The 576,716-nt window shown below is 36.3% G+C and overlaps 2 pseudogenes; one reads left to right on the plus strand and one right to left on the minus strand.

The window, feature by feature from the left end:
• The first annotated feature begins 124,527 nt into the window (after positions 1-124,527).
• Positions 124,528-126,908, plus strand: LOC110291802 (heterogeneous nuclear ribonucleoprotein F-like; annotated as a pseudogene).
• A 133,582-nt stretch (positions 126,909-260,490) lies between these two features.
• On the minus strand, positions 260,491-260,949 carry LOC110291955 (low molecular weight phosphotyrosine protein phosphatase pseudogene; annotated as a pseudogene).
• Positions 260,950-576,716: the final 315,767 nt, after the last annotated feature.

A 576,716-nucleotide genomic window follows, 5' to 3' on the forward strand; every position in this document is an offset into this window, starting at 1 on the left:
CATGAATTCATCATTTTTAATAGCAAAGTAGTACTCCATTTTGTGAATGTACCACAGTATCTGTATCCATTCCTCTGTTGAGGGACATCTGGGTTCTTTACAGCTTCTGGCTATTATAAATAAGACTTCTATGAACATAGTGGAGCATGTGTCCTTGTTATATGTTGGAATACCTTGTGCGTATATGCCCAGGAGAATTCTTCCTGTCAAAAGGAAATGCAGGGACAAGAATATATTAAAAAGTTTGAGCAGGTAATCAATTGCAGAAATTGCAGAAACAATTCTCAGAAATCACAGTTCAAATCTCTTTGTTTTCAAACTGCTAGTGTTGGAAAGAATTCTCTAGAAAAAGAGCTAAAATGATGTGCTCAGTGACAGTATTTTCCTTTAAGGAAATAAGTTGTGCTATTCTGGAGTGTACCAAAACTATAATCTACAAAACAATCTATGGGAACTAAAAAGGGTCTGGGGAAGAGGGAGGAGGGAGGATAGCCTATGGCAGGCCAGAGTTCCTCCTATGCTCTGGGCAGGCAGATATGAGAGGGCTATCAGATGTTTTCCACTCTGCCCTGGGTGGGCATCTAAGCCACTGACCCCACTCGACAGAGGGTGGACAAGGGGCAGCCTCCAAATCCAGGGGGCCCTGGAGCGACACTCTGTAGCCCCAGGCTTATGGGAGAGAGGGCTGAGGGAGAAAGGCTTTCTCACAGGTGAGATTAAGTGCAGCAGGCCTTGATGAACAAAGACAGTCTATGGTTTTAGAACTTTATTGTAGAAAGGCAGGGAGAAAGGAGAGAAGGTAAAAGAGAGAGAGACCGACCATGGCCAAGAGGAGAGAAAGTGGAAAGAGAAAAAGAAAAGAAAGGCTAGAGTAAGAGAGAGAGAGCAAGTGGGAGAGAGAGAGAAAGACAGTAAGAGGAGAGGAAAGAGGAGAGGACGAGGAAAGTGTAAGAGTAAGGGGAATAAGAGTAAGAGATTGAGGAGGGGCCAAACAGCTCTTCTTATGGTGTGCTGTTATCTTTACTGTTGCTAGGTAACTGGGGAGGAATTTAGCCTAAAGGTCAGAAGCTTGGGACATTGCCTAAGGGACTACTAACCACACTTCTCCTGTGTGGGCTGTGGGTGTGGTAACTTCACCAGGAGCCTTGAGTCCAGGAGATATGAGAGAACTCCTTCCATCCCATGTAGGTGAATTATCACCACCAAATCCTGGGGTTCAACATCTCAGCTCAACTGGAGACTAGACTGTCTGTGTATAGCCCAATGCCCAACAATAATCCAGGGAACAATTATTTCTACAGGCCAAACTCAGATGTTCTCCTGCCTAATTCTTACTTTGGAGAAATTTTGTTTATGTGTTTGTTTAATTTGATGTTAACTTCTGAGAATTATAATTATAATTCAAGCTACATCTACATCTGTAATGATCACCAATTATTTTTTATTATTAAGAACTATATAATTTTAGTAGAGAATACAGATTCAGAAAGCAACTCAATATGGTTAGATTTACTCTTCAAATTATCAATAGATGTAGCTCTATTTTGTGGTTAATACAATTTTAAAATATTACTTAATTTTTGAGAAATTTTACTAATACAATAAGACAGTTGTTTGAATAATAATAATTAATAATAATAATAATAAATGACGTTTTATACATCATTAAAAAATAGAGCCTCTTTAACTACTCCTAGGCAAGCAAAACTTCTCGGATAAACCACTTGAAAATGTCTATAAATCTGTGCTGCTTGTTCATTTTTAAACATATATTAGATTTCTCTGCAGCAAGAGTAACCACATGGTGTTCTCTTTTTTTTTGAAATGGCTTAAGCTGAGGATCACCAATTATTGATTACTAATCTTCTGTTCTTACTTCACCATTTTTGCTATTCATTGAGGTTTTGTTTTATTTTGTTAAAATAAAATGCCCTACAGCACAAAGTCAAGTAATCTCAGAGAAATGTGTTTCCCAATCCACATTTTTTTTTTAATTTTGAGAGTTGGTTAATTCTTTGACTGGCAATATGATTACAGACATGAGGTCATTTTGTTTTCTGGCAGACTGTCCTTCAATATTTCCTCTGCAGCAGCTACACAATGCAGAAAATGCACTACTGTATTCTGATCTCAGGCATTCATTATTGATGCTCACTGTGCAGAGAGCATGATTTCTGTCTTTATTGATCATCTGAATAATCAAGACTCACAAGATTTTTTATTATGAAAACATCTGAGAGTCTGAAGAGATCGTTGACATTTCAAAAGTGATTTCGGTCTTCTACACCACAAAGGTACAGTTCTCAGCACTTATGAGTGCTTACAAAAACCTGAAATTAGATCTCTAAACAATGTACAACTCTCTCTGGCACATGCATATATACCTGATATTTATGGAAGGAAATGAAAGTAAACGAATGATTTTATACATTATGGAATCATTTTTCTTTGTTGTTTTTAATATGCCAAGTAAAATCTGTTTATATTCCAAATACTACATACAGTTAATTCAATAAATCATTAGAAATCATATTAAAATATGGATTTCTAAACATATATTTGGGATTTTAATTTGTTATTTATTTTAAAGTTAGTAAGCAAAGAATTCAAAATTTTATTTAGACATTACATTTTATTTTGCTTTTAATTTTTTTCAGTATAAAGAAGAGTCAATTAGTCCTCTTATATTCTAATAACCAGTCATGTCTTTTATACATGGTATGAAATCTGCATCATCAGACTAATGAATCACAACCAAACAGAAAGCTATTTTGTTTCTGGGGTAGTGTGTTTATGAATAAAGTAAGGCTTGCAAGCACAAACACCTGAGTTCAATTCCCAAAGATTATTCTTATAATTGCAGGGTTCTGGCAATGAAGATACCAAGGGATTGGAGCTTGATATCAAGCCATTCTAGCATATTTCATGAGTTCTTGTTTACTGATAGCTACACCTATTATCTACATACATACACACAAACACACACACACACACACACACACACACACACACACACTCAGGCAAACACACATACTTGTAATACCATAAATGACTAAAATTAAAAGACCCATTATGCTAAGTATTCTCACAATTTAAGATGCTAATAATATTGTTCATTTATATAATATCTCATATGTCAATGGATAAGACACTGGCCTTTAGTGTATCCCATCTGCTATTCTAAAACAATTAATAAGGACCTGTGGGGAAATGAAGCACTATAATAAATATAACTGATGCTGATTCCTCCAAATCTATACATTGTATTCATTATTCCTTATAGTAAGATTTGCCAGAAGATTCAAAACAGCTCATTTATTAATATTTCTCTAAATAACAGTTTTGTTTGGAAAGAATAAAATAATTATGTTTGTATCTGTCATTTGATTGGAAAATTGTAAAAGACTGTCTCATAAAATTAGTTCAGTCTCACTGGATGGTACTTTCCAGAGTGCACAGTGACATGCATTGGCTCTATAATTACCTAATTGGATTTAATAGGGTTTATGTTGTTGTTGTAGTTGTTGCTGCTTGTTTGTTTTTTGTTTGTGGCTTTATTTTTTATCATTTCAACTGCATTTTAATAGAATAACAATAATTGTTCACACAAATGTTTCATTGGTCACCTACCTAAATCTTCACTAAAAATTTCTCAGTAATTTTAGTTCATTATCATCCAGCCTAAGAGTATTCGGTTTCATGTTATATTTAAGAATCAGAAAGAGAGCCTCCATGATTTCACTTCAAGATTTAGCTGCAGGGTAATAGTATCTTCTATAGCACTGAATTCATAACTACAGAAATGTAGTATGAGAAACAAGAATTTTAATGTATTAGCTAAAAATTGTAAAAATTGTAGAGATCATCCAATAATATAGGCATAAATAATATTTTTACAGACAAAGAAACCATAAAGAGGAAATTACAATCTAAGGCAGAGCAAATACTTTGATAAGCTGTCAATATAAATTATTATATTTTTGTTGAAGCCATCCATAATATTTTTGTCTCATTATTTTTTTTATGTTCAGTCAGTGTAGAAAATATGATATAATGCATTGTGATCGCCACAGTTTCTCTTCAGTGTGAGAGTTCTGGGAGTTCAGCAACAGAAGCTGGTCATGGACTATGCTTCATGTTTTTCCACCTCACAGGACAATGAGAGTTGTATTTTTCAAGGCACTCATATGCATGAAGGAAGTCAGTGTTCTTCCTTGGCCATTATGGAAAGGTCAAACTATACAACATTCTAACTATATTCAACCTGTATATAACTCAATATACTAGTCATCATAAGGCTCCCACGTGATTCTCATCTCCTTGTTCTTAGTCATTCCTTTTTATGGGCACAACAGTGACTGTGTTTGTATGATACTAACACACATGAGGTACCCACAGCAATGATGCCAAGACATTGCACGGGGTTGTCACTGATCAAAGGAAGTACTTTTTTTTTTTTAATTTCCACAATGACAAGTGTCCCATACAGGCATATGATATGGCTCAGCAACTGACTGAAATGAAAAAAGGCATAAAGAACAAGTTACATAAATAGGAGAGTGTTTGAAAGCAGTAACTGTGTGAGTTTCACATGAGAAAGAGATCTCTATATAAGATTGAACCTACCATTGATAGAAATACATAAATCAAAAATCAGAGATTCTAATCTCTGTGTCCTCTCTCACATGTGTATCTCTAGATATCTCAAGATGTAGAAGGAAGAACCCAAGATGAGACCCTTGGCATCAAGTGTTCCCACTCTCCTGGGATAGCAATTTCAGAGGTTTGCTAATATATGAATTACAACATAAAAAAATGTTAATGTTTTAAACATTGGACCTTAAAGTGTATGTGCATGGTTGCTTTGAGTGCTGTGGTAGTTTGAATAAGAATGCCCACAATAAGTATTATATATTTGAATGTTTGGTCATCAGAGAGTGGCTCTACTTGAAAGAGATTAGAGTATGGCTTTTTTTTGGAGTAGGTATGACCCTGTTAGGGGAAATGGAGGTGGGCCTAGGGGTTTGCAAAAGACCAAGTCAGTTCCGCTATTTCTCCCTTCCTGCTGCTTGATGATTCAGATGTGGAACTCTCAGCTCCTTCTCCAGTCCCATGTCTAACTGCCTACCATCGTGTTTCTTGCTTTGATAATAATAAACTAAACTTCTGAAATTATAAGCTAGTTTTAATAGAATACTTTCCCTTTATAAGAATTATCATCGTCATTGGGTCTCTTTTCAGCATTAGAATTCTCACAAAGATCCTGCATAGGAGTGTGTGTGTGTGTGTGTGTGTGTGTGTGTGTGTGTGTGTGTGTGATATGTGTCTACTGTCCACATAATATAGAAGATTATGTTGGATTCCCTAAACTTGAAGTTATGGGGGATTGTGAGTTGCTGTATGGGTACAGGTATCTGAACCCAGATTCTTTACAAGAACAATGGGTGAATGGCTCAGTTATCTATTTAGCCACTGGATCTTATGTAAAGTTTTCATTCTTCAGAATTCAGCTTGGAGCCTACAACTATGGATACAATTATATTTTTTGTAACTAGACATTTTTATTAATCCATACCTTACTATTAAAAAAATAAATCACTAAAATGATGACATGAAAGCCTGTGGGTTTTATCACTAAAGCAAATTTATTTTCTTGTTTGTGTACTTATAATCATATTATAAACACAAATAAAGGCAAAAAGGCAAGTTATTAGATCTAGGACAGCCAGAAGGGCCAGAATCCTTACCTGAGGAGACAATTCTTTTGTATCCAAGTTGTCTTATAAGGTTCATTCTACATTTGTAGTTTAATTGCATTTGTATAAGAATTTCTAAATGATCTCCATTTCTACAAGGAGAAGATAATTAGATAAGTTAGACAAATCAATAAAACTGTGAAAGGTGTTCCTTGACAGTCTATAAACTAAACAAAGAGATGCTCATCTTTCAAGTCAGTGGAGTGTTACCGATGTAATTAATGCATTCCTTATATGTGATAAGCTATTGCTAGTCATTTTTCCAAGCAAAAACTAGAAATTTGCCATATACAAGAATGACACGGGAATCTAAAAGGTATCAAGTTATGCTATAGCAGTATCTTCTAGTTTAAAGAACAGTAAAGTTATAATCTAACACATCTCAAGAGATACAGCTCATGTTTCCCCTGACCAATTTCTGCATTTTACAGTTATTTTACTTTTGCTCTCTAAATAATTTTAACCATGAATATTGACAAATAATTTATTTCATACAGTATAATATTGGTAAATATCAACCTCCAACTTCCTTTCTTTGAAATCATCAATATCATCTTTCTCATTGTCTTCCTCTTCATCATTATAATCAGAACTAGGAGTAACTGAAGACCCCTTGAGTAGTTGTTAGAAAATATAATTGGTGGTACACACCTTTGAGGAACATGTGTTTTAAATAAGGAATGCAAGGCTAAGCCACCACATGGAAAATTTTGTCTACCTTGTTATTATCCAGTAACTATAACTAATATTTCTCCTATTTACTGAACTTGCATCAATTGCTTCATGTCACCATACAAACTAAACTTTAAAAACTATGCTTTGCACTCAGCTTCCTTGAATATGTTTACAACTGAAAGCATGTCCTTTTCTCTAGGTTGGGTATGCTCTGTGCAACACTGTTCTGCTTTAGTTTGTTGAGAACATTTTAAAAACTGGCAAAGAAAATGGATAAATGGAATGACATGATTGTGAACTAAAATAAGTGGACTCTTTCAACCAATTTAAATCAATAAAGAAAAATAAACAGTTAGAGTGGGAAGTTCTTGGTAATTAAATATGGCCCTTAAAAATAGATATATTTCCATAGGATCAAATGATGCAGAGGTATAAGAAAGGCTCTTTATGTCTTGTTTGCATATTGTGTGGGATTTTTAGAACCTATCATATTTTATTGCACTATATTTATTTCCTTTTACTTTTGTGATTACTGAAAATACTTGAGCCTGAAGTTAAAACTAGTACATGTATATTGAGGGGAAACTTCTATGAGCTCAAACTTCTCAATTATTATGTGGAAGCTGGAAACTGATATCTTAAATTGCTTTCCGTAGTTATATTGGTTCTTATATTTTCAATTCTCTTCCCTGGAATGAGTGGGTGTGGTAGGTGGAGAGGTCAGCATTCCCAGATCTGGTTGATCAGATTTTCAATTTTGCTGTGTAGTCGTGGACCCTGTTATAAACAACAGAAATTGCATCCCCTCCTCCCTTCGGGTCACCCTATTTCCCCCTGGAGTTTTGACAAAGTGAGTCTGTCTCTTTTCAGCTTATGGAAGAAACATATTCTATTTCCCTGAATATGCTTTAAGAATAAAATTGGGTTTCAACGAAATGAAAAGAGAATAAAATCCTTAATATTCACACTTACTTTGTTACTTTGTCTCATTTGGTATCTCTATCCTCATTCCCCACCCCCTATAGCCATAACCAAACATGGTGTCCTTGCTAACTCTGTCCTTCTGTCAATCTGTATCTTCACAGCCACTGCATTTATCAAAGTAAGGAAGATGATTAAAGTTGATAAGAAATAATATACCTCACCATTTGTGACACAATAAGAAGAATCTGTTACTAAAACAATGCAAGTGGCAAATACTGTTTTATTCCACATAATTATATCACAGAATATCCTAAAATAATTATTTTATCAATTAAATATGTTAATTATAACATAATGTGCTTTTTATGATTAATATTTTGTCTTGAAGACATACTTTGTTTTTGTTTTATTTTATGAGGTTGTTTTTGGAGGGGTGGTATTTCAAATTATCAATGTATTTATTTACTCATTCATTCATTCATTTATATCTCAATGACTGTTGCCTTCTTCTCCCAGTCAGTCGACTCTCCTCCTCACATATCTTTCCCCTGTCCTCTTCCCCTTCTCCTCTGATTAGGGGGAAGTTACCTCTGGGTGCAAACCTACCCTGAAGCATCTAACTGTATAACTAAGAACATCATCTCCCACTAAGACTCTATAAGTAAGTCCAGTTAGTGGAACAAGATACAAAGTCAGGCAACAGAGTCAGTGGAAGCCGCTGCTCTAGCTGTTGGGGACCCACATGAAGCCCAATATGCAGGTCTGCTGTATATATGTGGGGTACTTAAATCTATTCCATGTATGCTCTTTGCTTGGTGGTTCAGTCTCTGGGAGCATTCAGGCTCTCTTGGTCTGCTTGTGGAGTCCCTATCCCCCCACCCTCAAGTTCCTCAATCCTCGTCAAAACTCTTCCATAAGACTTCCTCAATTCTTTCTAATGTTTGACTGTGGATCTCTGCATTTGTTTCAGACAGCTGCTGGGTGGAGCCTCTTGGAGGACAGTTATGCTAGGTCCAATCTGCAAGTATTTCACGGTAGCATTAATAGTTTCAGGAATTGGTACTTGCCAATGGGATGGGTCATATATTGTTACAGTCACTGTTTGGTCATGCCATAGTGTCTGATCCATCTTTATCCATGCACTCCTAATAGGATGGAAAATTCTTAGTGGAAGGATTTATGGGTGGGTTCGTGAATTTAACCTTCCACTGGGAGTCCTGCCTGACCTGAAGAAGCAGCCACTTCAGGCTCCATATCCTTCACTACTAGAAGTGTCAGCTAGAGCCACCCTGATAGACTTCCTTTAGCCTCCCACATCCCAGGTCTCTGGCATGTACTAGAGATGCTGCCTTCCAATCAAGTGCCTTGCACTATCTCAGACCTCTCTAACACACCATATACCTGATCCCCAACAATTACCTTTCCCATCCCTTCTTCCACCCAGTACCATCTCTCCATCCAACTCTGATTTTATTTCCTTTTCTGAGTGAGATTCAAGCATCCTCCTTTTGGTCCTCCCTGTTATTTAACTTCCTTTTATCTGTGACTTATAGCATGGATATCCTGTACTTTATGGCTAATATTTACTTACAGGTGAGTACATACCATGCATGTATACTTTTGAGCCTGTGTTACCCTACTCAGGATAATATTTTCTATTCATTTGTCTTCACATTTTATGATGTCCTTATTTTTAATAGCTGAGTTCCATTGTGTAAATGAACAGTATTTTCTTCATCTAGTCGTCAGGTGAAGGACGTCTGGGTTCTTTCAAGTTTCTGGCTATTACAGATAAAGCTGCAGATAAAATGCATATAAAATAATTGAGCAACCGCACTTGTGGTATAGTGGAAAATCTTTTGTATATATGCCCAGGAGTTGTACAGTTGCATCTTTAGTTGGAACTGTTCCAAATTTTCTGCCAACCAATTCTGCCAGACTAATTTCCAAAGTAGTTGTACAAGTTTGCACTCCACCAACAATGGAGGAGTGTCCTTTTTTCCCCATATCCTCTCCAGCATGTGTTGTCAATGAGTTAGTGATATTAGCCATTCTGATCTGTGTTAAGTAGAAACTCAGAATCATTTTGATTTGCATTTTCCTAATGACTAAGAATGTTTAAAATTTCTTAATGTATTTCTCATACATTAGCGACTCCTGTGTTAAAATTTCTGTTTATCTCTGTACTAGATTCAAATTAATTAATTAACTAACTAATTAATTATTTTATTTATTTCTATCCCAGTGTTAGCCCTCCTAACCAGTACCCCCTCACAGAGCTCTTCTATCCACCCCTTTTCCCTTCACTAATGAGAGGGTAGCACCCTTGCATATCACTCTACCTGGTGTATCAAGTCTCTACAGGATTGGGTGCATCCTTTTCCACTGAGGCCACGCAAGACAGCCTTTGGCCCTCATATGTGCCTGGGCCCTCAGAGCAGCCTGTGTAGGCTATTCGGTTGGTGACACAGTCTCTGGAATCCTCAACTAGACTGGGTTAATTTACACTGTTGTTCTGCCTATGGGGTTGCTGTCCCCTTAGTTCCTTCAATTCTTCCCTTTACTTATTTGAGTGATTTGGGTTGTTGGTGTCTAACTTTTAGAATTCTTTACATATATTTGATATTAACCCTCTGTTGGGTGTAGGGTTGGTGAAGATCTTTTCCCAATCTGTAGGCTGCCATTTTGTCTTATAGATATGTTTCCTTTGCCTTACATAATCTTTTAATTTTCAGAAGGTCCCATTCAATGTTAATCTTAGTTTGTGAGGTATTGGTTATCTATTTTGGAAGTTGTCTCTCATACCAATGCCTTCAATACTATTCCTTGCTTTCTCTTCTGTTAGATTTAGGGTTTCTAGTTGTACAGATTTAGTGTATCTGGTTAAGTTCTTTGATCCACTTGGACCTGAGTTTTGTGGAGAGTGATAAATATGGATTGATTTGCATTATACTACACGTAGACACCCAGTTAAATCAGCACCATTTGTTAAAGATGTTTCTTTTTTTCTATTTTACTGTTGTGGATTTTTTGTCAAAATTCAAGTGTTGATAGACATGTGGGTTTAATTCCATGTCTTCAATTAGACTTTATTATTCAAACTTTCGCTATTTATAACAATACTGTGTAAACAATGCTCTGTAGTACAGCCTGAGATTAGAAATGGTGTCACCTCCATTGTACAGGATTGTTTTAGCTATCCCTGTTTGTTTGTTTGTGTGTTTGTTTGTTTGTTTGTTTGTTTTATAAGAAATTTTTCTGTCAAAGTCTATAAGTAACTGGGTTGGAATTTTGATGGGAATTACACTGAATGTGAAGATTGTTCTTGTAAGATGGCATTTTTACTATGTAATCCATACCTCTCTATGAGCATGGGATATCTTACTATTCGCTGGTATCACTTCAATTTCACTCATCAGGGACTTGAAGTTCTTTCAAGTGCTTAACTAGAATTACAACAAGATATTTCATATTATTTGTGGCTGTTGTAAAAAGTGGTTTTACACTATTTTTTTTCCTCAGCCAATCTAACAATTGTTTAAAGGACAGCTACCAATTTCTGTGAGTTAATTTTGTATCCAACCACTTTGCCAAGTGTTTATAATTTTTAGAAGTTATCTGGTAGAATTTTGCAGTTCACTTACATATACTATCAAATCTTCCTTAAAGAACAATAGATTGAATTCTTCCTCTCTAATTTGTATTCCCTTGTTCTCCATTAATTAACTTATATACAGAGAATAGACAGCTTTGTCTTGTTTCTGATTTTAGTGTACTTGATGTACATTTATTTTCAATTAATTTTACATTTGCTATTGACTTGCTGTATATTGACTTTAATGTATTTATGCATACACCTTCCATTCATAATCTCCCCAAGACTTTTAACATGAAGGGTGATGAGTTTTATCAATTGCTTTGAAACATTTAATGGGATGATCATTTTTGTTTATTTCTTTCTATTGTTTATATGTTGGGATATATTGATAGATTTTCATTTATTGAGTCATCCATGCATCTCTGGGATGAGGTCTACTTGTTCATGGTAGATGATGATTTTAAAGTATTCTTGGATTTGTTTTTTTGAGTATTTTACCCAGTATTTTTGCACCAATGTCCATAAGGAGAATTAATCTGAAACTCTCTCTCTCTCTCTCTCTCTCTCTCTCTCTCTCTCTCTCTCTCTCTCTCTCTCTCTCTCTCTCTTGTCTTTGTGTGGTTTAGTGAGAAGAAAATATATTAATTTTTATTAAATATTTTCTTTATTTACATTTCAAATGTTAGCCCATTTCCTAGTTTCCTCTTCAAAACTCCCCTATCTGCTCCCCCTTCCCCTGCTCCCCAACCCATCCACTCCCATTTGTGGTCCTGGCATTTAGTAAAGGAGCTAGAGAAAGTTCCCAGGGAGCTGAAGGGGTCTGAATCCCCGTAGAAGGAACATCAATGTGAACTAACCAGTACCCCTAGAGCTCCTTGGAACTATACCACCAATCAAAGAAACTTGTGAATCTAGCTCTATATGTATCAAAGGATGGCCTAGTAGGTCATCAATGGGAGGAGAGGACCTTGTTCCTGTGAAGCTCTATGCCCTAGTGTATTATTTTCTGTAAATATCTGTTAGGTCAATATGATTCATAATGATGGTTAGTTTCATTTCTCTGTTTAGCTTGTTATGATAACCCATCCTTTCAAAAGAGTGGGATGTTGAAGTCCATCTCTACTAATGTGTGGGGATTGATGCATAATTTAAGTTTTAGTAAGTTTCTTTTACAAATGAGTGTGTCACTGCATTTGTGGCATAGATGTTTAGGATTGAGATGACATCTTTTGGATTTCCTCCACCTTTGGTGACTACGAAGTGTCTTTCCCCATTTCTTGAATTAATTTTGGTTAATGTTCTATTTACAATATAGTAGATTATTTGCTCCAGCTTGTTTCTGGATTCAATTGCTTGGGAAATGTTTTCCAACCTATCTCTCTGAAATAATGTCTACCTTTTTTCATGAGGTGTGTTTCTTTATACAGAAGAATTATGAATATTATTTATGTATCTATTCTGTTAGCACTTTTAACTATTCTGTGACTTTTTATTGCTTATTTGTGTTCATTAGTGTCAAGAGATGTTAATGACGAATAATTGGTAATTCTTATCACCTGTTTGTATTATCTTTATTTCTTTATATTTATTCATTTCCTTTTTAAAGATTTCCAGAACCCACACACCTATGGTCACTTGATCTTTGACAAGGGAGCTAAAACCATCCAGTGGAAAAAAGCATTTTCAACAAATGGTGCTGGCACAGCTGGCAGTTATCATGTAGAAGAATGTGAATTGATCCATTCTTATCTCTTTGTACTAAGGTAAAAACTAAAAGGATCAAGGAACCACACATAAAACCAGAGACACTAAAACTTATAGAGGAGAAACTGGGGAAAAGCCTTAAAGATATGGGCACAGGGGAAAAATTCTTGAATAGAACAGCAATGACTTGTGCTGTAAGATCAAGAATCCACAAATGGGGCCTCATGAAATTACAAAGATTCTGTGAGGCAAAAGACACCGTCAATAAGCCAAAAAGGCCAGCAACAGATTGGGAAAGGATCTTTACAAATCCTAAATCAGATAGGGGACTAATATCCAACATATATAAAGAACTCAAGAAGGTGGACTCCAGAAAATCAAATAATCCCATTAAAAATGGGGTTCAGAGCTAAACAAAGAATTCTCACCAGAGGAATACTGAATGGCTGAGAAGCACCTGAAAAAATGTTCAACATACTTAGTCATCAGGCAAATGCAAATCAAAACAACCCTGAGATTATACCTCACACTCGTCAGAATAGCTAAGACCAAAAGTTCAGGTTATAGCAGATGCTGGCGAGGATGTGGAGAAAGAAGAACACTCCTCCATTGGTGGGATTGCAAAATTGTACAACCACTCTGGAAATCAGTCTGTCGGTTCCTCAGAAAATTGGATATAGTACTTCTGGAGGATCCCGCAATACCTCTCCTGGGCATATATCCAGAAGATGTTACAACTGGTACACTATGTTCATAGCAGCCTTATTTATAATATCCAGAAGCTAGAAAGAACCCAGATGTTCCTCAACAGAGGAATGGAAACAGAAAATGTGGTACATTTACACAATGGAGTACTACTCATGTATTAAAAAGAATGAGTTTATGAAATTCCTAGGCAAATGGATGGACCTGGAGGGTATCATCCTGAGTGAGGTAACCCAATCACAAAGGAACTCACACAATATGTACTCACTGATAAGTGGATATTAGCCCTGAAACTTAGAATACCTAAGATACAAGATACAATTTTCAAATCACATGAAATTCAAGAAGAATGAAGAACAAAGTGTGGGCACCTTGCCCCTTCTTAGAATTGGTAACAAAACACCCATGAATGGAGTTACAGAGACAAAGTTTGGAGCTGAGATAAAAGGATGGACAATCTAAAGATTGCCATACCCGGGGATCCATCCCACAATCAGCCTCCAAATGCTGACACCATTGCATATGCCAGCAAGATTTTGCTGAAAGGACCCTGATATTGCTGTCTCTTGTGAGTCTATGCTGGTGCCTGGCAAACACAGAAGTGAATGCTCACAGTCAGCTATTGGATGGAATACAGGGCCCCCAATGGAGGAGCTAGAGAAAGTACCCAAAGAGCTAAAGCGGTCTGCAACCCTATAGGTGGAACAACAATATGAACTAACCAGTAACCCCAGAGCTTGTGTCTCTAGCTTCATATGTATCAGAAGATGGCCTAGTTTGCTATTATTGGCAAGAGAGGCCCCTTGGTCTTACAAACTTTATATGCCTCAGTTCAGGGGAATGCCAGGACCAAGAATTGGGAGTGGGTGGGTTGGGGAGTTGGGGGGGTGGTGAGGGTATGGGGGACTTTTGGGATAGCATTTGAAATGTAAATGAAGAAAACACCTAATTTTAAAAAAAGATTAGATTTAAGGGTACAAGTTTATATGGCACAAGATTCTTGTGTTTCTAGTTTGTTATAATGTCCAGGGCTCAATGTAGTAGGATAGCTAGGTTCCAAGGCTGCCATATTGCCCTTGCTTTTGTTTACTGTGTTCTTATACTGTGCTTTAGACAACTGATTGTCACTTCTGTTGGAAGACATGGTAGTCCTGTATGGCAGGAGACCTCTGCTGGAAGAGCTGGTAGTCATGGCTTGCAGTAGGGTACTGGAACTACAGATAGAGCTGGTTATCCCAGGTGGCTTCCTGCTTCCTGGGATATAGGCAGAAATGGTAATCTCTGTGAGTTTCAGGACTCTGTTTTTTTTTTTTTGTTTGTTTGTTTGTTTGTTTTTCTGGGTGGCAGCAGGCTTGCAGGGATGCAGTCAGACCTGGGATGGCTGTAGGCCCACAGGATTTCAGGTAGTGGTATGGGTCTGAAGGTGGAGCACAGAGAAGACTGGGCAAAACTGATGTCTGCAGAGCTTGCCAGGGGAACCAGTAAGCAAGTGATTGGGATGTAGGGATCTCATTTGGTTGTCCTGGGTTGCAAATGGCCTTCATTGATCTAGGTAGAGCTGTCCCTATGGAATAGAGTGCACACAGGGCAAGGAAGAACTTGCCTTTTCAGCCACTGGATTTGCCAGGAGAGTACACTGGAGACATATTTTGTATACTGAACTGTAACTATAGAAAATTCATATAAATATCCACAGCTTCTAAATTGGTTGACTATTTTTATATGCAATGTCTCTTTTATTTAGACAGTATTAATTACAGCATGTGATTTATTTGTGAATTGCTGAGTTCATGAATCATGTATATTTGTACTTCTAATGAAAAATTAATTTTTGAACTTTAATAAAAATGATCATTGAAGCTTTCTTGTGCTCTTTTCCAGTCCAAGGAAGCTAAGGATTTCAGGGTTATTGTGAAGACATAGCCAAGTCCAAGAAGCAGACTACATATAATCAATCCATATTATGCCACTGGAATGACATTAAAAAATATTTAGCAAACAGATAGGAATCTTGTAGGTAGTCATTTCCAAGTGGAGGATGAATGCATCTTGCCAAAAAGCTCAACTTAAAGGCCTTGAAGAAGAGGCAGAGAAAAACTTCAGAACAAATATGTGTCAAGGTTGATACCATCAGAATCATGATGAATGTTAAAGTGTTCTGATCACAATGAAAGCTCTGTAAATGTGCACTCCTTTTCACTTCGCCCTTTTGAACCAGACATGTGCCTACATAGCCAAGAGTCACAAACTTTCTCAATCAGCCAGGCGTGGTGGCACACACCTTTAATCCCAGCACTCGGGAGACAGAGGCAAGCAGATTTCTAAGTTTGAGGCCAGCCTGGTCTACAAAGTGAGTTCCAGGACAGCCAGGGTTACACAGAGAAACCCTGTCTCAAAAAAAAAAAAAAAAAAAAAAAATCAGTCAAAAGTTATATCCAAACTAAGGTGTAGGCCATAGGTTCAGCTCAAATCAAGGCTTCAGTTTCTGCTTATGTTTCCAAAGTTCCCTGACCACTTTGAAGGTGTGGTAGAAATGACCTCAATGTGTCAACATAAAGAGACGTAAAATGGCATGGTCTTTACCCCACATAGTTTGCAGATTGCTGCTGTCCTGTACTGTTTTAGATATAATCTTAAGGCAAGATCTAGGTGATTGCTAGTTTGTTCTAAATAATAAAGAGTTTGTAGGAGACTTGTCCTCTTTAAATGTGGTCTTTTTATAGTCTTATCACAATGATAACAATTTCAAACTATGTATAATTTTGGTAACTAAGGACACGGCTCAGCAGATACAGGTACTTGCTGCTAAGCTTAACAGCCTGAGTTTAATCCCTATAACACATTCATGCTACAGAGAAAAGAAGCTTGTATACCCACACTTACACCTCCCCCCCCCACACACACAAACACATAAAGCAGCATATACCATATCTAAAAAGGAGGATGCCCAAACACATATATACACACACAGGAATAAGTTCATGCACACCCACACACCCACACATGCACACACGTACACACAAACACACACACAAGAATGCATGCTCAAACACTCATACTTAAAAAGCACACGCACAAAATGTGATGAAAATTTAAAAATAAAATCAAATAATAACGAAAGTAATTATAAACTACAGAGCAGCTTTGAATCTCTCAAACATTATCACATTTATGTTCACTCATAAGATTTGCTCATTCTTTCTTTTCTTAGTTTTCCTGACAGACAATTGAAAACAACTAAAATGATATCTGCATGAAGTTACAAATATAAGTATATAAAAAGCAGTAAACTTCCATAGATCAAGATCTGACTCTAATAAGGTATGTATTTGATGCATTCCAACTAAATAAAAACAATGTTTTATGATTAATAATTTATTATCTTATCTATTATTTTTACAACTATATATAATTGTATATACATATTTACATATATATAATTGTATATATCTAAATTTGTATATATAAATAATTTAGCTAAGATTTTATTGCTGTTAACTAAAACAAGGTAAGAAATACCTAGTTATCTATCTGTCATGTTTGGTAGAGGACATGATTCTCTATACAATCCTGTGGCTATAAAATTATGAACAAAAATAATCAAACAAGAAAAAAATTGAATGAACAAAGCAAAACCAAAAAAAGACAACAGGTAAAAAATGAAGTATAATTGAGTCATTCAAGAGAATGCAAAATAAAAAACATGGCTCAGTACTTACATCCACTTTCTATTCTTACAGAAGTCTTGGGTTTGCTTCCTTACACCAATAAAGTGGTTCACCAATGCCTCTAACTTTGACTTCATGTGATCTGAAAACTTTTAATGTCTCCAGTGGGAACCAGTCATGCATTTGGTGGAAATACATTCATCCAGGTTAAATGTGTATTTCTTTCTTTTAATTATTTTCCTCATTTACATTTCAAATGCTATCCCAAAAGTCCTCCATACCCTCACCCCGAACTCCCTACCCACCCATTCCCACTTTTTGGCCCTGGCATTCCCCTGTCATGGGGCATATAAAGTTTGCAAGTCCAATGGGCCTCTCTTTCCAGTGATGGCCAACTACACCATTTTTGATACATATGCAGCTAGAGTCAAGAGCTCCGGGGTACTGGTTAGTTGATAATGTTGTTCCACCTATAGGGTTGCAGATACTTTTAGCTCCTTGGTTATTTTCTATAGCTCCACCATTGGGGACCCTGTGTTCTGTACAATAGCTGACTGTGAGCATCTACTTATGTGTTTGCTAGGCCCCGACTTAGTCTCACTAGAAACTACTATATAAAGGTCCTATCAGCAGAATATTGCTAGTGTATGCAATGGTGTCAGCGTTTGGAGGCTGATTATGGGATGGATCCCTGGATATGGCAGTCTCTAGATGGTCCATCCTATTGTCTCAGCTCCAAACTTTGTCTCTGTTACTCCTTCCATGGGTGTTTTATTCCCAATTTTAAGAAGGGGCAAAGTGTCAACTCTTGGGTCTTCCTTCTTCTTAAGTTTCATGTGCTTTGCAAATTGTATCTTATATCTTGGGTATTCTAAGTTTCTTGGCTAATATCCACTTATCAGTGAGTACATATCATGTGAGTTCTTTTGTGAATGGGTTACCTCACTCAGGATAATACCCCCCAGGTCAAACCATTTTCCTAGGAATTTAATAAATTCATTCTTTTTAATAGCTGAGTAGTACTCCAATGTGTAAATGTACCACATTTTTTGTATCCATTCCTCTGTTGAGGGGCATCTGGGTTCTTTCCAGCTTCTGGCTATTATAAATAAGGCTGCTATGAACATAGTGGAGCATGTTTCTTTCTTACTAGTTGGAAAATCTTCTGGATATATGCCCAGCAGAGGTATTGCGGGACCCTCTATTAGTACTATGTCCAATTTTCTGAGAAACTGTCAGACTGATTTCCAGAGTGGTTTTACAAGCTTGCAATCCCACCAAGAGTGGAGGAGTGTACCTCTTTCTCCACATCCTTGCCAGCATCTGCTCTCACCTCAATTTTTGATCTTAGCCATTCTGACTGGTGTGAGATGGAATCTCAGGGTTGTTTTGATTTGCATTTCCCAGATGATTAAGGATGTTGAATATTTTTAAGGTGTTTCTCAGCCATTCGGTATTCCTCAGGTGAGAATTCTTTGTTTAGCTCTGAGCCCCATTTTTTAATGGGGTTATTTGATTTTTCTGTAGTCCACATTCTTGAGTTCTTTATATATATTGGATATTAGTCCCCTATCTGATTTAGTATAGAAAGATCCTATCCCAATCTGTTGGTGGCCTTTTTGTCTTATTGAGGGTGTCTTTTGCCTTACAGAAGCTTTGCAGTTTCATGATGTCCCAGTTGTTAATTCTAGATCTTACAGCACAAGCCATTGCTGTTCTATTCAGGAAATTTCCCCTGTGCCAATATCTTCGAGACTTCTCCCCACTTTCTCCTCTATAATGTCAGTGTCTCTGGTTTTATGTGGAGCTCCTTGATCCACTTAGATTTGACCTTAGTACAAGGGGATAGGACTGAGTCAATTCACATTCTTCTACATGATAACCACCAGTTTTGCCAGCACCATTTGTTGAAAATTCTGTCTTTTTTACACAAGATGGTTTTAGCTTCCTTGTCAAAGATCAAGTGACCATAGATGTGTGCGTTTATTTCTGGGTCTTCAATTCTATTCCATTGGTCTACTTTTCCATCTTTACCAGTACCATGCCGTTTTTATCACAATTGCTCTGTAGTAAAGCTTTAGGTCCCTCATGGTGATTCCACCAGAGGTTCTTTTATCCTTGAGAAGAGTTTTTGCTGTCTTGGTTTTTTGTTATTCCAGATGAATTTGCAGATTGTTCTTTCTAATTCGTTGAAGAATTGAGTTGGAATTTTGATGGGGATTGCATTGAATCTGTAGATTGCTTTTGGCAAGATAGTCATTTTTACAAAGTTGATCCTGCCAATCCATGAGCATGGGAGATCTTTCCATCTTCTGAGATCTTCTTCAATTTCTTTCTTCTGAGACTAGAAGTTGTTATCATACAGATCTTTCACTTCCTCAGTTAGAGTCATGCCAAGGTATTTTATATTATTTGTTACTACTGAGAAGGGTGTTGTTTCCCTAATTTCTTTCTCAGCCTGTTTATTCTTTGGGTAGACAAAGGCCATTGACTTGTTTGAGTTAATTTTATATCCAGCTACTTCATGGAAGCTCTTTATCAGGTTTAGGAGTTCTCTGGTGGAATTTTTAGGGTCACTTATATATACTAAAATATCATCTGCAAAAAGTGATATTTTGACTTCTTCTTTTCCAATTTGTATCCCCTTGATCTCCTTTTGTTGTCGAATTGCTCTGGCTAGGACTTCAAGTACAATGTTTAATAGGTAGGGAGAAAGTGGGCAGCCTTGTCTAGTCCCTGATTTTAGTGGGATTGCTTCCAGCTTCTCACCATTTACTTTGATGTTGGCTACTGGTTTGCTGTAGATTGCTTTTATTATGTTTAGGTATGGGCCTTGAATTGCTGATTTTTCCAAGACTTTTACCATGAATGGGTGTTGGATTTTGTCAAATGCTTTCTCTGCATCTAAGGAGATGATCATGTGTTTTTTGTCTTTGAGTTTGTTTATATACTGGATTACATTGATGGATTTTCATATATTGAACCATCCCTGAGATGAAACCTACTTGGTCAGGATGGATAACTGTTTTGATGTGTTCTTGGATTCGGTTAGTGAGAATTTTATTTACTATTTTTGTATCAATATTCATAAGTGAAATTGGTCTGAATTTCTCTATCTTTGTTGGATCTTTCTGTGGTTTAGGTATCAGAATAATTGTGGCTTCATAGACTGAGTTGGGTAGAGGACCTTCTACTTCTATTTTGTGGAATAGTTTGTGCAGAACTGGAATTAGATCTTCTTTGAAGGTCTGATAGAACTCTGCACTAAACCAATATGGTACTGAGCTTTTTTTGTTGGGAGACCATTAATGACTGCTTCTATTTTTTTAGGGGTTATAGAACTGTTTAGATCGATAACGTGATCCTGGTTTAACTTTGGTACCTGGTATCTGTCTAGAAATTTTTCCATTTAGTCCAGGTTTTCCAGTTTTTTTGATTATAGCCTTTTGTAGAAGGATCTGATGGTGTTTTGGATTTCTTCAGGGTTTGTTGTTATGTCTCTCTTTTCATTTCTGATTTTGTTAATTAGGATCCTGTCCCTGTGCCCTCTAGTGAGTCTGGGTAAGGGTTTGTCTATCTTTTTGATTTTCTCAAAGAACCAGCTGCTCATTTGGTTGATTCTTTGAATAGTTCTTGTTTCCACTTGGTTGATTTCGCCCCTTAGTTTGATTATTTCCTGATCTTTAATCCTCTTGGATGAATTTGCTTCCTTTTTTTTCTAGAGCTTTTAGGTGTGTTATCAAGCTGCTAGTATGTACTCTCACTTGTTTCTTTTTGGAGGCACTCAGAGCTATGAGTTTCCCTCTTAGAACTGCATACATATTGTCCCATAAGTTTGGGTATGTTGTGGCTTCATTTTCATTGAACTCTTAAAAGTTTTTAATTTCTTTCTTTATTCCTTCTTTGACCAAGGTATCATTGAGAAGAGTGTTGTTCATTTTGCATATCAATGTTGGCTTTCCATTATTCATGTTGTTATTGAAGATCAGCCTTAGTCCATGGTGGTCTGATAGGATGCATGGGACAATTTCACTATTTTTGTTTCTGTTGAGGCTTGTTTTGTGACCTATTATATGGTCAATTTTGGAGATGGTACCATGAGGTGCTGAGAAGAAGGTATATCCTTTGGTTTTAGGATAAAATGTTCTATAGATATCTGTTAAGTCCATTTGTCTCATCACTTCGGTTAGTTTCTCTGTGTCCCTGTTTAGTTTCTGTTTCCATGATCTGTCCATTGGTGAAAGTGGTGTGTTGAAGTTTCCCACTATTATTGTGTGAAGTTCAATATATGATTTGACTTTTACTAAAGTTTCTTTAATGAATGTGGCTGCCCTTGTATTTGGAGCATAGATATTCAGAATTGAGAGTTTGTCTTGGAGGATTTTACCTTTGATGAGTATGAAGTGTCCCTCCTTGTCTTTTTTGATAACTTTGGGTTGGAGGTTGATTTTATTCGATATTAGAATGGCTACTCCAGCTTGTTTCTTCATAACATTTGCTTGGAAAATTGTTTTCCAGCCTTTCACTCTGAGGTAGTGTCTGTCTTTTTCCATGAGATGGGTTTCCTGTAAGCAGCAGAATGTTGAGTCCTGTTTATGTAGCTAGTCTGTTAGTCCATGTCTTTTTATTGGGGAATTGAGTCCATTGATATTAAGAGATATTAAGTAAAAGTAATTGTTGCTTCCTATTATTTTTGTTTTTAGAGTTGACATTTTGTTTTTGTGTCTGTCTTCTTTTTGGTTTGTTGAGGGATTATTTTCTTGCTTTTTCTAGGGCATGGTTTCTGTCCTTGTATTTTTTTTTTCTGTTATTATCCTTTAAAGGGCTGGATTTGTGGAAATATAATGTGTGAATTTGGTTTTGTCGTGGAAAACTTTGGTTTCTCCATCTATGGTAATTGAGAGTTTGTCTGGGTATAGTAGCCTGGGCTGGCATTTGTGTTCTCTTAGGGTCTGTATAATGTCTGTCCAGGATCTTCTGGCTTTCATAGTCTCTGGTGAAAAGTCTGGTGTAATTCTCAGAGGCTTGCCTTTATATGTTACTTGACCTTTTTCCCTTACTGCTTTTAATATTCTATCTTTATTTAGTGCATTTGTTGTTCTGATTATTATGTGTCAGGAGGAATTTCTTTTCTGGTCCCTTCTATTTGGATTCCTGTAGGCTTCTTGTATGTTCATGGGCATCCCTTTCTTTAGGTTTGGGAAGTTTTCTTCTATAATTTTGTTGAAGATATTGCTGGCCCTTTTAAGTTGAAAATCTTCATTCTCATCTACTCCCATTATCTGTAGGTTTGGTCTTCTCATTGTGTCCTGGATTTCCTGGATGTTTTGATTTAGGATCTTTTTGCATTTTATATTTTCTTTGATTGTTGTGCAGATGTTCTCTATGGAATCTTCTGCACCTGAGATCTTCTGCACTTCTCTTCCATCTCTTGTATTCTGTTGCTGATGTTTGCATCTATAGTTCCAGATTTCTTTCCTAGGTTTTCTATCTCCAGCGTTGCCTCACTTTTTTTTATTTTTTTTTTATAGTGTCTACTTCCCTTTTTAGGTCTTGGATGGCTTTATTCAATTCCATCACCTGTTTGGTTGTGTTTTCTTGCAATACTTTAAGGGATTTTTGTGCTTCCTCTTTAAGGTCTTCTACCTGTTTAGCCATGTTCTCCTGTATTTCTTTAAGTGAGTTACTAAAGTCCTTCTTGATGTCCTCTACTATCAGCATGAGATATGCTTTTAAATCCGGGTCTAGTTTTTTGGGTTTGCTGATGTGCTTAGGACTGGGTGGGGTGGAAGTGTTACATTCTGATGTTTGTGAGTGGTCTTGGTTTCTGTTAGTAAGATTCTTACATTTGCCTTTCGCCATCTGGTAATCTCTGGAGTTAGTTGTTGTAGTTGTCTCTGGTTAGATCTTGTTGCTCAGGTGTTTATGTTAGCCTCTATCAGCAGACCTGGGAGACTAGCTCTCTCCTGAGTTTCAGTGCTCAGAGTACTCTCTGCATGTAGGCTCTCCTCTTGCAAGGAAGGTGCCCAGAAATCTGGTGTTAGAACCTGCTTCCTGGCAGAAGTTGTGATCCACTCACAGAGGTCTTTAGATTCCATGGAGGGTCCTTTGTATACCTTATGGGTGTTCACAGACCCCTGTGCTGGCATGGACCAGAAGGGACTTTTGCCCCTGATCAGGATGGGTTTTCTGCTTCTGTAACTAATGCAGTCTCAGGTCCCATGTGATTGAATCAGAGCAGATGCTGTGTTCCACTCATCAGAGGTCTTAAGATCCCGTGGTGGGTCTTGTGGGTAGCTGGCAGTGTCAGCTGACTCTGTGCCCTAGCTACCCCGGCGCTGGTTGGACTGGAAGGGACTTGTGCCCCTGATCATTCCGGGTTTTCTGCTTCCCTAATTAATGCAGTCTCAATTCCCGAGCCATGTTTATTTCTATAATGCAAAAAATAAATAATTACAAAAATATAATAGACTTATGGCATTTATAATAACGTTGAAGAAATTTGAGTTCAGTTTAAGTTTAAACAAAATAAAAGAGAGAAAGAGAGAGAGAGAGAGAGAGAGAGGAGAGAGAGAGAGAGAGGAAGAAAGAAAGAAAGAAAAAAAGAAAGAAAGAAAGAAAGAAAGAAAGAAAGAAAGAAAGAAAGACTCACTGATGTGAATACCATTTTGTTTTTCTCATTTGTGACTTCATAGAGGAACTAAAAGAAACAATACTTAAAAGAGGGTACATCCATTTGGTCACAAAAAGTGCCAAGCAGGAGAGAAAAGATGCAGAAGTGGAAGGTAATAATGAAAGCACCTGAAATACATCAGTGAACATTTAAAGTGAAATAAATATATTTGCATAGTCAATATACACTAGTAAAATAATGAGATATGTAAAAGTAAATTAACATTTTAATACTTTAATGTCTAAAATATACCTTGTTTCTAAGAATTAATATATATATATATTGAAGATTTTTGTTCCTGTATTTTGTTTTATCTTGTCCAACATGCTTAAGAGGTATTTCATTCTCACTGTGTGACTAGGGATGTAAATATTGACATATTTCACTAGAGATGTCATAATACCTCCTCCTGCTCAGTTACCCAAAATGCCACACCAAAATCACACTAAAAATGTTTACTGTAGTATTAGCCACCAGTTATTATGACCTGAAACAGAAATTGCAAATTATTAAATGACTTTCATTATTTATGAAAGCAAATGTATTTTCTCACTGGATTGTTTAGTTGTTGTTGGTTTTTCACTTAGAAATATTCAGTTTTTTGATCAGTATGAAACTCATCCAATAATACTGGCTTCAATGTGACTTTCAAGTCAAACTTTAAATCCTATCCCTGTGAACCATGCACTTGCCATTTGAATATGACACCAGTCATTTTTGACCCTCACTTCAACTCAAATGTATGTATCATTTTTATTAGTTCTTAAATCATGTTCTTTATTCTCTTGACATGTGTGCTTTCAAGCACTTGGGAATAATATTTCTCATATGAAATTTTTATGCTACCTGCTTTATCTATCGCATTCCTCAGATATCATACATTCACTTATTCTCTTGGGGGTTAAGTGCAGAGCAAGTACTAAACACAGTTTTCAGCAAAGTTAAATAACACATGCACATTTCTTCATTATCAGAAATGTTTTGGTAGAAACAAACTAGGAACAGCATAAATAAAGGCAGTTTAAAATGTACTGAAAGAAATACATATGGAACTTTTTTTTTGAGATGATAGAATAATCAGATCTAAAAGTGGTGATTTCAAGAATTGCTTCAAAGGGTACTATTACATTGATGGGATTTTAGCAAATTTCTAGGTAAGAAATAAAGACAGTGCAGGCATAGTCAATAGCAAATGTAAACAAGGCACGTGAGAATTTCTGAGGCTAGAGAGTAAGTTGTGAGGTTAGTAACTCATCAGAAAGACAAAGTATACAAGTTGTACATTTAAACAAAATTCTATAAGGCTTTAAAACAGAGGTTCTAAACCTGTGGGCCATGAACCCTTTCGTGATAATGAAATCACAGATCTCCTGCAGATCAGATATTTACATTAATATTCATACTGGTAGCAAAATTATATTTATGGGATAGCAATAATAATAATAAATAATAATTAATAACTTTATGTTGAGCCTGGCAGTAATGGTGTATGCATTTAATCCCAGCACTTAGGAGGCAGAGGCATGCAAATTTCTGAGTTCAAGGCCAGCCTGGTTTAGAGACTGTATGCCAAGACAGTCAGGGATACACAGAGAAACCCTGTCTCAAACAAAACAAAACAAAACAAACAAACAAACAAACACTTTATGTTTGGAAGTAACCAAAACAGATGGAACTGTATTAAAGTGCCTCTGCATTAAGAAGGCTGAGAAACCAAGGCATTTAAATACATTGCATTTCCTAAAATGTGTCATATAAATAATTTAAAGATTTTTAATAGACAAAACACAAGGAACAATGAAGATGAGGAAAAGTCATTAACAACAAATAGAATCATACAGAATGGAAACTACAAAGGTTGAATAGCCTTTGGTCCATGGATAGTATATTTGGAAGAATGTAAGGGTCACTGAGTGAAAATTTAGTGTCTAGTTTTAATTAGTAACTGATTTATTTTGATCTGGTGTTATAAAAGAGAAATTGATTAAGTAAATAAATATTCTTTCAAAGAAAAATAATCAAACTTTATCGTTAGAGTAGAGCATTAATTTATTACGGGAAATTCAGTACCTCATAAAATTGTCCTTCCCCTAGTGAGAGTTGTATCTATCTCACTAGATCAGTTTTGAAAGCAACGATTTTGCACATATTGGAGTCATTTTAATTTGCTTGAAAAATGTGAATTTCCCACACATATTGGGGTGATTTTGGAGACATGCACTTAAACCTTTATTTCTTTATATATAGTTGGAATAGTACTCACCTCATGCTGGTCTTGTATTTTGTTTAGTAGTAAACATCTGCACTCTGTTCTTTTGTAGTACTAATTCTACATTTGGAAATGCTCAGAAATGAACAAAGAAATGACTGAGGAGAGTTCAGACATGAAACATATATCTATGCAAACAAAAAAGTTCAATTCAGTGATGTTACAAGAAAGATGTGTCAATAAAAGGATGAGTTTGCTTTTGTAGAAGAGTTATGAGAACAATTCAAGATGTCAAAGATGATGGGACACATCTGAAAAGAATCAAGCAAAAGTGGAAATAATTTTTGCGGCAACAAGAGAAAAAAAATCACAGAATGTATTAAAGGAGATTGGACTGATTTTCTATTTTATGAGCAGGTGCCTTACCTCATTACTTTAAGGAACAGATGAGTTTCAGTTACTATGTAGAGGAATGAATTCATGTAGTTGAATGAATTCATAACACATCAGAGAATGAAGGAAAACATAACTTATAGGGCAATTGGGCCAGTAGGACTGTAATAGGTGCCCAGAGTATGGGGTACTCAGAACCATGTGTTGTCATGCTTATGAAGAATAACAACTAAAAATACTAATATTACATATACTTTAAGCATGAGAGTATGGAAGCTCCCTTTGGAGTTAGGAAATTTCTGCCTAGGGAGTAAAGATTGAGGCATCAAAAACTATTTCCACTAGCTGACAGTAATAATTTTTATAGCTTTAAAGTTAGGGCTTACTTTCAGCAAACGCTTGCTAGTATATGCAATGGTGTCATCATTTTGAGGCTAATTATGGGATGGATCCCCGGATATGGCACTCTCTAGATGGTCCATCTTTTTGTCTCAGCTCCAAACTTTGTCTCTGTAAGTCCTTCCATGGGTGAATTTTTCCAATTCTAAGAAGGGGCAAAGTGTCCACACTTTGATCTTCGATCTTCTTCAGTTTCATGTGTTTTACAAATTGTATCTTATATCTCTGCTATACTAAGTTTCTGGGCTAATATCCACTTATCAGTGAGTACATATAATATGAGTTCTTTTGTGATTGTGTTACCTCACTCAGGATGGTGCCCTCCAGGTTCAACCATTTGCCTAGGAATTTCATGAATTTATTCCTTTTAATAGCTGAGTAGTACTCCATTGTGTAAATGTACCACAATTTTTTTCATCCATTCCTCTGTTGAGGGGCATCTGGGCTCTTTCCAGCTTCTGGCTATTATAAATAAGGCTTCTATGAACATAGTGGAGCATGTGTCCTTCTTACCAGTTGGGACATCTTCTGGATATATGCCCAGCTGTCTCTTGTGAGACTAGACCGGGACCTAGCAAACACATAAGTGGATGCTCACAGTCAGCTATTGGATGGATCACAGGGCCCCCAATGGAGGAGCTAGAGAAAGTATCCAAGGAGCTAAAGAGATCTGCAACCGTGTACTTGCAACAACATTATGAACTAACCAGTACCCCAGAGCGCTTGACTCTAGCTGCATATGAATCAACAGATGGCCTAGTCGGCCATCACTGGAAAGAGAGGCCCATTGGACATGCAAATTTTATATGCCCCAGTACAGGGAAACGCCAGGGCCAAAAAGTGGGAATGGGTGGGTAGGGGAGTGGGGGGGGGTATGGAGGACTTTTGAGATAGCATTGGAAATGTAATTGAGGAAAATACGTAATAAAATATTTCAAAAAAAGTCTTCACCATTAAGAAAGCAGCTTAAATAATAAACATTAAATAAAATTAACATAAATACATAAAAAGGGAAGGCTTCCAATGTAACCATATTGAATTTTGATCCTCAGTTGATGGTAGAAATTTAAGAGAACTAAGAATCTTTCTGAGGTAAGGCCTTCCAAAATAAGTATCTAGGAGTGGGATTTCCCCAGCTAAATGTCTCTATATCCTAACTTGAATCTTTATGTTTTCTTCTTCCTGATTCATCGTAATTTTCATAACTCTATCACATGCTTTAGCCTCCATAAAGTAAGCGTCTCCAGGATGGACTGAAACTCTTTAAAAACACAAGTTACATTTTCCCTTTAATTGTTCTATTCAGGTGTGGTTTTATACAGTAAAACAGAATGATACATCAAGCAGTGTGACACACAAGGACGCAGGCAAGAACTCTGCTATGAACAGGATGTGATAATTGATAGAATGAAAGTCTATGCATATCATTTGGGACATTGTTCCTATTTTTATTTATAGTTTTGGAATATATTCTTGGCTATTATAGGTATTAATTTAAGAAATAGTAGATGTACAATATAGATGATGAATGACAGTTGACATCTCAGAGCTGTCTTGGCATAGGATAACAAAAGCAAAATGTCAAAGCTTACAAGACACTAAAAATAATTAAGCTGAAAACGCTCAATGACAGTATAAAGCCAAGAAAGCTAATGTTAGAACTCCAGAGGATCACATAACTTTAAATACAAGAAAAGAAATAATATATAAAAAAAATATATATATATATATAACAGTATACCAAGTTACAATCTCTAATAAGACAGGGTAGAATCACTAAGGACAGGAGACAAGCAGAATATATTAGATGCTTAGTGTTTCACCACAGGTAAATCGAAACAGAATAAGCTAAGTTTTGTCACCTGTTGACAACTGTTATGGCATTTCCACCTGTGGAATCGGGTATTCATACCTTGAGAGAAGACAGGAAGTAAGGACAGAGTAAAAATGATTACTTTCTTATTGGTTACTATGTTATGATTACTAATAATAAGAAATATGGACTCACTACAGAATGAAATTTTTATTTTGTAATTTTTTCAGTAGAATTTAAGAAGGAATAATTGAACATTTGTAATGATGTAGAAAGGATGATATAATGTGACAATTAGAAATAAAAGTAATTTATAGTATTTTGGCTAGTGAGTTTCATAAATATAAGTGCTCTCATGGAAATGTAAACCTGGACATAGCCAAATATACGCAGAAAGAAAAAGATAACTCAGAATACAAAGAGGTGCTAAAATTAAGGACAGGGATGAGAATTTTGAATATTCTCATGAAAACTAGCCTTGATTAAGCATGTGTGAAAATGGAAGGACTGCAGTGTGAAAAGTATGTCAGGTTTGTCCAAATTCCTTACAGTCATGAAGTAAAGAGGAAAAAAATGGAGAAAATACTACAAAAGGATTATTTCATCTAACTTAGAATACTAGCTTTCAAATACATTGATGTGGACATTGAGTATGATGTTAGATATTTTACGCTGAGATTTTTCCATAAAACATCTTCATAAAATAGCCAGCATCAAGCTGGTACAATATATAATATATATCTGAAGAAATCGCATAAGCCAGAAAGCAGCAAAACATGCCTTCATGTAAGTAAGCTATACTAGTTATTACTAAAATATTTAAGAAAAGTAAAATGTCATTCACATTTTTCAATCTTTGTTTTACTGCCTCACTTTTCCTGCTTCTTATAAAAAAAATACTAAACTTTGGTGTTCTGTTGTCACAATATATATAAACAAGATAGGACATGATCACTTCTCTATGTAAATTTACTGGTGTTGTTTCCTCAGTCACTGCATAATTTTTCTGGTATTTAGAATAAATTGTATGTTTAATATCTGCTTACTAGACTTAGAGTAGCCTAGCTGATTCATAAAATAGAATTATAACTTAATATTTTCTACATTCCATTTAAATGCCTGGGAGTTTACTTATAATGAGAGCTATGAACTCATTGTAGAATGACATTTTTATTTTGTAATATTTTAGTAGAATGATTTTTCCTTAGGCATAAAGCATATTGAGATACTGTATCGTAAATTATTACAAACATAATAGTTAACTTTTTAAAAAATCAGGAACAAATGTTAGAAACTGAATCCATCTGCTTCCATGTAAGCTTTGGTGAGCTATTAAGGAGTAATGGAAAACATACTCTGAGACTTCCAATAAATTCTGAAATTAGAAAATAATTCTCACTGTACAATGTACAACATGGAGGCTTATTACATAAGAATCTCGATTATCAAATATAAATTAGTGTTACAACAAGCAAAAGTGTCAGAAAGACTATTCACAAAATCTATTTTGGAAATTATAATAGAGATAATAAGTTGCAATTTGGTTTAATGAGTTGCAATTAAGAAACTGTTCCAAGAGGTACATGTGATTTCTTTTAATTATTAGTTATTAGTTTCTCTTGGAAAAGTATACTTGAAACCACATTATTTCACCATGTTAAATGATAAAATCCTCTTCAAAATATTAGTAGTTGCATATTATAGGTCAGTAAAACTTTAAAGGAAAGATAGTATGAATGTCTCTAAAAAATCTTCCATAAATCTGGAAAATGCAAATCATTTTCATTCGTCCCGCTCTTTGTGTATAGTAATAGCTAATATCTATGGATGTTATTTTTGGCATATCTGAAAAATACATCTAAAACACTGTGGTCAGTATTTTTGTCCATGCAGAATGGTAACTGTATGTCTCAGCTCAAAATTCAAGATAATAAAATCATTAACTGTTCTTTTGTGTTCAGAATACTATAGAACTTGCACAGACCAGATGGCTTAAAATGAATATTTTCAGAGTCGTAGCAACTAGATCAAGGGAATAGTAAATGTGTATCCTGGATTATTATTTTCTTTTGCATTGCTGTGATAAAACACCCTGAACATACAATTCTATAAAGTATACAACATACTTTGGTTTATGAATCCAGGGTGCTAGAATCCATCTTGGGAGCCAGGGCAGCAAGAGGAGGCATGGCTATAGGAACAAGGAGCTGTGATATATCTTCAACCAGAAGTATGAGGTAAGGAGAATGAGCTGTGGTGCTGCTTACACAACCTAAAGCACATGTGGTGCTGCTTACACAAACAGAAGATCAAATGTTAAAATGCCTGAGCCCATTTAGACTATTTGTTATTCAGACCAATACTACTGGTAAGATCTCTCTTGGCTTATTATTACCTAGATCGCTGTTCATTGCATATTTTCTTGGTTTTGGATTGTTGGAGTTTTTTGTTTTATGTTTTTCAGATTGTTTATTTTGTTTTTTTTTTTTTGTTGTTGTTGTTTCTTCAGCTGTGTCAGAGGTTTCCCACAGAAAGCCATACAGTTAATGGAGACATGCTTCGTACCATTTTCTCTTTTTGTGAATAAAACTGGCTCATCAGAGTAGTGTCACTATCATAAGTAAGTATTTCAAATTCATTTCCTCCATAAACCACTATCTCCACATGGAAGTATTTCAAGAGCTAAGACATCAAACAAAAAATTGCCGGGGAACAAAGCTTCTTTGTTTTTTTTTGTTTGTTTGTTTTTTGTTTTTGGTTTTTTGTCTTTTTGTTTGTTTGTTTGTTTTTATATGTATATGTAATATGCCTTGATAGGGTGAAATATATTTTCAATGTATTTCTTTCTTTTCCTTTTTTAAATTATTATTGGTTATTTATTTCATTTACATTTCCAATGCTATCCCAAAAGTCACCCACACCCTCCCACACCCAATACCCTACCCACCCACTCCCACCTCTTGGACCTGGCATTCCCCTGTACTGAGGCATATAATGTCTGCACAACCAATGGGCCTCTCTTTCCACTAATGGCTGATCAGTCCATCTTCTGATACATATGCAGTTAGAGATATGAGTTCGGGGGTGTGTGGGGGTACTGGCTAGTTCATATTTTTATTCCACCTAAAGGGTTGCGGATCCACACAGCTCCCTGGGCACTATCTCCAGCTCCACCAATAGCTGACTATGAGCTTCCACTTATGTGTTTGCTAGGCTGCGGCTTAGTCTCACATGAGACAGCTATATCAGGGTCCTTTCAGAAAAATCTTGCTAGTGTATGCAATGGTGTCAGCCTTTGGAGGCTGATTATAGGATGGATCTCCAGGTATGGCAGCCTCTAGATGGTCCATCCTTCCGTTTCAGCTCCAAATTCTGTCTCTGTGGGTCCTTTTATGGGTGCCTTGCTCCCAATTCCAAGAAGGGGGAAACTATCCACACTTTGGTCATCATTCTTCCCGAGCTTCATGTGTTTCACAAATTGTATCTTATATCTTGGGCATTCTAAGATTCTGGGCTAATATCCACTTATCAGTAAGTACCTATCATGTGAGTTCTTTTGTGATTGAGTAACCTCACTCAGGATGATGCCCTCCAGGTCCATCCATTTGCTTAGGAATTTCATAAATTCATTCTTTTTAATAGCTGAGCAGTACTCCATTGTGTAAATGTACCACATTTTCTGTATACATTCCTCTGTTGAGGGACATCAGAGTGATTTCCAGCTTCTGGCTATTTATAAATAAGGCTGCTATGAACATAGTGGAGCATGTGTCCTTCTTACCAGTTGGAACATCTTCTGGATATATGCCCAGCAGAGGTATTGAGGAATCCTTCACTAGTACTATGTCCAATTTTTTGAGGAACTGCCAGACTGATTTCCAGAGTGTTTTTACAAGCTTGTAATACCACCAACAATGCAGGAGTGTTCCTCTTTCTCCAGATCCTCCCCAGCATCTGCTGTCACCTGAAATTTTTATCTTAGCCATTCTGACTGGTGTAATATGGAATCTCAGGGTTGTTTTGATTTGCATATCCCTGATGATTTAGGAATCTGAACATTTTTTCAGGTGCTTCTCATCCATTCAATATCCCTCAGGTGAGAATTCTTTGTTTAGTTCTGAGCACCATATTTAATAGGGTTACTTGAATTTCCGTAGTCCACCTTCTTGAGTTCATTATATTTATTGGGCATTAGTCCCTTATCTGATTTAGGATAGGTAAAGATCCTTTCCAATCTGTTGGTGGCCTTTTTGTCTTACTGACAGTGTCTTTTGCCTTACAGAAGATTTGCAATTTTATGAGGTCCCATTTATCCATTCTCGAACTTACCGCACAAGCCATTGATGTTATATTCAGCAATTTTTCCCCTGTGCACATATCTTCGAAGCTCATCCCCACCTTCTCCTCTATAAGTTTCAGTGTTTCTGGTTTTATGTAGACTTCATTAATCCACTTAGATTTGACCTTAGTACAAGGAGATAGGAATGGATCAATTCGCAGTCTTCTATATGATAACTGGAGTTTTGTCAGCACCATTTGTTGAAAATGCTGTCTTTTTTCCACTGGATGGTTTTAGTTCCCTTGTTGAAGATCAAGTGACCATAGGTGTGTGGGTTCATTTCTTGGTCTTCAGTTCCATTCCATTGGTCTACTTGTCTGTCGCTATACCAGTACCATGCAGTTTTGATCACAATTGCTTTGTTGTACAGCTTTAGGTCAGGCATGGTGATACCACCAGAGTTCTTTTATCATTGAGAAGAGTTTTTGATATCCTAGGTTTTTTGTTATTCCAGATGAATTTGGAGATTGCCCTTTTCTAATTCTTTGAAGAATTGAGTTGGAATTTTGATGGGGATTGCATTGAATCTGTAGATTGCTTTTGGCAAGACAGCCATTTTTATTATATTGATTCTGCCAATCCATGAGCATGGGAGATCTTTACATCTCATGAAATCTTCTTTAATTTCTTTCTTTAGAGACTTGAAGTTCTTATCATACACATCTTTCACTTCCTTAGTTACAGTCATGCCAAGGTATAGTATATTGTTTGTGACTATTGAGAAGGGTGGTGCTTCCCTAATTTTTTTCTAAGCCTGTTTATCCTTTGTGTAGAAAAATACATTTACTTCTTTGAGTTAATTTTATATTCAGATTCTTCATTGAACCTGTTTATCAGGTTTAGGAGATCTCTGGTGGAATTTTTAGGGTCCCTTATATATATTATAAAAAGAAGTCAAAAGTGATATTTTGACTTCTTCCTTTCCAATTTGTATCCCCTTGATCTCCTTTTGTTTTCAAATTGCTCTGTCTAGGACTTCAAGTACAATGTTGAATAAGTAGGGAGAAAGTGGGTAGCCTTGTTTAGTCCCTGATTTTAGTGGGATTGCTTTCACCTTCTCACCATTTACTTTGATGTTGGCTAATGGTTTGTTGTAGATTGCTTTTATTATGTTTAGATATGGACCTTGAATTCCTGAACTTTCCAAGACTTTAATCATGAATGGGTGTTGGATTTTGTCAAATGCTTTCTCAGCATCTAACGAGATGATCATGTGGTTTTTGTCATTGAGTTTGTTTATATAATGGATTACATTGATGGATTTCTGTGTATTAAACCATCCCTGCATCCCTGGAATGACACCTACTTGGTCAGGATGGATGATTGTTTTGATCTGTTCTTGGATTCAGTTAGCAAGAACTTTATTGAGGATTTCTGCATCAATATTCATAACAGAAATTGGTCTGAAGTTCTCTATCTTTGTTAGGTCTTTCCGTGGTTTAGGTATCAGAGTAATAGTGGCTTCATAGAATGAGTTGGATAGAGTACATTCTGCTACTATTTTGTGAAATAGTTTGTGAAGAACTGAAATTCGATCTTCTTTGAGGGTCTGATAGAACTCTGCACTAAACCCATCTGGTCCTGGGCTTTTATTGGTTGGGAGACTATTAATGAATGCTTCTATTTCTTAGAGGATATAGGACTGTTTAGGTCATTAACCTGATCGTGATTTAACTTTGGTTTCTGGTATCTGTCTAGAAATTTGTCCATTTCATCCAGGTTCTCCAGTTTTGTTGAGTATAGCCTTTAGTAGAAGGATCTGATGGTGTTTTGAATTTCTTCAGGATCTGTTATGTCTCCCATTTCATTTCTGATTTTGTTAATTAGGATGTTGTCACTGTGGCCTTTAGTGAGTCTGGCTAAGGGTTTATCTATCTTGTTGATTTTCTCAAAGAACCAGCTCCTCATTTGGTTGATTCTTTGAATAATTCTTCTTGTTTCCACTTGGTTAATTTCGCCCCTGAGTTTGATTATTTCCTGCAGTCTACTACTCTTGGGTGAATTTGCTTCCTTTTGTTCTAGAGCTTTTAGGTGTGTTGTCAAGTTGCTAGTGTGTGCTCTCTCTAGTTTCTTTTTGGAGGCACTCAGTGCTATGAGTTTTCCTCTTAGAAATGCTATCATTGTGTCCCATAATTTTGGGTATGTTGTGGCTTGATTTTCAGTAAACTCTAAAATGTCCTTAATTTCTTTCTTTATTCCTTCCTTGACCAAGGTATCATTGAGAAGAGTGTTGTTCAGTTTCCACGTGAATGTTGGCTTTCCATTATTAATGTTGTTATTGAAGATCAGCCTCAGTCCATGGTGATCTGATAGGATGCATGGGACAATTTCAATATTTTTGTATCTGTTGAGGCCTGTTTTGTGACCAATTATATGGTCAATTTTGGAGAAAGTACCATGAGGTGCTGAGAAGAAGGTATATGCTTTTCTTTTAGGATAAAAAGTTCTGTAGATATCTGTTAGATCCATTTGTTTCATAACTTCGGTTAGTTTCTCTGTGTCCCTGTTTAGTTTCTGTTTCCATGATCTGTACATTGATGAAAGTCCTGTGTTGAAGTCTCCCACTATTATTGTGTGAGGTGCAAAGTGTGCATTGAGCTTTACTAAAGTTTCTTTAATGAATGTGGCTGCCCTTGTATTTGGAGCATAGATATTCAGAACTGAGAGTTCCTCTTGGAAGATTTTAACTTTGATAAGTATGAAGTGTTCCTCCTTGTCTTTTTGATGACTTTGGGTTGGAAGACGGTTTTATTAGATATTAGAATGGCTACTCCAGCTTGTTTCTTCAGACCAATTGCTTGGAAAATTATTTTCTAGACATTCACTCTGAGGTAGTGTCTCTCTTTTTCCCTGAGATGTTTTTCCTGTAAGCAGCAGAATGTTGGGTCTTGTTTGTTTAGCCAGTCTGCTAATCTATATCTTTTTATTGGGGAGTTGAGTCCATTGATATTAAGAGATATTAAGGAAAAGTTATTGTTGTTTCCTATTATTTTTGTTGTTAAAGTTGACATTCTGTTCTTGTGGCTGTCTTTTTTTTAGGTTTGTTGAAGGATTACTTTCTTGCTTTCTCTAGGAAGTGGTTACCATCGTTGTATTGGTTTTTTTTGTTTTTTTTTTTGTTTTTTTTTTCTGTTATTATCCTTTGAAGGGCTGGATTTGTGGAAAGATAGTGTGTGAAATAGGTTTTGTCGTGGAATACTTTCTTTTCTCCTTCTATGGTAATTGAAAGTTTGGCTGGGTATAGTAGCCTGGGCTGGCATTTGTGCTCTCTTAGTGTCTGTATAACATATGTCCAGGATCTTCTGGCTTTCATAGTCTCTGGTGAAAAATCTGGTGTAATTCTGATAGGCTTGCCTTTATATGTTACTTGACCTTTTTCCCTTACTGCTTTTAGTATTCTATCTTTATTTAGTGCATTTGTTGTTGTGATTATTATGTGTCGGGAGGAATTTCTTTTCTGGTCTAGTCTATTTGGAGTTCTGTAGGCTTCTTGTATGTTCATGGTCATCTCTTTATATTTGGGAAATTTTCTTCAGTAATTTTGTTGAAGATGTTTTCTGGTCCTTTGAGTTGAAAATCTTCATTCTCATCCACTCCTATTATCTGTAGGTTTGGACTTCTCATTGTGTCCTGGATTTCCTGGATGTTTTGAATTAGGATCTTTTTGCATTTTCCATTTTCTTTGATTGTTGTGCCGATGTTCTCTATGGAATCTTCTGCACCTGAGATTCTCTCTTCCATTTCTTGTGTTCTGTTGCTGATGCTCGCATCTATGGTTCCAGATTTCTTTCCTAGGGTTTCTATCTCCAGCGTTGCCTCACTTTGGGTTTTCTTTATTGTGTCCACTTCCCTTTTTTGGTCTAGTATGGTTTTGTTCATTTCCATCACCTGTTTGGATGTGTTTTCCTCTTTTTCTTTAAGGACTTTTAACTCTTTAGCAGTGTTCTCCTGTATTTCTTTTAGTGAGTTTTTAAAGTCGGTCTTGATGTCCTCTACCATCATCATGAAATATGCCTTTAAATCTAGGTCTAGCTTTTTGGGTGTGTTGGGGTACCCAGGACTGGATGAGTTGGAAGTGCTGGGTTCTGATGATGAGTGGTTGTGGTTTCTGTTAGTAAGATTCTTATGTCTGCCTTTTTGCCATCTGGTAATCTCTGGCGTCAGCTGTTATAGTTGTCTCTGGTTAGTGCTTTTTCCTTTAGTGATTCTGTTAGCCTCTACCAGCAGACCTGGGAGACTAGCTCTCTCCTGTGTTTCAGTGGTTAGAGCACTCTCTGCAGGCAAGCTCTCCTCTTGCAGAGAAGCTGTACAGATATCTGTTGTTTGTATTTGCCTCCTGGCTGAAGATGAAGGCCTGAAACAGGGCCTGTCCCAGAAGCTATGAGCTTCTGTAGTCCACACTCTCACCTGTGCAGACTAGGCTTGTCGGGATCCAGGAAGGAAGATGGCTCCCATGGATGCTCCAGCAAAGTCCTCCCGGGTGGGGTGGACACCTCTCCTCTGGCAGGGAAGGTGCCCGGATGTCTAGAGCCAGAAAAGGACCCTGCCTTAGAAGCTCTGTGGCTCCTGCCTGACCCAGAAGCTGTTAGCTTCTGTAGTATACACTCTGACCTGTGCAGACTACTCTTTGCAGGATCATGGAACCCAGATGTTTCCAGCAGATGTTCAGACAATGGTCTCCTCTGCTGAGCAGACACCTCTCTGGCAGGGAAGTGCCCAGATGTCAGGAGCATGAAACAGGGTCTGCCACAGAAGCTCTGTGGCTCCTGCCTGTCCCAGAAGCTGTTACATTCTGTAGTCCACACTCTCACCTATACAGACTAGTCTTGGCAGGATCCAGGAACCAAGATATCTCCAGCAGATGTTCTGGCAATGGCCTCTACAGCTCTTTTTATCACATGCATTTACACCATAGTTTTTCACCTTTTTAGACTGAGAAAATGGAGTTCAAGATGCCACAACATTTGGAATAAATGCTTCTTGATTATGACATAACAAAATGATAAACACTGAAATTAATTTTAACAATATATTTTAAAAATAGAATTGTCTCCTTTTATATTAAAGGACATAGAGAATTGCTTTCAAATGTTTTTAAGAATATAAAAATATAATATTTGTATATAAAATAACTGTTTGGACTCTTTTTACCAAGTTCACTTATGATAATATTACAAAATCAGGACAGGGTCCCAGAACTGTCATAAAAGTTTACATTACCTAAACACTAAACCCTATTCCATGTAATTCCACATTGTCACTGCCCCTAATAGCTTTTTTTGTACCTCACAAATTATGGTATAAAAAAGTACATGTGAGTAATTGCAGGTCTATAACAGCACCAATCCCTTTTTCTGAATTACAGTAGTTAGAAGATGAGTATCTAATGAAAATAATATGATGTTACTAAAATATACCTCTTAAAAACACAACATCAATTTCTTCAAAGCAACCCTTTCCAAATTGCTCTGTAGGCTACAGAAAGATGCAGAGTAGTCAAATGATTTTACCTCGGAAATGAGTAAAAAATGGAGGAACTTGTTGAAGAAAAAAGTGTCATAGTTTTTCTAATCAATTATTTATTATTTGGATATAGGTTTTTTTTAAGCCACATAAAATATTTGAAGGCATACACAGTTTGAAGTAGAAAATACTGATATATATATATATATATATATATATATAAACTTTATATTGAATGAGATATTCATGCTTGTAAATATATCAGATGATCCACTGAATTGTTAACAAATTAAAATAAAACACATCTATGCATAGTTTGATTACTCTATTTGTCTGAGTACTCTATTTTAGGATTTTAACGATTCAATTTTTAGCCACTGAGCTAATAAATAATCATAACATAGCTGTGTGAAAACTGGAATCATACATTTTGATAGGAAGCAGTTGTCCACGGGAGATATAATGTTGGCTTGTATAAGAAAGCAAGGGCTAGGTTTAAAAGGGAAGGAGAACAATTGAGAATGCATGATATGAACAGTCTATGTTGAGAGTTACATAGATTAATTTTCAATTATGTGGTTGAATTATAAAAATGGAAGATGAATACTGATATGCCCATTGTTATTCCCATGGTATTAATAGTTATCTTAAAAGCATGAAGAAAATAAGAAAGAAAACTTGAGTGAAGACTGAGGATTCAAAACAAATTCACATTAAGAACTGGTGAAGGGAAGGAACTTTCAGATGAATGAAGCTTTGTATCAAAGAAGAATCCTATTTTCTTTTGCATTTTTTCTTTTCTTCTTTATTTATTTTAATTTTTTGATAAAACTATTTATTTATTTATCCTCCAGATTTAATCCCCCCACCTACTCTCTGACTGTTCCATATCCCATTCTCCTCCTCATCTCCCTGACTCCATGAGGATGTCTCCATCATCCACCCCCTACCCAACCAGACCTCTAAACTCCCTGGGGCCTCCAGTCTCTTAAGGGTTAGGTGCATCTTCTCTGACTGAACCCAGATACAAAAGTCATCTGCTGTATATGTATTGAGGTCCTTATATCAGCTGGTGTATGCTGCCTGGTTGGTGGCCCAATGGTTGAGAGAACTCCTGGGTCCATGTTGAGACTGCTGGTCCTCCTATAGGGACACCCTCCTTCTCAGCTTTTTCTAGCCATTCCCTAATTCAACAACAGGTTATCAGCAGTTTCTGTCCCTTGGTTGGGTGCAAATATCCTCATCTGACTCTTTCAGCTGCTTGATGGAACTTCTGGAATGCTCTCATGCTAGGTCCCTTTTTGTGAGTGCTCCATAGCCTCAGTAATAGTGTCAAGCCTTGGGACCTCTCCTTGAGCTGGATCCCAAATTGAGCCTGTCACTGGATCTTCTTTTCCTCAGGCTCCTCACCTTTATCAACCCTGCAGGTCTTTCAGAAAGAAACAATTATGGGTCAGAGCTTTTACTGTGGGATGGCAGTCCTCTCCTTCACTTGATGTCCTATCTTTCTGCTGGAGGTGGGATCATCTTTTTATTAGTTCTTTGTGAGTTTCTCATCATGGACACCAATCCCACTCATCAAACTATCACTTTGTATCTGTTGCTCTTGAGACTATTTCCCCAAAAGAAAATTTAATTTTCTTAAAAACAAACTAAACAAAACATAGAGAACATCTCATCATAGAATCTGTAGTGTATTACAATGGCTGCCAATTTTGTCTACATCATCTTTACTTGCAAATACTCATTGAAATGAATAACTGACCTGGTTTGAAGACTCTCGTTTCTGCTACACTATCAATACTGGATCCTAGCCAAGACTTCTCTTGGCTATCTCCTTGTTGCCCTGTGGCATGGAAATCTTGCAGCTTTGAATCTGCAGGACTGACCCTTTCTCATGTCCCAGGAGTTCATAGATTAGGTATCAATTTTGGGGTAGACTAACACCAAGCCCTAGATCTCGGCATGAGTGTATCTGAATTGGCCAGCCTGCCAGTTCTGCTGCACCCAAACTACTAAAGTCATCTCTTCAGCACTGTTATATATTGCTCACCCAATATTTCATCCAGATTATGGTTGATCCAGCTCTCACAATATCACATCCTCAAGGCTGGCTCACTCATGTATTTGCCATCAGAACCAACTCTACTATGTTTCCAGGAAGGTGAAGGGTCAACCCTCACAGCTGCATCTGGTGACATATGGAACACCTTTCCACATAAGGAAAATGAGCCTTAGCTTTTAAGTAGGAATTGTCCATCACCTTCATTATATAGGAGAATATGGACATATTCTCTCATATAACATGATTATGGTGATGGTGATGGTGATGGTGATGGTGATGAATATATATATATATCTACAGTTGCATGTGACCATGCATGCAAAGAAACCATATATCTAGGTTGACTGTGCATTTACTTCCTTTCTATCTAAAATTTTGAGACATCATCTCTTCACCGAAGTGGTCTCTTACTGATTCAAGTAGCCTATTGAAACAGACAGACACAGACATCCTCCTATCTCTGAGTACTCAGCACTAGGATTAAAGGTTTTTCCCTAGATATTTTGGATCAGACTCAAAGCCTCATGCTAGTAAAACAAGTGCTTTCACCACTGAGCGAATTCCCATCCTAATAAAACAGCTTATAGCCAGAAAATGGTGGTGCATGTCTTTAATCCCAGCACTTATGAGGCAGAGGCAGGCAGATTTCTGAGTTCAAGGACATCCTGGTCTACAGAGGGAGTTCCAGGACAGCCAGGGCTACACAGAGAAACCTTGTCTCGAAAAACAAAAACCTAACCAAACCAAACCAACCAACCAACCAACCAACCAAACAAACAAACAAACAAAAACAAAAACAAAAAAAGAAAAAGAAAAACGAAAGAAAGAAAATGGCTTATAACAATTTTTTTGTTTTTTGTTTTTTTTTAATTTTTAATATTTTTATTACATATTTTCCTCAGTTACATTTCCAATGCTATCCCAAAAGTCCCCCATACCGCCCCCCACTTCCCTACCCACCCATTCCCATTCTTTTGGCCCTGGCATTCCCCTATATTGGGGCATATAAAGTTTGCAAGTCCAATGGGCCTCTCTTTCCAGTGATGGCCAACAAGGCCATCTTTTGATACATATGCAGCTAGAGACAAGAGCTCCGGGGTTCTGGTTAGTACACCATGTTGTTCCAACAATAGGGTTGCAGATCCCTTTAGGTCCTTGGGTACTTTCTCTAGCTTCTCCATTGGGAGCCCTGTGATACATCCAATAGCTGACTGTGAACATCCACTCCTGTGTTTGCTAGGCCCCGGCATCGTCACACAAGAGACAGCTATATTTGGGTCCTTTCAGCAAAATCTTGCTAGTGTATGCAATGGTGTCAGCGTTTAGAAGCTGATTATGGGATGGATCCCTGGATACGGCAGTCTCTAAATGGTCCATCCTTTCATCACAGCTACGAACTTTGTCTCTGTAACTCCTTCCCTGGGTGTTTTGTTCCCAATTCTAAGAAGGGGCACAGTGTCCACACTTTGGTCTTCATTCTTCTTGAGTTTCATGCGTTTAACAAATTGTATCTTATATCTTGGGTATCCTTAGTTTTGGGCTAATATCCACTTATCAGTGAATACATATTGTGTGAGTTCTTTTGTGATTGTGTTACTTCACTCAAGATGATGCCCTCCAGGTCCATCCATTTGGCTAGGAATTTCATAAATTCATTCTTTTTAAGAGCTGAGTAGTACTCCATTGTGTAAATGTACCATAATTTCTGTATCCATTCCTCTGTTGAGGGACATCTGGGTTATTTCCAGTTTCTGGCTATTATAAATAGGGCTGCTATGAACATAAAGGAGCATGTGTCCTTTTTACCAGTTGGGACATCTTCTGGATATATGCCCAGGAGAGGTATTGCTGGATCCTCTGGTAGTACTATGTCCAATTTTCTGAGGAACCGCCAGACTGATTTCCAGAGTGGTTGTACAAGCTTGCAATCCCACCAACAATGGAGGAGTGTTCCTCTTTCTCCACATCCTAGCCAGCATCTGCTGTCACCTGAATTTTTGATCTTAGCCATTCTGACTGGTGTGAGGTGGAATCTCAGGGTTGTTTTGATTTGCATTTCCCTGATGATTAAGGATGTTGAACATTTTTTCAGGTGCTTCTCTGCCATTCAGTATTCCTCAGGTGAGAATTCTTTGTTCAGTTCTGAGCCCCATTTTTAATGGGGTTATTTGATTTTCTGGAGTCCACCTTCTTGAGTTCTTTATATATATTGGATATTAGTCCCTTATATGATTTAGGATAGGTGAAAATCCTTTCCCAATCTGTTGGTGTTTTTTTTTTTTTTTTTTTTTTTGTCTTATTGATGGTGTCTTTTGCCTTGCAGAAGCTTTGCAGTTTCATGAGGTCCCACTTGTCAATTCTCGATCTTACAGCACAAGCCATTACTGTTCTATTCAAGAATTTTCCCCCTGTGCCCATATCTTCAAGGCTTTTCCCCACTTTCTCCTCTATAAGTTTCAGTGTCTCTGGTTTTATGTGAAGTTCCTTGATCCACTTAGACTTGACCTTAGTACAGGGAGATAGGAATGGATTGATTTGCATTCTTCTACATGTTAACAACCAGTTGTGCCAGCACCATTTGTTGAAAATGCTGTCTTTCTTCCACTGGATGGTTTTAGCTCCCTTGTCGAAGATCAAGTGACCTTAGGTGTGTGGGTTCATTTCTGGGTCTTCAATTCTATTCCATTGGTCCATTTGTCTGTCACTATACCAGTACCATGCAGTTTTTTATCACAATTGCTCTGTAGTAAAGCTTTAGGTCCGGCATGGTGATTCCACCAGAGGTTCTTTTATCCTTGAGAAGAGTTTTTGCTATCCTAGGTTTTTTGTTATTCCAGATGAATTTGCAGATTGCACTTTCTAATTCGTTGAAGAATTGAGTTGGAATTTTTGATGGGGATTGCATTGAATCTGTAGATTGCTTTTGGCAAGATAGCCATTTTTACAATGTTGATCCTGCCAATCCATGAGCATGGGAGATCTTTCCATCTTCTGAGATCTTCTATAATTTCTTTCTTCACAGACTTGAAGTTTTTATTATACAGATCTTTCACTTCCTTAGTTAGAGTCACGCCAAGATATTTTATATTATTTGTGACTATTGAGAAGGGTTTCGTTTCCCTAATTTCTTTCTCAGCCTGTTTATTCTTTGTGTAGAGAAAGGCCATTGATTTGTTTGAGTTAATTTTATATCCAGCTACTTCACCGAAGCTGTTTATCAGGCTTAGGAGTTCTCTGGTGGAATTTTTAGGGTCACTTATATATACTATCATATCATCAGCAAAAAGTGATATTTTGACTTCAAATTTTCCAATTTGTATCCCTTTGATCTCCTTTTGTTGTCCAATTGCTCTGGCTAGGACTTCAAGTACAATGTTGAACAGGTATGGAGAAAGTGGACAGCCTTGTCTAGTCCCTGATTTTAGAGGGATTGCTTCAAGCTTTTCACCATTTTCTTTGATGTTGGCTACCGGTTTGCTGTAGATTGCTTTTATCATGTTTAGGTATGGGCCTTGAATTCCTGATCTTTACAAGCCTTTTATCATGAATGGGTGTTGGATCTTGTCAAATGCTTTTTCCGCATCTAACGAGATGACCATGTGGATTTTGTCTTTGAGTTTGTTTATATACTGGATTACGTTGATGGATTTCCGTATATTGAACCATCCCTGCATCCCTGGGATGAAACCTACTTGGTCAGGATGGATGATTGTTTGGATGTGTTCTTGGATTCGGTTAGCAAGAACTTTATTGAGGATTTTTGCATCAATATTCATAAGGGATATTGGTCTGAAGTCTTCTAACATTGTTGGGTCTTTTTGTGGTTTAGGTATCAGAGTAATTGTGGCTTCATAGAATGAGTTTGGTAGAGTACCTTCTGTTTCTATTTTGTGGAATAGTTTGTGAAGAACTGGGATTAGATCTTCTTTGAAGGTCTGATAGAACTCTGCACTAAACCCATCTGGTCCTGGGCTTTTTTTAGTTGGGAGACTATTAATGACTGCTTCTATTTCTTTGGGGGATATAGGGCTGTTTAGATCATTAACCTGATCTTGATTCAACTTTGGTACCTGGTATCTGTCTAGGAACCTTACCATTTCATCCAGGTTCTCCAGTTTTGTTGAGTATAGCCTTTGGTAGAAGGATCTGATGGTGTTTTGGATGTCTTCAGGATCTGTTGTTATGTCTACTTTTTCATTTCTGATTTTGTTAATTAGGATGCTTTCCCTGTGCCCTCTAGTTAGTCTGGCTAATGGTTTATCTATCTCGTTGATTTTCTCAAAGAACCAGCTCCTTGATTGGTTGATTCTCTGAATAGTTCTTCTTGTTTCAACTTGGTTGATTTCACCCCTGAGTTTGATTATTTCCTGCCGTCTACTCCTATTGGGTGAATTTGCTAACTTTTGTTCTAGTGCTTTTAGGTATGTTGTCAAGCTGCTAATCTGTGCTCTCTCTAGTTTCCTTTTGGAGGCACTCAGAGCTATGAGTTTTCCTCTTAGAAATGCTTTCATTGCGTCCCATAAGTTTGGGTATGTTGTGGCTTCATTTTCATTGAATTCTAAAAAGTCCTTAATTTCTTTCTTTATTCCTTCCTTGACCAAGGTATCATTGAGAAGAGTGTTGTTCAGTTTCCACGTGAAGGTTGGCTTTCTATTGTTTATTTTGTTATTGAAGATCAGATTTAGTCCATGGTGATCTGATAGGATGCATGGGACAATTTCAATATTTTTGTATCTGTTGAGGCCTGTTTTTTGACCAATTATGTGGTCAATTTTGGAGAAGGTACCATGGGGTGCTAAAAAGAAGGTATATCCTTTTGTTTTAGAATAGAATGTTCTGTAGATATCTGCCAGATCCATTTGATTCATAATTTCTGTTAGTTTCACTGTGTCCCTGTTTAGTTTCTGTTTCCATGATCTGTCCATTGGTGAAAGTGGTGTGTTGAAGTCTCCCACTATTATTGTATGAGGTGCAATGTGTGCTTTGAGATTTACTAAAGTTTCTTTAATGAATGTGGCTGCCTTTGTATTTGGAGCATAGATATTCAGGATTGATAGTTCCTCTTGGAGGATTTTACCTTTGATGAGTATGAAGTGTCCCTCCCTGTCTTTTTTAATGACTTTGGTTTGGAAGTCAATCTTATCAGATATTAGAATGGCTACTCCAGCTTGTTTCTTCATACCATTTGCTTGGAAAATTGTTTTCCAGCCTTTCATTCTGAGGTAGTGTCTATCTTTTTCTCTGAGATGAGTTTCCTGTAAGCAGCAAAATGTTGGGTCTTGTTTGTGTAGCCAGGTTGTTAGTCTATGTCTTTTTATCGTGGAGTTGAGTCCATTGATATTAAGAGATATTAAGGAAAAGTAATTGTTGTTTCCTGTTATTTTTGTTGTTAAAGGTGGCATTCTGTTCTTGTGGCTGTCTTCTTTTAGGTTTGTTGAGGGATTACCTTCTTTTTGTTTCTAGGGCGTGGTTCCTGTCCTTGTATTGGTTTTTTTCTGTTATTATCCTTTGAAGGGCTGGATTCGTGGAGAGATAATGTGTGAATTTGGTTTTGTCGTGGAATACTTTGGTTTCTCCATCTATGTTAATTGAGAGTTTGGCTGGGTATAGTAGCCTGGGCTGGAATTTGTGTTCTTTTAGTGTCTGTATAACATCCGTCCAGGATCTTCTGGCTTTCATAGTCTCTGGTGAAAAATCTGGTGTAATTCTGATAGGCTTGCCTTTATATTTTACTTGGCCTTTTTCTCTTAGTGCTTTTAGTATTCTATCTTTATTTAGAGCATTTGTTGTTCTGATTATTATGTGTCGGGAGGTATTTCTTTTCTGGTCCAGTCTATTTGGAGTTCTGTAGGCTTCTTGTATGTTCATGGGCATCTCTTTCTTTAGATTTGGGAAGTTTTCTTCTATAATTTTGTTGAAGATGTTTGCTGATCCTTTGAGTTGAAAATCTTCATTCTCATCCACTCCTATTATCCGTAGGTTTGGTCTTCTCATTGTGTCCTGTATTTCTTGGATGTTTTGAGTTAGGATCTTTTTGCATTTTACATTTTCCTTGATTGTTGTGCCGATGTTCTCTATGGAATCTTCTGCACCTGAGATTCTCTCTTCCATCTCTTGTATTCTGTTGCTGATGCTCGTATCTATGGTTCCAGATTTCTTTCCTAGGGTTTCTATCTCCAGTGTTGCCTCATTTTGGGTTTTCTTTATTGTGTCTACTTCCCATTTTAGGTCTAGTATGGTTTTGTTCATTTCCATCATCTGTTTGGATGTGTTTTCCTGTTTTTCTGTAAGGACTTCTACCTGTTTGATTATGTTATCCTGTTTTTCTTTAAGGATTTGTAACTCTTTAGCAGTGTTCTCTTGCAATTCTTTAAGGGATTTTTGTGCTTCCTCTTTACTGTCTTCTACCTGTTTACCAGTGTTCCTTTGTATTTCTTTAAGTGTGTTATTAAAGTCCTTCTTGAAGTCCTCTACCATCATCATGAGATATGCTTTTAGATCCGTGTCTAGCTTTTCCGGTGTGTTGGGGTGCCCTGGACTGGACAAAGTGGGAGTGCTGGGTTCTGATGATGGTGAGTGGTCTTGGTTTCTGTTAGTAAGATTAATACGTTTACCTTTCGCCATCTGGTAATCTCTGGGGTTAGTTGTTGTCGTTGTCACTGTTTAAAGATTGGAGCAGAAGCTGTGTTCCACTCACCAGCAGTCTCAAAATCCTGTGGCGGGGGTCGTGGGTAGCTGGCGGGTGTCAGCTGACCCTGTGCTTTAGCTACCCAGGTGCTGGTCCGGCGGGAAGAGGCCTGTGGTCCTACTCAGGCAGGGTTTTCTGCTTCCCTAACTAATGCAGTCTCAGGTCCCGTGCACAATTGAATTGGAGCAGAAGCTGTGTTCCACTCACCAGAAGTCTTAAGATCCTGTGGCGGGTGTTGTGGGTAGCTGGCGAGTGTCAGCTGACCCTGCGCCCTAGCTACCCCAGTGCTTTTCTGACCGGAAGAGGCCTGTGGCCCTACTCAGGCCGGATTTCTGCCTCCCCAACCAAAGCAGTCTCAGGTCCCGCGTGATTGGACTGGAGCAGAAGCTGTGTTCCACTCACCAGCAGTCTCAAAATCCTGTGGTGGGGGTCGTGGGTAGCTGGCGGGTGTCAGCCGACCCTGCGCTCTGGCTACCTCAGTGCTGGTCTGGCCGGAAGAGTTATAACAATTTTTAATGAATTACATGGTGATTATTCATATATGGAAAGAGTGAAAGAAATCTTGTGATCATTTTAAATGAAATTTCTCATAAATAAGAATTTAAATATTGTTTTAAATAACAGTGACATGGAACTATGTGGGAGATGGCAATAAAACAACATTTTGTTGTGAAATATGAATTTCCTATTTTCTATATTGTGTTAGTGGCAGGATGATATACAGAGTGTCAAGAATTGGAACAGAGGTTTGTAGCAATGTGGGATGGGGAGCTGGGTGTAGCTATTAGAACATCACAGATTCTAAGAAAGCAAGAGGCCCTGAGATCCCAGTGGGGATGAGATAAGCTGAAATGTTCAACAAAGGGGAGGAAAAACCTGTATAGATCATATTCAGAGGTTAGGCAAAGCCCCCTGGTTGAGAGATGGAGCCACTCACTCATATCCAAAGTTTTAACCCAGAATTGCTCCCGTCTAAGGGAAGTACAGAGACAAAGTGTGGATTAGATACTGAAGGAAAGGCCATCCAGAGGCTGTCCCTCCTGGGGATCCATCCTATATACAATCCCCAAACCCAGACACTCTTGTGGATGCCAAGAAGTACATGTTGGCAGGAGCCTGATAGAGCTGTCTCCTGAGAGGCTCTATCACAGCCTGACAAATACAGTGGTGAACACTTGCAGCCAAATATTGGACTAATCACCAGGACCTCAATGGAAGAGTTAGTGAAAGGACTGAGGAGCTGAAGGGGTTTGCAACCCCATAAGAAGAACAGCAATATCAACCAACCAGACACCTCAGAGCTCCCAGGAACTGAACTACCAACCAAAGAGTGCACATGGAGGGACCCATGACTCCAGCTGCATATGTGACAGAGGATGGCCTTGTCTGGCACCAATGAGAGGAGAGGCCCTTGGTCCTGTGAAGGTTCAATGTCCCAGTGTAGTGAAATGTCTGGGTGTGAAGGTGGGTGTGTTTGGATGTGTAGGCAAGGACCCTCATAGAAGCATAGAGTGGGGGGATGAGATAGGGGGATTCTGAAGGGGAAACTGGGAAAGGGGATAACATTTGAAATCTAAATAAGTAAAATATCCAATAAAAGTAATTTTTAGTCATTCAAATATTGGACAATATAAGTGAAATTGTTGAAGGACTTCCTTATTAGCTCTTGAAATTTAGTGATAAAGCCAAATACTCTATTCATCAATTGAAAGTATTTATAATTCCATAAGAATCAATAATACTGAGCATATTTCTTTCTTGTATAAAATAATGAGGCTTTTCTAGGGGAGTCAGAGAATTTTGTACTGGAGAAAGAGGAGAAATCTATCTTGGGAAAATATCACAGTCCAAAGTGGGAGTTTTGCATCATTTACAGAATGTCTGTGCATAGATATACTATTTCTACATACTGAAGAGAGGCTAAGTTTATCACATGTTAAGTATTGTGCAAGTCTAATGTATTAAAGAACATTGACAAAATATTTGGAAGTGATTCCACAGGAGAGGAAAATGCTATATATAATGTAAGCAGAAAGACTGTTGCTGCAATTTTGCATGAGGTATAACTTACTCCTTATTTCTTTATGGGAAAAAATGTAATGCTTGTCTTAGTGTTCTTTGTGGAGCCAAAAAAAAAAAAATGAAGAAAGTGTCCCTTAATATTTCTTAATATAAGTGAACTCCTTGGTCTTAAAATGTAGCAATAAAATTACTAATTAATATTTGGCAAGAAATTTAGAAAGGTGTGTATTCCCAGACATGCCATAAAGCATCCAGGTTAGATTGTAAAATCAAGGCTAGAGTACACCCATTAAAAGGATTTATAACTATGTTTTAACTTAGAGTGTAGATGGAAAGAACACCAGATAATAGTTAAGAGTTTGAAATTAGAAAATACATTCTGCTATTCATCAAAAAAAAAAAAAAAGGCACTAGGGACATAGAATTTATTTTAAAATGCTGAAAGATTTTGAAGAATTATTATAAGCATGAAATTGATATTTAGAATTTTAGTGACTCAGTGGATAATCTACTATGATGAAACTGTGGATGTTTGCAATAGAGACATGTATTTATGAAAATAATGGTAATATTATGTTTCAGATTTTGTATTAAGAAGGAGTTTAAAAATTTAGAGAGTAAAACCACTTGGAATTACATACTAAAATACACAACTTGAAACTATGAAACAACCAGAAAAAAATGAGAAAATAATTTAAAATGTTGCTTGGGGTAAATATCATTTACGTTGACCTTGATTTAACTGTGAAACAAAAATAAAAATTGGAAGCCGAGCAGTGGTGGCACATGCCTTTAATCCAAGCACTTGTGAGGCAAAGGCAGGCAGTTTTTTGAGTTCAAGGCCAGCCTGGTCTACAGAGTGAGTTCCAGGACAGTCAGAGCTACAGAGAGAAATCCTGTCTCAACAAACCAAAAGATAAAATAAAAAATAGAAACAAATAAAAATAAAAATAAAATTTGGCAATATGTACTTCATAAAACTGAAAAGATTTTGCAGATCAAAATAATCAATCTAAGAGTGAAGAGACAATTTGGAGATTGGAAAAAATATTTGTAAACTAAAAATCTGAGAGGATATTATTATTTAAAAAAGCACAATACATTAGAAAGTTTAGTAAATGCTGAGTGAAAAGTTTGTTTTGTTATTGTTGTTGATGATGGTATCATTTGAGTAATCTGTCTTACATATAATAGCCTATAACTCTATAATTAAATTCATTTTTAAAGACAACTTAAATTGATACATTTGTGGATGAATCTCAGCTTAAATTTTGGATGATAAAATGAGGACACACAACTTGTATTATATAAGTCTTGATAATATCTTTGTCCAGACAGAGACTGAAAAGTTGGTGTATAGGACATCACAGATGCATGGCATAGAGAAAAATGTATATTAAAGTTTATGATTTCCACGAATTTCCTTTATGCCAATTGGCCAAGGAGGGTAGCATTATTATTTTATATACCTCATCTTAATATAATTTCTTGGTATATGAGCTTGTAGTACTGTGATTTTTTTTGGGGGGGAGGGGGTGAGACTACTTGATTTTAATGTCAACAATCACACAAAATCTTTGCAGTCTAGACTAGTTATTCAAAATGCATTGTAATTTTCCAAAATCATTATATATAACATTCCTCCCTTAATACACGTGCCAGAACAAAACTATATGAAATTCATGCTGAATATTGTATCAGGTTTTCAATGATTTTTGCAACACATTAGTAATTTTGACAAGAAAAAGCAACACAAAATTATTCTATAATTTCTGGAATGTAAAAGTACAAAATGAGTATGGGCTGAAATCAATGTTTTGTTAATGTGTTTTAATCCTTAGTCCTTCTGAGCCAATCTTAGACTTTAAGATCCTCATTTTAAGTGTGTGTGTGTGTGTGTGTGTGTGTGTGTGTGTGTCCAGGAGAACTTAGACTGTTTTCTTTCAAGCAATAATGGAAACTTCTTTTTACACTATATAATGAGGCTGCTAGTTGCTTATGTTATAACGTCTATGCATAGTATCCTTAGGAAGTGTAAAACTATTATGCGTTTTGTGGACTTGTATAGTTAACTACTCATGTTATATAGTCCTTGGCAAAATGATTACCAAAATGAATTTGTGTTGTATAAGATCAGGGACAAACTTACAAAATTAAAATTATTTAGATTACTAATAACCTTGGATATATCTCTGATTGTCTCTGAGGTTACTGGATTTAAATGAACTGAAACTTATTATGTAGTTAGCAATGTAGGTCTGCGTCTTATATAACAAATCTAGTACTATGAGGTGGATAACTACCCTAGCATCATTTGAAGGACAATTAGCTTATTGCCCTGTAAAGGATAATTAACTGAGTACCATGAGAGGGTAGTTAACTTAGTAGCATATGAAGGTTAAATAACCTAGGGCAACATATAGGAACTTCTAGGGTTTAGTGAATATTTCTACTGGCTGGTATCATATGAATCTGGTGCGTAATTAACTTTGTACTCTGTGAAGGAGAATTAACCTAGTAGTAAGTAAAGGATAATTAAGCTAGTACTATGTAAGCATAATTACCCTAGTAGCATGTGAGGGGTAATTAGCCTAGTACCATGTGGAAGGCAATTAACCTGCGTGTATTAATGCAATGGCAATTAACCTAAGTACCATGTGGACAATAATTAGCATAGTAGCATATGGAGGGTAATTAACCTAGACCAAGTGAAGACCCATGAGACTCTACCTGGCACCCACCCCAGAGGATCAGCAGGTTTATAGAAAATGCCCAAAACATACACAAATAATTTCATGAGCATCTGTTTTCTCATATTTTCTGTCACTCCTTTTGGTCGCCTAACCTGTCCATGGCTAAGAATGAACTTTTTGATTTTTCCCTACCATCATGGCAAATTTTCTGTCCCAATGCCATGCTGTAATTGCTCCCTACATAAACCCATGGAGTCCTGCATTTACTGTGTAAAACAAACACATCATTTCAATAATTTAAAAAGATCAAAGAACAAACTGTAGAAGACATTCTCTGCATTAGTTTCTTTTGATGGTTTTATCCCTTTGTAGGCCATCTAAAATGAAAATTCTCAGAAGGTCTTTAAGCCAAAGCTTTTATTTTAAAGTTAGTGGTGTTTGTTTGTTTGTTTGTTTGTTTTTGTTGTTGTTAGTTTTTTTAGATATTTTCTTTATATACATTTCAAATGCTATCCCGAAATTTCCCTGTACCCTCCCCCAACCCCCGCCCTGGTCCCCTACCCACCCGCTCCCACTTCTCGGGCCTGGCATTCTCCTGTACTGGAGCATATAAAGTTTGCAATACCAAGGGGCCTCTCTTCCCAGTGATGGCCAACTAGGCTATAAACCCTAGTTACTAAATACCTTTTGAAAAAAAAATCTCTTTACCTACTTCCTTTTCTCACCATTTTCTTTGTTGTCCATAGTATCCACTAAACATGACTGACCTCAGGACACTCTCACTGCCTATTTCTTCTGCCTAAAATGTCTGCACATAATTTCTGCAAATGTCTGCACATAATTTCTCCATCACTTTTTATGAATCTTTGTTCAATCATCACACTCAGATGGATTGTGACCAATTTAGTGATTTAAAATTGTCATCCTTTTAATAATTTGGTTGCTTTATCAGACTCATGGCTTTTAAGATGAGACATTTAAATAATCTATTATAACTGCAATTTTGTCCTTTTTTTTGTAAAACTTTAAGAATAGGAGTATTCTGTTTTCATATTAAATTTTATGCCTGTACATCTTATGGCATTAAAATTGTAGTTTCTCCATTCTTATTCATCATAACTATTTCTATTTGTGATAAATTTTGCAAAATGTCTGTAAGTCTTTCTTTGAAAATTTACTTGCTCATCAACATAAAACTTTTGATTTCCAGATGCAAATATGCATGTTACATGTTTAGTCAGATTATTAATTCCAAGCAGTATATCAGAGCATCATTGTAAACAATAAATACATATTTTCTAGTCTAAGTTTATATCAAATTATTCACAGTTTTTATGATTAATATAAAATATTTATTGTGTTTTGTATTTTTATTGTTTTCTCTAAGTTGCTTTTCCTTTCACCCCTTTTGGCTCTCTAATCATATTTTGTTTGAAAGGATTTTTGAACCATTTGTCTCACCTATATATTTTGTAAACATGAGAGTTCTTTAGAAATTATTATAAAAATTCCCTGTTGTCATTATTAGACAAAATACATTTTCATTTTATTTAAAATTATACAAAAAATTTTATAAATTCACTGACATTAAAACATGATTTTGAATTGATTTACATGTAGTGAATTTATTAATCAACACTTCCACACTGATTATTCTTAACTTTCATTTAATTTTATTCAGAATTACTTTCTTTCAATTATGAACTTGGTTACCTTACTTAAGGTTTAAATTTAAAACTTCATGTTGCATATTACATTTGATTTCTTTTCTCCATCACTGTGTTTATGTCCTATCTCTTTGGGTCAAATATGCTTCTTTGATTCCTCCTAAGTCTGGATGCACATAAATTCTTTATGACACCTAGTCATATTGTAATTTATATTACGATAATGGATATATTCAATTCAAATACACAAATGTAGATCTTTTTAGCTCAGGTTTTCTTATACCTAAGATCATTGGACAAGCATTTGTAATAAAACAACATCTAATAGCAGTTGTCTGAAGTTTTCCATGACCATTATATGAGAGTACAGAATAAATTGCATACTGATTTTTTATTGTGGGCTAGGCTATTAGTGCTCTAAATATTTAATAAGACAAACTTTTACTCTGTATCTACCTTTTGTCACATACACATGGCTTTAGTCTACAGTTTAACATTGCATTTCCATTCCATAAACATCATTTCTTACTTTAGGTATTTGTTCTTTCTTTGATTAAAAGTAGTTTCCATTCCAAAGTCTTAATCCGATTTCATTAAAAATTACCCATCACGGAGAATCGCCAATGAGTTTATGAATTTTGTGTCCCCTGGTTTAATGTGTTTCTGTGCATATGAAGAAAAAAATCTATATTCAAATTTGAAAATATTCCCAATTAGCTGTACTGTCTCGATTATCCTGCCTGGCAATGCATTAAATAAGATTAGTAAGTACTGCATCTTCTGTTCAAAGGAAGTGTAATCCACTATTTGGAATTCGATAAAAACAAACTAATGTAGAAGAGAGGCACATGACTGTGGCAAACAAACGTTGAAGATAAGCTTTAGATTGATTAGGAGCCAGGCTGGACAAAGCATCAACCATGAATGTGGAAGAAATAGTAATTCCCATGCATGCACTAAACAGAAACCAAGTGAAAAGTATGTATGATAAGCCTTCAAGTCAAGAGACAGGTCAGACAGACACAACAATTCAGATGTTTGTACATTCAGGTATAAGGCTGAGAGACAAACCCTGAAAAAAAAATTAATGGTGTAATTAGATGTGTTTGACATAACAAAAACAAACTTTATATGGATAAGAATTCACTGGAAGTAGCTGAAAACATCAGAAGATATCACTATTAATGCAAACTTAAGCTTGCCATGTTGGGAAATATCTTTGCCACTTGAAAATTGTAATAATAAGAAATATTTATGATGTTTAAGGTTTTTGTCTAAAGTCTTAATAGGGTAAGATACTATAAAATAAACCAACTGAATATATTTTCTATAAATTTCTTTAACTAGTATTTAAGAAAGCTTATAAATTGTACTATTGAATACAAAATACAGAAAATACAGATAGGTAAGAGAGGTTCTAAAGTTTTTACAACTAAAGCTTAAGCAACCATTAGTTTAGGGTCATTGGGTGGTATTGCATCCCTGACACACCTTCACCAGGCACATTCAGTAACATTTGGGCATATTTAAAGTTCCATTGTTTGCCTGTGTTATTTTTACTTTTTATTGGTAATGTTTTATCACTTGCTTTGAAATAATGAGAATTTCTTTCCTAGTAATTATACTAAATATATGAATAAATATAAATATTTAATAATTATGTTTAATTAGTTGGCTCTTGGTAGAAAAATTTCCAGTGAACTATGAGTCAAAATTATTCTTCAGACTTATTAGTATGGATACGTAGAATAGAGTAATAATGAAACCATAGTGGAAGATATCGAGCTATAATTGAGATGATTCTTACTCCATTGTCCCTCAGGTTAATTTGTTAGATTAGTTCTCCAGAAGTGGCTTTTCTAGTGGACAGTGAATAAGGTACAAAAGCTATATTCACTTTAGTGATACTGCTTGATATTTTCGTATTAAAGATATATTTTTTTCATCTTATCTTATGTAATTTTGCATAATTAAATGATGTTTAAAGAATGAAGCAAACTCTAGCACATATATTTTCATGTATGTTTCTGTGCAGTATCATTCTTTTTAAAATGAATCCCAATTAGAGATTAATACAGTGCCCATTTTATTCTTTCACTCTCGCATGGTTCTCTAATCTCTAAAATATAAATTATATGTCATGAATTTTCCCTAATCCAAAACTGTCATTATACATTGAAGTCATGATATTTTAATCTAAAGAAGAGAACTCATTATGTATACATATAAGTGGAGATTAGCATTAGTTCAATCACAACAAAGCCATAATCCATACCACTACAAAATAGAGGTATAGAAAAGGTACTAGAAGGAACAGATATAGCTAGGAATGGGAAGTAATAGATAGCCATTTGGATGAATGAGGGGAGCTGGAATGGAAGAATCAGGTGGGGAATTGAGAAGAGGTTGAAGGAAGGAATACAGTAAAAGACTGTGAGACAATGGGTTATGTACAGAGAGTTTGGTCTCCAGTTGAGCTGAGGTCAGAACTCCAGTAGAACCTGATGGGTGATAATTCACCTACATGGGATGGTAGGCATTCCCTCATGCCTCCTGGACTCCTAGATCGTGTCCAAGTCACCCCTACAGCCCCCTCAAGAGAAGCATGTGGCTAGTAGATATGTACACAATGTCCCAAGCTTCTGACCTTAAGGTTAGTCTCCTCCCTGTTACCTAGCAACAGCAAGATAGCCCACCATTAAGAGGGGCTGCTTGGACCCACCTCACTCTCTCCCTCTTACTCTCTTTCCTCTCACTCTTTTATTCTCTCACTTCTCACTCTCTAACTCTCTCTCACTCTTACCCTCTCTTTCTTACTGTCTAGCCTTTCTTCTCTCCTTTTCCTCCTCTCCTCTGGCCATGGCTGGTCTTTCTCTCTCTTTCTCTCTTTTGCCTTCTATCTTTCCCCCTCCCTTTCTACAATAAAGCTCTAAAACCATAGACTGTTTCTGTTCATCAAGGCCTCCTGTGCTTGGACTATGGGATAGGCTTTTCTCTAATGCACCGTTTCTAGTCTCCCAATGGAAGGTCTTCTTATGCTCCAGTCAAGGCCCGGACTAAGAACTTTTGCCTGCATGGGAACCTTGTTCCCTCTGCCCTCTCTACTGTATCCCCAGGCTGAGGATGTCGTCCTGGGATCCCTGGTATTGGGGGCTGCCCCTTGTCCATTCCCTGTCTAGTGGGGGTCCAGTGCCTTCACAAAGCCAGATGCCCACCCAGGGCAGAGTGGAAAGCATCCTACAGTCCTCCTGTGTCTGCCTGCCCAGAGCACAGGAACTCTGGCCAGATGTGAGCTCTTTCCCTCCCAACTCTTCCCCTACCTCAATAGCCTACAAAAGACAAGTGAAATCAAGAGGCATTTGAGTGGGAATATAGGAACCAAGTACACTCGAAACTTTAAAAATATAGACATTTATGAAGTTGGTATAAATGAAATCACCAAATAATTAAGGAGACAGCGCCACAACTTGTCATCTCTTGTCACTAAATGAACCTTTCTCTACCAGAATTGGGTTGCATGTAATTTAGTTATTATCCAGAGGACTTCTGTAGACTCCTCAAACAACCCAAATTGTTTCCAATATTATAGGTTGTTCTCCACAAACTGACAGCATGGCTCCATTGGTGAAGACAATACATAAATAAGTCACTTCAGAAGATAGACCATATAACCAATACTGCTTGGATAATAAAGAATCACAAACTAGATAACCTATGGATTCTAGTATACAAAAGAGAGAACAAATATAGTTATAAAGTGAATCTTAATGATATCTTTCTATATTTATAGAGCAACCCTGTGTTTAGGCATTATCAGAGAAGTTTCCTCCCACAAGAGAGGGGAAAGAGATACACAGATTTACAGACACATAGAGATGGGAACACTCAGCCTTAATGGGTTATTTCCATCAAATACATCCCTCAGAGCTCAGGATATCCCACAGATTAGGAGCCTTAAAGAGTATAAGAGACAGAGAAGATGGAGGAAAACAAGCAAACAAGATCCTATAAATCAACATGATTAGTATCCATTTATAAGTGAGTATATGCCGAGCATGGATATCAGCCATAAAATATAGGCACCATGCTACATTGCACAGACCCTAAAAAGCTAAACAAGAAGGAATGCCCAGGTGAAGAAGCTTGAATCTCACTTATAAGGGGGAATAAAATAGTCATAAGAGACAGATGGAGGAAGGGAACTGGGAAGGAGGAGGGGTTCAGGATAAGGTATGGGGAAGGACAGGAGAGAGGTGAAAATCTGTTTAGTACCTCATTATAAAACAGCAGGGGGTGAAATATAGTAGCCTGTCTTCTATCTCTGGGGCTCTAACTTCCAGCCTGCTAGTTGAAGACCCAGGAAGAAAACGGGATACTTTGAAATTTTATTTTAGCCCTTACGTCTAAGTTCTCTCTATAAAGTTTCCTATGAAAATGGGGAAGGAGGCTTAAGAAAAAGGTGGATATGGACTCAAAAAAGGGGGATAAGGGCTTCTCAGAATAAATGGGAATAAGAACTGTCTCTTATCTTGGTCCTCAGCACTTATACCTCTTTCAGAATACATGATCACATAATAAAAAGTGCATCACAAATTTACACACAAATTTAAACCATAAATCAAACTAGAAGTTTAAAAGACAATGTATACATGCATACCCATTAGTAGGCATTATCTTGTTACCAGCTCTGCAGGTTCGGGAGAGATAAAAATCATAACTAGTTGACCAGATTATTAGTGCAGTTTTTATAGATAATCCAACTAAACATTTTATCTTCTGTTCTCACACCTATATTAAATCACTAGTCCCTTTATTATGACCTTGGTTAATGGTTTTGCAACCTCTTGGAATGTGCTCTAAGTAGTAACTTGCTTGCTGTTTCAGCAGTAAGTTACTTAACTCATGACACTTGAAGGGGGGTAGAATTTTCATTGCAGTTTTCACTACCTGAAAATAGCTTAATAAGTATTATAACTCTAGGAATTCTTATAGAATCATCATTAAGAAATAAGAGTGCTCTAGAACAAAAAGAAGCAAACATACCCAAGTGTGGGACGCCCGACTCGCCAGCAAGTAAGACGCCACAGCAGGATCCTTCTGCAACACGTTTATTGGGCTGTGCATTGACTGCTTAGGCGAAAGACCCAGAGCCCTGGGCCTCTCACTCTTATATACTATCAGTTCTCATCCACGCACAGCAGGCCACATTGCCTCACCAGGTACACAGCTTCAGCTAATCAGGGCAGCAGGGGCATATCTCTATCAGAATGGCTTCACCAGTAACCTGGTACACCTGTGCAGCTCTCACGATGTTTGTGGTTTATATGAGGAAGTCAGGTGCAAGTCATATGACTTAGCTGCAGTCCCTGGCGCCTTTGGGACTGCTGCCACACCCGCTCCCCACACCCAAGAAGTGTAGAAGAGAGGATATAGAAAAACTCAAGGCTAAAATCAACAAAATAGAAACAAAGAGTACAATACAAAGAATCAACCACAACCAAAAGCTGGATCTTTGCAAGAATCAACAAGAAAGATAAACCCCTAGACAAACTAACAAAAGGGCCCAGAGGCAGTATCCAAATTATCAATATCAGAAAAGAAAAGAGAAACATAACAACAGAAATCAAGGAATTTCAAAAAATCATCAGCTCCTAATACAAAAGCTTATACTCAACAAAACTGGAAAATGTAGATGAAATGGATGATTTTCTAGACAGCCTGGAGGTAAGACATTGCAGGAATGGGGGGAGCTCCAAATATACCAGGGACATGGGAGGTGAGAGACTCTCAGGACTCAAACAGACAGACCTTAGATAAACTGCCCTATATTGGAGAGATGGAAATTGCAGCCCACCTCCAGCAGAAAACAGGGCATCAAGTGAGGGATGGGGTTGCCATTCCACAGTCAAAACTCTGATCCATAATGCTCCTTTTTAAAAAAAAACAAAAAAAAACAAAATCCTGCAGGGATGTAAATGGAGAGAAGCCTGAGGAAGAGAAGCTCCAGCAACAGGCCTAAAGTGGGATCCAGCTCAAGAGTAGGTCCCAAGACCTGACACCATTACTGAATTGATTACTATGGAGACCTCAGAAAAAGGGACCAATCATGACTGCCCTCCGAAAGACCCAACAAGGAACTGAAAGCGTCATTTGAAGATATTTGCACTCAAACAATGGACAGAAACTGCTGACCCCTGTGGTTGAATTAGGGTAAAGCTGGAAGAAGCTGAGGAAGAAGGTCACCCTGTAGGAGGAGGACCAACTGTCTCAATTCACATGGACCCCTGAGATCTTTCAGATACTGGAACACCAACCAGACAGCATACACCAGCTGACATGAGACCACCAACACATATACTGCAGAGGACTGTCAGAACTGAGTTCAGTCAGAGAAGATGCACCTAACCCTCAAGAGCCTGGAAGCCCCAGGGAATTTCAAGGTCTGGTGGGTTGACGTTGTGGAGTTGAGACTTCCTATCATGGAGACAGGGGGCTGGAGAGGAGTTGTGGGATGTAGAATAGTCAGAGGGTGGACCGGGAAGGAAATTATATATATATATCATTTCTTTCATATATTCATTTCTTTCATATATTCATTTCATATATTCATTCATTTATTTATATATATATTCAGTTATTTGTCTATATAGCATCAATAGAAGACAATATATCTTTATTATTGCTATGCAGAGATCTTCTTAAAATGGTGACCTAATATCAATTTTGTGTATCATATCAATATCTGAAATATTTCCTAAAATTCTCCTGGGCCTTGTCCTCAGGACCAAATCGGTGGTAGATTTTAATCTAAGGTAAACCCATTTTGGGAAGATCACCTGCTAGAAATTAGCTTCTCCCTGATGTCACTTGACACTATAGAAGCCAACTTCTATGGACAGAAAGGAACCCCAATGGAACTATAAAGAAACCCACTAACCCATAGAACTTTCAACCCAACATTTATTTTGTCTACAGGAAACCCAGGCATAAGGAATGGTGCAGAGACTGAGGAAACGCCAATCAGCAACAGGCCCAACTTGAGAACCATCCCTTGGGCAAGCACAAATCCCTGACACTAATAATGATACTCTTATTTTTGAAGACAGGACCATGCTGTCCTCTGAGAGGTTCCACCAAGCATCTGACTCAGATACATATAGACACACGCAGTCAGTGGATAAAGCTCAGGGATTCTTACAGAAGAATAGGGGGAAGGATTGTTGGTCCTGATGGGGATGGTCCAACAGCCTCAACTATCCATGTACTTTTGGGCTCTCAGAGTCTGAATTATCAACTAAATATCATACAAGTGCTGGACCCAGGCTTCTCCACTCATATGTAGCAGATATGTAGCTTGACCTTCATGTGGGTCCTGAACAATTGGAGTGGGAGCTTTCCAGAAAGTTCATGTCTGTACCTGGGATATGTTCTACTCTCTGAGTGGCCTTGTCTAGCCTCAGTGGGAGAATAAGTATCTAGCCTCTCAGAGACTTGAAGTTCCAGGGTGGAGGAGATACCCAGGGTGACCCCTATCTGACCAGAACTGAAGAGGAATTAGTTGAAGAAGAGGAAATGTTGAAGAATTATGGGTTTGGATGACTATGACTGGGAGGGAGGGCAGTGAGCAGGATGTAAAGTAAATAATTAAAAATAACAAAATAAAATTAAAATAAATATATTAAATTAATTTTGTTTTAAATATCATAAAAACAAATCATTTAACAAAAATAAGTAGGAAGATCTGGGTGAAGAAAGCAAGTCACTGGACTATAACTAGGAAGAACATATCATTGACCTACCACCTACTTGTCTTTCTCTTCACAGGTATGCACTGAAGTGTGCACACAGTTGCATCATCAGGAGCTATATACCATAGTGTTTGAACTCACTTCAGGCTCAAAATATTAAAACCACTGACCACGGGTAAAATCTTTTAAAACTGAGTACAATATATTTTCTTCCTTGAAAATGTCATGATCTAATATTTTTCTAAAGTGAATAAAAAGTTGGCTGATGCACCTTCTGTTCCATAAGGAATTACTATTTATTGAAGAAATTAGACAACATTTAAACACTTTTAATCACCTTTTCTTAATCAAAATCACCTCCAAAATGAATCTCATTGTCCACAAGACATTGTGATCATTAAATTTTCCAATAGTTTGAATTATTTCATTCACAAAATTAGAACAGACAATAGTCAGGTGGAAATTTAATACCTATAAGATATTCATTTAGGTAAAATTTTATTTGAAGCCAAACTATCCTATTGCTTATTAAACTGTTTTTGTTTATTATATTTTATATATTCTTTGGGAATTTCATAGAGTATATTTTATTATAGTATTTTCCATACCCCAAGTCTTCTCAGAGCTATTATACTCTTTTCTATCCCCCTTCCTACCCATGTACTCAACTTCAAGCTTTTTGTTTCTCTTAGGAAAAAAATAGGAAAAAAAGGCACTAAGAGTCTATTTTGTGTTGGTTATCTAATCTTGAGCATGTAGGCTGTTTTGGATAGTGATTGCCAAAGATAATGTCACTCCAATAAAGTAACTATTTTTTCATCTATCAACAGCTATAATTTGTAAAGTTACATGGCTAGAAGTGGGACTTTATGTCAACTTCTTTCTCTGTCCTGGAATTTTATCTGTCATGAATGTGTTTAGAGGTTTTATTCATGCTGCTAAAAAAAAAAAAAAAGTTTCCTTAAATATCAGCTACTGTCTCTGGCTCTTACAATGGTTCACTTTCTATGTGTACAATGAATCCTCAGCTTGGAAAGAACAAGTTTGATAAAGATATTCCATTGGTGGCCCAGCAATACAGAGATTCTCAGTCTGTGTACTGTGACCAGTTTGGTATCTCTGTTATCTTCTACCTTAAGAAGTTTCTGAACAGAGGATTTGCTGATGTACTGACTTATGAGCCATTACAAGTTTTTTTTTTTGTTTTTTTTTGTTTTTATTTTGTTTTGTTTTTTTATTACTGTCTTCATTTATCAGAATTAGTATATGCCCTGTGCGTATTACCTGTCTATCTGTAGATTTTTTTCTTCATTGACAATGTCAGGGGTGGGTTTCATCTCATGAACCAGATCATAATTCCGGTCAAAGAGTGGTTGATTACTACCTAAAAATATAAGCCGCCAGTGTACATATCTGACATATAAGTCATTATTACATCTCTCAATTTCATAGCTAGGTAAAATCAATGATTTCTTTTCTCTTCTGGTACCATGTATAGCACTTTCAATAACTATGAATGCTATCCACTATAGTTAGTGCTTCTCCTTGAATACTAGCTAGATTTCTCCATATTGTATGTTATAAAACTGTTGAATCTTTGGTAACTGGATCTTATTGCTAAGTTCATAGAAGAGCATGGCAAATAGCATTGGCAATAGCATTTTGGACTTCTGTCATCTTACTGTAGAATTTTCTGTTATGTGAGAATACCCCTGAGAAGAATGAACAAGCACCTACTCGCCTCAGATAAAAATTTAATGACAGACAGAACTAATGAGTTTAATTGACATTACCATCAGAAATATAGATAAAGACATTCTTAATAGAAGCAGAAGTTTCTCAAAGACAGTTTCATCAACAAAGCTCATAACACCACAGCAGACAAATAACCAAAGATGAAACCTAGGCAATAATGAGCAGCCTGCAGAAAACTCAACAACTTGGATAGTGAAGCCTCGCAATCCTTGACCTGGCCCTTCCCAGCCTTGAGCAGGCCCTCCCCAGCCTTCAGCAGGCTGAAGAAACCTTGAATGCTTACCATAATGGACCTTATTGATCTCAGTGGAGTCACCTACCTTGGATGCATGTGGAACTTCCCACAAGAACTTAGAAGAGTAGACTGCCCTCTGAGCTTGCTTTGCATCATAATCCAGCTGAAACAAATGATGAGGTCTGTGGACTTTCCCTATGTAAATATAGTGCTGGATATTAAACTTGGAGCCTTAATCAGAACCTTGTCTTGGTGTCATTCTTCTCTCTCCCCCCAAACTCCCATCTCTTTTTACTTTCCAGCCCCCCTTTCAAGTAAACCCAGTTCATTCATGGCTGCTAGATGGCTATAGGATAGTGTCCTTTCAGTTGATTCAAATGCCTGGGTGTCTTTCAGATAGTTCAGCTGGTCTCTGCTTTTTCCAGGCTACTTGGTTCATCAAAAAGTGAACTTCAGCCAATATCACTGTTTATTTACACTTGGAGAGGGAGGATTTGCTGAGTTTCAGGGATTCCTTCAAGTTGTTACTCTGTTATCACTTCATCTCATAATGATTTACAAGGTAAGATGGAGTAGTTCACCTTCTTTTACACTATCTTTTTTTTTTTTTTTTCGACTTGTAAGATTCCTGTTCTAAAATATACTGTGCGGTTTATTTGCTTCAATTTTATATCCAATGTCTTTAGAACTTTCCCTACAAAATGAAAGGCTTTAATTTTAGATGAGACTGCTGTTCTGTGTGTATATGTGTGTGTTTGTGTGTGTGTGCGTGTGTGTGTGTGTGTGTGTATGCATGTGTATATTTGTGTATGTGCATATGTGTGTAAGTGTGTGTGTGTGTATGTATATATATATATGTATATCTATATCTAAATATATATTTTAAATGCAGTCATCATTTAATGGGACAATAATAACTCAACCAGTCATCATATGCTACCAAATAAAGTTCATAGTACTAGAATATGCTACATATCTGAAGTCACTGGACAAAGGATTCCCATAAACTATTTGATTCTTCTTTATTAGACCTTAACAGCCACAACTATAGTTGAAAATATAAAATAATTAACTTGGCTTATAATAAGAGGAACTTAAGAAAATTATCAAATGGACTGTAACATGTGGGCATATATTAATTGTACTCAGACAGAAAGAGATAGTTAGTGAGAGTGAACATTTTACTTATGTATTAGGTACATTTGTATATTTTTTGGTTCTTGACTGAGAAAACATTTAGGGATACAAGAATGAAAACCTCATATACTTTGTACTTTAAAAACTAAGATTCATTCCACAAACATGCACTTTGTCATAATAAAATTTAATTAGTACAATGAACTATGTATCATAATTACCATAAGAATGTGAGAAAAATTCTGTTAACTAAGGCTGCTAAGGGAAAACATGAAGAATATCTTGGAATAAATAGAATTCCATGGAATTTAAAACAATGTGCTCACAGAGTTTCAACAAGGATAAAGAGTTTGAAGAAATATCTATGGATTTTTAAATGTAACTGTCTTGGATATCAAATTGAGAAGACATGTATTTAAGTATGAATACAGCTTAATGGTAAAATGATTGCCAATCACTTTCAAGATGTTCTGTTAAATTCATAGTGATATACAAACAGAGTATTCAGTGAATCATTCAGAACAAAGCTTATCATGTTATTGTATTAAACATATTTTATACATATGTTCTTTGTACATAAAATATTATGTAAGTCATACAAAGTGCATTCATGAGAAATATTAATTATTTTCCAATTTATTTTTTGATTCAGATATGATCTATTTAATAGCTAGTCTCCTTGGATCATTTTGTGTAGTGTGAGGAATTCAGAATGTACAGAGCTGAGCATTTCCTTGAGATGGGAAACTTCATATCTATATTTGGAAATAAAGAAGGTAAGAAATTTTAAATGAATAAAGTAGAAAACTATGAATGCTTCTAATAGAGCAATCAGAAGAATTAGAAATTTACAAGATACTTACATTTAAATAAGGTCATGAGAATCATCCTCACTGAAAATATAGTATTTGAAGAAAAACAGAGATGTTTAGACATCTGGAAGATAGTCCAGACAAAGATAGAGTCAATGAAGAACCTTAAAGAATAGGGTGGACTAGGGAATCCCTGCTATTAAGATCGAAGTTTGACAGCAGCAGAAAGCCCTCAGCTTGGTATAAAAATGACTGACTCCCTTTGTCAATAGGGCTTCCTCTTCTCTACTTGGGGGAATCCAGGACCCCACAATGCCTAGCTGAGGGACTTCACATAACCCTGTACTTGAGATTCCTGGAATGCCTGAACATGCTAATGAGTCCTTAGTCTTCAGCCAGTGAACTTTACCTATCCTGGATATTATATAACCCTTTGTTTACCCAGAATAAAGTATATCTACAGAAGCTTATTCTTGAAATAATGTCTGTGGGAGTTGTTTCATTGAACTTCGTCTAAAAGATCTGTAAAACTGAAGAGCTGTGATACTGAGATCAGCAGAGGAATTCTCCTTCCACTCTGGCATTCACTGTCAGACTTGGGTCCTGCTGACCCATCTGTTCTGAAGTTTGCTTTATCCTTTCCTGCTTGATGTGTTTTTGAGTCTGGACACACAAAGGAAAGATATGGACCTTGGAACTTAGTTCACTATATCCTCCTCCATTCTGTGCATAATAGCACGTGGCCACTACAGAGAAGAAACAGAGAAATGAAACTGAAGTTGAAGTGGAAATTTGTGGTTTGTTTTGAAAGACAGTTAAGTCAAATTTTTTTTTGTTTTTTTTTTGTTTTTGTTTTTGTTTTTGGTGTTTTTTTTTTTGTTTTTGTTTTTGTTTTTGTTTTTTTCTGGAGCACATGAATAAAAGGATGTTTTGCTGGGGCAGAAACAGGTGAAAGGATGTTTTGATATAGAAGACACATGAAAGGATGCTTGATGGAAGAGATATAAATATGACTCCACTAATAGTGAGAGAAGAGCAGAGAGCATCAGTTTAATTTGCTCTGCCTAGCAATTCAAATATAATGACACACATGTTATCATTCTCCTTACATACCATTCTTGAGCTCAACTTTCGGGAAATGCTGATATTGAGAGAAACTCACCAAAGAATTGCTCTTGAGGTACCTGTGGCAGCTTGCTACTTCTGTGGCCTCTTGTTAGACTGGTTGGTGAGTCTTCAGGATTCCTCAGGACTGAACTACTGATGCTGTTTCACGATGTATGCCTGCTGAGAGAACTGTCCTGTACCTTGTGAATCATATTTAGTTTTTGCTACAGGACCGAACTGCTGACAATGGAAGGCATAACCAGGAGATACCACCAATAAAATAAAAATAAAATAAAATAAAATAAAATAAAATAAAATAAAATAAAATAAAATAAAATAAAAAAATCAAAAGAGACCAAAACCAGATGAAAGATTTGGAGGATCAATGCAACTTCCTGGCTTCTTACTGGATTTACTAAGGGGGCAGTTTAGGAGTCATCAAAAGAGGAGTGTTGATTAGATTATTACTCTAAACAGAAGACCTTGCAACTACATGAAAATAGAATGAAGCTACACTTTGGGAAACAGGTATCATTGTGTTCATGTTCAAATAAAGAAATAATTTAGTTGGTAAAAAGATGAGAACTAGAGAAGGGTTATCAGTGAAGGTGACTGATGGCTAGTATATAGATTTTTTTTTTAAGAAAAGATATTCAGAGATTAAAGCTTGGTGGAGGAAAGAGAGAATTATTAGCTTACCAAAACTGCATTGTACACTCTTGATGGTCAAGGTAAATGCTTTTAGCTTTGTGTTGCTTAAATTAATATAAGAAAATGGTTCCCATTGAAAATAAAAAGATGTTCTCTTTACTAGAACATTTAGTTTATAAAACATGCTTATGTTCTTTTCTTCCAAAATACTCATTAATCTCTTTAAAGGGTAAATAAGCCTCTTGCTGGTTTCCTGAATGAAGATTACTTCTCTTAAGGAATAGAGAACTACTGCTTTGAGATGTAATCATCAAGAATAATGTGCTTCTGTCTCTCCTTTTTTGTTAGTTGCTGGAATTCTCATTTCAACTTTGAAAACTACTTTTTGTCATAATGATAATTTATTAGCTTTTCTTTAATGAAAGTCTATTAGATAACACAAAATTTCACCCCAGTAACTTGAAGACACACAAGCAGTGCTGCCTCATGCTATGTTCACTTACTTGAGCACCAATGTTAACATGAGAATGTGTCTGCAACATTCTGTAGCTCAATGATATGACTCCACACCTCTGTATTCTCCTGGTATATAGCTCAGCTATATGAAATGGACAGGTTTTATTTGTCTTGAATCCATTGGTAAACTGCTCAAGTCTGTGAAAGGGTAGAATTTTATCGGTAAGCTCAGAGTAGAGTACTCAGCAGTTTGAAAGTGCTATATTCCTTCTGTGATATCTTAGTTGATTTCTGTACTATGAGAAATGATAGCAATTTATCAACTCATGATATCTTAGTGGACTGCCACACAAGTTCAATCCACTCTATTTTTCACAGTTCTTAGATAACCAGAGAGTGGAGAAAAGGATATTAATGAAAGATTTTTAGAATGGAGATGGTTTTGACTATGGGTGTTCAAAAGCTTGGTAGTACACTCAAAAACTGCTGGCAATAAATACATGCCTGTGAGGGCATCAAAGTGCCTTGTGACAAATCCCACAAATTTACTTCAGTCTACCATGAATGACTGTTTTGCATGACTGTCATTTTCATGATTTTCATTTGAATGGCATTCATTTGCATGGTAGATATTTCACAACTCTAAAGAAAAAAACAAAAACAAAAGTACCCAAAAACCAGAGTACACAGGTTCTCAGGGTAACAATTGAGAACTGCATGCCAGACAACCAGAAGTTTATTTCTTCACATAGAAGAAAATATGTGCCAGAAAGATACACAGCAAAAAAGTCAACCTAGTCATGAAGTACTTCTCTCAATTAGAGGACCTGGGACCCACTGGTACATGTTGTAGTTCAATGTTTCTCAACTTAATGCTGTAATTTTTCCGTATACTTCCTCATGCTGCTACACCAAAAATAACATCATTTTCCTGTTAGTTAGTAACTAATTTTGCTACTGTTATAAATTGTAATGTAAACATCTGATTTGCAGGATTCTGACATGTGGCAATCAGAGTGGTCATGAACTATAGGTTGAGAGCAACTGTTTTAGATGGTACTCTAGTTATTCCAAAGCCCACTGATTTCTTCCATGGAATTCAGCCTATTGCTTTACCCATCATAGTCTTGTTGGAATCCATTATCTTTGGCACTGCCTTTACAGTAGACACCAGTCCAATAAAATGAGAAGGTAAAGCAAACTAGGGAAACCTGAGCAGAGTATACCAGCTGCAACTCTTAGGTAACAGACCTGGAACGACTTAGTTTTCAGATTATGTAGTTCTCAGTTTTGAATATCAGCTGAGGGGATGAGCACTGGCAGATTCAAATGCTATTCTCCAAGGTCCTTATGTCATTACACAAAATGGAAACCAGAATTTATTCCTGGTATTTGTGTTTTAGCACTCATTAAATTTTCTTCACATAAAGAAATAACAGAGAGGAAAATGCTAATCACTCAGCTCCCATTTGTGCATCTTGTACACATGTGTTAAAATGTCACTGGGTATGCTAGTAATGTGTATCATTATTGCAAGTTAATTTAAAATTGTTTTAAATTATTAATCCACTTCTGTGTCTGTGTTTCAAAATCCTGTCTAAATTAGCATGTAGTTAGAAAATAATTCAGGAATTTTGCCTTTATCCTACCACTTTTTGGCTAATAATTCCTTCTCAATTTAGAATAAACAAATGAAAACAAAATCTTTTCATGATCCAATGATGCTTTGGGGTTTTACCATTAGATTGAACATAGGAACCCCAATGGAGGAGTTGGAGGGGGACTGAAAAAGCTGAAGGGGTAGGCAATCTCATAGGAAGAACAACAATATAAACCAAACCAGACCCCCCAATGCTCCCAAGGACTAAACCACCAACCAAATAGTACACATTGACAGACTCATGCTCTAGCCACATATGTAGCAGAGGATTCCCTTGTCTGGCATCAATAGGAGAGAGGGATTTGGTCCTGTTAAGGCTTGATGCCCCATTGTAGAGTAATACCTGGGCAGGGAGGTGAAAGTGGGTGGGTTTTGGGGAAGCATCCTCATAGAAGCAGGGGGAAGTGGGATGGAATACAGGGTTTCTGGAAGGAAAACCGGTAAAAGGGATAACATTTGAAATGTAAAGAAATAAACTATCCAATCAATCAATCAATCAATATTATATTTGGTGAATATATGTGCACTGGCTAATCTTTCAAATACAATGAATAAAGAAAGAAAGACAGGAAAGGACTTAAGGGGAATGAAGATAAGGAAGTTGTGAGGAAAGAAAGAAGGAAGAGATGGACAGGAGGAAGGAAGGAAGGAAGGAAGGAAGGAAGGAAGGAAGGAAGGAAGGAAGGAAGGAAGGAAGGAAGGAAGAATGGATGGGTGGAAAGAAGGGGACTGAACAGAAGGGAGGGCAGACTAACATTATCAAAAGAAACCAAAATGATGGAAGATTGTTTTAGAAGAAGATTCTGGAAGATACCTTAGTTGGGGGATAAGGAATAGAATGCTCAGAAAAAAAATTGTCTTGCCTATAAAATGTGATAAAGCTGGCAAAATTGAAAGAATATCAAAGTTGGAAATAGGTAACTATGTCAATCATGTTTCCTTTATTCAATCTATTATCATTTCTTTATTAGATATTTCTTTATTTACATTTCAAATCTTATCCCCTTTCCTAGTTACCCCTCTAAAAATTCCATATCCTTCCTCCCCCTACTCGCTAACTCACCCACTCCCATTCCTGGTCCTGGCATTCCCCTATACTGGGGCATAGAAACTTCCATGACCTAGGGCCTCTCCTCCCATTGATGACCAATTAGGTCATCCTCTGCTACATATATAGCTAGAGCCAAAAGTTCCATCACGTGTTTTCTTTGATTGGTGGTATAGTTCCAAGAAGTTCTGGGGGTACTGGTTAGTTCATATTGAAGTTCCTCCTATGGGGCTTCAGACCCCTTTAGCTCCCTGGGTACTTCCTTTAGCTCCTTCATTGGGGACCTTGTGCTTTGTCCAATGGATGATTGTGAGCATCCACTTCTGTATTTTCCAGGCACTGGCAGAGCCTCTCAGGAGACAGCTATATCAGGCTCCTGTCGGCAAGCTCTTGTTGGCATCTGCCATAGAGTCTGGGTTTGGTGGTTGTTCATGGGATGACTCCACAAGTGGGGCAGTCTCTGAATGGCTGTTCCTTCAGTCTTTTCTATTCTCATTTCTTAAAGAGACACGTCAATCCTATTAATTCTGTAAATCTATCAGCACTGTTTCTATTTGCATTTGATGACGGATCAATGCAGGATGGTGATGTTTTGCATCATCATCCTATGTATTCTTTTTTCATTCCACTACAAATTGAGTCAATGTCTAAAGATAGAATGTTTTATTTCCCTTTGAATATACTATGAATAAATTAGAAATGGCAAGCTGTGAATTAAAAACCTGTCATATTTGTCCTTCAGACAGAATGCCTCTTCCTCCTGGGCCTCATGTAGACACACAATTTACTGATATTGCATGTGTCTTCTGAGAGACAAAGGATTTGGCAGTAAGATTAAAATTCCATGATGGAAAAGTACCTGATTGAAATAAATTGATGCATTGCTTCAATACAGGGAAATTTATACTGGTTAAAATAGATGTAGAATCAATAAAAATATAACAGATGACAAACAACCCATGGCCAGATAGGAAGCAATATGCTTAATGGGAAACCCCATTGTACCTGAAGTCCTCTGTTAGTACCCCCATAGAAACCTACAGCTATAGATGCTTCCTAAAATATACATTTATATAAAATAGTTTAAACAAAATTAACATCTAACAGGGGTCAATACCGCTTTTAGGCATCATTTATTATGAATAAAATATTCTCAACTTGGGAATGGGATGTCTTTTTTGAAATTCTGACCAATGAAATCTCCCAAATATTGTTGCTTATTGCCATTGCTCTTGGAATCCCTCCAGAAATTATTAGTGAAAATCACACATTGTTAAATTGTGGAACATATATAAATCTATCTACTGATTAAATTGAAATCTCATCTCTACTGAATAACATCCATAATACTGGAAGATATGATGCATGTTAACAGGGATGAAATATACTAACATGCTGTTAAGCATGTGAGATACAATAATTATTGTTTAGAAATATATACCTGATTGAACAGTAGTGGCAGGAATGTCCTTAGAGGAAAAAAAAAAAAACACATTTTGATTGGTTTAAGGCTTGTTCCACAAGACTGAACCTATGTCTGACATAATTATTGATTTCAAGAACCTGTGCCTAGACTGGTCATTATCCCTGTGGGAGAATCTACTACTAATATTCTGTTAAAAAGACAGTATTAAACCAACTGAAAAAGACATCTTGGTATACATATATATTAATTAGTCCACCTTTCACTTATCAGCAGAGAAGCTTATTTCATAGAAGTTGACGATTTACACAAAGATCTGTAATCAATCAATCACATCTCTCTGTCACAAGCTCAAGAATTCATTTAAGAACAGGGAGTGAAAAGTTAGTTTGGGCTACATTAAAAGTGTTTTCTGAATAAACAGTGCCCCATCAAAATGAACTTATCACAGCTATGAGAATATTCACAAAATTGGCCAGAAAAATATTCACCATGTATCAAAGTATGGACTCATAAAAATCCCACCCCTAAGAGAGTAGATATTTGCAATTGATGGTCACAGTAGAAGACATAGTCTCCTTTTAATGATGTGGTCTCCAAGAGACTACATGTCCTGGTTATATTTTGTCAACTTGATGCAAACCTAAATGTATCTGGGAAGAGGGAAACCTATTGAGATAAAGTTTCTATTAGATTGCAATGCAGGCAAGGTTGTTTTTGTTTTGTTTTGTTTGTTGTTGTTGTTATTGTTGTTGTTGTTTTTCGACAGAAGGTTTCTCTGTATAGCCCTGGCTGTCCTGTAAATCACTCTGTAGACCATGCTGGTCTTGATCTCAGAAATTCACCAGCCTCTGCCTCCCAAGTGCTGGGATTAAAGGCATGTACCACCACTGCCAGGCCACAGGCAAGATTTGTTTGCCTTTTCTTGATTAATATTTGATATGGAAGCCCTCAGTTCACTAGAGGTCCTAGGAATGTGATCTTTGGTTGCACAAGGGGAAAAAACAGCCCAATTACCAGTTTTCATTCATAGTTTCTACCTCGATTCCTCCCTCCATATTCCTGTCTTGAATTTCTGGACTGACTTCATTCAGGATGGAGTGTAACCTCAGAATTGTAAGATGAAATTAATCCTATCATCCTACTTTGCTTTTGGTCAAAATATTTTGTTACAATATAATTCTTATATTAAGACAGTACCTGTCTTAGTTAGGGTTTTACTGCTGTGAACAGACACCATGACCAAGGCAAGTCTTGTAAAAAACAACATTTAATTGGGGCTGGCTTACAGGTTCAGAGGTTCAATCCATTATCATCAAGGTGAGAGCATGGTAGTATCCAGGCAGGCATGGCGCAGGAGGAGCTGAGAGTTCTATTTGTCCAAAGGCTGTTAGTGGAAGACTGACTTCCAGGCAACTAGGGTGAGGATCTTATATCCACACCCACAGTGATACACCCATTCCAATCAGGTCACACCTATTCCAACAAGGCCATACCTTCAGATGGTGCCACTCCCTGGTCCAAGGATATACAAACCATCACAGTACCTATGCCCCAGTAGAAGACCCTATACCTATATATCCTAAGAAGGTACAGGCAATATTATGTGACTTCATTAAGTTTTAAAAACTGAGAATATATTTGGGAGAAAATAATGATGGTGTACTGAGAGAATTTTATCATATACATGAATCAAATTATATATATATATATATATATATATATATATATATATATATATATTTCTAAAAGTAGGTAAACAAATAAACAAATTACTTCACCCAAGATCACCTTAATGGATAAATGAAAGTATTGGTGTTACTTACAGAAATTCCTGTGACAGTTTACTCATGAGAGCATTGATGTCTCAGAGATCATGTCACAGTCAACAAGAATACCTGGCATGGGCAAAAGTTCAGGAAACTTATATATCTGGACCTTCCTGCAAAACTTATAGGCATATAAACTGGTTGAAAATTCCTGTTTTCCCAGCGTTTAGAATTTCTTTTATAAAAATGTTGATGGGGCTTGTGAACTTTTAAGCTTTGGAGACTTCTTGAATGTCTTTGTTTTTATTCGTTTACTTCCTGAGGAAATAATCTACCCCAAAGCCTGTATAGGAATTTTAATCCAGCAACATGCCTGTTCTGGCAAGGCATCTTATCCAAAGAACTGAGTATGGGTGAATTAGCTGGAATGGAGACATATCACACACATTTAATCACTCTGGCTAGAATACAAACATGCCCATAGAATGCACCTTTTAGGTAAAATTAGTTTCTAGAAGAAAGCAGCTGTTTGTGACAGTGAAATCTAAATGAGGGGCAGACAAAATGATGAATCAGAGAAATATTAATAGAATATGTGTTAGAGAGGATACACCCAACTGTCATGAGAACAGACAGGAAAGTAAGACTATTTAAATAAGTACACAGTTGTTTAGGTACATTAAATTAAGTAGTATGATACTCTAATGGGAAACACTTCATAATCCTATACGATGTACAACTCCAAAACCCCCAAATTATGATAACAACAATTTCTCACAATCTCTGGTCATTGAATATAATCAATGATTTATTGTGGTGTCAGAATTTGAGACTGGAAAGTTATGTGTATTTGGAGGAACAGAGGTGTATTTGCATTTAATTTTTGTTGAAGTTAAGACTACTTGAAATCAAAGGCGATTTTAAAAAAATATACCTCGAATGATGAAGTAAGCTATAATGTTAATATGCTCCTAACGATTTACTACCACATTTCCTAGTAATTTTGTTCTTAAAAGTACCAAATTTATTGTGTATAAATAAAAATCAGTCACCTTCACTTTGATATAAGAAGTCCATGAGTCTAACTCAATAACCCTGTCCTTTTATAACTGAATTAATTTATAATCAGACACATTCAGTCCTTGCAGAAACAGATCTGAATCTCCTAAAAATCCAGAGTTATCTTCATGAAAACATAGATAGGTGCCCTAGAAGAAATCTGGCACACCTAACTGATGCCATATATTTTGTGATTTGAAAGATGAGTTGTCACTCTGAATGTCTCAATGTAATATCTACAAAAATATAAACAAACCTCAACCAACCAACTACTACCCAAAACACACAAAACTGACAGATTACAAGTCCTTTAGTGTAGTGAGCCTTTTGGGAAGATTCCTCTATAGTTCCCAAAGGTGACTTCTTTACAGACTCAGAAGAAAAAGAGGGACTCTGTAAAGTATATTACTTGTCTCATCAACTAATTTGCTATCCTTTCCACAGAATAATAAATTCAGTTATTAAAGGACTGTATTTTACTAGGAGACATGTAGGCTATTCGTCAAACAGGTTCTAGAGCTATAAACCCCAACATCTTTGAAAGAAAGTGGGTCATCTTCATCAGTAGTTTTGGATAATAAATGGAATCATTAATATGTATCTAGATAATCAAGTGCTAAATATTCTACATGAATATCTAATGAATTTATTAGTTAGAAAGATTATTTGGAAGAGAAAATTTTCTAATCTATGCACAAATAAATACCTGAGAGTTCAAGTAGGAACTGCAGGATTGATTCAATATTACTGAATTAACTTAAGGATGGCTATATTGTCAAGTCCAAATACATCACTTCTCATTCATACATATGTGTGTGTGTGTGTGTGTTTGTGTGTGTGTTCATGTGTATGTGTGCTTGTGTGACTTCTAAAGAAGTACAGCTATTGACGTAACTTCAATATAAATGATAAGGAGAAGGTTGAGGAAGATGATGGTGAGAAGGGTGATAAATTACAACTTGAATTCCCAACTATTGGCACATTCAAAGTCTGATTCGTAATAATACTTTAGTAACAAAATTAAAGTTCAGGTATGTTTAACCAATAAAACTGAGAAGACTTTTGAAGAAAGATTTAATGTGCGTGTGTGTGTGTGAGTTTCAATAATCAATCATTTGATGCTTATAGGACAACTATTCATAAGGAGAAGTTAACTTGTAAACACTTGATATTGAAAGTGAATAAAATATCATAAAATTGTAATAGTAAATATAGTACTAAGAAGAATGTTTTTAGGCTAGAAATCAATTATATGTTTAAGCCATTTGATATACACATGCTATTTTAAAAGTTCATTCTCCCAAATCAAATTGACTTAAACATTTTGGATTATATTATTGTAATTTTGGTAATGAAATTTTATTTACTTTGCATTTGTAAGGATTTATTGAGATATCTAAATAGCTGCAATAGAGAGAGGAAAACTAGCAAAAAAAATAAAATGTTTCAATGCTATCTCAGAGAATCTCAGCCAGGTTTTAAGAAAAACAATAACAACAACAACAAAACCAAGAAACACTCACCCTTGTCAAAAATACAATAAGTAACCTCCATTTCCTGACCCTGAAACAATTCAAAGGAAAAAATTTTAAATGCATCCTAGTCTTTTTCATAACTAAAAAAGCCTCCTAGCATAAACCTAACCTAGAAGTGCTTCTCTGAAGGATCGGGGAATAACCTCAAGAGATAATTCATGAAAATAACACCTGAGTCTTCTTTTTTTAAATTGGATATTTTCTTTATTTGCATTTCAAATGTTATCCCCTTTCCCATGCCCCCCCCCGCCCCAAACCCCTATCCCATCCCCTTCCCCCTGCTTCTATGATGATGTTTATGGACTCACCCAGGGATTCTCACTTCCCTGCCCTGGAATTCCCCTACACTGAGGCATCAAGCATTCTCTGGAACAAGGGCCTCTCCTCCCATTGATGCCCAATCAGGCTACATATGTACCTGGAGCCATGGTTCCTTCCATGTGTACTGGTCTGTGCTAGAGTATGGTTAGGAGACTACAATTGTCAGCATCTCAATTAAAATTGCAGCCCACCCTCTCAGTCCTAATAGGAAGCAGTGCTTTGTTGTCCTTAATGTGAGGCCAAGTAGCTTTAATAAATTACCATCTTTTTTTTTTTTTTTTGAGGTGATGCTATGAAGAATTTTGTTAAGTTGAACAACCAAGTTTTATTACTTGATACCATTTATATTTTCTTTTATCTGAAGCTATGAATAGAAATGTTTACTATAGATCTATAGTAGTTCCTATAGTCCTTATTAGTCTCAATTGCAATAGTAACAATGGCAATAATTCTTTCCCATCTAGTATAACTCAAGGAACTTTTATGATTGGACTTTAATTCTGTTTGTAATTCTATTTCCCATGAAAGAAGTACAGTGAGCAGTTATATAAGTTGAAGTGTTTGGATTGATTGACACATTTGCATGTCAATAAAGAAATACTGTTTGTAGAGTCACATATACGCTGAGGCACTGATACATTGCCATTCTATGATGGTGCTTAATACTAAAAGTTTGGCTGAGATTCCAAATGTACTATTGTAATCTTTCTAATGGACAACAAATGCTGACTGTGGACCACAGAAATGTTGAGAGCATAGAGAACTCAGCAGAGAGGAAAAATCTACCAGGAGTTCTGGAGTCAGTTAGGAAAATGGAAGTTAGGGAAGCCAAATGAGGAGAATGCTTAAACGACTAAGATGTACTCAGTTGTGTGAAATAGTAATGTTAGATGGAACACGAAGTTGCTGGAAATAAAATATTTTGTTTAGCAACTGTAGACCATTAATTATACAGTCAATGCTGTATAAAGCCTTCGACGGAAATCACTATAAAACAAAAAGGTAATACAGGTCCTGGCACTGTATTTAAGAGAGCCATGTTAGTGTGGTGAGCACGTGTGAAGGTGGGAATGCTGAACTTGACTTCCAAATATAAATAAATAAAACACATTAATGTTGCCAATGGAATATATCACATCTGAACACCGCAGGGGGTAACTGAAATAATCATTCCACACCAGAGCCCTGTTCTTCATAGAACATATGCCAGCCTGTTGTTGAGTGAAAATCAGATAGGGATGAGTTTAAAAGATGGGCAGAGCAGACAACGTTGAAGCCTAATGAAATAAAAATAAATGGGGTTATGAGAACTTTGTGCTTACTGTTTGACATGTTCATTCAAATTATTACAACCATGTGCAACAGCATTAATACATTCACCCTGTAAATGAGGAATATTGATTACAGGAGAAATAATGTTTTCTACATTTATCTATTATGTGTATGCGATTACACATGTGCATACTTGCAAAAATGTACATGTGGAGGCCAGAAGACAACTTTAGAGAATCAATTCTCTTTCCCTACCATGTGGACTGATGAATTGGATGCAATTTATTAGGCTCAAAGGTAAGTGCTTTTACCAAGTTAACCACTACATAGGAGATTTTTTTTTTTTTTAATTTTAGTTTTGTCTGGGTCTGTAAGAAGATAGAAGCTGGTATAATAAACTGTAGTAATGTAACAGGCTGGTATCAGACAAATACCTTTGCACTCATTTACTCACTGATCCCAGGGCATCTCAGAACACCTGCAGACTGATGAAGACACATAAAGAATCTCATCTCTAATAGGAGCAACCCAGTGCCGAAGATACCCCGTTAATTATAATGTAGAAAAGTAACAGGCAGCTATAGATCAATTTAAATGTCCCAAGATGAATAGAGTTCCTAATTACATTAACTGTATAAATATCCAAGAAAGAAGAAAATATATTTTATACCAACAACTAGATAAATGTTTGTCAAGACAAGAGAAAGTATAATAGACAAAAGGTGAGAGTTCACTATGAACAGATCTTCCTTAGACAGCTGTCTGGTCTACACCAGTCTACCTGATATTTGTCAGTGTTTTTCATTTATCTTAGCATATTGTTGAATTGTTCCCAACAACTGCTAAGAAATAAGAGGCTCCAAAGTAATGTGATTTGTGCCCATTTCAAGTCTTCTCATAAGGCCTTCTAAGAAAAATAAAAACCAAATTTTCAGTCTCCTAACTCAAACATATGTGTTAAATCAGATATTGAAATATTGGTCTCGTCTCTTATATGTTCGAGTAGATAGACGCTACTACTTCACTAATTATCTCATATAATGAACTAGTGGAAGGGCCATATAACATGGCTTTTGTCTAAACTTCTGAAGAGTTCTGATCTACACTAGCCAAGACCAAATGTGATACGTTCTCCCTCATATGCAGTTATAATTTTGAATATTTAGATTTTTTTGTGCTGAACTTAGAGTATATATAGAAGCCAGGAATCAAAATGGTCCATTGAAGGAGGCTACCTGAAGGAAGGAGATGACAGTAAAAAATCGGTAATATGTGTGTAGCAATGGGAAATAATGGCAATAGAAACAATCAAGCAGAGATGAAATTAGAGCACATGCATAATGAGAGGAAGACTAGGAATTGGCTGTTCATCAAAAACAAAGGGTGCATATCGTTCCACCTATAGGGTTGCAGACCCATTCATCTCCTTGGGTGCTTTCTCTAGCTTCTCCATTGGGGGCCCTCTGTTCCATCTTATATATGACTGTGAACATCCGCTTCTGTATTTGCTAGGCATTGGCCTCATATGAGGCAGCTATAACAGGGTCCCTTCAGCAAAATCTTTCTGGCATTCTGCAGTAGTGTCTGGGTTTGTTGGCTGATTATGGGATGGATCCCCGGGTGGGGTAGTCTCTGGATGGTCCATCCTTTCGTCTTAGCTCCAAACTTTGTCTCTGTAACTCCTTTCGTGGGTGTTTTGTTCCCTATTCTAAGGAGGAATGAAGTATCCACCAATTGGTCTTCCCTCTTGATTTTCTTGTGTTTTGCAAACTGTATCTTGGTTGTTCTATGTTTCTGGGCTAACCAGTACCCTCAGAGCTCATATCTCTAGCTGCATATGTAGCAGAAGATAGCCTAGTCGGCCATCACTGGGAAGAGAGGTCCCTTGGTATTGCAAACTTTATATGCCCCAATACAGGGGAATGCCAGGGCCAAGAAGTGGAAGTCGGTTGGTAGGGGAGCAGGGAGGAGGGAGGGTATAGGGAACATCCAGGATAGCATTTGAAATGCATATAAAGAAAATATCTAATAAAAAATAAATTTAAAAAATAAGAAAAAGGGGGGGCTCATAACAAAGCCACATAGAACCCAGGTATTTGGTAAACAATTAAATGTTTAAAATAAGCAAAAGTTCTTAATACATAATAATGTTGCTTTTAGAAGCTATGGGTTATAAAAGAAAAGAACAACAACAGCAAAAAAAAAAAAATGACAGCAACAACAACAACAAACAACAACCCCTCAGTGCAAGTTACAGGATAACCTGTTAGAAGCTATTAGGCAGACGGGTCCGGGAGGCCCCTATAACAAGGAGGCTCCAAGTGTACTGCTGCCTGTTTGGAAGTAGCTTTTCATACTCTGATGCTGAAGATAGCACATACCATGGTTGCAGTAAATGGAGAAGTCAAGCTGAAACATACCTAGAAAGTTCCTACTTACAGGTCTTTTCACAGAGCTGAAACATACTATACAGGCTGCCATGGAAGCAAAAATATCAAGCCTAATGCAGATTTGAAATTTTTAAATAAATAATGATCCTTATTTAATGAAAAGCAAGCATATTAAGTGCATAATGATGAATCTGAAATTTTTTTACCCTTCTGACGGAGCTGATTGTTTTGGGTTGAAGCTTAAATTTATTTTCTCTCTCAGTGTTGCCTTGTTTGCTTGTGTTATTGAAAATAGATTTTTTGTCATATAATATATTCTGATTACTGTTTCCTCTCTGTCTGTTTCTCTAAGCTCATCTTCATATTCCTTCCTGTATGGACACAACCCATGTCTGTCTCATTTTAGAAAATAAAGAAGCTCAAAATAATAATTATTTAAGAAGTAATAAAATAAAATATAATAAGATGAAACAAAAACTAACACATCAGAAATGGATAAAACATAAAGAAGGGAAAGAGCCCAATAGTAGACCCAAGGTAAAATTTAAACTATGATAATAATAACAATAATAGAAATAATAATTACTATTATTATTATTAATATTAATTAATACAAGAAGGAACTTGACATCACATTATGAGACAAGAAACCTCTCACAATCCAACTCAGCTCATTTCTGTGGGATGAAGCCCACTGTCTCCTCTTCTACTGGGTTCCCTGATCTCTGAGGGGAGACATATGATGAAGACATCCTGTTGAGCATGAGTGTTCCAAGATTTCTCACTCCCTGCATAAGGTCTGGCTGTGGGTCTCTGTATTCTTTCCCATATGCTACAGGAGGAAGCTTATCTAATGATGGCTGTGCAAGAAACTCATAGAGCATAGTAGAATCCACCTAGAAGTCATTTTATTGCTACTTTTTAAACAGTAATATTTTTTTTTTTACTCTAGTCCTTGAGCTCTCTGGTCCTAGGTTTTGGTTGCACAGGTTTCATCTTCTGCAGTGGGATTTCAGTCTAGTCACATATTGGTTAGTTACTTTCACAAACTATACTATCACTCCATCTCCATAACTTGGAGGCAGGACACAACTGTAGAATAAGGGGTTTGTGACTGTTTTGGTGTTTACATTTATCCTTTGGTAGCCTGCAAAGTATCTTCCTGTTTATTAGCTTGTAAGGATGAAGGCATTATGTAGACAGCTCAACTTATCCATGTCCAATTACTTGTCTAAGTATTGTCTTCAACAATAAGGCTCTTCTGTCAGCTTGTAATTACAGACCTATAGTCTTGGTGACAGCCTACTCTGTTTTCAGGTCCTATGTGATCTCATTGACAATGACACAGTTAGATATAAACCATTCCCAATATTAGAAGCTTTATTTGGTGACAAGAGATGAAAAATTGAAACTTTGTCTCCCCATTATTTAGAAAGTTCATTTAAATCTCCATCAGATTTGTATACACTTTAGGAAGCTTCTCTATTTTGATTTCATACTGCCCCTAAAATGTACTTTAATTTTATCAGTTTCTCTCCATTATCCCTCCCTGCATTTTTCGGCACTGTCCATCAGTCTAGTAGATCCTTCTGTTATAGTCCCTCCTCCAATCCATCTATATCTATCTATTCTATTTTCCTTTATTAGAAAGATTATCTGTCCCCACTTTGCACTTACTCTATACCTAACAGCCGAGGTTCTTTGGGTCAACTAAACATCTAATATCTTCATACAAATGGATACATAACACAGTTGTCCTTCAGGATTTGCTTGCTTTACGATGGATGATTTTTTTCTACTTCCATGCATTTCCCTGCAAATTTAATATCAATTCATTTCTCTTCCTTCCTTCCTTCCCTCCTTCCTTCCTTCCTTCCTTTCTCTTTCTTTCTGTCTTTCTTTCTTTCTTTCTTTCTTTCTTTCTTTCTTTCTTTCTTTCTTTCTTTCTTTCTTTCTTTCATTCATTCTTTCCTTCCTCCTTCCTTCCTTTTTTCCTTCCTTCCTTCATTCATTCCTTATTTCTTCCTTCCTTCTTCCTTCCTTCTTTTCTTTCTTTCTTTCTTTCTTTCTTTCTTTCTTTCTTTCTTTCTTTCTTTCTTTCTTTCTTTCTTTCTATTGTAAATGGCTGAATAATACTCCACTATGTTGATAACATGTTTTCTTTATCCATTCTTCTTATAAGAGATATCTAGGTTATTTCCAAATTTAGGTATTATAAATAGAGCAGAAATAAAAATGTCATGTCTCAGGGCTAGAGAGATGGATTAGTGGTTAGGAACAGTGACTGTTCTTCCAGAGGTCCTGAGTTCATTTCCCAGCAACCAAATGGTGGCTCACAACCATCTTGTAAAGTGATCAGATGCCCTCTTCTGGTGTGTCAGAAGACAGCTACAATGAACTCATATACATAAAAATATTTTTTTAAAAAATAGAATATAGTGTGCCTCTGTGGTAAGATAAAGTTTCCCTTGGGTATATGTCCAAAAACGGTATAGATAGATCTTGCAGTAGATTGGTTCTTATCTTCCTGAGGAACAGACACACTGATTTCTATAATGGCTGTGCAAGTTTGTACTCTGTGAATTATTTCCTTGCTACATAGCCTCAACAGCATGAAATGTCACTTTTTTATTGATCTTGGCCATTCTGTCTACTGTTAAAGGAAATCTCAAAGTAGTTTTTTTTTTTAATTTCTCTGATAACTAATGCTTAACATTTCCTTAAGTGTTTCTCATCTACTTCAATTTCCTACTTTGAGATTTCCTTTATATGTAGACCCCAATTTTTTAATCAGGGTATTTATTTTCTTGATATCTAGGGTTTTTGTGTGTGTGTGTGTGTGTGTGTGTGTGTGTGAGTGTGTGTGTGTGTGTATGTGAGTGAGTGTGTGTGTGTGTTGTTTATATATTTTGGATATTTCTTCACTTTTGGATGTACAGTTGCCAAAAATCTTTTCCTATTCTTTGCCTGACATTTTTTTTTCTAAATGACAGTGCCATGCAGAAGCTTTTACATTTCATGTGGTCTGATTTATTAACGTTTATCTTAGTGTTCTGCTCAGAAAGTCTTTCCCTATGGAGAGCTGTTCAGGCTTAATAACCACTTTCTTTTTTATCAGGATCAGTGTATATCTGGTTTATGTTGAAGTCTTTTATCCATTTGAAGTTATGTTTTGTTTAGAGTGATAAGTGTTGGTTTATTTGGATTCTTCTAAATGATGCTGTTCAGTTTGACAAGCATAAATTATTGAAGATAATTATTTTTCCAGTTTGTATTTCTGGACTCTTCATTAAAAATTCTATGTCCATAGGTATGTGGATTTATGTCTGGATCTTCAGTTGGATTCTGTTGATCAACAAAATTGTTTTATGCCTACTGTGAATTCTATAAGTAACAATATTAAACTACCAAGCAATATGCACCCATTGATTCCATGATAATGAAGCTCTTCTAGAAGTAGCAGAGTTCTCTGATTACCTCTGAAGACTTTCCACAGAAGGAAATTCATCCCCCCCCCCCAATGAACCTCATCAAATTTCCTAAGGAGAACTGTTGCTTAACTAATTTGACATTAACTAATCTGACTTCTGAATACTTATGTTTATACTTATTTACAAAGGCTACTCTTAGCCTTAATCAGTGATATATGTATCCTCAGTGAATGGTGGTAAACCCAGAGAGTCATGAATGTTCAAGGTGCTGAGAATAATGAAAACTGAGTATGATAATTATTATGCCCTTCTAGGGGTCAGAGACCATAATGGAAGATGGGATGTAAAGAATATATGAGATCTGGGAGAGAGGGAGAAGTTCTGCTTAGTGTCATCTTGTAGGCCTAAGCTAGCTGATTTCACCAAAAATTCACAGGGCTGAGACCTCCAAGATGATCCCTGCACAAGATATGCAGAACTGAAGGTATCAACTGAAACAGTAGCTACTGAAGGATCTTTAGGAAGGAACATACTTTTTCTTCATTGGGTACTTATCTCTGAGCCCAACAATAAGTTCTGGACAAATCCAAACTAATGGAAATACTGAAGGCTCTGGCTAAATTAAGTGAATGAAAAGTCAACCAACCAATAACAAGGCAAACAAATTGTGGGAAGGAGGGAGGATTGACAAGGGTGAGAAGGACACATTGTCAGTAGGACAAGAGAAATATAATGAATAAGTATTATTTGTATGTATGAAAATGTCAATACCAAATTTGATTAGTAAAAACATGTAAAAAAGAAGATGGAAATGAAAGAGAAAAGAAGAAAGTGGCATTAATTAATATCTAAAAACCTACCAATGACCTTTAAGGAAGGGCATGCTTTTGTTTATTTGCCATCAGTGATTGCTTTTCTAAATATTTTATTTGTTAAGGTTATGAAATGATTATTGTCAAATTAGGCATCACTTGAAAGCAGAATTTTTCTCACTTAATATGTACCATATATAATTATGAACAAGAATATATGTATATGTATGTATATATACATACACATACATACATGCATAATATATATGTAATATATATAATATATATGTATATATGCATTTATCTAATACACATTAACTGCCTCTTAGATGAATTTTACTCATTTTGTTGAGTAAAATTCCATTACTAATCCACTCAATAGAATGGTAAGCTACATATTTGTTTGATGATATAACCTGCAAATAGTGATTGAATGTTTTCAGGATAATTTAGATCCTAAGTGATACTTTTACAGTAAATCTCTTTTCTTTAATGAAAATCATTCTGTGTGTAGATATATACAATTTATTTAGTAGACAGGGATAACTTTAAGCTCTGTCACATCCTCATATCTATTCAGTAAGTCCACAGAGTCAAAAGGGGAAGAACAAACAGCTGTTATTGTCACCATCTATCCAAACACCTCAATAATATCCCATCTAACTGACAGAGTGACAAGCCCAGCATCTTTATCTTATCCTTATAATTTAATTTGCAAACAGTGAGCTTCATGCCCTGCCCCTCCAGGCCCAGTGTCAGTCTTATTGAATGAAAATTCAATTCTCACCAATAGCCCTCAAGGGTAATTACTGGTCTTCAGTGAGCAGTTTTGCAGGCAGAACTCTGGTTGAAATCTAAACAATGTCTCTTTGTAATGATTGAAACCCTTTCTTCCTGAATTTTACATCCACTCTGGCAGACCAGCTTAATGATATGTTTACTTTCCTTACTATTGCACAAGCAGATGATATTCTTATTTACTTATTAAATTTTAAGGATTTATTTTGTGTATATAAATGTGACTCAGTGTGTGTGTGTGTGTTTGTGTGTGTGTGTGAATGTGTGTGAAGAGAGAGGGGGGTGAGGGAGAGGGAGAGGAAGAGAAACACAGACAAACAGACACAGAGACATTGAGAAGATAGGGACACAGGGAGAAAGAAGCAAAGAGAGATGGAAATGGACTAAGCATGGGATGCTTCCACAGAACACATCTACATGTTACAGGACAACGTTTTGGAAACTTCTGAGACAGTCTTAATTTAATGATTGTGGCTACATTACATGCTGCATATTACAGCCTTAGGCCAATTTTTCTGTCATCTTCCATCTCTTGCGATTAGAGAAAGAAACTATGTCATACTGATTGTTATGTGAATTTTGGGGACTGAATTCAGGACTTCTGTCTCAATAGCAAGCTTGGTAAGCAGTTTTACCTCCGAAAATTCTTGTTGGTTTCAGTTATTCTTAATCTTTTAGGTGGCCACTGTATGGCACATTCTAGTTTTAGAATTTTTGTTTTGCTATTTCCAATTATAGAATGAGCTAGATATTTATGTGGCTTTTTTGTGTGTTCACAAGTTAAACTTCCTGATATCTCATATGGAATTAGTGAATTTGAGTCTTTTTAACAACAGAAGCAATGGATTAGCAAACATATTTATTAGATATATTGCTAACTGTGAAATCCACAGGTTAAAGTTGTCTGAGCAAATACACACCAGGTATCTCTGTGATTACTTTCAATCACACATTTTGTCTGTGAGCCTGCAGGTCCCTTAAAGTTAAGGAAAACAACCCTGCTAGGTCTTTGAATCAACCAATCCTAGCAGACTCTATGCAGCAGATTTCACACATCAGTCACTTTACACTTTTTCAAGTTTTCTTTCCAGCTGTATGTCTACTTAAGTAACTAAGTGTTCAAAGGGAACCACAGTGGATCTGTGCTAATGGAAACGTGCTAATATTTTTAAAAATGCAGTCTACTGGACTATTCCTTTACAGCCATCAACAATTACCTCAGTATCCGTACTAAAGCACTGAGAAAGAGGCCACTGTATTTTCTGAATTAATTGAGTGTCAGCTATTGTCTACTGGCATTATTCATGAAACTGTCTGGTGATATAAAAATGTCTGTGCCCTTCTACCAAAGTAGATGGGAAATGCATTTATTACCAAAATCTGAAGGGAAAGATAAAATAACAGTAATGTTTTTGAATAACATCCTTTTTTTTCAGAATTAAATAACATACTAGAAGACTTTGACGGGACTGTGAAAGTGATAAGACCAGTAAATCTTTGTTAGATGCTTAAGAAAGGGTCCACTGAAGTGGATGGACATGAAATATGGACTTAGCACTCAAGAAGGTTGTAATAAAAGGAGCCCATCCCTTAGGAGGTGGGCAATGCTATAAAGATACCCTATACAAAAACCTTCCTGTCCCTTCAGCTCTGTCCTGTTACCAGGCATGCTGCTACTTATTAGGGAGTAAGAAACGAATAAGAAAACAGTTTGTCACTCCAGCAAGTATGGTTTAAATGTAAATAATGAAAGGTTCAAATGTTTCTAATCACTTTTAACAAATCTACAAATGTAAAGGATATCTCTGCATACATTAGCTCTATAGACCAACCCTCTCCCAGACTCCAGGCTCTACCTTTATGTAGACAACATGAGTTCACAGGTCTGCTTGCAGTGTCTCCTCCCTCTCTTTATTTTCTTGAAGCTATACTTGAGTGGATGACTGTTGTGTTGTCCAATGGATAAAGATTACCTCCTGCCTGGCCAATCATAGAACTCTCTGCTATTTGTAGAAGTGCAGTGGAATTTATACAATGATTTCTGTTTGCTGAAATTCTCAGGAAGGAACTTCACCCATATTGAACATCATACTAGGCTGCTTAACTAAAGAGAGCTTCGGTGGTTGTGAAGAGGATAGAATTTGCTGGTTCAAACCCCATTAAATAGTTATGTATTGTCCACCTCTATTTGAAGGCATACCTTTGTATATATTAGAAAAATTCTTTTGGATACCCACTTCTATCTTTTCCCAACCCAAAAGATAAGAATTTTGTGACTTTAAGCTGATATTTCTCTGATGTAGTATAACCCATTTGCCAGATGCACACAAGTTTCTTGATTTATTGCTTTCTTTATTATGTTGCTATAAACATTTTTTGAAACCGTACCCATGTTTTTGGGCATAGTATTTGGGGTTGCCTGAATCTGTGTCTAATGGCTATATTGTTCATAACTTGTTTTAAAATACTCTTTCTAATTATTTTTGATGAGACCAGTGGTGGCTTTGTTCATTTTGTTTTGCAAATTCTGGTCTTAATTCTTCTAAGTATATCCTAATTTGGGCACTTTCTCTTAGTTTTAGGCTAACACACATGTTTATTTTTGTAATCATAACTTATTAATAATTATTTTATTAAAACAAATAAATTGTTTGTAAGCTAGTATGCAGTGACTGCCTCACCTGACCTAGCAGGTACAGGTATTTACTGATTTATTCTATGTTCATGCCTTCATCCTGCTTCTTTGAGTCTTGGTTCCACGAAGATGACCTCTGGCCTCCAGATTCAATTTTCATGCCTTTACAATAAGAATATTAATATTAAACTCAGCCTTGTGGCTTGGTATAATAACAGAGAGTCAAAATTAAGATTACAGACCCTGCCTGAAAACATTGGGCATATTTTCTCACTAGTCCAAGTGAAGAAGCATGTGAGTGAACAAACAGGAACTTACTGTCAAGGTCTTTGTGGTAGGAGCAAACTAAGGTATGGACACATAGCAGTAGTCATACATGCAGTAAATACCAGTCTAAGATCAAAGGAGAACTATTATTATTCTCAAGTTCATTAGCACAGGGAGCAGGGATGTACTGTCTTGTGGTGATAGAAGGCCAAGCATCACAAAGAGACATTCCCTGATAGATTACTACTACTTCTAAAACTATTTGCAAATAAAGTTACTCTGAGAGAATAAAAACTTTTAGAGAAGTGAGTCTGTTGTGTTTCTCCTAGTACCAGGAAAATTTTTATAGACAACCTAACCACTGCACTTATTTTCAAAAATTAAAGAAAACAAAATCTTGCCTATTGTTTATTACTTAAAACATCATTCCTATAAATGTTCTGAGATTAAAATTGATTTTTATTTTTACCTTACTTTTAAAGACAATCCCCTTCTCTTAATGGATTGTTGAATTTATTTACTCAATTCCTGTTCTCTCCCTCTGTTACCTTCACAGACAGTCTCAAGGGCATTGGTTTGTGGATGGCCCCGTGATCACTGGACTGGGATGGCTTTGCGGCACAATTCTATTTTTCATCCTTGTCTCATTTGCCAGCCACATTAGGGCTAAGTGTGCAATAGGAAGGCTCCTTATGGATTGCTCAGAAACTATGTCAGCAGGCAGCCTGTCTTGCCTCCAGAAAAGAAACCTTCTCTTATCAATGCCATGATTGCCAGCCCAGTCAATACCAACTAATTGAAATACCCATGATTAATGATCTCCCCTTTCAATGAGTTTTCTTATCTCACTGGGCTTTGAAACCATGCCAATGAGGTCTATATTATTTTTTCCATTTCCCCTTTTCTTTTAATTTTCCTGTCTTTCATCTTCATCAGAACTGTCCCTATCCAGGTGTCTAAGCCACATGTGTCATTTATTTCTTTTGTCACAGTCTCCTTCATCCTTCATATCACCATATGTCTTTCTGTCCTGTGGCATCTATCCTTTTAATACTGCATATTTATCATAGTATTTTATCCCTTCCTTCTTCCTAAATATAGTTATAGAATGGGTACAAAGAAAACAGAAGTCTGATTACCTAGTGACAGTTATAATTGACTGACTGCTAGATATTCATGGTACTAAAAAAGGTGGCTTTATCAAAGAACCTCAACATACCCCACTTTACAGACAGGCAAAAAAATACAAGGAGAGTGATCATATACTACATGTTGAAGCACAAGTGTCTACTCCTTTATTGTATATTAAATTTTACTTTATTTGTTATTATTTATGGTGGTAGTATAGCTGCATCTGTTTTGAACTGTGAAAAGTCTAAGACAGTAGTTTAACAAAATACAACTTCTTCAAGTCTTAACATTTAAATAAATACATCTCTATAGCATTGTCTGCCACTACATGGGTAATCTTTATGATTAATAAATACTGAAGAATTAGCATTCTTTTCAGGAGGAGTGCTAAGAACAGCATGTAGTTACAAAATAGAAATCTGAAAATTAAGAGAATGGATTTAAAAGAGAGAGAAACTTGAATATATGATATGGAATGGCGTGAAGGAAGGGAAGACTGAAGTAATATAACCTAAAAGAAACAACTTTAAAGGAAAATTGTCCCATTATTATTTGAGCCCATATGTCATTCTTGTTAAGAATTCCAGTTATTCACACTATGTGACCTTGGGCAGGAAACATGGCTGTTTTGATCCCATTTTATATCAGCAAATGCTGACAGATGCAGTGACAAGATCCATGATCTGGTGACAGGCAGAAAAAAACCTAACAACATTACAGAAGCAAACAAGTTAAATTCCCAAAATATAGTCTTTAAATGCTTTATTTCTATTTTATTGTTGAGAAAAAGTTAACGAAAATTAGAGAAACTCAAAATTAACATCCACCAGTTATGTGTGTTTGTATATTATATAACTTGTAAAACTGTTTTTGGGGTTGTTGTGGTTTTTTTTTTGTTTTAGGTTCATACAGCTACAATACAGAGTTTCTTTTTGTTTGTGTGTTTGTTTTTAATTGGGTATTTTATTTATTTACATATCACATATTATTTACATATGTCATCCCCTTTCCCAGTTCCCCCTCAGGAACCCCCCTATCCCACCCTCCTTCTCCCTAATTCTATGAGGGTACTTCCTCACCCACCCACCTACTCTCGCCTCCTTGACCTGGTATTCCCCTACACTGTGGCATCGATCATTCACAGGATGAAGGGCCTTTCCTTCCACTGATGTCCAAGAAAGCCATCCTCGGCTACATATGCTGCTGGAGTAATGTGTACCCTTTGATTGGTGGTAGTCCCTGGAATCTCTGGGGAGGGGGGTCTGGGAGGTTCTGGTTGGTTGATATTGTTTTTCTTATGGTTTGCAAACCTCTTCAGCTCTTTCAGTCCTTTCTCTAACTCCTTCACTGGGGACCCCATGCTCAGCCCAAAGGTTGGCTGCAAGCATCTTTAAATAGTAACATAGTCATGACCATTACCATTTAAACCATTGCTCAAATTTTAGACTTAGATTCTTTAACATTAAAATCATTGTGAAGTAAAAACAGATCCATTAGAATAGTATTGGAAATCAATGTGAAAATATAGTGACATTTGATCACTTGAGAAATTTTCAAAGAAAACTTTTATATAGCTTTTTGTAAAATATTTTCAGATATTTTAAAACTACTGCAAACTTTCAAAATTCTAAAAGGGAAGTTTTATAAATAGAAAGACAATTTTTGTTTATAATTTATTACTTCTAGTAAATTGGAATGATTTAATATGTATCTAGTTATCCAGTTGGTTTGCTATATAATCTTCTTAGTAATCCATACATTATGAGACACATTGACGTTTTCATTGCTGTTTATTGTCATTTAAACATGGCCAAGTTAGAATGTATATGCCATAAATTCAACCACAGTGATCATACATTCGAATGATTTTAACAATATTGTACAGCTAATACATCACTACAATCCAACTTAGCACATTTATCAATTCAACTTCACCATGATTCTGGGATTCACCTCATTGTAATACTGAACTTTCCACTTCACCAGAGACACTCCACTCTGCGGCAAATAATCGATATTGATAAGCATGTGTGACCCTTCAACTTTTTTCCAAATCACCACCTCTTCCTCCTTTTCTTCTCTCTCTCTCTTTTTTTTTTTTTTGTTTTGTTTTGTTTTGTTTTGTTTTGTTTTGTTTTGTTTTGTTTTGTTTTGTTTTGTTTTGTTTCGAGACAGGGTTTCTCTGTGTAGCCCTGGCTGTCCTGGAACTCACTTTGTAGACCAGGCTGGCCTCGAACTCAGAAATCCGCCTGCCTCTGCCTCCTGAGTGCTGGGATTAAAGGCGTGCGCCACCACGCCCAGCTCTTCTCTCTTTCCTTATCCTCCTCAGCTTTCTTTCTTTTCTTCTATCCTTCTCAACAAATTACAGATACATGGATTCCTTTGATGATATCATTTAAACAATTCATTGTGGAGAGCCTAGCCATGAGCAATCGCCATTATAAGATGGCGCTGGCTTCCGTTGTGCCTAAGTAATAAACAAGCCTTGTGCACAAGTGGGAGAGTGAACTCACGCCTAGTCAACTGCTCATCTCGGGGCATAGTAATGAGGTGATGGTCGAGCAACAAATCAGGAGCTGACAGGCCACATCAGGTGCTGAAAAGCCACACTGAGGGCTATACGAGCAGCACCATTTTCCGGGTCGGGGTCTTCCCTCCTTAAGAAGCAATAAAGCTTGCCGCAGAAGAATCCAGTTGTCAGAGTGTGTTCTTGCTGGCGAGAACTATAGATCGAGACAATTCATAGTGTATTAAGAAAAGATATGATTACATTTTCCTTTCAGACAGCTCAACCAGCTTGGGAATATTATTGTCCTCTGTTTTTATTGTTGTTGTTGTTGGTGGTGGTGGTAGTGGTGTGTGTGTGTGTGTGTGTGTGTGTGTGTGTGTGTGTGTGTGTGTACGTGCGCATGCACACATGCATTTTTTTTTTGGCAGTTTTCTTTGTTTCTTCCTTTATTCACAGAGCAATGTAATTAGACAGAGATCATCTTCATGTATCAGGTGGACTGCCCCATCTCCTGAAATTTGCTAAAAGAGCCCTGGGATTAAGGTTTGAGGAGTGTGTTTATAGGTCAGGCAACAGAAGTTACATGGAGTACTGATGGGCCATGCTTAGAGAATATAGTGGAATGCTTTATACTTCAAAGCATGTGATGCTATGTTGAAGAATATAGGATTCTGTAACATTAAAATCATTGTGAAAAAAAGAAAGCTAGTGTCAATGATATTAAAGTTGAGATAATGTGAGAAATGGAGCAGTGCAACACACTGGAATGAGGAATCACTTTCTTAATGAATGAAGCTTGTACTCTACAAGACATGGACATCCTGCTCTGCCAAGCACTGTGCCATACAACACTGGCTTCTGTTCACCATGTAGGACTATGATAGTTTTTTCTTTATCTAGTAAAAGTAGACATGTAGAAATATACAGTTAATTTTCAATAGTTACAAGTATTTGAACTATCTTCAGTGCATTTTTTTTTTCATACTCAAACCAAAGTAAAGCATCCTTGTGCCACTTTAAGACAAATAGTGTTATATCCTCCAGGTGTCTACAATTTAACACACTCCAAAGACTTGTGAAAGGAACCTACAAGAATAACATTAAGAGCATCAACTGTTAGGGATGAAAACCAATGGAAAACAACAGTCTTCCTAGAGAAGCACAAGCCATCCTGAACTACATGTGGTTCTGCTTCCTGTAAGTATGGAAGGAACAATCTGTTACATGAGGCCAAAGGTTTACATTCAGACTCATGTCTAGTTAATCTGTATTATTTGCCTGATATAAGAATAACTTTGTCCTTCGGAAACTTTCAATTTCTCATTATTAAGGTAGAGAGTTAGAAGTAGAACAGTCAATGTCATAGCTTTATAAATAGTAAGTCATATAATAAATAAAAACAAGATGTTCAGGAATCCATGAATAATATCATTATTAAAATCCGAGCAGTGGGAGAATTGACATACCTTCTTAAACAAAAGGTATTATATGTCAGCAACTTTGCTGAGTGACTAAGAACACTTGATGTTCTTGAGAATAACCTGGATTTCATTCCAAGTGGCCACATAATGGCTTACAAACATCTGCAACTCCAGTACTAGGAATCAGACAAATATTTCTAACATTCATGGGGCAACCAGCATGCATGGAGTACATACAAACACCCACAAAAATTTTTCATATACATAAAAATATGAACAAAAATATTTAAAATTAACCAAATGAGTTCATCTAACATATTCTGTATGAGTTAATTTTATATTAGACCTCAGTCAATTGTAAATTCTGTTTAATTAGCCATGTTTCTGCAAGCAAATTTTTTCTTGAATAAAAAAAGCAGCATTATTAATGAATTTAAATATGTTCTAAAAGCTCTCAAGTAGATTTGTGTTTATTTGATATTTATTGTTATCATTAAAATACTGCTTATAGAAATGTTCATTCTGGCATACCCTTATGCAGAGCATCCCTGCAGTAATGACAGTTATTTTGTCGAATTACAATTCTATGAATGAAACCATTTTGTTCCAGTAAAGCTTTTCTTTTTGCAAGATGAAATGTGAACTAAAAACTGTTATTTTGAAAGGTAACCACTACAATTTGTTAATTATCTGAAAGTAATAGAATTTTCTCATTCCTTATGAATTCTATTTCACAAAGTTTTATGCACCACCTAAGGGATGAATAAAAGACTCAGCAGAGAAAACAGGCAGTGAGGTAAGAAGTCATCAATAAATTTAGAAATTCATATAGCAAATGCAGAAAAAGAGTGTCATGAACATTCCAGGAATTTTAGTAATTTAGGAATTATAGGTTTTTGATCCATTGGTTTTAAGTACAGAACAATATAGCTGTGTACAATGACACATACCAGAACTCCAAGAGCTTGTTAAAGATATGAGTGTGTTTGGGTTCTATTCCTGAGAAAAGATGCTTAGATGTTTCCTTGCCTCACATAGAAAGCAAATAAGGGACTAAAGTCTGGCTTGGTGAACCAAAGAGTTTAATAGGAGTTACTTGCAGGATTGTGGATAAAGCACTAATTAAGGGGCATGGAAGACTTAACATAGGCTGCATTACTAAAGCCCATCCCAGTGTCTGGAACACACTGGAAAGCTATCAGTAGTTCACCAGATTATGTTAGAGGGAGTCTGTCCATTTTCTAGAATTTCCTGGAGGTTAAAGAGTTTCCTTATCAGATGAAATCTCAGAATAATTTGTTACCCAATAAGAGGGTCAGGAACTGAAGATCAGACATGAGATACTACATAATTTCATTAGATAAGCTTATGGATTTTCAGTCTTGAGAGCAACCAATTTGTACAATTTATAACCACATAATTAGTATTTAAGTGTCTTTTAGAAATGTAAAAAATACATTTCTAGATGTGCACTCATTCGTTGGTACACAGAACTATGTGCTCCTCAGACAACTAAAAATCCTAAAATAAGAATATTTTAATAAAACCTTCAGTGATCACAACTGAGTTTTGAATATTTTTCATATTATCCCCCACTGAAGTATCAAAATTTCTTGAGGAATGAGGCCGGGCTTTGGTCTTGAATAGAAATATACACACTATGAAACTGCGTTACCCTACAATGTTGCAATATATGAAATAAGAATATATATTCACTAGTTGCATATGTAGCAGAGGAGTGCCTATTCAGCCATCAATTAGAGGAGAGGCACTTGGTCTTGAGGAGATCATATACCCCTGTACAGGGGAATGCCAGTGACAGGAAGTGGGAGAGGGTTGGTTGCGGAGCAGGACAGGAGGAGGGTATAGGGGAATTTGGGGATAGCATTTGAAATGTAAATGTAGAAAATATCTAATAAAAAAATCAGAAAAAAAAGGAACACAGGGACAAGAGAAAAATCTCCAAATGGTCAAAAATAGAGACCATTTATCCAGACATAAGTTCATAAAAATATGACCAAATGTATAAAATTCATATCCTTTATCCCATACTGATTAAAGTGCCAAAAGACAAAAGTCTCATGTAGAAAAACTTGAAATACTAAAAGACATCCTCCTCCATTTGTTCTCTTTGACAATTCTTCCAATGAAACTTTTGTCTAATCACAAGAGAAAAACAAACAAACAATCAAAATGTGACCATTGTTCCCCCAAACCATCATACTTAAAAATATACAGACTATTTGGGAAAAAGCTCATTAAAAAGTAAAAAATAACACTGCATATATATTTCAGTTAATAAGAATTTATCTGCAATGGTCCACTCAGCTGTTGAATACATTGTATTTTATGTTGATAGCTGCATGCCATATTTGAATGATAGCATATCATAGACCCATCTTAAAAACATGTACACACACAAAAACATGATTATTAACAGTAGGTAAACATGTGTCTAGTAAATGTAGATTTGAGGAGGGAAGAGATAAAGGGAGAGAGAGAGAGAGAGAGAGAGAGAGAGAGAGAATACAGTTTGAACAAAAATCCTAGAGCACTGAATAGGTGCACATTTGGAGTTCTATTTTAAATTAGTATTGACCCTGTTTGGTCATTTCTCTTTAAATACTCTTTTTATTGAGTGTGTATGAGTGTTTGTATATTTGTGTATATGTGCAATGAGTCCATGCACATACACAAACATGGGTACATATGTACAGAAGAAACACATATTTATATTGGAAGGAAGAAAAAAAAGTCTATTATAGTCTCATATGCTTGTGATGAATCATGAAAGAATAAGTTTGGTAGAAAAATTAAAAATATATTTGACAGAAACCTGTTTATTTTTTGAGAAGATAGGATAACCTTCTGAATATTCTGTTTTTATCCAATTTACAATTAAAGAAAAGCATAGCTGACGATGGCATATAAAAACATAATACCAAGCACTACTACATTCATTTTCTTAAAAGAATTTGGATATTAGATAAGAATTCAAATAAGAACAGAAAATAACATTCACCAAAATCCTTTTTGCATGCTGTACAGATGAAGCTTTAATCACACGTGGAAAGTATTTATAATGAATCAAAACAATCTTGATCAGAAAAGAGGAGCAGAGAATAAGGGAGGAGCTTTGTGATAGAAACTGGTTTAGCTGATTTTCATTTATGTTTACTCATTATATTATTTTAACTCTAAAATATAGTAAAAATAAGAAGAAAACATTACTTAGATATCTATGATACTAATTAACTACAAAAAATTCAACACACAGTGATTAAAATAAAGATATGATGTAATAAATTCTCAATTCAGAAACAGATAAAATAAGTGAAATATGAGTGAGAAATTCATGCAATCAGGTCCGGGCTGGAGAAATGGCTCAGTACTTAAGGCACTGGCAGCTCTTGCAGAGAATCTGAGCTTGGTTTCCAGGACCCAAACTGTGGCCTCACAACCACCTGTGACTGGCAGTAGAGCATCTTGTATGCTTTCCTGGATTCTGTGGACACTAAGTATACCCATGGTGCACATATACGCATGTAAGTAAACATGTATGATATGCAAGAGCTGTGAGGCAAAGAAACAGAGACTATTTAACAATCAAATAGTTTTGACATAGATAAAAATGTTAAGGGAAGGCTTTTATCAGTCTGGAAACTTAGATCTGAAGAGTGGGAATAGTATAAACATAAGTATTTGAGAATTACTCTTGTCTTACTCTCAGATATGTTTGACCTGGCCCATCTTTCAATGTTGTTATCTTGTTTCTTAGGTGACATATGGAAGGCATCCGTTATTTTATATCTCCCAATGCTCTTGGTACAGAAGCTTTATAATTTCTTATTGCATGGTAAATTGTACAAATTATTGCAGGATTTTTATATGTGATGTTTTGTTTTTGTTTAATCTGAAGTTGTTATAGAGTTAGTTCCTCCTTCACAAAACATTTAACAGAATGAATTATGTCTTACCAGCATTGTGGGTTCCAGGTGAATTTACACTTCTAATTTTATTAAACTATATCATAGAAAAAGGGTATAGTTCCAGATTTCTTTCCTAGGGTTTCTATCTCCAGTGATGCCTCATTTTGGGTTTTACAGAAAACATGGTAAATTTACACAATGGAGTACTACTCAGCTATTAAAAAGAATGAATTTATGAAATTCCTAGCCAAATGGATGGACCTGGAGGGCATCATCTTGAGTGAGGTAACACAATCACAAAGGAACTCACACAATATGTATTCACTGATAAGTGGATATTAGCCCAAAACTAGGATACCCAAGATATAAGATACAATTTGCTAAACGCATGAAACTCAAGAAGAAAGAAGACCAAAGTGTGGACACTGTGCCTCTTCTTAGAATTGGGAACAAAACACCCATGGAAGGACTTACAGAGACAAAGTTTGGAGCTGTGATGAAAGGATGGACCATCTAGAGACTGCCATATCCAGGGATCCATCCCATAACCAGCTTCCAAACGCTGACACCATTGCATACACTAGCAAGATTTTGCTGAAAGGACCCAGATATAGCTGTCTCTTGTGAGACTATGCCGGGCCCTAGCAAACACAGAAGTGGATGCTCACAGTCAGCTAGTAGATGGATCACAGGGTTCCCAATGGAGAAGCTAGAGAAAGTACCCAAGGAGCTAAAGGGATCTGCAACCCTATAGTTGGAACAACATGATGAACTAACCAGTACCCCGGAGCTTTTGTCTCTAGCTGCATATGTATTGAAAGATGGCCTAGTCGGCCATCACTGGAAAGAGAGGCCCATTGGACTTGCAAACTTTATATGCCCCAATACAGGGGAATGTCAGGGCCAAAAGAATGGGAATGGGTGGGTAGGGAAGTGGGGGGGTATGGGGGACTTTTGGGATAGCATTGGAAATGTAATTGAGGAAAATACGTAATAAAAAAAAAGAAAGAAAAAGGGTATAGATATGAGGTTCCCTCCTAAAGACAGGAACATATTTTGTTCTGACTGTTTGATCATTGTATTTTAATATTTCTCAGCTCTTTCAGTAACAACATATTTTCACTTGGTGGGATGAAATTAACATTTAATTCCAAAGATAGAAACACAGTTTGACTTAAAGAAACATTTGGCCTTCCTGAAACTTTGTTGATGGCTTCTCTCTCACACATGGAATTGTGAAAAATCTGGTGCTCAGTTATTAGCAATGATTTGTTGAGGAGTACATGTGGTTGTTTCCATTTCATAGAAATTAATTATAAGAAATGAATTTATGCTATCTGACAGTAGATGATATTTGACAAGGAACATATCAAAGATTTTATCTGAGTGAATGAAATGTTCGGGAATTTTAGCTTGATCTCTCTATCAGTGGTACCAGTTAAGTCCGGAATGGTGGCATTCCTAGTTCAAATCACATAACAAAATTATGTTAACACTCTGCACTGGTGACAAGATGTGAAACTTCATAAAAATCCTGTAGCATTAATACTGGCTAGTTGGGTTGGTACTTATGTGCTTGCCTCTCCATAGGTAGTTCACACAGCCAGAACCAAGGTAAAGACAAATGCAGAAGGGCACATCTGGAAGTAAAGTGTGTCATTGACAAGATGGTGTGATAACAGGAAAGCCGGAGATGTCAGAAGATTAAAGCCTGATAGGCACAGATCGAACTTCAAGAAATCCTGACTTAAACAGCAGAGAAAGCTAAGACTGAAACCCATGATTGTATTCCAACATCCCCATCACACACACACACACACACACACACACACACACACACACAGAAACACTTCATGTCCATGTACATAAACACATATACATACATTTTTAAACGTACTTTTCAGCATTAAAAAAACATTAGGACTAGTCAATTGTGGTTTATATATGTATTAAGACATAGATTTAATGAGATTACTATTGGATTTACTATACATATATAATTTGTTACACATACACATATACATATACTTTGAGCCTCTATTGTTTCTTATACAATTCTTCTGTAGAGTTACTCTTTCACAGAATTATGCTTTAAAGTTAGGAAATCTACTGGAATTTGACAAGTGTCCAGCAACATGAATACAAACATTTCTATAATGTTAAATCTATTTATCCATAGCCTGAGAGATTCCTACATTATTTTAAATGAAAGGAAACAACTTCATTTCTATCTTTACTATTTTCCCTAAAGTCTATTTTCAGATACTTATTAGGTGAAATTGGTACAAATAAATTTTAAGAACCTGTGGAATTCTGTTCTCCCAAGTGCCATCTCGTGTATGGTAAATACTGTTCTTTTGTGATTTTCACATTGGTTCCTGCACTGGTTAGAGGTCCACAGCCCTGTATATTATGTGCCTAAAAAGTCCAATGTCTAATTGGACATAAGCTTTATTATACTATATAAAGAAAGCTATCAACTACCATGATGTTTAACAGAAGGCCAGAATTGTATTCAGGTCACACTTGACTTGGAGGAACTTCTGATAAATAATATTATAAAAACAGAGCCTCACAGTTCTCTATTACTGATTTCATTTTAACCTGCTCTAGAATCTCCATCTTATTTTGCATGTCATATGGCACTCAGTGCTCATCCACTGTCCTGTAGCTACAGCTTCCAGCACTCACCTCACTGTGTCTCCACACTCTTGCTTTGTTTTCTCTCCCTTAGTATAACTTTATGCGTTATTGGGACTATCAGATTCTTAAACTTCTTGACATCTTAAGTATGATATTATTTTTTGTGATGGAGTATTATGGAGTGCAGGTTTATCCCACATTCAGTATAAAAGTAAGAATGAACTTGAATCCATCCTCTTTGTTCCACCTCTCAAGCAATGGAACAACTATAATGTTCTGCAATGCACAATTGATGGGATTAGAGTAATGTTCCAACAGAAGCAGTTGATTATTTTGCTGAAAGTAGAGCTTAGAACTTTCAAAACATTAACTTAAGTTCTTATGTGTATTTGTATTTTTTAAGCTATAGAATTCTAGAAATTTCTAAAATTTTAAATGACTATCTTTTCTAAGATGTATGAGAAATGCCTGCCTACTATTTTAGAGCTGAAGAGAAATAACATATAAAATTCTCTTCTGGGAATATACACTAATTTGATAAATTATGCTTATTTTCATATATATATGTATATATATATACACACACACATATATATATGAAACATCAAATTATTACATATTGAATTACATATATTCAATGTACAGAACCTGCAATTTAATTGGATATTTTCTTTATTTACATTTCAAATGTCATCCACTTTCTCAGTTTCCCCCCCAGAACCCCCCTATCCCATTCCTGCTACCCCTGTGTCTATAATGGTGCTCTTCACACACCCACCCATTCCTGCCTCCCTACCTTGGCATTCCCCTGCACTGGTGTATCACTTTTAACCTGAAATTTATTGTTGTCAGCATAGGATTATAAGGTCTCCATACAAATTACTTCTATAAATTCAAGAGGTCCTATAAAGTAGAACCCTATGAATATTCACAATAAAGGGGGCTTTGGGGAGATGAGGGAAGAAAAATGCTTAGTAATAGGGAATGAGGCTATGAAGGACTAGAGAGCAGAAAGGCTATTTTAGCCAGTGACATAGCTACTTGAATGTACAACGATCATTATGTTGGAAAACTGCTTACATTTATGAATGATAATAAAAAGTCTTGCTGATGTAAAATTTTTAAGGTAATATTCTTTATATGTTTTTAGATAGAATAATTAGAATTCAAGTCTTCTGATTTAAAGTCCACTGATCTATCTTTTATTCTATATGATGTGGTATCATGATGTATAATTGCACATAAGAAAATATTTAAATTAGTGCAGTTTAAAGTCCATTCTCATTTTGACACTTGCATAATAGTGTTGAATGGAATCATGTATTAGTACAGTTTATGCCAAAGGATTCCCTGTGGAACAAATGTGAAATAACATCAAATTAATTATTTTCTTTATATAGCTCTAAAGATACCATGAGTTTATTAATAAAGTACCTGGTAACATTTTAAATGCTTATTGTGTCATGTATAAGCTAGGACCTAAAATGTTTCATGGTCACAGTTTCCAGAAGCATGCTGACGTGTAAGAAAAGCTCAATCCTGTGACTAGACTGTGATCTGAGATCATCTCTGGTATTCTGAAAATAAGCAGTCATAACACTCTGTTTGAACTTAGAAACATCTTTAACTGATAATACTTATTTGCCCTGATAGACAACTATCAATATGCAATCTGGCACAATCACTGGCAGGACATAATACAAGAATTGAAATTTTCACATTTACTGTGAAAATACAGTGTTAAGAGCTTTATTGATTACCTCAATCTTATGTCACATGAAAGGTATGTTTAAAGCCCTCATCCCCCTTTTAAGTGCCATTTGCCTTTCAACAATCGGAAAATTTCAGGGATCTATTTAGTTTAAGGAGCTGAAAACACATCACACCATTCAATTTAGTGAAGAATGGAGTAAATGATCTTAAAAGCACTGATGATCATATTTCAAGATAATATTACAATAGCAATGATTTAGCTACATGCCAGCTTAAACTGTATCTGTATTTTCACACTGAAGAGTTATGACTCATGAGAGCTGGGTATTAACATACAAAATGATAGAAATTGTGCTGGATATATTGGTTGCATTACAATGAGCATAGTATACAATATTTTCTCAGAATAATGGGAAAAGTAAGATATTTGTAGTTTACATACTGGAGGGGCATCAACAGAAAAATATGCACAATAGCAACAACATTTCCTGTATTTTACCATAATTCTTCCAAAGATAAAAGGTGCTTTGCATTTTACAGAGGTAGGGTTGTTTCCTTTTGAATGTAGTTGTTAAAAGTGCAACCCTTGCCATGATGGCAATTTAAGAGATGCCCTTTAGGGAAAAGATAAAACTAAATGAACTTGTATTTGCTCTTTAATAAAGTAAAATAGTACCTCCTATGAGGAGAGAGAAGTGTTGGCAGTGAACTTCCATTCTTTCTGCTTGTATATGTAATAGACCAAGTGAGGACAGAGAAAAACAGCTTTTATTCTGCTAAATAACAGAGATATCCCTACAATGCATATTTCCTTGCAATGTAATCTTTGACCATAATATTCAAGAATTGTGTGACTAAAATTTGTTTTTTTTATTTTCATGTGTGTGTGCATATGCACGCACTTGTACACATGTATTGTATGCTTGTTTCAATGTATGTATGTGCAATTGTATAAATATGAATGAAGAGGTCAGAGTAACATGGGGGTGTCTTGCTTTATTACTATCCACCATATTCCCTTGAAACATGTCCTTCCACTAAACATAGAATCAACCTCGTAGAAAAACCTAAAGTAATATATATATATATATATATATATATATATATGTGTGTGTGTGTGTGTGTGTGTGTGTGTGTGTGTGTGTGTGTGTGTATGTGTTAAAACATTTAACACCAACAATGGAGGAGTGTTCCTCTTTCTCTACATCCTCACCAGCATCTGCTGTCACATGAATTTTTTATCTTAGAGAGTCTGACTGGTGTGAGGTGGAATCTCAGGGTTGTTTTGAGTTGCATTTCCCTGATGATTAAGGATGTTGAACATTTTTTTCAGGTGCTTCTCAGCCATTTGGTATTCCTCAGGTAAGAATTCTTTGTTTAGCTCTGAGCCCCATTTTTTAATGGGGTTATTTGATTTTCTGGAGTCCACCTTCTTGAGTTCTTTATATATATTGGATATTAGTCACCTATCTGATTTAGGATTGGTAAAGATCCTTTCCCAATCTGTTGGTGGCCTTTTTGTCTTTTTGACAGTGTCTTTTGCCTTACAGAAGCTTTGCAATTTTATGAGGTCCCATTTGTCAATTCTCAATCTTACAGAACAAGCCATTGCTGTTCTATTCAGGAATTTTTCCCCTGTGCTCATATCTTCGAGGCTTTTCCTCACTTTCTCCTCTATAAGTTATAGTGTCTCTGGTTTTATGTGGCGTTCCTTGATCCACTTAGATTTGACCTTAGTACACGGAGACAAGAATGGATCAATTCACATTCTTCTACAAGATAACTGCCAGTTGTGCCAGCACCATTTGTTGAAAATGCTTTTTTCCACTGGATGGTTTTAGCTCCCTTGTCAAAGATCAAGTGACCATAGGTGTGTGGGTTCATCTCTGGGTCTTAAATTCTCTTCCATTGGTCTACTTGTCTGTCACTATACCGGTACCATGAATTTTTTATCACAATTGCTCTGTAGTTCAGCTTTAGGTATGGCATGGTGATTCCACCAGAGGTTCTGGAAATCAGTCTGGTGGTTCCTCAGAAAATTAGACATAGTACCACTGGTGGATCCAGGCAATACCTATCCTGGGCATATATTCAGAAGATGTTCCAACTGGTAAGAAGGACACATGTTCCACTATGTTCATAGCAGCCCTATTTATAATAGCCAGAAGCTGGAAAGAACCCAGATGTCCCTCAACAAAGGAATGGATACAGAAAATATGGTATATTTATACAATGGAGTACTACTCAGCTTTTATAAAGAATGAATTTATGAAAATCCTAGGCAAATGGATGGACCTGGAGGGTATCATCCTGAGTGAGGGAACCCAATCACAAAATAACTCACATGATATGTACTTACTGATAAGTGGATATTATTCCAGAAACTTAGAATACCCAAGATACAAGATACATTCTGAAAAACACATGAAACTTAAGAAGAATGAAGACCAAACTGTGGACACTTTGCTGCTTTTTAGAATTGGGAACAAAACACCCATGGAAGAAGTTACAGAGACAAAGATTGGAGCTGAGATGAAAGGATGGACCATCTAGAGACTGCCATACCTGGGGATCCATCCCATAATCAGCCTCCAAACGCTGGCACCAGCAAGATTTTGCTGAAAAGACCCTGATATAGCTGTCTCTTGTGATGCTATGCCAGTGCCTGGCAAACACAGAAGTGGATGCTCACAGTCAGCTATTGGATGGAACACAGGGCCCCCAATGGAGGAGCTAGAGAAAGTACCCAGGGAGCTAAAGGGGTCTGCAACCTTATAGGTGGAGCAACAATATGAACTAACCAGTACCCCCAGATTTCATGTCTCTAGCTGCATATGTAGCAGAAGATGGCCTAGTTGGCCATCTTTGGGAAGAGAGACCCCTTGATCTTGCAAACGTTATATGCCTCAGTACAGGGGAACACCAGGACCAAGAATAGGAAGTGGGTGGGTAGGGGAGTTGGGGGGGCAGTATGGGGGACTTTGGGGATAGCATTTGAAATGTAAATGAAGAAAATACCTAATTAAAAATAAATCTTATAACACATAGAAAGTAAAATATTTCTCTATAAATAGATCATGGATTCAAGCAATATCTTTATGGAGCAATCTATATAATTAGAGGAAAGTAAATTTAGTTCTGTTCTTGGGTTTTGTTCCTAAAATGAATCTACAAGAATCTGTATGAAAGATTATGAATCCCTCTGCAATAACAATGGAAATTCCATATTAAATTTGAAAATGTGGTAAATGTGGTAAAACCAGTAACTAGATTTTTCTACGAAAAGAATGAATGAATGAATGAATGAATGAATGAATGAATGAATTAACCTCAACTATTAATTTCATATCACACTGCAGACACACTGAAGATTAGATATTCAAAATGGGTATTTGCCTCCTAGATAAGCCATAGACTTTTCTTCAATATAGAAATTCTTAGGCAATGAAAAATACCGATACTCATAAGTAGCTCTACTCTGTATGTGAACTATGTTTTAATATGTTTAGCTTTTGTCTTAGTCCTCCAACTTAAATAGAGTGACTGGGACATTAAAGATGCTCATTAGCAGTTATTATATGGTATTATTTCCAGATGCTTTTGATGTTCTTTTAAAAATATGCATAAGAAACTACAAAAGAAAATTGAAATTTAAAATGTGGGCACTGTCTCACTTAAGATTATTTTTATACACAGAGAAAAGAATTCAAGCAGAGCAAGAAGAAGGCTTGTTGGGAAAAGAGTCTTATTAGATAATAGAATAGGAATTGGGTTGGTTTTCAGACCTGTTTCTTAAGATGTAGTGTATGAGCCTTAGAAATACCTCTGATGTAACAGTCAAGCTTAGGTTGAGATTGGAAAAATTCTAGGCCCATCAGAATCATCTAATAGATCTTTACCAAAGCAAGCCACACTTTTAACTACAACATTGCCCATTAAAAGATGAAGATTGGCTGAAACACATTTCCGTGTTTGTAGCACTTGTTATCTACACATAAGAGCACTTGTAGCACAGTGGGGTAAAGGCGATATATGCTCAGCCTTGATAGATTTGGGGATTACCTTCAGAAAACCTTTTATTCATCATTAGGGAGGTACACAGAAACAGAAAAGATGAAGGTAAGTGCAGATATACCAAAAATATCTAAAAACTAAATGATCTAACCAAGTCTCCTATTCCAACAAAGATAAGCACAAACACTTAGATAAATGGGAGCCAAGAGTCCTCAGGCTCGTGTGTACTCTGATGATAGGACAAAAAGCAATACCTAAAGAACAGCAAAGTCCAAGCAGCCTTTAACTTTTATGGCTCACTTGCATTAAAACAAACAAACAAAATCTCCTCCTGTAAAATCAACCCCAACATAACAAAATTGAACCACTCCTGGGTCAATGATGAAAATCTGTAAAAAAAGAAAATAGATTTGCCTCTATCATCCTTGTGACTAAGCCAAGAGTAAGGAAATAAACAGGAAAAAAAAACATCTTCCAATAATTGAAAAGTAAATTATTAATATCGCCTAACACATCAGAAACATCCAAGCAAATCAATAAGAAAGCAGAAAACATTAGAGTCAGTAAAATCAGCGATTATTAAATATGCAATCAGATATAACCCTCCCCAGGATATTAATAGAAGATAGCTTGTACAACTTGATGTCACAGTTTATAGTTTAAATATGTTAAAACATGTACATAATAAGGAAGGTAAACTGGATGGTACAAATGTGAATACTTAGTGTGAGAAAGGTTGGTAACCTTCCTATCATGTTGACAAGACTGCTGGGCAAACTGCTGACAATGCATACTCAAAGATAGAAAAGTAATATGGTCAATACAGTTCCCATTTCAATCTTTATCTCAAATATTTACCATTTCATCATTTATCTGCTATTATTACCATTTCCCCCCACTTAACAGCCCACTCTCTGAGGCTCAGAAAATGTGGATGAACAAGGAGCAGAAGGAATGTTAGAACCAGAGGTAGAGAGACAACTGGGTGGAATACAAATATCTAAAGATGAATTAAATTTAGAATTTTGCATTCATGGTAGCAGCACAAGATTCTAACATTAATGGTCCTTACAACACTCTGAGGTTCTTTTCTTTTTCTTTTTCTTTTTTTTTTTAATATGTAAGTACACTGTAGCTGTCTTCAGACACTCCAGAAGAGGGCGCCAGATCTCCTTACGGATGGTTGTGAGCCACCATGTAGTTGCTGGGATTTGAACTCTGGACCTTCGGAAGAGCAGTCGGGTGCTCTTACCCACTGAGCCATCTCACCAGCCTCCTCACCCTGAGGTTTTATGTGCAGGTATTGATTAATGGGAAAGGACAGGACTGATCCCCAGTGTGGAAGCCACTGCTGAGTTTCACATGGTCCTAAAAAGTAGCCCATTACAGTCATATAAATAACTTAACAAAGCTTTTTGAGTCTTTCTATTTCCCTCTCTCTGTCTCTGCCTCCATGACTCTGTTTCTACACGCACATACAAACACACACACACACACACACACACACACACACACACACATCATAAAAATATCAGAGTGATAGTTAGGTAGAGTATTCTAATTAGTTGTAATGAGAAGAGAACAAGGGAGAACAATGGGTGAAAATATCACAAATGTGCATAGAGTAAAACATACAATCACATGCAATTAAGACTATTGAAAAAATAATATGGAAAAATGCATTATGTAATCCAGCATATGAAGCTACAGGAGAGAGAAGAATTTGAACTTTATTGAGAATTCTTTTCCTTCACACCACTCAGAATCACACAACACAGTAATCCTCAGACTCACTGGCTACCCTGTCGATCATTCTACACATCAAAGTCACTGATTCTGTCTTTTAATTAGTCTTTATTTCCACTCTCAGATGAAAGTCCAGGATGCTCATCATCTCCCTATTCTTAACCTTGTACCACCATTTTCGCTTTCAGGGCTGTCTATCTGGAATGGCCAAGGTGGTCTCTACATCATTTCAATATAGCCACATCAGTCACTTGAGAGAGTTAAACATCACAGTATTAGTTCTCCATTAGCTGGATGTATGAAACTCTCATCCAGCTAAGAATGTGACAGGCATATGTGTACTTAGTTTTGACACTGTTCAGAAATTTTATAAAGAGTATTGTTTTAATGGCTCATGCCAATATTCTACAAACAGCCTTATCTTGCTTTCTAACTTACAGTATACTTGTTGTATTTCCTCTATTTGGAACTGAGCCTCATATCCTACTATTTTCTCCCCATGAAGCCCTGCTGTCTATACTATTTAAAAAGGATTACTGTATAGGGGGAAAGCTACATAAACCTCAGCCTGTCAGTATGTATGATGAGACTTTATATTCTTTAATCTCCTTTCACATGGAAACACTAGGTTTCATATCACCAAGTAAGTATTCAGCAGCAGGTTACCAGTTACCTTTACAATGTTGAGTTCTAACAGATGGTGAATATGAAAGAGGTGATATGTGTGTATGCAGCCACCAGATGTAATTCATGCTCATGTTCACAGTTATTATATAGGCTAATGAAAGGAGCAGAAATATGAGATTATTATTAATATCTTCCCTCAAACTTTAAGTTTGTAGAACCTGTATTCAGTAGTAATATTTGAGTTTTATACTAGGTAAGATGCTGCAGATTTCCAAGGATTTTAAATTTCTGTTTTTGAAATATACATTGTATAGCACAGACTGGTGAGGAATATACATAAGTAATCATGTGCAAAGAAAGGTTTACTTGACGTAAATTAATTTGAACTTTTTTTTCAAATTTGAACTCCTTTTAAATTTTTTTAATTTATTAATTAATTAATTTTACACTCCAAGTTTTATTCTCTTCCTGGTCCACCCTCCAACTGTTCCATATCTCATACCTTCTCCCTGCCTCCCTGTCTCCACAAGGATATTCTCACCCACCACCACCCACCACACCAGACTTCTAAACTCCCTGTGGCATCCAGTCTCTGAGGGTCCAGTGTATCTTCTCTGAATGAACCTAGACTCTGCTGTATACGTTTTGGGGGCCTCGTATCAGCTGGTATGTGCTGCCTTTTTGGTGGCCCAGTGTTTGAGAGATCTAGAAGGCGACCTTGTAGGAGGACCAGAAGTTTAACTTTAAACTTCTTTAAATATTTTAGGTCATAAATAAATAAAAGTCAAGGTACTTTTCACTTGAAAATTTTAGTGATTATTCCTTAGTCCAAAATAGTTATTTCTGAGTTAAAAGAGTGACACATACTTGTCACCCCAAGATAGGAAGAGGCTGCCTAAAAGTCTGGGGGCAACTTGATCAGCAAAACTATTTCCAGCAAAAGAAAACAGAGAAACAAAGAAACAAACAATAAAACAGAAACTGATCTTCACTGTAATATCTAAATAAAAACACAATATGTGTAAAATTACATAAATACAGAAAATTTTCACATTCACTTGATTAAGACTTTTCTGTGAATCCCATTAACCCTATTCCCACCTTTTTTATTTTTGGCTTCTGGTATTCATTTAATTTTTTTTCTGTATTTTCTTTCCTTTTTCTTCTCAACAATTACAAATGATAAAAATGACTTAGGGCTGAAACTGAAGATTATGTGAAAATTCCTGTGCAGATGGTGATGACTGCAAAACCAAAATGATCTAAAACTCCAATGCTGTTGACAAGATAATGTCTCTTTTGACTATGACATGAGGACAATTAGAAATATTCAGACTTATATTCAATACGAATAATTTGTGTATGCATGTCTAATACAATATTGAAGATGCATACAACTATATTTTTCAGTAATAGCAATGTTCTCAAGCCTGTGGCTGATGCTGAGGATTAAACAGGTTACTTTTGAAGTTTGTTTTATAAGGAAAACATGTTACATAGTCAAACACTGAGTCTTACACAATGAAAATGGATATCTCTTCTTCAAACTTGTTTGATGAATTATAATTTTTCACCTGCTCTTTTTGTTTCTGGCACAATGCCAAACATTCTTTTACTAGCTAATTTTGAACAAGCTGTGTTAATAGTGTTATTTTGACTGTGTTGTTTTCTTTGAACACATTATGTTTATTATGGTGGCTTTAGAATGAATTTACATATCCCAAAATGCCATTAAAATCTCTCCTTTATAGGCATGAAAATGATTCTGTGGCAGTTAATAAAATAATCCCATTTGATAAGTAATATAATTTCAGAGTCTTTAAAGAAAATATTCAGAAGCATTGTACTCTGGTGATCCTGCTCTGAATGATGAGGATTTCTGATTAGAAATTTTGAGGTTTCTTAGATGCCATTGTTTCAGATATTGAAAATTACAAGGATATCATTCCTAATACATTTTGGAGAAGGTAATACACTTTGTTAACTTAAATAATTTAAATTATTTTAACTACTTTTATTACACCTATGATTTAAGTAGTAGAAAATGATAAATAGAAATATATTACTGTGTCTAGAATTATGTTCACAAAGTGATGGAAGAATATGTTATTACTATATATCTTATTAGAATAAATTAACAAAAATCACATCAATTTTGGTAAGCAAAATTAAATGGAAATTTTCTAAGTTCCTTACACCAAAGAATTTATTTACAAAGTATTTGCCACATTAAAGTCATTTTCAGATACTGTTAGTATAATTTTATGTTTTGACACCAACTAATAAAAGATATAATTAAAATTTAAAAGTCTCACAGACATAGAAAGCTACTTCAAGTTGAAAACACTTTCCCCAAATCATGACTGTTATAGAGTATATACATTGATCATATAAAGACGTGATTTGATACTTTTGTTCTTATAATATCCCTTGTGTTTTCTGTCATTAATATAGTGAACAAAGGTTACATCGTATGATTTGGATGACATGTTAGATCATTAAATAATATTGTCCATAGAAAGTACACTAGTCATACAAGCTTTCTGTCCTGCATATACACTCAGGATTTATTTACTTTCAATAATTCTTTATGTAAGAGAGTGACCAAATGTTATTTGTATTTCTATGCATAGTTTATTTATCTTAGCACAAAGTACTTTAATTCTATAATTCTATCCATTACTCACCATGTATGAGAGTGAATGATATTTTTGTATAGCATCCAAGTTTTCTTTATTCATTTACAAATGGATTTCTACAGAGTCTATGTCTTAGGAGTTGTAAATAATGGACCTATAAGATATATTTGTCATGATGATTTCATTTCTTTTGGCTACAAGCCCAGAAGTTCCATAGTTGGATCCTGTCCCAGGTCTACTTTGACTTTTGAGGAACTCCCCAACTTTTCCATAATGTCAATGCTGATAATTTGAATTACTATCAATAGTACATTAGTTCATTTGTTCACATCATTATTATCATTCTGTATTATACTTTTAAATTATATCTATATTTATGAGTCTGTTTGTACACCCCAAAGAAGAGGTTAATGCTGAGGTCAGAAGAGGATATCAGATGCCCTGGGCTTAAAGATACAGGCAGTTATGATTTACCAGTTGTGTGTGCTGGGAGCTGATATATGGTCTGCTTCAAAACTAAAAAGTTTTCTAAATACCTATATGCTCCAGCACAGTGTTTGCTATTTGACTTTGATATTTATAATAAGCACTCAGTTGGGGATGGAATATTATCTATCCATAGTTTAATCTGAGTTTCCTTAGAGATAATGATAAGCACTTCTACATTTATAGGAAAATCTTTCTTGAATCTTTTTCAAGAAAACTCTATCCAGGAATAGTAATGCAACCCTTTAATCCTGGGATTAAGGAGTCTGAGGCAGATGAATCTCTGTGAGTTGTCTTGGTTTACATAGTGCATTCCAGAAAAGCCAAGGCTATGTCGAGAAATTCTTTCTTGAAAAATAAAATAAAATAAAATAAAATGAAATAAAATAAAATGAAAAAAATGAATGAAAGGAAGGAAAGAAGGGAGGAAGGAAGAAGAGAAATGGATGGAGGGGAAGGAAGAATGGGGAAGAAAAGGAAAGGAAATCTCATTATGAGCTGAAGAGATGACTCAGTGTTTAAGATCATGTGTAACATTTCCAGAGATTCCAGTTTCAATTTCCAGCATTTGCATAGCAGCTTCCAAGCATCTGTAAGTCTTTCTAAACATTCTTTTGGCCCTTTGGACCACAGTCATGCAAGTGGTAAGTAGATATATCCAGAGACAAATCTTTCATACATATACAATAAAATAATTTTAAAAGGAAATACAAGATCTAATCAGATCATTTTCTGATTTTAATTGCACAATTTGGGGGGAAGTTTTCTATTGTTCAGTGATTTTTTTTTTTTTTTGGTGGGGGATTTCTTATATCTTTTTTCCTAGGCAGAAGCTTTTTAGTTTGATATGAATCACTCCTCCATTCCAACACACACACACACACACACACACACACACTTTTTATCTGCATTTGTTTCATGAAGTTTGAAGTCACATTCAAAAATTCCTTGGCAAGTTTAATGACAAATATATTTATACTAAGTTTTTCATAGTTGTGTCTTTGTATCAGGTCTAACATTGAGCCTTTGATCTGCTTTTATGTGGATTTCTGTACAGGGTGAAGAATGAGGGTTACGTTTCAGCAGCATCCTGCTTGTAGAGATCCAGGTTCTCAGCATTGTATGCTATAGTGGCTGTCCTTTTCCAGTGCACTTCTGGTCTTTGTTGAGTCAATGAGTGACTCTTCCTCTCTATTCATATGTTCATGTTCCCTTTTTTTTTTTTTTTTTTTTTTTTTTTGCTAGTCTCATGATCTGACTTTTATTGTTGTTATACTTTGTTTTGGTGTTTTCCTTTTGCTTCTGTTACTGGGATCTGTAGTATGCCTCAAAATATATGGCTATGCTGGAATGACTGCAGGGTGGGGGGGTTGCTGGTGGAGTCAGGGGAAAGAGGGTGGATGAGTGGGGGAACACCCCCATACAGGCAAAGGGAGGAGAGAGGGCAGATGTATAATGGTGGGTTGGTGGAAGGGTAATCGGGAAGTGAATTATCATTTGAGATGTAACAAATGGAATGATTAATAAAAATAAAAAAGATAATTAGAACTACAGCAAAAAAGATTGCTCTTTGATTAAGAATGCATTAGCCCCAAACATGCTGAAGCATTCTAGAAAGAGAAATAAAAACACAAATCCTGCTGCTTTACACCCACCCTGGATGCATAGCTCTCTCAATGAACTACTTTTTAACTTAGGAATGTTCTTAGAAAAAGAGGTCTTATTTGTCCTGTATCAAATTTGAATAACCATATAAAGAATAATCAACCTTTCCATAGACTGAGAGAGCTGATTGCTAAATATGAACAACATTTAACATCCTTCTGTAGTCTATAGAGAATGAATCTTTTAATTTTATCACTACATTTCTTGCCATGATCAATATTGAACATTATGTAAATTTGTGGTACCTTCTATAGGTCTAAACACACAAGATTGAACATAATTGAGCTTGGTACAAGTCTATTACTTTCATTGTTTAATAATTTAGAGATGGACATTTAATTGAACATTATTTTAGAATTCATACAGCCAAGTATTTCATTACTAAGATAGCAAATATTTTCTGTAAAGTCCTTGTACTACTTGGTTTTTATTTTGATCTGTTAAAATGATCAACATATAGTTTAACACAACAACTGCTAACTAATTGTAAGAATGATCAGAAACATGAACAATTAGTAAACCATTCTCAATAACCAGGAGTTTATAGCTTTTAAAAAATATGCATCTGACATGGCAACATCTCTGAGCATGTTGCTAATTACTATTCTCCAAAATAAGCCTCTTGGCAGGAGAAAGGAAGCTAACAAGACTCAGGAAATACCTAAACCTGATCAACTTATGAAGTCAAAAATTGAAGCTCTGTATAATGAACAAATGAGTGCTGGAGAGGAGACTCGCCCATGGTGTAAGCTGTATGCAAGTATGCAGAATACTTCCACAATGGAGTATTTATGGACCACCACGCTGCATAGGGTAGGCTTTCAGTGATGCAGCTACTGGTCTGAATAACCCATGCTCCTGTTATTAACTACAATTAATTAATCAATTCTTCAATGTATTCTTGGTTAAAATTATGCTTTTGTTCTGCCATTAGTGCTTTCTGTGGGAAAACGTGATGGTTTTACATAGTTTTCTAGGACAATTACACATTCTAAGCTTTAAGTATGCTGCTAATCTGCTTCCTGTTCTGACATTCATCTTAAGAAGTCCATGTGATATGATCCACTGACCATATAGAATAAAACCACAGCATAAGACAAGTGTGAAGAAAACTTGCTCACAGTCTGTCATATGAAATCTGGGCACAAAGTGTCTAAAGGTGTGGGGCGCCACCCCACATCGTCGCCATTATAAGATGGCGCCGACATCGCCTGCCTCTGGAGATGAACAAGTGATCCGCGCATGTGCTGGCATTAACCGTTCATGGTGCCAGTTGCCCGCCTGACAACGTCACCTCGGGTGACAAGAATTTGGCCTATAGGGAATCGCCACGTCCGAGGCGAGAGAAATCTCCTATATAAGGGAGGCGGTTTTCGGGCTTGGGGTCTCCGCCTTGAGAAGCTGATGCTCTCCCTCTCAAGACGCATTAAAGCTTGCTACAGAAGGATCCTGTTTATGTGCCGCGTTGTTTCTTGCTGGCGGGAAAATTAGCGCGGGACATTTGGTGCCGAAAAACCCGGGAATTGTGACCAGACCATCGTCAGCACCTTCGGAGACCCCTCGGCGACGGGGAGGGTTCAGAACTGTGGCTAGACTACGCATCGGAAAGGTATGCCTGAACATGAACTCTTTTCTTTAACTCTTTCCCAGGCATTGGGTTTGTCCGGATTGTGGTTTGGATTTCCAGAGGCCATTATCATCGTTATTTTAGCTCTTCTACTCTTCCTCCTGGCCAGTTATATCTGTGAACATAGGCGGTGGTGTTAACAAGTTTCCAACAGCATATCAGTCCATTGTAGATAAGCGGCGTTGCACTCCATCGCGGAGCCAAATTAGTCTCTTGTAAATAAAAGAGCAGAAAGGCGAGCCGTACTTTCGGTTTCTCGCTGTTGCCGTAAGTCGGACGTAGATAAGCCGTGGGCCGCGCCAAGACATCTTTTTGATTCTAACAGTGACTTAAGGCGGACGTAGATAAGCTGCGGTTACTTTTGACCCGTTATGGGGTCGTCACAGTCAATCCAAACATCACTTGAAAATCTCCTTAAGAAAAGAGACCTAAAGCTAGGGGACAAGGTTCTTAAGCACTTTGTTGAGGAGGTAGATAGAGTTGCCCCTTGGTATGCCGTTTCTGGCTCCTTGACCTTGGCCTCATGGAAAAAATTGGGGAAGGATCTTGATTTGTGCCCCGACTTACGTATGGGCACCAAAGCAGTTTGGAAGATGATCAAAAACTGCCTTGAGGATGAAACATGTGAGGAAGTCAGAAAAAAGGGACAAATAGCGTTGGAGACCGTTCAGGATGGTATGTCAGAATCTGAGCGTAGTGAGAGGATGGGTGCACGTGCACAAACTAGGAAGAGGATCCCAAAGAATAAAAGTGAAAAAGGACCTCCCAGGAAGCCTAAGAGGGCGGGAGAGAGGGGAACAAGCAGTATACCTGCCTCCCCACATGAGGAATCGGACTCCGAGGGAGTACCGATTTTTCAACCTATATCTAAGCCTGGGTTGTACCCAACCCAAGAGCTTGAAGCACTCAATATTCAAAGCTCTGAAGAGTCATCCGGAGCAGAGAGTGGGAGACTAGATACAGAGGAAGAGGAAGAACTTGATGAGGAAGCAACCAGATATGAGAGAGAGAGGTATTATCCTGATGAGAGGCCGTTAAATAAACGGACCTCTAAACCTGCCATTTCAACAAAACCTAATGCTTTACCCAGGAATCCCGTACAGACAGTTCCCTCTGCCCCACCACCTTATGAGATACGCCCTAAAGCTTTCTCATTGTTACCTGAAAAGGTGCATCGCAAGCTCAGGCTCGCTTACCCTGTCTATGAGCAAGATGGTGGGAGAGTATATGCTCCTGTTGATTATAACCAAATAAAGGAGCTTGCAGAATCAGTTAGAAAGTTTGGAGCAAATGCCAGTTTTACTCTAATGCAGTTAGATCGACTGGCATTAACCGTCCTGACGCCCAGTGACTGGCAAACAGTGGCGAAAGCTGTGCTACCAAGCATGGGACAATACATGGAATGGAAGGCCCTATGGCATGAGGCGGCACAGGCCCAGGCTAGGACTAATGCCGCAGCCCTGACCCCAGAGCAAAGAGACTGGACCTTTGAACTCCTTACAGGACAGGGTCCTTATGCAGCAGATCAGGTCAATTATCATTGGGGAGCTTATGCCCAAATATCCAGTACTGCTATACGAGCATGGAAATCACTCAACCGTAAAGGAGAAACTAGTAATCAGCTCACCAAGATTATACAGGGACCTCAGGAACCATTCTCAGACTATATGGCCAGGATGATGGAGGTAGCAGGAAAGATTTTCGGGGATCCTGATTGTGCCGGACACTTTATAGAGCAATTAATCTTTGAACAAGCCACTCAGGAGTGCAGAAGTGCAATAGCGCCGAGGAAAAACAAGGGATTGTCAGAATGGCTTAGAATATGTAGAGAGATTGGTGGACCGTTGAGTAACTCTGGGCTCGCCGCAGCCATTTTACAGGCACAAAGGCGACCTCCCCCTACGGGGGGCAGCAGTCGCACCTGCTTCAACTGTGGGAAATCAGGGCATCTCGCAAAAGATTGCCGGGCACCTAAGCAAAACCAGAGAACTCTTACCCTATGTTCCCGATGTAGAAAGGGTTACCATCCAGTCAGTCAATGCAGATCAACTAGAGACATTAAAGGCAACCTCCTCCCGCCTGCTATCCCTGTTAGACAGGAGCCAAAAAACGGGCCTGCGGGCCCCCGGCCCCGGGGCCCTCAAAAATACGGGACCCAATTCGCTGGGACCAGTCCCCTGAGCGAGGAGGCAGATCAAGCCAAGGCACAAGAATGGACTTGTGCGCCACCACCTCAATCTTATTAACACCTCAGATGGGGGTTCAACCTGTCCCTGCCATGCCCTTAGGGCCTCCCATACCGGACAACGCGGTGGGACTTATCATTGGCCGTGGTGCCCTTACCGCATGCGGACTAATAGTCCATCCAGGCATAACAGATAATCAACACATCCCAAATATGCAGATTCTATGCTCCAGCCCTCATGGTGTATTTTCTATTAAAAAAGGGGACAGGATTGCTCAGCTCCTCCTCCTCCCGCTGCTGGGAGAATTACTCAATCAAGATAAAAAACTTATGGGATCTTCAGAAATGGATTCGGCCTATTTGACATTGTCACTTGATTCGCGCCCGAAATTAATCCTTAACATAAATGGTAAAAATTTTGAGGGCATTCTTGACACCGGAGCTGATAAGAGTATTATTTCCACACATTGGTGGCCTAAAGCTTGGCCAGTGACAAAATCTTCTCATTCTTTACAAGGCCTGGGGTATCAATCCAGTCCAGACATTAGTACCAACCGGCTGGTCTGGACGTCACCAGAGGGTTTAAAAGGATGCTTTTCCCCCTACGTTCTACCCCTACCTGTAAATCTCTGGGGGAGAGATGTCATGACAGATTTAGGACTGACTCTGACCAATGATTATTCATTACGTCTTAGAGAAATGATGGAGAAAATGGGTTATCAAGAAGGCCAGGGTTTGGGACGCCATGAACAAGGCGAACCGCGCCCAATCTCACACAAGGCCAATAAGGACAGAGCAGGCCTGGGTTTTTCCTAGGCGCCACTGAGGCAGTACGACCTATACCATGGAAAACGGAGGATCCTGTGTGGGTTCCTCAGTGGCCGCTAACCTCCGAGAAATTGAGCGTTGTAACACAAATTATTGCAGAACAACTAAAACTCGGCCATATTGAACCCTCTACTTCCCCCTGGAACACCCCCATATTTGTAATAAAGAAAAAGTCTGGCAAATGGCGTCTGTTACATGATTTAAGAGCTATAAATGGACAGATGTCCCTGTTAGGGCCTGTACAGAGAGGATTACCTATGCTGTCCGCCCTTCCTAAGGGCTGGAACATCCTCATTATAGACATCAGAGATTGCTTTTTTTCCATACCGTTACACCCTGCGGATAGACCTCGCTTTGCCTTTAGTGTCCCCTCTATCAATCATACAGAGCCAGATAAGAGGTATCAATGGAGAGTCTTGCCCCAAGGGATGGCCAATAGCCCTACTATCTGCCAACTGTATGTAGACCAAGCACTCGCCCCGATAAAGAGACAATTTCCACAAATAGTGTCTATCCATTACATGGATGACGTCCTGCTTTGCCATAAGAATCCATCTGTACTGCAACAGGTTTTTCCTGTGTTACAGAAAACATTAGAGCAATGGGGGCTACATATAGCCACTGAAAAGGTGCAATTGGCAGACTCTGGACAGTTTCTAGGTTCTTTTATACAGCCCAACATTATTAAGCCACAAAAAATAGAAATCAGGATGGATAATTTACATACTTTAAATGACTTTCAAAAATTGTTGGGAGATATCAATTGGCTTAGACCTTTTTTAAAAATCCCTTCAACAGAATTGAAACCCCTGTTTGATATCTTGGAAGGGGATTCTCATATCACCTCTCCTAGAAAATTGAATCCTTTGGCAGTGGAGGCACTTAATAAAGTAGAAAAAGCAATAAGTCAAGCGCAGCTTGTTAGAATAGATTATTCCAAGCCGGTTTTGTTATGTATCTTGGACACTCGAGGCTTACCAACTGCTGTCATTTGGCAAGAGGGGCCCCTATGCTGGGTTCATCCACAAGCCTCCCCTGCAAAGATTATCGATTGGTATCCGGCCGTAGTAGCACAATTAGCATTAAAGGGATTAAAAATGACAATCAAATACTTCGGCCTTGATCCTAATATCATTGTCATTCCCTATACCCCTAATCAAATACAGGTGTTAGCTGCTGCTTCTAATGATTGGTCCATTCTATGTGTCACATTTAGTGGAAAATTTGATAATCATTATCCAAAGCACCCATTGTTACACTTTGCCCTGACCCATCCATTAGTTTTTCCCAAAGTAACAAGTCATTCCCCACTTAAAAATGGTCTTGTAATTTATACAGATGGCTCCAAAACCGGGCAAGGGGCCTATGTAGTTAATAACATTACCCATATCAGACAATATTCGGAGGTTTCCCCTCAAATTGTTGAGTGTTTGATAGTATTAGAAGTTTTACAGCAATTTGATTGCCCGCTCAATATTATTTCTGATTCCTTGTATGTGGTTAATGCAGTTCGCCTGCTAGAAACTGCGGGCCTAATAAAACCTTCTAGTAGGGTAGCACAAACCTTTGAACAGATTAGAAACCTTCTATTACAAAGAAAACATCCCTTTTATATCGTACATATGAGAGCCCATTCTGGACTCCCTGGCCCCATGACAGAGGGTAATGAGCTGGCAGATCAGGCTACGCGACTTGTGGCCACAGCACTATCCTCACCACTAGAGGCCGCCAAAAATTTTCATAGTAAGTTTCATGTTACCTCTGAAACACTTCGCCGGCGCTTCTCTTTAACAAGGAAAGAAGCCCGCGAGATAGTCACACAGTGCCAAAACTGTTGTCAGTTTCTGCCCACACCTCATTATGGTGTCAATCCGAGGGGACTCTCCCCCCTACAAGTTTGGCAGATGGATGTCACTCATATTGCATCTTTTGGTAAGACGCAATACGTTCATGTGTCTATTGACACTTGTTCTGGTGTGTTATTTGCAACTCCACTTTCAGGAGAAAGGACATCTCATGTAATTCAACATTGCCTCGAGGCCTGGAGTGCCTGGGGTAGACCAAAATGTCTTAAGACAGACAATGGACCTGCTTATACCTCAAATAAATTCAAACAATTCTGTGCACAAATGCAGGTGACCCATATCACTGGACTTCCTTATAACCCTCAAGGACAAGGCATCATTGAAAGAGCTCATCGAACGCTCAAATCCTATTTATTTAAACAGAAAGGGGGAGCGATAACAGAGTTGCCCCCTGGCCCAAGAGTGGCACTATCCATGGCACTCTTTACTCTAAATTTCTTAAACCTGGACGATGCAGGAAGGAGCGCTGCAGAGCGCCACTGCTCGGAACCAAAGAGACCAAAAGAATTGGTAAAATGGAAGGATGTGTTGACAAATCAATGGAAAGGCCCGGATCCTATCTTAATAAGATCCAGGGGAGCTGTTTGTGTCTTTCCACAGAGTGAACAAAATCCTTTTTGGATCCCGGAGCGGCTAACACGAAGTATAAACCAAGAAGATGATCATTCTCCTGACCTTTCTGTGGATAACCCTAGCGCCAACGATAAGGACACATGAGTTTCGATGGGGAATCATGTCAACCTTCCCACTTCCAATGCCGGTGATGTATAACGCCCAAGTTTTCCCTCGCTTGTTTACTACTGATAAAGAATTAGGCCTTCCGTTTTTGCCCTGGGATTCTCAAATAGAACGAGTAGTGGATAATAGAACTCACTACCTTCTGGGTAGCCTATGCTTTAGCATCAATGGGACGGTGCCCAGTTATATTGGGTTACATACTCAATCTATGTCAAATATTATTAATGGATGGACAAATGCTACACATTGGGGCGGGAATTTTACAGAATTATTTGGGCTAATTATTCTGAAGGTCTCAGACAACCAAAGTTGGCCCCGTTCTGCCATGCAAAGGAGGACTCGCATTCCCCTTTGCCTTAGTCAGGATGCCAATATGTGTATGGCCCCCTTTTCTTTAGATTGTTAGTAATGCTTCCTTGCCAAGTAATTCCGATAAGCTTGATTGTATGATGCAACCATGTTATTATGTTCTGTGCTGGAATGCTTCTGAGTTCCCCTTGGCCCTGGTAGCACGCCTGCCCCGATTTGTGCCTGTTCCTGTGGAGGCCCCAAGTTCAATGGCATTATTCAGAGAAAGGAGAGATTTTGGAATTTCTGCCGTAATTGTGGGCATCATCGCAGCCACCGCTGTAACAGCATCGGTTACTGCTTCGGCCCTGACCCTTTCGGGCACGGTGCAGTCGGCTGCCACCATAAATAAATTGTCCTCTACGGTGACCACGGCCATGGAGGCTGGACATTTAGCTTATACCCAGATTCAAGGCAGGTTATTGCTAGTGAATCAACGCATAGATTTAGTCCAAGAGCAATTAGATGTTTTGTGGCAAGTTGCCCAATTAGGGTGCGAAAGAAGATTGCCAGGTCTTTGTGTGACCTCTGTACAGTATGACAATTTCACACGGGCTGCTAATCTTTCTAAAGCTTTATCCCAGCATTTGTTACAGAATTGGACAGTTGAATTTGACCAGACCCTGCGGGAACTCCGAACAGCGATATTACAAATCAACTCCACCCGCCTAGACCTGTCCCTCACCAAAGGCCTCGCCTCCTGGATTTCTTCAGCATTTTCTTATTTTAAAGAGTGGGTGGGGGTGGGAATGTTTGGAGCATTTTTCTGCCTCGGACTGGGCTTTATGCTTTGGCTAATTTGCAAAATTTATAGTAAAAACAAGAGAGAAAAAATTATGATAACTCAGGCACTCATGGCCTTAGAGCATGGAAGGTCAGCGGAAGTCTGGCTTGCGGCACTAAAACGGCAGTAGATGTTAGCAGCCGGTCGCCGGCCAGGCAGCTCTTGCACCCTCAGCATCTCTATGCGTCGCACGAGGATGAGTGCCCGGTTTGAACAGCCCATGAGGGTTGTTGAGCTAAGCATCGCACAGAGAGATACCCCCGCTCTCTCTGGGAAGCATGCCGTCTTGAAAAGGGTTGCCTGTCCTAGTGTCCCTTCCTCAAGAAAAACGACAGAGAGATCGGTCAGGAGTATGTCGGGTCCCACCTAGAGCCTAGACAAGACCCCTGCACATATCTTTTGTTTTTAAATTATCTTTGGGGATTCGGCCTCTACTTCCGCCCTCCTTGAATGGGTGGCTGGCTTGCCTTTGTATAGAAAAGGGGGAGATGTGGGGCGCCACCCCACATCGTCGCCATTATAAGATGGCGCCGACATCGCCTGCCTCTGGAGATGAACAAGTGATCCGCGCATGTGCTGGCATTAACCGTTCATGGTGCCAGTTGCCCGCCTGACAACGTCACCTCGGGTGACAAGAATTTGGCCTATAGGGAATCGCCACGTCCGAGGCGAGAGAAATCTCCTATATAAGGGAGGCGGTTTTCGGGCTTGGGGTCTCCGCCTTGAGAAGCTGATGCTCTCCCTCTCAAGACGCATTAAAGCTTGCTACAGAAGGATCCTGTTTATGTGCCGCGTTGTTTCTTGCTGGCGGGAAAATTAGCGCGGGACATAAAGGGACAGATGCATCCATGACCACTATGCTCTAAAAGCATAAAATGGAGATGGCCAGATGGCCCAGTATTTTTAAAGGACTTTACACTCAGCCTGACAATCTGTGTTCAAATACTGAGTCCCACATGGTCTCGAGGGAGAGTAGCGATGCTCCCATATTTCCCTGTGACTTCTATACCCTTGCTGTGGGGTACATACCCACCTCACCCCCCAAAAGATAAATTAATGTATTTCAAAAACTAGAAACATAAAGTTGATGCTTTGACTTGTGTAGCTTTGGAAGTTATCTATAAGTGTGTGAATAGTCCAAAGTTTAAATAAACATTTGCTAGTCATAATCTCAAGAAATAGGACCATGGATTTATAAATGTATTCATAAAATGGGACTGCCAAAGTCACTGATGCATATTAAAGGGGAATTATTTTTGTCTTTATTAAATACATATACTATAATAGGTAATCATAATGCCATGTTTCAATTTTCATGAGAATAAAAGAGAAAGTATAATGAATATAATTGAGTATCATTTGTATTATTCCTACTGCTTCTAATAAGCTTGTAAAAAGTCAAATGTTTTTCAAGAAATGAGTAGCTCCATACAATTCCTTTAGGAACCAATGAAAATTTCATCATTTAATTTTTCCCAAATTAAAACTGAATAAAAACTGTCCCAAAAATGACCAATATATTGCTTCTAAAATTAGGAAAGGAATGAATTCAATGCTGGAGATATGAATCAGTGTGTAAAGTACTTGCTAGTTAAAGATAAAGACTTGGGTTTGTGTCCATGGATTATTATGAGTTATTAGGCAAAGCAGTGTGAACCCCAAAGCCAAGCCATAAGGAAAGGCAGCTGATCTAACCTAAGGACAAGCTCCAGTTTCAGAAAGGGAGGCACCAAACTCCTAACTACTAATGTCCATGCACTAATGCACTAATGAGTACATCCACATGTGTGCATGCTTGTTCTCACCTACACACACATACACATATACACACACATACACCATAGAGAGAGAGGCAGAGACAGAGACAGAGACAGAGGCAGAGGCAGAGGCAGAGGCAGAGACAGAGGCAGAGGCAGAGGCAGAGGCAGAGGCAGAGCTAGATACAAATACACTGCAAAGCTGTATTTGAAAGAGTCTACTTATATAGATAAAGCAAACATGGTAAAATAAAAATGGAGGATGATGTACATGTAACTGAGCTGATTAAATTCTTATCATCATCCTCAGTCAACAATTTTATTTGAGACCCTTCTCAATGATTCCTAAACTGCATCAATATGTGTGAGAAGAGGTGTTGTCTTGCTGTTTGATATTGTTCATGAGGTTTCTCTTTTACACGTAGAAAGACAAAAGAACAGATATTTTAGTATACTTCAAGAGCCATGTGCTCCTTTCCTTCATTTATAAATTTGAGGTCTCACCCTATGCTCCTTGAAAGTATTAAATTTGTCAGCTGACATCATACAGATGTCCTTCTTTTGTTTTCTGAGGGTTAATATGAAAATTAAGCATGTTTGTTTTTTTTATCTTATCTAATTTTTCAATTAGTAAATTCCAGGTAGTGTTAAGTTCTAAATTTAGGATAACTTTGCATAGTATGTAGTATCATAAGTACATACTATGTATTTCTGAGCTCGAATGTCTCATTGAGTCCCTAACTTATAAAGTTTTAAAACACTAACATTGCTGTTAGTGTTCCTTTCTCAATATTATACTTGTCATTTAATGTAAAAAAGCCATATAAAATCTCAATTTATAATATAATTTCTTAGAAAGCAAACAGGTTATATCAAATATGGTGTTTTTTGTTTTTGTGTTTTTGTTTAGTTTTTTAAGCATAATAACTTCATATTGATATGAATAAATTAAAATGATGCGATAAGTTATAAACTCTACATGAAAAATACATTATTTGTAAAGATGCATCATTTTGTTAAAAATGTGATCAAGTTAAAAACTTTAGTAATGATTAATCCAATTCATTAAACAGAAAGTATTATGACATCATCAATATAGTCAGTTAAAATCCATTAACATGACAAGAATAAGAGAATATATTGAAGCCCCTGAAAATTTAACACATTGTTTCTAGTGAATAGCACAACAGAGGCATTGAAGTTACAGATCACTATTATTTAAAAACAAGATGAAATTACATTGTATGGAAAGTGTCAAAAAATATGAGTAACACATACGTTGGAGCTGCAAATATATTATTTATTAATTTATTTTTCTTGCTTTATTGAAAATGAGGTCTTCTCTTATACAATACGTACCAAGAATAGTTTGCCTTCCTTCTACTCCTCCCCACCAACCCAATAACTCTGCTTTTCTCCTTCTCCCATTCTATTTCCCTTCACTAGAGTAGAAGCCCTTCAAAAGAGCAGGCCTTGAAGAGACAGCAACCTAACAACACAAAACAAAATACAAAAAAAAAAAAAAAAAGGCAAAAAGCTCACATACAGAAGCTGAACAAAGAAACTCAACAGGAGGAAAAGAGCCCCAGGACCAGACAAAAAAAGTCAAAAAGAACTCTGCTCCCACAAGTCAGCTTCCCATAAAAGCACCAATCTAACAATTACAACATATACCTGGTGCAGGACCTGGTGAAGACCTTTGAATGCCCCGTGCTTGATGATTCAGCCTCTGTGATTCCACATGATCCCTGCTTAGTTTATTCAGTAGAGCATGTTCTCCTGTTATCCTCCTACAGTCTTTCCTCCCCCTTGAATTCCCTGGATTAAAAGGGGAAGGATTTGATGGAGACCTACACATTAGATATTCTCTCCACATAATGTCTGGCTCTAAGTCTCTGCATCTGCTACTATCTGCTGCCAGAGAAAGCCTCTCTTATGTTGACTGTTGATGTTGAGTTCTAAAGCAGTGTCAGACATAAGCTCATTCGTGTGGAGTGGGCGTCAAGTCAAATCAGACATTAGTCGGTTCCTCCAGCAAGTTCTGCACCACTTCTGCCCCAGCACATGTTGCAGACAGGACAGATTGTAGGTCAAAGGATGGTTGCCCAGGTTGGTGTCCACATTTTTCTTTTGGTAGCTTACAGAGTACCTTTCCACACCAAAGAGATCAGAAGGTAGAGGTGAAGACTCCATGCAAGCACAAGTTTGACCTCTCTATGTCCAAAGAGGAGTGAGGATGTTTTCCTCTGCAATGGGGTTTGGCTGTCAGTTTTTAGAGAGCTACCTTCTGTACTAGCTTCAGCCTGAGTGGTTTGGGGAATCTCCATGAGACTTCTTGACCAAAATTTTACCAAATCCATCCCAGGCCTGACACTGGGAGCCTTGGGTGTGTCTAGGAGATGGTCTGCTTATACTTTATCCCCATTATCAGCAGTTCTCAAGAGGATCACCATTACATATTTCAGGAAGTATCCACTGCACTAGGTTTCCACACCAAAGTCAAACAGCCATCCCTTAGTTCTAGCTATTTCTCCTTATATTCTTTCCTTCCACTTCATCTTTCTTCCACAGCTGATTCCTCCTGCTCCTGCCCACACCTGTCCCAAGTCTACCTCAAAATTGATTTCATTTATCCTTCCCAAACAGATCCATGCTTCTTCTCTATAGCCCTCCCCTTCACCTAACTCCTCTTCGTCTATGGATTATAAGATGATTGTAATTCTCTTGGTGGCTGATATTCACTAATAAGTAAATATATACCATGTTTGTCTTTCTGAGCCTTCATTAACTTACCTGCAATGAATTTTTTTCTAGCTCCATCCACTTGCCTGCAAATTGCATGATTTCATTTTTTTAACAGTTGAATAACACTCCATTGTGTAAATACTCACTTTTTAATCCCATCAACCTATTTACAGAATTTACTTTAGTGTTCAACTTAATTCTGTCTTTGATTTCCAAGTTAAAAGTTAATGTGGACTTTGTCTAGTTTATCTGAAGATTGGGAACTAAATTAGGATGCACCTGTTCTTTCTCAGGATCCCTGTGCTATAATAAAAGTGTCAAGAGAAGTTAAGGTTCATAGGCTGTGTTTATTATTAAGACTATAGGTTACTTGTGCCTTCCTCTGTGGAAAACATTTACCTTTCATAAGTGTTTTCTACTTAAGGCATCTGTAATGGTTCTTAAACTTCAAAATAACGTTGCCCAAGTTTGTGTTTAAACAACCCTGTCAAGTGTCTATTATTCAGTACCTGAAGGGAGGTAAAGACTAACTTTGTCAAACATCATGACCTACCCTGGTCTTTCTTAACTGAGGAGATATAAAATTTCCTGCCTGACTGCACAATTTATGATAGGATCACATGTGTTCATTGTATTTTTAATAGAGAAGGCAGGTAGAGTTGTGAGGTTTGTGTGGAACTTCATTCAGAAGAGGATACAATATTGACTCTGACAAAGGACAGGGAAAATATAGGACACTGGTATATTGAGGTACCCAAGTCATAAAGAACCAAGATAGACTGGGTGTTGAATTACACTGATTCAATCAGTGCCAACAGTACCAATGATGTTTTTGTGAGGCCTCAGGGTCTCCCATATGGATGCACAAAGGAAGAAATCATTTGATACTTCTTAAGGTTGGAAACAGTGCAAAATGGGATCACATTACTTATTGACTTTGAGGATAACATTAAAGGGGATATTTTATTCATTTTGCACCACTAGGTTGAGATGAGAAAGCTCTACATAAGGACAAGGGCAGAATAGGACACAGGTATTATTGAAGTCTTCAAGAGCAGTCAGGAAGAAGATAGATCATCATCTGATTCACCTCTGAAAGTCTTTTCAGAGGACTTGGTTCTATAACTGACCTGGCATAGCCCAGAGGTGCATTGGCATTATGAAACAGCCAGGCCTAGGTATGATCAAGAGTGCAGACTCAGGCCGGGCATGGTGGAGCACGCCATTAATCCCAGCACTAGGGAGGCAGAGGCAGGCGGATTTCTGAGTTCGAGGCCAGCCTGGTCTACAAAGTGAGTTCCAGGACAGGCCAGGGCTATACAGAGAAACCCTGTCTCAAAAAACCAAAAAAAAAAAAAAAAAAAGAGTGCAGACTCTGGGGACTATGAAGAACACAGTGAACTTGGTTTTGGCTATGACATCAACTACTGTCTCTCAAGAACTTATGACCACAGCAAGCTCACAATGCAGAGCACCACAGGTCATGCCTACACGTGAGAAGACTGCCCTAAAAAACAATGGAAAATTAAAGTTACAACTTCTTTCCACTCAATCCTGTGATAGTTCATACTGAGATTGGCGCTGATAGGAGACAAACAAGAGAAGCTGGTGTTGAGTTTGCCACTCGTGAAAAAACAGTGGCAGCTAGGTCGAAGAACAGGGTCAACATGCAGCAGAGACACATGGAACTGTCCCTGAATTCAACAATAGGGGCTAGTAATCAGACTTCATAGCAGCCAGGTGATCCAGAGGACGGGAGTGTCATCTGCAGAGCAACTCTGTGAGTAGCTATTATAGGGTCAGCTTCAGTGATCAGAAGAGCATAAGTGGATATGATTAGAATTGTGGAAATGCTTAAGATATTTCAATCCAAAATCTCACAGGCAGCCTATAAGCAGTCAAAACCAGTATATAATCCTAGAGGAATCTGCTGAACCCACTTGGCAACACAAATTTGTGTAAAAGTTGGGTATTTGCAAGGTGTTTCTTCATGCATCCTTGGGCATGATGTTCTTTTGGTTGTGGGCCTAAGAAGTGTTCACAGGCTGAAGACAAAAGTGTGATTTTTGAGCTTCCATGTTTGGAGGCTGGGAAAAAAGCCACTTTCTTCATCACGTTCTCCATGGCTTAGTGGAATAAACTGGACTGCTTTGCATTTAAAAAAAATACTTCTTTAGTGTTTTCATATAAACTTTTCTATTAACATGTAATATTGTGTATGCTTGTTTTCTGCTGTTCTCAATTATTATCTCATAAGAATGATATTCTGAGTTAAGTAGTTTTAAGTATGTTGAGTGGCTGTTTAAGCACACCACAGTGAATACACTAGGGGTACATATTTTTCTGGAGAGCTCCAAGGTGCTAGATTGCTGATGCAAAGAGAAGCATTTTGCATATTCCTTCTAGTTTATATTTCATTTAAAATCTTTTTGGTGTGTTGTTGTTGTTGTTGTTGTTTTGTTTTTCAAGACAGGGTTTCTCTATGTAGCCCTGGCTGTCCTGGAACTCACTTTGTAGACCAGGTTGGCCTTGAACTCAGAAACCCGCCTGCCTCTGCCTCCCTAGTGCTGGGATCAAAGACATGCACCACCACATTTAAAATCTTTAAGTGGAAGTAATTCCCAAGGTCCTGACTAAAGCATTTTTGTACTATAATTTTCTTTTGGGTATATTTTCCTAAGTGAAACTTGTTAATTTTTTTTTTTACTTTTTTTCCTTAAAATAAATACCTTTTCATAAGTAAATGTGATTTTTATTCACTAACCCTTTAAACATAAAACAATATTACAAATAAATATCACTGATTTTTAGAGATAACTGCAAGCAAATAGTGAACACCTTCAACATAGAAACTATATTTAAACATAGACAGATCAGTGAAATATTGTAGTTGGATAAAATATAATGAGCCATATAATCTACATTCTATTCTTGGTACCTACATGGTAAAAGGAATGAATCAACTTCTAAAAATTGTCCTCTTATGGCCACAAACCCATCATGGCATACATATATGTGAATACTCCCTCATACATACAAACTCACACACAAACACAACAAATATATGTTTAAAAAAAAAAAAGATGGTTAATTGCACCGAGTTCTCTATTGTTCTGAAATATTCCTTCATGTCTTTCTAATAAAATGTTGTTCTGTTACTTTCTTTGTGTCAGTTTGCACTCTGAAATACTTCCCTTTCTATTTAGACAATTGAAGGAAATGATAATCGACTGGCCCATTTAAATTAATCTCCTTTGAACTCATGTTGCATTATATGGGGTCTCTTTTAAATAGGCCATCCCCTTGAATTCAAAAGAGAGTACAGATAAATTAAGCCTCGTTCATTTAGACTCTATTGACCTGATTCCACTATAATGTATTTTCGTAAACACACATCTGTTGTTTATCATGAAAGACTAAGAGTGCATTATAATTAGAAATCTGTTGGTAATTTATTTGCTTCTTAACCACCTGCTTCATATGGATCATATTATCTTGTGTTATAATATTTTTCTATTACAAAGAGAAAATATACAATAGCCAAACATTATTCCTAGCTTTAACATTTATCCTGGTTTTAATTGGACATTACTTTTCTATAAGAGTGTTTTGTTTCATAGTGGCAGCTATCTAACGCTTAATAGCTATTGTTTCTTAAAAGTTTGTTTTTATTACCAGTAAATGAATCAGATAAATGACTATATTTACCACTACCAATCTTCATTTTCTAAAAGTGCACAACTTACGTTTCTCAAAATATTTTTCACCTTTTCTTCCCAGAAAAGATTATATTATCTACTCTACAATAACGCACATAATCTTATATTTTAATGAATAGATCATGTCACTTACTTAAAACATCTAAAGCAACGTATGAAGAGATAGCTGAGCAGTTGACAGCACTTGCTGTACTTACAGAGGACCCATATTTGGTTCCCAGAATCTATAGGCAATACACCTTTTTAGCCTAAACAGATACTAAGCTTGCACATAGTGAGTGCAAATACATGCAGAAACACCGCTCATACAAAGATAAATATATAGATAGATGATAAATAAATATTTTTAGAACCTCAAAGTTTAAAATACTATCCAAAGCTTAATACTTAGTAGAGTGTTTCATATAAGCATTATTTCATAGTGAATCTGGTTTATATTTAAGATTTAAATAATAATAAATTATTTAATAGTTGGGTTGACCATGTACAAAACAACACTAAATAATCAAAGAATAAAAAATAAGGGAAATGCCTTGTTTCAGAAAGACTTTAAACTTTTATATCATTTATGTATTGCTTTTAAACACTGCTGAAATATATATGGAGTTAGCCTATCTGTTAAAATTCCAACTGAAAAACAATATTTGCACTGTTTGCTAGATATTGCTTTTCTGACAATAAATTATGTATTTCTCTGCTGAGATTTGATGAAATTCTTGGATTTTATATAGAAATAGCCATAACAGGGTCTTCTAGGTACATCTATTTTAGGAATGAGAGTCTGAGAATTCTAGAATGAAGAAAAGCATAAGATTTAAAGAACCAAAAGCAGGTATTACCAATATATATATATATATATATATATATATATATATATATATATATATATATATATGGCAAAAAAGACAGTGCTTCATACAGAAGTCTTAATTGTCAAGATAAGATCAACTGTGCACTCCTAATTGCCACATTTAGGAAGTAGAGGCAGTTGCTTCAGGGTCATTAGAGGCATTAGAGGCTAACGGCAAGCAAGTAACATGCAATTGATCTCCTAATATGTGTGAGACCTATGCTATGTATTTTAGATTCTAGTAAGTCATTTAGGCCAACACACACCTTCTCAAGGCTAGACATCAGCAAAAATTGACACTATATCATAACACATCACTTAGTTTTAGTTTCATCTTTTATTTTATTACTAATATATATTCATTACTATAATCCTGTTTGTTTTCAAATGAAAGACAGAAATGAGGTGAGTACAGAGTGGAAGTAACTGGGAGGAGTAGGGGGAGGGGAAAATGCAATCAGAATACATTATCTGAAAAACAACCCTACTTTCAATTAAAATTAAAAATGTATAAATAATTTGAACTCTTAGGAAAAACAAAATCAGTAATTATGATCACTTCTGAAAGCAATTACTTTTAAAAGTAAATGTTCAAAAATGTGATCAAAGTCTCATTACAATACTAAAAGCAGGATTAGTTTTTGCATAGGCTCTTATGACTCTTTTGTTTGTTTTTTTGTTTGTTTGTTTGTTTTTCAAGACAGGGTTTCTTTGTATAGTACTGGCTGTCCTGGAACTCACTTTGTAGACCAGGCTATCCTCAAACTCAGAAATTTTTCTGCCTCTGCCTCCCAAGTGATGGGAATAAAGGCGTGTGCCACCACTGCCCGGCTGGAATTTTATCCTTAAGGTGTATTTTTGTGGTATTATTCCCAGTTGTCTGAACTACCGAGCATTTGCTTGTTTGTTTGTTTTTATTGCTAATTACAGTTCATTGTGAGGCCTGTCCAACCCTTTTCCATAGAATTCATATTTGTATTGATTTCTGAGATGTTCCTGTTATGGCCCACTGTTTTCCATGATATAAGTTGTTCTACATAATTTAAAAATATTAATCAAATAATTAAATATTTCACACTGGTGGATTCTTTTTATTTTGAATTTGACTGTAAGGGAATGCAATGTATTGTGAAAGAGACAGCAGTGGTTACACATAAGTCACAATGAGTATTTTAGCTGAAACTTTGAATAAATTGCTCCCATGCCATCAAAAAGAAAATTGCATTAGTAAATATTACATACCAAAAGGTCCCTCCCTACTCTTCCCAGTCAGTACTAACCCCATCAGTATGGCAGGAAGACAAGGGAGCCCAGGGTTCTTCTCAGACCTGTGGCTTGGAAAGACACAAAACTGCTGACTCAGCTATCTTGCATCAAGACTGAGAAAGTATGAAATTGAGCTAGCTGCTGGGAAGTGACTTTCTTTCTCTTTTTCTTTATTCTTCTTTCATACAGTGCATCCCAATGCAGGCTTCCCTCTATCCTCTCCTCCCAACCCATTCTACACACACCCACACCCTTCCCACACACTTTCTGTCTCCCCAATTTGACTCAGCCTCCATTACACTTGAGAAAAGAACAGGTCTCCCAGAGATATCAAGGAAAAATAGAGCATCAAGTTGCAATAAGTCTAGGCATAAACCCTTATATCAAGGCTGGACAAGGTAATGCAGCAAGAGAAAAGAGGTCCCATAAGCAGGCAAACCTTGCCAAACCTGACCTGTTCACTAGTGAGATTGGGGTACTGAAGTCTCCCACTATCTAGGGTGTGAAGGACAACTTTTGGATTAAGGTTCAGTAATGATTCCTTTATAAGCATGGCTGCCCTTGTGCTTGAAACAAGGAAAAGACACATCATGTTGGTGGATTTTTTCCTTTGATTTTTGTTTTTGTTTTTGTTTTTTGGTTTTTGGTTTTTCAAGACAGAGTTTCTCTGTGTAGTCCCGGCTGTCCTGGAACTCACTTTGTAGACCAGGCTGGCCTCGAACTCAGAAATCCACCTGCCTCTGCCTCCCAAGTGCTGGGATTAAAGGCATGCACCACCATGCCCGGCTGATTTTTTCCTTTGATGATGGTAGTCCTTTTCCATATCTCTTTTGATGAATTTTGGTTTAAAGACTTTTTTTTTTTTTTTTTTTTTAGATATTAGAATTGCTATAACAGTTTGCTTTGTAGGCCCACTTACTTGGAAAATATTTTTCCAACACTTTACTTTGACAAAATGTCTATCTTTATTGTTGATATATGTTTCCTGTGTGCAATAGAAAGATGGATCTTGTTTTAATATCCATCCTCTTAATCTGTGTCCTTTGTTGGAGGGGGAGAGGGTTTGAGTCCATTGATATTGACAGACATCACTGACCAATGATTCCTAATTTTTGTTTTGCAATTGTTTCTGTTTGTGGTGGTGGAGGGAGCAGGGTATATTTGTTTGTGTTAGTAAGTGTGTGTAAGTGTGTGTGTGTGTGTGTGTGTTTATGTGTGTTGTGTCTGTACATGTGTATGTATGCATACATTCCCTTCTTTTGAGTTTTGATAGTGTAAGATTTATTTCTGGTGACTTTCTGGATGTTTCTAGAATCATATGTAGGGATAGATTTGTGGGTAAATTATATCCCCTGAGGTTCTGTCTCCCATCTCTTGCATCTGTTGTTGAGGGTTTGGTTTTTTTGTTTTGTTTTTTTGGTTTTTTTTTTTGGGGGGGGGGACTTGTTGATTTTTGCATCTGAAATTACTGTTAAAATTCCTAGATTTTTCATACTGTTTAAATTTGACTTTACCATGGAATATATTGTTTTCTATTTGATTTCACTAAGTATAGTAGTCTGGTCTAATATTTGTTCTCTATCAAAGTATGCAAGGCATCTGTCTAGGCCCTTCTGGATTTGAGAGTCTTCATTGAGAAGCTGGGTAGACTTCTAAATGGTATGTCTGTATGTTACTTGACTTTTTACCCTTGTTTCTTTTAATATTCTTTGTTCGGTATGTTAAGTGTTTTGATAATTATATGGCAAGGAGGCTTTCTTTTCTGGTCCAATCTATTTTGTGTTTCGTATGCTTCTTATATTTTTATAGTCATCCTCTTCTTTAGGTTGGGAAATTTTTCTTCTATTATATTGCTGAAAACATTTTCTGAGCATTTTAGTTTGGATCATTCTTATGTTTGGTCTTTTCATAATGTCTCATAATTCCTAGAAGTTTCCAATTAGAATTTTTTTTAGATTTAATATTTTCTTTGACTAATGTATCAATTTCATGTGTTAAATTATATCCCCTGAGGTTCTGTCTCCCATCTCTTGCATCTGTTGTTGAGGGTTTGTTTTTTTTTTGTTTTGTTTTTTTTGGTTTTTTTTTTTGGGGGGGGGGAACTTGTTGATTTTTGCATCTGAAATTACTGTTAAAATTCCTAGATTTTTCATTTTCAGAATTCCTTCAGTTTCTATTTTCTTTATTGATTTTATTTCCATTTTCCTGTCTAGGACACTTTTATTTATTTTCTTAAGCTGTTTTTTTCATGGCTTTCTTTAAAGGATTTAGTCATTTCCCACAATTTTTGGCTTGTTTTTCTTTGATTTCTTTATTCAATTTTTAAGGACTTATATCATCTCCATAAATTTGGTTTAAAGATCTTTTTCTTTTGCTTCAGCCATGTTGGAATATCCTTATCATGCTATAGTGGGATAGCTTGGCTCTGGTGTTGACCTATTGCCCTGGATATTGCTAACTGTGTTCTGAGGTTGTCATTTAGACATTTTGATCTGTGGTAGTTATAGGTATAGGTGTGGATTTCAGAGTTTGTCATTTTTGATTTTGTTTTTCTTCTCTGTTCTTCTGGCTGATGTGAGCTATCACTGAATGGGGGGGGGCACGATCTACATGATTTGGAAAAAGAAGTTTGGTGACCTTCATGCCCTCTCATCCAGCAGGTAGTGCTTGTCCCATTGGTGGCTGGGACATGGAGACAAGGAAGGAATGGGGAACTGTACATCTGGTACACAGCCCACTCAAATGTCTGGCTGGGCAGGAGGGAACTAAGAGAGTGGGAAAGATCTGTGGGAAAGCTTCCTGCCTGGTCTTGTGGCAGGTGTGGCTTTTGTTTGTTTGTTTGTTTGTTTAGTTTTTTGAGACAGGGTTTCTTTCTATAGCCCTGCTGTCCTAGAACTCACTTTTCTAGACCTGGATGGCCTTGAACTCAGAAATCTGCCTGCCTCTGCCTCCCAAGTGCTGGGATTAAAGGCATGTGCTACTACCACCCAGCTAGGTGTGGCTTCTTGATAGACAGGGAGTTTCTTCCTGAAGGACCTGATATTACCAAGAAATGACATTTTTCTTTTTTTTATTGGTTATTTTATTTATTTACATTTGAAATGTTGTTCCTAGTTTCCCCTTTGCATGCTCCCTATCCCTTCCCCCCTGTTTCTATGAGGGTGATCCCCCACCCACTCACCCACTGGCCTCCCTAGCGTCTGCCTATGCTAGGTCATCGAACCTCCACAAGACCAAGGGCCTCTCTTCCCATTGATGAGGTATAATGCAATCCTCTGCTAAATCTGCTGCAGGAGCTCTGGGGTCCCTCCATGTGTAATCATTGATTGGTGGTTTAGTCCCTGGGAATTCTGTGGTATCTGGTTAGTTAATATTGTTCTTCCTATGGGGATGCAATTCCCTTCAGCTCCTTCAGTTCTTTCCCTAACTCTTCCCTTGGGGTCTACTTGCTTAGTCTGATTTTATTTTATTCGAATTTTAGATAGTGATGATGGTATCATATTCCTAATAGACAATGTTATTGTACAGTTTGAATTATTGTCTGTGATAATCTGATCCATATACCAATAAATCCAAGTAATTAACATTAAGCACATTTGTAATTACTGGCTACTGTAAACACTATTCCAATTAGCTTTAACTGCCAACTTGACATAGCCCAGAGTCAACTAAGAAGGGAGTGTTGATTAGACAATTGTCCAGATCAAATTGGCTTGGAGATATGTTTTTGGGAGATTGTCTTCATTGTTAATTGATATACAAAGATACATCCCACTGTGTGGTTGAATCATATTGTAGGCAGGTGGTCTCTAAAGTTATAAGAAATTTAGCCAAGTATGAGGATGCTCAGACATCTAGAAATGTTAACTCCCTTGGCTGTGAATGAGTTTCTTGGTCAGAGTTAATGATGTGTGGAATAATAAACAGACCTCTCTTCAACTCACCATTTTCAAGACTCACCTTGAATTTCATCAGCCATGGGCTATAACCTGTAAAATAAAATAAACCCTTTCCTCCCCACTAGGTTGCTTTTGACCAGAGGATTTTAATCACAGCAACAGAAAAGAAACTAGAACAGAAATTATTGCTGAACAATATGGGTGTTGTGATAGATCTGACTAGGTAATGTATTTGTCTCAGATTATATCTGTGGAAGGAATGTTGAAGCATGTGGAACTTAGGGCTGAGGTGCCTGGAGAGCACTGAGTGCAGTGCCTAATGACTTATTCTCTTGAGCTCTTAGGTAATAAAAACCTGTGAGAGAAATGTAGACAATGGTGTTTTCATTTGTGGGTTTCCAGAGGGGGAAATCATTCTATGGGAACTGAACTATGGCCCATTCTTATAATATTCTATCTAAAAAAAAAAAAAAAAAAAAAAAAAAACTCTATGCTGTTCTGCTGAGACAGTAGAATCAGCTATGACTTATGAAATCATCACCACTGCAAAGAAACCTGAACTGTACAGCCCTTGGTCTATGGATGGCAAGCCAATGCCTTGAGGCTGAAACTAAATATGAAAATGCATACAAGTTGCCCATATGGCATATATTATAAAGACATGCGGATCCTGGAGAGCATATAAATATAAATTTTACAACATGGTTCAGAGTTTCCTAAGTAATACCGTGAAAGGGCTCTAGTAAAGGTGAAACAGGACTGTGGCAATAGTTGATCACCAGAGAGCCCAACATGCAGAAGGGAGCCATTTTAGTTGGAGTAGTGGGACTAGTCATGCCATTTGGATCCAAGCAACAGCCTGGGTTCTGTAGAGGTGATCATGATACTCCTTTGGCCAAGAACTCAATACTAAGTTTCTACTCTGTTAGGCTTCCATACTACCACTTAAAGGTCATTAATTTTGACTGTCTTCCCAAAATTCCCCATTCATTTCACTTAACCATTCCTCTCCCAAACTGAGCCAATCATATAAGTCATCCTCCCATTTCTTTCATAATTCATCACTATAAATTATAAGGAACTCTATCTCCCAACCCAGAACTTTATACATAAACCATTCAGCTCTATGGATTGTAGCTTGGTTATCATTGACTCAAAAGCTAATATCCATAATAAATGAATTGCTTAAATATTTGCCCACTACCAATAAGTCATCAGGAGTCCTTCATTGTGGGCTTAACACAAATGTCTGGTAATTTGTGTTTCTTGTTGTAGCCTGAAGATATAAGTAGTGAATCAAAAGATATCATGCTTCAATGAAAAATATGTCTTTCAATATATAAATGTCCATTTTGGGTTTTTATATGGAACTTGTTGATAAAACACTTGTCTAATAATGAAATGACTTGGATTCATTCCACAGAAGTGCAAGGAAAGGAAAAACATTCAAGATTGTTATGCAACATTTAAAAATTCTAATTAGAATAAAACATTCTATTTTTGTTAGGGCTTCCAACAATACACTTGAGATTGGAAGAGAATAAGAACACATAAAAGAATAGGGAAATTTGAGAATATTAATGGAGTTGACTTTATAAATATTCTCCATTGAATTGTTGATGTAGCGGAAAACATGCTTGAATTCAATATTTCATTCTACTTTGAGAAATAAAGCTAAGGTGGGAAAAAGTGGAAGTCATCACCAAACCTTCTTGTGGCTATAATGCTTTGGTTTGAAATCCTCAACTTCTCTATTATTTCTCTTGTCAGGAACTCTATGATTCCTGACCTTGTTATCAATCTTTCAGTTGTATAATTTCATATGGCATTATTTAGTGGTCATCTGGATGTCTTTATTCTTTACTGTCAAGAGCTTAACTGTGTGCATTTGTGACTTTTATAATGTATATTATTAAATATATTATTTACATATTTTATATATTGATAAACTACTTATTACATTTTAAAAATAGAAACTATTCATTAAAGAATAAATTTCACAAGACATTCTGGAAAATATACTTGAAATGATTATTTGTTTTATGTCTATGTATTTAAATATTAATAAACATTAACATATTTGATTATATGTGTAAATTTAGACAAAAGAGCTTGATCATGAATTTACAAAGGCCTTATAAGATGTAGATCAACATATATTCTTTCAGATGGACTTTACAGACTAAGGGTCTAAGAGACTAAGACCATGGCAGGTGATTATTTTTATTTATCTATATCTACATCTACATCTATCTATATATCTATATATCTATGTCTATTTTATTTGAATGAAAGCAGTACACACCCATTTTATAATCAATAATTAACAAATGTATTAAATTAATTAACATATGAAAGCTATAATAAAAATAGGTATATAAAATTTTCTAAGTAGAGAGAGAATGGGGAATATACTTTAATATATACAAATGGTATATCATGATTAAGATATTTTATCTTATTCTACTGTTTAGATTTATAGCTAATTTTTTAACTGGGTCATTTTTTTTACTCTTTATTTTATTGTGTTTTTGTTTGTTTCATTGTTTGTTGTTGTTGTTGTTGTTCTTGTTGTGATGTATTCTGCATACTAAACCTCCCATAAATGTGCACCTGGCAAAAATTTCCTCCCATTCTGTGCCCTTCTTTATTATGCATGTGACAGTAATAGGCTGTACAGAATGCTTTTTAGTTTTATGAGGTGCTAGTTGCCAGATATTAGCCCTAGTTCCTAGACAAATAGAATCCTATTCAGAAAGTCCTTTCTTACACTTAAATCTGATGGGAAATAAGTTATATTTTCTTCTAGTAGTTTTGGATTTTCAGGTTTTAAATTGACATCTTTAATCCACTTGGATCTATTTTTTTGTACAGTATGATAGATATGGTTAGAGTTTCATTCTTGGTCAGGATGACATTCAGTTGTCCCAAGAATCATGCATGTTACTGGAAATCCAGCTTGGTATAAATGGCTAGTGAGGTTGTGGACCTAAGAGAAAAAATCTACTATTAATACTTTGCTGGATCATTGAAATACATTACTAGGTTTTAAAATGTATTCTTTTTTTTTTTTTTTTTTTTTTTTTTTGGTTTTTCGAGACAAGGTTTCTCTGTGTAGCCCTGGCTGTCCTGGAACTCACTTTGTAGACCAGGCTGGCCTCGAACTCAGAAATCCACCTGCCTCTGCCTCCCGAGTGCTGGGATTAAAGGCGTGCGCCACCACGCCCGGCTTAAAATGTATTCTTATACGCATAAATACATATAATTACCACATTTGTCAAGAAATCTTGTTTTGCATCAAGTAGAGTCCATCATGAAAACCACAACTGAAAGCAAGGTAGTCATCAACATAACATTGCAAGCATAACATGAATGGATACTTCTATAGCATCTCCTGCATATTGCCTCAGGAAAAATCAAAGAGAAAGAAAAGGAGAGTATGTAATACCAAGAATAGTGAGAAGTCGGCTGAAATAGTATCTTCTAGAAATAGCTATCTAAATACAACTGGAACAAAAGCAATGGTCAAGACAACATGAAAGAGGTATATTCTTTATAGATGGCCCAATGCTTCCTAATTGGTGGTCAATCCTCAAACCTTTCACACATTAAAAACATACACAAAAATGATTACATATATTTATATATGTGGAAAGTTATTTATAATGAAACAACTATAATACATAATTATAAAGATTTTAAATATATATTTATATGATATATATATACATATATATATATATATATTATCTGTAATAATAGTACTCAATGAATAAAAGTTTGTCACCTTGACAGTGTCGGGCGATGGTTTTTCAGAGAGGACATGCAAAGAGTATCTGGGAGGACCAAACCAAGGAAAAGGATAACAGATTGTGAGACAATTATTTTACAATTGAAATTTCATTAAATAAAGAATTAGAACGCTAAAAAAGTAAGTCTTTCTGTCAGGATAGATAATTTATAAAATCATAATTGCTTGCAATATTATAATAGTAGGAAAACATAAAGAAATCCCTTTCCCTTTATTGTAAAGTGATTTATGTTATGCATTTTTATTTAAAAAAGATTTTCTATAACATGTGTATTCATGACAGGGTTGAAATACTTCGCTGTTAATGTTTGACCTTGACCATACAAATAAAATCCAAGATATGCTGTCTGTATTTGTACACAGGGAAAGAGCTGATCATATTTTAGTTATTCAAAGGAAATAATGCCATTTAATAACCCTTCTTTTTATAGAAAACTACTGTATATGGATTTCTTTGACATCTTACTATAAGCTCTGGTTGCTTTTGTAGTGAAAACCCAGTAATTCATCTGAAAGGTCATTCAAGACTAGGTACAATAATTTCAGTTGATCAAATCAATTATTTATACAATGAACTACAGTATGGTTCCCTCTAGAAATTACCTTATTATAGCCACTCACTCCCACTGAACTCTAAGAAAGTGACATTTTGAAATACAAAGCTCATTCTCTTCACTGAGTTTAATACGTATCGGCATCTCTCTGTGGCTCTTTTCTCTATTGAATAGCTGTCACTCAGCTAGAGAAGGCCTAGTCCCTAAGCAAACTGCACAGTGGGTTTTCCTGACATGATGGAAAATTTTCCAGTTGGCAAAAGTAAAGCTTGAGGGAGGTAAAGCTTTGGACTCAGCATGAAAGGTAATAGAGCTATTAACCAAATACCAAATTCAGAAATGCTGGAGCTGCACAGTGAAGAAGCAAAAATGGGGGGTTAATGCCTCATAGAATGCAAATTTAGGAAAGTGTTTAGAAGATTTAAGCATGTAAATAAGGTGGAAATATCTCTGAAATAAATTTTGGGTGTGGAAATGAATGTATATTTAAATTAGCAATTATATACATAGCACATGAAGAAACATTCTTTACAGAATATTCAAGGTATTAGAACACAGACAAGTGTACTTCCCTAAAACTCACCTGTTACTTTGCATTTTAGCTAGAATAAAATCATAATATATTTTAGGTCTTTTATTAGACACTGCAGTGATGTAATATAAAAGAACTAATGAACTTAACAATAGCTCCCTTAAAATCAATAATGTGCTTGATATCATTTCCAATGTTTGCATGTAACTTTAAACATTATGGTGAAATTGGAAATTGTTCAAATGGCCTTATTTCTAAAATAACTTCGAGAAGAAATGTGCTTTGAGGAAATACTGCACCCCTATTAATGTATATTTGGCACATAAGAAAGTTTGCATGATTAATATCATTTATTAAAAATAAAAGAATGCATTAGTTACAGAAGAGTGCTCCACAGGGTCATTTGAATAGTTTGCAATCTATAACATAAAGACTATTATACCATTGTTTTTCTAGGAATATGGACACAAGATTACATGACTCCTTCATCTTGATGTCTCTCATGAAAATATATTTTAGATAGTAGATAAAAATGTATGAATTTTGCTAGAAGAAAATGGGTTCACTCCCTGAAAATGAGTTCTCTGTTGTTTATAAAGTTGCTAGGTTTCCTCTGCATTCTAATATTGGAGTGATATGTATTAACTTTTGAAAGAGTTTATATGTTAAAAATGAGTACCCTAGTATGTTGTACACACAAAGTGAAGTTAGTTGTAGCCAGCTAGATGTCTTCCACAGAGATTCAGCAATTTTGTATTGACTTCCATGGAATTCTGAATTTAAGACAGGAAAAATATTTGAGGAATATTGAATAAAATCAAGTCACACCTGGTACTAGAAACCAATGGTAGTAACACAGTGCTAATGAAAACATAGCTACTGGAGGAGAGTATACAACAACTAATTTATTAAACTAACATAATCCCTAACAAAAGTCTGAACATTTATCCTTTAAACCACATATAAGATTAGTCTTAACTCCTCATCAAGTAGACATCTCTTTGCAAGTGACAAAGACCACTACAGACACCCACAACCAGTCGAAATGTAGGGTTGTGAAGGTCATTCCCAATGGACACATCAAGAAAACACCCACACTGAAGGTTCAGAGAACATTGCAGAAGAAAGTGCAGAAAAATTGTAAGAGCCAGTGGATCAGGAACTTTGCTGTAAGTTTATATCTCCTAGGAACATCAGAAGCTATACTCTACAGTTTCACCAACATAGCTACTAACACAAGCTAAAGAAGGAAGACACGATGACTATGCCAAACTAGATGGGGAAAATACCCTGAGGCCTCAACCATACATACATATACACATACATACATATACACATACACACACACACACATGCATGCACACACACACACACACACACACACACACACACACACATACAAACTATTGGTAACTGATGAATGCTGAGATTAGCACAGGTAAACTTCTTCAGGGAAGAATACATCAATTGGTTGTCTACCACCAAATGTTCAGCCTGTAATGCATGCATATAAGTAGCATTATATGGATTTAACAGGTTATAATTAGCAAAAACATCTACATGCAGTTATAATTTTTTAAGGCCATGACTTTAAAGGAAAGCAGAAAAGGTACCTGGGTAGATTTGAAGGGACCAAAGAGAACAGAGAAATGGTGTATTTAAATTTGAATACCAAAAATAAATTTAAAAACAGAATTGCATTTCAAATTATTTTTCATATGTTCTTTTACCTTTTTAAAAAATCTAATGTACTCTAAATTTATGAACATACAATTTGGAGTTGAATTTGTAAACATTTAAATTTACTTATAGTAAGTTATTCATATTATGACAACAATTCAAGAAAGAAAATCCTTCAGCTAACACTAGCTATGAATGCTATGATGAAAGGTATTCCTCAAAGTGCAATTGTCTTGAATTTGGACATGTGGTCTCTTGAGCTTAGAAGACAGCATGTGTCCAGCCTGCTCAATTTATAAGTAACAGACCATAGTGACTGGAACATTATAAATAAACATAGATGTCATCCAAGTTTCTCCATCAAATACAGGATTGTGGCAAAAAGGAAAATGTGTATCTGCTCATATTTATTTGTATATAAAATCATTATGAGCTAAAATAACATATGTAAATAAAATACCTAATTATAAATATCAGAAGCAAAAATAATATATTTGTAGATATAAAATGTTCAAATACCTATAAACGTTAATTTTATTTTTAATCAGTGAAAACTACTTTCACTAGAATGTTTCATTAGGGTTTCTGAACAGATAACTTTATAATATACTGTGCACATATGCTATAATTAGCACCAGCTACCATTTCTCTATGTTGCTTTTTTAGTTAGATAATATTTTTATAACTAATTATCAATATCAACAAAAATAAAGAATTTTATCACTTTTAGTTTCCAAAATCCATGTCGGTTTTCCTGGCTCTATCCTTGCTAAAGTCTCTCAACATAGAAATTAAAGCAATTATATTAAGTTCATGTCAATAAAGCTTATTTTGTCTTCTCTTTAGTACATTATTAGACATCATTATTTATATGCTTTCAATGAACCTTCATTCTAAAACAAAGAAAATAAAACTCATTGAAATTATGCTAGGAATCTGCAACTTCCACACTCTGTTGTAGTTACTTATATCTTACACAGAGTGGCCGGGAGTTTATTTCTGGGACTCAATGGGATGCTTCATCTTCTAGAAGGACAATGATCATCTTATCACATTTTTCTTAGGCATTTACATAGGTACTGATGTCACAGCACGAAGAACTTGGATGTTCTCTGCTTCTTAGCTGATCCTTCCTGTCCAAGTGGGAATGGGTGGGTAGGGGAGCAGGGTGGGGGAAGGGTATAGAGGACTTTCGGGATAGCATTTGAAATGTAAATGAAGGAAATATCTAATAAAAATTGAAAAAAAAAGAAAAAAATTAAATTACCTTGATTTCTGCTTGGTTTTTCTTTATACTTGAACATTTATTTAATAATATTATTACTAATGTTAGCATGAAAATAAGTGATAGTAAAATTATTATACTAGTAAAATAATAAAAATAAAAAATGAATTATAGAAACAGAAATTATTATCATTACTATTTGTATTATTCCTTGTTCCTGAAAGATAAATAATAGGCAGATATTTCTTTTTTCCTTATGCATCAATGTGTATCATGTACAAGAAGAGTGTGCTGAAACAAAATAAATTTTCCCAAGAATTTTTAAATCAACAGTGTGCTTAGACATTATATGGCTATGTATTTGGTTTTCATATTGCCTCTATTCTCTATAATATTTTCTCCTACAACATTGATCAATGTTATTTGCTAAGGATTGTCCAATAAGTGCTTCATTTTAATTTTTATATTTTATTCCCTCTACATCCCAATTACAGGCCTCTATTCCTCCTCTCAGTCCTGCCCTTACAAATCCCTCCCTTTATTGTCCCTTCCTCTTCTCCTCAGAGAACAGGAAACCCCCTTTAGTAATACACCACCCTTGGACATCTACTCCCAGCAGGTCTAGGTATGTCTTCATCCACTGAGGCCCAACCAAGTGGTCCAAGAAGGACGGAATGGGATCCAATGGCAGAGAACAAAGAACAGGAGCAGTCCCTATTCCACTTTTTAGGGGATCCACAAGAACACCAAGTTGCACATTTGCTAGACACATTTAGGAGGTCTACATCAAGCTCCTGTATGTTCCCTCTTGGTGGCCCCAGTCACTGTGAGCCCCCATGGTCCCAGGTTAGTTGACATTGAGGGTCTTTTTATGGTGTCCTTGATATCTTTTATTTGTCTACTAATAGCCCCTACTCTTTCACAAGACACTTCAGGTTCCACCTGATGTTTGGATATGGGTCTCTTCATCTGCCTCCATCAACTGCTGGATAAACTCCTCAGGAGACAGTTAGTGGTAGGATCTTTTCAAGATGCATAACAGAGTTATCATTAAATGTGTCAGGAGTTGGCTAGCTCACATAAGTAAGTCACTGATTGGCTGTTCCCTCAGTTGGTACTCCATTGTTATCCATGCATATTTTGCAGGCAAGACAAATTTGGTATTGAAGGTATTTTGGGTGGGTTTATTTCCCTTCCTTCTTCTTAAAGTCCTGCTTGGTTATAGGAGGTGGAGATTTCAATCTCTATATAATCCTCTCCATGTAGGATTTTATTTATTTTTTTATTTATTTTTATTTATTTATTTTTTAATTTTTAATATTTTTATTACGAATTTTCCTCAATTACATTTCCAATGTTATCCCAAAAGTCCCCCATACCCCCCGCCACTTCCCTACCAACCCATTCTCATTCATTTGACCCTGGCATTCCCCTGTACTGGGGCATATAAAGTTTGCCTGTCCAATGGGCCTCTCTTTCCAGTGATGGCCGACTAGGCCATCATTTGATACATATGCAGCTAGAGTCAAGAGCTCCGGGGTACTGGTTAGTTGATAATGTTATTCCACCTATAGGGTTGCAGATCCCTTTAGCTCCTTGGGTACTTTCTCTAGCTCCTCCATTGGGAGCCCTGTGGTCCATCCAATAGCTGACAGTGAGCATCCACTTCTGTGTTTGCTAGGCCCCGGCATAGTTTCACAAGAGACAGCTATATCTGGGTCCTTTCAGCAAAATCTTCCTAGTGTATGCAATGGTGTCAGCGTTTGGAAGCTGATTATGGGATGGATCCCTGGATATAGCAGTCTCTAGATCGTCCATTCTTTCGTCACAGCTCCAAACTTTATCTCTGTAACTCCTTCCATGGATGTTTTGTTCCCAATTCTAAGAAGGGGCACAGTGTCCACACTTTGGTCTTCATTCTTCTTGAGTTTCATACATTTAGCAAATTGTTTCTTATATCTTGGGTATCCTAAGTTTTGGGCTAATATCCACTTATCAGTGAATACATATTGTGTGTGTTCCTTTGTGATTCTGTTACCTCACTCAGGATGATGCCCTCCAGGTCCATCCATTTGCCTAGGAATTTCATAACTTCATTTAATAGCTGAGTAGTACTCCATTGTGTAAATGTACCATATTTTCTGTATCCATTCCTCTGTTGAGGGGCATCTGGGTTCTTTCCAGTTTCTGGCTATTATAAATAAGACTGCTATGAACATAGTGGAACATGTGCCCTTCTTACCGGTTGGGACATCTTCTGGATATATTCCCAGGAGAGGTATTGCTGGATCCTCCGGTAGTACTATGTCCAATTTTCTAAGTAACCGCCAGACTGATTTCCAGAGTGGTTGTACAAGCTTGCAATCCCACCAACAATGTAGGAGTGTTCCTCTTTCTCCACATCCTTGCCAGCATCTGCTGTCACCTGAATTTTTGATCCTAGCCGTTCTGACAGGTGTGAGGTGGAATCTCAGGGTTGTTTTGATTTGCATTTTCCTGATAATTAATGATGTTGAACATTTTTTCAGGTGCTTCTCTGCCATTAGGTATTCCTCAGGTGAGAATTCTTTGTTCAGTTCTGAGACCCATTTTTTTAATGGGGTTATTTGATTTTCTGTAGTCCACCTTCTTGAGTTCTTTATATATATTGGATATTAGTCCCCTATCTGATTTAGGATAGGTAAAGATCCTTTCCCAATCTGTTTGTGGTCTTTTTGTCTTATTGACAGTGTCTTTTGCCTTACAGAAGCTTTGCAGTTTCATGAGGTCTCTCTCACAGCTTCCCTGAATCCTCTCCCATCCAAGGCTTCCAGCTAGTCTCCAGAGATTCCCACAAACCACTGGTTTCCATTCTTATTTTGTTCAACCCCTCCTCCTCATCCCCAAATGCTATCCCAGTTCCATTAATCACCTTCTCTCCTATCCAGTTCCCTCTCCCTATCCACCTTTGATGACTATTCAGTTTCCCCTACTGAGTGAGGAATTTGCATTCTCCCTTTAGGATCTACTTATTACCCAGTTTATTTGGATCCGTGGTTTGTAGCCTGTTTATCCTGAACATATGGGTAATGTCTACTTATAAATGAATACATAGCACACATGCTATACTGGATCCTAGTTATCTCACTCAGGATGATATTCTCAAGTTCTAACCAATTCATGATGTTTTTTTTTTTAATAGCTGAATACTATTCAATTTTGTACATGTACCAAATTTTTTTTATTCATTCTTCAATTGAGGGATATCTAGGTTGGTTCCAGTTTCTAGCTATTATAAATAATACTTCCATGAGTGTAGCTTAGCATGCCTTTTGTGGGATGGGTTATCTTTTGGGTGTATTTTCAGGAGAAATACAGTTGGGTCTTTAGGCAGAATGATTCCTAGCTTTCTGAGAAACCACCAAATTGATTTCCAAAGTAGTTGTACAAGCATACACTCCCACCAGCATTTGATGAGTGTTCCCAATGCTCCACATCCTCAACAGAATTTGCTATTACTTGATTTTTTTTTTTATATTAGTCATTCTGATGGTGTAAGATAGACTCTCAGAGTTGTTTTGATTTGCATTTCCCTGATGACTAAAGACTGAATATTGCTTTAAGTGCTTCTCAGCTACTTAATATTTCCTTTGGTGAGAATTTTCTCTTTAGCTCTGTACCCCAATTTTTAACTGATATATTTGGATTTCTAGTGTATAATTCCTTAAATTCTTTATAAATTTTGGGTATTAACCCTCTGTCAGATGAAAGGTTGAAGAAGATTCTTTCCCAATCTGTAGGCTGCTGTTTTGTTTTATTGGCAGTGTCCTTTGCCTTACAGAAGGTTTACAGTTTCATAAGGCCCCACTTATCAGTTGTTGGTCTTATTGCCTGAGCTATAGGTTTTCTGTTGAGAAGTTGTCTCCTATACCAATGAGTTCAAGTCTATTACCCACTTTCTATTCTAATACATTTGCTGTATCTGGTTTTACATTCAGGTCTTTAATACACTTGGATTTGAGTTTTATCCAGGGTGACAGATATGGGTCGATTAGTATTCTACATGGTGAGATCCAGTTAAACCAGCACCATTTGTTGCAAAGCTTTCTTTTTTCTACTGTAAGTTTTTGCCTTCTTTTTTCAAAAATCAAGTATCTGTAGTTGAGTGGATTTATTTTGGGTACTTCAATTCAATTTCAAGGATCAACCTGTCTGTTCCTATATGAATACTATACAGTTTTTTTATTACTATTGCTCTGTAGTACAACTTGAGAGCAAAGACTATTGTGCATCCAGATGTTCTTTTATTGTTCAGGAAAGTTTTAGCTATCCTGTGGCTTTTTTATTTTTTCAGATGAAATTGAGAATTGCTCTTTCAAGGTCTGTAAAGACTTGTATTGGAGTTTGATGGGAATTGCATGGATATCTATAGATTTCTTTTGATTGGATGGCTATTTTTACTATGTTAATCCTGCTGATCTGTTGTGGATGGTTCTGTGCTGTTTGTATTTTATGTTAATTCTGTTCTCCTGGGAGAGGCTGTCTGGCATGAGGAATGAGTGATTTGCTCAGGTAGCTTCTTGTGAGCCAATCCTCTGATCAATAAAGGAGCTAATCACTGGGCAAGTACGCAGGACTTCAAGGTTGAACTGAGAAAGAGAGAAAATAGGAGAGTTAGGTTTCTTTTGAAATGGGGACAGCATATGGGTAAGATGTAGCTGTTAGAGATTTCTGGTATCATGGCAAAGACTGCAAGGATTTGCCACTGGAGGAATCAGATTTTAATAAGGCCTACAAGATTAGTTGTTGTGCCAAGAGTTTGAGTTATCACTGTTTCTAAACTAAGTTTGTGTTGTATCTTCCTTCACAGTGGCAGCTCATCTGCAGCAAAGTGTGAGTTTGTACCACAAAGGCGATGGAGGATTTGAAGCATGGGGCTGGCTTGGTAGTGGCCCACCAGAGGGAAATTAGCAAGCTGGGTGGAGACATTTCAGGAGCTCTGAGCAGGAGAATCTCCACAAGATAAAACAGGTTGGTCATTGCTCACCAGTGCATAGCCAGCTAGGCCACCTGGGCAGAGAGGCACAAGTATGAGAATGTGCAGACTCCTCTTTTTTATATTTTCCCACAACACTTATCCATGAGCAAGGGATATCTTTCCATCTTCTTTACTTTCTTTCCTCATAGAATAGAATATTTTGCCGGGCGGTGGTGGTGCACGCCTTTAATCCCAGCACTTGGGAGGCAGAGGCAGGCGGATTTCTGAGTTTGAGGCCAGCCTAGTCTACAAAGTGAGTTCCAGGACAGCCAGGGCTATACAGAGAAACCCTGTCTCGAAAAACCAAAAAAAAAAAAAAAAAAGAATATTTTGTCATACAGTTCTTTCACTACTTTTCTTATAGTTACACTAAGCTGTTGGGGATCGTTTCTAAAGATTTAGATTGATTTGGAATTGGCATGTTCAAACCCAAAATACCCAAGATACAATTCAGAGACGACATGAAGCTCAAGAAGAAAGACCAAAGTGTGGATGCTTCAGTTCTTCTTAGAACAGGTAACAAAATACCTGTTCTAAGGTATTTTGAGTGAGTACAGGATACAAAGTAAAAGTTAGAAGCAGAGACTGAAGAAACAGCCATCCAGAGACTGCCCCACATGGGAATCTATCCCATATATAGTCACGAAATCTAAGAACTGTTATGGATGTCTAGAAGTGCTTGCTGACTGGAGCTTGATATAGCTGTCCCTTGAGAGGCTCTGCAAGAGACTGACAAATACAGAGGAGCATGCTCAGAGCCAACCATTTGACTGAGTATTGGGTCCCCAATGGAGGAGTTAGAGAAAGGACTGAAGGAGCTGGAGGGGTTTGCAACTCCATAGGAAGAACAACAATATCATCCAACCAGACCCTACCCCCACCCTGCAAGGGAATCAGTGCACCTACTTGAGAACAGAGAATTGCAATTAAAATCTCTAGTTCCTGGAGTAGGTAACTTCTTTGAGACATGCTGACAAGTGATGGATGTCCCATAGACAACTAACTGTTAGAGTGTATTGCTATTGTTCTTTGTTGGCCTCCAGGAATGGTTGGTAAGACCACATTGTTGCATATATCAGTCAAGAAGATGGAGAACCAAGATGGTAGTACCCATGAAGCTTCATCTCTACTGGCTGGCTTTTATAGGGCTGGGTGGTGGTACTCCTACTATCAGAGAAAATATACATAATATTAAACTGACTCCTTATGACTTATCATTCTACCCATAGACTAATGCACCTCTTAACCACTGCCAGACAATCTTCTCTTGCAGTATATGATGTCCAACTCAGAGTTCTACAACAGATCAATGCACAGAAAATAAAAGACTGCCAAATGAGACCTAGATGTGCTCTAAATGGAACAAATATACCACAGTCCTTTCTGCCAAGGCTAAGCAATCATGGAGTAAAAAGATCATAAGAGGCAGATGTGGTGGAGGATTGCAAGGAAACTGTCGTTCTACCCACAGCAAGGCAGTGGTATATGTAAACTCACAGCTGTTGGGATAGCATATTATATAACATATACAAGACCTATGGAAAAATCAAGCCAGATTTGAAGCTCCACTATGGAGAAGAAAGGTGAGCACAAAAGGGCACCTCCATCAGTGGAACATTTAGCAATTGTTAGATATTTGGAAGGGGAATGTCTCTTTACTCTTAGAACATAGCTCCTGGAAGTTGCACTTGCTCCACAGGAATAACCCAATTTTGTATTTTGGGAGGAGGAGGTATATATTTGGGAAAAGCTGGGGAAAGTGGGACTATGATATGAACACATTGTATGAAATTCTCAAAGAACAATTTTTCCCCAAAAGATAAAATATGCCAAGTGGAATTAACAAAAGATGTTTATAAGATTCCACTGAGCCAGTAAAACATCCCACATAGACTCTGATTGCCAGTAATTGTATTCGAATGTTTTCCAAGCAGAAGAAAATATTTAATATGCCTGACTTCATAATACTGTTCCTGGCAATGGAGCTTGCAATAGTGGTAGTTTTACTGAGGAAGGATATTTCTACTGAAGGGTAGATTTCCTGTCACTGGAAGATCCTGGGTACTTATTTACTATGCTCTGTATCATGTTTATCAATGTTCTTAGGAAGAAGGGTGTTCCTAGTAGCAATAAAACTTCATATGTATATATTTGAAGGGATGACCCAACATAATTTACCATTTCTTAGCTTGAAACCCAACCCCTACACAGAGAGGATGTCTAGACATATATAGATAAATAGAAACAGTAAGCAAAAAGAATTATCAGGTGGGATATACAAACTTCAAACAGAATTGGTAGTTCCTAAACTCTGGCAGACCCTTCTCTAAATAATAAATGTCTACCTTGTCAATAATTTTTACTTTGTGCTGAACTATGTTCCTAACTTTTAAGTCTTTATTCCAAGGAGAAAAGAACCCACCTGTTCACGAGTGTTATTTTAGATTTTTTTTTCCTCATTGTATTTTGCATAGATTTAAGCTTTGAAGCCAGACTATAGTAAAAATATAACTAGCCAATTTCTTGCAAAAGAAAGTAACCCTATCAACCTCATTTGAGTAAAGATGGGTTTTTGAATGACTAAAATAGAAATATTCAAAGCTTCCTGATTTTCTCCATGTATTTTTCCTACTTCTTTTATGCAGTGATATTTCAGTAGAGGTTAATAAGCCTTTCAACCTGATACAAGTAGGTTCCAGAAAGTATTGTTGTGATGTCTGTCAGCATGGTGCCCCTGTCACTGGTAAAGAACACAAAATAGGACTATCTTTCAATAGTTGATTTTGAACTTTCTGCCCACGACTTAATTACAAATACAATGCACTCTTCCTATTCTGTCAAAACCCCAAACCTGCTTCAACTGAGCATCCCCTGACTGTCAAATCTTGCCTCATGCACTGATCCTGCATAAATCCTCTAACCTGTGTTTGTTTCTCTAAACAAGTCCTTTCCAGTGCATATGCAAATTGTAGCATAGGTGATTGGGATCATCACTGGTCTTTTCCAACATGTAATAGTGAGTTTGGTGCCTACCTGGAATTCAGGGCAACTTTATTTTGTTTTGTGTAAGTCTGTGAAGTTTTGATTCTTCTTTTCTTTGATGTAGCTATCGTGCCTCCTATATTGTATAAGATAAAAATTTAATATGTATGCATTATAATACAGAACATGGGTTGTTATTGTGCCATCTTTTTGTGACCTCTTTAATGGATCAGAACAGTTTCTGAATGGGCAAAGATATTCCTTTAAATATGTATAAAAGACCATTTTATGCATTAAAATTCTTCAGTGAAACAGGGATGGGAACAGCATGTGAATATTTGAGTCAGTGATGATTAAACTGATATACTGATGAGCCAGTAAAAGGGCAGAGTATATACCAATAGTCCATGACCTTCAATCCCCTGAGTTCTGTCTTTTAAGACCCTGGAAATTAAAAATGTCTAATTAAATGAATACAAATATTGAATCCTAATGGCCCTTAGTCATAAAGAAACAGGCAGTTACTATGTCCTGTGATTTCATAGGAGCTGTTTTTCCTAGGATGCCCATGATTAGAATTGAGAGAAAGTTAACATGTGTTTCAGCACAAGGGCTAATCTTCCAGGATGTGGGTAAAAAAGGGAGTCTGTGTGTCTACCTCTACCTCATACATTTCTTACACATCACTCTTGGGAACTACTCATTCTTTCACTATAGCACATCATTATTAAACACAAACATATATTTTTGTAAGAGTATACTGATGTCATGAACAACTTTCCTTTTCCTCTAATCACAATCTGAGTACAAAGATATGTGATACTTTGTCATCTCCATTAATCTGAAAGGACTATTTTACCCCTGCTCCCCCCCTTTTTTTTACATGACATGCATGGAAGGGTCTTTCTGTTTTGGTTCATGTCATAATTGTAGTTTTTTTCCCAAGAATTTGCTTCATAAATTAACATTAAGCATTTTTAGAAACATAGAAAATTTGCTTTAAACCATTTATCTATTACAAAATTATTTCTGAAATAATGCCTATTATAAGCTCACAGTCTAGTGGTCTATGATTAGAAAGAAAACTGAAATGAAAAAGAAAGAATAAAAGAGTTGGGAAGTGTTACACACTGTTGGGAACTAAAAGAGGGGTGGGGAAAAGGGGGAAGGGAAAGACGCCCCAGAGTTCCACCTATGCACTGGTCAGTCAGGTGTGGGAGGGCTGCTATCTACCTTCCACTCATCCACGGGTGGGCATCTAAGCCTCTGACCCACTGCTCTGGGGGTGGCAAGGGACAGTCCTACCTGGGAGTCCTGGAGCTACTTTGCTAAAGCCACAGGGGGTTATGGGAGAGAGTGATGAGGCAAGAGAGGTTCCCAACACCAGGGAGAGTGAGTGCAGGGGATCTTGATGAGCAGAGACTCACTATGGTTTTAGAGCTCTATTGTAGAAGGGCAGGGGTAAAGAGAGAAAGTAGAAAAGAGAGGGGGGAGGCTAGAGAGAAAAAGAGTAAGAGAAAGGAGAGGAAAAAAAAAGAGGAGAAAGGAGAAAAGAAAAAGAGAGAAGAGAGAGGGTGAGAGTGAGGAGTAAGAAGTAAGAGAGTGATGTAAGAGAGCAAGCAGGGACTTGGGAGGCAGAAGCAGGCAGATTTCTGAGTTCGAGGCCAGCCTGGTCTACAAAGTGAGTTCCAGGACAGCCAAAGCTATACAGAGAAACCCTGTTTCAAAAGAGAGAGACAGACAGAGAGAGAGAGAGAGAGAGAGAGAGAGAGAGAGAGAGAGAGAGAGAGAGAGGAGAGCAGGGGCTGAACAGCCCTTTTTAAAATATGCTGTCTTATCTCCTTGTTGCTAGGTAACTGGGGAGGAGTTTAGCCTGAAGGTCAGAAGCTTGGGTGACTTCTAGCCATGCTTTTCTTGTGGGGGCTGTGGGTGACAGTAACTTAGGCAGGATCCAGAGTGCCAGGAGCATGAGAGAATGCCTACAGTGTCATGAAGGTGAATAATCACCCTTTGGGGTTCTGACCTCAGTTTGACTGAAGACCAGCCTGTCAGTGCATAGACCAATGCCCCACAACACACAGTAAAACGAAAGAATTTAGTAGTTTAAAGGACATTTTAGAATGCAGTAGCAAACCAGCAGAAAAGCAGATGGTGATTCATAGATTCCATAAAATTAGAATTGATTAGCTGTGTTTTCTAAGAAAATGCTAGAATAAACATTAGAAAATAAACATTAGGTTTTTGTTTCATTTTATATTGCACCAGCTATTTATTTTGCAGCAAGTTTCTTTAGTAGTAAAGACTGTGAGCATTGACTTATTAATATAATCATTTAAAGTTGGTAGACGATATGGCATGATTTTTATGTGTGACAAATAAAATGACAAGAAAATATTTAAATTTTTATTAATACTTAAAATCTTTTTGGATATGAAAACAGAGTCACATCATTCTCAAATTCCCTTTTTTTCCTTTAAAAATCACAATCATGTTTTCTTTCATTGTCACATAGAATAAAGATAAGGTAGATTGATGATATAGCAATGGATAAAGGATATATAGATAGATAGATGATAGATAGATAGATAGATAGATAGATAGATAGATAGATAGATAGATAGATGATAGATACCTAAATATATAAGTTCAACTTGTTTACTCTCTTTATTGATAATTTTATGTGATTTCATTTCTGACACCTGATATTAGTTTAATACTTTGTGTACTCTTCTTTAAAGAGAAAACTATTTCTTTGAATAAGAAAAATCTTTCTAAGAATTTATTATGTGCTTATAGTTTTTACATAGGATTAATGCCCCATTACATCTTTTCCCTTCCATGTTAGTATTCCTATATATGTTGTACTTTTTCAGGTGTATATTAGACAGTCATAATTTGAGTTTTCATGGATAAAGAATTGCTATCATTTCTAGGAGGTACAATCTCATAGCAGAATTTCTGATATTCTTTTGGTTAGAATCTTTTCTCCTTGACTTCCATCATTTTTCCCCAAGACTAAGGTGCAAGTTTTGCTGTAGTTGTATGCACTGGAGTTGATCAACACTCTTGTTTTGTGCATTTTTACTAGTTGTAGTTTTTTGTAATGGTCTACATAAGTTGCAAAAGAAAACTTCTTTGACGATCGTTAGAGCAATATGTACCTGTATACAATAAGCATAAATATTTAGCATGAAATTAGGAATTAAGTTGCTTTATTAAACTGTTGTAGAATGATCTTCTTTAATATTTATGAACACGCTAGCACCTTATTGCTAGATTCACAGTAACACCCTTATGTCTCTCACGTTCTATGGACCTTAAGTCCAACTAGAGAGTCATTAGTTATCACCAAGGTGTAAATGCCACTACTGTTTCTTTTCATTCTGGTCATCATGGTTCATAAGCCTCAACACTTGGTAGGGCTATTGCTGGCTTCCTTTCCTTGGCAGCTTTCATAGCACACTCCATTATTATAAATTGCTGTATAAAAAGCCATCCTTCACCAAGAGGATTTCAAGTCTGATCTATCTTGAATACTCCAAATCTTATGTCTGAAGGAAATGTATTAGATAGAAGGACCTTACTTTCAAACTCTGAAGGGCAGCCAAGAAATAAAAAAGCAATAGTTTTAGATTGGGGGAGGGGCTTGCATGTCTTTAAGTATATTAAAAGGGGATTTTTTTTCACCTTGCATGTAGTTAATTGATAGACAATCTGGGTATCTTTTGGAGAGAGGAACATTGCTCACCAAGTGGGATAACAATGACACTATGTGTGTATACACACAGACTTTTATGGACTATATGTAATTTTAGGTAATTAAATAATAATATAATTCCTTGTGGCTTACTAAACATCCTTACTATTATATTATCCTTCACCCTCCCTCACATTCTTTGTTGACCTCTTTCTTCCTCAATGTTTGAATTTTAATGAAATTAAACATGCCAAATTTAAGAGAGTGTCTGTCATGATGAATTTCTATTATCTATATTATAACAAGAATTTTATAGATTTGGATTTGTTTTGCTTGTGAATATATGCTTGAGATGTTTATTCAATATATGTAGAATTGCTGGTAAACAGTTGCAGATTGCTCACAGCCTAAACACTGTTGGATCATACCCACTCCTCTCATGGCCTGGATTCCAGATCTATGCAGTGGAATCGATCTGCTCTAACTGGCTCTTTGACTTTTAAAATTATAACCAGTGATTCACAAAGATCTGAAGATTGATGAAGAACAGAAGCATACTGCACTCAATACAATGTTTGTTTTGAAACTATGAATTGGCTTACTCAGAGTTATGAGAAATCTGTTGAGACTCAATGATTGAAATTCATAGATCATTTGTGTAATTCTATGAGTGACACCAACCTCAAGCTTTTTTTACTAAGACCAAGTGTAGTCTGTGATTCTCACCCTGCTTTCAAGGACACTTAAAATTCTACCAATAAAGGGATAACACAAAGTTATTAAAATCTTGACAATATTATTTCTTTTTTGTTTTCATGTTATGAGGAAAACTGGTTTAGAAACATTAAAATGAGAAAATCATTTAGAGTTACAAACAAATTAGGCTAAAGGTATCAGATGTTCACATCCATTTCTCTGTTCATAGAAACATTAAATATATTTCCATATCTGCCCATTTCCTTGTGTAAAAGCTACAATTTTTCTTTGTTCCCTATTTCTTGACAATCATTAACAAAGTAATTGTTTATTTTTGTGTCTTGTAAATTATTTAATTTTCTAAAAACAAATATGTGGCAATACTAGGCACAGGATCTGTTTTCAAGTAGCCTGAAGACTATTCTGAGTTAGAAATTTGTTGAAAACTAACGCCTCTTGGATTTTAGTCACTGAGTAGGTCAGTGGATATACTGAGAAGAATGTTCTTTGGCCATACATATTATTTACTCTCTAATTCATGTTGCCCCATTTATTCTCTCTTTGTGTTTGTGTTCAATGAGATATGAAATCAATCTCCTATCTACCACAGAACTTAGAAATATTCTACAACACTGTAATATTTAGTTTATAAAAAGAAAAAGAGAGATCAGGGAAGACTCAATGATGGGAAAATTGTGAGTCAGTTTGCTTGTATATTGTCATAATTTTGTAAGTCTACAAGTCAGAAAATAGAATTGAAAATCCACTCAGTCATATGTTAGCAAGGCTTTGAGATGAATTTGAAGTTACAACTTTTAAGAGAAAATACTACTCTTGTTACATTTTTACAGGGTATTGGTAGCTTTATTTCTGGGTTTATATCTTATAATATATTAAGTTACATCAATATTATAACTGTTATTATATATGATTACAGGTTGATTTAACATAACTACACAAGAATAATTTGCTTTCTCTTTTATATTCAAGGATTTTAGGAGTTTGTTTGTTTCTCTAATGCTCCCTTAATATACAGGTTGTGTAAATGTTTCATTGAAGATGCTTCCAAATATCTATTCCTCTGTTCTACCCAGATATGTCACCTTCCACAGACCAAAATAAAATTTTAAGCCCCCTCTAGCCTAATGAGCAAAAGAGTTTATCAAGGTTACTTCTGGAAGCATGTGTGACAGGCAACATCCAAAAATGGGACTCATAAAATAGCTTTATTGCAAAACATTTTCATCCCATTTGAGTGATGACTTTCCCATAGCTACACAGACAATTTACTTTCTGTATCCCATATACAACTTGAGTAAAAGTCAGTAGAGCTGGGAGGACAATATAGAAAAGTGTAGCTAAAATCTGAGTAGGGCCTACAATACCAACCACTTCCTTCTATGAGGAAAATTACAAGTTTCCCTTCTTGTTAGGGGGTCTTTTGTGGATAATTCTAGGTCCTCTGATTAAGACACTAGTGGCTGTTCTGCTTAGAGTACAACAAAATACAACCCTAAAATATATTTGTTCCAACTCCGACCTAAAATAAATGCTTCATTGGACAAGTAAATGAATTGTAATCGATCAGTAGTCTCCATTCCAATAAATAATTTAACATTGTATAAACATCCACACACACACATATATATTTTTATATATAAATATATATATGTGTGTGTATATATATATATATATATATATATATATATATATATGTACTCCTCACATATATATAACTCCTCTTCATACTAATATTTGTAATATAGGTGAATAAATAACTAGAGGATTTAAAAATTAAAAATACATTTCTGAAAATTTATAACATATACAAGAGTTTATCCATCACTTGTCTAAGTATAAAGCAAGATGAATGTGTAATAAGACTCATGGCTTAGTTTGATCAGAATATATTCTTTTCTATATCTTAAGTCTTTGCTTTTGGTTATGTTAGTTTATTTTAAGCAGTGAAGACTGACCAAGGTGGGCTTGAATGAATTCCAGTTAAAGAAAACCATTAAATCCATCATGACATCTGTGTTTTCTAATATCTGGTACATTTTCTTATTTTATTTTGAGCCTCTCTGCAAACTTATGGGTACAAATTGAAGTTTGTTTTGGGTTTACAGACTTCATATACTGGTTGATATATCTAACAACAACAACAGTAAAAATAATTCCAAATAAGTTTTATTCATATGTCTAATTTTATAAATTTTTTCAGTTCTCTTATTCTTATTTGTCAAATATGAAAGACTGTAAATATTAAATTTAGTGTCTAGATGGATTTCCTAATAGAATGGTTCAGCTACAAATGCATAAGGAAATGTTTGTGTCAGTGGGTGGTGTTTGTATTTTAAGAGACAGAATTTCATGGATCATAGGTTCAAGCAAATACCCATTGTGCCAGACATTAGCTGCCACTTAGCAGCAGTGATAGAGAAGTAGAAAACATCTGGTTGTGGATAATGAGCCAGAGCTTCTCAGCTCCCTTGGATGCTAATAGCATTGGGCAAAGGTCATGGTGAAAGGCCATCTGGCTCCCTGTGCAAAGATCTGCAGAGCTGTCTTCCCACATTGCAAACTATCAGCATATTTGCAAGACTCAGCAGGTAGAAAAATCTATTAAGCACTAAATATTTAACCAATAAATTTGCATCTTTGACATGAATATATTTTATAATTATTATAGCTGGTGAATGGATTTGAATAAGAAACCACTGAAATAAGCATTGCATAATAATATGCAAATTAGGAAAACTGTTCATAAACACAAGAAAAACAACAGTTCATATATTTAGTATATAGCAGAGGTGTCTGTAAATGTATTAGAGATTTGTCATCACCAAACATAATTATCCTCTTATGAGATGACCTTAAATTTTTTTCTTCACAGTATTTATATACAAAATGGCTTCATGAGGAATATATATTCTCATTATACAAAGTGAAATATCAATTGCTGATTACAACAATTAAAAGCAGAATGACTCTCTGTATTAGATTTTGTATCTAGAATTGAAAACCTATCTTACCAAACATGGTGCAGTTCTGGTATTTTAGTTGTAGATACTCATTACAGAAGAATTCCCATGTTAATAATAGGAAAGTCAGCATGGTACATGTTTAATGGAACTTGCAAATGATACACAAGGAAGGACAGTTCAAGAAAATCACACACATACACACATACACAAACACTCACACACACACACATTTTAATCAAGATGAGACTTATATAATGAAGAGGAAGTGCATTTAACAAATGCTTATAAAGTTATAACAAACAGTTATAAATTTAAACATATTTTGTGTAAATAGTCATGGAACAATTAAAAGTCAATGGCTTGATATTTATAATAATAGTAAACTCACATGACCAATATTAGAAAATGAAAGGATATATATTACCATAAAGAGAAAAGTGTAAAATGCTAATTACAAGCTTAGCTAGTTACTTATCAAAACCGCGATAACTAATTGTCATTACTGGATTTAGGATTCTGGAATTGATGAGAAATCATTGTTTCAACCTATAGCATTATAAATTCTTGCCATAATTGTGCCAAACTGATCATAAAATGGATCAGAAAGGATGTGAATATGTGTTCTATTATTATAGAGGAGCATGTGAGAAATTTCGGTGCAGAAACAGAAGGAGATGAGGAAATAAAACAGGATAAGAGTTATCAAACCAGATAGACAATGGCTTCAAGCAGAATTTGTCATCTAAGTATCAAAAGTAGTCCATTGGAGAGTCTTAATAATTAGGTTGGGAAGTAAAACACTGTCTTTCTTGTCTCTGTTTAATATAAATATTTTTGAATGTGTACACACATTAACAAAACTAAATATAAAAGCCTTAGACATATGGAATAGATATTAATAATTTATCAGTTTGCAAGTATATTTTTACAAGAGAACTCATAAGGAAAAATGAATTTTTGCTTTATCTTTTGACAGTCCAAAAGTCTTACTCAGTATCTTCCTTTCCAGGAAAAATTGATGGCTAATTAAATATCATACCACTTTTATTGACCAGAAAAAAAATCCATTAACATTTTAAAATAAATATACAAACCATAGTCTTTGTTTAGAGATGTATCTTTATTATATGTGGTTACACTTCATATGTATTTCCAATTTCTGATACTCAGAAATATATAACAGGTACAAATTTGGATAGCATGTAACACCAAGTATGAGCTATTAATAACTATGATAAGCAAAGTAGGGCAATGTGTTAGAAGAATTATGCTCTAAGAGTTTATGCTTGCAATGATTCTGTCAAGTCAAGACTCACAGGTGTTCTGAATGATTCTATAAAGGATTTCACAGAGTTAGAAACAAAGAAGGAAAGCAGAGATGATGCCTAGGTGAAAAAAAAATCACCTAAAACTTATTGACCCAAGAAAGGTGTCCTAAGTATCTTGATGTGCTGTACTTGCTCATGTGACCCAATAGGAGTAAGTCTCTTAAAATATTGAAATGAGTCATTATTTTTACTGCAAAGACTTTGATACAGTCATATCACTTACATTTATTGTGGTCTTATAAAACACACTGCAACTAAAGTAAGAGTCATTTTCTTATTACTACCAGTACCAGTAGGCCAAGAGTCCATGATGGGGTAGCAGAGACAGGGAAATGATTGGCAGGCATTGAAAGCATGGGGAAAATATAGATAAGTCTCATCCTTTCTATAAGGATAAAGCAGAGAGCATGATGAGGAGTAGGATGAGGCTACACAATCAGAAACCCAGTGACATACTTCCTCCAGCAAGGATGTACCACCTAAATGGCCCCAAACAATGCCATCATCATTGAACCAACTATTGAAAGACTTGATCTAGAGTGGATGTTTCTTATTCAAACCACTGCCATACTATTCTGTAACTAAAACAAAATAAGAAAGATAATAATAATTTGAGTCATGAAATTAAAATTATGAAATAACTGGAGATAGTATATGAAAGTTATTTATAATATTATGATCATATATTAAAAATTCAAATGTATTAGTTCAAATTATAATATATCCCTGATATCAGAGTGTAAAAGAAAAAAATCTGTAGACTTTAATTAACTGATAAAACTTTTGAGTTCCTTATCTATTACACCTTTAAAGATTATTTTGTTACTGAAAAAGAGCAATCTAGTCTCATCAATAAAATGAAGGGTAATTATGTCATATTGATGCTAATGATTATTTCTACTGTTGCATTTCTACTTGAAAATGCATTTTATAATTTTTACTAATAAACATGTCTATGTGACATTTCAGTGTTTTCACATGTATGTCTGGAAAAATAACTGACAAGTGTTAACTATTATGTCTGCATGTGTGTGTGTCTGTGTCTGTGTGTGTGTGTGTGTTTGTGTGAGTGAGTTTCTTTTTTAAAAGATATATATATATATATATATATATATGAACGTAATTTTTAAAAGAACACAGATTTATTGGTAGTTTGCATTCAAATAACTTCATTTGTATATAAAATAAGAAAAATAAGGAATCTAGACTTAAACTATAGGTATAGATTATCATAATGAAAATAAGAAAACTAGATCATAAAAATTAATTATATAAGTATTAGAAAAGAGAAAATTTTACTATTTGGAATCATTTAATTGAGTAAAAGTAACAAATGAAAATGAAGCAGTAATAGATTATAGAAAAAACAGAAGCAAATTGAGATGCAATATCTGCCTTTGGAGATGGAAACTAGTTATGAAAAATCATTAGAATTTGGTACAATCATTTAATCTCAAAGCTATAAAATATAACTACATAAGAAAATTAGACTTGTTTGATTTTTGAATTGTAACATCACTCTTTTAGCAACAGAGCATCAAACTTCAAGAACACAGAAATACACTCATATAGTATAAAAATAAAAAGTACTACCTGAAAAGAATGTTAAATAGTTGCTTGAACTTGTAGAATGACTTTTCAAATTATTTAAATACTTAGAAATCTTAATATTTAAAATGATTTTTAAAAGCAAAGAACAATTTAAGCAAGTAAAGGTTAATACAATTTTTAAGTAATGGAAATAATTTTAGACAGTTAAAGAGATAATAGGTTGATATTCACCTGTCTAGTGCAAGTCATTTGAAACATATCTTCATGTATTTAAAAATGCTGCTACTCTTAAAAAATAATATTTTAAAGGTCATATAGTAAAAATAAATATATAAGATTACTAATAAACAACCAGAGAAATTTTATTAAAGACACCTAGATTGGAGATGCAAAACTATAATCTGTTATTGACAATTGAAAATATAAGGGACTTAGAAAGTCAGTCAAATGTGTTTTCTCATATATAACTGAACATTTCCATAGAACAAATTATGAATGGCATAAAAGCAGTATCAGCCAGAAATTTTAAATGAAATGCCTCATTGTATGGAAGTAAACCTGAACCAATGGATAAAGTATAAAACAAAAAAGAGCATAAATTAAAGAACTCTAAATGAACTGCAATGTGATCAAAACCTACTCCACACATTCTACAGGTTCTCTGAAGCTGAGAAGGCTTGAATTGCTGTGAGTTGTGTTCTGAGTTTTACTGCTCTGTGCTGGGAAGGAAATCAGGTATGCCCCAAAGTAGGAACATGCTCTACCAGAACTCCTGGAGGCCTGCTGCTGCAAGATACACCCAGTGAACACCAGCTATACTGCATCCCTGGAGGCCTGGCCCCACATTCTGGCAGCAACCTGAAGCAATTAGGGCCCACTAGTTCTGTATGCACTTCTGGGAGCATGCTGGCACAAGGAACAACACATTCTACCTGAAATCCCAGAGCCCTGCTTATATCATGGACTACTAATTCTCCTGCAGCCCCCAAGACATACTCAAGTCAGAGATTACCACACCAGCAAGCACTATGTACTACCAAGGGGCTAAAGGTCAGTGTAAGAACACAAGCAACAGAAGTCAGGACAACATAGTAGTACTAAAAACCAGCTATCCTACAGTAGGACCTAGATATACTAACATACCCGAATTGATAGAAAATACCCTTAAATCTAATCTTAGGAAGATGATGAGGCCTATAAGAAGGCAATGAATTAATCCCTTAAAGTAAAAGAAGAAAACAGGTAAAAGAAATAAATACAACTCTTAATTACCTGAAAATGGAAATAGAAGTAATAAAGAAAACACAATCTGAGGCAGTCCCAGACATGGAAAACCTAGGAAAAAGAATAAGAAAAGCAGACACAATCATCACCAACAGGAAACAAGAGATGGAAGAGACAATCTCAGGTATAGAAGATCCTATAGTAGAAATTGATATATCAGTCAAAGAAAACGCTAAAAATTGTCCAACACAAATCATCTAGGAAATTTGGGATACTATGAAAATATCAAACTTAAGAATAATAGGAATAGAAGAAGACTTCCAAATCAAAGGGCCAGAAAACATCTCTAACAAAATGGCAGATAATTTCCCTAACCGAAAAAGATTCCTATAAATGTACAAGAACCTTAAAGAACACTAAATAGAATAGACCAAAGAGAGAGAGAGAGAGAGAGAGAGAGAGAGAGAGAGAGAGAGAGAGAGAGAGAGAGAGAGAGAGAGAATATTTCCTTGCTACGTGATAATCAAAACACTAAATGAAAAGAATATTAAAAGCCACAAAGGATAAAGGCCAAGTTGCATATAAAGGCAGACCTATTAAGATTACACCAAGGTTCTAAAAGGAGACTTTAAAAGCCAGAAGAGTCTCCCAGATGTCTTACCATTTCTAAGATATAACAGGTGTTATTGGTTTGGTCTGCTCATTGTGTCCTGGATTTCCTGGATGTTTTGAGTTAGGATCTTTTTGCATTTTGCATTTTCTTTGATTGTTGTGCCGATGTTCTCTATGGACTATTCCCATGGAGGAGATACAGAGACAAAGTTTGGAGCTGAGACGAAAGGATGGACCATCTAGAAACTGCCATACCCGGGGATCCATCCCATAATCAGCCTCCAAACGCTGACACCATTGCACACACTAGCAAGATTTTGCTGAAATGACCCTGATATAGCTGTCTCTTGTGAGACTATACCAGGGCCTAGCAAACACAGAAGTGGATAATCACAGTCAGCTATTGGATGGATCACAGGGCCCCCAATGGAGGAACTAGAGAAAGTACCCAAGGAGCTAAAGGGGTTTACAACCCTATAGGTGGAACAACAATATGAACTAACCAGTACCCCCCAGAGCTTGTGTCTCTAGCTGCATATGTAGTAGAACTTGGCCTAGTTGGACATCAGTGGAAAGAGAGGCCCATTGGTCTTCCAAACTTTATCTGCCTCAGTAGAGGGGAACACCGGGGCCAAGAAGTGGGAGTGGGTGGGTAGGGGAATGGGGGGGTATGGGGGACTTTTGGGATAAAATTGGAAATATAAATGAAGAACATACCTAATTAATATAAAATAAAATAAAAAAATAACAGGTGCCAGCCCAGACCCAGCAAAACTTTTTCTTTTCTCTTTTCTTTTCTTTTCTTTTCTTTTCTTTTCTTTTCTTTTCTTTTCTTTTCTTTTCTTTTCTTTTCTTTTCTTTTCTTTTCTTTTCTTTTCTTTTCCTTTCCTTTCCTTTCCTTTCCTTTCCTTTCCTTTCCTTTCCTTTCCTTTCCTTTCCTTTTCTTTTCTGTTTTTTGTTTATTTGTTTATTTGTTTGTTTTCTTTTTTCTTTTCTTTTCTTTCTTTCCTTTTTTTTAAACAGGATTTCTCTGTGTAGTCCTGGCTGTCCTGGAACTCACTCTGTAGACCAGGCTGGCCTTGAACTCAGAAATATGCCTGCCTCTGCCTCTCAAGTGCTGGGATTAAAGTTGTGTGCCACCACTGCCTGGCTCAAAACTTTTAATCACAATAAATAAAGAGAAAAGATATTTTATGACAAAATAGATTTAAATCCTATCTTTTCACTAACCATGCCATATAGAATATATTAGAAGGAAAAATGGCATGTAATGATGGTCACTAAACCAAAGAAAATATAGGAAACAGAAAATTCCACACCAGCAAAGCAAAAAGAACAGAATTACATAGACACAGACACAGACACAGAACAGACACAGGCACAGGCACAGGCACAGGCACAGGCACAGGCACAGGCACAGGCACAGGCACAGGCACAGGCACAGGCACAGGCACAGACACAGGCACAGACACAGACACAGGCACAGACACAGGCACAGACACAGACACAGACACAGGCACAGGCACAGTACCATAACCAAAATTAAAATAACAGGAATTAAAAAACATTGGTAATTACTATCTCTAAACATCAATGGTCACAGTTCCAAATAAAAGGACATAAGGTCTCTTGTTCTGTTGCTCTCTTCCCTCTATGTCTGTTCTCTCCCCATTCCATTACCTGTTCTATGGCTTCTCTCTCTCTTTCCTTCTCTCTCCCTCCTTCCTTCCTTCCTTCCTTCCTTCCTTCCCAAATCCCCTTCCCATGCCCTAAATAAACTCTATTCTCTGTTATAAAAAAGGCACAGGATAAACGAGTAGACACAAAAATAGTATCCATCATTCTGCTACATATAAGAATCATACTTCAAGAACAAAGATAGATCTTATAATAGGGTAGATTAGGAGAAAAAAGATTTTCCAAGCAAGTAGATGCAAGAATCAAGTTGGAATAGCAATTCTAATATCTAATGAAACAGACTCTAACCAAAAGTAATCAAGAGAGATGTGAAAGGACAGCTCATATTCAACAAAGGAAACATTCACCAAGATGTCATCTCTATTCCCAATATTGATGCCCCAAATACAAAGGCACTCACTTTCATTAAAAAAGATAAAAAGAAAAAAAGGAAAAGAAAAAGAAAAATGAAAAATGAAAAAGAAAAAGAAAAGAAAAGAAAAGAGAAAAGAAAAAAATTACTAGGTCTTTTCTCTTTTTAATCTAGTTGCTTTTATTATTTTTAATTTATTTCTTTAATTATATATTTTCTTTATTTACATTTCAAATGTTATCCCCATTCCTAGTTTGCTCTCCAAAAATCTCTCATCCCCTCCCTCCTCCCTCTGCTCACCCACCTACCCACCACTGCCTCCTAGCCCTGACATTCCCATATACTGGAACATAGATCTTTCACAAGACCAAAGACATCTCCTTCCATTGATGGCCAACTATGCCATCCTTTGCTACATATGCATCTAGAGACACGAAATCACCATGTGATTTCTTTGATTGATGGTTTAGTCCCAGGGAGCTCTGGGGGTACTGTTTGGTTAAGATTTTTGATACTCCTATAGGGCTGCAAACACCTTCAGCTCCTTGGGTACTTTCTATAGCTCTTTCATTGGAGACCCTGTACTCCATCCAATGGAGTATCCACTTCTGTATTTGAGTATCCACTTCTGTATTTGCCAGGCATTGGCAGAGCTTCTCAGGAGACCACTATATCAGGCTCCTGTCAGCAAAATCTTGTTAGCATCTGCAATAGTGTATTTGTCTGGTTGTTGTTAATGGGATGTATCCCCAGGTGGGACAGTCTTCTGATGGTAATTCCATCAGTCTCTGCTCCACACTTTGTCTCTGTAACTACTTCCTTGAGTATTTTGTTCCCAATTCTAAGAAGGACCAAAGTATCCACACTTTGGTCTTCCTTCTTCTTGACTTGCATGTATTTTGCAAATTGTATCTTAGGTATTCTGAGTTTCTAGGATAATATACAGTTATGAATGAGTACATACCATATGTGCTTTTTGTGATTGGGTTACCTCACTCAGGATGATATCCTCTAGAGCCATCCATTTGCCTAAGAATTTCATAAATTCATTGTTTTTCATCGCTGCTTCGTACTCCATTGTGTAAATGTACCACATTCTCTGTATCCATTCCTCTGTTGAGGGACATCAGGGTTCTTTCCAGCTTCTGGATACTATAAATTAGGCTGCTATGAACATAGTGGAGCATGTGTGCTTATTAAAAGTTGGAGCATCTTCTGAGTATATGCCAAGGAGTGGTATTGCTGAATCTTCCAGTAGTACTGTGTCCAATTTTCTAAGGAACTGCCAAACGGATTTGCAGACTGTTTGTACAAGCTTGTAATCCCACCAGCAATAGAGGAGTGCTCCTCTTTCTCCACATCCTTGCTAGCATCTGCTGTCACCTGAATTTTTGGACTTGGCCATTCTGTTTTGATTTGCATTTCCCTGATGAATAAGGATGTTGAACATTTTTTAGGTGCTTCTCAGCCAGTCGATATTTCTCAATTGAGAATTCTTTGTTCGGATCTGTATCACCTTTTCTAATATGGTTATTTGTTTCTCTGTAATCCAACCTCTTGAGTTCTTTATATATATTGGATATGAACCCCCTATCTAATTATGATTGGTAAAGATCTTTATCAATTCTGTTGGTTGCCATTTTGTCTTCTTGACAGTGTCTTTGCCTTACAGAAGCTTTGCAATTTTATGAGGTCCCATTTTTTGATTATTGATCTACAACAAAATCATTGGTGTTCTGTTCAAGAATTTATTACCAGTGCCCATATCTTTGAGGCTCTTCTCCACTTTCTCTTGTGTAAGTTTCAGTATCTTTGAGTTTATATGTAGTTCCTTGATCCACTTAGACTTGAGCTTTGTACAAGGAGATAAGAATGGATCAATTTGCATTCTTCTACATGCTAAGCACCTGTTGAGTCAACACCATTTGTTAAAAATGCTGTCTTCTTTCCACTGGATTGACCAAGTGACCATAGGTTTGTGGGTTCATTTCTGTGTCTTCAGTTCTATTCCATTGATCTACTTGTCTGTCGCAGTACCAGTACCATGCAGTATTTTTATCAAAATTGTTTTGTAGTACAGCTTGAGGTCAGACATGGTGCTTCCACCAGAAGTTCTTTTATGCTGAGAATAGTTTTTGCTATCCTAGGTTTTTTGTTATTCCAGATGAATTTGCAAATTGCCCTTTCTAACTCTGTGAAAAATTGAGTTGAAATTTTGAAGGAGATTGACTTGAATCAGTAGATTGCTTTCTACAAGATAGCTATTTTGATTATATTAATTCTGCCAATCATTGAGCATGGGAGATATTTTCATCTTCTGAGATCTTCTTTGATTTCTTTCTTCAGAGACTTGATGTTCTTATCATACAGATCTTTCACTTCCTTAGATGAAGTCACACCAAAATATTTTATATTTTTATGACTATTGTGAAAGGGTTGTTTCCCTAATTTCTTTCTCATCCTGTTTATCCTTTGTGTATAGAAAGGCCACTGATTTATTTGAGTTTATTTTATATCCAGCTACTTCACCGAAGATATTTATCAGGTTTAGGAGTTCTTGGTGGAATTTTGGGGGTCATTTATATACAGTATCATATCATCTGAAAATAGGGATATTTGACTTCTTCCTTTTAAATTTGTATCCTCCTGATCTCCTTTTGTTGTCAAATTGCTTTGGCTAGCACTTCAAGCCCTATATTGAATAGGTAGGGAGAGAGTGGGCATCCTTGTCTAGTCCCTGATTTTAGTGGGATTGCTTCAAGTTTCTCTCCATTTAGTTTGATATTGGCTACTGGTATGCTGTATATTGCTTTTATTATGTTTAGGCATGGATCTTGAATTCCTGATGTTTCCAAGACTTTTATCATGAATGGGTGTTAAATTTTGTCAAATGCTTTCTAATCATTAATGAGATGATCATGTGGTTTTTGTCTTTCAGTTTGTTTATATAGTGGATTAAGTTGAATTATCTCCATGTATTGAACCATCACTGTATCACTGGGATGAAACCTACTTAATTTTGATGGATGATCTTTTGATACATATGCAGCTAGAGTCAAGATCTCCGGGGTACTGGTTAGTTCATAATGTTGTTTCACTTATAGGGTTGCATATCCCTTTAGCTCCTTGGGTACTTTCTCTAGCTCCTCCATGGGGAGCCCAGAAGCCTTTAATTATCAACTGTTGATCTTAGGGCCTAGGCCATCTTTTTTTTTAAGTTAGGGAAGTTTTCTTTTATAATTTTGTTGAAGATATTTACTGGCCCTTTAAGTTGATAATCTTCATTGTCATTTATACCTATTATCCTTAAATTTGGTCTTCTCATTGTGTCCTGGATTTCCTGGATGTTTTAAGATAGGATCTTTTTGAATTTTGCATTTTCCTTGATTGTTGTGTCCATGTTTTCTATGGAATCTTCTGCACCTGAGATTCTCTCTTCTATCTCTTGTATTCTGATGGTGATTCTTGTTTCTATGAATCCTGGTTTCTTTCCTAGGATTTCTATTTCCAGAGTTGTCTACCTTTGTGTTTTCTTTATTGTTTCTACTTCCAATTTTAGATCCTTGATGGTTTTGTTCAATTCCTTCACCTCTTTGGTTGCGTTTTCCTGTATTTCTTTATGGGAGTTATTAGTATCCTTTTAAAAATCCACTACCAGAGTCATGAAGTATGATTTTAAATCCTAATCTTGCTTTTCTGGTGTGCTGGGGTATCCAGGACTCACTGTTGTGGGAGTACTGGACTCTGATGATGCCAAGTAATCTTGCTTTCTGTTGGTAAGATTCTTAAGTTTGTCTGCTAATCTCTGGTGTTAGATATTCTATTTGTCTCAGGCTGGAGCTTGTCCCTCTTGGGAGTCTGTGATCCTGTTTCAGCACTCCTGGGAGATCAGCTCTCCCTTGGCAAGACCAGTGCACAGAGTTCTGTGGAACAGCCTCACCTACTGGCTGCAGATGTAGGCAAGTTGGTCCTTGTTCTAGAAGCTCTGGTGCCTGTGCTCTCCTGTGCAGACCAGCCTCAGAGAGACCCCTGAGATAATATAGCAATCTCGCCTGAGTCCTGGAACACATCCTCCCTGAAGGAAAGCTGTCCTCTGGCAGGGCAGGTGCACAGAGAACTAGGGATAAACTTTACCTTCTGGCTGAGCATGAGGGCCCGGAAGGACCACATTGTCCAAGAAGCTTTTTTGCTTCTGCACAGACCCACCTCAGAGAGACCCCCGGAGAGAAAATGGAGATCCCTCTGAGACCTGGGGTCAGAGTCATCCCTGGAGGCAAACTCTCCTCTGGCAGGGAAAGTGCACAGAGTACTGAGGATTAGCTCTACCTCCTGGCTGAGAATGAGGCCCTGAAGGACCACCCTGTCCAGGAAGCTCTGTTGTTTCTGTGTGGTGTGTGCAGACTTGCCTCAGAGAGATGCCAGAAAGCAAAATCGCATTACTTAGTCTTAAATAACACATGAAACTCCCCATATTAACAATATAAAATGTCAACACCATACTTTCACCCACTTTCAAGTCATTGATACAGAAATTAAACACACACATAACAAACGTAACAGAGATTATGAATCAAATGGACTTAACAGATATCTATAAAACATTTCACCAAAATTAAAAAGATTATATCTTCTTCTAAGTACCCCATTAAACATTCTCAAAAATTGAACATATACTTGGTTATGAAGCAAGTGTCAACAGAATCATATGATCATTCCACTAGATGCAAAATGTCTTTGACAAAATCTAACACCCCTTCATTCTAAAAGTCTTGGAGTGATCAGGGATACAAGGAGCATACCTTAATATAATAAAGTAAATATATAGAAAGCCAGTATCCAACATCAACTTAAATGGACAGATAATAAATTTAATTCAACTAAAATCCGGGACAAGATAAAACTGACCACTCTCTCCATATATCTTCAATATAGTACTAGATGTTTTAGCTAAGGTAATAAGACAACTAAAGGAGATCAAAGGGATAAAAATTTGAAAGGAATAAGTCAAAATATCACTGTTTGATGATGATATGTTAGTATAAATAAGTGACACTAAAAATTCTATCAAAGAACTCCTATAGCTGATAAAACTCCTGCAGCAAAATGGCTGCAACAAAATTAACTAAAAAAAAAAAAAAATCAGTAATCTTCCTTTATACAAATAATAAATGGACTTAGAAAGAAGTTAGAAAGACAACACCCATCTTGATAGCCATAAACAATATACAATATCGTGATGTTATTCTAACCAAGTAAGAGAAATATGTTTATGACAAAAACTTCAAGTCAAAGAATATAGAATGGACACCCGCCCTGCGGTCCATCCCATAATCAGCCACCAAATGCAGACACTATTGTGTACACCAGCAAGATTTTGCTAAAAGCAACCTGATATAGCTGTCTCCTGTGAAACTTTGCCATTGCCTGGCAAATACAGAAGTGGATGCTCACAGTCATCTATAGGATGGAACACAGGGCCCTCAATGTAGGAGCTAGAGAAAGTACCCAAGAGCTGAAGGGGTCTGCAACCCTATAAGTAGAACAACAATATTTACTAATCAGTACCCCCAGAACTCATGTCTCTAGCTGCATATGTAGTGGAAGATGGCCTAGTTGGCCATCATTGGGAAAAGAGGTCCCTTGGTCTAGCAAACTTTATATGCCCCAGTACAGGGGAAATCCAGGGCCAAGAAGTGGAAGTGAATGGGTAGGGGAGCAAGGTGGAGGGGGGTATAAGGAACTTTTGGGATAGAAATTGAAATGTAAATGAAGAAAATGTCTAATAAAAAAAGAAAAAAAAAGAATATAGAATTTGAAGGATATATGAAAAGAGAAAGATTTCCCATGCTCATGGATTAACATAGTAGAAAAAGATCATCTTTAAAAAGCAGACTATATATTCTATGTAATTCCATCAAAATTTTCAACATAATTCTTTACAGACCATGAAAGAACAAAGTCTCGACTTCGTATGGAAAACAAACAAACAAACAAACAAAAACAAGATAGCTAAAATGAGAGGCAGAGAGCATGGGGGGATGAAGGGAAGTGGGAGAAAACCCGAGTCCCGTCAGAGTTCTGGTGCTCTGGGCAGGAGGGCAGGGAAGGACTATCGCATGCTTTCCTCGCAGCCCCATGTGGGTGGGTGTCTGGCTTTGTGAAGCCATGGACCCCAGCTCAGCGGGTGATGGACGATGGGCAGTCCTAGCACCAGGTTCTCAGCCTTGGACATCCGATACACCGCTGGACATTGCAGAAGAGAAGAGAACAAATGGTGGCCCCAGGGGTTGCTCATCAGCACTGGGGCGAAGGGAGGAGATGGCAGGGGAATGGATATTTAATGGTTTCCACAAGGGCAAGATTCTTTGGTCTGGTCCATGGCTGGAGTGCTGGAAGGACTTCCAGCAGGAGGTTAGAACGGCTCATTAGGGGAAAGCCTATCCCATCATTCAAGCATGGTGGGGCTTGATGAGCAGAGACAGTCTGTGGTTTTAGAACTTTATTGTAGAAAGGCAGGGGGAAAGAGAGAAGGTAGATAGAGAGAAAGACTGACTATGTCCACATGGAGAAAGGTTGAAGGGAGAGAGAGAGAAGGAGGGCTAGAGAGTAAGAAAGGTGAGGGCTTAAAGAGATCTAGGAGGGGCCAAACAGCCCCTCTTATAGTGGGCTGGGTTACCTTGCTCTTGTTAGGTAACTGTGGGGAGGAGGATACCTGGCTATAGTCAGGTAACTGTGGGGGTAGAGTCTAGCCAGAATACCAGAAGCTTGGGACATTGTCTATGTGACTTATAGTCACAGAATTATGGAGTTGGGGGCTCTCTGGTGCCAGGCACCTGACTCTGGGAATGTGGTTCACCTTTTCATCCCTTGTAGAGCTCTCTACTGGGTCGCAGGAGCAAGCTCCATTCAACCAAAGTAGGTTGCCTATCATGGCCTCACACTAAAATAATCCTGTATAATAAAAGAACTTCTGGAGGAATCACCATCCCTGATCTCATGCTTTATTACAGAAAACAGTAATAAAAGATGCATGATATTGCTATAGAAACAAAAAGATTGATCAATGGAATCAAATTGAAATCTCAGAAATGAATCCACATACCTACCAACAAGGTAGTGATAACTGTACAATGGAAATTGGAGAGCATCTTCAATAAGTGGTGCTGATCAAACTTGATATCTGCATGTAGAAGAATGCAAATAGATCCATACTTATCATGCTTCACAACTCAAGGCCAAATGGATCAAGGACCCCAACCTAAAATCAGATATACATCTAATGGGACAAAAAGTGAGGAATAGCATTGAGTTCATTGTTATGGGAGGCAACTTTATGAATAGAACATCATAGTCTCAGGCACTAAGATCAACAATTAATAAATGGGACCACATGAAACTGAAAAGCTTCTGAAACACAAGAGACACTGTTAATAGGACAAAATGACAGCCTACATATTGGTGAAAGACCTCTAATAATGCTACATCTGATTGCAGATTAGTATTCAAAATATATAAAGAACTGAAGACGAACAACCCAAATAATCCAATTTAAAATGGCTTACAAAGCTAAACAGAGAATTCTAAGCAGAAGAATCACTAATATCTCAGAAATATTAATAGAAATGTTCAACATCCTTAGTCACCAGGGAAATGCAAATTAAAATGACTTTGAGATTCTGCCTTATACCTATTAGAATAGTTAAGTTAAAAAAATAATAATCTTCAAGAGATAGCACAAGTTGCCAAGGATGGGGAACAAGTGGAACACACCTACATTGCTGATAGGAGTGCAAACCTACCACTGTGGAAATCTACTTGGCCGTTTCTCAGAAAATTGGGAATACTTCTTCATCAAGATCCAACTATACCACTTCTGGACATATACCCAAAAGATGCTCTACTATCCCACAAAGACCTTGCTCAACTATGTTCATATCAGCTTTAATTATAATACCCAGAAAATAGAAACAACCTAGACATCTCTTAACTGAAGAATGGATAAAGATAATTTCATTTACACAATAAAATACTCCTCATCTACTAAAACCAGGACATCATGAATTTTGTAGGGAAATGGATGGAACTGGAAAATATTATTCTGAGTGAGGTAACCCAGGCCCAAAAGGACATGCATGATATATACTTATTTATTGTGAATACTAGTCATAAAATAGAGAATAAATACTCTAGTATCCACAGACTCAAAGAAGGAGGGTCCGCTGAATCTGAGGCATGACTTTAGATTCTTTTACCCTAACTGGGCCTTTTGAGTGGCCTCAAAGGGATGTGGTGGGGCTTTCACTTTTCCTTTAGTGATGATGTTCCAAGGTGTATGGGTGGTGGTGATACCTGGCTGAGACTTCCCCCTCTCACAGGAGAAAAGGCAGGGATTGGGGCAAAGTTTTGTGTGAGGGGGTATTGGGAAAAGAGAACATTGATATTTGGAAATACATTTATGAATATTAATTAAATTAGCCTATAATACCCCATAATAGTCACACAACTAATTTTCTAATAAAAGTTACAAATGAATGTTTGTGAAAAACATAAGCTTTCCAAACCTGATAAAATACAAGTGTATGTATTTGCAAAGCATATTTAAATATAACATATAAATGAATATACAAAGTGTAAATTCTATCTTAAATTCAACATTAAATAAAACATAAAATGAGTAACATGAAAACATGAACACTGCTTTCCTTAAAAATATATCACTTGACAATAATTCAGATGCCACCTTTAGGAGCAGGAAAAGAAGGCATCAATCATTTTTTCCATGTAAGGTTTCTGGAGTTATTCCTCCTGCCTCTCTATACATGAGGATCTCTGTGTCTCGTCATACTCATCATTGTAGGGTAGCACTCACCCACATTCTGGGGATAATATTGTGAATAAAGTGTATAAGATTTTGAACCAGAAGCTTCAAAGACTTCCCTGGAGCACCCTAGTTCTTTTTTCTATCACTACATTGAATATATTGGAAAAATCTTGCAAAAACAAAATTCCATCATCTTGGGTTTTTAATGAGTTGTGTGTGACATTGTTTCCACAAGTCTTTAACAGGTGAGGGACAGGAGTAAAGTATAAAGCTAAAGCCATTTATGGGTCCCTTATTCAGCAATAGAATCTAGTCTTTCTCTTTTTCTGAAAAGACCAGGTGGCAAATGTTTATATCTGTAAGTCTTTACAGTTACTCACTACAAGTTCCCGAGTTTATAGTAGAAAATAGCATCACATAGTGCATAAATAAATGAGAGATGTGCTCTAGGAAGACTATGCAAGAAAGCTAAGAGTGGCTTATGGTTATCTAAATAATATAATTAATATATTTCATCCTATGTTTAGAACTAGGAAATCACCTGTATTGTTAGAAAAACACTGTTTTGTTTGTTGTTTGTTTGTTTTTTGCTTTTGTTTTTGGGGGTTTTTGGTTTTGTTTTGGTGTTTTGTTTTGATTTGTTTTGTGGTTTTGGTTTTGGTTTTTTGAGACAGGGTTTCTCTGTATAGCCCTGGCCATCCTCAAACTCACTTTGTAGACCAGGATGGCCTTGAACTCAGAAATCTGCCTGCCTCTGCCTCCCAAGTGCTGGGATTAAAGGTGTGCACCACTACTGCTGGCGACATTGTATTTTTTTTTTAAATTAATTTCTTCTACTTCCGCAACTGCTTTCTTGATAGATTTACCTATAGCATATTGTCTGCACTGCCCTGCCCTCTGGATTTTCTTTACACTTGAAGAAAAATTCAAGCTGCTTTGCAGCCCAGAGTACCTCCATGATTTGTAGCTGACTTAATTTCTTATTCTTCTCTGTATGGAGGCTATTGAATTTTGCTCTCAATTTCCACTTACACTCCTTTTATTACTATTACTAGTGCTTCTGTATTGTTTTTTGGTTGGTTTTGCTTTTATTTTTCTTTCTGTCTTTTACTTTTCCACTTGATTTGTGTCTTGTTAATTTGAGGCTGCACCTCACTATGTAGTCAGCAAGTCGGAGTTTTGAGCAAATTTCAAATGTGGACCTCCACAAAGAGCTTCATTTCTGCCAATTCTACTCTGTCTGCTTTAGACCAATCATCTTATGGAAATGCAGCTTCAGATAGGCGACTAAGCAAATATACCAATTTCTGTGTATATAATTTTGCAATTATGTAAAATAATACTTAATTATTTTTGCTTATTGCTTATGTATTTAAATAGTCATCTATAAACGTTCTGGAAATGTAGCTCAGTTGGTAGAAAGCTAATCTAGCTTGCATGAGAGTTTGATTCTTAATACTACACAAAATGGACATAAACCTAGCACTTGGAGGCTATTAAACAAAATGTCAAGGTCACTGTACTGTTACTTGTAGAGATCTCAAGGTCAACCTACACTAGAGACTCTATGTTAAAGAAAACAAAATGCTTCCTCAATTAATATTATGATGAATTTGTTTCTTATCCCCCTGTATGCTGTTATGAGAATTTGGGCCTTGAATGGATTTCATTTCTTAAAAGGCATAATATTTTTAAATCTTTGGTAAGGTCAGTTATTCTTTTAGAAATGACATTTCTGGGCCACAGTGCTGTCTTAGCACATGATGCCATTTACCGTAAGCTTCAGTACTTCTTCCTTCACCCATAATCAAAAGAATTCTTCAAACAGAATGTAGACCAGCTTTTAAAAGCTCACACCTAAAGGAAGTTATTCCTTTCAAAAAGAAACTGTGAGAATGCTTAAGAGTTCCTACCAATTTCTATACAGAGTACATAACTAGAATGGTCCTGTTTAGCTGCATGATTTTTACCTATACTATTTAAGAGGAAATGTAGCTATAGTTATTTTTTAATTTTGTAATTCATTTAGTTTGAAGTATTGATAACCTACTGCTGTTAGACAAATTGCTTGTCTGTCTTAGAAATTATAGGTACAAACTATCTGGAGCATATTTTTGAATTAACTTTTTTGTAATAACAAGTTTATAGACATTATATTAATGATGTATGCATTGGATAATTTGGCTACATCACATGGAAAAAAATCTCACCTTTTTTTTTTAAAGGTGGTGGAAACCTGCTTTCAAACTGAAGGCACACAACGTTGAAAAATCTTCCAACCCTGTCCAATAAGAACAATAAATTCTGATGTACTGCAACAGTGAAGAAAAACATCTGTTTATTTGTTTTTTGTTTTTTGTTTTCTTGGTTTTTTGCCTCTTTTTGTTTTTGTATTTGTTCGTTTGTTTGTTTTTTAAGAATCAGTTATCAGAAGGTGAAAATAGCTCATGTGAAGCCAAACCCTTTATAAAGTACAGGCCACAGTTTTAATGACCTGATATTACACAATGATCTATATGTTGTCTACAGCACAGACCTATAGCATACCATTCAGGAATATGCTTAACTAACCAAGCAAAAGTTAATGTTAGAATTGGGAAGAACTGATTGGCAGATATTCATTTAGGTTTGATCTTTTGTTATGTATTGTAATGCTAAGCAGTACCCACTAAGACCTAGTTGACCTCAGCTATGAAGAAATCTGAATGTAGACCCAAGTGACATTGTATAATGTTACCCACAAAGTTAGCCCTGATTAGTGAATAAAGATCCTTACAGGCTATAGCTGGACGGAATAATTAAGTTTTTCATTCCCAATTTTGGAAGTAGAGGCAGAAGACCACAAGAAAGAGAAGAAAGAAGATCGAAAGAGTAAAGATACCATTAGGTAGGTGAATTATGAAAACATGGCCATGACCTCTGAGCAACTGAAGTTAAGAGCAGACCAGATGGAGCTCCATCTTGGTTCCAGGACTCCACCGAACTTAGGAACTTAGTCTGCACAGGTGAGAATGTTCACCACAGAAGCAGACAGCTTCTGGGACAGGGGGGAGCCACAGAGCCACTGAGACAGCACCCTTTTGGGGACACAGACATCCGGCACCTTCCCAGCCGGAGGACAGTGCTCCGCCCTGCACGGGAGCCCTTTGCCTCAGGAACAGGGAGCTCCATCTTGGATCCAGGACTCCACCGAACTTAGTACTTAGTCTGCACAGGTGAGAGTGTGCACCACAGAGGCAGACAGTTTCTGGGACAGGAGGGAGTAACTGAGCCACTGAGGCAGCACCCTTTTCGGGCCGCAGACATCCGGCACCCTCCCAGCCAGAGGACAGTGCTCCGCCCTGCATGGGAGCCCTCTGACTTAGGAGCAGGGAGCGCCATCTTGGTTCCGGGACTCCACCGAACTTAGGAACTTAGTCTGCACAGGTGAGAGTGTGCACCACAGAAGCTGACAGCTTCTGTGACCTGCCAAAGCAACACAGCATCTGGGAAAGGTCCTGTTTTGGGCCTTCTTCTTCGGCCAGGAGGAGGTCCAAACACCAAATATCTGTGCACATTCCCTGAAAGAGGAGAGCTTGCCAGCAGAGAGTGCTCTAACCACTGAAACTCAGAGGAGAGAGCATGTCTCCCAGGTCTGCTGATAGACAGTAATCAGAATCACAAGAAGAACAATCTCTAAACAGAGACAACTATAACAACTAACTCTAGAGATTACCAGATGGCGAAAGGTAAACATAAGAATCTTACTAACAGAAACGAAGTCCACTCACCATCATCAGAACCCAGCACTCCCACTTCCCCCAGTCCAGGGCACCCCAACACACCCAAAAAGCTAGACCTGGATTTAAAAGCATATCTCATGATGATGGTAGAGGACATCAAGAAGGACTTTAATAACTCACTTAAAGAATTACAGGAGAACAATGCTAAAGAGTTACAAGTCCTTAAAGAAAAACAGGATAACACAATCAAACAGGTAGAAGTCCTTAAAGAAAAACAGGAAAAGACAAACAAACAAGTAGAAGTCCTTACAGAAAAAGAGGAAAACACGTCAAAACAGGTGATGGAAATGAACAAAACAATACTAGACCTAAAAAGGGAAGTAGACACAATAAAGAAAACCCAAAATGAGGCAACACTGGAGATAGAAACCCTAGGAAAGAAATCTGGAACCATAGATGCGAGCATCAGCAACAGAATACAAGAGATGAAAGAGAGAATCTCAAGTGCAGAAGATTCCATAGAGAACATCTGCACAACAATCAAAGAAAATGGAAAATACAAAAAGATCCTAACTCAAAACATCCAGGAAATCTAGGACACAATGAGAAGACCAAACCTACGGATAATAGGAGTGGATGAGAATGAAGATTTTCAACTCAAAGGACCAGCAAACATCTTCAACAAAATTATTGAAGAAAACTTCCCAAATCTAAAGAAAGAGATGCCCATGAACATACAAGAAGCCTACAGAACTCCAAATAGACTGGACCAAAAAAGAAATTCCTCCCGACACATAATAATCAGAACAACAAATGCACTAAATAAAGATAGAATACTAAAAGCAGTAAGAGAAAAAGACCAAGTAACATATAAAGGCAAGCCTATCAGAATTACACCAGAGTTTTCACCAGAGACTATGAAATCCAGAAGATCCTGGACAGATGTTATATAGACACTAAAAGAACACAAATTCCAGCCCAGGCTACTATACCCAGCCAAATTCTCAATTAACATGGATGGAGAAAACAAAGTATTCCACGACAAAACCAAATTCACACATTATCTTTCCACGAATCCAGCCCTTCAAAGGATAATAACAGAAAAAAAACCAATACAAGGACGGGAACCACGCCCTAGAAACAACAAGAAGGTAATCCCTCAACAAACCTAAAAGAAGACAGCCACAAGAACAGAATGCCAACTTTAACAACAAAAATAACAGGAAACAGCAATTACTTTTCCTTAATATCTCTTAATATCAATGGACTCAACTCCCCAATTAAAAGACATAGACTAACAAACTGGCTACACACACAAGACCCAACATTTTGCTGCTTACAGGAAACTCATCTCAGAGAAAAAGATAGACACTACCTCAGAATGAAAGGCTGGAAAACAATTTTCCAAGCAAATGGTATGAAGAAACAAGCTGGAGTAGCCATTCTAATATCTAATAAGATTGACTTCCAACCCAAAGTCATCAAAAAAGACAGGGAAGGGCACTTCATACTCATCAAAGTTAAAATCCTCCAAGAGGAACTATCAATTCTGAATATCTATGCTCCAAATACAAAGGCAGCCACATTCATTAAAGAAACTTTAATAAAGCTCAAAGCACACATTGCACCTCACACAATATTAGTGGGAGACTTCAACACACCACTTTCACCAATGGACAGATCATTGAAACAGAAACTAGACAGATACCAGGTACCAAAGTTGAATCAAGTTCAGGTTAATGATCTAAACAGCCCTATATCCCCCAAAGAAATAGAAGCAGTCATTAATAGTTTCCCAACCAAAAAAAGCCCAGGACCAGATGGGTTTAGTGCAGAGTTCTATCAGACCTTCAAAGAAGACCTAATTCCAGTTCTTCACAAACAATTCCACAAAATAGAAACCGAAGGTACTCTACCCAACTCATTTTATGGAGCCACAATTACTCTGATACCTAAACCACAAAAAGACCCAACAAAGATAGAGGACTTCAGACCAATTTCCCTTATGAATATCGATGCAAAAATCCTCAATAAAGTTCTTGCTAACCGAATCCAAGAACACATGAAAACAATCATCCATCCTGACCAAGTAGGTTTCATTCCAAGGAGGAAGGATGGTCCAATATACGGAAATCCATCAATATAATCCAGTATATAAACAAATTCAAAGACAAAAACCACATGATCATCTCATTAGATGCGGAAAAAAGCATTTGACAAGATCCAGCACCCATTCATGAAAAAATTCTTGGAAAGATCAGGAATTCAAGGCCCATACCTAAACATGATAAATGCAATCTACAGCAAACCAGTAGCCAACATCAAAGTAAATGGTGAGAATCTTGAAGCAATCCCTCTAAAATCAGGGACTAGACAAGGCTGCCCACTTTCTCCATACCTATTCAACATTGTACTTGAAGTCCTAGCCAGAGCAATTCGACAACAAAGGGAGATCAAAGGGATACAAATTGGAAAAGATGAAGTCAAAATATCACTTTTTGCTGATGATATGATAGTATATATAAGTGACCCTAAAAATTCCACCAGAGAACTCCTAAACCTGATAAACAGCTTCAGTGAAGTAGCTGGATATAAAATTAACTCAAACAAATCAATGGCCTTTCTACACAAAGAATAAACAGGTTGAGAACGAAATTAGGGAAACAACACCCTTCTCAATAGTCACAAATAATATAAAATATCTTGGCGTGACTCTAACTAAGGAAGTGAAAGATCTGTATAATAAAAACTTCAAGTCTCTGAAGAAAGAAATTATAGAAGATCTCAGAAGATGGAAAGATCTCCCATGCTCATGGATTGGCAGGATCAACATTGTAAATATGGTTATCTTGCCAAAAGCAATCTACAGATTCAATGCAATCCCCATCAAAATTCCAACTCAATTCTTCAACGAATTAGAAAGTGCAATCTGCAAATTCATCTGGAGCAACAAAAAAACCTAGGATAGCAAAAACTCTTCTCAAGGATAAAAGAACCTCTGGTGGAATCACCATGTCGGACCTAAAGCTTTACTACAGAGCAATTGTGATAAAAACTGCATGGTACTGGTATAGTGACAGACAAGTAGACCAATGGTATAGAATTGAAAACCCAGAAATGAAGCCACACACCTATGGTCACTTGATCTTCGACAAGGGAGCTAAAATCGTCCAGTGGAAGAAAGACAGCGTTTTCAAAAAATGGTGCTGGCACAACTGGTTGTTATCATGTAGAAGAATGCGATTTTTTCCATTCCTATCTCCTTGTACTAAGGTCAAATCTAAGTGGATCAAGGAAGTTCACATAAAACCAGAGACACTGAAACTTATAGAGGGGAAAGTGGGGAAAAGCCTTGAAGATATGGGCACAGGGAAAAAATTCTTGAATAGAACAGCAATGGTTTGTGCTGCAAGATCGAGAATTAACAAGTGGGACCTCATGAAACTGCAAAGCTTCTGCAAGGCAAAAGACACCATCAATAAGACAAAAAAACAACCAACGGATTGGGAAAGAATCTTTACCTATCCTAAATCAGATAAGGGACTAATATCCAATATATATAAAGAACTCAAGAAGGTGGACTCCAGAAAATCAAATAACCACATTAAAAAATGGGGCTCAGAACTGAACAAAGAATTCTCACCTGAGGAATACCGAATGGCAGAGAAGCACCTGAAAAAATGTTCAACATCCTTAATCATCAGGGTAATGCAAATCAAAACAACCCTGAGATTCCACCTCACACCAGTCAGAATGGCTAAGATCAAAAATTCAGGTGACAGCAGATGCTGGCAAGGATGTGGAGAAAGAGGAACGCTCCTCCATTGTTGGTGGGGTTGCAAGCTTGTACAACCACTCTGGAAATCAGTCTGGCGGTTCCTCAGAAAATTGGACATAGTACTACCGGAGGATCCAGCAATACCTCTCCTGGGCATATATCCAGAAGATGTCCCAACTGGTAAGAAGGACACATGCTCCACTATGTTCATAGCAGTCTTATTTATAATAGCCAGAAGCTGGAAAGAATCCAGATGCCCCTTATCAGAGGAATGGATACAGAAAATATGGTACTTTTACACAATGGAGTACTACTCAGCTATTAAAAAGAATGAATTTATGAAATTCCTAGCCAAATGGATGGACCTGGAGGGCATCATCTTGAGTGAGGTAACACAATCACAAAGGAACTCATACAATATGTATTCACTGATAAGTGGATATTAGCCCAAAACTTAGGATACCCAAGATATAAGATACAATTTGCAAAACACATGAAACTCAATAAGAATGAAGACCAAAGTGTGGACATTGTGCCCCTTCTTAGAATTGGGAACAAAACACCCATGGCAGGAGTTACAGAGACAAAGTTTGGAGCTGTGATGAAAGGATGGACCATCTAGAGACTGCCGTATCCAGGGATCCATCCCATAATCAGCTTCCAAACGCTGACACCATTGCATACACTAGGAAGATTTTGCTGAAAGGACCCAGATATAGCTGTCTCTTGTGAGACTATGCTGGGGCCTAGCAAACACAGAAGTGGATGCTCACAGTCAGCTATTGGATCGATCACAGGGCTCCCAATGGAGAAGTTAGAGAAAGTACCCAACGAGTTAAAGGGATCTGCAACCCTATAGGGGGAACAACATGATGATCTAACCAGTACCCCGGAGCTCTTGTCTCTATCTGCATATGTATTGAAAGATGGCCTGGTCGGCAATCACTGGAAAAAGAGGACCATTGGACTTGCAAACTTTATATGCCCCAATACAGGGGAATGAAAGGGCCAAAAGAATGTGAATGGGTGGGTAGGGAAGTGGGGGGGGGGGAGTATGGATGACTTTTGGGATAGCATTGGAAATGTAATTGAGGAAAATACATAAAAAATAAATTGTGAAAAAAAAGTAGCCCAGATTGAACATGGCAAGTTATACCTCGGGGTTATTCATGGGAAATAAATTACAATAGTTTAGAGGGTAGATTCTGCCCAGCCCTATTGTTATAAAGGCTTATAAATATGAAGATTGTGTGTCTTTTATCTGGGAACTGAATAATCAAAGGAGGGGTAGAAACCCCCAATTTGAGAGTAGATAATTAATAAAATAGATATCCTGAGAGACAGTAGATTAAGTATTTAAATCAGGTACTTAAGAAAAGATGAGGAATTTAATTTTTTCATGAATTCTAGCTTTATAATTTATATCTGTGAACAATGATGTGACTGAGCGCCATTTGTTTAGAAATAAGACAACTTATTTGGCTTAATAAATATTAGTTTTAAATTGATACATGAGCATGTACAAAGAAATGTTCAAAAAATTAAAGATAACAATATAAACATCAGGGCTAAGAGTAAGAACATAGACATTGTATTAATGATATTGTTAACGTTATAAAAGTATATGATCTCATATTTTGTAAAAAGTGATCAATAGACTGAAGAATGAGGGTTATTGGCTGTGTTTTCACATATTCATAAATTGCACAAATTATTATAAATCCTAAAGCACAACTATCAGACATGAACATTATAGAACTCTGACCCAGAATTGTTCCCTTCTAAAAGAACTGCATCAACCATATGGAGACTGAGGGAAAGGAGGTCCAGAGACCAGCCCAAATTGGAACCCATCTCAAGGGGAGGCTCTAAGGCCTGACACTATTACTGATGCTATGATGAACTTACAGACAGAATCCTAAAATGGCTGCTCCCCAAGAAGTCCAACAAGCAGTTGACTGAGACAGAAGCAGATACTTGCACTCAACCAATGGTCTGAAGTCAGAGACCCCTATGATTAAATTAGGGAAAGGCTGGAAGAAGCTAAGGAGGAGGGCGACCCCATAGGAAGACCAGCAGTTTCAACTTACATGGTCCCCCAACATCTCTCAGACTGAGTGACCAACCAGGCATCATACACTAGCTGATATGAGGCACCAGACACATATAGAGCAGAGGACTATCTGGGCTGGCCTCAATGAAAGAAGATGCACCTAACCCTTGAGAGACTTCAGGCTCCAGGGAATGAGGAAGCCTGAAAGGGTGTGGGGGAGTGTGTGGCTGTGGGGACACTGTCTTAGAGATGGAGAAGGAGGAATGGGATGAGGAACTGTCAGAGGGAAGAACCAGGGGGTAACAACTAGAGTATAAAAAATTATTAAAGATAATAATGAAAAAAAGAATGAATGAAAGTTAGAGAGAATGAGGAGGGAGAGAGAGAGAGAGAGAGGAGATAGAGAAATGAAGAAGGACTTTATATTATGAAAGTTACAGAAAATACAAACAACAATTTACTAGATTTGAAAGTCATATGCCAGTGCTGTGGTTAAGTGTAAAGGACTAAAGAAAGTTTACTCTAAACAAAAAAAAAATATTTCTATTTCATGAAAGTAAATCTCTGGCAGTCAAATTTTCAAAAGCAGGATCATTTTGCAGAGTACAGCAGTACTTTTTATATACTTGACATTTTGAATATAATTAAGTTTAGAAGGCAGTTTCTTGGGTCTATGGGACTGAAAAGTTAGGAGCACAAACTGCAACAAGATGTATACAAGTGTCAATCTGAATATATACTCTACTGAGAAAATTGTGTCTCCTGTGTGGAAGTTTATGCATGAGGCCTGGGACACTACCTTACAAGCTAAAATATTTTTCAAATATTACCAGCTAGATTAAATTGTACATGAAGTCAAAAATTTCATAAAAAACCTCTTGGTAGCTACCTAGTAGGCTTCATGTTAATATCATTTGAGAATATAATGGTGTTTTGCACTTGTTCGTAGATGCAAAGGAAGTAATAATAGTGGGAAAAAAATGAAGATTTAACTGTGAAACTGAAGTAATTAAATAGATAATATCCCTAAGGTGAGGTAGGGGTTTTAATCAAATATATTAATTGGTTCATTTATAATAACAAGGAGATACTGATATTTGTGGGTATTAAAAAGTGGGGTGGGGGACTCAAATACTGTAAATTTTCCAATTAAATATAATGGCAGTTCAACATGTTCTATTTTATCATTGTTATTGGAAAAATTTCCCACAAACATAGTGGAAATCTAAGGGAGTAATCTTTTAACTGTTAAGATTTGTTCTATTGTAATGCTAAGTGGTACAACAATCTGGTCTGGTTGTCCCCTGGGATGAGAAATCTTCACCTACACCAAATGACACTATGTAACCTTGCTCCTTAATGTAGAACTATCGGTTGAATAAAGATGACAATAGCCTACAGCTCATCAGAAAAGAGGTTGGTGGCATTTTTGTTCCCAGGATTAGGGTCTGAGGCAGGGCCATGAGGAAGAATAGAGAGAAGATAGAAAGAAGTAAATACCATGGGATTGTAAGAACTAACCATGATGGCTGGCCAGTAGGAGTAAGAGTGACATAGGTGGAATAGAACAAGTCATATTTTGGAGTTATTGACAGGCAAGTAGACAAAATAGCATAAAGTGTTGATAGTTGCCAAGCTCTAGTGCTTATTAAAAATATAAAAGTTGTATGTCTTTTATCTGGGAACTGAATGATTTATCAGACTATAAAGACTCCCAATTGAATTAAATATTTACTACAACACTTATATCTTACAAGCACACTCCACATCCCTCAGAGGTTCAGGAAATCTTTCTGTTGTATGCATTTTAGATTAGAATGGTGTGGTGTTTAAAGAAAGATAGTCATCACTGATGCAATTTCCTCAATCTATAACTTGAACATTAGTCCACCCTGTTGTAGATTGAATTCCATACTGCAATCCCATTCAGAAGAGCTCTACCAGGCTAAGCTAGCCAGTAAACCCTGTTGATTCTTCTCTGTGTAATCATGACCTCTTGTAAACACTTTCACCATTGATTCACATTTGTTTCTGTACCATTGGTTAGAACCTGTTATTTTTGCACGAAATTCCATTTTGTCTTTAGCCAAAGAACAATTTACCATAGATCATTTCTGGAAAGGATTGACTCTCTTTCCAAGGAGCAGGTGGAACACTCATAAATTATCTTAATTTACTGGAAGGTAGATTTGATTTGAAGCTGGTCTTTTAGAAGACTTGTTTTATGTTTCAACTTTACACCAATATTTAATAGTCCTTTGGTGTTTCCAAGTGAACTATGATTATTTGAGTATTTCTTTTTCCTTTTAAGATTCCCCAAAAGACAAACTCCTAAAAGCAAGGTTCTGTTTCTCAGTGTCCACACACCTACTGTTTCCTCAGGGCTCAACCCTTGTTAAACACATACAACTGGCCATATCAGAGCGGGTGGTTATTATGCCATGGCTGAGTTGAGCTATGTTCTGGAGACAACTAATGATTATTAATCATAAGAAATACAATGGCAGTCAAATGTGCTCAGCAGGAAATATACATCAGTTTTTAAACTAAGCACAAAATTCTTTATTAGTAAGCATTTTACATTTGCAAATTGGATAATTTGCACTGTATTCCTATTTGACATTGTTTCCTTTTCTTTGTTTTTTTTTTATATATAAATCCTTTTTTTTAACATACTGAAAGTACTTTTCCCTCCCTCCTTACCTCCCAATCCCTCCCTGACTGCCTCACCTCTGTCCCTCCAATCTACTTCTCCATTTCTATTCATGAATATATATATATGTATATATATATATATATATATATATATATATATATACTCTCAATTTGTAATTATACTAATCCTCTGTCTTCCATCCTTTCCCTCAATTATACCCTGTCCCCTTACTAAATATATCTCTTCTTTAACACACACACACACACGCAACACACACACACACACACACACACACACACAGAGAGAGAAAGACAGAGACAGAGAGACTACATAAGATACTGTAAAACTAGTGTGGTAATGAAACATAAAATGCAGAATACAAAGGTAGCAGAGATGTATACTGAGATAAACATCACTGCATCTTTTTTTTTCTTTTTTATTAGTTATTTTCTTTATTTTTATTAGACATCTTCTTCATTTACATTTCAAATGCTATCCCCAAAGCCCCCTATACCCTCCCCCTGCCCTACTATCTAACCCACCCCCTCCCACTTCCTGGCTCTGGCATTCTCCTGTACTGAGGCATACAATCTTCGCAAGACCAAGGGCCTCTCTTCCCATTGACAGCTGACTAGGCCATCCTCTGCTACATATGCAACTAGAGATACACCTCTGTGTGTGTGTGTGTGGGGGGGGGGTGTACTGGTTAATTCATATTGTTGTTCCTCCTATAGCATTGGAGAGCCCTTTAGCTCCTTGGGTACTTTCTCTAACTCCTTCATTAGGGGCCCTTTGTTTTATCCTGAATCTTTTTATTTCAATGTATGAAAAGATAATGGGATATGCATGCCATGATGATATGTGTGTGTGTGTGTGTGTGTGTGTGTGTGTGTGTGTGTGCATGTGTGTACACATGGTGTGAACTTGTATTTTCTAGCATCTTCCTTAACCCCTCTCCACCATAATTTCTGAGACAGGGTACTGGACTGGATCTGTGGTGTTGGTGGTGCTATGTTGAATAGCTGGCTAGTGAGCTCCTAGGACATACTTGTTTTTAAAAATTAAAGCTAGAGTTACTGGCATTTACATCCACCTTTTTATTCGGGCTCTGAAATCCAAGCTCAGGTACTCATGCATCAAGTACTTTACACTTGGAATGTACTATCATACCAATCTGGTACACAGATTTTCCAAAGCTGCTGTTTTGTGCTTTGCTTGTTTCTTTGGTTTTTGTTGTTTTAGGTATAGAATTCTTTCCCTATCAGTTTTTTTTTTTTTAACGTGGATCAAAAACACAGAAACAAATCTGTGCCCAAAATATCAATTTCTAGACACATTAAAATATGCACATATTCTAAAATTATATTAAAATCACAAACACCAAATGTGAAAATTTAACATCTGGATGCACAGTGATTTAAGTAAGCCTTTTTTAAAAAAGAGTATTACCTAGATGTTATACAAGCATGCCTCAGGAGTAATCTACTCCCAAGTTCAGTTCTATCAAAAATAATATCAGCACACTTAAGGCAAAATCTGCTGGTAAAAAATTACAAACAATAATATAAGAGAAACCATGTTCGACTTACTTGACATTCCAAGTGGATATTTGTTTTATAAACAGATGTTTTAAAAACACACCCCAATTTGTGAAAAATAAATCACTAGGTAATTATCACTGATTTCAAATAACAACAACAATATAATAATAAAATCTATTTATTTTACTATTTCCATTAAGTAAATTTTCAACATTTGTCCCATTTTTAAACGAGATGATTGCTATAGAGTATATGCTTATTTATTTGTTTATTTACATCTAAAATGCTGTCTCTCCTCCAGTGTCTCTCTCAGAGTTCCTTACCCATTCCTTTGTCACTAAGAGGGTGGGGCCCCTGTGGGTATCCTCCTACTCTGCCACATCTAGTCTCTGTGGGATTAGACACATCCTTTCCCACTGAGGCAGGATAAGACAACCCTCTGCTACATATGTACCAGGGTATTCGGTACAGCTTGTATATACTCTTTGGTTGGTGGCTCAGTCTCTGAGAGTTTGCAAGGGTCCAGATTAGTTGGCACAGTTGGTCTTCTTGTGGGGTTTTTATTCTTTTCAGGCCCTTCAAATCTTCCTTGAACTCTTCCATAAAGATATCTGACCTCCATCCAATGTTTGGCTGTGGGTATCTGTTTCAGTCATCTGCCAGATAAAGACTCTCAGAGGGTTCTCTCTGTAAGCATAATGGAGTATCATTAATAATATTAGGGAATGATGCTTGCCCAATAGATAGATCAAGCTGGGCCAGTTATTGGTTGGCCATTCCTTCAGTCTCTACTCTATCTTTGTCCCTTCATTTTTTTTTTTTTTTTGACAGGACAAATTTTGAGTTGAAATTGTTGTGGGTAGGTTGGTGTCCTTATTCTTCCACTGGGCACCCTGCCTGCATAAAGGAGGTAGCCTGTTCAAGATACATGTTCTCACTGTTAGGCATTTAGGCTAAGGTCACCTGCTTTGACTCATGGGAGCCTCCATCATTCCTGAGCTCAGAGACTGCCTAGAGATTTCCCCCATGACCCAACACAGAGCAGCTGCAGATTTCCATTCATTCTCTTAGCCCTCTGAGCTTCTCTCCTGTTATTTCTCACCCCTGACACTGCACCCCCCTCTTCCTCCCCTACCCCACTCAGGTATCTCTCATCCTCTGCCTCCCATGACTCTTTTGTTTCCCCTTCTATGCTCTGATAGTTGATCACAGTGTTGATTCAGCTTCTGTGATGATTTTCTAAGGTTTGTAACTTAACAGGATTTGGAGAACACCATTTTCAGGGTGAGTCAATGAGAACGCTCCCAGTTGAGGCAAGAAGAGGAGACTCATTCTGTCTGTGAGCAGCATCATTCCATGGAGTAGACCCTCAATGAAATACAAAGAAGGAAATGAACTGAGCACTAACACTAACCCTTCCCACTTTTTTCTGACTATAAACACAAACTGAGTGGCTGTCCCATGCCCCTGCAGAAAAAGCAGAAGCCCTCAGGCTGCCAGGGCTGAACTGCACACATACTTAACTCTGGTATCATTATTCTGTTACTTGACTGGTGACTTTATCACTTCTTTCTGTATTGTACACAAGCATATAACTTTTCCTTTAATTTACATTTTCACTTCCATTTCATTGATAATTTGTGAGCGTATACTGCAATTATCATGTTTGTGGTGGTTTGAATATGGTTGGTCCAGGGAGTGGCAGGTTTAGGAAGGTATGGCCTTATTGGAGGAAGTGCATCCCTTTAGGTGTGGGCTTTAAGACCCTTCTCCTAGCTTTCTGAAAACTAGTAGAACTCTTAGCTCCTTCTCCAGCACTATGTTTGTCTTGATACTGCCATGCTTCCTGCTGATGATAATGGACTGTAAGCCAGCCCAGAGAGGATGGCCTAGTCAGCCATCAATGGGAGAAGAGGCCCTTGGTATTGTGAAGATCTTATGCCCCAGTATGGGGGAATGCCAGTGTCAGGAAGCTGGAGTGGGTGGGTTGGGTAGCAGTGCAGGAAGAGGGTATAGGGGGTTTGGGGATAGAATTTGAAATGTAAATGAAGAAAGTAGCTAATAAAAAAATGAAATAAAAGAATACAATTTCTAATAAAAAAAAAGATTCAGGGTTGTTTATCTCAGCATATATCTCTGCTACCCAATGGGCCTCTCCTCCCATTGATGGCCAACTAGGCCATCCTCTGCTATATATGCAACTAGAGATACAGCTCTGGTGGGGTACTTTCTCCAGCTCCTTCATTAGGGGCTTTGTGTTTCATCTAATAGATGACTGTGAGCATCACCAATAGTGAGCATATGCAATGATGTCTGGGTTTCTTGGTTGTATATGGATGGAATCTCGGGTGGGGCAGTATTTGGATGGTCCTTCCAGCTCCAAACTTCTAATGCAGGGTTTTAAGGAAATTTTTCTAAGTGTTAAGAATTAACTTAGGATACCCAAGATATAAGATACAATTTGCTAAACGCATGAAACTCAAGAAGAATGAAGACCAAAGTGTGGACACTGTGCACCTTCTTAGAATTGGGAACAAAACACCCAGGGAAGGAGTTACAGAGACAAAGTTCATAGCTGTGATGAAAGGATGGACCATTTAGAGACTGCCGTATCCAGGGATCCATCCCATAATCAGCTTCTAAACGCTGACACCATTGCATACACTAGCAAGATTTTGCTGAAAGGACCCAAATATAGCTGTCCCTTTCGAGACGATGCCGGGGCCTAGCAAACACAGGAGTGGATGTTCAGAGTCAGCTATTGGATGTATCACAGGGCTCCCAATGGAGAAGCTAGAGAAAGTACCCAAGGAGCTAAAGGGATCTGCAACCCTATTGTTGGAACAACATGATGTACTAACCAGAACCCCGGAGCTCTTGTCTCTAGCTGCATATGTATCGAAAGATGACCTAGTCGGCCATCAATGGAAAGAGAGGCCCATTGGACTTGCAAACTTTATATGCCCCAATATAGGGGAATGCCAGGGCCAAAAGAATGGGAATGGGTGGGTAGGGAAGTGGGGGGGCGCTATGGGGGACTTTTGGGATAGCATTGGAAATGTAATTGAGGAAAATATGTAATAAAAATATTAAAAAAAAAGAATTTCAAATCCTCCATTTTATTTTTATTTACCCTAACAATTATTCTTTTAAGACACAGTTTGTGCCTCAAGATTCATTGATCAGAAACTCACTTGTATACATAAGGTCATGATGTAATATGCATGTCAACTAGTTTAAGGTATGTGCTCTGTAATCTTAGGATTGAGTTTCAGTCCTTCAACTAAAAGGCCTTTACCTATGAGAGTAGAGGTGATATTTTTAGTCTTGCCCCCTGTGGAGTTTCAAGAAATACTTTTACCTCAAATGAAATAGGGGCAAGATAAAGCCTGTACTATTAAATGTGGTTGGCATTCTGGGTAATTCAAAATGGCCTGTTTATCTTCTTAAACTCTTCTTTTCTTTCTTGGATATTTACACCCTTTCTATCTGTCCATAGAGTGAAAACACATTGTGTAGTCTAAGAAAATTAAATGCTTGTCATTCCCCAGCAACTATTCATTAAAGCAATGACATTTTTTATTTATTTAAAAACTCTTTCATCCTTTGCCTTACAGAAGCTTTGCAATTTTATGAGGTTCCATTTGTCTATTGTTGATGTCACAGCATAAGCCATTGGTGTTTTGTTAACGAAAATTTTCCCTGTGCCCATGTGTTAGAGGCTCTTCCCCTCTTTCTCTTCTATTAATTTCAGTGTATCTGTTTTTATGTGGAGTTCCTTGATCCACTTGGAATTGAGCTTTGTACAAGGAGATAAGAATGGATCTATTTCCATCCTTCTACATGTTAACCTCCAATTGAAACAGCACCATTTGTTGAAAATGCTGTCTTTTTTCCACTGGATTGTTTTAGAACCTTTGTTAAAGATCAAGTGACCATAGGTGTGTGGGTTCATTTCTCGGTCTTCAGTTCAATTCCATTGATCTACCTGCCTGTCTCTGTACCAATACCATCCATTTTAAAATCAGTATTGTACTGTAATACAGCTTGAGGCCAGGCATGGTGATTCCCCCAAAAGTTCTTTTATTGTTGAGAATACTTTTTATATCCTGGGTTTTTTGTTATTCCAAGTGAATTTGCAAATTACTCTTTCTAATTCAATGAAGAGCAGGTGAAATTTTGAAAGGGATGCATTAAATCTGTAGATTGCTTTCTGCAGGATGGCAATTTTTACTATATTATTCCTGGCAATCCATGAGCATGTGAGATCTTTCCATCTTCAGTGATCTTCTTCATTTTCTTTCTTCAGAGATTTGAAGTTCTTCCCATAAAGATCTTTCACTTGTTTGGTTAGAGTCACACAATGGTATTTTATAATATTTGTGACTATTGTGAAGGGTGTTGTTTCCCTAATTTTTTTTTCTCAGCCTCTTTATCCTTTGAGTAGAGGAAAGCTACTGATTTGTTTGTGTTAATTTTATATCAAGCCACTTTGCAGAAGTTATATATCAGGTTTAGTAGTTCTCTGGTGGAATTTTTGTGGACACTTATGTATACTATCATATCCTATTCAAATATTGATACTTTGATTTCTTCCTTTCTAATTTATATCTCTTTGAACTCCTTTCATTTTCTAATTGCTCTGGCTAGGACCTTGAGTACTATATGGAATAGGTAGAGAGAGAATGGTAGCCTTCTCTGGACTCTGATTTTAATGAGATTACTTCAAGTTTCTCTCCATTTAATTTGATATTGCCTACTGGTTTGCTGTATATTGCTTTTACATTGTTTATGTATGGTCCCTGAATTCCTGAACTTTCCAAAACTTTTACCATGAAGTGGTGGTGAATTTTGTCAAACGTTTTCTCAACATCTAGAGAGATGATCACGTGGTTTGTATGGTTTTCTTTGAATTTGCTTATGTAATGAAATACATTGATGGATTTCCATATATTAAACCATCCCAGCATCCCTGGAATGAAGACTACTTGATCATGATGTGTTCTGGGATTCTATTTGTGAGAATTTTATTGAGTATTTTTGCTTTGATATCCACAAGGGAAATTCCTCTGAAGTACTCTTTCTTTGTTGGGTCTTTGTGTAGTTTAGGTTATAAGCATAATTGTTGCTTCATAGAACAAATTCATAGAAAAGGAGTAATGCTCCTTCTTTTTCTATTTTGAGGAATAGTTTGAAGGGTATTGTTATTAGGTCTTCTTTCCTGGGCTTTTTTTGGTTGGGAGACGTTTAATGACTGCTTCTATTTCTTTAGGGTTTATGAGATTATTTAGATGGTTTATCTGATCCTAATTTAACTTTGGTATTTGGTATCTGTCTAGAAAATTGTACATGTCATCCAGATTTTCTTTTTTCTTTTTCAAAAACAATTTTTATTAGATATTTTTTATTTACATTTCAAATGCTTAAGTCCCCTATACCCTCCCCTCCCTGCTTCCCAACCCACACAATCCTACTTCCTGGCCCTGGCAATCCCCTGTATTGAAGCATATAATCTTCACAAGATAAAAGGCCTCTCTTCCGAATGATGGCCAACTAGGCCATCTTCGGCTACATGTGCAGCTAGAGACACAAACTCTGGGGGTACTGGTTAGTTCATATTGTTGTTGATCTTATAGGGTACCATACACCTTTAACTTCTTGGGTACTGTATCTAGCAACTCCATTGGGGGCCCTGTGAGTATCCACTTCTGTATTTGCCAGGGACTGGCATATCCACACAAGAGAGAGCTATATCAGTGTTGTTTCAGCAAAAATCTTGTTAGCATATGCAATAGTGTCTGGGTTTGGTGGTTGTGTATGGGATATATCACCAGTTGAAACAGTATCTAGATGGTCCTTCCTTCCTTTTCAGCTCCAAACTTTGTCTCTGTAGCTCCTTCCATGGGTTAAAAATAGTTTTTTTTGTAGTCAGGTGTGATGCTTTTTTTGAATTTCCATGGTTTCTGTTGTTATCTCTCTTTTCATTTCTGATTTAGTTAATTTGGATACTGTCTCTGTAAATTCTGGTTAGTCAGCCTGAGGTTTTACCTATCTTGTTGATTTTCTGAAGAGAACTAGCTCCTAGATTTTTTTTTTTTGTATAATTCTTTTGTTTCTACTTGGTTGATTTCAGTCTTTATTTTGATTATTTCTTGCAGACTACTTCTCTTGGGTTTTTTTGCTTCTTTTTGTTGGGAAAAGATCTTTACAGATCCTACTTCCAATAGAGGGAGATATATATATACATATATATACATATATCACTCAGGAAGGAAGACTCCTTTAAAAATGATATACAGATCTAAACAACAAAAAAAAAATCTCAACTGAGGAATATCAAATGGTTAAGCAAGACCTAAGGAAGTGTTCAACATCCTTAGACCTCATGGAAATGCAAATCAAAATAACCCTGAGATTCTACCTTCTACCAGTCAGAATGGTTAAGATCAAAATCTCAGGTGACACCTGATGCTGGAGAGTATGTGGTGAAAGAGTAACACTCCTCTAGTTTTTGTTGGATTGCAAGCTGGTACCCTGGAAAACAATCAGGCATTTCCTCAGAAAAATGGAATTAGTATTATCTGAGGAATCAACTATGACTCTTTTGCGTGTACCCCCCCCCAAAAAAAATGCTCTAACATATGACAAGGATACATGCTTTACTATCTTCATAGCAGCCTTATGTATAATAGCCAGAAGGTGAAAAGAACCTAGATGTCCTTCAGCAAAGGAATGGATACAGAAATTGTGGTACATTTACATAATGGAGTACTACTCAATTATTCAAAACAATGACTTCATAAAATTTTTAGGCAAATGAATGGAACTAGAAAATATTATCCTGAGTGAGGTAACCCAATCACAAAAGCACACACATGATATACACTCACTGATAGGTAGAAATTAGCCCCAAAGCTCTGAATACCCAAGATGAAATTCACAGACCACATGAAACTCAAGAAGAAGGAAGACCAAAGTGTGGATGCTCGATCCTTCTTAGAAGGGAGAATAATATATTCACAGGAGCAAATATGGAGACAAAGTGCTGAGCAGAGAATGAAGGAAAGACCATCCAGAGACTGCCTCACCTGGGGATCCATCTAATATACAGTCATCAAAAACATACACTATTATGGATATCAAGAAATGCATGCTAATAGGAGCCTGATATAGCTGTCTCCTGAAAGGCTCTGCCAGAGCCTGACAAATACAGAGGCAGATGCTCACAGTCAAACATTGTACTGAGCATGGGGTCACCAATGAAGGAGTTAGAGAAAGGACTAGAGGAGCTAAAGAATTTTGCAGCCCCATAGGAAGAACAACAATATCAATTAACCAGACCCTCCACCCTCAGAGCTCTTAGGACTAAAACACCAATCAAGTAGTACAAATGAAGGGGCCCATACCATGATGGCATAGTGGGATTCCAGGATGGGATACTGAGAAATGGGATAACATTTGAAACGTATATAAAGAAAATATTCAATAAAAATCTCATTTCATTTTTATGTTTCTTCAGGCTACTGATGGCTTCTTTTCTGATATTGCATTCCCATCTGTTATTTTTGGTTGGAAGCTGCATCCTTAGTTTTCAGATGGCTTCTAAAACCTTTTTGATATTTTTCAGGTCATTGTTGTTTTAAGGATGAAGGCAACAATTATGCTAGTTAAGAGATTAAAATGATAGACAAGCTCTAAATCTGTAAAATTATTTAAAGCCTAAAAAAACAGAAGAGGTTCCTCGTGTTATTCCCTCTTAAGAGCAAGAAACTAAGGTGTAGAAAAACTAAATAACTGTTCATCATCTCCAAACTTCCCAGCTGTAGAGTTATGATTTGAATTCGGCACAGGGCTCTAGAAGCAGCTATATTCATAAGTTTGCTTCACTGCTATTGATGAACAGTATGGGTTGACTCAGTAGCTTATTAAACATAAAATAAACAGCCAGTTTTTGGAAAGTTTCTATGTCACTCCCAGGCAGACTTCTGCATGGATTCATTTCCTTTTCTCTGAATATGCTTTGCAGTGACAGTGGGTGGTCTTATGACAGCACCTCAGTCCTTGATAGCTTGTATATGCTCATCAATGTACATATTTCAACTTTCATGAAAGTCACAGATCCCAACCATCTCCTTTCACATAACGTTGGTCTGAGATAAAAAGGTGTCAATTTTAGCTTGGAAAAATATGAGGGAAATGTTCCCCTGTCAGAGATTGATAATATGTGGCATTCTTCCTTTGCTTACTTTATTCTAATTGACATTAATATGAATATATATATATATATATATATATATATATATATATATATATACTCCTTTAATCCATAAACCCAGTGAAAGTAGGAATATTTGTTCTAAGACATAAGGAGTACATCTAGCAGAAAGTTTAAATAAATATCACTTGGTTGCATATATGATAATGTTTTGTTTAAATTATTTCTTCAAATTTGATTATTGTTATGAACGACAATAATTAGAATAAGAAACTGTAATGAGAGTGAGACTACAGGGTTTTTTATCTTTCACTTTATATCCCTATTGCTGCTCCCCCCTCAATCATTCCTCTTCTCCTTCCTATGTGAGTAGACTCCCTACCCCGGGTTATCCTCCACCCTTGCACATCAAGTTTCTGAAGGGGGAGGCACATACTCTTCCACTAAAGCCAGACACAGCAACTAAGCTAGAAGAATGTATTCCACAGACATGCAACAACTTTAGAGACAGTGCCTGCTTCAGTTGTGCAGGACCCACATGAAGACCAAGCTGTACATCTGCTACATATATTCAGAGGCCCCTAGGTCCAGCATATGAATGTTCTTTGGTTGCTGGTTCAGTCTCTGTGAGCCCCATGGTCCCAGTTAGTTTACTCTGTTGGTCTTCCTGTAGTGCTCCTGTCCCCTTTAGGACCCTCAATTCACCTTTCAACTCTTCTATAATAGGCCCTAGGTTCCAGCCAATGTTTGGTGTAAGACTCTACATCTGAGACAACACTTTTAATCATGCCTCTGACATTCACTGGGGTGATTTAATAAGTGAGACAATGAAAATAAAGCGGATTCAAAAAAATTAAAAAAAAAATGGAAGAAGGTAGAAAAACATACAGATGTAAACAAGGAAGGGAAAAAAAAAACATAGGGACAGGAAATAGAGATCTTACATATATACTTGAAATATTTCCAGGTAATAGGATGATTTTACTTTATTGCTCAGCTAATTAAGAAAAATGAAAAGATGCATTTTAAAAATCTATTATTAGTGCAAAAATATTATACAGAATGCTGTGTTTCATTATATATATATATATACTCTGATCATATTCATTCGCCTACTATCCTGTCCTGTGTTTCCCTACTGCTGCTGTTTACTCTTTCTTTTCTTGAAAAACACCCTTCTGTTTTCTTGTGGATATCTAGTGTATGTCATTGGCGGTGTGGTGCTTGAATCCACGTGTAAGCCGGAGGTTGACCAGGTGTTTCCTTCTAGTGCCCTCCACTTTATGTTTTGAGATAGAGTCTCTCAATGAAGCAAAAAGAAAATTTAAACTTTTAGGTAGACTGCTTGGTTACCAAGTATCATGAATCCAACTGGCTTTGCCTACCATCCTCAGCAGTGGGATTCCAGACACACATATGCTTTTTATGTGGGTACTGTGAATCAAAACTCAGATATTCAAGCTGGAACAATGATCCACCTCCCCAGTCTGGTATACAGACTTCTGTATACCATAAGTCAATCCACATTTAGATATAAAAATAAGATTTGTCATTCATTTTTTTCTTTTTTTTTAAATATGTTTTTTAGGTATTTTACTCATTTACATTTCCAATGCTATCCCAAAAGTCCCCCATACCCTCCCCTCACTCCCCTCCCCACCCATTCCCACTTTTTGGCCCTGGCATTCCCCTATACTGGGGCACATAAAGTTTGCATGTCCAATGGGCCTCTCTTTCCAGTGATGGCCTACTAGGCCACCTTTTGATACATATGCAGCTAGAGCCAAGAGCTCCAGGGTACTGGTTAGTTTTTATGATGGTATTTTATTCAGATGTTTTGTTGCTTTGCAAACTTATTTTTAATTTTATGTAATACAATTTGTTAACTTACTGATATTTTTTTGAGATATTACAGTTCTTATGATAGCTTGAATACCTATTTATGCCTATATCATATATATATATATATATATATATATATATATATAATTATTTCTCACTATTATTTTTCAGTCTTTTATTAAAATGGTTTCCCCTGTTCAGTAATGTTTACTGGGTGAGATATAGGGGCCTGTTTTCATTCCGTTTAATTCTTCCACATGTGGGGATATGTTTGCCTAGCACCATTGTTGAAGAGGCTGTTATTCTCAATGTGTAATGTTGACAATTTAGTAAAGAAAATTAATGATTATTGTTGTATTTTTTAACCTAGACCAGGCTGATTTTGCCACTGTGGTTCTGCTGTATAACTTAAAGTCAGGTATATTGTTATGTCCAACAATGTTCAACAATCATACAATGTTCAAAATCTGTTCTTGTCATATATTGAGCCTGAAAAGTTTTATTCATGGGTCTTCAATCTCTGATATTCTTGCCTTGGCCATATTCACTTATGTGTCGATTGAGAGAATTATTCGTTTAAAAATTTGTATTTTATTTCTACCATTCGATTCAAATCTGTCTTCAACTGCACTCACATTCCTATTCTAAAATTACAGATTGTCTTCTTTTCTGTTAATGACTTTAATGATTTTACCCTAAAAACCAATAAATACAAAAAACAAACAAACTTTGTTTACTGTGTTAGTCTTTCCATGGAGTTCCTACCCTCTCCAAGTCCTTTAATCATTCCTTCCATTCTTCTATACCACTTCCAGAGCTCTATCCAAAGTTTGCCTGTGGGTCTCTACATCAGTTTCAGTCTCTCAGAGAACAGTTACGGTAGGCTCCTCTCTGCATAAATATCAGGGATTTGTGTTTGTCAACGGGATGGGTCTCAAATTGGGCCAATTAGTGGTTGGCTATTTCCTCAGACAGGACAAATTTGGGGTTGAAGGTTTTGCAGGTGGGTTGTTATATTTTTCCCAATAGTCACCTTCTGGAAACCTCTCCCATCTGAACATTTCAGCACATCCTATAGATATCCCCTATCTTTCCACTCCTGCCAGACACCAATTTCTTTTTGTTGCTGTTGTTGTTTTTTGTTTGTTTTGTTTTGTTTGTTTTGTTTTTTTCAGCTCCAGACAAACGGCCACCTTCCTGGTCAGAGCACAGGTGTCCACCCGGCCTGAGAGGCTTCTGCCTCAGGTTCCTCGGGAGCCACCTTGGTTCTGGGACTCCATTGAAAGTAGTCTACACGGGTGAGAGTGTGCACTACTGAAACAACAGCTTCTGTGACAGGCCAAAGCAACACAGCTTCTGGGAAAGATCCTGTTTTGGGCCTTCATCTTTGGCCAGGAGGAGGTCCAAACACAAGATAACTGTGCACCTTCCCTGAAAGAGGAGACCTTGCCTGCAGAGACTGCTCTGACCACTGAAACTCAGAGGAGAGAGCTAGTCTCCCAGGTATGCTCATAGAGGGTAACAAAATCACCAGAGGAACAATCTCTAAACAGAGACAACTATAACAACCAACTCCAGAGATTACCAGATGGCGAAAGGTAAACGTAAGAATCTTACTAACAGAAACCAGGACCACTTACCATCATCAGAACCCAGCACTCCCACTTCACCCAGTCCAGGGCACCCCAACACACCTGAAAAGCTAGACTTGGATTTAAAAGCATATCTCATGATGATAGTAGAGGACATCAAGAAGGACTTAAATAACTCACTTAAAGAAATACAGGAGAACACTGCTAAACAAGTAGAAGACATTAAAGAGGAAACACAAAAATCCCTTAAAGAATTGCAGGAAAATACAACCAAACAGGTGATGGAATTGAATAAAACCATCCAAGACCTAAAAAGGGAAGTAGAGACAATAAAGAAAACCCAAAGTGAGGCAACGCTGCAGATAGAAACCCTAGGAAAGAAATCTGGAACCATAGATGCGAGCATCAGCAACAGAATACAAGAGATGGAAGAGAGAATCTCAAGTGCAGAAGATTCCATAGAGAACATCGGCACAAAAATCAAAGAAATTGGAAAATGCAAAAAGATCCTAACTCAAAACATCCAGGAAATCCAGGACACAATGAGAAGACCAAACCTACGGATAATAGGAGTGGAAGGGAATGAAGATTTTCAACTCAAAGGACCAGCAAATATCTTCAACAAAATTATTGAAGAAAACTTCCCACATCTAAAGAAAGAGATGCCCATGAACATACAAGAAGCCCACAGAACTCCAAATAGACTGGACCAGAAAAGAAATTCCTCCCGACACATAATAATCAGAACAACAAATGCACTAAATGAAGATAGAATACTAAAAGCACTAAGGGAAAAAGGTCAAGTAACATATAAAGGCAAGCCTATCAGAATTATACCAGATTTTTCACCAGAGACTATGAAAGCCAGAAGAGCCTGGACAGATGTTATACAGACACTAAGAGAACACAAATTCCAGCCCAGGCTACTATACCAAGCCAAACTCTCAATTACCATAGATGGAGAAACCAAAGTATTCCAAGACAAAACTAAATTCACCCATTATCTCTCCACGAATCCAGCCCTTCAAAGAATAATAACAGAAAAAAAAAAAAAAAAAAAAAAAACAATACAAGGACGGGAACCACGCCCTAGAAAAAACAAGAAGGTAATCCCTCAACAAACCTAAAAGAAGACAGCCACAAGAACAGAATGCCAACTTTAACAACAAAAATATCAGGAAGCAACAATTACTTTTCCTTAATATCTCTTAATATTAATGGACTCAACTCCCCAATAAAAAGACATAGACTAACAAACTGGCTACACAAACAAGACCCAACATTTTGCTGCTTACAGGAAACTCATCTCAGAGAAAAAGATAGACACTACCTCAGAATGAAAGGCTGGAAAACAATTTTCCAAGCAAATGGTATGAAGAAACAAGCTGGAGTAGCCATTCAAATATCTAATAAAATCGACTTCCAACCCAAAATAATCAAAAAAGATAAGGAGGAGCACTTCATACTCATCAAAGGTAAAATCCTCCAAGAGGAACTCTCAATTCTGAATATATATGCTCCAAATACAAAGGGCAGCCACATTCATTAAAGAAACTTTAGTAAAGCTCAAAGCACACATTGCACCTCACACAATAATAGTGGGAGACTTCAACACACCACTTTCACCAATGGACAGATCATGGAAACAGAAACTAAACAGGGACACAGTGAAATTAACAGAAGTGATGAAACAAATGGACTTAACAGATATCTACAGAACATTTTATCCTAAAACAAAAGCATATACCTTCTTCTCAGCACCCCACGGTACCTTCTCCAAAATTGACCACATAATTGGTCACAAAACAAGCCTCAACATATACAAAAATATTGAAATTGTCCCATGCATCCTATCAGATCACCATGGACTAAGGCTGATCTTCAATAACAAAATGACTAATAGAAAGCCAACATTCACATGGAAACTGAACAACACTCTTCTCAATGATAACTTGTTCAAGGAAGGAATAAAGAAAGAAATTAAGGACTTTTTGGAGTTTAATGAAAATGAAGCCACAACATACCCAAACTTATGGGACACAATGAAAGCATTCCTAAGAGGAAAACTCATAGCTCTGAGTGCCTCCAAAAAGAAACTAGAGAGAGCACACATTAGCAGCTTGACAACACACCAAAAAGCTCTAGAACAAAAGGAAGCAAATTCACCCAAGAGGAGTAGAAGGCAGGAAATAATCAAACTCAGGGGTGAAATCACCAAGTGGAAACAAGAAGAACTATTCAAAGAATCAACCTATCAAGGAGCTGGTTCTTTGAGAAAATCAACAAGATGGATAAACCCTTAGCCAGACTCACTAGAGGTCACAGGGAAAGCATCCTAATTAACAAAATCAAAAATGAAAAGGGAAGCATAACAACAGATCCTGAAGAAATCCAAAACACCATCAGATCCTTCTACAAAAGGCTATATACTCAACAAAACTGGAAAACCTGGATGAAATGGACAAGTTTCTAGACAGATACCAGGCACCAAAACTAAATCAAGATCAGGCTAATGATCTAAACAGTCCTATATCCCCTAAAGAAATAGAAGCAGTCATTAATAGGCTCCCAACCAAAAAAAGCCCAGGATCAGATGGGTTTAGTGCAGAGTTATATCAGACTTTCAAAGAAGACCTAATTCCAGTTCTTCACAAACTATTCCACAATATAGAAACGGAAGGTACTCTACCCAACTCATTCTATGAAGCCACAATTACTCTGATACCTAAACCACAGAAAGATCCAACAAAGATAGAAAACTTCAGACCAATTTCCCTTATGAATATCGATGCAAAAATCCTCAATAACGTTCTTGCTACCCGAATCCAAGAACACATGAAAACAATTATCCATCCTGACCAAGTAGGTTTCATCCCAGGGATGCAAGGATGGTTCAATATACTGAAATCCATCAACGTAATCCAGTATATAAACAAACTCAAAGACAAAAAACACATGACCATCTCTTAGATGCTGAGAAAGCATTTGACAAAATCAAACACCCATTCATGATAAAAGACTTGGAAAGATCAGGAATTCAAGGCCCATACCTAAACATGATAAAAGCAATCTACAGCAAACCACTAGCCAACATCAAAGTAAATGGTGAGAAGCTGGAAGCAATCCCACTAAAATCAGGGACTACACAAGGCTGTCCACTCTCACCCTACCTATTCAACATTGTACTTGAAGTCCTAGCCAGAGCAATTCCACAACAAAAGGAAATCAAGGGGATACAAATTGTAAAGGAAGAAGTCAAAATCTCACTTTTTGCAGACGATATGTTAGTATATATAAGTGACTCTAAAAATTCCACCAGAGAACTCCTGAGCCTGATAAACAGCTTCAATGAAGTAGCTGGATATAAAATTAACTCAAACAAGTCAATGGCCTTTCTCTACACAAAGGATAAACAGGCTGAGAAAGAAATTAGGGAAACAACACCCTTCTCAATAGTCACAAATAATATAAAATACCTTGGCGTGACTCTAACTAAGGAAGTGAAAGATCTGTATGATAAGAACTTCAAGTCTCTAAAGAAAGAAATTAACGAAGATCGCAGAAGATGGAAATCTCCCATGCTCATGGATTGGCAGGATCAAAATTGTAAAAATGGCTATCTTGCCAAAAGCAATCTACAGATTCAACGCAATCCCCATCAAAATTCCAACTCAATTCTTCAACGAATTAGAAAGGGCAATCAGCAGATTCATCTGGAATAACAAAAAACCTAGGATAGAAAAAACTCTTCTCAAGCATAAAAGAACCTCTGGTGGAATCACCATGCCAGACCTAAAGCTGTACTACAGAGCAATTGTGATAAAAACTGCATGGTATTGGTATAGTGACAGACAAGTAGACCAATGGAACAAAATTAAAGACCCAGAGATGAACCCACAAACCTATGGTCACTTGATCTTTGACAAGGGAGCTAAAATCATCCAGTGGGAAAAAGACAGCATTTTCAACAAATGGTGCTGGCACAAGTGGCAATTATCATGTAGAAAAACGCGAATTGATTCATTTCTATCTCCTTGTACTAAGGTCAATCTAAGTGGATTAAGGAACTCCACATAAAACCAGAGACACTGAAACTTATAGAGGAGAAAGTGGGGAAAAGCCTTGAAGATATGGGCACAGGGGGAAAATTCCTGAATAGAAGAGCAATGTCTTTTGCTGTAAGATTGAGAATCAACAAATGTGACCTCATAAAATTGCAAAGCTTCTATAAGGCAAAAGACACTGTCAATAAGACAAAAAAGCCACCAACAGATGGGGAAAGAATCTTTACCTATCCTAAATCAGATAGGGGACTAATATCCAAAATATATAAAGAACTCAAGAAGTTGGACTCTAGAATATCAAATAACCCCATTAAAAATGGGGCTCAGAGGTAAACAAAGAATTCTCACCTGAGGAATACCGAATGGCTGAGAAGCACCTAAAAAAAATGTTCAACATCCTTAATCATCAGGGAAATGCAAATCAAAACAACCCTGAGATTCCACTTCACTCTAGTCAAAATGGCTAAGATCAAAAATTCAGGTGACAGCAGATGCTGTCGAGGATGTGGAGAAAGAGGAACACTCCTCCATTGTTCGTGGGATTGCAAGCTTGTACAACCACTCTGGAAATCAGTTTGGCGGTTCCTCAGAAAATTGGACATAGTACTACCAGAGGATCCAGCAATACCTCTCCTGGGCATATATCCAGAAGATGTCCCAACCGGTAAAAAGGACACATGCTCCACTATGTTCATAGCAGCCCTATTTATAATAGCCAGAAGCTGGAAAGAACCCAGATGCCCCTCAACAGAGGAATGGATACAGAAAATGTGGTGCATTTACACAATGGAGTACTACTCAGCTATTAAAAAAATGAATTTATGAAATTCCTAGGCAAATGGATGGACCTGGAGGGCATCATTCTGAGTGAGGTAACCCAATCATAAAGGAACTCGCATAATATGTACTCACTGATAAGTGGATATTAGACCAGAAACTTAGGATACCCAAGATATAAGATACAATTTGCTAAATGGATGAAATTCAAGAACGAAGACCAAAGTGTGGACACTTTGCCCCTTCTTAGAAATGGAAACAAAACACCCATGGAAGGAGTTACAGAGACAAAATTTGCAGCTGTGATGAAAGGATGGACCATCTAGTGATTGCCATATGCAGGGATCCATCCCATAATCAGCTTCCAAACGCTGACACCATTGCATACACTAGCAAGATTTTGCTGAAAGAACCCAGATATAGCTGTCTCTTGTGAGACTATGCTGGGGCCTAGCAAACACAGAAGTAGATGATCACACTCAGCTATTGGATGGAACACACGGCCCCCAATGGAGGAGCTAGAGAAATTAGCCAAGGAGCTAAAGGTAACTGCAACCCTATAGGTGGAACAACAGTATGAACTATCTAGTACCCCGGAGCTCTTGTCTCTTGCTGCATATGTATCAAAAGATTGTCTAGTCGACCATCACTGCAAAGAGAGGCCCATTGGACTTGCAAACCTTATATGCTCCAGTACAGGGGAACCCCAGGGCCAAAATGGGAAGTGGGTGGGTAGGGGATTGGGGGTGGGTGGGTATGGGGGACTTTTGGGATAGCATTGAAAATGTAAACGAGGAAAATACCTAATAAAAATAAATTTAAAAAAATAAAAGAAAATAAAAACACAACATAACAACCCCCCCCAAAAAAAGAAGATTGTGCTTCCCAAATAGTCTTCCATTTGTAGGCTTCCAATGGAAAAAAATTATGGTCTTGTCTAGTGTTACAATCTTGAAAAAAATTATTGTTTTCTTCTTCAGCAGGGTACAGCTGGCTGCAGCATCTAGGTAAGGCACTTTTGTGTCCATTATTTCTCTTCATGATATGATTCTTTCTATCTATGCCTGTAGAGGTCCCTTACATGCTATTAAATATTTTAATGAATGAGTGGTATGACAAGTGCACCATAGAATGAATATCTATCTCAAAATGTTTACTGAAAGTTTATAATTTGATGTTTTTATATTTTATTAATACCTTTTGCATTCTGTTTTAGTACATACATGTTGGAAGATTTTTTTAATACATGAATCTGTTTCTCATTGATTCAGAACAATTAATGTAGGTCAGCTGTTTCCTCACACATATAAGCACTCTCATTATTCACCTGCAAAGATTATTTTCAGAAAAACAAGTGCTAGATTTTGTTATTTGTAGTGCATACAGTGAAGTGTAAATAGCACCATATTAATGCAACACATCTCTGCAAGAAATGGAGGTCAGGATTCTTTCTTCTCCAAATAAAAACAGTATTTAAATTTGATTTGATCTCTTGATGATATTTAGACCTTTTCACCTGCCCCAAAATGCTATATGAACAGTAATGATGAAAGAACGTGTGGTAAAGCTAACTGTCCTGCAACATACAGGCAGGGAGAATTAATGGAATAAGATGAATGAAGGCAAGGATTTTAGTTCTATATGCCTGGGATTTGCGGTATTTGGAAAGCTGGCTAGGAGGAGATCTTGCTGATCTGCTTTTTAATTATCTCAGACTGATTCTACATAGATACATGGAAGTCAACTTCACAAGAAGAGCCGTCTTAGCTCCCCTCGTTGACTGTTCATGCTCATGAAAAGAATTGTCTACTGGTAAGTCTGCTTGTTGGAAATTTTCTGGTGGTTCCCTAATGCAAAATGGCTTTTGGAAAGAATAGTACCTTTGATGCTCCCAAACTTGGTATGGTAAACCTAGTAGATGGCAATCTCTTGGCTATTATATACCATCAAATCACAAAGTAGCTTATTTATTCTTTTTTCTGCATCTTCTGCCTAAAATAACCAAACCTAAAACAGTGCTTAAATGATGAAGTTGTTTCCATGCAAAGTCAAACAGAAATCTGACCCAAAGTAGCAAAGTACAAAAGAACAGAGATAAACATGAAATGGAGATGTCAAATGCTTATCTTGCCTTCAAGAGACTATTAGATACATACAGAGCAGAGTGAAGGGTCGGCTTGTTTGGGAAAGATTAGCCTGTAAGTTGTGGTTAAGGTGAACATCCTTGCCTCAGATTTTAACTTTATTGTGAGTTATAGCTTAACATTACCCATAAAAACTTTCTCCATGAAAAATATACAGAGAATTTAATTCTTTCTTTTTTTTGTCAGACTTAACAAGTAGCAGAATTCTATGTTTCAACTTTTTAGTACTCCTCTCATCACAGTTAAATGCCCATATATAATTAGATATAAAATAAGTCTGAAAGTCATATCAATTAATAATAAGGACAATAACTTCTCTGTCTCCAGAGTAGCATCTTAGATATCATGTACAAAGTAGAATATTTAAATGACTCCATCAATACATTGCAAAGCTTTACTTCATAATTAGTGCTACAGACATGGCAAGGCATGCCAACCCAGGCAAAGAGCAAGGCTAATTAGTGTTGAGGGATTGAGACTCAACTATGACTTGTAAATTTTTACTGAGCTAGGTGAAAGGTCTCTCATGGGGTCAAATGATGCTGGCATCAAGCCAATAAAGGAAGGAGAAAGACATGAAAGAGTCAAAGAGGTCATCAGTGATAATAAGTGGGGAAAAGTTAAGTGCTCCGGTGTAAAATCACGAAGAGTGATGAGTTTCAGAACTCTTGAAAAGGCAATTTAATTTGAAGTACCTCTAATTAACTGCAGGGGTGAGAAGAAGCCATGAAAAAAAGCAGTGGAGGAGGAATAATCAGGGCCCACTAGGAGAAACAATGTTTTCTTCATTAAATTGCTTTTACTTAAACTTTCTTCTGCAGAATGGCAGGGATGGCAGAGGCGAGCTAATTAAGCATTCACACGTTACCTATTAGTCATTTTTCAATCATATTATATAATGCCCTTGGAAAAGAAACTTCTGATAATGAATTATTCTACCAATTAATGTAACCAAGAAATTACTTTGATTTGCAATAAAGAAATCTTTCTTGACAATGAAAGTGAAATTATTTGAATTTTAGGTGCTCAAACAATTTCTCACTACTTTGTACTTCCTTTGGTGCCATTTTCTATACTGAAATGTATCAGGAGAGCTTGTTAAAAGTAATTTTAGATTATGAGTATTCTAAATGAAAAAAAGTCAATTAATAAATGGAGGACATCTTTCATTTCTGATACATTATTATTTGATAAGTCTTTGCTCTCCTCAGTAAAAGTGTAGTATATATAATCGGAATTATATGAAATAATTAAAAGTCATACTCATTATTCAAAGACATTCCAATATTCTAAAGCTTACAAATTCATCTGGAATCAGAGATTGAAAAGGAATTTTTCCCAATAATCAATTTGTCTAACTTTTATTCATTCATCCTGTTAAGAACATTTAAAGGATTCTAATCAAAATATTAATAAATTAGAAAATTAAATGCATTTCATAAATGAGTAATACTTAGAAGCATTGGAATTTAAGATAGCTCTTTCATTTGCATAATAAAATCCATTTAAATTTATTATTGGGTTCATTAGCATTTAGTAATTTCAAGTAAACTTTCTGTAAACTGACCTTGAAATGTTGGTATGATTATAAAACAAGGGGGGAAAAAAGAGAATTCCCCAATTTAAGACAATGTAGATTTTTCATAAATGCCAAAGCATCCCAGAAAATGGCAATCCTAAAACAAGACCTTCATTTGTCTCAACTATAAACTTGCCATATATAATTAAGCTCAGAGTTGATTTCAAAATGTCAATGATATTGTGGAAACTAATGTCAAGGAAATGTAATGTTCATGAAGCTCAGTGGTACCTCAAGGTAAAATTACTGATGACCCACAAATTTCATTAAAATGATAAACCAATTGCAGATTAACAGAAGTTATATATTATTTTTGCCATGCTATAAATTAAAATAAACTATATAACTTCATAAAACCACAGATACTAAAGTAGATTTTATTGTTCATTTGATAATCAAGTCACTGCAATTTTGTATGCTACATAGCTCATGAGAAAATGGTCATTATTAAAGGGAACTGAGATTTACCTATCAGGATCTCTATGTATGCTTGATTTCATCAGTTCAAACGAATACTGGATTTATTCCATGATGTGGACCTGAGTCAAAAATAAGCCATTTGCTTCCAATTCAGGGATGCTTTTTTTTTTTTTTAATAAAACATCTGTATATGTTATGAACCCTTTGCAATTTTGAATATGCAGATGCCATTTTAGCCTCCATCTTGGTCACTTTCATACACACACACACATACACACACTGATATATTCACAACTCTGCATGCCAGTTATTGTCTAATATTTTCAAAAGTTTCAATTTTTCCTTTCCTCTGGAGTTCCTGGCATATAAAAGTGACCAGGAGGATCCTCTCTTCTCTTTCAAAGATTAGGTGAATTGTTCCCTTATCTGTGTACCCTTATCTAGACTTGAATAATTATAATGTACTTAAGTACTTATGTGAAAGAATCAATTAATAATCTACAGTGCAAAAGTTATACTTAAAATTTTCTTAATTGCCTTCAATCAACAGTAGCCTAATTTATCTAATACAACTTGGTATAGTACCTCATCTGCATACTCAAATTTGGAAATCATTCAACTACACTAATTTTAAAAGGCAAAAATATAACTATGTAATTGAACATTCAAATGTATATTAATATTAAAAAATATGTAAAGGTAAATGGATGTGTGAGAAAAGCCCAGAACACAAGTATTGATTTTGAACTCATATTGGGCTCAGGTGTCTAAACTCCAGAATCAATCAAGGATATACTTGTTCTCTTGTGAATTGAAATAATTGAATAGAAAGCCTTTGGATCTAACTTATTAAAAGTTCACAGAATATTTTTTATTAGAATTATTTTCCCTGGTTCCTAGTGTTACATAGTGTTTCCTGACAATGGGTACTTACCATTATAAAAATTTCTATTGCTATGATCCAATTAAGTAACATTTTCTTTTGACAAAAAATACTTGATGGCAAATTGGAAACACACACATACACACACACCTAGAATATTCGTTACACATGTGCATTATTTATATATTGTATAGTTCATTGGCAATAAGGCCCCAAAGAGGGTAAAAAATTAATCTGATAATATGTGATTTTATATCAAATTGTGATATAACACCAAGATGAATTTTTAAATAACCATTTTAGTAATAATCAAATAATTTTGTAAGGATAAATCATTAAGTAGTACATAATATTAGCCAGAGTTTACTCTTGTTATATTTAAGCTTTCCTAACAGAAATAAAGTGTATTTGAGTTCACTAGCATATTCATTGTTATTTTTGGTCTATCAAATTTCAACTTAGTAAGAGTTGGAAAAGAGTCATTATTCTATATTTATGTGTCAAGGCTAACAAAAATCCATGGCCTGGTGCATGGGTTACTTTGGAACACATTTTAAAAATAAGTTGTTAGAATTTATGTTAAGTATGGTCAAAGGGAAATAAAACTTTGTAAGCATGGAATTATATGTCCTTTCAAATGCAATGATGTTCAAGACTATCACAGTTATTTAGAGGAGACTTGGATACATCGTTAGGTAGGATTGTAGTGATGTAGTTGTAAGGGAATCAGGAAACCATTACAGAAAACTACAACTAATCAAAGTGCATAATTGTGGAGTGCAGTATCAATGGACACATCTAAGAAATGCTCCTGTGCGTAAGCCTCGGGGGATAGTGTGAAAAAATGGTCAGAATGACTGTGAAAGCAAGAGCATCCGGAAAATTTTGCAGATACAATAAATTCTTAACAATATGACTGCCCAAACACTATCTAAATAAGAATGATCCCAATAGGCATGCCAAACATCACAGGGAAAAGCCCATGATGCTTCAACTCTACATAAAGAACTACAAGCAATTAACAAAATCCTGGAGCAAAATAGGTGGTCTTTCTCAGGGAAGACGACACCAATTGGCTACACAAGGCCAAACAGTCATCATTGAAAACATATTTGCAAGTAACATTATATGGATTCAAGAGGTTACATTTAACATGTATATATGGCTATTCCTAGTTCCTCATCCCCCTGCTACATATTTTTGTTCGATTTCCTGACCCTGTGTACCTCTCTCATATCTCCTCCAGTTCCTGATAATGACATCTTTACTTCCTCCCCCTCCTTTCTTTCTGCCCAGTCCCCCTCTCCCTCCAGCTCCCACAATTGCCCTTTTACCCCCTCTTAATGTAGGACCACACCCTGGACATCGTTCTATGCTTCATATGGTCTGTGGGTTGTATCGTGAGCATTGTGAGCTTTTGGGATATCCACTTCTTAGTGAGTATATACCATGTATGTTATTTTGTGTCTGGGTTATGTCACTCAGGATGATATTTTCTAGTTCCATCCAATTTCCTGTGAATTTCATGAAATCACTGTTTTTCATCAGTGTGTAGTATTCCATTGTGTAAATGTACCACATTTTCTATACCAATCCTTTTCTTGAAGGACATCTGGGTTGTTTCCAGCTTCTAGCTATTATAAATAAGTCTGCTATGAACATAGTGGAGCATGTGTTCTCGTTATATATTGGAGCATCTTTTGGGTATATGCCCAGGAGTCATTTAGCTGGATCCTCAAGTAGAAATACTTTCAATTTTCTCAGAGTCCACCAGACTGATTTCCAAAGTGGTTTTAGGATGGTCTCAGACCCCAGGCAATCATGACGCTCCCAAGACCCACCTGGGATGACTTTAGCCGAACTGTGCAGAAAAGGGGGAGATAGAACATGTGAAGATCACCTCCAGTAGAAACTTATGGCCCCTGGTTGAGGAATGAGGCCACCTACCCATCTCAAAGCTTTTAACTCAGAAATATTCCTGTCCAAAGGAAGAACAGTGACAAAATAATGGAACAAAGACTGAAGGAAGGGTCAATCAGGGGAGCCATCATGTCTGCAGACCCCAAACCCAACACTGTTGCTGTGGTCAAGAGGCATTTGCTGACAGGAACCTAGTGTGGCGGCTCCTTGGGAGAACCGGCCATCAACTGACCAGTGCAGATATGGATGATTTGAGCCAACCATATGACTGAGCTCATGGAACCTGGTGGGACATCTGGCAGAAGAACTGGAAGAGCAGAGCAGGATTGCAACTCCACTGGAAGTATAACATAAGCTGACCTGACCACCCAGTTCTAAAGTCTAGACCACCAACCAAGGAATGTACCTGGAGGGATCCATGACTCCAAATACATATGTAGCATAGAATGGTCTTGCTTGACAACAACATGAGGGGAAGCCCTTGGTTCTGGGGAGGTTTGAAGCTCCACCATAGGGGAATGGTGGAATGTTGGTGCAAGAAATTGTTGGAGGGTTGGGGAGCACTCTCATTCAGGCAAAGTGGAGGAGGAGGGCAGATGTGGGATGGTTAGTTGGTGGAGGAGTAACCAGGAAGTGTGATATCATTTAAAATATAAATGAATGGAATGATTAATAATAATAAAAAAGAATTTCTAACCTCTTACCTAGTTAAAATATGCTAAGTTTGTGATATCTAATAAATAAAACTTGATTTTTAAAAAGTATATAACAAAAATATACGTATATATAGAAAAACAATTAGTAAAAAACAATAGGCCATTGATTTGAAGGAGAGCAGAGTGGGGGAAAATTATATAATTTTATATAATGCCAACAGTAAAATAAATAAATAAAACATATCATTGGGAAGATCAACAAAACTCTTTAGTTTGTAGAATGAGATACTTCCCTGATAGAATACTCACATTAAATCTTGATTTTATATATATATTTAAATCATTCTAATATATATATATATATATATATATATATATATATATATATATTACAATTTATTAAAACCACAAAAGAGAACAAACGTAGGACAGGAATAATATTTAAGGGACAAATAAATTGAATATTGCACTTAAAGGTCTTATCCTCTTACAGATGTCCAAGCCTAATAGTAAGTACTTAGGAAAACAATTAGTGGGATGGCTATAATACATAAATATCACCCTATTGTTTTTATTTTATATTTTGCACTTTTAATCTAGGTTACAACCTCCCCCTTTCATTAGCTGCTCCTAGTTTGAGTGGAAAATGTAGTCAACCATGGTTTCATGGTTATATATCCTTATATATTCTCAACTTTATGAAACAGCATATTTTAATATGTGAATGTATATTTTCACATGAGAAAGAGCTATGTGACTGAGAAACCACTTACAGAATCAGAAACATACATAATAATTTGGATGTATCAAATTGATTCAAGATTAATTATAGAGTGCTGTAAGATAAAAACAGGAAAAAATTAATGGTAACAGAATCTGAGAAAAAAGACCTAATTTTAAGAGGTATAATAAGAGTAACTATTGCCTTCCAAGCAAAGGATTCAGTTTCCGTGCTGATAATGAGATTGATGGGGTAGAAGAGCAGTTATCCAATTTGAACATGAACTTCCCCAAATGACTGAACGAAGGTGCTTTGATCCTACAAACTGGTGGGTATTAGAATTACCCAAGAAATAATTGAGAGTGAAAGAAAAGAGGAATAGATAAAACAAACCATGTCTTGAAAATATTGGTTGTAGAACATACAGAATACAGTGGTTCCTCAGTGTTTTAGTAGACATAAATATCTACTTGCATGAATAAAAACTTCATGCTACAATTGAGCAAATTTCATTACATAGAAATATTGAATGACTATTGAGGATACAACATGAATACTAGAGAAGGTATAAAATATGTGAATGAAAAGTTTGGTAGTAAGAAAAACCTGTGCTGTTATTAGAATGAGAGATATACTAAAAGAATAGGCCATGATGTGTGCAAAATCTTTAAGTAAAACATGGTGAAATTCTAGGTTTTCTCTATCTCCTTCTTCCTTTCTTACTCACTTTCCTGACCAAAATTTTCTCCATCTTGTACAATAGGAAAATATGGTTGGTAATCATAGGTGAAATTTGGTGAGTAATCAGAATTTGGATCAGCATGAGGCTTTGAAACAGATATGAAAATAAAAAAATCAAATGAATAAAAGTGAACCGTTGTTTTGATGATTGTGGAGGATGAATTCGGGTTGAAATCAGCCATGCCAATTTAATGAGTGTAGTAATTATCCAGAGGAAATTTAATTCAAATTATTTTATTTGCTTCAGGTATACTTTTATGGAAAACCAAGTAAAATGATTAAGATCACTAGAGTTACAGTAACAGAATATAATAAAAGACAACATAGGACAGAAAATATATTTTTAAGTTGAATAGCGAATAAATGTAAAAGTTTGAATGTTAGAGAAAATTCTAATTTTAAAATTTATAAACTAAAGTAATGAGATGCAAATCTGTGGAATACCTTGGAATACAATGCCTTTGCTAGCATAGGATTAGAGAAATGCCAATCATCACTTCAGAGCTTTGTAAAGAGAGCTAGTATCTCCTGGGAGATGAAGCAGGAAACCACTGAGAAAATTGTTAATTGGGTCTAAGTATGATAAAAACAGCAATATCAGTGACCAATGAGAAAATTTGAAGTAATAAAAAGAAGTACCAAGGCTCAAACAAATGGGATCAAGTAAAGAGTCTGAGTCTATCAAACGGTTGTTTTAAACTGTGTTTGGATGTTTCTCTTTCAGGACAAAAGGCAACATATACCCAGCTTGCATTTTCTGCATTGAGCAGTCACGATGCTTGTTCCCATTACTCTTCTATGTGATTGCCTCCAGTGGTTTATTCACTGGAACTAAAAAGCACTTTAGCCCTCTTCAACAGACAACTGCTTCTTAGATTCCCCTGTAGTCAAGGAGAATCTACATCATCAGTAGAAGGTGTATAACTGAAACCATACTTAGTAATTTACATAGTGTAGCTGTGCTATTGACCAGATTTTGAAGCCTCTTCCCCAGAATAACATGACAAATTTATAGTTAACTCCCACAACTCCCTTTTAAAATAGTCTTTCTACAACATGGAAGAAAGAATGGGGATTCAGCTTCCTCCCATGAGGAGAAAGTCATTGAAAGGAGGATGAGGAAGAAGAGGACCAGGAGAAGGAGGAGGAGGAGGAGAAGGAGAAGGAGAAGGAGAAGGACAAGGACAAGGACAAGGACAAGGACAAGGACAAGGACAAGGACAAGGACAAGGACAAGACCAAGAACAAGACCAAGAACAAGAAGACCAAGAACAAGAATTATTATTATTATTGTATTATTATTAATTAATATTATTTCCAGGATATTGTGGGAAAAAAAGTTTCCCTTATTATTATAAAATGTGAAGGTTTTTTTGTTTTTTTGTTTTTTTGTTTTTTTTTAGGTATTGCAATGCTACTTTAATGAAAACAAAACAGAGCTTTCTATGAATAACCAAATATAGGCAGATAAGATCCAGTGTTTAATATATATAGCCATATTGTGTGCTTAATCTCTAAATTGACCTTAAGCAAGTTCTCAAAACATCCTGTTTTTTTGAAGTCTGAGATAATCATGAAACTCTCAGGATGGGTGTGCGCTACTTTCTCAAAATCAAAGTTCCAGGAGTTTCAACGATTTTGACGTTTGTCAGCACTGCAGTTCCACATGTGAGTTTGCTTTGCAAAACCATATCAAATATTTAAATTTAAGATTTTTGAACATTTTTAATTGTGCACATTAACCTACAAACATTCTTACACAAGAAAGAATTCTTTTGACACTCTCTTTGGCATTTTAATGAAAGCAAATTGCAAATGTCAGAATGTGTCAATGAGACTAATCTTACTCCAATCAATAAAAGTAAAACTTGATGTACACAGTTGGAAATTAAGGAAAAATGGTGATAAGGTTGTTCAACAGGAATAAATTCTATGGATAAACCAGACTTCCTGCCAAAGCTGAGCATGGATAGATAGCAGCTTTTCATAGACACATACGGGCTCCATCTCATCCTCATTTATATTTTTGTTGTGTTGCTTTAAATTCAAGACTCCTTATTGTACTCTCAAAGGCACAGTTCACTTATCTTTATCATATGCGTAATACTGTCCAGTAGATAGGGTATTGTTAAGTAACATTAAATCGATATCAAATGTTTCAGGCCTGGTATGTTTTTTTCTGGTGTGTGTGTGTGAATTTACCCTTTTTAAATTCCTGCTACTTTATGAAATGTCTTATTTTTATAGTTTAGTAAATTAATGTTATTAATTTGAAAACACAACAAAATATTTTTCTTTTAATTTTTGTTTTATATTATAGATAAATAAATTTTGTTCATAAAACTATATAAATTAAGGATAATTTTATCTTTTTATATCTTTGTTTTATGCCAAACAGTTATTAAGAAAATCTGATGAAATTAGATCTTAGGTTGTCCTTTAGTAAAGATTTTATTTTTGTTGATATAAAATTCAAGTGCTAGACAGATGGCTTAGCAATTAAGATCACTGTACACTGTTCTTACAATGTTCTTACAATGTTCTTTCATTTCCCAGCACACACATTTGGTATCTCACAACCACCTTTAAATACAGCTCCTTTATTGAATCTGTGCTCTAGTAGGGTGATTACAGCCAACTGGAAGTATTTTCCCAGATGTGACCATGCTACTTCTTTTAAAGAAAGAAGAAAATGATAAATATTGATAGGTATACACTAACTCATGGGCACAGTATCATATGTTGCTCTTTAGTGTATACAAGCATCTTGAAGTGATATTTGAGAGATAACTTATCTCCACTGAGCAATGGCTGCATTACTGCTCTTTCATCACTCACTCTGTATAACTGCTTCACCTCATGGTGTGGCCTAGGTACTTTTGTAAGAAGTAAGGATGGCAGATGCTTTACCTACTGAGAAAGCAAGAACAGAGAAGAATTAAAATAGTGTAACTCCAAAGAGCAACAGGCCACGTCCACTCTGCATTATATTTTTAGACAAAACATTGCAAAATGTCAACATTGACCTGCAGAGCTGAGAACTCAGACCTTAAAGCAATAAAGAGGGTATGAAGAGTATGAAGACATAGATACTATTTTAGTGACTCAGTAGATAGTTCTATGTTTTTGTTCAGACAGGCAACGTTTTAGCCAGAGAAGCCTACATAATTTTATAAATTAATCCAGGTAAATGTATTCATATCCTACATATCACAGGTGTTATACTAGCCAAAGCTTAGAGGAGATTCATAGTGCATTGTTCAACTATGTCACCTGTGAAATTAGCAATTGTTAAATTAAATAAAACAAGTGAAGTTACAGGTCTATTTAAATTTGTCACTGATGGCAATTCCCACATGTGTAGTTTGTCATTTGTGTTGCTACTAGCTTGCACGTGGACTAATCATAAGGGGTCCCAGTGTTTCTTGATAGTGGGCATGTGGCCCAACCTGGTGTTTTATCACAAATTTGTTGAAATATGTTGTTAATGAACAGCAGAATAAGAAACCAGTGTTTATATTTCCCTTTGTTCCCTGCAGTAGATTCTGTATTTTATTATTTGGAGTTTAGGAATTTAAGGAGACATGAGGGAGGCTCGGCTTGACAATTGTGATGCACACATATAATTCCAGAACATAGGAAGTAGAAGTGAGATCTCATGCTGTAGGCCAGCTTGAGCTACATAGCAAAAACCTGCCTCCATATATATACATGGAAAAATCCTTGAGTACTTTAGTGCTTTGATTATCTAAGGACCTAGCAAAGATAACTGTTTGCAGCCAAAATAGAACCTTCTTCAAAACCTATCCATGGATTTTTGACTTTGTAATCCTCTTCCTAGAACTACAAGAACTAATCCCCAATGCTTATAAGCTACTGAGTTGATGATAATTTTATTGGCCACCATAGACTTTAATTTTAACACAGAACCACAAGATATTAACACATTGATAGTCTCTGGGTCATTTTGGGACACTAAGACTTCTCTTAATTAAACAAAGGGTTACTTTGTAAGTTTCTGTTACTTATTGATTATAATTAAGAAGTTAAGTCAGTGCCCTCTGAAAGACCCAACAAGAAGCTGAAAGAGTCAGATGCAGATATTTGCACCCAACCAATGGACAGAAGCAGCTGTTGTTGAATTAGGGAAGGCTGAAAGAATTTGAGGAGAAGGGTGATCATATAGGAGAACAAGCAGTCTTAATTAATCTGGAACCCAAGATATTTCAACACTAGATCACCAAACAGACAGCATATGCCATCTGATATGGGGCCCCCCAACACACATACAGTAGAAGACTTCTAGGTGTTTGTTCATTCAGAGATGATGTACCTAACCGTCAAGAGACAGGAGGTCCCAGGGAATTTAGAGGTCAGATATGGTGGAAGGTAGAGGCATCCATGTAACGACTGGGTGTGGTGGACCTGAGGTGTGGGATGTGGAGCAGTTGGAGAGTGGGAGGGGAGGAGCGGGCAATGGAATATGGAGTGTAAAAAAGGAATCGCAAATAAAATTAAATTAAAAAAAAAAAACAAGTTAAGTCAAGGCTAAGAGGAGCATATCATTTATTGACTGTGATACCTCAGAACACATTGAGTATATATTCACCAAATACAGTCAGTACTTGCCTTCTCAGCAAGAAGTTTAAATAATTGTACACTTTTCAGTGAAAAACTCCTTGTCATTCATATTTTACTGAGTTGTAACATTCGCAGGTTTTCCTTGGAGATGTAGTTTGTTAGCCTATATGAATTAAGGACTATACTGAGTTTAACAAAGATATTATAACAACTGCCATAAAAATCTTCTTGAGTTACACAGCTGTGTACTTTGTAAATATTTCATTTAAGGTTTTTTTGTTTGTTTGTTTGTTTGTTTGTTTTATTTTAATTAGGCTGCTGAGAAAATGACTTATTTGGTAAAGTGCTTGCTTTTAAAATATGTGATCCAGGGTTCAATACTAAGAACACATGTGAAAAGATTGGCTGACATTTCGATTAATTCTTGTTTTACCTTTTAGGTCATCTAAAATCTGTCATTTTGCTGCTTTCTTCAGTCATTTGGAGATACTAACAGAGGTGTATCCTTATAACCCTGCCCATATGATATTGTGGAGCTTATTCTAGACTCCTAAATCTAGACAATTCTTTGAAATGTATATCACATATATTTAGCACTAGATTATTTTCCTACCATATTTGAGTCCTGAAGAGTAGAGGCAAACTCATATTATGTAAACTATAGCTTTGAGTTTTTAAAAATAGAATTTCTTACTGACATTTTCTTTGTAGCCAAATTCCTAGAAAGCCAAAATATAGTTTAAAAGTAAGTTGGTATACAATTTACAGGACACTACCTGACCTTGACAAAGCAGAGCATGAGAAGTGTCTGTCCAACATGATGTCTTGCAAGGTATTATAGCCTTACAGAGCAGTTAAGCAGCGTCTCAGAGGCAGATAGCTACTAGATGTGATCTTAAATCTTAGTAGTAGCTACTCAGTTTTTCTGGATATATGGGTTTATGATTGCATAGGCTTCAAATTTCACTATCTATATATTCTACAGTCCTTAAGATAATCTAGATCTTGCAAAACATGACAGTGCACACTTGCATTCCTACTATGGGGAAATAGAGTCAGGGAAATAGTTAAGGGCATCTTTAGCTACATAGTGATCTTGAGGCTAGCTTAATGAATATTTCTGCCTATCAAAGACTGAGAGACAAGGCAGAATTGACAGAGAGAGAGAGAGAGAGAGAGAGAGAGAGAGAGAGAGAGAGAGAGAGAGAATTTAGAGAGAGAGAAATAGAAATAGAGACAGACAGAGACAGAGATAGAGATAGAGCAGAGGGATAGACAGACACAGAGAAAGAGAGAGTCAGAGAAACAGTGACAGAGACACAGAGACAGACATAGAGAAACATAGTTAATTCATTTAAAATTTATCCTTGTACTTGACCTGCCTAGAAAGGATCCACAGCACTAGAAATACTTGAAAATAGGAAAGTATTCTTACGACTTTTTTTTTCCTCTCCAATAGGTGTTCTAAGCTACAAAATTCTGTGTGTTTAGTACTCCATGGTTACCTAGATCACAAACTCCTTTCTTATTGCATGAGATCTGAAACATATAATTATCTCTGAATATTTGTCAAGTATACCATAGTTGCTTAGCTCATTCTTGGTTTCTACAATAGGGTGACTAAAGATAGTTATTGGGAGTTTGAGTTAATAAACGTGTAATATTTTCTTTCTTTTTTCAACCTCTGTATTTTTCCTTGTAAATAGTATTATATTTCAGTTATATATACTTCTATATACACATATATTGAGTACACACACACACACACACACACACACACACACATGTATTTTGTTTCTCAAAGCACTTGTCATTTATTCACCTGGAATTCTTTTCTCAATCTAATGTATCCATAGTCACCCTGAATTTTTAGGTTCATTCCCACGTTCTTTGTCTTACTCCTGGCCATGTAATTTCTACAAAGAGATGCTAATTTTTTTTCCTTGCTCTAAACTTTGTGTTAATACACACACACACACACACACACACACACACACACAAAATTTCATGTAGTTATTTATATTTGTCTTCTCATCCTTGGTTTAGCAGCAGCTACACCTAACTCCAAAGAGAGCTTGACCTTTAGCAACCTGCAGAGTGTTTTAGTACCACTTAACTTCTAATTGTGCGCTAGCATGACATAATGGTCTTAGCTGAAGATTTATTCCATCACCTTTATACTCTCAATTGAAAGAACACAATGGGATGGTGTTGAGGAGGTGCCTGTTGACATGAATCTTATCATTGGAGTCCACGTAAAAAGGCAAACGTTGTAGAACACATCAGCATTTCTGACTCCAGTGCTCCTATGACAAGATAAAAAGTGAAGGTAGGAGGCATAGTCAAGAGTTCTTAAGACCAGATAGACTGGCCTAGGGTGTGCAAAGGTATACAAGCATGCATAGGAGCATGGATTGTGTGTGAAGGTCAGAGAACAACTTTGTAGTGTGGCTTCTCATCTTTTATTTTGTTGAGACAGGATCTTTCTTGTTCTTTCTGTTTTACAGAGCATATACAATCTAGGCTAACTAAACAATTAATGCAACCACACCCCCCCTTTTAAATATACTATGACTTCGTCACTCCACTCAAAACTCATATACAGATGGAGCCATAAGACACTTTCACTAATTAAAATATATTAAATTATAGATACCAATTTGTATTTCACATTTTTACTGGATAATATATGGGTAATAGTGGTTGTAGTTAAAGGTAGTACCTCTTTAGTACTGTTGAGACAAAATTAGGTTACAGGAGTGTAATAATCCCTGGAATTACATCTTTATAGGACATCCACACAATTATAGGATTATACAATATGTATTTTGTCATTGAAAGATGTTATTTGTTATCTATGTGAATAAATGCATGTTAATTGATGAAGATGGAATTCTGTGTGTGTGAAAATTATTAAATAAATACCAGTATACACGGGGATATTTATAGGCATTGGGATTATAATTACTTACATTTGAAGGATAGAATATATTCTATTTTCATACATCTTGTGTTCTTGGAGACATGACCTCACCAGTCATCACTGAAATAAGAAACAGTGAAAGAAGATCCATATGACCCTCCGAGAGAACACAATAGCAGAATAAAATTAATTAGAAAGCTCAAGCATATATTTCTTAAGAAATTTTGGGGGTGGCTACAGGATACCTGATCTGGAGGAAAGAAGGAAATTGTTTCAGGAAATTATCAAAGCCCCTGGGAGGTTATGACCTATTGTCCAGGAGGAAGTAAATATCAGTGGAGAGGCATTTTAGAATAAGAGAAAACTATACAAGATGATTCTAGATATGGAAGCAGAATTCAGACCAGACTGGATTTTACAGAGAAAAAAAGAATTTATCTGTTAACTTGAAAACAAAAGGAAATCACTAAGGAGGTAAAAGCCTGATATAGTAACTATGGTTATTTCTAAATGATATGCTTGTATGCTGCCTTTCAGAGTGGATTAAACAGAATTTTTATGTGAATAACAGGGTGAGACAAAACAATGCAAAATACAAGAAGAGTTTGTTTTCAGAAATATTTCTTTTATCCTCATTCCAAACATCGTTCTTATCTGTAGACCAGAAAACATTATGGGTGAAATACTAACTTTATATATAAAATGAGCTGATACTTTCATTTGTTTTATTATAACTATATATAAGTTTAAAGGGCTCTAATTTAAAAAGTAACCCATGAAATCTTTTGGATTAATTAAGGAAGCATTTATATTGACTTTGCACTTTTGTTGCTTTGCTTTTATCACTTATGCATTCCTACAATACTATGTCACTTTAATACCCCAAATAAATTTTAAAACAGATGAAATTATAGCTTTTGCAATTAAACACATAGGTATTAGAGGAAAATATTATCACACAAATTTGCTCCCACAAATATTGTGAATACTAAGTACTAAAATTAGGCATCATAATAAAATTCATAAAAATAATTTTTATTTTATCTATAGTAACTCTGAATAAGAAATGAGTTTAAATATATTCAACACAAGAACCCCACAGTTATTTATCCAATTATAAATGAATTTACCCTAAATCACACTATGATGCTACGAACTCACTTTGAATTTAAAACCTATTTTGTCCCACTATTTCTGTTTATGCCTATAAAAGAGGCTTTATGAGGCTTTGAATTCAGTACATGCTATGATTTAAAAACATATAAAACTATGAATTAGAGTTTCAAATACAGCTAGGTGTGCATGCCTATAGTAACAGAATTCTGCAAGCTCAGGCAAGAGGATTATCTGCTGTAAGTTTACCGTCATCATGAGATATATAACAAAATCTACAAATAGATAGGGTTTTTTTCCCTGTAACCATAATTTGTAGGTTTACAAATATAAACACTCAGTAGATGAGGTTGCTTGCACAAGATCAACCCAGGAAATATCTAGTGTGAATTTGGAAGGTATTCCCTATACCCTAGTCATAGGTGAAAATCTATTTGCAGTTGGTAACTCCTTGAGACAGAGTCACTTTTCTTTAGGATTCCCTATAATCCAATGGATGGTTATTAGGCTAAAAAGGGCATGCAATTGGAAAGGATGTCCGAGAGGAGTTTGAAGGGAAGTATTAAAGCTGGAAATATTCAAAGCACATTACATGTATGTATAACTTATCAGATATTATATAAAAATACAGTAAAAATAAAACAAGGCTAAAATTTTTCAAGTACATTGCTCTATACCTACCAAAATAAATGTTTGCCTAATTATCAGACCCAGCAATTATTAACTCATGCTAGCCCTATTTTTTTCCTGAGATACCCCCTGCTGTTATGATTAGTCAAGATCATTCCCCTTTCTACTTTTTTCACATCCATTGTCAGATCAAAATACTTAAACCTTGTCTTCAGTTTTAGAAACATGGCTACCAACAGGTAAAAGCTTCAGTCTTTACCATTTGAGGTTGCACTTTTCTTTGGTAAGTAACTGTATATAGAACTTAAATCTGCAATCTTCAGCATAATGCCAGAATTTATTAGAAGAGGAAAAATAACTTGTAGTAGACAAAGCAATTAAAAAACAACTGTTAGATAGAGTATGCTTAATTATATCAGGGATTGGTGGTTGCCATTGGATGGGTCTAAAGTTGGGGCTGTATTGGTAGGCCATTACCTAAGTCTCTTCTCCATTCTTCATCCTTGCAGTTCTTGTAAACAGGATAAATTTTGGGTTGTCGTTTTTGTGGGTGGGTTGGTGTTCCTATTGCCCCACTGGAGTTTCTGTCTAGCGATCGGAGTTCGCCTCTTTAGGTTCCTTATTCACAATGCTGTGAGTCACAGCTAAAATCACCCCATTAATTCTTCGGTGCCTCCATTTACTCAGGTCTCTGTCACTTCCTGGGGATGCCCCCCACCTCCCCATCCCTGTCACTTGAGATTTTCATTCTCCTGGTCATCTGACTATATTTCCTGTATCTCCACACTCCTGATCCTATATCCCCTGTTCCCCTTTGCATCCCCTCTACCATCCAGGTTCCTCTGTCTATCTGCCTTTTCTCACTTCTTCTAAGTGAGATTCAAGAACCCTTGTTTGTGCCTTAGCATGGCTGTCCTCTGAGAGGCTTCACCCAGCAGATGGATGAAGACAACCACAGCCAAATAGTGGAAGGAGCTTGGGGACTCTTCTGAAAGAGCAGGACACAGGATTGTAGGTCCCAAAGGAGATAGGAACTCCAGAGGAAGACCAACAGTGTGAACCAACCTGCACCCATATTGCTTTCAGAGAATGAACCACCAAAGAACGTACACAAACTGGACCTTGGCCTCCCTACACATATGTAGCAGATGTGCAGCTTGGCTTTCATATGAGTCCTGAACCACAGGAGCAGGAGCGATCCAAAGAGCTGTTTCCTGTCCATGGGATATGTTCTTCTAGTGCCTTGTCTGACCTCAGTGGAAGAGGATGCCCATAGTCCTGCAGAGACTTGATGTTCCAGGATCTTGGGATACTAGAAGAACCCCACCCTCTCAGAGGAGAAGAGGAGCAGATGGGTTGGGGGAGGATTTGGGCAAGGGTGACCAGCAGGTGGGCAGTAAGCAAGCAGGATGTTAAGTGAATAAATAAAAATAAAACAATATCTGCATTGATATGTTAATAGGCACCCCAGTTAGCCATTCCTCCTGAATTCATTTCAATCTTTCCTAGGTTCAGCACAGCACTCTGTGAGAAGATGATCTCAGGCCATGATATTTTATAAAAGGAAAAATTACTATGGATTAAGACAAAATTAGACAGCATCTTTTGAATAATTCTGATTGCTCACTTACATAAGAAAAATGTCTCCTTGGTTCATGCAAAGCTCTCTGCCCATGCACATTCATGGTTGTTGAGTCTACATGTCAATGCAAATACTGCAGGTCAGGTACTTTCTTGGCTCTGGTCTTTCCTGGCTAGATCATCTATCCCTCCTTCTTATACTCAATACCCCTCCCTGCCCCATCTCTTGGCCTGGTCTACTATGGAGTAAACCAGATAACTCTGATTGCTTTCTCCCTTAAACTGAAAAGCTAAATATTAATCTCTAAGCACCAGCAGCCCAAGAACCACGTCTTAGGAAAACAATAAAACCTGATGGGAAACTACAATGGCCTATACAACCCCCTGTAGCATGTGTCCAAATTCCATCTCTTGACACTTGCCCACATGATGGGAAAAAATAAAACAATCAAACAAAAATAAAACTCAATTAAATTATCAACAGCTCAACACCTAGAAAGGCCTACATCCCAGCATTCTTCTGTGATGTCTTTTGTATTTTAGTCTTTTTTAAATAATACTATAAAAATATCTGAGGTACATCGATTCATAACAATAGAACATATTTTTGGTTCTTAATTATTGAGGTTTTCCTCTGAGATCATTTGGCCTCAAAGATATGGATTTGTGTTGAGGCAAAACAATATCACAAAAGTGCATGGAGAGGCTGTTGCTCTTTCTGAGAAATGGGAAGCAAGAAAGAGACAAGAAGATCTTGATTCCCAATAAAATCACCAGGGATACAACCTCAAGTGATACGTCTTATGGAATGACTTTCTCTAGTACGACAGTGGGCTTAACCTAACCATTAATGAGAGGTCTATGAGAGGACCAGACTCCTCTGTGTTTCAATACTGACAAATGAAGGAATTGTTAATTTCATAAATGGTTCTTAAAGTGATAATTAATTGTGACATGAGAAATTTTCATAAGAAGGTTCTGTGTGTCTGTGTGTGTGTTGTCAGTAAGAGAGAGAGAGTGTGTGTGTGTGTGTGTGTGTGTGTGTGTGTGTTGTCAGTAAGAGTCACCTAGAAGTCAATTTTTCACTGGGGAGATTTGTTTCTTGTGAGTATTTGTAAGGAATTAAGTGGGCTGTCTGCATTTCAGTTACAAGTGAGATGCATTTTCTTGATTTTTAATTGTTTGTTTGTAGTCTATTACACAAAAGTTGAATAGGATAGACATTGTAATGAGTATGCAGTAGGTAAATTCTTAAACAACTGTCACACATAGTTGCAATATTAATTTGCTTTATCCTTTTCTTTGCCATATAGAAATTCGACTGAACTCTCAAACTCTGAGGAAATTAAAACAAGGAAGAGAGATTATGAGGAAACTTGCTGCTAACATGGATTCAGTGTTTCTGAATTTTTCATGATAATGTCTTAATGGCCGGGAAGAAAAGGAAGATTTTACAGATTATTGAAATATATACATGTGAAACTATTCATATTATTATAATAAGTGAACAATGTAGGGTTGTGATAAAATGATTCACAAGGACATGATGAATGATTTAGAATATTGTAAAAGTCTCATAAGACAAACTATTTTAGAGTGATAAATACATTACTTCCATGGCCATGCTATGAGTTTTTGTGTACAGTGTTTTTAGAGTACTGTGTTGTCATTCTAAAATTCCTATATCTACATTTTAACTTGAAACTACCTTTCAGTTTTGGAACTGGTATACACGATGCCATCCTTTCCTTTCTAATGATCTCACATTACAATCCGGTTACATATTTTTAAAAAATGAATGTACAGGAAATATCTAAGTCATAGACGGGAGTGTCAGGATACCACACAAAATCCCATGTGCACTGCAAGTTTTGGAGCTTCCTTTGAAATAGTAGAATTGGTTGCTCTTTGGGACGGAGCTCCAGGTTGAAGAGGCTCAGGATTCTGTGAAACTCTTGCATCTATTCCATACTTTCCATCCATTCTGAGTGTTCATTGAGCCATGGATGCTTCTTCATACCTGGAGTTACCTAGCATCCAGGATCTACCATTGTTATGTTCAAATATCAAGACAACCAATCAACAATGATATTAGAAAAAAATGCTGTTTATTTTTTTTTTTTACATAACTGTCTACAAAGGAATTAAACATGTATCCTGGCTAAAAATCACTGAAGGAGTATGGATAAAAGGTTAACTCAGTCCAAGCTGAGGTGGTCTTATTTGTGTTCCAAGAAGGCAAGTTAAGAAATTTTCCTTTATGAAGATGAAATCTAGAAATTTCATATGTTTCCATGTATATGATATTAAGCAGAATTATATTACATGATCATATTTTGCAGTATCCATTTCAAAAGACCTCTATTATGCTTGGATACACATAGAACTGTTATTAGAGGGGAGGAAATTTTAAGTAGATTTAAAGAAAATTAAAGGGTTTTCCTAAAATATATTTTTCAGCAACTGAAATGTTCAGAAATGTTTTTCCTCTCCAATTAGCAAATTATGAACCTTTCAGCTTAGAAGTGTTATACATGTACAAAACATTGCTGCCCTGCCCCATTCCTCTCTGACAGTAACTCAGGTCACTTGAACGAATGACGATTTTTTTCATTACCTTTTTGCTTTTTATTAGATATTTTCTTTATTTACATTTCAAATGTTATTCCCTTTCCTAGTTTCCCCTCTGAAAACCCCCTGTCCCTTCCCCCATCCCCCTGCTCATCAGCCCATTCACTCTCTCTCTCTCTCTCACAGCCATCTATTAGATGGAGCATAGGGTCTCCAATAAAGGGGCAAGAGAAAGTACCCAATGAATGACGATTTTACAGACATGTATGGTAATAGTAGAACTAGAATTCTCTAACAGTGTGGTCATGTGAACTTTTGAAACCTCTGCTCACACTTTGACTCTGCAAGTTACATTTGGATAATCCAGTGTGCTGCTCTGCATATGCTAACTGCCATGACTCATGTATATATTAATCATTTTGAAAATATTAGTAGTCACATGGGTTCATTGTTTCACATTTCAAGACAGTTTTTTTTTTTTAATTTAATGTTTCTATCTCTGTCTCTCTGGCCCTGTATCTGTCTCTCTGTTCCTTTCTGTCTATCTCTCTTTCTCTCTTTATCACTATGTCCCTGTCTTTGTCTCTGTCTCACCCACACACACATATATGTTCTTTAGAACTTCAAAATAATTTGAAGAAAGGTATTTTGTTCTTAACCTTTCAATAACTTCTGAAAACTTAATTTTTCTCCTCCACAAATGGCTTATTTTGACAGCTTCTTGACATAGTCATAAATAGAAATATTCCAGAAGGCAAGAAGGTTGGTGATTAATGATCATTACTAAAATAGGTAAAAATAAAAGAATAATTTAGTATAATTTTAGCTGTAATTAAATGAAGAAAATTTGGACTTAGATTTTGGGAACAATGTTAGATTAATCAAACTCTTCGGGTCTAAGTCTATGGATGTAACTATATAATTTTATAATAAAGTCATCATAAGACTGCAATGAACAGAACTGTCTCATACATATAATCAGTTCCTAGAGTTTGAAATGTATTCTCCTTTAACACAGAGAAATGGCTCAATGTTTAAGAGCACTTTTTGATCTTTCAGAGGTTCTGAGTTCTGCTCTCAGAGCACATATAACATCTTCTAACCATCTCTCTATCTCCTGTTCCAGTGGATCTGATGCCCTCTTCTTCTTTTTTTTTTATTTGATTTTTAATATTTTTATTACATATTTTCCTCAATTACATTTCCAATGCTATCCCAAAAGTCCCCCATAGCGCCCCCCACTTCCCTACCCACCCATTCCCATTCTTTTGGCCCTGGCATTCCCCTATATTGGGGCATATAAAGTTTGCAAGTCCAATGGGCCTCTCTTTCCAATGATGGCCGACTAGGCCATCTTTCGATACATATGCAGCTAGAGACAAGAGCTCCGGGGTTCTGGTTAGTACATCATGTTGTTCCAACAATAGGGTTGCAGATCCCTTTAGCTCCTTGGGTACTTTCTCTAGCTTCTCCATTGGGAGCCCTGTGATACATCCAATAGCTGACTGTGAACATCCACTCCTGTGTTTGCTAGGCCCCGGCATCGTCTCACAAGAGACAGCTATATTTGGGTCCTTTCAGCAAAATCTTGCTAGTGTATGCAATGGTGTCAGCGTTTAGAAGCTGATTATGGGACGGATCCCTGGATACAGCAGTCTCTAAATGGTCCATCCTTTCATCACAGCTACGAACTTTGTCTCTGTAACTCCTTCCCTGGGTGTTTTGTTCCCAATTCTCAGAAGGTGCACAGTGTCCACACTTTGGTCTTCATTCTTCTTGAGTTTCATGCGTTTATCAAATTGTATCTTATATCTTGGGTATCCTAAGTTTTGGGCTAATATCCACTTATCAATGAATACATATTGTATGAGTTCTTTTGTGATTGTGTTACTTCACTCAAGATGATGCCCTCCAGTTCCATCCATTTGGCTAGGAATTTCATAAATTCATTCTTTTTAATAGCTGAGTAGTACTCCATTGTGTAAATGTACCATAATTTCTGTATCCATTCCTCTGTTGAGGGACATCTGGGTTCTTTCCAGCTTCTGGCTATTATAAATAGGGCTGCTATGAACATAGTGGAATTTCCAGGCATGTACATGGTATACAGATATACACGAACACATTAAAAATCTATAAACATTTTAAAAAGCAAATGTTCATTTTCAAAATGAAAATGCAATTATCATTGTATATTAATTCAACAGTTTTGATTTCTTTCTTTTGATGGGATTTTTGCAGGATAAGTTTTAAAAAGAAAACATCTTGGTTTTCTTTATACTGAATAAGGTATGTTTAAATGTTTATGCATGTGCTTATGTGTTTGCATGAAAAGGAACATGTTTGCTGGTATCCAAAGGGGCCAGATCCTCTGGAGCTAGACCTAAAGCCAGTTGTGAGCTATACAGCATAGATGCTGGGAACTGAACTTCAGTTCTCTGCAAGGACAATAAGCACTTTCATCTTCTGAACCATATCTCCTCATATCTGCGTATTTAAAAAACAGTGCATTCTTAGTGTCTTCATAAGATATTCTTATCTAGAGTACTTTGTTTCAGAGATCTAATAAGCAAACAAGCATTAATTTGGGACTTTATTAAACACAAAAAGAGCAAATAGTCATAAATGCAACTAAATAAAGAAGTCAATGAGATCCTTAAGGAGCTAATGCCCACCATAATAAAACTTGGGACTTTTCTTAAAACTCCGTTAAATCTGTATAGATAGTAAAACGGTCATGGAGTTCAACTTTGGGCTGAAAATCTATTTCAGTATTTCCATTCCACTTACTTTATGCATGATGAAAATTTAACAATAATTAATGGATCTTTATATTTTAACTTTTCCACTGGAGGCACTTGTTAATTGCATCCTTGATTGGGTAGACAGGAAAGTATAGGCGAAGATGAACTGTATGCAAGTTGCACAGCAGTGTGAAGATCTACAAAGAATTCTTTCCACAGTATTTAGCCAGTTTGCAACAGCCTCACCCTAACAGTGATTCAATCCTCGGAGCATTTACTTCCATTTTTGGCCTGTGGCTAAATTTCAAAGCTTACACCTCAGGAGTAACAAGACAATTATTCTGTCAGCTTTACTATCATAAAGTATATTTGATTAGGTGACAGAATGTTTTCTAACTACCCAATTCTCTTACTTTAAGGTTTTATTATCTTACCTCCTAACCGTGCCAAATCTATTTCTGGTTTCAATTCTCTTTTTCCCTCAAGTCATATCTGTCTTGTTACTTTATTCAAGCAGTAAGTTTGTAGAACAGAATAAGTGAAGTTGACAAACTGATACCGGAACTGACTGCTAGTTTTGCTAATGGCATCCATTGCAAGTTAGATATTTAAATAGTATTATTTGGACATTGTGTACATTGTATATATTAGCCACAAACTGATATTCCAAATGAATTATTAAAATGTTAGCAGCAAATACTAAGCCAGAGAGGAAAAAATCTTCAAACACTGAACAGGTAAAGTTTTGGAAAAATCAGACATGCAAGAGATTTTTTTTCTATTTAAATTTTATATATAATTACATCATTTTCCTATTTATTTTGCCAGTTCTTCAACCTTTCTTATTTATACACCTGTGATCTCTGTGATCTCTTTCAAGTTCGTGGTTTTATATACATATATATATGTATATGTATATATATAAATGTGTATATATACACATATATATGTAGATAAATATGTACATATATACATTCATATATGTGTATATATATGTGTGTATTAATGTATACATGTATGTACATCTGTATGAGTGAATATACATAAAAATGTAGATATGCTTATATATGTGCTTGTCTGTTTGCACACTGTAATGAGGTATTTAGTTGCTCTTATTGCCAGGAATGATGTCATTTTATAACCTTGTGATCTTTTTCTGTTTGATGAAACAGGATCTGCCCATGTGTTCCAGAATTCTCTTTTTACTTATCCCATACCCTTTCCCTTGAAACCTTGAGTATTGATTTTAAACTATAAAGTCAATTATTATGAGTGATGTCACTCGTGCTTTATAACAACCTAAGAGACTTCTGTGTTATCTTAGGGCCAGGGCAATCCTGACACACACAGATGTTATGCATTCTTCAGTCAAGCTCCCTAGACCCTAAATTCTGAACACTATCTTTAAGTCAACAGTACCTATTCTTGTAAAATAAAACAGATATACTTTTTAAAGAATCTTAAAGTAAGCATTCCTTAAATAGTTGTGCACCTGGAACTAAGTTGATATCTAATAACTTCTTTTTGTTTTTCTAAAATTGTACTGTGCCAAACTCTAGAACTCTTGGTCCAGCACCAGTTACAATCAACTCAGTTTGAGCTGAGATTTAGTCGTGCATCACCCTGATTCTTTATCCCTGTCTGATGTAAAGCAGGCAGGGGAATAAACACACAGACAAACACACACACACACACACACACACACACACACACACACACACATGGACACACAGGCACACCGAGTTCTGTGTGTGTGTGTGTGTGTGTGCGCGCGTGTATATGTATATCTCTGTGTGTGTTTGTTTCCTAAAATACAAACTAATCAGTCTTATAATGTTACTTTTATGCATGTTTTAAGAGATGACCATTGGGTAATGGATAACTAACTGGTATGGCCTGCCAGGTTTGAGCATTGCTTTGTTTTTATATAGCCTGTGGTCTAGGTTTGAGATCACAGAATATGTCCTTTTCCCCTTCTATGTTAACATTTCTATTGCCACTATCCTTGTTTATGTAGAGTTTATGCAACTATGGTAATGAGACTTTATGGATGTTGGTCCTCTGACATTTTCAGAACTTGTAGTACAAGAAATTGCTGTTCTTTGGCTCTTATAGTCTTTCTACCCCTATCTCCTGCTGTGATATTAGAGCACAGATGCAGGAGCTACATTACAGATCTGTTCATTAGGGCTGGGCACCAAACACTTAATTGTTCTCCACATTAAAATCAGACTGAATCAAATCATATCATGTCACTAGATGATACCATGTAAATTCCATGAAAATTAGTCAACCAATAGTCCCAACCATCTATGACACATATGAACTAAATAATGACAAATAATGTAGTATATTCCTAATGGTATAATAGTGACACACGTGCCTGTTGGTCCCCAATGACTCTCTAGTTATAGTCTACTCAGCAAGAGGAAAATTGAGTCTGGCAATGCAAACCTAGCCAAGTACTGAGGAATAGGGCATTTATAGATCTTGGAGGAGATCCTTAACCTGCCAGTTTACTATAATAGCATAATTTATAATTACATTCTAAATATTTATTCCTATATTCATAGTTAAGTACAGATGGCATCCCTGATCAAGGAAGCTTCTATTTCAAATAACAGGAGACAATAACAGAAAATAGAAATATTTTTGGCTTTGAAAATTATATATTAGAGTCTAGTGATTAAGATCTTACAAAGGAGTTACGTTCATTTTCTAAGAAGCAAATCCATGACCACCTCTAACTCTACTTTTAAAAATCCATGGACCGTTTCTGACTTCCCAGGGCAGGAAGCATATGGATCCCATGTACATATTCAGGGTCTTATACATACACATAAAATGAAAAGAAACACAGGTTTTATGTTTAAACAAAACCTACAGTTTGTATTCCATAGCAATGAAAGAAAATCTGTGAATTCCATTTTTTTGGTAGCAATACATGGATTCACTTTCAATCAGTACAGAGTCAAACACCATGGAAATTTTCATAATATCCATTAAAATCCTATTTTTTTACTTTAATATTTATCTTGCATATGCATGTGAGTGAGTGTTCATGCAGGCTATTTGTGTGCAGGGTATGGGTACAGTTTTACATCCATATTTGAGTAATTTTCTTAAGCCACTTGTGGAATTCAGGTACTGTCCCATTTTACTCTCTACTATAATTTTTAACACATAGTCTTTCAGTTAACTTGTATTCTTGTGTCTTTAAGACATTGTTTAGTTATTGAGGTCTATGATACCTTTCTTTCTACAATACTTCCAAGACTAAAATGACAGGGGTATAACCATGTCCAGAATTAATGCTCTGGATTTGAACTTACATTCTCATTCTTGAGCAGCAAGTCTGTTACTCAATGTAAGACCATATCAGGTCAAAGGTTCTAGTTGCTTCCATAGTCCTTTTAGTATTTATGACAATGATGATCTCTTGTGTATGTGTTATCTTTGAAACTTAAACCCGTCCACCTGGCCTGGCATGGAGCAGTTACCCAATACAACCTGGCTAAATAAATATTGGCACAGAAAATATTTGTATAAAGTATCCTAGAGTCACACACTCTTCTCACTGCTATTTATAGAGTACATAAACAAAGATGACTTAGTGTGTATGTGTGTGTGTGTGTACTTGTGTGTGTGTGTGTTAATGTGTTTGTGCCTATACTTCTACCAGAACTTTTGTTAACCAATCATCACAAAAGACCTATTATTTCAATAATTTTGTTATTAATTATAATATTTTTCCTGGATGGATTTCTGAGGAACCCCATGTGGAGAACCTGAAACCTCCTATATATGAATATATGAAAAACTTGTCTTGAAATCATGCATGACATAGAAAAGTATAGTACTCCTCATTTCAGATGCTAAGAGAATCAACAAAATACACTTTGGTGGGCAAGGAATCAGACATAGTACTGATGAGTCCACAGCCCCAATCTGATTAGTATGGACTAACATGACAAGATACTTGCAGCACAGGAAATATATGTGCAGCACAGCACATATTGTAAACTAAAATTATATGTATACTAACTAGTGTTGAGAAATACAAAACATTTATCAGTAATCCCTATATCAAACATGCATTATGAGACCTGGGGAGATGACTCAGTTGATATAAGGACTGCCATTCAAGCATGAAAAGCTGAGTTTTGTTCCTCATAATCCATGTAAAAAGCAAAATCCAAAGGCACACAAGTGTGACTGCTCTCTGCCAACAAGAAGTAGAGAAACGGAGCACAGGGACCCCACTGGAGGAGTTGGGGGGGGGTATTGAAGGAGCTGAAGGGCCCTTATCTGGCATCAATGGGAGGGGAGGTCCTTGGTCCTGTGATGGCTTCATTCCCCAGTATATGGGAATGCTAAAGCAGTGAGGCAAGAGTGGGTGGGTGAGTGGGTGGGTGGGTGGTTGGAGGAACAATCTTACAGAAACAGAGTAAGAGGTAATGGGATGGGGTTTGCAGAGGAGAAAGAAGGAAAGGGGATAACATTTGAAATATAAATAAAAAATATCCAATTATGAAAAAAGAAAAAGAACCAAAGGGGGGGGGATGGAGAATATCCTTAAACATATTGGCAAAGGAGAAAACTTTCTAAATAGAACAATAATAGTACAGTCACTAAGACTAGAAATTAATAATTGGGACCTCATGAAACTGAAAGGCTTCCATACTGTAAAAAACACCATCAATCAGACAAAATGACAGCCCACAGAATGAAAAAAGACTTTAAGCATAGAATCAACATCTGGCATAGAGAGCTAATACCCAATCAATATAAAGAACTCAAGGAACTAGACGTTAACAAGCTAATCTAATTTAAAGTGGGGCATAGATCTAAATAGAGAATTTTCAAGAGGGGAATCTAGGGTATCCAAGAATTACTTAAAGAAATGTTCAACATCCTTATCATATATTATATATCAACAGGAAAAAGCAAATCGAAACTACTTGAAAACTCTTTCACCTGTAAGAATGGTCATATCAAAATTACAAGTGAAAGCTCAGACAGGCAAGAACTGGAACAGTGGTAACACTCCTCTGCCACTGGTGGGAGTACAAACATGGACGGCTACTTTATTTATAATACACACAAACTCTTAACAACCTAGATATACCTAAATGGTAGAATGGATAAAGAAAATGTGGTGCATTTGTACAGTTGAGTAATACTCAGGTGTTAAAGCAGTGACATCATGAAATCTGCAGGCAAATGGATGGAAATAGAAAAAAAAATTTCTTCCTGAGAGAAGTAACTCAGACCCAGGAAGACAAACATGGTTTATATTCACTTATGAGTAGATATTAGTTGTAATGTAAAAGTAAATTATGCTACAGTTCAGAGACCCAGAGAAGCGAAATAAAACAGAGACTTCAAGGTAGGAATGCAAGAATCACACCCTGGAAGGGGAAATAGAGTAGATTTTGCCTGTGACCTGGGGGGGTAGATGGGGTTGGGAACAGCTGGGATCAGGTAAGGGGAGAAAAATACCTGGAGAAATTATTGAAAATGAGGGACAATTCAGGGGCAAGGTAAAAACCCAATGCAATGGAACCTTCATTGAGTTTATGAGTGTAACCCTAAGAAAGACTCTTAGTAATGGGGAACACAGAGCCTCAACCAGACACCTTCCATAATCAGGCAAGGCATTAAGTGGAAGTATTAAGACACCAACCCAGCCATAAGATTAGAACTACAGTTTGTCCTGCCTGCAAACTGTTCTTGGATTGGAGCCAGGTACAATATATATATCATAGAGAATCATCTAGCAAATGATGAGGGTAGATGCAGACTCCTACATAAAAACGTTAGGCAGAATTCAGGAGTTCTGCAGAGGAGAAGGGAGGATTAGAGGAACCAGTAAGGTAAAGGACACCAAAAAACATGGCCCACAGAATTAGCTGACCAGAATCATGGGGGCTCACAAAGATCAGCAAATCTTTTGCCTCTGACCTAGGTCATCTGTATATATGCTATGGCCAATTAGCTTGGTGTTCTTGTGATATTCCTTATAGTAGGAGCAAGGGCTGTCTCTGACTCTTTAGCCTGCTTGTTGGATCCTATTCCACCTACTAGGTTGCCTATTCCAACCTTGATGCAATGATATGTGCCTGGTCTTATTGTAGCTTGTCATGCAATGTTTGCTTGATGTCTCACCCAGCCCCAGTAAGCCTGCTCATTTCTTGGGCAGAGGTGGTGTGGATCTGGAAAGAGGGGAGGTTGAGCAGAGAGCCAGGGGGAGGGAGAGAGGGGAAACTGCAGTCAGGAGGTAACACATAGAGAGAAGAACATATATATATATATATATATATATATATATATATATATATATATATATATATATATGAGACAAATGTGGGAAAACAACTAGTGTGGACCTCCACTTCATGCACAAAGTTACAAACATGCATACTATATTAATTATGCCATATTAATGCATGCACACACACAAGTACAGTATGGAAAAAAATATTTAAGATAAGACATGGCAATACCAATGTGGCTTTTCCCTTACCTGGTGCAAACCTCAGATAAATTTCTGGGTATGAATTTACCTATCAGAGAGTCATAAAGTGTGACTTGCAGTGTCATGAATATAAATAAGGTTATTATACATATTTTTCTAAATAAAAAGAGTGAGGACATTTATTTTTGAAAAATAAATATTTGCCAAATCACTTGGTTTGTATAAGGAACAATCCTTATTGTATACTTTTATACAGAACAAGGACACTTTAAACTTTTCATTATCTCAGTAATGTTAATTAATCATTTTGTTCTGTTTCTTTTATATCTGTAAATGTTGCTTAATTCTGTTCTGGCTACATCAACTATTGCTCTTTCTTGTCTAGACTATTTAAAAAGTTTTCCACTAAGTCTGATACTTGTGTAAATATTTTACCAAACACAGTGAGCTAAATCATAATGTAACACTTGAGTCAGTAGAAAAATAATAGAATTATTGTTGTTAAGTTAATGTGAGATTAGATTGACCCAAACATAATGATCTAGTTTGAACTATATATTGTTTTCAAAGTTTTTACAATCTTCGAATTATTATAGTGAAATTCAAGTGTCTTGTCATTTCTCATTAGTCAAAAACAACAAAGAAACAAACAAAAACATGCTGTCTCCTGTTCACAAATGAAATGTCAAATCTCAGTGGATAACTTAAGTAAACAATCACATTTTTTCCTTACAAAATATTCAAAGAGAATCAGTAGACAGTCTCAGCTGACGATTTACCAAAATCTTAAAGAAAAATTAAAGATTAAGAATGACGGGAAACAAAACAAAACAAAACAAACAAACAAAAAAACAAAACAAAACAGAAAAACACCTTTTGGCCTCTTCTTTTAAACAACTGCTTTCTTTCATCTTTCTGTGATGTATGTAACACAGGAAAGTCCTTTGTCAGGACCTCATGAAACTATTATGAGGAAACTCAATTCCAACCTTGGTTGAAGACAGAAATAGACAACCTTTACAGTTATTACAAATAATAAACTGAGATCTCTTGTTATAGATGCTTAGTGATATCTGCTTCATGACTGGTTCTGAAGTCTGCCTTGATTTGTCCATTGCTTCATTTATACTTCTATACCACTCTATCATCTGCTTCTTGTGAGACTATGCCTGGGCCTAGCAAACACAGAAGTGGATGATCACAGTCAGCTATTGGATGGATCACAGGGCCCCCAATGGAGGAGCTATAGAAAGTATCCAAGGAGCTAAAGGGATCTGCAACCCTATAGGTGGAACAACAATATGAACTAACCAGTACCTCAAGAGCTCGTGTCTCTAGCTGCATATGTAACAGAAGATGGCCTAGTGGGCCTTCAGTGGAAAGAGAGGCCCATTAGTCCTGCAAACTTTATCTGCCTCAGTACAGGGGAATGCCAGGGCCAAGAAGTAGGAGTGGGTGGGTGGGGGACTTTTGGTATAGCATTGGAAATGTAAATGAAATAAATACATAATTAAAAAAAGAAAACTAAAAAAAAGAGTTTCTTTATAAATTTCAAGTCATGTTAATGTTTATGTTAGTTTGAAATATGTTATGTTATATTACTGCATACTGTTTTGATTTCAAAAATGTTATCTTAGCAATTTTCTGTAGCCCCACTACTTCCCTAAACAAAATTTCACATTTTAAAAGTTAAAAAGGCACTCCTCTTTTCTATCCTGCAATCTTCACTATATCATACTCTTCCCAACACCAATATTCCTAACTCAGCATGGAAGAATCTGACTTTTCTACATGGCTGTTTGATGGTTATTCATGTCAACTGTGTGATGGAAAGTCTATAAATACTGAACTAGTAAATCCTAAACTTTTATTCTGAATGGAAAAATATTGCTAGGTCTCTATCATCCTCTAATCTAAATGTTCTCATTAATTAAAACCCCATTTTTATTATAGGTCTTCATTAGCAACATAGCTGTAAAATTATCTGACACCATTAATACTAGAGTAACATTCTTATACATTACTCTCTTTTTACATAACTCTTGAAGCTATTTTTCAAGATTTTTTAAAACATCAATTTCATAGGCTATTAGTATCACAAAGATACTGTGTCCTGCTCTTTTTGTTTTGTTATTAGTAATCTCTTGAAACCAAATATCCACACTTTTCACAATTTCTGCAGCTTATTCTTCAGTGTAGGTATATCATATCTGTGGAAGAAAATTTGCCATCTAACTGATTTTGGGGATACTGAATAATGAGTTATATATTTGGAACTTCTGTTACCAATATGTTGCTTACTGATATTATTGCAAAAATAGACATAGGTGTAATAATGTGTTAACACTGAAAAACAGTAAAAGTGAAAGAAAATGAGATTTTGTATCTTGTGATTCATGTAAAAGAGTTGTCTATGAGCCCCCGGTCTGGGGCCAAGATCAAAGCAGAGCAGAGCTGTTCCTAAGAACAGCTTGATTGTACAAGCAGGGCTATCTTGTCTGGGACAACACCACCTGGCCGGAACCTCCCCTCTGTTTACTGTGCCTTGACGATGGGTAAAGTCATACATCAACTGGTTGCTATGTGAACAAAGATATGCCCCCAGCCCACAGGAACAAAGTCCTGATGCCCTGTAATCTTTCTGTTAATGTTTGAATAAGCCAATAGTGTGTCCCTATGCTGAATTCCACACCCCTAAGCCCCTTACCCCATAAAAACCCCTAGCTTTCGAGCCTCGTGGCCCACATCCGTTATCTCCTGTGTGGGATACATGTCAGTCCGGAGCTTTGTAATTAAACATCCTCATGTAATTACATCGAGACATGGTCCTTCGTGATTTTTTGGGTGCACACCGAATCGGGAATTGGGTGGGGTTTTCCCCACTAGGTCTAACATCACTCGGTCTAACAAAAGAATGTCCCTGGCAGTGTGAATATCTTAAAAGAACCTCAAAATGTAGAAACATATACATATATTATATACAGATGAGAGTATGTCATTAATTTATGCACTAATATATAAGCTCAATAATGCTGAGAACTTAGCAATTATTAGCTGAAAAGTATTCCTTTATCAATATAATATTCTAGGAGCTAATTGGTTTACAGAAAATACATGGTGAAGTTTAGGATATCACTTGTCTATTAATATAATACAGACATAGAACTATAGATAATATCATGTGCTTCAATGCTAAGATGACTCAAATGACAGAATCCCCAAATCCCATGGATTGAAATCATCTTGATAATCAGCTCATTCAACCTTATTTGTTTATACAATTTTGTATAAAAAAAGGCTGTATACAGATACACATACAGTCTCAGGAAAAGTTGTTGAAGCTGAAGAAATTCCTCTTCTATCCATTACATATAGAAAATGTTTGAGTAGTATCATAAACAGCCAAATAAACTCATGTGCAATATTTTGATCCATTAAATAAAAATATGGCTATATTTACATTTGTAAGCACACACTGCCATGCTTTTATTTAGAATGAGTGCAACACTTTGAAAATAGAGTTGATGTTAATAAAAAGGCATAAATATAATATAAGTTATGATAATTTCATTTCCCAACTTCCTCAGAGTGCTACACATCTTCTGTAGGACAGAACAATTTGGATTTACCTTGAGTATTTTTCTCAATTATAAGAATCTTGCTTGCAATTCATGGGTAAATATAGAATTTATTTCTGGAGAAACAGTTGGGGCCTCACAGGCAGGTTCTAAAATGCTGAGAAGAGTGATCATCACCAACAAAGGCAAGGATGAACAGTGAGTATGCAGAGCTGAAGAAATTCAACAGGGATCATTTACCTCCAAAATAACTCCTCATTAATGTTTGCTATCCTAGTTTAAATCATTATTATTAAACCCATAGGTTTTTGGCTGAAACATTGTTTAGAAGTAGACTGGTATAAAATATATTTTGATAGTATAAGATGACCCAATATTATCTACAGTTGCTTGACAATAATGGACCATCTGCTGAGTGTTTTGCAAGGGCTTCACAGTTCACTGTTGATAACCGCTTTCCATCTTCCACTACAATCACATTCAGATATAGCTGTTGTTTCTTCACTTGATCTTAGCTAAAAGGCCAAGAAGCAATATAAATGTTGTTTCTTATTTCATTTTTTCAAAAGAATAAAATAAGGTTACAGGGTTAATCAGTGGCCATGTGTGTTTCCTACACAAGCATGAAGAGCTGAATTTGCATATCCAGCAACCATATGCCAAAAGATGCATACGGCTCTACACATGCCTATGACACTAACACTTGGGCTGGAGCTAGCCAGAATATGTCAAAATTCAGGTTCAATAAGAGACCCCCTTCAAGATAATAAAGCAAAGAGTAATAAAGCATGGTGCCTTCAAATCTCCTCTGGCTTTCATGTATGTGTTTATGAATATATTTGCACACACATGTCTTCAACACACATACACATACACAAACATGTACATGAAGAGAAGGGGAAAGGAGGGGGAGGGGGAGGGGGGGGAGGGGAGGGGGAGGGCGAAAGGGAGAGGGGAGGAGGGGGAGAGGGGGAGGGAGACAAGTACAGCAATAAGAACAAAATTTTGACACACTTCCAGTACTGTGTATGTCCACACAGTTCAGTCTGATAGCTTACAGACACATTCAGTTCCAATTCTTCCTTAGCACTATATAATTTTTTTTCAGTTTTTCTAGGTATTCTTGACTATCATATTTACCTAGAACACACAATTCTTTACCTGAGGATTAAATCTAGCTGTTGATTTAGCACCATCCTTTAGATATCTAAAGATTTCACAGCTTTAATTATCTAAGGCTAAAGTCTCTTTTTTCTTTAGCTTGAGCTGACCACAATCTCAATCTTTCATATCTCAGGAAACTCAAGGATATAACTGTAATTTCACTTGTAAAAAACTTGTCCAATGCCACCTAACATCACCTGATCTCAGGTCTCTTTCTGTTCCTGTAGCCAATGTTTGACTAGGTTTTTGTTGTTGTTGTTGTTGTTTTGTTTTTTACAGTTTTTATTGTTATGTTACCCAGGTCTAACTTGCTATCATTTCTAGCTTGATTACTGCAGCTTCTTCCTGTTTCTGTGGTTGTCGCACATCACACATCTTTACTTCCTGTGAATTAGTTTTACTCAATACATATCAAAGTGGTCCTTTTAAACAGCACCATTTTTTTAAAATTTTTAATATTTTTATCACGTATTTTCCTCAATTACATTTCCAATGCTATCCCAAAAGTCCCCCATACCCCCCCCCCCCCACTTCCCTACCCACCCTATGGTCACCTGTTCTTCGACAAGGGAGCTAAAACCATCCGGTGGAAGAAAGACAGCATTATCAACAAATGGTGCTGGCACCATCTTGTAATTCACTTCTGTCTTCAGTTGCTCTTTGCCCTTTGTAAAACCATTTTTTTTTTTTTTTTGGCAACCATGTTCTTTTGCACATCATTATTGTGATTTCTGTACCCTGGACTACTCGCTGCCCAATCTTACCTTCCCTTGGTGTTTGGAGGTGAAGTGGAGTAGAGTCAAGGACTCCTGAAACAAGGGGAAAAAGTGCCTGGCAGGAAGCTCATCTGATCATTACTGCGAGCTTCTTTAACACCCTCCACAGGTGCCTCATTGGTCCCAAGAAAACATCACTTCTAAAGAGCAGTGTCTGATTGGCTGGCATCTTCTGTACCAGCAATCCTTGGTCTCTCAAGCAGTCCTCCACTAGGTCCCTCTGCAGGAGATGTTTTTGTGGTTGGGCTCTGCCCCCCACTAGAGGTTTACATAGAGGTGGCCTGGCTGTTCCTGCTACATTATTGTTTACACAAAAAAAAACCCGATAGGAATCCAGATTTCTTTGGTGAAACCAGCATGTGATACTGAGTAAAAGGCTCCTCTCTGGCCTCGGGCACTCAACAGTTGTCACCCTGCTGAATATCCCTTTTATCTCATCTTTTCGTTTTTCTTTCTGTATCCTGTTGACTTCTTTTCCCAAATTGTCAATTTAATGACATTCCCCTGTATGCCTCTAATATCTGCACTTTTTTCTTTCCTACCAGGTTCTTTTAAATATTCTTATGATATATTACTATTTCAACTGTAAATTTGGGGAAACAGACTTTCCTTTTCTTGGATCTTTTTTTTTTTTTATTATTGTATCCACATGGCACTACCCAGGGCATGATAAATAATATTTTGATGAACAACTATAGCTACATCTACATAAATACAGGCACTGTGCTTTACAGGATTAAACAATGTTTACAAGAAGTTCTTTCTAAATGTTTACAAGAATTTCTGGATTTGTTTGTAAAAATAATCTCAAAAAAAGTAAGAAAGACACCAAATAGCATACAGATATGTTGCCACATTTTGAACCTAGAATGGTAAATCTGTATTAGTACAGGGCTTAGTTTTTGAGACTAATGAAACTATTAACTTAATATGCCAAAAATGAGTAATATCTAGGATATATATCTAGAGTGCAGAGTATACTAGCTGTGATAGTCAAGCCAGTAAGCTGAGATTCCTAATATAGCAGAAGTACTCCACTGGAAAATGAAACAAATGTTGATATCGTTTTTTTTTTTTTCCAAATCTATTATGACTTTATTTAATACATGAGGAAAATAACGCAAATAGTTGCATGATTACACAACATCTGATTATTAGGAAAGTTACATTTCTTTTTTTTTTAATTGAGTATTTATTTCATAAAGTCCACCACCCACCCACTCCCACTTCTTGGCCCTGGCATTCCCCTGTATTGAGGCAGATAAAGTTTGTAGGACTAATGGGCCTCTCTTTCCACTGATGGCTGACTAGGCAATTTTCTGATTCATATGCAGCTAGAGACACGAGCTCCAGGGGGGTACTGGTTAGTTCATATTGTTGTTCCACCTATAGGGTTGCAGACCCCTTTAGCTCCTTGGGTACTTTCTCTATCTCCTCCATTGGGGGCCCTATGATCCATCTAATAGCTGACTGTGAGCATCCACTTCTGTGTTTGCTAGGCTCCAGCATAGTCTCAAAAGAGACAGCTATATCTGGGTCCTTTTAGCAAAATCTTGCTAGTGTATGCAATGGTGTCAGCGTATGGAAGCTGATTATGGGATAGATCCCCAGATATGGCAGTCTCTAGATGGTCCATCCTTTCATCTCAGCTCCAAACTTTGTCTCTGTAACCACTTCCATGGGTGTTTTGTTCCCAAATGTTGATATCTTGATGGGGCCAGTAAATGAAAAATAACTTTGGGGCTGTTTATAATTAAATATAATAAAAGATCTCTTTTGCTTCACCTTATTTTTTTCATTTTTTATTTAACCCAATATTCATGCCAGATTACCAAATAATTCATTATTTTCACAATTTACTGGAGAGTTTTATGTTTGGTATTCCTGATTTTATTTAAAGAACTATGTGACATGACAGTTTAATATTTTAAAAACATGGGGAAAGTAACAGTAAGTCCTGGTCTGGTTATCATAAAAGACAATGTTCATTTCTACCATCCTCATAGAATACAGTAACTGCTGTTGTTTTAACATCCAGTTAAATATCCACTATTATAATAATTATTATTGACAACTGATTGCTTAGATAAGTTATTAAAATTAACACAAAACTTCCAAAGAGAAAAAACAACATGTTTCATTTAATAAATAGTTATATTTTACACATGACTAAGAAAATATTTATACTTTTAAAGATCTACTTTCAAGTATTGTATATGAAGAAATTTTAATGCTGAGTTCACCTTACCTTCTTTGTCACTGGAATTAGAACATACACATGAGTTAAAAGTTTGGGGTACTTTGTAGAGAATGAGTCACATTTTGTTTGCAAAATTGTGGGAGCTTACAGTTGCATTTATTTTAAAAAGTATATTAAGTTGAACTTATACACATGCTCAAACACACACACACACACAGAGAGAGAGAGAGAGAGAGAGAGAGAGAGAGAGAGAGAGAGAGAGAGAGAGAGAGAGAGAGAAAGAGAGAGAGAAATTATTTTTCTTTTATATGATATAATTATTTTCTACCTTAGAGCAATTATAAGCAATGCATAGAAGAAATCTTAAAAATACTGATTTTAGAAAACTGACAGAGGTGTTTAATTCCTTTTGTGGCATTAGTTTGTTTGTTTGTTTGTTTGTTTGTTTTCCAGTAGTAGCATGGTAACTGTGTCTTACTTTTCCATTTTATAATATATATAATTTTAAAAGGTATACTGATCATATGAGTCTCAGAATTTTATCTGCTAAAGAGCAATGATTTATGGTCTTCAAAATATTTAATAATGAAAAAGGAATATAAATTGTCTAACGTCATGCTTGATTGGGTATATAAAACTGGTGACTGTTTTTATGCTAATATGTAACTTGGTTATTTTTATTTTTTTCTGTAGCTGGTCCTTATTAATATCACAGACTTTTAATCTTAACCTTTCAATTTAATGCTATTCCTCATAGTTCCCATACCTTCAAAGTTTTTGTCTTTCTTTTAGATAATAACATTTTGTTTTATATTTAATTATTAGAAGCATAGTAGGTCCAAATTGATAATTTTATATACATACTTGAACGAGACTAAAAATATAGAATCCAAATTCCTTTAGGAAAAAAAATATAGATATGAAAGTGCAGTAGTGACAATTTAGCCCCCCACTGATCATTCAACCCAGAAAAATTGGCCAACGTCCAGAGAGAATAACCAAATGCTAACCTAATGCTAACCTAACCAAATGCTTCAATCTGAGTAACAACTGATCTTAACTCTATCATGAGATTCTTTCACGAAAGAAACAAATGCAAATTTTGATTTTATTAAAAATTCTATACATCCAAGTTTTTGGAAAAAAAAGGGGGGGGGAATACAAAACTCCATGCTGGTATGAAAATATATTAAATAGGAGCTAGGGAGAAAGCTGAGTAATGGATGCTCTTACTAATCTTGCAGACTACTATCCCGGCACCTACATGGTGGCTTGCAATGTATCTCTAATACAAGGGTATCTGTTAACTTCTTCTGTATTGTGTGATAGATCATACTTCATTTTATTCACAATGTTTGTCAATAGATAAATTTTGTATAAATTTTAATAGAAAATCGATTTCCTTCTCAGATTTATAATGAAGCAACCATCTTAAAGGCAATGGATCCTAGGATCAACAATCAGTGTTACATATCATTAAAATAAAAGCATTTCTAACCAACAGCATTCAAAAAATTACCCAGATGTAAATCTATCATGGTCAGTGTATGTAGTCATTTAGAGACTACCAACAAATGTATTTTATTTATGAATAATACAGGCCCAAACAGATTTCCATAAGAGAATACAAATTTATGGAGGTTCTCAGTAGGAATTGAAAAAATTAACCCCATGTTTGCATATTCTCAAGTTTACAGTCTTGCATTCTCTGGCCAGTCTGACTAGGTGGTGACACTAGATATCTATTTGTTCTGACATTCCTGGGCTCTCTTGCATCTTAAGGTATCATTTGCCAGCAGTCATTCTTCTACATCCCACACCCCGCATCTACCCCCACCACTCACACACAAGATGTAAAGAGTGAGAGAAAAATAATCATTAAATAAAATCATAAAATAAAATCAAATAAAAGTATCATTTATTGTCTGATCTTTTCTGACCTTCTCTACTCAACCTTAGGCTTATAGCCATCATACTCTTATTTTTAGTAATTAATACATCAAGTTGCCTCTTAGATCCTCACTTCATTTGTTTATTTCTTCATATATATATATATATATATATATATATATATATATATCTTTAATACAGTAACAGAAGAAACTGAAATTAACTGCCAAGTAAAGTATGAGAGACTAGTCAACCAAGACTTAAGAGAGAACAACAAATAATGCATACCTGTGCTAAGTTCTGTGTATTTTCCAATGAAGTTGCTGCTATTGCACGGTGTAAATTCATAAGGTATTAATTGATCTCTGGAATCTGAGGCATGCATTTATAGGGGGAAAAATGTCAAAACAGGAGGAAATACATAATCAAGTTCCAGTTTCTGATATGATTTCCAAATGAGTGTGCAAAATGTGATTCCTAACATATAACTACATATAAGGATTAATATATATTGTTCAGATATGCCTGTGATATAGGTTTTCCTGTTTTAACACTTTATTTTGTACTTCAAAATAAGCTTAAAAATATGATTTAATAAACCATGTTCATTTCTGTTTTCTCAGCAAGATTTTAAATAATTGATGACTTTTGTTATATTTGTTTTGAGAGTGAAATCTACTGCCCAATATCGCCTTTCTGTCATTCTAGTTTCCACAGTTTTTATCTTAATGTCTCACATAAACAAAAGTCTATAAATCCTGCAGTAACTTTGCCAACTCAGCATTATTTTGTTAGCACTTATTTTTCTCTCTTTTTATTTCCATGTGGGGGTTTTAAAGATTTTTAAAACCTGAGGAGGGTTTTGAAGTCATTGTGACACTTCAGGGTTCAGATGGTGGATAGACCTGCACACAAGACAGCTTTGGACATAAATAGTAACAGAGGCACTCCTCTGAAGGAAAAGGAGATTAGGTAGAGGATAGAAAAATGGGAAGCTGCCAGGATAAGGAATGAGCTGGCAATCATATCAAAGGAAGTCATGAGGATAGTCTTTGCTAAAGAGTATAAATACCTTAGTTAAATTCCATTTCATGGGTGAAGAATTGAGTAAAGGGCAGACTTATTTTTAAAAGGTGTGCATCTGTGAGAGAAACACTGTCGTCACATAAAATATCCTTTGAAGGTCTATGTGCATGATTGTTTTCATGCACTTCCAACCAGACTAGGAGGGGTGTTGAGAGGACTTTCCTGTGAATATTTTAGAGTGCAAAGTAGCATTTGATCAGATCATCAAATTTCTACAGGTTGTTCGAAGAAGAAAATCAACAGCCAAGATTCATGAAATATAAATATCATAAAATGTAAAGGCTGAGGCAGAGAAGCAGATTATTCTGCATGCAGTGATGCATAAATAATATAAGATAGCTTGAGAATAACCATTTTGATAAAAACCTCAGATCTCAAGCCAAAAAGAAATAAAATTTTTTGCTCTCAAAATATGAGTGATCATGGCTTGTGAACATGGGTTCCAATTATCCCAAGCAACATATTCCAGCACAAAAACATTTTATATTTGTTTCCAATCTACATTACCAAACAATAAGGAAGCAAATAATTTTGTGAAGACATCAAGTAGATAAACTGTAACAAGTTAGGATATATATGCTATAGACTTTACATGCTATTTGTTGACTTCTGGATTTGGTAGAAGTTAGATTGGCTAAGTCAATATATTTCCAAATAATTTGCCTCAAAAATGACTCCCACAACATCAGGAAAATCCAATACCCACCTTTAACAATGAAGTATCACCCAGTATTGATCTCTGGCCTCCATGTACACCTGTGTATGAATGTGCACAGAGAGAGATGGGAGGAGAGAAAGGGAGAGAGGAACAGAAAGAGGGGAGAGAGAACAAACACTATATGGGCCATATAGATTTGCTTTATAATATTTATCTATCATGAAAACTGTGCATTCCCTGACCTCAGTATTATTTTAACTGGGCATATTGTTTCCCATATTCTTGGTTTGCATAATCAGATCTATCATCAGGATAACACATGGGATTATTAGTATAGCATCTAAAGGGACACCAGATAAGCTATCTCAGAAACCCCAACTGATTTGAAAGTATTATTATTTTTAATTATATTGTCAAAGTCACAAGATTGGTGCCAGGAAATGGAGTATCAGCATCCTTAGCATCTATGATGGTTTGAATGAAAATGACTATGATAGGCCCATCAGAAGTGACACTATTAGGTACTTTGGCTATGTTTGAGTAGGTATGGCCTTATTGGAAGAAGTGTGTTGTGGTACCACATTCTAGCTTTCTGGTGGAGATTTCTGAGAATCACTGGTACACCAGCAGGATAAGGCAGGGCAGAGTCTGAAATGGGGGAATTCACAGCCCATATTTCCCTTAAGGGTGTCAAACTCTGCTAGATCTTTGACCAGAAATGGAAAATAGGATCTGGGATGAATGTTGTGGTTTTCATTCTTCTCACTGGGTACCTGCATGCTACTGGTATATTTCCTGAAGAAGAATTCAGGAACAGGGTTCCTCAGTCCACATGTCCCATTGGGGCTTCTGCATTCAAGAAAAAAATGGGGCAAACAGAGGCTATGGTTGAGCAGGATCTGTTGGATTGGGAGTGAGGACCTAGTACTGGAGGGTCAGGAAAATTGAAAATGCCTTCTTCAGAAGTCTTAATGCTATGGCTTGTTGAATTGAAGGCCTTCGAACAAACAGGTAGGAAGTGGCTCTACTTCTGATGTTCTCAAATATCTTCCATTTTTGGGATTTGAGTCGACTCAGGCTGACCAGTTCTTATTCCTGACTGGTGGAGCAGTCCACTTACAATACAGTATGTCACTGGGCTTGGGGCTTTAAGATTTCAGATGCTGTAGCCAGGCTTTCTGCACTTCTCTCTGTCTGTCTCTGTCTCTGTCTCTGTCTCAGTCTCTCTCTCTCTCTCTCTCTCTCTCTCTCTCTCTCTGTCTCTGTCTCTCTCTCCTTCCCACCAAGATAATAATGGATTAAAACTCTGAGACATCTCCATTAAATATTTTCCTTTATAAGAGTTTATGTTGTCATGGTTTTTCTTCAGAGCAACATAAATTCTATTTATATTGCTGTAAGAGGTCTTTTGTTTGGAAGAATTGGAGTTGGGGAATTTGGATTAGAAAAACAGGTGAATCATTTAAGAGAACCATACTAGTAGGAGACTCTAAGATAGTGGTGCTAAGGGTTTTGAACTGTGGGGCCCAGCTCAGGTTTTAGAGGAGAATATTAGTATATGACCTAAAGATCTTTCTTGTGATATTTTGGTAGATAATGTGACTGCTTTCAGCACTCATCCAAAAAGAAATCTGCCTGAGACTAAATTGAAGAATTATTGGTTAACAGTGTTGGCAGGGGAAATTTTCATCAACCTAGGATTGACTATGTTGAATAACTATTGGTGGTCAGTCTTTTCAAGATTTATATTGAAATGGAGCAAGTTGAACAAAGTAAAATACAAAATATCCAGAGAGAGGGGTAAAAAAGAACACAAGGAAATGTAAACAGATTTTAAAAGCCAGATGATATATGTAATAAAGAAAATAGTGACCTCAGAACAAGACATCACCCAGGAAGTCTCTCAACTTGTGAAAAGGAATAGAAGAAAAATGAAAAGGAGTTTTAAAAATGTTAAGGGGTAGTCATTGGAGTGTATACTTTTTAATCCTAGTACTCAGAACTTAGAGGCTGTCAGGTCTGTGTGTTCAAGGTCACCCTCGTGTACAGAGTGAGTTCCACGACAGCTCAGGTTTGAAATTAAGGATACCATGGAAAACAGGAAGTTAGTGAAAATGTAATTGAATGAGAATGGCATGTTTCAGTCCCAGCACGCAACAGAACTTGGCAGCTTTAGCTAAGTTGCTCTGGCCAGAGAGTAAAGGATAGAAGTAAAAGGAATATGGAATGTTCTTCAGCCCCTGAATCTAGGCCTATGTCAGTGATGTGCCTTCTTTGAGTCCCAATGAGACCATTGTGTGAAGCTCTGAAGGTAAAGACTAGATTGCCTTAGAGACTCCAAGATGTGGAAATTTCAAGTCCTGAGATATACATATAAGCAAGCATCTAGTTGGAAGAGGAAAATGTTCAGGGAAAGAAGTATGCTGCAGTCAACAAAGGTGAGAGAGTTGGAAATATGAAAAGCACACTGACAGAAGAAAGCAGAACAAATTTCATGAAAACACTGAAAAATGGCTTAGGGCATGCAAACCAATAGTAACAAAACTGTGATAGTTCCAGGCTGAGAATGTATTAATTAAAGGGAAAATTCAAATGTTAACCATCAACAGCTGAGTTGACTTAGAGAAAGAACATAATGAAGAAATTAAGAGAAAGTATTGGGAATATATAGCTAGAGGAGAAAGAATGTAGTAAGAGAGGGGTTGGGATTTCTGCAACAAAATGAAAAAAAAATAAGTTTTTGATGTGTGGTCAATTAAGATATAAGAGACAGAGGGTTTAAAGATATTGAAAGAATCAGCAGATTCTCTCTCTTTTGCAAAACATGGACATATATTGCCACAGGAAGATCAGGCATCTCTACCCAGCTTTAATACAAACAAACTCAGTATAATAAACTTCCAGCACCAGACAGAGAAGATCTGTCTGGAAGATGTGATGTAAAAGTAGAAGAGTCCGGGGTGGGGGGATCCAGAGGAGAGCAGCAATTTGGATGCACAATGAATAAATAAATAAATAAATAAATAAATAAATAAACAAACAAACAAATAAATAAATAAAATTGCTATTAGAGGATATTCAGATTTCATAGGAATGTCAACAACTGTAAGTTCAAAAACCCTATTTCTATGTTAGACATTCATGCAAATAAGTCTCAAGGTAATAATGATATAAAATAATATTTTAAAAGTAAAAAGCTAGGTAAAGATTCAAGGTATAACAGAAGTAAAAATATCCTGTATTCATGGGGAAGTCCACACATAGGTGTGTATAGAGAAATTCATGTAAACTAGTTAAAGTATAATTAGAGTGGCACTCCTCTCTCTCTCTCTCTCTCTCTCTCTCTCTCTCTCTCTCTCTCTCTCTCTCTCTCTCTCTCTCTCTCTCTCCTACAAAATGATATGCCATAAAAAATATACATTAAAATCGAACTAAAACAATGTGCAGTAGCATACATTAAAATCATGCATTAATTTAGTATTTCTGAAAGTAAGCAAAGATGGTTGTTACATAATGATGAAGACAAACTATAAATATATACTCAACACATTGCTACAGCACAACTTACACCAAGAAGGTTTTCATAGTTCTGGAGAAGACTACAGTACAATAACAGATGCTCATCAATGACTATCATATCCAGACAAAAACCAGCACATAAACAGGAGACTTTAACTACAATTTAGACCAAAGAGGAAAGTAAATATATATTGACATTGTATTTGATGAAATATACATTATTCTGATTTGCATGTAGAATGGTATGTGTGTATACCATATTTTAGGCCCAAAGTAAGTTCCTAAAACACATGAGAAAACTGAAATTACCCTATATGTCTTCCTAGACCACAGTGTCATGAAACTAGAAAAAGAGGAATACAGAGGAAGGGAATTAGGAAGAGGAGGAAAAGGAGAAAATGGAAGAGGAAGAGGAGAAATTGGAGAAGGAAGAAGACAAGGAGAAAGAAGGAGGAGGAGGAGAGAAGAGGAGGATGATGAAGAATAGGAGTAGTACAAGAGAGAGGGGAGGAAGGAGGAGCTCAAGGAGAGGAAGATGATGGGAAAGATGGAGAAGACTAGAAGATTAAGATTGGAAAATGGACATGTCCACAAAAATTACATACTTTGTTCCTTAACAAACAATATGTCAAAAACAATGTTGAATGGAAATACTTGGAACATCATAGCAGTGTATAGAAAAACAAACAAAATCAAAACAAAAACTAAGAATGTGTCACACATGGGTCTTTGAGAGTTTAAGGTAGTGTCTATTTAAAGACAGAGGATTTTTTTTTTTTACACCAAGGGCTAGAAAATGAAGGGAACCATCTGGCCTGAAGCTCATAAATAAACAAAAATGTGCAGAGCAGAAATACAACAGACTGCAAAACAGAAAAACAGTTCAACAAAACTAGGGGACAGTACTTCAAAGGGACATAGTTCGTGTATTTTTGTCTAGGTAAACTGAAGAGAGAAGTCTGAAAGTCAGAAATGAATTAAGACAGTGCACTGCCATCACATAGAAACAATGATCATTATATGCTATTATTAAAAAATTAGATAATTATATGTTAAATAAATACAAGAAGTAGATAGATTTGAAACGATATATCAAGGAATATAGTATAGGGCTGGAGATACAACTCAATTCATAGTATTTTCCTAGTTTACATCAAGTTCTGGGTCAGTCCCTCTGTGATAGCTATTCTTAGTTGTCAACCTGACTACACACTGAAATATATGAATCCCCAAAACAGAGGGCACACATGTGAAGGATTTCTGCTTAATTTGAACAGGAAAGATATACTTCTAATCTGGATCTTTGAGGTAAAAATATATAACTTTAATCCGGATCTAATCTGGACTGTGATGGAAGCTGCTTAGCCTTTACTTTATAGCTCTCTATCTGCTACCAAGTCTATTCCTGCACTGGCATGAGAGACTACTTCTTCAGCAGTCTAGCAGTACAGATGAGCAATGGAAACATTCACACTCCTGGAATGAACAACCACTGGACTCTTGGACATTCTATTCATAGCCATCCAGTATTGGATTAGCGAGGCAGTTCTAATAAATTCTACGCCTGTGTGGAGAGATTCATTCTATAATTTGAGTTACTCTAATGATCCCTGGCTAATAACCCTTAAACCACATAATCCAGGTATGCTGATATACACTTGTAGTTCCATCATTCAGGAACTAGAGACATGAAAATGAGTTGAAAGTCATGTTTTGTTATTTCACCTCTTTCAGACCCACCTGTGTATATTGTGAGACAATATCTCGAATATTAAAATCAACCAATCAGTCAGTCAATCATGAATTAAGAAAGCCAGACAGAGAGAAGGACAAAATAACAAAAAAAAAAATGAAAAGAAAGAAAAGGTAGAGACAATCTTTTTAATAGATGGTTTAGATTAAAAGTGAATCAAATAATATTTAAATTGTGGAATCTAAATATTTATTATGGAACTGACACAATTATCTGTATTATTTTCAATATTGCCACTTATCCATACAATCAAAGCAATGCATATAAATTGTAAAAAAAAAAAAAACAAAAAACAAAAAACAAAAACCCAAAAAACCACCTTACATTATAAAGTCAAGACAGGAAATTATAAGCTAGGTGCCTTTGCAAAAAAATGAAACTGCCAATTTTATCCCTATTACTTCTTCAGACAACTTTATCCCTTAGGAGAAACACAGTCCCTAAAACCACACAAACCCAAGCTCAGCTGTGTGACTGTGGCTTTTTCCAGGACTGTTTGCACTAATGTCTCAGGAAGACAGACATCTTGGTGGTATCATCTGAAAAATGAAAGTGTCAAAGATGTGAACCAAAGCTTCCCTGTAGTCGTATGATTTATTGCTTCCTTTGAAATCTATTTTATTATAGCGGTTGGAAACATTTCTATATTTTCCTAGCTTTTGAGTTGTTGGGCCTGGGTTACATTCTCTTTCTCAGAAATTGTAAGGTGCCTTGAATTTTTTCTTCCTATATATGTATATAAGATCAGCGCTGTCCATAATCACACAGGTCTGAGGTAAAACTGAGGAAATAAAACAGGGTTACATTCAAATGACCTAAATAAAGCATAAGCTGAAACATCATGAGAAGGCATGCATAGCATGCAACTGGCCCTGAGTTTGGTCCCTATCTACACATAAAACTAGCATAGTGGAATACACTTTTAATCTCAGCACTCAGAAGTAGTGAACATAAAGACTGGTAGTTCAGAGTTATCTTTGGCAACATAGTGAATTCAAGAACATCCGAGGCTTTGTGAACCCCTTTATTAAAATATTTATAAACCCACAAGGAATAATACGTCTTGAAAACCAATGAACCTATGGTGAAATATTATGTGTATCAGTGTTTGTGGTTTAGAAACACTTAAAACTCTTCAAGATTTAACACTGGAAAATTTGTTCTTTTTCATCTCCATATAAGTTTTAAAAAGACACTTTGATAATTAAACAATATGTTGTTTATCTGATTAGTGAAGATTATTACCAATAATTTGAAGGTGTCCCATATATCTTATTGATCGAAGGGACTGTATGGTAAGAGCATGTGAAAAAAAGCATATTGTCTAATGATCACATACCAGTTTCTTTTACAGTAGAATGGTTTTCTTTCTTTCCTTCCTACGTTGCTTGTAATTATTACAGATTTTTCAACTTCCTCTTATCAAACCGTAATCAGAATATCTAAAATAATAAAGATATAATAATTAATTTTCATAGAAGGGATGTGCATACCTACAGAGACTGCTCAGGCTCTTTGTCTTGTGTCATCTACCAACTCTGATTTTTTTGTAAACATAGTATTCAAAAAAGGCTTTGAAACATTTGAACAATTACCTTTATGGAATTTTCAGCATTCAATATTGTGAAATTTTCAGCATAAAACGCTATCCTACTTGAGAATCTTTCAGTCATCTATGTCCAAGTCCTCTCTCCAGTCCATCTTCTCTTAGTATCCATTATCACATGTGGAGTCCTTCCAAGGAACTGATATTTGTATGGAATGCAGCATACAAAAGAGTTACAGTGGTGAAGGAAAAGTGATGTGTCACCAATTAAAAGCATGCATTGCTATTACAAAACTGAAAGTGATTTGGTCACCCATATGGTAGCTCCTAGCTTTCTGTAATTCGAGTTCTACAGAATCTATTACTCTCTTTTGCCTCTATTGCCATTGTATACATGCACTGCATATAAACAAATGATGGTAAAATATAGACAATCATAAAATATTTTGTTTATAAAGAGCAACAGGGTAAAAAATTCCTGAAACTCTGGAAAAGAGTAAAATTGATAATGAATCACAGAAAATAAAAAACATCGCACAAAATAAAAAACAAAACATTTTCTTTATTTTAACATTTCAAAATCTTTAGTCTTTATAGTATAGAATATGGCCATGTGTATTATCATGGAAATGTTACATAATAAATTAAAAATAATATATATTTTAATAATTTGAGATCAACTGCTTTAGTCAATTCAGTTATTTCCAGTTGACACTATTAATTTTTTTGCTAGATTTCTGTTTAGCTTATTCTCATGTTATTGAAAAATATGTCTTTATAGTAAACTGAAATAAACCTGAAAATTATTTAGTTTTTCTTTTTAATCACATGCATTTTGTGCTCCACATTTAGTAACTGTTTGGTACGTGTTCATTAATATTTTGATTGATTGTGATATAGTAGGTCTTTTACCATTTTAGTGTACTCCTGTCTTCATTGCAATTTTAATTATTCTAATGTTGTAATGTTGATATTGGTATAGGATTTCATTTCTTTTTATAAGTATTGGCTAGTATGTTTCACACACACATTATGTATTTCATTTGGGAAAAGCTTGATATGACTCAGTTACCTCTTAAGGTTTCTCTGTAGCTAAAGCCAAACTTGAAATCCTGATTCTCCTCCCCAACTCCCAACTCCTCCCATGACCTAAGATGACACTTATGAATCATGAGATTCAGCTGCAAAGTTATCTGGATACTATTTGGATTCTGTTTTTATATAACTGTGTTCTAAGTGTGTGTGTGTGTGTGTCTGTGTATACACAAATACATATAACCACAACAGTTATTGTATTGCTAGTATTAAGTGTCATGTGAGAGTACTAAGTCTAAACAATTATTTCAGCTTGGTGCTATCGTTATTTTACAAACTCCACTGAAATATACAAGGATGTTTTTCTTTCTTTTCCTGCAATCTTTTGCATTTATAGTATAATTATCTCAAGAGATTTCCTTTGCTTAGCTGAATGACATCAATCAATGCTCCAGCTGTGCTTCAGTTTCCAAAGCATCTCCTGGGCCATTGTGTGCACACACTGTCCATTGCTCTCCCCTTCTCTCCCCTTCATCTGGAAATGCCTCCTCTACCATTTCTTTTCCACTTGTTGGTGTTTGGTGTTTCCTCCACTATTCCTTCAGCAAGCAGCATCTGTCCAGCAACTTCCTTCTTTATATTTAAGAAGATCTGTCTTTCCTTACATTCTTGTTATTTGTTCTCACTTCAGGTATAATGATGAGTTGTACAGTATTTTATGATCTATTTCCAGCAAATAATAATAATAATAATAATAATAATAATGTTTTCTTCATTCTGGAATCCATAAGTTGTGAAGATAAACCTCCTTCACTAGAAGTTTATTAGGTTTTCATTAACAAAACCAAAATGTCTCTCTTCCTTATTTTTCCTTCTGTCTCTACGATTGTTCTGCTGAATTTCTTGAAACTTTTTGAAATATGAATGAAGTCAGTTTTGTAAATTTATAAGCATATTTTATTTTTCAAATGTGGAAACAATATCTTAGTTTATTTTTATAGCTATTATTTAAAAAAAAACTTTCAGGAACAAGGCAACTTACAAAAGAAAACATTTAATTTGAGACTCACAATATCAAAGGGTAAGAGCTCATGACTAACATGCTAGAGAGCCTGGCAGGCAAGCAGGTCAGCAGGCAGGCATAGAGCTTGAGTGTAACTGAGAACTCACATCCTTATATGCAAGCAGGAGGAATAGAAAGCTGACTGGAAATGAAGAAGGATTTTTGTAATCTCAAACCCTACCATGAATGGAAAAGCTGTAATACTTCCTCCAACGAGTCCATACCTTATAATCCGTCCCAAATAGGGCCACCAACTGGAGACTATGTGAACAACATTATGAACCTATAAGGATTATTTAACACCACAACATCAACATATATATGAATAAAACCGTTATGTCCTACTGGCACTGTGATAACCTAATTAAAACCTGATTGCACAGCACTAAACTCTACTCCCAGTTTTCCCTGCTTTGTCTTTAATTTCATTTAATCTTTATTGTTATATTCAGGATTCTGAGACAATCATATATTTTCCTAATATCCAAGTATTTAGCACACAGAGGATGTCTGTATTTTATAAAGACAATATAATACAAAACAACAGAACAATTATATTTTGGAAGGGGAAAGTCGCAGAAAATACCAGAGGCTAAAACAAAAATCATTGATGGCCATTTAGTCAGTTTAAGAACAGGTAAATGGTAAGTATGATTTCAGAAATACTATATGAAATTTTAAAAGTTGCTACTCAAAACCAAACAGAGAATCAGAAAATCTATTATTTTCTTCTTCTTTTTTTTAATTAGATATTTTCTTTATTTACATTTCAAATGCTATCCTGAAAGTTACCTAAACCCTCCCCCTGCCCTGCTCCCCAACCCACCCAATCCTGCTTCCTGACCCTGGCATTCCTCTATACTGGGGCATATAATCTTGCAAAACCAAGGGCCTCTCCTCCCATTGATGGCCAACTAAGGTGTCCTCTGCTACATATGCATCTAGAGACACGAGCTATGGGGGTACTGGTTAGTTCATATTGTTGTTCCACCTATAGGATTTCAGGCCCCTTCAGTTCCTTAGGTATTTTCTCTAGCTCCTTCATTGGGTGCCCTGTGTTCCATCCAATAGATGACTGTGAGCATCCACTTCTGTATTTGTCAGGCACTGGCATAGCCTCACAAAAGACAACTATATCAGGGTCTTTTCAGCAAAATCTTGCTGGCATATGCAATAGTGTCTAGGTTTGGTGGCTGATTATGGGATGGATCCCCGGGTGGGGTAGTTCCTGGATGGTCCATCCTTTTGTCTTAGCTCCAAACTTTGTCTCTGTAACTCCTTCCATGGCTAGGCTATTTTGTTCCCTATTCTAAGGAGGAATGAAGTATCCACATGTTTGTCTTAGTTCTTCTTGATTTTCTTATGTTTTGCAAATTGTATCTTGGGTATTCTAAGTTTCTGGGCTAATATCCACTTATCAGTGAGTGCATATCAAGTGACTTCTTTTGTTATTGGGTTACCTCACTAAGGATGATATCCTCCAGATATATCCATTTGCCCAAGAATTTCATAAATGGATTATTTTTAATAGCCGAGTAGTACTCCATTGTGTAAATAGATAACAGCAAAATAACACTTAAAATAAAATGAAAAGACTCTCATTAATATAATGAGAAGGTCAGAAGTGAAAGGAGGGAATCTACTTAGCAAGTAAATTCATTTTACTTGTATTTTAAAGATGATACTTTCCTTTGGTGCAGGCTTGGTACTCTGGCATGAATTTTTTCTAGTGAGCATTAATTCAGTTAGTGATGTTTTTTCCATTCTGGTTTTCAAGGATATTGAATATTATTGGGTACAATTATAAAGACCAGACAATAATGACTAAACAGAAACAAGTCCCAAATGTGCAATACTATATTTTTGCATAGTTTATATTTGCTACTTTTCCATATTGTTTTGGGGTTTATAACTTTGCGGATTGATTGAAATAATCACTGTTTACAAAGCCACTGTTTCATTAATCCTACATCCTGCTTAAGTTACTTCAACATGTTTACTCTTCTCATTATTTTTTACACATTGGATTTCATCTCATATTATGTTCATTTTACCTTTTTTTTTTTTTTTACCAAATTTTTTTTACAGTACTTACTATTAAGTTTCCATGTTTTTAATTCCTGGCTTCTGCTGCAGAATTCTGTTGCAGAACCAACTCTCTTCCAACTATTTTCCACAGAAAACCTGTTCTGTCCCCGCAACTCAAATTCTTTCCTTCCTTCCTTCCTTCCTTCCTTCCTTCCTTCCTTCCTTCCTTCCTTCCTTCCTTCCTTCCTTCCTTCTCTCTCTCTCTCTCTCTCTCTCTCTCTCTCTCTCTCTCTCTCTCTCTCTCTCTCTCTCTCTCTCTCTCTCTCTCTCTCTGTCTCTCTCTCTTTCTTCTCTTTTTGAGTGAAATAACCAAACACCCTCTGATGCTATGATAAAGAGAAAATGGTATCTATTCTAGGGAATCACTCATAGAATGCAATATGACTGATGTTCCTGTGACAAGATTGTATTATGGTATTGTGTGTTTGGAGCTAGAAAGTTAAAACAGCACAACACATCTTTGGAGCAAAACATTCACACAGAAAATGAGGTGCTCTAGAGACCCCATACCTCACACCTATACTGTTTAATTCTGCTGGTCTTATTGGTATCCAGACGATTTGGTTTCATATAGCAATGAAAGGCCAGACAGAACTCAAGTCAGATTACAGAATCCTTCACACTTTGTTGCCACCTTCAGCTCATTTTCTATAAAATAAAAAATACCCTTTGCCTTCATCAGACATTCTGCAATTAGGCAATAATGAGCAGATTGCTATTGATGATAGTAGAGGAGATAAAGACAAATCATATTTTCTGCACATACAATTTTTAAGGGGTGAGCACACAGACAATTGAAGTAACTGCATGTAACAGGTCTATTCTGAAGCTCTTACACCTTGTGGCTTATGTATCTGCATATTAAGAATGTCCTTAAAAGGATCAGACATTCTATGCTTATATTAAAAGTGTGTGGCTTCTTATTGTGTTCCAACGAGGTGATGCAGTTTGTTTCATGGTTTTCTAAATCAATTATTTGTAATAGGGCGTGCGTTTAATTAGGGATACATTTTAAATAATTGGATGTGTGTGATGTGTGTTTGCGAGTGTGCACTTGAATTGAAAATTTAGTAATTCTCAATTTTCTTTGATCTTCCAGTCCAAAATTATATGAAATTATTCTTAACTATTACTACCTAAAAGAATTAATAATTATATGAACAAGATACTCTATCACCTAGGAAATCCTCCTAGAAGAATGGTTCAAGTGCATATATATGACCAATTTCTCACTAAACAGTTTATGAATACAAGAGAATGGGTTATTAGTTAAATTAGGAATAATAAAAGAAAAACAATATATAGTTGTGATTTGTTGTAAAAAAAATATTTTACCCATCTTCATTGGTGCCAATATGCAGATATTGAGTGGAACCACATTTATCTTGACCATTGCATGTAACTTGATTCCTTCTGTTATATCCTAAAACTTCTGAATGCAGTTCATTTTTGTGTTTCACTATATTATGGCTCCAATATGGAATAGAGGTCTTACTTTACATTTGTTTACTTGATATTTATAGTTTTGTTTTTTTTTATTTTTATTTTTATTTTTTTTTTTTAGTTATCTCGTTCATTTGTCAGTAGGAAGCAGGCAGACACTGGATTTGTATCTCAGTTGTATATTTGATATACATTTGATATATTTGATATATTTGATAACTTCCCAGTTGAATTCACGTTTCTTTCTGACATACATTCATATAAATTTGAGGTTTCTTTTCTGAAAATACACCAAAATTACTCATGCTTGCCTATAACTTTGTAAACTGCTGGTGAGAAAACACTTACAAACACATACCAGTATTTAAGCACACTTACTTAAAAAACAAAAAGAAAGGAAAAAAGAAAAGAAAAAGCAAAGTGGCTCAAATAAGAACAAAGCTCAGGAAAGTAGACAAAAACCAAGTAAGACTGAAGATGGTAACTTTATCCGTCTCCTGCTCCCATCTGTTGTTATTTTTATTCCCCTTTTAGACAGGGTGTCACTGTCCAGCCCAGGACGGCCTGCTGGAGTCCCAGGCTCATCAGCACATCCAATGTCTCCTCTCTCAAATCCCTCAACACCCTCAGTATGTCTGAGCTTAAACTCTGCCAGTGTTTACTGGAAGGCTGCTGTGAATGGAGCTATTGTCACAATGAGAGTCTAGAGTAGAGAGGTACACGGCAAGCAAATGGCACACTGGGTGCTGGTCATGCACACGCTCCAGTTAGACCAGACTACACAGGCTTGCCTAGCTCAGAGGCTGACCTGGACCTTCTAGGTTACTATTACTTTACTGGGTTTTCTTTTGTTCCATATTTGCTTGTTACACTGTTTTGTAATTGCAGCAAGGTCAGAGGTTTGCTTAGCTACGCCTCGAACTGTCTGACTCGAATATTTTTATCCTTCTGAACATATGCCTAATTTCCACCTACAATTATTTTAAAGATTTACAGTAAGTCAGCTGAAAAGAGAGGTGGGGTATAAGGACTGTCACCACCCTTGGGCACAGCACTGATGAATGAGCTGTTCAATGGTGGTGGTTAGGACCAGCTAGTAAGTCTTCTCCAGGAAGGCCTTGCAGCACCTAAGGCATTGCTAGTATACCACCTCGAAGTCAGAGTCATTGCCATAATAGGGATTTTCAATGATGAGCTGTTTCTGTGGATCATAGCTCCCAAGTAGCTCAATTTTAGCTTTGCAGGTTTTAACTTGATTACTTTTTCTATTGAGATCTCTCAGATTGCTTTCATCCATACATAGTATATAATAGAATGTGGCCAAGTCTTCTTTTGTAATCTGTCTTGCCTTATGGACTGTGCTGATGCCATGATTTCTTAGGCAGCTGACAGCTCTTGGGTCTGGGGGCCGGTCCATGTTCATGTCAATGGCCCAATTATCTGAAACCTTTTCATCACTTACCAATTTCCTAAATAGTGCTTCTGCAATGGGTGACCTGCAAATGTTACTGAGACACAAGAACAGCACTGACTTGGACCCAACCTCTGCCATGTTTCGGTCAGTTTTGTGTTCTTTTGGAGGTTTTTTGTTTGTTTGTTTGTTTGTTTGTTTGTTTGTTTTGATTTTTTTCAAATATATAGGAGACCGAAGCATGTAACTCTCTAAGTTTGAGGAAGTCTGTTCTACAAAGCAAGTCCTAGAACATCCAGGGCTATGCATAGAATCTCTGTCTTGAAAAACGAGAATTAATAAAACAAGTTTTGCTACATATGCAGCTGGAGCCATTGGTCCCTCCATGTTTATTCTTTGGTTGGTAGTTTAGTCCCTGAGAGCTCTGGGGGTACTGGTTGGTTCATATTGTTGTTCCTCCTTTGGGAATGCAAACCCCTTCAGCTCCTTGGGTCCTTCTTCCTTTGGGGACCCTGTGCTCAGTCCAATGGTTGGCTGAGAGCATGTACCTCTGTATTTGCAGGCAGTGGTAGATCCTCTCAGGAGAAAACTATATCAGGCTCCTGTCAACAAACATTTATTGGAGGCCCTTGGTCCTGTGAAGTCTTGATGCCCCAGTGTAGGGGAAAGCTAGGATCAGGAAGTGGTAGTGGGTGGGTTGGTAAGCAGGTTGGGGGGAGGGATAGGGAATAGGGGATTTTCAGAGGAAAAACCAGAAAAGGGGATAACATTTGAAATGTAAAAAGACAAAATATCTAATTAAAAACAACAACAAGTTTTGGACCTTTATGTAAATATTTTCACACATATAGTTGTATCCTCATATTGCTTTGCAGAGTTGTGTAGTTGATAGCTGTGCTCATGTTAGATGATTTTACTATGTTCTATTTCTTATTGTTGGTAATGCTTTTGATTCATGAAAATTTGGAAGCAAAAATTAATTACATAGTAAAATTTGTAATAATGCACTTTGTCTTGAAATTCTAATGTTCCAAAAGTTACAACCTGAAAAGTCCCTAAAGGACCAATTATGGAATGCAAAGAGGTACAAGATTGTAAAGTCGTGTGTCTCTGGCTCTATGGTGTTGTCATTGCAACAAAGCAGTTCACTTGAGATGTCTCAGACCTTACACAAGTAGGGAAATCTGTTTATATTGTGTAAAACCATGCCCTACATGAGAAAACCTGCTGCCTATACTTCATCATCAGGTAATAAGTCTTTGCCAAATGAGTTCCATGACCTCTAGATCAATGTCTATGATACAATCATTCTTCTAGAGCAGTGAGTCTCAGCCTTCCTAATGCTGTGACCCTTTAATACAGTTCCTCATGTACTAGTGACCTCTAACGAGAACATTATTTTTATTGCTACTTCTTAACTATAACTTTGATACTGTTATGAATTATAATGTAGTACTATTGAAGATAAGAGGTTGTGAAAGGGTTTACAAACCACAAGTTAAAAACAACTTCTTTGGAAGTATCTAATATAGCCAAGAAGTTTGCAGTTGTATTTTCTTCTAACACATTTTTTAGACCTATTGTACTCTCTCAAAGTATCATAGTAAATTATGTGAAAGTACATCACCAGTTGACACATTTTGAAGACTTGCAAGAAATTTTATTTTTAAACCCCAAATGACATTTTACAAATGCTATAGTTTTTATTTCTTTTAAGCCTATGACTAGAGGCTAAAAATTTCACTTAATTCTCCCAATAAGTTAAAAATACCATGATTTCTCTGATCCCAGCAAAACTGAAAGACATGGTTGGATACTAACATGATGGTCAATACATGAATGAGTCTCAGAAACTAACCAGTACATCCACAGCTCATGTCTCTAGCTGCATATGTAGCAGAAGGTGGCCTAGGCGGCCATCATTGGGAAGAGATGACCCTAGGTCTTGCAAACTTTGTATGCCCCAGTACAGGGGAACAACAGGGCCAAGAAGTGGGAGTGGGTAGTTAGGGGAGCAGGGCGGGGGAAGGGAATTGGGAACTTTCAGGATAGCATTTGAAATGTAAATAAAGAAAATATCAAAAAAAAAAAAAAAAGAAAATTGCTAAGAGAAAACTGAACAAAATACTGAGCGAAAATAGAGCCAAATACATTCACACACATACACACACACACACACACACACACACACACAGAGAGAGAGAGAGAGAGAGAGAGAGAGAGAGAGAGAGAGAGAGAGAGAGAGAGAGAGAGTATGATGCCTTTCCTGGTTGCCCTCACTACCTGCAGAGCTGCCTCCTGGGTGCAGGAGAGCAAGCCCCATACTTACCATTAGGGAGAGTGGTCAGTTCACCTTACCTGAGCAGCACAATAGGAGCTGGCCCTTGTCGAAGTGTGTCAAACCAGAGGACATGCGTGAAGGAAAGCTGGCCTCACAAGTGGGTGGAGACAATGAATTCTGCTCAGTTCCCCCTCAACTCCTAAGGAATGTAGAAGAACTGACCTTGGGGTCCTGAGATGGGGTGAGCTAGCCCTGCCTTTTGCAGCTAGTGTCTCGGGAGAGTAGTCCCTGCGTCTATCCTAGGCAACACAATAGGATTGGCCCTAATTAAGAGGTCATGTATGAGTCAACAAAGAGGGCAAGACTGATAGGGAGCTGGTTCTGCCAATAGTATGCCAGGTGGTGCCATGGGTGCAGAGTGATGACTACCCTCCCACACTCAAACCAGCAGTAAACAGGAGAGCTAGTGCTGGTGGTACAGATAAAGGAGAGGCAGGCAAGCTAACCAGCTCTGCCACCTCCCAGGCCTAGATCCAGGGCTCTTAATTGGTTCACCCGGAAATCAGTTAATGGTTGGGATAAGTGAAAAGGCCAGTCCTGCTGTTCTAAAGCTGCAAGATCACTGTGATGCTAAGCAACCAGGATAATAGGGAGGAGTATGGAAAAAACATTCAATATTGATGGTCACAGAAGCCAAATGTCTTGAACCAAACCTATTTCAATGAACATTTGCAAGTAAACATGTGTGGACGGAGAGATATACTGTGGACACTTTGTGATATACTATAGCTTCTATGATGAGATGGTTTTTATGTTTTGTTTTGTGTTTTGGTGTGTGTGTGTGTGTGTGTGTGTGTGTGTGTGTGTGTGTGTGTGTTATTTTGGAGGAGTTTATAAGACTGAAGGATGGATGTGAGGGGACAGAGATGAGCAGACCTGGGGTACATGGTGTGAAACTCACAATGAACAAATACAAAGTTAAAAAGACTAGAATAAAGAATTTCATAGGTACAAATGCATCGTAGCATTTATTTTATATTCATCCAAGGCACATTTATCAACCATAGATGGTTTCAGCTTATCTGTATCTTTAACCACTTCATACAAGATTCCAGGCAAGAACAAGATGAAGTTTCACTTTATGTACCCATTGAAACACTTTAAAACATTTACATAAAGTGTCACAAGGAATCCTCTTATAGTAGAAGAAAAGGCAAAGAAAACTAGTCCAATGCAACCCTCTTTTTCATACAACAGTTTTTAATGTTTGAAGCCTATTACTCTACATGGCTAATTAAGTAGCTAAGTCTCTATTGAAGAAACATGTCACATGGCAATCTGAAGCAAACATGATGAATGTCAGTGCTCCTATATAGCCTACTGTTGCTTTAAAAAAAGAAAAGAAAAAGTTGGAGTCCCTAAGTCTCCTCCAGGTTTCCCAGCAACATACATAAAAGCCTGCTTGTGCTGTTTTTGCTGTGATCTAAATGGATGGGTAGAAGAACACTCGACCATGTGGAACTGAAATATTCATGAGCTACTCAGAGAACAATGAAACTAAATATCTTCAGATGTCCTGGAGGAACTAGAGTCAAGGAAACATAAGAATAATGAGACACCATTCTATTTTAAACTTTTTTTTTCTTTTCTACTTTCTTTCCCATTAGATGATAATTTAATCTTGCTGTCATGTGAATAGGATATGACAAGCTTACTAGTCTATGCTAAAAATTGACTATAGCCTATGACCCGGTTTAATGCCACACATTGAATACAATGGAGGCCATGGAAACTTAATTTACAATTGAAAAATTTAGTAAAATGCATAGAATTATGGACACAATATTCTTTATCTAGATACACATTGTAGACTATCTAGGGGCAAATCTCTATGTATTTTTTTTTAAATATGCACCATGAATTCTAATAAAACAATAAGATTCACCTATTTTGGCATTTTGATACAGATATTCATTAAACATATTTTTCAAAAAAAAACAACTATTATTTATGTAGTGGTTTCTAAATTGAATAACCACTCCATCTCCATATTTAGTCATACATGTAATTTTAAAGAATTAAAATAACAGCCATAAAGTGAAAATGCTTAAAGGTGCTTTTGATTATTGGTGAGTTTCAATTAGATGATAATTATCTATCAAATGCAATTTCAAGTTCAATTTTGTCTACCCCAAAACTTATTTTTATGTGCTCAGTGACATGTAGAAACATATTAGCCCATAAAACTATTAATTCATTTCATAATTAAACAAATTTATGAGTCCTTGCTCTTCACACCCATATATTTTTAATTCTTCCTTTGTTCATGAAATCTTTTGCTTTCCTATACTGCATTCTAAAGTTACTTCAGATCTAGAAGCAATATGTAACCCCAGATAGGAATTCTTCACGTCAACTTGCCTCCATCAACTGGTTGTTTTCCACAACTAAGCTACGATGGTCCCTGTCTATGGACCCAACTATTATCTTCATTGTCCATTCTCTCTTCCAACAAACTAGTCTATACCATTTGCAAGAGCCCAAAGTGCTCCCTTAAATTTCTATTATTGGTAGCTCTAAGTATAGCATTATTCATGTACTCTCCATAACCCAACTTTCATCTCGGCATATCTGCATCCTGTTTCCTAACTCTACGAGTTTAAACAGTTTGTAATGTGCCAAGAGATTATTTCCTGTGACATTTCTACAATTCCTTTACTCTGAATTATCTTCTTGTGAACAAGCAAATAGCCAATGGCTATAAGAAAAAGAGAACATCTTCCTCACAGAGAGGGGAAATTGTATTTCTTTTTTTTTTTAATTGGGTATTTTCTTCATTTACATTTCAAATGCTATTTCAAAAGTCCCCCATACCCTACCCCCCACCCCCCACTCTCCTACCCACCTACTCCTACTTCTTGGCCCTGGTGTTCCCCTGTACTGAGGCATATAAAGTTTGCAAGACCAAGGGGCCTCTCTTCTCAATGATGGCCGACTAGGCCATCTTCTGCTACATATGCAGCTAGATACGTGAGCTCTGGAGGTCTATTCATAAAGAAAAGTACAATATCTATTGCAGATGTGGAAAATATTTGTAAACATCCACCTGACAAATATATGGACTCCTAAGAATAGGTTCAATAGCCAGTTACACAAATTCACTGTGTGGGTATCTTCTATTAGGGTCTGCTTCTGGATTGTAGTCATGAGACTTAGGAGGCCAGAAATGTGTTGGAACTCTGAGCATCAGCATTGTGTGACTATTAGTATTTCTTCTCAGATCCAGGAGCCTCAAGACTTCTGACTTCAATCAACATCCAAGAAGCTGTCACAGGGTCCACACCTACTACATCAGTGCATATGCACATAGTAGCAGGTTGAAGAATGCTCATCGATCCATACTTACCTCCTTGTACAAAGCCCAACTCCAAGTGGATCAAGGACCTTCACAAAACCAGATACACTGAAACTAAGAGAAGAGAAAGTGAGGGAGAACCTTGAACACATGGACACAGGGAAATTTTTCCTGAATAGAATACCAATAGTTTATGCTCTAAGATCAAAAATAGACAAATGAGGCATCATAAAATTGCAAAACTTTTGTAAGGCAAATGACACTGGCAATGGGAAAAAACAACAACCAACAGATAGGGAAAAGATCTTAACCAATCCTACATCTGAGAGAAGGCTAATATCCAATATATACAAAGAACTCAAGAAGTTAGAATCCAGAGAGCCAAATAACCCTATTAAAAATGGGATACAGAACTAAACAAAGAATTGTCAACTGAGGAATATCAAATGGCCAAGAAGCACCTAAAAGAAATATTCACCATTCTTTGTCATCAGGTAAATGAAAATCAAAACAAATCTGAGATCCCACCTCAAACCAGTCAGAATGGCTAAGGTCAAAACTCAGATGACAGAAGATATTGGCGAAGATGTGGAGAAAGAGAAACACTCCTGAACTGTTGGTGGAATACAAGCTGGTACAACCACTCTGGAAATCAGTCTGGCAGTTCCTCAGAAAATTGGAAATAGTATTACCTGAGGAACTAGCTATACCACTCCTGGGCATATACCGAAAAGATGCTCCAACATATACAAGGATATATGCTCTACTATTTTCACAGCAGTCTTATTTATAATAGCCAAAAGATGGAAAGAACCCAGATGTCCTTCAACAGAGGAATGGATACAGAAATTGCCATACATTTACACAATGGACTACTACTTAGCTATTAAAAACAATGACTTCATTAAATTCATAGGCAAAAGGTTGGAAGTAGAAAATATCATTCACTCGCTGATAAGTGTATATTAGCCCAAAAGCTCAGAATACCCAAAATGCAATTCACAGACTATGTGAAGCTCAAGAAGAAGGAAGACCAAAGTGTGGATGCTTCAGTGCTTGTTAGAAGGGGAAACAAAATAAACATAGGAGAAAATATGGAGACAAAGTGTGGAGCACAGACTGAAAGAAAAGGCATCCAGAGACTGCCCAACCTGAGATCCATTCTATATACAGACTCCAAACCCAGATGCTATTGTGGATGCCAGGAAGTGCTTGCTAACAGAAGCCTGATATAGCTGTCTCCTGAGAGGTTCTGCCAGAGTCTAACAAATACAGAGGCACATGCTCTTAGCCAACCATTGGACTGAGCACAGGGTACCCAAAGGAGGAGCTAGAGAAAGGACCCAAGGAGCTGAAGGGGTTTGCAGCCCAATAGGAGAAACAACAATATAAACCAACCAATACTCTCAAAGTTCCCAGGTATATATACATATACCTGTTCTCTTGGCTAAATAAGATGCTGACAGAATATCATTGAGTTAGCAGTGACACATCAGAAGAAAATCAATTGAAATTGAGTGGCTTATGATTAATCCTGAAGTTTATTTTCCAAAATTCATCGATGATCTCTTGTGTTTGTAAAAGATCCAACAACAGTTAATTTTACCAAAGTCATAACTATTGCATCAGGTAGGACATTTTGTGAACATCTTTCTCAGAAATACAATGGTGAAGAAATACTCGAATAATTTGCATAACAAATAAAATATTTGAATATCTATGGTAAGGACTTGGGTGATAGCTGAATGTGTAAGAACACTTGTTATACAAGAAGGTAAAACTGAGTTGAACTACTTCTTCCCAGTTAAAATACTAGGCATTATCACTGTATACAGCAGTAATTCTGTCCCTGGAAGGCAGAGACTGAAGTATGGTTTACACTTGGTGGTAAAACAGCAGCCTAATATCTCTGAAGTCCTGACTCAAGATTAGATTCTCTCAGGGAAGCAAAATAGAGAAGAATAAAGACACATGAACATGTGGCACTAAGTACCTGCACACATAGATGAGCATGTATACACACACACACACACACACACACACACACACACACAGTGAGAAAGAGAGAGAGAGAGAGAGAGAGAGAGAGAGAGAGAGAGAGAGAGTTAGTTTTAAGTGTCTGTATTGGTCAGCTATTTCAAAAGCACTCAAAAAATGATGTGTGGTAAATTTTATGAACCTCATTTGAATTAGAAAAAAATACACACACACACATACACACACACACATACACACACACACACACACACACACACACACACACACACACACACACATATATATATATGTTTACTTTTTAATTTTTAGGTTTTTATTGACTATATTTCCAACACTACATTAAATCAGATTCAATTTCCAGATATTTTAGTTCCTCAACTGCATGGAACTTCAATGCTTCTTCAGTAGTTAAGTGCAAACCAAGTTCTACTCTGTGGAAATCAATGCATGACAGCAGTAAGAAGTTGTGCACTGCACAAAGAAAAGAGAAGCCCCCAAGGAAATATATGCAGGAGCCAGCAAATGAATTCCTGTTACAAAATGGCTTGTGTTATGCCAGGTTTTACAGTTCCATCATGAATCACCCACATCATCTTTTAGAGTGGGTGTCCTATTCATGATTCTTGAAGTATTTAGCAGCCACTTCAGCAAAAAGTGTGCTGAATAGCAAGTACCTTAAATCTCAGTCTCCATGTTCTTTGCAAAGCACACAATGGATTTGCATCAAACTTACCTCTGAATGCTCATTAAAAACTAAAATCCTGGATGTCAGATTCAAATCAACTTCTCTCAAAATTTCCTGTGATTAAAATAAAAATTACATATTTCAAATAAGTTTCTCATGTTACTTTAAAAAAAGTATGGAAGTAGCTGAAGTATATGTATATGTTTGATGTGTATACACTAAGCCAAGACTGACTAGTTGAAGATTAAACCAAATAAACTAAACAGAAATGAACCCCAGTGCACACTACTCATTATATCAAAACCACTTCCTTCAATTTCATGGGTGATCATGATCCATCAAAAACATCACCATATCCTTATCTCTGTTTTATAACTTATATAGATGTAGCAAATACAGGTTTTACAAACAGTATCCTTTGATAAAGTACAAATACTCACTTATAAAATTAAACAAAAAGAAATATCAGTTCACAGGAGCATAACTTGCAATGATGAAAACTCATGACATGAAAAATACATGGTATAAAACCATTTTAAATACCCTTACATTGACTCAAACTATATAATTTTTTTGTAAAATACAATGCATATCACTGCAATGCAATATACAGACCTCTCTCTCTTGCTTTCTTTCTCTTTCTTGTTCTCTCTCTCTCTCTTTGCATGTCTTTGTGTGTGTGTGTCTGTATGTGTGTGCATGCATGCATATCTGTTTTTATAGGTATGTGAAGGTCATGTCTGTACATGCATGTGAAGGTCAACGTACAACATCCTGTCTCATTCCACCTCAGGCACCAGCCACCTCATTTTTAAAACAATGTTTCTCACTAACCTAGGATTTGCCTCATTATGATAAGCTCTGGCCTGCAAGCCTCTAAACATTTGTTGACTAAGCTACACTCAAAGGTTCATAGCATATTTTTATAGTCCTAATACATGCTAATAAATACTATCAGTACAGATTCAGGTATAAATATTATAAATTCTATTATCTGAACCAAACTCCACTGTCACTCAATAATGAAGCTGTTTTAACTATATGTTTATTAATTTTCAGAATGTCAGTTTGATGTGTACACTGACCTCTACTTTGCCAATAATTGATAATCAATATGTGATTGTAATCAATATACAGGTCTACCTTACTGTTAGTAAACTGGACAAATGAAGGAGAGTTTATTACAGAAAATTAATTTCTACAACATATATTTCTCTATACGTACATATAAACACACGTGAGCATTCTGTTATGTCTATCTTATCAGTAGTTAATTTAGTGATCCATAATTTTCAGTTCCAAATTTACAATAGTCCTTATAAAATTCTTGCTTTGGATAAGCTACAATCTAGGAGCCCAGAGGTAATTTTTTGCATGAAGGACAATGTAGACTCTAGTTTCAGGAAAACATGTGTTGTATCTAAAGAGGAATAAGTTCTGTCAAAGGAATCATGAGAGGTTTTAATTTAAAAGTAATACAAAAGAAGCAATACAGTAAGGCATACATCTGAATACTTTTTTATGAGACATAATTGTATCCAAGTGAAATAGTTCTAGCATATGATCGTGAGAAAATTAGTCAGCTATACTCTACAATCTGAATTTTGATTCACTGTGTTTCTCTGGACTTTAATCTTTATACAACCTTTGGGAAGAGGGCATTAGTATCTCTATAAAGACAGGTATTACTAATCACTTACTAAACCAATCAATTTTAAATGCCTGCAATCTTATTTTAACAAAAATTAGTAATTATCATTTTTATAACTTATTTTATGACTACTATGCAGCTACCAAAAAATCTGGATAATTTGTGAACACAGAAATTAGTCATTATCATACCACTGAGAACCCTAAGATTAAGGAACCAGAAGATCTGGTTAGAGTCAACTTCCATGTTTTTCCAACATATTTTTTAATTGTGTCCTTATTTTATCCAGAGGCCTCTTTTATAGAGATCTTAATCTCATTAATGAGAGCACTTTATTCTTGACCTAATCACCTTAGAGGACATACTCTGTGCTGTTATCTCGTTATCTAAAAATCAAACCTTATATTGTCACTTTTCTCATAGCTAAAAGGACACATCTAAATCATCACATTGGTACTTCATCAAATGAGGAAATTGGGGATGGCAAAGCAGATGATAGTTCTTGACCTTACTAAGTTATGAATGTTAAGTTTAAAACAATTCCATGCAGATATGATTAACATGAAAACATAATTTCTTCCCATTGGACTTAGGTAACAAATTTTAGAAAATATTACCTTGAAGAGCCAAATCTGTTTATGTTTATTTGGACAAAATTATGATAAACTAGACAAACCAAAATAATACAACCCAGTATCCTGGCCAAACTATAGTTTGAGATTAAGTATGATATCATAAGAGGGATATTAATGGTACCCAAGCCTCTGGGTATAGTGGTGGGCTAAAATGAACAAATAAGGGACAGAAAGATTGGCAAGAAAGAGAAGCTGAAGATGTGTACACTATGAAGAGAGGCAGACCTGAAGATGTAAGGGCCGTGAAGAACAGCTGGGTGTACATAACTATACTTCTAACTTAGATGTTGGTGAGGTCTTGGTCTTGCTTCAACCAAGGACCATATCTAGATCCATGACCCTGCAGCAGCATGTGCGTGTATTGATGTCCATAGTCCATGTTATCACCTAAGGCTATGCATATTTCCCTGGTTAGGGATGCCTCACTGGCCATATTGATATCCAAGGAATTCACAGAGCTGGTCAGGCCCCTCACCTGTGCTCCATAGGAGAGACCTAGCAGAAGATGTGAGAACAGGAGTACTGGCCCCATCTTTCATTGGCATAATACTCAGGAGAGTGGCCCATGTGTCTTTCCTGGGCAGTACAGAAGAGCTGTCCCAGTTGGCATGAGCTGGTGGACAGACTAATTCAGTTACCAACTAGACCCATCACAACCATCTTCTTCAACGATGAACTGCTGGAATAAGTGAAGGGACAGGTACTGCAAAGCAAAACCTGGAAAATCTCCATGACACAGGGCAACAACAGGATCCTAGAGAAGAGTCCCAATGAGGATCTAGAATTGATAGTATAGAAACAAAAGGCCTCAAACCAGACCAATGACTCAAATGAAAATTGGCAAGTAAATCTGTTTGTGGGAACTGGTTGCTCACATTGTTATTCCTCCTATAGGGCTACAGACACTTCAGCTCCAGTACTTTCTCTAGCTCCTTCATTGGGGACCCTGTTTTCCATCCAATAGATGACAGTGAGCATCCACCTCTGTATTTGCCAGGCACTGGCATAGCCTCACAGGAGACAGCTATATCAGGGTCCTTTCAGCAAAATCTTGTTGGCATATGCAATTGTGGTTTGGTGGTTGTTTATGGGATGGATTGCCGGGTGGAGCAGACCACCAATCAAAAAAAAAAAAAAAAAAAAAAAAGCACATGGTGGGACTCATGTCTCTAGCTGCATATGTAGCAGATGATGGCCTAGTTGGCCATTAATAATAGAATACACCCTTGGTCTTGGGAAGATCCTATGCCCCAGTATAGGGGAATGCCAGAGATAGAAAGTGGGAGTGAGCAGGTTGGGGAGCACGGGAATTGAGGAGGGATAGGAGATTTTCAGAGAGGAAACTAGGAAAGGTGATAACATTTGAAATGGAAAAGAAGAAAATATCTAATAAAAACAAAGCTGTTTGTGGAAAATGGTATAATGTATGGCACACTGTGACACCTCACAATTTCCACAGCAAATTTATTTGGTGCTTTGTTTAATTTTGTTTTGTGTGAGAAGTTGCAAGGACAGAAGGAAAATTTGAAGGGTCAGGGAAATGAGAAGTATTGTGAGGTACATGATGTGAAATTCACAAAGAATTACTAAAATTTTTTGACAGGTATGACAAGAGCTGATTTCTTCTTTAATACCCTTTAAACTGAAACTCAGGACTGAGGCTGAGATTAGCTAATGTGCCATTTCACTTCCTATAACCTGGCATCAAGCACATAATGAGAATAAAGATGTCAGTTAATGAGAAACGTAAGCACATACTGAGGAGGACATGCATTGTGACCTTCTGTTTTGTTTTCAGTAAGGTTTTTTTCTTATACAATAATGTCTCTTAGGATGGGTTCATTGACTATGGCTACCTGCCTCACCCAAACTGAGCAATACTTTGATGGCCCTGCAAAACTTCAGAGCACATGGTTTCAATGTAATTCTGTTTTGATCATGTACCTCATATGGTTTGTTTTCTCCCTTTATTTAATGCATTCATTATAAATTCAACCTCCTTATTTGATTTAATCATGCAGTCGGTCAGCATAAACACCTCTGGATACTTCCAAGTCCTTGTATCCTAAGATTAAATAAAGTCTTCCGTTTTTCTGTCCTTGATTATTCTTTACCCATGGATATTTTAACCATGTGCCATTAATATGAAGAGAAGGTCTCCTTTTCATAACATCAGGGAGAAGGAGCTTCAGGATGTAATCTTGTTTGTATTACTTAACTCAATTATTCACAGATTTAATTCTGTGCTCACAACTTCTCTCACTGTGAAACAGCAATGTAAATACTCTGTGATGTACAGTGTCCTCTATGTAATTATTTATCCAATAAGAGCAAGGATAAAAATGTGAATTGGATGGGGATCATCTCTTTTCTGTTCTGTAGATATCATATATGTTTTTTATGTCAACAAAACTTTCCATGGTGTTCTACTTATGATACATAGTTCAACATTCAGATTTTGAATCTTGGTCTTTTGCCCAAAGAGCAATATACTAAAGAGTGTTGTTTTTATGGTCAGTGGGAGGGAGCAGCATCTTCCAGTGAGCCAAATGACAAGGAATGCTAGCAACTCAAACTATCCAGTACTTGTGTTGTTGATGGTGTTCAGCAGATTGAATGCACTAAAAATAAATTCCACCAGGGATTATCACAATTTTTTTCTTGTTATAATACTACTGTAAATTGTGGAACACTAGAGTTTGTATCCCACATGCATATCAAAATATGATAGCATTTTTTCCTAGATTCTGTATTATATTCTGTTCAACACATTCAGCACAAAGATAATAACTGATATTAGAGCACAAGAAAACCTACAGAATCAATTAATCTAGGCCCTCAGGTTCTCACAGAGACTGAATCACAAACTAAAGAGCATACCTATGACAGACCTGGGCCCTTTGCACATGCAGATGATCAACTTGGTCTTCACACAGGACCCCTGACACCTAGAACAGGGATGTTCTAACTCTGTTGCAAACTTTGAACCCCTTTTTGACTGGATAGGCTTCCCTGTCTAGACTTGGTGGGAGCAGAGGTGACTGATCCTATAGAAACTTGATATGTGTGGAGGATTGAAAATTCCCAGTGAGTAGCACAACTTGAAGTTATTATAAGAGGAAGTGTGTCACTGAAAGTGTGGGCTTTAAGAACCTTCTTGTAGCTGCCTGGAAGCCAGTCTTCTGTTTGCCTTTTGAGCAAGACACTGAAATCTCATCTCTTCTTGCATCATTCCTACCTGTACCTTTCCATTCTTCCCATCTTAATTATAATCAACTGAACCTCTGAACATGTATGCCAGCCCCAAGTAAATGCAGTCTTTTATAAGAGTTGCCTTGGTCATGGTGTCTGTTCACATTAATGGAAACCTTAACTAAGACAATATGCCAGGATGGGTTGGTATTCATGGAAAAAGGAGATAGGGGAGCAAGGTGGAATGGAGGGTTCATCAGAAAAAACGGAATGGATGGGAGATCTGCCATTGAGATGAACAAAGGGTGAATATATTAATAAGAAAAATAGTAAATTTTATATAAAATATTCATACATTATATAAATATATAGTGCCTACATAAATATACTTAAAATAAAATAAAAACCCTATAAAGACTAATTAACTAACTAACTAAATAAATAAATAAATAAATAAAATGCTCAGCCAATGTTCTATTGTACTCCCCAGCAGCACAAATGTCAAACATAATTAATCAGCCAGAAATTTTGCCTAATCTTTCTCAACATAGAATTCTAGTCGTACTACTGTTTAGCTGAATTTGGCATAAATCCTAATTATCTACTTAACCTTAAGATGAAGGTTGCTACTCATTTAAGACAACACTTTTAGAGACAATAAGGAGCAAAAAAGAGAAAATGTGAGAGCCCAAGACTTCAAATCTCACCTCTGGTACTAAACTGGCTGTGTGAGGTTTTATTGGTAAAGTTGTGAATGCTCTCTGTGTCTTGTTTGCTCTCTGTTTAAGAAGGCTATAATATCTAAAAAGACTACTGTGGAGAAAAAAAATGTGTCCAAGTCTGAGAAAAGAAAAGAAAAGAAAAGAAAAGAAAAGAAAAGAAAAGAAAAGAAGAAAAGATAAGACAAGACAAGAAAAAAAAGAATAGAGAAGAAAAGAAAGAAAAGAAAAGAAAAGAAGAGAAGAGAAGAGAAGAGAAGAGAAAGAAAAGAAAAGAAAAGAAAAGAAGAAAAGACAAGACAAGACAAGAAAAAAAAGAATAGAGAAGAAAAGAAAGAAAAGAAAAGAAAAGAAGAGAAGAGAAGAGAAGAGAAGAGAAAGAAAAGAAAAGAAAAGAAAAGAAAAGAAAAGAAAAGAAAAGAAAAGAAAAAAAAGAAATTAGTGGATGTCCTTGTTTTATACCTGCTATAATAAAAATGAATATTATTATCATTTTAAGCATTATTTTATTTAATCATTTCTTTTTTTATGTGAGATACATTTTATTGATAAAATGTTTATAGTTTGGGCACTTTTTTTCCTTCCTCCAATTCTTTGCAGATCCTCTCCATCTCTCTCTCCACACACAATCTATATTCTTTTACTTTCTCTCTTTCAAACAAACAAATATGAAACTAAAACAAAATGAAACAGTAAACACATTCATACAAAACCACGAAAATAAAAATGACCATATGACCAATGTGATAAAATATATGCTAAAATAAAGGCAAAGGAAAAAAACGTCCGTACAATTAACACTGAGGAATTTGTGTGTGTATGTGTGTTGTCCTGCACATGAGGTCACACTGAAATATGGTTTGTATATACTTGAGAGTCAAGTAAAAAAATGCTTTGCTAGACATTTAATTTGATCTTCATAAAAATTATGTGCAAATTCTTTGTTCATACCATATTTGCAATCAGACTGTATAATTTTACCTTTATTTGTTTATTGATTATTGAACCTGGCCTACCACATTTTCAGCAGAATTAAGTTATTTCTTTTTTTTTTTTCACCTGTTTTTACCACCATTAATGTGACTAGAGTTTACCTCTGCACATCATTTGAACATAAATTCTATAAGTAAAAATATTTTTATTATTTATATTTATTATGAAAATTAGCAATTGTTACTATATTTTTAAAGCTTTAAGTTCCTTGTTACATAGCCAGCATGGTATATTTTTCTTTTTTTTTTAATTTTTAATGTTTTTTTTATTACGGATTTTCCTCAATTACATTTCCAATGCTATCCCAAAAGTCCCCCATATCCCCCCCACTTCCCTACCCACCCATTCCCATTCTTTTGGCCCTGGCATTCACTTGTATTGGGGCATATAAAGTTTACAAGTCCAATGGGCCTCTCTTTCCAGAGATGGCCTACTAGGCCATCTTTCCACACATATGCAGCTAGAGACAAGAGCTCCGGGGTACTGGTTAGTTCATCATGTTGTTCCCCCTATAGGGTTGCAGATCCCTTTAACTCCTTAGGTACTTTCTCTAGCTTCTCCATTGGGAGCCCTGTGATCCATCCAATAGCTGACTGTGAGCATCCACTTCTGTGTTTGCTAGGCCCCGGCATAGTCTCACAAGAAACAGCTATATCTGGGTCCTTTCAGCAAAATCTTGCTAGTGTATGCAATGGTGTCAGCGTTTGGAAGCTGATTATGGGATGGATCCCTGGATATGGCAGTCTCTAAATGGTCCATCCTTTTAACGCAGCTCCAAACTTTGTCTCTGTAACTCCTTCCATTGGTGTTTTGTTCCCAATTCTAAGAAGGGGCATAGTGTCCACATTTTGGTCTTCATTCTTCTTGAGTTTCATGAGTTTAGCAAATTGTATCTTATATCTTGGGTATCCTAAGTTTTGGGCGAATATCCACTTATCAGTGAGTAAATATTGTGTGAGTTCCTTTGTGATTGTGTTACCTCACTCAAGATGATGCCCTCCAGGTCAATCCATTTGGCTAGGAATTTCATAAATTCATTCTTATTAATAGCTGAGTAGTACTCCATTGTGTAAATGTACCATAATTTCTGTATCCATTCCTCTGTTGAGGGGCATCTGGGTTCTTTCCAGCATCTGGCTATTATAAATAAGGCTGCTATGAACATAGTGGAGCATGTGTCCTTCTTACCAGTTGGGACATCTACTGGATATATGCCCAGGAGAGGTATTGCTGGATCCTCCGGTAGTACTATGTCCAATTTTCTGAGGAACCGCCAGACTGATTTCCAGAGTTGATGGATTTCCGTATATTGAACCATCCCTGCATCCCCGGGATGAAACCTACTTGGTCAGGATGGATGATTGTTTTGATGTTTTCTTGGATTCGGTTAGCAAGAACGTTATTGAGGATTTTTGCATCAATATTCATAAGGGATATTGGTCTGAAGTTTTCTATCTTTGTTGGGTCTTTTTGTGGTTTAGGTATCAGAGTAATTATGGCTTCATAGAATGAGTTGGGTAGAATACCTTCTGTTTCTATTTTGTGGAATAGTTTGTGAAGAACTGGGATTAGATCTTCTTTGAAGGTCTGATAGAACTCTGCACTAAACCCATCTGGCCCTGGGCTTTTTTTGGTTGGGAAACTATTAACGACTGCTTCTATTTCTTTGGGGGATATAGGGCTGTTTAGATCACTAACCTGATCTTGATTCAACTTTGGTACCTGGTATCCCTCTAGGAACTTCTCCATTTCATCCAGGTTCTCCAGTTTTGTTGAGTATAGCCTTTTATAGAAGAATCTGATGGTGTTTTGGATGTCTTCAGGATCTGTTGTTATGTCTCCTTTTTCATTTCTGATTTTGTTATTAGAATGCTTTCCTTGTGCCCTCTAGTGAGTCTGGCTAAGGGTATATCTATCTTGTTGATTTTCTCAAAGAACCGGCTCCTTGATTGGTTGATTCTTTGAATAGTTCTTCTTGTTTCCACTTGGTTGATTTCCCCCCTGAGATTGATTATTTCCTGCCGTCTAATCCTCTTGGGTGAATTTGCTTCCTTTTGTTCTAGTGCTTTTAGGTGTGTTGTCAAGCTGCTAATGTGTGCTCTCTCTAGTTTCTTTCAGAGGCACTCAGAGATATGAGTTTTCCTATTAGAAATGCTTTCATTGGGTCCCATAAGTTTGGGTATGTTGTGGCTTCATTTTCATTGAACTCTAAAAAGTCCTTAATTTCTTTCTTTATTCCTTCCTTGACCAAGTTATCATTGAGAAGAGTGTTGTTCAGTTTCCACGTGAATGTTGGCTTTCTATTATTTATTTTGTTATTGAAGATCAGCCTTAGTCCATGGTGATCGGATAGGATGCATGGGATAATTTCAATATATTTGTATCTGTTGAGGCCTGTTTTGTGACCAATTATGGGGTCAATTTTGGAGAAGGTACCATGAGGTGCTGAGAAGAAGGTATATCTTTTTGTTTTAGGATAGAATGTTCTGTAGATATCTGCCAGATCCATTTGATTCATAACTTCTGTTAGTTTCACTGTGTCCCTGTTTAGTTTCTGTTTCCATGATCTGTCCATTGGTGAAAGTGGTGTGTTGAAGTCTCCCACTATTATTGTATGAGGTGCAATGTGTGCTTTGAGCTTTACTAACGTGTCTTTAATGAATGTGGCTGCCTTTGTATTTGGAGCATAGATATTCAGAATTGATAGTGCTCCTTGGAGGATTTTATCATTAATGAGTATGAAGTACCCCTCCCTGTCTTTTTTGATGACTTTGGGTTGGAAGTCAATTTTATCAGATTATAAAATGGCAACTCCAGCTTGTTTCTTCATACCATTGCTTGGAAAATTGTTTTCCAGCCTTTCATTCTGAGGTAGTGTCTATCTTTTTCTCTGAGATGAGTTTCCTGTAAGCAGCAAAATGTTGGGTCTTGTTTGTGTAGCCAGTTTGTTAGTCTATGTCTTTTTATTGGGGAGTTGAGTCCATTGATATTAAGAGATATTAAGGAAAAGTAATTGTTACTTCCTGTTATTTTTGTTGTTAAATTTGGCATTCTGTTCTTGTGGCTGTCTTCTTTTAGGTTTGTTGAGGGATTACCTTCTTGTTTTTTCTAGGGCTTGGTTCCCGTCCTTGTATTGTTTTTTTTTCTGTTATTATCCTTTGAAGGGCTGGATTCGTGGAGAGATAATGTGTGAATTTGGTTTTGTCGTGGAATACTTTGGTTTCTCCATCTATATGAATTGAGAGTTTGGCTGGGTATAGTAGCCTGGGCTGGAATTTGTGTTCTTTTAGTGTCTGTATAACATCTCCTGGATCTTCTGGCTTTCATAGTCTCTGGTGAAAAATCTGGTGTAATTCTGATAGGCTTGCCTTTATATGTTACTTGGCCTTTTTCTCTTACTGCTTTTAGTATTCTATCTTTATTTAGTGCATTTGTTGTTCTGATTATTATGTGTAGGGAGGAATTTCTTTTCTGGTCCAGTCTATTTGGAGTTCTGTAGGCTTCTTGTATGTTCATGGGCATCTCTTTCTTTAGATTTGGGAAGTTTTCTTTTATAATTTTGTTGAAGATGTTTGCTGGTCCTTTGAGTTGAAAATCTTCATTCTCATCCACTCCTATTATCCTTAGGTTTGGTCTTCTCATTGTGTCCTGTATTTCCTGTATGTTTTGAGTTAGGATCTTTTTGCATTTTCCATTTTCTTTGATTGTTGTGCCGATGTTCTCTATGTAATCTTCTGCACCTGAGATTCTCTCTTCCATCTCTTGTATTCTGTTGCTGATGCTCGCATCTATGGTTCCAGATTTCTTTCCTAGGGTTTCTGTCTCCAGTGTTGCCTCATTTTGGGTTTTCTTTATTGTGTCTACTTCCCTTTTTAGGTCTAGTATGGTCTTGTTCATTTCTATCACCTATTTGGATGTGTTTTCCTGTTTTTCTTTAAGGACTTCTACCTGTTTGGTTGTCTTTTCCTGTTTTTCTTTAAGAACTTCTACCTGTTTGATTGTGTTATCCTGTTTTTCTTTAAGGACATGTAACTCTTTAGCAATGTTCTCCTGTAATTCTTTAAGTTAGTTATTAAAGTCCTTCTTGATGCCCTCTACCATCATCATGAGATATGCTTTTAAATCCAGGTCTAGCTTTTCAGGTGTGTTGGGGTGCCCTGGACTGGGCGAAGTGGGAGTGCTGGGTTCTGATGATGGTGAGTGGTCTTGGTTTCTGTTAATAAGATTCTTACGTTTACCTTTCGCCATCTGGTAATCTCTGGAGTTGTTATAGTTGTCTCTGTTTAGAGATTGTTCTTCTGGTGATTCTGATTTCCGTCTATCAGCAGACCTGGGAGACAGGCTCTCTCCTCTGAGTTTCAGTGGTTAGAGCACTCTCTGCTGACAAATTCTCCTCTTACAGGGAAGGTGCACAGATATCTGGTGTTTGGACCTCCTCCTGACCGAAGAAGAAGGCCCAAAACAGGACCTTTCCCAGATGCTGTGTTGCTTTGGCAGGTCACAGAAGCTGTCAGCTTCTGTGGTGCACACTCTCACCTGTGCAGACTAAGTTCCTAACTTCAGCAGAGTCCCGGAACCAAGATGGCACTCCCTTCTCCTGAGGCAGAGGGCTCCCGTGCAGGGCGGGACCACTGTCCTCAGGCTGGGAGGGTGCTGGATGTCTGTGTCCCCAAAAGGGTGCTGCCTCAGCGGCTCTGTGGCTCCCACCTGTCCCAGAAGCTGTCTGCCTCTGTGGTGCACACTCTCACCTGTGCAGACTAAGTTCCTAAGTTCCTTATTTATCATTTCTATTTTATACAATTATAGACAGTAGTTGATGCAATTGGTTACAAACTATGTATATGATCTTGACTAATTAAATAGTTTTATGATCTGAAGTATTTCAAGAATATACAAATCTATAGTATTGTATATATTTCAAACTGTTTTCATATGCTTTTGATTAATATGGAAATCAGTCTTAGCTAATAAGCATTCTAAAATCTCATAATTTTTGTGCTTATGTAAAAACACTACTCAGAGAATATTAACATGTTGGCCAAAAGTGAATTCTATTGTTAATATTTTACTTAGACTATTTGCTGCAATTTTATTAGTGTACAGAGGGATTTTCTTTCCATGCCACTATTAAAAGGGAACAGATAATGTAATCTTACTGAATTTTACACTTCACTTAGTCACAGAAAAGCACTAAATTCATGTCCACATCCTCAATCTTTGATTGCATCAATGTAAATAATCTGGAGTGTGCAGTGTTCTTGTAGTATGTACATCTAGTAGAATGAGGTTATGAATGGCTAATATTTTAGTTCCACAAAACAGCTGAAAATTAGAATGTTTAAACAGAAATATATAGCTAGATGTGAGAAATACATTTTAAATTACTAATAATTATAGAATTTTATAAGCTTACCAGCGAGTGCTTTCACTCAGAAAATGTCTTTAGACTTCATTGTTTCGTGTATATATGGTGTGTGCATGGATATGTGCATTAAAAACATTACAAACTCTAGTATTTAAAGTAGAGAGTTGAAATTTGGACTTGCTCATTTTTAATGACACTGAAGGAAAGAGGGTTTTTTTTTTCTTAATTCAAAGGTTGTGATTTATTGGTGACTCATGCTTATTCATGTCTAATCCACACAGTGTTTAATTCTGTAGTTTTTCATATTATTATCTTTGAGACAAATCTCTCAATGAACCTGTTATTCACTGATTATACTACACTATCTGGCCAGTAGTCTCAGGTAGTCTTCTCTGCATATCACCACAGCAACAGTATTATACAAATGTGAATCCAGATCTAGGTGAGTTCTGGAGACCAGTACTCCCATCTTCAGGCTTAAATAGCCAAAAAGAGACACTCCTTTTACTCCCCACTCCTGTATTCATATTAGTTAGACTTGCAAATATTGGAATTGCTCCTACTTATATATCTTTATTCAGTGTTGTTTTCAGCTGACCCAACATAATGATAATATGATACCACTAGGAAACATAGAAGTCCAGGATAGAAATCTGAAATCAAGACATTAGCCTAGCCGTAGTTCCTCTTTAAAATGGTCTACTTGTGATGGGGTCTCTCTCATGATGTAACACCGATAACCCTGTAATTGAGAGAGGTTCAGCATATACAGGGCTCCTGAGTATGATTATTAAACAGTAGAGCATTTTAGTTTTTGCCAGTTTCAGATTTCCCTTTTTGATTCATGACTGCATACTTCTCTCTTTCTGACTTGATATAATTTCTTCATTTATGCCTCAAATATTTTTGTTCCTATAAGAATTTATTGGCCATGCAAATTTATTCAAGATCATTACAACTTAAAATCAACAACTTCATGTTGTTTGTCAGGGCTATATTTTCCAAATACCATCACCCTGGTCACTGTTAGAAACATCATTAAGGAGAGTGCAATCAAGACTTATTTATGTCTTGTTTGTCTTATGTCAGGTTTTGATTGGAAGAATATCCTTGCTCTTAAAGGTACTATGTGTTCTCTCATTGATTGCAACCATTTAAGAAGCATTTAAATGATCTCTTAATTTTTTTTTTTTTTTGGTGAAAGGCTTTGGACTTTATGTAATTAATTTTTTAATTATATAAATAATTTAGCCATATGACAACACTATGCTATACACATACTTAGTAGAGGACATTTCTCTTTGATATATTTTGTAATTTTCTCAGAAAAAAATGTTTGTTTATGGCTTTTAAGTCCATTATGTTCATTAAAGCTAATGGCTCGTTGCTGAATTAGTTTTATCATCTCTCTGCTTCATTGTCAATCCGTTATTAATGTTTGTTCAACTGGTCACAATGCAATTTCAAATTGGCTGGATATACTCTTTATGGTGATTTACTTCCCCCAGAAATATCTACCAACACACCCCTTTAAACATGGCAACCTCTAGTCTTAGGTCTGCATACACAAATGTTAATAGGGATAGATTTTACTTTATATTAATAAGAGCTGGTGTCTAAGTTAGGATCATTAAAAGTTTCTTGTGATAAGAATGCATTCTCCATAGACTTTGACATTTTACACACTTGATCTAATTGAAATTCTTGCAAATGTCTTCTATTAAATTACACAGCTCTTACTCTTTCCCTATTGATAACATGATACAAAACAAACCCACTGAGGATGGATGGATTTAACTTGAGTTATAATTTTGTAATACCAAAGAAATCTAACTTTCTCTTTAGCATGATATGCAGTTTATGGGATTATTGTGGACAAAAAGTGTATAATGGCTATTCCTAGTTGTTAACTATATTTGAAATGAACTACAATCCAGAATTGGAGGGCTCATCTGTGATCCAAATCATGAGGAGGAAAGACACAAGTTTCTGACCTGGATCTTGGCCTGGAGATCTTGAAGCATAGTGGCCTTGAAAAGTTTAAGCCCTGGCCAAGATAGTGCATGCCTTTAATTGCAGGAGACTAAAGCAAGAAGATCTCTTAATTCAAGGTCAGCCTGGGACAAAACAAGTTGGAGATTCTGGAGTGGTGGTACATACTTTTAATCTTGGGCACACCTTCTGCTGGAGACCTACATATGGACATTGGAAGATTCTCTCTTCTGCTTTCGTTTACTTGCCAGCATATCTGTTGAAATCTCCTTTTACACAAGACCAGTTGAAACAACTAGACTCATGGGACTGAGCAACTACTAGATTATTGGCTTTCCCATTCACAGCTGACCATTGTTGGGAACTTGGACTCTTGACTATAATTAATTATAATAGTTCCCTCAATATAGAGAGATATTTCATAAGTTCTGTGACTCTAGAGAACACTGACTAATAAAAAGCAAAACATGATTTCTTTTCCTAAATATCCATTACCTACAAATGTAGATTCCTGAATGTGCTGTTATTTTAACCTGCTTTCTCAGAAATAGTAAATAATAATCTGCCCCAACAGTAGCTAGTATTACTTCTAATGCAATACTTATTCTGTGAACACCTATGACCTCTACTTTATAGCAGAAAATACATATGTATTGTAAGGGGGAACAAAGTGTCATCACTTTCATTAAATTCATGCAGTGATGGTAAGCTATAAATTTTATTTGACTTATATATATTTTACAAAAATGATGTATAGGTACATAAAACTACAATAAAAATGGTTCCTAAGAATGTATAATCTATCTTACACACACACACACACACACACACACACACACACACACACACACATACACACACACACACATACATGTCATACTTTATCCTAGGGTAATTTAAATTATAGTTATTATGTTATATCACTAAGTTACAGAAATGGTATGTAATTTTGTCATTTCATGTGCTACCTTCAAAATGAACCAGATTGAATAAAAATATCAAGTTAATTTTTATTCCTTTCCTAGAATAATTGTATTATATTTCTATTAATCAGGAACTTCCTAGCCACTACAAATCCGAAAAGCTGTAGCAGTCTGAAAAATATGAGACATGAGAATGGAGGTGCTTAAAGAATTCTAAAACTATACAAATCAAGAATTCTAGAATTAATTGAAAGCTGCTTTCAATCTACCTAACATTTTCTATAATATTGCAGGGATGCTGTGGTCAGGGGCCACAGACTTTTCGCATCCATCAGAACACAGCTATGGGCGTTCTCCAAAAAACACTGCAGAGCAATGCAAGTTCAATCTACACACAGAGATCTTCTTCTGTGTTTGTGACACAAGCAGGATGCATCTTTCTAACTACATACTGGCAACTCTCATTCTAGGAATCTGTACTTAGGCAGAGAGAGCTGGAAATTCCAGAAGCCTGTCTGCCAACCCCTGTGATGTGGATAGAATGGTTTGGAGTACAATCATCTCTAATTTACTTCTTTAACCTGGGCAAATTTACTGATTTAAGCCCATCACAATCCTAAAGGTTTACATGTTGGGTATCACTGATTCAAATAGTGTATATGAAGCTTAATTCTAGACTTCATTAGTTTAATAATCAAATAGTGAGTCACATTTTATTATTATCATTGACATTAGTAGATGTTTCTATTAAGCTTCACCAGAAATCATTTGTTGCATGGTAATATTATTATTATTATTATTATTATTATTATTATTATTATTATTATTATTTTGGCTTTTTGAGACAGGGTTTCTCTGTATAGCCCTGGCTGTCCTGGAACTCACTCTGTAGAACAGGTTGGCCTCAAACTCAGAAATCCTCCTGCTTCTGCCTCCCAAGTGCTGGGATTAAAGGCGTGTGCCACCACTGCCCGCATGGTAATATTATTGATGAATAAATGGTACATACAGAAATTATGCCACATGTAATTAAGGCAGCCATTAAACGAAAAATGGCACCTCTTTAATCTATGGAAAAGTCCTCTTGCCCTTCAGGAATTTCATTGATAAAATGGGTGTTTAATATTATTTATTTCATATGTTCTCTGAAGAACATAGTGAGATATTTAATACATGAGAAGAAGTCATTGTGTGGATTTCCATCTAATACATTTTTCATTATGACAACTGTGCTTTTAAAGGAGGGGTAGACAACAGAAATACTAGTGATTTGTGTCTATTGTTTCAAATAGTTAACATTTCAGGATACAGAAAATCTCTTTTATTCACAATGGAAAAAAAAAATTCTAGTAGGAAAATGGTACCCTGAAGCTGTTTGGCTGTGTCCTAAGCAGGTATGTGAGTGCTGAGAATCCAAGGAACCTCATGAATCATTGTTTCTCAATTTGTGATATAGTAGACCTGTCAAACTCAGCTAAACCATTTACTTTTCCTTCTCAGATTTTTAACTTTACTCCAAGCAATAAGATCCCTAGAAACAAAAAAATTTCTTCATAAATCTACCCAAGCTAAAAGGTATGATGAATGTACAAGGAAACTGGAGGCAGGATGGAGAGAGGGTGTAACAGAGACAGGGTAAGATCAACAATGAAACAGCTAAGTGGATAACATTTCTATGATTGCTTTCTTTGCAAAACTTATCATATTTACATAACTTAAATTTGACTTTATTTTTAATTCTAAGTGTCAAGCAGATAAATTAATATTGATAAAAATATAATTTTATGATTTGGTGATTCAAATAGCCTCAAAATATTGCTCATCTCAGAAATTTTCATAGAATTTTACTAATGGTAACCAAACTAGCTTATAGGAAATAATAAGAAACAATTATTCGAGTGTAAATGTCAAAAAAGGAAGAAATCACAAAACAAGAGGGAACTGTGATCAAATTCATCTGCCACCTAGATTTGGGTAGTCAGTTCAGAAAGTTCATGTTTGATCCATTTAATTAACATCTTTCAATAGTGTGTAATCTCCATCTATTCATCTTGAAAAGATCACTAAGAAAATATAGTAAGAAAAAATTCACTGCCCTATGTCTCTAAATAATCACAAACCCATCATAATCTGGCTAAAAGAAACACATTATTTATGCACAATGCCTTCAGTTCATTATTAGGTCTCTAACTCACCATTGCTTTAACTCCTGTTAAATCCTCTTAGATGATGAAACATTTAGATTTACTGACTATGATTCTATTAATTCATAGGGTGGTGTTGAATGCTTTGGGCTATTTGGTTGAAATTACATTGGATCTATAAATGCTTTTGGATAGAATAATACTTGAAGAACTACCAAAACTTTCTCTCTCATCTATGACTCTCAAAAGCCTTAGAGATGTCTTTGAATTCGTGAAGCTCATTTTAAAAACATCAACTTTTGGGAAATATGCTAATAAGATTACTTCCCTAAAATGCTCAAAATTGGTAATTGCCTTATCAAATCTCATAAGATTTGATTTATCAAGTTAGATGATAGAAATACTTGAGAAAGGGGTCCCCAAGCTAAATGAAAACTATATTGATAATGCAGAAAATAAGTATGCTAATTTTTATTTATTTTTATTTATTTATTTATTTTTTTTTTTGGTTTTTCGAGACAGGGTTTCTCTGTATAGCCCTGGCTGTCCTGGAGCTCACTTTGTAGACCAGGCTGGCCTCGAACTCAGAAATCCGCCTGCCTCTGCCTCCCAAGTGCTGGGATTAAAGGCGTGCGCCACCATGCCCGGCTGCTAATTTTTAAATGATCTAAAATTTACAAATTTCTGTCTGGACTAGGACAATAGAAACAACCTAAATTAGACAAAAATGAATAGCTATAACCTGTGACCAAACAGTATTTATAAGTTAATACAGGAGTTGAAGAGATGGCTCAGTGGGTAAAAATCTTTATAGAATATGTAGAAATGTATCCTATACATTTTTGTAGGGATATATCCAAGTATTTTATAGTTCAATCAAAAATGATGGTTAGTGTTCAGGGGAAATCATGGAAAATGGACTGAAAAATGGTAAAAGATAGAGGATACTGACATATACTTACATATAATGGCTTCTATAAATATGATAGGTACTGCACATTTGAAATAGTAACAATATAGTCATGTTAATAATACCTGCACAATGACATTACCAGTGGATATGCCAGTGTAGAAGGGCAAGTCTTACGAGCCTCTACGAGTAGATGCAAGGTGATAAGAAATTAATGAGGAGAGTTTCTCCTCTCCAGAGATAAACCCTCTACTTGGTTATCCCAAGTGGTCAGCCTTATTCTTGTACACATACGAGCACTACTAACTCTGCATATTTTATTTATACAAAATATAAGATAATAAATAAAAGTAAGCAAAACATTTAATAAAATATTCATGGTGAAATCTATCAAATCAAATTGATAAACTTATATCAACATTACCAAAGACAAAAGACAAAACAAATACCAAATACTTTTAAAAGAAAAATTCAGTACTCAATGTGATAATTGTATGACAATTACAAAGGACCGTCTTTATTGAATTCATTCTTTGGTTTATCAGTGAGTTCACAAGCCTTGTGTGAGTAAAAAGTTGAAGTTATAGAATATTGATCTTATTTTGGTTTCCAGAAGAACATTTGGACTGCTGCCTTAAGCTTTAGAGTAACTTTCTCTTCAGTAAGAAACATAGGTATAATGAGCAAAAATTTCTACCTGAAACAAGGCTTAGCAACACCTTGGCAACCCTGAAAACTTCCCCCATATGGTTCATTTACATGAAGAGCATTTTGGCAAAATGTTTCTAAATAGCTAAGCCTCAAAGATGATGAGAAGACAAACAGGCTGGTCCCCAAGTTGATAAATGCCAGTATAGACAATATAATTGATGATTAATTTCTTTAAACATACACTTCTGTCAAATTCTTTCTGATGTAAACCTAAAGCAAATGAAACTCTTTTATTTTTCTCCCATTTGGTTTCTCATTTTGAATGTTTTGTTGGCTTCATTTACTTGATTATAATGATTAGGGTATTGTTTGTAGCACATATCTTTGGGTCAGCTATCATGAAAATTAATTTTATTTTCTGTTTCAGGATATTATCTAAAGTAATTATGTTTTCTCTTGTGTTACTCAGCAACTAACAAATGTTTTATAGTGATAAAACATGGAACACAAAGAAAAAGACAGAATATCTGTAGAGACAGTCAAAAAAGTTATTGGCAAGTGTATATATTGTAATAAAGTTATCTCAGTTGTGACTTGTTATTTATGATTTGCAAATACACCTTGGATTTCATGTGATACAGTAGTTTAATTGTGACTGCATAGTAAACTTCTAAATAGTGTTATTTGTGTGTTTAAAGACAGTGATGAATGGCTGGACTCCTTTAATTATATTTGCAAAGCTGCATTTTTTTAAATCTTATAATTCCCAAACTAGTTTACCAGAAGGCAGATCTAAAGCATTAGTGCTGACAATGCTTCTTGTTTCCTAACATATAAAAATAAGTTCTCAAAATATCAACCTTCATATGTATATCACATTTGTTACTACCTTTGTTGAATATCTAAATAACCCTGAAACAAATTAATATCATTTCGTCTCTTCAACATAATCTAAATGTATGTTATAGCAATATAAATTTCTGCACGACAACTTTTCGATCAAGTTTTTCACTAAAAGATAAACCACTAAACATGAAATTTTAGTAGTTCCCTTGAGCTCAAGGAATCATGTAGTCTTGGCTGTATGGAAGGTTCTGCGTTGCTGAGGAGGATTTTGATGTTCACACCCATGGGCATCCATCTACCATCATTTTTTTTTATTAAAATATTCTATTATTACATATTTTCCTCAATTACATTTCCAATGCTATCCCAAAGTCCCCCATACCCTCCCCCCGACTCCCCTACCTACCCATTCCCACTTTTTGGCCCTGGCGTTCCCCTGTACTGGGGCATATAAAGTTTGCATGTCAAATGGGCCTCTCTTTCCAGTGATGGCCAACTAGGCCATCTTTTGATACATATGCAGCTAGAGTCAAGAGCTCCTGGGTACTGGTTAGTTCATAATGTTGTTGCACCTACAGGGTTGCATATCTCTTTAGCTCCTTGGATACTTTCTCTAGCTCCTCCATTGGGGGACCTGTGATCCATCCAATAGCTGACTGTGAGCATCCACTTATGTGTTTGCTAGGCCCCGGCCTAGTCTCACAAGAGACAGCTATATCAGGGTCCTTTCAAAAAACGATTGCTAGTGTATGCAATGGTGTCATCGTTTGGAGGCGAATTATGGGATGGATCCCTGGATATGGCAGTCTTTAGATGGTCCATCCTTTTGTCTCAGCTCCAAACTTTGTCTCTGTAACTCCTTCCATGGGTGATTGTTCCCAAATCTAAGAAGGGGCAAAGTGTCCACACTTTGGTCTTCATTCTTCTTCAGTTTCATGTGTTTTGTATCTTATATCTCGGGTAAACTAAGTTTCTGGTCTAATATCCACTTATCAGTGAGTACATATCATTTGAGTTCTTTTGTGATTGTGTTAGCTTACTCAGGATGATGCCCTCCAGGTCCAACCATTTGCCTAGGAATTTCATAAATTCTTTCCTTTTAATAGCTGAGTAGTACTCCATTGTGTAAATTTACCACATTTTTTCATCCATTTCTCTGTTGAGGGGCATCTGGGTTCTTTCCAGCTTCTGGCTATAGTGTTAGGATTTCAGAAACACATCACCACAAACAATTTATGTAGTGCCAGGCATCAAATCCAGGTCTTCATGAAAGCTGTCTAGGTACTACATAGGCCAAACTACATCTGTAGACCAAAAAAAAAAAAAAAAAAAAAAAAGAGAAGAAAACAGAAGATCAAATATTTTAGAGACAATAGAGGCAAAAGACAGAAAATGCTCTTCACATGTCCTCTCAAGCTGGACCCTGTGGACTCCCTTAATAGGGTATATATCCATTTGTGGATATTTCTTCAACAATAGCCTCCTATCATGAATTAACAAGGAAAGAATAAATACTACAGGGGTAGTATTTTGGCAACCATGGGATGATAAACACAGTGCAGTAAATTAGACTACACATCATGAACATGTTCAAGAATATGCATATATATATATATATATACATATGAGTAAATCAATAATACAATAGATACAACACATGAACAGAAACAGTGCTAGACATACAACTAAAAAGGCTACAATGTATAAGAAAAATATTAAACATGAGATGAAAACCAGCTGATGCACCGATATGGAAATAAGATAACTACTATCCAGTGCAGTGATTTGGCACCACTAGAATCAAATATTTCTATTAGTGACTCACAGCAGAAAAATAGGAGAAATTAGTGCAAAGTGATAGACATTTATTTTTAAGTTTCTTCATTTTTTAATTAACTATTTTCTTTACTGACATTTCAAATTTTATCCCCTTTCCTGTTTTCCCCTCCCAATACTCCCTAAACAATTCCCCCTCCTCCTGTTCACCAAACCACCCATTCCCACTTCCCTGTACTGTCATCCCCCTATACTGAGGCATTGAGGCTTCTCAGGACTAAGGCCCTCTCCTCCCATTGATGTCCAACAAGGCCATCCTCGGCTACATATGCAGCTGGAGCGATGGGTCCCTCCATGTGCACTTTTTGGTTGGTAGTTTAGTTCCTGGGAGTTCTGGGGTTACTAGTTGGTTCATATTGTTGTTCCTCCTATGGAACTGCAAGTTCTGTCAGTTCCTTTGGTCCTTTCTCTAGCTCCTCCATTGGGGATCTTGTGCTCACTCCAATGGTTGGCTGAGAGCATCCACTTCTGTTTTTGTCAGGCACTGGTAGAGTGTCTCAAGAGACAAATATATCAGGCTCCTGTCAGCAAGCACTTGTTGGAATCCACAATAGTGTCTGGGTTTGGTGATTGTATATGGGATGGATTTGCAGGTGGGACAGTCTCTGGATGGTCTTTCCTTCAGTCTCTGCTCCATATTTTGTTTCTGTATCTCCTTCCATGGGTATTTAGTTATTCTTTCTTAGAAGTACTGAAGTATCTACACTTTTGTATTCTTTCTCTTTTAGCTTCATTTGGATATTATATTATAATGAAGGGTTGGCAGGAAGATAAAAGAGAGTAGATTTCATGTCTTAGAAGAATACTAACCCATTCATTAGAGATGCACATTTAGGATCAAATTAATTCCCAGAGGCTCTACTATTAGGGCAATGTATTTTATTGGAGATTATATTTGAACTCACAAATTTTGGTAAGACATAAATTATACTACATAAGAGTGTACTACTTTCTTATGTGTTTGCAACTGCACCTTTGTATGATTACCTGAAAGCCAGAACTTAGACACTGGCTTCATCCTCAATCCTTGTCTGTGAACAAAAAAGTCCCAGACTCTCACTGAAACCTACATCTAGTCTGGCCTGCTTGAGGCACATGAAATCCTCTGGCATATGCCCCACATCAGTGAGATTAAAAATGTGCACCAAACACAGGGATATTTCCTTGGGTAATGCATGGCAAGCAACAGAACCATCTGCTCAGTGCTATCAGCCCTTCTAATCTGATATATGGATGCTTTGACTTTGCAATCTCATTTTTCTTTTATCTGAAATTCATATAAATTCAGGTGTGACTGGATAGTTCCCAGAAAAGAGGAAATTGTAACCTTGCTGTGCTTCCTGAGTTTTCATTCAGTGGATTGCTGAATGTGTTAACAGGGTGTCCAGAGCAATATCAACTATTAGTGTTGTATTTACATGAGAACTCAAATGTCTGTAATGTTCTACATCAACTTTACCCTTCCTGCTTAGGAATTTATATGATCTGCCTCTTCCCAACAACAACAAAAAAAATAATTTAAAAGTATAAAAAAGGCATTAAATTGAGCCATTATTTAACAGTAGATAATACATACTGAGTATATTTCCCATACACTGACACAAGTCTCAATTCTCATCTATCCTTTCTCATTAGCCAATTGTGTTCTCCTACACATTTCTGTGTTTACTTTTGTGTCATGCATTCATGTATACATATATACATACATATATGCATGCATGATTTTATATCTCTATACAAAATGAAGATCTGCAAATAAGAGAAAATTGTCTTACTGGATTTGGGCTGTTTTATTCATAATGCAATTGTGTTGTTTTCAGGAATATAAGCTGTTTTTTCTGTGTTTTCCTAATTTATCTAACACCTTTATTAAAAACAAAGAGTAATTAGGAAAAGACCTCTTAGGAAAAGTATGTGGTTTTGTTCAAAATGCTTCTCGAGGTCTCACTACTTAGAGAGGAAAGTTCGTGAATGACTGATTAAGGTAAAGCAGAGATTCTGTGGAGAATATATTGTATTTCTAAAAGATTAGAGAATGTGTGCTGTATTATTGTCATGCTAATTATCCAGTGCTGGATTTATCTTGGTGTTAAAAAGTAATAATAAAAGTCTTGAACAGGTAGAATAATTATACTTAACTGTTATAATTAATGAATTAATTTTAGAAAATGATTCATACCAAGAACAAATTATAATGATTGAAATTTAAAACCTTTGTGCTAGGACTTTCTGCCCCTTTTTAACAAAATGTGTTGATTTTATCATTTAAAATACTTTTCTGGGTTACCTTATTTTTGTATTTGACAATTAATTATTTAAGCTACTACTTTAGTATAAAATTAATAATCAGGTCTGCCTGTTATAAGACTGTGTGATAATGATTCTTTTACAATTAGATTTATTGACCAAGATACCTGCTGTGTGTCCCCTTCTGTACATTACAGATATATACACCACACTCCATGCAATACCTATGATCCACTGTTGATATACTGATTCAGCTTGCAAAATCTTATGAAGGCTATTTGACTTTCAGATCAACACTAATTAGTGTGATTTTTGTGCCCTCCAAACCATCAATGCTTGCATTAGAATCCATACACCACCAAAGGAGTATGGCTGACTAAAAAGATTTAATTAAGAATATTTAACAACCAATTATATAATTTCCTTGGAAATTTCATTTGTTAAAATTTCTTTAAAATGCATGAAGTTCTGTGATTGTTTCTGCTGAACTGCTGAGAAGGTCACAAGCCATAATAAGTGCTGCTCTAAGTGAAAAGAGAAGGCGTGATTTCTCCTGCTGTCAGGAGACACTTAGGTTTCTTTGTGCATCCTCACAAGTATCAGTACTGCAGCCTACAAAGATATTTTATTATATTGGAATATAACAGATAATTTCAAAATAGTTACATATCATAAGCATTTCCTGACTTTAAATATTATTCTGTTATTTTAGTAAGACTTTTCCACATTTAATATGAAAAGAACCATGAACAGACTTAGAGATTGTCAGCGTTACTCCACCTGCCTCCTGATTCTTTCTTTCGCTTGTTCTTCTATTTAGTTTCTCTGGTGACTGTCATTTCATTTGATTTGTTTCTAATATTCCAATTCTAATGTTGCACTATTCTCTGTCATTTGTTATTGCGGTCTGGCATTATGTGTATGTGCGTGTGTGCATGAACATTCATGCATATATGTGCAGACATATGGGCACATAAAAATGGAGGAAAGGCATGGGTGTCTTCGTCAATTACTCTACACCTTATTATTTAATTTTTAAATTTATATCTCATCTGTGATGATGCTTTATCTACATGTATTCTTCATAGTTCCTATAATCCTGGTGTCCACAGTGGCCAGAAGGGAACCTTCCTTTCTCAGGAAATGGAACTTCAGATGATGTGAGCCACAGAGTAGATGCTGGGAATAAAGCCTAAGTCTTCTGGAAGAGCATCTAGTGTTCTTAATTATTGAGCAAGCTCGCCAGATGTTTACCTTAATTTTTGTGACAGTTTCTAACTGAACCTGGCTCTCCCCGATTTAGTTGGACTCTCAGGCCGTCAATCTCTGGGAATACTCTCTGGCTCCCTAATGTTTGCTGACTTTTAAATAAATAGTAGGGAATTGAACTTACATTAGCAAATTTCCACAGTAAACACTTTGATGACTGAGCCATCTCCTGAGTCTCCTAATATGATTTTAAAATCAAAGAATAGTGTTGAAATAAAAACAAATACATATAAAACTACTAGTCTTTTCTATAAAATAGCAAATATACTTTTCTTTTGACTTTAAGAAAAGCACATTTACCCTGTAATAGACTTTCATATAAACATAAAATTATGGAAAAGGTTACAATGAACTTTACTGTATGGAAAAGATGAGCAAGTGAACAACTATATAATTAACTTATCTTTTAAACACAGATCATCACATTCTATCACCTCACATTCTACCCTATGAAGATTAATATGTCCAAATATTTGTCATATTAAGGATGGCAGGAGAGGTAAGATTGCTCTTGAAATTTTTCTGTTACTTCTCACCTAAATAACTATATTTTTTTTTAACAGTAATGGTTTAAATTGACTTCCCTCAAATCCTGACTCCACAATCTATAATACATATCAGTGAACTAGTACACTTATCATAATTTATTTAGGAAACATGTTCAGTGAGGATGAAGCCAGGACATACAAATTTAAGTTCATTCTGGAGGGACATATTGCCATTCTAGGATTTGTTTATGTTGAAGTTTTGCTTTGATTTCAGACTGACACCTATGCATTACCAGGCTGAGCAAAACTCACAGTGTAATTATCCATAGTCAATTCAACAGATTTTGCATTTTCTTTTGTGAGTATAAAAGATTTACTATGGCCCTGCAAGATGAATTAGAGGACAAATCCCCTTGTCAGCAAGCCTGAGATTCTGAAATTGAACCTTGGAGACTACATTATGGAAGGAGATAACTGACTTCTGTAAATTGTTCTCTGACCATCTCATATACAAGTAGAAAACATATCCAGAACAATCACCACACACACACACACACACACACACACACACACACGCATACACACACAAAGTGAATAAGAACAAAAGAAAGAAAGAAGAAAGAAAGAAAGAAAGAAAGAAAGAAAGAAAGAAAGAAAGAAAGAAAGAAAGAAAGAAAGAAAGGAAGGAACAAGGAAGGAAGGAAGGAAGAGAGAGAGAGAGAGATTGATAGATAGATGATAAAAGTAATATAAAAGGCGAATTACACTTAAAATGTGTTTGTCTTATATCACTAAAACCTGTTGCACTTCACACTGTGAGATTAACAGTTCTCTTTGTTTCATATTTACTTACATTCATTTTTAACACAATCAAATTATGTGTGGTACAGTGTATTTACAAATATCTTGAAGTTGAATGCTAAGATTTCTCTTTGTTTCACTGTCTTGCTACAATACTGGGAATTGAGTACAAACTTTATGTATGGTAAGTGAGTCACTTTACACAGTCAGATTTTTGTAAAAATATATTAAGGGCAGAAGTTTGGTGAGGCCAATATATAAAAAGTGACAGAATTGCTGTGTTCATCTAGAAGTGCTCTCATTATCACCTATTAGGTCACATGAGACCAATCCATAAAGACTGACTGTGTATTCTATGGTGTGGCTTTTCTCAGCTTATACTTTATGTCCCTTTGGAAAGCCTGCATTTGTTGTCTGAGCAGGAGGGAAAGCACTCAGCCTCATGTGGCCTAAATTCAGGCTTGCCATCCCATACTCTTAGCATTCATCTGACAGTCCAGACTCAAGGATAGCAAAACAGTCTTCACTCTCAGTGCAAAACCTACAAGGGAACAAGACAGAAAATGTGGAAACAGGAATAATAGAAAATGGGAAAGTTTAGTACAGATTTATTTATTTCTCTCCAATATAGAGAGCTCTAAAACTCAAACAAAAACTTAAGTTTAAAGCTGAGCTTTATTGATGAATTAAATTTTACTATGAATCATAAGGAAGGGCCTACATAACCTAATCCTAGGCCTCATGGCCGACTTAACTCTTAAAGTCTCACCTTGAATACCTACCTCAAATAATTTCTTTTCTTAAAAAAAAAAAAACAAAACAAAATAAACAAAACAAAACAAAAACAAAAACAACAACAACAACAAAAAAAAACAGTAGTGCTTTATTTTCTATTTGTTGGCTCTTGGCTATGTTTGCTACAGAACCATGAGAGTATTGTGTGTAAGAGAGAGGGTAAGAATGTTTTACTACCACTGGACATCAAATTTTAAAATTTAACCCAGATATCAATAATAGACATTCAAAAGAAAATTCTTTGAGGTACATATGGTTGTTATAGAGGCTTATCCATCCTTCAAATGACTTTGAAAGTCATGTACTTTTCTTTTTTTTTATATATAAAATTCACACAAGAAAATAAATATTTTTGAATTAGCAGTCTAAACAAATTAGAAATACTTAAACTAGGACTGGTCTATAAACATATTCCCATCAAACCATTGAATTTGGCACCAATGGTTTCCAGAACACATGAAGAACTGTCATGGGGGTAAAGTTGTCTGATGATATTGTGTCATCTTCCAGAAGAAAATGAGAGCAGTGTCCAAAAGCTGGGTGGAATACAAATAAGAAGTTCTCCATGGGATGCTTGTCTTAGAGGGTGAGAACATTAACATGCTTGCTTATTTGAAACTATTTTCTGATGTATTTCTCCCATGGTTCAAATGGCTTCTTAAAAACTATATAAATTAGTAATCTGACATAAGCATTAAATATAGCATAATATAATGAAACCATTTGCTTCATTGTGGAATTGCATTTCTTTTTTGGTACAAAAGAGGCAGAGACAATTTTTATTTACACAGAAACAGAAGTCCTGAATGTCATTTTAGAGCTGAATAAAGTCTACTGTGTGAAACATTTGCCATTTATGTCAAAAATATAAAAGGATTTTTCAGATTTTTTTTTTCTGATATTTTTCATTGTTTTGATTATTTGTATTGTTTTTTGAGACTGGGTCTCTCTGTGTAGCTCTATCACTCTGAACTCTATGTAGACCTGGCTGGCCTCAAACTCATAGAGATCCACTGTCTTATGTCTTCTGGCCCTTTAATTAAAGGCCTATGACACTGTGCTTAGCTATATTAAATTTTTTGATATTTTGAAGGTCATGCTAGTAATCCTAATTTCTGCTTCTACTTTTTCTTTTTTTTTAATTTTTAATATTTTTTGTTACATATTTTCCTCAATTACATTTCCAATGCTATCCCAAAAGTCCCCCATAGCGCCCCCCACTTCCCTACCCACCCATTCCCATTCTTTTGGCCCTGGCATTCCCCTATACTGGGGCATATAAAGTTTGCAAGTACAATGGGCCTCTCTTTCCAGTGATGGCCGACTAGGCCATCTTTCGATACATATGCACCTAGAGACAAGAGCTCCGGGGTACTGGTTAGTTCATCATGTTGTTCCAACTATAGGGTTGCAGATCCCTTTAGCTCCTTAGGTACTATATCTAGCTTCTCCATTGGGAGCCCTGTGATACATCCACTAGCTGACTGTGAGGATCCACTCCTGTGTTTGCTAGGCCCCGGCATCGTCTCACAAGAGACAGCTATATTTGGGTCCTTTCAGCAAAATCTTGCTAGTGTATGCAATGGTGTCAGCGTTTAGAAGCTGATTATGGGATGGATCCCTGGATACGGCAGTCTCTAGATGGTCCATCCTTTCATCACAGATCCAAACTTTGTCTCTGTAACTCCTTCCATTGGTGTTTTGTTCCCAATTCTAAGAAGGGGCACAGTGTCCACACTTTGGTCTTCATTCTTCTTGAGTTTCATGCGTTTAGCAAATTGTATCAGGAATTCAAGGCCCATACCTAAACATGATAAAAACAATCTACAGCAAACTAGTAGCCAACATCAAACTAAATGGTGAGAAACTGGAAGCAATCCCACTAAAATCAGAGACTAGACAAGGCTGCCCACTCTCTCCCTACCTATTCAATATAGTACTTGAAGTCCTAGCCAGAGCAATTAGACAACAAAAGGAGATCAAAGCAATAAAATTTGGAAAGGAGGAAGTGACTCCAAAAGTTCCACCAGAGAACTCCTAAACCTGATAAACAACTTCAGTGAAGTAGCTGGATATAAAATTAACTCAAACAAATCAGTGGCCTTTCTTTACACAAAGGATAAACAGGCTGAGACAGAACTTAGGAAAACAACAACATTCAAAATAGTCACAAATAGTATAAAATAAATTGGTGTGACTCTAACAAAGGAAGTGAAAGATCTGTATGATAGAACTTCAAGTCTCTGAAGAAAGAAATCAAAGATCTGAGAAGACGGAAAGATCTCCCTTGCTCATGGATTTGCAGGATTAAGATAGTCAAAATGGCTATCTTGCCAAAAGCAATCAACAGATTAAATGCAATCCCCATCAAAATTCCAATTTAATTCTTCACAGAGTTAGAAAGGGCAATTTGCAAATTCATTTGGAATAACAAAATTCCTAGGGTAGCAAAAGCTATTCTGAATAATAAAAGAATCTCTGGTGAAATCACCATCCCTGACCTCAAGCTGTACTAGAGAGCAATTGTGATAAAAACTGCATGTTACTGGTACAGTGACAGACAGGTAGAACAATGGAATAGAATTTAAGACCCAGAAATGAACCCACACACCTATAGTCACTTGATCTTTGACAAAGGAGCTAAAACACTCCAGTGGAAAGAAGACATCTTCAATAAATGATGCTTATTCAACTAGTGGTTAGCATGTAGAAGAATGCAAATTTATCCACTCTTATCTCCTTATACAAAGCTCAACTCTAAGTGGATCAAATAACTCCATATAAAACCAGAGACACTGAAACTAATAGAGGACAAACTGGGGAAGAGCCTGGAAGATATGACCACAGGGGAAAGACTCCTGTACATATACCCAATGGCGTGTGCTATAAGATCAAGTATCGACCAATGGGACCTCATAAAATTGCAAAGCTTCTGTTAGGTAAAGGACACTATCAATAAGATCAAAAGACAACCAACAGATTGGGAAAAGATCTTTACCAATCCTAAATCTAATAGGGAGCTAATATCCAATATATATGTAGAACTCAAGAAGTTGGACTCGAAAAAACCAAACAACCCTATTTTAAAAATGGGGTAGAGAGCTAAACAAAGGATTCTCAACTGAGGAATACCGAATGCCGAGAAGCACCTGAAAAAATGTTCAATAGCTTAATCATTAGGAAATTGCAAATCAAAACAACCCTGAGATTCCACCTCAGCCCATTCAGAATTGCTAAGATCAAAAATTCAGATGACAGCAGATGCTCAAGAGGATGTGGAGAAAGAGAAACACTCCTCCATTGCTGGTGGGACTGCAAGCTTGTACAATGAATCTGAAAATCATTCTGTTGGTTCCTCAGAAAATTGAACAAGTTCTACAGGAAGATCCAGCAATACAATTCCTAGGCATATATCCAGAAGATGCTCCAACATGTACTAAGGACACATGCTCTACTGTGTTCATAGCAGTCTTATTTATAATAGCCAGAAGCTGGAAAGAACTCCGATGCCTCTCAATAGAGGAATGGATACAGAAAATGTGGTACATTTACATAATGGATTGTCCCACAGCTATTAAAAACAATGAATTTATGAAATTCTTAGACAAATGTATGTATCTGGAGGATATCATCTTAAGTGAGGCAACTCAATCACAAAAGAACACGCATGATATGCACTCACTTTTCAGTGGATATTAGACCAGAAGCTCAGCTTCCTTCTTAGAGGAGGGAACAAAATACCCATGGAAGGAGCTACAGAGACAAAGTTCAGAGCAGACTGAAGGAATGAACATCCAGAGACTTCCCCATACCATAAACAACTACCAAATCCAGACACTATGTCAGATGCCAACAATTTCTTGCTGACAGGTGCCTGATATAGCTGTTTCTGGAGGGGCTCTGCCAGTTCCTGGCAAATACAGAAGTGGATGCTTATAATCATCCATTGGTGTGAACACTTGGTCCCCAATGAAGGAGCTAGATAAATACCCAAGTAGTTGAAGGGGTTTGAATCCCCATAGGAGGAACATCAATATGAACTAGCCAGTACCCACAGAGCTCCTTGGAACTAAACCACCAATCAAAGAAAACACATGGTGGAACTTGTGGTTCTAGTTGTATATGTAGACGAGAGGATAGCCTAGTTGGTCATCAATGGGAGAGAGGCTCTTGGTCCTGTGATGGTTCTATGTGGGAATGCCAGAACCAGGAATGGGATTGAGTGTACTGGGGAGTAAGCGAAGAGTGGAAGAATGTCCAGGTAGAAGGCAAGAAGCTGATTCCTGAGCCCACAGGGATGCCAGCAATAACCAAGAAGCTCCTGGTGTTGGCTTTCCCCAACTCACCCAGACTGGGACTTTAACGCTTTTGATGGGAGGAGGATGCTCTTGGTTTACCATTAGAATCTAGTGGCACATTTTATGGCAGCCACAAGACTACTCACTAATCTGGCCAAAGGGTATGACATTAGGCAGCCAGACAGGTTAAGAAAACAGAATCCGAGGGACTTCGTGACAGTGATCGAGGCAGAGAAAGTGTTCAGTGGAAGGAAAAAGAGAAGCATATGAGAGCACAGAGGCAACAGACCCATGAGCTGGCAAAAATCCTATTGTTAGCCACAACCAAACCAGAAAACCTTAAGAGATACCTAAACCAGATGGCTTCTGAAGAAAGGGATAAGGGGACCCTAAGAATAAAGAAATGCCCCCTCCCCTGAAGAAAGAACCAAATGTGCTTTATAGTAATGAAGAAGGCAGTGGGTCAGGGAATGCCCTAAGAAGAAGAAGATGCCCATCCAAACCCTGGCCTTAAAGGATAAAAAATAGGGAAGACAAGGATCAGATCTCCTCCCGAGGCTCAAGGTAACACCTAAAAGTAGAGGGGAAACCCACAGTCTTCTTCACTGATAACATAGCTCGAAATTCTGTCTTCATAAAACCTGAAGATAAAGTTCCTTCAGTAGTTGATAAATGACATCCTGGTATCAGCAAAAACCAAACAAATGTGTTTAAAAGAGGCTTAGGACTTCTGGCAGGCCCTGAAAAATTTAGCCTAATGAGCCTCCTCTAAGAAGGCCCTACTCTGCCAACCCCAGTTGACCTCCCTAGATCCGGAAGATACATATTAAGAGAAGGTCAAAGGTGGCTTTCTGAGACCAGAAAGAAATTTCTACATCAGTTTTGGGTTTGCCAGACATGACTAAGCCCTTCCTTCTCATCATGGATGAGATAGTGAAAGTAGTATTGACTCAGACTCTGGGCCCTGGCATGAACAAGTAGCCTACCGCCCAAAGAAATTAGACCCAGTTGGCAGAGGCAACTGTTTGTACATCATCACAGCCATGGCTCTCCTGATCAAACATGCTAACAAACAGACATTGAGTTAAAGCCTTACCATCATCAATGCCAGAGTGACTCATTACCAGCCTTTCCTCTTGCATCACTCCAGGATAAGCTTTCAGACCCCAACTGTCCTGAGCCCAGCTACCCTGCTGCCGTAACCTAGACATCAATGGGCTTCTGCATGACTGCTCAGACATTTTGGCCCACATCCATGGGGCCAGAAAACATCTTCAGGATACCCCTTTGATAAATGCAGAGGTAACCTTTTTCACCAATGACAACAGCCTCATTCAGGAAGGACAAAGTTATGCTAGGGCACTGGTGATCTCAAACAGCAAGATCATGTGGGCAAAGCCACTCCCAGCAGGAACATCAGCCTAGAATTGAGACAAGAGACTTAATATTTACTCAGATAACCAGTATGCCTTTGCTACTGCTCATGGCCATGAGACTACTTATGTAGAGAGAGGTCTTCTGACAACAGAAGGAAAGACTATCAAAAAATAAAGAAAAACTCTTCTCATTACTGAGGGCTCTGTGTGTGGGGGAGGTGGGTTCTAAAAAGCTGGCCATCATCTGCTGCTTGTGACACCAGAAAAGAAAGGATCCAGTCACAGAGAGCAACAATGAAGCAAATGAAACATCCAGGCAGGTGGCCCTAGAAATTGGGCCTTTCATGGCTGCATTTGCCCTAGAATCTGGACACCCTGCATTCCCTGACCAGCTTAATAATACTACGGAAGACGTGATCTGGGCCAGAAACCTGCCCATGTCTCAGTGTGATAGGAATGTTAGAAGACAGCAAACTATAAACTAATTGTACTAGAGAAAATGGTTATGCACATATTGCAAAAGGTCCATATTCTTCACACATGAGTGGTCAATGAATGTAGGACTTAATCTGCTACTCTCATGGTGTAAGACCCCCTTTCGGGGACCCCACTGTAGTCTTGGGATAGAGCGCATCCAGAGAAACGCAAGAATCCTTCTTGCTGCAAACACAAGAGGCAGTTTATTGGTGGAGCTCCAGGCCAATATGCATCTCTCACAGGAGATAGTGCAGTCGACCCCAAAGCTCAGAAGTTGGGGATTTATATAGGAAAGGAGTGGGGGTAAGGGAAGGAATCCTGTGCAGCTACACACAATTGGACAATTTAAACTTCAACAGAATAGTTATACATTAGTAAAAGTGTACGCATAGATCAGAGTGTCAGGAAGTCTGAGGGCTGGGTGCTTATCTAGGTCAGCAGAACATCTGTTTAATATATTACTCCGAACTGAGTCAGGAGGTCAATGGGCAGAGGAAGGTGTCTGGCCAGATGGTGTTGACTCACCCAAGATAGCCCTGTTCTGTTCTGTCCTTGCACTCTTTTTTTTTTTTTTTTTTTTTTTTTTATCTTTATGGTCAAGCTGTTCTCAGGAATGCCTTAATGACTGGCCTTCTAGGCCATCCCTGGGCCTGTTCCTCTTTGTTCTCAGCCTCAGGCAGCCTCTTAGGCTCACAAAAAACTTTCTGATATATTTTAGAAGAATTGTAGGTCCTAAAATTTCATTTTTCTCTCAATGGCAGAATTAGAGGTGCCAATATGAAAAAAACTGAAATTGTTAAGAACTGTAAGTCCTATCCAGTGACTTATGCAGTTGCCAGTGAATGGAACTCCAATACTCAGAACTGGGACACCAAATCAGCAGTCTTTTGGGAAAAAGACTTCACAGAGGTCAAAGAAAATTCAGATACAGTTTTTTACTATTGTTCATAGAGATACCTTTTCAGGGTGGACTGAGGCTTGCCAAATTATACATGAGACTGATCAGACTAAAAAGAAACTACTAGGAAAGATTCTTCCAAGATATGGTTTTCCTAGGTTTTAGGTTCAGAAAATGGACCTGCATTTGTCTGCCAGGTAAATCAGGGATTAGCTAACATTCTGCAGATTAATTAGAAACGTCATTGTACTTACAGACCCCGAAGATAGGACAGGTAGAGAAGATAAGTAGAACCCTAAAAGAGACCTTAACTAAATTGACCTTAGAGACTGACAGTGACATAGTGACTCTTCTCCCCTTTGCCCTTTATAGAGTATGAAACTCTCCATACTAGATGGGACGTCATCCTTTTGAAATTATGTTTGGTTAACAAACCCCCTTCCCCCAACCTATAGGCAGATATTATTGCAGAGGCAGACAATCACCAGTTACTGGGTGACTTCAAGGTTGTCCAGTGGGTATACAAACATATTTGGCTTAAACTTTCTGCTCTCTATGAAACAGGTCCAACCCCTGAGTCCCACTGACTCCAGTCCAGAGATAGGGTCCTAATTAAGAGACACCACCAGGGCTCACTAGAGCTTTGCTAGAAGGGCCCCTATGCTATCCTTCTGACCATGCCTAACACCCTGAAGGTAGAGAAAATTGCATAGTAGATTTACCATACTCATGCCAGAATTGCAGACTCATTTGCAGTTGAGGAAGAACCAGACCAGCAGAGACAAAAGAAATAAAAGACTTCCCCTTCCAACCCTCTCAAGCTCATGTCACAATGCTCCTGATGAGAACTGCATGTACTGCAGAACCAAACCCTCACCAGCCCTGTAATTTTTTTTTTCTTATATTGGATAGTTTATTTAGTTACATTTCGAATGGCATTCCCTTTTCTGGTTTCCCCTCTGGAAAGCCCTTATCTCCTCCCCCTCCCACTGCTTCTGTGAGGGTGCTCCCCCATCCACCCCACTTCCTCCTCCCTGTGCTGGCATTCCACTACACTGGGGCATAAAGCCTTCTCAGAACCAAGGCCCTCTCTTCCCACTGACTCCTGTCAAGGCCATCCTCTGCTACATACGCAGCTGGAGCCACTGGTCACTCCATGTGCACTCTTCGGTTGGTGGTTTAGTCCCTGTAATTGCATCTGGGACCTCATTAATCCCACTTCCTGGGTTATGTCCCCAGGTACCAGGTTTCCATATTTTCTCTGTTTTATGGTGGATAAATGTGGGACCCCCACTCTCTAAAGCAGTGTTGCAATTAAACATCAATGTCATGCTCATGCTTGCAAATATCTTCTGGGATAAGAAAAAGACAAAATGCAAGAAAAATATCTTGTATCAATTTTGTGGATAGTCCCAGTAAGTAAAAAGTTACTTTTATTAATGCTGGGAACAATTTTAGGAAATCTGTAGACTTCAATTCTCCCAGTTACAGACATGCTGCATGTGAGACTAGCAATGCTACTCTATGATAAACAAACTTGGAGGTGCATTTATTCTTTCCTTCTATGAAATTGTAATTTAGAATACTGAACAAGCATCATTTTATACTGATACCTCTTCTTTCTGAATCATGTTCTCACAGTTGATAAGCATGTTGGCATTGGATCAACCTTTCTAAAGTCAAGGTGGCATAACCTCTAGTGCAGAACTAAGAGATACATTGACTTATTTCTTCTGATTTAAATTTAAACATACAGTTGTCTGTTTCAAAATAGATAAAAATTTGTTAGCTGACTTGAAAATGTGTTAATTGTTTCTAAAGGTGTCATTTTATGTTTATTGGTTATGCCAACACAGTTAGTTACCATGCTTCATTTTTTTTTGATGCAATCAATATCAAATCTACTCTAAACTACTTTACTACAGTAAATAGTCACACAAAAAATTGCTAAAGTAGGGTATATTCACCATCCCCAAAGGGAGTTTAAATGGCATTAAAAAGGAAATTACATCAAATTTGACAATTACAAATTAAACAAGTTTGCTGATCACAAGAGGCCATAATTTAACATTAATTCAAAATCATAATAATAGTAAAAAGGAAAAGCAGGGAGGAAGAATGAGAATTTGAGATGAGAGGAAAGAATGCCACAGCTCATACAGGGTTGTCAACCCTTCCCCATTACTCAGCAATCAGCACCCCACACATATATCTAGACAGTAGGCAAAAACATTTGGAACTAGACTGTGATAGAATTAATATTTGTAGATATGGGCTTTTCCACTCTAAAGTCTTCCTTTAAGGAAGCAAAGAGAATATAAGAAAAATTTGATATTTTGTATTCTGTGCATTTTTTTTCATTCTTCAGTTTTCATAAATCAGAACCAACATGAAATTTAACATCACAACCATTTTTTCTTACTGCAGGTGAATGATATTTATAATGTACAGTCATAATTTCTACAGATTTATGGCTTTGTTATTGTTTTAAAAATTGGTTTGCATTAGGCATTTATTCCAGATCTTTAAAAGTCCATCTTCATACATCTCTATGATTCTAAGTATCTTATAATCAGGGGACACTAGCTATATCTTTTTGTGACTGGCTAATTCAAACAAAATTTATTTGTTTTTACCCAGGGGTAATATTAGTCAATTATTAAGACAATTTATTTTCTATTTTTATAAGATTTTTCTTTATTATTTAAATGGGTTCCAGAAATTTTAACTCAATATTACTGAAGTAAGTTTAATTTATGTCTAAATGTTACTACAGATAAAGTAAATTATAAATATTTGAAAGTCTGTATCTTAGTATTACATTACACATGTAGAATGATATATACAGTTTGATAATATAAGTATCTGTACATGTTTATTAGTGTGTATTTGAAAAATGTATGTCTTATTTAGTTACATTGAATAAGTGACTGATACAGGATAAAGAAAAAGCAGTTTGGCAAGACCATTTGATGTACGCAGACATAGTTTTGGTCCTATACAACTTCTGATTTAAAAAGAAAACTTGAAGGTACATGATGTGACTAAGAGTCTTATCTGGAATTGGAGTGGACTATATTTGTAAAATGCAAAGGAAGCTCATTTGTAGATTTGAAAATATACCGGGATTAATTTTAATTCCTATTGGTCACAATTTTGTGATTTCTTTTGTTGGCTCAATTTTCAAGATATATGTGTTTATTTTTTCTTCTTGTACTCAGTTCTTAAAATACTGTATCTACATTTTTTCAGTAGTCACACAAATAGGTATTCATTAGTTTATTCAGAACCAAATAAGACTGCAAAAGTAGAAAACTGAACAGGAGAAAAGGCTAGTAAATGTGTGGAGAAAATGACATTTCTATCAGCGGTTCCCTTTGTTGGAATTTTTTAATTGTGAACTGCATATCATTTAGCTTCAACAAAGGCACTTATAAACAACCATTCAATAATGACCCTCAGAAATCAAAAGGATTTGAAGAACCTTTTGACCCCTTCAGGTAATGAAGGAAGTTAGTCTTTGCATTATAATTACAATTGAAAATGGAAACTTTCCACTTAAACAATCCTAAATAAAATCCTAACCACTAAGCCAATGTTAAAATTGTATACATTTCAACCGCTACATCTAAGGTTTATTACTTTTTATTTTTTAATTGTAATATAATTGAATAATTGTCCCTTTGAACCCTCCCATATAGGAATAGTTGAATGAATTGTCAGAACACATATAAAGTGAATACCAGATGCAAAGTTTCTATATAGCTTCTGGTAAATTATAAATTCCTAGGACCAGGAACTTGAACTTCACCATAGTATGATAGCATAATATACAATCCTATTCAGCAAAAACAGAATCAAATATGATGTTATACATGATTTAAGTAGATTACTATGTGATGCATTAATTGTAACCTCACAGAGAAGTAGAATGTTTTGTTACCCAGTGTTATTCCAAAGTAAACATCCATGCCTGCTTATATTCAATAATCCTGAAAAGCAATAAACTCTCTGTTTATCTTTTAGCTTTAAAAAGAAATCACAAAATCATTTGGAAAGTATATTTTCTTTAATAATATTAAAACATAACTCATGAATCATTTGATATACAGAAATCATTATATTAATAATTATGAAATATAAAATTTTAATGTATGGTGTCAGCTGATATCTTTCTAGGAGCTGTCTCATGAGAGGGCATGTGGTGTTTTCTGAAAACAGACACATGAGAGAGTGTGTGATGTTTAGGAAGAATATAAATGGAACCCCACAAACAGTGAGAGGACACTCTTGCAGTGCTACACCATGCAATACTTCACTGTTCTTTAATGGTCTTTACTTTGTAGAAATAAATGACCCAAAGAACTTCTTGACTATTCCTACTGATCTGGCTATTTCTGCTGATTCATGCCAATTTAAAAACTTAAACTGTTGGTCATGATGTAAATTGATCTTCTTTTCCAGTGTGACTGTTTCTCAGTAAAGTTTACCTATGAATTTCAGCATTGCCCTTCCCTGTTTGAGGGAATCTGCTCACCTTTTCCTGGGAAGCACTAAGACTTAGGATAGTTATTACATTACTAAGGAGCATTCATGGCTGTCAGGTTTAGTGGTATCTCCTGTTCTAGTCATGGCTATTCATGTGAACTAGCAGGAAGAATACTCCCAGTACTGTGTTACACTAGTCATAATCCTCATTTCTCATTGGTTATTCACATATCTTTCAGTTTTACAATTTTTTTTTAGTTCTCAATATGAGTAGTCACAATACCAGTTATACTATGGCTTCATTTCTTTTTCTGTTTTATTTTATTCTAGTTTCAACAAAATGGATCCCATTTCTCTAGGATTTTCTAAGTTCCTTTCACACACATCTTCAATCTCAGATGCCCCCTCCTTCTTACTAGCAGCTGACACTTGTAACATAAAGTCAGTTGGCAGCACACTCCAGTATTCTCACAAACACTGTCAGTAAGCACAGTGAATTTTCATTACCTTCATGTTGCTTCAATTCTCAACAGCATTTGCATGTAAAAGCACACCAAAATCTAAGGCAATCAAAGCAAAAATTAACAAGCATGACTTCTTCAAATAAAACTAATCTCCTATAGAGCAAAGGAAATTACACAGTGAAGGGATTGTCTAAGGTCCAGGAGAAACATATTTCAGTATGTATTTGATAAGGAGATGGCATAGACACTGTTGCAAAGAAGCAAGGGAGGAGTCTGGAAGGGAGAGAATAGGAGAGAAAGTGGGGTAGGGAGAGAGAGAGAAAGAGAGAGAGAGAGAGAGAGAGAGAAAGAAAGGAGAGAGAGAGTGAGAGAGAGAGAAAGAAAGGAGAGAGAGAGAGAGAAAGGAGAGAGAGAAAGAGGAGAGAGAGAGAAAGAGGAGAGAGAGAGAGAGAGGAGAAAGAGAGAAAGAGGAGAGAGATAGAAAGAGGAGAAAGATAGAAAGAGGAGAGAGAGAAAAAGAAAGAGGAGAGAGAAAGAGAGAGAGAGAGAGAGAGAGACTGAAGAATACACACACACTAAATGAGATGTGGATCAAAGTTTAGAGTACTTGCCTAGTGTGATTAATACTCTGGTTTCATAGTGTTACTAACCATGAAAAAGATAAAAATAAACATGAAATAAAAGTATCCATAATACATGAAAAAAGCAAATTTTAATTGTCAAAATTAAAAAGAGAAATTAAGAGGAGATAACCTCATACTCTTAAGATAGTTCAGGTCTATGTTATTTATGCAAACATGAGTGTTTAAGAATATCCATACACACACACACACACACACACACACACACACACAAACAATAAAGTGAAAGTAATATAGAGTTAAATACATTTTAGGGGCAATAAAATACAATAAAATGAATTGGATATTAGTCCCCTATCTGATTTAGGATAGGTAAAGATCCTTTCCCAATCTTTTGGTGGTCTTTTTGTCTTATTGACCGTGTCTTTTGCCTTGCAGAAGCTTGGCAACTTTATGAGGTCCCATTTATCGATTCTCAATCTTACAGCAAAAGCCATTGCTGTTCTATTCGGGATTATTTTCCCCTGTACCCATATCTTCGAGGCTTTTCCCTACTTTCTCCTCTATAAGTTTCAGTGTCTCTGGTTTTATGTGGAGTTCCTTAATCCACTTAGATTTGAACTTAGTTCAAGGAGAAAGGAATGGATCAATTCACATTCTTCTACATGATAACCGACAGTTCTGCCAGCAGCATTTATTGAAAATGCTGTCTTTTTTCCACTGGATGGTTTTATCTCTCTTGTCAACGATCAAGTGACCATAGGTGTGTGGGTTCATCTCTGTCTTCAATTCTGTTCCATTGGTCTACTTGTCTGTTGCTATACCAGTACCATGAAGTTTTTTTTTTTTTTTTTTTTTTTTTTTTTTTTTTTTTTAATCACAATTGCTCTGTAGTACAGCTTTAGGTCAGGCATGGTGTTTCCACCAGAGGTTCTTTTATCCTTGAGAAGAGTTTTTGCTATTCTAGGTTTTTTGTTATTCCAGATGAATCTGCCGATTGCCCTTTCTAATTCTTGAAGAATTGAGATGGAATTTTGATGGGGATTGTATTGAATTTATATATTGCTTTTGGCAAGATAGCCATTTTTACTATATTTATCCTGCCAATCCATGTGCATAGGAGATCTTTCCAACTTCTGAGATCTTTAATTTCTTTGTTCAGAGACTTGAAGTTCTTATCATACAGATCTTTCACTTCCTTAGTTAGAGTCACTCCAAGGTATTTTATATTATTTGTGACTATTGAGAAGGGTGTAATTTCTTTCTCAGCCTGTTTATCCTTTGTGTACAGAAAGGCCTCAAGAAGGTGTACTCCAGAAAATCAAATAACCCTATTAAAAAATGGGGCTCAGAGCTAAACAAAGAATTCTCCACTGAGGAAAACGAATGGCCAAGAAGCACCTGAAAAATGTTCAACATCCTTAATCAGCAGGGAAATGCAAATCAAAACAACCCTGAGATTCCACCTCAGACCAGTGAGAATGGCTAAGATCAAAAATTCAGCAGATGCTGGCGAGGATGTGGAGAAAGAGGAACACTCCTCCATGTTGGTGGGATTGCACGCTTGTACAACCACTCTGAAAATAAGTCTGGCGTTTCCTCAGATAATTGGATATAGTACTATTGGAGGATCCTGCAATACCTCCCTGGGCATATATCCAGAAGATGTTCCAACCGGTAAGAAGGGCACATGCTCCACTATGTTCATAGCAGCCTTATTTATAATAGCCAGAATCTGGAAAGAAACCAGATGCCCCTCAACAGAGGAATGGATACAGAAAATGTGGTACATTTACACAATGGAGTACTACTCAGCTATTAAAAAGAATGACTTTATGAAATTCCTAGGCAAATGGATGGTCCTGGAGGGCATCATCCTGAGTGAGGTAACCCAATCACAAAGGAACTCACACAATATGTATTCACTGATAAGTGGATGTTAGCCCAGAAACTTAGGATACCCAAGATATAAGACACAATTTGCAAAACACATGAAACTCAAGAAGAATGAAGACCAAAGTGTGGACACTTTGCCCCTTCTTAGAATTGGGAACAAAACACCCAGGGAAGGAGTTACAGAGACAAAGTTTGGAGCTGTGACGAAAGGATGGACCATCTAGAAACTGCCATATCCGGGAATCTGTCCCATAATCAGCTTCCAAACACTGACACCATTGCATACACTAGCAAGATTTTGCTGAAAGGACCCAGATATAGCTGTCTCTTGTGAGACTATGCCAGGGCCTAGCAAACACAGAAGTGGATGCTTACAGTCAGCTATTGGATGGATCACAGGGCCCCCAATAGAGGAGCTAGAGAAAGTACCCAAGGAGCTAAAGGGATCTGCAACCCTATAGGTGGAACAACATTATGAACTAACCAGTACCCCAGAGCTCTTGACCCTAGCTGCATATGTATCAAAAGATGGCTTAGTCGGCCATCACTGGAAAGAGAGCCCATTGTACTTGCAAACTTTATATGCCCCAGTACAGGGGAATGCCAGGGCCAAAGAGTGAGAGTGGGTGGGTAGGGGAGTGGGGGGGAGGGTATGGGGGACTTTTGGGATAACATTGGAAATGTAAATGAGGAAAATACCTAATTAAAAAAAAAAGAATGAATGAGCCACATTAAAATAAATAAATAAATAAAATAAAATAAAAAATAAAATAAAATGGAAGGAAACAAAAAAAGAAGGATTCATAAAAGCTGTCTTGAATATCAACATCTCACACATGTGAATTTTCAAACACCTTTACTCTCTTTCCCACTCCTCCATCCCATACATTCCTCACCTTTAGTTCTCCGTTACTTCTTATATCTCACAAACCATCTTAAGTGAAAGATTTGCTTTAAAACTTTGAAGAGATATTATCAGTTATCTGTACAATAAATACATTTGATACATGGAAATAGAAAAAGGACAAATCTTTTAACACTAGTAAAGGCATGGAAACAGACAAAATAGAAGAATATTAAAAAGGATATACATGGAATAGAATATGGCTCCTGACCCATAATTGTTCCTGTCTGAAAGAACTGCAATGACTAGACTGGAGAAGAGTGTGAGCAAAATGGGGTCCAGCGACAGATCCAAATTGGGATCCAACTCAAGGGGAGGTCCCAAGGCCTGGCACTATTACTGAGGCTATGGAGCACTCACAAAAGGGAGCCTATCATAATGGCCCTCAGAAAGACCCAATACGTAGCTGAAAGAGATAGATGCAGATATTTGCTCTCAACTAATGGGCCCCTGTGGTTGAATTAGGGAAATACTGGAAGAAGCTGAGGAGGAGGGTGACCCTATAGGAGGATCAGAAATCTCAATTGAACTGAACCCCTGAGATCTCTCAGACACTGGGCCACCAACCAGGCAGCATACACCAGATGATATAAGGCTCCCAACACATATACAGCAGAGGACTGCCAGGTCTGGACTCAGTCAGAAAGGATGCACCTGACCATTAAGAGACTGGAGGCCTCAGGGAGTGGGAAGGTCTCCTTTGTTGGGAGTTATAGGGGTGGGGGAGGGGGGATGGGGATGGAGGGAGTTGAGGGGGTTGAGGGTGTGGGGACATCCTCATGAAGATGGGGATATGAGGAGGAGGTATAAGATGTGGAACACTGAGAGGGTGGACCTGGAAGAGGATAAAAGCTGAACTGTAATAAATCATTAAATAAAATTTAAAAAAAGAATATAACCCCTGTGACAAGCAAAATTTTAAATTACAATCACAATTGTACTATGCATGATAGAGGAACAAATTGAAATGTTACAAAAATATGAACATAAATTCCTTCATTTTTCCCCCTTTTCAAAAAAATTTATCAACAATTTTTATTAGATATTTTTTTCATTTACATTTCAAATGCTACCCCAAATGTCCCCTATATATTCCCTTTCCCTGCTCCCCAACCCAACCACTCCCGTTTCCAGAAAATGTGGGATTTTTTACAAACATAATAAATAATTTTTTAATTTTCCTGAATATGAAAGTTTAAACGTATGCATAATACATATCCAGGCTAATATCTACTATTTAATATTTTTCAATGTTATCTCACACTGTATAGACATCTATTGTCCATCAATGTAAAGATACAATTTCTGTTTTTAAAATCTGAAATGCTTAACTAACTTCAGAACCCATTATGTAATCCTGATTAATTTGAATATCTGAGGTTTCTCATTTGTCATTATGCATCCAATATTATTTTGAAATAAATCATTAAATCAAACGACACCACAGATAAATTGATAAGACAAAGAAAAGCATCTGCTTGTGATAAATAAAGTAGATTATCACTAATATAGCAAAAGTTCAGAAATCATAAAGGCTTCTCTACAGGTGCTAATTCTACTACTTGAATGAAATTAATAAGACTCTATAAAACAGCAGGAGATCCTCAGATTACAGAAGTAATCAGCAAGAAAATTTATTGTGGTTTCACGAAGCATAAGATGTTTGTATAATATATGCAAGAGTGGTACTTTATTCTCTGCAGTGAACAATACTCAATACTTAGAATAGAAAAATATTTAATAGTTTGACACCTCTTGAGGCATAGTTTTGAAAAGTTGTTCAAGTGTGATTAATTTGCCTAAACACAATTCGACAACTGAGTAGTGCTGACTCACTCTTAAATACTGAAGGGCCTTCCTCAATAATGAAGGAATTAGTGGAAGATTAGTGGAAAATAATGGGACATTAGTGGGTGAGACAGGACAATGATATTTTCACATTGTAATAGAGCACAAAGTCCAGAGAAACATGGAGCACAGACTTCAGAAAATTGACACTCAATAAATAACACCACAAAATGAATTATAAGAAATAAAATTGAAAGACACGATATCGAGATTGGGAAGAAGCTATCCATGAAGCCAATATTATTTATAATATAATCCTTCTAACAGGAACTGAAACATAGTAACTAGATTGTATACTATGAACTGCTATAACTTGTACAATATATCTGTTATACTTAACTGGATGTCATTTATTTTCCTTGTATGAATTATTCCATATATCATAAATAAAACTTAGTGTCATATATATATATATATAATTTTGTTATGTATAAATATATGTTATATATGTGTTTATGATATTATATAATAGAAATTATACATATATTAAAATAAGGTCATTTGTCTATATTTACTAGATCAAATATATTTTTCTCTCCTATATATATGCCCATTATTAATGAACATGACTTTAAAGCTCAAAGAACATACGCATTTGATAAAACCTTATACAGCAGGGATAATTATACTCATACACATCAGTCACCATATACTTAAAAGGTCATATGAAACACATTTAGCCATGAGCATATGAAACACATTTGGCCATGAGCCATGGCCACTGAGCATCTTTTTGCTTTTTGTTTTGTTTTATTTTGTTTTTCTCTATAATTAGAGATAATCATTTTTATTTTTTTATTAGACTGGTCTTACTATGTGGCCCTGGCTGTTTAATAACTCACTTCTGTACATTATACTGGCCCCAAACTCACAGACATCCACCTGCCTTTGTTTGAGGGCTGAGAATAATGGCATGTGTGAACGTGCCCAGTTTGGGACTAAAATTTGATTACAGTATTTTCTTTTTATTTTACTCCTTCCAAATGCCCCCAAATCTGTCTCCATGCTTTCTTTAAATCCATTGCATCTTTTTAAAAACTAAGTATTGTATGCAAATATATATATATATATATATTCCTAAATATAACCTGTTTACTCCATATAATGCCACACACTTGTGTTTAAGTGTTTCAGTTATTCTTAAAATGTAAATTTTGAGTATTTTAAGTTGGGATTATTTGGAAGGAGGCATTGGCTTCAATTATGAAATTATTCTTTTGGTCCACTCTCAGAATAATTTTTGGAAATAAGAAACATGTATTCAAGAAAAATAACATGGCAAGTAAAAACTTTACCCATTTTAAAATTGAAAACTTTCATTTTAATATTTTATTAGAATATATATGATTTTCAGACAACTATTAAGCATACAATAGCAAGGCCAAATGACTATGAAACAAGAACTACACAAATTAACCTCAGTGTTCAGGAGGCTTAGGCAGGAGAAGCAGTGTTTAAGGGCATCTTCTGCAGCAACCTATCTTCAAGGTCAACCTAGAGAATAAGAGACCAAAACTCAGAATCAGGATAGAGTAGGGTTGAGGGTACAGGAGAAGAGAAGCAAACATAATAATATGTAATATGTCAGACACTTTTCCAAATGCATTTATTCAATTCCTGTTTACAGAAACCACTACTTAATCCCACCCTGTCAGGAGACAAGGAAATAGGTATGGTCATGTACCCTTCTCAAGAAAGACAACAGATTTGATAACAAGTGGTTTTGGGGTGTGATTTGTTTATTTGGACTTTTATCTCTGGTTTTCTGGATCATCCTCTGGATGCTTATGTAATACCGTGTGTTCCATTTTATATACTTCCTGAGAGTCTGAGCTGCTAATGCGCTTAAATAATGGCTTGTGAAACTGCTGCTTTCATATTGCTTGGTGTGAAAACTTCAAGTTTCCTTCCTGTGTACAGTTCTTTCATTTTGCCTCTTTACTTCTTCCCAAACTTTCGAACCAGGATACTCAAAAGTCGCATCTTGTCAGATACAGTTAAAAAGCAAACAAAGCAAGCAACAAAAGCAATAAAAATGGGGCCAGAAGAAATGGCTCAGTGAATCAGAGCATTTGTTCATCTTGCAGAGAATGTGGGTGCTCTTCCCAGCAACTGCACAGTAGCTCCAAACTTCTAAAATTGCAATTCTCAGCCATGTGATGGACTCCTCTGGATTTAGACAAAACACGCAAACACATAAACAGTAATAAATACTTAATTTAAAATAATAAATTTAACTGTAAAACTAGATATTTTACCAAAATAGTATATACCTGAATAACAAATTGTAACAATAATGTGTGAAAAAGTCATGATATTTAAAATTCTAACAAATCTAGACTTAATTTTATTCTATTTCTTTTCCAAAAGTATTATTCAGATGATAAACTGCCCTCATGAATCATCAATCATTATAGGGAATATGTCCTTCTTGAATAGTCTTCCATCTTCCTAACATGCCTCACCAATGAAGCTTAGAAACAAATGGGAGCTTACTTTAAATATTCAAACTAGAAATATCTGTTCACAATGATTATGAAAACTTTAAAATCCAATTTTTAGTAAATTTGATTTATTATTGTTTATGTATATACATTTAAGTGTTTTAAATGTAAGCTTTAAATATTTTAAATATTTATATCTTGGGGTTATTTGGTAGGAGGCATGTGTGGAGAGCCGTGCCGCGAGCAATCGCCATTATAAGATGGCGCTGGCCTCCGCTGTGCCTAACTAGTAAACAAGCGTTGTACACAGGTGCGAGAGTGAACTCATGCTTAGTCATTGCCCATTTCCGGGCGTAGTAATGGGGTGATGGGTGAGCAACAAATCAGGAGCTGACACGCCACATCAGCTATATAAGCAACGCCATTTTCCGGGGTCTGGGTCTTCCCTCCTGAAGAAGCAATAAAGCTTTTGCTGCAGAAGATCCTGGTTGTCTGAGTGTGTTCTTGCCAGCGAGAACGATAGCTCGGGACAGGCATGAACTAAAATTATATACTGTTTTTTTTTTTTTTAATTTTTGTTTTAGCTAAGTGACCAAAGCAAGAAGAAAATTGCTGAGATTTTGCAGTTGTTTTGAATCATAACTTAATTAAACCTGACTGTGGAAATTAAAGTTCTAAACAAAAGCCCTACAACTTTAATTATCATGTTAAAATAAATAATTTTTACAGCAAACACATGCCCAACATTTTTTATATGATTTGAATTGCTATATTTCTACCCTTTGCATATTTCTTTGTGGTGGTTCAGTCAAACAGATATGAAAACTGAGATTCTGACAGTCCACTGTTTTACTCGAACTAAATCTAAGTTTAACCATATCCATTTGTTTACATGTGCTATTTTCTTTTAGTATATATCTCTAGTGTTTGGAAAGTAACTTGATATCCAATCTATACCTGTTATAGTTAATTTAAGATGAATAGTTAACTTTTTGATTGAAAGTGTTGTATTTAACAAATCACCAGCAAAATGCATTGCTATCCAGATGCAAAATCTCATAAGAGTCTATTGATTCCTAGCAGAGTACATGGACAACATGTATAAATATGCTCACTCTAGTTTTTCGTTTTATTATTCTAGTTAAAAACACATTCCTACATCAGAAAAAGAATTAGAATAAAATTAGACAAAGTTCAATATCATTAGAAATATTGCACAGATTTAATTGCTACTCAATGTCTTAGTTAATTAAGGAAATTAGAATTCCCTTTATACTTTACTTAATAATTACTGTGAGCCTTAAGGGACAGAATGGCCTTCCTAAACTTTGAAGTGCACTGTCCTATTGCTGAAACAGAGAGGGAAACATTGGTAATATCTGAGACACAAGTGTATATATTTTATAGGCCATCCAGAATATTAAAAAATGCAGTCTACATTGTGTAAAATGAAGAAGTCATTTTAGTTCAGTGGTAAGGATGGTTTCTCCCTAACAAAACAATCTGCACATAACTAGAGATGGAGGAGAAAAGAAAAGAGATATGAAATTCCTTAAAGAGAAAACGATGAATAGGAAGCAGTATAATGTAGCCAGAGAAAGGAGTGTGACCACACAGTTGCAGATGGGCACGGGAACTAGGTCACATGCAAGAGCATGTTAGACCTTTGAACTTGACTCTGAAAGATGTGATATAATGCAATTTAACTTTTAAAATATATAAAGTATTGCTATGTTGATGAAATTATAAAGGAAAAGCATAAAAATAGAATAATATTATTGAGACATGTGCTAGAGGGAGCAGAGTACCAGATTAAGTAAACAAGACTCAGAGGTATGTAAAATATGGAATGCAGGTAAAATGTGGAATCTAAACACAGACAGAATTGGCCTAAAGACACAGGACTTATTAAAACACTTTACAAAGTAAGCAGAGAAAGAATGAAGATCACAGCTATATTTGACTAAATCTCAGAAAATGAACAATAATACATAGCCAGGGAACATGGAGACATGTCATCAAGAATGGTGATGAATGTGAGCACACAGGCAGTATGGAATGCAAAGGCAAAAGTTTTCAGTGCTGACTTAGTAAAGATTTTTAAAAATGTTCCAGTAAATAATGTACTATTTTCCTATACAGGTCTGAAGTTTTACAGTGGATGGATTTTGTTATGTTGTCTTCCAATTGGTGTTCCATCCAAGTCTGTAGGCAAATACTTGAGTGGGAGTAAATCATAAGATGCAGAATGTAAATGCACCATTTTATTTAGTTTGTGAATGACAAGTAAGTTATTTACTCCTTCCTTACCCTGTGGAATCTGTACTGCACTTGCCTAGATTATGAAAGCAAATATAAGCATCTCCCTTCATCTGTTAATATGCAGTATTTTAAAAACCTCTAGGTGATTAAGAAAAATTCTCTACAGATAGGGTAAGAAAAATAAAATTATAGACTTTTAGTGACTGTTAACAATTTATTTGTATTATGTTTATGAAGGATACAAAGCCTTCAAGCTTAGTACTTTATGTAGGACACCCTCAACCACACCAACCTGAGAAGAATTTGGTGTGTGCCCTTAAAATTAGAATAAGATATGTACATAGGTAACAAAAAAGGAACTATGTGGCTAAGTATTTTTCAGAAACATTATACATCGAATATTGAAACAACTGTATTTGTTTTCTGTTACTGATACAACAAATTTCCAGAAGTATAGCTTATATGAATATAAAGGTTTTGTCCTGTTGTTCTGAAGATTTCAATTTTGTATAGAGCCTTCATGGATTAAAATCCAGTTACTTCCAGAGATGTGTCCCTTCTGGAGGCCCATCAGAAGAATTTACTTTCCCTGGCACTTTGTTTGTTTGGTTTGGTTTGTGTTGTTTGTTTCTTTGTGTTTTTGACTTCTCTAGGTTCTCTGAATTCCTTCCTGGCGATTAGGATTCAGAATCTTTGCAAGACTCAATACCTTTGTGAGGACCATAAAACTTTTCATTACATCTCATAATTCTGCTTGGGGTCAGAAACACTCCACTCTCTTGCTGCTCTTGACACTGTATAAATTGTAAGTGTCACATAAACGAAACTACCTCGAGTCATTACAAAATTAAAATTGTTTAAATATCCCTTCAGATTATTAAATGATCTTGGTAATAATCTAATCAAAATCATCACTCAAAAAGTTCTCAGAAATTTTTAATGTATTTGAAAACAACTGTCAGTTCCCAACTTTCAAGCAATTCTGAAAAATCATGTGAGTTAGAGGGTAATTAGACAAATGTTGATATATTTCCAAAATATTTTCAGAAAGGAAATATTTTCATAAATTTTTCCTTTCAGTGTCATAGCAGCTGAGGCAGTAACCTAAAATATATGCAATCATGAAACATAGAAGAAAGAGCAGTCTTTGAGAATATATATGTGTGCACAATGCTAATTTACGAATCATAAAAATACTGATTTCAGATGCCTATAAAATAGGTATCAAAAAAGCATTTTTCAGTTTCTTTAAAGTTAAATTACAAAATGTAAATGTTTTAAGAGGCGTTTTTACATTGATTATTTTAAGATAAACTGAAGAAATCCACCTCATGTTAGCTAGCTATTACAAATCACCAAGCAGTTTAACACCAAGGGGTGCTGACAACATCCTTTAAATATGTGCTGTGATTTATTCATGAGGTAAAAATGTAAAACCACCTGAAAACAATATAAATACATGTGAATCATATGGACTCCATGACAATCCTCTCACAGATTTCCTAAAGGTTGTCTTCTCAGTACTACAAGTATGTATCATATAAAACCAAACAGATTCATAGGGATATTATCTTGGTCAGTGTGAGGGAACACACAAGCACAAAACATAAAGTAGCTTCTAAACAACCAGGAAAAAGTGGAAATCTCAGAGTGACAGGCCAATTAAGTTCTTCAGGGGCTTTCTTTATATAGCCAAATGCTCCCCGTGTTCTCACAAGACTAAGGAAAGAAGTCAGTTAACTTTGGGCTTCCTGTAAGCTCACTAATTCCATTCATGAGAGTCCACTCTAGGGACATCATTTCCTCTGCTCAGCTCCAATTCTAAGTGGATCAATAGAAAAACCTTAACCCTGTGAATGCTAGACAGACACAAACATTAAGTTTGTAACATTTGTTTTTAATATATTCTTCAGATACTGCAAGAGGCCAAATTTATGAGAATGACTGTCACTGGCTTCAACTGGACTAAATTCAGTTCCTGATAGGCTGCAACTGGGTGTAGAGAAGGGTCAAATATTGCTTTCTGCTAACCAGTCAGCTAAAACAGTCCACAACAATCAGCTCTGTAGGACACATTTTAGACAAGGTAAGAACATCAACTCAATATACCCACAAACATGCATTTAGCATGGATATAATATTTTCTACATCATATGATAAAACCCTCATATTTGATAAGAGAGCATTGGTGTTCTGTTTTCATGAGACTGATATTCCAAATGTCAAGGAAAGAACAAATGAACCACACAATCAAAGCTGAAAATGAGCAAGCCATCTCTTCTTAAACCAAACACTCTTTTATGGAGTGGCTGTGTGAGTTTCTGAAAAATAATTTTACAAATGAGTATCAGTGGAAGAGAGAACATACAGGAATCTGGGGAGTGATGGATATTTAGAAGATGCAAATAGCTAAGAACATTGAAGAGGATGGCTTTCTCATCTTTTAGAATAGATAAGGCTACCCCAGGCTCAGAGACCTCTCAGATCATTTTACAGAACATTTTGGGAGTCAGAGTTTGCTGTCTTGTTTTAGGTGGATAAAGGAAAGTACACCATACACATCAGTCTTTCCATAGAGGTAGTAACTCAACATGCTAAATTAGATGATGTTAAGAGCTTCACATCAGAAGACAGCCACTGGCAGAGTCATCACGAGAACAGAGATGTAAACCTCCTGCAATTCATATGCAGCCTTTCTTTCTAGGACAAAAATAATGATTTTGACACACACACAATATCCAAACTGATAACTCAATGACAAAATCCAAAAATGAAAGGACTCCTAGCTATTTACTTGAACAACAGGTTTTGCCTCAGTAAAGCCTTACTCATGTTGGCTGGAAATGCCTGCCTTGCATACGTGCCCTTTCCAATTCATTCTTCTATTATTTGTATTTCTCATGCTTCAGTGTTCTATAGATAGCAGGAAAATCAAAGCCAAATCCCTTGTGGAAATCATGTGACAAGCATCACTCTCTGAGGGTGAAGCTATGGACTTTGCTGTACCACTCAGTATTTCCATAAAAAATTACCCACTGGTGGATCAAAAATAAATAAGTAAATCAAAAGAAGATGAAATAAATCTGTATACCTTCTTTTTTATCTATTATACAGTGTTGTAGGAGAAAATGTATTAGCAGCCCTCATTCCTATTTTTATGCTCTATGGATTTTGTAAATGTTCATCAATTACCTAACAAAATTTACAATTCACTGAAAAAAAAAAGCCTTCTGTCACTTCAGATTATAAGAAACACAATTATAAATGAGTTATGTAATGAAATGTTTTGTATTCTGAATGTCAGTGAATTTTAAGTACATAATTGCAAACAGTGAGTTCTTGAAATCACCAAATCTAACAGCATCTACAAACAGGTTTTGCTTTTATGCTGGTCTGTTAATCCACACAATAATTGAGTCCATTAAAGTGATGTCTTAGACTGAAAGTTAGACCTTCTAATTCCTGTTCCTGTCAATGTGTTCATGTACATATTAGCAGGTATTCATTTTTATAATTATGATGACTTACCCTGCTGTAAAGTTGCACTGTTTTCCTGACTAGATGTTACTGTCAAAGCACCATAGTTTCCAAGCTGAAGGAAAAATCATTTTCTTTCTAAAAATAAATGCTACCAATAAACTACCTGTTAGGGAACTAAATTTGCTTGCTCCAGTGTCTTTCATGTGAATATACTTTCCATAATTATTTCTGATTCAATGTTTAGCAAAGTTTGTAACTAAGCTAAAAATGTAGATTGGATTTATGCTAACACTAGGCATTCTGTAATCATGGATGAAACTTCTTGAACATAATTTGAAATGTATCTAATTCACTCAAAAACTCTATTATTTTATGAAACTCCATTTTTCATACAGAAAGTACATATAATAATCAAAAATGCTAAACAACACTCAGATAAAAAAAAATCTAGTTAAAAAGTACCTAAGACTGGTTTAGAAGGAACAGGAATTTTCCAATTAAAACTTTCACTTCTGGGCTGCACTTCACTCTGTTACTCATCTAATGAGACGTGCACACAAGGACAGAGGGACTCCAGGACAGGCTGTAATGCTCAGCCCTGCATCTGGAAAACCCTACAGTAGTAATTTTTATTCTTGAATTTCTGTTTGAAAAGAAAGTACTGTACTGCCACCTTCTGACAAGCTTCTTCTTTCTTAAGAAGTATTTTAGTCCTGAATGGTGCTTACATTGCTTACATGATTTTAATATACTCAATCCTTTCAAAGAATAAAAGATTACAATGTCTCAAAATTTTCCTTGGGCATTTATTGACTACTTTAGGTGCTATGTAAAAATAAATGAAGCAACATGTTTGTTGCTTGAAAAATAAACATAGCACCCATTAAGACCTACAGATTATTGATCGTACCTATCTCATGTAGTTGGAGAGAATCTCAGTAGCTCAGCAAGTATGTGGTATTCACAGGAACTATATTCAGTTTTCATAAATAAGCCATCCACCTCTAAAATGTTATATTCTTGTTTGTCCCCTTTCTTTATAATGTCTTTAGTCAATGATAACATAATCTTTGTGATTTGTTTCATTGATTCTCTGTGCATATGATATAAGTAAAATAAATGTGATTGACAATATGTCTTATGTTTTCACAAAATTCACATTGCTTCTTTATCTTTTATTGTTAGGGGGAACATGTTTTTTTTTTGCTGTTGTTTTGTTTTGTTTTTGTTTTTGTTTTTGCACCCTTTATTAGATACTTCCCATTTGTTCAGCTTACCCAAAAGTTAAAAACAAAAGAACATCAACAAACATGGGAGAACAAGATGAAATAATGCCTGGTCCACTGGACATTTTTAAAGGATTTGGAAAAATTCTCTTTCAAAAAATCCATTCGGATTATAAAACATAAAAGTTAATGCAAAGCTTTCATCTCCACTTGGCTATTATTCAAGAATGTGAAGGTACAGAAGATGCTGACAGAGACACTGTCTAACACAGCCCGTGAATTATATAATGGATTAGCGCAGGACACTGTCCTTGGTTCAATAAGTGATTGAACTTGTAATTTTAAATTCACATGTCCTGTTGGGATTTTTTTTTTTTTGACCTCAGAAGATTTTTTAAAATTTTTATTTTAGTTATAGTTTATTTAAGTAATAGATTTCCTGTAATATATCATAACTACCTTTCCAGAAAAATTGGCAAATATTAATGGATTTAAGAATTACAAAAAAAAAGTACCTCAAGTGAAAGAAATTAAACTGAACAGGCTTCCTTTAACAATAGAAAATTTTAAATGATCAGAATAGAAAATGTTGTCTATTAATGTCCAGAGCAAAATCTATGCTTTCTTTTAATATACTTTGGATATAATTGCTTTGTGTCTAAAAGTGTTTCAGATCCTTATTAAAATGCAAATTAACTAGGATGAGAAAGCCCTTACCTAAGTATAGATAGATAGCAGATGGTAGACAGATAATTGATAGATATATGATTAATAGATAGATAGATAGATAGATAGATAGATAGATAGATAGATAGATACATACATACATACATACATACATAAATACATACATAGATACATAGATATGATAGGTGATAGAGAGACAAATAGACATATACAGAGAAAAGCAGAGAAAGAAAGTGATAAACAAGGAACAGAAGGAAGGAAGGAACAGAAGGAAGGAAGGAAGGAAGGAAGGAAGGAAGGAAGGAAGGAAGGAAGGAAGGAAGGAAGAGAGAGAAGAGAGAGTTCAGGGTGTGTAAAGATATAGGAGGATATTTATAAAATAAAGTTATCTTGTAAGAAATTTTAAGTAAAATAGTAATTGACTTAAATATTAATTAAAGTATCTTAACTACTTGAATGGTTTACATATAAATATAAAATGGTAATTACAAAAGTCAAATTTATCTCAAATTTAAAAATAATCAAATTTGGGGTGGCTACCAAAATCATCATGTAGTAGGATGAGAAAAAAATAAAATAAAATTTCTAGTAATTTCAGGAGGTGAGCAGGTAATCATGGTTGGGAAAGTCTCTTTTTAAACTTTTTAGGTTCATTTAACCCCCTACAACCATATACAGATATCATCTGATGCCCTGATATATTATGTAGTGTCCTAGAGTTTTATGATGTTACTATCTATCAAGGCTTTAGTGATACACATATTTGATTAAAAAAACAAAACAGATCAAACTACCAAGCTATATATTCTCTAGCCATAACGGCAATGTTTGCTTTTTTAAATATTCAAACAATTACTTTAATTTATTATATTTTTACTATTTTTGAGATTGCAATTTAATTACATCCCTTACTGGTTACTGTAGGCTTATATTCATTTGTGTGTATACATATACATACATATATACATATATATGCATACATATTTTATATTGAGTTCACATAATATTACTTTTATGTATGTATGTTTTCAGGTTTGACTATTGTCACTATACAGCTATTTGGTGTGCTCTTCCCTGAGGAGAGACACTACTCCTGCTCCCAGCTTTACTCATTGGCTTATATGAGACAGTTACATCTTGATTGCCCTGTAATTCATTACTTAAACACTCAGTTACTCCCCTTCTGACTATTAAACAGTGAAATCCAAAGTCATTGTAATTTGTAAACAAATAGAATTGCTTTGTTATGTATTTAAACACTGTTTTTTAATTTACATGCAGTCTTTACAAAATACACACCTTTAGCACTGCTGTCCATTTTCATCCCTTTGAAAAGACGTATTCTCTAACTAGTAAGCCCACTTGAGTCCCATGTATCCATCTATGAATAATGTAGTTTCACATTGTAATTTGTCACCTGTCTCATTCTGTCAAACCTCCGTAGAAATGATCAAAAGCTTGAGAGTTTTAAACACTATACTAAGCATATGCAAAGAATTTTTATTTGAATTATTTAGTATTTGATTTTTTTTTGAGACATTAATAGTGGGTATTTCTCCTTCCAGACAATTTGTCATCTGTACTTGAAAGACAAGCTTTACCAGATGCATTTTGCCAGTTTAGTTATTGTGATATTTGGACACTTCACTGACAGGATACCATGACGTCTATGCACTCAATAATCAGAGACAGAGAAAAATAAGAGAATGTGGTTTGCTCAAATGGTTGTGTGACTATTGCTTCCTATGTTTACAAATATATAATTTAGTATGAATAACTTACCTGAAGTAGAATTTTAATGAAATGGTTCAGAGAACATTTTTTGATGCTTAATCTAGGCCACTTACAAAAAGTGAAAGGAAATAACTTTGAAGTGTATCAAGTTTTCCCCCACTGCTTTTGGTCAAACTGGACTGATATTGTACAAGGATAAATTATGCACCGCTCACTCCTGTGCCTGTATTTTGTTTTACTCTGAATTAAATTGGGAAAGACTCACCTTGTAGTATAGTATTAAAACTGTTTGACTTTAGGTTCTAAAGGAGTTTCAGATGCTTATTAAAATGCAAATTCCCTGTGCTTGGAAGGTCTTTACCTCAAGAGAATATTTAACCATTTAGCAACCTAGAGGATATTGTGTCCTCTAACCAGGAGCAAGTTCATGATGTTGGATATGGAGGGAATAAGGAAAGGTGTAATGAGCTCAGGAATTCCAGCAATTCTCTATATGGTCTGATAAGTTACATTCTTATATTGATCATTCTGAATGATCTTATTGATTTTTTTTTATCTGATGTTGGAAGGTGCAACTGGATTTGTTTGTTTTGTTTTGTTTTGTTTTGCCCCTTGACCTAGCTGTCACTTTTTGTTATGCTAGGCAGGTTATTTCTCCTTCTGCTACAGAGGCCTCATAGCTGAAGCTGAGCATTTCTGGCCCCTTCGGTATGGGAAATGTCAAACCAATGAGCTTTGACTTATAGCCTTTCCAGCTGGTAGTGACAGGGTTTTTTCTCTGTGTAGGCTGTGTTGCTCAGCTCTATGTCTCCATGAGTATGGCCAACACCATCAATGTGGGCGTGCTGTCATTGTGAGCATACTGGATAACATCAATGTACAGACAAAGATAAGTAGGGTTTATTTTTATGTCACATGGGGTTTCAGTGCATCAAAAAATAGCTCCTCTTGCTTTAGACTTGACATACTATAGTTTATCTCTCACATAGAAGGATAAACTCATCTCATTATATCTGTGAACTGATAGCTTAATATCTTTTTTAAGAGTACACCTTTGGCAATGCACCTTGCCTGAGCAGCACAGTAGAACTGGTTCTGTTGTCATGGGGACAGGTGACCCGATCCTGAGGGCATGAGAGCAGGATGGATGGCTCTGCGTCTTGCTGGCTTCTTCATTGAGTGAGCTAGCCAGAGCACTGCTTGACAGCTCACCATGGTAGTATGGGTGTGGGAAAGCTAGCAGGCTTATGGACCCAACTACCATCTGGGTCCAGATCTAGGACTTGCAGTTGGCCCAGTCCCAAGATGTACCCATCTATGAACTGCTGAAGAATAAGAATAGACGAGCTCTGCAGAAGCAGAGCTGCAGGGTCTCCATGGCACACACAACAACAAGAAATCCAAGAGAAGTCTCAGTGAAGATTATCCAGTATTGGTAGTATAGCAGAAGCAAGAGCCCTCAAACCAGACCAACAAGTAAGTCACTGCAATAAATACTTGTTTCAGGTGTCCCTGTTACAAGGGAAGAACAAGCATTTAAACAAATTTTAGACAAAGAAGCATTGGATTCTTAAGTTTTGAGTGAGTTGTGTTGTTCCAAGATGTGGATATACAGCTTCATAGCATGGATACATGCATCACTTAAATATAGATGTACAAAGAAAACTGTTTTTACTAATGTTCAAACAAAAAAGTAATTTTGATTGTGAGCCTATCCTGTACCAATGGAGGCTTAGGCTGATTGATCAGAGCTATAGCTCAGAACTTGGGGGCTGAGGCTATAGCAGCAAATATTTTTCTGTCAGTTTAAAAAGGCTAAAAAACCCCAAAACATAGTGAGCTCAAATGCAGATGCAGAAATTATTGCCAGGAGGTCAGCTCTGACTCAAGCTACTTTGGACAGAACAGTTCATATTGACCTTTCACTTGATAGGTTCTATAAAAAGCTGTGTGGAGTTTCTTAAGATTAACAAACCTCCAATAGAATTAAGGAAGCAGATAACCCAGCCTGATCAGGGGCACAAGTCCCTTCCAGTCCACTGCAGCACCCGTGTTCCTGGCCCAGGATGTCTCTGGACACCCGCAAGGACCCTCACAGGATCCCCCACGGGATCCTAAGACCTCTGGTGAGTGGAACACAGCTTCTGCTCCAATCCAATTGCACCGGACCTGAGAATGCATTAGTTAAGGAAGCAGATAACCAGGCCTGATCAGAGGCACAAGTCCCTTCCGGTCCACTGCAGCAAAGGGGTTCCTTGCCTGCTGAGTCTCTGGACACCCCCAAGGTCCTCACAGGACCCTCCACGGGATCTTAAAACCTCTAGTGAGTGAAACACAACTTCTGCCAGGAGGCATGTTAGAACACAAGATATCTGAGCACCTTCCCTGCAAGAGGAGAGCTTGCCTGCAGAGAGTACTCTGACCACTGAAACTAAGGAGAGGTAGTATCCCAGGTCTGCTGATAGAGGCTAACCGAATCACCTGAGGAACAAGCTCTAACCAGAGACAACTATAACAACTAGCTCCAGAGATTACCAGATGGTGAAAGGCAAACGTAAGAATCCTACTAACAAAAATCAAGACCACTCACCATCATCAGAAAGCAGCAATCCCACCCCACCTAGTCCTGGGCACCCCAACACAACCGAAAAGCTAGACCCAGATTTAAAGGCATTTCTCATGATGATGGTAGAGGACATCAAGAAGAACTTTAATAACTCACTTAAAGAAATACAGGAGAACACTGCTAAAGAGTTACAAGTCCTAAAAGAAAAACAGGAAAACACAACCAAACAGGTAGAAGTACTTAAAGAAAAACAGGAAAACACATCCAAACAGGTGATGGAAATGAACAAAACCATACTAGACCTAGAGAGGGAAGTAGACACAATAAGGGAAACCCAAAGTGAGGCAATGCTGGAGATAGAAACACTAGGAAAGAAATCTGGAATCATTGATAAGAGCACCAGCAACAGAATAGAAGAGATGGAAGAGAGAATCTCAGGTGCAGAAGATTCCATAGAGAACATCGGCACAACAATCAAAGAAAATACAAAACGCAAAAGGAACCTAACTCAAAACATCCAAGAAATACAGGACACAATGAGAAGACCAAACCTATGGATAATAGGAGTGGATGAGAATGAAGATTTTCAACTTAAAGGCCAGCAAATATCTTCAACAAAATTATAGAAGAAAACTTCCCAAACCTAAAGAAAGGTTTAATGATCATACAAGAAGCCTACAGAACTCCAAATAGACTGGACCAGAAAAGAAATTCCTCCCTACACATAATAATCAAAACAACAAATTCACTAAGTAAAGAGAGAATATTAAAAGCAGTAAGGGAGAAAGTTCAAGTAACATATAAAGGCAGGCCTATCAGAATTACACCACACTTTTCACCAGAGAGTATGAAAGCCAGAAGAGCCTGGACAGATGTTATACAGACACTAAGAGAACACAAATGCCAGCCCAGGCTACTATACCTAGCCAAACTCTCAATTACCATAGAGGGAGAAACCAAAGTATTCCCAAAAAAACCAAATTCACAAATTATCTTTCCAGGAATCCAGCCTCTCAAGGGATAATAACAGAAAAAAAAAAAAATACAAGGACAGAAATCACACCCTAGAAAAAGCAAGAAAGTAATCCCTCAACAAATCAAAAAGAAGACAGCCACAAGAACAGAATGCCAACTCTAACAACAAAAATAAAAGGAAGCAACAATTATTTTTCCTTAATATTTCTTAATATCAATGGACTCAATTCCCCAATAAAAAGACATAGACTAACAGACTGGCTACACAAACAGGACCCAACATTCTGCTGCTTACAGGAAACACATCTCAGGGAAAAAGACAGACACTACCTCAGAGTGAAATGCTGGAAAAAATTTTCCAAGCAAATGGTCTGAAGAAATAAGCTGGAGTAGCCATTCTAATATCAAATAAAATCGACTTCCAAGCCAAAGTTATCAAAAAAAGACAAGGAGGGACACTTCATACTCATCAAAGGTAAAATCCTCCAAGAAGAACTCTCAATTCTGAATATCTATGCTCCAAATGCAAGGGCAGCCACATTCATTAAAGACACTTTAGTAAACCTCAAAGCACACATTGCACCTCACACAATAATAGTGGGAGACTTCAAGACACAACTTTCATCAATGGACAGATCGTGGAAACAGAATCTAAACAGGGACACAGTGAAACTAACAGATGTTATGAAACAAATGGACTTAACAGATATCTACAGAACATTTTATCCTAAAACAAAAGGATATACCTTCTTCTCAGCACCTCACGGGACCTTCACAAAATTGACCATATAATTGGTCACAAAACAGGCCTCAACAGATACAAAAATATTGAAATTGCCCCATGCATCCTATCAGACCACCAGGGACTAAGGCTCATCTTCAAAAACAACATAAATAATGGAAAGCCAACATTCACGTAGAAACTGAACAACACTCTTCTCAATGATACCTTGGTCAAGGAAGGAATAAAGAAAGAAATTAAGGACTTTTTGGAGTTTAATGAAAATGAAGCCACAACATACCCAAACCTATGGGACACAATGAAAGCATTTCTAAGAGTGAAACTCATAGCTCTGAGTGCCTCCAAAAAAAAAAAACAAAAAAACAAAAACAAAAACAAACAAACAAACAAAAAAACAAAAACGGGAGATAGCACACATTAGCAGCTTGACAATGCATCTAAAAGCTCTAGAAAAAAAGGAAGTAGCCAGGTGGTGGTGGCACATGCCTTTAATCTCAGCACTTGCTGGCACAGGCAGGCTGATTTCTGAGTTTGAGGCCAGCATGGTCTACAAAGTGAGTTCCAGAACAGGCAGGGCTACACAGAGAAACCCTGTCTCGAAAAACCAAAAAAATAAATAAATAAATAAATAAATAAATAAATAAATAAATAAATAAATAAATAAAATAAAAAATAAAAAGGAAGTAAATTCACCCAAGAGGATTAGATGGCAGAAAATAATCAAACTCAGGGGTGAAATCAACAAAGTGGAAACAAGAAGAACTATTCAAAGAATTAACCAAACAAGGAGTTGGTTCTTTGAGAAAATCAACAAGATAGATAAACCCTTAGGTAGACTCACTAGAGGGCACAGGGACAACATCCTAATTAACAAAATCAGAAATGAAAAGGGAGACATAACAACAGATCCTGAAGAATTCCAAAACACCATCAGATCCTTCTACAAAAGGCTATACTCAACAAAACTGGAAAACCTGGATGAAATGGACAAATTTCTAGACAGATACCAGGTACCAAAGTTAAATCAGGATCTAGTTAATAAGCTAAACAGTCCCATATCCCCTAAAGAAATAGAAGCAGTCATTAATAATCTCCCAGCCAAAAATGCCCAGGACTAGATGGGTTTAGTGCAAAGTTCTACCACACCTTTAAAGAAGATCTAATTCCAGTTCTGCACAAATTATTCCACAAAATAGAAGTAGGGGAACTCTACCCAACTCATTCTATAAAGCCACAATTACTCTGATACCTAAACCACAGAAAGATCCAACAAAGATAAAGAACTTCAGATCAATTTCCCTTATGAATATTGATGTATAAGTACTCAATAAAATTCTCGCTAACCAAATCCAAGAACACATTAAAGCAATCATCCATCCTGTCCAAGTAGGTTTTATTCCAGGGATGCAGGGATGGTTTAATAATCAGAAATTCATCAATGTAATCTATTATATAAACAAACTCAAAGACAAAAACCACATGATGGAGAAAAAGCATTCCACAAGGTTCAACACCCATTCATGATAAAAATCTTGGAAAGATCAGGAATTCAAGGCCCATACCTAACCATGATAAAAGCAATCTACAGCAAACCAGTAGCCAACATCAAAGTAAATGGTGAGAAGCTTGAAGCAATGCCACTAAAATCAGGGACTAGACAAGGCTGCCCACTTTCTCCCTACCTATTCAACATTCAACAAGTACTTGAAGTCTTAGTCAGAGCAATTCAACAACAAAAGGAGATCAAAGGGATACAAATTGGAAAAGATGAAGTCAAAATATCGCTTTTTGCAGATTATATGATAGTATATATAAGTGACCCTAAAAATTCCACCAGAGAACTCCTAAACCTGATAAACAGCTTCAGTGAAGTAGCTGGATATAAAATTAACTCAAACAAGTCAATGGCCTTCCTCTACACAGAGAATAAACAGGCTGAGAAAGAAATTAGGGAAACAACACCCTTCTCAAGAGTCACAAATAATATAAAATATCTTGGCATGACTCTAAGGAAGTGAAAGATCTGTATGATAAGAAGTTCATGTCTCTGAAGAAAGAAATTAAAGAAGATCTCAGAAGATGGAAAGATCTCCCATGCTCATGGATTGGCAGGATCAACATTGTAAAAATGGCTACCTTGCCAAAAGCAATCTACAGATTCAATGCAATTCCCATCAAAATTCCAACTCAATTCTTCAATTAGAAAGAGCAATCTCCAAATTCATCTGGAATAACAAAAAACCTAGAATAGCAAAAGCTCTTCTCAAGGATAAAAGTACCTCTGGTGGAATCACCATGCCTGACCTAAAGCTTTACTACAGAGCAATTGTGATAAAAACTGCATGGTACTGGTATAGTGACAGATAAGTATACCAATGGAATAGAATTGAAGACCCAGAAATGAACCCACACACCTATGGTCACTTGATCTTCAACAAGGGAGCTAAAACCATCCAGTGGAAGAAAGACAGCATTTTCAACAAATGGTGCTGGCACAACTGGTTGTTATCATGTAGAAGAATGTGAATTGATCAATTCCTATCTCCTTGTACTAAGGTCAAATCTAAGTGGATCAAAAAACTTCACATAAACAGAGACACTGAAACTTATAGAGGAGAAAGTGGGGAAAAGCCTCGAAGATATGGGCACAGGGGAAATATTCCTGAATAGAATAGCAATGGCTTGTGCTGTAAGATCGAGGATTGACAAATGGGACCTCATAAAACTGCAAAGCTTCTGCAAGGCAAAAGACACAGTCAATAAGACAAAAAGGCCACCAACAGATTGGGAAAGGATCTTTACCTATCTTAAATCAGATAGGGGACTAATATCCAATATATATAAAGAACTCAAGAGGATGGACTCCAGAAAATCAAATAACCCCATTTAAAATAGGGCTCAGAGCTAAACAAAGAGTTCTCACATGAGGAATACTGAATGGCTGAGAACCACTTCAAAAAAATGTTCAGCATCCTTAATCATCAGAGAAATGTAAATCAAAGCAACCCTGAGATTTCACCTCACATCAGTCAGAATGGCTAAGATCAAAAATTCAGGTGACAGCAGACACTCAAGAGGATGTGGAGAAAGAGGAACACTCCTCCATTGTTGGTGGGATTGCAAGCTTTTACAACCACTCGAAATCTGTCTGGTGGTTCCTCAAAACATTGTACATAGTACTATGGAGAATCCCGCAATACCTCTCCTGGGCATATATCCAGAAGATGTTCTAACCAGTAAGAAGGACACCTGCTCTACTATGTTCATAGCATCCTTATTTATAATAGCCAGAAGCTGGAAAGAATACTGATGGCCCTCAACAGAGGAAATGATACAGAAAATTTGGAACATTTACACAATGAGGTACTACACAGCTATTAAAAAGCATGAATTTATTAAATTCCTAGGCATATGGAAGGATCTGGAAGGCATCCTCCTGAGTGAGGTAACCCAATCACAAAAGAACACACATGATAAGTGGATATTAGCCCAGAAACTTAGAATACCCAAGATACAAGATACAATTTGCAAAACACATGAAACTCAAGAAGAATGAATACCAAAGTTTGGACACTTGCCCCTTCTTAGAATTGGGAACAAAACACCAATGGAAGGAGTTACAGAGACAATGTTTGGAGCTGAGGCGAAAGGATGGACCATCTAGAGACTGTCATACCTGAGGATCCATCCCATAATCAGGCTCCAAAGGCTGACACCATTGCATACACTAGCAAGATTTTGCTAAAAGGACCAATAGCTGTCTCTTGTGAGGCTATGCCAGGGCCTGGCAAACACAGAAGTGGATGCTCACAGTCAGCTATTGGATGGATCACAGAGCCCCCAATGGAGGAGCTATAGAAAGTACCCAAGTAGCTAAAGGGGTCTGCAACCCTAAACGTGCAACAACAATATGAACTAACCATTCCCCGCTAGAGCTCATGTCTCTAGCTGTATACATATCAGAAGAGGGCCTTGTAGGCCATCATTGGAAAGAGAGGCCCATTGGTTTTGCAAACTTTATGTCTTAGTACAGGCGAATGCCAGGGCCAAGAATTGGGAGTGGGTGGGTAGGGGAGTGGGGGAAGTGTATGGGGGACTTTTGTGATAGTATTGGAAATGTAAATGAAGTAAATACCTAATATACAATGAAATTTAAAAAATGTTAACAAAATAGGTAAACAAATATTTTCTTTCAGTCCAGAAAGATAATGTTTTTCACAGATGTTCCAGGTAGCCAATGATTTAGATACTTAATATTTACAGATTGAAAAGGAGTAACTGCTATTCACATGAAAAATATATGCATATTACAACACAATTTAATGTACAGAAAATCAGAATTGGAGGTCTGCACCGCATTGTATAAAATTGAAAAATTAAATTTAGATGAAGTGCTCATTCATTTTAAAAGTGATATATATTTTATGTTAGTGTCTAATAAGAGCAATATATTGTATCTGGTGGTGGATCTAATGTAATTTAGGGTATCAGTCTGACAGCTACATAAAATTATCCTTGTAAATACCTTTAGACTCATCCAATCATTTTAAATTAATTTTCCCCCTTAACACATGATTTCAAAAAAGGATTTCTTTAAAACTACAAACTTGCCTTCACTTAATAAGTAATGTGTGCATTTCAGGTTTCCAAATCTATTACACGGTATTATCACTAGACAAAAAAATTTTGAACAAAGTGTACTTTAGGAAAAATTGTATACATACACACTCACACACATGCACAAACACACACACACACACACTGAAACAAAGTAAAGATAAACCAAATAATAGGACTAATGTCAATTATGAGCTACAGAAGCATTTTGGTAAACTTCAGAAAGGCAGATGCCTTGAGATTAAGGTTTAATAAGTAATATATGATTTACATTACTAATTTTATAAATGAGTTTTATTCAGGAGAGTAAAGACTAAAAATGTAGACATGTCATATTTAATCAAGGTTCTACAAAATATACTTTTACTTTTAACTGACAAGTATATTTGTCAGTGTGTTAGCAAACATTAGCTACATATTTTATTGTGTTTATATACATGTATGTCACAGTTCCTGTGTTGACCTCATATGATACTCTGCAGTGCTTACTTCTTTTCTTCTACCATGGGAGTTCCAAATGTCAAACTCAAGATACCTGCTGCAAACACTTTTGACTACTGAACCATCCCATGCGCCCTAATATAATATTTCAAGCAGCCATATAAAACAATTATTACTACTGCTATCAATCTATACACAAACAAGCAAAATCCAAACAAAATAACAACCCTGGAAGACATTCTAGAACACATGATTATAGCTAGCACTCTGGTTAAAAAGCAGCCCATTCAGTAAAACTATGGCATATTAGTGACTACCGTAAACATGTAGACATGATGATGACTCTGGAAAAAAATTCTATCTGCTATGTGATAATGTTTTTTTTTTTTTTTTTTTTTTTGTAGCTTTAAAGTTTCAGAAGTGTTATTTGCCAAAATTTTAATAAGTTCAAAATGACATCACAGATATTGATTAGATAAGACTGAACACTGTGAGAGAACTTGTTGTTCAACAATTGGTTAATAAAACAAAATTGAACATCAGATTATGAAGCTAATGAGACTGGAGAACAATGAAAAGTTAATTCCACAAGTTGCATCATACATGATTATAATCATGCTTGTGGGTGAAATATTGGAATGACTTTAGATTTTGTAATATCTCAGTTCTCCCATTCCAAAAATTTAACGGTATTTTCTACATCATGGCTTAATAAGAGGTAGAACATGCAGAAGAATTGTTACTTTACAGGAGAAACTTTCTGAAAGTTGCTTCTGAAAAGACAGTAAGCCATAGAAACTGTAGACTTTCAAAATGATAGAAAGTTATAGGTCTGGATATCTGAGGAATATTAATAGTGTCTATCACAGGATCTATTGTTGATTCACAGTTGTGGAAAATGTCCTTTGTGGTGGTGTTTCTTGGCAAATTGCTGTTTTAAAGTATATGGTAAGGTAGGATGGTGAAGGGATTTAAACAGAGCCATTTAGAGATCAGCAAATCCCATAAAAAATCTTGAAACTCCTAGTTTCTGTTGCATTTATACGGGATGTGGATATAAAAATGACAGCAGAAAGACAAGTTATACATGAGTTGACTTGGTTAGGACAGTTTTATAAGTAACAGATTGTCTAAATCTCTTTTTCTTATTTTCCATAGACATTTAAAAACTTGAAATTATGGTTGCTATTTCTTGTTGAAGGCCCACATTGAGACGATCGAGCCAGGTTGACTCCATGACAGGCTGCAAAATGCAAGTATAGAAGATTTGGCTTAGGTTTCTGTTTCTTAGAACCAAACAAGACAGATCCTGGTTAAAACAAAACAAAACAAAACAAAACAAACAAAGAAAAAAAAACCATATAGATAGATGATAGATAGATAGATGATAGATAGATAGATAGATAGATAGATAGATAGATAGATAGATAGATAGATAGATAGATAGATGATAGATAAAAAAAACAGAGCTTATTGGCAGCCAATTAGGAGCTACCCCACTATCTGCTCTGAGTGAAGAATGCTGAGTCAAAACTTGTCCTGGAAAGTTCCAAGGCCCCCAGCAATGGTTTTGGAAAGTTCCCAGAGCCATTCTTACCACTAGAGATAGAGCCAACCACTTAAGATAAAGGTTACCTACCCCTCCCTAAAATTTCCATAATCTGCTTTAAATTGAGCCTGCAAGCTCTCTTCAGGGTGATCATTTTGATGAGTTATAGATCCCTGCATTTGGTGTTTCTACAGAATGAACTTGCTTTTGCACACTCTTTGAGTCTGGAGTGTCATTTTTCAATGATTCATGAACCCTTACAACATTAGGTTTTATGAATGAGTAAATCCATTAAGTTTAGGGATATTAGTCTGTGCTTGTGTTTATTGCTATAAACCAAAGTTCACATTACATAACTATTTAATTATTGTATAGGTGAGTAAGAAATTGCCTATGAAGGAGATAACATTGCATGTATAAATGTGAAAATAGCAAAGGGCATTTAAAAAGTGAATACTCATGAATTCAAGTAATATAGCACTATTTTCAATAAAGATGTATTACAGACTGTAAACTGTCAGGAGCCAGAATTACCCAAGACTTTCTCAGAGGCCATGGTGAAACAATCAAATCATTATTCGTTCTGTGTCCTTGTGCAGGTATGGCCTTGACAAGGTCAGAATAAGTCTGAAGCCAGTACCTCAAAAGAATCAAGGTTGCAGTTTCTGGGAACCCCATTCTTGGATGTGGTTATCTGGGGAACCCAGATGTGGACTTTCTCTGGCCAACAACCTGAGGTGGACAGAAAAGAGTGGGTGGAGTAAAGGTTTCCAGGCTTGACCTCTTGGGTAGAAACCAGGAAAAAGAGAAGAAAGGAGGAATAAAAAAGTCATCATGGAGTAGGTTGGTCATGAGCCCATTGTCATGAGGACAAGATTGTTTGAGTAGGTATAGCCCAGGCTGAACATGACAAGTGATATCTTGAGGTTATTAACAGGGAAGTAGACACAATATTATAGAGGGTTGATATCTGTCCAGCTCTAGTGCTTTAAGGCTTATCATAAATATAAGGTCTTTCATCTGGTAACTATATGGTCTAAGTGGCGTGAAATAACCCAAAATAGTATGTATCAGAGCAGTGTCTGTTTTATTTCTTTGCTTTCATTGCTGTAACCCCTGAAAACAGTATATAAGATGCTTTACTGTTTAATAAGCTTGCTTAGCATAAGTCATCACCTTATGTAAGATCCCCTGATCCTAGCTATTCTTTGTCTTCCAATCTCAGGTACTCTCATGTGACACCTTGTTTTTGGGAACCTGTATACCTGCAGATATTGGTAATTAAGCAATTTTATTTCGCAATATTTAACCTAGGGAATAACCCTATGGATATTATGAGAATCTAAAGATCAGTCCCTAGAAGACAGTTGGCTTTCCAGTTGCAAAATTCAATTTCTAATCAGCCATTCTCAGAACTGAAAATGTGGATTGGATTATATACTCATCAGGCTTCCAACTGTCCTTGTATCACAATTTGTATTTCAAATCCAAATATTGGTCACAATTCCATTTACCTTGCCAACACTCATCTGCCATCTTAAAAAATAAGAAGTGAAGAAAACAAAGCTATTAACAATCTGCCTAGGATTTGATGAAAATTGAAATTTTGTTACAGACCTAATAAGGATATCCAAAAACAAAACAAAACAAAACAAAACAAACAAAAACAAACAAACAAAAAAAAACCAAAAAATATGTTCATTTTGAAGACAAAGAAAATGTTGAATGGTTTTGCTATACACTGAATGTAAGTATGCATATATGAATTAATTAATGAAAAATTCAAGGTGACACAGAAAGGGAACAGATGGAAAGAAAAGAACATTCCTTGTACTATTCCTTGTCCTTATTCCTTAATTTCTTTTAGTTTGGGAAAATATTGTTTAAAAAATTTCAAAAGAAATTTACATTAAATATCAAAAGTAATGATGGACATGGGTTTATGCATTAAAATAGTATCTTTTGGAAAAATTAATGTTCTCCAAGAGTCTCACTGGGTTGTAACTGTGGGCTTTTCTACCCATACCCTCTTCACCAAAACAATGACTCTAAGACTTCTTATATTTGAATAAATGGGTAGGCTAGTAGCTTTGGTTCATTTCCACTAGGTCATGACTCAATTATCCCATTTAAACTTGTCTAAGTCATGCTACATGGCTAGTTACTTCTCCTTCAGTTTCAGGAGGCCATCTTCCTCAGAGTTTGGGGCACATCTCCTGAACTTGGCACTGTTCTAGACATCTTCTCTCTGTACTAGATATTCCAGCTCCCTATTTCATGCCTAAGCTAATAAGCCAACAGCATTTTATTGACAGGTGATGATACTTCCATACATTCAACAAGTTATTCTTCTTTTTAGTATAATAAAGGACTATATCTTACAAAAACAAAATATACAATAATAACAATTATAGAATTCTACTACCTATCCTATCTTGATGAGTTCATAGTTCTTTATCTAAGTCAATTTCTTTCATGGCTTGCATTACCAACCTAAAACATCTCAGACCTTGCAACATTTTCCTAAATCCTAAATAACTTAAGCTTTAATTATTTATCTATAACAACCTAATCATCAATTCAATTAGAGATTTGAGAAGGAATAAATATTACTAAGTTTGCATAAAGTGCAGACAAGCAGCTTTCAAATTTATAGAAATGACAGAAAAAGCTGGTTTACTAGAGAGACCCCTAAAATTTCTATGTGTGAATGGAGCATCCATCTTCAGACTTTTGGCTCAGAATATCTGACAGACTTTTCTGCAAAGCAGAAATTATGAAGTGCTCCTTTTCTTGTCTTGGAAAAGCTCAGTAGTCACATATCCTGCTCCCTGTTTGCCCAGTTTGGACAGCATACTGTCAGCAACTGAAGCAAAGTTAGTTTCTTACTCAATGACTATCTTGCTACATTTGAAGCAAGCTCCATAAAGATGTTCTTTGATACTCATCATTTGAAATGTAAGTGAATAAAATATCTAACAAAAAATCTGATAAAAAAAAGAAAATGAATTCACAACCTACCCCAACTTATGAGACATAATGAAAACAGCAATAAAAAGAAAGTTCATAGCTCTACGTGACTTCTTTTTTTTCATTTTTATTAGATATTTTCTTCATTTACATTTCAAATACTATGTGCCTTCTTAAGGAAATTAGAGCCCATATTAACAACTTAAGACCATACTTGAAAAGTCTAGAACAAAAGGAAGCAAACATATCCAAGAAGAGAAAAGAGTAGGAAATAATCAAATTTGGGACATAATTCAACAAATAAAAAAAAAGTGAATACAAAGAATTAATAAAAAAAAAACAAAACAAAACAAGAGCTGTTTCTTTGAAAAACTCAACGTGATAGACAACCCTTAACCAAAATAACTAAAAGGCCGAGAGAGAATATCCAAACTAACAAAATCAGAAATGAAAAGGAGACATCACAACAGATACCAAGGAAATCCATTCATTAAGAAATATTAGGTCTTAATTTAAAAAGTCTGTGCTCCACAAACTTGTAAACTCTAAATCAAATGGACAATTTTCTTGATAGTCACCACTACAAATGTTAAATTGCAGTCATGTAAATGATTTAAATAAACCTATCAACCTGAATGAAATACAAGCAGTCATTAAAATTCTCCCAAACAAAACAGCAAGGTTATAATGCAAAATTCTACCAGATAGTCAAAGAAGAGATAATACCAATATTACCCAAATTATTCCACAAAATAGCAAGAGTAGGAAAACTGTCAAATTAATTATATGAGGCCATAATCTCCTTGATACCTAAACCATAAAAAGAACCAGTCATGAAAAAGAATTTCAGACCAATTTCACGTAGGAAAACTGATGATATTTAGTAAAATGCTTGCAAAACTAGATCCAAGAACACATCAAAACCATTATATATCATGATCAACTTGGAATAATGCTTCAACCCAGAGATTGAGGGATGGTTCCACCATATAAACAAACTGAAAAAAAAAAACAAATAAACAAACAAAAAACATGATCATCTCATTGAATGCTGAAAAAGCTATTGATAAAACTTAACTCCATAATAAAAGTCTTGGATAAATCAGAAATACATTGCCAAACCTAAACACATTTAAGGCAATATATAGTAAGCCAACAGCTAACATCAAATTAAGTGGAGAGAAACCCAAAATAATTGCATTAAAATCCAGAACAAAGTAAGGATGTCGATTCTCTCCATATCTAATCAATATAGTACTTGAAGTTCTACTAGAGCAATTAGACAGATAAAGGAGATCAAGAGGATACAGTTTGGGAAGGAAGAAATCAAAGTATCAATATTTGAAGATGATATGCTAGTCACTCAAAAAAAAATGATGATTTAAATTACCCACAAATTGTATCAGAGAACTCCTACCATAAATAAACACCTTCAAAAAAGTGACTGGATTCAAGATTAACAAAAAAGAAAAATCTGTAGCCATGCTATATACAAACATCACCCTTCACAATAGTCACAAAAAATATAAAATAAATTGGTGTGACTCTGAAATAATAAGTCAAAAACTTGTATGACAAGATCTGCAACTCTCTGAAGAAAGAACTCTAAGAAGATATCAGCAGATGGAAAGACCTCTCATGCCCATGGATCAGTAGGAATAACACAATAAAAATGACCATTCTGCTGATATCAATCTATAGATTTAATGCAATCCATATCTAAATTCTGACACAATTCTTATGGACCCTAAGGGATTAATATTCAATATTATGTGGAAAAAATAAGGATATCTAAAGCAATCCTTTAAAATAAAATAACTTCTGGAGGTATCACAATTCCTGCTCTCAAACTGAACAGCAGAACAATAGTAACAAAATCCTCATGGTATTAGCACAAAAAACAAACAGGTTGATTAACAAAACTGAATCAAAGAACCAGAAGTTAATCCACATACCTTTGTACACTTGATTTTTGAAAAATAAACCCAAACTATACAATTGAAAGGAGAATCATAAACAATAAACAGTGCTAGTCTAACTAGATATCTGCATATAGAAGAATGCAAATAGATTCATATTTACTGCCCTACCCAAAAACTCAAGTCCGAAAGGATCAAAGACCTCAGCAACAACAGCAACAATGACTAAATACCCCTAACAAAACAGACAAACAAAAGCCAGAAACACTAAATCTGGAAGATAAAGTGAAAAATAGCCTTGAAGAAAATGGCACAGGATACAACTTCCTGAACAGAAAACCAATAGCTCATGTACTAAGATCAACAATTAATAAATTGGACCTCATGAAACTGAAAAACTTCTATAAGACAAAGGACACTGTCAATAAGACAAAATGGCAATATAGAAAATGAGAAAAAAAATTTTCACCAACTCCACATCTGACAGAGGGTTAACATCCAAAATATATAAAGAACTTATGAAACAAGTCATCAACAATTCAAATAACTAATTTAGAAAATGGAGTACAGATCTAAACATAGAATTCTCAAAAGAGGAATCTATAGTGCTTAAGAAGCCCTTAAAGAAAGGTTCAACCCCTTACTCACCAGGGGAATGCAAATCAAAACAACTCCATGACTTACTTTGTGCCCATCAGGATAACTAAGATAAAAACTCAAGAGATAGCTCATCCTGATGACAATATGGATCAATGGGACTACTCCTTAATTGATGGTGGGACTGAAAACTGGCACAACCACTTTGGTATGTGCTCAATTATAAGGGGATTTTAATCATTAATTAGTCAAAAATCAATTTGTCAGTTTCTCAAAAAATTGTGAATAGCTCTACCTTAAAATCCAGATATACTACTAATGGGCATATGTCAAAAAGAAGCTCCAACAAATCACAAGAACACTTGCTCAACTATGTCCATAACAGTTTTATGCATAATAACTAGAAACTAGAAATAACTTAGATGTCCTTCAAATGAAGAATGGATAAAGAAACTATGACTCATTGGAATGGAATGTTACTCAGCTATTAAAAAGAATGCCAACATAGAATATTCCAGCAAGTGGATGTAACTAGAAAAGATCATCCTGAGTGAGGTTACTGAAATCTAGAAATACAAACGTGGCATGTACTTACTTATAAGTGATTATTTGTCATTAAATAAAGAATAATCATGGTACAAACCACAGACCAAAAGAAATTAAATGACTAGGTAGGCCTAAGGGGGGACACTTGAAAGGGAAATAGATCAGACATCAGGGATGGATGGAGGGAGGTGACTTGGTGAAAGAAGGACTAGGAATGGAAACAGCTGGGGTGAGGTGGGGGAGCATGGAGGGAGAGTGTTGAATAGAACACATGGCTGCCTTTCCTAGCATTGGAAGAGAATGTGCTTAATATTTCTGTGGCTTCATATGCCAGGTCTTGTTGATGTCCACCGGGAGCCCTCCTCTTTTTCTGGGGAAAAGTAGTAAGTAGGGAAGTAAGAAGAGAGGAGGAGAAGAGAGAAGGGAAGCTGTAGTCAAGATGCAAAGTGAACAAATAACTTAGTTAATAAGAAAAAACGAATATATTTGAGAAAATCACTCCATTTCAAATATTAAAAAAGTGTCTTTTTTGGCATTGCATTTGACATTCAGCAAATTTGTAAGTGATCAGGGTAACATACAGCTACAGTGTTAACACTAAGGAAGGATTTCTGTAACTTGAGAGCAGCTTGTTTTACAAATCCCATTTCAAGTCAGCCAAGGCTTATAATAAGAGCCTATCTCAGAGAAATAAAAGTAATACAAAATGTGTATGCATAAATTCATTTTTGGTAGGTGATACTTTAAAACAGTCACACAAATTAAAAAAATAGTCTCATGATATGTGTACATTTCTATTTTTATGGCTACTCATAAATACATATAAACTACCCTGAGAATTCAGTATTTTTCCTGTTCCCTTTAGAATTAATCTAAACACTTTTGTTATTAAAACTATCATTTTAATTCATTTCTCTTTTTCCCTTTTCTTTTTCCTTCATATATGTGTCTGTCTGTCTCTCTGTATATCTGTCTGTCTCCATGACTGGAGGTCATCTATGACTCTCCACACTTTTCCTTTACAACATGCACAAACCACATAACCTGTCCAACTCCTCTGTCTGCACCACTCAGCTCTATTTTCAGTCAAGACCATTTCATTCTACTCAGGTTTTCATGCTTGTACATCAAGTATTCTTAAATGATGAGCCATCTTCCTTACCCAGGCTTATTCTTTAATAAAGGTAGGTCAAACTGGAGAATATAGTTCTATGGTTGAGTATTTGCCTAGCATGTACAAGGCTAGAAGTTTAATATTCCATAATGTCAGAACAAAGCAAAGTACAGATGAAAGGTACCATTTGAGACATTTTCTTACATAACTTGTGAATCACTGCACACATTTTCGAAATGAACAGTTTTGGCGAAATTAAAAATAGGAAGAAAAATGTTTGAGTTACAGCAAATGCAAATTAACCAGCTAATCATTTTTCCTGTAAAAGACAAAGTTTCCTCAGTTACCATAGTCAGAGCATGGAATACATGAATAAATTACCAAAGAAATGGCCACTGCTGCCCACAGTCTTCTTTGTTTGAGGAACTACTATGTCAGTTGCAAACACTGGAGCCTCTTCTGAGGTTCACATTAGGCCTAGGTTGAAGAAAGAGATATAAATGTGATGGCTTTTTGGCTTTCTGGCTGATAGGGATGTCTGGATTTTGGTTTTTGTTTGTTTATTTGTTTTTGTTTTTGTTTTGTTTTGATTTGATTTTTTGCAGAGACACATTAGAGGTAGCTCTAGAGGTGGGTAGAAATATAGGAAAATAATATTAAGAATCCTGTGACCCAGATTCATTTCTTTATCTTCCAGTTTGGAAGGAGAGCCAAATCCATGCACTGGTCCTCTATGCCTGGGCTATCATGAACTACTGGATGTGCTGACATCACCCAAAATGAGAAACTGTAGGCATAGGCTCTAATGTGTGATTTTACTTTGAGTAATGATTTAACTTTCTGTGGTTCACAAACGTTTTTGTGCATTCAGAGTAATATGAGTACAGGGGTTAAAATATTACCAATGTATTAGGGTTTCACCAAAAAGAAGTCATACTTGGCATACACACATGACACCCATGAGAGTTTTTTTAGACATATCTTGGGTTGGGCTGATGGCAACAAGTAAGGAATTGGTCTAGAAAGGTACAATTTTCCAGAAAATCTCTTCCTATCCTTTGTTTCCAAGACCTGTCTTCTCCAAAAATTTTAGAGATCCCAAGAATGAAGGAAGATAAAAACATTCAAGTCATAATATGTATCACTTGGAAGTACTTCATTTCAGAGATGACTTGGTTAGGAAAAACACTATTTCTTTTCTTCATATAATTGTTTTGGATAATGTCTTCAGAGAAGAGTTTGTAATGATTTAATTTCTGACTCAGATTGAATCTAATCATTGGAATTTGTTTCAAATACCACTATCCTCAATTTCATCAACAGTGTAATCATATTTTTTGCATATCTTAATGCCAAGATGTCTTGTAAGCATGAAAGAAATAGTATAATATAGTTCAACTGTACAAAGAATGAACTGACCTGAAGAACTGGAGGGCAATATGTGAAGAGGACTATGGTAGTCATAGGAAAACAGATTTCTTCACAAGTCTATCATCTCAAGAAAGATAATCCTGTAAAGTAGGAATGAGTGGCAGCTAAAACGTTGATGAACAGACACCAGGGTGCATTTAGAAGGACTCCGTTCTACATTAAATAGGCATGACTATGGAGTATAACGATGTTACCTATTTATGCAAATCTAGGAAGAGAAAGTTTGAGACACCACCCATAAAGACATGAAAGGATAATAAGTGCCTAATCCTTCTTATTCAATATGTTATGTATGCTATACCCAATAAGTATATATGGCCTATGTATTCATTTAAAAAAACACGAGAATGACTAAATAATTATTTCTCATACTTTCTCATAAGAAAATATGTGTCCATTCTAAAATGTAATGTGTTTGTGCAATTTACTTTATAGAAAGGTGTGGCTGTCTCTGAAAAATTATTCATTTTCTTTACTTTTTAATATGTACTTCAAGTAGCAGGCAGATAAACTGTAGTATGAAGCTTAAATTGCAAGAAAATAAATTAAAACTCAGTTATTTCTGTGTAGGCTAGAATTGTTTTGAAAGCTGTCAGTCTAAAAAGCTTGAGCATGGACCTAGGTAATTCCTCCTTTTTTTTTTTAACATTTCTTACTTTTTAATGCAATATAGAGCCAAAAATTTCTAATGACATTTAAATACCTAACATCTAATTTTTTTTATTAATGGTATCAATTTATTTTACAATTTTTTTCTTTCCATTTTCTTGTTAAATCTATTCCTTTGGTTTCTAAGTTGCAGTAAAATTTAAAACATAACCTAATGAAGAAATGCAGAATATCCCAATGCTTTACTGATAAGAAGAAGAATATGTTGAGGGACATCTGGTATCTTTCCAGTTTCTGGCTTTTATAAATAAGGCTAGTATGAACATAGTGTAGCATGGGTGCTTATTACAAGTTGGAAAACCTTCTGTGTATATGCCCAGGATTGGTATTGCTGGTATTAGTACTATCTAATTTTCTGAGCAACCACTAAACTGATTTCCAGAGTGGTTTTGCCATCTTAGAATCCTACCAGCAATGGAGGAATATCATCTTTCTCTACATCCTTGCCAGCATCTGCTGTCCCTCAACAGAGGAATGGATACAGATAATGTGGTACATTTACACAATGGCGTACTACTCAGCTATTAAAGACAATTAATTTATGAAATTCTTAGGCAAATGGATGGATCTGGAGGATATCACCCTGAGTGAGGTAACCCAATCACAAAAGAACACACATGAAATGCACTCACTGATAAGTGAATATTAGCCCAGAAGTTCAGAATACCCAAGATAAAATTTGCAAAATGCATGAAGCTCAAGAAGAAGGAAGACCAAATTATGGATATTTCATTCCTTCTTAGAATGGGGAACAAAATATCCATGGAAGGAGTTACAGAGACAAATTTCAGAGTAGAAACTGAAGGAATGACCATCCAGAGACTCCCCCTCCCACCCCCTGGGGATCCATTCCATAAATAACCACCAAACCCAGATACTATTTCAGATGATAACAAGATTTTGCTGACAGGAGCCTGATATAGCTGTCTCCTGTGAGGCTATGTCAGTGCCTGGCAAATACAGGAGTGGATGCTCACAGTCATCCATTGGACAGAGCACAGGGTCCCCAATGAAGGCACTAGAGAAAGTGCCCAAGGAGCTGAAGTGTTCTGTAGCCCTATAGAAGGAACAGCAATATGAACTAACTAGTACCTCCAGATCTCCCTGGGACTAAACCACCAATCAAAGAAAACACATGGTGGGACTCATGTCTCTAGCTGCATATATAGCAGAGGATGGCCTAGTCAGCCATCAATGGGAGTTGAGGCTATTAGCACTGTGAATATTCTATGCCCAATATAGGGGATGCCAGGGCCAGGATGTGGGAGTGAGTGGGTTGAGGAACAGGTGCTGGGGGAATGGGAGATTTTAGGGGAGGAAACTAGGAAAGGTGATAGCATTTGAAATGTAAATAAAGAAAATATCTAACTTTAAAATATGAAAAAAATAAAAGGAACAAAAAATAAGAAAGAAGAATATGCAGAAGAAATTTACAACAGAGTAAATAGACAATTCTCTCATCAATATATTTTAATTTGTTATGAATTTTGTTAAAATTTTGCATCTATTTTATGGTCAATTTTGTCTGATACCTTAACATAAAATAAGTAAAATATCCTTGATTTATGAATTTGTGACTTACAAAAGTTCAATCATTATATACACATAAAAACTCTTGTATATTTTAATAAACTCTTCCTGAAGCTCTTGGATATACTATACAATGTTTATTCAAGTCAATCAGTAGTTTACTTTGAATGACATATGAAACAAAGCTTTTTTACAGAAACAACAGAATACTTTCAAATACACCCAGCTATATATTTAGAATTCCAAATATATATGTAAATGTATATATATATAAAATGATTTCCAAATATAAAATATATGTTTCAAATACAAAAATATAGGCAGATAAATTTATAAATTTTGAAACATAGACAGTTAGCTCTCTTATTGTCAAAAAAATTTCCTTAGAAACAATTTCATTGATTTTGTGTGTGTGTGTGTGTCAGTGTGTTTGGTTTGGAGAAGGAGTGGATGGAGGAAGTTATTTGGAGAGGAAGGAGGAGAAACTGCCGTCTGGATGTAAAAGATATATATATTATCCCTAACATTAAGAAGCATTTGGTAAGATATTTCTTGAATGATGACAATTATTGATGTTGATTCTTTCATTATATGAAATCATGTTAGTGACTTAATTGATACAACTTCAGTGTTCATAAAATGTTTTAATAATAAAAAGTGTATTAAACTAAGGAAGAATTGCTTACAAATACTGATTTATGTGTGAACAGCCATTTCAAATGAGGTTAGAACTTTCAGTAAAGGTAAGACTTCTAATAGCAAATTGCTAATTTGCTTCAGGTAATTGTTGACAAGTCTTCCTGTCAGGTCTATTTTCACTGATCAAATTCATTTAAGGGAGAAAGTAGTATCTGGAATGCTTTTTTTGTTTGTTTGTTTTGATATAGCTTGAGTAGCTGCAAAACTGTTCAGAAAGCTTGTCAGAAGTGAATTTTGTGGGCTATCTTTCTTGTTGGAAAGAGAATCAAAGCAGAATTACCAACAGGAAGTAATCTGTCTTTGAGTCAATGCAAAGTTATGTGCAATTTATTTTGTAGATCTCAATTCAGCTGAAACTAATCGGAAAGAATCAAAAGACCAGCCATAGTGTTTGTGAAAAAAGTTAAAGGACACTTTAAACATTAGATTCTGTACTAAACTTTCAAGTAATAAATAAGAAAATGTGGTATTTTATAAAAAAAAAAAAAAAGAGGGAGCAGAGCAAGATAAAAGAACGGGGTGTATTTATAGGAATGACAAAATTTATTGCAGTTAAAGATCCAGAGAGCCCCAGCAAAGGCTGCAGGAGAATGTCAGAATGGCCCAGAACAAATAGGCACAAACCCAGGAAATTAGGTTCACTCTTTTTTCTGAGGCTGGAGATGATAATTGTGCTCAGTAAATTGGGAAAGACTATACTATGCAGGCTTAATCATCTTTCCATCGAGTAAGATGAGTCATGGACTTATACCTGAAATCCTCCTCCTCCAAATGCCATAGAGATAATAGCTCACATTCCCATCTGCCCACCATCTGCTTGAACCTACTTCCAAAAAGTAATTTGAATGATTTTGATAAGAATAGGATAGAGTTTTCCTAAATATCCCATACAGGGAAAAAGCCACATCTGAACCCACATTGAAGATAGCAGTTTAACTTCTCAAACTTCTTATTTAGGCAGAAAGGGAAATTTAACACTTTAAGAGCTACGGTATACAAAGAAAGTCTGATAGGTTTATATCACTTCTTTTATTATTTTAATTTCAAATATCTATACAGTATTTTCATAAATTTCTTTTTGCTATTCTTTCTCTAATCCTCTCTGTTTCTAGCACTCTCATATTGCTCTCATATGCATGATTTTTTTTCAAAATTACTACCATTACATATAGTTATATAAATATATGAAGAAATAAACATATGAATAAAGATTACTGAGTCCATTTATTCTCACTTATATGTGTATGCTTATTTAGAATAGACCACTTGGTATTGAATAGAGAATTGGGAAGCACATTCTTTGAGAAGATTGATTTTCCATTTCAGAAGTCACTGATGGCTTGCACATCTCCGTTGAGGAGTGGGGTACTATACAATTCATCCCCTCTACTTGACCACTACTGTCATTTTGCAGGTCTTGATGGTACCATATTGTTGAAATTCATGGGTACAGATTAACTCTCATATGAAGACAGGACAATCTTGAAAGAGATTTCCTGGTATAGAGATTGGATTGCCTGTGTAAACAGTTGAGGTTAGACTACCCATTGTAACCTGTTCTTTGCATTTTAACTACTTTGGTTTCTACAATGTTCTTCACTTGCTGAAAAAAAAAAAGCTTTGTTGATAAAAGAGAAGTGAAGTTACACTGCTCTTTGGGTATTAAAATTAAAATACAGACATTGGCTAGAAAAGCAGGTAGGAAAACTGCAGATTTTCACTTTTTCCTCCATTCCTCTAAGAGCAGTTCCACAGGCTCATCCCCAACTCTGAGCAGTTCCTCAGCCCCTCCTTCCCAATATCTACTGGATCAAATATATCTTCCCCACCTATCTTCCTTAACTACTAACCCCATATGTCCTTCATACCCCTACCACTACCTGGCCTCTAAACTCCCTGGGGCCTCCAGTCTCTTGAGGGTTCATCTCACAAGAATGAACACAGACCCTGCAGCCCTCCGTTGTATGTGGGTTCAGGCCTCATATCAGCTGGTGTATGCTGTCTGTTTGGTGGTAAAGTGTTTAAGAGATCTTGGGGATCCAGATTAATTGAGATTTTTGGTTTTTCTACAGGGTCGCACTCATCCTAAGCTTCTTTCGGCCTTCCCTAATTTAAAACAGGGGTCAGCTGCCTCTGTCCATTGGTTGGGTGCAAATATCTGCCTCTGACTTTTCAGCTGCTTGATGAATCTTCGGGAGTAGAGTCATGCTAGGTCACTTTTTGTGTGCTCCATAGCCTTAGTAATAATGTCAGGCTTTGCGACCTTTGCTTGAGTTGGATCCCTCTTTGAGCTTGTTGCTGGACTTTCTTTTCCTCAGGCTCATCTCCATTTCCATCCCTGTAATTCTTTCAGACAGGAACAATTATGGATCAGAGTTCTGTGAGATGCCCACCTCTCATTTTATGCCCTGTCTTCCTCCTGAAGGTGAGCTCTATATGTTTCCTCTTCCTGCTGTTAGAAATTTCATCTAAGGTTCCTCCCTTTGAGTCCTGGGAGTCTCTGACCTCTTTGGTCTCTGGTGTATTCAGGGGGTTCCGGCCAAACTGCTACCTCCTGAGGTTGCTTGTTTCCCTTCTTTTAGATGGCTCTAGGGCTTCAGACATTTTCCCTCACCCAATACCAGATCAGATTCCCTTCTCCCTGACATTCCTCACCCCCACCCCATCCACTTTCCCTACCAAATTCTTCCCTCCCTCCCCATTTGTGATTATATTCTTCTCTTCTCCCTCCAAAGTGGGACTGAGGAATCCTCATTTAGGAACTTCAGCATGTTGATCTTTTTGAGTTCTATGGATTTTATCTTGGGCATTCTGTACTTCTTTATGGGGGTGGGGGCTAATATCCACTTATTAGTGAGTACATACCATGCATGCCCTTTTGGGTCTGAGTCACTTAACACAGGATGATATTTTCTAGTTCCATCCATTTGCCTACAAACTCAGGATGTCCTCATTCTTAATAGCTGAGTAGTATTCCATTATGTAAATGAACCACATTTAATGTATCCTATATTCTGTTGTAGGACATCTAGGTTGTTTCCAGCTTCTGGCTATCACAAACAAGGCCACTATGAACATAGTGGAACATGTGCCCCTGTGGCATGGTGAGGCATCTTTTGGATATATTCCCAAGAGTGGTATATCTGGGTCTTCAGGTAGATATATTTCCAATTTTCTGAGGAACCTCCAGATTGATTTCCAGAGTGGTTGTACTAGTTTGCAATCCCACCAGCAATTTAGGAGGGTTCCTCTTTTTCTATCCTCACCAACATGTCTTTTTACCTGAAGTTTAGATCTTAGCTATTCTGATTGGTGTATGGTGGAATCTCGTTTTGATTTCCATTTCTCTGATCACTAAGAACTTTGAACATGTCTTTAGGTTTTTCTCAGCAATTTGAGATTCCTCTGTTGTGACTTCTTGGTGAAGTTCTACACCACATTTTTTTGATTGTGTTGGTATTATTATTTGCAGCTGATATGATAGTATACATAGAGACCCCAAAACATCTACCAGAGAACTTTTCTGGCTGATAAACAACTTCAGCACAGTGGCTGGATATAAGATTAACTCAAATCAGTAGCCTTCCTCTATACAAAGGATAAACAGGCTAAGAAAGAAATTTGTGAAACAGTTCCTTTCACAGTAGTCACAAATACTATAAAATGTCTTGGGGTTACTCTAATCAAACAAGTGAAAGACCTATATGACAATAACTTCAAGTCTCTCAAGAAAGAAATTAAAGATCTCAGAAAATGAAGAGATCTCCCAGGCTCAGATTGGCAGAATTAACATAGTAAAATTGGTCATCCTACCAAAGGCAATCTATAGATGCAATGCCATCTCCATCAAAATCCTAACACAATTCTTCAAAGACATGGAAAGAGCATTTCTCAAATTCATCTGGAAAGACAAAATATAAAATAGAATAGTGAAAATAATTCTTAACAATAAAAGAACAGCAGGTGGAATCACCATCCCTGACATTAACCTTTACTACAGACCAGTAGTGATAAAACACTGCAACATATTTGTGCAGAGACAGACATGGTGATCAATGGAATAGAATTGAAGACCCAGAAATAAAACCACACTTAATGTCACTTAATCCTTGACAAAGACACCAAGAATACATAATGGAAAATTGAAAGCATCTTCAATAAATGGTGCTGGCCTAACTGGCTGTCTGTATGTAGAAGAATGAAAATAAACTCATATTTGTCACCTTGTACAAAGCTCAAGTCCAAGTGGGTCAAGGACCTCAACATAAAACCAGATACACTGAATCTAATAGAAAAGAAAGTGGGAAAGAGCCTTGAAATTATTGGCTCAGGAGGAAATTTCCTAAACAGAATTCCAATGGCTCATGCTCTAAAAACCTCCAGATTGATTTTCAGAGTCATTGTGAAAGACCACTGAAGAAGGGAGACCCTCACTCACATCTTGGTATAACAGGACCACCCAAGACCGTCCTTGCTGCAATCACACAAGGTTTATTGACAGGAACCAAGCAGGGGTAGAGGAATTCGACCTGGAGTAACTGGGAAAGGGTGTATTTAAAGGAAAAACATAATCCAAGGGGGAAGGGAGGGCTTTATTGGAAAATGCCGAAAATACGAGTGAAATATGCAGTTTTTATCACTACTGCTCTGTAGTAAAGGTTGATGTCAGGGATGGTTATTCCCCCAGCTGTTCTTTTATTGTTAAGAATTATTTTCACTATTCTAATTTTTTTTTCTTTTTCCAGATGAACTTGAGAATTGCTCTTTACATGTCTTTGAAGAATTGTGTTAGGATTTTGATGGAGATGACATTGAATCTATAGATTGCCTTTGGTAGGATGGCCAAATTTACTATGTTAATTCTGCCAATATGAGCCTGGAAGATCTCTTCATTTTCTGAGAACTTCAATTTCTTTCTTGAGAGACTTGAAGTTATTGTCATACAGGTTTTTCACTTTTTTGTTTAGAGTAACCCCAAGACATTTTATAGTATCTGTGGCTATTGTGAAAGGAATTGTTTCCCAAATTTCTTTCTTAGCCTGTTTACCTTTTGATTACAAAGAGGGAACTAAAAATCACAAGGGGAAACTCCCTGCTTCTCAAGAATGTTCTCAAGATTTTAATTTAACTTTCTTGGTCAGCCAGTTCCTGGAACAGGGTCACTTAACTGTCTTGTGTGATTATCTGTTCTGTGGCCAGCAAAACTCTTGGAACAGGCTGCTTCTGGGCCCAACTATTTTTCTTTCTTGGCTCCAACTTGGTCTAGGGGGTCAACCTTAAATTTTCTACCTTACAGTTGTATCTGTTTGCAATCTCACCAGCAATGGAGGAGTACTCTTTCTTCACATCCTCACCAAGATGTGTTTTCACATGAGATTTTGATATTAGCCATTCTGACTAATGTAAGGTGGAATCTCAGGGTTTTGATTTGCGTTTCTCTGAACATTAAGGAATTTGAACATTTCTTTAGGTGCTTCTCAGCCATTCAAGATTTCTCCATTGTGATATCTTGGTTTAGTTCTCTACCTCATTTTTTGATTGGGTTGTTTCATGTTTTTGGTGATTATCTTCTTGACTCATTATATCAAAAAAGAAAAAAAGAAAGAAAGAAAGAAAGAAAGAAAGAAAGAAAGAAAGAAAGAAAGAAAGAAAGAAAGAAAGCTTACAAACTCATGGGAAAATGAATGACTACTGAATAAGAGATAGGTCAAGATAAATATTAAGAATGATATTGAAGACATCCACGGGCTTAATGAAAATGAATACACCTCATATTAAAATTTATGGAATACAAAGAAAACTGCTCTAATTGGGAAGTTCATATTGAGAGAGAAATAATGAGAAAGAGAGCAACCTCATATTAGCAACCTAATGGCACACCTGAAAGCTCAAGAACAAAAAAAAAAAAAAAAAAAAAAAACCAAGAAATTACATGCAAAAGAAGTAGACAGTAAGAAATAACCAAAATCAGAGCTGAAATAAACAAACAAAAATAATAGAAACAATCTAATAAACTTCTACAGCTTTCAGCAATGTAGATGGATACAAAAACAACTCACAAAATAACAATAATTCTCCTATATACAAAGTACAAATGGACCGATTAAGAAATAAAGGTAACCCAATCACAAAAGAAGTCATTAGATATACACTCACTGATAGGTGGATATTAGCCCAGAAACTTAAAATACCCAAGATACAATTTGCAAAACACAAGAAAATCAAGAAGAAGGAAGACCAATGTGTAGATACTTCATTGCTCCTTAGAATAAGGAACAAAATACCCATGAAAGGAGTTAAAGAGACAAAGTTTGGAGCTAAGATGAAAGGATGGACTATCCAGAGACTACCCTACCTGAGGATCCATCCCACAATCAACCACCAAACCCAGACACTATTGCATATGCCTGCAAGATTTTGCTGAAGGGACCCTGATATAGCTGTCTCTTGTGAGGCTATGCCAGTGCCTTGCAAATACAGAAGTGGATACTCGCACTCATTTATAGGATGGAACACAGGGCCCCCAATGGAGAAGCTAGAGAAAGCACCCAAGGAGCTAAAGGGATCTGCAACCCTATAGGTGGAACAACAATATGATCTAACCAGTACTCCCCGGAGCTCATGTCTCTAGCTGCATATGTAGCAGAAGATGGCCTAATCGGCCATCATTGGGAAGAGAGGCCTCTTGGTATTGCAAACTTTATATGCCCCGTACAGGGTAATGCCAGGGCCAAGAAGTGGGAGTGAGTGGGTAGCAGAACAGGACGAGGGAAGGTTATAGGGAACTTTCAGGATAGAATTGGAAATGTAAATACAGAAAATATCTAATAAAAATAAAATAATAATAATAAAAAAGATGCTGAAATGCCACACTCTATCCCCCATCAAAAAAGAAAGAAAGAAAGAAAGAAAGAAAGAAAGAAAGAAAGAAAGAAAGAAAGAAAGAAAACACCACCTTTTATAATAGCTTCAAATAATATTAAATATCTTGGGGTATTTTTAAACAAGTGAAAGACTTATAGGATTGAAACTTCAAATCAATGAAAAGAGACTGTAGAGTTCAGAAAATGGAAAGATCTTTCATTCTAATGGATCTGTAGGATTAAAATAGTATAAATAGGCACCATATAAAAAAGCAATCTACACAGTTAATGCAATCATCATCAGAATCCCAACACAGTTCTTCACAGACCTTGAAAGGACAATTTTTAGTTTCTCTGAAAACTCACAAAACTCAGGACAGCTCAAGAAATGCTGAACACTGAAAGTTCTACCAGAAGTGTACTTTCTTTGATTTCAATGTGTACAACCAAGTTATAGCAATAAAAATGAACATGATGCTCATGAAAAAAAAAAAAAAAGACAATTTGGTCAATGGAATTGAATTGAAGAATAAGGCATAACTTCATGTATTTATGGATATTTGATTTTTGATAAAGAAGTCTTATATATACAATGGAAAAGACATTTTAAACAAATTGTAGTCAGGCAGGATGTCTGCATGTAAAAGAATACAAATAGAACTATATTTATCACCCTGCACAAGACTTAATTCCAAATGGATCAAACACCTCCACATAAAGCCAGACAGGAAATCTGATAGGAAAGAAAGGGGTAAACATCCTTGAACTCCTAGGCGTAGAAAAAGGCTTTGTGAACAGAATACCATTAGCACAGGCACTAATAGCAACAATGGAACCACATGAAACTGAAAAGCTTCTGCTTGGGTAAAAACATTATTCTGACAAAGTGATAGTCTACAGAGTGAGAAAAAAGAATTTAACCATGTACAGATCCAATACAGGGTTAACATACAAAATATATAAAGAACTCAAAAACCAAATATCAGGAAAAAACGCAATTTAAATTGACTTACAGATATAGACAGAGAATTCACAATAGATAAAATTCAAATGCCCTAGAAACACTTTTAAAAAAAATCTTGAATGTCTTTAGCCATCAGGGAAATGCAAATCAAACTACTTTAAGCGTTAATCTTGCACCTGTCAGAACCACTAAGATCAACAAGGCAAGTGACAGCTCATGCTGGTGAGGGTGTGGCATAATAGAAACGCTAACCCATTGCTGGAGGGAGTGCAAATTCATACAGACAATAAAGAAATTAGAGTCCAGATCCTCAGAAAGATGGGAATTGATCTATGTCAAAATCAACCTGTACTATTCTTTGGTATAACCCAAAGAATGCTTCATATACCACAGAGAAACTTGCTCAACCATGTTCATTCCTGCTCTATTCATAATATTCAGTAATTGAAAACGGAAGAATAGATAAAAATGGTACATTTACACAACAGATTATTGCTCCATTGTTCAAAAAATAGTGACATTGTAAAATTTACAGGTAAAAGGAAACTAGAAAAAAAATCACTTTAAGTGAGATAACTGAGACCCAGAAAGATAAAGATGATCTGTATTTGCTTATATTCTCATATTATCTGTGAGGAAATGATAACCTAGCTACAGTCAACAGAACCAGAGAGGATAGGTTGAGAGAAAGGGACTATGTGGAACAGGTTGATCTTGTTAGGAACAGGAAATGATAATATATATATATATATATATATATATATATATATATATAAAATTTAAAAAAATCTGGAATGAGACAATCAAGTAGGCAGAGAAAGGAGAGAGTGGTTATGGGAGAGAATACTGTGAGTGACAGGTAAGATTATGAGTGGCAATATGGAAACCTATTACAATAGAAACTTCCAAATATGTATACATATAAAAGTGATCTGAATGAAATCACCAAACAATGGGGGCGATAGAGTCCCAGTTGATCATCTCTTGTCACCAATGATACTTCTAGTGTCTGGAATGAATTACATATAATTGAGTTTTGGGCAATAGGGAACACAAGAATTGCCAAACAGCCCATGCTAGTGCCAAGACGATAGGCTGCTCTAAACAAAGTCATGTAAAGACCTCACTGCTGAAGACAAGACCTGTATTGAACATTGAGATGTCAAGCTGGTGTCTACATAAAACCTTCACTCCTATCATCTCGTATAGCTGTTAGAGGAAGGTACTCTTCATGCTATCAAAAGAGAATTTAAACAACCATAAACCCTTTATGAACAAGTGTATACAGTCTGCAACCTAAGTGCTTATCACAAAGCTTGTGGGAGTAACCAGTCAATAATTGATTTGACTTAAGGCCTAATCCATTAGATGTAACCCATACCTGGCACTGCTTCACTAAACAAGAACCTGAGACTAAAAGGCCCAGAGATATTGGTCTAAAAAAAAGAAAGAAAAAACATAGTCATAAAATCCCTCCTAATGGTGTTCTCTTATACTCATAAAACATTGCCTGTTTAGCTATCTGTAGAGACGCTTCCTCCTGTAGCAGACTGTAGAAAAGATTGAGACCCACAGACAGACACTACAGAGGGAGTAAGAGACCTTGGAACCTTCATTACTAAATGGGATAGCTGCACCAAAGCCTGCCCTTCAGAACACAGTGATCGTGGGAGAGGCAAAAGAGTGCAAGAGCTATAGGGGACAAGGGTCTCTAAATCTACATGAGCAAAGTTCATATTAACTCCCAGAGACTGAAGCAGCATGCTCATGTGTCTGCATCAGATCCTCTGTGTTTCTGTTACAGCTTTCAGTTTAGTGTTTTAATGAGATTCCTGAGTGTGCAAACAAGTGTGTCCTTCATTCTTGAGCCTTTACTTGAGCAATTTCTCTGCTGTTGATTTGTCCTGTCCACTTTCGAAGTAATGGTTTTTGTTTTATCTTCTTTTGTTTCATTTTTTTTTTAAAAATGAATGCATGAATAAATGAGTGAATGAATAAGTAAATGAATGTAAATCTAGCCTTTAGGATAAAGGGTAATAACTGACCTGTCATTTATACCTTCTGGGAGATGAATAATCAGTTTTCTCTAATGAGGTAGCACTGTTTATATCAACTATTGCAGGATAGGCCTCGTGACCAGGAATAATAGTTCACCAATATATTGATCCACAGATTTTTGGTGAGTGCTTTTATTTGGTTACAATTTGGTAGGATTTTTTTTTTGTTGTTGTTGTTTTGTTTTGCCTTGAGTAGTATTTTATTTTGTTTTCTTAATTTGCAGGATTTTTGTTTGTTTTCTGAAAATGAACTTAGGTAGAAAGGGAACTGAAAGATCTAGAAGGATTTGAGAGAAGGTAAGAGTATGTCTGAAATGTATTTAAATTTTAAATTTATTTTAAATAAATGAGAAGATAAATATTGAGAATTTGGTGAGAGATTACTCTGAGTAAATAAACCCTTCATCCCCTATATCAATTATGCTCAGTATTTTATCAGAGCAACAAGGGAAATAACTCATACAGCTAATAAATTCATGTAACTCTTTCTTAGAATGATAAAAAATGGGGAAGGATTGCATAAGAAAAGGGAAGAATTTGTCTTGAAAAATGTCATAGAAATCCATAAACAGGCTATGGTTTCTTAACTACCAATATATCAACAATTTTAAGGCATGATAACAATGTCATCAGTACATTTTTTCTTTTCCTTTCTTAGGAAGACATAATGAATAAGAAACTAAAGATGTGATTTGAAAATTGGTTATCTGCTTTTCATCAACACTAAAGTCCTGATATAAAAACTTCCCCATGTTATTCCATATTATTATCTTTATGAGAGAAATTTGGCTTTTCTGAAACACAGGTTTTATTGACACTTTGAGAATTTCATATCATGCATCCCAATCTTACTCATTTCTCAGTCCTTTCCTATTTACCTCCCCTTGTATTCTCCTCCAAAGAAAAATAATAAAAGTGAGATTTAGAAAAGAAAAACAAAACAACAAGCAAGGAAAACAAATTGAAACTAAAACCACAAAGCACACCATCTCATCAACCCTCTGGGTGATAACCTGTGCCCCTATCATCTGCAGCTTTCTCAGTATGTTCTATTCTGCTCTTCAGTCCTTCCTACCTTTCCATCATGTATTCATCCATTGTAGTGGCATTGGAAGTTGGGATAATCACACAGTATACCCTTTTTCTCAAACATCTTTACCTGCAAATATCCATTGCCATGAGCAATTAGTCTAGTTCAAGACCTCTTGACTTTTGCTATATAATTTTGATCCCTCATAGAAGCTCTCTGATATCTTGTTGTTGCTTTGAATCATGGAGATTCTGAGAAAGAACTTAGGTAGAAAGGGAACAGCTTGTATACATGCTACAGCAACTCATAGATAGGGAAGATGTTTGGGTATGTCATCTAAAATCCCTGGATCTTGGCATGAGTAGTAGCTGGATTGGTGAGCCCACAAATTAACTCACCAGTGCCCATACTACCAGATCCAGTTCTCTTGCTGGCCAGGCAAGGGGTGGTGCGATGCAGTAACTAGAAAAGGAAGGAGCCAGTTCAATATATCCTTTGAACTTCAACTTGGTTTCAGACTATAGAACAGACATGGAACATCCACATTGCCTTAGGTGGTAACACTAGCCATGGACATTAACATAGGCTCCATCTTCAGTAAGAGCACAGACCCAAACATGGTCCTCAGAGGCAGTGAAAGCATCTCAAATCAGTCAGTTTCTTACCATAGTCATATCTTAAACAATTCTGCCTGCCTTCTAGTATACAAACAGCTCTCATCTTTTCTTTCTTTCCCATCCCATCACCACATACTTGCTGGCTTCTGCTGCCCTTGCCCTCAGAGAGCAATGCATTGAAAATGTAGCTTTTATGTTTTAATTCTACAAAATAAGATGTTTACAGCTTAACCTAATTAATATTTAATTTAGGCCTTTGAACCGTTATATGAAGTCATGAATTGTAGCATGTACCTCAGCTTTTTGTAGCATATATACCACAAGTTTTTTGGGTTTTTTTGTTTTGTTTTGTTTTTTTCTGTTTTTTTGTTGTTGTTGTTGTTGTTGTTGTTGTTGTTGTTGTTTTTAATGTAGAAACCCAAAAACTCTTAAAAGAAATCTGTACTTTTCTTTTAGTATTTCACTGAACATAGACACCACTATGGCCAACGGTGTGCACTGCCTCAATCTGACAATCATTGTATTTGCTTTGTTACTTTTAAAACTAGTAACTCATGACAGGTATTTTGTTATCAGTGATTTTCTACCCATATTATTTCTATAGTTGTACTATTTAACTTAATATTTAAAATTAGAAATTTAAGTGTAATAAATAAAGTGCTTACATTGTTATTGACTTTTAAAATTCTTTACTAAGGACATTTTAATCATATACTAAAGTTTCATTAACTTAGATTTAATTGATGACATGGATTAGAACTCTGTTGTATTAGTACTTTAAAATTCATTGGCTAGTACCATTGAAAGAAGAACAAATTATCCATTGACCTCAATAAATGTGTAAAACACGAGTTACTAATATTCTTTTGTATGTAATTTGGTTCAAGTGTCTTTTACAGTACAGAAGGAATTTTATGGAACTGTGGGTAGTTACCTTAACCAACAAAAACACATATTCATTGAAGTATATATTAATATTGTACACATATATACTACTCAATAATTAATTACTAGCATTTTCAGGTAAATTATACAGTTATTTTATAAATAAGAATTTGTGGAACTATATCAAGTTTTTAATAATTACAATAAAATTTCAGTGGGTGAGTTACTTGTATATTGACAAATAAGGCAGAGACAACTTTGCATCCTACAAAAGAACAGGGGAAGAGAATCCCCATTTGTAAGCTGTGGATCTCTGATAGAGCATCCCCTTCAATATCTTTTTTTTCTCAAGTTTTGGCTGGTTTTACATTCTGTAGCCACTAACTATATATTCTTTCTAAAGGATTAATTTTATAGTATCCAAATAGCTGAAGAATGAGGGATATCTAAAATCTCATACCACTTTGGCAGGGAATTTGGTGTGTTTTAGGATAAAAATTGTTTGTCACTCTTGACTTGAGGTAGAAAATTGAAATCTTATCTTAAAATTCTATCTGCTGAGATTTAGGCTAAACCTAGTCTCTGCCAGATTTTGCCAACAATCATGCCCATGCTGGACCATAACTTTCTTATCCTGTTCTGCCTAAACCATTACCAAAATGCATCTCCTTACTATAAGTTCTTTCTTACTGTTAATTGCTCAGTGCCCACAGTGGGGTTATTTGAAGGGTCCCTGCAGGTGGGTATTCAATCTCTTGTATAAGATGGTGTATCATCAGCATGTAACCTATGAATATCCTTTTATAAACTTTAATACATCTTTAAATTACTTGCAATATCTAATGCAATGTAAATGGGCATTGGACAAGATTACATAGTGGATAATTAAAAGAGGAGGAAGCCCACATGTTTAATATTGATACATATTTTTCTAAATACTTTCTGTCTACACTTTGATGAATCCATTGTTATAAAATCTGGAATACAGACAGATGACTACTGATTACTTACACATATTTGCCTTAGTTCTACTTCAGTAGACTCTAACTAAAATATTTGTAGTAATTCTTAAGAATCATGTAATAATATCAGCTCCTGGTGTAACCAATCAACCTATGGACTAGATGCCAACACTGCCCTCTGTATTGTTACATGGAATGTGCATCATTTGGGGCATGATGGCGAAGGAGCACATGGAACAGAGGTAGAAGACTTGTTGACTTTCATTGGATCTCTAGCTTTTCTAGTAATTTGAGAGACTAATGAAAATCCAAGAAGACACTATGACTTTACTGGTTTCTAATGAGAAAGAAAAAAAATGGTGACCTCAATCTATCAATTTGCAATTTAAGGCACAGTAAAAAATGTAGATGCCATCTTCTCAGATATTCTGAAGATAGTTTGTATAATAAGCCCAGGGCTAGTATTAGAATAGAAAAATCTTTATGAAGGATGAATACCATCTCATTAAGTCTCATAAATCTTATATTATGTTACTGTGATAAATGGTCTAAAGACAGACTTGTAACTTTCTTAATATTAGCTGGTGTTTGGCCCATGTCACCTTTCTAGAGGATATTTATATACCCCTCAAAAAGGCTCACTATGAATTGTTTAAAAACACATAGTTCTTACAAATATCCAAAGGAGAATGAATCACCACAAAAGCTCAGGAATAATTACTCAGATGAGTAGAACCTGAATAAACATAATCAAGGCAGATCTTATTAGAACAAATTTTGAAGATAGCAAAGAAGCCATTGTTGACATTGACTTACAATCCTATGACCTAGGTTGTTTTATTTTGAAATAGATTCCAAAATCATGTCTTAGTGGACTGTTGGAACAACATTGGATGCAATGATGGTTTATAAGGGTGAAACATCCTGTTTGTCTTTGCAAAACATTGACAGGAAATGTTCATAATTCACTGAAGTAGACTTAAGAAAGTGATAGTTATATTAGTGACCCCAAATAATCAATATCCTTTCTTGATAACTGAAATCCTTGAAAGATATAGAAAAACTTTACATTTTCAAAGAAAGAATTTTTTGTATTGATAAGACTGACTTAGTAACCACAATATTCAGTCAGCCCCAAATCACACTAAAGATCCCACATGCATTTTTATAACAATTGTATTTCCCTATGAAAACTCCCCTTGGTCTTGCAAACTTTATATACCCCACTACAGGGGAATGCCAGGGCCAAGAAGTGGGAGTGGGTGAATAGGGGAGCAGGGCTGAGGGAGGGTATAGGGAACTTTCAGGATAGCATTTGAAATGTAAATAAAGAAAATATCTAATAAAAAAAAAAGAAAACTCAGCAATATGTTGCTTACACTGTCTTGGTCACACCAATGTCTATGGATTTACTAACTCTCTAATTTACTGACAACAGAATTTATGGATTAACCCTTCGATGAAGAGCTACATGTAAGACATAAGAAAAGAGTTAGTGAACTCATCACCTTGGATTTATTGGTACTACTATTGCAGTGTCACTGGAAGCTACTTTACATTAGTTTATTTAAATGGAATTTTAAAAGCTTAGCTAAAGCCTTAGCTTAGGGACAATATTGTTTGTGAATAAGCTTTTACCCCTTTAAGTGTAATATAAACTTTGAATTACACATCATAGTTCTATGTAAACCATAGGTGGACCATATGGATAATTGGCATCACATTATACAACCAATGCCTGGTTCTGATCATTGTTTGTCCCATAAGGAATGAGTCATGATATTTAACATCTTAAGATTCATGCTGTGCAATGATCTTTGTTTAAAGAGAATATATGCTTATGTAAGAAAAGAATAAAAGATCTTCAAAAAGCTAAAGTTATATCCACTAAATAATATTGTATTCAAAACATGAAGAGAATCTACTGGCAAAGAAAGGTTCCCATATTGTTTGGGGTGGGTGATACAGATCTTGAAGAGCTGGAATGGTGCTACACAATAAGAGAAAAGAGGAAGTATTGAAAATGCATGAACCTCTCTCAGTACTGTATTCATTTTCAGTTGTGTATAAAGTCACAGCAATAGGCTCACTGAGGAAAGACTACCAGTATTATAACCCATTCAGGAATGAAGATCTGGGTCCTGACATTTGTCAATGCACAGACCTGCACACCAGATAATGAGGAAAGATTGCTTGCCTCTGGTGTAGAAAAAAAGAAGACAAAACAGGTCTACCAAGCATTATTTATAGATCCATCTTATTAATCCTTTGTATTTATGTACATGTCTTTCAGAGAATTTTATCTTGAAGGTTTTATTACTAATAACTCACACACTAATAAGCATTGCTGAACCTGACCAATGCAAAAGGATACTGTTTTAGATTATAGTGGGTTAAATACAGATTAAAATAGATTCTTTGTGACGCTCTTGCTTTGCCTCCTTTATCATCCCTCTCTATATTTAATGGGTGCTTTTTCAAGCTCTTTTACAATATGTATCAACTGAGGACTCATAGTTTCATTTCTTATAATCTGAGTATGATTTTCTGAAAATAGTTCAATAACTTTATGCCTAACTGCACAAATCTGAAAGCTTGGTTTCTGTGGTTCCTTTAAGCTAAGGATTAGTTAAGATTGGCTAAAGATCTTGTGGCTGCCCCCAATGGAGGAGCTAGAGAAAGTACACAAGGAGCTAAAGGGATCTGCAAACTATAGGTGGAACAACAATATGATCTAACCAGTACCCCCCAGAGCTCCTGTCTCTAACTGCATATGCATCAGAAAATGGCCTTGTTGGCCATCAGTGGAAAGAGAGGACCATTGGTCTTGCAAACTTTATATGCCGCAGTACAGGGAAATGCCAGGGCCAAGAAGTGGGAATGGAAGGATAGGGGAATGGGGTGGGGGAGGATATGGGGGACTTTGGGATAGCATTGGAAATGTGAATGAAGAAAATACCTAATAATAATAATAATAATAATAATAATAATAATAATAATGATAATGATAATAATAATAATAATAATAATAATAATAAATTATGGTCATGGAATATATTACATACAATAAAAATAGTGAAAATTTAAAAAAAAAGAAAAAGAAAAAAAGATTAGCTAAAGATCAGCTAAGAGTTACCTAACTCTTTAGCTAAGGATTAAGCTACTTTGACTCATTTATTGTTTTGTTTATAGTTGATGGTTTTAATAAGGATCTGAAATCATTTTCTTTTCTTAGTATTGTGTTTGTGCAAATTTGCCACATCCATTCATTTGATTTGACTACCATATATTTGACCAAGGAGGGCAGTGGCAGTTTTGTGGTACAGATACATGAAGGTACTTGTATTTAGTTATTTTCTCATTTCTTAGACTCCGTGATACCTTACATACTCTCCTCTGAATAAAGTGTGCCTGTGTTGTAAGCACAGGACAGGAAGCTGATTAATAATCCAGGACTGACAATCAGACAAATAATTAAGTCTATTTCAGTACAGCAAGATTGAAGCTAGCCTATGAGGTAGTAGAGAAGAAAGAAGCAATCTTCCAATTGACTCCAGACCAAAAAGATAAAAGATCTATTTTTAGATTGATTTGTTTTAGTAGGGCTGTGTGTGTGTGTGTGTGTGTGTGTGTGTGTGTGTGTGTGTGTGTGTTTGAGAGAGAGAGAGAGAGAGAGAGAGAGAGAGAGAGAGAGAGAGAGAGAGAGAGAGATTGTGTTTATGAGACATCAATATCTACATTATAAAACTTGGAATCACTTATTTTACTAGTGAATTGCCTTGTCCAGCCTGGATATAAAAATTTGTGACTTGTCTTATTGTTTTTAGTTATGAGAGGCCTGTTCTTATTGATTGATTGCTTGCTTGCTTGATTAATTGATTGAATTATTGATTGTTTGATTGATTAAAGGGATTAGAGGAGGAATGGCTATGAGGAAGATGGGATATAGGGAAGGGACTGAGAGTGGAAAGAGGGTAAATTGCAGCTGGTATGCAAATTATTTGAGAAGAATTTGGGAAAAGTTTAACACAAAAAAATGAACAAATGAAAAATTTGGGGTAGGATATTTAGAAGTAAAAATGGAACAATCATATGGAAGAAAGAATGGAAGTAAGCATATATATTTTCCAGGCTTAGAATCAATATGCTGCACCATCCTCTTTAATGAACAGTATCTATGAATGGAGTATAAAGCAGAGATGTATTTCTAAATAGAAACTTACAATTAAGTAATAATTTTGGAAATTTAAAATGTGTTGTGATAGGACAGTATTCTTTCTGTTTTACTACCAAGTGTTATTCTCTGGACAAGCAATCACACAAAAATACAGACTATGGAATATTTTCTGTCACTTACAAGACACTCAATAGCCATGTGTATGTTCTTATGTTCTTGTCATTTGTTGTTTGACAGCAGATTCTCAGAGCTCTAAACAGGGCAAAAGAGCACTCACCAAGGACCTATCATCCTTGCAAAGTGTGCGTTTCAGTCATTTCAGTGAGTTAAACGCCATTGGGACCTCTCTTCTGTTATGACAGGAACTCATCACTATGTTTGAGAAAATAGAAACAGTACATTGGGTGAACAGTTTTAACATAACCTCATCTGTGGGTGGAGAGCAGGGTATCAAAGCATTTTACAGTGGAAATCTTCATCATAAGGGATTTGATATTTAAATTTTAATTAATCTTTATTATTCAAGGTGTAAGGACTTTTTCATTACAAGTTTTATTGGAGAGGTTATCTTTTTAATAACATGTAGGGAAAGTAAATCATCTGTTTCCATCGTTATTGTGATTTATAATTCTAAGGCAATGAACATCATGGCTTGAGCATATATTTAAACAAGGATATGGGCATATTATGAGAGTTATGTACTCAGTTTTATTTAGACAAAAGTTTTTAAATGACAAGAATGTCTTTGGTTAGTTGAAAAATTCAAAAGGTGATTTGATAACATATAGGGAAACTGTGTTTTAATTATTAAAATCAGCAGTATATAGAAAGAGAATACAATATATAGGTATAATACAATATATCTAATTGAGATTCAAGAACAATTTTCTGGAAAATTAGTGTAATTATACTGAGTAAAAGTAAAACTTATTTTAATAAACTGCCCTCATATTTTAAGAATATATATATACATATATACTTGTATTATATATATTCTTATATATATACTTGTATTATATATATATTCTTATATATATACTTGTATCATATATATTCATATATATGTATATATATATATTACAAGTATATAAAATAATCTAAAAAATAAATGCGCCGGGCATGATGGCGCACACCTTTAATCCCATCACTCAGGAGGCAGAAGCAGGTGGATTTCTGAGTTCAAGGCCAGCCTGGTGGTCTACAATGTGAGTTCCAGGACAGCCAGGACTACACAGAGAAACCCTGTCTCAAAAAACTAACTAACTAACTAACTAACTAACTATCTAACTAACTAAATAAATAAATCAATAATAAAATAAAATAATCTATGCTAGAAAAATGTTTTCCATCCGTAATACAAATTTAAATTTGGAAATTTTGATTGATGATAAAATTCTGATTTTATTTTTTAAATACTATGCTGTCAGTGAATTAAAAAGCAGCTTTTTGCACTTGCAGATTGTTTTTTCGAAGATCAAAAAAAAGCAGCTTTTAAACTATATTTTTTGAGTTAATATAAGAAGATTTCTAGTTTTCAGTTACCATGAGCAGACTTAAGAAATGAAAGCATGTACATATTTATTATTGTCTTCTGAGGATTCTGAACTACATTTATGGATGCATAGTTTTAAAGTAATAGGGAGTTTTCATTTCTTAATGGAATTAAATCTTGTTTTACTATCTTATTTGGCAGACATGAGAATTTTATTTTGGATAATATCCATGAACCCATATATACAAGTGTTACGGTTTCACTGTCAAGAGTTTCCCAAAGGTTCATGTATTTAAGGTTTGCTCCCTGAGGGAAACAGTGTTTAGAAGTGGGACTTCGGGGAAGTGATTGGATTGTGAGCATTGTGTCTTCACAAAAGAGTTAATCCGCTGATAGATACAAAGTTTCCTGGTGTTATTTGGAGTTGATGGAAACTGACAGAGGTGGTGTGTACTTAGAGGAAGTAGGTCACTCAGAGTGTACTCTTGAGGGTAAGTTTTCTTTCAAGGCCATATTTTCCCCCTGGTTCATGGCCTCTGTGAGGTGTTCTCAGTGTCATCATATTCTTCTTCACCTCAGACAAAAAGAAAATGAAACTACCATGAAGAAAATCCAAAATCTGAATAACATTGTCTCTTTGTCTGTCTCTGTCTTTTTCTCTCTGTCTCTTTGTGTGTCCCTCTGTATTCTTACCATTATTTCTGCATTTCACTTATTTTATTCTCTTTCAGATATTTGTCAGAATGATGTATTACTGGCACAAAAAATCTACAAGAAACTAAAGAATATAACAGTGTTTGCTATTCCCAACATTTCAGCTCTATATACTTTCTTTAGAACAGATATATTGAATATTAATTCTTAAAATCAATTGACTTTAAGTAGAGCAGATTATCCTTGTAACATATGGTTTCCTATTCTAATAAGTTGCAAGGGAGTTTTAAAATAAAAGCAATTGCTATGAAGAAGCAGAAATTCTTTTTTTTTTCTTTCTGAGTATTTTATTAGGTATTTTCTTTATTACATTTCTATGTTTTTTTAATTTAATTTTATTTGTGATTCATTTTTGCACTCCATATTTCATTCCCTGCTCCTCCCCATCCACCATCCAACTGCTCCATATACCACACCTCCTCCCCACCCCATCTACATGTGGATGGCCCCATCCCCCATGCTTCCTGACCTCTACACTCCCTAGGGCCTTCAGTCTCCTGAGGGTTAGGTGCTTCATCTCTGAATAAACACAGACTATGCATTCTGCTACTGTATGTGTGTTCAGGGCCTCATATCAGCTGGTGTATGCTGCCTGTTTGGTGGCCCAGTGTTTGAGAGATCTCAGGGTCCAGGTTAATTGAGATTGGTGGTCTTCCTACAGGGTCGCCCTACTTCGCAGCTTCCTTCAGTCTTTCCCTAATTCAACAACAGGGGTCAGCTGCTTCTGTCCATTGGTTAGGTACAAATATTTGCCTCTGACTCTTTCAGCTGCTTGATGGGTCTTTCAAAGTGCAGTAATACTAGGTCTCTTTTTGTGAGTGCTCCATAGCATCAGTAATAGTGTCAGGCTTTGGGACCTCCACTTGAGTTGGATCCCTCTTTGGGCCTTTACCTGGACTTTCGTTTCCTCAGGCTCCTTTCCATTTCCATCCCTGTAATTTTTTCAGACAGGAACAATTATGGGTCAGAGTTGTGACTGTGGGATGCCCCCCACCCCTTATTTGATGCTGGAAGTGGTCTCTATAAGTTTCCTCTCACTACTGTTGGGCATTTCATCTAGGGTCACTCCCTTTGAGTCCTGGGAGTCTCTGACCTTCCAGGTCTCTCGTGTATTCTGGGGGTTCTGCCCAACCTCCTTCCTCCTGAGGTTGCCTGTTTCTTCTTTCAGCTGGCCCTTAAAGCTTCAGTCCTTTTCCTTCTTCCAATACCAGATCAGATTGCACTCTCCCTGCCACTTCTTACCCCAACCCTGTGCACTTTCCCTACCATATCCTTCCCTCTCTCCACATTTGTGATTCCTTTTTCTCTTTTCCCTCCTAAGTGGGAATGAGGAGTCCTCACTCAGGTACTTCAGCTTAATAAGCTTTTTGAGGACTGTAGATTGTACCTTGGATATTTTGTACTTTTTTTTTTCAGGGATGGGGGCTAATATCCACTTATTAGTGAGTACATACCATGCATGTCCTTTTGGGTCTGAGTTACCTCACTCAGGATGATATTTTCTAGTTCCATCCATTTGCCTACAAACTCAGGATGACCTCATTCTTAATAGCTGAGTAGTATTCCATTGTGTAAATGAACCACATTTAATGTACCCTTTATTCTGTCATAGGACAGCTAGGTTGTTTACAGCTTCTGGCTATCACAAATAAGGCCACTATGAACATAGTGGAACATGTGCCCCTGTGGCATGGTGAGGCATCTTTTGGATATATTCCCAAGAGTGGTATATCTGGGTCTTCAGGTAGATATATTTCCAATTTTCTGAGGAACCTCCAGATTGATTTCCAGAGTGGTTGTACCAGTTTGCAATCCCACCAGCAATTTAGGAGGGTTCCTCTTTTTCTATCCTCACCAAAATGTCGTTTTACCTGAAGTTTTGATCTTAGCCATTCTGATTGGTGTAAGGTGGAATCTCGTTTTGATTTCCATTTCTCTGATCATTAAGAACTTTGAACATTTCTTTAGGTTTTTCCTCAGCCATTTGAGAATCCTCTGTTGGTGCAGTTCTACACCACATTTTTTGATTGTGTTGGCATCATTATTTGCAGCTGATATGATAGTATACATAGAGACCCCAAAACATCTACCAGAGAACTTTTCTGGCTGATAAACAACTTAAGCAAAGTGGCTGGATATAAGATTAACTCAAATAAATCAGTAGCCTTCCTCTATACAAAGGTTAAACAGGCTAAGAAAGAAATTTGGGAAACAATTCCTCTCACAATAGCCACAAATACTATAAAATGTCTTGGGGTTACTCTAACCAAACAAGTGAAAGACCTGTATGACAATAACTTCAGGTCTCTCAAGAAAGAAATTGAAGATCTCAGAAAATGAAGAGATCTTCCAGGCTCAGATTGGCAGAATTAACATAGTAAATTTGGCCATCCTACCAAAGGCAATCTATAGATTCAATGCCATCTCCATCAAAATCCTAACACATTTCTTCAAAGACATGTAAAGAGCAATTCTCAAGTTCATCTGGAAAGACAAAAAAAATTAGAATAGTGAAAATAATTTTTAACAATAAAAGAACAGCTGGGGGAATAACCATCCCTGACATCAACCTTTACTACAGAGCAGTAGTGATTAAAAAAAAAACAAAAAAAAAAACAAAAAACAAACAAACAAACAAAAAAGCCCTGCAATGTATTTGTACAGAGACAGACATGGTGATCAATGGAATAGAATTGAAGACCCAGAAATAAAACCTTACTTATTGATACTTGATCCTTGACAAAGACACCAAAAATATAAAATGGAAAAATGAGAGCATCTTCAATAAATGGTGCTGGTCTAACTGGCTGTCTGTATGTAGAAGAATGAAAATAGACCCATATTTGCCACCTTGTACAAAGCTCAAGTCCAAGTGGATCAAGGACCTCAACATAAAACCAAATACACTGATTCTAATAGAAAAGAAAGTAGCAAAGAGCCTTGAACTTATTGGCACAGAGGGATATTTCCTAAACAGAACTCCAATGGCTCATGTCCTAAGATCAAGAATTGATAAATGGGACATCAAAAACATGGAGAGCTTCTGTAAGGCAAAGGACATAGTCAATAAGACAAATTGGCAACCTACTAATTGAAAAACTCTTCACTAACCCCACATCAGATAGAGGGCTAATATCAAAAATATATAAAGAAATCAAGAAGCAGAAATTCTAATCCATAGTTTTAGCATCAGTTTCTGTCTTAGAGTGATCAACCTGTGACAATTACCAACATTGGCATCCATGTGTTAGGTAAATCAAAGAAGCTGTTGGGGGTCAGTGCTTAGAGCTGCTGACAAGGGTAGATAGAGATGCCTACAGATGCTACTGCCTATGTGAGCCAGCAGTTAGAGAAGTCACTTTGCAGACATTTCTCTGTGGACAAAAAACTTAATTTACATAGGCTGGCACTCTCTGGGGCCAGCAGAAAACCTATGAACACTTTTACCTCTTGGAGGCAAGCAAGAAAGAGAAGAAAAGAAAGACAAGTCACACACACACACACACACACACACACACACACACACTGAGTAGATGAAGCAAAAGGCAGAGTCTAATAACTTCATATACCCAGATACATACATATATACATACATACATACATGCATACATACATACATGCATTCATATATATGTGTATACAGATAACAGACAGACAGATACACATTTACACATAAAATTGTTAGAGCAAAGATTCAGCAAGTAGTCTCTATGCATTTCTTACATACATATATACATACATACATACATACATGCATACATACATACATGCATTCATATATATGTGTATACAGATAACAGACAGACAGATACACATTTACACATAAAATTGTTAGAGCAAAGATTCAGCAAGCAGTCTCCATGCATTTCTTACATACATATTTACATACATACATACATACATACATACATACATTTATGCACACAAGTGATGGATGAAACAAGCTCCAACACACACCCAGAAATGCTTTACATAGTATATATGTACAGATAGTATATGGGTAGAAGAAGCCATGTTCCAACTCCCACTCACACAATCCTTACACATATCGATATACATAGTTGATGTACAAAAGGAAAAAATTTCAACCTCCCCCCCCACACACACTTTAGTTTTTGTTCCATAGCTTCTATATCCCAGCAAAATCTTTCCAGCAGTATAAAATTACAATGTGAGAACATTTTTTTCTTCTAATCAATTAATGTGAAAATGTAATGTAAAACAGTGTGTTCCCCAATATCTTTACAAGAAATAGCATTATATAGTATAGGCAAAGAAAACAAATTAGGCCCAAAATTCCATGTATATTCATAACTAAGCAACTTCTTATAGATTAAGAAAGTAAGAATACCCAAGATACAATTCACAGAACACATAAAGCTCAAGAAGAAGGAAAACCACAGAGTTGATACTTTGGTGCTTCATAGAAGAGGGATCAAAATAGCCATGGTAGGAGATACAGAGTCAAAGTTTGGAGTAGAAACTGAAGGAAATGCCATCCAGGGACTGTCCCACCTAGGGATCCATCATATAGAGTTCCCAAACCCAGACACTGTTGTGGATGCCAAAAAGTGCTTGCTTACAGGAGCCTGATATAGCTCTCTCCTGAGAGTGTCTGATAATTACAGAAGTAGATGCTCACAGCCATCCATTGGACTGAGCCCATGGTCCCAAATAGTGGAGTTAGAGAAAGGACCCAAGGAGCTGAAGGGGTTTGCAGCCCCATAGAAGGAACAACAATATGAACCAACCAGTAATCCCAGAACTCCCAAGAACCACCAATCAATGAGTGCACAAGGAGGGACTCAAGGCTCCAGCCGTATATGCAGCAGAGGATGGCCTTGTGGGACATCAGTGAAAGAAGAAATCCTTGGTCTTGTGAAGGCTCTATGCCCTGATGTAGGGGAATGCCAGGAGAGCAAAGTGGGAATGGGTGGGTTAGTGGTCGGGACGGGGGGGGGGCGTTTGGGATAATTGGTTTTTGGAGGGGAAATTAGTAAAGGGGATAAAATTTGAAATGCAAATAAAGAAAATATCTAATAAAAATAATAATAAAGAAGAAAGCATAAGCAAGCATGGTAGTTTCTCAGACAGTTTCTCCTACTGGTAGGCAGCAATTTGTTGTTACAAAGAAAGAAATAATTACTTTATTATTGAACTTTAAAAGTAATCTTGTAAGAATCTTAAAAGAATCACAAACTAACATTTTATATAAAAATTAGTCATACGGACCTTAAATCCTCAGACTGGACATCTATTCATCAGCAATTCTTAATATATCATATCAGGAAGCTGAGGACAAAAATAGGTATAAGATATCAATCATTGCCTGGCCAGCCTCAGTGAGAACTCCACTAGCCAGTGCTGTCATTGCTCTTGTTCTGTGAGTATAAAATGTCCCTGATCTAATTAATAAAAATTTTCCTTTGCAAACTACAAATTGTTCCCTAGGATTTTCTGCATCAGAGCCAGTAGTAAAAACATCCAAACCTAGATTCACTATCAATCTTATTTTTCCAAGTATCTTCTAAGGTTGATGCAGGTAATTGCTGAGAATCTCCATCTCTAACTTCTCTTCTAGAATAGTGATTTAATCATGAATCTGTCCCAGCATCAATGTCTGAAAGAGATGAAACATTATTATCATGAGTGCTGGAAATAATGTTCATTGAGGGACTGGATGCCCCCTTAGAGTCTTCATTTAATTCTTAGATTATGAGGTATGTGAGGGCAACAAGCAGAACAAAACTCCGTAACAGTATGAAGTCCTTAGCACATGTGGTCCTCAGGGTCATGCAGTACTATGTGGCTATATTCACTGGTGAACCATTTGTTGTACCTCGTGCATGGCCCTGAACAAAGTTTTACTTCCTAGCTCTACAGGTATGGCATCACATTCTTTGGAATATACTATCTCTTTTCCTACTCATCTCTCTCATATAAATAATATATGAGAAATAAAGATGTGATATAGAGAGATGATATAGATACACCATATCTATAACTATGATATATGTACCGTGTGTGGGGGGGTGGTGGTGAGAGAGATAGAGAGAGAAGATGGAAATCTATAATGTATATGCATTTCTTATGTTCCTTGGTGTTGTGACAATATAACTAACACAAGGAACTTAAAAAAGAGGAGGTTTGGACATTGTTTGAAAGGGTATAGCTATCAATGATAGGGAAGACATGTCATAGTTCATGTTTATAGTAATATCCTAATGGATCTATTCACAATTTTGTTGATGCTCTTTTGAACACTTTGTCTTTGTTTTGTTGTTGTTGTTGTTGTTGTTCTTGCTGTTTTTGTCTAAGACCATCTCATGGAATAGTGCTTCTCACATTTAAGGTATTCCTTATCAACTAAGTTAAACCTGTCATGAAACACCATCACAGATCTGTTCCAGGTGTGTCTACTAGGAAATTTCAAATGCTGTCAGTTTGATAATGAGAATAGTAATAATTATATGTATATACATTTACATTTGTAAACCTTACATATAGATGTTACATGCAAACACACATACACACACACACACACACACACACACACACACACATCAGACACTGACACAAAACCACACATTATTTCTCCAAATATCCTTAATATATACAAATGGATTTCCTTTCTTATTTTCCTTTAACTGTGGATATTCTCAAGTTAAAAGCGATTGATAAAGAAAGGGAAATATAAATTCTTGATGTTCTGGAAATAGTTCTACTTACTATCATTTTTTATCCCACCCAGTACTTGTAGAATATCAATAAAAAATTATCACCACCTGAGATCTTGAAACCACCACCAAAATCTCCTGCCTATTTTCAGGATACAATCATTCATGCCATTTTCAGGAAGAGCTTTTCTTTAGGATGGGGGAGTTTAAATAATAGATGCAGTGGGAGCTCAGAGTGCCAAGAAAGCTAGTGTGGGTATCATTCCCCAAATGAAGCACTAATATAAACTTACATTTCATGTGATCAATTTTTATATCAGCTATTATATTAAGATTCTACTGTTGTCTATAAAACTAACAGCCTAAAAAGCTACAGCAGGTATTAAACATATACTTGGAGGTTTGATGAAGTGCTTAAATCAGAAAAAAATTGCAATAGTAGAAAATAGCTTGGCAATAAGATTAGTCAGTTTAGTATCCACTAATTGGTGATGTTTACATATTTTTAGGAAGGGTATATGTTGAAACGTAACTTTTCATTAATGTTTTATGATTCTACATGGTTCAAGTCTTATTTTATTCAACAGAAATATTTGAATAGCAAAACCCTGGGAAGCTAGAGGCTTAGAGGCATACCATTTATAAACAATATCTATTTATTATTATTTTAATAGGAAAAATAGGTATTTTCATTGATTTGTCAATCTTTCTCATCAGAGAGGAAATAAGAGAGGCAGATGCTTACATATCTGTATAGATTCTCAGATTGACAATTTTGGATAGCATTCATATTATATAAACCAACTCAGTGTGCAGAGGAAATGGACTTCTTATTTATCTCCATATGAGGATTAAGCATAGGGCATTACCTTCTAGTATAAGAATTGACCTGTTTCCCTATTTGGAAGCATCCCCAACCTCCACCACTTGCTCTGTTTATGTCTCACTCTCTCTAAACTTTGCTAGCTCTCTCATTTTTCTCTCACTTCCTCCTTTCCTATCTTTACAAAAAAGAAAGAAGTAACCGTGTTTTAACTACATATATATGAATATATATTCTCTGTGTGTATGTATATACATGTTACATGCATATCTATAAATATGTACACATATATGTGTATATACATACACATACACATATACATACACATACACATACATGCACATGTATTTTTAGTATTTTCCAAAAGAAGTACTTGTACAAATTCATTGCAAAAGTGAGCTCAGAAAAATTATTTTTCTAGCAAATTGTTCCATCTATGGTATCTGAAGATTTACCTCAAGAGTACAGTTTTGTATACAGTCAACTCCTTTCTATTTAATAGTTTTAAACTTAAAAGGTAAAATTATGAAACCTAACAATTACGTTATAGTAGAAAAGCCCACAAGAGGGCTGGATAGAGAAACATGAATGTCATGCTTGGTGCAGACTCTAAACATCTTTCTCTTCACGTTTTCCCTCTCATATCTCCTGTTAGAGTCTCGGATCTGTTCTCGGGAGTTACTCCATTAACTCATACCCATCAACCTCTTTCTGAATAGACTTAAGGTCTGTGAAATCAAGTATATCTGCAAAGTCCCATTGCTCATTTCCTGGGGTTGGAGGTTCAGATTAGTTTCTTCTCTGATAGTCCATTGATGCATATGTCTTTTTAATATTTTAGACTTTTAATTTCCTCATTGTAAGATGATCGAACTAGTGACTAACTGGAAGAGATTTTAAAAATAAATCTGATAAATATAAAGCCTAGCTAACTTTCCTTCCTTTCTGATTCCTCCCCCCCCGCACCCCCCCCCAGGATAAACTAAGTTTCACTCCAATTCATATATGTATTAAGCTTGTGATGTTGAAAACGATTCTTCATGAATAAAATTAACCAGTCACCACACTTTGCTTACTGCTCATCTTCTGTGCACAGAACATAGAAATGTGTACTTACCATGTGTGACAGGAGCACATTAGAGGGCTCAGCTAAGCCTTTGGCAAGCAGTGATTCAAAATCATTGTCATATTGAACCCTATAGCAAGTGACTTAAGAATCAATATTTTGTTGAATAGGTATGGAGAAAGTGGACAGCCTTGTCTAGTCCCTGATTTTAGAGGGATTGCTTCAAGCTTCTCACCATTTACTTTGATGTTGGCTACTGGTTTGCTGTAGATTGCTTTTATCATGTTTAGGTATGGGCCTTGAATTCCTGATCTTTCCAAAACTTTTATCATGAATGAGTGTTGGATCTTGTCAAATGCTTTTTCCTCATCTAACGAGATGACCATATGGTTTTTGTCTTTGAGTTTGTTTATATACTGGATTACATTGATGGATTTCCATATATTGAACCATCCCTGCATCCCTGGGATGAAACCTACTTGGTCAGGATGGATGATTGTTTTGATGTGTTCTTGGATTCGGTTAGCAAGAACTTTATTGAGGATTTTTGCATCAATATTCATAAGGGATATTGGTCTGAAGTTTTCTATCTTTGTTGTGGTCTTTTTGTGGTTTAGGTATCAGAGTAATTGTGGCTTCATAGAATGAGTTGGGTAGAGTACCTTCTGTTTCTATTTTGTGGAATAGTTTGTGAAGAACTGGGATTAGATCTTCTTTGAAGGTCTGATAGAACTCTGCACTAAACCCATCTGGTCCTGGGCTTTTTTTGGTTGGGAGAATATTAATGACTGCTTCTATTTCTTTGGGGGATATAGGGCTGTTTAGATCCTTAACCTGATCTTGATTCAACTTTGGTACCTGGTATCTGTCTAGGAACTTCTCCCTTTCATCCAGGTTCTCCAGTTTTGTTGAATATAGCCTTTGGTAAAAGGATCTGATGGTGTTTGGGATGTCTTCAGGATCTGTTGTTATGTCTCCTTTTTCATTTCTGATTTTGTTAATTAGAATGCTTTTTCTGTGCCCTCTAGTGAGTCTGGCTAAGGGTTTATCTATCTTGTTGATTTTCTCAAAGAACCAGCTCCTTGATTGGTTGATTCTTTGAATAGTTCTTCTTGTTTCCACTTGATTGATTTCCCCCTGAGTTTGATTATTTCCTGCCATCTACTCCTCTTGGGTGAATTTGCTTCCTTTTGTTCTAGTGCTTTTAGGTGTGTTGCCAAGCTGCTAATGTGTGCTCTCTCAAGTTTCTTTTTGGAGGCACTCAGAGCTATGAGTTTTCCTCTTAGAAATGCTTTCATTGCGTCTAATAAGTTTGGGTATGTTGTGGCTTCATTTTCATTGAACTCTAAAAAGTCCTTAATTTCTTTCTTTATTCCTTCCAGGGATGCAAGGATGGTTCAATATACGGAAATCCATCAACATAATCTAGTATATAAACAAACTCAAAGACAAAAACCACATGATCATCTCTTAGATGCGGAAAAAGCATTTGACAAGATCCAACACCCATTCATGATAAAAGTCTTGGAAAGATCAGGAATTCAAGGCCCATACCTAAACATGATTTAAGCAATCTACAGCAAACCAGTAGCCAGCATCAAAGTAAATGGTAAGAAGCTTGAAGCAATTCCTCTAAAATCAGGGACTAGACAAGGCTGTCCACTTTCTCCATACCTATTCAACATTGTACTTGAAGTCCTCGCCAGAGCAATTCGACAACAAAAGGAGATCAAAGGGATACAAATTAGAAAAGATGAAGTCAAAATATCACTTTTTGCAGATGATATGATAGTATATATAAGTGACACTAAAAATTCCACCAGAGAACTCCTAAGCCTGATAAACAGCTTCGGTGAAGTAGCTGGATATAAAATTAACTCAAACAAATCAATGGCCTTTCTCTACACAAAGAATAAACAGGCTGAGAAAGAAATTAGGGAAACAACACCCTTCTCAATAGTCACAAATAATATAAAATATCTTGGCGTGACTCTAACTAAGGAAGTGAAAGATCTGTATAATAAAAACTTCAAGTCTCTGAAGAAAGAAATTATAGAAGATCTCAGAAGATGGAAAGATCTCCCATGCTCATGGATTGGCAGGATCAACATTGTAAAAATGGCTATCTTGCCAAAAGCAATCTACAGATTCAATGCAATCCCCATCAAAATTCCAACTCAATTCTTCAACGAATTAGAAAGTGCAATATGCAAATTCATCTGGAATAACAAAAAACCTAGGATAGCAAAAACTCTTCTCAAGGATAAAAGAACCTCTGGTGGAATCACCATGCGGGACCTAAAGCTTTACTACAGAGCAATTGTGATAAAAACTGTGTGGTACTGGTATAGTGACAGACAAATAGACCAATGGAATAGAATTGAAGACCCAGATATGAACCCACACAACTATGGTCACTTGATCTTCGACAAGGGAGCTAAAACCATCCAGTGGAAGAAAGACAGCATTTTCAACAAATGGTGCTGGCATAACTGGTTGTTATCATGTAGAAGAATGGGAATGGATCCATTCCTATCTCCTTGTACTATGATCAAGTCTAAGTGGATCAAGGAACTTCATATAAAACCAGAGACACTGAAACTTGTAGAGGAGAAAGTGGGGAAAAGCCTTGAAGATATGGGCACAGGGGAAAAAGTCTTGAATAGAACAGCAATGGCTTGTGCTGTAAGATTGAGAATTGACAAGTGGGACCTCATGAAACTGCAAAGCTTCTGCAAGGCAAAAGACACCATCAATAAGACAAAAAAACCACCAACAGATTGGGAAAGGATCTTTACCTATCCTAAATCAGATAAGGGACTAATATCCAATATATATAAAGAACTCAAGAAGGTGGACTCCAGAAAGTCAAATAACCCCATTAAAAATGGGGCTCAGAACTGAACAAAGAATTCTCACCTGAGGAATACCGAATGGCAGAGAAGCACCTGAAAAAATGTTCAACATCCTTAGTCATCAGGGAAATGCAAATCAAAACAACCCTGAGATTCCACCTCACACCAGTCAGAATGGCTAAGATCAAAAATTCAAGTGACAGCAGATGCTGGCAAGGATGTGGAGAAAGAGGAACACTCCTCCATTGTTGGTGGGATTGCAAGCTTGTACAACCACTCTGGAAATCAGTCTGGCTGTTGCTCAGAAAATTGGACATAGTACTACCAGAGGATCCAGCAATACCTCTCCTGGGCATATATCCAGAAGATGTCCCAACTGGTAAGAAGGACACATGCTCCACTATGTTCATAGCAGCCCTATTTATAATAGCCAGAAGCTGGAAAGAACCCAGATGTCCCTCAACAGAGGAATGGATACAGAAATTATGGTACATTTACACAATGGAGTACTACTCAGCTATTAAAAAGAATGAATTTATGAAATTCCTATCCAAATGGATGGACCTGGAGGGCATCATCTTGAGTGAGGTAACACAATCACAAAGGAATTCACACAATATGTATTCACTAATAAGTGGATATTAGCCCAAAACTTAGGATACCCAAAATATAAGATACAATTTGCTAAACGCATGAAACTCAAGAAGAATGAAGACCAAAATGTGGACAATATGCCCCTTCTTAGAATTGGGAACAAAACACCCATGGAAGGAGTTACAGAGACAAAGTTTCGAGCTGTGATGAAAGGATGGACCATCTAGAGACCGCTGTATCCAGGGATCCATCCCATAATCAGCTTCCAAACGCTGACACCATTGCATACACTAGCAAGATTTTGCTGAAAGGACCCAAATATAGCTGTCTCTTGTGAGAGTATGCTGGGGCCTAGCAAACACAGGAGTGGATGCTCACAGTCAGCTATTGGATGTATCACAGGGCTCCCAATGGAGAAGCTAGAGAAAGTACCCAAGGAGCTAAAGGGATCTGCAACCCTATAGTTGGAACAACATGATGAACTAACCAGTACCCCGGAGCTCTTGTCTCTAGCTGCATATGTATCGAAAGATGGCCTAGTCGGCCATCAATGGAAAGAGAGGCCCATTGGACTTGCAAACTTTATATGCCCCAATATAGGCGAATGCCAGGGCCAAAAGAATGGGAATGGGTGGATAGGGAAGTGGGGGGCGGTATGGGGAACTTTTGGGATAGCATAGGAAATGTAATTGAGGAAAATATGTCATAAAAATTATTAAAAATTAAAAAAAATAATCAATATTTTGTTTTTCTGGTTAAAGAGTGATCCAAATATCTCTTAGAAACCAAACTGTAGACAGTCCAGTTAATGAAGTAAATGTTCTTTTTTGGTTTTCCAAATTTAAATGAACACTCTAAACTGTTGTATCTGTGTACTGACCAGAAAATTGATTTACGAGTTTGCCACTGTAAAAATCATATTAAAACATATAAATAAAAATAAATTACTAGAAAACAAGAAATAGCAAAGACATCATTGAAAATGCAGAAACATAGTGTGAAAGCTTTTACAATTATACTTAAAATATTTCAAATAGTTCAATTATCTTTAAAGATGAATATAAATTATAACTCAGTCTACACATTCTTAATGAAGTTATAACAGTGTAGATTTAGATTTTTCAAAACTTATTTTAATAATGGTTCTGAAATGATTTAGCCTCCCTTTTAGCCTACCTACAAGAGGTAGGGGAAAAGAAAGGTTCATAAAAAACAGAGGATTTGGACCTGTTTAGAAGTAGAGTCCTTTCACCAGAATCTTGCTGACGCATGCAATGGTGTCTGCATTTGGAGGCTGATTATGGGATGGATCCCTGGGTGCAGCAGTACATAGCTATCTCTTGTGAGGCTATGCCAGTGCATGGCAAACACAGAAGTGGATGCTCACAGTTTTTTATTGGATAGAACACAGGTCCCCCAGTGGTGGAGCTAGAGAAAGTACCCAAGGAGCTAAAGGGATCTGCAACCCTATAGGTGGAACAACAATATGAAATAACCAGTACCCTCAGAGCTCGTGTTTATGTATATGCTGCATATGGAGCTGAAGATGGCCTAGTCGGCCATCATTTGGTAAGAGAGGCCCCTTGGTCTTGCAAACTCTATATGCCCCAGTACAGGGGAACACTAGAGTCAAGATGTGGGAGTGGGTGGGTAGGGGAGCAGGGCGGTGGAAGGGTATAGGGAACTTTCGGGATAGCATTTGAAATGTATATAAAGAAAATAATAAATAAAAAAAATTAAAAAAAGAAGAAGTACTCTAACATGATTTCAATCTTTGTTGTTAGGATATCAGCAGTCCAGTCCAAAACACCAAACACAAATCATAGCAGTGGATCAATTATTTCTAAAGAAACTCCCAGGCTCTACCCAATCTGCAAGAGACTGCAGAAAGTAGCAAGAAGCAGCTGGAAAACCATAAGAAGTCTTCTGGCTTCTACAAACAAATGTAAAATCAAGACTACTGAAGCTTTACAAGGCAGGTCAATGCAATAGTGTTGTTCAGTGTCTGTTAGATTATACTTTCCAAACATAACTGTCCTCTCATGTATCCGTCTCAACAAAACATCCTCTCATAAGACAGCTTTCAGATAAATATCCCATGACACAACTTAGTCTCTAAAGAAACTAGAAATTTCCACTTCACATTAGTTAGTTATACTAAGAAACTAAAGTATCTTAGTATAAGTATAAAAGATAATAAATTAATTGTGAATCCATTTCTCTTTGGTAACCAAAAATGATTTTGTTTGTCTGACAAAAAGTATAGATGGAGATGCAGTTATATCATTTAGCAGTTGAGAAATTGTTGGGATTCTTACTGTTTTTATGATGTTCAAAGGAGAGATAAATGTAGACCTACTGAAGTGATTAGGCAGGGAAATTGTAATGAAATATTTGTATTTGGTAAATGTATTTCATTCAGGGTAATGTGTTCTTACTAAGTAAAATTTTCTCAGTGGAAATAAAAATGACATTAACCTACCTTAAAAAGAAATCCCATAGAATTTAGCCAAGAATTGGTCATTAGTGCAGCTTTAAGCCACTTGTTTCCTCAAAATTGTATTTAAGTAACTTTTAATCTTATATAACTCCAAAAATTCGCTTCTTTCTTCTGTTGGATCAAACAAGACATTAAACTATCTAACAAAATCAGAACTTATATTGCTGTCAATTCATATATTTCATAAATCATTACTTGACAAAGAACACAACTCTATTAGTCTCATTTATAAATGTATTTAGCAGTCAGTGAGAACGATTTCCTGGTTATTTCCCCAAAGTCATAAATATGCAAATCATTAATAATTGTTCCTTAATTAATGCAAAATTATGTAAAATTTCTTGAAGGGAATAAATGCTTTTATTTAAAAAAAGCAGTCTGAGCTTATCACATGGAAAGTGTATTATAGAAAAAATAAAAAAGATGCACAGCTAGTGCAGTTTATTACAAACCTCATCTAGCAATTCAATAATGTTTCTGAAAGTCATCCATTCTTATTTTAAATATTCACAAAAACGGTAGTTTCTTGCAAACTATTGTTTCTAATCATCTTTATTTCAGGCTTCTATTTGTCCTTGTAATGTTTCCTTCAATTGCAACCTATATACAACAAATCTTCATACTTTTCAAAATTGGAAGTTCCTTTATTGCTTCCTCAGTAGGCTCATCTTTACATGTTATTCAGGCCACTAAACATAGAGAGGGTTGACACTCTAATTGAAAACAGAGGAATATCAAAAGAACAAAACTAAACCGATTTCTTAAAAAACTAAAGACCTTTTGTAGTTAATGAGTTTTTGAAATTATCTGAAAAAAAATATCATCCAACACTTGAATGTGCCAATGTCATCCTTCCCATTCAAATGAAATGTATATCCATTAGGTGGCAAGTATTTTTCTTTCATCTATTCACTTTTAATGTTATTGTTTATGAATGTTTTACTTACATGTATATATGTATATTGTGTATAGGTGCCTGTGGCAGCCAAAACTGGGTGTCAAATCTCCTAGAACTAGAGTTACAGATGCTTATGAGCCACTACTTGAGTACTGGGCACTGAACCTGGTCCTACAAAAGAGCAGCAATTGTTCCTAAGCATGGAATCATCTCTACAATCTGTATGTGGCAATTTTATACTTCAATTGAAAGAAGTGTGGAAGCTTCTACTGCCACTTTATCTCTTGCTTGAAGACCCAAAGCACTGACCTCTATTATCTAAAACCTGGTTTTGCAATGCTTGATTACTTGTAGTTTCTCTGGTTAGTAATCATTTATGGAATTAGGAGATAGATAAAAATATGAGAAAGGAATAAAGAAAAAGTCACAAAAGTTAAATGGGAGCATGGTTCTTCTATGTGGTACTATGGAAACAGTTACACTCTGGCAGGTAAGAAATTGAATGGCCACACCTTCCCTTTGTCTTTACTCACTTGAAAATGTTGACAATATTTATCTTCTTTTACCTGTCTAATATCTCATCTTATAATTAATTCTTATCATTACTCATATTTGAGTATAATACACTTATGAACGCCTCTTTCAAAAATACTCTTCTTGATAGAAGAGTTAGTTGCTACCCCTATAGTACCCATATAATGTTCCATTGACTTAGGTTGACTACTGAGAGGTAAAGTCGACTACCAAATTCTGGCTTCCTGCTTAGACTACAGTGAAGGATTTAACCTTGAGCCATGTCCTTCCTGTACAGTGAGTGGCATCATACCTACAATTTAATTAGTCTCCCTTTACCAGCCTTTCTATAGCCAACAATGTATTATTAATGCAAGTTAATAGCATTCCATTTGCAGTTATTAAAATAAATCTTTGAGTTCCCGACTATTAAACTAGTTAAATACTGGGGTCATATCATGGTTCCTGATTGTGTAGGCAATCAATAACTGTACATTGAGGTATACTTCGCCTTGCCATGATATATGTCAGTTGGTTCCAACTTAGCAACCAAATATGTCTCCAGTTGAGTAATAACTTTTATGTTCATATGTAGGCAAGTGTCAGTATACAGTGAAGCACAGTAAGACATAGTTGTACATTAGAGGGCCACAAACAAAAAAAAATATGATGATAAATGTCTGTCTTCACTTACTAAGCCACAACAGAACTCTTACAAACCATCTGGCCCATAATACTTAATATCAATTTTCACAAATAATTCATTTGACTAGTAATCTTCCTACATCCTCAAAGTTGCTCAGATACCTGATATATAACTTTACACACACACACAAGCATGCATGCACAAGCACATGCACATGTACATGCACACACACATAGATGATATGTAGATATATAGGTAGGTAGATAGATAGATAGATAGATAGATAGATAGATAGATAGATAGATAGATAGGTATATAGATATACAGGTATATAGATATATACATATACAGGTGTATAGGTATATAGATAGATAGGTATAAAAATAGATTTTATATAGAGAGAAATTATATAGACATATAGATTTATAGACTAGATACATATAGATAGAGATAGAAAGATAGAGATATATTAATATAGAAATACAGATGATATGCATATATATACAGATATACAATTAAATGATAGATAGATAGATAGATAGATAGATAGATAGATAGATAGATAAATAGATAGATAGAATGCATGTGTGTGTGTGTGTGTGTGTGTGTGTGCACGCCCACATAAGCAGTTTAGGATGTTTATTATTAATTTTACATGTAATTATGTATTATAACAAAGGTCTAGTGTATGAACATTTTTGGATGGGCAAATTTTTATTTTTTATTTATTTTTTTTTATTTTATTTTTTGGTTTTTTCGAGACAGGGTTTCTCTGTGTAGCCCTGGTGTGTCCTGGCACTCACTTTGTAGACCAGGCTGGCCTCGAACTCAGAAATCCGCCTGCCTCTGCCTCCCGAGTGCTGGGACTAAAGGCGTGCGCCACCACGCCCGGCAAATTTTTATTTTTGTTTTCACTAATTCTCTTACCTACTTCATCTGAGATAACTTACTTATAGCTACAATATTCTTTCAAGTACAAGATACTGACCATTAGAGAGAATTAATTTTGCATACATTACACAATGTGAGTGTTAATTTCAACATAGAATAGCTCTAATATACTCACCAGTGCTGAATTCAGCTTGGCTATGTAAAGGAGAATATAAGATTGCTTCATGTCCCTGGAACTGATCCAACAGGGTGTGGGCCTCCACAACTGTTGATGATTTCTGTGGGTATAAGGATGGTTTGTATAGTAATGTGCATATTTTCATGTTCCTCCTTTGATAAATGTCATCTCTGCCAAGGTTAATGACTCCATGATAATCAGAAACAGCCCAAGACTGGGAATTGATGGTGTGTCTATATCTCCACAAAATGATAGATTGCTGTGACCTTCGGGGCAGTCCTTAAGGCTGTGGGAAAGAATGCTGAAAATATAAGTATGAAACTATATAATTTCTCAACTATGTAAAATATAAGGATGCATTATGAACTCTATAAGGAACTTCACAGAACTAAATGAAGAGAGGCAGCTGAGCTATGACTCAGCTTGTCAGAAAGATACTAAGGAAAGAGATAAAGAGATTTAGGGAGAGATTATCACAAAGCAAGATCCCATTCAGCTACTTTTTGTTGTTGTTGTTGATTATGCTTATGAAAGCAGGCAGGTTTCTGGGTTCATGATCAGCCTGTAAAGAGGGAGTTTAGGTCCAAGCATAGGAGTGTTAGGTATAGTAATTTCAGGGAGGAGTCCAAACCAGCTATCTACTTGCCTGGGTTTGTTGTCTTTTTCTAATAATCAAGGAGTTTCAGATTCCAGTCTCTTTTTCCACAGGGGAGGAGTTACAGATGTGCACCACACTGCCTAGTTTTCAGAGATACTGACATTCATATACCTTTCCTCCTACTTACACAATAGACATTTTACCCACTGAGCCATCTCCCACCTTCATCAAGAGCAATTCCTGTGGTAGTTCTCATTAAGCAATTTTTCATCTCCATCATGAAACATTAGAAGAATGGTGTTCATTGTACAAGAAAAGATGTGCTGCTACAAAAATTTAAACAATATACATAAATTTGACATACTTACTGCTATTTCATTTTTTAATTGTCCATGTTAAGAAATGGCAAGATCTACTAAAACTAAATAACCTAATAAAATACAGAACACAGAATTATGTCATCACATGTAATAAGAATTCTTTGTATGTTGGAGAAGAGCTATTTAATATACTCTTCTGTGATGATGGTCCAAATAGTAGCTTACCCAGAAACCTATATCTATTACACATTTGAAATTCATTTAGCAGAAATACAAAACTGAATGATCAGTTTAACCTAATTTTTATCAATTTTAATACTATTAGCTACATAAAGGCTCTGGGTTGCGGCTAATGCACTGAAGAGTGTTCTGTTAAGAACAAGATGAAAGTTGCATGCTCAATTTTCCTCATCCTGAAGCCATTAAGGTCTGACATCCTCTAGGCAATATTTTATTTCAATTTCAGTGATATAATGAAGCTTAAGAAGCTGTGGAAACTAATGATGACTTTGCCTGAGTATGGCTTCACCACTCAGTCTGATAGTAAAGTAATTAGAATAAATCTATGATCAGATCTAGCGATATATCTCTTTAGTTGCAAAATTGGCACCACTATTGTAACTCTGAAATCTTTGTTCATGCACACACAGAACAAAAATATGGAGCTATTTAAAGTTTAGGGCCAATTTTTAATTCAGATTTTCTATTTTAAACATTTATCTTTGATTGGTCTTTCTAAGACGTGATTTTTTGTTGTTGTTGTTGGGGTTGATTTCATTAGCAAAATGAGATGTAAGCTCTGGAAAAGTGAGGTTTATAATGGACACATCAGCCAAGTCTTCTCTATATCTACCTAACTATAAAGTTCACAATTCATTATCATCATCTTCTAGTGGTTCTTTATTCTGTGAGGAACAATTCCACCCTCTAATAGATTCATGCTCACTGCATCTCAGTCTATTACCCACTCACCAGAATGACTCATAGTAATAATACTCCTTCACTTCTCCTTAACAACAAGGTATGACTTTTGGTTATAACACCATCATACATGGGATTTGACAATCTTCACATAATTTAATGGAGCAATAATCCAGTTCTGGGAATGTAAGGCTCATGAGGGAGAAGTCTGTCTTACATTAGTGTTATATACAATGTATATGCACAAGCATTACTAATATAGTCAGTCATCTTAAATATGCATGGCTTTATTTTGGTACCCTTATTCATGTTCCAAAACTTATTCACTAGTATGAGTTTTTCTTTTCTTCTGAAAAGAATTAGAATGACTGATCTGTCCTCTGAGAAAATAAGGAGCTATGCTGCACACATAGACAATTCTGCTTTGGTTCATAACTTAAGATTTCCGGAGGACACATTTATTTTGTGAAATAAAATACATTTTTTACTCCATCCAATCTTTTGTTAACTTTCTGACTTCTCTTTCAATTACTCTATACCAAATGTGTTAATGGTCATGATGGACATTATGGATGATCATTCTTGAGAATTTATGGTGAAATACAAGCCATACATAGTACACTGTTAATATAAAGGTGTTATTTAACCTAAGCCACCAGGCTTAAATGTAGTCTATTGAACTGCCTGTGATCTAATTGGTATAATAAGAAGAGAAGGCACAGGATTTCCAAGAGTGTATTGTTCACAGGGCAATAAAAGAACATGAATGACAATAGAAGTAATCTTTTCATCATTTTTCCTTTCATGCATTCATTGTTGCTACATTGTTAAAAGGGAAGAAGAAAATGACTATAGAAGTCCATAAGAAAGTCTTGAATCTCTAGTTTCAAGATAATGGCATACAATACTTCAGTATTTTGAAACTTCTATCAAGGGAATTTTTGAGACTAGAAACAAGGTAGCATTTTATTTGAAATTAAAAGTGTCCTAAATTGATGGGTAGATTTAATATATTAAATTGTGAAAAGAATGGTGTCAAACATCATCAAACACTTCTTCACTATGGATATAGCCACTTTACCTACCATGTTATCTGAAGTACTACATAAGCATCTTAAAGTTACTGTATATTTCTATAAGTTAGAATTATATCGACTGTCCTCACTTTTCACACTCTGATATTTAAATCTGTTCAATTAATAACAATCTTCTAAAACACCAAATGTCATATTGAAAACCACTGTTACTTTTAATATTTTAAATAGAAATTTGTTATAAACTACAAACAACTTTTAGTCATGAAACTGGGATAATAACTCTAGCTTGATGCCATTGAATTTTTGCTTCATGATTCTGTATCTCAATTTAAAATTCATGATTTCAAAGAATAACTCAGTCTACATTTGTTTGCTAAGGACTAACACTATTTAGTTCTCAATTTTTAGTTTATCCTATTATTAATGCCTACAATATTTATAAATGAGTTATTAATGATTTTTGTGGTTTCTATTTGCCCTGATTTCTGTTAGATAAAGACATGAAAAGACTTGTCTTTCTCATTAATATTGAATCTTTACCTCTATTAGGCCAATTCTGTCATGAAATACATTTTAAAATGTGGAAATTATAAATTATTATCTACAAATTAATTATCATCAATAACTAAATACTAATCATTCATTGGATACAGTTTTTTGTGTATAGTAAATGAAGGTTTTTAGACTATATAATTTCATTTGTGCTACATAATTTTAAAATTAAAGGTTTAACCTGACATATCTGGAGCATCCATGCTATGGGATGCCAGAGACTCTCCAGGAGACCAGTTTCCATGAAACTTTTTGCCGCAGGACTATGGCAAAGCTTCTAGACTTGTCAGGCAGACTCCACTGGAGTGGGTGTGGCAATCTGTATAACATAATTTCTAGCAACAGAAATATTTCTTGGAACAGTACTATACATGTAGTTGAAAATTATAAAAAGTACCATAAAAGAAAAAAAATCACACCATAAATTCCACTATTGTGGGGAACAAATGATAACTGCTTATAAGATATCTTTACTAAATCCTTAGTTTCATAAATCTTTATTTAAATGATATAAATTTAGCAATATAAAATTTTAATACATCTATGAAATTACTTTGTTTCAACATTAAAATATGCCTTTGTAAATCTTCATAGATTTCATTTTTTAAAATAGCATAATTCTTAATTTTGTGTGGGGGACTTTTGGGACAGCATTGGAAATGTAAATGAAATAAATACCCAATTAAAAAACTGTATATGGAAGGATCATTTAAAATACACATTCTTATTGTCAGTATAATTATAATATACAGTATAATCCTCTGATGTATATAGTTGTGATAAATTTTGTGACCTGAAATGTCAAAAATTCTATTTTAACTGTATTTGGAAATTTGTCATTGGTTCAGGTAAAGGAAGATGAGTATAGTCTTTTAAATGTAGCTCTAATTCTCTAGTATATCTTCAGTTGGTATTTAAAAGTTGCCTACTACTGACTTTAAAAAAAATAATTTTGTATTAACCTGTTATTCTAATGGAAAATATGATGCTCCCTTCCAGTCTGCACTTCTAACTGAACCCTTGACATGCCTGTGTCCACCTCCATCCCTAGGACCTCACAGGCTATCAGTCTCCCAAGAGATCTGCCATAAAGAGGAACAGAGATGAGACCTCAGCCCCAATGTCCACACCAGCTAGGATCCCCACAAAGCCAAGATGTCCTGGTATCTATCCCATTCTGCCTGAGTTATGTCTTCTTTCTAGTTTATACCTCCACCTGCACTTGTGGCAGAACTGCATACCAATCCCCCTGAATCCCACATCCTGCCTGTCTTCCAGGAGGTCTTCTCAAATCAGAAACACAAGAGGACTGTTCTAACCAGGGCCACAGGATGCTTGCTTTAACCAGAAACAACACTGCCTATTTACAAGGAGGCCTGCTCTAATCCAGGTCACACAATTCTACCTGCCTCCAAGAAGGATAGCTCCAGTCCAAGACATGCAAGGTAGTTAGTTAAAACCACAGACTACCAGATGGTCAAAGGCAAGCACAAGAACGTAAGTAACAGAAGCCAATGTAATTTGGCATTATCAGAACCCAGTTCTCAAACAGCAATCCCTGGATACCTTAACACATCTGAAAAGCAAGGTTCTGCCTGAAAATCCCATCTCATGATCATGTTGAAGGCCACTAAGAAGGATATAATTAACTCTCTTAAAGAGATACAGGAAAACACAGGCAAAGAGGTAGACGTTCTTAAAGAGAAAACAAATAAATGCCTTTAAATATATATATATATGAAAATACAATCCAACAGGTGAAAGAAGTGAACAAAACAATATGAGACCTAATAATGGAAATATAAACAGTAAATAAATCACACATGGATGGAAAATCTAGGAAAGAGAACATGAACTAAAACACACAAGCATAACCAACATAATACAAGAGATAGAAAATAACATAGAAGATATTGATACATCAGTCAAAGAAAATACAAAATGTAAAATGATCCTAAACCAAAACCTCCAGGGAATTTGGGACCCTATGAAAAGAACAAACCTAAGAATAATAAAAAATAGAGGAGGGTGAAAACTCCAAGTATAATAGGCCAGAAAAAAAAACCTTCAACAAATTCGCTGAAGACAACTTTCATAACCTAAAGGAAGAAATGTTCATAAATGTACAAGAAGCCTACAGAACACCAAATAAATTGGACCAAAAAGAAAAGCCTACCTCCACATAATAATCAAAACACTAAATGTATAGAACAAAGAAAGAATATTAAAAGGTATAAGAGAAAAAGGGCAAGTTACATAAAATGGTAGATGTATCAGAATAACAACCAACATCTCAGCAGAGATTCTAAAAGCCAAAATATCCTGGACAGATGACTTGCAGACCCTAAGAGACCAGAGATGCCATCCCAGGCTACAGTATCCAGCAAAATTACCAATCACCATACATGCAAAAATTAAGATATTCCACAACAAAATTTAAACAATATCTTTCTAGTAATCCAGCCCAACAAAGGAAACTAGAAGGTAATTTTAACACAAGGATATTTCCTTATTCAAAAAAATAAGGAAGTAATTATCTCACAACAAAACCAAAAGAAGATAAACACACACACACACACACACACACACACACACACGCACACTACCACCTCCAAAATGAAAAATAACAGAAGTTAACAATGATTGGTCTTCAATATCTCACAACATCAAAGGAATCATTTTCCTATTAAAATCAGAGGCTAATCAATTGTATACACAATCAGGATTCAACATATTTCTAAATGTAGAAAACACACTTTAGCAATACCACCTATGGTAACATACCAATGTATAGTTTATCATAACAGAAACTAAACAAATACACTATGAAACTAAGTTATTAAACAAACTGATTTAACATGTATCTACAAAACATTTTACCCTCAAACAAAAGGACATACCTTCTCCTCAGTAGCTCATAGTACCTTCTCCAAACTCACTATATAACAAGAAACAAAATAAACCTCAATAGACATAAAGAGATCACCACAGACTAAAGCTGGACTACAACACCTACAAAATCAAAACAACAAAAACAACAAACAAAAACAGAATGCCCACATACTCATGGAAACTGAACAACTCTCTACTCAATAACTTGATTAGGAAAGACATAAAAATTCTAGTGACTTTCTAGAATTCACTGAAAATGAAGGCACAGAATACACAAACTGATGGGACAAAATGAAAACAGTGCTAAGAGGGAAATTCATATCAGCAACTGCAATCTTAAAGAAATTGAAGAGGTCCTTTACTAGCAAATTAACAGAACACCTGAAAGCTCTACAATAAAAAGAAGCAAACACACCAAGAGGAGAAGACAGCAGGATATAGTCAAACTCAGAGCTGAAATCAACCAAATAGAAACAAAGAGAACAATACAAAGAATCAACAACACCAAGAACTGGTTCTTTGAGAAAAACCACAAAACAGACAAACCCTTAGCCAAACTAATTAAAGGGCACAGAGACAGTATCCAAACTAACAAAATCAGAAATGTAAAGGGAATCGTAACAAAAGAAAAGTGAGGAAATTCGAAAAATCATTAGGTCTTACTACAAAAGCCTATACTCAACAAAATTGGAAAATCTAAATGAAATGGATGATTTATGACAAGTATCAAAGTTAAATCAAGATCAGGTAAACTAAACAGTCCCATGACCATTAAGAAAATAGAAGTCATTACAAACCTCCCAACCAAAAAGCCAAGGGCCAGATCATTTTAGTGCAGAATTATACCACTTAGAAGAAGTATTTATACTAATAGTACTCAAACTATTCTATACAGTAGAAACAGAAGGAACCCTGCCTAGTACATTCTATGATGCAAGTTACTTTGTTTTCTAAACCACATAAAGACCCAACAAAAAAGAGAACTCCAGACAAATTCTGCTTATGAATATAGATGAAAATATTCTCAATAAAATTCTTCAAAACAAATCCAAAAACACATCAAAAGCATTATTCACCATGATCAAATAAGCTCCATCCCAAGATTTTTCCACACATGAAAATCAGTCAATGTAACACACTATATAAATAAACTCAAAGGAAAAAAAATCACATAATCAGATCATTAGATGATGCAAAAGCTGTTGATAAGCGCCATCAGACCTATATGTTTAGAATCTTGGAAGAATTGGTAATTCATGGCACATACCTAAACATAATAAAATCAATATAAAGAAAAACAATAGCCAACATCAAATTAAACGGAAAAAATTGAGGCAATCCCACTAAAATTGGAAAAATACCAGGCTGCCCACTCTCTCCTCCTATCTATTGATTATAGTACTTAAATTTCTAGGTAGAGCAATTAGACAACAAAAGGATATCAAAAAGAAACAAAGAAAAAAGAAAAAGTCACAGTATTCCTATTTGTAGATGATATGATAGTATATATAAGTGACTCAAAAATTCTACCAGAGAACTCCTACAGCTAATAAACTAATGGAGTATAGAGATAAGCAGAGAATTTTCAACATAGGAATCTTGAATAGCAGAGAATCATTTAAAGAAATGTTCACTATATTTAGTCAACAGGGAAATGCAAACCAAAATGACCCTGAGATTCCACCTTACACCTATAAGGATAGCTAAGAACAAAAACTCAAGTGACAGAACACACTAGAGATGTGAAGAAAGGAACACTTCTGCATTGCTAGTGGGATTGCAAACTGATATACATAGATAGATAGATGATAGATAGATAGATAGATAGATAGATAGATAGATAGATAGATAGATAGATAGATAGATAGATATTATTATATCTGGAAATCATTCTGGTTCCTCAGAAAATTGGAAATAGTTATACCTGAGGACCCAGTTATAACATTCCTGGGAATATATCCAAAAGGTGCCCACCAAACCCCAAGGACACATATTCCAATATGTTCATAGCAGCCTTATTTATAGTACCCAGAAACTGGAAACAACCCTTAAGTCCCTCAACTGAGGAGTGGATACAGAATTTGTGCTTCATTTATAGAGTGGAATACTATTCAGCTACTACAATTGAGGACATCATCAATTGCACAAGCAAATAGATGGAACTAGAAAATATTATCTTGACTGAGGTAATTCAGACCCTAAAGGACATGCATTGTATGTACTCACTGGTAAGTGGATATTATGTAAAAAGTACAGAATACCCATGAAACAGAATACCCAGAGACCACAAGAAGTTTAAGAAGAATGAAGGCCCAAGAGAGGATGCTTCAATCCCACTTAGAATTGTGAACGAAATAATCAGAATAAGGGACAGGATCAGATATGGGAAAGATAGGAGAGAGAGCCAGAGGGCCAGGAAAATGAATGGAAATATGCAGCTTCTAGGGATCTAGGGTGGGGGAAACCTATAGGAGCCTGATATAGCTGTCTCCTGAGAGGCTCTGGAGATCCTGACATATACATAGGCAGATGCTTGCAGCCAACCATTGAATAGATCATGGGAGTCCCCAGCAGAGGATTTGGAGAAAGGACTGAAGGAGCTAAAGGGGTTTGCAACCCCATACGAAGAACAACATCAACCAACTGGAGCTCTCAGGGTCTAAACCACCAACCAGGGAGGACACATGGAGGTATCTGTGTGCTCCAGCTGCATATGGCAGAGGATGGTCTACCCAGTCATGGGAGGAGAGGCCTTTGTACCTTTGAAGACTTGGGTGCACCAGTGTAGGGGAATACTAGGGTGGGGAGGCATAAGTGGATAGGTGGGTGTGAACACACCCTCATAGAAGCAGGGGAAGAGGGAATGGGGTAGGGGGGAATCTGGAAATGGGATAACCTTTGAAATGCAAATAAAGAAATTATCCAATTAAAAAAATAAAGCCCCAGAAACCTGGGATACTAGAGGTACCCAGGACTCAATGGGGAATGACCTTAGCAGAATGTCCAGCTGTGGGGATATGAGACCTGAAGAGATCACCTCCCATACTCAGGTCCCCTAGTAGAACGATCGGGTCACCAGCCCACCTTCAAAAAAATTTAACCCAGAATTTTTCCTGTCTAAAAGAAATTTAGGTACAAAAGCGAAGCAGAGACTGAAGGAAAGAACAGCTAGTCACCACCTCAACTTGCAATCTATCCCATGGATGGGCCCCAAACCCTGACACTATTACTGATGCTATATTGTGCTTGCAAATAAGAACCTAGCATGGCTGTCTTCTGAGAGGCTCTACCAGCACCTCACTGAGACAGATGTAGATACTTAGAGCCAACTATTGTGCAAAGATCAGGAACCTTTATGGAAGACTTTGGGGAAGGATTGTAGGAGCTGAGGAGTATGGCAACTCTATAGGAAGACCAACAGTATCAACTATGCTAGACCCCTGGGAGCTCCCAGAGACTAACCCCTCAACTAAAGACCATGCATGGACTGGTCCGTGGCCCCTGGCAAGTATGTAACAGAGAAGTTCCTTGTCTGGCCTCAGTGGTAGAGGATACTAACTAATCCTATAGAGACTTGATGACCCAGAGAAGGGAGATGCAGCAGGGAAAGGGGTGGGTAGTTGGGCAGAGGCGAGTAGTAGCATAAGCAGGAATGGATGGATGGATGGAGTTGGGGGGTGTGTGTCAGGTGAGGTTGGGCATGGAGGAAAGGGGAAGGGGGAATGGAGTGAAGAATTCTGCGAAGGGAGACTATGAAGGGGTGTCACAGGATTTTCCATGTGCAATTAAATTAGTGAAGCAGAGGTCTGTGATTAGACAGGGGAAAGTGAGACAGTGAGCATCACTGGGTAGGAAAAGAGGGAAGATGGATGTGAACAGGAGTAGTGTTTATCAGCCACAAGTAGTTGTGGTATCATTAGTTAGATTAATTGGGATAAGGCTTTTATCATTATCAATTGGTTCTGAAATTATTGCATTGGCATCTTGTAAATTGTGATATTATTGATACATAAATTTGATTGGTTAATTTGTCTCTACGAATTTTGATTTTACGTGGTGGTTACTCGATATTGTGATATACAACTGCAAGGATGGCGGTTCCATTTAGTTATTGGAATGTGGGATCACTGACTACATATCTTTATGGCTGAGAAATTACTAGCGGCTTCCTGGATAAGCGAGCCAGATGCTGTGGTGGCTAGCTGGAGAGAGTTGCTGGTGGTGGCAGGAACAAGAGGGCGTGGTCTAGTCCTGCAGAGAGCTGGCATGTTCATTTTTTAGTACTTCCCAAAACAAGGAAGGCAACATTTGGAATGTAAATAAATAGAATAATAGCCGGGCATGGTGGTGGACGCCTTTAATCCTAGCATTTGGGAGGCAGAGGCAGGCAGATTTCTGACTTTGAGGCCAACGTGGTCTACAGAGTGAGTTTCAGGACAGCCAGGGTTACGCAGAGAAACACTGTCTCGAGGAAAAAAAAAAAACATAGAATAATTAATTAAAACACAAGAAAATATGACATGCAAATCTATCAAAATTGATAAGCAACCCAAAGGTATTTATACACTTAGCTGTTGATTCCTAATTTTACCTATCACTTAAATTTTCTGTTTGTTAATTATTTCATTTTATTTCTGTGTTGCAGTAAATTCTATATTCTATTTTTTCTATATTCTATTTCTAACTTTTCTTTTAGATGGTATTATTGTACCACTCTATTTTTCTCCTTAACTGTATGTGATATATCAAAGTCTAAAAATGTCACTCATGTTCAAACTACATATAAACTTATAATCTTCTATATAATACTCTTAAATTTAAGGTAAAAATTAATATTTTCAATAAATTTAAGAAAATTTAATTGTGAACCATGACTTACATCACATTTCTCAAAGTCATAATTGAATACATCAATTTATCTGAAGTAAACAAATCATGAGTATGTATAAAATAGCTTCACATGGACACATGCCTTATGAGCTTACAAATGAGGTTTGTTGTCAATTAAAGAAATAAGAGAACCACCAGTAAGTCTAGTTTCCCATGCTTTTTAGAATTTAAAATCATGAATAAGTTAGGGACTTTTATTACTTCATAATTTTTCAAATAATATATTTTACAACAAATTACAAGGGCATACATATTTCATGAAAGTGGTGTGATAATCATATTCTCACTGGAAAGACTCCCATCTGTAACTAATTCATATGGATTAAAATTCATAATTTGAATACTATCCTTGGTTATATTATGGTGTTTGTTTACAATTTGGAAAGACCAATGCCTGCTTTATCTCTGTTACTGTAAACTGAACAGTTTTTAGGTTGATGAAATTGGATACATGTAATCAAATCAATCTTTATTCAAAAGTTAATAAAATTTCATTTCTCCTACTCTTAAAGCCCTGCTTGCCACATTATCTGCCTGCCTGCTTTTTCCTCTTAACTTGACTTATGTTATTTATCTTGACTTTTAAACTAGGGTACAGAGTTATGTCTTTCCCTAACACTTATTAAACAGCCATTTGTCATGTTTTTCATTTACTAATCATTCTTTTACTTTTAAATAATTATATTAAATTATTATAAATAGTTATTAAATAATGACATCTACCCCAAATAAAAACTAATCACCATATGATATAAGCTGAGGTAGTGGGTGCTATCAAAGACTCCTGAAAAGGGCTCTTTGACACATGGATTTTATGGTTTGGGGAGATAAAAAACAATTTTTTTGAAAAAGTAAAATTACAGATGAAGTTTATCTTCCTGGATCAATAAAACAATTTCTAATAGGTATATATGTATCCTTTTATTTCAGTTTTGAATATTTTTCAGTTAACTCCCTGAAGTTGTACAAACATTAAGAAAGATAGGAAGAATGAAAGAAAGAAAGAAAGAAAGAAAGAGAGAAAGAAAGGAAGAAAGAAAGAAAGAAAGAAAGAAAGAAAGAAAGAAAGAAAGAAAGAAAGAAAAAGAAAGGAAGGAGGAAGGGAGAGAGGGATGGAGGGAGGGAGGGAAGGAAGGAAGGAAGTAAGTAAGGAAGGAAGGAAGGAAGGAAGGAAGGAAGGAGCATATAAATAAATATATGGTTCATAAGCTAAACTGGGTCAATACATTAGTTGCTCAGCAAATGTTTGCCAAGGAAATGAATGAATATATTTCAAATAATAGCAAGTGATAGAAATGAATAATATATTTTCCCTGTTCTTAGATGGCTGAAATAAAATGTAGCCTTAAATATCTAAGCATCACAGTTGATTGGGTGAATGAGACAATATTTAAAAAATGTTGAAACAGAGTTGATGATAGTCTTTCAAATAGAAATCAAAATAATGAACTATTAAGCATACAAGGTAAAAGAAATGAGAATGAAATATGCTCAAATCACCATGGAAATTTTTGTATTATATTTGTGAGGAGCGGGTGCGGCCGCTGCCCCAAGGTGGTGACCGGGATGGCCGCCAGTTCTTATGACCAGCGCCTGACTTCCTCATTATCTCAGACTTAGCCACATCCCAGCTGCCAGCACTGTGCAGATGCCATGCCTCCTCAACTCACCTGAGGTGTCATCACTTGCTGTGAACCTATGGCCTGCAGTTACTTGACTGGGGTGATTGGGAGGAGTCAGTAGGGTATTTAAGGCACGCCCCAGGGTTGTTCAAGGGATTCCTGTTCCTGCATTGCAATGCTAAGTGTTCCTGAATAAACCTGCTTGAAGAAGGACAAGGTAGTGTTGCATCTTTCCTGCTGGTCGGGGTAGATAGGACATGTATTCAAGAATAGCTGTATCATTGAACCACACATCACAAATACCATGATTTTTTTGCAAAGTAATCACAAACTTGAAATCTATTTGCCCAAGCCTTAAATTTCAATATTTTATGTAAATCTCAGAATTCTTGTCAAATTAACCCAAGAAAAAGACAACTATCATTTTTAATCATTTGGATAATTATGTAAAATGCTTTTAATGATATTTATAGTTATCTGTTAAGTTAGCACCTCACACTCATACAATATATGAAATTTTACAAATCAATAATCCAGATACTGCCCCACGTGGGGATCCATCCCATAAACAACCACCAAACCCAGATACTATTGCTTTTGAAATGAAAATGAAGTCAATATTTAATAAAAAAATTTGAAAAAATTCCCTCAAGAGTAAAATATGTACTTTTATACAGGCAAGAATTTAAAACATGAGTGAATATTATTTAGAGGATCCACTATCCAGAGCAAATCATTTACATTAAGGTATTTCTTGAACAGGGCTTGTGGCTGAGTTTAAACCAGTATCTAGAGCTCACAGAATTCCTTTCCCAAATACAACATCTATTCTGATTGAATTATGCTGAAGTTGTCCTTTATGTTATTCTAAGAACTTCTAGCACCTGTTCCTTCCTTTCCATCCACTTACAAACTAAAACTGTAGACAGTAATGATATCATTTTTATTCTAGGAGGGAAACAATTTTTTTAAATAAGTCTATGATTCTACACTTTTGAATTAATGACTGACAGAAGACAAATTATTTATAAATTTGAGATATAGTTATTTTCTAAAATATAACCAAATTAATACCATTAGTGACTATTTGAGTTCAGCTTTAAATCTTTTCTTATAAGTGTTTTCAATTTTTAATGTACTGAAATGTACCAATATTGTATTAATATTGTATTAAATCTGAACACTGAAAAGTAAGTAATTAATCAAGATTTTGCAGAAATTATATGAAATGTTTCCTTACACTTTTATAATTAAACTGTATACTTTGCAATACATTTCACTGTATATCATACTTTAAAATGAAAAATATTGCCTTTAGGTTTGTACTCCATATTGCAATGCTTCAGAGATACTGTCAAACATTTAATCTTACCCTTTTATTAGATATCTTCTTGTAAACAAAACAAATAGGGAGATGGGAAATATTTGGTGTATAACAATTGACAGTTGTTGATGATCACATAGAGAAAAGTCCACAAAATATCACAATATGTTCATATCCTTGCTTGACCATGAAATTCAAATTTACTCTGTGATTATTTCCTTTAAAAGAATTCACACAACCATACTTCCATTTCTCCTGAAATCAGAAAATTTGAACATATCTTATATCTCATTTGTTTTCCAAAAAATCTTTAAAGGAGTCAATATTATGTTTATTGCACCCAAGAAGAGAAGTTTCTGACCATAGTTACATAAAATTACTAGATAGTTACATAAAATTACTAAAGATATTTTAAAATAAGAACAGAAGAAATCTAAGACATACTACCCTAGAGGAAGGCTCATTAAGATTAAGTAAAAAAAAAAAAAAAAAAAAAAAAACAGCACAACTTAGATAATCCCCCAAACTTACAAAATTTACAAACTTCCTCCCCAAAATTACATAAGCAGAAAATCTTTTGGGCAGAGAAGGCTAACTGGCAGGCCACACAAACCCTGTAGGAGACTTCAGGGTTAGAGTGTTCTAGGGTGGGTACCAAAGTGGGCTTTTCAGACTTGGAGTAATCTAGGCTACTAAACATAACTTCTCATTTGTTTTGTAAATAAGCCCAATAAATTCATTAATACACCAAGTTGAATTTTAGTATATCATGATCCAGTCTGTTATTCGTGCCATATCTGGAGTAAGCAAACATTTGTTCATGACTTTCACACAATATTCAATATTCTATTATGTACAACTAGTTCACTATAGACTTTTTAATAAAATATATATTCCATAAAATTCATATTGAATAAAATATATCACCTGCAAAGTTTAAGCAAATGGTTAATGGTTCAAAGTACACAATTTCTTTGGACATTTTTTTCATACTGATTGAAAATATTGACTCACAATATTTTCCACACGGGGGGAAATGAAATGCATTTTCAATGCCAAATACATCTTTCTATTATCAGCCAATAATATTTAAAACTTTTAAACTTTAGTTTGAATGGATATATAATATAAAACTTCATTGGGTACAATAACTTCCCATCACCATGGCAAAGTCACTGAGATACTTAATGTGCAGTTTGGTAAGGGTTATTTTTGACTCACAAGTTTTGAAATTGCTCTTTAATTTTCAGTTCAGTGTTCACATGAAAACTCTGGTAGGTATAGTGCATGACAATGATGGACTTAACACAATTTACATAAAATAACAAAAAGAAAAGAAGCAGCAAGATAGGTCATCAGGAAAAAGTGTTTGCTATATCAGGCCAACAGCCTGATCTAGCCACTAGAGCCCATGTCTTAGTTAGGGTTTTACTGCTGTGAACAGACACCAAGACCAAGGCAAGCCTTATAAAAAAACAACATTTGACTGGGACTGGCTTACAGGTTCACAGGTTCAGTCCATTATCATCAAGGTGGGAGCATGGCAGTATCCAGACAGGCATGGCACAAGCAGAGCTGAGAGTTCTACATCTTCATCCAAAGGCTGTTAGTGGAAGACTGACTTCCAGGCAACAAGGATGAGGATCTTATGCCTACATCCACAGTGACACACCTACTCCAACCAGGTCACACCTATTCCAACAAGGCCACACCTCCAAATGTTGCCACACCCCGGTCCAAGAATATACAAACCATCACAGCCCATATAAGGGTGAAGGAAAAAATGTACTTTGACCTCCAAACTTGTTTTGTAGGATTCATTTGTACACTCAAATCACACACACTTACTTATTGTGATTGCACATGTGTGAGCACGCACACACAAACACACACACACACACCTCAAATAAATGAGACTGTTTATTTTTTAATAGTTTTACTAGCTTATGAGGCTTACCCAGTATTTGTTCTCACTTTATCTGAGTTTTGGTACACTCTAGAAATCTGTCACTGCAGAGGAAAATAATCTCAAATAGTAGTTTGAAATAGCAATATCATTTCTCAAACTTTTCTATTTATCCTTTTATTTGCCTTTTACACTGTCACTGCAGTTTGCAGCTTGATTCAGCTGGGATATGGGCAATGGGTATTATCATCTCCATGTGATGATGCTACATGCAGGAGCATCTCACCTTTCCCTTGTAGTGTTGGCAGGAATTTCTTTATGTTTGATGTACTCAGAGTTCCAAAGCACAAGAGAAGAACCAAAGCCTTACAGAAGATAGTAAAAAACTCAAACAATACCTTCTGCAGGACATGCTTGGTGGTCAACACAAGCTTCCACACCAGCACACACTGATAGAGAGAAACAGACATCTAGTGAATGGAATGCTAATCATAAATTTGTGATAGGATGAAGAAATTTTTCTTTGCAACAAAGGTATTTACAGAAAGCTACAATAAAATCAAAATGCTGACTAGTAGAGCCTATTCTCAACTATACATCCACAACACAATTCCTGCTTTAAGACATAAAGAACATTTTGAAAGTAGGGATAGGAAGATTGTACAGGCCAGAGGAATAGAATGTTTGCTATGAAATACTGCACCACAGACATGTCACAGCTGCTACAGTTATGACATTAATATAAATGCTTAAGATGAGCATTTACAAGTCAACATATAATAGATTATATGAAAAGAGGAAAGTTCCAAACACAAAGAAAGAGACAAGAACTTATGAAAATAAGAGCTCAACAGTAAGGTATTCCAAACCAAATTGTCACCCCCCTGAAGTCATATACATAAAAGTAATACTATTTGGACTAAATAGGTTGCATTTATGTATTTATGTATACATACACATACACATAGTCATGCATGTATATATGAACATATACATACACACACACACACATATATATATTTGAGCAAGAGTGTGGTAGGATTTGAGCAAGAGTGTGGTAGGGTTTAGAGGGAGGAGAGGGAAGAGGGAAAGAAATTACTTTTAAATTATAATAAAGAGGCTGTAAAGGCAACATTTTTGTGTAAAATTATCTACTATGTTTATTGCAATGAGCATATGTCCATGTAATTGAGCATGATCACTCTCCAGACGTGCAAATTTCCATTAATACCAACATGGTGCATTGCCTCATATTCACAGATCCTATGGTATATGCATAGTCCATTAAGTGATTTAGTGGTATATGTCAACGTTCAGACTCCTCAAGAAGATAAGGTTCTTAGTTTGTACTCATTCAGCTCCCACACCATTTTTTTTAAGTTCCTTGGACTCTGAGAGTTGTTGATCACTCATGTGAGTCCTAAAATCTGAAGTCTGAATTTTCATTCCTGTTTCTCCAGGAACATTGCATTTTTGCACTGTTTCTGTATTTTCTCTATTTTTAGAATTATTTATATTTTATTACTGTTGTTGCTTTAATAATCCAATGTCTCATTTCGCTCAGACTGTAGTAATGCATTTTTGTAGCTATGGATTCTCTTGCTTCAGCATCCTATGTGCAAGAATTAAAAGCGGTCAGGAAGCAATACTTGGAGATGCTCTGCCATACAGTTGGTGGGTCCACTAGGAGGTTTTAAGGTCTCTGGAATTGTCTTCCAGAAGATTCTTGGGCAATTGCTTCTTTGCTTTCTGGCTTGTGTAGACCTTGAGTCCAATTCTCATTTTTAATTACCTCAATTCCTTTCATTCAAAATTAGTATAATTGTCTCAAAAGGTCTTTTAAATTTATAGGACATCCAATAAACAAAAACCGTACTCTAAATTTGTCTGAATCAAACCACTTTCTAGTTTGTCAAATATTTCAGGGTGCTAGTGAGTAATGCACTTGAAATGCTTCAAAGCTCTTTTTAACACTGAGAGGGTCCATTATTCACTGCCTTGAATTAATTTGCAACTTATTTGTGATTTGATCTTGACCCAGAACATGCTTCTTACTTTAAGTATAATTTTCTGTTTGAACAGATTGTATGATATATTCTATATTCCCTCTGAATTCAGCTAAAAACAGAGTTTCTATTACTTCATTGTCTTTTCATGGAAACTTTTATTAAAATCTAATATAAGCTAATTGAAACATGAATTTTATGACCACGATCTTATATAGATACAAAGTTTTCCAAAGATGTTTTCTATCAACCAAGCCTATGCAGGTGAAATATTTTAATCTAGACCCCTGACATAAGCTTCAAGTTCCCATGATATATCTATTAATGACCTCTGAGTGGTCCAGATATTGCCAACACATGGTCTAATTGTATCTAAAAGGACTCATTGTTGCATGGTGAGTTCACAACTTTCTTGTGAAACATAAAACATACACATAAATAAATAAATGTTACTCCTGGAAACAATAACCGTTTCAGCCATCTACCTCTTCATTCAAATTAAGCACAGACCTTATAATTTATACATACCAACAATCTTTACAAACCTGTCTTTGAACTAAAATGATTCATAAAAACAACAATGACCAGCTCATCTTAATTCTCCTCACCTAAATCTGTGACTCATGTGTGGTATGATGCTTATATATCTGTGATGTTTCCAAAAACTAGAAGTTAATTTTATATGTTCATCTTTATCCTGAAAAGGTTCTCTATTAGAGTAAAAACAATAAATGAAGTTGTAACTTGAAGCCTGGCAGACAATTCTTAAATATTCCTGCATTTAAGAAAGCTATGAACTACCACTGCCAAATATCACTGAACTCTTTGCTGGTGGTGTCCATTCTCATGTAAAGAAAACACATGTAATACTTGAGGAAACTCCCCAAATCTACCATTCTCACTTTGGTTGCCTGGTTTTTATTTTGTGGATCAATTTTCACTGAAACATTTTAGAAAAGAGTGTCTAGGAGCTCAGAAATATTTCCTGTAATGTACAAGTTGGCTAATTTTCTGAAAAGAGCACTTTGAAGCCTATGGGTAATAATACAGAAAATTAGATATGTTTATACACATACATACACACACATGCATACACACACACACACACACACATATATATATTCTATTTATGGATATATAATACCTAACCAGCATATATATATATATATATATATATATATATATATATATATATATATAGTTCTATTTATGGATATATAGTATATCTATGTATATATAGTACCCAACTCACACAAGCAGAAACACATATGGAGATGTATTATGTAGACTTTAAACATGAAATATATTACTACTTATAACTAAGTAGTTTCACTAAACAATTTTTCCTATTTATCTTGGCATATTTTAGGCATTAGTAACATAACCATACTCAATAAACTATTTGTTATAAAATGTCTTATTTTATAGACTTTATTCATTGAGAAAAAAGACTAATATTTATTTATTTTTGCTTGAAAGGTTCCAAACTTTACTCTTCATAAAATCTGCACAATGTAACTTGATTAAATAGGTTGGACAGTATGCTGCTTCATGTTATGTTTGAATCTTTTCTTAACAGCCCTTGTCAAAACTGATAAGTTAATGCATTTTATACTGTTTTATGCCTAGAAACCAACTGAAGAGAATAAATCTCACAGGAACTCTTTTACAACTGTGTGAAAATTATAAATGGTTTCAGAGAAGAACACCATTTAAAATTGCCTTTATTTCATATTCTGTGTACATTTATCTATTTTGGAAGCATTTGGTACTTTCACAAAATTCTGTACAATATATCATCTTCACCATGAAGCAATCCATGTTATAAAGGACTAAATTTATTAAAATTGCTAAAACTAAAAGCCATGGTTGAAAGGTAACTTAAATACATACAGCAACTAAATATTAATGGCCAAACATAGTTACATGTTAGAAATTCCAAAAACCACTTACTTTGCTTAGTATAACATATGATATACAGTCAACTCTAAATACTATTAAACAAAACTAGAAGAAATGTTCTCCAACAATGCTGTGTTTCACTTCTGGTTTGCACCTCCACCTGCACCTGTGGGAGATCAGTGTGCCTGCTTCCCACTCCCTTGACCACCTCCCCAAAGCCCTGCCTGTCTGCCTGACTGCCTGCAGGAATGCTCTAACCAGTTATACAGGTGAGAGCCCTCTCCCAATATTCATCTAATTGAGACCCAGCAGGGCCTAACAGACTTTGGATCTCGCCCTCCCTTTCTGAGCCCCTCTCTCTTTCAGTCTGCACCTTTACTTGGGGCAGATTAGTGAATCAAAATCCTCCACTGCTACCTCAGATCTCATTGTCTCCCAGTTGATCTGCTCAAAATCATGACACACAGCTCCACCTGCCTCTTGGGAGACCTACCCCAATTCAGGACACCCAGAACACCTAACACCAGAGACAATGAGATGCTAAAAGAAAGTACAAGAAGAAAATAACCAGAAGTCAATATAGTTTGGCATCATCAGAAACAAGCTCTTCTACAGCCAGCCCTGTATCCCCTAATATATCTAGATAGAAAGATTCTGACTTTAAATCCCATCTCATACAGATGATAGAAGACTTTAAAGAGGATATAAATAATTCCATTTAAAAAATACAGGAAAACACAGGCAAACAGATAGAAGACCTTAAAGAAGAAACAAACGAATCCCTTAAAGATATGCAGGAAAATACAATCAAACAGATAAATGAGTAAATAAAATGGTCCAAGACCTAAAAATGGAAATAGAAACAATAAAGAAACCATAAATATGTAAACCCTGAAGATGAAAAACCTAGGAAAGAGAACATGAACTACAGACACAAGCATCATAAACATAATACAAGAAATGAAAGAAAGAATCGCTGCTGTGGAAGATATCTTAGAAGATATTGATACATCTGTCAAAGCAAATGCCATGTGTTAAAAAGTCCATAAGCCACAACATCCAGGAAATTTGGGACACAATGAAAAAACAAAACCTAACAACAATAGGAATAGAATACAGTGAAGATTCTTAGTTCAAAGGGCCATAAAATATTGTCAAAAAAATCATAAAAGAAAACTTCCCCAACCTAAAGAAATAGAAGGCTATAAACATACAAAAAAAAAATAGAATGAACCTTAAAAGAAAATCCTCCCTCTACATCATAACCAAAACACTAAATATACAGAACAAAGAAAGAATATTAAAAAGTGAAACAGAAAAAAGCCAAGTATAAAGGCAGACCTCACAGTACCTGAGTTCTAAACAGAGACTCTAAAGGACAGAAGATATTGGACAGATGACTTGCAGACCATAAGAGACCAGAGATGCCAGCCAGACTACCATACCACCAAAATTATCAATCACAATAATTGGAGAGACCAAAATATTTCATGACAAACCAAATTTAAACAATAACTTTCTACATGAATCCAGCCATATGAAGAATACTAGATAGAAATCAAACATAAGGAGTGTAAATACACCCTGTAAAGCACAAGAAATCAATCATATCATAGAAAGCCAAAAGAAGAGAATCATACACACATAGTAATATCTCTAAAAACAAGATAACATAAAATAACAATCATTGGTCATTAATATCTCTCTGCACCAATGCACTAAATTCCTCAATAAAAAGACACAGGCTCACAGACAGGGTAGGCAAATATAGTCTACCATGCTGCTACAAACAAGAAACACACTTCAGCAACAAAGATAGATACTACCTGAGAGTAAAGAGCTAGAGAAAAAAAAATCTAAGCAAACAGTCCCAAGAAACAAGCTGGAGTTTCAACTCTACTCCAAGAAAAATTGGGAGTATAAAACATACCTTTCTCACCAATGGACAGATTAAACAAAGAGACAAATAAACTAAAAGAAGTTATGAACCAAATGGATTAAACACATATCTACATAACATTTTACCCGAAAACAATAGGATATACCTTCTTCTCAGCACCTCCTGGAACGTTCTCCAAAATTGACCATATAATCAGACATAAAATAAGCCTCAACAGATACAAGAAAAGAGAACTTCAGCCCAAAATTTGCTTATGAATATTAATGCAAATATTCTCAAAAAAATCCATGCCAATTGAATTTAAGAACATATCAAAGACATCATTCACCATGTTAAAGTAGGCTTCACTCCAAGGATGCCAGGATGTTTCAATATATGAAAATCCATTAATATAGTCCACTTTATACACAAGCTCAAAAAAGAATTACATGCTTATATCATTAAATACTGAAAAAGCCTTTGACAAAATTCAACATCCTTTCATGTTTAAAGTTCTGGAGAGTTTAAGAATTCATTGCACATGCCTAAACATAATAAAAGTAATATAGAGCAAACCAAAAGCGAACATCAAATTAAATGGAAAAAAACCCAATGCAATCCCTCTAAAATCAGGGACAAGGCAAGGCTTCATAGCTTCATACTCTCTCCCTATCTATTCAATATAGTACTTCAAGTTCTAGCTAGAACAATAAGACAATAAAAGTAGATAGATGGGATACAAATTGGCAAAGAAGAATTCAAGTAATCAGTATTCATAGATAATAAGATACTATATATAAGTAACCTTCAAAATTTTACCAGAGAATTCCCACCTCTGATAAATGACTTCAGCAACTTGGCTGGATATAAAATTAACTCAAAGAAATCAGTAGCCTTCCTTTGTACAAATGAAATTGAAATTGAAATTAAGGGGAAAATTCCTTTCACAATAGCCACAAATATTATAAAATATTTTTAGGTAACTATAACCAAGCAATTGAAAGACCTTTATGATTAGAGCTACAAGTCCTAAAGAAAGAAATTGAAGAAGACCTCAGAAGATGGAAGGACATCACATGCTCATGGATTGGTAGGATTTGCATAGTGAAGATGGTTATCCTTCCATAAACAATCTACATATTCAATATAATTCTAATTAAAATTCAAACACATGTTTTTACAGACATGGAAAATCAATTCTCAACCTCACATGTAAAAAGAAAAAACCCAGAATAGCAAAAAATATTCTGGACAATAAAAGAATTTCTGGAAGACTCACTATTCATGATCTTAAGCTGTACTGCAAAACAATAGTGATAAATACAACATGGTAATTGTACAGACACAGAGAAGTTGATCAATTGAATGGAACCAAAGACCCAAAAATAAACACATTCACCTACAGACAGTTGATTTTATACAAAGATGCCAAAAGCATACTGTGAGAAAAAGAAAGCATCCTCCATAAATGGTGCTGATCTAACTAAAGATCTAATGTAGACGATAGAAATAGACCCATATTTATCACCCTAGACAAAACTGAAGTCCAAGTGAGTTAAGGACCTCAACATAAAACCAGATATGCTTAATGTAATAGAAGAGAAAGTGGGAAATAGCCTTGAATACATTGGTACTAGAGATAATTTTTTGAACAGAACATTAATGGCTTAGGCCCTAAGATCAATAGTTGATAATTAAAAGCTTCTGGGCCCCCCATGGAGGAGTTAGAGAAAGTACCCAAGGAGCTAAAGGGGTCTGCAACCCTATAGGTGGAACAATAATATGAACTAACCAGTACCCCCAGAGCTCGTGTCTCTTGCTGCATATGTATCAGAAGATGGCCTAATCGGCCATCATTGGAAAGAGAGGCCCCTTGGTCTTGCAAACTTTATGTGCCTCAGTACAGGGGAATGCCAGGACCAAGAAGTGGGAGTGGGTGGGTAGGAGAGTAGGTGGGTATGGGGGACTTTTAGGATACCATTGGAAATGTAAATGAAGAAAATACCTAATAAATAAATAATTTTTTTAAAAAAGCTCAGTAAGGCAAAGAATACTGTTAACAGGACAAAAATCTCAGCCTGCAGATTGGGAAAAGATCATAACTAATTCTCCATTCTGTAGATGGCTAATATCCAAAATAGATAATGAACTCAAGAAATTAGACTTCAAAAAACCAAATAACCCAAATTAAAAAAATAAAAGAAGAGATGTACAGAGCTAAACAGAGGAATATCACCATATGAATCTTAAATGGTCAAGAAGCATTGAAAGAAGAGTTGAACATCCTTAACCAACAGGAAAATACACATCAAAATGACTCTTTGATTCCACCTTCAACAATAAGAGTAACTAACATCAAAAATCTCAAGTGACAGCATATGTTAGTAAGGATGTGGAGAAAGAGGAACACTTCTTCATTTCTGGTGGGACTGCAAGCTTGTACAATGATTCTGGATATTATTCTGGTGGTTATTCAGGAAACAGGAAATAGTTCTCCCAGAAGACATAACCCTGAGCATAAACCCAAACAGTGCTCTATCATCCCCCAAGAACACATGTTCTATTATGATTATAGCAGATTTATTCATAATAGCCAGAAAGTGGAAGCAACCTATATGTCCGTCCAAAGAATGTATAGAAAACATGTGGTTCATTTAAACAGTGGAAACAAGGACATCATAAATTGTGCAGGCAAATAGATGGAACAAGAGAATATCATCCTAAATGAGGCAACACATTCCCCAAAGAACATGCAAGATATGTACTCACTGATAAGTGGAGATTAGACAAAATGTACAGAACACTCATGATCACCCCACAGACCCTAAAAAGTTAAACAATAGCAGAGATCCAAGTCAGGATGCTTCAATCCCACTTAGAAGGGACAACAAAGTAATTATAGGAGGCAGAGAGAGGGAGGGACCTGGGTCCTAGAGGGGAGTGGGAGAAGCAAAGGAGGAGGATCAGGTATGGGGGAAGACAGGAAAGAGGCCCAGAAGGCCAGGAGAATGAATGTAAATATGTAGCTGCAAGGGGTGGGAGTGGTATCAGGTGAACCTCTAGAAAGTCCCAGAGACCTGGATTCTGGAGGCACCCAGGACTCAATATGGGTGACCCTAGTTAAATGCCAGACACTGGGGATATGGAACCTGAAGAGACCATCTCCAATAATCAGATAGGTCCTCCAGGACCAACCCACCTAAAAAACTTAGAATACCAAATTGTACCTGTCTAAAAGAAATGCAGCAACAAAATTGGAACAGAGACTGAAAGGATGACTTACCAGTGACTAGCCAAACTTGGGATCTATCCCATAGGCAGGCACCATCTACCATACTATTACTGATGCTATGTTGTGCTTTCATATAGGAACCTAGCATGGCTGTCCTCTGAGAGGCTCCACCAGCAGTTGACTGAGACAGATGTAGATCCTCACAGCCAAGCACTGAACAAAGGTCAGTCAATACTATGTATGAATTAAGGGAAGGACTGGAGGAATTGAAAGAGATGGTAGCCCCATACAAAGACAGCATTAACTAACCTGGACCTGGGAGTTCTTATAGTCTGAACCACCAACCAAAAAGCATAAATGGACTGGTTTGAGGATGGAGAACATATGTACCTGAAGACTGTCTTTTCTGCACACAGTGGGATGGGCCTATTCCTGTTGAGACTTTATGCCCCATGGTGGGGAGTTAAGGGGAGGGGGAAATCTCTCAGAGGCAAAAGGGAGGAGAAGGGGGTAAGTAGGCATTTTATAAATAAAAAATAGATAATTTCTGAGTTCAAGGGGATAAGAGATCTAAGATATATAATATGAGGGATTTAGTGAGGGTCTTCATGTTCCATTAGCACATGGAGGAAGAGGTAGATGTTGAGTCTCCACATGATGAAGAGCAGGAGAGTAAACATCATTAGTTGGAGCCACTTCATGATGTTCATCATTATACCCATCTGAGATGCAACTTTGAGATGTAGCATAAGGCTCCATCTCTTTAATATTGTCCTATTGTAGGTGAAGTTTCAACACCTGTATATTGACGGACACATTCAGAATGTTTGGAATATATCAAACTTGGCAAGTGCACTGGCTACTAATATGTCAAACTAAGAAGGGGAACCTCAATTGCGAGGATAGCCCACCATTGTGTCATGTATTCCTGACTGATGATTGGCATGAGAAAGCCCAGGTCACTGTGGATGGTATCACCCCTGGGCATATGGTCATGGGTTCTATAAAAAGCAGTCTGCGAAAGCCTTTGGAAGATAACCAGTAAGCAGTGCTTCTCTGTGGCTTCTGCTTCAATTCTGCCTGTAGGTCACTGCTTTGAGTTTCTTCCCTCATATGCTTTGATGAAAGATTGTGATATGGTAGTAAAAATACAGACCTCCCCCCTTAAATTGTTTTGATCATGGTGTTTTATCAAAGCAACAGAAACCCTAACTAAGACAATTAGGTATAACTATTGTTTAACCTCAAGTATTAAGAGCTTCATCTCAGATCATAGTTGGTTATGAAGGGATAGACATCTGTATTGAAAACATATTGTACTGGCTAGTTTTGTGTCAACTTGACACAGCTGGAGTTATTACAGAGAAAGGAGCTTCAGTTAAGGAAATGCCTCCTCAAGATCCAGCTGCAAGGCATTTTCTCAATTAGTGATCAAGCGAGTAGGTCCCCTTGTGGGTGGTGCTATCTCTGGGCTGGTAGTCTTGGTTCTATAAGAGAGCAGGCTGAGCAAGCCAGGGAAAGGAAGCCAGCAAGTAACATCCCTCCATGGCCTCTTCATCAGCTCCTGCTTCCTGACCTGCTTGAGTTCCAGTCCTGACTTCCTTGGTGATGAACAGCAGAATGGAAGTGTAAGCTGAATAAACCCTTTCCTCCCCAACTTGCTTCTTGGTCATGATGTTTGTGCAGGAATTGAAACCCTGACTAAGAGACATACATTTATCTCATTTTTTGTGTAAGTAAAGTATTAAAAAGTATTAAATAATAGTCAAAGCAGATTCCATGTCTAGAAAGCATGCACTAAGAGTACCCCAGAGCTCCCTAAGACTAAACAACCAATCAAAGGACACATGGTGGAACTCATGGCTCTAGCTGCATATGTAACAGAGAATGGCCTAGTCAGTCATCAATGGGAGGAGAGGCCCTTGGTCCTGTGAATGTTCTATGCCCCAGTATAGGAGAATGCCAGGGCCAGGAAGTGGGAGTGGGTGGGTTGTGGAGCAGGGGGAGGGGGGAGGGGAAAGGTGATTTTGGAAGGGACATTAGGAAAGGGAATAACATTTGAAATGTAAATAAAGTATCTAATAAATTTTTTTTAAAAAGATTTCAGAAAAAAATCCATAGAAAAGTCATATTGTTCATTAATACAGATTCACTCAAAACAAGCTTTGCTTTATGGATTTATTATAAATTTATTAAAGAAAGTTACTGTGCTGTTAATATGCTGGTCTGTTTGGATTAAAGTAATGAATAAAGGCATAAATTGCTATTACCAATTTAACTAAATAGACAATTTGGAGAATATTCCATGTTTGAGGGCCTTCTATGATTTCTGCCCAAGGCTGATGAATCCCTGAGGAAGAACCAACATCAGTGTTCTTCTTTCTGTTGGTGGGAACTTTGTTACTGTTTCCATGCCACTGTCTTCTATTTTCTGACTTGGGAAAACACATAAGCTATCTTCTAGGTTCCCAGTTTGCCAAGGAACTTTGCTGTCTCCTGATAACCATCCTACAGAGAGAGTGGATATTTCTGTACAAAAAGTGATTTGATGAGTCTTTGCATTCTCTCCCCAGTGAAAATAAGAAGGGTGGTAGAAATGAGCACACACTAACAAATGCTTAGTTTTGGTGAGAGAAAGAGTGTACTTCTCAGAACTTCTTTCTAGTATGCTAATTCTCATTTTTTTCCCTTGTGTTTTGGGCTTTTCATGAATTAGGTATACCCTTGCAACTGGGTTAGATACAAGAACATATTAATGGAAGTCACATTTGCTAGTCTAAGCATGTTAGGCAAGTCATCTACCACAGGACCCACTTCCAGATTCACATCCTAAATGGAATGGATTTTCAGGACTAGTGTTATACTGGCCCTACTTGGGCTAATTTTAAACAGTTTGTCAGCCTACTGACACTACAGTGGGCACTAATATGTGTAAGTCACAGGGAGATAGGCAGGGGCTTTAGAAAGAAAATGTTCATGTCACTGGGAATTTTTCTATATGAAGGAGCTGAAATCTAGGAGTTATATTTAATAAATTCTGCCTTTTCAACATTTTTGCATCTGTTTTCTACCTTCTACCCTGACATTTTTCCCTTATCTATCTTCATTAGTGTACAATTCTGTTTAGTTGCCCTAATTTTATGTATTATTTGTGATTGTTTTAAAATTATTGCTAAAATTGAAAACTATATAGATTGGATTAATGACATTAAACGAGAGAAGTTCTGATTATATTAAGCAAGAAGGAATGTACGGTCACCCAGGCTGTCACAAAGGTCAGAGGAGGAACTTTACAATGAACAAGTTGGAATGACTGCTACAACATGTAACAAATGGGTCACTACCCCATTGTACTCCAGCATAGAAAGTCCCATTATGCTCCAGTAAAGTTATTACTGTCTAAGCCAAAAGCTGCTACTCACAACCTAAGCTGACAATCAAGAGTAGACTCCCTAAAGGAGGGCTCAAATAAGAGAAAATCTGGTCTAGAAACTGCTACTTCTAGGTCTGCAAAGAAAAAAGGAGTAAAACATTGCATTCTTTTTCACTAGCCTTGCTAAAGCAGCTGGTTACAAAAGTAATCTTATCTCCAAGTAAAACACAGCAGAACAGTTCAGCAGTGACTGTCCTTGCAAGCATAAATAGCATCTGGATCTTCTCCAAGTGTCCCTTTAGAAGCCATATCTGTCATAGTTGCCCATCTGAAACACAGTTGACCAGGAGACTAACAATAACATCCATTGTGATGCAAATTTTACTATTTTTTCTTTTCTATTTGACATGATACTTTTATGAAAATATTTATGATTTTAAAATAATGTTTAAGGCTTCCAAACATGTAAATCGGTAAGCCTGAATTTGTAAAGTTTTCATCTATTATGTTGGTAATTTTGTTGACTCAATTTAGGCATATAGGTCATTATTCAGCCTTGGTTGGAACCCATTTTACAAGTTAATACTTTTTGACAAGCCCTCATAAGGCTGTCTTAATGATTAGTATTGATGATGATTGTCTATAATCTCCTTGGAGACAAGTCATCAGGGACACCTGTAAGCTATTATTTGTATAGCGCAGACTTGTGAGAAATTATCTTATGAGATCAATTTGAATGGAAAGAACCACCCCTTAATAAGAATAGCACTACTCCATGGGTTGAGGTAGTTGATTGCATAGAAAGGAAGAATCAAGCTCAGCCAGAACATTCATCTCTGTCTGCTTCCTGAATGGTGTTCAATGTAAACTGTTGCTTCAAGTTCCTTCCAAAATGACTTCTCTATTATATACTCTTAATACCATAAGGCAAAATAAATCCATCCTCGCTTAAACTGTTTCTTGGAGGTTTTTGTTGTTGTGTTGTTGTTGTTGTTGTTGTTGTTGCTGGTATTTGTTTTTTTACAGCAACAAGGAAAACATCCATAGCAAGTATATAAAAATCAGGAAAATGCTAGATGAAAATGCTGACAAAGGATAAAAAGCAGAAGAAACTACACATGACGGTTCTCGTAAGAACATTATGGGCTTCCTTCTTCTTAAGTTTCATTGTTTTGCAAATTGTATCTTGGATAAAGTTTGGAGCTGAGATGGAAGGAAGGCCCATACAGAGACTGCCCCACCCAGAAATCCATCCCATAATCAGCCACCAAACCCAGACACTATTGCATATGCTAGCAAGATTTTGCTGACAGGACCCTGATATAGCTCTCTCTTGTGAGGCTATGCCAGTGCCTGGCAAATACAGAAGTGGATGCTCACAGTCATCTATTGGATGCAACACAGGGCCCCCAATGAAGGAGCTTGAGAAAGTACCCAAGGAGCTAAAGGTGTCTGCAACCCTATAGGAGGAACAACAATATGAACTAATCAGTACCCCACCCACCACCCACCCTTGCCCAGAGCATGTGTCTCTAGTTGCATATGTAGCAGAGGATGGACAATAGGCCATCAATGGGACGAGAGGTCCTTGGTCTTGTCAAGATTATATGCCCCAGTACAAGGGAATGCCAGGGCCCTGAAGAAGGAGTGGGTAGGTTGGGGAGCAGGGCGGGGTGAGGGTATAGGGGACTTTCTGTATAGCATTTGAAATGTAAATGAAGAAAATATATAATAACGATGATGATGATGATGATAATAAAGAACCTCATGGACCCGAATTTTTTTCTCTTGTTTTTTTGAGACAGAATTTCTCTATGTAACTCTGGTTTTCCTGGAATTCACTCTCTAGACCAGGCTGGCCTCAAACTTAGAAATCTGCCTACCTCTGCCTCCCAAGTGCTGGGATTAAAGGTGTTCACCAACACTGCTCAGTGGACCCGAAGTTCTTAAGTAAGAGCTCCAAGAGGAGGAACAAAGATCTCACAAAAGTGAATGCTCAGCTTGGGTTTATGTCTCTAGTTCTGTCTGATTTATGAATAAACTTTTATCATCTTCATTCTCTACATTTGTGTCCTTGCTTTCTTTAGAAAGCATTGATGGTTTGCAAAGCATGTGGGGCTAGGCAAAGTATCACAATAGTAAAGAAAAGACTTCCAGCTAAGCCCTTCCACTCACCACCAGTTTCTAGGGAGCAGTGCCTAGTAGTTACCAGAGCAAAAGCTCTTGAATATTAATGAGTAGAAACTGGCCTAAATTTTCTCAGAGAAATTCAAAGCTATTAAGAGATATGGGAATAGAAATGAAATCATTTCATAAGATTGCACAAGTCTTCCTTTACCTAATAAAAAATGGATTTTGAAAAGTTTATAAATACAGTACCATATAGATCTCACAGTCATTATATGGTAGTTAGCACCTGCTTTCACTCAGGCAGCTTTGTGTCAATAGTGCAAGGTGGTGCATTTCTTTAAACCCAACCCTCAGGACACTTAGGCAGAACAATCATGAATCTGAGACTAGACTGTCTCAAAAAAAAAAAAAAAAACAAAGAAAAGATCTATACTTTTAAACAAATACAAGTTGATGAAAGAAAGAAAAAAATAATAGTAGGGAGGTGTAATCCAAGGGAATAAATATTGCTGTTTTAAGAGACAGAGCTGTAAAGTCTGAAGGCAGAAGGGTAGGCTTGGTAGCATTCTTTCATTCCAGATACAGTTTAAGATTCAACCTGTTTGTTTCATCCTATACATGAAAGGTCAGTTTTATTTCTTCTTCCCACCAAGTCACAGCTAAGATCCATGAGTCCTCAAAGCATGGGAGCAAGTTTAACCTGTTCTGACAAATGTTCTGAGTGAAGGGGAATAGAACTGTCACATTAACTCTCATATTTGTCCTTGTGTGCCTCTTGTAAAAGCAGGTATTGTTTACAGGATACTGTTTGGAATAAATCTGGAAGCAAAAGGAAGGAGAGGAGATGTGTAATGCACAGGCCCAAAGAGGCCATAGTATGTTCTAAATCTAAACCTTTGGTGTTACTCTATTAGAACTTGTTCAAAGGGCACCCATACATCTTTTACTTTCAACTTAATCTTCCACTTTCCACTATAGGCTTCAGACTTTCAGGGTAGAGACTATAGGCAATAATCACTTAGATCAATTTTTTTCCATATCAAAGAAGCAGAAATGTAAAAGTTTATGGCAGAAAGAACTAAACAGAAACATGAGCTTTGATCTCCTTTTCTTCTTGAGAGATTTTTTTCCTCCCATTTTCAGAGGACTGGACTGAAGCACAATGAAACTGCCAGTAAAGAACATAAGAAAACTGTATGAAAGATATCTGAAAAACTAAGGAATCAACTTTTCCATCTGAAGCAGGCAGCTTGCCTCAAGAAAGCTGCAGGGATTGAATTTGCCTTGTACAAAGTGAACTTTAAAAGAAACAGACAAAAAAACTTCCCTGGTACAAAACTCCTTCTCATAAAGAGACAAATTCTAGGTCATTCTTATGTCCATTCTCCTTAGTTTTCAGCTCCCTGGCATGATGCTGACCAAACCTAATGCGTCTTATGCACTTTGACCCTTAAATATGGAAAGCCAGCCACTTAGATCTCACTTATCTTTTCCTTGCTAAATTATTCTTCATTCGATGTAATTTTCAGTATCACACCTGTCCTCTTTTAGTACATTTTCTTCCCTGCTGTCTTCCATAAAAATGTGGGACACATAATTGAATCTAATAGACACCTCTTGAAAGTCTGACCCGCAGCAATTGTACTGTGCTTTGTACATTTTACACCTTGGCCCCCTAACACTTCATGTTCTCCTAGTGATCTAATGCCTCAATTCTTTAAAATGTATTCCTCTCAACTAACTTAAGTTGACACAGAAAAGTTTGTTCTAAATATGTTTTCTTCAAATGTAATAATTCAGCTTTATCTCCCAATCAGATTTATTAGAAGATTGCCACTTCCATTTGCAGATTTTTGCCATTATCACCACATTCCCCTGACAGAGGAATATCAAAATGCAAGGCTCGTGTGACACTAGATGAAAGGAACTTATTTCTGGGGAAGAAAATAATGTAAGCAATTTCTCACTGAGAAAATCATATACATAGAAGAATATCAGGAACTTTTAAAACATCATAGACTCTAATTCAGGGGGTGAAATGCTATAGTTACACAGACTTCAGAAAGCTCAGTGAAAATGCAATGTGTCCATCATTATAAAGCATGAAAGCCCCAGTCCTAAAACTCATTATAAGATATTACATTCCAAGACTTGAAAGAGATATATGTATGATTGCCTGTTAAAACAGAAACTTTTTTTCTATTTATAAATTAGTTTTCAGTGTTAAAATCTAAGCTACATGGGGTTACTGAGTAGAGAGACAGCAGTCAAGAGTGAGAAGTTTGATAGCATTTGTCTACTGCTCATTAAAATAAACCAAGCATGGCATTCCTGAGAATGACCCATCTCATTGCTGAGTGTGATAATTAAATATGCCAGTTTCCTGCTAGAATTGTTCTGCTAAAGAAAGAGAGCAGTAAATGATTCCTAATGGCATACTGCTATTCCTATAGATCAGTGCACCATCCAGCCCCGTCAGAGAAGCTTCTTCCTGTACTATATGAGAATTAACACAGAGACTCACAACTGGATTTTTTACTTGAAATGTGTTTTGATCATATTCTTTCCTCTCCAACAGCTGCTCCCAGATCCTTCCTACCTCCCTACCCACTCACTTCAATTTCTCCCCCTCTTGCTCATTTTCTATCTCTCTTAGTACATAAAACAAACAAAGGTAAAACAAAGAAACAGAAAAAACCCAATAAGACAGAAAATACCAAACCCAACAAAATAGAAAAAAAAAGTTCTATACCTGTGGACTGTCCAGAGAGAGTGATAGACTTGGGAGAACTGAACTGCAAATGGGCTTTTTGTTTGATTTGTTTTGTTTTGTTTTGTTTTGTTTTGTTTTGTTTTGTTTTGTTTTGTTTTGTTTTAATCAACTCTCTCCTGCTCAGGGATCTATCCACCAAAAGGAGGCTGAAAGATTCTAAGAATGGAAGGTGGTGGATAACTCTAAAGAAACAGCATCTCCCGGACACAATACTTTTGACTGACATAGGAACTCATAAAAATTCTGACACCACAAATGAGACATGTGCAGGTTCAAACCAGACAAATGCCAAAGAAGTGAACACCAAAATTCACCTCTAGCCATGTGGCCATTTGTAAATGATACCTGATGGGAAGGGTAAGCTGGTTTTCCCAGTGACCACACTTCAGGGCAAGCCACAGGCTCAGTAGTAGTTAGCCAACATATTATTATCCTACTTCATGCTATAATAATATTTGTTAACATAACATACAGGAGACTACTCAGAAACATCACAGTACAAGGAAGATCATTATAGGATTTTGCATGATGATACTGCTTTAGCTCTATGATAAAATATTCATCTAATACACTCAAGGCCCTGGGATCAATGCAAAGCCCCACACATATAATAATAATGGTAATAATAGAATTCCAGGGAGAAAGAGTTGATGGTTTTAGTTGTGAATGAATAGATAAGTAGGATGTTACAGAGAAAAAGCAGGGTTGCATTTATAGTTAGGTACCAAGATAACCCATCCTTAGAGAAGGGGTTTCTGGGTAAGATAACCAAATAGGATCCTAGCAGAAGAAAGCCAAGGTGATCAAACTTCACTTGAGAATAGTAGGGTGTTAGAAGCATAGTCAAACATGAAGGGCATTCAGGTGCCAGTGATAAGTATGTGCACACAAAATTGGCATGGCAGGTTTGGTTTGATAAACTTAGGATTCACAAATGTCACTGGAGTTACCAAAAGAAAAGTAACTGAAGTGTGGCAAAGCCAAGAATTTTTATCAAAACACTGAGACTGTCTCCATCATTTCTTTTTGTGTGTGTGTTTGTTAGAAGCTTTTTTAAAAAAGTTATTTTTCTTAAAAACTTTATAGTGGCATTGATTAACAAACATTGATAATAACCTGGGTTTTATTATTTTTTTTACTTAGTTTTTATTACATTTAAAAAATTGTATGTACATGTGTGTCTACACATGTTCCTGAGAGTGTATACATACATAGATGAAAGCATGTGTGTACCTGCATGTACTGGAGGCCAGAGACCTTAATATATTTTGTTTTTGCAATTTTGTTGCAGTGAGGGGTTTCTGTGGGCAAAGGTGCCTAGGTCCAAGGACCCATATCATGAAAAAGAGAATGGACCCTTGCAAATTGTCCTGACCTCTCAATGTGCACTGTGAAATGTATACACTTAAACATATGTATATGAACGTTAATCATAATCATAACAAAGATGTAAAAAGGTATGTTGTTATAAATTTGATTTGGATTGTGTTCTTCTCCCCCCACATACACATTAAATTTTCAGTGCTTGCACATAGAGTGAGTAGCTCTGATCTCGGTTGCCATCACAGCGTCCAAGTTACTGTGTAGAGAGATACCCCAATTCTCTGACATAAAATGAAGGTTTGTTTTGCCTTATATGTCTACAATGGATTTCCCACTGTTCTTGTACATGAAAGTTACACAATGCCCTTTTCTATCTATTTAGATGAAAGTACATGTGGCTGTGCCTCTTATTCTAGCTCTACCTGAATCCACAAAGCCAAGAGTTGTGTCAAGCATTGAAAAAAGTCTTAAAGAAATCTGAAAACCAGGGCCTCTTTACATTCCTACTTTCTCTTCCTCTGAGAATGGAGATTGGTTAACATGAACATGCATTAATATTTAGAAGACTGATTTTTTAAAATAAATATCCATGCACAAATTGGAAAATTGGTAAATACTTGACTACCATCATGGCTAAGAGGAATCCTATCAAACAGAAAACCTCTTAGTTTCACATTACCTAGATTCTTGAAGCAGAAAGATAATTATATCACTAAAACTCACCTGCTAAAATATGTCGGTATTTATTTATTTATTTACTTACTTACTTACTTAATCTTTGTGCACACATCTGGATGGATATGATATGCATGCATGTGTGTTTGGTATGGATATATGTGAACATGTGTATAAATGCAGACATATGGCAAGGGACAACTGTGGAGGTAAAGGGCAACTTGTGGTGTTAGATATCACCTTCCACCTTGTTTGAAGCACAACCTCCTTTGAGCTTCTTTAGATTTTCCTGTCTCTGTTTTCTGTCTTTTACTGGTATTCACACACACCCAGGCTCTCAGGTTTTATTTGAGTTCAGGAGATCTGAACTTAGGTCCTCACACTTAAAAACCCAGGTGCTTTACTCCCTAAGCCATCTTGCCAGTCCAGCATGCTGTCTTTTACCTTCAAGTATTTTGGAATTCTGGGTCCCTTTTATATTCAAAAAGAGTATTTTTATATTTTGCAATAAGCCTCCTGTCTAGTGGCTTTTCATTGGATAATATTTCTTTGCTCTTAGAGCTATCATTGAAGAAATATGAATGTACATTGCATTGTTATACATTAATGGATATTTTAAACATCATCCAACACTCCAATAACAGCTGAGTACAAAATGTATTTGTGTTTAATTTTTCAAGCAAGAGGGGTTTTTAAATATCACAGGAAGTCGGGCTTTTAAGAAAAGCATAATAAATTCTCCACTGGTGAAATGAGAAGCCTATTCAGTATAGAGCCATTACTGTGGAGTAGTTGAACAAAGCAGCTAAGCAAGGCAGAGAGTGAGTATTCCATCAGAGTGACCTCATTCTAAACATCTATTTCTAAAAAGTAAAACGCCACCTTTCCAAAACCATTTATGAGAGAGCACTGAAACCCTTTTAAAAATATTCACGCGTAGAAGATTAAAGTCTATCAAAATAAGAGATATTGGTCCAATGGTCATTTTTTAATAGAAAAAGGTAGCTTTAAAAATATATGAAGATTTAAATGTTCCTCTGTTGCTCAATCATATTACATATTGAGCAGGTAAACCAGTATAATATTAACCCCAAAGCATCAACTAAACAGTAGGAATAAGGACATTAGTCTGAATGTAGAAACAAGGATTCAAAAAAAGACATATCATTAATTAGTAATGTATATACAACCGTCTCTCAGCGTAATCCTATAATTTGTTCAGTAACATTTGCAAGATATTTGGAACGTCAGAAAAATTTATAAGCTGCCTTAACTTTTCTATCTTCCTAAGTGAAACACTTATTTCCACTGGAATGTATTTATGTGCCCACGACTTAAGGGCAGGTGATTGGACTCTGTCAGAATGACACCATTCTTCTTTATCAGTTACTGCCTTAGGGAGGATATGTGCACCAATCCTGTCCAATAAACCTATACAGAGAGCTGGTTTTACAGTTTCTGGAAGTATCTCCTTATGAAGATTGCTGTGAGGTGATTTAGGGAAGAGCTACTGCTGTTTCACAAGTGTGAAGAGACCAGCTCAGAGGGAAGCCAAGCAAACAAAAACAAAACAGTCAGAAAGATGGAAAGAGCTACCTCTACTTGGAAACATATTGCCAACCCTCCCACCCCTCATGCCTCAGGACCTCTAGCCATGCACAAACTATTCCTGGAAGTACTATCTATCAATGTCTGCCAGGTGTTGCCCAACAAACTGAGGAGGCAGAAAGCTTTCATTTCATAAGGAAGTAACTGTACAGGCAGCTACAATACAATTATCAATGATTTAGAGATATGATGAGGATTTGGAGAAATGCCTCAGTCTGTTAATCCCTTGTTGTATGAACAAGAAGAGCTCAATTCAGAATCCCACCCACCACCTGCTGCCCCACTCGTAGCCCCGTTCTGGTGTGGTAGTATATGGCTGTAATCCTAGCACTAAAGAGGGAGAGAAAAGAAACTTGTGTCTTCCTGGCCAGCTAGTATTGCTAAATTTAATCATAATTCAGTTTTCAATGAGAAACTGTGTGTCAAAACACAAAGTAGTGATCAACGAAGAAAAACTCCTAACATTGATCTCTGGCTTCCAGATATATATATAGGTACACACTCACTTGCATATATATATACATGTCTACCTAAAAGTGTATATATATATATATATATATATATATATATATATATATCCCTCAGGAACACATGCAGACACACATGTTCACACACTTTTTAAAAAGCAATGAAAAATAAGCACAAAGAAAATTTTAATTAATATTTGTCAAGAAATGCCACGTGGCAGTCTTTTAATAAAATGAACTTTAAATTTTCCAATTGCAAAATTATTTCATCTTCTATTCAAGGAACTGTATCTGGATAATTGTCATCTTTGAGAATGGGTTCATTGGGTTTCTTTGATCATGTCTACCTAAAAGTGTAATCGAGAGTGAATTGTCCAAGACATGGACATGTGACACTGCAGTGATAATTTAAAACCCAACACAATCTTTTAAAAATTCATTCAATTTCTGCAGGGTACATTATTTATTCAGTCATTCCTGTGTTATTTCTTATTTTCCATCCATGTAGTAAATTCATAAGAAATCATTAAAGTTCTACTCAGATGGACCTCAGATGTATTAAACTTTGTGGGGAGCATTAGAAGGTTGTGCTATTTGAAGAATATTAGCCCAGATACTTAGAATACCCAAGATATAAGATACAATTGGTGAAACTCAAGAAACTCAAGAAGATCGAAGACCAAAGTGTGGACACGTTGCCCCTTCTTAGAATTGGGAACAAAATACCCATGGAAGGAGTTACAGAGACAAAGTTTGGAGATGAGACGAAAGGACAGACCATCCAGAGACTGCCATATCCGGGGATCCATCTCATAATCAGCCTCCAAACCCTGACACCATTGCATACACTAGCAAGATTTTGCTGAAAGTATCTTGATATAGCTGTCTCTTGTGAGACTATGCCAGGTCCTAGCAAACACAGAAGTGGATGCTCACAGTTAGCTATTGGAAGTATCACAGGGCCTCCAATGAAGGAGCTAGAGAAAGTACCCAAGGAGCTAAAGGGATCTGCAACCCTATAGGTGGAACAACAATATGAACTAACCAGTACCCCATGAAGCTCATGTCTCTAGCTGCATATAATTCAGAAGATGGCCTAGTTGGCCATCAGTAGAAAGAGAGGCCCATTGGTAGTGCAAACTTTATATGACTCAGTATAGGGGAACACCAGGGCCAAGAAGTGGGAGTGGGTGGGTAGGGGAGTAGGGGGAGGGAGGGTATGGGGGACTTTTGGGATAGCACTGGAAATGTAAATGAAGAAAATACCTAAGGAAAAAAATTAAGAAAAAAATTAGGGACAAGGTGTAATATGATTTGTCAATACCTTCTCATTTATTATACTTGTAAGAGTCACTAAGTTATGGATTATAAAAAAGGCTCTGCCAGAGCCTGACAAATACAGAAGCGGATGCTCGCAGCCAACCATTGATTGAACTGATGTCCCAATGTTAGAGAAAGGACTGGAGGAGCTAAAGGGGTTTGCAACAACAATATCAACCTATCAGACTACCCCCCCCAAACAAAAAACAAACAAACAAAAAAAAAAAACAAAAAAAAACCTCCCAGAGACTAAACCACCAATCAAAGAGTACATATGGAGGGACCTATGACTCCAGCTACATATGTGGCAGAGAATGGCCTTGTCTGGCATCAGTGAAGGAGAGGCCCTTGGTCCTGTGAAGGTTTGATTCCCCAGTGTAGGGGAAAGCCAGGGCAGTAAAGTGGCAGTGGGTGGGGGAGCAGCCTCATAGAATCAGGAGAAGGGAGGGGGTGGGATAGGGAGTTCCGGAGGGGAACTGGGAAAGGGGATATCATCTGAAATGTAAATAAATAAAATATCCAATAAAAAAGTTAAAAAGTTAAAAAAAAAAAAAAGAGTACCTGACCTAATCTGAGGAACTTGTTCCTGAACTCTGGCCTTGGGTTAAGAATGTAATTAACCTGCCTCTAATGGATGGTATGTCATCAATGACATTCATCATTTGTTAGTGCTGGAAATCAGTAAGAGACAAACTTAGTCACTGTTTGACAGCTCTCTCCTTTTATACAAGTAATATGCCATGAAATACAGGATACCCATGCTACACTCCACAGACCCAATGAAGATAAACAAGAAGGAGGGCCGAAGAGAGGAAGCTTGAATCTCATTTAGATAGAATAAGATAGTCATAAGAGGCAGGTGGAGGGAGGAAACTGGGAGGGAGGGGGTATGGGGAGGAAAATGGGGGTTCAGGATCAGGTGTACAGAAGGACAGGAGACATAGAGAGATGGCCATAAAAAGGAATGGTAATCTTCAACTGACAGGGGTTGTCCAGGATGAGACAGAGACATGGAATAAGGGAAGCACCCAAGAATCACTGGGATTGTACTTAGCTATGACTCACTACATTGTGGATCTAGAACTTGAAGAGGCCACCTGCTGCAGTCAGACAGGAACCCCAGTGAAGCAGTAGAGACAATAACCTACCTAAAAAACTTTCAACACAAAATTTATCCCATCTATACGAGGCGGGAGTAGGTGGGGGGTGGGTCTGGGAGTACCCTCATAGAGGCAGGGGAGGGTGGATTAGATGGGGTGTTATAGAGAAGAATTTTGGCATGTAAATAAATAAAATAACAAATAAAAATTATTATTAAAAGAGAAGAAGAAATGCAGGCATGTGGGATGAAACAGACACTGAGGCAATGGGCAACCAATAACTGGCCCAACTTGAGATCCATCCCATGTGCATGCATCATTCCCTAACCACTATTAATGGTACCTTGTTTTCCTCTGAGGAGAGGCTCCACCCAGCTGTTGACTCAGACAGATACAGACACCCACAGCCAAACAGTGGATAGAGCTTGGGGACTCTTATAGAAGAATAGGAGAAAGGATTGTAGACCTCTAAGGGAATAGGACTCCACAAGAAGACTAACAGGGTCATGTAAGTTGGACCCTTGGGGCTCTCAGAGTCTGAAACATCAACTTAAAAAAAAATCATGGGATATGATCTTACCTACCCCCCGAACATATGTAGCAGAGGTGCAGCTGGAACAGGGTTTATCCCTAAAGCTGTTGTCTGCCTGTGGGATATGTTCTACCTGGGCTGCCTTGTCTGGCCTCAGTGGAAGAAAAAGTGCCTAGCCTCACAGAGACCTTAAGTGCCAGGGTCAGGGATACCTGTTCAGAGGAGAAGGTGACTAGGTGAGCATAGGGGTAGGATTCTGGGAGGGGGTGACTAAGACTGGGCCAGTGAGCAGGATGTAAAGTGAATAATTTTTTTTTTAAAGTAAATTAAATTAAACAAAAAACATCATCCTCATATAGCTAAACAAGCAAATAAGTGGAAAAATTGGAGGCTTGTGACACAACTGCCACATACCACATGGATGTAGTTTAAAGGGTATAAGCAAACTTTATGTAGATTTTGTAACTATCCAGTTCTTTCTAAGAACCTGACTTCTGCTCATGAGTACACCTCACCATCACAGCAAGTACAGAAAGAAGATGTCTTTGGTTCTGAGTTTTGACATTTATTATGCATTTCTAACACATGCGTCCTTTTAAGAGACTGTTTCAGATACTGGATTAAGAGAGTGAGTTAAAATCTAAAATCACTTAGAACATGGGATTCTAGGTTGGGGAATTAGCTTGTTTACATTACCTGAGTTGGTAATCCTAATGGGATTTCAGGGCTGTATTGAAAATAGGAAACTGACCAACAACATATACTAAATGATTATGGATGCAATGTGGCCAGCCACTTGAAGATTCTTATGCCTCGACTTCCCCACCAAGGGAGAAATTCTCCTTGATCTGTGATCCATTATGAACCCTTTCTCCTTTAAGTTGCTTTTCACAAAGTATTTTACCATCCCAACCAGAAAAGAAACTAAGGCAGGGAATTTCAATACATTCATTTTTATCTAGCTCTTATATAATACAGTTTAGGTTTGTTGAATTAATTTATAAATACAATGATAAACTGCTACTACAAATTCTGGATAAAGTTTTAGATTTTAAATAACTTCCTGGATTCTGGATTTTATTTGAATGTTTTATACATGGTAAAGCCAATTTGTCAAATTTAAATATATGAATATAACTCAAATTATTTTATTTTGCAATTTTGTATTAACTTTCAGATGCATGACAGTTGCGCAAGGTCATCAAATTTTAGATACAAGTATTAGCCAGATATGCTGTCAGTCAGAAGCAGGACTATTACCAATAAAACAGGGCTCATATGTTTCATGTACCACACAAAGAGACTCTTGATAAGGTCCTAATGCTAACCCATACTATTAAAAACAGTTTTGAAAGTGATACTATTTATGTGTGATCAAAGGGAAAAGTAATCATTTTTAAATTGAACTAGAAAATTAGTTTTGTTATTAAAAATGTCTTTATGCAAAGTGAGTTTTTGGCTCTATTTTTACCCTTTTATAATTAGGAGACAATTTAATCAGCACAAATAAGTCATACTATTAGTGTCAATCTCATTGTATATTTGGGAGAAATTGCAGTTAATTATAGAGATGTGCCAACTAGCATCAAAATGTGTAAGGGCTTTGAGAATGTTAAAATTTAATCTAACTGCTTAAGCTGGTGGAACCTGATATTTTCAAAGAGCTTCTTTGGTTTACCATTCAAAGGGGGAGGAAGCTTGAACAATAGTCTACTTTCTTTTCTTTCTTTTTTTTCCCTCCCTTTTAGGGGACAGGATTTCATAGACTTCAAACTTGCAATACAATCAATAAAATAACCTTAAATTTCTGAACCTCTCTTGCCTCTATCTCCTGAGTACTAAAATTCCAGGTATTTCCAACCATGTCCTGTTTTAAATTCATGGTTTATACAGTTTTTCAATACTTGGGATTTTAATGTTTTATACTATAATATTATGGTTTTTATATAGTAATCTTTCTCTAGTTCAGAATGTCTAATACTACTGACGTTTTTACCATACTCTTTATTGTGGAAGAAATATCATATGCCTTACAATATATTTAATAGCCCACATCTGACCTGTGCCCATCCAAATTTATAGCATACATTGTCACCAGGCATTTTAAAATATCTGTTGTATAGAAGTAACTGTAAAAAGCAAAGCCAGTAAGTCCTGATTGTTGGTGGACTGATGACTTATGCAATTGTGAAGGAATAGAAGTTGCAGATGAAGAACCAATATTATTTTTGACTATCATCCACATCTGAATTTTATCTAACATCATTTTGACTATCAGATCAAATTTATGGAATATAATAACTAAGTTAATAACTGACCACTAGATTCCACTAACACAAACACTAAGGATGTCATCAGATACCATGAGATTTCCTTACTGTGCTGCAATCTGCCTAAATAAAGTCCCAAGCAATATATTGCTAAGTGCCTTGATTTATGACTTTCCTTTGTTCATTGACAACAAATCTCCATGGATCTTCTTCTAAGATGGAATATGCCATTAGGACCAGCCTGAAAGTATGTTCCTGGGCTGTGGTCAGTCATATTTGTTTCAAAATAAGCTATCTTTTTTACCTCACTGTTGAGCAAAAGCTCAACTTCATTGGCTCAAAACCACAGTCTCAAATTCTACCCAGAAACGTAAGCTGCCTTAACAAGAGAATATCTCAAAAATCCTTTGTGAACAATATTCTATATCTAACATTTCAAGTCTCCTTTCTTTGGTATTTCTCTTGAAAAGTTATAGCCTGTGTAGTGCCTACCATAGAAATTAATAAGTAGGTTATTAAAAAAAACAGTTGAAATTAGAGTGTTCTAAAAGTGGGTTTCAACTTAGGCTTTGAAAGCAAAACAATTCATCCAATGTTTAGCAGAAAAGTGATTGTTTCCCCAATGTTCATCTTAATTTGGTGGATAGAGGGGTTGTCTCCCAAGTAACCTTCATTGTTCAATTAAGTAAATTTCTATAGAGTCAACGTGACAGTGATAGGTCTCAGTCATAAGAAGTATGTATGGGAATGGATGTAAGGGGGAGGTGGTAGATGTTCTCAACCCTTAGCTGTCTATACTTTCTATACTTCGGTGTCTCTCTGACATATATGTAACAGAGTGCCACAAAGCAATTCTCAGATACTCTAGAGAACTACAGTAGTGCCAAGTTACCTTTGGTGTTCCAGTTAGCAATACTGACTTTTTTTTCAGCAGTGTGGGGCCAGGAGGCATCCTCTAAACAATACTTTACTATTTAAAAGCACAGGGCAAATACATCTTAAATATTCATCCTCTCTACAACCTCCTGGAGATTAGGAAGACAGTTCTTTGTACTATTTCATGAAACCTACAAGTATAATGAAACAGATATGACACACAGGCCAGAAATCTACAAACAAGACAAAAAAATCATATTTTTTTTAAAAAGAAAGTATTTGTAAGAGACATAGGTGTTTAAAGGCATAGCGTTTTTCCCTTCTTCTTCTTCTTCTTCTTCTTCTTCTTCTTCTTCTTCTTCTTCTTCTTCTTCTTCTTCTTCTTCTTCTTCTTCTTCTTCTTCTTCTTCCTCTTCCTCTTCCTCTTCCTCTTCCTCTTCCTCTTCCTCTTCCTCTTCTTCTTCTTCTTCTTCTTCTTCTTCTTCTTCTTCTCCTTCCTCTTCTTCTTCTTCTTCTCCTTCCTCTTCTTCTTCTTCTTCTTCTTCCTCTTCCTCTTCCTCTTCCTCTTCCTCTTCCTCTTCCTCTTCCTCTTCCTCTTCCTCTTCTTCTTCTTCTTCTTCTTCTTCTTCTTCTTCTTCTTCTTCTTCTTCTTCTTCTTCTTCTTCTTCTTCTTCTTCTCCTTCCTCTTCTCCTTCTCCTTCTCCTTCTCCTTCTCCTCCGTCTCCTCCTCCTCCTCCTCCTCCTTCTCCTTCTCCCTCTCCTTCTTCTTTTCTTCTTCTCCTTCTCCTTCTCTTCTTCTTCTATATTAGCATGTCATGACAGATGATTTGGAAACTATAATAAAATGGGGAACAAGCATGGGGCCAGCAAAGTGGCTCAGCAAGGAAAGCCTCTTGCAGCCCAGCCTGATGATCTGAGTTCAGTTCCTGGAACTTGCATGAAGAAAGGGAAGAGCCAATGCCCACAAGTTGTCCTCTGACTTTACCTTTATTTGTGCTTTTGTATATAAGTACACTGACACGTAAAAACAGAATAAACAACCCCCTTTTCACACTAGGTACAATTTCCATAACTTACTCCTGTTCTTCCATCCAAGGTTTTCCTCTAGTGTGTGTGTGTGTGTGTGTGTGTGTGTGTGTGTGTGTGTGTGTGTATTGAGGGCAGTCTCTCTATAATTTAATTATGAATTTTTGTTTAACTTACATTTTATCATGGATTTTGAGTGGCTGAAATCCAATATAGAGTGATGATGCAGGATTAGAGGATTCTGGACCAGGGTTAGACAAGAAAACTAGAGGGGATTCAGAATACAGTGAGTAATTCTTTAAAGCTAGATCCTGTAACCCTATCATGAACTGAGGGTTAAGGAGAGTCAGAGAGACAAGTTATATCATATGGTGAGGAGCCTGCACCAGCCAGAACATTTCTGTTTTTATTCTTCTCATTAGAGAATATGTCCTGTTGTGGATGTTTGTAAGAGATCTACATAACAAACATGTGGAAATCAAAGTCCACTGGCCATGACTCATTTCTATTGATGTAATGGTGCTTAGGGAGTCTTTCAGGTGTTTCTGCTCAAGCATTTCCTTTCCCCTTTTTTCTGCCAGAGTCATAAACACACATTGTTTACTACTGCTATTGTCAGCTTCATTAGTCATTAAGATAATTTTGCAGTAATAGTTTTTAATTTTTTTCTAGTTGAGTATTTATTTCATTTGCATTTCCAATGCTATCCCAAAAGTCCCCCACACCCTCCGACATCCACTCCCCCACCCACCCACTCCCACCTCTTGGCCCTGACGTTCCCCTGTACTGAGGCATATAAAGTCTGCACGACCAATGGACCTCTCTTTCCACTGATGAATGAAGAGGCCATCTTCTGATACATATGAACCTGGGTACTTCCTCCAGCTCCTCCATTGGGGACCTTGTGATCCATCCAATAGCTGACTGTGAGCATCCACTTCTGTGTTTGCTAGGCCCTGGCATAGTCTCACAAGAGACAGCTCTATCAGAGTCCTTTCAGCAAAATGTTGCTAGTGTATGCAATGGTGTCACATTTGGAGGCTGATTGTGGGATGGATCCCCAGGTATGGCAGCCTGTAGATGGTCCATAATTTCGTCTCAGCTCCAAACTCTGTCTCTGTAGCTCCTTCCATGGGTGCCTTGCTCCCAATTCCAAGAAGGGTCAAAGTATCCACACCTTGGTCTTCGTTTTTCCCAAGCTTCATGGTTTTGAAAGTTGTATCTTATATCTTGGCTATTCTAAGTTTCTGGACTAATATCCACTTATCAGTGAGTACATAGCATATGCGCTCTTTTGTGATTGAGTTACCTCACTCAGGATGATGCCCTCCAGGTCCATCCATTTGCCTAGGAATTTCATAAATTCATTTTTTAATAGCTGAGTAGTACTCCATTGTGTAAATGTACCACATATTCTGTATCCATTCCTCTGCTGAGGGGCATCTGGATTCTTTCCAGCTTCTGGCTATTATAATTAAGGCTTCTATGAACATAGTGGAGCATGTGTCCTTCTTACCAGTTGGAACATCTGGATATATGCCCAGGAGAGGTATTGTGGGATCCTCCAGTAGTACTATGTCCAATTTTTTGAGAAACAGCCAGACTGATTTCCAGAGTGGTTGTACAAGCTTGCAATCCCACCAACAATGGAGGAGTGTTCCTCTTTCTCAACATCCTCACCAGCATTTGCTGTCAGCTGCATTTTGGATCTTAGCCATTCTGACTGGTGTGAGGTGAAATCTCAGAGTTGTTTTGATTTGCAATTCCCTGATGATTAAGGATGTTGAACATTTTTTCAGGTGCTTCTCAGCCATTCAGTATTCCTCAGGTGAGAATTCTTTGTTTAGCTCTGAGCCCCATTTTTTAATGGGGTTATTTGATTTTCTGGAGTCCACATTCTTAAGTTGGATATTAGTCCCCTATCACATCAAGAAGGACTTTCATAACTCACTTAAAGAAATACAGGAGAGCACTGCTAAAGAGTTACAGGTCCTTAAAGAAAAACAGGAAAACACAAACAAACTGGTAGAAGTCGTTAAAGAAAAACAGGAAAACACAAACAAACTGGTAGAAGTCCTTAAAGAAAAACAGGAAAACACATCCAAATAGGTGATGGAAATGAACAAAACCATACTAGACCTACAAAGGGAAGTAGACACAATAAAGAAAACACAAAGTGAGGCAACGCTGGAGATAGAAACCCTAGGAAAGAAATCTGGAACCATAGATACAAGCATCAGCAACAGAATACAAGAGATGGAAGAGATGGAAGAGAGAATCTCAGGTGCAGAAGATTCCATAGAGAACATCGGCACAACAATCAAAGAAAATACAAAATGCAAAAGGATCCTAACTCAAAACATCCAGGAAATACAGGACACAATGAGAAGACCAAACCTACAGATAATAGGAGTTGATGAGAATGAAGATTTTCAACATAAAGGGCCAGCAAATATTTTCAACCAAATAATAGAAGAAAACTTCCCAATCCTAAAGAAAGAGCTGCCCATGATCATACAAGAAGCCTACAGAACTCCAAATAGACTGGACCAGAAAAGAAATTCCTCCTGACACATAATAATCAGAACAAAAAATGCACTAAATAAAGATAGAACATTAAAAGCAGTAAGGGAGAAAGGTCAAGTAACATATAAAGGCAGGCCTATCAGAAATACACTAGACTTTTCACTAGAGACTATGAAAGCCAGAAGAGCCTGGACAGATGTTATACAGACACTAAGAGAACAAAAATGCCAGCCCAGGTTACTATACCCGGCCAAACTCTCAATTACCATAGATGGAAAAACCAAAGTATTCCACGACAAAACCAAATTCACACATTATCTTTCCATGAATCCAGCCCTTCAACGGATAATAACAGAAAAAAAAAAAAAAAAACAATACAAGGACGGAAATCATACCCTAGAATAGGCAAGAAAGTAATCCCTCAACGAACCTAAAAGAAGATTGCCACAAGAACAGAATGCCAACTCTAACAACAAAAATAAAAGGAAGCAACAATTACTTTTCCTTAATATCTCTTAATATCAATGGACTCAATTCCCCAATAAAAAGACATAGACTAAGAGACTGGCTACACAAACAGGACCCAACATTCTGCTGCTTACAGGAAACCCATCTCAGGGAAAACGACAGACACTACCTCAGAGTGAAAGGCTGAAAAACAATTTTCCAAGCAAATGGTCTGAAGAATCAAGCTGAAGTAGCCATTCTGATATCGAATAAAATCTACTTCCAACCCAAAGTTATCAAAAAAGACAAGGAGGGACACTTCATACTCATCAAAGGTAAAATCCTCCAAGATGAACTCTCAATTCTGAATATCTATGCCCGAAATGCAAGGGCAGCCACATTCATTAAAGACACGTTAGTAAAGCTCAAAGCACACATTGCACCTCACACAATAATAGTGGGAGACTTCAACACACCACTTTCATCAATGGACAGATCCTGGAAACAGAAACTAAACAGGGACACAGTGAAACTAACAGAAGTTATGAAACAAATGGACTTAACAGATATCTACAGAACATTTTATTCTAAAACAAAAGGATATACCTTTTTCTCAGCACCTCACTTGACCTTCTCCAAAACTGACCATATAATTGGTCACAAAACAGGCCTCAACAGATACAAAAATATTGAAATTGTCCCATGCATCCTATCAGACCACCATGGACAAAGGCTGATCTTCAATAACAACATAAATAATAGAAAGACAACATTCACGTGGAAACTGAATAACACTCTTCTCAATGATACCTTGGTCAAGGATGGAATAAAGGAAGAAATTAAAGACTTTTTTACAGCTTAATGAAAATGAAGCCACAACTTACCCAAACCTATGGGACACAATGAAAGCATATCTAAGAGGGAAACTCATAGCTCTGAGTGCCTCCAAAAAGAAACTAGAGAGAGCAAACACTAGCAGCTTGACAACACATCTAAAAGCTCTAGAAAAAAAGGAAGAAAATTCACCCAAAAGGAGTAGACAGCAGAAAATAATCAAACTAAGGGGTGAAATCAACCAAGTGGAAACAAGAAGAACTATTCAAAGAATTAACCAAACGAGGAGTTGGTTCTTTGAGAAAACCAACAAGATAGATAAAACCTTAGCTAGACTCACTAGAGGGCACAGGGACAACATCATAATTAACAAAATCAGAAATGAAAAGGGAGACATAACAACAGATCCTGAAGAAATCCAAAACACCACCAGATCCTTCTACAAAAGGCTATACTCAACAAAACTTGAAAACCTGGAAGAAATGGACAAATTTCTGGACAGATATCAGGTACCAAAATTAAAACAGGATCAAGTTAACGAGCTAAACAGTCCTATATCCCCTAAAGAAATAGAAGAAGTCATTAATAGTCTCTCAGCCAAAAAAAACCCCAGGACCATATGGGTTTAGTGCAGAGTTCTACCAGACCTTCAAAGAAGATCTAATTCCAGTTCTGCACAAACTATTCCACAAAATAGAAGTAGAAGGAACTCTACCCAACTCATTCTATGAAGCCACAATTACTCTGATACCTAAACCACAGAAAGATCCAACAAAGATAGAGAACTTCAGACCAATTTCCCTTATGAATATTGATGAAAAAATACTCAATAAAATTCTCGCTAACCGAATCCAAGAACACATTAAAGCAATCATCCATCCTGACCAAGTAGGTTTTATTCCAGGGATGCAGGGATGGCTCAATATACAGAAATCCATCAAAATAATCCATTATATAAACAAACTCAAAGACGAAAACCACATGATCATCTCGTTAGATGCAGAAAAAGCATTCGACAAGATCCAACACCCATTCATGATAATAGTCTTGGAAAGGTCAGGAATTCAAGGCCCATACATAAACATGATAAAAGCAATCTACAGCAAACCAGTAGCCAACATCAAAATAAATGGTGAGAAGCTTGAAGCAATCCCACTAAAATCAGGGACTAGACAATGCTGTCCACTCTCCCCATACCTATTCAACATTGTACTTGAAGTCCTAGCCAGAGAAACTCGACAACAAAAGGAGATCAAGGGGATACAAATTGGAAAAGATGAAGTCAAAATATCACTTTTTGCAGAGGTTATGATAGTATATATAAGTGACCCTAAAAATTCCACCAGAGAACTCCTAAACCTGATAAACAGCTTCAGTGAAGCAGCTGGATATAAAATTAACTCACACAAGTCAGTGGCCTTTCTCTACACAAAGAATAAACAGGATGAGAAAGAAATTAGGGAAACAACACCCTTCTCAATAGTCACAAATAATATAAAATATCTTGGCGTGACTCTAACTAAGGAAGTGAAAGATCTCTATGATAAGAACTTCAAGTCTCTGAAGAAAGAAATTAAAGAAGATCTCAGAAGATGAAAAGATCTCCGATGCCATGTAAAAATTTCTATCTTGCCAAAAGCAATCTACAGAATCAATGCAATCCCCATCAAAATTCCAACTCAATTCTTTAACGAATTAGAAACAGCAATCTGCAAATTCATTTGGAATAACAAAAAATCTAGGATAGCAAAAAGTCTTCTCAAGGATAAAAGAACCTCTGGTGGAATCACCATGCCTGACCTAAAGCTTTACTACAGAGCAATTGTGATAAAAACTGCATGGTACTGGTATAATGACAGACAAGTAGACCAATGGAATAGAATTGAAGACCCAGAAATGAACCCACACACCTATGGTCACTTGATCTCCGACAAGGGAGCTAAAACCATCCAGTGGAAGAAAGACAGCATTTTCAACAAATGGTGCTGGCACAACTGGTTGTTATCATGTAGAAGAATGCGAATCCATCCATTCCTATCTCCTTGTACTAAGGTCAAACCTAAGTTGATCAAGAAACTTCACATAAAACCAGAGACACTGAAACTTATAGAGGAGAAAGTGGGGAAAAGCCTTGAAGATATGGGCACAGGGAAAAGATTCCTGAATAGAACAGCCATGGCTTGTTCTGTAAGATCAAGAATTGACTAATGGGACCTCATGAAACTGCAAAGCTTCTGCAAGGCTAAAGACACCGTCAATAAGACAAAAAAACCAGCAACAGATTGGGAAAGGATCTTTACCTATTGTAAATCAGATAGGGGACTAATATCCAATATATATAAAGAACTCAAGAAGGTGGACTCCAGAAAATCAAATAACCCCATTAAAAATGGGGTTCAGAACTGAACAAAGAATTCCTACCTGAGGAATACCGAATGGCAGGGAAGCACCTGAAAAAATGTTCAACATCCTTAATCATCAGGGAAATCCAAATCAAAACAACCCTGAGATTCCACCTCACACCAGTCAGAATGATTAAGATCAAAATTGCAGGTGACAGCAGATGCTGGTGAGGATGTGGAGAAAGAGGAACACTACTACATTCTTGGTGGGATTGCAAGCTTGTACAACCACTCTGGAAATCAGTCTGGCGGTTCCTTAGAAAATTGGACATAGTACTACTGGAGGACCCAGCAATACCTCTCCTGGGCATATATTCAGAAGATGTCCCAACCGGTAAGAAGGACACATGCTCCACTATGTTCATAGCAGCCTTAATTATAATAGCCAGAAGCTGGAAAGAACCCAGATGCCCCTCAACAGGGGAATGGAAACAGAAAATGTGGTACATTTACACAATGGAGTACTACTCAGCTATTAAAAAGAATGAATTTATGAAATTCATAGCCAATTGGATGGACCTGGAGGGCATCATCCTGAGTGTGGTAACACAATCACAAAGGAACTCACACAATATGTACTAACTGATAAGTGGATATTAGCCCAAAACTTAGGATACCCAAGATATAAGATACAGTTTGCTAAACACATGAAACTCAAGAAGAATGAAGACTGAAGTGTGAACACTATGCCCCTCCTTAGAATTGGGAGCAGAACACCCATGGAAGGAGTTACAGAGACAAAGTTTGGAGTTGTGATGAAAGGATGGACCATCTATAGACTGCCATATCCAAAGATCCATCCCATGGCCAGCATCCAAATGCTGACACCATTGCATTCACTAACAAGATTTTGCTGAAAGGACCCAGATATAGCTGTCTCTTGTGAGACTATGCAGGGGCCTGTCAAACACAGAAGTGGATGCTCACAGTCAGCTAGTGAATGGATCACAGGGCCCCCAATGGAAGAGCTAGAGAAAGTACTGAAGGAGCTGAAGGGATCTGCAACCCTATGGGTGGAACAACATTATGAACTAACCAGTACTCTAACTGCATATGTATCAAAAGATGGCCTAGTTGGCCATCACTGGAAAGAGAGGCCCATTGGACATGCAAACTTTATATGCCCCAGTACAGGGGAATGCCAGGGCCAAAAAAAATGGGAAAGGGTGGGTAGGGAAGTAGGGAGGAGGGTATGGGGGACTTTAGGGATAGCATTGGAAATGTAATTGAGGAAAAGATGTAATAAAAAAATAGTTTTATATGAAAAAAAATTAGTCCCCTATCTGATTTAGGATAAGTAAAGATCCTTTCCCAATTGGTTGGTGTCCTTTTTGTCTTATTGACGGTGTCTTTTGTCTTACAGAAGCTTTGCAATTTTATGAGGTCCCTTTTGCAGATTCTCAAACTTACAGCACAAGTCATTGCTGATCTATTCAGGAATTTTTCCCCTGTGCCCATAACTTGAAGGCTTTTTCCAACTTTCTCCTCAATAAGTCTCTGGTTTTATGTGGAGTTCCTTGATCCACTTAGATTTGACCTTAGTACAAGGAAATAGGAATGGACCAATTTGCATTCTTCTGCATGATAATTGCCAGTTGTTCCAGCACCATTTGTTGAAAATGCTATCTTTTTTCCACTGGATGGTTTTAGCTCCCTTGTCAAAGATCAAGTGACCATAGGTGTGTGGGTTCATTTCTGGGTCTTCAACTCTATTCCATTGGTCTACTTGTCTGTTGCTATACCATTACCATGCAGATCTTATCATAATTGCTCTGTAGTATGGCTTAGGTTAGGCATGCTCATTCCACCAGAGGTACTTTTATCATTGAGAAGAGTTTTTGCTATCCTAGGTTTTTGTTATTCCAGATGAATTTGGAGATTGTCCTTTCCAATTCGTTTAAGAATTGAGTTGGAATTTTGATGGGGATTGCATTAAATCTGTAGATTGCTTTTGGCAAGATATCCATTTTTACTACATTGATCCTGCTAATCCATTAGCATGGGAGATCTTTCCATCTTCTGAGATCTTCTTTAATTTCTTTCTTCAGAGACTTGAAGTTCTTATCATACAGATCTTTCAATTCCTTAGTTAGATTCACACCAAGGTATTCTATATTATTTGTGACTATTGAGAAGGGTGTTGTTTCCCTAATTTCTTTCTCAGTCTGTTTATCCTTTGTGTACAGAAAGGCCATTGACTTGCTTGAGTTAATTTTATATCCTGCTACTTCACTGAAGCTATTTAACAGGTTTAGGAGTTCTCTGGTGGAATTTTTGGGGTTACTTATATATACTATCTTATCATCTGTAAAAAGTGATATTCTGACTTCTTCCTTTCCAATTTGTATCACCTTGATCTCCTTTTGTTATATGACCACTGAATATTTTCCCCATACATATGTGTCAGATCTCCTAAAAATACATTAGCAGTTTGTTTTGAAAAAAGTGGGCTTGTCCTTTGAATTTGTATGGAAAATTGATGTGCTGTTGAGTTTTACAATACACCAAGACTGAATAATTTTTTGTCCAGTCAGAAATTGTAATATTGTTGTTAACCCATGCATCAATGTCTGACAGTATTTTTTTGTCTTTGTAAAATTCATGAAAAAAATGGATTAGTAGATGAATGAACAAATGAGGTTAGGCCTGCCCATCAGGCATCTGATCATTTAAACACAGGATAGGACTCTCAGTTTTAGGTAGAGAAATTTAAATTGTTAGCCTGTACAGAATTTACGTATAAATATAAAACAGTATTGTGAAGCTTTTTAAGTTTTACATTTTATCAAAGTCACCAAAAGATGTTCAATTAGCTCTTTATTCATTCTGAAATTAGAACTATAATTTATATATCCTTGGGACTTGGTGGACAGACTCATAATTAATTTAATCACTAGTTCTGTTTGCTCAAAGAATGCTGCCTGTTCACTAGTGATCTCCTATTCTACCATAGGATTGTTTCAAGCAACAAATAAAGCAGTGGAAGTGAAATATTTGCTCACTGATTAACATACTGCCAATATTTATCTAAGTACTAATGAATGCTTAAGTATTTAATCTATTAAAACTTCATTGTGTACCATGAACAGCAAATACAATAAGAACAAATCAATGATGCCAACATTTGATCATAATAAAAATTTTTGCTGACAATTTCGTTTTGTTTCATTTTGTTTTGACCACTTGGGCTGTTTCCTCTTTGCTTTTACTATGTTAGACTTCTTAGTGAAACATTCTTCATCTTTGACCTTAGCTAACTAGTGAATAACTTCAGCTTTTTGCTTGTTAATTTCCATGAATGCAATTGCATCATTCAGTTTGTGTCATCACATCTTCCTTGAGCTCCTAGGGGACTGATCTTGAAAACTATTGGACAGTGTTGTTGTCAGCTTTACTTTACCTTCTTTTGCCTCCAGAGAGGTACTTCCTGAATCATATCATTGTTAGTTTTGGTACCAGATGTGGATGGTATGCAGGCATGTCATTCCTTCCCTTCTGTCATGTGACTAGAATGGTCTCCCAGGTCTTCCAGAGTTAGCATAATTGTAGTGAAGAAAGCCCAAATACCCACACTGTAATTTTACTGATGTTTCTCAGCAAAGAGAAGGCAAGAGTGGGGAGCAATTACATAACTCAGAGCAGCTCACTATAGTTCTTAGTGCACAAATAGATTGCTTTACAGACACAGTGGGGTAGTGTGTGTTCAGGAAGCACAGTGCTGACTAGGTAAAGGGGGCTGAATAAATGTTGGGGCCTAGAGTGCTCAAAACAATATTCTTCTGGAGAAGAAAAAATATCAGCATATTGTCACAGATTTCAATTGGAAAGTGATGGAATCATGAAAACTGTAGCATAAATACCACACGCACGTAAGAATCAAATTGATCTCTCAATGCCTCTTTGCATGTTATATTGAGTTTTCATGGTTATGACCTCGAGCTTAAACTTACTTGGTTGTGATCCTAATTTCCTACTCAATCTTTGTTTAAGTCCTACTGAGAGAATGATATTGTGTGATTATTCAACAAGGCAGAGAACTGGGAGCAGAAAACTCCCTGCTAATGAGAACAAGGGAAGGGAAGAGGAATGTGCCAATCTAACTGTTTTACCTGCAAATTGAGCTGCCAGACATGAGGAAATAAATCATGCCTTATCACAAATCGCTCTACATGCAAAAAGAAGTCTAAAAATAAACAGAAAGGACAACAAAGTGCTTAGACTGACTGCTGAGACGTGGTACAGATTTATCTTACTCCATTTTAAACAGTCATATAAATGCCAAATGTTCCTCATTTGGTTTTTAGAGCAATAAATACAGCCGTACTTTCTGAAACACTTAGTCATATTTATATGAATTGAAATAGATCATACTTTACATTTAGCCTCTTTTTAATTCTGTATTTTAATTTATTATTTTAAACAAATGAAAATTAATTATAGTCAAATTAATTGTATTTTTCATCAAAAAGAAAATACATTTTGATTTAAAATCATAGTAAACCCTTAACAACTAATAAAAATAGATAATGTAACTTATAAGCTATCCATGTGCAAATTTGTCTCTAGAACACATATGATAGCATTGATTTTAATATAAATCTTTAAGTTCCATTCATTCTTATTGATGTTTGATCAGTACCCATTGAGTAATCACCAGAGCTTCCTTACTGGGCCAAGGTTTCCTGATGAGACCAGGGAGAAATGAGTCTTAACCAAGCATAGGCAGGAGGGTGTCACAGCAAGACTGAAGCAGTGACAAGTTGATGCTAAGCAACCAGACTTTTTATATCCTTATCAGAAGCAGAAAGTAACAGCAGTTGCCAAGATCAATAGCTGGTGGTAGCTGCCAGGATACTAAGATGTTTTCAAGGTACACGGGTATACAGAATTGATGTTTAAGACCAATTGTCCTGTCAAGTTTCTATATGCTTCTTTGACTTCGAGGGAACACAGAGAAACAAGGCAGCCTAAATGCTTCACTGTCTGAGGGAGTGCCTGTGTTGCCCAGGAACTGAAATGCCCCAAGAGCCAGACTCCTTGAACCTGAAAAACTCAGGATGCATGCCTCTCAAGGCAGCTAGACCAGACCAACTCTATGATTCTCACATCCTAGTACAATGCAATGTAAATGATAATGTTTGTAAAATGAGCTTATGGGCTAGTTATACTTTCTTTCAATATTACAAAACTTACGTTAAAAACAATGAAATTGGTGCTTTGTGAGTATTCATTTCATCCCACTGTTCAGATGTGTTGTTTTAATTTCTGAACATTAAATTTTCATATATATTATTCTGATATTGAAGACACATTTAGGTTGCTTTTATTGTTGTCTTTGAATTTAGTTTTTGGTTGATGATATAAACAGGGTTTAACTTCTAGTGGACACAGAGGAACACGATTTTTAAAATGATGATAATTATATGTATCTGTGTGTTCTCGTGTCTAGGAGGTATAATGGTCTCTTAGGAAACTTTCAATCAATTGGAATTTTGGAAGGGAATTGCATTGGAGCTTCTAAAGTATATGAACTTAACTAAGACACTTGATACCTCTAAGTTTATATTTTATTACTGCATATAAATGGCAAAATCCATTGTATAGGAAAATTGTTGTGCTTGCATGGAGAATAGAGCATGCTTCATTTGATTTGTACATGTATATTATTATGAAATGACACCCATAGTATTATATCTATCCTCTTCTGTGGGGAAATAAAAAGTGAGAGGTTAAAAGATGTTTTGTTGGAACTGGCATTGAGTAGGATGCAGTATCTTGGGGGATTAATGGGAAAAAATGGATCATGTCTGTGTTTTTTTTTTAAACAGAAGTGTAGAAAAATCAAGTGTATTTTTCACTAGTATACATATTTTGACTGAGGCAAAAGGTCTTTTAGAGTCTTATTCTTGAATTTCACTTCTGTGTGTCTTTCATAGCTTTTATGTAGTTGCATAATTGCAAATGAATATACTAAATGTTATGTCTATTTTCCAAACAATCCTAGATATTTATACACTAAAATAATAAATATTTCTAAAATAAAATTGCAAGTACGAACTTGTTTACTTCTTAGAATTAAACATTTTTTTCTTGGTATCTGCAGGAGGACATTCTCTTTTTTTTTTTAATTAGGTATTTTCCTCATTTACATTTCCAATGCTATCCCAAAAGGCTCCCAATCCCTCCCCGCGAATAAAACATTTTTTATGTTGGTGGGTGGTATTAATCTTTCTTGTATTGCTATTTTTTATAATTGTAAATAGAATTATTTTTAGCACCACTGTCATACATGTTCTCCTTGATCTAACCCCAGCAATGTTGAATACTAGCCATCATACCCTAGTAGTTTTGGTTGATTTTTATGCATCATTTTCCAGCATATTATAAATAGCAAACTACTAAGGATGTACAAGAAATTTTCTGATTAAACCTTTGCACCAGAACTTTCCTAACTCTGAGATTTTAGCATGAGATAAGGCAGGTACAAACTAGCTTGGAGAAGGTCAAAATAATCCTGATCACCTTATAAGGAATAATCTTTCAGTCCTTCTCTTTCTCCCACAAACCTATTACAAAGACCATCTTCACTACAGGATGTGACACCTATCTGACATTGGTATAAGTTTATCTTTCTGGTCTACTGAGGTTTGCTGCCACATAGGAGCACACTACTATTTTCATCAAATACTAAAATCCTGGATCTGTTTTCCAACACCATCACCACCCATGTCAGGATTCGTTAGGCCAGTGATAATACACTGAGATAAAACTATTTCTAACTTGTTGATTATAAAGGCAATTTAAATGTCCTAAATAGTAGATTATAAGTAAAGGTTTCTATTTGTGATTCATGATATGTTTCTAATTATGAAGGTTGTGGGCAATAAAAGGCTAGTTTTATGTGGTCAAGGGCATGGTACAGAAGATAAAATTCTTAGGACACAGCATGAGAATATGAGTCTGGATTCCTAGAAGCCATGTGAAAATGGCATTGTGATAATGCGTGTAATTCCAGTGCTGGAGAGATAAAAATTACAGGTTTCTTAGGTATTGCTGGCTAGCTACTTTAGCCAGATGGTGAGCTCAATATCACCAAGAGATCTATCTCAAAAAGAACATGGTTGAAATTAATAGAAGAAGATATCCAACCTCAACGTCTGGCCTCTGTGGAGACCTCCATTTAACCAACACACACACACCACAAATATAGTTCTCAGATATAGAAGGTATTTGTCTAATTTCAAAAACAGGAACATTCACCATTACTATTCATGTATTTTCTGCTTTTAGTGGGAGTTATATTACTAAGTTATCAGATATTATCTTAGAAGAAATTTAATTTTAAGTATGTTTACTTTGCAACATGATATAATATTAACATAACTAAAGTTAAGACTCAGAGCATTTATATCTCACATTGAAACAGTCAAATTCAATTTAATAGAATTTGAAATATTAGCAATATATAACAGTAACTATTCAATGTTCTGTGTACCAGGAGAGTTCGAGACTAAATATATGTTCCTAAAATATCTCTAATACACATAGACAGAGAATCAATTACAAACTTGGATAAATGTTGTCAGCATCTAAACTATAATATTAGAGATTCCTTGATGTTTGTTATAAACTCTTCATTAGGTCAAGTTAAGACACCACAACAGTCATGTCATGTATTCTCTAAACCAGTCACTGATTCTCGAAACTAGAAGAGGTTTTCTTAATAGTAGTTATTAAAGATTATTTCTGGAATGTAAATAAATAAATAAATAATATATTAAATTAAAAAGAGCAATTAGTAAAAATGGATGGTACCAGTAAAATAAAATTTGTTAACTGTTTGCCAATCTTCAGTTATCCCAATGGTGATTCTTTCCGTTTCTCAGATATTTCATAATATTAGAATCAAAAATATCTAGTTTTACAAGCCCTTGATATTATAATCTTTTTGTACTAATTTTGTTTATGATTTTAAAATAACAACTATTTATATTCGTTATTTGTGTCAAACAATCACTCCTCTAGATATTACACTATAATATCCAACAAATTAAATGATGTAGACCAAAAAAAAAAAAAATAGGTTATTTTATGAATGTGTGAATCACACAGAGGCATGGCCAGACAGAACACTTTGGATAGATTATCTCTGAGCTATAAGCTATGGAGGATGTAGATGGCATCATGAATTAACAAGTCAGTAAAGTAGCTCTAGGAAAAGGCAAGAAAATCTAGAAGTAAACCCCTGACATCTTTCATCGTTCTATCGACTGTAATATAAGAGAAAAGGCCTTCTGAGGAAATCATTAATTCAATCTGGTTTTATTATACTGTCACACTTGGTTGAAATTATTTTTTTTATAAATTTAAAGTACATTTATACTAATAACACATTTTTCTACACTAAAACAAAAATATATCTCTTATATATTCATATTCTTATTTTTAGGCTTATTTTAAAGTTAAGAATTTTTATAGTTTTTAAAATTTTAAATATTTTATTTATTTAAAATACTCTCTATGATTATATACATAAGATATTAATTGTATTTCTATATAATTACAATATAAAGTGATGTTAATGCTACCTTGTGTTGCACAAAACAAATTAAGGTTTAATTGAAAATTATATATTTTGCTTTAAAATGAAAAATTTGGGGCTAGAGAAATAGTGTGGTGTTGAAGGATTCATAATGTTCTTGCAGAGGACCCAAGTTTGATTCTTTTTACTCGATATCTTATAACCAACTGTAACTTAAGCTACATGGTGAACCCTAAACCTCTGTGGAGACCCCCATTTAACCAACATACACATACACACACACACACACACACACACACTTGGGCACATACATGCGAGCACACAAAAATGCACATGTATGCACACACACAAGTACATATGCATGTACACACACATGCACAACTGCACAAATATATAAACTACATGCATAAATGCATTATAAGTATGAAAATAAATGTTTTGGGTTTTTTTGATTTTTAATATTTTTATTACATATTTTCCTCAATTACATTTCCAATGCTATCCCAAAAGTCCCCCATAGCGCCCCCCACTTCCCTACCCACCCATTCCCATTCTCTTGGCCCTGGCATTCCCCTATATTGGGGCATATAAAGTTTGCAAGTCCAATGGGCCTCTCTTTCCATTGATGGCCGACTAGGCCATCTTTCCATACATATGCAGCTAGAGACAAGAGCTCCAGGGTTCTGGTTAGTACATCATGTTGTTCCAACAATAGGGTTGCAGATCCCTTTAGCTCCTTGGGTACTTTCTCTAGCTTCTCCATTGGGAGCCCTGTGATACATCCAATAGCTGACTGTGAACATCCACTCCTGTGTTTGCTAGGCTCTGGCATCATCTCACAAGAGACAGCTATATTTGGGTCCTTTCAGCAAAACCTTGCTAGTGTATGCAATGGTGTCAGCATTTAGAAGCTGATTATGGGATGGATCCCTGGATACGGCAGTCTCTAAATGGTCCATCCTTTCATCACAGCTACGAACTTTGTCTCTGTAACTCCTTCCCTGGGTGTTTTGTTCCCAATTCTAAGAAGGGGCACAGTGTCCACAATTTGGTCTTCATTCTTCTTGAGTTTCATGCGTTTAGCAAATTGTATCTCATATCTTGGGTATCCTAAGTTTTGGGCTAATATCCACTTATCAGTGAATACATATTGTGTGAGTTCTTTTGTGATTGTGTTACTTCACTCAAGATGATGCCCTCCAGGTCCATCCATTTGGCTAGGAATTTCATAAATTCATTCTTTTTAATAGCTGAGTAGTACTCCATTGTGTAAATGTACCATAATTTCTGTATCCATTCATCTGTTGAGGGACATCTGTGTTCTTTCCAGCTTCTGGCTATTATAAATAGGGCTGCTATGAACATAGTGGAGCATGTGTCTTTCTTACCGGTTGGGACATCTTCTGGATATATGCCCAGGAGAGGTATTGCTGGATCCTCCAGTAGTACTATGTCCAATTTTCTGAGGAACCGCCAGACTGATTTCCAGAGTGGTTGTACAAGCTTGCAATCCCACCAATAATGGAGGAGTGTTCCTCTTTCTCCACATCCTCGCCAGCATCTGCTGCCACCTGAATTTTTGATCTTAGCCATTCTGACTGGTGTGAGGTGGAATCTCAGGGTTGTTTTGATTTGCATTTCCCTGATGATTAAGGATGTTGAACATTTTTTCAGGTGTTTCTCTGCCATTCGGTATTCCTCAGGTGAGAGTTCTTTGTTCAGTTCTGAGCCCCATTTTTAATGGGGTTACTTGACTTTCTGGGGTCCACCTTCTTGAGTTCTTTATATATATTGGATATTAGTCCCTTATCTGATTTAGGATAGGTGAAGATCCTTTCCCAATCTGTTGGTGGTTTTTTTGTCTTATTGATGGTGTCTTTAGCCTTGCAGAAGCTTTGTAGTTTCATGAGGTCCCACTTGTCAATTCTCGATCTTACAGCACAAGCCATTACTGTTGTATTCAGGAATTTTTCCCCTGTGCCCATATCTTCAAGGCTTTTCCCCACTTTCTCCTCTATAAGTTTCAGTGTCTCTGGTTTTATGTGAAGTTCCTTGATCCACTTAGACTTGACCTTAGTACAAGGAGATAGGAATGGATCGATTAGCATTCTTCTACATGTTAACAACCAGTTATGCCAGCACCATTTGTTGAAAATGCTGTCTTTCTTCCACTGGATGTTTTTAGCTCCCTTGTCGAAGATCAAGTGACCATAGGTGTGTGGGTTCATTTCTGGGTCTTCAATTCTATTCCATTGGTCTATTTGTCTGTCACTATACCAGTACCATGCAGTTTTTATCACAATTGCTCTGTAGTAGAGCTTTAGGTCCGGCATGGTGATTCCACCAGAGGTTCTTTTATCCTTGAGAAGAGTTTTTGCTATCCTAGGTTTTTTGTTATTCCAGATGAATTTGCAGATTGCACTTTCTAATTCGTTGAAGAATTGATTTGGAATTTTGATGGGGATTGCATTGAATCTGTAGATTGCTTTTGGCAAGATAGCCATTTTTACAATGTTGATACTGCCAATCCATGAGCATGGGAGATCTTTCCATCTTCTGAGATCTTCTATAATTACTTTCTTCAGAGACTTGAAGTTTTTATTATACAGATCTTTCACTTCCTTAGTTAGAGTCACGCCAAGATATTTTATATTATTTGTGACTATTGAGAAGGGTGTTGTTTCCCTAATTTCTTTCTCAGCCTGTTTATTCTTTGTGTAGAGAAAGGCCATTGATTTGTTTGAGTTAATTTTATATCCAGCTACTTCACCGAAGCTGTTTATCAGGCTTAGGAGTTCTCTGGTGGAATTTTTAGGGTCACTTATATATACTATCATATCATCTGCAAAAAGTGATATTTTGACTTCATCTTTTCCAATTTGTATCCCTTTGATCTCCTTTTGTTGTCGAATTGCTCTGGCTAGGACTTCAAGTACAATGTTGAATAGGTATGGAGAAAGTGGACAGCCTTGTCTAGTCCCTGATTTTAGAGGGATTGCTTCAAGCTTCTCACCATTTACTTTGATGTTGGCTACTAGTTTGCTGTAGATTGCTTTTATCATGTTTAGGTATAGGCCTTGAATTCCTGATCTTTCCAAGACTTTTATCATGAATGGGTGTTGGATCTTGTCAAATGCTTTTTCCGCATCTAACGAGATGACCATGTGGTTTTTGTCTTTGAGTTTGTTTATATACTGGATTACGTTGATGGATTTCCGTATATTGAACCATCCCTGCATCCCTGGGATGAAACCTACTTGGTCAGGATGGATGATTGTTTTGATGTGTTCTTGGATTCGGTTAGCAAGAACTTTATTGAGGATTTTTGCATCAATATTCATAAGGGATATTGGTCTGAAGTTTTCTATCTTTGTTGGGTCTTTTTGTGGTTTAGGTATCAGAGTAATTGTGGCTTCATAGAATGAGTTGGGTAGAGTACCTTCTGTTTCTATTTTGTGGAATAGTTTGTGAAGAACTGGGATTAGATCTTCTTTGAAGGTCTGATAGAACTCTGCACTAAACCCATCTGGTCCTGGGCTTTTTTTAGTTGGGAGACTATTAATGACTGCTTCTATTTCTTTGGGGGATATAGGGCTGTTTAGATCATTGACCTGATCTTGATTCAACTTTGGTACCTGGTATCTGTCTAGGAACTTCTCCATTTCATCCGGGTTCTCCAGTTTTGTTGAGTATAGCCTTTGGTAGAAGGATCTGATGGTGTTTTGGATGTCTTCAGGATCTGTTGTTATGTCTCCTTTTTCATTTCTGATTTTGTTAATTAGGATGCTTTCCCTGTGCCCTCTAGTGAGTCTGGCTAAGGGTTTGTCTATCTTGTTGATTTTCTCAAAGAACCAGCTCCTTGATTGGTTGATTCTTTGAATAGTTTTTCTTGTTTCCACTTGGATGATTTCACCCCTGAGTTTGATTATTTCCTGCCGTCTACTCCTCTTGGGTGAATTTGCTTCCTTTTGTTCTAGTGCTTTTAGGTGTGTTGTCAAGCTGCTAATGTGTGCTCTCTCTAGTTTCCTTTTGGAGGCACTCAGAGCTATGAGTTTTCCTCTTAGAAATGCTTTCATTGCATCCCATAAGTTTGGGTATGTTGTGGCTTCATTTTCATTGAACTCTAAAAAGTCCTTAATTTCTTTCTTTATTCCTTCCTTGACCAAGGTATCATTGAGAAGAGTGTTGTTCAGTTTCCACGTGAAGGTTGGCTTTCTATTATTTATTTTTTATTGAAGATCAGCCTTAGTCCATGGTGATCTGATAGGATGCATGGGACAATTTCAATATTTTTGTATCTGTTGAGGCCTGTTTTGTGACCAATTATGTGGTCAATTTTGGAGAAGGTACCATGAGGTGCTGAGAAGAAGGTGTATCCTTTTGTATTAGGATAGAATGTTCTGTAGATATCTGCCAGATCCATTTGATTCATAATTTCTCTTAGTTTCTCTGTGTCCCTGTTTAGTTTCTGTTTCCATGATCTGTCCATTGGTGAAAGTGGTGTGTTGAAGTCTCCCACTATTATTGTATGAGGTGCAATGTGTGCTTTGAGCTTTACTAAAGTTTCTTTAATGAATGTGGTTGCCTTTGTATTTGGAGCATAGATATTCAGGATTGATAGTTCCTCTTGGAGGATTTTACCTTTGATGAGTATGAAGTGTCCCTCCCTGTCTTTTTTAATGACTTTGGGTTGGAAGTCAATCTTATCAGATATTAGAATGGCTACTCCAGCTTGTTTCTTCATGCCATTTGCTTGGAAAATTGTTTTCCAGCCTTTCATTCTGAGGTAGTGTCTATCCTTTTCTCTGAGATGAGTTTCCTGTAAGCAGCAAAATGTTGGGTCTTGTTTGTGTAGCCAGTTTGTTAGACTATGTCTTTTTATCGGGGAGTTGAGTCTATTGATATTAAGAGATATTAAGGAAAAGTAATTGTTGTTTCCTGTTATTTTTGTTGTTAAATTTGGCATTTTGTTCTTGTGGCTGTCTTCTTTTAGGTTTGTTGAGGGATTACCTTCTTGTTGTTTCTAGGGCGTGGTTCCTGTCCTTGTATTGGTTTTCTTCTGTTATTATCCTTTGAAGGGCTGGATTCGTGGAGAGATAATGTGTGAATTTGGTTTTGTCGTGGAATACTTTGCTTTCTCCATCTATGTTAATTGAGAGTTTGGCTGGGTATAGTAGCCTGGGCTGGAATTTGTGTTCTTTTAGTGTCTGTATAACATCCGTCCAGGATCTTCTGGCTTTCATAGTCTCTGGTGAAAAATCTGGTGTAATTCTGATAGGCTTGCCTTTATATGTTACTTGGCCTTTTTCTCTTACTGCTTTTAGTATTCTATCTTTATTTAGAGCATTTGTTGTTCTGATTATTATGTGTCGGGAGGTATTTCTTTTCTGGTCCAGTCTATTTGGAGTTCTGTAGGCTTCTTGTATGTTCATGGGCATCTCTTTCTTTAGATTTGGGAAGTTTTCTTCTATAATTTTGTTGAAGATGTTTGCTGGTCCTTTGAGTTGAAAATCTTCATTCTCATCCACTCCTATTATCCGTAGGTTTGGTCTTCTCATTGTGTCCTGTATTTCTTGGATGTTTTGAGTTAGGATCTTTTTGCATTTTACATTTTCCTTGATTGTTGTGCCGATGTTCTCTATCGAATCTTCTGCACCTGAGATTCTCTCCTCCATCTCTTGTATTCTGTTGCTGATGCTCGTATCTATGGTTCCAGATTTCTTTCCTAGGGTTTCTATCTCCAGTGTTGCCTCATTTTGGGTTTTCTTTATTGTGTCTACTTCCCTTTTTAGGTCTAGTATGGTTTTGTTCATTTCCATCATCTGTTTGGATGTGTTTTCCTGTTTTTCTTTAAGGACTTCTACCTGTTTGATTATGTTATCCTGTTTTTCTTTAAGGATTTGTAACTCTTTAGCAGTGTTCTCCTGCGATTCTTTAAGGGATTTTTGTGCTTCCTCTTTAATGTCTTCTACCTGTTTAGCAGTGTTCTCCTGTATTTCTTTAAGTGTGTTATTAAAGTCCTTCTTGAAGTCCTCTACCATCATCAGGAGATATGCTTTTAGATCCGTGTCTAGCTTTTCCGGTGTGTTGGGGTGCCCTGGACTGGGCGAAGTGGGGGTGCTGGGTTCTGATGATGGTGAGTGGTCTTGGTTTCTGTTAGTAAGATTATTATGTTTACCTTTCGCCATCTGGTAATCTCTGGGGTTAGTTGTTATCAGTGTCACTGTTTAAAGATTGGAGCAGAAGCTGTGTTCCACTCACCAGCAGTCTCAAACTCCTGCGGCGGGGGTCGTGGGTAGCTGATGGTACCCAGGTGCTGGTCCAGCCGGAAGAGGCCTGTGGTCCTACTCAGGCCGGTTTTCTGCTTCCCTAACTAATGCAGTCTCTGGTCCCGCGTGCAATTGGATTGGAGCAGAAGCTGTGCTCCACTCACCAGAAGTCTTAAGATCCTGTGGCGGGTGTTGTGGGTAGCTGGCGAGTGTCAGCCGACCCTGCGCCCCAGCTGCCCTGGTGCTTTTCTGACCGGAAGAGGCTTGTGGTCCTATGTAGGCCGGATTTCTCTCTCCCCAACCAGAGCAGTCTCAGGTCCCGAGTGATTGGACTGGAGCAGAAGCTGTGTTCCACTCACCAGCAGTCCCAAAATCCTGCGGCGGGGGTCTTGGGTAGCTGGCGGGTGTCAGGCAACCCTGTGCTCCAGCTACCCCGGCGCTGATCCCGAAAATAAATGTTTTAAAACAAATAATTTTTGTACTTTGTCTAAATTCGTCATGGATTTCTCCCAAAGAAATGAGGTCCATATTATATATTATTTGTATATTATTCGAGTTCATCATTGTGCTTATAATTGGTAATGAGCTGTGATTTAAAGCTGGTTTAGAAATTCAAATGGAATACTTTGAGGAACACTCAGAGAAGCCTTCAAAATCTGCTTTAAGGACTATTAATACACTAGTTACTTGTTTCAATATACTAAATTTTAATTTACTTAAACAATTAAATTTAAAACAACTATTTCAGTTTTAGAAAGTAAATTATATTTTTATCCATTTTCTATCATTTAAAAGCTAAGATAACCTTTCATGGGGAACTATTTAAAGAACCAAAAGGTTACATATTTTGTTCATATTCATAAATTAACATCAACTGCAATTCTGCCACATTTTAAACTTTTACTTAAAATCTTTGATACACAGTGGATAAGTTTTTCCTTTTAATACAGCTATTTACATTCAGTTTGACTGATTTAATTATTTATTTCATCAAAATATAGGCTTTAAATTACTTTTAGTGACGTGATAAATACCCAATAATAAAAAAAAAGAAAAAAAAGAAAAGAAAATATCCACAACTCAAATATATCTTTTTTTGAGATATTTAATACCCACATTTATTTGTCCCTTTGAGATTCCTCTGTTCAGATATTTAGTCCATTTATTCATTTAGTGTATTTTATTGAAAACTTTTCCATGCAGTATTTTCTGATCATGTTTCCCCTTCCCCAGTTCCTCCCAGATGCATTCCACATCCTCACCCACCCAAGTATAAATCCATTCTTTCTCTCATTTTATATAAAAAAAATAAACAGGCAAACAAAAAAAAAAATAAAGAAAATCACAAACATAAAACCACAAAGTTTATATAATAATTCAGAAGCAAAAGACTATTAAGGTTGGGGTAAAAACGAAGTATGAACAAAAGTCTAAAAAACATCGTTGGACAAGTCAGCCTGCTGCCTGAGCCATGTGGCACTGGCCAATGGAAGATACCCAGAGGCCTACAGAAGCTACTATGCTGTGTGAGTATGTGATGGAAAGTGGGGAGTAAGAGAATCCAAATGGTCTGTACATTGTGCAGAGAGGCAAAACTGGAAATCTGGAAAAGTAAGGTTGTTGAGGAAGGGGTTCATATGAGTATCCTGGACTGCCGAATAAGGCTATGGTGACACCCCAGCCTATGCTGCTGCTATGGTGACACCCCAACCTATGCTGCTGTGGAGGGCCCATCTGGGTCCTTAAATATGCAACACCACGGATCTGTGTCAATGTTCATGGACCACATTACCACAAAAGGCCATGTGGATGTTCCTGGTCAGGGCTGACACCTGGGTCCATGTTGAGGTTGAAGGGCTGAGGACAGATGGCTCTTCTCCTCAATGGCTCAGATGCTCAGGAGAGCTGACCCTGCATCTTGCCTAGGTAGTACAGTAGAGCTGGCCCTGGTGACAGGTGGTTAACTAGCTGGCCCTGCCATCTATCCCTTTCTTCTGCCATGTGTGGTTTTTTATACCTAGTGAGATTCCACTGGAGAAAGCTAATTTTTCCTTTCCAATCAGATATCAATTGCAGATAGTTTCTTGGTTAGAATTCATGTCCACATCCCAGTCACAACAGTGGAAAACTATCAACCCCACATACGCTGCAATAGTCATTGAGTTCATGTATGCATAATACCTGTTTTTTACTGGAAGAAACTGTTTCCATGGTGTTATCCATCCTGTCTGTCTCTTAAAATTTTTCTGCCTTCTCTTTCCCATATTCCCTGAGCCCTGAACAGAGGGGTCTGATGATGCTAACACATATAGGACTAAGTGCTCCAACCCTCCTACTCTCTGCATATCCTCCAATTGTGGATCTTTATGTTAATTCCAATCTACTGCAAGAGGAAGCTCCTCTGAGGACAGATGAGGGGCAACTAATCTATGGGTATAATAGAATGTTACAAAGAAACATTTTATTGCCATGTTTTGTTTTGTTTTGTTTTGTTTTGTTTTGTTTTGTTTTGTTTTGTTTTGTTTTGTTTTGTTTTGTTTTGTTTTAGTAGAAGAATAGCATTTGATTTTCTCCTGTGCCCATGCTCTCTCTTTTCTCAGGTTGTTGGTGTTCAGTGTGAGACAGAGATTGCATTTTTTGCAGGGACTTTAAATCCCACCAGAGAATTGTTGGTTATTCCCACAGTGATTTTGTCACTACTATAACAACATGTCATCTAGGCATGTAACCACAGTAGCTCACAGGGTTTGTCATGGGGTTGTTGGTTACATTTCTCTTTGGTAGCATTTTAAGACCATGAACTCAAGTCAGTAGGGGTGAAGGCTTCGGTTAGGCATCATCTTGATTTCTCCGTGTTCAATACGAAATGGAGTGCTGTCTTCAATAATAGAGTGTTACCATCAGTTTATTGGAGAACAACCAATAACTTTGGGGATATCCTGAAGTATATGTGAGTTCCCATGAGGCCCCTTTAACCAATGACTCAATTAGTTGTATCCCAAGCCTGACACTGGAGGTTTCTCTTGGTGGTGATAGATGTCTAATTGGAGCTTTGTTTCCTCATCATTTAGTGACTGTATTTAGATTTCTTTCATATATGATATATTTTAAGAAGCTTCTACAGTAGAAGGTTTCCATATGACTTTTTAAATAATCAATTCTGTTATTTCTCCCTCTACATATTCTTGTCCTTAGCCCCTTCCCTTTGCTTTCTTCTCTACACTTACTACTCTCATTCCAGTCTTCCTCTTATATATTTCTATAGCTATATAATCTATTTCTGCTTCTTTGAGGGATTCCTGCTCAGTCCCTTACTCTTTCCATAACCTTTGTGGTTATGTGGATTGTAGCACACCTACAGAAGTCTTAACAGCTATCATCCATTTTGATAGAAAAGATACAACATTTGTCTTTTGGGGGTCTGGTTTTCCATACTCAGGACACGCTCAGGATATTTTTTCCAGCTCCATCCACTTACCTGTGTATTGATGACTTCATTTTTAGCAACTGTATAATATTTCATTATGAAAATATAAAACATTTTATTAAGTATCCATTGATTGTTGAACAACTAAGCTGTTTACACTATCAAGCCTTTATAAATACACTAGCAATGAATATAGTTGAGTAACTACCTCTGTAGTAGAGTATAGGGTTCTTTATGTATATGCCCAAGAGCTGTGTAGCTGGGTCTTGAGGTAGTATTTCTCACAGGTTTTAACTGCCACACTGATTTCCACAGTGGCTACCCTAGTTTGTACTTCCAGAGAAAGGTCTTCCCCTTCCCTCACATCCTTGCTAGTATTGCTGTCATTTATTTTACTGATCTTGGTTATTCTGAATGGCTCAAGATGAAATGGCAAAGGTTGTTTTTATTTGAATGTCCCTAATAACTAAAGATTTGAACAGTCCTTTAAGTATTTCTGAGCTATTTGTATTTCATCTTTTGACTACTGTTTATTCAATTCTGTAAGACTTTCTGAACAGAAAACCAATAGCACAGTATTAAAACCAACACTTATTAAATGAGACAATAAAAACTGAAAAACTTATGTATGGCAAGTGACACAATTATTTTGACAAAGCGGCAACCTACAGAATGAAAAAATATGTTTCCAATTACATATCTGATAAAAGGCTAAACTATGCAAAGAAGTAAAACCAAAATTGATAGCATGAAAACAAAAAACTCAATTAAAAATCTGAACTATTCTTGAAACCTCACAAGAATTTACAGAAAATTTCTGGCCTCTGTGATTTTCTATGCAAAAAATATATACATAAAATAATTCCTATTTGTTAATACAACTATATATTATTTTCTTTAGTATTTATGATTAATTTTCTTCAAAGTACACGAATGAGTTCAACAATGTAGAAACAGTCTTCAGGGAAGTATTATCAATTAGAAGGAATCCTGTTGGTCTCTCAATGTACTGGTCTTGGTTTTTCTTTTCTATTGGAAACGGTTTGATTCAGTTAAGCTCATGCATGTAGTTATATCCTTTACAACTCCCATCTCAGATGGGAGTAAAGTAACTCAGTCTTGTGGGGTGGCTCAAAATTCTTCACCTTCTATACTTTTCAGAAAAAAGGATTGCCATCATCATTATTAATGGTAATTTTTCTGGTTTAACTTATCATAGCTGAATAGGAAAGTGTTTTAAGTTAGGTAGGGAAAGCGTCACTCCAGATATAAATAGGAAGTATCCCCTTCCCATTTCAATTCATAAGGCTACCTTGGAACCAGACTATGTCAGCATCCTAGTAAGTAACATATCTGCTTGAACCTAGGCAGAGAAAGTCTGGATGCTGGTAATCAGCACTTCAACTTTAGGAACCGATTCACAGAAGACAGGAAATTAATAATAATAATAATAATAATAATAATAGCCTGAAAGAAAAAAGAATCTTAGATTTCTTATCGCAAAAGAAACAGCAACCCTCAGAAGCATTCTTTCAGGAATGTCCAAGTCATGTTGTAGAACACTTGTAGCTCATCCACCAACTGCTTCTGAGCCTTAGGAGAAAGGCTCACATAGCTGTTAAAAAAAAAAAAAAAAAAAAAAGCCTTGTGTAAGGATCTTAATATAGATAACAGTGAAGTTGATTTTTCTTCTTTACATTACCATCTCTAATCTGATTATTTTAAGCACCTTCTCCTTCCCAAACTTTGACAGATCCATCAGTTATTTACGACTCAGACATGCTCAGCCGTGAATCTGATGAGCAGCATATAAAACTACCGCTAATGCACACTGCAAATGGCTCTTCCCACTCCCCATCCTCATTGGCATTACCCTCCCACAGCATTTAAACTAATTCTAATTGATGGATTTCATCCACAAATTAAAAAACAATACTCACTAGATTTCAGTGATGAAAACCATACAGAGTGGAACAATATGTTCCTTGGTAACTCAGCTCTTTGTTATCTTTACGGCACACCATGAAAGACAAATTAAGGGAAGAATGCAGAGCCAGACTTTCTTATTGCTTTTAAGATAATAAGAAGACGGTGCTTATTTGTTTTGATTGGATGGTGTAAATTCATGGTCCTTGTACAATTTATTGATTTGCTTAAATATCAGTGGATGCCTGATTGAGAACGTGCAGGTGTTTCCTTCTGATAGTTCACATTTGCAATTTAAATTTTATTTATAAGCTTAAATGGCTCTACAGCTCCTAGGTTCACTTCTCTGAAGAATAACTTATATTTTATGAAGTAATTTTTTATTAGTTCTCACTTATAATTTGTACAATGATCTCTCTGATAAAGAAGCAAGTGCCATTTATGCAGCAAAAGATAAAATGGAAAGCCACTGTGGAATGTTATGGAAGTCAAGTGATAAATAACAATAGTTTACATATATTTAAAGCTGCAAGTTGAAACCAAGCTTTTTGACTGCGCTGTTTAAGGTGATCTAAAAACACTCTCAATATTCATAGATGGGGGTTTCTTCTTCTAGGACTCAGATGACTAGTGTGATTAAGAACTAGACAAGTATCCATTTATAAGGAATATTCCTGGGTAGGTACAGTAAACCATGCCTGCCACCATGTGCTTTCCTGGAATCATCTTCAGTCTACCAAATAATTTTCTCCTAACACAGAACACATTCATAATGAATGGTGGAAAGTAAGCTGTTTCCCCATTTTGGTGTTAGCTGGAGATACCCACATGAGAAGACAGCAGTAGTATAGTGGTACAGAGGGATTTAAAGTGTACTCCACATCCTTGCCCTGGATTATCACTATCCACTTGTTGAACTTCTGAACAGGATTACAGAATAATGAATAAAAACTGTTTAAAAATAATTCAAATTTAAATTCTGGTATTCTTATTTTTTATGAATTATTATTGATGTCTGACAATTTATTCATGTATGTCATCCTGCTTATTCTCCTTTACTCTTGTGTGTTTTCTTCCAACAGTTTCATTCTTCCCATTTCCTTTTCCAGATTCATTAATCAAGAAGAGAATAACTTTTAATGGGAAAGTCATTGACATTTCCCCAATCGCTTTGTTCTTTTTTAAAAATATTTTTATTAGGTATTTTCCTCATTTATATTTCCAATGCTATCCCAAAGGTCCCCATACCCCCCCCACTCCCCTACCCACCCACTCCCACTTTTTGGCCCTGGTGTTCCCCTGTACTGAGGCATATAAAGTTTGCATGGCCAATGGGCCTCTCTTTCCAGTGATGGCCGACTAGGCCATCATTTGATACATATGCAACTAGAGACATGAGCTCTGGGGTACTGGTTAGTTCATATTGTCGTTCCACCTATAGGGTTGCAGATCCCTTTAGCTCCTTGAGTACTTTATCTAGCTCCTCCATTGGGGGCCCTGTGATCCATCCAATAGCTGACTGTGAGCATCCACTTCTGTGTTTGCTAGGCCCCTGCATAATCTCACAAGAGACAGCTATTGATTTGTGTGCATAGTAGCCTCATTCTAATAGAGGAACCAATCCTCTTACCATATTTTGAAGCCATTGCTTTGTTTTTCTTTTTTTTTTTTTCTTAAAATGAAAAAATGAGGCAAAGAAGGACAACTGAAGTCACAGAATTTCACTCTGTTTTCATGCCAAGCACATAGATAGATTTTCTTTGAACAGGAGGGCTCTGTAGCTAGCTATAGATCTCAGTGAGAGGGAACAGGCAAGAACTAGGATAATTGTTTTCTAATATTTCCTTTTCTCTGTTTATGTTAGAGAAGTTCATTTATTACTGTAGGTAGAATTAGAATTTGCTTCTAGTTAAAAGTCTTTAATATTGCTTTTTTTTTCTCTTCATCCTGTTAATCTCTTCCTCTTGTGCCCCCCCCCCCCATACTCATTATGGAACAAGGATCTCAGAATTCTTCAGCTGCTCAGGCAGGCATGTGTCATTATCAAACATCCCTGGCAAGGCTTCTCTTTCTGTGAAATATTTCTAGTAAAATTCTGCCTGAACATTGCCTTTCACTGGCCTCTTCAAAGTACCAGATTATCAATGCTTTAAGGAGAGAAGTTCAAGACAGTTTTCAAATTGACATTGAAGGGAATTTCACAATAGTGAGTTGTATTTTTCAGAACTGTATAGATCATCAGGAATTTTTCTTAAGGCCTATATTTCCTGAGAATCCTCTTTAAAGTACTCTTGTCTACTCATGTCTTATCTCCTATATCTTTCCAGGACCCTTTTCACATAAAAAACATTCGTTTATTAGTGATAAAGAGTAGAGGAGCAAAAGCCCAGGGAAACGAAACTTCTAGGCACTGAATGGTGGAAGGCTGAAGTGTTAACTGCTAGGCTTGCAGATAATTACCTATGCACTAGTACCATAGTGGAATAATTCACTTTTATATCTTTAGACAAGTACTTATAAAGCATCATGTCACAGAAAAGGAGCAATATAAAACTTTGTGCTGTATCAAAGAAAATCAAAGCATAATCACATTCACTAGACAAAGTACACTTATTTTCACTCTTGACTTAGTGCAGTGTTTTAAAAAAAAATGGGCAGTTCTGTGTTTTCACTTCTAAATTTGATTTTTAGTGGTCAGAGATGACCTAGAGCAACAGAGTAAGTAGATAATAGATAATAGTTTGCATGAAGGAACCCGAGACACTCATCTAGCATATGTATAATCATCAACTTCATCAGATTTTTGTCTGACTTCTCAAAAGGAATTAAAACATTTGCAGTTCTGGATCTGTTCCCATCCACTGCCATATGCACCATGTATAGACCTCTTACCTTCTAGTAGTCTTTGATCTGTCTTGGTTGTTATTCAACTATTAAGATTTTCAAAATGTCAAGGAAGATCAGAAAGCCATCAATGAATAGCTATTAACAATTTAACCTGCACCAGACACAACATTACCTGCATTACCAACAATCAGTCAAAAAGCTTGAGGAAACAATATTGAGTTGCAAACTCTCAGGCATTAAAGTTATAAAATTATATTTTCATTAAATATAACTGCAAGTTAGTAAGATATTTATATTCATCAAATCAGCCTAAAAGGAACTGTGAGCCTTGATAGTTCAACTGTGATATATCAGTGGAGAAACAGAGCACTCTGAAGACTAAGAGGGAGAGAAATCCAGATGTCCATACTAAAACAAAGGTGAAACACTCACGCAAGGTGTTTGATTTTAGTAGTATATTAACATTTTATAGTGATTCTTTAGTTCTACAAATTTTATTTTGTTTCAGTTTAAGGATAAGTTTTGAACTTGGGATCTAGTTCAATGGTAAAGAACTTGACTACCCTGGTCAAAACCTTGAGTTCCATGTGAGGAACATATTTCAAAAATAATGGCGATTCTCTAGTCCTTACTTTTCCTTTTGAATTTCCGGGAACATTATAACTATTGTCATATAAAGTAAGGTGTCAATGTACCCTGCCCTGAATCTCAAATGGGAGTTCAGAGGAAAGGTTACTAAGCAACATGATGAAAATTAAGGAACTTGCTCAACAGCTTGCTATTTCAGAGGGACCTCCACTCTCCTGCTACCTCTCCTTCCATCTTCATCAGACATGTTGAGCCTGAAACGTACACATTAACTTTCATTCCCCTATCCATTTCTCTGCTGGAAGAGTCCTGTGGGGCACACCAAAGTACTCTGAGCAGCCCAGTCACCCAGGCAAACCTCTAGTCTCTTGGCAACTTTTTGCCTGCTTTTGTCAGACTTGCAGTTCCTGAATCATACAGACTTGCAGTTTCTGAACCATACAGGCTTGAATACCCATTACCATACAGCTTAAAGATAACCATCAGGCATGCCATAACAGGACCATCGAGTTTAACCCTCATCCCAATATTTATGACAAGAGAAACCTCAAGAAACTGAAGCCAGTCAAATGGCTAAAAGTTCTTGAAAGAATATACTGAACAAAAGCAAGGGCAATAAGATACCTTCAGAGCAGAGCTCTTGTATTACAGCAAGCTTTGTATGTCCTAACACAACCATATACTCATGGAAACTGAGCAACTCTCTACTCAATGATCACTTGGTCAGGGAAGAAATAAAGAAAGAAATTAAAGACTGCATAGAATTCAATGAAAATGACTACACAACATACTCAAACTCTTATATTTTTGGTTGTGAGCTTAGCCTTTAATGGCTGACCCATCTCTCCAGCCCAAAACATACTCAAACTCTTGGGACACAGTGATAGCAGTTCTAAGAGGAAAATCCACAGCACTAGTGCCTTCATAATGAAATTATAGAGGTCTCATACTAGCAACCTAACATCACACCTGAAAGCTCTAGAACAAACAGAAGCATGCACACCTAGAAGAAATAGAAGGCAGGAAGTAGTCAAAGTCAAGGCTGAGATCAATCAATTAGAAAAAAAAAAAGAATACAATGAATCAACAAAACAAAGAGCCAGGCATGGTGGTGCACTCCTTTATTCCCAGCAGTTGGGAGGCAGAAGCAGGTGGATTTCTGAGTTCCAAACAAACAAAATCCAAAAACAAAAACAAAAACAAAAAAACAATGAGCTGGTTCTTTGAGAAAAATCAACAAGATAGACAAACCCTTAGCCAAACTAACTAATAGGCACAGGGACAGTAACCAAATTAACAAAATCAGAAGTGAAAAGGAAAACATAACTTCTGATATTGAAGAACAAACAAAACTCATTAGTTCTTACCACAAGAGCCTTTATTCCACAAAACTGGAAAATCTAAGCAAAATGGAGGACTTTCTATTTTGGTAAACAGATATGACTTACCAGAGGTAAAGTAAGAGCAGGTAAACTATCTAAACAGTTTCATAACCCCTAAAGCGCCCCCCCCACACACACACACCCACACACAAATGTCCAGGGCCAGATGGATTTATTGCACAGTCCTATCAGACTTACAATGAAGAGATAATACCAATATATTCCCCAAAGTATCCCAAAAAAATTAGAAATGGAAGTAACAATACCTAATTCATCCTATGAATCCACAGTTACTCTGATACCTAAGTCAAAGACACAACAAAGAAAGAGAACTTCAGATTTATTTCTCTTATGAACATCAATGCAAAAATACACAATAGAATTTTTGCAAACCAAATCTAAGAACACATCAATAATATTATTAACCATGATCTTTTAGTCTTCATTTCAGTGATACAGGGCTGGGTCAATATACGAAAATCCATCAACATAATCCACTACACAAACAAAGTGAAAGAAAAAAAAAAACCACATGATCTTCTCATTTGGTTCTAGAAAGGACTACAACAAAGGTAACACCTCTTCATGCCAAAAGTCTTGGAGAGATCAGGGATTCTAGGCACATATCTGAAAATAATAATAGCAATATACATCGAGCCAATAGTCAATATCAAATTAAATATAGAGAAACTTGAAGCAATCCCACTGCAATCAGGGTAAAGCCAAGGTTGCCCAGTTTCTTCTTACCTATTTAACATGGAACTCAAAGTTCTAGCTACAGCAATTAGACAACAAGAAGAGATCAAACTATACAAATTGGAAAGGAAGAAGTCAAGTTATCACTATTTGTTGATGGTATGATAGTATACATAATCGATCCCCAAAATTCTACCAGAGAAATTCTACAGCTGATAAACAACTTGAGTAAAGTAATAGAATATAAAACTAACTTAAGAATTCAGTAGCCTTCCTTTATATAAACAGTAAATGAGTAAAGAAAAAATTTAGACAATCAACATCCTTCACAATAGCCACAAATAATATAAAATATCTGTTCTGTGTAATTTTTAAAACATACTTCCTCCTTTCCCCATGGCCATCTCCCAGCTTAGCTCTGAGAACATGTTCCTGCCTTCCCAGGCTCCACTAGCTACTTCTTTCTCCTGGCTAGCTTTGCCAAGTTGTCATCAAATGACCTGCCTTCCCTCTTTCTCCTGCCCACCTTCGCTCTTAACAAGAAAAACACTAAACTACGTTATTATATTAAAACTTGCCAGATAACAATTTCTGGGTAGAGAAACCTCTAACTCTAAACTTATAAGCTAACCTATATCAGCTATTCGCCAGTGACAAAGGCTGCTGTTTCTTTCTCTAAGACCTTATATGTTGTTGCATCCTCCTTGTTCCAAAGCCTAATCTGAAGTGTTCCTTCCTTTCTCCCTGTCTGTTCTTCTTCATCATCCTGGGACCTAGGAGTCCCACCTTTTCCCTTTCACCCAGAAATTGGCTTTTTCCTTCTTTATTGACACAAAACCAATTAGGGAATCAGCCTTCTCTCTACAACTATTATGATGTTCTTCTGAAAAAGCAAGTGAGAGATCTCTATGATAAAACTTCAATTCCCTGAGGAAGAAAACAAAATGAAGCTATCAAAAGATGGAAAGATCCCCTGTGCTCATGAATACTTAGGATTATCATTGTAAAATGGTAATCTTACCAGAAGCAATCTACAGATTCCATAAAATCCCCATCAATGTTCTCATACATTTTTATTGATCTTAAAGGAGTAATTCTCAATTTCATATGGAAAAACAAAAAAACCTAGGATAGCCACAATGATCCTGAAAATTAAAAGAACTTCAGAACGAATCACTATGCTTGACCTCAAGTTATACTACAGAGTGACAGTCATCAAAAACTTCATGGTATTGGTATAGGAACAGACAGCTTGATCAATGAAATAGAATCAAAGACCCAGAAATGTACTCACACACTGATGGGTACTTGATTTTTGATAAAGAATCTGAAACCATATAGTGGAAAGAAGAAATCATCTTCAAAAATGGTCCTGGTCTAACTGGATGTCTACCTGCAGAAGAATGAAAATAGATCCAAATTCATCACCCTGCATAAAACTCCAGTCATGAATCAAGAACCTTAACTAAAACTGGATACACTAAGTCTCACAGAAGAAAACATGGGAAATGCACTGAACACACTGGTACAGGAGATAATTCCCTTAATAGGAAACCAATGGTTCAGGCTCTAAGATCATGCTTTAAGGAAAAGCACACTGTCATTAAGACAAAACAGCAGGCTAAAGATTGGGAAAAGATCTTCTCCAACACTACATCTGACAGAGTGATTTGTAAAGAGCTCAAGAAGTTAGACAAAATAACCCAAATAACCAAACTAAAAACTGGGGTACAGAAGTAAACAGAATTCTCAACAGAGGAATCTTGAATGGTGGAGAAGCACTTAAAGAACTGTTCAAAGTCCTTAGTCATTGGGGAAATGCAAATCAAAATAATTCTGTGGCCCCATCCTACACCAAAGAGAATGACAAAGATAAAAAACTCAAGAGATAACACATTCTGGAGATGACATGGAGCAAGAGGAATACTCCTTCATTGCTGGTGGGAATGAAAACTTGTACAACTCCCTTGGAAATAAATTTGGAGATTTTACAGAAAATAATTCTACTTCAAGAATCAGTCCTGAGTATATACCTAAAAGATGTTCCACCATCCCACAAGAACAATTGCTCAGCTATGTTCATAGCAGCTTTATTCACAATAACCAGAAACAGGAAATAAAATCCATGTCCCTTAACTTAAGAATGAATAAAGAAAATGTGGTTCATCTACACAATGGAATACTATTCAGCTATTAAAACCAAGACATCATGAATTTTGCAGGCAAATGGATGGAACTGAATAATATAATCCTGATTAATGTAACCCAGACTCAAAATGACATGCATGGTATGTACTCACTTATAAGTGATTATTAACCCTAAAATACAGGATTCCCATGCTATATTCCACAGAAGCCAAACCAAAAGGAAAGTACAAGAGAGAATGCTTGAATCTCATTTAGAAGCAGGAATAAAATAATAATAAGTGGCAAATGATTGGAGGGATCTGACTTATAAAGGGGATGGGAAGGGGAATTGGAGAGTTGAGGATAAGACATGGGGAGACACAGAAGAGATGGTCAGGTGACCATGTGAATGAATGGAAATCTGCAACTGAAGGGGGTGGGGAGGTTGTCGAAATCTCAGGATAAGAGAAAGACCTGGGTTAAGGGAGGCACTGAAGAATCAATGGGAGTGAGCTTAGCTGTAACTCATTACATTAGAAATATGGAACCTGAAGAGGCCACAGCCTGTAGTGAGGCAGGAACCCCAGCTCTCAGCCACCTATAACTAGAGTTTGGGGGATTTATGGCACACCTCTGACCTCTGGGGACACTTCATATATAGTATCTGACCTCTGGGACACTTCATATACATGGTACCTGACCTCTAGGGACACTTCATATACATGGTATGCATACATGTTTGCAGGCAAAATACCTGCAAGATAAATAAATATGTTCTTTGCCTACAAGACAAATAAATATATTCTTTTAAAGAAAAAAAAAGGAGCAAAAAGTTGACCAGAAATTACTTTAAAAATCCTGATATCAGATACAACTTATTAAATTTGTTTCTGTCATGGGTACCCTATACAAGCATATCTACAAAGCTGTGCCCAGGTGAAGGGAATTTATGGACTTTTAGACAAGATGGAGGTATGTGTTGGTCTCATTCAATTCTTCCAATCTAGCATCAAACAGATCACTCTTTCTAAGTCAGAATGGACAGTCTTCCTAGTTGAGCTGAGGCTGAGACCACTGTCCCCTTCCATTCAAATGAAAACAAAGACTCTTCTTGGTAAAAAAAAATTCCTTAGAACTTTTAGACTGAAGCTATAAAATCTACCTGTTGGTTGGCTTCAAGACCTTCAATTTAGAAAGGAAACAGACCCTCTCTCTTCTACATTCAGCATACCAAAGGCAGGCTTGCTCTCCTGTGTGTATATATATATATATATATATATATATATATATATATATATATATATATGTGTGTGTGTGTGTGTGTGTGTGTATGTGTGTGTGTGTGTGTACATATATTGAGTGTATTTGCCACAATTGTTATGTATGTCTGAATAGTATGTCTGTTAGATTGCTGTAGAGGTCAAGGTAGGTTACAGATGTGGTCTTCCCACCAGTAAGATATGTACCTATAGAACCTAAAGACAGGGAAATTGCAGGCAATTCTTCCTAATTTTTCAAGCTCCTTACCTACTTGCATCAGCATGTGGCAGTTTTTATTTGTCAGTGAGAATCAATCAAATGCCACTTACAGGGAAAAAAAAGGTAGACTATTTTGGGTCATCAGTATGATTCAAGTGGTATTCTATTTTAGAAAAGTCATTTCTTTTTAAAGATGTTTTTAATATTCATGATTTGAGCATTTAATTATGGTTGATATTAAATAAAAAAGAAAGAGAGCACATTTTGACTTGCAAAGATTGCAGCTCACTAAGACAGCATTTAGGCCTCACTGGGAATTGCAGAAAACCTCCAGCCCTCTGAAATTCAGATAAAGAACATTCAACTACATATAACTCCTACAACATCATCAAATGATGTCTTTATAAGGCAGCACTATTGGTTAAAGTGTTATTAAGTTGTGTGAAATTCATATTTAAATGCTATTCTTATTTCTTAAGAACTTTTAATCAAAACTCACAATTAAATTTTTTACATGAATCAAAAGACATAAAGCTTGGATTTCTTTTAAAATGGCACTTGAAGGCAAAAGAGATTTCCCACTTAGACCGACTCTGATCCAGTTCTGTTCTTGGGTAGATTCTAGCATTTAGAGTGACCTCGGAATTCAATGGCTGCTCCTTTGCAATGTTTGTTCTAGGGCAATTACAGTGCTTGTCCCCTCATAGCCTCATAGTAGTTCAGAGATGAATATGTACTGGGTCCCATTTTATGGATGGGTATCAGTCTCAAAGTGGTCATCAGCACTTACCTGGTTATGCAAAATGTTCATAATTCACTTTCCCGACTGAAGAAACAGAAAAATAAGCTAATTACCATTGTCATGAATGCATAAGCAATTTATCATTTATAACATTAAACTCAGTTCTATGACCTAATAGTCCCCAAACAATATGGTACCCAATCATTTTAGTTAAAATACTATTCCTTCTCATTTTTTTAAACATTGAAATGAAGTCTTATGTAATGTCTGCCCTTGGGTCACAACAATAAAAGTGGTTCTCGGTTCATTTACAGAGCTCAATCATCTAAATGAGAAAGGTCACCTGTACCAACAATGTCATGTTCAGCTTACATCAGGGCCTAGTTCCAGAACCCTGTACAAATTCACATGACTTCCTGAACATGTTAGACCAGGTCTATGCCATTTGTGAAGCCGTGCAAAATGGAAAGGCTCAGCTTTTCATTTAGCCTAGGCACATCTTCCCAATCACTTTATTATACCAAGCAAAATGTCAACTCTCTGCAAATGACTACTATGCTACATTAGTCAAGGAAGGATGGCAAGAACTCTGTGTGTGTTCAATGACTTTATTCTGAATAATTTTCACCCTATGGTTATTTGAATCTTCAAATGTGGAGCTGGGCATGCAGAGGGCTGACTGTATATTTCTCTGCAATGATGATGGACCAGGGTTTACACAGTCCTTTGGGGATGCCTGGCTTCAGACACAGAAGGCCGGTTTCTGGCAGTCTGTCTTCTGGAAGTGAAGGCTTCTGCGAAACAATCTTGTGTATTGCACATTTATCAAATTACAATAAAATTAAAGTATTTGATTGTTATTAAGATAAAACAAAGATGTAAGCTTTCTACAGCCAAAGTCTAAAGACTTTCCATGCTTTAGCTCTGAAAGCACCACAAAATGACTCCCTGGGGCTCCCTGCTAATTTTAAAGCTATTAGATATAAGGGCTGGATTTCAAGAGAGATATGGTTCTGAATTTACTCTTTTCCTTTCTGCGAGGAAACCCACAAGGCTTTGTGATTTAAAGTCAGTCAGTTCAGCAGACCATGACAAGATTTGAATTTTCTTGATAAATACAAAAACCACATTAAGAAGCCATTTGATGCTGCCACTGTGCGGATGGGTCCGAAGTAAATCTTTGATTATCTAAGACATTTAATTTCTAGAACCCTCAGAAACCTTTTATTTGTCTAAATATTCTGAAGTATTTTAACTTGTAAATAAGGCTTATAAACATGGTGAAAGATTTTTTGGCTTCATGACTACAGACACCCTATACAACACATATTATCACCCAGTGATAGCAAGATAACTTATTTTTGATAGTATTATTTTTCCACAGCAGGATTGAATAACTAGGGAGCAACTTTTATATCTTACCAAATTATTCAAGTCAATTTTCAATACAAAAATTCCATTCCTTTGTGACATGCTACATTCCCTATGTAGCAGTATTCTTCCACGTATGTCTCAGAATCATCACTTAATGTTGAAAATGTCTCTGTGATTTCAAAGGTAAATTATTTCCAAGTGGATCCTCTACAGTAAAATAATTAATGAGGAATTTTTATTAATTATGAGACAATTTTCAAATGTCTTTCAAAGTATAGTTATTTTAGCTCAAAGACATGGAAAGAAGGTAGTTATAATCACATAATTAAGATACTGAGTGTATGATTGGATTAATGCAAGCTGATAGGAATGCTGGAGTTATTTTGCTAACCCTGTCTCTCTAAAGATTTTAGGCAACAAAGTTTACCTGGTGATTTATGTTTGAGATTCTAACGATGAGATGTCCTAGTTTGCTCCTTTGTTTCTGTGATAAACCATTGACTTAGTGAAGAGAGGGCTTATGTCATCTTAGAATCTACTGTCCATCATCACCAAGGGAAGCCATGGCAGGAACCTGGAAGCAGGAACTGAGACATAAACTATGGAGATATATTGCTTCTCAGACTATCTCCATCTCATTTCTTATATAAGCCAGAATCATCTGCCCAGGGTTGGCACTGCCCACTCCCACATCACTACATAGTCAGGATTATGCCTGTCATGCATACCCATAGTCCAGTCTGATGGAATCAATTCCTCAGCTGAGGCTCCCTATTCAAATTGGCAAACACTAACCACCACACTAGTGTGTAGATAACATTTTAGAGCAAGTGCATCTCTTCCCTGTGGATTCTGATGCATTTTGCTACTAGAACACAAAGGCATATTGATTCCATCAAGTTGTGCTTAAAAATGTACCCAGAAAAATACTTTCACACCAATACAAAGCTGAAATAGAATGTGTGTGTGTGTGTGTGAGAGAGAGAGAGAGAGAGGGAGAGAGACAGAGAGAGACAGAGACAGAGACAGAGAGAGAGAGAGAGAGAGAGAGAGAGAGAGATGAATTACATTCTAGGCTAGGCATTGTCAGTCTGTTTCTGCTCTGCTTTTAATTTCCCATGGCTGTGATCATTCACACTGCTTTTCTCAGGTCTCTGAGAAAAATGGCATGAATCAGAATGCTGCCAGCAAGGATGAGCCAAGTCTTTGCCCATGGAAGATGGTTATGAGTTCCTTAAAGAATAGAACTCATGGGTTTCTTAACCCTGCGCTCTGCAGACTTATGATACTTGGCAAAACACTATCACTACACAAAGCTGATTTCACTGTCATTTCCTCTAAGAAATTACAAGGAATTTGCGATTTCACATGCCTTCAGTGTTCTCTGACTTTCAGAACAAAAGCTGAGAATATTAAATAAACTTGAAGCTCTCCTTTGATTTGGGAACAGGCTTCAGCATGGCTTAGATCCCAGCTAAGTACTAGGAACTTGGTACTTCCAAATATGAAAAATGCTTCTTTGGTTTATAATTTTTATTAAATTTGTTCTTTCTAGCCTCAGACATGTATATATTTTATTTTCGTTATTGGCACTCCAACCTTCTCCTCAAACCTTCTTCTCCTCTTCACAGGTCTCTATTTCACATGTGCCTTTTTGTTCTGTTTAATAACTCACTGAGTTTAATTGGGTCTATCCTATAATAATTGGCACCCAGGGGTCTCACTGGGGTATAACCAAGCACAATATCTTTCCCTAGAAGCTCTAAGTAGCCAACAACTCAGGACAGAATCCATTAGCTCCTCCATGATTGATGATTGACTGTTAAGAGACCCAAGGTTTTGTATGTCCTGTGCAAGCAGCCATAGCAGCTGTGAGATCATGAGGACTTTGATTGTGGTGTGCCCAGTTGTTATTTCACATGGTTCTTCCATGTCTTCTAGCATTTATACTCTTTCCTCCACATAAAAGCCTGCTTATAAAAGACACACTTTTTTGTCTTCTCAGTGTGTACTCATTTTCATTATTACAAAATCAGAAACACAATGTTGGCATTCCAAATGACTTTATTCCAGTATTCTTCATTTCCCTTGCTTCTTTGTTCTATAGCAGAAACTTCTCATTTCTTAGATTTATCATGTTTTTTTTCCTTTTTTTATATTTTTTTATTACGTATTTTCCTCAATTACATTTCCAATGCTATCCCAAAGTCCCCCATACCCTCCCCACCAACTCCCCTACCCACCCATTCTCACTTTTTGGCCCTGGCGTTCCCCTGTACTGGGGCATATAAAGTTTGAGTGTCCAATGGGCCTCTCTTTCCAGAGATGACCTACTAGGCCATCTTTTGATACATATGCAGCTAGAGTCAAGAATTCCGGGGTACTGGTTAGTTCATAATGTTGTTGCACCTACAGGATTGCAGATCTCTTTAGCTCCTTGGGTACTTTCTCTAGCTCCTCCATTGGGGGCCCTATGATCCATCCAATAGCTGACTATGAGCATCCACTTATGTGTTTGCTAGGCCCTGGCCTAGTCTCACAAGAGACAGCTATATCTGGGTCCTTTCAGCAAACGCTTGCTAGTGTATGCAATGGTGTCATCGTTTGGAGGCTAATTATGGAATGGATCCCTGGATCCCTGGATATGGCAGTCTCTAGATGGTTTATCATGGTTTTAATTCTGAGCTTTTACTTTAACTCTACAATAAAGAGATACAGATTTATAAATGTGTTTTAATCAACAACAAAGTAATTATCATGGTCTTGTTTTAATAGTCAATAAATCAATATAATACAAAAAAGTTTTTGTTTACCCAAAAAGTTAAAATAACAAAAATTCCAGGACAAAAGAAAGACATTTTTAATATTTATATGTATACAATGTGTGGTTCACCTCTTGTGTCTCATATATCATATGCTATTCCTAAGAACTTATGTCATAAGCAAAAGTTATCATTAAGCTCTTGTATCTTCCATTATCTGCTTATTAACAAGCACGGTTAAAGTAAACACTTACCTAATATTAGACCTGTGATATTGATATATGGAACTGTGTCAACAGTAAGAGAGATCTTAGGAATGCTTAATGTTGTCTATGAATGTATTACTTCTTTGTGCCCTAGTTTGTTGGCAGACTTTCCTTTATAAATTCTGACAGCACAGCACTGGGTCCTGTGTGTCCATCACCATGTGCTTACTCATTCAGCTGATTATGAACAGCTAGATTGTTTTCACATCTTTGCCACCAAAATCAGTGTTGATGCTGCAATGCACATTCATTTAGTTTCCCATGAAAATATGCACAGGGATTTCGCTGGAACTAAGTTTATTAAATACTGCCAGATGGCTTTCTAAAATGTCTGCCCTAGTTAGGCTTTCCAAAAGCATGCATGCATGCATGCACACATGCACACAATCTTGGGCACAGGCATATACACTCACATGTACACATAGACTATCAAAGCTCAGGTCTGATATACAGTAATACTTTACCAATATCATATAGTTATTGGTAATTTGCACTTTAGTCCAATGGACATTGTGGTTATAAAATGTCAAGTTGGAGGAATAAGCTAAGTCACCATGAAGAGAACACATAAAAGAGACTTTCAAAAACAAAAATATGACAAAATGTTTGTGTTTTTATTCACAATCAAATAAATGTTTCAATTTTTAATCAATATGTAGATATTTTCTCAGTAGTTATCTCTTGTATTCCTGAAACATACCTCAAATCTTGCAAAAAGGAAGGTTAGGGGATTTATGAGCCTTCTATGGAAATAACTTACTATTTTCATGTTCTATTGGTTTCCTACTTGCCAAGTTAACTGTTACAAAGCATTGAGATAGAAGCTTTATTAAAGAATAAATATTGTTATTAGACAGTGCATAAATCATAAAAGCAGAATGGCTCCTGGTATTTCACAATATGCTGATGCCTCAGACAATAGAACACTGTAAAAAATTCACCCTGTAACACACTATAAATGTCCACATAGAGAAAGGCTATCATCTTCATTGTACCTAAGTAAATTAATCCTGAAGCCAAAGGCAATGTGCTATTATTTTCAAAATATCAACTAATCTCTCTGCATTTGAGGCATGTCCTAAATGAACACTTCACTCTCAAAGTCTCTATAAGAATAGATAGTTCTATTAGTGGCTATATTTTGTTATAATAATTCCAGAGGTATACTGACAGTAGCATGATGATGGTTTTAGTTACTGGCAAATTACTGAGCCCCGAATCTTTGCATTTCTTATGTCATATAATCTTGAGAACACTGTCATTAGTATGTATAGTATTACCATAACCAAAAAGGATTCAGTATCTTAACATTGGTATAAAACAGTTTAGTGTGAGTCTCCCAGGTCTGCCTCTGCAAAATAATTCCATTCCTGGACTCCAGAAAAGGTTCATGGAACATATCAAATTGGCTGGACCTCTCTATAAGTCAAGGCCTCTTTACCTTTAATTGTTATTGTTACACACACACACACACACACACACACACACACACACACACACAAATGTATAAATACAACCTGCTAAGTCCATTTTGTTTACTTACATTTGCGTGATTTCAGGGTTGATTACATATTAAAGTAGAAATCATACCAAGATTGGTTGTTTATTATAAAATTCTAATAGGTAATGTCACTAATCTCAAGTATCAAATTGTTATCTACTTTATCTGTGACTTTAGGATATTTGTGGAGAGCAAAACATTAAATAAACTCTGAAAACATAAATAAAGTAAAACATTGTTTTATATAAATGCAGCTAGTTCAACAAATGGAAAAATATGTATACTTCTCTACTGTGAAGAGTTTCTCTATACCTAGGCCAAAGAGACATACTCACAGAACTAACTACTACTTTTATTTTAAATTATTCATGGATTTGTAGCTTCTATTACAGGGATGGGGAATAGGATTCAAATTAAGTGAAGATATTGAGAATTTTCTCCTACTCTTTTTTTTTTTTTTTAAAGTTGTGTTTGGTTCTATTCTGGGCTACCCAGTCTCTAGTGTCTGGCCATTCAGAAAGTGTAAGATATGAGTTGCCTTTTGTATGGTGAGTCTCACGTTAAACCAAAAATTGGTTGGTCACTCCCATACACATTCTTTTATGCTATTGCGCTGGCAAATATGGCAAATATGGCGATTATAGGAGGAGGGTTCTGACTGTTTTGGTGTCCTGGTATCTCTATCTATAGACTGCAGCCAGCCAATAGCTAACATAATATTAAATGGAGGAAAACTCAAAACAGTACCACTACAATAAGGAATAAGTCAAGGCTGTCCACTCTTTCCACATCTATTCTATATCATACTTCACATTTTAGCTAGAGCAATAAGACAACTGGAAGAGATTAACAGGATAAAATTAGAAAGGAAGAGGTCAAAGTATCACTATTTACACATGACATGATATTATACACAAGTGACCCTGGAAATTCTATGAGAAAACTCCTACAGGTAATAAACACTTACAGCAAATTTCCTGGACAAGGAATTCGCTTTTAAAATAGCAGTAACTATCACATATACAAATGACAAAAATGACAGACCTAGAAATAATCCAGGGAAACAAAACCCTTCACAATACAGTCAAATGATATCAAATGTCTTGGGGTAAATCTAACCAAGTAAGTGAAAGATTTGTATGATAAAAACATCAAGTCTTGATTAAAGAATTTGAAGAAGATATCAGAAGACAGAAAGTTCTTCCATACTAATTGATCCATAGGATTAGCATAGTAGAAATGGACATCCTACCAAAAACTGACAGAAACATAGATATAGGAGACAGCTTTCTGAACAGAATACCAATATCACAGACACTATGACCAACAATTAATTAAGGATATTTCATGTAACTGAGAAGCTTCTCTAAGGCAATATTGTCATTTGGATAAAGTAGCAGCCTACATAATGGGAAAGGGATTTTACAAATTCCACATTTACCAGGGGGCTAATATTAAAATTATGCAAAGAACTTAAGAAATTAAACATCAACAAATCAAACAATTTAATTAAAAGTGGGGAAGGGATAGAAACAAAATCCTCAATAGAGGAATCTCAAATGGCTAAGAAACACTAGAGAAATGTTTAACATCCTTAGCCATTTGGGAAATGCAAATCAAAATGATTTTGAGATCCCACATTACACTTATCAAAATAGTTAAGTTTAATAGTACAAATGACATGTTCTGCTGGTGAGGATATGCAGCAAGAGAAACACTCCTCCATTGCTGCTGGAGGTGAAAACTTGTGTATCCACTATATAAATAGATATTGCCCTTTCTCTAAAAATTTTGAATGAATATTCCTCAAAATTCAGTATACCTCTCTTGGAAATATACGCAAAGATGCTCTATCCTACCACAAGGAACCTTGATCAACTTATTTTCATAGAAGTTTTATTCATAATAGCCAGAAACTAGCAATGACCTAAACATTCCTCAATTGAAGAATGGATAAAAGAAATTGTGGTACATTTACACAATGCAACATTTTTCATTGGTTAAAAACAATGACATCATAAAATTTGCAGGGAAATGGTGTAACTAGAAAAAAAAATCATCCTGAGTGAGGTAACCCCATAAATAAAGAAAAATATGGTATGCACTCACTTGTAAGTGGATACTAAATATCAAATAAATGATAAGCTACAATTTACAGACCCCAAGAAGTTAAGTAGAGGAGAGCTAGCTATAGGAGGGAAATATGAATATCCCTTTCATGGAAACATATGATAGATTCAGCGGGTGTACTGGGAGCAGGTGGGGACAAAAGCAGGAGGGATGGGGTTATAGACAGAAAGAAACAGGTGGAATTGGAAAGAGGGGCATTTGGGGAGGTGGTGTGAAAACATAATGCAGTGGAATCTTCCCAAAATCTTATGAGGGTAACATTAGTACCAACTACTAGTATCACAGGATATGAAGTTTGAACCAACCATCTTTTGTAGCCAGGCAAGGCTTCTAGTGGTGTGATTGGAATATGTTCTATTGAGTTGTTGGCCAAGAAATTTTGGTGGAGATCCTAAACCAACGCAAGCCAACATTAGGATAGAAGGTCGCTCCCTGACAACATTAGTGGGACTCCATTACCAAGAACAAAATCCACACAGACCATTGTCTGTGGATAGATCAAGCTGGAGCAGATTTGGAGCCTTTGCTCCTATATTTTCTAACTCTTCCTTCTTTTTTAAAAAATGGTTTATACCTCATTTTAAGAAGGTGGGCTTCTATATTTATATTTATTTGCCCTATTTCTCTAATGATACTTTAAGATTTCAAATCAATACCATCCCAGTATGGAAAGGTGAAATGAATCAACAGAAAGTCGTTGGATAAAAAGCAAGAGTGAAATTTTCAAGAAAATATTATAATTTAATCAAACTTATCAGAATTTAATTTAATTTAATTATTTCAGCCTCAGGGCCAACAGGAATACTCGATGAGAGATACTCTTGTGTTTAAGCTACTATGATAAAGTACCCATAGGAAGCACTGATAAAAGAGACGACATTAGTCTGAGTCTTTATTAAGGAAAATCACTATATTCTTTGTTTGGACTTATGACACATCATGAATCTGAAAATATATTTAAAAGCATGGCTTTAAGATTTCATATTTCTTCTGCCACAATCCTCTGCATTCGATGTTCCTCAGACACTGTGCTGAGCAGTGAATCAAAGACCCGATCTAAAATCAGCTGCAAAACTTTAATATATTTGCTAGTCACACTTTCTTTGGACCATCAAAGGTAATGAGGTAATTGAGCTTGTAATAGAATTTACTTATTTTCAAGAGAATGAAGAGTTTCTGAATTACTGGACCAAATCTTTCATTTTCTATACAACAAAATTGAGACTGAGAAGGCTAACTAAACTTGGTTTATATGTTCATTTATGGTAATCTCAAAAGAAAAGAGCTATTTTCCCCCAGAAAGTTTACACATTCTCATAGAACTATATAAACTATATCACTTATATAACAAGGTCTTATAACATATATTACTATCCAGATAACTCAAAACTAATTACATGTGACTTTTTCTCTAAATAAAAAAGTTTTATTATTCTGTTAAAGTTAATAATTTAAATTTCTTAAAAGCAAAATTGAATATTTGCCAATTCAAGTTCTGATTATGTTAATTTGAATTATGAATTTTTTTTTGAGTGTTGTTATATATTTTTAAGGTCTTCTGATTATTATAGTGCAAGAATTTGGAGAAAATATAAGTGTACTTCAAATGGAAATATATTTCTCATCTTAATGAAATGCTAAAACTTAACACATTTATCACTAATTTTTTCATAACCCTTTAAGAAATTACACCCATGATATGTTAGAGATACACCACTTAAATTTAATTGCTTATAAATTTATATAGTCTATAATTGAACTTCTCCATAGTTCAAAGCCTTTCTTTCATAATTCCTTTTAAGTTTCTAACATGGGAACACCTTGAACAAGTAATTAAAAGAGTAAGAAGTATCTGAATTTACATTCAAAGAATGAACATTCCATTTAATGAATTATACATCAAATTAGTATGTGACATTTGGAAAAACTTATAGGGTATCAAAGTAGGATAAATTGTCCTTTTAACTGATGAATTCTCATGGATACATAACAATTTTTACAAATCAGTGATTTACTTAAGTGAAAATTTGTACTTTCTATTTATAGTTTTATTATCTAGCTATGACTGTGCAAAGCTTTGGTCTTCTTGGTAGCCAGTTAACAAGCATTCATTTTAACCTCAGAATTTCCCCCATTGTCTTTCTGAATTTACAATTTGGAGAATTGGGAAGTAACTGTCATGGTTTGAATATGCTTGGACCAGGGAGTGGAACTATTTGGTGTTTTGGCCTTGTTATAGGAGGTGTGTCACTGTAGGCATGGACTTTAAGACCCTTTTCCTAGCTGCCTGGAAGTGAATCTTCCACTAGCAGCTTTCTGATGAAGATGTAGAACTCTCTGCTCCACCTGCAAAATGCCTGCCTGGATGCTGCCATGCTCTTTTCTTGACGATAATGGAGTGAACCTCTGAACTTGTAAACCAGCCCCAGTTAAATGTCGTTTAGAAGACTTGCATTGGCAGCTGATTATGGTCCTGATATAGCTGTCTCGCGTGAGGCTATGCCAGTGCCTGACAAATACAGAAGTGGGTGTTCAAAGTCATCTATAGGATGGAACACAAGGCCCCCAATGGAGGAGCTAAAGAAAGTACCCAAGGAGCTGAAGGGGTATGCAACCCTATAGGTGGAACAGCAATATGAACTAACCAGTACTCCCAGAGCTCATGTCTCTAGCTGTATATGTAGCAGAAGATGGCCTAGTTGGCCATCATTGGGAAGAGAAGCCCCTAGGTCTTGCAAACTTTATATGTCACAGTACTGGGGAACACCAGGGTCAAGAAGTGGGAGTGGGTGGGTAGGGGAGCAGAATTAGGGGAGGGTATAGGGAACTTTCAAGATAGCATTTGAAATGTAAATAAAGAAAATATCTAATTAAAAAAAGATGAAAAAAAAAAAAGAAAGAAAGAAAGAAAAAAAAAAAGACCTTGGACATGGTGTCTATCCACAGCAGTAAAACTCTAACTAAGACAGTAACTGACCAAGCAAAGTAGGAAGATCACTGGTCAAAGACAGTTGAAGACTTTAGACTAACTGTACGTCAAAAAGAAATAAAGGAAAAGCAATAGGTTGATATTAAAATGACACATGAAATAGTAATTATCACCAGTGGTTGTAATGTGCTTATCATTCTTCATTCTAAATTGCATCCATGATTAAAAGATTTTAATAAAAAATAAAATTAGTTGTACTGTGAAACCAAAAACGTAAGATGACAGGCCAAGACTGTACGACTTGATCATTCATCTTTGTTAGAAGTGCTGATATATAGAATGCACAGAACAATTATAACTATATGAATGGAAGGATGAGTCAGAGGTTCAGAACAGACACTTCCCTTGCAGAAGAACAGAGTTTGGTTCCTAGCACTTTGATTGAGAGGATCACAATTACCTGTAACTCCAGCCCCAAGATCTGATATGTTTTCTTCACCAAGGCACCTGGAAAAAAAAAAAAAAAGACATACACACACACACACACACACACACACTACAAGTGCATATAAATATGTAAACAAAGTAAAATAACTTTAATAATTATATGCATGCATGCATATTAGTTAGGGAATTTATTTAAGGAAGAAACCATAAAAATACAATCATGTTTTATCTAGATCCAGTATTACTATTATAAGAACTCTATAATAAGGTAATAGATATTTAAGATAGTAAATGCGGTGGACCAATTTGCCAATATACATAATAGGATTGACCCAATATAGAACAAAAATGTTGAAAATTATAAAAAAATATTTTATGGAAATTAATTTAGAGTTTCTTGAAATACACAGACTTTATCTACCACATCTGCTATCATCATTTCACAGCTTAATAGAAATTCTTGTTTTCAGGCTTATGTTTTAAAAACAATTTTTTATAAAAGGTTACAATTAATGAAGCAACTAGGTACTTTATATAACACAGTGATTATTGTGACTTAAATAAATTATACATTACTGTATATAGTACTAGAGTTATTAGGCATACTAATAACATTCTTTACAATTTATTTAATTAATTCATTGACATGCTAAGGGTATTACAAAAAACACTAAATTTGGAGCTTTTCAAATAATAAAAAATACTTTGTATACCCCTAGGGATATATATATATATATATATATGTATATATATATATATATATATACACAATAATCATTTGGAACTTTATTTTCAAATATTGGGAAAATAATTTCACTTTCCAGAAAGACTGCTTTATGAAATAAATTTTTCTAGCATAACTGGAAACACAGTTTTGAAAAATAAATATAACCACAAATAAATAGCACTGACTAATAATCTGAAATTTTCTTCTGTTACATGCAATAGTTTTCATTTGTGAATATTCCTAAGCTTAAGTCTATTTTATTTTAAAATGTTATTTTTAAGAACGCCATATAAAGAGATTGTTTTATTACTTCTTTGGTAGACACTTTTTTTTTTTTTTTTTTGATGGGGAGTGGTGTTCGAGACAGGGTTTCTCTGTGTATCCCTGGCTGTCCTGGAACTCACTATGTAGACCAGGTTGGCCTCGAACTCAGTAATCCACCTGCCTCTTCCCCCAAGTGCTAGGATTAAAGGCATGCACCACCACTATCCGGCGACACTTCTTTCTTACATACATATATGTGCACAAATGCCTGCACCATGCACAATCAGTCATACACATGCACACATCAATTCTTCCTGCAGACTAATGAATATCAGTTAACTTTAATCATTTGCCTCAGAGAATCAATAAACAAACAAGCAAGCAAGCAAACAATCAAGAGTTCTGTGTTCCATAATCATCTCTCCAGGGATTACTGAGATTTGGACAATTCTTCAATAGCACTTTGAAGACATTCAAACTACCAAATTACTGTTTCAATTTTAATCATCAATATTAGTTTGCTTCTTTTTGCTAATTATTTATTTTATATATGACTGTTTTGTATTCATATATGTATTTATACCAAGTGTTTGCAGTTCCCAAGGTAGCCAGAAGAGAAAAACAGATGCTAATGTGAGGTATGTAGTGGTGTGGCGTATGCACTCACTCCCTTGTGTGTTCTTGTGTTCTCATGTGTGAATTCATATATATATAGATGCTTAGATCATATCCAGATGCTCTGGAAGAACAGCAAGCTCTTAAAAATTGGGCATTATCTTTTTCCTCCTGGTTTTTATTTGTTTGTTTTTGTTTGTTTGTTGTTTTTTTAATGATGCAAACAATACAAATAATTCAATAATACATTTTTGAAGTAATAGCTTAATAGTATTTCATCATTATTAAGATTAGCCTAAGAATACCTGATTCTTTTATAAAATTATTTTTCTCACATATATATTTAGATATTTATATCTTCATCCGGTGGTAGTAGTATTATTCTACTTTTGTGCTCACATAGGTACAGTTAGTAAAGAAACACAGTGTATAACTATTCTAGTTCAGTTCCATCATTCTGCATTCTAAAATATCTATAATCTTAACAATGTAATACCTCCCTTTTTGCAGGTTTTAGAAGGTTAATACCTCAGTAGACTTATTTGAAGATAATTTAGATTAGCAGATAAATAAGACAAATATATATTAGTTTCTATGATGAGTTCATAAGAGCCACACCCAGATAAAAACATAATAAATAAGTAGCAACAGCGCAATGAAAGTAGCAAGAATCAACACAACAGCTAGAGAAAAATCAAACCTGAAAAAAGCCGATATGTATTTCATGACAGCTTCACTAAACTAGAAAGGGAAGAAGTAAGAGAAAAAGTTATCACTGAAAGTTTATGACTATTATTATTATTATCATTATTATTATTATTATTAAGGCAAGAAAAGATTGCGTTCTTGAAATTTACAGTTTTTCTACATATTGTTAATACCAGTAAGTGAAAACTGGTGAGTAAGTTTCATAGAGTCTCTGGAATATTCACAATGTAATTAATTAATAAAAGTGGGTGTGTAAGGAAGGGGAATGGGGGTGTATGATGATGAAAAAGAGAAAGAAAGAGAAGAGGAAGGAGGGGAGGGAAGAGAGAAGGAGAAGGGAAGAGAAAGGAGTAGGGGAGAGAACTGAGGGGACAAGAAGGAGATTCAATTAAATATGAAATGAAGCAGTTATTTTGAACTGCAAAGAGTAAGAGTACATTACTCTTCCATAAGTAAGCAACTTACAAATATGAATCACTATTGTGCCATAAGTAAACAATCTACAAACTAATATTAATGAAAAATAAAGCTCACAAATGCTGATACAGTATTTGTGAAAGAAAACAACTATAGCAATTTGCTTATCATTTAGTTAGTCATGCTCGGTCCTCCCCTCTAATAAATAATTATATAAAATAATAGAAACTTTAAATTCAAAGTTGAAATCATCACTGTCTTGTTGACAAGACCTTCTTGTCATTAACAAACAAACAAAAAATCATTTTAGGAATGTGAGTTGATATTGAGCAAACTCAAATCATCAGATTTTGGACAGGATCTCATATAACCTACGCTGTTCTTAAATTTGCTATGTAGTCAAGGATGACTTTGAATATGTGATCTTCCTGCCTCTGCTACTGTGTGCTATAATTAATGACTATATATATATATATATATATATATATATATATATATATAAACAAGGCCTAAGTAAGCACACGATTAGCATGGATTGACAAAACCTTGAGTCAATGCTTTACAGAACAGAAAGAGAATACTATGTGACACATTGCTGTTAGAGTTGATTGTGCTACTACTCACTCAACTGAAGATAGTCAACTGGGCCACATGAGACTAGAGACAAGGAGAGAGTTCTGGAAACAGACACATATTTGGGTGAAATTAGCACATAAAGGAGTAACTGAACCTAAAGTTGTAAGAACTAAAGTCAGTATGGAATGCTATATTGAAATTTAAAATCAGAGAAAAGCCCTGTTGATTCCAAGGCAATGGGGACTGAGGTGTGTGAACCAGAAAGATGGACTGAGAAAAGGCAGAGAAAATATTAAAAGCATAATCTGTTTGCTACTATTTACTTAGTTAATGATCATTTAACTCTCTTTTCATAAACTAATAATATATTTGGTAATTTAAAAGATACCATAATCATTAGTTGCACAAATTATTTCATCTCTACCTACTGATAGTGCTGGTCAGTCCAGTGTTCCCTCACATACAGCAGTCATGAGGAGATATTTGGCTTTGACTTGGTTTGATTTTCAGTCTCCATATTGAGAGCTATCAGTATACCAGGCTAATCTGGAATATAATTATAATTTCAACCCTAGATTTAACTACTTCAAAGAGAATTTACACAATTAAACTCAGAAGATTTTATATATTTTTCTCTCCTAGTAGTCTCCTTCAAAGCAATTGAAAATAAATGCATATTATAAAATAGCCAATCAAAAACACTAATGAGAAAAATAACAAAAATAGCAAAAATAAAAATAGACGATTTTAAGATAACAAATACCTTACAGTACCAACTCATCAAATTTTGACAAGCCTGTAACTTATTTTGACTGCTCAGGTGTTTTGTGTTTGACCTCATATAACCTCACTTCCAAACACTGTGACATGTCCCTAATTACAGTCCCCAATTTTGCAATTGAAAAATAAATCCTGGACTCAAGTTGTTATTAATTGTAGGCTTGGGGTTTAAATTCAAATTTATTAGATTCTCAAAAACAAATGTATAAGTACTAGAGAATACCTTATTGGCTATATTTGACCTGCATAAAATTTTAAAAATCATGTTGTCTGTTAACTCTACTGTAAAATAATTGAATTCTATGTTAAAATTAAAAGTCTCTCACAAACTTTAAATAGTGAAATTCAATTCCCATATTTTATAGTAAGATATATGCTTCTGTCTCTGCATTTTTTAAGTGTGTGTGTGTGTGTGTGTATTAAAGACTTTGTATGAAATAATTTTTCTTCTTATGTTTCTCTTTACATGTTTGTAATGACCTATGTATCCCAGGGTGACATGGATATTTTAACTTAACAACTAAAAACTAAATGACTAGAAGATTGTTGAAAGGCTAAGGGTTTTCCCAAGCAAGCTACTCACTAAAATATGTCATAAAATACTAAACAATCTAAACAAATTCCATGGATTCTAGAGATCTTCAGATCTTGAGTAATCTCATATCATTAAGCTCATATCATTAATCTCAAAACAAAACTAGCTAGAAAGTGGCAGAATTTTTAAACAGGCAACAGACAAGGGACAGTTGTCTTATTTTACTAATTAAAAGTACATCCAAACTACAACAGTCAGAGAGGAAAAGAAATGCTGATTTCTAAGCACCAGAAATTTGCATAGAGTAATTGATTCTCATTTCAATCAGTTTTAGTAACATATTTTCCATATAATTTATGACTGCTTCGTTTTGAAATACTTATTGTATTTTTAAAGGTAGATTGGTAAAGATCGGTCCAATTCTCTGCTAACTTATCTAATGCCTGAGCTTTAATTGAGTTTATCCATCAAAGCCACATTTCATTTGGAGAATGCATGTCAGACTAAAGCACTTAGCAATGACAAGGAAAGGGCTTTAAATTAACTAACAATAGTAGCTGAAGACAAAACATCTATATTCATGACCTGCTCAGAACTTTAAAAAAGTGTTTTATTCTGCTTGAATTTCAAATATTGGTTAAGAGTTGTATCACTATAACTTTAAGGCATAATACAGAATAATATTCAAGTCTACTTGATGCAAATGGCCTTGTATTGTCAATTTATAGCATCTTATCTGTAAGAACATAGAAAAAGCTTATCCAACACATATATTTAATATGCTACAACCAGAATATTCAGAACACATTAATAATGATATAACTGTTGATATGATCAGAATATCAAATTCTTAAACTTGTTATTTCAAATGAAAGTGGCAATAGGGTAAAGGAACTAAATTGTCTACATTATGTCCATATCTAGTGGGGTTATGGAGGCAATTCTAGGATGAGGAGATAAAATAAGCATATTCTACAAACAGCAGGGTTCTATCATCAGATATGTAACCCAGTTATTGAGTCCTATTTTTTTAAGAAAAACCAAATGGAATTCTCAACCTTTCACCACAATATCATAAATGTGATTTTCATTTTGGGAGAGTGATTAGAAATCTATTATCATTTCTCAGGGCTTGGCAGATGTGTAAATATTGATTATCTTTGTCCATGTATAGAAAGGTAGATAAATGATAGATGACAGATGATAAATAGATAGATAGATAGATAGATAGATAGATAGATAGATAGATAGATGATAGACAGATGATGTAGATGACAGAAAGATCATGAGTTACATAACTAAGCATTACATGTTAGTAAAACAAAAATGAACAAATAAATATATTTGCTACATTTCTGGGGAAAACATTCTCTAGAGACTTTAAAGAATACAGTTAGTCTTAAGTAATCACAATTTATATTTTGGCTGATCATCAATTCTGCAAACATGGTATCTAATATTTACTTCATACTTAACAGGCTACAAAGACAATGTTAAATTGTTTCAGACATCAATTTACTATTCATTTTGAACCCTTACAAGGCTCATGGTTTTCTCAGTATTAAAATGAAAGAATTGAAAGAAGCATCACAAGAGCATATGGTAAATAAAATGCAGACACAGAAATGGCATCCAGAGAATCTAGTTTAAGCAAAGGCTCTAAACATTTTCAGTGGCCTGTACTTATTTCCCTTGTAGAGCAATGAAAGGCAGGGAGATATTAGGATATACCCTAGTAAGATTTAGTTAGAACTACTTTTTCTCTTAAAGATAAAATGTTTTTGAGTATATATACTTTAGTCTTAAAGATATAATTCTATGTCTTTGCATATCTCATACACATTTATACATATATGTGTTGATAAGATGAAATTATTAATAAAACAGAATGTGAAAGACTGATCCTATACTATCCTTAGGTATGAACAGAATTGATGAGAAAAAAGAAAGAAAAACACTTCTCTTTATTGCCAGCAAGTCCATTACTGCCTGCTTTACTGTAAAATGAACAGACAGAAAACACTCGACCAGCTGAGACTAAAAGCTTGCACACACTGCTGTCCTTTTTTAAATAAAGTATTCAGCAGCAAGATGAAATAAGCAACCATGGAAAGAGGGTTTTGGACATAAAACTAGAAGATGAATTCTGTCAGAGTGTTTCAAAGCTCCAGAAAGGATCTCACCTCCAGGCCTGCCAGTGGTGATGATGCTGGGCACAGGAGTTGGAGCAATCAATCTCACTACAGCTGCACACAGAACCGCAATCAGAATCACTTTGTTTGTAGTTTGAAATGCAAGAGAGAAAGAAGCAGGATGAATAGGTCAATAACACCCTTCGAATGCACCTGGAAATTCACTGTCCAGAAGATAAATTTGGCAAGATCAACATGAAGCTGTTAAACTTTTAGAGGTGATTTCTACCTAGTTTGGATATAGATTATTTTACTATTTCAATAGACCCTGAAATTTTCTCTCTATTTAAAATGAATGAATTTTAAAAGACCATCATATAAGTTTTAAAAATTAGGAAATAAGGGATAAGGATAAGAAAGGGCAGTTACTGCTTATATATCTCTGTTAGACATCAGAACAATCGAGGTAGGTATTGTGAATTCATTCCTAGAGTAAGTAACACTGATACATGTGAACATGCATATTCTACCGCTGATTGATGGAGATCCATATCTATACATGTGGCTTTCCTGTGAAAAACAGCAATGAAGAAGTTTGATGTTTGATCTCATCCTTTTGAGGGAGTAGAGAGCGTGGTAAAATGAAGTCAATCTCAACATTCTCTGTATCTCTTTTTTTAATTTTTTTTAATTTAAATTCCAAATGTTGCCCCCCCCATTTCCAGTCTCCCTTCCCAGAGTTCTTCCTCCTTCCCCCCACCTGCTGCTGAGAGAATGGTTCCCCCACCCCACTCATGCACCTACCCACCTCCACCTTACCTCTCCCCCACACAGCATCACCCTTTTGTGGAGCATCAAGTTTCTACAGGATTAAGCACATCTTCTCCCACTGAAGTCAGATAAGTCAGTCCTCTCCTACATATGACACAGGGGTCATAGACCAGTCTGTGTATGTTTTTTGGTGTAGCTTAATCTCTGGGAGCTCGCTCTGAGCAGTCTGGGCTAGTTGATACAGTTGTTCTTCCTAGGGATGAAGGAGCTGAAGGGGATCTTGGTATCTCTTGATGCCATATTTTCCCATTCATATTTCATGCAAAATTAAGTTGCCCTCGAATCCCTCAATGTTTTGTTTGAATTTCCTGTATTGTGTTTTTTAAGGCTCATAGATTATATAATGCCTGTGTATTATTCACCAATTCTTTCAAGAAATCCATAAACCACAGAGGAAAGATATTTTAAATTTCTGCCTTTGATTCTGCCTTTGTGCTTTACCTTAATAAGCACTGATGACTTCTCAGGTTTGGGGCAAAAGGAGAAACAAGTACCCCTGTATTATCTCTCTCAGCATCCCCCTTCCTCCTCTTCTTCATTGATGTATAATTCACCTCTTTGTCATAAGGTAATACAGCATGTCCTAACTGAGGGTTAGATAAAACTTCACCAAAATGAAGAGCTCATGAGATCACTCAGAAAGTAAATATGCTTACTGCTAAATCTGACAACTTGAATTCAATTCTAGAATCCCCCTAGTAGAAACAGACTTGACTCTCAGGTTGTTAATAATTTCCATTCATGTTCTGTGGTACAAAGGGCATATGTATATACATACATACATACATACATACATACATACATACATACATACACACACACACAAATACATACATACAATAAATAATTTAAATTCTGTTTTTAATTTTATTAAAAAGAACAAATGCGTCATTTATTCCACTCATGATTTTTTTAATTAAAACTACTTAGGTTTTAGTTTTCTTGAGGTAGTATCTATATATGCAGTTGAAGCCCTGTCTTAGTCTTCTGAGTGATGAAATGCAGATATGCATTACCATATCCACCTAAGAAACACTTCCGAATTAGCCATTACATCTGGGTAAGCTGCAGTAGTGGTGGCTGATATATCTCCCAGAGTTGCAAAGATGTATGTTTAGGAGCTGTCTAGAAATTGAAATTATCATTCTAAATGTTGATTTCCCCCTAATCCATTCCATATAAGCATTTTTTTTTTTAGAATTTTCCTTTAAGCCCTTAAAAGTCCTTTTAAGGACATAAAAAAAATCAACATCAGTGATCCTGTGTCAGGTAGCAAATAATGACATAGTTTCCCTTGGCCATTAGAATAGAAGTTAAAAAGAAACTCTCTCTCTCCTTTCCAGGAGCTTTGAGAACAGAGTGAAGTAAATCAAGTTCAGTTTTAAGAACCAAAATGAGCTAAGTAAACAACAAATGTAAAGAGCTGTGAGAAAGATCTATTCGTATTGAAGAAAACTTAAGAAGATCCTCAGGAGCCTGCACTTACTCAAAGGGAATTCATGGTGAAATCCTATCCTGACTTAGTTATTTCCCAGGGTTTAAATAAGAAAAAAGAAAACTAAATCAATCATTCATATAAGTTTCAACTTTGAAGGATTTAATGTTACTTTCCAGATTTGCTTTGTCTATTGATCACTTTATAGGAAAATCATTCAACTGGATGATTTTTTCTATGTAAAATTTAAAAGCCCCCAAACACCTCTTTGCTCATTGGCTTAGAAAAACTTTGAGTATAATCCAAAGTATAATCCAAAACATATTCTGTCACGTGGCTCCTGAAGTGAAAGTAAACCAAAGGAAAAATAGCAATCCTGTACAATATATTACAGGCTTTCACATGACTTTATTTTAAAGTTGTCTAAATAACCAATCAGGTCATTGTCCCTATCCCTTTACCCTGGAGCAGGAAATACAATGTATCCATAGTTACATAATGGATTCATTTGATGGTTCTCTGCGAGAGTATGTTTAAATTTAACATGAAAAACTCACATAAAAGCAAACATTGCAGTCCTCAGTTTCCTCACCATTAATATATGCAAAGATATCTTTGATATTTCTGCAAAACTTCAGTAAGAAAGAACCTGTAGAATGCCAGGTATGGTGTTCTTGCTAAGTGAGTAATCAGCTTAATGCCTAAACATCTATTTACATAAGTTAAACAAAGGTACAAAAGATCAAGTGAAAAGTGCAGGGAAACAAAATAAATACACAATGCCTTTTGTCTTTCTCCCCTGAGCAATATATATATATATATATATATATATATATATATATATATATATATATATATATATATATTCCTTTTCACAGAATAAAACTATGAATCCAGCAACACCTTTCTATATTTGGACACAGGCAAGCTTTGGTTTGCTCATAGCAAAAACATTTTCTATGTAAATGAATTGCTTCTTCAGAAACTGTATTCTTGTCAAATGCATAACACATACAAAATAGCTAGAAACCAGCCAATAATAGCATATTATCTCACAGGTCTGACCTTCATTAAGAGCAATACAGAACATCATTAAAATGTGTGAAGAGTAATTTAAAGTATGACTCTTTGGCTAGAATAATATGAATTTGTCATATTTGTAACAAGTACAGACTCAGAAACAACAAAACACTGTTCGCATCTAAAACATTGCAAAAAGAACAGCCATAATCTCTCCAAGAGAAACTTGGGAAATTGCAATTAGGGAAAGAGTAGTAGAAAGTTTTTGTAAACAAATATTTCTATTTCAGAATGTTAGCTTTGTGGAGAACTAAAATCTGTGATTTTACACTTTTTTGTTTCTAGAACAATTTTAATTGATTTCTAATAATTTGATTTGGATCCTCAGTTAAGTATTTAATAGATAGTTCATACTGATGCATTAAAACATCCACCCTCTTGAAACCATATTCATCAAACTTTAAATTCAATCTTCCTAGAATTGTTGAGTGTCCGTTGTATGACTGAGTGTCCTTTCCATTCTATCCATTTAAACAACATTTTATGAACTTAAAAAATAATAATAAAATGTAAAGGAAGAGAGGACTTGAATGTTTGTGATATTTAGAGATTCAAAGACATACTAGAGAAATAACATTCAGATGGGACCAATTCATTTTTCACCTTTGGGAGATGGCAGTTCACATTCTCCTGAGGAATAACTGCATTAGGCCCATATTCTTCTTTCAGGTGGAATTTCTGTGTGCTTTGGGCTATTGAGCAAACCCTGGTCACAGAGAGAAGCCTAAGTACATGCTTTTTAAATTACCTCTCTTACCACTTTTCCTAGAGTTCCTAGACTTCATGAATAAGGTGAACTGGGTTACACTGCTTCTGTCCAACTTCATTCTGTAGAAATAAATGACTCTCTCTTTTTTAGATATTTTCTTCATTTACTTTTCAAATGCTATCCCAAAACTATAGGGGTATACCCTCCCCCTGCCCTGTTCCCTAACCCACCTACTCCTGATTCCTGGCTCTGGCATTCCCCTGTACTGGGGCATATAATCTTCACAAGACCAAGGGCCTCTCTTCCCATTGATCACCTACTAGGCTATCCTCTGCTACATATGCAACTAGAGACAGAGCTCTGGGGGTATTGGTTAGTTCATATTGTTGTTCCTCCTATGGGGTTGCAGACCCCTTCAGCTCCTTGGGTACTTTCTCTATCTCTTTCATTAGGGGCTCTGTGTTTCATCCAATAGATGACTGTGAGCATTCACTTCTGTATTTGCCAGGCACTCGCATAGCCTCACAAGAGAAAGCTATATCAGGGTCCTTGTCAGCAAAATCTTGCTGGCATATGCAATAGTGTCTGGGTTTAGTGGTTGTATATGGGATGGATACCCGGATGGGGCAGTCTCTGTATGGTCCATCCTTCCATCTCAGCTCCAAACTTTGTCTCTGTAACTCCTTCATGGGTATTTTGTTCCCCATTCTAAGAAGGAACGAAGTATCCACATTTTGGTCTTCCTTCTTCTTGTGGACACATGTTCTACTATGTTCATAGCAGCATTATTTATAATAGCCAGAAGCTGAATAGAACCCAGTTGTCCCTCAACAGAGGAATGGATACAGAAAATATAGTACATTTACACAATGGAGTACTACTCAGCAATTAAAAACAATGAATTCATGAAATTCTTAGAAAAAATGGATGGATCTGGAGGATATCATCCTGAGTGAGGTAACCCCATCACATAAGAACACACATGATATGCACTCATTGATAAGTTGATATTAGGCCAGAAACTTGAATACCCAAGATACAATTTGCAAAACACAAAAGACTCTTAATAACTCTGATTACATGGGACAAGTCATAGATGCTTATACCCATTCTAAAAGCATCCGAATCTTTCTATTAACCAGGTACATTCTAAGGTCCTAGCAAATTAGCACGAAACACCTATTGGATATCAACCATAGGAGAGAACAATAATAAAACCACAGGAGTTATATTATAAACAATAATATAAACCCATAATATTTTTCACAGGTATGCCCTGTTAAGTCATCCAAGATTTATATCTTATATTAAAACTCTAGTTCTTCTTTGTTTTAACAAGCTTCCAGGTTATAACTTGTGCAGTAGATAAAATATTCCAAAGGAAATATTGACAGTTTACTATTGTGGAGAGCTTCAAAGATTCTAAAGACAGAGATGACAGCATCCTTAATTTCTATTCCTCTATTTAGGTATCACAAGAAAATGTTCCATTTATGTTCATCACTACTAAAAAGAAAATATTTATTGTACAGTTTTTGTAATTGCTAGAGCATGGAGCTAAGTATGCAATATTGAATAGGAAGATTGCACAACAGGAGCCTATACTTGTGATTCTAGAATTGAGAAGATATTGTCTACAGGCAAAATACCATTCTTACAAAATGTCTTTACTAATAAACAAAAGCAAGGTCAAAATTTTGTGTGCCTGTTCCTAAGCACAAATGAAAATTTGAATAAAATATAGCGTATTCATGTTCATGGAGAATAATGACCAGGTAAATTTAAAAGCATGAACTGCTACCATAGTTTATGTTGAGTGGGTACTATATGAGTTTCTTTTTTGTTTCAGAGCCTGGGCTGGCTGCAGAAAAACTGAGGATGATATTGAATATTGATCTTCCTGCCTGCATACAACTCCTATATTCTGAGACTACAGGAATGAGCTGCCATACTGAGCTTGCTATTAGTCATTTTTAATTATTCATAATAATCTTAGAAAATGTTACCTTTCCTAGGACCTAAAACTATACTGGTGTGCCAGGTATGTACATAAAATTTAAACAGAATTTCTTCTCCCAATCCTTGACCCCACTCCCAAGACTCAAGTAATATTTTGGAATAGGATTCAGAAAGAATGTAAGATCAGGAGAACAAGAGAGAATCCAGTAAAATGCTTCTTCATGGACATGAACTGGTTATCATGACCTCCACTTAATTGCGTAAGATCAAAGCAGACTCTGGTAGCCAAAAAGCCCAGTGTAGATGGAGAAGTTACTCCTCAGGCCCCATCCATTAATGTAGGTATATCAGCAATTGAGAGCTGCTATGGGAGAATATATATATATATATATATATATATATATATATATATATATATATATGTGTGTGTGTGTGTGTGTGTGTGTGTGTGTACAGAATAGGAGAAAATATTAAATTTGCCATCTTTCAATAAATTCTTTCCTTTAAATTTGAATGTTTGCCTAGATCAGTCTTGGCAAAAGGACAAACACTTGTCATTCTTCTATGTATTGACTCATTGATTTCAAACAAAGTGGAAAAAAATCTTAATTGCATTGCATTTTCTCTTTTAAGAAAATTATTTTAAAAGAGAATTTTACAAAAGTAAAATAATTAGAATGTGTTATCCATAAAATATTGTCTTATGAAATCAACAGTAAAATATTGACTGTATGTCTAAAGAAAACATGAACCTCATAAAGTTTCAGTGAAATAGGAATCAAGGAAATAATATATATTTAGGTAAAGTAGATATCCACTGAAGATTCTATACAAGAGCAAAAATTATGGGTCAAACAATCCACATAATTTTTGTTCTAATAGGATTCATTTCATATAATAATTTAAAATCAATTTGATGAATATTTAATGTATACAGTAACTTAATGGATAAGACAAAGCAACTTCTGTCTCCAAATCTGTCTGATACTCTGTGCACATCAGCAAAGAAGACTAGAGTTGGTCACACTTAAATAGGGCAAATGATGAGGTAAGAAATGTACAACTGAATCTGCTTATAACGATTTTACGTGGCATCCTGTCATGTGTGTATCTGACCTCAGATTTTGTCTTCCTAAAAAGTCATTAAATTGAATTTATTAAAATATATTCTTCATACAACCAATCATTTTCAAATATATAATGGTCAATATCTCCTAGAAATGAAGAAAGCATAACTTGACATAAAATGTATTCACAGTTCAATGACCTTTTGCATTTGTGTTCTTTGTGTACTGAAGTTCTTGTTCTTTGCCCTGAGGGGATTTTCTACATTGTAATATATAAGGTTAATAGTGAGCAGCCAAATATATTGGTTCATTTTCCATTTCTGTTCCTTAGAATTGCAGGATTCATTTTCAAATGATATTTAAGATTTCAGAGAAGATTAATATAGCACCAAATAATGGTGTCACATGTGTAAAACATTAGCACTGCCCTTTACCCATCTTGTACATTTCACATTTGTTTGTTTAAAATATGAGCAGTGCCACGTGTCTGCAAGCATCTGGCATACAGATGGAGAATTATGGGTACTAAAATATCATATCTATTTTGGTGGAGTAATGAATACCCCTGCGTATGTTTTCTTTGAACAAGAAAGTTCGATGGTTTTGTGCAAAGTAAAGGAAAATAAGCTAAAGTGTTATTAAATTCAAAAAAAAATTTGGGAAGTAGTTTATGGTCACTTAAGACACAGGTACAAGGAAAATAAATCATTTAACATGAATTCAAGATGAAATTTGTCTATAGGAGGACATAGCCAACAGGAGTTTTAAGGGAACATGAAAATATTTGATCTTTCTCAAAGATATGAACTATGTGCCTACACAGAGAACAGTTGTGTGATTCAGTAGAATACAAGGACATCATCAATCCTGATACTATGGTGAGTATATAAAACTCAGTATGCCAAATCAAACATTTATAATGGGGAATGATAGAATATCATAGTCACCCACAAAGAAATTTTGCAAAGAAATTTTGTTTTGTACTTTAAACAACTTCAACTACTCTATTTATCCATGTATGTCACTTCCCCTACTTTCCTATGTGTCCGTTTGCTTAAGTGATATTGGAGCATCTAACTACTCTGTTTTCTCTCTGGCCCAGACTGGGAATGCACTGTGGATTCTGGACATTTTATTGACAACAAAGTATCATCGACCACACATAAGAACCAGTCTTACAAAATGACAGAACTTGAGAAACTATTTGAGCTATCAGGCACTACATGCCACCCCCACACTTTATGCAACCATACTTTACCAAGATGAACATCAGGAAAAGAAAATATTATTAGGTTCCTAAATCACCTATTTTCACAGGAAAAAGAATGATTTTTAGCACTCATGCAACTAAAGCATCTTGTCAATAAGAAATTAATTAAATTATAAGAAAAAAGGCATGTCTGATGATAAATCCATGATGCTTGAATCAAATTATTTGTGTTTAACAAGTTTCCATTTGAAGTATGTTTTTCTTCAGATACACAATAGTCCAGAGAGATCTACTTCATCCATATATATATATATATATATATATATATATATATATATATACATCCATAAAGAAGATACATAAATCTATTTCCTCCAGGCATTCTGCTAAAAGTCACTTCAAAGTCAGGCAAATGTATATATCATACTTTGAACAATGGATGATCTTACAAGTACAAGAAACTTTATTCTATAATTTTATCACATTAGTGCTTCACTTCCCTCATTTTAATGTAAAAATTTCTTACCAGCCCTCATTAACAACTATTTGACTGGTTTTTGTATCTTTTCTATGCCTGAATAAATTGTCATTTCCAAGGCTTACTATGGCTATAACTATTCCTGGGCCTAGACCTAGGAACTTCGACCCTCCTTACAATCAAATGCTCCAAACTGACTGATTCAATATGACTTCTGTCATCTTCTCACTGATTTGCTCTGCTTGGCCTCAAACTCACTATAGCAATCTCTTCTGATATTCTGGTTCCTTCTCATTGTCTGTCTCTTTCTGTCTTCACCTGTGTCTATCTTGTTCTCTCTTAACCTGTCTCTGTTAAACTGTCCCAGTAAAACTTCATTAAATCACCAAAGAACTCATCTCCATTAGACTGTAGTAACTGCACTGACTCCCAGTTGGCTCCACTGCATTGTCTGAACTCAAAGGACCTGCAATCAAACTGGTTCAACTGATTTCAGCTTGACTCAAATGCTTCTCCCTGTGTTTGCACTCTTTTATAATTAAGTAATTTGTCTAAATTTTAAATTTTTATTTTTTGCAGTCCAGTCTTTACCCAAGTCTCAGTCTCATCCCATTTCTCCTCCCCTGTCACCAAGAGGATACACCCCCCACCCTTGCCAGGCCTCCCTACTTCCAGAGACCTCAAGTTTCTCAAGGTGCATCTTCTCTCACTTAGGCCAGGCCAGGCATTCCTCTGCTGTGTATGTGTCAGGGGCCTCAGACCAACTAGTGTATGCTACCCAGTTGATGTTTCAGTGTCTGAGAGATCTCAGGGGTCCAGTTTAGTTGTGACTGCAGGTTTTCTGTTGGGGTCGCTCTCCTCCTCAACTTCTTGCAGCCTTTCCCTCATTCAACCACAGGGGTCCCTGACTTCAGTCCAATTGTTGGGTGTAAGTATTTGTGCCTGGCTTGGTCAGCTAATTGTTGGGACTCTCAGAGGACAGCCATGTTAGGCTCCTGTCTGTAAGCACACTATAACATCAGTAATAGTGTCAGGCCTTGGAGCCTTCTGTTGTGATGGATCCCAAGTTGGACCAGTCATTGGACCACCTTTCCCTGTGTTTTCTTTATTTCCCATTTTTTTAATTAGGTATTTTCCTCATTTACATTTCCAATGCTATCCAAAAAGTCCCCAATACACTCCCCCCACATTCTCCTACCCATCCACTCCCACTTTTTGGCCCTGGCGTTCTTCTGTACTGGGGCATATAAAGTTTGCAAGTCCAATGGGCCTCTCTTTCCAGTGATGGCCAACTAGGCCATTTTTGATACATATGCAGCTAGAGTCAAGAGCTCTGGGGTACTGGTTAGTTCATAATGTTGTTCCACCTATGGGGTTGCAGTTCCCTTTAGCTCCTTGTGTACTTTCTCTAGCTCCTCCATTGGGGGCCCTGTGATCCATCCAATAGCTGACTATGAGCATCCACTTCTGTGTTTGCTAGGCCCCGGCATTGTCTCACAAGAGACAGCTATATCTGGGTCCTTTCAGCAAAATCTTGCTAGTGTATGCAATGGTGTCAGTGTGTGGAAGCTGATTATGGGATGGATCCCTGGATATGGCAGTCTTTAGATGGTCCATCCTTTCATCACAGCTCCAAACTTTATGTGTTATTTTCCCTATGTTGTTCTCGTGAGAGTTGGGTATATCCTATTCTGTCACATCTTTCTTTGATTCGTCACTTTATCTCTTCCTCAATTTGAACTCATTATTTGGGATTAATGGTGTGCTAAAGACATATTTACATTCCAGTCTAAGTAGCCATGTTGCTGGATCAAAATTTCTCTACAGGTTTAACAATGATAATTAGGCAAAGAGTATCACTACTTTTCATGAATTTTTTGGGGGGGAAAGTCATTATGCCCCTTTTCTTGTTCATAGGTAATGACCACGGGACCTTGTACAGATTATAATTCTCAGCCTCCAAATTACAATCCTGATTTTGCCTGGTAAAACACTTTAGAACATATTAGAACTACAACAAATATCACTGTTTTCTTCAGACTGGGAAGAAATTGGATTTCTTCTACAGGATTCATTGTTTTCATCCCCTTAAATCTTGCTTTTTTAACACAAAAATTCTACATATTATTAACAAAGATGAACATAGTTGTAAAAGAAGTGAATTAGAATAAAAACTGATGTTTTCTTGACAAAAGCAGAAATAAGATGTTGTAATATTTACTTTAAAACAGAAATCCAACTGTCTCAGCTAGTAAAGAAGAGAAATGGAAAGTACATGTACTTAAACTATGTGTGCTTCTAAATTATTGTATGATGTGTCAACAATCAGTTGATCATAATTAATAATCTTTGTGAGTTACTATTGAACTTGGTTTGCTTCTATTTTACTTATGTTTTAGTATCATTGTTGAGGACTTAACTATGTTCTCTGTGCTTGTTAAGAACACACATTGAGAGTTTTCAAAGATGCACATCAGTAGTTTTCATCTCTCTCTCTCTCTCTCTGTCTCTCTCTCCTCTCTCCTCTCTCCTCTCTCCTCTCTCCTCTCTCCTCTCTCCTCTCTCCTCTCTCCTCTCTCCTCTCTCCTCTCTCCTCTCTCCTCTCTCCTCTCTCCTCTCTCCTCTCTCCTCTCTCCTCTCTCCTCTCTCCTCTCTCCTCTCTCCTCTCTCCTCTCTCCTCTCTCCTCTCTCCTCTCTCCTCTCTCCTCTCTCCTCTCTCCTTTCTCTGTTTTAGGTCTTAGACTTTTGATGGCATTGCAAGAGTTAATATCTGAACATTTTGAAAAGAATTGAGATTATTTATACTCAAACATTTTCATCAATTCAGTTTTGAAGAGAGACTAATATTCAGAAAATATAAATAAATCCTGACGATGAATGTGAAGAATATCCACGTAAAAGGCAGACTATAAGGGTTAGAGGGATGGCTCAGCAGTTAAGAGCACTGACTGCTTTTCCAGGAATACCTGTAATGGAATTTGGTGTCCTCTTCTGGTGTGTCTGAAGACAGCTACACTGTACTCATATACATAAAATAAATAAATAATTTGCTAAAAAAATAGGTTACAGATTTACTATAGAGCTGTTCTTCATAACTGGAAATTAAATAGGTTTTTAAAGTAGTGGACTTTGTTAATCCTAAGAGAAACCTATATGAAAATTACAGTGATATATCTGCTTATCTCTGATAAAATACCTACCTTTAAAAAGTTATAAACTGCTGGCAAGAATACAGAAAAATGTGAATTTTGTATGTTTTCTACAGAGCACATTTCAAAAATTGTAGAAAACAGTATGGAGATTCCTAAAATAAAATGTTTAATACTGCTGGATATGTACACATAATGCATTGGAACCTGACCTCCCAAGATCCTAGAAAGACTATGATTATTACTGCACAAACATAACCATCCAAAGGACCTTCAGTGGATAAGTGAATTTTAAAAATGATGTATTTTCAAAATAGAATAAGCTTACAGAGAATCTGAATGAAATTCTGATATTTGCAGTAATAGGAAAGGAACTGAGAATACTCTGGTGAATGAAACAAGCTAGCAGTAAAGTCAACTCGTACAATTATCTCACTCATTTATGTAAACCAATAAGTAACCTTGAAGATGCTTACCCATTATAAAGAAGACATTAGAGATAGGGAAGACAGGGAGAGTGAACCATATTTTTTGACCAGTCAATCAGTTGAGCCTAAGTACTTGTCCAGAGCTATTGTCCAAGAATAACTACACATAGCAGGGGCTGTCTGTGTCCTTTTCTGATACTGTTACTTCTGAGAATGACATAAACCATCAACAGTCCAAGTTATTCAACCACACACAAAGAAAGCCTACGTGAGAATTAAACCAATGCAAAGTAAGTGGAACTGAGATCTGCAAAGAGAAATATAGATTTGTGGCTATCTTGATGAAACATTCTGATTCAATAGTTTCAAGCCAACATCAGAATTAGATATCTTTTCTGTTGAAAACTATGCAGCCCAAAATTTTCCACCACACTTAATGAGATTTCATTAACTACACAGAGGAGACTGCTCACTGATACTTAAAGTGTTCTCTGAAGGAGAAAATGTAAAAACTGTATATCAGACACAATGGTTGTAGTGCATAATCAATTTGCAAAACTCAAAAATCTGTCATGTACTAACATAGCTCCAATCATAGCATTTTCATCTAATTCGAAGAGTGATAATCTTCAACATCTCAGCTGTTTTTCTTTGTATATGGTTTATTCATTGTGGTGTGTGTGTGTGTGTGCATGAATACATGCACATGTGTACATATATTGACCTACATGTGATACACATGTGGACATATGCCATGGAAGCCAGAAGAGGGCATCATATCACCTAGAGTTGGAGTTCTGAGCTATTATAAAGGCTGGGAATGAAACCTGGTCCTCTGTAAGAGCAACAAACTCTTTTAAACACTGACCTATGTCTTCTGTCCTTGTTGTCATATTGATCAAATGTATTTCTTAACTTTTTATTGATTCTTTTTGAGTTTCACATCATGTATCTAGTCCCACTCATCTCCATGTCCCCTCATATCCACTTTTGTACTTGCTTCCTAGCCCACCAAAATAAATAACAAGTAAGCAACAACAAAGCATAGAAAACATTTAATTGTGTAAGCTATAGTGTGTCACAGTGTATCCCTCTCTCCATACATCTTCACTTGTAAATGTTCATTCCAATGAGTCATTGGTCTGACTTGAGATCTCTGGTTTCTCTGACACCATTAATATTGCCTCCTCACCAGGTCTGCACCTAGTTATCATGTTATTTCCCTGTATCATGGAGATCCTATAGCTTTGGAACTGCTGGATCAGCCCTTTCACATGCTCCAAAAGTTCATAGATGGAGTAGGTTTTGAGGCAGACCAAGTCAAAGACCTAGATTTGGACCTAGGTAGTAGCTCAGTTGCTCAGGCTACCAGCTCTCCTACAAAAGCTTATAGTCATTGAACGATTTCTTCTGTGGCTAATAGAAAATGTATTTACGTCCTACATGATAACTGTTGACTAAAGACAAGAAGCATGTAGCTCCTAAGCCGAGATGAAATGTACAGTTTTTTTGAAACTTGAGATGTGACTGAGCAGTAGCATCAGATACTGTGCTGATGGAGTGCCAAATACAAGCCTGACCTGTACTCAGTAAACTAGGTAAAGTGTTATAAGAAGTTTCAGTCTGCATGTGATAGAACTGGCTCCATTTAAGCCCAGTTGTTCTACTGTGTTTGATGTTTGATATTTGATTCTTCATATTAACTAACAGTCCTTCACAACTAAATTCATAACCATGGAAGAGAATATGCATTCAGAGGGTTTGTAAAGTTGCTCCTTGTAGGCAAAACTGACACCCCAAACCAGAGAATTTGCAACAAAGGCCTTTCGTTTTCATTTCAATGCATTCTGATTACTCAGCTGTGTGTCCTGTGAATTCAATTGAGGGTCTAAGTCAAACCTCATTATTGTACTAAATTATTAAATATTGGTATTTATTATGCTCCAAGAATGGACAAACACAAAATAAATTAAACGCCAAATTTAAATCTACAGAAATGAGTGTAATAATGATGCTGCCTCTTTAGTCTCTGGGAGCTCATGCCAGTGGGCCATGTTCTCCTGGTGTCCTCCATCCTTCTGACTCCAAATACCTTCCTCCTCCTCTTCTTTAGGGTTCCTGGATCTTCAATAATAGAGACTTGATGAGACTGACTTTATTTGTAAGGTCTTTGGTGTATCATGGCCAAATTCAGAAGTCTGCCATGTCTTATGGATCGTGCTTTTTGGGAAAGTTCAAGAATAAATATTTGGACTGAAAGCACTTTTGTTGTTGTTTTGTTCTGTACTGTTTGTTTTTCTTATATAGATACACGATCTGACTATGTAGCCCAGGGTAGCATGGAGCTTTTAATCCTTAGCCTCCACATCCCTGCGCCTGCACAGATATGCCATCGTACTTGTTTCAAATCATTTTTAAACTTAGGGATTTTATTTATTCACTTACTTTTTCTTTTTTTTTTTTCTTTTTTTTTAAATTGAAGTTATAATTTACTTAAATGTATGTCTTATGCAGGGTTACCTATTGCTAAGACAAAACAGCAGGGCCAAAGCAACGTTGGGGTGCAAAGGGTTTATTTGGCTTATACTTTCATATCACTGTTTATCACTGAAGGAGGTCAGGACAAAATTCAAAAGGAACATGCATGCAGCAGCTGATAATGTCATGGAGGAATGCTCCGTAGTGTTTGTTCCTCACGGCTTGCTCAGCCTGTTTTCTTATAGAGCCCAAGATCCCTCAACCTAGGGATGCCAATCACCCATTATGGTCTGGACTCTCCCATTTATCAATCCCCATCAATCATTTTAAGAAAATGTCCTGAAGGCTTGTCAACAACCCAGTATTATGGAGTCATCTTCTCAATTGAGATTTCCTCCTTTCAGATAGCTCTAGTACAATGTATAATAGTTAAAGTAGTATAATGAGATACCATGCCCATTATACTCAATTTCATCTATTGGTAAAAGTATGCATAGGGCAATATCACAATTTATTATCCATACTGAAACAATTCCCTACACTATCCAGACACCAAATTGCACCATGTGTCCTTATAATCCCTATGTGTATTCAACCCTAGGCCTCACCCACGGTTCTAACAATTTGGGTCACTGCTCCCACCCAACCAACTACCCAACCACTGAAAAAAACTATTCTTTTTTTTTATGAAATTATACCATTTCATAGTTATCTTGGATAAAATGAATCAATGATATATACCTGTTATGAACAAACTTTTCCTTTAGAATACTCCCTTGCATTTTCATCTATGTTAATGCATGGATCAATAGCTCATTTGTGTGCATTCCTTTGTAATATGTCATGATATATATGTTTAATGTGTAAATGTAAACACACACAGTATAAACTTTGATCTACTACAGAGTATGTTGCTAGATTATTAAAAATTAAATATATATGCTTTGAAGTGTTTCATAGAGCATGCAAATTTTATCCCCTGCTATTGATGCAAGAGTTATTGAGTTTGCCTGCATTTGCTTTTGTCACTTGAATACACAAAAACTGTTTGATAGAACTCATGCCTGTCCATAAGCAAATCAACATGTGTATTTTCAACAGGGAATATTCTCATTTTCATTGTTGTAGTGACTTTTTTTTCTTTTCTTTTTTTTTTTAATTAGGTATTTTCTTCATTTACATTTTTGGGTCATTTTGGCAAGGAAAAAATAGCAAGAAATGGGAAGAATGGTTGTGAACATTTCATTTAATAAATCTCAGAAAAATTGAGTGGAAATGACAAAAGAACCATGAGAGGTATTTAGTAAGTGTTAGCAAAATAATGAAGGAATTTCAAACATGTACATTTTACAGATAAAACTCGCCTATTACCCTGTTCTTTACTGAAAACTTATGAAGTATTTTTTGTGCTAATTTGAGGTATGATGGATGTGTTCTTTGAAATGAAATTAAAATTAAAGTCATACATCTAGCAAGAGGAAGAACAAGGTTTTTAGTCAGAATAACAACAATCAAATTCATAAACTACTTCCCCACAATATTAAAATTCTCATAAAGAGGGAATGGTAGAAACCTATCAGAGATGCAAAGTTTGATCTTATACTTGGTTTATAGTGCTACATTTGTATTATATCTAGTCATGAAATGGAAAAGTATCCATCACTGTAGTATAAATTTTATTGTCTCAAAACAGTGCTTTTAACTACATCTGTGACTCCCTTTCAATTCCTTAAGAGATCTGGTGAAGGGTAAAGTTGTTTTTGTTTGTTTGTTTGTTTGTTTGTTTGTTTGTTTGTTTTTAAGTCATGCTGAGTCCTGATTTCCATTTGGGCTTCATTAATTCTGTCTCTAGATCACTGTGCTATAATTTAAGTCTAATGAAAACTCTTCCCATCCTGTTTAATGGTTTCCTCTTGAAAATGCTATCCTCTTTCAAAGAGCATACAGTTGACCAACAGTGCAAGAATGTTTATTTATCACATAGAGTTTGATAAAATTTGTCTCAGCTAACAAGCAAATGGGCATCCCATAGCAATCATCCTAGTAACATATGTTATAAAAAACAAAATATTACCCCAAATGTGTATTTGAAGTGAAAATTGTTGATCTGGTAGCAGTAAAGATGTGCACTTGAAGGTCCACAAGATGGCTGCCTGAAAATGTGGCATAAATTAGCAAAGAAGAATGGTATAATGGTTCTTACCTATTTCTACCAGACACACCAAAGTTTAACCACTGCAGCTTAGCTAGTAGTTACTGCCTCTAGAGAAACAACTAGTCAACTTGATGGTAATAGTTATGTAGAAATGGGATGATGTTTTCAGAATCAGAATATAGCAGTTCCTGTTACTCTACAATCAGAAGAAATCCAATGTTTACTCATTATGTTGTAGAAAGAGAAAAGTAAGCAATAAATAATTCAGTGTATCATTCCATTCTAAGGTGAATTTTTTTAATGCTGAGACAAAAGAGTAAAAGTAGGAACTATGTTTATATCCCTAATTGAGGGACCAGAGATCAAAGATTATAGTTGTTTTCTTCCTGGAACCTAGAGCAAAGAGAGTTGGTTTATAGAAGGCACCCTGCTCATTGGAGAATTGGTACTGTCATTAGTCTTCATAACCATGTATTAGAATAACTCTTGACAACGTGGCTGATCTGGTAAGGGTCCTTACACCATGTCTAATGACTTAAGTTCAATTCCAGGAACTCACATGGTAGAGGAAAGAAATCTATCTTAAATGTTGTCTTCTGAGACCCACACATGTGCTATTGCAAGTGTGTGCATGTATGCTGGTGCACACACACACACACACACACACACACATCAATAAAAGAAAGAACTTCATTTTTTTCCTTAAAACCCAAAGATCTTAACCTTGTTTTAAACTTACAGACATTTTGTTTCCCATCCTTGAAACAATTAACAGGATGCTTGCCCTTTCTGCCAGATGGCCAAAGAATGATTAATTACCTGACTATATCAGAGCAAATGTCATTATCTTTAATGACAAGCTAGTCTCAATGACATCATCATTTAAAATTTTAGTACCATAAGTTTTATCTAGCCATTTATTTCTCATTTTAATATGCTTTAGAATTTTATAATGAAATAAGAAATGAAGTGCTATTGGGAACTTAAAATCTCCAGAGCAAAACATTCTAGTGAAGAAAAAATACATAAGAGAGTGGTGAGAATCAGACTCATGAAATAAGTAATATCAGTGACAGCATGGTCAGATTCTTAGAGTTGGAGACTCCTGAGTACTGTACAAAAACAACTGTTACCCCCAAATATGTCTCTTAAATGAAATTACTGATCTTGTGGCAGTTAAAAGGAGCACTTGAAGGAATAGTCTTAGTCCATGAGATGTCTTCTTGATAACTGAGCATAAATTAGCAAAGAAAGTGATAATAGTGTTACTTACCCATTTCTTCCAGACACAACCGAATGTAACCACATAAAATTAGCTAGTAGTTACGGCTTACAGAGGAGCAACTCATCAAAGTGCCCCTTAAATATAAGCTCCAGTGCTCAGCCCTGAATGTCACATCTATATTAACCCATTCCCTAAGGTTTTATGAATAAAGGTAGGTGGCAGAGATGGAAAAGATGTAAAAGCCTGAACAAAGGGGAGATACATGTAGTAGGCTCTTTGTGCACATGACATGGTGGTTGCTTTTTATCCCATAGTAGCTATTGTAACCTACAGAGAACCAACACAAAGTCAAGCAATCAATATTCTAGCATGGATAATAGAAGCGTTTACAAGACCTCACTCTTAGCTGAGGAGTTATTGATGGTTTATGGAACATGGTTTGAGGAAGAATCTTTATTTTGTTTTTGTTTTGTTTTGTTTTGTTTTGATGTGTTTTCAGGATTTTGGTCATTTGCAAGTTTTCCATACTACAAGGGATAACCACACACACATGGACATACAGGCAGCAATAAGTGGACACATGGGATATTAAAATGGAACATTTTTTAAAAGGACATTATTTTGGGAGGGGAAAGTAGAACATAGAAAGATAATTGAGGATAAATGAGGTATGAATATGATCATAACTTATTGAATACATGCATGCAATACTCAAAGAATAATTTTAAATTATTTTAATATTATCCTACAGGTTTAGAGATGGCATCAGATTAAAAAGCTTTACTACCTAGCCTTTATGTCTCCACCTGTTACTCATTTTCATTCCCCATATGACACAGTCCATAGAGAATGGGGTACTTGCCTTCTTCTCAATTTGTTTTAACATTTTGCTTGTCTTCTCTGAAGCTGCTCATCACACTAAAGTTCAGTGATGTGTCATTCAGAACTGATCATTCCCTGCATTGGTAAATTTTATATTGTTCTCTTATCTTTTGTTACATAGGCACATTCCAACATAACCTAATAGAAATCAGGGCCACTTTTTCTTTTCCTCTCCTACAAATTTCAATAGGCATGACCCAGCTAGTATATGTCTGAAGTCACCTCCAAGCCTGAAGAGCCTAAATCTATGATAGTTGATTATAGTTCTCTTTCATAGAAAGACAAAGGCAGAAGAGATTTTTGAGAGAAGTGAGGAAAGTGGGGTTAGAAAAAATAACGTGTGTATTCTTTGTAAAATAATTTATCTGTGCAGATTCATGGAAAAGAAGAGATAATTACAGATGAAAACTCAAAAAGGTACTCTGTAGAAAATGTGTACTCCATCATTTGCTGACTTTTTATATGTTTACAATAAGTATTTTCTGGAGTTAAATCCTTGCTACTGCCCTGATATTCCTACACCTTGCCAGGAAGATAGGATTAAAAATCAATGAAATATAGAAGTATAGTAAATGCAAGATAATCAAGAGTTTACATTTCTGGTTGTGTTTCTAGAAGTCATTGTGGAATACAAACATCAACATACATTTCCTTTTAGATGTAGAAGTAAATATTTTATTCAAAATGCACCATCTTATATTCTTGATAAACTGTTCTAATGGTGTTGTTCTAACATATAATTAGAACTTTTGTTTCACTTAATGTTATTTTAATATGAAATAAAAACATTTAACCTTGTTCCTTTTTCTGTCCCCACAATATGCCACAGACTGCATAGAGATGATGATTACATATGGATGGTGTTTTTCATGTGCATGAAAAAGGCTTGGCTGCATCCCATATCTCTTTGTGCCAAACAAACACGCCAGTGTGCAAACTCCCAAATAGGCCATCAAGGCTGTAAGCCTAATTAAGTACGACTGGTCTACCAGCATCCTCATTATCATTAGCTTAAAAGAATACTGGCATAAGTGTATGAATCAGTAAAACTGACTTATGTAATTATGGCTTGAAAACTAATTTAATACCCCCAAAATATCTTCCTTATATTTAACTTTATATCTATGATGACTATAATTTAAAACCAACTCTTAAAATACAGGGTAATTGTTCAATTTCAAATCTCATTTGAACATACAAAACTGTTCATTTTGTTTTTATAGAGATGATTATTATTTTGACTATTTTCTTTGACGTGCAAGAAAAAACATTTTCTCAGAAAAATATTGACAATTTTGTTGGTAACCATGTATTCAATTCATTTGCATATATATGTATATACAAATGTGGTTCAATATAATATTAAACCACACACACAGTTTATATATATATATATATATAAACTTTTAAATCATTCAATGCTGGGCTGGATATATAGTTCACTACTTAATAGTAGATATCATTCTCAAAGAGAATCATGGTTTGAGGCCAAGTATCCCAAAGGTGGTTCACAGCATTCCATACCTCTAGTTTCATGGGATCCAATGTCTTTTTCTGACCTCCACAAGCAAATATGTGATGGACAAACATACCTGCAAGCAAAATATTCATATATATATGTGTGTGTGTGTGTGTGTGTATACATATAATTTTAAATATCTTAAAACATGTTTATTGCTGAACACCCAATTTTTACTAACTCACAGATTAAAAAGGAGATGTAAAAGTATATATGAACCAACTTCTAATAGACAAATAGCCACTGCATTTCTCTTCAGGCAGTAGTGGTATTGGGGAAGGAATCTAAGGGATGTATTAAGCCCTTCAAGTCAATCTTTAAGAAAAAAATTCTCAGCACAAGAGAAAAACACTTTACAAATTTACAACTTTAAACATTTTTGTATAAAAATATCAAGTATTTAAAATACACTTTTTGATTCATTGAATCCAAACATTTTTAGGGACACTGATAAATTTGTATATTACAGTGAAAATTCTGGGTTGGGTGATCTTCAGATCAGCCAATGAACAATATGAAATAAGAAATACAGTGAATCAAAATGGATTTAAATTACTGCGTTTCTGCATCTGATAAGATGGTTTATTTAACAGTAAGATAAAAGCTCTTTTAAAATACTAAAATATTTACCATAGTAGAAATGTAATTGTCACGGGTTTGCAACTAACTGCTATATAAAGCTGAACATTAGCATTTGAAAATGAGAACATTACCTGATTGTGTGAGAGCCTGAGAGAAATCAAATCAGATGGAAGTTCCCTGCACAGAATACAAAAACAGAGATACGTATTTAAAATAAAGCAACAGCTCAGGTGAATGCATGGAAATAAACACCATAAAAATCCTCCAAATTGCAGAGTTAGCACAAGGAAACTAAATCATATCTTTGCATACATTAATATTTTCATTCCTGAACTAGCTGGATAGTTTTAATTGAAAGAAAGAAAGAAAGAAAGAAAGAAAGAAAGAAAGAAAGAAAGAAAGAAAGAAAGAAAGGGGAGGACAGAGGGAGAGAGGGAAGGAGGAAGGAAGGAAGGAAGGAAGGAAGGAAGGAAGGAAGGAAGAAAGGAAGGAAGGAAGGAAGGAAGGAAGGAAGGAAGGAAGGAAGGAAGGAAGGAAGGAAGGAAGGAAGAATATAGGAAATCCTAGATACCATCTCTGGTACATAGATAGGCATTTCACTGCATCACTTTTTGTGATTTAATTAGTACACAGAGAGATCTAGTTATATGACCAATTCTGTCTGTGCATGATGTCAACATTGTGTTAACTTTGGGGAACAAAATGGGACCAAATTATTGTTTGTCTCTTTATATCTACTACATTATTATTTAATATAGTTAAAAATTAGATACTGATATTGTTTTGTTTTTAATTTGTTCTAAATTGACTTCAGTGGTCTCCACTCATTTATTCTACAGTGTGCTGATTAAATTGCTAGTAGACTTTAAATATAATCACAATGATAGTAAGACTTGCACAGAACAAACCTTGTCCATCTGTAATTGTTACAAACCATTGAGAAGCAGAGTAACAGTTACAAGATTGTGACTAGAGCAAAATGCATGCAACTGTCTAATGCCATACTACACTCATTTCTAGAATACTTTCTTTGCTTTTGCTTTGTTTTATCTTTGAATGAAGGTTCCTGTAACCCAGTCTTTTCTCAAACTTCTTTAATAGCCATAGATGACCACCAAATTATGACTATCTTGCCTCCTTCCTTCAAGTGCTGGAGTTAGAGATTTGTCTAGAGATCAAACTCTAGATTTAGCTCATGCTAAGCCATCATTCTATCACAAAGCTACAGCCATGGTCTTCTTATAATAGGCTGTGCTTCTCTTCCAGTCTTTCCTAGTCAGCTTCAGCAGCTTTGGATTCTTAACAAGCTCATACTTTCATCACTCACACAATTATTTTATTTCCTGAGATCCTCCAGTAAATATAAATTCACTAAAAGTCAATTTATACAATAGAACAACAGTATAAACACTTGCTTATACATTTTTGAGTTAGCATTTGTTAAGAGTCTAGAAATAACTCTTCTAGATAACTACTATTTATAATTTCCTTCCAACACTTCAAGGCAGACAGACTAGCCTTGTGAAATTGTGACTTATGCAGTTAGACAAGGCTTCGTGCTTAGATGGGAACCTACTTGATTTAATGATTTCCATTATCTATATAATTAGCCATAATTTAAAAACTTTCACAGAGGAAATATATTCAACCTGCTTACTCCAGTCCTTACCAACTCACATGCATAGAACATTCCCAATTGTCCAGAAGTACTATATTCTATTGGACTTCCAATATCAAGTAGACTTTCTGGGACTTAGAGCAATTATAACAGATATTGTACCTACTGACCAACAAATGGTGGTGATGATACATATGTAAGGCTAGGCTTTCTTAAAACCCAAAATTATTTCTAATGCAGACAGATATCAGTAATGGGCAAAGAGCCATGAAGGCCCACAGAAACCTGTGTCCCTTTCTCTTCACATTACCCTTATATTTATCAAACATGTCTACTACTCACAAGACATAGAAAGAAAAAGAAAGATATAGAAAGCTGTGTCCCCTCTTTTTGGTCTTTCCTTCATCACTAGCATGTAGATGGTGTTGGTAAAACATGTCAGAATAAAAACATAACTAGTTCAGCTAGTTTAGACAACGGTTTGACTACCTCAGGCAAAAAATAATGCCTATAAGAATAACAAATTATATGTGATATCAAAGATTCTATGTGCAAGCCAAATGCTCAAATTTTTATCTAAAACTGCTGTTTTATAATATAAAGACAAGTTATACTATTTGTGATAACTTTTAAATTTGTTTTTACTTAAAATGATAAAAAGGTAAAAAATTTAAAATATCTTTAGTCAAAAGAGACTATTAAAATATTACATTTCACCTATTTTAATTGCACATTTTTTTTTCTTTCTTGGAGGACACTTTCATTTTGTGAGACTATGCCAGGGCCTAGCAAACACAAAAGTGGATGCTCACAGTCAGCTATTGGATGGATCACAGGGACCCCAATGATGGAGCTAGAGAAAGTAACCAAGTAGCTAAAGGGATCTGCAACCCTATAGGTGGAACAACAATATGAACTACCCAGTACCCCGGAGCTCGTGTCTCTAGCTGCATAGGAATCAGAAGATGGCCTAGTGGAAAGAGAGGCCTATTGGTCTTGCAAACTTTATCTGCCTCAGTACAGGGTAACGCCAGGGCCAAGAAGTGGGAGTGGGTGGGTGGGGGAGTGGGTGGGGGAGCAGGTGGGGAACTTTGTGATAGCATTGGAAATGTAAATGAAATAAATACTTAATTAAAAAAGAAATTATAAAAAAAAAACCTCAAAGTATGTAGGTTGTAATTTAGGAAAATATTACTGTCTGTAAAAAATTTATATTATACATGAGAAAATTAAGATTAAGACAGATTAATTAACTTGTTTAACATAAGTCAGCTATTACATGAACCAAGTCATTCAAGGCTAGGAAGATATCAGAAATTTTAGTAGAAAAATAATCACAGTATCAAACAGAATGACATAGTAAAAAACTGTACAAGATTTAACCTTATATCATATGATCAAAAGCCTTTGCTCCTCTACCTAGTACTAAGAATGTTCCTAAATCCATTTTGATACAATGCTTTGGCATCTCATGTGAAAAGACTATTAATATCTATCTCACAGATTTGCTAGATTGAATATATGAATAATGTATGTAAAGCCAATTTAGAAGAAGGTATAATGCTGATTTTAGTTACAAGATTGAGGCTATTTAAAATATTTATGTGGAGCTAATTCTCACAGACATAAATGAGTCTTTTAGGATATAGATGATGATTGGCTAACATGGCTCCAAGCCACACAACTAAGGCATGTCTAAATTCTTATAAACATGGAGGAGTAAGAGTGAGTGACTGACTATATTCAAGCCCAGCCTAATCCAAAGTAGCCTAGATATGTTACTCTATTAATATATGTTACATTTGTATGCTTAACGCAGGTAAATTCTAAATTTGCCCAGTTCCAACATGTTTATATTTATGTGAAGTGGGAATTCTAGATAAAGCACATGTCCAGTTTATAATTTAATAGCTAAATCAAAATATCTATTAACAAATTTTAGACATTTTTAGTGAAAATTAAATAATTAGATCCCGTATTCTTATTCCTTAAATGTAGAAATCAACAGTTTAGAATATTTGTGACTTCATGTTTGCATGAGAGATAAGCAGATAACATCAAAGTGACTTTGCTAATCATCCATTTCAGTACATGACATCATTCATGACTCTCTTCACCCTCGAATCTATATATTTGTCTATTTCTCACCTGGCATCTGGAAACTGTATTTGAACCAATGTTTTATTTTACAATTGCAGACTAAAGATCGCATTATTGAGTATAGAGAAAAGCAAATATAATGCTAGACTCAACAGTTCAGCTCTCTACTTCATCCTTTATGATAACTACTAAAATGGGGCAGTAATATTTAGTGTCTCATTCCTCAATAGAAGGGAGGTCAAGCCTGGAAATGGAAATCTAGCTTAGTCCTCAGTGTTAGTGACGTCACAGAGAACCTATAACTACTACTTTATTAAAAACTCATAATCTCCAGAATAATTTATAAACATTTATATTACACAATCTCAGCGATAAGTGTAGTCTTCACCCTTATCAAGGAGGCCTGTCTTTGCACAGATGGAGGCAATTACAGAGAAACAAAGAAAAATGAGGAACTGGAGAGCCCTGTCAAATTTAAAGATAAGGGAACATTACAGAAGAGGGTATGGTAAGATTGTGGATACTTCAGTCCTACTTATAAGGGGGATATAGGAGAGGAAACAAAATAATCACAGAGGAAGAGAGGAGGAGAAGAGAAAGGGGGACAAGATCAGGTGTGGGAGAAGACAGAGGGGCAGGAAGTTAAACAGAGGTGTGTAGCAGTGGACGATGGGAAATTTGGGATAGGCAACAGAAAGTCTCAGATGCCAAGAACAGAAATGTTTCCCAGGACCCAATGGTAGTGACATTAGCTGAAATACCTAACAAAGGGGGAGAGAACTGTAGAGACCATATTCAGAGGTTAGGTATGTCCCCCGGTTAAGGGATGGGATCACTCACCCATCTCCATAATTTTAACCCAGAATTGCTCCCGTATAAAGGAAATACAGGGACAAAGAGTGGGACAGAGACTAAAGGAAAGGCCATCGAGTGACTGCCTCACCTTGGGATCCACTCCATATGCAGACTCCAAACCCAGACACTATTGCTGATACCAAGAAGTGCTTGCTGACAGGACCCTGATATAGTTGTCTCCTGAGAGGCTCTGACAGAGCCTGACTAATAAAGATGTGGATGCTTACAGCCAACCATCTGACTGAGCACAAGAACCCCAATGAATGAGTTTGGAGAAGGACTAAAGAAGCTGAAAGGGTTTGCAACCCCATAAGAACAACAATATCAACCAATCAGACACCCCTAGAACTCCCAAGGACTAAACCACTAACCATGAAGGGACTCATGGCTCCAGCTGCTTATGTAGCAGAGGACTGCCTTGTCTGGCATCGATGGAAGGAGAGGCTTTTGGTTCTGTTGAGACTTAATGCCCCAACACAGGGGACTGCTAGTGCAATGAGGCAGGAATAGGTGGTTGAGAGATCATCCTCATAAAAGCAGTAGGAAGGAGAATGAGATAGGAGTTTTGCAGAGGGAAAAACGGGGAGGGATATAGAATTTAAAATGCAAATAAAGAAAGTAACCAATAAAAAATACTCAAAAAATAGAATTCAGAATCTATTGAAATATAAAAGATTGCAAGAGTCAGAGAGGTAGGGTGGGAGATTGTGTCTCCTAGAAGATATACCTATATATATATACATACCTATATATATATACCTATATACCAGTATGGCTACTCAAATGTGAGCTGGACAATGACAAACCCAAAGGCATGCCAAAATGGACTGATGAGAAGCCCACGAGGCCTCAACACAACATACAATACTCCAACTGAATGGAGGTACATGGTATAGAGGTAGTCTTCCATATTGAGAGCAGCATACCAACTTATTGCCCAGTACCAAAGGTTCAACCCTGGAAACATTTATAAAAGTAGCATTGTACACACTGAATAGGTCATGCTTAGGAATATATGTGTATATACATATATTTATGCAATAACTATTAGCAGAGGAAGAGGCCATGAATTTGAAGAAGAGAAGGGAACTGTAAATGGGAAAGTGTGGGGAAGGACATGGGAGAAAAAAATGTAATTATATTATAATCTCATTTTTAAATAAAAAATCACAAGATGTTGTATAATTGTGAAATGAACATGACTCAGAGAGCTTCTTGTGGGAAAGGTTTGAAGTCCTGTCTTGAAATTGTTTTGTTTTTGTTGTTTTCAGTTTTTCTTTTTGTTGGTTTTGGTTGGTTGGTTCTCAGCAAGTAAACCACAATTCATAATTCTCCTCTCAGAAGAATTTCAGTGGCAAGTGACCAGACTGTTCAGCTGATCTTGGCCCTGCATAGAAGAACTGGGCCTGTAACAATTAGCCTAGAAGCTAGCTTCCTTTCTCCGAGGGAGCATTTGCTTTTACTTATTGGCACAGATTTTCAGCATGACCTTCTTTAGTTTGAGAAACATCAAGGTTATGTGTTCTTCAAATTCACTCAGTCTAATTTGCCCTTTCTTAGAACCTACTAACTTGCATGAGACAAGCTTTCTGTCATTTAAAGCATATATCATCTGATGGTAATTAACTTCATGTCTGTTACTTTTATATATGTCTAGTTTTCATGACAATCTCAAGCCCCTTATTGAAAAATGTGACTCACTATATTATTTTCCACTTTCTTTGAAACAGTAATATGGTACATGATATCTAATGTACTCACTGTCCTCAGCACCATTGCTTTCTAAGTTTATTATTATTATTATTATTATTATTATTATTATTATTATTATTATTTTGTCCAGCTTCCCAACCATACTGGATCTCTAAGAAGGCTTCAAAATAAATCAAGTAGGGATTTGCATTTGCACTACATTTGAGATATCTTGTTACCATTTTACAAGCATGTACATGGCCTTTTGTCTTTTGTTGTTACTAAAAATAATCATTGAGAAAGTGAATGAATTATAAATTTATGGCTTACATGACTTCATGATCTTTCCAAGCCCCTCTTTCTCCTTTTTCTTCCCTGAACACTGTTGCTCATTCAGTGTTTCACTGAGATCTGAATTTGTATCTTCTTTCTGTGAAAGTATATCAGGGAAGAGATTTACCATCTGCATCAGTGTAATTGCAGACAAATTCAAGGATAAAAATATATAATGATTCCTGTCTCAGAGCACATAATAAAAAAAGATCAATACTTTCCATTTTGCAGATTTGCATTTGGAAATAGTTTCTACTCAGAAATGCTTATAAGTCTAAATATTTAAAAAGCTCTTATTTTCAAACGTTACTTTGAAAAAGTGCTAATTCAAGAAAAAAGTATCAATGTGGCTTGTTATCATTAAGATTGTTACTTTCTTCAACACTAGTATCTCATGTAATTTATTTTATTAATACCTTTTTGTTTATTTATCAATAAGAGAACAAGTATTGGACACAAAACAGTAAGACAGAGACTGTATATTTATGAAAACTGGAATTATTAGTCAATGAATCTCTAACTACCGGAAAATAGAAAATTCATGAAATATACATGAAAATATATTTATATATTTTCAAATTGTTCTATTGCCATTTCCTTTGCATCTCTGTGTAAAATATTCTGCGATGAAGAAACAAATAGCTATAGGGGACATTCAAGGACATCTTCCAGACAAGTTAAGCTAACTAAAACATTAGGAAAGCTATACACACATGCTTACTTATGTGTGTGGGGTGTGTGTGTTTCAAATGTGTGTATATCTATGTACACATTCACATGTGTGCAGTAGATATTGTGGATTCAACATTTTCTAAACCCAGAATTGATAGATATCATATGCACACTATGCATTAGCAATTAAAATTGCAAGTGAAATGAAACTCAAGCAAACAGCAAACATAAGAGTCTTCACTCCAACTTTCTATATATTCCTGATGTTCTGGAAATAGTTCTATGTGTAATTTATTGTGCAGGGAGAGGCAAAAATCCAATTAGGAAAGTCATAGATTTAAGCACAAAAACAAATGATTGAAAATAATTTCAATGCAGCCATACAGAAAATATCTCTCCAAAAATTGTTTTTTAGAATTTCTGGAAATTAATTTCAAGTTAAAATGTTTAGTGTTCCTACAAGTGAAGGACACTGCCATGACATCTGAGCCGGATATTTACCATGATCTTACTGAACCTGTTTATAGAGTAAAACAAAATAGTTTCTGCACACTTATAATGAATATCTCTTCCATCATTAAGTGCTATTTTACTAAGGTAGTTTACTTCCATCTCATCACCTTAGGGAGGTCTGAGAAGGCTCTTATTCACATCAATATATATGAGACACACTGGGTTTATTGACAGTTAGTTTGCTTGCTAGCAATCACTTCATATATTTTGTTTCTTACCTATCCTGTGCTCAAGAACGCAGAATCTAAATCTAGGCTTTGCTATAATCTCAGCCATGAAACTTCAGTTGCTTTCTCTCTGCCTCAACGTTATTTATAATTTGAAGGGACAAAAGGTATGTTCTTCCTTCTTCCTACAATGTATATAAGGTTTCATTGAATGAATATGTGTCACAGTTAGTGAGGTTCATGGACCTGAACAAAACAGGTCTTATATGTTGTTTATGAGTATTGTTTCTTGACCATTTTTTGTCAAAAATTATGATAAAGACAATATAACAATATATATTGGTAAAGCATATTTATATATGTATTTCCATATACATAATGAAAAGACATTAAATGTGTCACTCCTAGGATTGCTTGATGTCATGCCCATCTTTTTTGCAGCTATGAAAATATTAGCATAGCCCACACTGAATGTTAGCAGCACTTGTACACAATATTTCTTAAGTTTCTGTATTGCTCAGTGATGTGAAGGGGATTAATAGAGGGAAAATAATTATTTTATGCACAAAGTCACTGTGCAAAATATTTTTAGTCCTTTGAAGTGTTTTTTCCCCCTCTTGACTAATTATCAAGTAGCTGCCTGATTGCTGATGATTGATGACTGATGGAGAGGTATTTCGGCAGGTGTTAATAGTTTGGTTAGCATAAGTGCTGTGGAATGAGCACAGCTCTGAGGCAGACAGAGCTGCAGCAGATTCTCTGGAAGGGGGGTGATGACTTGGAAGGTGTGCATAGAATTTGTGTTACAAATAGTGAAGAGTGGGATCTGGCGACAGTCTTAAATGCAATCGCTAATGATAATAATAGGTGTGTTTGTGAAGATGACTCATACAACATTTTGTATTTTAAAATTGAATAGACAAAAGAAAATCAAGAAAAACTCCAATAGAAACAAATCTTACTTCTCTATCCACATTTTTTTCAAAACACTTCACTAAATATTTCTGAGAAAGGACACATTCTGTATAAAAAGTAAATCATAATTCTGGATCCTCCAGCAGTACTATGTCCCATTTTCTGAGAAACCACCAGTCTGCTTTTCAGAGTTGTTGTACCAGCTTGGAATCCCACCAGCAAAGGAGGAGTGTTCCTCTTTCACCACATTCTTACCAGCATCTACTGTCAACTCAATTTTTGATCTTAGCCATTCTGACTGGTGTGAGGTGAAATCTCAGGGTTGTTTGGATTTTCATTTCCCTGATGATTGAGGATGTTGTACATTTTTTTTCATGTGCTTCTCATCCATTTGGTATTCCTCAGTTGAGAGTTATTTGTTTAGCTCTGTACCCCATTTTAATGGGGTTATTTGATTTTCGGGAGTCCAGCTTCTTGAGTTCTTTGTATATATTGGATATTAGTCCCCTATCAGACTTAAAATTGGTAAAGAACCTTTCCCAATCTGGTGGTGGCCTTTTTGTCTTACTGACAGTGTCTTTTGCCATACAGAAGCTTTGCAATCTTATGAGGTCCCATTTTTTGATTCTTGATGTTACAGCAGAAGCCAGTGCTGTTCTGTTCAGAAAAATTTCCCCTGTAAACATATCTTTGAGGTTTTTCCCCACTTTCTCTTCTATAAGTTTCAGTGTCTCTGGTTTTATGTAGAGTTCCATGATCCACTTAGACTTGAACTTTATACAAGGAAATAAGAATGGATTAATTCTCATTCTTCTACATGATAACCTCCAGTTGAGCCAGCACCATTTGTTGAAAATCCTGCCTTTTTTCCCATTGGGTGGTTTTAGCTCCTTTGGCAAAGAACAAGTGACCACAGGTGTGTGGGTTCATTTCTGGGTCTTCAATTCTATTTCATTGATCATTCTGTCTGTCACTGTATGAGTCCCATGTAGTTTTAAACCACAATTGCTCTGTAGTACAGCTTGAGGTCAGGCATGGTGATTCAACTAGAGGATCTTTTATGGTTAGAACAGTTTTTGCTATCCTAGGACTTTTGTTATTCCAGATGAGTTTGTAAATTGCCCTTTCTAACTCAGTGAAAAATTGAGTTGGAATTTTGATGGGAATTGCATTGAATCTGTAGGTAGCTTTTGGTAAGATACCCATTTTAACTATATTAATCCTATCAGTCAATGAACATGGGAGATCTTTCCATCTTCTGAGATCTTCAATTTCTTTCTACAAAGACTTGAAGTTTTTATCATACAGATCTTTCATTCCTTAGTTTGATTCACATCAAAGTATTTTATATTATTTGTGACTGTTCTGAAGGGTGTTATTTCCCTAATTTCTTTCTCAGCCTGTTTATCCTTTGTGTAGAGAAAGACCATTGATTTGTTTGAGTTAATTTTATATCCAGCTACTGCACTGAAGGTGTTTATTGGGTTTAGGAGTTCTCTGGTGGAATTTTTAGGGTAATTTAAATATACTATCATATCATCTGCAAATAGTGATATTTTGACTTTGTCCTTTCCAATTTGTATCCCCTCGACCTCCTCTTGTTGTCTAATTGTTCTGGCTAGGACTTCAAGTACTATGTTGAATAGGTAGGGAGAAAGTGGGTAGCCTTGTCTAGTCCCTGATTTTACTGGGATTGCTTCAAGTTTCTCTCCATTTAGTTTGATGTTGGCTACTGGTCTGCTGTATATTGTTTTATTATGTTTAGGTATGGGCCTTGAATTTCTGATCTTTCCAAAATTTTTATCATAATGATTGTTGGATTTTGTCAAATGTTTCTCAGTATCTAAGGAGATGATCATGTGGTTTTTGTCCTTGAGTTTGTTTATATAGTGGATTACATTGATGGATTTCCATATATTAAACCATCCCTGCATCCCTGGGATAAAGCCTACTTGATCATGATGAATGATCATTTTGATGTGTTCATGGATTCAGTTAGCAAGAATTTTATTGGGCATTGTTGCATCGATATTCATAAGGGAAATTGGTTTGAAGTTCTCTTTGTTGTGTCTTTGTGTGGTTTAGGTATCAGAGTAACTGTTGCTTCATAGAATGAATTGGGTAGAGTACCTTCTTTTTATATTTTGTGGAATAGTTTGAAGAGAGTTGGAATTAGGTATTCTTTGAAGGTCTGATAGAACTCTGCACTAAACCCATCTGATCCTGGCATTTTTTGGTTTTAAGATAATTAATTACCGCTTCCTGTTTAGATTGTTAATCTGATTCTGATTTAACTTTGGTACCTGGTACCTGTCTAGGAATTTGTCCATTTCATCAAGGTTTTCCAGTTTTGTTGAGTATAGCCTTTTGTAGTAGGATCTGAGTTTTGGATTTCCTCAGGTTCTGCTCTTATGTGTCCTTTTTCATTTCTGTTTTTGATAATTAGGATACCATCCCTGCGCCCTCTAGTTAGTCCTGTTAAGGGTTTATTTATTCTTGTTAATTTTCTTAAAGAACCAGCTCCTGGTTTGGTTGGTTTGTATAGTTCTTTTTTCCCACTTGCTAGATATTAGCCCTAAGTTTGCTTATTTCCTGCAGCCTACTCCTCTTGTGTAAATTTTCTTCTTTTTGTTCTAGAGCTTTAGGTGTGCTGTCAGGCTGCTAGAGTATTCTCTCTAGTTTCTTTTTGGCGACACTCAGAGTTATGAGTTTTCCTCTTAGGAATGTTTTCATTGTGTATCATAAGTTTGGGTATGTTGTGGCTTCATTTTCATTAACTGTAAAAAGTCTTTAATTTCTTTCTTTATTTCATCCTTGACCAAGTTATCATTGAGTAGAGTGTTGTTCATCTTTCATGTGAATGTTGGGTTTCTATTATTTTTGTTGTTATTGAAGATCAGCCTTAGTCCGTGGTGATCTGATAGGATGCATGGGATAATTTCAGTATTTTTGTATCTGTTGAGGCCTGTTTTGTGACCAATTATATGGCTAGTTTTGGAGAAGTTACCATTAGTCGAAAATCTTCATTCTCATCTATACCTGTTATCCTTAGGTTTGGTCTTCTCATTGTGTCCTAGATTTCCTGGATCCTTTGAGTTAGAATCTTTTTGTATTTTGCATTTTCTATTAATTGTTGTGTATGTGTTTTCCATGGAATCTTATGCACCTGAGATTCTCTCTTCCATCTCTTGTATGCTGTTGCTGATGCTAGCATCTATGGTTCCTGATTTCTTGCCTAGGATTTCTATCTCCAGAGTTGTCTCCCTTTAGTTTTCTTTATTGTTTCTACTTCTATTTTTAGATCTTGGATGGTTTTGTTCAATTCCATCATGTGTTCAGTTTTGTTTTCCTGTAATCCTTTAAAGGATTTTTGTGTTTCCTCTTTAAGTTCTTCTGCCTGCTTAGCAATGTTCTCCTTTATTTCTTTAAGTGAGTTTTTAATGTCCTTCTTAAAATCCTCTACCAGCATCATGAGATAAAACTTTAAATCTGAATCTTTCTTTTCAGGTGTGTTGGGGTATCCAGGACTTGCTGTAGTGGGTGTACTGGGTTCTGATGATGCTAAATGGTCTTTGTTTCTATTAGGAAGATTCTTATGTTTGGCTTTAGCCATCTGTTAATCTCTGGTGTTAGTTGTTCTAGCTGTCTCTGGCTGGAGCTTGTTCATTCTGTAATTCTGTTAGCCTCTGTCAGCACTCCTGGTAGTCCAACTCTCTCTTGAGTCCCAGTGGTTAGAGCACTCTCTGCAGGGAAGGTCTCCTTTGCAGGAAAGGTCCAAAGAGATATGGAACTCTGATCCCCCTCTTGGATATAGATGAAGGCCCGAAGGGACCCTGTTCAAGAAGTTCTGTTGCTTCTGAGGCCCAAAAGCTTTCCTGCACACACTGGTCTCTGAGATACTCCTGATACAAGATGTTGTTCTCACCTGACTCCTGGGGTCAGAACCCTCCTTGGAGGCTGACTATCCTCAGTGATCCTAAGATACTGGATGTGCTAGGGTGCCTGTGATGTGGAGAGTCCTCTGGGGACCATGGGACCATCCACAGAGTTGGAGCACAAGGTGGCATGGGGCTGATGCCGACCAGAATGAACCTTAGCAGCTCAGGTTTCCTGTGTCCCTGCTTGCCCAAGCCCCTCTGGATTGTTTTGGAACAGATATTGTGCTCTACTCACCAGTGATCCCAAGATCCTGGGTGTGCTAGGGCACCTTCGAGGTGGAGTGTCCTCTTAATTTCTTTCTTTAAACAGTGATCAGTTAATTTACTTTAGGCAATCAGAAAAGAGGGTGTAACTGAAATTCATACAAACTCAAATGTTAAAATACTTTTGGATACCCAAAAATTACAAGGTCTGCTAACAGAAGCACACTTACTAGATTGAGTTAGAGTCTGAGGCAGGTTTGACCCTTCCTTCTCAATATCAACTCCGTGGAGCTTCTGCACATGCACAGTGTATAAGACTGAATATCACCTTGGGTATTTCTTCACAGCTGACTGTTGTACCAATTCTCTGCTCTGGTAAGGCAACAGGCTCTCTTAATACAGCATCCATGTTCTCTTGAATCTGAGCCTAGCTTACCTGATTTCAGTGTACTATTTACAGAAGAAAAAAGTGTGAAGTAGAGAAGTAGTAGTGGGCAAACAGTATCAGATAAGGAGGGATAAACCATGTTAGTCTAGAGGAGAGAGGATATAGAGAAAACTATGGGTATTCTATCCTACTGATCTACCTAGAGAAAGGAGGATACTCAACAAAGCCATCTCCAATGAAATGTCAACTTCAACTCAGAAATGTTACCCACTAGTAACTGTGGTACAAATTGACCCTGAAAGATTATAGCAAGGAATCCTTGGTGTTAGCATTCCTTCTAGGCTCAGCCCCACTGTTATCTGGCAACAGCAAGACTCACTAAAAAGGGGGCTGTTTGCCCCCTCCTCACTCTCTTATCCTCTTTACTCTCTTACTCTCTGCCCCTTCTCTCCCTGCCCCTCTTCCCTCTTTCTCCATCCCTGCTCCTCTTCTGTTTCCATGTGTTCCTGGAGCAGTCTCATATTCTCTCTCTCTCTCTCTCTCTCTCTCTCTCTCTCTCTCTCTCTCTCTCTCTCTCTCTTTCTTCCTGCTCCTCCTTCTTCTTTTCCTCCTCCTCCTGCCTCTTTTTCTATGTCTCTACTCCCTCCTCAATTCCCCTTCCCATGTCCTAAATAGCCTCAGCATGGACCCACAGAGGCAACCCCTTCCACTTTACCATAGTATAACCTGGTTCACTCTTTCTTTTTATAAAATACAACACTTGGCCCTTATATATTTCACTGCTAATTCGGATGAAGTCATCTTCAATATCCTCTGCCATAGTTACTGGGAGTGACTTTTATCTACAACCCAAATAAGCCATAGGTATGTCCAATAACATAAAGAATAGAAAGATCATCAATTACATTCAATAGAATTTTATATTGTTCCAAGAATATTCTCAGCAAATGAACAGTCAATTCCATTCCCACTGTAGCTATCTATAATGAGTGCTGTGGCAATCCCTAATATCTAGACTAAGAAAAAGTTACTCCCAAGTGATTTTAAAACTCAACCAAGTGTTTATATTGAGTAAGTGAAGAACTGAAATTTAGTTTGTATCTAAGGTCAACTCTGAAAATCACAAGCACTTTTGTGCTTTGTAGACATACATCCTATAAAGTGTTCAAATTCTCCTAATTTTACTTTCTGAGGTTTGAAAAAAGAAGAAATATATTGCTTTAAAGTTGTTTTCATTTGTTTGTCCATATAACGGTGATAATTTGAAGACCCACAATTGGAAAGCATTTTAATTTCAATTACATTTAATTCAATCCATTTTTATTACATAGACAATTTAGTGAAACGCTGAACCTAAGTCATCTTAGGGAATTTACAGACAGAAATCTCATCACTTGCCTAAGAACACTGTAGTATGGAGTTTGGTCCCACATCCTGGATCATGTTTAGTTAGTTTGTTTGTTTTCTTCTTCTGATTGCAGAACTTCCTTTGTGAGGGGGCAGTAAACTTTTGCTTCTTTTCCTCCAAAATGCTTTCAATGGAAAACTTAATCGATACACAATGCCTTAATTATGCTTTCCTATTTACAAAGGTATCCAGCAAATGTCCTACTTCTTACATAAATCTGATTCCCTTCTAGCATACGTCATTTTAATTTCCTCATTTTTTTTCCTTCTCTTCACCATGAAGTTCCAAAGGAGCACTCTATGTAAAACATATTTAGTTTTACATTGTCTTAATTTCTTTTGTGTTATTAGGATAAAATGCTCCAACAAACACAATTTCAAAAAGAAAGGATTTATTTTAGCTCACATTTCCAGACTAGAGTTGGAAGAAGCAGCAGGTCACACCACATCTATACTAATGACAAAGGAGAATAAAGAAGTGCCCATATGCTTTGGCTCATCTTACTTTCACAACTTACACAACCCAAGATTACCTGCTCAAGAAATAGCATCTGATCTCTGTTAATGTAATCAAAACAACCCCCCAAAGCCAAGCCAAATCAACCCTTCACTGAGCCTATCTTCCTGAGGAGATACCAGATTGCATCAAGTTGACATAAAACTAAGCATTCTAGAAGAAAATTTTGCATTATATTCTGTATATAATTTATATTTTATTTTGTCCCCCATAGGTGACCAGAGAGTTTATGTCACTACAAATTTGTATGTTGTGTTCATTGTATTTATTCCCACAGTCTGAACAGTTGCTTGACACTTACATGTCCTCAAAATACACTGTTAAATGAATCAGCATATGACACTGAACTTTAAAGTAGTACTTTTATTTTTCACTTGTCAATCTGAGAAAATAAAATCAAGAGAACATGAGGACTTCAAAGCATTTATCACATAAATATGTGGAAATCCCAAAATCATATAAAAACTCAATATGTTTCATTTAGCAAAGCTAAGCATCCTGGAGTCTTTGATGTTGCCATGTTGCAGATCTTTAATTTTATGAAAAGCACACCTAGGTCTAATTGCATACAATTAAGATAAAATCAAAATACATTGTTGATGCTATTGACTTCATAAATCTAATGTTCAATTACGAAATGACTCCAAACCACTGCCAGGATCTCACAACTGTTGCCTCTCCCAGAATTTATTTTGCAAATGCAGCCTCCATTATGAATCATCCTGTACTCAGTGAAGGTCAGCTGTCTACAGCTAATGGAATGTTTTCTTGCCAAATAATTTATGTGTATTGTCTTTCTTTCATCAGAATATATTTCTGTAACATACAACTGTATACAGAGGTGTGCCTATATTTCTCAAGATAAATGTCTTGCTGAATAAAGTCTTGGATAAAAGAAATTATAGTAGATTTCTCCCCATAAATCAAGGGTTTTTTTTTTTAATTAGGATGAAAAATTGTGTGAACAAATGATATACTCATATTTTAATCAAAATATTTAAAGATCATTTCAAAGACATGTTAAATGATAAATGGATGTTTGAATTATGAAGTTGATGAACTTTGTATTTTAAAACAGGGGAAAATATAATCATTTTAATTTACATTGAGAACATGAATTATGAATGTTTTACAAAAGAAGCATATCTAAAAAATCTTATTTATATTTTTAAAAATTACAGTATCATTGTAAGAGAGAATTACGACAATAGCTTTTATAGTATCTATTCTTTAAAGCAGTAATAGAATATTATTTACATGCAAATGTCAACAAACTCCTTACCTTTAACCATGAATTAACCAAAACTTCATAACTATATTTTTAGGTCAGTTATCACTGTTTCATTATTTATTCAGATAGAATAATATAATATCTATGGCAATTTCAAACAATTGTTTCATGAGAACACTCAAAAGTTGTTCTAGTGAGTCAGCAGGTTGGAAAAACACTTGTGGGTGTCAAAGTTCTTTTGAACCCTTCTCACATTTTGGTGGTTTGAATATGCATGACCCAGGAAATGGCACTATTAGGAAGTATGGCCTTGGTGGAGTGGGTGTGGCAGTGTTGGAAGAAGTATGTCACTGTGGGAGTGGGCTTTGAGACCCTCCTCCTAGGCATGTAAGAGACATTCTTCCCTGTTTGCCTTTGGAACAAGATGTAGACATTTTGGCTTGTCCAGTCCCACATCAGCCTTGATGTTGCCATGCTCCTACCTAAATGATAATGGACTGAAACTCTTAACCTGTAAGCCAGCCCCAATTAAATGTTATCCTTTATAATAGTTGCCTTGGTCATAGTGTCTGTTCACAGCCGTAAAACCTACCTAAAATTGATGCAAGCAACAAAAATGGTTCATATGATCCAGCCATACCACTCTTGAACATCTACCCAAAGGACTCCATATACAGTAAAAAGACATTAGATAATGTGTGCTTATTGCTCATCTGTTCATAAAAACGGGGAAGTGGAATCATCGAACATGCCCATTCATAGCTGAAAAGAAGTGGATACCAGAGCACATACTTTTTCTTCAACTATAAAAATAAAATTATACAATTAACAGGAGATTTGATCAAACTGGAAAAATACCATATGTGAAATAATCAAGGTTTAGATAGGCATGTCCTAGCTTCCAGGTTTTCTGTGCATGTGCTACAGAGGAGTGGGAGAGGAAAGACACCTGGAAACTTAGGCAAGGCCCATGAGAGGGAAACGGTTTCTTTTAGCAAAAAATCCCTTACATTTATATCTCAGTGAATGACATTGTGCTATGTTTAAAACTTTAACATCTTGGCTCACTGGATTAGAAAAACAGCAGTTGTTTGTTCATTTGTTTGTTTTAAAATACAATGAAAATATAGAGACACATCTCTTTATGTGTTTGACTCGATAATTATGTAAGTTTTAGCACTCTAGTAAACATATGAACGTCATGCCTTCTTGAAGTATAAAATTTTATAATCTGTCTTTGTCTCTGTAACTAATTCCAGGTATCATTATAGTAGAATCAAATCAAATAAATAGACTAAACTGGTGCTAAATGGTGTATTAGTTCAAAATAGAATGACCTATAATCTTCGTAGTCTCCAGTAACTGCAACCTCAAAAAGGTCTTGATACCTAGTTTTGTGCCACCAGTATTGATGAGGATCAAACCAAAATATTGCAGTCAATGTACATGGCCTATGGAAAACATCTTTTTAGCCAGTAAAACTGGCATTAACACACCTCTCTATTTTATTTAGTTTTTATTTTTTTAGCATGTCTTTACTATTTTTTAAAATTTTTTTGCTTCTTTTATTTTTATTGGATATTTTGTTTATTTACATTTCAAATGTTTTCATCATTCCAGGTCTCCCCTTCAGAAACCTTCTATTCCATCCCCCCTTCCCTGTCTCTAGGAGGGTACTCCCCTAGCCACCCACTCCAATCTTTCCTCCCTGGCATTCTATACACTGGGACATAGAAAAACCTCATGCCCAAGGATCTCTCTTCCCACAGATGTCCACCAAGTCCATCCTCTGCCACATATATGGCCAGAGCCATGGGTCTCTTCATGTGTACTATCTGGTTGGTGGTTTAGTCCCTGGGAGCTCCAGGGTGTCTGGACAATTGACACTATTGCTCCTCCCATGGGGCTGCAAATCCCCTCAGCTCCTTCAGTACCAACTCCTCCATCTAGACCCTGTACTCATTACAGTAGTTGGCTGCTACCATCTGCCTTTGTATTTGTCAGCCTCTGGCAGCACCTTTCAGGAGACAACAGTAATAGACAAGCACTTGCCAGCATCCACAATAGCATCCAGGTTTGGTGGCTGTATATGAGATAGATCCTCAGGTAGGGCAGTCTCCAGACAGCCTTTCCTTCAGTCTCTGTTTTACACTTAGATTCCATATTTCCTCCTATGAGTATTTTGTTTACCGTTCTAAGAACCACTGAAGCATCCACATTTTAATTTTCCTTCTTCTTGAGCTTCATATGGTAAACCCTGAGATTCCATCTCACATCAGTCAGAGTGGCTAAGATCAAAAGCTCAGGTGACAGCAGATGCTGGCGAGGATGTGGAGAAAGAGGAATACTTCTCCATTGCTGATTGGATTACAAGTTGGTACAACTACTCTGGAAATCTGTGTGCCTGTTCTTCAGAAAATTGGACATAGTATTACTGGAGAAACCAGCTGTACCACTCTTGAGCATATACCCAGAAGATACTCTAACATGTAATAAGGACATAGGCTTCATTGCATTCATAGCAGCCAAATTTATAGTAGCTAGAAGCTGAAAACTAATCCAGATGTCCCTCAACAGAGGAATGGATACAGAAAATGTGGTACATTTACACCATGGAGTACTACTCAGCTGTTAAAAACAATGACTTCATGAAATTCACAGGCAAATGGATGGAACTTGAAAATATATATCATCCTGAGTGAGGTAACTCAGTCACAAAAGAACACACATATTATGAACTCAATGATAAGTGAATCTTAGTCCAAAAGTTTGGAATATCCAAGATTCAATGCAGATCTCTCTATTTTTGCATGTGAATATTTTTATTTTAAAAAGAAACTAAAATTTTTTTCATAAAGAAACTCATCCTTAGTAAATGCATACATACACACACACACACACACACACACACACACACACACACATCTGTGTTCTTCAATTGCAACATCTACAGAGAAACTCCCAATCTTATGAAAAAGTTCCACACACTTGAAGACAGAGAAAAGGCTGATTTTGTCTTATTACATGAAAAGTCTTACAGAAGTGGATGCTCACAGTCTTCTAATGGATGGAACACAGGGACCCCAATGGAGGAACTAGAGTAAGTACCCAAGGAGCTGAAGGGGTCTGCAACCCTATAGGTGGAACAACAATATGAACTAATCAGTACCCCAGAGCTCATGTCTCTAGCTACATATGTAGCAGAAGACGGCCTAGTTGGCCATCATTGGGAAGTGATAGATGGCCATCATTGGGAAGTGAGGCCCCTTGGTCTTGCAAATTTTATATGCCTCAGTACAGGGGAATGCCAGGGCCAAGCTGTGGGAGTGAGTAGGTAGGAGAGCAGGGCAGGGGGAGGGTATAGGGGACTTTTGGGATAGCATTTGAAATGTAAATGAGGAAAATATCTAATAAAAAAAGAAAAAGAAAAGTCTTTGTGACGTTTGGTAGAACAGGGACACAGTACACTGTAAAACTTGAATACTGAATATCTATGTTATGAAATGCACACAAGCCACTCCATCTAGTACACACAAGTCATAAAAACAAGCAGAAACTTAATAGAACAGAAAGTGAATACTAATGATGAATAAGATCATTGTGACATGAACATTATCACAATATAGTGTATAAATATAGGAAACTGATGAAAGTATATAAAAAAAATACCAGACATGGTGAAATAAATTTAGGTATAAAATCTACTTTTAGTCAAAGATTTCTCATTTTGCTGTCATTTTGTATGATGTAAAACTAAATGTTTCTTATTAAGCATCCATTTTCTCTCATTTGTTAGTTTTGAATCTTTTGAAATATGTGCTTTATTTGAAGTGTCATAAAGGTCTAGATATTACTAAGAAAGGGGCCATAGGTTTTCAAGAGGAGAGGAAGAGAATATACTGATATAAAATGTTAAGATGGAATAAAAATGTTCTACATTTTTATAAGCAAAGGAAAATCTAGAGCAAGAATAACAAAGTAAGCAAGAATTGAACTAAGTATCAAAGCACAGACTAAGAGTGTAGATCAACATAAATATAAACTGGAGGATAAGAAATGGAGAAAAAATGCTGTTTTCTTCAGCTTTTCTCAGATGCTGCGGTGCATGTGAATCACCAGTCTCCTGTTAAATGTGATTCTGCAAGGTTAGTAGGTAATGTTGAAGCCTTTGGTCTCTCAGTCACATTTCAGGAAACAAGGCATGGAGGTTTTTTGTTCCTCCACAACAACAATAACAGCAAAACAAAAACAAAATAAAAAACACATAATTCAAAGGGGTAAGAAGCTAGTATGTAAATACCTCCAGCTTTTGTTTGTTGGAGATCAGGTTTAGAATGTGGATATTCTTTGATTTTAAGTGAAAACTTCGTTGTTCTCATGAGGATACATGGCAGGGAAGTATCAGTGTAATGAGCAGTTTGATTGATGATGTGTCTTGGATGTGATCCCAAACAGTTTGGAAAGCTGTATTAATTTTGTGGAGACTTGAGCCACGAGAATGTTCTTTTTTGGAAACTGTTCAGTCCCAAAGTCAGACTGAAACTTACCACAGTGGGCCAAAAGAAGAGTAAGTATGGGGCATAAACAAGGCAAATCACCCCAGCAGCTCAATGGAAAACTCCAGACACAATTAAGTCGAATTTAGAACTAACACATTCCGTTTACACTTAATGCTAAATAATATCTATCCCAAAGTCTTCATGTCCTCAGTTCACCCGTGACACTTATAGCAAAGATAGCTAGCAGTGGCCCTGTTCACAAAATGTTTGAAATAAAGCTTCTAATACATCTTTAATTTTTGGTAGACATTCTCAAATGTGTGTTACTCTAACAGAATTTTAAGAGACTTTATGTTCCAAGTTTGTGTTCAGAATACTGTTTCCAATAAATAGGTCCCCAAATGAATTTCTACTCTGCATTGAGCAATCATGAAAAATATTAATGCAACTAGCTTTGACTTTCTTTTTTCTCCACTAAGCAAATATATGATTAACTGGGATAGGCAACCAGCAAAGTTCTCACAGCCTATAATAATAAGGGATTTAAAGCCAGATCCACTCTCAAAAACCAAAACCTTTAAATAAAATGTGAGGACAACATGATAGGAAAATAAGAAAACATGTTTCAGTGCTCTTTCACTATATTAGTATATATTATTTCAACTAATATTATCAAATGCTAATATTATAAATTTAATATGTTCAGAGAACCTTTAAAGAACATACATAGAGATAATAGTGTAAGTGAGAATCGTGCTGAAATTTGTGAAAAGTTGAATATTTATAAGAAGAATTTAGAAAAGGGCCTATGAAGTAGTAAGTGAGGCAAACATTCTGGGGTGTTTAATGATACAAAATCTCAAAATATGAAGCAAGGAAAATGAGTCAGATATGACAAGTGAAATGAGCTTTGTTGAACCCAAAAATACAAAAATGGCCCTGTGTCTTAAAAAATAGCTTGGATGGAGATGTGGAAATTGAATGATGATGAGAGAGCAAGGGCAATGAGTACAGCTGACATTTTTACCAGAATTTTCTGTAAGAGCAAAGGCAATGAAATAGGCTTGGAGAGTATTCAGTAAGAAATATAAGACAAAAAGAACTCTCTTAATGTGACAGAGGAAGGGTGGACTTCTGAGATGTCAAATGATCCAGACTTCAATGGTAGTGAATTTTAGTGCAAAAGAAAGGGGACATCTTGTTCTGTTATAAGGTTAGGGAAGCAAATGAATGTAAATAGCATTGCCTCAGGTGGCTATTGTGATGTTAGAAGATTAAGACAAGGTGAAAGCTTGGTTTGAGAAAAGGGAAGAGAAGAAGGAGGAGGAGGAGAAGAAGGAGGATTAGGAGAAGGAGAAGGAGAAGGAGAAGGAGAAGGAGAAGGAGAAGGAGAAGGAGAAGGAGAAGGAGAAGGAGAAGGAGAAGGAGAAGGAGAAGGAGAAGGAGAAGGAGAAGGAGAAGGAGAAGGGGAGAAGGAGAAGGAGAAGGAGAAGGAGAAGGAGAAGGAGAAGGAGAAGGAGAAGGAGAAGGAGAAGGAGAGGGAGGAGAGGAGGAGGAAGAAGCAGAAGGAGAGGGAGAGGGAGAGGGAGAGGGAGAGGGAGAGGGAGAGGGAGAGGGAGAGGGAGAGGGAGAGGGAGAGGGAGAGGGAGAGGGAGAGGGAGAGGGAGAGGGAGAGGGAGAGGGAGAGGGAGAGGGAGAGGGAGAGGGAGAGGGAGAGGGAGAGGGAGAGGGAGAGGGAGAGGGAGAGAAGGAGTAAGCAGAAGCAGCTTCATGATAAACATAAAAAGAGAATAAATTGAGGTGGTAATGAATCAAAGGCATGGAAGCTATACACAAAACAACAACAAAAATATTTGAGTATTTAGAAACATAGATTAATTGATAGCACATTATTAGAGAATATTGGCAAGGAAGGAAAGCACTGAAATGAAAACATCTTCCTCATGTTCATATGGATTTTTCTCTATCTGAAGAAACCAAGATAAATCATCCATGTGACTATTAGGTACATGTAATTCATTTTATATCTTTTATATAGGCTTGGCTCTACCCAGACACAATATGAGCTATGATTCTTTAACTGCTATCAAATGTAGCCTAGGGACTTGAGAGACAGCTCTGTGGGGAAAACCTGCTTGCACAATAATTATAAGGACTTGGGTTGATATTCCCAGAACACACATAAAGGCAAACATTCTAAAACTTGTCTACAACCCCAATACTCTAGCAAAATGGAAGATAGAGTGCCAGGAAGCTTGTGGGCAATCAATTCTGGCAATGTTAGCACCAAAACAGAGAAAGCCTGTGCTTTATACAAGGTAGGAGGAGAACATTCATACCTGAAGTTGTCCTCTGATACTACAACTTGTCATGTGCCCCATACACAGAAACAAGAACATGTGAGACACATACATGCAGAAAAAAGAACAATAAATTAAATGTATTCTTAGTTATACTCAAGACACCTTAGAGTTAAATAAACACTAAATTTCATTTAACAAATAAATGTGAAATTTGTTTATGTTAAAATAAACAAATATTAAAATGTTTTATCCATGTTGTATACCAAAAGGAGACAGCAAAGCCTCCCTGGAAAGTAATAAAATCAAGCATAGCTTTGTTTAGTTGAGGGAATGGCCTACCAATGACTACCCAACTTGAAACTTATACCATGGTCAAGAATCAATATCTGACACTATTGATGATTTTAAGAGTATATTATTCGCTGAAGAATAATAATACCCCAGACTCAAATAGTATGGAAAAGCTACAGGCATTTTATTCTGCAGATGTCTAACACACTGGAGTCTGTCATCTATTAAGATGGCGGTGCCCAAGTAAGCTTGCAGGCCCAATTTAAAGCATGTTAGGGGAATTCCATGGATGGGTAGGTGACCCTTAGCATGATTAATTGCCTCTATCTCTACAGACATTCCAGAACCATTGCTGGGGGATTGGAAACCATTGCTGGGGAAACTTGGAATGTGTTGCTGACTCTGCCCTTGCCTCTGGGCCCTATAGCAGGGCAGCTTCTGATGGTAGGGCTATTTTGGATTGGCTGTCTGAGGCCTGAGGTTTTTCCAGTAACTGACTGTTCTGAACTTGTCTAGTTCTGGGAAACAGAAATTTAGGTTTAGTCTCCTGACTTGCCAGTTTGAAGCCTGTCTTGGAGTCAGCCTATCTCAGTCCTCTCATGATACTCCATTATGCTTGCAGGAAGGAGCCTAGCATAACAGTCTTCTGAGAGCTCCACTGAGCAGCTGATGGAAAGAGATATAAAGACCCCCAAGCCAAACGGTAAATAGAGAGCTGGGCAGTCTTGTGGAAGGGTTTGAGGAGGGATTAAAGGACATGAAGGGAATAGGTACACCACATGAAGACCAACAGAGTCAACTAGCCTGGACCCTTGGGGCCTCCCAGAGACTGAACATCCAGCCAAAGAGAAAGCATGGGCTAGATCTAGGCCCTCTACACATATGTAGAAGATGTGCAGCTTGATCTTCATGCAGTTAACCCAACAAGTAGAGCAGTCTGTTCTTGAATCAGTTGCCTGCCTATGGATCTTGTTTTCCTTACTGAGCTGCCTTGTCTGGCCTCAGTTGAAGAGGTTATGTCTAGTCCTACAGTGACTTGATGTGCCATGGTCAGTTGCACATCAGTTGCACATCAGTTGGGGCCTAAGAGGAGCTCTCCATTCTCAAAGTGGGGTGTAAGATGTGTAAGTCCTGAAATCTGGATGTAAAGTGAATAAATAAATTAATTAATGAAAAAAAAAATAAAGTACAGTCTTGCTCAGTTATTGTTAAGCAGCTAATTATAGCTACGTAGACTGCCAATATGAAACTGTTAAAATATATAAACTATGATTATTCATCTAACTGATAATGTGACCAATAGATAAACGAGTAATATATTTAGTTTTCATCTCCAGGCTTGACCTCCCATGTTTACTTTCTATACATATCACATATACATTTCAATTGTATGCAAATGATAGCCTGGAGAACATTTTTGTAGAAATTGGAAATTTTGTTGCTGTTTCAAACATGTTTACTACTGGAATGAAAGGGACACATTATAATTTCTAATGTGATTCTTTTCATTTCCAGAAAGATTGTATCTTGCCCAAGGAAGATATGATCCTTCTCATGGATATTTCTCTTTCATGAATTTATTTATTTAGTTTCATTAAAGTTTAGGTAAGGAAATTGAAGTACATCAGAAACAAACATACTTTGTGATTGCATGGAACTTTCCAGTTAATTCAAAATATAATTATTTTCACAATGTTTCATTGGTATTGCCTTTCACTATTAATTAGGTATCAAAACAGGATGTACGCAGATTTTATAGAAAGTTCCAAACTTTAGTCATCTCTCTACAAAGTGAATATTTTATTTCATCTGCTTACATCTTCTTACAAAGAAGGGATTGCATGTGAGATGGATTGTGACAATCACTTCACCAAGCACAGCAGTATCTGTGCATGGGCAGTGGTGAGAGAAAATACAAAGATTAGCTACAACATGCTTGCCTCTGTTACTGATGCATCTCTGTGACACTCTGAACACTAATGTCCTTGTGAAGTTGCTGTTATTGTTTGCCTGGAGATGGTAGTCAAGGAAGCCTACATCATTTTCCCACATTTACCCCATTTTCTGCTGTGCTAAGATGCCAGCCCAGGTCTGTTCACAAGACAAATTCCAGCTTCACCTAGTGAATGATCTTGACATTAGATGTGTTGCTGCAAACACCCATGCAGAAGATGCTCAGATTGCCTTGTTTCCATGGATTTCCTGAGATGTTGAGGACATCCTATCACTGACTAAATGAGGTTTAACTCTCTTCCTTCTCCTTACCATCCTTGAAAAATAATCCACATGAATTGACCCAAAATATACTGGGGCTTATTTGGAAAGAGGATTTATTCCCAAGCCTGTAAAAGGCAAAAAGAACAGAACCATGTGCAATGTGGACAGAGAAATGCTAAATAGACAAGAACTTTTCTCTCCACCTCTAGAAGCACATGCTCTCTCTTTTCCCTAATTTTGGTCTGGTTTCGGCTGCCTTCCTCTACTGTTGACTTCTTTATTCTTACTTATATGACCCAGCAGAATTAATGATCCAGCTTCCACCATGCATCCATAATTGCAACCTAGTAAGGAAGTCACTCTTGAATATTTATATTTAAATTAATAAAAATCTTCAATGCATCTGTCATCTTAGCACTTGTTTGATAGCCACATTTCTATCACCACAGATCTCTCTCTCTCTCTCTCTCTCTCTCTCTCTCTCTCTCTCTCTCTCTCTCTCTCTCTCTCTCTCTCTTTCGCCCCTTGTTCCCTCTATCTATTCCCCTCCTCCTCTTCCTCCTTTCTCTTTTCCCCTAGAAATTTATTCCTAAGCTCAGGATCAAACCTAGTGTTTAGCACATGTAGGGTTTAATTATAACAAATATCAAATACTGTAAAAATTTCTACTATAAAGTATTTGAGTATCAAACTTCTACTTCACCTCCCATGTATACTTTGTTATTTCTGTGTCTCCTAGTTTTAATTACCAACTCATTTGAAACTCTCTATTTAAAATCTTCTGGTTTCTTGACAGAAATTATTATTCATTATTGACAGTTTATCTAGTACAAATTTTAATAGGAATGTTAAAAGGCCATTGTCTACTTAGCAGGGTTTATGTGGTGGGCAGGAAGGTTTGGACTCTATACTCACCTCCTGTTTGTTATGTGCTTGGTGCACGACTATAATCTACCCACTGTTTCTTATTTTTCCTCCACAAAGAAACATGAGCCTCAATTTTGAGTTCATTTGAATCATTTTGCACTTCTAAATTTGTATTAGGTTAGAAATAGCTAACTATGATATATATAGCTCTTAGCCAAGAGCCCACAATATTGTTTTAGATATTACTTCCTTTCTAAAATTAAAAAAAAATTAGCTATTGGGCAGAAAGCCTGAAACATTTTTCAATGAGAAAAACATTTTTTAAAACTATATTGGAAAACCCAAACTATACACTCCATTCCTGTTTCAAATCCTTTTTTGATGTTCTCTGAAGTTGTCCTTCAGAGAAAACTATGGTTTAATGACACAAGTAGGATGTCAAAACAGTGCCTCAAAGAGAAACCAATTCTCATAACCACCTAAGGATTTTAAAGCATGATCCTATGGACAACATATATCTTTTCTTGCATTTTAAAACTGTCTTATTAATGTATATGTATAAATACATATGTACATATGCACATGTGCTTACAAATATGAGTGTATGCATATCTGTGTTTGAGGGTGTATTCCACAACATATGCATGGAGGTCAGAAGACAACATTTTGGAGTTTTTCCTTTCCTTCTACATTTTCCTGTGTTCTGGAGATCAGCCTTAGTGTTTGCAGCAAAGCACTCTCACTGAGCTATGCTGTCAGCCCAGTGAACTGTATATTTCTAGCACAGTTCCTGGGGCCACTGCAGTAGTGAGTTTTTTGTTACGTGAACTAATCAATGTAAAAGGTAGAAGGTGGAATTCATAGGCAATTGGATGGATCTGGATCAGGATGGATCATCCTGAGTATGGTAACCCAATCACAAAAGAACACACATGATTTGCACTCACTGATAAGTGGACATTGGCCCAGAAGCCCAGAAGCTCAGAATACCCAAGATTTAAAAAAGAATAAAAAAATAAAAGGTGGAAGGTGTTATGTTGTCCCCTGACTTCAGTGCTTTCACCTCAGGATTGCGTCCTGCCTTGGAGCCTGTAAAAAGGCAGAATGTCTCATAGGAGATCAACATGCAGCCACCTCAGGAGTCACATTCAGGACATGGCACTGAAAGGGAAAAGAAGGAAACAGGAAGGGGACCGTATTTACACATCCCTGACAATTGTCTGGCTTCTTTCTCATAGTCTGCACTTCATAAAGCTTCACCCACTGGTCATCTCACCACAGTCCATAGACCCTCCCCTTCAAGCAAATGGAATCAAGCGACACTGAAAGGAATGCAAATTGGTATTTAAATCATTTTATCTTTCATTTTATACTATTTCAGAGTTTTTTATTTTAACACTAATGGGTGGTGAAGATGCGCGTAAGGAAAAACAAACACCAAAAAAATTAATAATTCCTCCCAGGCCCTCCATTTGTTGAGCATTGTACTAATCCTGTGTTTACAAGCTGAGTATTAGTAATGAATGACTGTAATCCTAACTGTCCGTAGTCTGAGATAAATAAGCTTAAGACTGTCTTGGGGTGTATTACAAAATTTAAGACAAACTAGACTAGATGATGACATCCCCTTTCAAAAGAAAAGGGCAAACAAAAAGTTCTACTACAAAGTATGTGGTTAGTAGGAATGTTGTCCTTTAACACCATTACTGATAAGATCTTTTATCAGACAGGCTTACATAAGGGAATCAAACCTCAGGGGCCCTTTGATGTAATTAATACTGGATAACAAGAGTTCTTTGGATAAAAGAAGCTTTTCAAGTAAAATGCTTACTGATGCTATTACGTGGTAATGATAAGAGAACACCTCTGAGAATATAATTCACGTAAAAATGTTTAATTCGAAGCATGAGTATAATGGAAAACAAAAGTTCTGATAAGCATTGTTTATCTATATGTAGTTATACCATGATTTGTTATTAAATCAACCTGAAAATGTTTATATGTGGCTAAAATAAACACCATGGTTGTCTTAGGGTTTTATTGCTGAGAAGAGACAACATGACCTTGGCAACTCTTATAAAGGAAAAATATTTGAATGAGACTTAGAGTTCAGAGGTAACACATTGTTCTCTATGAAGGAAGCATGGTGACATGCAAGCAGACATGATGCTGAAGAGTATCTGTGAGTTCTACATACCTAGACAGTGGGACAAGAAATGCTATGCTTGGCTTAAGCATGAAATTGCCTTATAAATATAAATTATAGATAAATTATATTCTAAAGTTTGTACCATATTGAAACCTCAGAATACTTATTTCTATCAATTTGACCTATAAAAAAGGAGTAAAATGATTGTCTTTATTTTTTTAGAGATCTTAATTTATTTTTTCATAATAAATATCATTGTGGTTTGAATAATAATGGCCCCAATAGGCTCATAGATGCAAATGATTGGTCAACTTTGAGGGGCATTACTTGACAAGGATTAGGTGGTGTGACCATATTGGAGGAAGTAAGTCACTGGAGGTGGACTGTAGGGATCTGTTGTTAAACTTAAAGTCATTAGACTATGGAGACCAATTACTATGGATACAATTTTAAGACAAAAAAAAAAAAATGTTACAACAAAAACTGTCATTCTCCTAACTTCAGTACTATAGAAACCGGAGGTTTGAGTTATAGTGTATTACATCATATATGATTCATTTCTATCAAAGTAGAGGAGAAGAAACAGTAGCTAGAATATTGTTTGTAATTAACTTGATATTGAAGATGAATATAACTAATAAAATTACTTCATGTATTATAAAAAAGAAAAATGATGTTTAAAATTAATATATGACTGCATATTATGTATACATATAAACAAATGAATAATTTAAGCATGTTGTGTATGTGTGTTACTAAGATTCAGAAATTTACACATTCAAAGCATTCACAGGAAATATTTAATGGGTCTTCTCAATGAGAAAAAACAAAGCATTTTGCTTATTTATTTTAACATATTTAAGGAACAAGATATGTTAATAATGGAGGTGTTACAGATACTGTATACAGAATACATCAGTTCTTGGACATGAATTCACAAAATATTAATTCCCTTTGCCTTTTCTCTTAACCATTCTTGGGCACGATTTGTATATGGTTAGTCAGTCATTCACTTGCTCAGCAAATATTTATTAAACACTTCCTGTATATTAGGTATCCTATTGAATAAGGGAAGTGAGGTAGTGAAAATAGAAGTATATCCATGTCTCTTAGAGATTATAGTCTTTATGACAGGGTTTCTCAAAGTATATATCTATGAATTCTTTGAGAGTTTCAGGCAATGAACTTTGATCATATTAACTCTTGCCTCTTCCCTATCATTCTAGAAGATCCACCACAATCTTATCCCATCACTTCCAACTTTATTTATTGTTTTTAGTAAATAATCAAGTCTATTTTATGATGTTCATGTATTAATAGGTTTGGAGCCATCCACTGTTGCATGAACAACCGTTTAGAAGTCATAGCCTTAAAATAAACTGACACTACTTCTACCAGAAACAATCAACTGTCTATACTACTTTACTTCAGTTAGGGATGAAGAATCATAAGTCCCTCCCACCTCCATGTTTACTGGTTTTATCCCGTGCAGAAGTTATGGAGGCAGTCACATTTGCTGTGAGTTCATTAATGCAGAAGGAAGCCCTTTTGTATACAGAAGACACTGTTTTGCTCTTTTACTCCACAACCACTGGTATTTATAATACCTTGTCACCACTACTACAATCATCCCTCAACCTGGAACAGGAGTTATTGAGGCAAAAATGTTTCATTTTCAGTTGAACATTTGATAGATTAAAACCAAGCAGAGTATATTCTTATTAGAGTGAGACTACCAAGGGCCTGAATTTGTGAAATTGCAATGCTTGAAAGTTGGCTTTCACGTTATTAACCCAGACATAAGAAATAGACTCAAGGGGCTGGTGAGATGGCTCAGTGGGTAAGAGCACCCGACTGCTCTTCTGAAGGTCCAGAGTTCAAATCCCAGCAACCACATGGTGGCTCACAACCATCCGCAATGAGATCTGGCGCCCTCTTCTGGAGTGTCTGAAGACAGCTACAGTATACTTACATATAATAAATAAATAAATCTTTAAAAAAAAAAAAAGAAACACTGGAGCAACATCTTAAAAAAAAATAGACTCAAGACATAACTTTGGATAAATTTGTGTTGAAAATGTAGTTGTCATAACAAATACGTAGAAACAAGGAAGAAAAATCAAAGCTAATATAACAGATTGTGAAATATTGTCCACAATTTAGCATTTGAATAATATAATAAAGTTAAATTCCTAGGATGTATCAAAATAGAAAGCAAAGAGGACTGAGAATCTGCCACATATACAAAATTATTAATAGATATGAATCAATAAAATGTGTGGGAAGAGAACTAGGGGATAAGGTTGATTAGGTATACAAGTAAAAAGTTTTAGTAGAAAGTATTAAGAATAAACAATCAATAAACTCAAAAAAGATTTTCATTAAAAAATAATCCTGATACATGATCTATGTGACAATATTGACTGAATTAGAGTTCTCAAGAGAAACACAATTGGCAGTAGATACATAGTTTTATAGTTTCATTTCTGTTGCTGTGATTAGATGCCTTGGCAAAAATAAATCTGTGGGGTGTTGTTTATTGTAACTTAAAATTCCAGGTTATAGTCTATCCTTGCAAGGAATATCCTTGCAGGGAAACTAGTCACATGAAATCTACAGTCAAAAATAGAGTGAAGTCTGCCTCACCACAGAGGTGCCCATAATGTCTGCACACTGCTCAGGGGATGCCAAAGGCAGTGTGTAGGTGGGAGTCATCAGTCTGTTTCCCTGGGTGGAAAACAGTGGTGTCTGGGATGATTGTTGTGTTTCCCACTCTCCTATGTATCCAGATGCCACTGGGGTATCACTAGGATTTAGGGAGGTGTTGGCTGGGCAAGGAAGGCTGAGCCTGAGTGAGTTCCAGGAGCATGGAAGGGCTGGGAAAGGTAAGGCCTTCTCTGGAGATTTAGGCACCTCTCTTTACCACTAAGTACCCTCACCCCAGGCAATCCTTGATGAAGAGACAGTCCTTGCTTGTCCAAACTGTTTGATTTGATGGTTGATATAAATTGATACACTTTACTTGGGATGAATCAGGGATTAAATACCTTTGGCTAGAAAGAACACCCAGGAGTGTTCAATGGCTGAACTCTCAGAGCCTATCTAGATTCCTTACCAGCATGGAAAACTCCAGGTGGTTGCTGCAGGGTCCTGGCATCTCCAATATTGTGGGCTCTCCATTATTATCTAATGATTTGTTTCCTCATTGCATGGCATGGTGCTTTCTCTGCTGTATTCTTATTTCAGTATAAATCACAGTGGTTTCCTTTGCACTAACCTGAATAATCTTTTACTGGGAGATTCTTCTATCAAGCATACTCATTATCTTTAATATAAAAACTAAATTTCTCGGAGAAAAAAATGAAGCCAGATTCTTAATCAAGGTATCAAGAGAAATTGCACCCATCATTGTTCTTGATTGTGTCCTTTTTTCTCTCTAAAACCGTATGACTTTCACTGGCCTTTCCTGGTCTCATCTTTCCCATCATTCTCATTTTCTAAGCTCCCGCAATATTAGCCCAACAGTCAATGGCTTTTCTGATCTCAATTTTCAAAAATTCATCTACATTTTGTCACACAAACCTTCTCAAAACTCAAAATCCACATGGTCATATTCATGACAACAGTGACCCCACTTCCTTGGTACAAACTTCTTCCCTTGATTCCCTTTATATGGGATTATTGTTTTATAATAAAAAATATCTAAGGAGGTAAAGAAATTCTGAGCTCTCAAACAATATGGTACTTTAAAAGAAATGTTTGTTCCTAGCAGTTAAGTAAATAGAGAATTAAGAAAACAAGAATCAGTGCAGTTCAGAATAAGGAATGGAACATGATAAAAGCCTGATAATGAATGAATAGTAGTATTTTAGAAAATACTGGGAAGGGTGGAAAACAAATGGAGCAGTGTCTACAGAAGGGATTCCATCTTCAACATAATAGATCTCTTGTTCTTCCTAAAGGCATGGCTTCTTTTAGTTAAAAGTGACATTTGAATGACCTTTTACAGAAATATGTTAGTAGAAAACTTTGTGATGGCCTTTCATGGAAAACTATAAAAAACAGCTTAGCAACCAATCATTACAAAAATCAAATAAAAATGCCTTCATGAGTAAATTAGTGAATTAACATAATTTTAAGAGTAACTATAAGCACCTTTAAGTTTTAAGCAATGTCATAAAGTCAGTTTTGATTTTACTGTCTTGGCAGCCTTACATTTCCCAAGTTTAAGGAGGTTTTTGGCTATCATGTTTTGTCAAACTTTCCTTATAGCATTCACAAGAAGTCCATAAACAAAATGACTTGTCTTTCTCCAAAAATAATAAAGTACACAGATAGAGGCAAAGAAAGCTTAGAAACAGAATACCCCAGCTCGAGTGTAGCCTTTGAATACATTTCCTAATTGTTGCAAACAAATGGCCTGATTTTCTTATCTAAATGGATGAATACACTCCCTCCCTGCAAATAGAATTTGGTCTAGCCATACTACACTTGGTGTTTTCATAGGACTGTTGATCTATAAAATGAATTCAAGTATTGCTGAGTAGCCTTGCCTATTCTCAGTGATTAAGTATATCATAATTTATGGTTATTTTGGTTTTATCAACATGGAAATAAGCAACCATTGATTAATTGTATTTTCCCACTTTGATCTTTTCTATCCTATTTTCATCAAGAAGTTTGTCAATGATGGAAATTAAAATATTCCAGATTTAAAAAAAAATACAGAATCTTTTATACAGCCATTCTTTTAAAGAAAGTATTCAGTTCAAAACTATCACTCAGCCATTGAGGACAAAAATACAACTATTGGATAGATTCTCTAGGGTCTGCATCTACTTTTGAAACATCAATATATGCAAGTCTTTAAAATGGGTTAAAAACAGACTTGATTGTGGTGGCTCCATTGCACAACAATGGGCCATCTGTTTCATTAAATCTTTAACAGTGCTCAGTCCTTTACTTCCTCTTGGCTAAATGTGGTTTTTCCCCCAAAATTGTTGAGTTTCAGCCAGACTAATTCAGAAACCACTTCAAGAGTTGTTCTCTTGCTAAATAGCTGAGCATCAGCTGGCTCAGCCACTGAATCACAACTATGAGAATATCATTGCCTCCCTCTTCCCATCATACCAGTTATTTAAAAGTCTATTTTCTTTAGTAAATGGAGCAGCTGAAATAAATTTGAACTTAAATTAGAGTTTTATTCAATATAATTGATTGTAAAGTACTGTTATAAGATGTGTATACCCTTGAGTGAGCAAGTGCATAAGTGTATAGTATGTGTATATGTATATGTGTACATATGTTTATGTTTATGTGTTTTTATGTATACTGAGATGGCTTACTTTTTTGAAAACCTCTAAATTTTAAACTTAGAATGAGTCATCCAAGTAATACTATTGTGGCAGCTACTGCTGCTTAATTTCTCATCATTCTCTCTACCACTCATCATTTTCTCTCTTTCTTTTCTCTCTCTCTCTCTCTCTCTCTCTCTCTCTCTCTCTCTCTCTCTCTCTCTCTCTCTCTCTCTCTCTCTCTCTCTATCTATCTTTCTCATAGACTTTACCGAATTTCTTCTAATTTCTTCCGATTTTTTTTTTTTACCTGTGCTTCATCTTTCCCCACAGAGGAAACAGTCGGGCTGAATCTTAGGTTAACTAGATTGACTAGATTATGTCGATAGGAAAATAGTATGTTTATCCAGGTGAATGAAAACTACAAACGAAATAGGTACTGTTGTATGACAGAAACTGACGCATGTTTTATGATCTCTGGAAAGAAAATGGTGAGAAGTTAATTTTTGAAATACTCCAGGAATTAATTCTATGCATCATCATTCAAGCAACATTAAATTGGACAACCAAAGGGCATTGCTGGATATTAAGATTGATTGGCTCAAGGAACAGATTCTGGTGTCATCAGGACAGTTTCCTGGTTAAGCAAGATGAAATTCACGGCGTGAGACAGAAATGCCCAATAACACAACAAAAGGCAGTAGAATGAACAGGTCACAGCAACTCATCCTTACCTTGCATAGGTAATAAGATCCATAGAAAGCTGGAGAAGACTTAGGTCATGAATTTTATCTTGTGCCCAGATTCTGGAGGTCTTTATGACAAGCAATTGTAGATAGTATCCATCATGATGGTATTAATCCAAATGTGAGCATGGGTATTGTAGAGCATTGGGCTATACACAGACAGTCTGGTTTCCAGTTGAGGCTAGATAGTGAACCCTGGGACCCAGTGGTGATAATTCACCTATGTTGGACAGAAGGAGTTCTCTCATGTCTCCTGGAACTCTGGCTCCTGTCGAAGTTACTGCATCCTCAGCCCCCACAAGAGAAGCATGGCTAGCTGTCATGTAGGCAATGTCCCAAGCTTCTGACCTTCAGGCTAAACTCCTCCCCAGTTACCTAGCAATAGTAAGATAAAGCAGCCCATTATAAAAGGAGCTGTTTGGCCCCTCCTCCCTCTCTCTCTCTCTCTCTCTCTCTCTCTCTCTCTCTCTCTCTCTCTCTCTCTCTCTCTCTCTCTCTCTTACCTTCTCTCTTTCCCCCTGCCTTTCTATAATAAAGCTCTAAAACCATGAGCTCTCTGCTCATCAAGATGCACTCAGCAGACTCGAGCCTGTTTGGGAACCTCTCTTCCTAAACCCATTCTCCCATAACCTGGGGGCTACAGGGTGTAGTCCTGGGGCCCCTGGTTTTGGGGGATGTCCCTTGTCCACCCCCCATCGAGTGGGGTCAGAGGCTTAGATGACCACCCGGGGTGGAGTGGAAAGTTTCTGGCAGTCCTCCTGCATCTGCTACCTGCCCAGAGTATAGGAGGAACTCTGGCGGGACATGGGCTATCTATCCTCCCTCCCCCCTTTTTCCCCAGCCCCCTTTTTATTCACACAGGCATGATGTTAGACTTGGGATTTAGGTGGATATTTTGGTTACCAATCTTAAAATAAGGTCAAGAGTGATCATAGTCTAAGTCAAAAGCATGGAGCTTGCTATCACTACCTGTAAGAAAAGAATCAAAATAGTAAGGTATCTAGACTTCGGGAAGGCAGAACTCTAATGAAGGATGTTTGGGAGATTCCTTCAATTAAAATTAAGAGATAATGAACATAATGGGGTTCAATATATACTGACTCTTAGATCAACCTATTGATCATTTATGGGAGTTCATTTGTATAAACTGAGTTTCTTTTAGAAATGTCAAATTTGATATGACTTGTATATTTGGATAAACAATTAGACTTCATCAAAATTTAAAAGTATGAATTGCATAATTAATTGGAAAATAATATAATGGAGTAGTAATACAGATATTACCCACCTTTGAATAGAACTATTTTGTTTAAAAGTTTGAAAATTACAAAGAAGTAATGCTGAGTTTGCTTTTAATAATCTCTCAAAATTAGTTCAAAACTGTAAAATTAAAATTACACTTTTTACATATTCTATTTCAGAGATTATTTACTTTCTATCTGAAGTCTCATACCAACCCTAATTCTGTTAATCTGGAATTAATAATTTATTAATTTATTAATAATAATTTTACTTCAAAAGCACATACACACAGTCAGAGAAGACAATGGCTCTTACTCAAATGTGACTCTCTCTTTCTCTGTCTGTATTGTCTGTCTGTCTGTCTGTCTGTCTGTCTCTCTCTCTCTCTCTCTCTATCTCTCTATCTCTCGTACTGAATTTAAGGTATAATAATCACTGAAGTATAAATCTGCCATTGATGGTAGTCAGCCCAGTGACAGAAATAGACTAGACCAATTGTATTAATAGGGCTCACCAGAAGATGGAGTTGAAAGAGATCACAAGTCAGTTGATTGTCTGTTCAGGCTTACATATTTAGACACTTGCCTAAACCACTTCTGAGTGGCCAATGATGCCATCAGTAACAAGCAAAGCTAATATTATCTGGAGTCACTGAAATTTATTGTAAGCATGAATGAACTCATGCATTGGTAAGGAATCAATTGTTCCTAGCCATTGAAATTACATCATTATTGACAAACATAGACCAAAAGATTTTAGCTTAATCAGAATATGTTATTAGGGTAAAGAATCAAAACATCCTCATTTATTTGTTATCCCTTTTGTCATGAGCTTCAGAATTAACACTGATCTTCATTCATATTATTTTAAGATTAATTTTCACTACAGTATATTAGTCAGGGTTCTCTAGAGGAACAGAATTAATAGAACAAATTAATACTTAAAAGGAAAATTACTTAATAGGGGTTTTGCAATCCAACAATGATTATCGGCATGTTAGAAAAACTGAGAACCCAGAAGTTCATTCGTCTTGTTGTCTGATTGCTCCCAATCTGGTGACAAATCATGAAGGATTTGTGGAGGGCTGCTGGTGTGAGTTCACATTACAAAGTCAAAGGAGCAGGTTTCTTATGTCAATGAGGAGCAGGGGCAGCTGAATCAACACTGGGCCATACATATCAAAAACAGGCAGAACATCTTAGTTAGGGTTACCATTGCTGTGAAGGATCACCATTACCAAAAGCAACTTGGGAGAAAAGGGTTATTTGGCATACACTCAACATTGCTTTTCTCCATCAAAGAAAGTCAGGGTAGAAAATCAAACAGGGCAGGAACCTGGAAGAAGGAACTGATTCCTAGGTTATGGAGGAGGTGCTGCTACCTGGCTTGCTCTGCATGATTTGCTTAACTTTCTCTCTTAGAGAATACAGGACTATCTGCTTAGGAGTGGTTCCATCTACAGTGGTTTGGACACTCATTCATTAGTCATTAAGAAATACCCTAAAGCAGTGTTTCTCAACCTGTGAATTGTGTCCTCTTTGTGGGTCGCATACTAGATATCCTGTATAGCAGATGTTTACATTGCAATTCATAATAGTAGAAAATTTGCAGTTATAAAGTAGTTACAAAATAATTATATGGTTGAAGTTACCAAAACATATATGAGGAACTGTACTAAAGGGATGAAGCATTAGGAATATGGACAATAAAATAGCCCATATATTTTAATAATGTGACCCTACTAAAGAAAGAACTAATGAAACCTGCAGAATCTCTCTGACGATATATATATATATATATATATATATATATATATATATATATAATGTGTGTATAATCTATACACATATAATCCACAGCTAAAATATTTCATAGCAGACATTATTATTTTTCTGTAACTATTCATTGAGGAAGTCTGCTTATATTTTAAATTCTTATTAAAATACAGAATAAAATATGAATACACTAATATTTTCTTATGTCACTATTTGACAACTCTTTAATATTTTTTATTTAGCAAGAAATTATATTTTTGTATTACAAGTTAGTTCAAGGGAGATGTAGCCCTGCTTCAGCTTTCTATTTTATTGCAAAAATCTCATGAGGAATGCAGAATCTCTTGGACTCTATATATGCAAGGATAAATATTTCTTCCACCTCAGTCAGTCTACACAGAAGGAGGCAATGCTATATAAAATTCCATATGGCAAGCTGGAGACAAGACCCAGTGGTAAGAACTCTTGCTGTTTGTCTAAAGACCTGAATTCAGTCACTAGTTCCTATGTGTATGGTTCACAACAACCTGTAATTTTATGGACTTTGTACCAACTTCTCACCTCTATGGAGACCTGTGTACACAGGGCACACATACAGACACGCAGGAACACAAGCAAATAGCTTTTTAATGTACTATCTCTCGTCTTCCCTGATACTAATGACCTGCCATGTATTCCTTGAATCAAATTGCTGTTCTTTTATCTATTCATGTTGATAATTCCTCTCTGGCCACCCTCACAGTAAATGCACTGTAGTGAATTCTCTCCCCTTTTTTCGTTTCATCTGACTTTTTATAGGACACAAACTTTACAATTATTTTCTCCATATTATCCTTGTCTTCAGGTTTCAATACATCTCCTTAAATATTGGAACTATTTTGTTTCCTGCCTTACTATCTACCTATTAAATTTTAGTGTTCTAAACACATTTACATGGTTCACTGTTTCCTTGTTCACCTAAGGGCCATCCAGAAAATAAATCATTCTGGTTATAGAAGAAAGTTGAGGAGGTGGATAGTTAAGTCAAAAATAGGAAGGTATTAAACAATAAATTAAATCCTGTAGTAGTCAACAAGCTAGTTACAATCATTTCCTTAAGCAGCTGTAATGTCAAAAGTACTTTATGTGAAAAATCATGGTATATCTAACTTTTAAATAGTTTTTTAAATTATAGTTGGTGTATATACGGCATATAACATATATAACTCAAATCAGCATGATTTTACATAGTTTCCTCCCAGAAGCTAATTTTAATAACTTTGTATTATATTAATATTCAGGCACTAAATGCGTAGAAATGCACTTATTTTAAAAGGACACATATGTGTTGTAGTCACACATTTTAATATTTTTAATATAAATGCTAAATGATAGCATTGTAATTATTTTTAAAACTATAAGTCAGATTACCTAAATTATATGCATCTCTACTTACTTATTAGATTATATACAAATTCAAAATAGTGAAATATAGAATTATCAAATGCAATGTTTTGTGTAACAGGTACATTAGGAGAATTTGCAAATATATATTAGATGTACATGGATATTGTTTACTTAGAAAAACTGAATCTTGTCTTATCTCCTTATTCTTTATATTTTCTGACTAAACCATGTATTTACATACATGGATAATAAATATATATTTATTAGTGAATTAATGTGTGATGATTTATGATAATATTTAACTTGACAAGATCCAGCTCCACCTTAGAGACAAATCTGTGGATATTTGTGAGACATTTTCTACATCGGCTACCCATAATTTAATTAATTCATTATATTCATACATTTGGATGAAGCTGAAATGATAAATAATAATTTCAGATAAGAAACTAAATAATAAAAATAAACAATAAATGAATTAGAAAACTTGCTCTACAGTCACTAACCTGGCAGGTAAATATTGAATAACTCACTGTGACAGTTGTGTTTTCATAGACAAGGGAGGTAAATTCTCTGCCTTTATATGTAATAAAGTAGGTGAATCAGATGGCACTAAGTATAACAAAGAAAACATATCAAGAGATATTATATTGTGTAAATCATGGGTAGAAGAGAAAAAGAAATATGAGTCAGCACAGTGTACAATGTGTTATTTGTATAAAAATTCAGTAAAATCACATAAAATCATATCTATTTTATGTTATATGTTTTGTACATTAGATCATAGCTTTATAACTATATACCTATATAACAGTGTCAAAGAAAATGAAAAATGTCAACACCTTTTTGGTTGATGAAAATTAGGTGAAACTCTACTGCAAAATGCCACATCATGGCAACTGAGGACAGCCACAGGCAGAAAACTAGCACAAAAGACATATCTGAGAAAATGATGGCATCAAAAACATACTCTCAAAGCTTAGCATCAGGAAAATAAATAGCTCAACTACAGAATATGAACACTTGTAACTGGTACCCAAAGTCATAGAGAAGGCAACTATATCCTCAGTAAGAGGCAGCAGAGCCTTATATACTGTGAGGCAATTACAATTTGAAACAATGGCTAAGGTACAAAGCATGACAGCATCCTATACTGGTGAGGATGGAACAGTGGAAATTTTCTTTATGCTAGTAGTAGTAAGAAATGGGATAATGGATTTGTTTCACAGTGTGGTTTTCAATAAAGAGAAAAATAATCAGCAATGTGATGAAATAATTCACCAGTTACATAAAAAAAAATCAGCCCAACACAAAACAAAAGCAGAATAAACAAAGACAAACAAAAAAGTAAAAATGACCTTAGGTAAAGGTGAATTTTAATTCAATTTTAGAATACCAATGACCAAAAATATTTTCAGGGTTGTTCAATTTAAGTAAAACATCAAATCTAACCCAGAGTTATTAGTACATACATTTTCTCTACCATGGGAATGTGTACTACACTAAGACAAATTCATTAAAATTATGTGGATAATTCGATCCTAAAATGTCTTCAACTTAGATAAATAAAGTTATTTTCGAAACAATAGTGATAGTTTAAAATATTATATATGTGACTTTTCATCTCAACAGGGGAGTACACGTTTCCTATGTAAGAAAATTAAAGAAGCACACAAAAGACATAAGAACCAGTAAACAGTGTGTCTGCACAGGTTTATCAAGAAGTTCAATATGGAGAGAAAGAAAGTCTGAGTGCTCACTCTTGTTCTGCAGCTACCTTGATAACCATTTACCAAACCTGAAGTAAGAAGAGAGCAGGGTACAACAGAGAGACTTCAATACACATGATCATTTTGTTTTGTTAAATATTTGACCATGTAGTAAATAACATCATACGAAGGAGTCACATTCTTTAATTATCCCATAGGTACATCCAAAATCACCCTTCCTTAGGCCCACTAGGTAGGCATACTATCTCCCACTCTTATCAATAGGAAAGGTAGAAACACATGTATAATGTACCTGGATAAAATATATTATCATAATAAAACTCAGTTATTTGTATGGCAAATAGTATTAACTTAAAATTAATATAGAAAGATGGAAGAAACTACACAATTGAGAAGTAATTCATTATCTTCTAGAGAAATGAAGCAAGCAATAATTTCATAACTCAAGAAATAGATGTTAAAAGTACAAGTTTTAAATATGAAAATCCATAGAACAAAACCTTTTCAGAAAGGTGACATATTGTCCATAGGAAGCCAGGGGAGTGTGGTTGAGACAAGTGTCTGAGTGTTTTATTACAGCCTTGTGGTACTAGCTGACTTCTTAAACTATGTGCATTTATTACTCTTTTAAGTATAGAAGTACCTAAAACAAAAGATTAAACAGAATAATAGGATGAGTAGGAGTAAAGAATTTCAAGGTTTGATGATTTTGACAGTTCCTTACCTATGGGTGCACAGAAAGCCTTTACCACTACTGTATAGCTATTGTTGCAGCTGAGACAGGCTCCCAGCTCCTCTCTAGGCAGAATATTTAAAGAACAAAGAGATTTTTAAGTTGGCATAATTATATTTAATAATATACATTGTTTCTACTATAAAACGACTCCCCTCAATTACTCAAACTTTTCCAAGTTCCTTGAGACAGTCATCTGAACACAGGCATGAAGATCTGTTTCTGTTGTTCATGGCTGTTCATTTGGCTTCTCTGCTGCCTATGAAACTACACACCTAAATATAAAAGGCAAAATACTATTATTAATATTATATTATATTACATTACTGAAAATGATTTCTTTGTATTTAAATTTTATATCCTTCTAGACTCTACTGGTCACGCCTATCAACTAGTGGCATTCCTTTTGCATAAATGTTTAAACTATTTTTTCTTTCTTTATCTCATCTTTTTCTTTCGTCTTTATTTCATCTTTTTCAAATATATATTTGCAAATTGTTTATGACTCATGCAACATGACTAAATCACCCTTTTAAAGGATTCAAAACAATATATATTGGTATGTAAGAAGACAAAGTAAGATGATCCTATCTCAAATATAAGAGTGAACATGTTCAAATTATGAACTAATTAACTTTAATGAATAAGCCTCTGTTTAATTTCAATAATAAGCACTATATCCAAAGTACATTTCTTGGGGCTGAGTTGGGGGATATAGTGAATATGATACAAAGCCATTTTATGAAATTCTCAGAGAACTAATAGAACTAATGACTGTAATTTGTAATTTAATCATTTGTCACTTTTATTTCTCTTCTTCAAACCCTCTCATGCACCTCCCATTTTTTCTCTCAAATTCATGTATGTTTTATTCTTTCTTTATTAGATATGTATATGTGTGTGTGTTTGTGTGTGCAATATAATTATATAATTAAAGAATTCAGAGAGCTCATACTCAATCCATACAATGATACTAATAATTTTTAAGTACATTTTTCATAACATTTAAGCAAAACAACCAAACTGCTGCATGCATGGAAAGCTCAGAAAAAAGACAAACTTTAATTGATATCTGCCTTAATTATCTGTGCACTCTACAAGTGCATTTTATTATTATGTATAAGTTAAATAAAAATAAAATAATTGATTATGGCTAGTAATGAGAGTAAATATGATAAAACAGGCAAACATACAAAAGAATTCCAAATATATAGTTAACAAATATATCCACAGTCATGGAGACGGCACTGTAGTAGGTCAACAAAAGAGTTGTGTAACTAAATCAAATATTAGCTGACATCAAGATCAGAAGTCACAATTAAAACATGTTTTACTGGCTTGTTTTGTGTGTCGACTTGAAACAGGCTGGCCTTATCACAGAGAAAGGCACTTTAGTTGGGGGAGTGCCTCCATAAGATCCATCTGTAAGGCATTTCCTCAATTAATGATCAAGGGGGTGGGCCTCTTGTGGGTGATACCATCTCTGGGCTGGTAGTCTTGGGTACTATAAGAAAGCAAGCTGAGCCGGGCATGGTGGCGCATGCCTTTAATCCCAGCACTTGGGAGGCAGAGGCAGGCGGATTTCTGAGTTTGAGGCCAGCCTGGTCTACAAAGTGAGTTCCAGGACAGCCAGGGCTACACAGAGAAACTCTGTCTCAAAAAAAGCCAAAAAAGCCAAAAAGAAAGAAAGAAGAAAGAAAGAAAGAAAGAAAGAAAGAAAGAAAGAAAGAAAGAAAGAAAGAAAGAAAGAAGAAAAAAGAAAAAAGAAAAAAGAAAAACGAAAAGAAAGAAGGAAAGGAAAGGAAAGGAAAGGAAAGGAAAGGAAAGGAAAGGAAAGGAAAGGAAAGGAAAGGAAAGGAAAGGAAAGGAAAGGAAAGGAAAGGAAAGGAAAGGAAAGGAAAGGAAAGGAAAGGAAAGGAAAGGAAAGGAAAGGAAAGGAAAGGAAAGGAAAGGAAAGGAAAGGAAAGGAAAGGAAAGGAAAAAGAAAGCTGAGCAACCCAGGAGAAGCAAGCCAGTAAGGAACATCCCTCCATGGCCTCTGCATCAGCTCCTGCTTACTGATGTGCTTGAGTTCAAGTCCTGACTTCCTTGATGATGTAAAAGTGTAATGTAAAAGTGTAAGCTGAATAAACCCTTTCCTCCCCAACTTGCTTCTTAGTCATGATGTTTGTGCAGGAATAGAAACCCTGACTAAGACACATGTATAAGACCAAAGTGGGAGAGAGCTAGAGTTACCTTAGTGAGAAAATCATATTTTTTCTATCTTCAAAGTCTTGAAGTTCTCATCATACAGCTCTTTCATTTGTTTGGTTAGAGTTACACCAAGATATTTTACATTTGTAGCTATTTTGAAGGGTGTTTTTTTGCCCTAATTTCTTTCAAAGCCATATATATATATATATATATATATATATATATATATATATATATGGTTTGGTTGGTTGAGAAGAGGGAGAAGAAGATTTGTAGGAGCCAGAGAGAGATCAAGGATACACCAAGAAAACCAGAAGAATCAACTATCTTTGGCCCATAGAGGATCACAGAGACTGAACCACCAACCAGAGAGTGTGCATAGGATAGGCCTAGGCCCTTTACTTGCCTGTAACAGTTGTGCAGCTTTGTCTTCATGTTGGACACCTAACAGCAGGATCAAGGGCTGTTTTCGATTCTGTTGCCTGCCTTGGAGACCCTTTCTTCCTACTGGGCTGCCTTTTCTATCCTCAACAGGAGATGGGTCTAGTTTTATTCCAACTTGATATGCCAAGACTGATTGACATCCACAGAAGGCCTCTTCTTTTCTGATGTGAGGGGGAGAAGAGATGGATGGATGGGGAGGGCAAGGTGGCAAGAGGACTGGGTGGAACACAGGTAAGTGAAGCTGAGTTCAGGAAATATAATCAATTATTTAATTAATTAAAACTAAGATATAAGAAAGAAAGAAATATGTATGTCATCAGAATCAAAGATTAAACAAGGTGACAATGCCCAAATATGAATAATCTGAACATCAATATAATACACTTTTAATAAATTAAACATAAACTTATTCATTTTTCTATGAGGAAAATAATAGAGGAAAACCTCTTCACTGCCAGTCTTTGGAAAATATTAAGAAAGAACATTATTCCCTATGCTAAAAAATAAAAGCACAAAATGTATGAAAAAAATCAGAATTTGTGTTTTATTTTGATGCACAATTTACACTTATTTGTTGAGATGAATTTCACACTATTCTTATTTTTAAGATTTCTCTGGTTTTGTAATTAGAACTTGTGGCAAGTGGTTTGGTTTCTTTGTGGTGTGGTGTATCCTGCCATCATGTTGGTTGAATATTTTTATACTTCAAACTTTTCTGAGTCCAGACTCATATTGCATCTTTCCATCCACATTCCCAGAACTGATAAACCCATGGAGATTCTATGGTTGTTTGTATCAAAGAACGCTAGAAACTGATGGGTACTATCGCTTTTCTGAAGGGGATGTTTTTGCACTGAACTTTTATTTGAGCTATTTTCAGTTCATTTCTATTGATCTTAATTTCTTACTCTCCTAATATTGTTCCCCCTTTTGTTAATTATTATAGTCTCAAGTCAAGATTATCTTTTGCATTTGTGAACAGAGTGAATATGAGAGTATTTTTTAAATGTTACGGTGTCCTTCTGTATATATGCATATTCTTTTCTTATGCATATGGTCTTGTTCTTCACTTTATGGCTTTTGGCCATCAAAGTTGTGGCATTTGAAAGAACTATGGAGAAAGTATAGGATTGAAAGTATGGAGAAAGAATGCATAGGATTATGCTATCTTTCTACAGGTTAAGTACTATATGTTTACTGCAGATGAACAATTCCACTACCAGTAGTACAAGTCCTTGTTAGACCAACTCAAATACCCAGAGTTCAGGCCACCTAGGACAAAATGCATGCTATGTAGGAATTTAAAACTATCGTCATTGCTACTAGTGTATGCAAGATATCTGGCTTTCAAAAGACAGAAACAAAATGGTACACAGAAAATAAAGATAAGTGATATATATCCAAGATATAGGACCAGATTCTGTGGCAGAGATATTAGAAAAATAATTGGACATCTAAAAATATCTGTGGTTAAAATGATAAAGTATCAGTGAAAGTCATTAAATTTTCCGAAGATATCAATGTCACTAAAAGCCAATGATGAAAATTGTCTAGAAGAAAATATAGGTACCAGCCACTACTTAAATACCCCTTAACAAAAAATTATTCTCTCAGTCTTTACCAACTTCTTTAAATGTTTCTCCGAAGTCTACCTAATATAGGAGCCCAGCAAATGTAAATACTAGAGTTATAGTTAAAAAGCACAAGAAGTGAGCATCTGCCTATGTATTTGTAAAGCTCTGGCAGGTCCTCTCAGGAGACAGCTGTATCAGGCTCCTTTAAGCAGGCATTTATTGGCATCCGTGGTAGTGTCAGAGTTTGGTGATTGTATATGGGATGAATCCCCAGGTGGGGAAGTCTCTGGATGGCCTTTCCTTCAGTCTGTGCCCACTCAAGTATTTTATTCCCCTTTCTACGAAGGACCCACACTTTGAAATGAGTGTGGGGTTCCCAATAGAGGAGCTAGAGAAAGGACTTAAGGAGATGAAGGGATTTGCAACCCATAGGAAGTACAGCAATATCAACCAACCAGACCCCCCAGAGCTCCCAGGGACTAAGCCACCAACCAAGGTATACACATGGCTGGAGGTGCATATGCAGAAGAGAAATGTCTTGTCAGGCATCAAAGGGAGGAGAGGTCCTTCCTGCTATGAAGGTTAGATAGATGCCCCAGTGTAGGGGAATAGGGGGAAGGGAAGTGGATGGGTAGAGTAACATCCTCATAGAAGTAGGGGGAGGGAGAATGGAGTAGAGGATTTCCAGGAGGGTGGGAAACTGGAAAAGGGGATAACATTTGAAATGTAAATAAAGAAAATATCCCTTAATCATCAGGGAAATGCAAATCAAAACAACCCTGAGATTCCACCTCACACCAGTCAGAATGGCTAAAAAAAAAAAAAAAAAAAAATCAGGTGACAGCAGATGCTGGCGAGGATGTGGAGAAAGAGGAACACTCCTCCATTGTTGGTGGGATTGCAAGCTTGTACAACCACTCTGGAAATCAGTCTGGAGGTTCCTCAGAAAATTGGACATAGTACTACCAGAGGATAATGGAATACCTCTCCTGGGGATATATCCAGAAGATGTTCCAACTGGTAAGAAGGACACATGCTCCACTATGTTCATAGCAGCCTTATTTATAATAACAAGAAGCTGGAAAGAGCCCAGATGCCCCTCAACAGAGGAATGGATACAGAAAATGTGGTACATTTACACAATGGAGTACTACTCAGCTATTAAAAAGAATGAATTTATGAAATTCCTAGGCAAATGGATGGACCTGGAGGGCATCATCCTGAGTGAGGTGACCCAATCACAAAAGAACTCACATGATATGTACTCACTGATAAGTGGATATTAGCCCAGAAACTTAGAATACCCAAGATACAAGATACAATTTGCAAAACACATGAAACTCAAGAAGAATGAAGACCAAAGTGTGGACACTTTGCCCCTTCTTAGAATTGGGAACAAAACACCCATGGAAGGAGTAACAGAGACAACGTTTGGAGCTGAGACAAAAGGATGAACCATCTAGAGACTGCCATACCTGGGGATTCATCCCACAATAAGCCTCCAAACGCTGACACCATTGCATACACTAGCAAGATTTTGCTGAAAGGACCCAGATATAGCTGTCTCTTGTGAGGCTTGCCTACACAGAAGTGGATGCTCACAGTCAGCTATTGGATGTATCACAGGGCCCCCAGTGGAGGAGCTAGAGAAAGTACCCAAGGAACTAAAGGGGTCTGCAACCCTATAGGTAGAACAACAATATAAACTAACCAGTACCCACAGAGCTCATGTCTCTAGCTGCATATGTGTCAGAAGATGGCCTAGTTGGCCATCATTGTAAAGAGAGGCCCATTGGTCTTGCAAACTTTAGACTCTTCAGTACAGGGGAATGCCAGGGCCAGCCAAGAAGTGGGAGTGGGGTGGGGGAAGGTATGGGGAACTTTTGGGATTGCATTGGAAATGTAAATGAGGAAAATACCTAATAAAAATTTTTAAAAATTAAAAAAAAATAAATAATTTAAAGGGAAAAAAAGCACCAGAAGTAAAATATGTTCTTGAGAAGTGAGAGAAGCATCAGATAAAAGATACCAGCTCCCCTTTTGTCTTGAGACATTCCAACAGAGAGACCTGGGGAATAAACATTCACTTAATCCCATCCTAGAGTGGTGAGTACTAGAACTGAGGTGATTCATCTTTGGAATGAGCCTCTATAACACTTAAAATAATTGTAGACACTTCTGTTGTTTGTGCTGCCTATCCATAAGCAGAGAAAAACTGACTTAAACTCGAATTTCTATCCAGGAACTACAGAAATAGACAGACGGGGAGACAGATAATCTACTCCCATGGAGTAAATACAGAACAGAAATAACTAAACTTATGTCACAAGCAACCAGCTGGCTTTTATTGTTATTCTCATGATTGTGCTTAAGTGTATATGGTTATAAATATTAAAATTCCAAATAGATATGAGCAACTTGATAAAAGCTATATTGCAAAAGGTGAGCTGTTTGCTGAAATTATAAATGGCTAATTTTATCTTCTTCATAATATATATATTTTCTCTGCTTATGTACACACACACACACACACACACACACACACACACACACTTTGGAGGAGCTGATTACCTAACATATAGCTCACTGAGATTTATGTATTGAATTATCCTTAAATTATAATAATGAGATTGTAATTCTCTAATGTTTCATCTGGTTATATTTGAGCACTGAGAGGACTTCACAGACCAACTTTTAAAATTTGATTACAAACATATGTAAATAAGTTGTAAGACAAAGTAGTCTACAAAGACACTTTGTGATCACCTTGACTAATCAAGATTTACATTTGCAGTAATCAAACCACACAGCATATGCCTTCTGCTACAAAGCCTAAGAAAAGCATAACATCAATGTCATATTATTTCTCACTAAAACAAAAGAGCATTCATCAAGTAGTGAGGAGCAACAGAAACACTCAAATTATTCAATATTCTATCAATTGCCTTGCCTTCTCTAAATCAGAAAGTACTTTAAAGGGCAGAACAAAGAAAAATATTATTTCTCTACAAAATATCTGTCCCCTAATTTGGATTCTATTGACATTATAAAATATTTTTTTTTTAAATATTGTTAATTTTTATTTCATCTACATTTTCTTTTTTTTTTTTTTTTTAATATTTTTATTACATAATTTCCTCAATTACATTTCCAATACTATCCCAAAAGTCCCCCATAGCGCCCCCCACTTCCCTACCCACCCATTCCCATTCTTTTGGCCCTGGCATTCCCCTATATTGGGGCATATAAAGTTTGCAAGTCCAATGGGCCTCTCTTTCCATTGATGGCCGACTAGGCCATCTTTCGATACATATGCAGCTAGAGACAAGAGCTCCAGGGTTCCGGTTAGTACATCATGTTGTTCCAACAATAGGGTTGCAGATCCCTTTAGCTCCTTGGGGACATTATAAAATATTGACAAGAACCAACTTGGAGGAAAAAATGTTTGTTTCATTTTACAATCCATCTTTGAGGGAAGTCAGAGCAGGATGCAAGTAGGATGTGAACTTGAAGCAAACTCCTGGGCGAAATGCTGTGTCCTGGCTTGCTTCCTCTAGCTTGCTCAACTGTCTTTCTTATACAGTCCAGGTCCACCTGCCCTGGCACAGTTCACAGTGAGCTGGGCCCTCTTGCATCAAATAGCCCATAAGAAAATGCCTCACACATATCTCCAGAAGCTAATCTCATCAGGGCAGTTCTTCAGTTGAGGTTCTCTGTTCTGGATACTTACTTTAAAGAGCAAAGTTTGTTATGACAGATTGGAAAAAAATTCACAGATGATTCTGATAATTTACTATAATCACAAAAAGGTAGAAACTTATTCTTACTAAATACATGGAACTGAAATCCTTTATGCTGTAATGCCTAGATATCTCAGTCTCTTTCCAAAATTCACCGAATAACTTAATCTCTCATCTTAATAGTGCAACATAGTAGCAAATATAAGAGGGTTAGGGTTTGGGAATGAGGAGTAGGGAATATGAACCATTGCTGTGGTGAATTCCTTAAACTTTATATTTTTTTTTCTTTTTTCGGATATTTTATTTATATTTCAAATGTTGTCCCCTGTCCCTGTTTCCCCTCCAGAAACTCCCTACCCTACCTCCCCTCCCCCTGCTTCTACGAGGGTGTTCCCCTAACCCACCCACCCAGTCCTGCCTCCCTGCCCTGGCATTCCCTAGTTGGTAAATGAGCAAAAAAGAATTTTATGTAGCTAAGATCATTGTGTTCTTTCAATTCTTGAAAATTTCAAGGGCTCGAAGACCAAAGTAGAAATACTTCTGTGTGGTAACTTAACTAGGATTCAAGAGGTCTGAATTTCATGCACAGAGACACACATAGACCCACCACCACCACCAGCACCAGCACCAGCACCAGCACCAGCACCACCACCACCAACAACAACAACAATAACAGCAACAAAACAACAAAACAAGCACAATTTTTGGTTGGAGATTTATTATTCCATTAAAATAGTAAAAAAAAAAAAATCCAAGGTAACTTGTTTTTCAGTAAATCATTTTCCAAGTTGTCTCAGAGATAAAACTTTGATCATCTTTATTTTCAACTTAACCTTTGAAATTAAAGAATTGTGGTTTTTCTATTAGCTTTATCTCCCAAATCAACAGAGGCTTTGATTTTGTTGTGTAATATTTTCATTTTTCTACATATCATTTATGATTTACAGAGTCTCTGCATTATGATTCAATGATAAAAGACACAATTCATGGATTATTATTTAAGGTACAGATGACTTACCTTATGTGAAGTACATAAGGTTCTGCATGGCACAACTGTTTTGAATGCATTCCTGGAGATACAATGACATGCCCTGAACTGAATTCTAGTTGGTCTGATATTTTTCAAGAAATAACTCTCAAGGTCAAAGTGTGAATGAAAACATTATTCTCTCTCATTGCCTCAGGATGCAATGTTCACCCACCATTGAATTTCGGATTTCACTCCAACATTAAGCAGTTTTAGCCTCTGCCCAAGCTAGATGTTGTCCATGAAAGCAAAACAAAACAAACAAACAAAAAATACAACTATATTTTTTCATTTTTCACTTTCATTTCATTTTCATTACATTTTTTTCAATGAAACATAACAGGAAACATGATGATGTTGCTGGGAAATAGCAGTTGGGAGTCAAATAGAAAGAGTTTTGTCTTTGCAGTATGGCCAAGTCTAGATATGTTCTTCCATGTGATATTGATCTGATGAAGCCTTTTACAAGTAGATTAAAAGTCCCATCACCAAACAGCCTTTATAGCCTGCAGTTTCAACAAGTTTGTCTGAATTGCAACAGAAAGCAAACTGATCATGATCTCTGGGAAGAGCTGAACCCCATGTCTCTGCACTGATGTAGCTGCCAGCATTGTAGCAGGAGATGACTGCTGGGTAATCCATCCCTTCTGCAGACACCAAACCTACACACTATTGCTGATGTCAAGAAGCACTTGGTGATAGGAGCCTGGTATAGCTGTCCCCTGAGAGGCTCTGTTAGTCCCTGACCAATACAGATGCTGATGCTCACAGTCAACCATTGGATTGAGTCCAGGGACCCCATTGGAAGAGTTAGGGGAAGGACTGAAGGTGCTGAAAGGGATTTCAACCCATCAGAAGAACATATTGTTATATCAACTAACCAGACCCCTCAGAGCTCGCAGGGACTAAACCACCAACCAAGGAGTACACATGGACGGAGCCATGGCTCCAGCCGCATATGTAGCAGAAGAAGGTCTTATCTGGCATTAATGGGAGGGGAGGCCCTTGTTCCTGTGTAGACTCAATGCCCCAGCATAAGGGGATGGTAGAAAGGTGAGGCAGGAGTAGATGGGTGGGTGAGGAGCACCCTCATAGAGGCAGGAGCTTGGAGGATGAGGTGGGGTGGGGAATTGTGGAGAGGAAATCAGGAAGGGGGCAATATTTGAAATGTAAATAAATAAAATAACCAATAAAAATGAATTCAAGAAAATCAAAGTTCCACATGAATTCATAATTGTGGAGCTATCAAGTTTGGGGCTTGAGCAAAATATTCCTTACTGTGTCTTGACAGACATGTGACATAGATAATGTTGATTATTTATGGAATAACTGTGCTAAAATATGCTTTTTAGGAAGCTATTCACCTCTTGAGTAAGTAGAAGTAGAAGTATGACTACAGCTTTAGTTTTTAAATTACTGAAATGTATATATAAGGCAAATTGCATTTGTGAGAAAATCATATGCAACATAATTTTCAAAGTATTCTGGTAATAGAGACTTCTAATAGAAGGTGTCAAAATAAATTGTTCTTTAATAGTTTATCAAGTATATCTTAACTGTACAAGGCAAAATAGCACTTGCTTGCTGTCCTGAGTCTGTCAATTGGTAATTAAATATTTCAAGAGTCACACTCCCCTTCTAAGAAGCAGGTGTTAAGATTTTCAAAAGCATTGATATGTAGACTGCATGAAAGCTGACTAGATAAACGTATGTTACAATACCTAGACAATTATCTCACATTCTTATGAATGTCATGAAATTTTCAGTTGAGTAGAGGAGCAAGAGTCTTTACACTCTCCTTGCAATGTCATAAATTCTGGTCGATGGACATATTCATGAGCAGTGAGCAGAACAGAACATAGAATTGGATGAAATGTTTTGATTCTGAGAGAATCCTGGTGGTGACATGGCAAGTGTCCTGCACTAGGGAGGTGGAAATTGCCAGATCAGGAGTTCAAAATCATCCTCAGCTGCATAGAATGTGAATTCCCACCTCAGTGATTCCAACAGCAGCAATACATAAAGGTTTAGGAAGGTTTCTATTTAATTCTCATTCTGATGCTGTTTGATTAATATTTTTGTGGCATGTATATGCTTATGTGGTGAAGGTCTTTATTATAAACACATCTTTACTAAACACATATTCTTTAAGCTAACAGAGAAATTATACTAGTAAATACAAAGTAATAAAAACAAACCAAATGAAAACTTAAATTTCAGAATAAATACTAAACATTTGTTTTCACCTATAGGCCTTCTTTATTACTTTAAAGTGAGTTTTTTTCTTTCCTCAGATGTATCTTTTAATGTTTAGAAATTATAATGATAATGTTTTATACCCAATAATGAATACATTCGTGATTATAAATTTCCTTTAAGGATTAACTTCATGTAGGGGAGGGCAGATAAAGATTGTCAAATTACATATCCCTATTGTAATTCAAATCAGTTGAGAGAGAGAGAGAGAGAGAGAGAGAGAGAGAGAGAGAGAGAGAGAGAGAGAGAAACATCCTATGTAGACCCAGAGTAAAAAAGAATGCCAACAACAATTAAGCTGCAGCTGCTTTCTGGGCCTTTGCTATCACAGAGACAGACTCCTGGAACAGTATTTAATCAGAAGGGATTGGGAAAAGATTATAAAGGATTGTGTTTACCTTAACCTGAGCACTGACTACTGAGCAATGTAGAACCAGGCACTGAGCTCCAAGTTGTAACTATGGATAAGAGTTAAGGAGAGAAGTAATGGAGTCAAATGCACCATTAAAGCAGTAAGCCCCATCTATTTCCTCTGAACTTTTGAGTTTTGGTTAGCTCAGCTGAACACAGGGGACCCTTTCTATTGTTAGCTGCTCAGTAGACAGTGGGAAACTGTAACTGATAGTTGTAAAGGTTAGCCCGTGTTTAGAACAGACACAGAAAGGCAGCAATGCATCTGGCATTATTTATCATCTATAGAGTGAGTCAGTACATAATGTCACTGACTTCTAAGTCAGGGCAGAACTCCATGGATTTCTGTTCTGCAGGTGCGCACCTGACAGAGCACAGCCACCCTGAGACCCAACAGAGGATGAATCAAAATGACACGTCCTTCTGTGAATCATCCGCTCTTATGAAGATCCTCTTCTGGAACCAGAGTGCATGAAACCTGCAAGGGTTTTAAAGGAAAAAAAAAACAATACACACACACACAAAAAAAAAAACCACATACAAACAAAAGTATTTGAATGGATATATCTGACCTGTTTATTTACTGACGTGCTATAAAGGATAGCACACATTTTTTATTATTTCCACTTTCTTCCAGAACAATATTCCTAAAGTATGTATTAAATTTTCACAAGATCTATCCTGTTTAATTTAATTTTTGAAACAACCAAATTAAACAATAGCAAAAGGAATGAAATATGCACCAAGCACATTGGAACTTACTTTGGAAGAGATGAGCAGAAAATTACATGGTTTTTACAGGTCTAAAAATCTAGGAGGATTTATATTAATGTGGAAAAAATCACCTTAAAATATATATTAGAACAAGAAAAGCGACTCCTAAAAATAGTCATGATAATACAAAGAAGGCAAAATAAAATTCTGTCATTAAATAATAGGTAAAATACAGAATGGTTTGTGGAAACTTTGATGTTTCAGCTAAGTTTGAAAACTTCTATTTTTCAACACTGGAGCCATAAAACGTATCTGCTATCCTTTGAATTCCAAATGTATTCCAAAGCTCCATGCATTGAAGAAGTAGTCCCAGCTTGGTGCTATGGAGAAAGAGAGAAATGTTCAGAACTGAAACCTAGTGATGGTCATTCCGTCACTGGAGAAAAGGACCCTTAAGGTAACCGGAGTAGCCCAAACACCTTCTCTTCCTATTGCACCATGACAGGAATGTGTTTGCCAAACTGTGTGTACACAGCACACTGTGCTTTCTCTCCATAGGAGCAGAAGCTATAGGGACAACTAAGTTTCAAACTCTGGTAAAGTGGCTCAGGTGCTTATTTAACATATCAAAGAGGACCCGGCCTCCAGGTTTTCCCAGCATCCTCCAGTCCCTACCCATTGCAGGGCCTTCCCTGCTCTCTACACTGAATTTTTCAGCCCAGAAACTTGGGCTGCTCTTTCCTATATAATCCAGACAATTTGGTTACCTAAGGCTTTCCTTTTGTACCTTTGGCCTCCTGACTGCTTGGTTCCCCTTTCTTCCTTGCCCTTCCCCTCTCTCCACTTGATTCAGGGTCATGACAAATCAGGACTTTCCCTAATGTGTATGTTTCTGGCTGTGCTCTCTCACATTTCTGCAATAAGTTTCCCCTCCACCATACCTAGAAACAGCCATGTCACTTACTTCCCTTCCTTTTCATTTATTTACTTATTTTCATTCACCAACCACATGCTGAAATCTCTAATATTTGTGAGCCAAAAAGAGTCTTCTTCTTAAGTTGATTATATCAAAGAATTGTTCTGGTGCCAGAAATTCTAAGTAATGAGAATATCATTAGAATGGAAACAGTCTAGTATAAAAGTGGCTGGGATATGGGTATGTATGATCATTCCGTGGTTTTTTGTTTGTTTGTTTGTTTTTGTTTTTGATATTTTTTTAGTTTGTTGGGTTTTGTTTTGTTTTATTGTTTAGTTTTTGTTTTTTGTTTGCTAGTGGGATGGTGTGTGTGTGTGTGTGTGTGTGTGTGTGTAGGCTTTGAACTTGAGATGAAGGTGACTTGTGAATTATCTTGGTTCTGGTGGCAGCTTCTAGTGAGCCAAAGGTGGAAGAGGGAAAACCAAGAGGACATGAAAATGAAAACAAAAACAAAAACCCTCTGCCCCCTAAGATATGGTTTATGTTTCTTGAAGGCTGAGGATCAAGGATTTTGACAGAACTGACCCAACTGCTATGAGGATTATGTGCATAGTGACTCTCTTGTTCCCTGAGAGTCATCTTGAGAGCAATACCATAGCTAATAAACCAAGATTAGGGCCAACATTTAAACCTTAATACTCGTGGTCTTAGCATCACTCTAATCTCATTTGGAAACTGTACCATGTGCTCATTGCCTGAATAGCCAGAGAGTCCACCTAACACTGTGACTAGAGAAGAGCAGGAGGATGCTGATGTTGATATTCCTGCTATTTTTACCCATCAAATTCTTATAAAGATTTTTCAATGAAAAACTTCTCATGGATGTAAATGAATGTATTATCAATACACAGGTAAAAATATTAATCAATTCACATATAGCTCCTAAATTCTGCTACCTTTCTCCAGATCATTTGTCTCATAGGCTGCAGATTTTTCTGTATTGCTGAAATAGAACTAAGGGGTGTTTTATATGCAAACTGGTTTTGTTCATTGGTTTACTGTGGACAGTATCTGTGTAGCTTATCATCAGTCCAGAGAAATTGAATATACCTGGGTCTCTTCTCTGGAGTCATTTTTATTTCTAGAAAAAAAGATTCTTGAAGCACAGATGAAAGCTTTGCCATCTCTGACCCCACTCAACAGAAGACTAGTCTGCCTTCCTCCAAGCCATTTTTTAACTAACAACAACAAAGCATAATTATATAAAAAGGGCTGCTTGCCCCTCTGCTCTCTCTTGCTCTCTTGTCTTCTTGCTTCCCCCTATCCTCTCACCCCTTCAGCCTCTCACCCCATTCGCCTTCCCCTTTCTATCCATGTGCTCACTCATAGCTCAATCTTCTTCTTCTTCTTCTTCTTCTTCTTCTTCTTCTTCTTCTTCTTCTTCTTCTTCTTCTTCTTCTTCTTCTTCTTCTTCTTCTTCTTCTTCTCCTCCTCCTCCTCCTCCTCCTCCTCCTCCTCCTCCTCCTCTTCTTCTTCTTCTTCTTCTTCTTCTTCTTCTTCTTCTCTCTCTCTCTCTCTCTCTCTCTCTCTCTCTCTCTCTCTCTCTCTCTCTCTCCCTTTTTCCATCTCTATTGCCCTCTCAGCTCCCCTCCCCATACCATGAATAAACTGTATTCTAAACTCTACTATCTTGTGTTGTGGCTGGTCCCTCAGAGGTAAAGGATGCCTCAGAGGACAGAGGATGCAGCCCATTTTACCACACCTGACTAAGCCTACAACAAAAAAATTCCTTCTCTCCTTATCTTTTTATACACGCAACAGTCCTGATCAATCATATATAATTCAAGAAGAAGTAAAATTAGCAAACACTGAAAAAATGATAATATTACCCAAGCTACCCTTTACTTTCCCTATAAATGAGCAATTCTACAACAATTACATGATAAAGTTACTAAAATCCAACATTGGACTACTTCATTTGAACCAAGGATGGGAAAAGGACATGAAGTAACTGACAATGTGTAATGATATTGAAAGAGATAGACAAAACAACAATGAAATTAAATTATAATGTAGTTTAATAGAAGAAAAGCTATAAAAATAAATATTTCCACTGGGATTTAATGAGTAACCTTGACCCACATTCAGTGGCAAAATTTGTCTCAGGGGAATAAATTAGAGAGAAATAGAGCAGGACAACAGGTGTCCTTCTCTGACCTCTACACATAAACATCTGTACACACCAGCATACACTTGCCCACCTGCTCACATACTGCAATGTTGATAGAATGGCAAATTACAGCATTAAGTATCCTTGAACCCCAGAGGAACTAAACTTTAACTTCATAAGCCTCACAAACACCATCCTGGGAAAGAGGCACTGCTTCCTTTATGTTTGCCATGATGGTTTGTAGAGTGGCATCCCCACAGCCTCCTAAATTTGCATTCTTGATCACCTGGGGAATGGCACTATTTGAAGGGATTATGAGTGTGGTCTTTTTGGAGGAAGTATGTCACTGGGGGTCATGGTGTCTCTTTAGAGTAGTATATTAGTTGATTAATATACTTGCCAACTTCAAGAGACTTCAAGAATACCCCAGGATACTCAAGAGCAAGCAAAAAAGTATCATTTTAGGTATCAAATTTTAATTTTACATGTAAAAGGTATAAAACTAATGCAAAAAGAAGAAGTTGTTTTGCTATCCCATGAGTTAAGATAGGATTTCAGATGCAACAGAACAACCGTGAAAGAACATATTACTGTTGAAGACTGGGAATGAGAAAAAATGGTAGTCTCTTTTATTGAACATTGAAGACCCCAGTTTGACCATAGGAAAATAGTATACCTGCTACAGAAATCTTCTCAATAAAATAAACATGTCTCATTGTTGGCCAAGTGGGACAGCGGTGCTAATGTTGGCTTCAGGCAAATCTGAGCAGGAGAGTCCAGCAGGGATCAGATTGCATGCAGCTACAATGAAGACGTTTGTTTTATTCTAAGATTAAATGTTAATAATTTAGGATCTGTATACAAAGGAAGCTTTGGATCACACTTGACTCCTGGGCTTACCTTATAACCATCAGATGGGCACCAGAAACAGCAGCTTCACATTTTAAATGAAGACTTGTGCATAAGTCCGCACATTACAAAGCATTGCAACAAAACTAACTCAAGTGGTGAATCTCTAAATAACTTCAGTGTAAATAAGCATGCACCTATTTTAATATGTACCAACAAAGTGATAATTCAATATCCCTACCATGTGAGGACTGGAGAGGTCTGGATTGTGTGTATGCATGTACACATGAGTCTGTCTCCACATGAATGTGTGTATATTTACATATGGGTTTTGAATCTATATGAACGTTGTGTGTGTGCATGTACATGCATGTTCTTGTGCAATTATATGCATACATGTGTAAACTTAAATTTATATATGTGTTTATATGTATGTGAATATATGTCAATATCTGTACTACCTAGATGCAGACATTTGAAAAAATAATTAAAATAGAAGGTTTAAGGGTGAGTATATATTATTTGCATAAAGCATAGCTCTTCAGACATAGTTAATAAATTATTATAGGTCCTGTGCTTTCACTTGTTATAAAATTTATAAACAAAACAGGTTTATTTTCCAAGCTATAGTAAAAAGGGAAAATACCAAACTATTGCAAAATAAAAAATTATAAATATAAGCTGAGATGATCAATGTTCATGAGATGACTCCTATCTCTAATTTTCATTTAAGGATAAAATATCAAAAAAATGTTAGTCATCTCCCTGTCTTTATGAATTATAATATTACTTTCAGAGTGAAAAAATAAAATCATTAATCACTATTGATTATATTACATGGCAATTAGAATACCACATAAAGGAAGTATGATCTGAAAACATGATTTCTGCATCATGCTGGAGTATGTCTGGACACAGGCAGTTGTGGAGCTTTATCTACCAGAGAAACTGAAGAGCGATCTGTGTCTCCAACAGTGGAGTGTTTCATCCTTCCAGACAGGCAATCAAGAGACAGCCTGTTTAAGAGCCCTGTGTTCCAGACTTGCTCCTTCTGGCTGCACTGCTCTGGTCAGTGAACTAGAATAGAAAACCATGAGTCCACTGCGGAGTTCTTTCTATGTGTCTGCCTTGGCCATTAACCAAACATATTTCAGAAAGCAAGCAATCCTTGCTGTACCACCATTCAAAGGAGTTTATGAAACTCAGGCCAGCCACAGTAATGGAACGGTATTCAATGGTAAACAAAATTAATGGGGGAACCTGGTCAAATTGCAAAATAATGACTCCACACTGGTGATATGACATGAAAACTATTAATAGTTGGAATTGTATACTGAGAATTCTCTAATATATTCCAAATCTGTCATAAGCTTATTGAAAGAATGTACAAAGTAAAGGAGTTCAAATGGAGATCTCTAAACAAGTCAGGTTAATTCTAGGTCAGAAGCTTGCCCTTGGAAAACTGGCACAGGAGCCCAATTACCATGGATAACTTCCATTCAGCTCATTGAAGGTAGAGTCCAGCTGGCATGGGCTTGGAGACTTCACCACTATGTTCTAGTCTCTTTGCACATCATGTTACTAGGCAGGCTACCAAAAGAAAAACCTGGTCACCAACCCAAACACAAAACTCTTCACCTACAATCTGCCTTGCCTGCAAGACTTTCTGGAGCAATGTTGGCACAGAACTTGTAGGAATTGCTAACCAGTGAGTTCAAACCGGTACCTAGCATTAGTTTCCAAGTTACCCCCCAACAAAACCTGAGGCTATCTTAACCCCAACAAGACCTGTATATCCAGGCTCCCCCCCAAAAAAAAATCTGCTCCCCCAGGTTACAAGCCCACCCCTGCCTAACATCCACCAATGCAGAGGAAATCAGAAGTTAAGTTTATGGTTTGGCTCCCAGCAAGAGCCAATTATTCTAAGAGATCAGAGTAGCACACCAATTAGTTGCTTGCCAGGCTAGAAACACTCACCCCTTGCTTGCTGCTTTCTATAAAATCTTGAGAGTTCAAGACTCTTCTCCATCAAAATGGTCCTGAGTGTCAGTGGTGAGATGAGTCCAAGCTCAGGGTGGTGAATCAAAACCCTTGTGCACAAGCCTTATGTACAAGTCAGATTGACTCCGGACTGGTCTTTCAGGGTTCACAAACGTTTCTTGATGCAACAATAGAGATAGAGACAGACAGAAACAGAGACAGAAAGAGAGAGAAGGAGATATCTCTAAAAGTGACATCCTCCAGGAGAGGCTTAAACAAACCTCTCTGATGCTGTTACTGTTATTTTCGTTTACTTTTGACTCACATTTTTCCCTCCAGTCACTTAACATCCTTGACCTCATTCATAATCCGTTCACAAGTGTCCCCCAGAAGTAATTTCTAGCTTGAGATACTATTATAAAATGGAAAGGGATCACTGGCACAGCAGTAGCCAGAGGTAGAAAGTGGTGACATATTCTTGCAGCCTTCAGGAACTAAAACATTTCTAATTGTATTCTACCAAAAAGAATAAAAGGAAAAAAAGCATATAAGAGATTTTAATTTTCCAGTGTATCTATACTAAGGCTCAAGACAGCATGGAAACTTCATTTTCCAAAGTTATTTTCAAAATCAAGAGCCAGTACCACATTAAAGCATTTGGCCAGAGGAAACTGTTAGAAGTACAGAGAATGCTGGGTGATCTGCCTTTGGTGGAACATGACTCTCTCAAACATCTGAAATACAACTGTCTTTTATTAAATTGAAGTGAAGAGGTCTGAGTAGCAACCCTGTGGGGATAAAACACAGCCTCAGAGCAAAGCCATACATTTTTTGTTATCTCTGAATGCTCACCCTCACACCATCTAACAAGAAGAGCATTAATAGCCTTTGAAAGGTATCTGACACAATTTGCCTTGAAGACAGTTATTTTAGCAAGTTCACAGACCTTCTAAGGAAGAGCACAATTAAATTGGGGATATTGAGGGAGTATTGGGATTTATAGTGTTTTGGAGTCATAAACCCCCATGTCATCTCCAATAGCAAATTTAGGCAATGCATTCTCATGCAGTGTGGTTGGAGAGAAAATTCATAGTTATAATGTCTTCAAGAAATTACTTCGAACCTGATTACAAAGGATGTTTTCTGTATTACTTAAAAATTACTTAAAATTTTACACACACACATTCACACATTCACACACACAAACACACACTATATATAGTTTATACAATACAATATATATTATAAATTATATATAATATATATATATATATATATATATATAAAATACATTTCCCAAGCTTACTATATAACTGGGGAATAGCTCAACACATGTGTATTCAAGATTAGAATTTCAAAATCCTCATTAATATTTTGCTATTGCCTGGGAATGAATCATGCTACACTGCCTCTGCTAATTAAATTAATAGCTACAAATGCTTACCAAGGAGATTAGCTTGTGCACTGCCCTGCCCAGAAGAATGGTTGCTAGGCAGCGCAGGGTGAAGGTTTGGCATCCAGCTCCTCTCTCAGGACTGAGACTGCTATGCATCTTTGACTATGAGAGTGAATGCTTGCTACACTGCCCTCACAAAGAGCTTTCACCTTTGTCTTTACATCTCAATTGCTCCAGTTTAATTATCTCAATCACTTGGTGCATTCTAGTGTTTCAAGTCTATTTAATATTAAGGATATTTTGTCTCATGCTTTGTGGACTTGCTTTAATGTCTCATCTTACTCTTGTTGCCTTACAAGCAAGAGTCCTCAATTACACATGGCTTTCTCACCTTAAACAAGCACACTTTGTGACTACTGAAACTTTAGCCATGATCAGTAATAATTTAGATAGCTTAAATATGACTTCACTCATAAACATTCTGTTACCAAGTATTTGTCTGCCATAACTCCTTGGTTTCTACACTATCCTGCTTTTTATTTTGAGATCACTCCTTATTTTTTCCCTTTTCCATATCTATAGCCAATATAGCTACTGAGAATTCAAACCAAAGATAGATGTATCAGTTATGTCTCCTCTAGGTTGTGCTTTTTGTAGCTAAATTTGCTGCTCACAAATTTGTCACTTATGAAATTTGGCCACAGTCCAAACTTAAGCTGACTTCTTTTTTTCCCTAGAAACAGGTGGCTCCTTTATATATTACATCAAATAGAGTTGAACAACATGCATGTGTTAAGGAAATTTTGAAACCTAAGCAACTAAGGTATATTTATTAAAAATAAAATATTTATATTAAGACTAGTTTTTCTACAATACCAGCCTAGCTCCTCTGCAGTTGATGAGATTCTACTCAAGTGGGGCTTTCCTAGAGAAGCTGAGCAGCAATTAGTCCAAACAGTTCACTTCCCTAAGTAAAGACAGTTAAAGTCTTGAGGGCTGTTGTTTGCCCCATGTCTAATTAACATCATCTCAGCCATCCATGTATGCCTGGTCCTTCACACTTGCTGTGTGTATAGGATCTCTCTCTCTCTCTCTCTCTCTCTCTCTCTCTCTCTCTCTCTCTCTCTCTCTCTCTCTCTCTCTTGCTCTCGCTCTCGCTCTCTATCTGTGTGTGTGTGTGTTCGTGTATCTGTATGTGTCTCTGTAAGTGCATGTGTGTGTGTGTGTGTGTGCAAGAGTGTGCAAGTGTGTGTCTGTGTGTCCATGAACTCATACAAAATGAACGCTTACAAAATGGCCACTGAGGAAAAACAGCAACAGGATAATACCTGCAATCCTATACAGAAATGCCTCAAAATAGCACTAGGGTTGAGGTAGAATGGATATGCATGTATACATCATCTAGGGATAGGTAAAAGAAGCAGACCATTTTTCATACCATAAAACAGTGATTTATAATAACTTAGTGACAACATATAATTGGAGACTAATGAAGAATATCTCAGAAGATGGAAAGATCTCCCATGCTCATGGATTGGCAGGATCAACATTGTAAAAAATGGCTATTTTACCAAAAGCAATCTACAGATTCAATGCAATCCTCATCAAAATTCCAACTCATTTCTTCAATGAATTAGAAAGAACAATCTGCATATTCACATGGAATAACAAAAAACCTAGGATAGCAAAAACTCTTCTCAAGGATAAAAGAACCTCTGGTGGAATCACCATGCCTGACCTAAAGCTGTACTACAGAGCAATTGTGATAAAAACTGCATGGTACTAAGGTTAAATCTAAGTGAATTAAGGAACTCCACATAAAACCAGAGACACTGAAACTTATAGAGGAGAAAGTAGGGAAAAGCCTGGAAGATATGGGTACAGGGGAAAAATTCCTGAATAGAACAGCAATGGCTTGTGCTGTAAGGTCGAGAATCGATAAATGGGACCTCATGAAACTGCAAAGCTTCTGCAAGGCAAAAGACACCGTCAATAAGACAAAAAGGCCACCAATAGAGTGGGAAAGGATCTTTACCTATCCTAAATCAGATAGGGGACTAATATCCAATATATATAAAGAACTCAAGAGGGTGGACTCCAGAAAATCAAATAACCCCATGGGGCTCAGAGGTAAACAAAGAATTCTCACCTGGGGAATACCAAATGGCGGAGAAGCACTTGAAAAAATGTTCAACATCCTTAATCACCAGGGAAATGCAAATCAATACAACCCTGAGATTCTACTTCACACCATCAGAATGGCTAAGATCAAAAATTCAGGTGACAGCAGATGCTGGCGAGGATGTGGAGAAAGAGGAACACTCCTCCATTGTTGGTGGGATTACAAGCTTGTACAACCATTCTGGAAATCAGTCTGGCGGTTCCTCAGAAAACTGGATATAGTACTACCTGATGATCCTGCAATACCTCTTCTGGGCATCTATCCAGAAGATGTTCCAACCAGTAAGAAGGACACATGCTCCACTATGTTCATAGCAGCCTTACTCATAATAGCCAGAAGCTGGAAAGAACACAGATGCCTCTCAACAGAGGAACGGATAGAGAAAACGTGGTACATTTACACAATGGAGTACTAATGAGCTATTAAAAAGAATGAATTTATGAAATTCCTAGGCAAATGGATGGACCTGGAGGGCATCATCCTGAGTGAGGTAACCCAATCACAAAGGAACTCACACAATATGTACTCACTGATAAGTAGATATTAGCCCAGAAACTTAGGATACACAAGATATAAGATACAATTTGCTAAACGCATGAAACTCAAGAAGAACAAAGACCAAAGTGTGGACACTTTGCCCCTTCCTAGAAATGGGAACAAAACACCCATGGAAGGTGTTACAGAGACAAAATTTGGAGCTGTGACGAAAGGATGGACCATCTAATGAGTGCCATATCCAGGGATCCATCCTATAATCAGCTTCCAAACGCTGACACCATTGCATACACTAGCAAGATTTTGCTGAAAGGACCCAGATATAGCTGTCTCTTGTGAGACTATGCCGGGGCCTAGCAAACACAGAAGTGGATGCTCACAGTCAGCTATTGGATGGGTCACACGGCCCCCAATGGAGGAGCTAGAGAAAGTACCCAAGGAGCTAAAGGGAACTGCAACCGTATATGTGGAACAACAATATGAACTAACCAGTACCCCGTAGCTCTTGTCTCTAGCTGCATATGTATCAAAAGATGGCCTAGTCAGCCATCACTGGAAAGAGAGGCCCTTTGGACTTGCAAACTTTATATGCCCCAGTACAGGGGAACGCCAGGGCCAAAAAGGGGGAGTGGGTGGGTAGGGGATTGTGGGGGTGGGTATGGGGGACTTTTGGGATAGCATTGGAAATGTAAACAAGGAAAATACGTAATTAAAAAAGAAAACAGAAGATGCTCATCCTAAGATGTTATCATAGTTTGTTCTGAAATATTGATGAAAGAATAAACAGAGTCCATCATAATCCTTCATTTTGCTGCTGAGAGTCTGTGAGACATTAACATTGAGACAGGTGATAGATACTCATCTCTCCCTAGGACACTGTGAGTGTTAAACATTGCTAAATTTTGTTTCACATCACTCTAAGTGTTAATCAAAAGTTCCTTTTAGCTATTTTTAAGCATTCTTTCTGGTGTTCATTTCCTGTAAATGAGAAAATATGTTAAGGATGGGCCTATTTGACTTGCTACTTGGCAGCTGTCAACAGTTTCTTATTTCGCTGTTTCCATCAACCATGTCAAACATTAGAACTGCTCCTCCAAAAGCACTGGCCATTTTGAACATTTCACTAACACCTTGGGAAACCTACCCAGTGATGACAACTCCAATTGCTGAAGACTCAACTTCACACAGGGATGTTTAAAACAGTGTAAGACATTTTTTATATCACAGGCTTCACTATATTCTACATAACCCTAAAGCCACCACCTTTACCAATGCCCCTAGGCACTTGTGACATCATCATCACAGAAGAACTGCCCAGAGGGATATTAAAAAGGCAGTGCTGTGATTGGCACAAACTCATACTTTTGTTTGCATAGCATGTTTGTTGTGATTGGTCCAAACATTCTTTCACTGACTAGGTAAGCAAGCTGTTCAGCCAACTTGGTGAATCAGTAATGAGGCACCTAAAAGTGCTGCCTTTCCTGTTTTTTTCACCATTAGGGAGAAAGGCGGCGTCTGTGGGGCAGTCTTTTCTTGCCTGCTTTTAGCAGTGTGAGATGAGCTGCTAACTCTGAATCCTCAGACAGCAGAGTGATAGTGAGGGTGGCAGTGACAACTCAGCAGTCAGTAAGCTCTGCTGCCAGAGTGGCAAGGGGGCTGGATGATTGACAGATGAAGATGAGCAATTGAACTTTAAGATAGCAGTCAAGACAGGAGCAAGGAGACAGGAGGTAGAGGATAGAGAGCTGAGAATAAAAAGGCGACGTGGTTATAAGAGTCATAGAAGAGAAGTTGCCCTGGTTATTGGAAGGCTTCCAGAGAGCTGCCAAGCTTTTAGGTCGAGTGTCTCGGATAACCCAGATTCAGGAGTGTATATGGATACTGTCATGGGCTGAGGAATCACAGTACCTAAGCCTATCCAGACTCGTCAAAGCCAGCTGCTAGAAACAGTGAGAAATTCTGACTTCTTTGACCTACAGAAGATCTATAATACTTATAGATCATAGGCCCCAGTACTCCAGGTTTGCATGGGAGCTGTGACACTCGTAGGCATCAACTACCCCTGCTTCTGCCTGCCTGCTGCTACCACTCACCAATACCTGTCACAAGGGGATACACAAGCTGGAGAGGACCCTAGTGTCTACTATATTTCCCTGTGTAGAACAAACTGACCCTGATTCTGAGGTTTGGATATCATGTTTTAAGCATAGCAGTTCTCCTGAGTCTTGAGGCCTTTATTTTATTCCTCCCCCACCCTCCATTAAGATACAAGTTGGAACCTAATGATCTATTTAGAAGTTGAAGTGCATGAAAAGATATTTGAAGATAGGGTCACACAAATACTTAATTTATGCAAAATATTCATTTAATATCTTGGCTTAGTTTATATTTTATTTATTGAGGGAGAAGACTCCTGAGAAGAATAAAAAGTTCTTGTCTCTTACTATATAAATAGCAACCAAGACAAGTCTATACACAGACTCCTGGAAACATTATTAGTAGACACACAACATCCTCATTCCTCCTCAATGAATATACCCAAATATAACCGTGGTCCAAGGCTCTGCTAGATGAGGTGTCAGAAGCAGATGGCAATTAAAGGAAGATGCTAATGAGGAGAGTTTTAATTTACAAAGAGGAATTGAGCCTTCAGATGAGTAGATAGGTGGGTCTTGAGAAGTTTGTGTGCTTTCTGAAATACTAAAACTAGTAATACATTGAACCCAGAGCACTATTCTAAAAGAGATTATTCTTAATGTCCATCAGATATTTAAATAGGGCTTGAAATGTCAATGAAAGACCTACTGTCATAGAAAAAGAAAATAGAGAAAAACCCGTAGGGAGATAAATTTAAGATTAGAGTTCTTTCAACTTCTAGCCAGGAATGTGACACATTCTTTTAAAAAATAAAAATAAAAATCCATAAGCCTGCAGATGTATACGTTAGAAATGCAACTCATGTGTCTGTTTTTCCAGTTTGGTGCTTTGGTAACAATGGGCATCTTCCCTCTTGGTGGTGCTTTTTCGAAGTGCAGCGAGCTCACGCTTACTGTGGTAAGTTTATTACTGCATCTAGAATGCTCTGCTTTGTTACCATGGATGTGATCATTACGATCCTACAGCATGCAAACTTGGGTTTGTTATTCATAGGAATTTTAAGGTCCTAGTTTATTATGCTATTTCTCAAGCAAATATGCGAAAATAAAATAAAAAGGCTACTGATTGAAAGTCTATTCCTATGCAAAACTCCACGCTTATTGAAAATTATAATGCAAATGTAAGCTCTGTGGCTCTAAACTGTGGTTCTTTAGTAACTGAGCACTTTTTTTGGTTTTTAGCTATAAATGTCTACATGGATTAGAATAATTTCTCAATGTTTTATCCACAACTGCTTCTATAAAATGTGACTAATGATTTTAATGTGATATTATGCTGATCCATCCAAAAACTGAAAATGAATAACAACTGAGCAAGTCCTTATGAAATGAAGAGAATAGCTTCCAGTCCGATGCAGGTGGCTTCTCTTTCCATGTCCTCTTCAGAACATCTCTGAGAATCCTGCAATGTCTGAAGTTACTCTGCTTTGTTCAAAGTACTCAACATCTATTTTTGTTGAACCAGACTCAGTGTTCTGATCCTTTCATTAAAATGCTTGTCCCTTTCTTCTCTCTCTCCTCGAATTTTTATAAGGCTTTCAAACTCTTGACAGGAAATGTCTAAAGTTGTTTATAGGTCTGTATCTTTACTAAAACACAACATTGTTCACAGCAAAATTTATAACAGAGGGTGTCTGATGAAGGCACTTCTAGAAATACTTCCTTGAATGTAAACCAACTGTCCATATCAAAAATCAGTGCCAATAATCACTTATTATTGAATTATTTTTAAGTATCTTTGAGAAAAATTGCCCACTTTTTATTTTACAAAATTTTAGAATCCACATTTCTACACCTCTTGAAATATCAACAAACTTTCAGAAAACATAGCTGTTTTTTTAATATAGAAATATCAGAAATGCATGGAGCTACTAAGTTGTAAATTATAACTGGGCTCACATAAACATATGACCCATTACTTATGGATAGGTTTGAGTAGAAATAGAAAATTATTAGAAACTGACAGAATAAATATGAGTTTCTCATCTCCAGTCAGGGTAAACAAAAAACCTTGGGTTAAGATAAATAACACTATTCAATACATATCTAAAGTATACTCACTCTGTGCAGGTTTCCTTGCAATACTTAGTTGCTGATATCAGACATAATTTATTTACTTAGGTAATAAATTTCTATCACTGTACATTTCTATTTAGCCTCCTTTCCTAAGATGCTACCCAATACCACTTCTGTATCCCTTTAACATGTCCCAAACACACTCACAGCAATAATGCTACCTCAATCTTGTCACATTGTACAAGGGATATTTATTAACTTCCAATTTGATCCTCATTACCAACTTACTGTCAAATGATCTATTTAAGATACACTTGTAGTATTAATCACCCCAGTAAACACTTGCAGCTGTTAGTTTATTATGGAAGTGCTAAAAAACAAACACCTGGATGGCCCTGGCATGTGATCTCAGCATTTTGGAAGTAAAGGCAGGAGAATTTGAAATTCAAGACCATGCTTGGGTATACAGAATGTCTCACAAAATAAATAAACAAAGCCTGATAGCTCACCTGTGTTGCCCACAGTATTCTGAGATTTGGGAATATGAGCAAATGAATAGACAGTCCCTGTCCTTAGTGTGTCTACACGCTGTCTTGTTTTCTACTGTGAGTGGGCCAAGGTAGATCCCCTTCCTCTAGCATAGAAGTCCCTTCCATATCTGTCTTTATCTTTCTTTAAGAACATATTTTGTAATTAAACCAACACTAATTTTTTGGCACTTCCAAAAACACTTTGATCATTTGGTTCTTCATAAAATCTTTCTTATATCCTAAATGCCCTCACTCTAGTTTTGGCACACATTCTATTCTGTCTTCCTGCAGAATGATTACTCCGTGAAGGTTTCCCCAAATGCATTCTTCCCTAAAACTGACTTTCTAGACACAGTCTCTATTACATTTAGTTTTTTTATTTTGTCTGGAAATATATATATCTTTGTCATGTCTCTCATTGGTGCTATATGGTTAGATTTAGCTTTATTATGGATCGATATTCTTTCATATATACACCAAATCTAATATAAAAAGTATAAACTTATTGGAAAATATTGTTTAACTGAACTTTTGTTCTAACATTTAATCCCATCTCATTTAATTATTTTCATTTCATCATATATTAATGAATTGCCACCAATATCTCAGAAGTATATAATTGTTCAGGACAGTAAAATTGTGATAACTTAGATAGTCATTTCTTACTAAAACTTTCTATTCTGAGTATAGAGAGCAAAAGAAGCTGAAAGCATTAAGGATTTCCTAAAAATATTAAAACTTCTTACCCATTATTACTAAATGGAAAGTTATTTTTGTAATAATTTCAAATGTGTTTTAAATGTTATTTTTCAATCTGTCATCATGGGGAGAAATTATAAAACTTTAATTAATGAGATACACATCTATAATACCTACATAAAAATCAAAGGAGTTAGTCACAATTATTGTTAGGCCTTATTATTCAAAACTTATCCATGCATAAAACCATAGAAACATTATTACTTTTCTCAAAATAACTTTTAGTTTCAAAAGTTGATAACTGTTCAGTTTTTAGCCTTTCAGGAACAAAAGACTGCAGGGCAGGTGCTGACTCTTAAGACCATTCTGATGCATTCTCCCTATTCCTCAACACAGCTGCCATGATTTCTTCACATCAGCATTACACTGGCCAATTGTTAATTTTGATTTTCACCTCTAGTATAAAGACCCCAATATGACACTGAGGGTGATGACAATCAAATTTCTTGTCCTGCAGGAATATATGTATATGTATATGTGTGTGCATATACATATATGGATATTATACTATGCATATGAAAGTACATATAAACATACATGTACACTTTAGAGACTTTCCCTTCTCCATCATTCCTACAAGAAAGGAAACTTTACTTCGTGTTGTTCATCCTATCACTTTGTCCTCTATGAGTCCTCTAAGGGCACCCTATGTACCTTGCACTACCATTGGACTACTGACATTTATTTTCTTCAAGGATTACACGGATCCCTCCAGGGCCCTATTATATATGCCTGAGAAGGGATGATTGCTACTTGTAGACAATGTTATTGCTAACTAGAGAGTTAAACATCTCCATTTTCTCTATCTTCAGCTTTATTTTACATTTTTGTGACAGTCAAATTAGATTTCAGTCCTAGTGGCAGAGATCCCACTGGGAACAGTGTAGGGTCTAGAAGATTTTAAATGTCAACAGAAAGGGAAGTTCCTCAGAATACTCTCAGACATGTTTCTCTAAGCATTGAATTTGGACAGAGGGTAAAGCCAATGTCAAGTGTCTACATTTTCACAGACTTTATTGGAAACTAGGGAAGGACTGTAGAATGTGGAAAGACAAGAGACCGAAGGGCAAGGAGTACTTGAAGCATTTTGGCTCTGCTTTTGGAAGTATGAGTGTGTGGCTCTGTGCAATCCAAGGACCCCTGAACAGTGCATCAATGCCAGATTAAGCAAAGGTACATTTTATATATTATCTTTGTTTAGCTCTCTAGAAAAGGTGCTAAAACAGAATTATTCTTGAAAACTCAGGAATTAATAAATACCTAAACATCTACAGTGGCTTGCACAGGGAGACACTGTGCACTAATATTTGTCTTGCCTTTTAAACAACAACAACACTGCTGAAGAAAGCCAATTAAAGTTGCATTTACTGGCAAACTGAGGGCTTTATAAAACACAAGGAAGAACTTATTATGTGGCTACTTCTTTCAAATGGAAACCATCCCTCCTAAAGGGAGGCTGGTAAGATACAGAAGTTAATGAAATTTACATGGGTCTGGAAGCATCAAGAATTAACAAGATTTTAAAGTTCTTCTCTGAAGCTAACAGCAATGTTTGCTGGGGAGAGGAGATTGTC

The sequence above is a fragment of the Mus caroli genome, unplaced genomic scaffold (assembly GCF_978045245.1).
Source record: "Mus caroli unplaced genomic scaffold, Mus_caroli_1 scaffold_3, whole genome shotgun sequence".
In the NCBI taxonomy this organism is placed as follows: domain Eukaryota; kingdom Metazoa; phylum Chordata; class Mammalia; order Rodentia; family Muridae; genus Mus; species Mus caroli.